Below are 556,475 nucleotides of genomic sequence, written 5' to 3' on the forward strand. Positions count from 1 at the left end.
GGCCCAAATAGCTGAGGCTTGGAGACTCTATTGGATGAAGCATGGAGAGTGTTTAGTAATCGGGAGGGAGGATATAAACCAGGGATGAAGAAATTAGTAGCAGTAGTAAGGGCGGGAGAAAAGGAGAAACGTGAGCAAGACCTGCCAAGACAAGGACCACCCCGAGTGGGAAAAGATCCATGTGCATTTTGCAAGAAATTTGGACACTGGAAAAACCAGTGCCCAGAATGAAGAAGGGGTGATGAACAGAGAAAAAGCGATTGGGGGTTGGGGGAAAGGCTGGTTGCTCATGTGAAGGAGGACTGAGGAGGACAGGAGGGCCCTACCCTAGGGGACCCTCTGGTTGTAGTTAAACTGGGGAACAAGGAAAAGGAAGTGGAATTTGTAGTGGACACAGGGACAACACTGTCAGTGTTGAATAAGGTCCTGTACCTCTAACAAATGATTATGTTATGGTAAAGGGGGCTACTGGTCAATCTGAAAGAGCATATTTTTGCAAACCATTAAAGTATAAATTGGGAAAGCAATGGGAGATTCATCCATTTTTATATATGCCTAATGCTCCAGCTGCACTTTTGGGCAGGGATCTGCTAGAGCAGCTGGATGCAAAAATAATATTGAAAAATGGAGAAATTAGTTTGGAGGTAAAGGACCAACAATATGTGGAGCTGTTAAGCCTAATGTTAATAATCAAAGAAATTGAAATCGTAAGTGAAGAAGAGAAAAACTTCAAGAAAATAATGGATCAAATATTCCCTGGTGTATGGGCTTCTAATATACCAGGGAGAGCAAAGAATGCATTGCCCATACAAATTAAGCTCAAGGAAGGGGAACAACAAGTAAGGGTTAAAAAATACCTCCTAAAGAAGGAAGACAGAGAAGGGACTAGCAAAATCATAGAAAACTTTTTGCTAATAGGACTGTTAAGAGAGTGTCAGTCTGATTTCAATACCCCCATTTTGCCAGTAAGAAAGCCTGATGGGTCATACAGGTTAGTACAAGACCTAAGGGCTGTTCTCAAAGTAACTGAAGACTTGTATCCAGTAGTTGCTAACCCTTATACTTTATTAACTCCTTTAACACCTGAACTAACCTGGTTTACCATTTTAGATTTGAAGGATGCCTTCTTTTGCCTCCTTCTCTACGAGGCCAGCCAGAAAATTTTTGCATTCAAATGGGAGAACCCCAAAACTGCACGGAGGAAGCAGCTCACATGGTGTGTATTACCACAGGGGTACAAGAACTTCCCACTGTATCTGGGGAGCAACTTGCCAAGCATTTAGAGTCTTGGAAACCTCTACCAGGAGAAGGGCAGTTGCTGCAGTATGTGGATGACCTCCTAACAGCCACCCAGACCCAGGAGACACGCGTGCACTGGACGGTAAGCCTCCTAAACTGTTTGGGCCTGCAGGGGTATGGAGTATCCCAGAAGAAAGCCCAGATGGTGAGGCAAACAGTCATTTGCCTGGGTTATGAGGTGAGTGCTGGTCAAAGGACCTTGGGGCAGGATGGCAAAGAAGCAATATGCCAGACCCCGAGCCCTCAGACACTGAAGGAACTGAGAACCTTTTTAGGCATGACAGGGTGGTGCAGCCTGTGGATTTCTAACTATGGGTTACTTGTTAAACCTCTATATGCCCTGATATATAGAGGAAGGGAGCCTGTGGATTTCTAACTATGGGTTACTTGTTAAACCTCTATATGCCCTGATATATAGAGGAAGGGAGCAGAGATCTTCAGTGGACAAAAGAAGCAACCCAAGCCTGTGACCAACTAAAGAAGGCCCTCATGTCAGCTCCGGCTCTAGGACTTCCAGACGTGAGTGAACCATTTTTCCTGTTTTCCCACGAAAAACAAGGGATTGCCCTGGGAATATTAGCAGAGAACTTAGGCCCGTACCAGAGAGCAGTGGCCTATCTCTCCAAACAGCTGGACACGGCAGCTAAAGGATGGCCAGGGTGTCTCAGAGCTGTTGCAGCAGTGGCAGTGAACATCCAGGAAGCACACAAATTCACCCTGGGCCAGAAAATGACTGTGCTGGTATCCCACACGGTGTCTGCAGTCCTTGAGGCAAAAGGGGGACATTGGCTCTCCCCACAGAGGTTTCTGAAGTACCAAGCTATACTAGTAGAACAAGATGATGTTGAAATTGTGGTAACTCACATTGTGAATTCAGCTTCCTTCCTCAGTGGGAGTATGGGAGAAGCAGTGATCCATGACTGTCTGGAGACCACTGGAGCCACTTTCTCCAGCTGCCCGGATCTGAAGGACACCCCACTTGAAGATGCTGAGACCTGGTTCACTGATGGAAGCAGCTATGTCATCAGTGGAAAAAGGCACCCTGGATATGCGGTTACCACAAGCAGAGAGGTAATAGAGTCTGGACCTTCACCAGCAAACACCTCTGCACAGAAGGCTGAAATAATCACCTTAACTCGAGCCTTAGAGCTGGCAAAAGGAAAAGAGGTTAACATCTACACGGACTCAAGGTACACGTTTGGGGTGGTTCATGCACGTGGAGCCATTTGGAGAGAGAGAGGACTGTTGAATTCACAAGGGAAGAATATTAAACATGCACAAGAGATACTGAGACTACTAGGTGCAGTACAACTACCTGAGAAGGCAGCCATCATGCACATCAAGGCACAGCAAAAAGTGAGCTCTGAATTGGAAGAAGGGAACATGCTGGTGGACAGAGAGGCAAAAGACGCAGCCAGAGGTGAGGTATTTGAGGAGACAGTGGAGGCAACATTGATCCCAGATGGAAACATTTCTATTGAAGGTAAGCCAGTGTACAATAAAAAGGATAAGAAACTTTTTAAGGCAAAAAAAGCAAATTATAATCAAGAAGGACAGGCTGTAACAGAGGAAGGGAAACTTGTAGCGCCTTCCTATTTGCTGTGGTCATCAGTGCAAAAAGAACATGAAAAAACACTCTGGGGAGTAGATGCCCTGTACAACCATTTGAAAGGAAAAATTATGGCCAGGAAACTCCAGGGCACAGTAATACAGGTAACTCGTCAGTGTAGTCTTTGCCTCTGAACTAATCCTAAAAACATCCCAAAGCCTAAAGTTGGACAAATTGGGAAAGGCTGCGGACCTGGGCAACAGTGGCAAATCGATTTCACAGAATTACCCAGGAAGGGGGGATATCATTACCTCTTGGTATTGCCTGATACCTTTTCAGGTTGGCCAGAAGCTTTCCCTACTAGGACAGCTGAAGCACGAGAGGTAAGCAAAGCACTGTTGCAAGAAATAATCCCGAGGTTTGGGGTTCCAGCCACCATATCCTCAGACAGAGGGCCGCATTTTGCATTGAAAATTGTGCAACAAATTAGCCACCAGCTGGGGATAGACTGGGAGCTGCATACCCCATATCATCCTCAATCGAGTGGCCAAGTGGAAAAGATGAATCATTTGATTAAGCAACAAATTGTGAGACTGGGACAAGAGGCAAACCTACCTTGGCCCCAGGCTCTTCCATTAGCATTATTGCCAATTTGGACAAAACCAAGGACAAGGGAAAATTGAGCCCCTTTGAAATATTATATGGGAGACCATATGCAGTTCAAGAAGGAGCCACACCTACACAAATAGGGGAGGAAACCCTACCCGAGTATATGATAGCCCTGAATAAACAACTGAGAGGAACTGCAAAATATGTGGCTGGAGCTCAAAACAGAGATTTGGATGGACCAGTACATGATGTACAACCTGGGGATTATGGGTATGTTAAGTCTTTGGCAGAAAAGACCCTGGAACTGCAGTGGGAAGGACCATTCCAGGTGCTCCTCACTACCTTTACTGCAATCAAGATCAAAGAACAGCAGGCCTGGATCCATCACTCCCGAGTGAAGAAAGCCCCTGAGGAAGTCTGGAAACTGATGCCAGGTGACAAAGAACTGAAGCTGAAGCTCACCTGGAACCGTGAATATATGGACTTAGAGAAATCATGGACATGATGGAGAAGGTGGTAACTATGATAGCCATTGCCATGGTTGTAACAGGAGCCAGTGCGATACCGCGCAGGTACAACGTAACTGGGATGTACCGGTGCCAAGGGAGGGCCTGTGATCCCCACTCTCATAGGGCCCTAAATGAGATCCTGAAAGTCACAAATGCACGTTTGTGGGAAGGGAGAAATGTTTGGGGATGTAGCTATGCATTTGTGCAAGGTGGGTTGCATGAGGCTTACCATCCACCCATGAAACTAATTCAGATTAGCTCTGAATGCTGTGACAAATGTTTGAGTAAGTGCCCTAAAAATAGAAGGGTGTGCAATAAGAGAGTATGATCTTGACTTTAGCATCACTCAAGTGTGCACTGAATATCAGAAGAACAAGATCAGAACTACCCCACTAACACAAAAGAAAGCTGTTCCTACCCAAAGGCCAATTATTCCAGAAGCAGAAGTGCAGCCTATAGTTCCTGTGATTACTAGAATTGGGCCGTATGCTATGAAGAAAACAAGAACTCAGAGACTGCTGGTTAATCCAGAATGGTCTCTGAAGCAAGTAGAAATGGGAATACAGGTAAATGCTTTGGACATTCAACTAGAGTGTGCCCCATTTCTCAGAAATCCTTTCATGGACTGGACCACTTGGCTTCAAGAATGAATGCCCCCTAACTTTAGGAGTGAAAGAGATCTCACTGGGCTGCTAGGGACTGGACTGGGAGTGCTAAACACCATAGATTCAGAAGTGTTGATGCATAAATTAACCACAGTGGGGAGTGACTTAGTTAAATTACAGCAACCTTTACAATCCTCCCTGCTAGCACTAGGTGACAACCACTGGAAGTTCTCCAAAGTATTGCCAGAAAGGAAGAACACTGAAGAACAGGACGATGAGGTAATAATTAATGCATTAGGCACAGCCAGTGAAAACGTCTCACTAGCTCTTGGGTGTACTGAAGCACAACTGTGGATGCAGTCAGTGGCTGCTGCATCATCAGGGAGGGCAGAGAGGAATATTCTCTGCTGAACTCCGCAAAATTGTTTGGGATAGTGCATCCGATATGGAAAGGGATCTTGGTGGACTTTGGCCAACTTCACTTATAACCCTGTGACTAGTAAAGTAACAGCCTTTGTTTCAATGATACGTAATGCATCAGTGAGCGTAAGTCACCCAATAGTTCCCCTGGGACTAAACCATGAAGGGACTGTGTTGTATCCTTCTGAACATAGAACATGGGCATGAGAAATTAGAGGAGAGTGGCAGACCATCAACCTAGAGCCCTGTTCTATGAGGAACCAACTGGGGTACATATGTGAGGGGACATTAGAAAGTGATCAAGACACACGTTTGGACACAGACCAAAGCATTTGCGACTTTGAAACGCATTCAGGCAATCAGACAATGTTGCTTGTATATATAGGACAAGGTTGTATCTGTCTCAGCACAGCATGCCTCACCATAATGATACGAAGAGATAAGGGGTCTGGAATCAAGACACGACTTGATACGAGGTATGCATCTTGTTCGATTTATTGGAAATTGATAGGCTCTTATATAGCATTGTTATCTGTCCATGCGGCTCAAGCGTACATATTATTGGTTACAAGGGACTGTCCAGGAGCCCTGACTCATGCTGTGATTGGTGTAAACCAGCTGCTCATGCTTTTCTTGGTTCTACACTCTTTCTGTCCTGCGGTCTGCTGCTATCTTGTGTAATTGCTGCCTTGCGGTTTTGCTGGTATCTCCTGGTGTCTAGCTAGCCTAGTCTGCAGCCACTGTGTAACTGTCCAACTTCCTCTCATCTCTGGTCCAAGGACATTTCTAGGACTGTCTGTTGGCTTCAGGCCTGGGTTATGCACTCCTTGTAAAAGTCCGTGCCCTCTCTTTACTAGCCAGGCAGTAGAAATACTTTCTGTACTAATACTCTCTGCAATGGACCTCCCTATACCTCTTGTCAGTTAAAAGAGTTCTTCAGTGAGTGGGGAATAGAACACAAGAAAGGCATACCTGCAAACCCCCCAGGACAATCCATCGTAAAAAGGACACATCAAACCCTCAAAAGAGTCCTCAGTCAGCAGCAAAGAGAAACAAAAATGAAATCTCCAGTGGAAAGACTTTGCAAGGCTCTCTATGTCATCAACTTCCTGAACTGTACAACATCAGAGCCTGACCCCCCAGTACTTCACCACTTTGCAAATACCACCCAAGCAAAGCTCACTGAGAAACCACCTGTACTGGGGAAGGACCCAAAAACACATCAAATTTCTGGGCCATTCCAATTGATTACCTGGGGAAGAGGGGATGCCTGTGTTCTACTCCCATCTGCTCCTGGATGGTACCCAGGAAAAAACATAAAACCATACCTAGGCACTGCAAAAGCCACTCCCACAAACACTGACAAGAATTCCCCTGAGTCAAACACAAGACCTCCTCAAAACCAGACCAGTTCTGCCTGGAGACGAAGATGTTGCCAAATGTCCACATACAGAAGAAAAGCCCATCCCATCACAGGACAGCAGACAAAACAGAAAGCTGAACAACATTCTGCTGCATCAAGCCATAAGCCAGACACAGCCTGAACACAAAATTGTTCTCTGAATTATATGTTATTATCCATTTAGATCCTAAAAAGCCCTATTATTCCCCTTTCTCAACTCTTACCAAAAACCCCTAACCTTATACCCACTCCCCCATCCTTAGTTTAAGGAAAAAGAAAAAAAAAAAAAGAAAAGAAAGAAAAAAAAAGAAAAGAAATAAAAAAAAAAGGAAAGAAATAAATAAAAAAGGGGGGAGGGGAAGGAACAGAGGAAAGGAACAAAGGAGAAAACCCTAACCCTCCCCTCCCACCATCAAGATAACAAATTTTGCTTATATTCCCTATCAGAAGCTCCATTCCTGTCCAGAGATGAAAAATGTCTCCGTTGGTGCTGTCCTCACTGCTGCTTGGATTTCTTCACTGTACCATGTGCCATCAGTTGGATCAGCCCACAGCCTGGCCACAATGTCTGGGTAACCTCAGCAAGGACGTTAAAACAGGATAACATGTGCTTATCCATGGGAAGCATGGATAACCCACTTTCCACATGTCTGGTAGGAATTCCCTTAGCAGCCGATGCCTGGCCCATCTATAACTCAGAGCTCCTCCTCACCACAGGTAAGAGACCCAACCTGGTGGGCACCTGGGACCAGTGGACAAAAATGCTGCCCAATGCTCTCGAGGAACCCCAAGAATTGGACCTGTTGGGATCCTCCAAGGCAACATACTGTGTCAAATTTTACTTTAGGTGTCCAAAAAATAATTGGCCAGAAATTGACCAGACCAAAATCAGATACCAGAAAGACACACCACCAATTAACAAAGCCTATAACCCTCCTGATTGGTGTAATTACACTGCTCGTGTGATCTCTGTAGCCTCTCTTCACCCCAAAGTACTACCCAAGGGAACGTTTCTCATCTGTGGTGACTGAGTATGGGCTGGGATCCCCTCATGGCTACAGGGAGGTCCCTGTACCCTTGGAAAACTTTCTACCCTCACATCAAATATAACCTTGCTACATAACTGAAAAAAAGAAAGTGAATGAAAATGGCACAAAAGATCCTACACAGAATTTGATGAAAATTGCAATCCCAAATTATACGATTGGAACAAACCAAAAAGGATTGCTGTCTCCCTATTCCTACCATGGGTAACTGCAGCTAAAGCCCTTGGTGAAATGAATCACCCTGGGTGCTGGCTCAGTAAGCAAGCCAGCGCTATATCGGCTGCCCTGAGCGATCTTTGAAAGGAAGAAGAAACCACAAGACATGCACCACTCCAAAATCGAGCAGCAATTGACTTCCTGCTGCTTGCCCACGGACACAGCTGTCAAGACTTGGAAGGGATGTGCTGCTTCAATCTCTCTTAATGCTAGGAATCCATCCACGCAAACATCCAGAAACTGAAGGAACTGGTGAAGGACTGAAAAGTAGAAAACAGCCCAGACTGGGTCAATGACCTTTTCAGTCAGTGGGGATATACAGGATGGGTTGCATCTTTGGTTAAGGGAATGTTGTGGATTTTCCTTGTAATTGTCATTGTATTAGCTATGTTCTCATGCCTTTTCCATTGGTTTAAAAGAACTATAGGGAACGCCTTTTTTCTAAATACAGAAAGTGGAGTTGTAGCAGGCCCAGGGCCTGCAATGCCTCCATGGCATTCAGCAGCCTAAGACAGGAAATGCCTGGTCATGATGACAGGACCTAAGAATCCCCTCTTCCACCCTCGGACCCTTGCTTATCTCTCTGTAAGCCCACAGTTCACTTTCGCCTCGACCCTCACTATTGGATTGTTTCTAAAACTCCTGTACCCTATATAAAGCCCTACTTCTGCCCTGTTCTGCAGAAGAGCTGTCCCTGAGACCTTGTCAGAAGACATCAATAAAGACATCTCTGTGGAACCTCACACAGCCTTCTCCTCTCTCTGCCAGCATCTGCCAAAGGCACTCAGCAAGCCAAGAGCTGAAATCACAAATGAGCTGAGAATCACTGAAGAGCTGAGCTTGCTAAGACTGCCTGCAGCTCTGGGGCCTGCCTGAGGGGCCCGGACAGGTCGTGCTGAATTGGACTTCTCTGTCTTGGGCTGCCACAGCAGCCGGGGCTGGGGAGACCCCGAAACGCCGGAGTCGCCTCAGGGACAAGGTGGGCATCGGGCACAGCTGGGACTCCATGGTCTCACACAGCTTTCCCAGCCTGAATGATTCCATGAGTCTGGGATTCTATGAAGGCATGATTCAAAACAGATTTGAACTCCAAATCTACCATATACAAATATTACAAAGGTCAAAATTCACGTGAAAGAAATTAAAGATGATTCTTTAAGATTGAAAGAATCGTATGTCAATGTTGCATATAGGTAAACCCTATAAAAGAAGAGCCTTGTTACCCTTGTAAAATGATGGCTCAGGCCTGCTGCTTGGGCTAAGTACAGCTAACAGCTAGCCTGACAAGTTCCTGTGAGAAAGGAATTTGCACCTGTGAGAGGAAAGACTTCTAGCCATCTTCTATGCAGGAGACAAGAATGGAAACAGCGTTAGAGAGAGGAAAGGTTTTGACTGACACCTACATGAGCAACTACTAACCAATGAACTGAGTTGCACTAAGTTACTAAGCAATTAAAATGAAACACAATGCCTTCAGAAAACCATAGAAATATGAGCTGTGAAGAATAAAGATGGGCTGTTGTGCATGAAGAAATAGGTGTCTTGCCTGTCTCTACAGCGACATGTAAAGACAGCATTGCATGAACTGCCCTTGGGTTTAACATCTTCAGTGAAAAGTTAAACTGGGCCTCTCTATTAAGAATGGGTTAGTGGTTCAAATGTCCTTGTCCTTGAAGAGAATTCAAAAGCCTTCATAGATATGTTCCTGCTTCTGTAAATACAAACACCTTCTTGTTAACATATGGAAATATATTCTGATTATCATTATTGACAGGCCAATGGAAGAGAAAAAATAATCAGATTTTGTAGGCTGACTTCTTCCCTCTAATACCTGGCCTTTCTGGCTGAGATGCCAGACTCATGAGCACACTGCTTAATTCTTTTTCAGTTCAAGATGATGCAGAGTTGCGAGAAAAGCTGTGCCTCCAGTGAGGCCTGGCCTTGTACACATCTAGTAAAAATGGTATTTCTGAGTTTGAGGTTTCTCAAAAGACAGATCTTGGCCTTGGAAATGCAACTCTCAGTCAGTGACTGTTGTCAGAATGTGCAATAAAATGCAGCTTGTGCCTCTTCTGTGTTTATCTTTTGTGTGCGGGTTGTAGGGTTTGTTGTGTGTTGCTGCTTTTCCCCTGCTCTTTTCCCCGCAGTGTTTTGGGGAGCAGAGGTGCAGCAGCCCCGGGAGGGCTGTGGCAGCCGAGCCGGGCCAGCCCCGGCGGGCTGGATTCACGGCCGCAGGGCCCTGCTGGGAGATGGAAAATGAGATGATTGGCTCTGGCAATTAAGGGATGAATACTGTGTGAATATTGAGAGAAGCTTTATTGGTGTACAGTTATGTCATTGCAGTTTAGATGGCCTCTGTTCTCCCCATAGCTTCCCTGTGGGCAGCGCCTTCCCTCTCCCCTGTGGGCGGCACAGGCCCTGCTCTGGCCCAGAGCTGTGTTTGTGTGCCTTGAAAACGTGGTGCTCTAGGGTTTTTAAAAGTTTATTTTAGTTTCTGACTAAATTCTGATTGTTTTATGTAGTTTTATAGTTACTGGAGAGATTGAAAAGCGGTAAATGCAGTGCCTTATTACCTATCAAATTTTAACATGGTCTGATCTCTTTAACAAGAATGCTAACACATTTGCCATATAAAATGATGCCAGATACTGTCACTAAAAGCTGTTGGGTTGTTCAGCAATATGCTAAATTGCACATTATTATATTTATTTCCCAGTAACCCTGCACTTTGAAAAGTCTTACTGAATTTCTGTTTCCATGGAATTTGCAGTTACCATGGGTTTTACTCATAACTGATTTACTTCTAATTCTAATATGCTTGTTACAACTTTAATCCCTCCAGCAGACCATCATGCTGTTATTTCACTTACAGCTTGTTCACCTTTAAGTTGTCTTTTTGTGTTAATAACCTTAGACTGAGTTACATCATGTCATATCTATAACTTTTAAGAATGTTCATTTGAATTCTGTTAAATTAAGGCCAAATATTGTAACGCTCAGTTACCTTCTTGAATAAGGCTAAGTTTTATTAAGTAAATTTTGGTAGATTTTATAAATGTTAAGATTCAGTTTTACGTCATTTCAGCAATGATCCATTCCAGCTTTTTATGGATCCAGTTATGTTCGGTATTAATAGTAATTAACATTGAGTTCTCTTGAGTGTGCTTTTTGTTCCACTAAGGTGATAATGAAATTATGTTTATTAATTTGAAATCCTTTTAGGACTGGGTTTTATTGAGTTCATCTTGTTAAGCTCTATTGATGTCGAAAGCAATTTATATCAGGTTTGAGTGTTATTTAATCTGAGATATCATAAATTTTATGAGTGAGCTGTTCAGTGTTTCCTTTGTTGCATTTTTTCTGTCATAAATACATTCATGTTTCTATTCCTGTTTTTATAGCCAGCTTTTCATATGTTTTACCATCTTTTGGTGTAATTATCTACAAGACACGTGTCATTTCAGGATCCTTCTTTTGTTCTCTAGCTGCTCATGTATCTCTTAGACCAGACTACCCCTCTAGCTGGGCTCTGAACTGGGGCTCCATGGTTTGACCTAGTGCTGCCTCATGATTTTCAAGTATTTTTCAGAGTTCCAGGAAATGATATCTCAGCTTTGTCAGAAGTCTTCTCTATACTGATGGTATTGTGACATCTACTCTAAGCAATCAGATGCAGTCCCAATTGTTATTACAGAACCACTCCAACAGTTTGCTGTGTTTAAAGCATCTCCATGCTGAGGAGATTTTGGAGGAGACAACTATTGGATGGTTCATCAGTCTTTCACCCCTAGACTTTTACTCCTAAGAGCTATTCTTAGGAGCCTTGTTTAAAATTACATTTAGGGAATTCTCTCCCACTTAGAACTTGGGTGGTGGCCAGGCCTTAGCTCTACCTGGACAGGAATTTGCCAACAGACCCAGATGTTTTCTGCATCAAAACTAGATTGGAGTTGCTTTGACTTTGCAATTTCACCGTCTGTACATGACAGTTGAACTATTTTTAAAGGGAGCTTGGGAATTATGATCTGGAAATAATTATCCAAGTCCCCACTGAATCGAGGTTTGTCAGCTGTTTGCAGACTCTGGGATGATGGTACATTATTTCAGAGATTTCTGTTTATTTCATTCCACCTATGTTGTTAGTTTTGTCTGCTATTTGAAATATTCCCGATCGTTGTATCTAAATTATTCCTAATTGCTCTAAGTTTCTTGTCTACTACGTGTATTATTTTACTACGCTGTTTCTTCATACTCATAACAAAAGACATGCATCTCATTCTTAAAAAACAAAAAAGAAGAGGAATGAACGCCTTAAGAACATTCAAATAATGCAATATGTACATGAGAAATTTGGATGACTAACATTTTGAATCATGCAATATTTACATTAGAAACTTGGAAAAAAGGTCATCCCATCTAAATCCCAGTGGAGTGTCCCACAGGGAAGCCTAATTGATTCATTAACTTCAGGAGAAGAGATGCCTGTGTTTTATCACCAACAGCTCAAAGCAGTCACCTGTTCATTCCATCAGATACTGATCAGCTCTGAAGAAATGAGGCCCAGTGGAAAGAGAAATAACCTCATCCCCTTGCAGCCTTTGTGGCCAGAACAGGAACAGGAGTAGGACTGCCAAGACACAGCTGTGCCTGGAAACTGACAGAGGCAATTGGCCAACAAAAGCCTCATGGCATCATCATGGGACAGTGCTCCTCCCAACCTTCTTCAGTTCTTCCCTGTTCCAGCTGCCAGGAGGACATTCAGTGATGTCCAAGATCAACATTTCCAGCTAATGGACCTTCTCCTACTTCTCAGATAATTGGAAACAATGGTCATTTCTTTCCATTTCCCTAAGAGACATTGGACATTATTCTTTTGTTTGCTCATGCTGCAAAACCCTGTGTCAATGACTTGACAGAATTGGATAAGTTTTGTTGATTGGAATTGGTCTTTTATGTATCTTATCCCACATCTAACAGATAACCAGTGATAACCTTCATGAGATCATACCCTCCCAAGAGTGAGCTCTTTCAACATCAGAACATAGGAGCCTTTTTTAAATGAACAAAAAGGGGGAGATGTCAGAGACAGGTAGAATAATGATAAAAGAAAGGCCTTATGAAATCAGGCCTTGTTCTGCTATATTAACAGCTGGCCTGTCATCTCTTCTAAGTGCAGCTAAGCAGTCACAAGTTCCCATGTGAAGTTATTTTGAGAATGAGACTTGGTGAACAATCTGATCTGAGGGTGAAAAACAAATGCACCTGCAAGAACAAGGGATTTGTCCCATGAGAATCAGTGAAGAGAATAGGTAACAATACAAAGAATACAACAGAGAGATTTGATGCACAAGTAAAATATATTTTATTATCCAACAGAATAACTGGCATAACTAGTAATAAGAAATCGATTAACTACCTAAAGTTGCACATTAGGTTTGTCAAACTGTATAAAATAAGTTGTGTGAATAAAATAAAGAGTTCTTCTCCAGCTCAGCTGGGTTCTCTGGGATTTTGGTTCCTCCCTTCTTTCAGGCTTTGGCTTCCCCCTTCTTTGGGGCTTTGGGTTCCTTCTTTTTTGGTGCTTTGATTTCCTTCTCTGGGATTTTGATTTCCTTCCTCTCTGGGAATTTGGTTTCCTTCTTTTCTGGAGGTTTGCTTCTCTTCTCTGGAGATTTGGTTTCCTTCTTTAGAATTCTGATTTCCCTCTTTACTAGGGCTTTGCTTTCCTTCTTCTCTGGGCTTTTCATTTCCTTCTTCTCTGTGGCTTTGCTTTCCTTCTTTGGGCTTTTGATTTCCTTCGTCTCCGGGACTTTGGTTTCCTTCCTCTCTGGGAATTTGGATTCCCTCTTTTCTGGAAGTTTGTATTTCTTTTCTGGGAGTTTGTTTTCCATCTTCTCTGGGGCTTTGTTTTCCTTCTTCTCTGGGAATTTGGTTTCCTTCCTCTCTAATGCTTTGGTGTCCTTCTTCACTGGGGCCTTGCTTTCCTTCCTCTCTGGGAATTTGGTTTCCTTCTTTTCTGGAGGTTTGTATTTCTTTTCTGGGAGTTTGCTTTCCGTCCTCTCTGGGGCTTTGGTTTCCTTCTTCTCAGGGAATTTAGTTTCCTTCCTCTCTAATGCTTTCGTGTTCTTTTTCTCTGGGGCCTTGCTTTCCTTCCTCTCTGGGAATCTGGTTTCTTTCTTTTCTGGATGTTTGTTTTTCTTTTCTGGAAGTTTGTTTTCCATCTTCTCTGGTTCTTTGATTTCCTTCCTTGGTGGGATTTTGGTGTCCTTGTTCTCTGGGGCCTTGCTTTCCTTCTTCTCTGGGGGTTTGGTTTTCCCCTTCTCTGCTTTTGGAGGTTCCTTCCCCACAGAGACACCCTTCTTTTCTTTCTTCTGCTTCTCTTTCTCCTTCTGCCTCTCTTCCTCCGCCAAGGCTTTTGCCTCCTCCTCAAGCTTTGGAGACGGCCGCTTCAGCTCCCTTCTGCAGACAAAACAGAAAACATGGCTGAGAGTCACCACCAGAACCTTGGGCTGGCTCGTCCTGGCTGGCCCTGCACTTCATTCCTTGACCCTGAGGCCAGGCAGCAGCGCCAGACCATTTCCATGAATTCTCCTCAACCCACAGAGGTTGGGAACATCCCAAGGGAGGGCAGTGGTGGAAGGGCACCTCCAGGACCAGCCAAACCTGAGCCTTGCCATCAGAAGGGCTTGACTGTGCAAGCTCCCTCTCCAGGCACAGCCAGACACCTCCAGCCCACTGCCAAAGGCTGATCCACCAGCTCTCTGCGCTGTGCCTGAAAACGCCCTTTGTCTCTTGACTTCCCAGTTTCAAGCAGAGCACAGAGTGCCAACGTCTGCTGATCTCTCCTGCAATTCTCACTCAGCTCATTCAGCTCCCTTCTCCCTGGGCAGAGCTGAAGCAAGAATTTAAAGAGTTCAGATTTCAGCTGAGGCTTAGAAGCAATTCACATTGATCAGGATGTCAGTTAGACAGGTAGACCATAGGTTAATGATGATTAGATGCTTAAGCCAGAGCTGATTGTTATATTGTTTACCATGATGAGCTTCTTGATAGAAGGAAGTGGAGTAAGTGAACTGTTAGAAGAACATCTTGAAACCAGTAGAACAATGGTTAGCACCTGGGCTTTATGTCAATCAGTCACTAAGCAGGGGACCTTGGATGGTGCCAGAGGGTCACAGAGACCTGATGAAGACATTCCTGACTTCATCCCTTAAGACCACTGGCCCAATAGGAGACCACCAACCCAATTCCAGAGAAGAATTGCACAGGTGTGAAGGACTAATGACCTCATTTTAATACAGAGCGGGGAGGGGAGGTGCTGGGGTTGTGCACATGTATTGTGTGTAAGATCCTGGGAAATAAAGAGAGGGCAAAGAACCTTGTACAGCACGGTCACGCCTTGTAGGGACGACTCTCGTGCCGCCCGCCGGGGTTAATAAACATACCACTTTCTAACTTTAACGAGTTAGAGAGTCTCTGTCCGTGAGCCTCGGTATTAATGACTCATAGCCTGATCCTAAATGAGAATAATCCCATCAGTCAGAAAGCAAAGGCTGCAGGAACTGCTCTCCTGCAAGACAGGCTCTTGTCAGCCAGATTTCCTGCTGGAAGCCAGCTGTGACCAAGCCAGCTGGTGCTGTCTGCCATGGAAACCATCTGAAGCAGCCTCGTCCCTCTCCTCCCCATGAAACCAACTTCAGCCTGGCCTGAAGGAAGTCCTGATGCACAGGCTTGCTTTAAGCAGCCCCCACTCCCAGCTGCACACTTTGCCTGTGTGTCCTGAGCTCGGCTGCCTTGCTGGAGCAGAGCTTCTCCTGTGCTTGCCTACTGCTGCAGCTGAAGGGGAGCCTCAAGGACAGGAGCTTTTATGGCTGCTGTCCCACCATCAGGAGAACCCTGGCAGATCAGCACTGCAAGGACTTCATCTGTGGCAGCACCAGCACCCAAACCAAGGTTTGGTGTGTGCCCCACGCCTGCCCACACCACAATCCCACTGTTTTGGTGAAGAAGGGAGATGATGAAGAAGATGCAACTCAACACCATGGAGCTAAAGACACCTCTAGAGGCAGTGCCAAGGCAGGGCCAGAGCCCAGCTCCCTGCAGGCAGCATCTGAGCCAGGAGGGCTCACCACTAAACTAGAGAAGAAGATGCTCTGTCCCAACAGAAGAAGGTGCTTCCTCTCTTGGGAGCCAGGGAGCTAAGAGTGGCCATCCCTGTGCTGCTTCTGGCCTTTGCTATGCAGCACCTCTGAGCTCAGAGTCCTTGGAGCAGGGAAGCCCTGCAGGGACAGTAACCCATGGAGAGCAGGAACCCATGGCAGGCTTACTCACCTCTCCCTGAGAGGTGCCCCAGAGCCACAGTTGATCTCCTGGGGGCTCGGGGAGCAGCTGACACGTGAGGCCTCCCCGGGCACCAGCACCTCGGAGCTGGGGCCTCCCTCCACGTGGCACAGCGCCGTGGCACTGGAGATGCTGTTGAGGTGGCCAGAGAAGGGCAAGGAGACCTGCTGGCTCTCTCCTGGCTGCAGCACACCTGACACTGGCAGGATACTGGAAGCCTGCATGGAAGACAGGAGAGATGGAGCTGTTGAGCATGGAAATGGATGCAGAAGAGCACCTTGGAGCAAAGTGCAGCTGCAGCCAGAGGGGCCTATTCCCCAAACACTGCCAGAATCACCCTGATCTCATCCTGCATCCATGCCACTGACCAGTGCAGGGACCATGGGGAAAATCTTCTCCCATCCTCATGGGTCAATGCATTCATGAGTACATTACATGGAAGTGAACTGGGATGTCTCCTGGCACTAGAAATTCTCTCTGATGCACAACTTGCCTTGAAAAAGTTTCAAAACTTACTGCTTTTAGAAAAGGAGGAGACTCAGAGTGAGAGCTCTTGGAGCTGAGCAAAGGACTCCCAGCCCAGCTTATCTGACTCCTGAGGCTCTTCCCCTCTCTCTCTGATTTAAATGCTGCTTCCTCAAGGTGCTACAGCAAAAGCTCCTGCAAAAATTTCCTCTGGACCACCTGAGGAGTTGCAGGGGGAGCAGTGCCCTCCATAGGTGCTGCACAGCGTCCTTGGGCAGCCCCACAACGTGTCCTGCACGGCCTCTCCAACACCCAGCTGCTCCAGCAGCACTTTGTGCTGGGCCTGCAGGGATGGGAGGCCCCTCTGTGGCCAATGCTCAGGGCCACCAGTGGCATTGGCAGCTCCAGCCCTGCTTGCCACACTGACAGTGTGCAAGGGAGACAGATTCCCTCTTCCCTTCTCCGCTTCCAGGGCAGTGTGCGGTGCGCCCACGGAGCACCTGAATCCCTCCAGGCCTGCTGGGAGGTGAGGGTTTGCAGGAGCTTGTGGTGGCACCTGAAAAACAAGCCATTCCCTACGCCTGCAGGAAGAGACAGCCACTTTGCCAAGTCTCAGTTTGTAAGACAGCTTCAGGGCCAGCAGTGCAAGAGCAGCTCTCGGGTGACAGCAGAGACCTGCAAACAGGGAGTCTGGCTGGGCTGGGAAGAGGGCACATGGAGATCAGGACTCATCCCAGCTTGCTGTGGCAAGGAAGCTGCAGCTCTTCCCATCATGATGCAGATAAAAGCCTCATCTTGCATTGGGAAGGCAACAAGGCAAAAAATGCCACACTCAACACAGGCCTGTAGGATCTGAGTGAGCTTCTCCAAGGAAAACTCTCCTATTTCTCCCTCCCACTCCCCCCATGTCCAGCCACTGGCCCTGCTGCCCAGCCACTGTCAGGGCACAGGACAGCAGGGCAGCAAAAAGGGAGCTCAGCAGGAGCATGACTTGCTGGTGGCAGGCTAAGGAGGCAGCACAAGCAGTAGGTGTACAAGAAAATCTACCTCTGCTCCTGAAGACTGGGTCAAATCCTGCTCTTCAGTCAGGGCTGCCTCCTGCTTTCCAGCCTTGAAGTGCCTCCATCGAGACGCTGGGCAATCCAAACATGTTCTCATCTCCTTTGGTGGTTGGGGATTGAATTTAGGTGGGTGAAGCTCATCTCTGGAAAAGAAGATAACTGTGAACAGAGACCTGCAGTGGGAGGGAGGGACACCTGCACCAGCAGCTCCTGGTCAGGATGCAGCCCCTGGCTGGCTGCTGGCACCTTGAACTGAGAAATGCTTTGATCCAGCCCTTCCCAATCCAGGCTGGAGCAGGTCTGCTCTAAAGGCAGCCCAGGAATGACCCTGAGCTGCTGCAGCAGCTGCAACTGCTTGCACTGAGGAACTGCAGAGGACAGGGATGAACACCTTGTGGGCATGCAAAAAGCACAGTGGGAGAGGAAAAGACAGAGAAGGCAAGCAAAAAGGGCAGATTTGAGACATCCAGGGGCAGAGACAGCCAACACAGCCAGCACAGCCCCCCCAGGGCCCAACGCCAGAAACTCTGCAGCTCCAGCAGGTATTTATCAGGAATGTTTCCCTGACACTGCTGGGGGCTTGGCTGACATTCTCCAACACTCCCAGGGGACTCAGGTGGCATTCCCCATGCATACAGACATACATACATCGGCTGTAGTGCTGGGATCCTGCCAGACTCCATCAGCCTTGGGCTTGGGGAGGTTTCTGCCAGCCGTCCAGAGCTCCATAACTTTTTTCTCTGTCCCAGGAAGCAGGCAAGAAAGATTAAAAAAAAAACCCCAAACAAACCACAACAGGGAAAACTAAAAAACCTTAAACAGCTCATCCCTGCTCAAGGTATTTCTTTAGGGACAGCTACCACTCTCCAGCTGAAATGCTGGGCTTTTGGGAAAAAAGAAAAAGATAATTACATGTTCACCTCCAAATTTAAAAGGATCAAGGTAAGAGAACCTTTCAAACTACAAAGGATTGGCCCAAAGGTAAAAGCTTTGCAAGAAGTCTCTAGTTATGGCCAGGCTGACAGTTAAACAACTGGTTCCTCTGGTGGGGAGAAACCCTCCTCTTTAAGGTAAGCAGCCTCAGAGTTGAAAGAAACTGTTCTGTCAAACTTCAGGCTCCCTGGCACAGCCTGCATTGCCTGTCCTTCCTGTTCACTGATTTACATGCAGTGCCACAATGGCCCAGGTTCAGATGTTTGGTGCCATTCAGGCAATTTGCCATTGTCATTTCCTTATGTTTTAATCTAAGTTTCAATCCTTGCAACCACTCTTGAAATGCCAGCCTTCCTTTTTTTTACAGAAAGCTCAAGGTTCCCAGAAGTCTTCTGACATCCTCTTTTGCGCTCAGAGAGATGCCATTTTCAAACAGATGTTTCCAAAGTTAACAGCATTTTCAAGAGTAATGCACTAAAGTGACCCTGGATTCCAGCTCAGACCAACGACGTTCTGTGCCAGACACTGAGATTACCACCCGTGAGGCACGAGCTGTTTGTGCCACCCATCCCTCCTGGCCTTCTCCACAGCAGCCTGTGCCTGTTTTCCCCGGCAGAATCCCTGTGCCCTTTGCAGCCTGCCAGGAGCAGCTGCACAGAGGCACACATCTCCCTTGCACTCACCAGTGGGTTTCTCTCATCCCCGAACACGCCGATGAGAACATTGGTGCGATGCGTGCCCAGCGCCTGCACTTCCACCAGCACTGGGATCTCTGCAGTGCTGTGAGGCTGGACAATCCCACAGGGCCTGGGGCTGGAGTAGAGCACAGCAGAGTCCTCCTTGCGTTTCTGCAAGAGACACAATGAAATGCAGCTTCAGAGGCACCTCTGAAGAAACTTTACACTCCCTAACATCCACCGCAACAGCAACTGACACACGTGTTTAAAAATGCCCAGGACAAAGGTAAAAGGCACAAACAAGATGCAAGAATTGTAGGCTTAGCATTCCCAGGGGATTCTGCAAGGAGACTGCCAGCACAGGCACTGGTGTCTGTGGATGCAGCAGCTTTCACAGCCCTCTAAGATCTCCCACAAGAAAACACCCTGAAGACTAGAATATCAACTGTTCCCTCAGCAGGTTAAACTGCATCCTCAAGTTAACATTCGAGTAGGATCCTGTTCTCAGCAGATCTTTAAGACTGAATAGAAACCAGCAAGGTCACGTCCAAATCCTTTTTCCCCCGAATAAGCTCCTCAATAATATTTGAGAGGGGGAGGTGGATGGGATGCCAAACCTGTTCAATAAGCCCGTAGCAGCCAGGCAGGTGGCTGGGATTCCTAATGATGAACTTCTTCTCGTAGGGCACCTTCAGGAGGCACTCATCATACTGCAGCACGTGGGGGGACACTTGCAGCTTAGGAACAAGACATCTGGACAAAGAGATGAGCCCAGGGGAATCAGAGATACTGAGAGAATGGAGAACATTTACCCGCAAAGATTGTAAAACAGAGCATAACACATTGGTCGCTGTCAAATGGGCATTGAACAGCCCTGCAGTGATAAATTGCCTTCTACGTCTTCCCACTCCAACAGGGCTTGTCAAGGAGGGGCAAACCCTGAGAGGCAGCAGCCAGAGGCTGCCAAGTGCCCCAGGCAGAGCACTTTGTCCCACAGCTGCCTCAGCCCCTCCTTTCCCCAGGAAGGCTTGCAAGAGCTCCTGTAACACTCCCAGTGACCCATGAGCTCTGGGGGAGCCTTCCCAACAAGGATCAGAGCTCACTAATGCTCAAGGAACACACAACTCCAGTGTCCCAGGAAAAATGACTCCCTTCTCTGCCATGGTGCTGTTGCCCTGCCTGGGAACTCAGCTGCTTGCCCCAGCCTTGGAGGGCACGAGACACCAGCTGCCCTCCAGAGTGGCTGATCAGCCCCTCCCAGGCCCTACAGCTCCCTGGCTCCTTCCCTCCACAGCTCCAGGCACTGACTGTCCCCAGCCCACCTGCTTGACAAAATGCCAGCCCAGGCACTGCCTGGATGGCTCTGCCTGGGAGAAGGAACAGCCCCAGGGAACTGCATCCCTCCTAGCATTCCACTGACACCCACTGCAGCACAGCAGGATGGAATTCTGCTGCAGCAACAACCACTTTTGATCTCAACCCTGAGAACATTCAAGCTCAGACTGGGAAGCAGAGGGAAGGAGAAAGTCTAGAACTGAGCTGCCACACCAAGGGCTGCTTTCCCCTCCTGAGACCTTGCCCTCAGCACTCTTGCTGGCAGCCACTTCCCCCCTGCCACGTGCCCTCATGAACAGAACCAGAGCCTGGCTCTCAGCAGGCTGATTGCTGTGTCCCAAACCAATGCACGGTGCTCGCACCCAGCACAACTCCACCTCTTGCAGCAAGAAGGAGAGGAGGCCCTGGGGAAATTTGTTCCACCTCAAGCACCAAAAGCCAGGCCAAGAAATGATCTCATTCCTGGTGCCTTCAGAAAAGGGCCCAGGACCCTGCTGGGCTGGGAGCAGGGCTGCTTTTCACCACAGGCTGCTGTCCAAGCTCTGCTCTTCTCATGCCCAGCTGGCACAACATGAGCTCATGAACCAGCACTTCTCCTTGGCAGCTGCAGCCAGCAAAGCCTGGGCAAGGCAGGGGCTGGGGGAGGCCAGGGAAGGGCTGGTACCTGGCTGTGATGACCAATGATGCCACTCCCTTGCCAAAACCCTCCAGATCCACCAGCATTTTCCTGTAGAACTCCATCACCGAGTTGGAACACAGGGTCACCTGGTGGAAGAGAAGAACAGGAAATTCTTCCTTACAAAAGCTCATTATCCACGTGTGATATCCTCCAGCCCTTGAGGGAAGATTTTGTCTTAATTCTGCTGCTGCTCCATGTGTAGAGCACAGTCTCAAAGCAACAAAAGCCTTCTGGCAATAGCAGATGTCTTAAACACACCTTTCTATCAGGGCATAGCTCAGCTACATTAAAACATTAGACTAAAGCTCTATGAACCACTGTATTCAAATTAAGGCCCAATTTCTCATCTGACTACAATGACATAAAAGCAGAAGAAATCTGACTTGAACACAACGAGTTCAGCTTTACAGCAGGAAGCTGAGGGCAAAGTGTGGCCCAGCAGGTGCTGGGCAGTTCATGGCTGCAGAGTTTTTTGTCCCCACTGGAGATTCCTGCCATGAACACAAATCCTTCTGCTCCCCAGGAGAGGGGAAATCAGACCAAGAAGGAAAGCTAACTGCTTTCTACAATGACATCTCTCTAACAGCCACCTTTTGCCCTCATCTTTGCTCTGCCCACTTGCAATCAAATAAATGGCTCTCAAGAACCCAAGAGTGACTTCTGGCCTTGACCATATGGTATGTGACCTCAGCATATGATTTTGGAAAGAAAACAGTGCTCCTTGAGGAACATCCCGAGTAAGGCAGCTAGCAGAGGCCTCAGAGCAGTGCAGATCTCTCACTCACACCATGCTCAAAGCTGGCAGCAGAGCTAAAGCCCTCCCACGCTCCAGTGCAGCTGCAGCCCTGGTGCTGAAGCGTCTCTGGCTGCACTCTGCCCGTACCTGGATGTCCTGGTGTCCCTGGGGCAGGATGGTCCCTTGGCTGGGAGTGATGGTAAACTCCCGGGGCTCCACATACAAGTGAACGCCCTTCCTCCAGGCTGGGTCACTGTGGCAGCGGATCTGATCCACGCTGTCCACAGCCGGCTGCGTGCCATCGAACGACATGCGGAGCTGGAACGTCACGGGCACCGGGGAGCTGTTAGTGAGCCGGCAGCGCTGGGTGTAGGGAAAGCCTAGGAAAGGACACCAACATCCATTGAGGCTCCCATTGTGGCCTGACTCCTGCTGGGAATGGCCTGGCACAATGAAAGTGGCACTGGAGTTTAGCTCTGGATTATCTGAACTACAGCACACCCAGAAGCTGCATGAGGAATGAATCGTCACTCAGTTCCCTTTGACACAGATTGCAGGCTGCAGCCTTGAAAATGCCCACTCCTAGCCCTGCTGAACACTGCAAGCTTCTCTCTTGGCGATGGGGAGGAGCTGCCTCACCTGCCCCAAACCAGCACCAGTGATCTCCCAGTGATGAGTGTGCACCCAGACCGAGCATTTCCTCTGAGAATTCAAGCTGTCAAATTCCCTGTTCAGCCTGCCAACACTCCCACCCTTTTCAAGATAGATAAACAGTGAGTCAGCATTGAGAAGAAGCTACAGCAAAAGAGATGATGGAATCAGGAACTAGAACGTGAGGCAAAGCACCCCAATGCAGCTTCTCTCTGCAGGATCCTAAAGGCGTCTCTTGGTTTGAGCCAAACAGACTGAGCACGAGACAGCTCAGAGCCCACTCAACTGGGGGCACACCCAAGCCTTGCTTGGAGATTGGCAATGAGGAACCAGGTCCCACCTCACCCAACAAATGGGGACATCACACCCATGCTGCTCACTGGGATTGCTGCCTGCAAGGCTTTACCCCACTGGAGCTCTGGGATTTGCTTTCCATGCTGGAAAGCCAGAGATGCAGCCACTCATGGTGGGGATGTCCTGCAGAGCCTGGAGAGCAGCCACAAGCTGCTCTGCAGTGGACATCTGGCTGGGCTGGCCAGCTCTTTGGGGAGGAGACTTCTCCCTGGGCCTGCTCACCAAGAGGCACTGGAACACAGATGGGGAGAAAAAACAACTGCAGCTGCAACCCAGAGTTTCTCTGTGCCCATCCCAGTGAGCACTGCCAGCTCCAGCAGTGACTCCAGCAGGGAGGCAAGAGAGGCACAACAAGGACAAACACAGATGGCAAAACCTCCAATGAGACTGAGCTCACTGCATGCAGACAACAGTCAACAGTTCCAAAGAAGCAAAGATACAACAGCTGCCTTCAGCTGAAGAGACCTTAGGAATGAAAGCAGATCCAGCAGGATCGATCTCCTGGTTCAGAACCATAGTTCCATCTCTTGCCTTTCTTGTTTCATTTCTTCAAAAAGGCAACTTGACAAGTGCCTCCATGGTGATGCAGGGTGGGACAGAAGCAGCTCAGGAAAGGCAAGTAGTTTCCTTAAAAAGTCCATGACCTTCCTTGTTCTGGGTTTTGGCTTGGTAGTGAATGCTCCCCTTGGTCTGGGAAGGGGGATAGGGGTTTTGGGGGTTTTGGCCCTGGGGGTGGGCTTTTCCCTTGGGGGGTATTTGGCAGCTGTGGCGTGATGCCGTGGGCGCTGTGCAGTGGGAGCTGAGGCTGGGCAGGGAGCGGAGCTTCCCTTCCTCCCGCTCGGGGATGGGAGCTCGGCCGCGTGCTGCTGCGGGAGGTTGTGTGCTTGGCCCCGGCGCTGCCCTGGCTGCAGCTCAGCCTGGCACCCACCCTGCCTGCCTTCCCCGCTGCTGCCTGCTGCTCTGAGGCACTGCCCACATCCCCCTGCCCTCTGTCCCTCTGCAAAAGGGGCATTTCCCTCCTTCCCTCCTTCCCTGCTGCTGCTGGCTGGCAGGGGATCACTGCCCTGCCAGAGCCCACAGCTCCTCCTGCTGGGATCCTCACCGCACCAAAGGACAAAAACGGGACTTGGCAGCTGGCAAACGTCTGCTCTTGTTCTCTGGGCTCTCCTGATATAGTCTAGGAAAGAACTGTTATTCCTTTTCCCACAGTTTTGCCCGGGAGCCCTGTCATTTCAAAGGTATCATCATTTGGAGGGAGGGGCTCATCTTTCCATTCCAGGAAGATTCCCACCTTCCTTGGCAGACATCTGTCTTTTCAAGCAGGACAGAGACACCAGAAAATCCTGACTTTCTATGCCTTGCTTCTGTTTGATCTGACAATGGCCAAATGCTCCCTGCGGCACCAGCAGCCCTGCAGTTCCCAGCCTGAAGAGGCTGCTGGGGCAGAGCAGGAGGGAGGGATGCTTTTCTCTCGGAAGGCACAGATCCGTCCCGCTGTGTCCCAGCCCAGGCAGCACTCACCAAAGGAGATGTCCCCGAAGTCGAGCTCAGGGAGGTCGAAGTGCAAACTCGGTCCAGTGACGCTGCCCCTGCATGGCGAGGACAGAGCAGGAAATGCCTTGGTTCAAGGAATTGCAAAGCTCCGGCTGTCGTGGCTCAGGGGCACCAACCTGGGGTCAGGGCACCGTGCCTTTCAAACCAGCACACACCATGTGCTCAGCACAGTGCCCCTGGGCACAGGAGGCAGCTAAAGCCAAGTGGCCAGCAGCCAACAGCCACTGATGGGCTCTGGGCACAGGGCAGGCAGGAAAAGCCCCCGGGATGCTGCTGGTCCCATGAAGGACCCTGAACACACAGCCAGACATGGCTCCGGGCCTCACTTTCCCCATCTGCAATGGGATGGACATCAAGGTGTCCCCACAAACTTCTGTAACCAGCCCTGCCAGACACAGGTTCCTGCTTTGCTACTTCTTAGCTGGAACTGCTGTTCCCACGGAGGAGCTTTCTCAGCAGAGTTTGACCCACACCATCATTACAGACACAGTTCTGAGCCATGAACCCAGGGCAGCCCCAAACATCCTCTGAAAAGAGCAGCAACACTTCTACACAGGGCACAGATGAATCCTAGAGGAAAGGACCAGCTTGTCAGCAGTGCAGCAGCTGGCACAGCCAAGAGCAACAGCTTCAACAACCAAACAAGGGGGTCCTGAATCTAGCACAGCACCTCAACTGTCCTTGAACTCAGCAGACACACTCCAAAAGTCACCAACACCCACTGAAAGCAGCACTTGAAGCTGCACAACACTCCCCAGTTGATTTCATGGCTGATGCCAATCCATGCCCACTCTGCCTTGTGGTTAAAAATCCAGGCCCAGTGACCTGTGCCTTCTCTTGGATTCACAGCACTGCCCCTGGCTCTGCTCCACACATCTCAACAAGAGACACCTGCCCTTGCTCAAGGAGAAAGCTGCTGATGCACAAACATCCCATCACCAGTTTAGGGGAGGGACAGAGGAGAATCAATTATTGGATGGTGGAAGGTTCCCTCTTGATCTCCAAAATAAAAAAGCAGCACTTTTCCTCCAAGAACAAAGCCAGCATCATTCTTTCTCCACTGGGGGCAGACCTACTCACCACTTTGTTCTTGCGAAGTAATAACTTCCTTGTTCTTTTTCATCCATCTCCCTTATCTTACTGCTATAATCCAGTGCAGATTGCTTTCATTTCTTCACTGCCTTGCCCCAGTGCCTCCCAGGAGCAGCAGCCTAGTTCCAAAGCTGCAGAGCAGCCAGCATCAGCTCTCCTGCTCCCACTGCATTATCCTAGCAGCACAACGCTCAGGCTGGCAGGGACAAGGCCTCGTGCTGCTGTGGTGCTGAGCACTGAGCTCTGCCTCCCCTATCATCACCCCTTGTCCCTTGTGCTGGGCCAGGATGATCTCTTGCCATGGCACCAGCCTAGGGGATGATGCCCAAGTCCTTGGCACAGTTCCTGCTGCACAGTTCCCTGACTCCCACATCAGCCCTTGCCTGGCTGTGCACAGGAGGCACCAGAGCACTCTGGGCACAGCAGCTGGGAGCACGGCTTGTGCCCCACAGCATGGCCATGAGAGGTGAGGTGAGGCTGCTGCTGCCCATCTGGCATGGATTATTGACAGAAGTTTTTAAAAGCACTGCTGCTGCTGCAGAATGCCCCAGGCTGGCCCATCTCCAAAGCCCTGGGGGCCTTGCTGGCTGTTCAGCTGGGACATCCCAGAGCAGCCACTGCCCAAAGCTGATCCATCCCACTGCCTGCCATGGCCCAGGGCAGAGGGAGATCCCTGCAGGGAGGAGTCATTCCAGCTCCAGGTACCACACAGGGCAGGAGGCATCCTCCCACTAAAGCAATGCCAGCATCAGAGCAGGGATGAAGACCTCAGCAAACACCTTTTCTCTCTGCTCCACCCCAACAGGAGGCAGCTGGGGCATGTCCCAGAGACAGCTGAAGATGTGCCCACCAAGCTCCCAGGGTCCTTACCTGATGGTCAGGATGGCAGGCGTAGGAGATCCAGCCACACTGAACCGGAATTCTTCCTCAAACCTCCCCAACACGGTGGCACTGAAGGAGATCTGGAGAGTCTGGCTCCCACCTGCTGCAATGATGCCCTCCTGGGGTGCCAACTTGAAGCCCAAGCCCACCTTTGTTGCTGAAGGGATGCAGCTGAAGGGAGCATCAAGAGCTCCTTGGTTGATCAGGTTCACCTGCAGCAGCAAGAAAGCAAAGTGGAAATCCATGTGGAATCTTCCCTTTTTGGGAGCTATTGTCTAAGGATGCAATGAACAGCCAGGAAAGGCAGAAGATGCTTTGTGCTGCTGAATGGCAGAAGTCAAAAGATACAAGAGGACAAGTTCTGCCTTTGGGTTTTCATGCAAAGCAGTGGCAACTGCACAGACCTGCAGTCACCCTGGGGTTATCCCATGGACACAGAGCAGTGCACCTCTGGGCAGCATCACCAAGCTCATGGAGACCTGGCCCTGAGAGCAACGTGGGGTGATTGCAGCTGCCTAGTGAATCAGCACTGAGCTGCTGCTGCCCCAGCCTGCACAGCTCCAACAGCACCATCACCTCATTCACCTTTTCCCACACCATGGAAAGAAGACATTGATAATGAGGCATCAGCATCAAAATGTACAGACAGCACCATCTTTTTGTGAGAAAACTCAAGGTGTCTTTCTCTTCCCCAGCCAAGCTTTTTAAAGTGTCTGCCCTGATGTAGTGCCTCATTTTCTACCTCTTTTCAGTTGCTCTCTTGTGGTTTTTTTTGCAAGCTTAGCATTATTGTGGGGGAGGCAAAGAGGAAGAAAAATCCTTTGCTTTATTCCCAGGAACACTTTTCTCTTTCCAGAGCTAGAGATGCACCAAGGCTGAAGTGAGTGACTGTCAGCAAGGGACAGAACTCCCAAGGCTTTCCTGGGACTTCCAGGAATGAGCAGGAGACCCTGACTGGAAGCTGTTGGCAGTGGACTGACGCTCAAAGGCAGCCAGTTGGTTCCAGCTGCTTCTGCAGAGCCCAGTCCAAAGGTGCCTTGTGTCTGGCACTGCCACAAAAGCCTCTGGACATGCAGCTTTTGCACCCAGTGCTGGTTTCACCTGCCAAGGGCTTGTTTTGCAGGAAGCCTCCCAGCTGATCCCTAAGGAAGGCTGCCCAAAAGCAGGGGCTGGGCCTTCATGAACAACAGACACACCTTTCTGACCCCCCAGACTGGACCAGCACATCAAATATTCCCTGCTCACAACTGCCCAGCTTGGCAGGAATTCCACAGCTCCACCAGGCTTGCTGCTGCCTCAGGAGCCATCAGCATCCATCCCCAGCCCTGCTGCTCACCTCACAGACATGGGGGGTGTTGACAAAAATGTCCCCAAGGTCCAGAGTGTCACAGCTGAGTTCAACCAAGGGTCCTTGGCCTTCCCCTCTGAGCTGCAGGGGCAGCCTGCTCTCACGGCCTGGGGAGAGATGTCCATTTCAGAACAAGAATTCCCTCTGTCACACTGTCTTTTCCAGGCTGCCTCAGCGCTAGTCCCTGACTCTGAGCTGGATGCTACCAGCTCCTGATGCTGCAGGAGAAGATATGGACCCTTCTCTTCCCTCAGCAGATATCCCTTGGGGCTGACTTCTAATTCCTAACCCATTCCTCAGGCTGGTTTCCAATGGGAGCCACCTGTTTGCTGAGTTTCAAACATCTCTGGGGTCCTGGAGTGGCAGGCCAAGGAGTCATGGGTAGAAATTGAAAGAAAGGAAATTTAGGTTAGATATTTGGGATGACATTTTTTCCTGTGAGGGTGTTGAGACACTGGAGCAGGTTCCCCAGGGAAGTTGTGCAGGTCCCAGCCCTGCAAGTGTTCAAAGCCAGGCTGGATGGGGCTTGCAGCTACCTGCTCTAGGGGGAGGTGTCCCTGCCCATGGCAGGGGACTTGGCACTAGATGATCTTTAAGGTCCACTCCATCCTTAACAACCTAGGATTCTGTGCTTTCCTTCCCATGCACCTAGAGGAGCTTGGAAATCCATTCAGTGAAGGCACAAAGCTCATCCAGAGCTTGGCAATTACCAAACTACCTGGCCCAGCAGCACAGGACTTTGTTGCCCAAGTCCTCACCTTCTGACCCTCAGCACTGGGCTCTGTTTCCACAGACTGAGAGCTGCAAGGTGACAGCTCCCACACAGGGAGAGAAGCAGCTGCTGGCCAAGGCTGCTCCTTCTACCAACAGCCTGGGCTCAGTGGGGCTCAGCCACCTCTGCTCTGGTGCTGTCTGGCCAGTGGGAGCTGATCCAGGCTCAGGGAGCACATTTCTAACCCAGCTCCTGCCACCTGATGATGGATCCATGTCCAGTGGAGCCATCCTGGAGGCCAGGGGCCTGCAGGGGCTTAGTGCTTGTTCACTAAAGCTGTTCTGCTCTGCAGCTCTCTGGCCTTTGAGGAAATGCTAGCAGAGGCATGGCATCAAAACCTCTCCCTGCACTGTCAGGGCTGTGCTGGGTTCAGGAACCCAGACACAGCACTCTGAGCCCTGGCCTTGCACGGGACATTCCCTGGGAGCTGCAGGGCCACTGGGGATGTGCCAGCACTGCCCTGCTGGCCAGGGACTCTTCCCAGCACTGCCAGGGCAGCCCAGTGGGCTCAGGCTTGCACCATGGCTGCACTGAGGGGGAGAGAAGCAGGGCAAAGGAGCTGTACCTGAGATGCTGCAGTAAGCCACACTTCCATACTCCAGAGCTGCCAGGGGTTTGAAGGTCACCTGGATTTCAGCCGAACAATTCGGCCCGATTTCTCCCTCCTGCAACACAAAGAGAGAGCAAAACATTTCTCTTCCAACTTCACATTTCCTGTTTTCAACCACAGTCCTGTCAGCCTTTGTTTAGAGCATCAAATAGTGAACAACACAAGGAGCCCAAGGAAACCCTCCAAAGGCAGCTCAACACAGTGCTGGAAGCTCTCAATGCTCAGCTGATCAGCTCCCACTCTCCACAAGATTCCTGCTGCTCTGACACAAGCTCTTGCTCACATCATGCTGCTGTCAGCTGCACTGGGATGCAACTGCCCCTGTGCACTGCTGCCTCTTGGCCTTAGATGGGCCATAGCAGTAACCAAGAAGAGAACATGAGCCCCTTCCTTGAAATACAAACATTAGTCAAGCTGTTTTGAAAGAAAGCAGAGGTTGGGATTATTCTGGGCTTTACTCCAAGGGGAGAAGGGATTTTGCACTGTGCACACACCAGGCATTCATCATCTCTCACAATGCCAGTGCTCAGAATCAGGGCTCTGGCTGATGGCAGCACGTGGCAGTTGGCTTGCAGAAACAGAAAAGGAAAAGGTTTTCTGTCCCTGTGTGCAGGAGAACTCAAAAGGCCCAGTGAAACCTTCCAGCCTTGTGTCCAGGCTCACAGATGACACTGGAAGGCAGACTCAGAAATAGTGCAAGGCGTGGTTACAGGAGGCCATTGGCATTTCTGGGATCAACCTTGGGCTGAGTTTGGCCTCCTTTTCCCAGCCAACCATTGCCAGCTTCAGGTCAGTGTGTGAGCTGGCAGTGCTGCAACAGCCTCTGCTGAGCCCCACGTGTGGGGGCAGCCCCTCCCTACAAGAACTGCTCCCTGTGACACTGCAAGGACACGCACGGAGTGCCCTGAGCTCCAGCCCTGGCAGCAGAGCTGGGCTTTGTCAGGCTCCCAGCCCTGCCTTGACCCTCCAGGGCAGAAATGCTTTCAGCAGGGAGCTCTGCAGCCACTCCAGAAACTCCATGTCCTCCCTCCCAGCACACGGGGCCAGCTGAGGATCTGCCCAGTGACCGCAGCCGGGACAAGGGGGGCTGGGGTTGGGTGCTTGGGAGGAGCAGGAGGAAGAGGAGGAGGAGGAAAATGAGGTTCTCAGCTATCACTTACCATTGGCTCGATGAAAAAAACCTCATTGGAGAACAGCATGGGCTCTTCTGGCACCTTTGCCATCTCCTCCTGGACCATGCTGCTCAGGAGGGCAGTGTCACCTCCACCAAAGCCCTTCACCTCCTCTGTGCTTTTCTCCTCTGTGATGTTTTCCTCTGACACCTCTTTGGGTGTCTGCAGCAAACACTGCCTGCAGCCCCAGGGAGAGACAAGGCCAGCAGATGGTTTCATAAGGCACAGATTTGCAGAGAGAAGTGGGAGTGCAGGAGAGCAAAGCACTTGGGTGGGAGCAGCAGCAGCTCCCCAGCAAAGGCTGACCCCAAGCCACGAGGGTCCCAGATGGATCAGGGATAACTTGCTGTTCACTGGCACTGCAGGGACTTTTACTCCACACTTGCAAGCTCAGGGGAGCTTTCCAAAGCCAGCAGCCCTCCAGAGAACCTCCTGGCTCAAAGCCTCTGCCACAGCTGAGGGAGAATCCACCAGCCACCTCAGCTGGCTTTTCCTCCCACTGAGCTGCTCGGGGGAGGCAGATAAAGATCACAGAGCACCCACTGCAGGGCTTCCCTGGCAAGGGGAGACCAAGCTGGCTTGCAGCTACGTGGGACCAGCAGCACTCTTTGCTTCTTCCATTTTGGACCTGCCCTGTTCCCTACTCTGCCTTTCACAAGAGCATCCCAGAGCACTTCCAAAGGAAATTGATGAATTCAGGCACCAAATCCCTTCAGTGACATTCAAGGTTTTCTATGCAATGTGCATGAAAACAGAGGCTCTGAGAGGGGAAGGGACTTTGTTGTGCAGGAGGGAGACAGCAAACTCCTGGAGAGATCTTTTCATCATCCAGAGCTTTTTGGCTCCCATCCCACTGCATGGTAGTAGAATGTCCTGACAGGGAAAGGATCCTGCACTATCTTCTCTCAGAAAAATGTCCTCTCTGCTCTGAGATCTCAAAAGCTTCTCTGACAGCAGGACAAGGGGAGACAACCAGCCCAGATGGGCAAGAAGCTTTTGAAGGAACTAAGGGGAAAAAAAGAGGGTGTATCACCTTTGGAAAGAGGGGCTGGCAACTCAGGAAAAGTTTAGGCATGTTGTCAGGTCATGTAGGAAGAAGATTAGAGAGACAAGAACCCAATTAGAACCTGAGGAAATCCAGTCATCACAATCAACCTTTCCTTCCCAAAATGCCATCTTTGGTTGGAGTATAAATGGCACTGGAATGCTGAGTGCTGAGCTCCCAAAGCCCAGGGACACACACCCTGGTGCCAGGGATGGTTTACTTGGCCTAAACCATTCAAAAGCACCAACACCCCCCTGAGGCCACACGTTCCTTTCAGTCTTGGGCCATGTATCTCACTGAAATGCATCTTTCAAACCAACCTCCTCTTCTCTTCATCCTCTCCTTCCTCACTAGGAAAAGCCTTCCACTGGAAGTGGGCTGTGATGTTACTCCTGTTTTCAATGAACACAGTTCTGTGGCTTGACTTGGTGATCAAAGTCTTGTCCATCTCCACAGAACTTGTGCTCAACCCAATGTTGACATCCACAGCTTCTCCTTTGAGGTGTGTGTGGATTCTTTCTTCACCTGGAACAAAGCAAAGGGGAGTCTTTGCTCAGCTCACTGGCTGATGGAAGCACAAGGAACACAGCAAACCACAGGTCACAGAGGAAAGTGTCCCAGTTTTTAGCTGAATGAGCAGTTCTGTGGATCAGTCCATGGATCACATCCTGACAGCTCTGGGTGTAGAGCGTGGGGATGTCCTGGGCAGCTCCTTCAACACCTTATTTCTGAGTGTGTTTGTAGAGCTGTGGCCCCAGGGTGACAGTGTGTACAGTGGGGTTGGTCCATGTGCTCTGGTGACCCACTCAGATCACCGGGATTTCTGCACCAAAGTCCTTCAGGTGACGCTGAGGAGCCCTGCTCAGTCCTGCCTTGCCCAGGGCCTCCCCGGGCATCCCACCAGACTCCTGTCTCTCCTGATCCCTTGCATCCCTTGCTGCTGACCAGCAAATATGCCTGGGGGCAGGTGGGCAGCAAAAGGAGGCCCAGAGGAACAAGTGAAGTGACAGCCCACAGCAGGAGGGGACATAGGCAAGGAAACACAACCAGCCTGGCTCTGCAATAGGACAAACCACTACAAAATGAACACCAGGAAAATCAGCATCAGTATCATCATCATCTCCCTGTCCAAACCCACAGCCACACCAGCCTTGCAATATTTTATATTGTTCTGATGTCAAAAACCAAGCTGGAGCACTGCAAATTAAATAAAAAAGGGAACAAAGGAAAGATTACTAAGTACAGAGCTATTTCTGCATTGAGACTGGAAGGGGTTCCTCAGCCTAGAAATCAAATGGGAGATAGATGTGAGAGGTTTGCTACAGCATGAACAGCCTGGGAAATGGGGACAGGGAAAAATTTGTTTTGATTTGCCACAAAAAAGGAACTTGAGGGCTTGAAAATGTTGTTAGACAGAAACTACATATATGGGTAAGGGCCACATAGGAAAAGGGTCTGTGACAAGCCAGTGCAGAAGCAGCATATGGGACAGAGGTGTGCTAGAAATCCATTGCATTGCAGAGAATCTGATGGAGAGCTCACCTACAGCACTACCCAGGAATAAAAGAAACCTTCACCCAGGCACAGCCACATGGCAGTGGAGAATCAGGGATCCTCCTTCCTCCACTCAGCAACTCCCAGCAAAACAGGAGTCCAAAATCTTAGCCTGTTAGAGGGGATGCACTTTCTCAAGCCCCCAAACAGCAAGGAGTTCTCCGTTTGCTTTGGGGTGAAGCTGAGCAGGGGAGGCACCTCTGGAGGGAATGGAGGGGATGGGACAGCAGGGAGCCATGGTGCAGAGCTGTCCTGTGGCCGGGCAGGCCCAGCACTCACCTGTGCTGCAGCACACTGCCAGGCACCCGCAATGGTCACCGGCCGTCAGCGCGTGGAATCCCACTGTCACCTGCACGGTGTCACCAGCGCCCAGAGCTCCTGCGGCCGGAGCCACGGAGAAAGGACTGCAACACAAAGAGAGCCATCAGGGCTGGCCACAGCTGGCCAGCAGATTCCTTCTGCACTGCAGCTCACTGCAGCTCCCTTGGGCAAGCAGGGAGCAAACCAAGCACAGCCAGCAGAAGACAGCCAGGACAGACAGCATCAGAAACAGCCACGGAGCCACTGCTGAGCAGATCCAGCCCTCACAACATCCTGTGGGCAAAATGGCCTCAGCTCCCCACACTCTGCATCCAGCTCTCTGCAGTGACACTCAGGGCTCCCACTGCCAGCAATCCCATCAGAGAATGCTTTCTGAAGAGCACAGAGAGGCTTCAGAGCTATCTGCAGGCACAACTGGACACTGACTGCCTCAGGAATTTCTCTTTTCCTGCTGCCTATAAACCTCATCTCAGGAGATGCAAATGTTAGGGCACTCCCTGTCCTGGGAGATTACAGCCTAGGAATCACACAGAGAGAAGGAACTTTTCCCTGAAGACCAAGGAATAGTTGAATTTGCAGTGTGGTTCTTTGGTTTACTATACCTTGAAAACATCCTGATTTAGCCTAGAAAGGGCACATTTGATCAGCATTTCAATGAAAGCTGCTCTAAGATAGAAGAGCTGTGAAGGAGACATCCCTGACACTCTAATAACCAAATGAAAACCACTGCCAAGAGATGGGGCTGACAGGCTACATTTTGGCCTTTTTTCTGTCCATTGTGAGCTGTTCCTTAAGACACTTCTCATCCTCTCAGATCTGCCCTTTCCATTAATCACTACTGCACGTGACAGGCAGAAAAGATAAGGTATGGAGAGGGTTTGAATAGGTTGTTTTCTTCTGCTTTTTAACTAGGTCCATTTGTATGATCTTTTGGCAAACATTTAACACAAACCAAAACAAAAAAACAGCAGAAACACAGCAACTTCAGAGTATTCAAAAAGAAATCTCAATGAAAGGGGGCATAATCTGATTCAGAGATTTAAATCATCTGTTACAAAATTTTAAACTAGCTTTCAGAGGTTCATCATGGAACACAAGAGGTGACTGATGCCCTCAGCTGACAAGGGAAAGCAGATCAGCTGCAGGAACAGGAGCTGCACTGGCTGCCTGCAGCACAGCTCATGTTGGGCATCTGATGCAGGGACCCCTGCAAAGCCACGTGCTTGTGGCCTCCCAGAGAATGGCTCTGTTTGGCTGACAGTGCTGAGAAAGCATTTCAGGAGCTGCTTGTGCTCAGCAGGGTGCAAGCCAGCTGCCAACATGTTCCAGCAGCCTCCAGGAAAGCTGGGACAGAGAAAGCTCAAAGGCTGCATCCTGCTAAGAACACTGAAGGCAAGAGCAGCTGCCATCCATCCTGCTCCCTTCCAGCCAGGGCTGCAGGGCAGCAGCTCTGATGTTCTGCTTCCTTTTGCTGCCATTTCCCAACGCTGCTATCACCCAGAGGTGATATCCTTTGCTCAAGAACAGATGGGCTGCCTCACCTCTGGGTGCTCAGCTGGAAACGAGCTTCCAGGTTCCCAGTGTTGCGGAGCAGCAGAGTCTTCTGGGTGCTGCTCTTGACTGGACACCTGGAGAAGTCCAGCTGCTCAGGGAAGTCCAGGACAGCTCGGGCAGCAATGGCCCGAATTGGCACCACGATCCTTTCACTGGTAGTCATGCAGATGAGCTGGTGGGAATAATCCTGCAGGAAAAGAAACTGCCTCAGCACAGGGCATTTAGTGCCATCCCCACGGCAGGATGAAAAAAAATGGACTCCCTTCAAGGGCATCAATTTAGCTATTCCACCCCAAAATAAGCACTAAGCTCTACTAATATGCCACATTTTAAAGGCACCAGGGCACTTTGCAAAACCTATCTCTGTGGCATTAAGATCTTGTGTCACTTGGGTCATACAAAGAACTGCCCTAGGCCACCATAAGTTTTACTCTACATTTTAATGATGTTAAAGAATTCCTACGTTCCTTCTAAGGAACATGGAGCTAGGGAACACAGGACATTCCTCTTTAGGTTTCTATATTCCCACTGTCTGAGAATAGGACAAAATGTTCAACTGACTGGAAGCAGCAAAAGGAAGATGAGAAAACAGCTGGACCCAAAGAGCTCCTGCACCTCTGGCCTGGTGCAGAAACATCAGCTGCCTCAGAACTCCCCTCCACCTTTGCCTCTCCAAGCAAGTCAGCAGAAGAACAGTGCTAAGAGGCAGCAGGATGCTGTTGGAAAGAGCCTCTCTTGGCTTCCCTGCAAGGCTTCCTCCCTTCCATGCCACGGCCTAAACCCTTCTGGATGAACAAGCCTGCAGATCCCAGCACGGAGATCAGACTTGCCAGGGCCTCAGCACTGCTGTTCAAACCTCCAGGCAAAAGCACCTTTGGCATGCAATGGGTGCCAGCTGACAGAGCAAGCACAGGCACAGGCATGAAGACAGAGGCACAGCAGTGTCACTGCCACGGGCTCTGGGCTCACAGCTCTGCCTGCAGCTTGCACCTGCCCTACACCAGCTCCTGCAGGCAGCTGTCCAAGTCCCTGCAGCTCAGCAACCTCCTGCTGGCCAAGGGCACCCAGAGCCCAGGGTGCCTGTGCCAGGCCGGGCTCACGGGCACAGCACATCCTCTGCCCTGGCCCTGCAGCTGCACCATGCTCACTTGTGCTCTGGCACAGCACAGCTGCAAGGCTGCAGAGCAGAGGCTGGGAAAAAGCACCGTCCTTGCTCCAGCCCAGGGGGAGGCAGGGAAGCTCTTGCCAGGCAGGAAGGAGGAAGCTCTCAGACCTCTTTTTCCTCTAGTGTTTGCCATCATCATGAAACCCCTTCCACTGTACCTAGAGATGGCCCAACATCTATCAACAGCCCTCTGTCATTTTCATCCTGTTCCCTGGGCATCTTCCCTTGGCAATGCTCAGGGATGTGCAGGGAGGGGAAGCAGAGCCTGTCAGGCCTGGCTGCAGTGCCTGGCAGCCCGTGCCAAGCTGGGACTGGCTGCAGGCTGCCTGCCCACGGCCTGGAGCCAAGCTCCCAGCATGGAATGGGCTGCACCCAGAGTGCAGGGAAAACAATGGCTTTGCAGAGAATTCTGTGCTTGGGCTCCTCCAGGCTCACCTTGTTCTCCTCGGGGCTGAAGCGGATGCGCACAGCGGCAGAGGCGCCTGCTGGCACCATGTGGTACACACCCCTGGGGCTTGCCAGCTGGAAATAAGGGCAGCTCTCCATGCACACCTTCACCAGCCGAGGAATCTGCAGCAAAGACATCAAATGATGATTTTGCCTCTTGTGCACACAGGACGACAGGAGACTTGTCCCTGCCCTGCTGACATCCCTCCTTGACCCCTTTTCCAAAGCATTTGCAGCTCTGCAGGTACAGGCACATCATTCACAAGGGTCAACTGGAATCCCTTCTCTCTGGCTCCAGCATTTTGGTCAGGGCCATTGGGGCAGTGCCTGGTGGCAAGGAAGGGCCAAGCAGGTCAGCACCAGCAGGATGGAGACAGAGCACCTGACCGACCACATCAAGTCATCTGCACCATCAGTGCGTGTCCAAAATCAGGGCACAATTCCCAGCACAGGAAGATTTCCACCATCTTGCAGAGCCAGGTGCTGAGACATTTTCTTCTGCATGTGTTGCAGCAGATAACTTGCTTTGCTGGACACTCGGGCAATGACAGCACTCTCCTCTTCCAGCATAGGGTTAAAGCTCCAGGTGCCAGCACTCACCTTGTCCTTATTCGTCACAGACAGCACCATTTCAGAGACCTCCCGAGCCACGAAGTTCTCAAACACCATCTCTGGTGGGGAAACCTGAAACAAGCTCTGTTTCGGGGCAGCTGATGGCAGCTGGAGAGGCGAGAGAGAGCAGGGACAGCTTCAGCTGCTGGGAGGAAGGCTCATGAAGGACAATCTTACACTGACCCCCAGTGAAGTGCAGACTCTGGGGGAGCACATCTGCCCAGGACACACTGGGCAAACAGTGGCTCACCCACCTCTGCTCGGAGCTGATCAAGAACTGCTTGATCAGCTTCCAGCAGGCTCAAGCCAAGCTGCTCTTTTGATTTCTCCACCTTTCTTTCTCCACAAGGCCCCTCTCCAGGGCAATCCTGAACCACTTTGTTCCATGTCCCTTGCTGCCAGTTTCCTGCTCAACAGCCCACCTGGCTCACCTGCCCCTTTGGACTGTGCTTTCTACTGAACCAGTCCTGCCACAAAAGCAGCTTGAAACACACCTCTAAGTAGGCACTGATCCACAGAAAGCAAATCCATTCCCCTCTGCCCAGGGCCAGTCCCCTGCACATCTGGCAGCCTGCAAAATCTAACACCCCGTCAGGGTCCAACATATTGTTCCAACCCAAAGAAGGAATGCAATTGGTTTTGCTAAATCTGAAGGAATTCCTGCAGGTCCTCGGCCTTCCAAGGCCAACGCTGCCACTGTGGAGGGAATCCTGTGACCCCGAGCATTTGATGGTGACCACACCAAAGCAAGAGGTGGCTCCTTCAGCAGGAGAATGGCACATGGCAATGTTGTGCCTTTGTGTCCCCAGCCTTCCCCCATTGTTTTAGCAATGGCAACCACACTCCAGCACAGCCCAGCAGCTGCAGCAGAGGTTATTTGTGTTGCCTCAGTGCACATCAGGACTCCCAGTCCACCACTGCCAGCAGCTTGCAATGACAACAGCACCTGGACACTGAGGTGTTTTGCTGGAGGCAAGCCTGTCACAAGCACACACCCTCTTCAAACTTGCCATCAAACAGAAAGGAAAAGAGCAGGAAAAGGCTACCTTTGGACCAGTCTTGCCCAGGTCTATCCATGGGCCAATTCTGGGCAGAATCCTCCCCCCAGTGCTGGCCTCCTTCTTCATGCTGAGAAACTTCTCCTGCTGGAACTTAGACAGAGGCAACTGAAAGGAAAAAAAGGAAAAAAAGGAAAAATTATAATAATTAAAAAAAAAAACCAAATTAGCAAGATGTGCTTGTTCAGAGGGGTTTATCTTGATCAAGTGTCACTGGTGAATAATTTGTGATCACAGCCACTAGGACACTGCTGGAAGCCCTGGAAGGTACTTGCTGAAATACTTAGCACCAATCAATCAATACAGAGTGCAATACACATACTCCAACCACATGGCTGTGGCCCATTAGTCTCTCTGTGATCTGATGTGACATGTTTGGGGATTTCTGCTCTTTGGCCATTTGTTTCCTCTTACATTTCATTGGAAATGAAAAATGTAAGTGTCAGTGACCTTTTCAGAGAGTGGGAAGGAGCTCTCAGAACTGCCCCAACTCCATCCCTGCACAACACTCACAACTCACAGCAGGAGACAGCACTGCTGGCTGAGTCCAAAAGAAGCAAGAAAGAAAAGCTGTACCAAGAGGGAGGTGCACAGGAATGTGTCCAAGTTTTAGCTCTCTCTGTTAATGAGCATTTGTTTTCTCTGTCTGGGCTGACAGAGCCCTCCAGAGAAGAAAACACAGGGATCTCCTTGGCAGAGCCTCAGCACTGGGGCATCTTCAGCCAAGTGAGCTCCAGACAGCAAGGCACCTTGGTGGCCCTGACTGCAGTGCTGCCTGCAGGGCTGGAGCTGTGCCCACCCAGGAGCTGAGAGAGAACAGCTGCTTTGGGAGCTCTTCTGGCTGGGACCAGCCGTGGCTCTCAAGGCTTTGGGCACAGTTTGAGCTCTCCTCCCCACATGCCCAGGTGCCCAAGGGCAGGTTGGTCACAGCAGCACAGGGCAGTGCCCAGCCTGACAGAAGGAATTCCTGTGGCAAAGGGCAGCACAGAAGCACATGCTGAGGGCTTCAGCTGCACATTGCTTTCACTTGGCTCCCGTGGCACAGCCAGGCAAGGCGCTGGGCTGTCCCTGAAACATCACACAGTGTTCCCTCCTGCACCAGGACAGCCCCCACCAACAGCAGCACGGCACAAAGAGCTGGGCAGGGGCTCTGCAGCTTCCCAGCGCTGCTGGACAACAGGGGCAGGGACACCAGGGACACCAGGGCACTTGCCAGCCTGAGCACAGCCCCAGTGGCTACTCACAGTGTTAGGCTGCAGTCTTTCCCTCCACAAAAGACGAGGTGTTGGTGTCTTTTTTGGGAATCCAGAAGCCATTCTGAAGGGAGGATGTCACAGAGGAACGACAAGGCCTCAGCAAAACTGGAAGGAGCAACAATGGAACTCTGAAAATCCAGAACCCAATTCATGGCAGACTCAAGGCATATACTGCTGCTAAACATTTTATATCATTTGAAAGTAGCTAAGTGCTTGCTTGGCATAAGTAGCTAGTATTGTTAGGCCTCTAGTTGGACTTTATTTGGACTAGATGGCCACCTTGTGCAATTCAAAAATGGATCTTGCTGAAACCTGGAGCTAAAAAACTGAACATTAATAATGCTTAGAACAGACAAAGCTGTAGCTTAAATATTACTTAAAATCAGCTTGAGTGGGCCTCCTCTTCTTTAGGCTAAACACCCCCTGCTCTCTCAGCTGCTCCTCACTGGACTTGGGAGAGACTGCAATGTTATGGCTCATGGCTTAAATATTGCTATAAAGGACGTTTTGCCCACTGTGGCAAAACTCTATAAAGAAGCTGAGAGCACCCAAGCCCACCCTTCCCTGAAAATGCCTCCTGACTGGAACTTGGGACTGGGAGTTCAGCCCCACAAGGGAACTTGACACAAGATAAAGGTGACACTATTGTCCCATTAGCTCAGGTCTGGGCAGAAGTGAACAAGGCCAAGGGAGAAAAATAGATCCACAACAAAGCCAAAGCCAGCAGCTGTCCTGAAAATCAGCTCTGTCTGCCTTCAGGCTGGGCAAGTCATAGCCACAGACTCCTCTGCTGAGGCCAGGTTTGCACACAAACCTCCCATCAACAGAGGCTCAGGAGGGAATTTTGGTGCAACCTCTGGTAAGGGCCAGTGGACACCCATCCTCCCTCACACAAACTGGCTCAGCTCTAAAACCCCCCACCCCCAGAAGGCCACATCCAGGGGACATTCCCATCAGGGGCAGCTCAGGGGGTGTCATAGCCCATCAAAGACCCCCAAAGTGCCCCCAGAGCCATTCCTGAGCCCTTGCACCAGATGATTGCAGGGCATGCAAAGTAACACAACAGATCTGAAAATCCACAACCCAATTCATGGCAGACTCAAAGGATATACTGGTGCTGAAGATTTTATATTACTTGAAAGTAGCAATAGACAGTCAAACTTGCCCCACCCCAGGGAGGTACCTGGGAGGTCCCACCTTGCCCAAATCTGCATTAATCCATTGGAATCTTACATTTTGCAATACCTCACCACAGAGAAGACCAGAAGAGGATTTTATGGTATGCCAATGGGATCCATGGAATGGTGATATTTTTACTTAATCTGTCTCTGTCATTCTTTCTTCCCCCTCTTCCCAACCCCATCTCCACCCCCTTCACCCCACCCCCCCCTTTTTCTATTCCTTTCTCTCTCTTCCTCACATTTACTGTTCCATAAAATCCAGACTACTGACTTTGGCAAATTGCCTCGTTTGCACCTCAATTCAGAGGCCTCTCCCTAATAATTTTAATAACCAGATGATAACAACCCACGGAAACTGGAACAGAACTCATTCACCTTGAAGCAGTTTAAGCAATCACTATAGGGAAAAAAAAGTATAGATGAGTACATTTAGAAAATGTTGCATTTCTTCAGTGCAAAAAAAAAGCACAATCAGTAGACGAACTATTGTTCATCCACTCAGCTGTGCATGCCACTGAACTGCTGCACCAGAAGACTGGCATTATCCCATCCTGTATTTCCCTTTGGCCTTCTCTCTCAGAGTGCACATGAGACAAAACCAAACAGTTCAACTTTAGTCAATCTTTACCTTCAAAGGAAATTCACACTCTTTTCCAGAGGCCAATGCTCTGCACGTTGAGGAATCCTCTGCAGAGACCAATGCTCCGCGAACTGAGGACTCCTAGCAGAGGCCAATGCTCTGCACGTTCAGGATGTTGTTTGCAGAGGCCAATGCTCTGCACGTTTCGGAATTCTCAGCGGGGCACAGTGCTCCGCGAATTCAAAGGACTTGCTCGCAGAGACCAATGCTCCGCGAACAATTCACTTGGCGAATCGCCCAGTGTAGCTGCCTGTACGAGCCCAGGCTGCGCACACCCAGCCAGGGCCGCGTTCTCGGGCAACTGAGGCCGCGCCGCTGTCACAGACGCTGCCGCCCGCGCGGTTACCAGGCAACCGCGGCGCCCGAACGTCGGGGCCGGGCCGGGCTCCGGCGGGGCCGGGCGGGTTCCGGCGGGGCCGGGCCGGGTTCCGGCGGGGCCGGGCGGGTTCGTGCGGGGCCGGGCCGGGTTCCGGCGGGGCCGGGCCGGGTTCCGGCGGGCTCGGGCCGGGGCCGGGCCGCAGTGATTTTCAAAGGAGATTGTCACTTGAACTACTGCCTTAACTTTGTGAAGAGTCTTTCTGTAAGTATTAGCGAAAGCCTAAAATGTGGTGCTAGAGGCACCTCTGTCAGGTCTGTCCCTTGCTCTCTGTGTAGCACTGGTGTTCTGTCCCGGCTGGAACAGCCGGAGGGGCTGAGCGAGCTGGGAAAGGGGCTCAGCCTGGAGAGGAGGAGGCTCGGGGGGACCTTGTGGCTCTGCACAGCTCCCTGGCAGGAGGGCGCTGCGGGTTCAGGAAGCGCCGGAGCAGCGTGGTTCCCTCTCTCCTCTCCCGCTCAACCTCTTCCTCCCTCCCTCCTCCTCCTCCCTAATTTCCGAAGCCCTCACAGCCCACGGGAGGAGTGGAGATAGAGGCGGGACAGGGCGGAATGCAGAGAGGGGATGCCAGGAGTAGGAGTGACTGGGCTGTACTGGGACCATACTGGGATCATGCTGGGAGGGAGTAGGAGCAGCACGATGGCTGCAGCGCTGGGACTGGGGGCACTCCTTGGCAAGAGAGGGGGGGTGTGCCCTCCGGCACGGGACCCCCTTGCTCTCTTTATCCTGCACAGGGACCCTCCTGAATCCCCCATTTCCAGATATCAGGACCCTCTGCTCCCCATTTTCCCGGCCATCCATGGCTCCCAGCCTGCAGACTTGCCGTGGGCTTGACGGCCTGGAACACCTTGGAACTCCATTCCTGCCTTTCCCAGCCCCTAGCCCCTCCTTTCTGCAAAACCAGAGACCTCCTGAACTCCCCCTTTCCCAACATCCCAGGTGTCCCCACCCTGGACTCCCCTTTCCTGGGCTCAAGGACCCCCTGGAATTCCCTTCTACCTCTCCATGTCCCTGCCTCCCCCCATTTCCGTCACCCCACTGACACCCTCCTGCACCCCTATTCCTGAGAAACGAGACACCCTTTTACCCCTTTGCCGGGCACTGAGAGCCCCCTGTCCCCCCCCAGTTCTCTTGCCCCTGTGTTCCCTGCCCGTGGTACTGTTGGAGCCCGGCCCGGGGTTCCCCCGGTTGGTGTCCATGGGGTCTCTGGATGGGATCCCCTTCCAGCACTGCCATAGCCGCCGGGGGTGGCAGCTGGAGCCGAGCCGGGATCTCGGCACAGCCAGAGCCGGCACAACGAGCAGCACCAGCACGGGGCCACCGGGGAGCTGCAGGTGCTGCGGGAGCGGCACAGCCAGAGCGGGGCTGAGCGGGGGCAGCCGCGCCTGGGGCATCTCTGGGGCTGCCATGGCAACTGTGGGACTGCCATGGGGATCCGGGAGATGGAGCCCGAGGAACGAACAAATTCCCCAGGGCACAGCTGCGTGGAGTGGCTCCAGAAATATGTCAGATATGGGCGGGAGGAGCTGCAGTGTAAAGGTGGGGAGGGCAGAGTTCCCATGGGAATGTGGGAATTGAGAATGCGGGATTTGGGAGGACAAAATCTGCCAACATGGGAATTACCAAGGGAATTCCATGGATAGATCTGTCATCCCATTCCCATGGGACTTCCATGGTTGAATCCCACTGTTGTCCCGTTCCCATGGGAATTCTGTAGATGGATCTCACTGCCATGCCATTGCCATGGAATTCCATGCATGCATCTCACCGTTACCCCATCCCAGAGCCCCCTGATGTCCGTGTGTCCCGAAAAGTGGAACACGGGATCCTGACACTGTCCTGCCGCGCATACAGATTCTACCCCAGCACCATTGGGACCAGCTGGATGAAGGGGATGAAATCCCGGATCGTTCCACACCTGGGCAGGATCGAAGCGCTGCTGGAGGAGCAGGAGCAGCCCCTGCGCCGGGCGGAGCATCCCGGAATGCCAGAGCCTGGGATCTGCTCCTGGGCTGAGGCTGGGAACATGGAATGTGGGAACTGGGAATTTGGGACTGTGGAGCAGTGGGATGGGGGTTCCCCTCCCCTCCTCACCATGCCGTGCTTCCCAGAGCTGGAATCCAGCAGGAATCTCACCCTGGTGGTCGCTGTGTCTGTCAGTGCTGCCATCAGCATTGTTATCCTCATTGGATTTGGTGTCTGGAAGCTCCAATCTGGTTCTCCCTAAACCCAACCTGGGGGTCACCCTGTTCTTCTCCCCTTCCCAGACACTTGGAGATCCCCCCATGACCCATCCAGCCCCCCCAAACTCCTCCTTGGGTCACCCCTAAGTCCCCAGTGGGGATTTCTGTGAGTTCCCCTGTGTTCCCCCATTCCCAGGACTTTGGGGGTCCCCCCCGACCTGTCTGTGCCCCCCCTGATTTCTTCCACAGCCCCTCTGTGATGGTGGGGGCTGGGGTCCAAGTGCTGGTGCCTCCCTGCCTGCAGCAGATCTAGCACTGAGGGGAGTCCCTTAGCATTTGGGGTCCCCTGGGGTTAGGGGTCACCCCCCCGGGTCACCCAGGATCTCCCTGAACACGCTGGCACTGCCCATGCTCAGTGAGAAGGTTCATTCCCAGCACGAGGCCTCAGCTGTGTCACTGGCATCGTCCAGGTACCCACAAAGCCTCCCAGGAACCCCAAACCTCCTGGAACAACCCAGCTTCCCTGGGACCCCAATATCATCCCTAGCCTCTCCAAAAGCTCCCCAAGACTGCAAAACCCCATACAGACCCCCCCAAACCTTCTCAGGACATCAAAATTCCCACAGGACGTCCCAACACCCTTCCAGACCCCCTTGAGAAGGTTCATACCTGGCATGGGATCCCCATCTCCGTCGCCAGCAGGTATCCCAAAACAGCCTTGCGTTCCCCTTGGGATCGCCTTATCCCCCCCTCTGGGACCCCTGAAAACTCCCTTTGGGAACCCCCAAAACTCCACCATGACCTCAAAAACCCCCAGTATACACAAACCCCCCTGGGAACCCCTCACAACAGTTTATGCCCAGCACAGAGTCCCCATCACCATCACCCAGGTACCCCCAAACCCTCCTGGGACCCCCAAACCCCCCTGGGACCCCCAACCTTCCCAGGATGTCCAACCCCTCCCTGGGCTCCGCTGTCGGAATCAACGGGAGTGGTGTTGCCCTTTTAAGGGGACTTATAGTAGGACCTGACCATAGCAGGAGCCCTTAAAGCAGCGATGGTAGAGAGAACCCCAAAAATCCACCCTGGGGGGCAAAACGTCCCCTACTGGAGCTTGGAATGGGGGGTGGGGTCCCTTAAAAATGTCACTTAAAGCTGTCATGATCCCCCCCTTAAAAGGGGCTTGTGGGGCTGCGTCCTCTCAAGCACCCTAAAATGGGGTGGAAAAAACACCCTAGTAGTGTTGAGATCCCCCCAGAAAAATCCTAAAAATGTCCCCTTCAAAGGGGTCTGAAGAGCCTTAAAGGGTCTCAAGGAGGGACAAGGTCCCCTCCTCTGGTGGGGCCTCTCCGAGCTGGGAACTCTCCCGTTTACTGCCCTCGGAGGAGCCCTGAAGGACGGCGGGTCCTGGGCAGAGGCCCCCCCTCATTTGGGACTGCGGAGGGAACTGGGGGGGCTGGGATGGGGCTTAGGGGTCCTGGGGTAACCTGGAGGACCCTCAGTGGGTCTCACCTCCCCCTGTGCCCCCTCTCCCACCCCTTTCCCATTGTTGCCCCCAAACCTCTACTCCCCCAGATCGGTTTGGGAGTGACCCAGCCCATTCCCGTTGGCCAGGGAGGAGAAAGAAGACGGTGGGATAGAGGAGGAGGAAGATAGAGGGAGAGAGGAGGCGGAGCAGGCAGAGGAGGAGCTGGAGCAGCTGGAGGAAGCACCGCGTGCTTTCAGCTCTCTCTGCACTCGCAGCAGCTTCGGCTCGGGACCATCGGCCCCCATCCCGCAGGTGCCTGGGGAGGGGGAGCTCGCCCCAAGTATCCCGGGGGTCCCTGGGTTTGGGATTTTTTTGGGGGGATGTTTGGAGCTTGCAGAGCTCCAAAGCCGAGCCGCAGATGGCCCTCAGGGGGACATCGGGGGTCCCTGGTGATATGAATAAGAAGCTTGACTAGGCCAATACTCAAGCAGCAATCAATTTATTAATTAATATGGTAAAGTATGAGCAATACAGCGCTGGGTACAGTGGGGGGAATTTTCCCTCCAACTGCACACCGATAGTTGGGGCTTACAGATATTTATAGGGGTTTTCATAAGCTTTTCCAGCAGTTTCTATTCCAAATGTTTGCGTCACAATTCTATACACTATTGTGATTTAGTTTTTCTCAGGATGTATCTCAGAAAGGAGTATCCCCAGATGGTGGGGTCCAGCTTCTGAAGGAAGAAAGAAGTCTCTCAGCTGGTGAGGTCCAGGGTCCATATGTGGGTTCATCTTTGAATTGCAAGGACTAAAAATCTCATACCAGTGATGTCCAGCTTCCCTTGGTCAAAACTATCAATCCTTGAGTGGATGTTCATCTTCCTTTCTCAAGCTGCTTTTGCATATTTTGTTAAGGTGTCGAGATAAGCATCTTTCCTTTTGATATATTCTAAAGCTATAGTTTCAAAGATCCTTACTATAAGCAATATTCTGAAATTATATTTCAAAAGGTTATTATTGCAAACTCTTTTTAGCTAGAAGCAGAACGTTCCTGTCAAACAGCAACATCCTTAAAGCTTTAATTCGAATGCTCCTAAATCAACTTAAGACTTATAAAGGTTAATTGCAAACAAAGGATAGGTTCAAAGGCCTTCTTCCATGCTTTACTTCCTCAGTTATTTATTAGAATTGTCTTCATAACTGTCCCACGGTCAGTTTCCACACATATCACAATCACTAATATACACATTGCCTGTATGTACCTGACACAAAACACAGCTTTATATTTCACATCGGGAGGTGTTTTTAGGGGGTTGCGGCCATCCCCTGGCAGGGCTCACCTGCAAACTGGGTGTAGGCTGTGTCTTGGAGGAAGGTGCCACGGCCAAAGTCAATCAGTTTCAGCTGCCCGCTGGCCAGGTTGAGCAGGATGTTCTCAGGCTTGATGTCCCTGTGCAGGACCCCGCAGCTGGTGCAGTGCCGCACGGCCTCCAGCACCTGGTGGAACAGCCCCTGCTCCTCCTCCTCCGGCAGGAACCTCCGCTCCGCCAGGAAATCCGAGAGCTCCTGGCACCGCTCTGGATGCTCCAGCACCAGCAAGAAGCTGTCGGGGAGCTCAAGCCACTCCAGGAGCTGAATGACACCAGCACAGCCACAGGAAACCTTGGCCAGCAGCACGATCTCCAGGGGCGCGCTGGTGCCGTCGGGCTGCGGGAGGAGCACGATGCTGTCAGTGGGGCTGAGGCCGTGCCAGGGCTCTGGGACCCCTCAGCCAGCCCGGGATGCTCTGCGTGCCCCGCTCAGCCCACGACTGCTCTCCCTGCAGGGCTCCCGGTAGCTCCACGGTGCCGGGCCCCGGCTCCTCCCCGCCCGGCATGGCCCAGCTTCTGCCGCTGGCCCCGCTCACTCACCAGCTCGCCCCAGTGCCGGATGCCATCCCACGGCATGCATTGATGGCTACCTGCAAGCAAGGGGCAGCAGCAGGCTGAGCTCGCTGCCCGCCCCACCGCACCCCGGCCTTTTCCTCCTCCTCCTCCTCTGCCCGTCGCCGGCCCCTCCGCTCACCGAGGCGCCGCCCAAGAACCGCGTTCCCGAGCAGACGCTGCCGAAGCCGCTGGGTCCCAGCAGCAAAACCAGCCATTACTGCTCCTGCAGTGCCTCCTGTGCCTTCCCTGCAGGCGGGATGCAGCTGTCAGCACTCGGCCCAGGGCCAGCAACGGCCCCTGACCACCCCAGGCCGGCCGTCCCCACCCACCCCCGGCCCCCGTAGCCACGCTGCCGAACGGCGGAGCTCGGCCCGGGGAAGCCGCAGCAGAGGCGGCGGGAGCGGCCGCGCTGCGTGTGTCCTCCACGGGCCCCAGGAGGAGCTGGGGCCGGGAACAGGACTGGAGCCCACATGGGCGCCAGGGCCGGGCTCGGGCCAGGCGCAGCCAAAGTGAGGCGATGCCGCCCCGGCCCCAGGCACTGATGCCTGCCCAGCAGCGCCACAGCCAGGACGGCGAGAGCCGGGGGGAGGCGAGACCGCGGCGGGATGCCTGGGCCGGGGATGGGCTGGGGACATGGCCCTGCCCGGCCCGGGGAGAGGGACGGGCCGGGGCAGGCACACCGGGAGTGGCTGCGGGGCACCGAGACAGAGTGCGGGACACCGGCAGAGGGAGAGGAGGAACAAGAGAGACATGGCAAGGGCCGTAGACTCGCTGCTGCAAGACCTGGGGCCATTTGTCCGTGTGTCCATTCCACGCTTGGCCCCGCACCCCGGGGCAGCCCCTGAGTCTGTCCAAACACGGGAACTTCGCTGTGTTGAGCCCAGATCCAGAGTCCTGACTCCTGCACAGGGGCACGGGAAAAACCCTCGGTCGCTGCTGTGCATTGTCCCTGCTGAGGCTCAACACTGGCAGGGCACATTCCCTGCCTGCAGGATTTGTTTCTGACCCGAGCACTGCACTTATGGCTCTGGCATAGCCTTCCAGCAAAACCAGGGCGAGGCAAACTGTGTGTAGCTTGTGGTATTTTAAAGTGTCTAAAACTCGCTAAGCCATCGATCGGAGAGCTGAGATGCATTTGGAACTCATGGCATGGAGAAGTAGTGCAACATAGAAAAGGGGAGCATAGAAATAAATAGAGGAAAAGATCTCACATTGTGCCTTTCCATTTTCATTTCATTTCCGGAAAGCCGTTTCACTTTTCCAGGAATCTTCTCCACAGTCCTGTCTGCTCTTTTCAAGAACCTTCTTTCCTGGAGAACAAGGTTGAGCTTCTGTCACAGGATGTGCCTCCAACTGCAGCTTCTCTTAGCTTTCCATACCCTGAGTGCAGCAAAGCAAGAGAAATGTTTGGATTACTTGACAACTCATCCTTTCTTTTCGTTGTGTGCTGGGGAGTTGTGCCATTGGGGAGTTTTTCATGGTGCCTGTTCTAACCCAAGAAAACAGGAGGTTTTGTTGGGGACTTGCTGGGGAATGCAAGCCTGACTGAATGCAGAGAAAGAATCTCCAGGACACTCTGGGAACTCCCTGGGCTGGGCTCAGTTCCTGCTGGGACTCTGCAGAGGGCTGGCCTCCAACTGGGATCAGCAGCAGCTGGAAATACCTCTGGGCATCTCCATTTTCTGCTGCTCCAAGGAAGCCAGTCAAGTTCTGTTTCTTCTTTCTCCTGGTCGATTTTTTCATTTGATTTGCCACTCCAGAGGCAATGTCTGTGATGGTCTCTGTAAGCTGATTCTATTTCAACAGCACCAGCAACAGGGCTGTGTTTGAGTGCTCGGTGAGGCTTTAATTCCCCTCGACTTAGTGCTTAAAGACTTGTGAGCATTTCAATCTCTGCTAATCATGATGCCTGTGACAAAAACACAGGGTTCACCATCACAAAAGCACAGTTGGTAGCAGTGATTGAAAGAGGCAAGTGCAGTTGTACTGATAAAATTCAGGTGGCAAACAGAAGAGGGTCAAGAGCAGCCATGATCTCCAATTCCCAAGGCAAAGGCAGCAGCAGCAGCCTCCTGCTGTCAGCTCAGGTTGAGTAAAACAGTGCTGAAAACAGCTCTGGAGCCCGATCTTTTCCTCCTCTGAGGGCTGGGTCAGGGCAGCACAGGCAGGCCCTGAGGAGTCAGGGCTGTGTGTGGGTGCTGGTTGCTCTACTCCAGGATCAGCTGGAAAAGCCCTTGGGAGCCGAGGCAGGAGCAGGCGGGAAGGGGCCGGCGCTGCTGCTGCTCCTGCCCGGGAGCCCCGGCTGGGCCGGGCTGGCGCCCGCTGTGCTGCGGCTGCTGCTGCTGCCAGAGCCGGGCGGGACTCGGGGACAGCGACGGACACGGGGGGACAGCAAAGGCCTGGCGGCTGCAGGGATGTTGGTGCTGGGGCCAGCGCCAGCACAGAGCTTCAGCCCACAATTAACCCTGAGGGAAACGCTGGGGAAAGGCTCCATTTCAGCCTTTCTTTACTGGTCGCTGGGAAGGGACTGAAATTAAAGAAGACAAGCAGGACGCGACCCCTTCTCCTTTGGGGGCACCCCCGTGCCTGGGGCTGTGAGGGGTTATGAGGGGCCATGAAGGGCTGTGAGGGACTGTGAGGGGTCATGAGAGGTTGTGAATCACAGAATCACAGAATCTCTAGGTTGGAAGAGACCTTTAAGATCATCGAGTCCAACCCATGTTCTAACACCTCAACTAGATCATGGCACCAAGTGCCACATCCAGTCTTTTTTAAAACACATCCAGGGATGGTGACTCCACCACCTCCCTGGGCAGATGATTCCAGTATTTGACCACTCTTTCTGTGAAAGACTTCCTCCTTAAGTCTAGCCTGTATCTCCCTTGGTGCAGCTTGAGACTGTGTCCTCTTGTTCTATCTGTTGTTGCCCGGAGAAAGAGACCGACCCCCAGCTCACCACAGCCACCCTTCAGGAAGTTGAAGAGAGTGGTAAGGTCACCTCTGAGTCTCCTTTTCTCCAGGCTAAACAATCCCAGCTCCCTCAGTCGTTCCTTATATGGCTTGTGTTCCAAGCCCCTCACCAGCCTCGTGCTCCTCTTCTCTGAGGGGCTGTGAGGGGTCATGAGTGGCTGTGAGGGGCTGTGAGGGGTCATGAAGGGCTATGAGGGGCCGTGAAGGGCCATGAGGGGCTGTGAGGGGCCATAAGGGACTTTGAGGGTCCATGAGGAGCCATGAGCTGTGAGAGGCTGTGAGGGTTGTGAGGGGTCATGGGGAACTGTGAGGGGCTGTGAGAGACGAAGAAGGGCCATGAGGGGCCATGGAGAACTGTGAGGGAGCCATGAGGGGCTGTGAGGGGCCATGAGGGGCCATAAGTGTCTGTTGGGGTCGGCCGTTCCTTGTCTGTGCCCCAGCACGGGAAAAGGTGGTTCTGGGCAGGCCGCGCTTTGAAGAAGGAGTCTGGACTCTTGCTTTTTCGGTCTTCGGTTGTGTTTATTGTTTCTTATCTACAAAGTTTTTCTGTCTGCCCAGCCGAGGTCTGATCAGCAAGACAGCCAAGGGCACTCTCTCCCGCCCACGGGGCGGTTGTCTCTTTTATAGTGACAACTACGTAGAAGATATTTACCTTCTATTTCCAGTACTTGTCATCCTTGTTAGCAAGTGCACCTTCACCATGAACCAATCCACACATGCCAACATCATCCTGAACATGGATGCCAAGGAGAAGAAAGAAGAAGGACAGGGCACGCCCAAATCCCTCCATCTTAGAACCCCTGACCCCCATGTACAAGATTCAAAACCCCCCTGTACAGTGCTCTAAAATTTTTCCCTTCACCCTGTGATTGCTACTACTGTGCTACTTAAACTTTTGTGCCTGTAATTCTTCATATAAGGTTGGCAATTTGCTCCATGAATTAAGATCGAATTTCCAGGTGTCTTTGGCTTCCTGCCAGGGTGTCCGAGCCCCTGCCAGGGCTGTGAGACATCCAGGGCATCCAGAGAGATGCCCTGGGTTCCGACATGGAAGGAAGGATAAAAGGAAAGCAATGCTCTCTAAGACTGAGGCTGACTGAGCTCCATCCTCCCAGCCAGCTCCCCTACCCAACACTGGGTTTAGCAGTCACCCGGGCAGAAAGGGCTTATCAAGCCTTCTGAGAGGCCAGCAGAGTCCAGATAAATCCATCAGGGAGGCTTCTCCCTGCTCATCCCTCTGGTGTGTCCACAGCACTCGTCGAGGATGTCACATTAATCTTCGAGGAGTACCTGATCTGCAGCAGCACCGACCTCGAGCACAAGCTGCAGTCGGTGGAATGCGCCAGCCTGTTTGTCACTGATGAGAACAGATTCATCTTCAGCAAGGCTCAGGTTGGGCAAGAGGCTGAAGCTCATTTCAATATTTACAACGCAAGCTGTCTGCCATGCGATGTGGTGCTCTCCATCGAACCCCTGCCTGGAGAGGTAAGAACAGGAGGCCAAGGTGGTGGCTGCCCTCTAAGGGCCGTGTGAGAGCCTGTTTTGTTCTCCAGATGCATTGCTGCCTGTGGCCCAGATTAGGCTAGCTCAGTGCAGGTCAAACTGCAGGGGAGAGCAGCAGAGCCAGGGAGCAGACATGCATTCTGCATGTCTGGGGCAAGGTTTTGGCTCAAACCGCTGGGTCTTTGATGGGAGAAGTGAGTCCTTCTGAACCTCTCTTGGAAGCACACACAGAGAGGGGCTGTTATGAACTGACATGCCAGGGCTCAAAGCAGAGCATTTCCTCAGGCTCCATGGCTTTTCCTTCTCTTTGAAGGCCAGCTCTAGGTTATTTGCAGGGTTTTCTGTGCAGTGCCCACCTCCCATATAGGGGGGTGCAGCTGCCAGCCCTCAAAACATACACTGCTTTAGCACAAGGTCAGCATTCCCCGGGAGGGAGGGAGCCTGCCCAGGGAAGCAGGAAGGAGACACACTGTCTGGGACTGCTCTCAGTAATGCATTTATGAATAAAACCACGTCATGTTGAAAGGTGTTTCCTCCTAACAGTGCTCTCTGGGTTCCCCCAAGGCAAAAAGCCCTATCAACAACATTTTCAAGTTACATCCAGTCAAGATGTCTGTTCCCAGCTCATCCTGTGCCATTGCTACGGTGACCTTCACCCCACCAGAGAAGCAGAACTACAACTGCACTTTCAAGGCTTCCCTTGTCATCCCAAAAGGGTAAGTGAGCCTGTGAAATACTCTCTGGTAGCTGCCTCCCCACTGGGAAGGCAGAGACCTCTTGTTAGCTCTAATGCTTTCAGTAGCCTTAGGCAGAGTACTTGGCATGAGATGATCTGGGAGGTTCTAAGAACTCTTAGAGCAGAAGCATGAGGCTGATGGTTTAGCCTGTGTGAGGAACTGTGAAGAGAGGGAAATACTAGGTAGCCAGCTGTAAGTTACTGAGATGTGCTTCAGCTGAGCTGGGGGTTTCCAACGGCAAAGGCTTAGATGAAGCAGTTTCTGTGCCAGCAGTCAGCAGTCATATTTTCCTCATTTGTTTCTGTAAAATTAAATGATCCTCTGTGACGTGACTCCCTGGCATACATTAAGCTCTTTCATGTGAGTGATTGGAGCTGGTATGAAAGAGGAGCCCAGTTCCTCTGCCCTGGGACCTGTGGACTGGGGCTTTGAGCTTCCCTTCCTCAACCATTTAGTGGCTGAACCAAGAGAAGACTAACTGCTAATAAGCGATTGTAATTTTACTGTTCTTGGAAAAGATCTTTCTTGAAAACAACAATGCTTTCTTTTTGCCTTCTTGCTTTTGGACTGATTTCATGCTGTGCTTTTTCTTGTTGTATAAGTCTCATCTCACTGCAGCATGGGGATTTGCCATATCTCGTCTGGTGCCGTGTTATTTCCCTGCTGTACTGCATGACTCAATTAAGTGAAGTTATTTGTAACTGTTATTGTGGAAGGCTTTGGCTCTTTGGAGCAGATTTGTCTTGTGAATGGCCCTGAGTGGATTGGGAAGAGGCTGGTGGGGGCTCTGTTGTGGGGTACAGGAACAGCAGGCAGGGAAAAGACTGTGGGTGGCCCTTGCAGCTTTGCTTGCCCACTGAGAAATGGGTTAGTGCCAGCTGAAATTGTTTCCGTGCCTCTCCTGCAGCTCTGTGGGAATTAAACCCCAAAGCCTGACCTTCACCATCAGCGGGAAGGGGCATGAGCCACGGGTGACAGTCGTGTGCCCAAGCGCTCGCAGCAAGAGGGGAAATGCCATGCTGTGCTGCAAGAGGCTCCGGCTGGGGGATTCAGAGATGCTGCCCCTGGTCATCCGTAATGATGGCATCATACCTGTCAAGGTGAGGAGGACCTGCTCAAGGGATGGTCTGGTTTGGGAGCAAGTGCTTGTGGCAGAAGGGAAGGGTCCCAAAAAACATGGCAGACCTGTGAGGAGGTGTCAGAAATTCTTTTGAAACAAGTGACTGATGTCTGTTCTGTAAGAAAGGAGTTCTTGGAAATTTTCTGTCCACTCTTTCTTCTTTAAGTTGAACACCAGAAAGGTGGTGGATTATTTTCCCCCCTGTCTCTCAGGTCACCTTTTGTTCTCATGGACATGTGTGATTTCCCAGTTCCATTAGATTGTATTTCAGCCCACTTTAGTACATTTTAAGTAAACTTAATTGTGGTTGCATTACGTCCTGCCAATTACGTTTTGTCCCATTTGGTTCTGTGTCAGTTCTATCCAGATGCCTCTGAACACCCTTTTTTTCCCGCTGGTTTGACTTAACTTTTGGGCTAAGTGCTGTTTCTAGTGGGAGAGGTGCTGGGCTCCCATGTGGGACCAGCAGCACTGCAGTGTCAGGCCTCGTGCCATCCTGTACTCACACCAGTACCATTGTGCTCTGTGTTCCCTTTTCTCAGTTTATGTTACACCTGGAGGATGAGCACAGAATGTTCTCCTTGAAAGGCAGGGCCTCTGCTGTCAAGGTGTTCCACAATGGAGATGTGGAAGAGGATTCAGCTGGAAACGGTAAATTCATTACCCATGAAGTGCAATCATGCACAGAGGGAAAACGTGTGCCCTGCTCTTGGCTTCTCTGAGCAGCAGCCACATGTTAGGCACAGTTTTGTCCCTTGGGCCCTCTGTCTCCCAGACTTTTCTCGGGGGCTTTTTGCAGGGTTTCCTCCTAGGAAGTTGCAGGAAGTTCTTCTGTTCTGCTAGACGTGGTGGGTTGAGTTGTGGGGGACTGTCACTACCTCAGTGGACCCTCTGAGGTATTTGCTGCACATGGCGTGGTACCAGCCTGAGCAGACACAGCCCTTGAGCACTCAGATAGCCAGCAGAAGCTGAAAGCACTCTTTGGCTCAGCTTTCCATATGGCTGGAGCTGGTGGGAAGCAGATGGAATGAGGGCTGGGCATCAGCCTGAGGTTAAGCTGCTTAAGTGGTGCTGTGTCTGGGAGTGGCAGGCTTGTGAACATAGGAAGAGAGTCTGCAACAACTGGGGGTAGAACCAGTGCTTAGAAGGCAGCTGGTTTCAACCTCTTATTCCTCATATATCCTATGGAAATATTTCCTCAGTACAGCTGCAGCACTTAACTCTGATTTCCATTGCTGTGCAGAGAGCAAGTCCACAAAGCCTTTCTTCCTTCTGAATCGCGGGCAATCGGCAGAGTTTGATGCCATTTTCAAACCCACCCTGGCTCAACGTGTGGAAAGGCAGATTGGTGTGTTAGTGGGGGACACCTACTCTAACAAGACCGTAATTGAACTGGTGGGTGAAGGCCACGGGGCGAATTCACCCTCGATGGATTAGAGGAAGGCACTGAGGAGAGGAATGCTGATGGCAGCCTGAAGGACAACATCATTGATGGTAAGAGGAGAGAGTGCCAAGGTGGAGCAAGGAAGAGGAAAATATCTGATCATATATGTCTTCCCTCTAGCCAGGCCTGGGCTGTCACCCATGGGACTTGGTGGCCATTTGGGGGTAGCAGCCATGCATGCAGAGCAGTGTGTGCTGTGCTGCACATCACTGGCTTAGGGATGTGTCAGGGTGTTTCCCTGGAAGTGGTGGAGCTGCCTGGGGAACTCCCTGGCAGAGGGGGAAAGGCTTGGAGCCAGGAAGCATTGAACATGCAGGTGTCTGTGCACGTGACGGGGGCAGGTGGAGCTCCCTGCATGCTGAGATCCCTTGCTCTCCTCCTTAACAGCTGTCAGAGTGAATCACATTCAGTTTGGGGACTGTCACGTTTGGGAGCCCTACTGCAGGACCTTCACCATCACCAGCCACGCCGAGATGGTCATGCGCTTTGAGTGGGAGGCAGAGGCCCCATTCCGGTTCTCCCCCAAGGTGAGCATGGACTGCCTCTGCCTTTCCCCATCACTCAAGCCCTGCCCTGGTGTGCCCAGGAGCTGGCACGGAGCCCTCACATGCCACTGATAGCCCATTCCAGTGCCACGTAGGAGATGCAGTCCCTGGCTTGGCTGGGCCAAGGCTGCTAGCCTTGCAGAAAAGGCTTCATGTCATGGGAGGTGGCACCTTCTGTTCATACTTTTGTCTATCCAACTTCATGTAAATCCACTCTGAGGTGCAGATTCCTGGCACAGGTGTTCACCCCATCGGTCCCTTTTGCTGTCAGTCCTGCCCTTGGCAGTGCTTCCAGTTTGGTCTTGACTCCCTGATTCTCCCTAGGTGGGACACCTCCATCATGGCTGTGCCAAGGACATCACAGTGACCTTGATGTCAGATGTCCCAGTCACCTTCAGGAGGCACCTTGTGAAATGTAAGGTGGCCAAGATCGACTTTGAGCTGCCAAAAAAGAAGATTCAGGACTGGGATGACCAAATGACCATTGTCATGTGGAAGAATACCACCAGGAAAGACCCGGCAGCCAGGTGGCCTAAAATAAAGAAGGTAAGAAGCAAAACAGCAAAAAAACCCCAACCCAGCTTTTACAAAAAGAGCCACCATAGCACCATCACTGCTGGCTGAGCAGCTCCTGCGTCCTCTGGACATTGGACAGACGTGAGGTTCACCAGCTGTGCATTCCAGAAAAGAGGTGGAAGCACAGTGACCAGATACACTCACACAAGATGGGGAAGCCTTCTGACAAGAGACCTTTAGCCACACATAGCTATCAGTCTGCACCACAAGCACAAGTGTTGCAGCCCATATTGAATGGAAGGCAATGCTTTATGATTTTATCCCATTTTATGCTGTTAGAAATCTCTTCATCTGATTTGGTACCCTTTCACCAACAAGGAATTAAGTCTGCTGCACTCTCTGTCTCTTCTTTTGAAGTGGAGAGAAATCCACTTCTCCTGCATATGCTGGTGAACTCCAAGTTTTGTCTGCATGGGAATTTGCTTGTGGTCTTTGTATTGTGTGGGATATCTCATCATGGAGTAACCCAGGCACTGTATGCCTCTATGGAGGAGTGCAGAGAAGGATCATCTCCAGAGACTCTTGCTTTTATTGTCATTATTGCCAAACACACTCCTCTTGGTTGAAAGTTCTTTCCCAGTTTTTATGCCTCTAAAGCATCCTCTTTTCTATCAGAACATCTGCAACTGGAGACTTTCCCAGTGAGATCTTTCACATTCCAAAATGCACATCCCCAGCTCCCAGCAGTGTGGCTGTTGCTCCAGACATGACATCTGGAGAGCACTTGCTCCTAAGACAAGAACAAAAAGATGCTTCCTGGAACTCTTCAGTCTTGGGGTCCTCCATCCACAGAGCTCTGGCAGGGGAGCCCTAATTTTGAGACCTGCTGGATTTATAGGGGACCAGAAAAAAAGCCAGTCACTCTGCAATGTTGAAGTAAAGGGACTGGAATGCAGCTACAGTCTCCATGGGGATATTAACAGCTGTGGTAGTGACTGCTTGGATCAGTGGCTAGAAACAACTACTGCAGCAGAACAGTCCCAATTTTGTCATCTTTCCAGGGAAGTAAAAGTGGATGGTCCTTTCTAGTCTCTCTATGAGGCTGATCTTGGAGGCCAGAAGACTGCCCTTCTCAGCCTGACTTTCTGGGCTCTGCTCAGTGATTCCTCCCTCCTGTGTTTGCCGGTGGTCAAGACAGCCCCAGAACCAGCTCACACTGTGGTGGAGAAGAGCAGGCAGGAGGTCGAGGTGTACCTCAGTGCCATTGTTGCCTACGCCCAGTTCCACCTGGACACGATCATGGTTCAGTTCAACAACACCTTGCCCTTTGAGACAAGGACAGCCACGTGAGTGCTGGAGGCCAGGCACAGCTCCTCCTGTGAGCAGGAGCTGCCTTTGCCCAGGGCTGCTGCAGTGCCTGCTTCCCAGAACTCCACCCCAGCCAAAACTATCAGTTGCCGGGGGCTATGTACAAATCAGGGAGGGACGGGACTGCTGGGGAATATGTCTTTAGCCGTTTTATTTTCCAGCATCAGCCTCATTACACGGTTATGACAAAAGGAAGATGCCAGCAACTCCCATCCCCAGCAGTAGATAAAGAACTTAATGTTACAACTTACTTTAAAAGTTTTTTGACCAATCACACAAAGCAAAAGCATATTGACAGTAGTTCCATCCAACTGCTGTAAGCACATGTACCTTCAGTTAAAACAATCCTTGCTTATTTTGAATACAATACTGTCAATACAAAACATTGTGGTGAATGTTTTAAGTGTGGGGACACGAGGCTTGACTCCATTTTTCTTAGAAGGTTGATTTATTATGTTATAGATTATATTAAAATACTACATTAAAACTATGCTAAAAGAATAGAGAGAAAAAATAATCAGAAGGCTACAAAGAGCAAGACTAGAATAGAATACATAACAAAAATCCTGTGACTGCTCACAGCCTTGACACAGACGGCTGTGATTGGTCATCAATTGAAAACAATCCACATAGACCAATAAAAGATGCACCTGTTGCATTCCACAGCAGCAGATAGTTATTGTTTACATTTCTTTCCTGAGGCTCTCAGCTCCTCAGGATGGGAAAAATCCTAGCAAAGGATTTTTCATAAAATATCATAACTACACGATACCTGCTTGTAAGCCTTAAAACACAATGCACAGAGCTCCATTATTAAGCTTAGAACTTCCAATAACTCACTAGATATACTTTTCAGCAGCTTAGGGAGCTATTCTAGACAAGCATTAAGACACAGACCATTGTTCTATTTGTCTTTACTTACTTTCTACTTCTTACATCATTTTTCTGCTGACAAATCTTATGGCTACTGCTTAGCTCTAATCACATTTCTGCTGTCTCTGAGGCTTGCCTTTTGTAGCTTTCCCAAAACCCTCTGATTTTAAGGAGTCCCACAAAAACCAGCACCGGCCCCTTTACGTGCATGCGAAGCCAAGCAGGAGATGGTGGTCAGGAGAGGCTCAATGTGCCATAGGTTTCTGCTGAGAACAGCCATGGCTTTGCTTTCCCTGCAGATCACCTGTCCTCCTCTGCTCAAGAATAAGTTTGCAGTCAAACCGAGACCTAAAGCCCAGAGTAAGCCCCTTAGCTTCAATGTGCTGAGCACCATGTTGGCCATTTCCTCTAAACTTCCAGACTTTGAAATACTTTCTTGGGTCACCCAGGACAGCAGTCTGAGCATGGCAGGGTTGCCTGGAGAAGATGCTTCTCAGGAGAAAGTGGTACCAGGAGTCCATCAGACAATATTACTGTACTGTTTGCTTTATACTTAATGGACTTTCTGTTTTTTCTAATTCCTCCTACTTGCTTTTCAGTTTCACGATGCACAACACAGGGGAGGTAGTCCTGAAATACTCCTGGGAGAAAGCTGCAGAGAGTGAACAAGTGAAGGAGCCATATTCAACCACTCTGATGCGTAAGGGCATTTCACTTGCTGAGGGCCTGGGGAGAAGACCCTCCACTTCACTCCAAAACATGAATTGCTTTTTCATCCTTGTCCATCCATCCACTTTCATCAACATTTTCCCAGCTGCAGCTGGAGAGTTTTCTCCTTGTCCCCCTCTGCCTTTCAGCCCCTTCTGTTCTTCTCTGCCACTCCTGCTCTGCAAAGGAGCTGAGCCAGGCTCTGGGGACAGCCACGTGCTGGGTCAGGACTGGGAAGGGGGATGTCAGGTCATCTCTTTGAGGAGTCTGAGACTGGGAAAAACAGTGGTGTAACGAGCGAGCTGCCCTGCAGCCACTGTCTGTGTGCTGTTCCCCACTGCAGGGCAAATGCAAAGTCACTGTCTAAAGCCAGCTCTCCTGCTTGGCACAGGAGTGTGTGCTGCAGGCAGAGACCCTGCTCCCAGAGGCTCTGTTTCCTGCTAGAAGAAAGTACTTAGCCAGAGATGCTCCAAGTGCATCCCAGCTCTCTTCCACCCACCTGCAGCAGGAGGCAGAGCTGCTGGGAAGACAGGATTTTGTCTTGGAAAGGTGTCCTCTTCCTCCCTGCAGGTCGGTTCCTCTCCTACGATACCGTGAAGCATCGCAGAAAGCTGCTGAGTCTTTTCTGGTGGGAGCAGGACCATCCTCCTGAGACGCCTCCTAAAGTGCGGCGGCTGCGGTGGCCTGCCAAGCAGCAGCAGCAGGATTCCAAGCAGGAGCAGGATCCCGAGCACCAGGAGGAGCAGCCAGAGCAGCAGCAGCAGGAGCAGCACGAGCAGCAGGAGCACTCCAAGAAGCTGCGCCACTCAAAAGAAAAGAACCTGTCTCCAAAGCGTGCCAGCTCCTCCCTGGATGTCTTCACCGATGCTAAGCATGACCTGTTCTCCATCAGCCCCTAAATGGCACCATCCCTCCTGGCCAGAAGCAGACCTTTCACCTGCAGTTCAAGCCAAAGTGCACTGGGAATTTTAAGACCACCCTGCTGTGCAGGTGGGAAACGTCTACACACTTGCCAACTCATGCTACTGCTGGGTGTCACTGAATCACAGGGTGGGACAGGGTGGAAGGGACCACAGTAGGTCATCTGGTCCCACTTCCCTGCTCAAGTGGGGTCATCCCAGAGCACATGGCACAGGGCTGTGTCTGGAGGGCTCTGGAATAATTCCAGTGAGGGACACTCCACACCATCTCTGGGCAACTCGTTACCTGCACAGGAAAAAAGTTCTTCCTCAGGTTCAGGTGCAATTTCCAGTTCAGGTTCTGCCCATTGCCTCTGCTCCTACTGCTGGGCATCACCAAGCACAGCCTGGTTCATCCCCTAACACCCTCCCTTCAGTCCCTCTGACTGGGATGGGGAGGTGGGAGACAGGCAGCCCCAGGGAGGCGGCAGAAGCACCCACACGAGCACAGAAAGATCATCATCTGGCCTTGGTAGGGAGGCACTGGGAAAATAGACACTGTATGAAACAGTAAGCTCCTGGAGGCTTGCAAATCTGGAACAAGAGATCCAGGGACCAGACAGTCCCAAGCTCTGCTTCCTTTTGGGACAAGCAAGGCCTGCTTCTCTACATGGGACCCTGTGTGCTGTAGTTGGTGCCCAGGCATTTAACTGGTCATGTTCCTGCCCTTGCAGCTCTGCAGCCTCCATGCAGCGAGTGCAGTTGTTTCATTTGCTGCTCGCTGCTTGCACAGAGAGAAGATGCAGCACTGTGTGCTCTGCAAGGCGACGGAAAAGCGGCTGGCTGGGAATGTTCATCTGGCTAATACCAGTCCCTTTCTTCCTAGGATTCCTAACCTGGAGCCGACTCACAAGATGGGGCAGGTGACTGTGAAAGGCAGAGTCCAGGAATGGAAGAATCTCGAGGAACCATTAGTGCAGATGGAGGAAGGCCAAGGACCCAAGGAGGAGGTGCTCTGGAGACCACCACCCGAGGGACAGCATTTGTGTGAGCTGGAGCATCCAGCAGGAGCCGGCGACATCGTGCCTTCTGAGGATGATGATGATCTCCCACTCTTCACCAGAGATGTCTGGAGCTGCCCTCCCAAGCTCCAAGAACATCTTTATCTTACCTTTTAGTTAGCTAAGTTACCTAACTAATTGTTTGTTAGATTGACAAGTAGTTGATAATTGTCAGTTCATTGTTAATAAACAATTGTTAATAAATTGTTAATTGTCATCTTGTCTTGGTTTTAAAGACAGGTGTCTGCGGGACCTCTCTGGAATGGAGAATGTGACCCCCTTCTCTCCGTATTATTATAATTTTGAAATTAAGGGGCTTTCAGGAAGAGATATGGGAAAAGGAGTAACAGTTCTTTGCCAGTATGTACAACAAGGCAAACAAACAACAACACCAGCAGCAACAACAAACAGAACCAGGTGGCCAACCACAGCCTTCCCTTGGCTGTAGGCACTTTCCCTTTGGTGTAGTTCCTGTCACAGCCAGGCAGGGAAGGGAGGCAAATAATGAATAAAGCAATTGCTAGAGAAACTTTAATTATTATTGAGGGGCCCAGAAAGGGACCCAGCACCCGAGGTGTGGCCTCACCAGTGCCCAGCACAGCCGGACAATCATTGCCCTTGTTGGGAAGGGTGAAAGTTTGACAAGGATGTCTCACAGAAATGTATGCTTGGCAGAAAGATTTTTGAGTGTAGAATCTGAAGAAGGAATAGAAATGAAAGCAAGTTTTGATGTAGAAGAAAAGAATTGCTGAGCCAGTCTTACTGGATAGCTAAGAAGGTAAAGGATATGTTAGTTTGTTGTACTGTGTTTTTATACTTTGTAATGGTTTTGGTTTTGTATCCCCTTATTTTTCCCAAATGGTTTCCTCCTGATCATCCCCCTTCCCTTTACCTGTGGAATCCCTCTCCTTTGTTGAGATTATCCCCAAATCCCCGTCAATCTGTCAATCAGGCTCTCTGTCAATCACTCTGTCAGCATCCCATCCTTTCCATCTAGAACTTTCAGTTCAGGTCATGGAGTGATTAGTCAGAGGCCAGGGGTCAGCCCCCCAAGTGCTACCCCCATACGCTATCCCAAATGTCCATTCCCTAAGTTTTCACCCCTGAAAGTTCTTTATTGATCAGCAAACTTATCTATTTTTTGGTTCACACCTCCCTTTAAAATGTAATCTTGGCACCTCTCCCAGGTACTCTGGGCAGGGGCCCCCTGAGGTGGGGAGCTCCCAGGAGCTCCCAACAAAACCTTGGATTAACCCCTGCTAAGAGTCGGTCCTTTCATGCTCCACCCATGTCTCCAGCGTCTCTTCTGCTGCAAAGGTGACTAGCCTAGCTGCCCTCAGTACCCTGGGGCACAGGAGAGTGTCCCCCTGCTCTCAGCCTTGTCGGGGCTGCCCGGCGCTGTCTGCCGACCCGGGGCTGGCCGGGGTTCCTGGGGGGCTCCCAGAGAGATGGAGACATTAGTTAGAGCGTGTTTTTATGGCTTAGAGCAAAGGATAAACCCACCTCAGACAAGAAGATGTTTTTACCAAGCAAAAAGATTCCACAGGCAAACACAACTGCTGATGTTGCAAGTAGAAAAAAGGTCTCAGAATTTTCTACTGCAAGGAAACTGAAAAACAATTTCGTGCTTCAATTGTAATGTACTAACTTTTAGTGATTGAAGTATTGTTACATGAATATGATAATTATAGTAGTTATGATAAGCTATAGGTAAAAATTAAGGTATAGATTGGTTCTTCTGTGTGAGGATACTCAGCAAAGAAAATTTTATTATGCATTGTAACCAAAATTCAAGGGACTCCAGGCTTGGAGCTGGAGCTGACAGCTGTAGGCGCAGGCTCTGTCACCCACAACCCTGGCCTGCTGAAACATCTTGGATACAATAAACTGCATTTTGAAGAGCCGCCTGGAGTCCTGCATCTCTCATTCAGGCTCTTGCTGCCCTGGTCCTCAGGGCTACACTATTGCTGATACAGGCCCGGAGCTATTGGCCTTCTTGCCCACCTGGGCACCCACCTGGGCACCCACCTGGGCTCAGGTTCTGTTGTCATTCAGCTTCCCAACCACTTTCCACAGCTGGGAGCTGCAGAGGGTTAGTGTGGCCAAAGTGTACGACCTGGCCCTTGGTCCTGTTTAACCTCATGCCAGTGGTCTCAGCCCATGGATCCAGCCTGTCCAGGACCCTCTGCAGCCTTCCTGTCCTCCAGCAGATCCGCTGAAAAATATTATTGTAAGCACTGATTGGCGAGGGGCAGCATGGCCATGGCCAGCAGTCCCAATGCCCAGGGGGTGGGGGGAGATGGGATCTTTGTTTTCCAGCCAGGCTCCCAGCCAAGAGCAGCCAAAGCCGAGGTAGAAGACAGATGTTGTGCGGCAGCCAGGAATTCAGGTCAAAGCTTCATTTTCTCCAGAAAACAAAACAAAACAAAACAAAACAAAACCCAAAAAAAACCAACAACAAAAAAAAAAAAAGCCAAAAAAAAAAAAAAAGCCAAAAAAACCCCCCACAAATGCCTTTAAAGTGTAAGGGGAAATTCTTGTTCCAGCCCCATCCTTGGCCAGAGAATATATGTGCAATATTGTCCAGGAATTGAATGTATTAAATGTAAGGAATCCAGATATGACATGTTATCCAAGAATCGCATGTAGTGACTTGTTATCTAGGAATCACATGCTGGGAAGCCAGACACAGCCTGTTAGACAGTGATTGTATGCAAGGAACCCAGATGTGGCACATCAGATGGGGTTGGATGCAAGGAATCCAGATGTGCTGCGTTATCCCAGAGCAGCAGGGGGGGTGAGAAACAGACAAACACACAGAGGCTGCACCTTCTTGGGGAGTGCTTGACCTCTGACCCAGCTTGGCATCATCCAAAGAAGGACACTGAGGTGCTGGAGCAAGTCCAGAGAAGAGAAAGCAAGTTGATTAAAGGTCTAGAGAATAAGTCTGATGAGAAATGGCTGAGAGAAGCAGGGCAGCTGGGGAGGGCTCAGTCTTGAGCAAAGGAGGCCCAGGGGGAACGTTGTCACCCTCTACACCACCCTGACAGGAGGCTGTAGTGAGATGGGGATTGGGCTCTCCGCACAGACAACCAGTGACAGGACAAGAGGACACAGGCTTAAGCTGCACCAGGGAGGTTAAGTTGGACATCAGGAGGAATTTCTTCACAGAAAGGATTCTTAAACATTGGAAGGCACTGCCCAGGGAGGTGGTGGAGCCGCCATCTGGGATGGTGTTCAAGGACCAGCTGGACATGACACTTGGTGCTCTGCTCTGGTTGACAAGGTGGTGTTTGGGCCAAAGCTTGATGGAATGATCTCAGAGATCTCTTACAACCCAGTTGGTTCTGTGATTCTCTGACATTAACACCTGATAAAGACAGGGAATCCTTTCAAATTAAGTATGATAAACGATAACATTTTGTAAAAGGGTTTCACAGGAGCTCACATATTGCCCTGACCAATCTACATGATAGACATAATTCCCTAGAATTGTTAACTGTTCTCTGGTCTTTTTATCCACATAGCACACCGTATTCAAGAGTCTTAGAGCTCTAATGAATCTCTAAATCATATTGGGGGTGGAATCAAATAACAATTTAATTGCTAATAACAAGAATCCTGTTAAGTTATTTGAGCAGGAAGAGCAACTCCACCTGCCTTTGAAAATTTGTAATAAAGTTAATGGTACAAATTCTTCAGCAGCAATTGTTTGGATCATCTCTGGATATAACATATAGGTGATTTCACCATGATTTTCTTGAATGGTTCCTAAATTGCACTGTGTTTTCTTAATCATCGTGCATGTTTTCTTTCATTTTCTAGCCTGTGTAAGCAAGGACAAAATACATAAGATACAAATTCATGAAGAAGTCTGGAGCTTCTGGATTGGTTCATGCATAATCTGTGACCAAAGCCTCATGTCAGTCATACAGTGCAGTGTCCAGCTCAGCAAAAAGATTTTCAGCTTAGAAAAGCACAGTTTTTTAAATCAAATATGTTACCTTTATGTATTTAGTGTCTATTTCTATGATGCCTGCCTTTGACTTGCTCTTGCATGGCTTACATGCAAGACACTCAAAAGACACTCCAGAAGAACTCGGTCAGCTGAATCCAGCCTGAAGCAGGTTCAAACCAGTGCTCCGGCCAGAATCTGCCTTTTGATTTGGTTTGCATGGTGACATTCTGACATGTTAAAGTTGAAAGTGAATTCTTGACTTGAATTAGTCTAATAAAACATTGTCTATCTGGAATAGAAAAGACCATAATGCCAATCTTTATCAAAGCCTTAGAAACTGACTTGGGAAGAAGAAATTAAAAATCCTTTTATGTATGTAATCGGAAGAGAATTTTGTGTTCTAGCAGCTTCTCATGATTGATCCTAATGGTGACAAATTTATTGAGATGAGAAGAGAGGAGCAAGGAATGTGCCTGCCTATATGTTTCCTCTTGCTGTCTAACAGAAGCTGCATCACTGGAAAATGTGATCTAATGAGAATGTTCATTTTTTCAAGAGGAGACTAAACTGCTTTATAGAGTTCTGGATTGAGACAAATGACTTTTAAAGCCCAGAAATTAAATTTTGAAATGTGTCAACTTAGATCCTAGCTTTGTTTTCAGCTGCTGCTGAAGCAGGTTTTCTCTTTTGGTGTCTAACTGACATACTGTATGAACACTTAATAAATAAGTTTTACATAAGACGGTGGAAAAAGATGATCTATTGCCACACTTTCTTTGCCTGCATCACAGCCTGTGCATTATTACCTCTAAGGATCTGGGGGGAATCAAGTTATCCTGATAGGTGTATTTTTAATAAGTTTTACTCTAGAGAGTTGCCAGAATGTGGTTTGTATCTGTTATTGATTAACAGCTGAATTAGGAAGATGGAACTAAGCTGTTCTTGAGAATCAGCTCCTGGGATTCTATCAAGCTGCTATGGAAAAATAGCATGTGAAGTTATATATTAGCCGCTTAGTATTTATAGAAAAATAAGAAGTGGTGAAAAAGAAAGCCAGTATCTGGCAATTGAAAGAATTCTTGAAGTGGCAGAATTGCTGCAGAAGATCTTTACTATTAGGATACACAAGACAGATGATGGACTTTGGCCCATTTTTAGCATAAGAGATTTGATAACAGGACACCTTGGCAAGAACAAACAGCTTTGAAGATTGCAAGAAGATTAAAACAGATGGGTGTCACAGACATATGTTCTGGAAAAATCCCTTTGCCCAGGATTCTTCTCCTGGGAAGCTGAGAAGCCTCAGAGGAAAATAGTATTATCTCATTTGCTTCTCCTCTGTTTTGCTGCTTTGGAATGTGGTTGGAGATTGTTTATCCAACAGGTGATTGTTTCATTGGTTTCATGTGAATTGTTTTGACTCAATAGCCAGTCAGGGTCAAGCTGTGTCCAGGCTCTGGAGAGAGTAATGACTTTTCATTATTCTCTTTTAGCCTTTTGTCTGCATCCTTTCTGTATTCTTTGGTATAGTTTAGTATAGCATTCTTTAATATAATGCAGTATCATAAAATAATAAATTAGCCTTCTAAGTACATGGAGTCAGAATCATCATTCCTTTCTTTGTCTGAGAACCCTGCAAATACAACAGATGGGTTTACCAGAAAAGAGAAAATTGCATCAGACTCCTGCAAGCAAGAGATATTTAAAATATATAAATTTGTTTATGTGATGATTAGCCAAATCATTGCAATAAAACATTACTAGTCTTCCTAGAATAAGCATATAAGTGTCCTAGGGTGATGTTATGATGCTTTTATCCCCAGTTGTGTGTTCTGTTGATGCTGGATATTATATTCTGTGCCTGCAAGCCTGACTCTGAGAGCAAAGGCAGGGAGAAGAAGCAGCATGGAGTTTGTTATCAGCCTGCTCTCACTCCTGCACTGTGGTGTCTGGGCACGGACGGGACAGAACACGGTGCTCTGTTGTTTTTTAGTTAGTTTTGCTAGCTGAGGCAGAGAAGTTTTCCCTGCACTGGTTTTCGTTCCCTTTTTTTGGAACTGTTCAAACCTGCTCCAGACTGGGACCCGGGGGAACAGCGAGAGCTCGCACTTTGTAGCCTGCCAGGGCCTACTCTGGGCAGCAGCCTTTCCCAGTGCCAGAGGGACTGATAACAGAGCGACCAGCCACCAGAGAGACTTTCTGAATTTGTCACCTCTTCAGAGCGACAAATGAGTTTTGTCCTGTGGTATTGTTTGTTTTTTGTGCTGGAGCCCTTTGCCTGTTAAATAAACAGGTTTTTCCACTTCTCTCCGAGGAAATTCTTCCCAAAAGAGTTGGGGAGAAGGGCCATGTGAGTTTGCTTTCTGGGGGGGCCCTTTTGGAGGATTTCTTCCAAATTTGCCCTAAACCAGGACAGAGTCTTACCAGTTCCTCATCCTTCAAAGGACAAAAACCTGATGAGTTGTGGTTCCCACTCCAGTGGCTGCTCTTGGACCTCCCTCCATAGCCAGAGCACAGCTTCCTTTTCCCAGAAAGTCCCTGGCACTGGAGGGATGAAGGAAACAGGACAGGCTGCGGGGATCAGGGGCAGGGAAGAGCCAGGGAGAAGAATGACTTTTGCATTGGATGGAGCTGTGATTTCCCTTGGCTTTGTTGGCTGACAAGAAATGAACATCCCTCTGCGTCTCGGGCAGCTCCTTCTCCAAGGAAAGCACGTGGGAGTTGGAGCCAAAGAGCTGAAACCTACAGGTGCAGCCTGGGCTGGAGGGAGCTCAGATTTGCACGAGGCTGCTCTGAGTGCCAGGGCTTGGATGGGGGAAATGGTGGGGTGGGGGCAGGGACAGAGTCTGATTGATTGTCAGCCATGACAGGTCTTGATTTTCAAATCTATTCAAACTGCATGAGGAGGTACTCGGATTCAGTGTCAATTGGAAATTGCACATATCCATGTGTTAACAGGAAGAAAAACCAATACAGGACCTAAAAATCTTTTCTCACGGTGTTTTTAAATACGATATATTCAGTTTGAATACACTTCAAGCCTCTGGAGCAGTAAAATTCAGCAGGAGCCTCTGCAAGTTGCTGAGGATGTCAGCAGCCCCCACTGAGGCCATCCCTGCCCAGAGAGCGTGGGGGAATGGGCAGACAAGGAGAGCGTCCCTGGGGCTGGGCCAGCAGAACTCAGAGGCACCAGCGGCTCCAGCTGGGAAATGGAGTGTGGAATGTGGCTGGGAAAGCCCTGCCTGGCCTGTGCCAAGCAGGACAGACAAGCCCAGACACTCATACCTCCAAAAATTAATTAAATGTCTCAATAAGACATTAAAAAGTAATTAGAATTGTTTCTGTACTTTGAGTTGGATGCACTGGAGAAATACCAACAAGAGATATTCAATTCACAAAAAACACTTCTCAGTGCATTAACTTGGCCCATTGATTCCATGAGGCCCTACAGTGTCAGAATGGCCCCTTGGTCTCACAGGGCCCCACAGTGTCACCATGGTCCCTTGGTCTCACAGGGCCCCACAGTGTCACAATGGTCCCTTGGTCTCACAGGGCCCCACAGTGTCACAATGGTCCCTTGGTCTCACAGGGCCCCACAGTGTCACCATGGTCCCTTGCTTCCATGGGCCCTGTGCTGCTGCATTCCCCCCTCCCCTTCTCAGGCCGCCCTGCCAGCTCAGAAATGCTCCTTGGGCCTCGGCCTTGGCCAACAGCCCCTGGGCTCAGCTCCTCTGCAGCTCAGCACAAACACTGCCTGCTCCAGGCACTGCTGTGCCCAAACAGCTCCTGGTTTCTGGAGGAGCAGCCCTGGGAACTGGTTTTGTTCCCTCAGTGGCACAACATCCCTGTTCTCACAGTGCCAAAGAAAGCTGTTGATGCCAAGTGTGGCCAGGATGAACCATTGCTGTGACTGCAGCCCCTCTCTTGGGGCCCTACAAACAGCGCTGCAAAAGGAGCCCCTTGGAGCTCTCCTGGGCCAGCGACTCCCTCTGAGTGGGGCCTCTCCCAGCCGGGAACTCTCCCGTTTGCTGCACTCGGGGATCCTGAACAACGAGGGAGCCTGGGCCGATCCCCCCACTCCTCCAGGCTCAACCCTTCACCCGCTGGGGAGATGCCAAAGCATCCACAGGGAGCATTTCCTGCCCTCAGGGGAATTTCTCACAGGTGCCTTGCACTGACTCTTTGTGTCTGTGTGCACACAGGAGTGCCTGTGCTGGGGAGATGTGGCAGAAATGCTGCTCTCGGAGGGGTTGGAGTGCCTTGGATAGCTGAGTCAGTCAGGCCTGTAAGTGAGGTTAAGTCATGAGGAATAACCCAAGTTAAATGCTGCTAGGAGTTGTTCTTATGCTAAGTTCTTATGCTTAATATAAGTAATAAGCTGAGTTAAATACTGTTGAGTGTTATTCTTCTGTTAAATTGCTAAGTCAAGGGTCACAAGTTAGGTTAAATACTATTAAGCTCTGTTCTTTTCCTATATTGTAAAGTTGAAGGGATCAGTAGGTTAAGATATAAGTTAAGTCTTTTTAAGTTTGAGCTCTGTAAGCTTTTGGGTCGTATTCCTTTTATCCTTGCCCTCACAAGGCAAGGATATCCTTGTCCTTGTATCACATACAGGAACAGTTCTCAGTTCACTTCTGGTTTGATTGCCTGGATTTTGTTTGGTTTTTTAGTTGCTTTGTTTCCTTGTTGTGCCTGAAGTGTCCAGTCAGGAGCAGAGTGACTCTTGCCAAGGAACTTTGTGGTGATGTTGCTTAATATTAAATCTGGCTTTTGCTGATCCCTTGCTGGGGATTTTCTCAGCACTCTCAAGCCCTCATTCGTAACAGGGTGAAGGAGCCCTGGCCCAGGCTCTGGCCCTGGGGGACACAGGGACACTGTTGGGGGTCCCTGTCCCCCTGTCCCACCCCCACAGCCCCAGCCCCCCGTCCCCGTGTCAGGCTCTGGGGTCGATCTCGTGGAACATCCTCTGGGGGAGGCTGCGGCGCCGGGGGCGGGGGGACCCGGGGGGACAGGGGACCCCACTGTGCACGAGCAGTGTTGGACTGCTCTGGGGGAACTGTGAGGGGGGGCTGGGGCAGAGTGACCTCCCCAGTGACCTCACACAGCCCCTGTGATGTCACACAGCCCATTTGTGATGACACAGCCCACATTATGATGTCACGTTTAATGTTATGATATTACACAACCTACCCTGGCATGTCACACAGCCATTCTGTGATGTCACATCCCGTCTGTGATGTCACACAGTTACCCTGTGATGGCCGATTCCATTTTATGATGTTCAGTCTATGATGTCACAGAGCCTACTCTATGATGTCACAGGCAACTCAGTGATGACACACACAACTGCTCTGTGATGTCACAAAGCCCTTTCATGATATCACAGGGCCAGTGCTGGGATATAAGTTTCTGATATCATAAAGCTGCTCTGTGATGTCACGGAAGATTTGGTGATGTCACAAAGTTACCATGTGATGTCACAGTCTGTTCTGTGATGTCACACCTGGCTCTATGATGTTGCGCCATCACCCGGTGCTGTCACAACCCACTCTCTGATGTCAGAGGGCCACCCTCCATGATGGCAGACTCTGCTCCATGGCCTCACATCCCACTCTGTGACATAACAGACAGTTCTGTGATGTCACAACACCGTCAGTGATGTCACAACATCCTCAGTGATGTCACAAAACCCTCTCTGTGATGTCATGCTGCCACTCTGTAATGTCACAGCACATACTTTGACCTCACAATCTGCTCTATGACGTCATACTGCCATGCCATGATGTCACAGCCTGCTCTGTGATGTCACACAATCCCCTCTATGATGCTGGAGCTGCCCAGTGACCTCACACAACAAACTCTGTGATGTCATAGCCCAACCTGTGACCTCACACAGCCCACTCTGTGCTGTCACACAGCCCCTTGCTGACATCACAGCTGCTCTGTGCCTCTAGGACACAGCCACAGAGGTGCCGCTGTGACACAGCCCCCTCTGGGACATCCCCCAGCCCCTGCCAGTGCTGAGCCCTGTCAGCTCTGGCTGTGCCCTGCTGGTGTCCCTGAGCTGCCCTGGCAGTGCCCCAGCCCTGCTGGGCTGTGCCCAGGAGCTGCTCCTGGCCAGAGCTGTCTCTCTGCAGCGCTGCCCTTGCCAGGAGCTGCCTCTGGGCCAGGAGCCCGGCCCAGCTCAGCAGCACAGACACAGCACCAGGACTTTAATGACCCTCTGGGGCTTTGGTACTCTTTGCATCAGACTCAGTGCCTCAGAATGTGCTCAAAAAACTTCTCAGAGACTCAAAAGGGAGTGAAACACTGAAGTTTCTCATACTTAAAATAAATCCTTTTGAGGAACAGGACCAAAAAAGTATCCCCATGTTCCAGGTAAAGCAGAACACTGGAGGCAGTGATGACAGCTGGGGACAAGCAAGGAAAAGGTGTTTCTGATGCTGAGAAAACCTGTGCCTCTGTCCCTGCAGGCTGTCGTCATCCCCCGGCTGCCCCACCTGGCTGGCCCCTTCCTTTGCTGACAGCTCTGCCTCCTGCCTGCCTCTGCCTGCCACACAAAGCCTTGGGCTGTTCCAGGCTTCTTCTGGGGCATGTGTTGCATCACAGCCCTGCCCTGGCAGGGAAATTCCTTTCTCCTCATGTCCAGTCTGGGCCTCCCCAGCTGCCCCTGTGTTGTGTTCCACCACAGTGAGGGGCGCAACAATTCCCTCAGGGCCCAGAGTCTCAGACCTCAGGCAGGCACCGATGACCAACAGGGAAAGGAAGGCAACAGGATGGATCTTGTTTAGCAAAACCCAGGATCCTTTATTGTGCCAGGGAACCAAGAGAAGAAATTAAGGGGGTGGGGTCATGGGTTTAGAGGTGAAGTTTAGGGTCAGGGTCTAATAGCAGAAGGAGCAGGGGACTGGAAATGGGTGGGTCAAGGAGGACAACCAAAAAAAAAATCTAAGCTGGAGACATTGCAGCAGAATTTAAACCAATGAGGGTACAGAAAAGGAAGAACATTCTGGGGCCATTCCTTATTTGACCAGATGGGGTGGAGTGTCTTTTCCCGGGATTGCAGAGGCACACCCCACAGGGTGGAGGGGTGGAATCTGCTTTCAATTACACCCCTCGCCCAATGGTGTCTGTCTGGGTAGAATCCCTACCTCATGGGGCAGGGGCACTCCACACCCTTGGTGCCATTATTTCTTTCTCTAGCTGCTTTTTACAAGAAAAACTCCTCTCTGATACCATCCTTCACTCCCTCCCGGACTACTCCTGTTCTGTCCTCAGTCTCAACACCACTGAGCCCAGAGCCATCAGCCTCTCCCTGCTGGTTATGTGATGAGGCCTCCAAACCCCATCTTGGGAGATTTTTCAGTCTTCTCCAAGGTCTGTGAAAATGGAAAAATAGTGGTCAAAGTTATTTTCTCCCAAATCTTGCAGTGACAGGATGAGGGCCAACATCTTTCAACTGAATGAGGGTGGATTTACATTTGTTAAAAGGAGGAAATATTTTACAGGAAAGGCAGTTGCTGCTGGAGCAGGAGGAACTGCCATGGGCTCCAACAACTCCAGCAAGACTCTGTTGACATCAAAATTGCTTCCTAGATCACTATATTCTAATAATTGTTATATCTCCTATACTGTGGAGTAAATAACTATCTTTTTTAAAATTTAATCTGTGGTGTAAACAAACCATTCTGTCAAATCATGATCAGAATCAATCAGAGCTGTATTTATATAAATTTATCTAGAATTCCATCGATAATCCTGTGGGACAAATTGCATTAAGGTTCAATTCTACCTGTCCAATCTTTTACACCTTTGACAAAGTCTGGGGCTGGGATTGGATCCAGCCACTCCCACTCTCCTGTACTAAAATAAATTTTGGAAGTCTAGGGGCCCTGCAGGGGTTTGAGGATCCATGGTGGCTGTTGGGTGTCATTTCTCCATCTCATGAATCTGCAGGAGTTTCTCCAATAAAGAAATAAAGCTTTTGCCTGAAGCTGCCACTGTGCCCATGACAGGAACCCCTGGGAGTGTCTGGGACATCCCGGCTCTTTGGCAGCCTGGGGACTCCTGGGATGTCACCGTGGAGCCCCCGTCAGTGCCTGTGACAGATCGGTGCCTTTGCAGCCCCAGGTGCCATGGGATGTCACCATGGAATGGCTGTGACTGGCTCTGATCACACGGCCCTTTACCATCCCCAGAAACCCCTGGGAGGTGTCCATGGAGCCCCTGTCTCTGCCTGTGACATTCCAGCTCTTGAACAGCGTGGAGACTCTTGGAAAGTCCCCATGGAATCCTTCTGAGTGCCTGTGACAAATGTGATCCTTGGCAGGCAACCATCCTCAGCCCCCTGTTGCTGTGCTCAGTTTCCATGGCAACCATCCCCAGCCCCCTGTTGCTGTGCTCAGTTTCCATGGCAACCATCCCCAGCCCCCTGTTGCTATGGTCAGTTTCCATGGCAACCATCCCCAGCCCCCTGTTGCCATGCTCAGTCCCTCGACAGCTCCATGCAGACCCCATGCCAGGGGTGGGTGCCATGGACACCAGCTCAGGCCTGCAGCCAGAGCCCGTTGCCATGGCAACCATTGGCAGCCCCATCCCCAGGGTCACGGGATCCCAGATCCACAGAATTGGCTGAGCTGGGAGGGACCCATCAGGATCCTGGAGTCCAACTGCTGGCCCTGCACAGGACACCCCAACAATGCCAGCCTGGGCCTGGCAGCGCTGTCCAAACGCTGCTGGAGCTCAGAGAGCCCTGGAGCTGGGAGCCTTCCCTGGGGAGCCTGGGCACTGCCCCAGCAGCCTCTGGGGAAAAACCTTTTCCTGAGATCCAACCTCAGCCTGCCCCAACTCAGCTGCAGCCGTTCCCTCCAGTCCTGTCCCTGGGCACCAGAGGGAAGAGGTTCCCACAGCCCCAGCCAGGGACCCGCTCCCAAGGCTGTTGCCATGGCCACCAGGGCTGGGACCATCTGGGATGCTCGGTTTCCATGGGCCAGGGTTCAGGAATGGGATTCCCCAATTTCCTGCTCCCGCTAAAACCGTGCTGCTGCTCGCTGCCCTCCCGCCTCCCATGGAAAGAAAAAAAGGCAAAGATCCCAGGCTGGGATAAGAACAATTTACTGGGAACAGCGATGAGATAAGGAACAAACAGGAAAAAAAGCAATATTGATAACAGAAGGGATAAGAAAAACTATTTACAGGGAAAACTACAACATCACCACTGAGTGGCTCTTCCTGGCCACGTATTTCCTCCTACCTGGAAAAAGGACACCTTTCTCCTCAGGGAGAGAGAAAGAGTCCCTTTCCTGCCCCTGGCAATGACCTGAGGTGGGACTGAGTGTAATGACACGGCTCTAGCCAGACCCTCTTGTTCTTCAATCCCACATCAGGTCATTAGCAGGGGCAGGAAAAGTGACAAGTGTCTTCCCACCATGGATCACAGGGAACATGGATCAGCAAGTCTCTTCCCAATGTGGGTTCTCCAATGGGGGATGAAGCTGGAGCAGCACACGAGGCTCTTCCCACACTCAGGGCACTTGCAGGACTTCCCTTACTGGTGACTCTGTTGGTGTTTGGTCAAGTTAGAGCTGTGGGTAAAGCTCTTCCCACACTGGGGACACTCGTAGGGCCTCTCCCCACTGTGGATGCACCGGTGCCTGGCGAAGTTTGAGTTGCAGTTGAAGCCCTTTCTGCAGTCCGGGCAGCGGAAGGGCCTCTCCTCTGTGTGAATCCATCGATGCTGGAGGAGACTGGAGCTGGTCTGAAACCTCTTCTGACACTCGGGACAGTCATAGGGCCTCTCCCCGGTATGGATGTGTTAGTGAGTGATGAGCTCAGAGCTGCACCTGAAGCCTTTCCCACACTCCCCACACTCGTAGGGCCGTACCCCAGTGTGGCTCCTCTGGTGCACGATCAGGCTGGTGATCCACCAGAAGCTCTTCCCACACTCCAAGCACCTGTGAGGCTTCTCCCCATCAGGAACCCACTCATGGACCACCAGCTCCAAGCTCTGGCTGAAGCTCTGTCCACCTTCCTAGCACAGGGTGGATCTTTACTCCTCAGAGCAACCTGGGCTGCGTTTGCAGCCCCTCCTCGTGCGGCATCTCCGGGGCTTTTCCTCCCCGTTGGGTTCCTGCGCCGTGGAGCCGCTCAAAACGGCCTCTGCCACGAGGTTCTGCCACGGGGATTTGTCCTCCCTGATCTCCATCCTCAGCTCCTGCTCTGGGGGAGGAAGGACAAGGACAGGATGGCATTTGCCTCCGGGCCACAGGCAAGGGCAAGGAGATGCCCCCAGGCTGTCCTGCAGCCGGGGCTGTGCTGGGCTGGGAGATGGAGCAGGAGAGAGGGGAAAGGGGCACTGACTTCCTCCTCACCTGCTTGCATGTTCTGGGGCATTTTCCTCACAGCCTCAATGGGGGTTGGCAATGGAAATCCTGGTTTGAGGAAAACAAAGGATGAGCACATTGAGTTTGAAGGTCCCTCTGCCCAAGTCACTCTCAACAAGTCACCAGCGACCTAGGCTCCAGAAAAACCTCCCAAACACCACGAGTCAGCCCGGAAAAAGCTTCCCCAGGAGTTCCCTGTCCCTGCTCCCTCCCCTCTGGTGTTCCGGGACTCCCCTGTCCCAGGTGCTGGGGTCACGCTTGCATTGGGGGTCCCCCTTCTCCTCAGTGCCCGCCCTCCCCAGCCTGCTGGCAGTCCGAGCAATCCCAAAAGCAGCCCCCTCTTCGCTCCCCATTCAGGGCTGCCGGGGCTTTTTGGGCTCCCTTCTCCCCTCATGCTCTGCTCTGGGCTGCAGGGGCTCCAAGGAGTCCCCCCTGCCCCTCTCCAGCCTCTGCAGGCTCCCGCCAATGGCGGCGCTCCCCCCTCTCTGGGCTCCCCACTTTGGGCTCCTGGGGGACACAGGGCTCTGCTCCTCCAGGCTGCCTCTGCCGCCAGCCGCCACCGCCACCCCCCGATGTCCCCACAAGGGGCCTTTTCCGCTCAGCCTTGCACTTCTTCATTCTCCAAACATCCCCCCAAAAAACCCAACTGGGAGGAACTGGGAGTGACTGGGAACATGCTGGTGGTCACTGGAACAAATTGGGCCTATACTGGGATCAACTGGGATCACGCTGGAGGTGACTGGGATCATCCTGGCAGTGAGTGCCACTGCACTGAGGCTGACTGGCAGTGCTTGGCAGCAAATGGGATCATACTGGAAGGAACTGGGAGTGACTGGAACAAAAGGGAGGATGAAAGAGAGCAACTGGAACCATGTGGAGCACAACTGGTTCATACTGGCAGGGACTGGGAGCACACTGGGCTCATCTTTGGATCATACTGGGAGGGACTGGACTAATACTGGGAGAATCTGAGAGCAACTGGGAACACACCCTGCACATCATCCCCCATACTGGGCCTGACTGGGAGCAACAGGGATTATACTGGGACCACACTGGGAGGGCTGGCATGTGACTGGGATCCAACTGGAGCTTACTGGGATCATATTGGGGTTGAAAGGGAGTGACTGGGATCACACTTTGGGCTACTGGGAGCACCTGAGAGAAACTGGGATCATGCTGCAAGCAAACTGGAGGAACTGGGCAGGACTGGATGCATGCTGGAGGCAACTGGGATATTCTGGGCATGACTGGGGGATCACACTGGGAGAACTGACACCTTCCTGGGGCCACTGGCAGTGCCTGGAAATGACTACAGACATGCTGGGACAAGTTTGGAAACGTTGGGGTGTTTTGTGGATTTTGGGGGTGTTTGGATTTTGGGGGTTTTATTGGTGCTTTTGGAGAGGTGTTTTTTTGAGGGGATTGGGGTTTTATTGAAAATTTTGGGGTTTTTTTGTATTTTGGAAGGTTTTACTGGTATTTTGTTGGCAGTTTTTGCGATTTTCATAAATTCTGGGGGTTTTATTGGGATTTTTAGGAGATTTTGAGGTGTTTATTGGAATTGTGGAGGCATTTAGTGGGATTTATTTGGGATTTGGGTTTTTTGGCAGTTTGGGGTTTTTTGGATGTTTTGGTGGGATTTAGGGGAGTTTTGTGAGGTTTTTTGGGTGTTGCTCTGATTTCTTTGGGTCTTTGGGGAAATTTTGCAAGATTTTTTAGGGGACATTTTTGGGGGGATTTGTGGGGTTTCATCAGGATTTTGGGGTTCTTGGGATTTCAAAAGATTTTGTGGGCTTTTATTGGGATTCTAGGGTGTTCTGATGGGATTTTGTGAGATTTATTTCGGATTTCATGAGTTTCATTGGGACTTTTGGAGCTTTAAAGGAGATTAAGGAGATTTTGATGCCTCTCAGCCCTTCTGCAAACCCTGGGACAACCCCAAAGACCCCAGACGCCCAAATGCCCCCACAAATTCCACTAAAAATCCCAAAATTTCCAAGAAATTACAGCAGGATCCTCCAAAACCCCAGAGAATCCCACAAAATCCCAGTGAAACCCACCAAAACTCAAAAACCTCCCCAAAATTTCACTAAACCCCCTCAAAAATCAACCCCCCCATCCCCAATAAAATCCCCCAAAATCCAAAACTCCCCAAATCTACAAAACCCCCAAAATCCCATAACCCCCCCGAAACACAATAATTCTCTCCAAAACCTCTATAATTCCCCCTGAACTTCCATCAAATACCCAATAAAGCCCTAAAAAGCCCCAAGATAATACCCAAAACCCTCCCAAAATTGCATTAAAATTGCCCCAAAATGCCCCAAATCCCAAAATTCCCCCCAAAATGCCCCCAGATCCCCCCAGACTCTCTGGGGACGTCCTGGATCAGGGGCACCGGCCGGTGGAACAGGAGCCACCTCAGGGGCCCTCGGAGCTCTGTGGGGAGGGGGCACCATGGGAGACCCCCAGAAACGGGAGGGGGGGCCTGGGAACCCCCAGGATCCCCAAATCTCCTCCGGGAACCCCAAATCCTCCTGAAAAGCCCCCAAGGTTGGCCCAGGACCACCCTGGAACCCCAAAGTCCCCCCAGCACCCCCAGGACCCCCCTCGAGTCCCCTCTCAGGACCCCTCCCCACCCCCAGATCCCCCCACAGTGCCCCAGGACCCCTCCCCAGACCCTCCCTGACCCCTCACGATCCCCCAGCCAAGACCCCTCCCCAGACCCCGCCCCACACCCCCGGAACCCTCCCCAAATCCCCCGGACCCTCCCACGCCCCCCCGATCCCCTCTCAGCCGCTCCCGGCCCTGTCCCGGCCGCCTCAGCAGCTCCCGGAGCGCTCCGGCCGCTCCCAGCGCCGCCCCCGCTCTCTGCAGCGCCCGGCACCGCCACCGCCGCTGCGGCTCGCCTCTGATTGGCTGCAGCGCCGCGGGGAGGCGGGCGCTGCTGAGGGGAGCCGCGCCCTCATTGGCTGGTTCGGGGCGGGGCGCGCCGCTATTGGCTGGGGAGCCCGTGCACGCGGCGGAGGCGGCAGATTCAGAGGCTCGCGCGGCTGAGGAGGGCGCTGAGGGGAAACTGGGGGGGTTTGGGGCGGTCTGAGGAGAAATCGGGGATTTTGGGGAGATTGACAGGAAATAGGGGGGTGTGCGGTGTGTTTGGGGATAATGAGGGGGTCTGAGGGGGCTTTGGTGGGTCTGAGGGGGCTTTAGGGATCTTTGGGGGCAGCTTGAGAGGGTCTGGAGCGTTCTCAGGTGGGTTTAGGGGGATCTGAGGGGAATTGGGAGGGTCTGAGGGTGTTTTGGGGGATTGTGAGAGGAGCTGTGGAGCTCTGGGGGCTTCTGAGGTGCATCTGAGGGGCTTTAGCGGAGTGTGAGGGGATTTCCCAGGGTTTGGGGGGGATTGAGGGGGATTTGGGGCAGTCTGATGGATTTGAGGGGGTCTCAGGTGGGTCTGGGGTCAATTTTGTGGGGAACTGGGGGGTCTGAGGGTCCTGGGAAGGTTTTGGGCGTCCAGGGTGATCCTGGGCCAACCTTGGGGGGGTTTGGGGCCCCCAGAGGGGTCCCGGGGGAGATTTGGGGGTCCCGGGGGGTCCCAGGCCCCCCTGAACCGGGGTCTGGGGGTTTCGGGGCGAGGGGGCACAACAGGGGTTCCACCCCCCCCCCTCCCGTTTCTGGGGGTCTCCCATGGTGCCCCCTCCCCACAGAGCTCCGAGGGCCCCTGAGGTGGCTCCTGTTCCACCGGCCGGTGCCCCTGACCCAGGACGGCCCCAGAGAGTCTGGGGGGTTCTGGGGGGCATTTTTGGGATTTTGGGGCAATTTTGATGAATTTTAGCAGGGCTTTGGGGGATTATCTTGGGGCTTTTTTAGGGCTTTATTGGGTATTTGATGGAAGTTCAGGGGGAATTATAGAGGTCTTGGAGAGAAACCAAACCAAAGCCAAAACCTTGTGGTTCAGGGGGGGTTATGGGATTTTGGGGGTTTTGTGGATTTGGGGAGTTTTGGATGTTGGGGGATTTTATTGGGCTTGAGGGGGTTGGTTTTTCAGGGGGTTTAGTGAAATTTTGGGGAGTTTTTTTTTAGTTTTGGTGGGTTTCACTGGGATTTTGTGGGATTCTCTGGGGTTTTGGAGGATCCTATTGTAATTTCTTGGAAATTTTAGGATTTTTAGTGGAATTTGCGGGGGATTTGGGGGTCTGGGGCCTTTGGGGTTATGCCAGGGTTTGCAGTAGGGCTGAGAGGCATCAAAATCTCCTTAAAAGCCCCAAAAGTCCCAATAAAACTCATGAAATCTGAAATAAATCTCACAAAATCCCATTAGAACACCCTAGAATCCCAATAAAAGCCCACAAAGTCTTTTGAAATCCCAATAACGCCCAAAATCCCGATGAAACCCTGCTAACCTCCACAAAAATGTCCCAAAAACCATAAAAATCCCACAAAATCTCACCCGAAGACCCAAAGAAATCATGACAACAACCAAAAAACCCCACAAAACCCCAAAAAGCCTACCAAAACTCTCAAAAAACCCTCAAATCCCCAATGAATCCCACTAAAATCCCCACAATTCCAGTGAAATGCCTCAAAATCTCCTAGAAATCCCAATAAAACTCCCAGAATTTATGAGAATCCAAAAAAAACCCCAACAAAATCTCAGTAAAACCTCCCAAATTACAAAAAAACTTAAAAAAAAATTCAATAAACCCCCAAACATCCCCAGAAAAACACCCCCCCAAAGTGCCAATAAAACCCCCAAAATCCAAAGCCCCCCCAAAATCCACAAAACCCCCCAACATTTCCCAGCATGTCTGTAGTCATTTCCATGCGCCGCCAGTGGCCCCAGGAAGGTGTCAGTTCTCCCAGTGTGATCCCCCAGTCATGCCCAGAATATCCCAGGTGCCTCCAGCATGCATCCAGTCCTGCCCAGTTCTTCCAGTTTGCTTGCAGCATGATCCCAGTTTCTCTCAGGTGCTCCCAGTAGCCCAAAGTGTGATCCCAGTCACTCCCTTTCAACCCCAATATGATCCCAGTAAGCTCCAGTTGGATCCCAGTCACATGCCAGCCCTCCCAGTGTGGTCCCAGTATAATCCCAGTTGCTCCCAGTCAGGCCCAGTATGGGGGATGATGTGCAGGGTGTGTTCCCAGTCGCTCTCAGATTCTCCCAGTATTAGTCCAGTCCCTCCCAGTATGATCCAAAGATGAGCCCAGTGTGCTCCCAGTCCCTGCCAGTATGAACCAGTTGTGCTCCACATGGTTCCAGTGGCTCTCTTTCATCCTCCCTTTTGTTCCAGTCACTCCCAGTTCCTTCCAGTATGATCCCATTTGCTGCCAAGCACTCCCAGTCAGCCTCAGTGCAGTGGCACTCACTGCCAGGATGATCCCAGTCACCTCCAGCGTGATCCCAGTTGATCCCAGTATAAGCCCAATTTGTTCCAGTGACCACCAGCATGTTCCCAGTCACTCCCAGTTCCTCCCAGTTGGGTTTTTTGGGGGGATGTTTGGAGAATGAAGAAGTGCAAGGCTGAGCGGAAAAGGCCCCTTGTGGGGACATCGGGGGGTGGCGGTGGCGGCTGGCGGCAGAGGCAGCCTGGAGGAGCAGAGCCCTGTGTCCCCCAGGAGCCCAAAGTGGGGAGCCCAGAGAGGGGGGAGCGCCGCCATTGGCGGGAGCCTGCAGAGGCTGGAGAGGGGCAGGGGGGACTCCTTGGAGCCCCTGCAGCCCAGAGCAGAGAATGAGGGGAGAAGGGAGCCCAAAAAGCCCCGGCAGCCCTGAATGGGGAGTGAAGAGGGGGCTGCTTTTGGGATTGCTCGGACTGCCAGCAGGCTGGGGAGGGCGGGCACCGAGGAGAAGGGGGACCCCCAATGCAAGCGTGACCCCAGCACCTGGGACAGGGGAGTCCCGGAACACCAGAGGGGAGGGAGCAGGGACAGGGAACTCCTGGGGAAGCTTTTTCCGGGCTGACTCGTGGTGTTTGGGAGGTTTTTCTGGAGCCTAGGTTGCTGGTGACTTGTTGAGAGTGACTTGGGCAGAGGGACCTTCAAACTCAATGTGCTCATCCTTTGTTTTCCTCAAACCAGGATTTCCATTGCCAACCCCCATTGAGGCTGTGAGGAAAATGCCCCAGAACATGCAAGCAGGTGAGGAGGAAGTCAGTGCCCCTTTCCCCTCTCTCCTGCTCCATCTCCCAGCCCAGCACAGCCCCGGCTGCAGGACAGCCTGGGGGCATCTCCTTGCCCTTGCCTGTGGCCCGGAGGCAAATGCCATCCTGTCCTTGTCCTTCCTCCCCCAGAGCAGGAGCTGAGGATGGAGAGCAGGGAGGACAAATCCCCGTGGCAGAACCTCGTGGCAGAGGCCGTTTTGAGCGGCTCCACGGCGCAGGAACCCAACGGGGAGGAAAAGCCCTGGAGATGCCGCACGAGGAGGGGCTGCAAACGCAGCCCAGGTTGCTCTGAGGAGTAAAGATCCACCCTGTGCTAGGAAGGTGGACAGAGCTTCAGCCAGAGCTTGGAGCTGGTGGTCCATGAGGAGGTTCCTGATGGGGAGAAGCCTCACAGGTGCTTGGAGTGTGGGAAGAGCTTCTGGTGGATCACCAGCCTGATCGTGCACCAGAGGAGCCACACTGGGGAACGGCCCTACGAGTGTGGGGAGTGTGGGAAAGGCTTCAGGTGCAGCTCTGAGCTCATCACTCACTAACACATCCATACCGGGGAGAGGCCCTATGACTGTCCTGAGTGTCAGAAGAGGTTTCAGACCAGCTCCAGTCTCCTCCAGCATCAATGGATTCACACAGAGGAGAGGCCCTTCCGCTGCCCGGACTGCAGAAAGGGCTTCAACTGCAACTCAAACTTCGCCAGGCACCGGTGCATCCACAGTGGGGAGAGGCCCTACGAGTGTCCCCAGTGTGGGAAGAGCTTTACCCACAGCTCTAACTTGACCAAACACCAACAGAGTCACCAGTAAGGGAAGTCCTGCAAGTGCCCTGAGTGTGGGAAGAGCCTCGTGTGCTGCTCCAGCTTCATCCCCCATTGGAGAACCCACATTGGGAAGAGACTTGCTGATCCATGTTCCCTGTGATCCATGGTGGGAAGACACTTGTCACTTTTCCTGCCCCTGCTAATGACCTGATGTGGGATTGAAGAACAAGAGGGTCTGGCTAGAGCCGTGTCATTACACTCAGTCCCACCTCAGGTCATTGCCAGGGGCAGGAAAGGGACTCTTTCTCTCTCCCTGAGGAGAAAGGTGTCCTTTTTCCAGGTAGGAGGAAATACGTGGCCAGGAAGAGCCACTCAGTGGTGATGTTGTAGTTTTCCCTGTAAATAGTTTTTCTTATCCCTTCTGTTATCAATATTGCTTTTTTTCCTGTTTGTTCCTTATCTCATCGCTGTTCCCAGTAAATTGTTCTTATCCCAGCCTGGGATCTTTGCCTTTTTTTCTTTCCATGGGAGGCGGGAGGGCAGCGAGCAGCAGCACGGTTTTAGCGGGAGCAGGAAATTGGGGAATCCCATTCCTGAACCCTGGCCCATGGAAACCGAGCATCCCAGATGGTCCCAGCCCTGGTGGCCATGGCAACAGCCTTGGGAGCGGGTCCCTGGCTGGGGCTGTGGGAACCTCTTCCCTCTGGTGCCCAGGGACAGGACTGGAGGGAACGGCTGCAGCTGAGTCGGGGCAGGCTGAGGTTGGATCTCAGGAAAAGGTTTTTCCCCAGAGGCTGCTGGGGCAGTGCCCAGGCTCCCCAGGGAAGGCTCCCAGCTCCAGGGCTCTCTGAGCTCCAGCAGCGTTTGGACAGCGCTGCCAGGCCCAGGCTGGCATTGTTGGGGTGTCCTGTGCAGGGCCAGCAGTTGGACTCCAGGATCCTGATGGGTCCCTCCCAGCTCAGCCAATTCTGTGGATCTGGGATCCCGTGACCCTGGGGATGGGGCTGCCAATGGTTGCCATGGCAACGGGCTCTGGCTGCAGGCCTGAGCTGGTGTCCATGGCACCCACCCCTGGCATGGGGTCTGCATGGAGCTGCCGAGGGACTGAGCATGGCAACAGGGGGCTGGGGATGGTTGCCATGGAAACTGACCATAGCAGCAGGGGGCTGGGGATGGTTGCCTGCCAAGGATCACATTTGTCACAGGCACTCAGAAGGATTCCATGGGGACTTTCCAAGAGTCTCCACGCTGTTCAAGAGCTGGAATGTCACAGGCAGAGACAGGGGCTCCATGGACACCTCCCAGGGGTTTCTGGGGATGGTAAAGGGCCGTGTGATCAGAGCCAGTCACAGCCATTCCATGGTGACATCCCATGGCACCTGGGGCTGCAAAGGCACCGATCTGTCACAGGCACTGACGGGGGCTCCACGGTGACATCCCAGGAGTCCCCAGGCTGCCAAAGAGCCGGGATGTCCCAGACACTCCCAGGGGTTCCTGTCATGGGCACAGTGGCAGCTTCAGGCAAAAGCTTTATTTCTTTATTGGAGAAACTCCTGCAGATTCATGAGATGGAGAAATGACACCCAACAGCCACCATGGATCCTCAAACCCCTGCAGGGCCCCTAGACTTCCAAAATTTATTTTAGTACAGGAGAGTGGTAGTGGCTGGATCCAATCCCAGCCCCAGACTTTGTCAAAGGTGTAAAAGATTGGACAGGTAGAATTGAACCTTAATGCAATTTGTCCCACAGGATTATCGATGGAATTCTAGATAAATTTATATAAATACAGCTCTGATTGATTCTGATCATGATTTGACAGAATGGTTTGTTTACACCACAGATTAAATTTTAAAAAAGATAGTTATTTACTCCACAGTACAGGAGATATAACAATTATTAGAATATAGTGATCTAGGAAGCAATTTTGATGTCAACAGAGTCTTGCTGGAGTTGTTGGAGCCCATGGCAGTTCCTCCTGCTCCAGCAGGAACTGCCTTTCCTGTGCCAGGAGCAGGGCAGGTCCCGCTGCAGGAAAAGCCCCAGGCCAGCCCCAGCACAGGGAAGGGCTCGGGCACAAGGGCAGAGTGCCGTGCTGGCAGCTGTGCCAGGCAGAGCCTGAGGCACCAAAGGCACCTTGGCAGCAGCAGCTGCTTGCAGGGCATGGCCAGAAGCCTCCCTTGGCAGCCCGGCCTGGTGGCCAGCACTGCAGAGCTGCTGCCTCAGGGCTCATTTCTGCCTGGGCTCTGAAAAGCCACTTCTGCTCCAGGAGCCTGCCTGGGAAGCCATTGGCCCCAGCACCTTGGGGACAAGATATTTATGACAAAACTCTTCATGCCAGCAGAGACAAGGCAGGGGCAGAGGAAAGGGCAGAGCCAGGCCCAGGGGACAGGGCTGCCATGGTGATGGCTGTGAGGTCACTGCCCCTGCAGCAGCCTGGCTGCCCTCAGCAGACATTCTGGCCAGAAGCGTTGTGAGGGCACCCAGCACATCAGAGAACCCACACAACAGGAATTCTGTTCTTGGGGAGGGGAAAGGGTTTCGCTATGTCAGGCTGCACAAAACTCCTGCTCTTGGACAATTCTCTGGAAAAACAGTTGCAGTTTTGGGCCACTCTCATCATTGTAAAATATTTCCTCCTTTTAACAAATGTAAATCCACCCTCATTCAGTTGAAAGATGTTGGCCCTCATCCTGTCACTGCAAGATTTGGGAGAAAATAACTTTGACCACTATTTTTCCATTTTCACAGACCGTGGAGAAGACTGAAAAATCTCCCAAGATGGGGTTTGGAGGCCTCATCACATAACCAGCAGGGAGAGGCTGATGGCTCTGGGCTCAGTGGTGTTGAGACTGAGGACAGAACAAGAGTAGTCCGGGAGGGAGTGAAGGATGGTATCAGAGAGGAGTTTTTCTTGTAAAAAGCTGCTAGAGAAAGAAATAATGGCACCAAGGGTGTGGAGTGCCCCTGCCCCATGAGGTAGGGATTCTACCCAGACAGACACCATTGGGCGAGGGGTGTAATTGAAAGCAGATTCCACCCCTCCACCCTGTGGGGTGTGCCTCTGCAATCCCGGGAAAAGACACTCCACCCCATCTGGTCAAATAAGGAATGGCCCCAGAATGTTCTTCCTTTTCTGTACCCTCATTGGTTTAAATTCTACTGCAATGTCTCCAGCTTAGATTTTTTTTTTGGTTGTCCTCCTTGACCCACCCATTTCCAGTCCCCTGCTCCTTCTGCTATTAGACCCTGACCCTAAACTTCACCTCTAAACCCATGACCCCACCCCCTTAATTTCTTCTCTTGGTTCCCTGGCACAATAAAGGATCCTGGGTTTTGCTAAACAAGATCCATCCTGTTGCCTTCCTTTCCCTGTTGGTCATCGGTGCCTGCCTGAGGTCTGAGACTCTGGGCCCTGAGGGAGTGGAACACAACACAGGGGTTGTGTTGTGTTGTGAACACAACACAGGGGTTGCGCCCCTCACTGTGGTGGAACACAACACAGGGGCAGCTGGGGAGGCCCAGACTGGACATGAGGAGAAAGGAATTTCCCTGCCAGGGCAGGGCTGTGATGCAACACATCCCCCAGAAGAAGCCTGGAGCAGCCCAAGGCTTTGTGTGGGCAGGCAGAGGCAGGCAGGAGGCAGAGCTGTCAGCAAAGGAAGGGGCCAGCCAGGTGGGGCAGCCGGGGGATGACGACAGCCTGCAGGGACAGAGGCACAGGTTTTCTCAGCATCAGAAACACCTTTTCCTTGCTTGTCCCCAGCTGTCATCACTGCCTCCAGTGTTCTGCTGTACCTGGAACATGGGGATACTGTTTTGGTCCTGTTCCTCAAAAGGATTTATTTTAAGTATGAGAAACTTCAGTGTTTCACTCCCTTTTGAGTCTCTGAGAAGTTTTTTGAGCACATTCTGAGGCACTGAATCTGATGCAAAGAGTACCAAAGCCCCAGAGGGTCATTAAAGTCCTGGTGCTGTGTCTGTGCTGCTGAGCTGGGCCGGGCTCCTGGCCCAGAGGCAGCTCCTGGCAAGGGCAGCGCTGCAGAGAGACAGCTCTGGCCAGGAGCAGCTCCTGGGCACAGCCCAGCAGGGCTGGGGCACTGCCAGGGCAGCTCAGGGACACCAGCAGGGCACAGCCAGAGCTGACAGGGCTCAGCACTGGCAGGGGCTGGGGGATGTCCCAGAGGGGGCTGTGTCACAGCGGCACCTCTGTGGCTGTGTCCTAGAGGCACAGAGCAGCTGTGATGTCAGCAAGGGGCTGTGTGACAGCACAGAGTGGGCTGTGTGAGGTCACAGGTTGGGCTATGACATCACAGAGTTTGTTGTGTGAGGTCACTGGGCAGCTCCAGCATCATAGAGGGGATTGTGTGACATCACAGAGCAGGCTGTGACATCATGGCATGGCAGTATGACGTCATAGAGCAGATTGTGAGGTCAAAGTATGTGCTGTGACATTACAGAGTGGCAGCATGACATCACAGAGAGGGTTTTGTGACATCACTGAGGATGTTGTGACATCACTGACGGTGTTGTGACATCACAGAACTGTCTGTTATGTCACAGAGTGGGATGTGAGGCCATGGAGCAGAGTCTGCCATCATGGAGGGTGGCCCTCTGACATCAGAGAGTGGGTTGTGACAGCACCGGGTGATGGCGCAACATCATAGAGCCAGGTGTGACATCACAGAACAGACTGTGACATCACATGGTAACTTTGTGACATCACCAAATCTTCCGTGACATCACAGAGCAGCTTTATGATATCAGAAACTTATATCCCAGCACTGGCCCTGTGATATCATGAAAGGGCTTTGTGACATCACAGAGCAGTTGTGTGTGTCATCACTGAGTTGCCTGTGACATCATAGAGTAGGCTCTGTGACATCATAGACTGAACATCATAAAATGGAATCGGCCATCACAGGGTGACTGTGTGACATCACAGATGGGATGTGACATCACAGAATGGCTGTGTGACATGCCAGGGTAGGTTGTGTAATATCATAACATTAAACGTGACATCATAATGTGGGCTGGGACATCACAAATGGGCTGTGTGACATCACAGGGGCTGTGTGAGGTCACTGGGGAGGTCACTCTGCCCCAGCCCCCCCTCACAGTTCCCCCAGAGCAGTCCAACACTGCTCGTGCACAGAGGGGTCCCCTGTCCCCCCGGGTCCCCCCGCCCCCGGCGCCGCAGCCTCCCCCAGAGGATGTTCCACGAGATCGACCCCAGAGCCTGACACGGGGCAGGGGGGCCGGGGCTGTGGGGGTGGGACAGGGGGACAGGGACCCCCAACAGTGTCCCTGTGTCCCCCAGGGCCAGAGCCTGGGCCAGGGCTCCTTCACCCTGTTACGAATGAGGGCTTGAGAGTGCTGAGAAAATCCCCAGCAAGGGATCAGCAAAAGCCAGATTTAATATTAAGCAACATCACCACAAAGTTCCTTGGCAAGAGTCACTCTGCTCCTGACTGGACACTTCAGGCACAACAAGGAAACAAAGCAACTAAAAAACCAAACAAAATCCAGGCAATCAAACCAGAAGTGAACTGAGAACTGTTCCTGTATGTGATACAAGGACAAGGATATCCTTGCCTTGTGAGGGCAAGGATAAAAGGAATACGACCCAAAAGCTTACAGAGCTCAAACTTAAAAAGACTTAACTTATATCTTAACCTACTGATCCCTTCAACTTTACAATATAGGAAAAGAACAGAGCTTAATAGTATTTAACCTAACTTGTAACCCTTGACTTAGCAATTTAACAGAAGAATAACACTCAACAGTATTTAACTCAGCTTATTACTTATATTAAGCATAAGAACTTAGCATAAGAACAACTCCTAGCAGCATTTAACTTGGGTTATTCCTCATGACTTAACCTCACTTACAGGCCTGACTGACTCAGCTATCCAAGGCACTCCAACCCCCCGAGAGCAGCATTTCTGCCACATCTCCCCAGCACAGGCACTCCTGTGTGCACACAGACACAAAGAGTCAGTGCAAGGCACCTGTGAGAAATTCCCCTGAGGGCAGGAAATGCTCCCTGTGGATGCTTTGGCATCTCCCCAGCGGGTGAAGGGTTGAGCCTGGAGGAGTGGGAAGATCAGCCCAGGCTCCCTCGTTGTTCAGGATCCCCGAGTGCAGCAAACGGGAGAGTTCCCGGCTGGGAGAGGCCCCACTCAGAGGGAGTCGCTGGCCCAGGAGAGCTCCAAGGGGCTCCTTTTGCAGCGCTGTTTGTAGGGCCCCAAGAGAGGGGCTGCAGTCACAGCAATGGTTCATCCTGGCCACACTTGGCATCAACAGCTTTCTTTGGCACTGTGAGAACAGGGATGTTGTGCCACTGAGGGAACAAAACCAGTTCCCATGGCTGCTCCTCCAGAAACCAGGATCTGGTTGGGCACAGCAGAGCCTGGAGCAGGCAGTGTTTGTGCTGAGCTGCAGAGGAGCTGAGCCCAGGGGCTGTTGGCCAAGGCCGAGGCCCAAGGAGCATTTCTGAGCTGGCAGGGCGGCCTGAGAAGGGGAGGGGGGAATGCAGCAGCACAGGGCCCATGGAAGCAAGGGACCATGGTGACACTGTGGGGCCCTGTGAGACCAAGGGACCATGGTGACACTGTGGGGCCCTGTGAGACCAAGGGACCATTGTGACACTGTGGGGCCCTGTGAGACCAAGGGACCATGGTGACACTGTGGGGCCCTGTGAGACCAAGGGACCATGGTGACACTGTGGGGCCCTGTGAGACCAAGGGGCCATTCTGACACTGTAGGGCCTCATGGAATCAATGGGCCAAGTTAATGCACTGAGAAGTGTTTTTTGTGAATTGAATATCTTTTGTTGGTATTTCTCCAGTGCATCCAACTCAAAGTACAGAAACAATTCTAATTACTTTTTAATGTCTTATTGAGACATTTAATTGATTTTTGGAGGGATGAGTGTCTGGGCTTGTCTGTCCTGCTTGGCACAGGCCAGGCAGGGCTTTCCCAGCCACATTCCACACTCCAGTTCCCAGCTGGAGCCGCTGGTGCCTCTGAGTTCTGCTGGCCCAGCCCCAGGGACGCTCTCCTTGTCTGCCCATTCCCCCACGCTCTCTGGGCAGGGATGGCCTCAGTGGGGGCTGCTGACATCCTCAGCAACTTGCAGAGGCTCCTGCTGAATTTTACTGCTCCAGAGGCTTGAAGTGTATTCAAACTGAATATATCATATTTAAAAACACCATGAGAAAAGATTTTTAGGTCCTGTATTGGTTTTTCTTCCTGTTAACACATGGATATGTGCAATTTCCAATTGACACTGAATCCAAGTACCTCCTCATGCAGTTTGAATAGATTTGAAAATCAAGACCCTTCATGGCTGACAATCAATCAGACTCTGTCCCTACCCCACCCCACCATTTCCCCCATCCAAGCCCTGGCACTCAGAGCAGCCTCGTGCAAATCTGAGCTCCCTCCAGCCCAGGCTGCACCTGCAGCTTTCAGCTCCTTGGCTCCAACTCCCACGTGCTTTCCTTGGAGAAGGAGCTGCCCGAGACACAGAAGGATGTTCATTTCTTGTCAGCCAACAAAGCCAAGGGAAATCACAGCTCCATCCAATGCAAAAGTCATTCTTCTCCCTGGCTCTGCCCTGCCCCTCAAATAATTCCACTTCGTCCGGTTTCCCCGTACGGGCCACCAAATTATTTGAACTGGTTTAGGACAAATTAGGGGAAAATATCTCCAAAGGAGCCCCTTATAGGAAACAAAACCCTCCGCACCTTCCCCCCTCCCCACCACTGGGTTCGGGAAGAATTTCTTCAGAGGGGAAGTGGAAAAAGCTTGTTTATTAAAGAACAACCAAAAAAACACTCCCAGCACAAGAGAAATAGCCCGAGATGGCAACAGATGTTTCACCAGTCCAAGGGGCCGAGCCTGTTTCCATTGCTGGTGTGACAGGGGGATCACAACAACTGACCCTGGTGGAAGCTGAGGTGAGCCTGACTGGGAAGGAGTGGAAGAAACATCCCATTGTGACTGGCCCAGGGGCTCCATGTATTCTGGGCATAGACTTCCTCCGGAACGGCTATTACAAAGACCCAAAGGGACTCAGATGGGCTTTTGGCATAGCTGCTGTAGAGGCAGAGAACGTTAAGCAATTGAACACCTTGCCTGGACTGACAGAAAACCCATCTGCAGTAGGACTCCTGAGGGTAGAAGAGCAGCTCGTGCCAATTGCGACCTCGACAGTGCATCGCCGGCAGTATAGAACGAATCGAGATGCCGTGATCCCCATCCACAAAATGATTCGTGAGCTGGAGAGCCAAGGGGTGGTTAGCAAAACCCACTCACCCTTCAACAGCCCCATCTGGCCTGTGCGTAAATCTGAAGGGGAATGGAGATTGACGGTGGACTATGGTGCCTTGAATGAAGTGACACCACCACTGAGCGCTGCTGTGCCGGACATGCTGGAACTCCAGTACGAGCTGGAGTCCAAGGCAGCGAAGTGGTATGCCACTATTGATATTGCTAATGCATTTTTCTCCATTCCTCTGGCAGCAGAATGCAGGCCTCAGTTTGCTTTCACCTGGAGGGGCGTGCAGTACACCTGGAACCGACTGCCCCAGGGGTGGAAACACAGTCCCACTATCTGCCATGGACTGATCCAAACTGCATTAGAGGAGGGTGAGGCTCCAGAACATCTGCAATACATCGATGATATCATTGTGTGGGGGAAAACGGCAACAGAAGTGTTTGAGAAAGGAGAGAAAATAATCCAGATTCTCCTGAAAGCCGGCTTTGCCATCAAGAAGAGCAAAGTCAAGGGACCTGCTCGAGAGATCCAGTTCCTTGGAGTGAAGTGGCAAGATGGACGGCGTCAGATTCCCACCAATGTCATCAATAAGATCACAGCTATGTCCCCACCAACCAGCAAAAAGGAAACACAAGCTTTCCTAGGCGCCATAGGGTTTTGGAGAATGCACATTCCGGAGTATAGCCAGATTGTGAGCCCTCTCTACCTGGTCACCCGCAAGAAGAACGATTTCCACTGGGGCCCTGAACAGCAGCAAGCCTTTGCCCAGATCAAGCAGGAGATTGCTCATGCTGTAGCCCTTGGCCCAGTCAGGACAGGACCAGATGTGAAGAACGTGCTCTACTCTGCAGCCGGGAACCATGGCCTGTCCTGGAGCCTTTGGCAGAAGGTGCCTGGTGAGACTCGAGGCCGACCATTAGGATTCTGGAGTCGAAGCTATAGAGGGTCTGAAGCCAGCTACACTCCTACAGAGAAGGAAATTTTGGCAGCCTATGAAGGAGTCCAAGCCGCCTCGGAGGTGATTGGCACGGAGGCACAACTCCTCCTGGCACCCCGACTACCAGTGCTGGGGTGGATGTTCAGAGGAAAGACTCCCTCTACCCACCATGCCACCAGTGCAACATGGAGCAAGTGGATTGCTCTCATCACACAGCGCGCCCGTATTGGAAACCTGAATCGACCTGGGATTCTGGAAGTAATTACAAACTGGCCTGAAGGTGAGAATTTTGGTCTCGCTGATGAAGAAGAACAAGAAGTGACACGAGCGGAAGAAGCACCACCATACAACCAACTGCTGGCAGAAGAAACACGGTATGCTCTTTTTACTGATGGTTCTTGCCGCATTGTGGGAATGAAACGGAAGTGGAAAGCAGCTGTATGGAGCCCCACACGACAGGTCGCAGAAGCCACTGAAGGAGAGGGTGGATCAAGCCAACTCGCTGAACTTAAGGCCGTTCAGCTGGCTCTGGACATTGCTGAAAGAGAGAAGTGGCCAAAGCTCTACCTCTACACTGATTCGTGGATGGTAGCCAATGCGCTGTGGGGCTGGCTGGAGAGATGGAAAGGGGCTAACTGGCAGCGTAGAGGAAAGCCAATTTGGGCTGCTGAAGAATGGAAAGATATTGCCACCAGGTTAGAGGAACTACCTGTGAAGGTTCGCCACGTAGATGCCCATGTCCCCAGAAGCAGAGCTAATGAAGAGCAGCAAAACAATCATCAGGTAGATCAGGCTGCAAGGATAGGGGTGTCAAACATAGACCTAGATTGGGAACACAAGGGAGAGTTATTCCTAGCTCGATGGGCCCATGATGCCTCAGGCCATCAGGGTAGAGATGCCACCTACAAGTGGGCACGAGACCGAGGGGTGGATTTAACCATGGACAGTGTTTCTCAGGTTATCCATGACTGTGAGACGTGTGCTGCCATCAAACAGGCCAAGCGAGTGAAGCCCCTATGGTATGGTGGGCGGTGGTCCAAATACAAGTATGGGGAGGCCTGGCAGATTGATTACATCACACTGCCTCAAACCCGCCAAGGCAAGCGCTACGTGCTCACAATGGTAGAAGCCACCACAGGATGGTTGGAAACCTACCCTGTGTCTCATGCTACCGCCCGTAACACCATCCTGGGCCTTGAAAAGCAGGTCTTTTGGAGGCATGGTACCCCTGAGAGGATTGAGTCAGACAATGGGACTCATTTTAAAAATAATCTTATTAACACCTGGGCTAGGGAACATGGCATTGAGTGGGTATACCACATCCCCTACCATGCACCAGCTGCAGGTAAAGTGGAGAGATGCAATGGATTGTTAAAGACCACCTTGAAGGCATTGGGTGGGGGGTCTCTCAAGAACTGGGAGCAGCATTTAGCCAGGGCCACCTGGTTAGTTAACACTCGAGGTTCCACCAACCGAGCAGGTCCTGCCCAGTCTGAGTCCCTCAATATAGTAGATGGAGATAAAGTCCCAGTGGCCCATGTCAGAGGTTTGTTGGGGAAGACAGTATGGATTAATCCTGCCTCGAGTACAGGCAAACCCATTTGTGGGGTTGTCTTTGCTCAAGGACCAGGTTATACCTGGTGGATAATGCAGAAAGATGGGACAACCCGTTGCGTACCTCAGGGAGATCTGATTATGGGATGATATCATTGTTTGTTAAGCGTGACCACCATTGTCTGTACATTAGATCATACAGACATGAAACAGAAGGAAATATGAAAGTGTCGAAGGTCTGAGCAAGTAAGAATGAAAGAAAACGTGTAAGTGTGGAAGGTTGGAGCAAGTGAGAAGAAAGTTTACGTTGTTCAATAACATGTTCACGATATGGGATAAGGGGTGGAATGTCGTGGGGACAGGACATTTTCATGCTTATTATCCCAAATCGTGCTTTCTGTTCCCTGCTCCGTTTGTTGTGTCTATCGTTTTGTCCTTTCCCCCCCCCCGCCCCTGCCTTGGGGCTCGGCTTTTGCATGCTGCTTGGCCGGCTGGCTGCTTGCTTGCTCTTCTAGCTTTGCTTCTCTTTCTTTTTTTCTTGCCTTTTTTTAGCTCGCTTGCTTTTTCGCCATTTTTTTTCCTTTCCCCGGTTTCTGTTGTTCCCTTTCTTCCCTTTTCCCCCCCCCCCCGCCCCTTTCCCCCCCCGAAGATATCGGACCGGCGCCGGGCAAGGGGCTCTGTCCGGGGTCTGCAAGAGAAGCTTCGTACCCTCCGCAGCGAAGAGAGAAACGGCTCGACCCCTTGGACTGGTGAAACATCTGTTGCCATCTCGGGCTACTTCTCTTGTGCTGGGAGTGTTTTTTTGTTGTTCTTTAATAAACAAGCTTTTTCCACTTCCCCTCTGAAGAAATTCTTCCCGAACCCAGTGGTGGGGAGGGGGGAAGGTGCGGAGGGTTTTGTTTCCTATAAGGGGCTCCTTTGGAGATATTTTCCCCTAATTTGTCCTAAACCAGTTCACCAGGTTTGCTTCAGTAGCATCACGTTCAAAGCACCACCAGGTTTCTCCTACAGGGTGCTCTCCCAGGAGTGGCTGCCTAAAGGTGGTGGTGTTCCGGGTTATCCAATATATTTTCTTATTCTCTTGATAAAAGATCAATTGGGAGAGGTTAACACAATTGTTGTGGACTCTCAGCAAGGAGCTTACTTCTTTCTCATAGAAAGGTTGGTAGTACTCATTGCACAGCTCTCCTGGGCTCTCCAGAGCACTACCAGCAATCAGAGCCAGCACTACTACCCTTCCCAAGAGTCCGGTATGGGTCATCCTGCACAGCCTGCCCACCCGGCCTTGCCTCTTGAGGATTTTACTGAGAAGAAGTCTCCAAGTTCTTTAGAGTCTCTTGCTCCTCTGGTTAAACCTCTCTTGATCTGTCCTTGCTAATTTGGTCCCCCCCTAGGGGAGCACTCTGGAGAAGATTAACCTGGGGTCTTTGGTACCAAGTTGGGCCGACTTAACCAGAATTACTTATTAACAATTTTTAACTTTTACAAATTTCTTAAAACACTTCAAGACATGTTATGATTCTAAACTTTTTTCTTACGCAGTTTATCAGTCTTTTTGAATGTCAATTTTAAGTCATTTGGTCCTTTTATAATAGTATACTCAGCTGAATTAACTCCTGATGCAGTTGAATCTTGTCCTGAGTTAGAGTGTGAGGGTGGTGTAGAATCTGGTCCAATACCAGAGGGAGACACTGAAGAATCTTGTCCAATACCCGGGGGTGAGAGTGGTGTGGAATCTGGTCCAATACCAGACACTGAAGAATCTTGTCCAATGCTCGGGGGTGGGACTGGTCTTTTAATTCTCGTAATGTGAGTCCAACCTTTTTCTCTGGTTCGCACAGCCGAATTAGCGATGAGGAGTACCTGAAAGGGGCCTTCAAATTTAGGCATTAATGGTCTATAATTCCAGGATTTTATTAAAATCCAATCTCCTGGGTTGATGTCGTGTGCTTTTGTATCAAGAGGGGAGGTTTGGGGGAGGTATCCTCTTTTTCTAAGTCCTTCTAGGGTTCCTCCAATGACTTCTAAATATTTCCTTGTAGCTTCTTCTTCCAGGTAGTCTCCTGTGCTATAGGGTGTTAACAAGAATGGCAATCCGAACATCATTTTATAAGGTGAAATCCTTATATCAGACCGGGGTCTTGTTTTGATGCGCAAGAGCGCTAGGGGTAAACACTTTAGCCAATTCATTTTTGAGAATTTTGTTCATTTGTTCCACCCTCCCAGAACTCTGGGGGTGCCACGGAGTATGCAATCTCCATTTTATTCCTGAAGCTTCAATTATAATTTGCAATGTTTGGGCTACAAATTTGGACTTCAGTCTGAGTCTAAGGTATTCACTATTTCATTCTGGTTCACCTTTTTGGCAAGTTAAACACTCTTTTATAATTGTTTCTGCTAGGTCATATCTGCTTATGCACAGGTTATTTCTTAGGAAATAATCACATAGTCCTTGGACTCCCCAGTGGGTTAGTTTCTGTAGTTCTGTTAGCACTATCCCAGCAAGTGCTTTGTTTAGCAACACCCGTCCGTCAGATATTAACCACTCCCCCATATCCCTTGATGTAACTTTAAATTTCACAAAATATGAGTTCTTTTTTTCTTTTTCCCTACTCGGGTGTGGTTTCTGCTTAAAAAAAACCACTTTTACCAGATCTTCTGGTCTTAAAGCTGCTTCCTTTGCTATCTTGATAAGCTAGCAAAGGTTTCACACTTTAGGCTAAACAGTCTTGGGGGGGGGGGTCCAGTTGCTCCACAGTAATAGCAGCAGCTTTCACTCAAAGGGACTCGAGGCCTCTCCATGCCTCCTGTCCCTGACAGTACTGGTGTATCCTTGCCTGCTCCTGGTGGTGTACTCCCCCACTCCTTTGTGGCTTTGTACTGTAGGAAAGGGTTGTTTACTCCCACACCTTCTCTGGCTATAGCAAGCATGATCTTGGCTTTGGCTATTGCTTTTTCTTCTTCCCTCCTTAAATACACTTTCAATGCTTCCCTCAATAACTCATTAATATCTTTTCCTTGCCAATCCTCTATCTTTTCCAGTTTTCTCCGTATACACATCCACTTGTCTTTCGTCCCACACCATGGCCATCCTCCTTGCACTTCTAATTCTGGCCACACTTCTGAACAGTAATGAATCATCTTAACTTTATCTAATCCTTCTGTGCCTTCCATAAAGTCCCATTTCTCTAATAGTTCACCTAGGGGACTGTGGGGAGGTATATTCTTCAATCTTTGGCCACTTTTCTTACTACCGCACCCTCCCATTATTTTCTGCCAAATCACAAGATGTCTTTTTCTCTAAAGGAAATATATCTTATTTAAGAAGTCTCGACCTCCTGCCAAAACTCCAATTTCACTGACCCTTTTCGTCAGGACTTTGTTAAGACCTTGGCTTTCTTGCCAAGACTCAACAAACAACCAAAATACAAAAAAACATCCTCGAGGTCTTGACCTCTGAGGTTCGCCTGACCTCCTTCGTCAGGACTTAGAGAGACCTTGGCCTTCCCTTGCCAAGGCTCAAACAGTCAAACCTCGAAACCCTGGCTTCTGAGGCGCCCGACCTCCTTTGTCTGGGCCAAACTGCCTGATACCCTAACTTCTTTCGTTAGGACCTGTATCAGGGCCTTTGGGGTGCGTGCCACTCACACAGCTATTTCCTCCGCACGCCCGGAGGGGGGTCCTGTGGGGTGCGTGCCACTCACACAGCTATTTCCTCCGCACGCCCGGAGGGGGGTCCTCTTTACCCCTCTGGAGGCGCCTCAATCACCAGTTCCACTCGCTTCCCCCTGTTCCCGGCCGGCCCCCTCGCGGGGGTGCGGAACCGCGGTACTGAGGGGTCCCCACTCGCTTCGAGGGGCCGAGCTGCCGGCCCTCGTCTCACGCACACACACTCGCTCGCCTCCCTCTCCCGCCACCGGATATTCTCACCTATCCGATGCTGCTCCATGTCACTGTCCCAAGCCGATCTTCTGTGGTCCTGATAGCCAGCTGTCCTGCAGGTCCAGGGTGGGCGGCCGTCCCAGTCCTGGTGTCCTCTTCAGGCGTGGCTATCCCAGACGAGTCCCCCAAGCTGAAATAAATAGGCAGGAGATCTTTCTCCTTTTTAATGCCTTTATTAAGAAGAATCAGCTCAGGTGGGGAGAAATCGACGGGTTGCGCCCTCGCCGCCGCTGCTCCCAGGCGTGGCACGAAGCAGGAGGATGATGCAGTTTTGTCCGCTGGTCTGCAGACAGAACTGGGGACTCTGTCCTCACGGGAGAGTCGTTGAGTCCTTGGTTTGTTGGTTTAGAAACCCGGGGGGTCTCTTTAATCAGTTTCTTTTCAGGTTAGGGTGAGAAATAAAAAGATACAAGCAGGTACGGGACAATGCTCCCATCCTTAGACGTCACTTTAAGTCACTTGTTGGCTCATGATTTTAGGGGTTTTTCTTATAAAAACTGTAAAACTGTAAAAACCCAGGTTGCACTGCATTTCTCATTTGCATGTTGTCTCTGGTGTCACTGCCCATCTCTTTACCCTGGAGGGTTTCCCTTGGTATCTCCTTGGCATACAGCTAGCATCAGGGAAACAATCAGTTAATCACCCGCCATTCACTGGTGATTAAGGGCTTTTCTTCTGCAGCGAAACTAAAGGAGTCTGACTCGGTCTGGCTTGGTTTTTTTAACTCTGAAACTTAAAAAAAATACAACTTTCTATTCATAACAATTCCTAGATAACAAGTCACTACATGCGATTCTTGGATAACATGTCATATCTGGATTCGTTACATTCAATACATTCAATTCCAGGACAATATTGCACATACATTCTCTGGCCAAGGATGGGGCTGGAACAAGAATTTCCCCTTACACTTTAAAGGCATTTGTGTTTGTTGTTTTTTTTCTTTTTTTTTTTTTTGGTTGTTGTTGGTTTTTTTTGGGTTTTGTTTTGTTTTGTTTTGTTTTGTTTTGTTTTGTTTTGTTTTGTTTTATTTTTCTGGAGAAAATGAAGCTTTGACCTGAATTCCTGGCTGCCGCACAACATCTGTCTTCTACCTCGGCTTTGGCTGCTCTTGGCTGGGAGCCTGGCTGGAAAACAAAGATCCCATCTCCCCCCACCCCCTGGGCATTGGGACTGCTGGCCATGGCCATGCTGCCCCTCGCCAATCAGTGCTTACAATAATATTTTTCAGCGGATCTGCTGGAGGACAGGAAGGCTGCAGAGGGTCCTGGACAGGCTGGATCCATGGGCTGAGACCACTGGCATGAGGTTAAACAGGACCAAGGGCCAGGTCGTACACTTTGGCCACACTAACCCTCTGCAGCTCCCAGCTGTGGAAAGTGGTTGGGAAGCTGAATGACAACAGAACCTGAGCCCAGGTGGGTGCCCAGGTGGGTGCCCAGGTGGGCAAGAAGGCCAATAGCTTTGGGCCTGTATCAGCAATAGTGTAGCCCTGAGGACCAGGGCAGCAAGAGCCTGAATGAGAGATGCAGGACTCCAGGCGGCTCTTCAAAATGCAGTTTATTGTATCCAAGATGTTTCAGCAGGCCAGGGTTGTGGGTGACAGAGCCTGCGCCTACAGCTGTCAGCTCCAGCTCCAAGCCTGGAGTCCCTTGAATTTTGGTTACAATGCATAATAAAATTTTCTTTGCTGAGTATCCTCATACAGAAGAACCAATCTATACCTTAATTTTTACCTATAGCTTATCATAACTACTATAATTACCATATTCATGTAACAATACTTCAATCACTAAAAGTTAGTACATTACAGTTGAAGCATGAAATTGTTTTTCAGTTTCCTTGCAGTAGAAAATTCTGAGACCTTTTTTCTACTTGCAACATCAGCAGTTGTGTTTGCCTGTGGAATCTTTTTGCTTGGTAAAAACATCTTCTTGTCTGAGGTGGGTTTATCCTTTGCTCTAAGCCATAAAAACACGCTCTAACTAATGTCTCCATCTCTCTGGGAGCCCCCCAGGAACCCCAGCCAGCCCCGGGTCGGCAGACAGCGCCGGGCAGCCCCGACAAGGCTGAGAGCAGGGGGACACTCTCCTGTGCCCCGAGGGTACCGAGGGCAGCTAGGCTAGTCACCTTTGCAGCAGAAGAGACGCTGGAGACATGGGTGGAGCATGAAAGGACCGACTCTTAGCAGGGGTTAATCCAAGGTTTTGTTCGGAGCTCCTGGGAGCTCCCCACCTCAGGGGGCCCCTGCCCAGAGTACCTGGGAGAGGTGCCAAGATTACATTTTAAAGGGAGGTATGAACCAAAAAATAGATAAGTTTGCTGATCAATAAAGAACTTTCAGGGGTGAAAACTTAGGGAATGGACATTTGGGATAGCGTATGGGGGTAGCACTTGGGGGGCTGACCCCTGGCCTCTGACTAATCACTCCATGACCTGAACTGAAAGTTCTAGATAGAAAGGATGGGATGCTGACAGAGTGATTGACAGAGAGCCTGATTGACAGATTGATGGGGATTTGGGGATAATCTCAACAAAGGAGAGGGATTCCACAGGTAAAGGGAAGGGGGATGATCAGGAGGAAACCATTTGGGAAAAATAAGGGGATACAAAACCAAAACCATTACAAAGTATAAAAACACAGTACAACAAACTAACATATCCTTTACCTTCTTAGCTATCCAGTAAGACTGGCTCAGCAATTCTTTTCTTCTACATCAAAACTTGCTTTCATTTCTATTCCTTCTTCAGATTCTACACTCAAAAATCTTTCTGCCAAGCATACATTTCTGTGAGACATCCTTGTCAAACTTTCACCCTTCCCAACAAGGGCAGTGATTGTCCGGCTGTGCTGGGCACTGGTGAGGCCACACCTCGGGTGCTGGGTCCCTTTCTGGGCCCCTCAATAATAATTAAAGTTTCTCTAGCAATTGCTTTATTCATTATTTGCCTCCCTTCCCTGCCTGGCTGTGACAGGAACTACACCAAAGGGAAAGTGCCTACAGCCAAGGGAAGGCTGTGGTTGGCCACCTGGTTCTGTTTGTTGTTGCTGCTGGTGTTGTTGTTTGTTTGCCTTGTTGTACATATTGGCAAAGAACTGTTACTCCTTTTCCCATATCTCTTCCTGAAAGCCCCTTAATTTCAAAATTATAATAATATGGAGAGAAGGGGGTCACATTCTCCATTCCAGAGAGGTCCCGCAGACACCTGTCTTTAAAACCAAGACAAGATGACAATTAACAATTTATTAACAATTGTTTATTAACAATGAACTGACAATTATCAACTACTTGTCAATCTAACAAACAATTAGTTAGGTAACTTAGCTAACTAAAAGGTAAGATAAAGATGTTCTTGGAGCTTGGGAGGGCAGCTCCAGACATCTCTGGTGAAGAGTGGGAGATCATCATCATCCTCAGAAGGCACGATGTCGCCGGCTCCTGCTGGATGCTCCAGCTCACACAAATGCTGTCCCTCGGGTGGTGGTCTCCAGAGCACCTCCTCCTTGGGTCCCTGGCCTTCCTCCATCTGCACTAATGGTTCCTCGAGATTCTTCCATTCCTGGACTCTGCCTTTCACAATCACCTGCCCCATCTTGTGAGTCGGCTCCAGGTTAGGAATCCTAGGAAGAAAGGGACTGGTATTAGCCAGATGAACATTCCCAGCCAGCCGCTTTTCCGTCTCCTTGCAGAGCACACAGTGCTGCATCTTCTCTCTGTGCAAGCAGCGAGCAGCAAATGAAACAACTGCACTCGCTGCATGGAGGCTGCAGAGCTGCAAGGGCAGGAACATAACCAGTTAAATGCCTGGGCACCAACTACAGCACACAGGGTCCCATGTAGAGAAGCAGGCCTTGCTTGTCCCAAAAGGAAGCAGAGCTAGGGACTGTCTGGTCCCTGGATCTCTTGTTCCAGATTTGCAAGCCTCCAGGAGCTTACTGTTTCATACAGTGTCTATTTTCCCAGTGCCTCCCTACCAAGGCCAGATGATGATCTTTCTGTGCTCGTGTGGGTGCTTCTGCCGCCTCTCTGGGGCTGCCTGTCTCCCACCTCCCCATCCCAGTCAGAGGGACTGAAGGGAGGGTGTTAGGGGATGAACCAGGCTGTGCTTGGTGATGCCCAGCAGTAGGAGCAGAGGCAATGGGCAGAACCTGAACTGGAAATTGCACCTGAACCTGAGGAAGAACTTTTTTCCTGTGCAGGTAACGAGTTGCCCAGAGATGGTGTGGAGTGTCCCTCACTGGAATTATTCCAGAGCCCTCCAGACACAGCCCTGTGCCATGTGCTCTGGGATGACCCCACTTGAGCAGGGAAGTGGGACCAGATGACCTACTGTGGTCCCTTCCACCCTGTCCCACCCTGTGATTCAGTGACCCCCAGCAGTAGCATGAGTTGGCAAGTGTGTAGACGTTTCCCCCCTGCACAGCAGGGTGGTCTTAAAATTCCCAGTGCACTTTGGCTTGAACTGCAGGTGAAAGGTCTGCTTCTGGCCAGGAGGGATGGTGCCATTGTAGGGGCTGATGGAGAACAGGTCATGCTTAGCATCGGTGAAGACATCCAGGGAGGAGCTGGCACGCTTTGGAGACAGGTTCTTTTCTTTTGAGTGGCACAGCTTCTTGGAGTGCTCCTGCTGCTCGTGCTGCTCCTGCTGCTGCTGTTCTGGCTGCTCCTCCTGGTGCTCGGGATCCTGCTCCTGCTTGGAATCCTGCTGCTGCTGCTTGGCAGGCCGCCGCAGCCGCCGCACTTTAGGAGGCGTCTCAGGAGGATGGTCCTGCTCCCACCAGAAAAGACTCAGCAGCTTTCTGCGATGCTTCATGGTATCGTAGGAGAGGAACCGACCTGCAGGGAGGAAGAGGACACCTTTCCAAGACAAAATCCTGTCTTCCCAGCAGCTCTGCCTCCTGCTGCAGGTGGGTGGAAGAGAGCTGGGATGCACTTGGAGCATCTCTGGCTAAGTACTTTCTTCTAGCAGGAAACAGAGCCTCTGGGAGCAGGGTCTCTGCCTGCAGCACACACTCCTGTGCCAAGCAGGAGAACTGGCTTTAGACAGTTTGCATTTGCCCTGCAGTGGGGAACTGCGCACAGACAGTGGCTGCAGGGCAGCTAACTCGTTACACCACCGTTTTTCCCAGTCTCAGACTCCTCAAAGAGATGACCTGACATCCCCCTTCCCAGTCCTGACCCAGCACGTGGCTGTCCCCAGAGCCTGGCTCAGCTCCTTTGCAGAGCAGGAGTGGCAGAGAAGAACAGAAGGGGCTGAAAGGCAGAGGGGGACAAGGAGAAAACTCTCCAGCTGCAGCTGGGAAGATGCTGATGAAAGTGGATGGGTGGACAAGGATGAAAAAGCAATTCATGTTTTGGAGTGAAGTGCAGGGTCTTCTCCCCAGGCCCTCAGCAAGTGAAATGCCCTTACGCATCAGAGTGGTTGAATATGGCTCCTTCACTGGTTCACTCTCTGCAGCTTTCTCCCAGGAGTATTTCAGGACTACCTCCCCTGTGTTGTGCATCGTGAAACTGAAAAGCAAGTAGGAGGAATTAGAAAAAACAGAAAGCCCATTAAGTATAAAGCAAACAGTACAGTAATATTGTCTGATGGACTCCTGGTACCACTTTCTCCTGAGAAGCATCTTCTCCAGGCAACCCTGCCATGCTCAGACTGCTGTCCTGGGTGACCCAAGAAAGTATTTCAAAGTCTGGAAGTTTAGAGGAAAGGGCCAACATGGTGCTCAGCACATTGAAGCTAAGGGGCTTACTCTGGGCTTTAGGTCTCGGTTTGACTGCAAACTTATTCTTGAGCAGAGGAGGACAGGTGATCTGCAGGGAAAGCAAAGCCATGGCTGTTCTCAGCAGAAACCTATGGCAGCATTGAGCCTCTCCTGACCACCATCTCCTGCTTGGCTTCGCATGTACGTAAAGGGGCTGGTGCTGGTTTTTGTGGGACTCCTTAAAATCAGAGGGTTTTCGGAAAGCTACAAAAGGCAAGCCTCAGAGACAGCAGAACCATGATTAGAGCTAAGCAGTAGCCATAAGATTTGTCAGCAGAAAAATGATGTAAGAAGTAGAAAGTAAGTAAAGACAAATAGAACAATGGTCTGTGTCTTAATGCTTCTCTAGAATAACTCCCTAAGCTGCTGAAAAGTATATCTAGCGAGTTATTGGAAATACTAAGCTTAATAATGGAGCTCTGTGCATTGTGTTTTAAGGCTTACAAGCAGGTATTGTGTAGTTATGATATTTTATGAAAAATCCTTGGCTAGGATTTTTCCCATCCTGAGGAGCTGAGAGCCTCAGGAAAGAAATGTAAACAATAACTATCTGCTGCTGTGGAATGCAACAGGTGCATCTTTTATTGGTCTATGTAGATTGTTTTCAATTGATGACCAATCACAGCCGTCTGTGTCAAGGCTGTGCGCAGTCACAGGATTTTTGTTATGTATTCTATTCTAGTCTTGCTCTTTGTAGCCTTCTGATTATTTTTTCTCTCTATTCTTTTAGCATAGTTTTAATGTAGTATTTTAATATAACCTATAACATAATAAATCAACCTTCTAAGAAAAATGGAGTCAAGCCTCGTGTCCCCACACTTAAAACATTCACCACAATGTTTCGTATTGACAGTATTGTATTCAAAATAAGCAAGCATTGTTTTAACTGAAGGTACATGTGCTTACAGCAGTTGGATGGAACTACTGTCAATATGCTTTTGCTTTATGTGATTGGTCAAAAAACTTTTAAAGTAAGTTGTAACATTAAGTTCTTTATCTACTGCTGGAGATGGGAGTTGCTGGCATCTTCCCTTTGTCATAACCGTGTAATGAGGCTGATGCTGGAAAATAAAACGGCTAAAGACATATTCCCCAGCAGTCCTGTCCCTCCCTGATTTGTACATAGCCCCCGGCAGCCGATAGTTTTGGCTGGGGTGGAGTTCTGGCAAGCAGGCACTGCACCAGCCCTGGGCAAAGGCAGGTCCTGCTCACAGGAGGAGCTGTGCCTGGCCTCCAGCACTCACGTGGCTGTCCTTGTCTCAAAGGGCAAGGTGTTGTTGAACTGAACCATGATCGTGTCCAGGTGGAACTGGGCGTAGGCAACAATGGCACTGAGGTACACCTCGACCTCCTGCCTGCTCTTCTCCACCACAGTGTGAGCTGGTTCTGGGGCTGTCTTGACCACCTGCAAACACAGGAGGGAGGAATCACTGAGCAGAGCCCAGAAAGTCAGGCTGAGAAGGGCAGTCTTCTGGCCTCCAAGATCAGCCTCATACAGAGACTAGAAAGGACCATCCACTTTTACTTCCCTGGAAAGATGACCAAATTGGGACTGTTCTGCTGCAGTAGTTGTTTCTGGCCACTGATCCAAGCAGTCACTACCACAGCTGTTAATATCCCCATGGAGACTATAGCTGCATTCCAGTCCCTTTACTTCAACCTTGCAGAGTGACTGGCTTTTTTTCTGGTCCCCTATAAATCCAGCAGGTCTCAAAATTAGGGCTCCCCTGCCAGAGCTCTGTGGATGGAGGACCCCAAGACTGAAGATTTCTAGAAAGCATCTTTTTGTTCTTGTCTTAGGAGCAAGTGCTCTCCAGATGTCATGTCTGGAGCAACAGCCACACTGCTGGGAGCTGGGGATGTGCATTTTGGAATGTGAAAGATCTCACTGGGAAAGTCTCCAGTTGCAGATGTTCTGATAGAAAAGAGGATGCTTTAGAGGCCTAAAAATGGCCCAGAAACTGGGAAAGAACTTTCAACCAAGAGGAGTGTGTTTGGCAATAATGACAATAAAAGCAAGAGTCTCTGGAGATGATCCTTCTCTGCACTCCTCCATAGAGTCATACAGTGCCTGGGTTACTCCATGATGAGATATCCCACACAATACAAAGACCACAACCAAATTCTCATGCAGACAAAACTTGGAGTTCACCAGCATATGCAGGAGAAGTGGATTTCTCTCCACTTTAAAAGAAGAGACAGAGTGCAGCAGACTTAATTCCTTGTTGGTGAAAGGGTACCAAATCAGATGAAGAGATTTCTAACAGCATAAAATGGGATAAAATCATAAAGCATTGCCTTCCATTCAATACGGGCTGCAACACTTGTGCTTGTGGTGCAGACTGATAGCTATGTGTGGCTAAAGGTCTCTTGTCAGAAGGCCTCCCCATCTTGTGTGAGTGTATCTGGTCACTGTGCTTCCACCTCTTTTCTGGAACGCACAGCTGGTGAACCTCACGGGTGTCCAATGTCCAGAGGACGCAGGAGCTGCTCAGCCAGCAGTGATGGTGCTATGGTGGTTCTTTTTGTAAAAGCTGGGTTGGGGTTTTTTTGCTGTTTTGCTTCTTACCTTCTTTATTTTAGGCCACCTGGCTGCTGGGTCTTTCCTGGTGGTATTCTTCCACATGACAATGGTCATTTGGTCATCCCAGTCCTGAACCTTCTTTTTTGGCAGCTCAAAGTCGATCTTGGTCACCTTACATTTCACAAGGTGCCTCCTGAAGGTGACTGGGACATCTGACATCAAGGTCACTGTGATGTCCTTGGCACAGCCATGATGGAGGTGTCCCACCTAGGGAGAATCAGGGAGTCAAGACCAAACTGAAAGCACTGCCAAGGGCAGGACTGACAGCAAAAGGGACCGATGGGGTGAACACCTGTGCCAGGAATCTGCACCTCGGAGTGGATTTACATGAAGTTGGATAGACAAAAGTATGAACAGAAGCTGCCACCTCCCATGACATGAAGCCTTTTCTGCAAGGCTAGCAGCCTTGGCCCAGCCAAGCCAGGGACTGCATCTCCTACGTGGCACTGGAATGGGCTATCAGTGGCATGTGAGGGCTCCGTGCCAGCTCCTGGGCACACCAGGGCAGGGCTTGAGTGATGGGGAAAGGCAGAGGCAGTCCATGCTCACCTTGGGGGAGAACCGGAATGGGGCCTCTGCCTCCCACTCAAAGCGCATGACCATCTCGGCGTGGCTGGTGATGGTGAAGGTCCTGCAGTAGGGCTCCCAAACGTGACAGTCCCCAAACTGAATGTGATTCACTCTGACAGCTGTTAAGGAGGAGAGCAAGGGATCTCAGCATGCAGGGAGCTCCACCTGCCCCCGTCACGTGCACAGACACCTGCATGTTCAATGCTTCCTGGCTCCAAGCCTTTCCCCCTCTGCCAGGGAGTTCCCCAGGCAGCTCCACCACTTCCAGGGAAACACCCTGACACATCCCTAAGCCAGTGATGTGCAGCACAGCACACACTGCTCTGCATGCATGGCTGCTACCCCCAAATGGCCACCAAGTCCCATGGGTGACAGCCCAGGCCTGGCTAGAGGGAAGACATATATGATCAGATATTTTCCTCTTCCTTGCTCCACCTTGGCACTCTCTCCTCTTACCATCAATGATGTTGTCCTTCAGGCTGCCACCAGCATTCCTCTCCTCAGTGCCTTCCTCTAATCCATCAAGGGTGAATTCGCCCCATGGCCTTCACCCACCAGTTCAATTATGGTCTTGTTAGAGTAGGTGTCCCCCACTAACACACCAATCTGCCTTTCCACACGTTGAGCCAGGGTGGGTTTGAAAATGGCATCAAACTCTGCCGATTGCCCGTGATTCAGAAGGAAGAAAGGCTTTGTGGACTTGCTCTCTGCACAGCAATGGAAATCAGAGTTAAGTGCTGCAGCTGTACTGAGGAAATATTTCCATAGGATATATGAAGAATAAGAGGTTGAAACCAGCTGCCTTCTAAGCACTGGTTCTACCCCCAGTTGTTGCAGACCCTCTTCCTATGTTCACAAGCCTGCCACTCCCAGACACAGCACCACTTAAGCAGCTTAACCTCAGGCTGATGCCCAGTCCTCATTCCATCTGCTTTCCACCAGCTCCAGCCATATGGAAAGCTGAGCCAAAGAGTGCTTTCAGCTTCTGCTGGCTATCTGAGTGCTCAAGGGTTGTGTCTGCTCAGGCTGGTACCATGCCATGTGCAGCAAATACCTCAGAGGGTCCACTGAGGTAGTGACAGTCCCCCACAACTCAACCCACCATGTCTAGCAGAACAGAAGAACTTCCTGCAACTTCCTAGGAGGAAACCCTGCAAAAAGCCCCCGAGAAAAGTCTGGGAGACAGAGGGCCCAAGGGATAAAACTGTGCCTAACATGTGGCTGCTGCTCAGAGAAGCCAAGAGCAGGGCACACGTTTTCCCTCTGTGCATGATTGCACTTCATGGGTAATGAATTTACCGTTTCCAGCTGAATCCTCTTCCACATCTCCATTGTGGAACACCTTGACAGCAGAGGCCCTGCCTTTCAAGGAGAACATTCTGTGCTCATCCTCCAGGTGTAACATAAACTGAGAGAAGGGAACACAGAGCACAATGGTACTGGTGTGAGTACAGGATGGCACGAGGCCTGACACTGCAGTGCTGCTGGTCCCACATGGGAGCCCAGCACCTCTCCCACTAGAAACAGCACTTAGCCCAAAAGTTAAGTCAAACCAGTGGGAAAAAAAGGGTGTTCAGAGGCATCTGGATAGAACTGACACAGAACCAAATGGGACAAAATGTAATTGGCAGGACGTAATGCAACCACAATTAAGTTTACTTAAAATGTACTAAAGTGGGCTGAAATACAATCTAATGGAACTGGGAAATCACACATGTCCATGAGAACAAAAGGTGACCTGAGAGACAGGGGGGAAAATAATCCACCACCTTTCTGGTGTTCAACTTATAGAAGAAAGACGGGACAGAAAATTTCCAAGAACTCCTTTCTTACAGAACAGACATCAGTCACTTGTTTCAAAAGAATTTCTGACACCTCCTCACAGGTTTGCCATGTTTTTTGGGACCCTTCCCTTCTGCCACAAGCACTTGTTCCCAAACCAGACCATCCCTTGAACAGGTCCTCCTCACCTTGATAGGTATGATGCCATCATTACGGATGACCAGGGGCAGCATCTCTGAATCCCCCAGCTGGAGCCTCTTGCAGCACAGCACAGTGTTTCCCCTCTTGCTGCGAGCGCTTGGGCACACGACTGTCACCCGTGGCTCATGCCCCTTCCCACTGATGGTGAAGGTCAGGCTTTGGGGTTTAATTCCCACAGAGCTGCAGGAGAGGCACGGAAACAATTTCAGCTGGCACTAACCCATTTCTCATTGGGCAAGCAAAGCTGCAAGGGCCACCCATAGTCTTTTCCCTGCCTGCTGTTCCTGTACCCCACAACACAGCCCCCCACCAGCCTCTTCCCAATCCACTCATGGCCATTCACAAGAGGAATCTGTTCCAAAGAGCCGAAGCCTTCCACAATAACAGTTACAAATAACTTCACTTAATTGAATCATGCAGTACAGCAGGGAAATAACACGGCACCAGACGAGATATGGCAAATCCCCATGCTGCAGTGAGATGAGACTTATACAACAAGAAAAAGCACAGCATGAAATCAGTCCAAAAGCAAGAAGGCAAAAAGGAAGCATTGTCGTTCTCAAGAAAGATCTTTTCCAAGAACAGTAAAAAATACAATCGTTTATTAACAGTTAGTCTTCTCTTGGTTCAGCCACTAAAGGGTTGAGGAAGGGCAGCTCAAAGCCCCAGTCCACAGGTCCCAGGGCAGAGGAACTGGGCTCCTCTTTCATACCAGCTCCAATCACTCACATAAAAGAGCTTAATGTATGCCAGGGAGTTATGTCACAGAGGATCACCTAATTTTACAGAAACAAAAGAGGAAAATGTGACTGCTGACTGCTGGCACAGAAACTGCTTCATCTAAGCCTTTGCCGTTGGAAACCCCCAGCTCAGCTGAAGCACATCTCAGTAACTTACAGCTGGCTACCTAGTATTTCCCTCTCTTCACAGTTCCTCACACAGGCTAAACCATCAGCCTCATGCTTCTGCTCTAAGAGTTCTTAGAGCCTCCCAGATCATCTCATGCCAAGTACTCTGCCTAAGGCTACTGAAAGCATTAGAGCTAACAAGAGGTCTGTGCCTTCCCAGTGGAGAGGCAGCTACCAGAGAGTATTTCACAGGCTCACTTACCTTTTGGGATGACAAGGGAAGCCTTGAAAGTGCAGTTGTAGTTCTGCTCCTCTGGTGGGGTGAAGGTCACCGTAGCAATGGCACAGGATGAGCCGGGAACAGACATCTTGACTGGATGTAACTTGAAAATGTTGTTGATAGGGCTTTTTGCCTTGGGGGAACCCAGAGAGCAGTGTTAGGAGGAAACACCTTTCAACATGACGTGGTTTTATTCATAAATGCATTACTGAGAGCAGTCCCAGACAGTGTGTCTCCTTCCTGCTTCCCTGGGCAGGCTCCCTCCCTCCCGGGGAATGCTGACCTTGTGCTAAAGCAGTGTATGTTTTGAGGGCTGGCAGCTGCACCCCCCTATATGGGAGGTGGGCACTGCACGGACAACCCTGCAAATAACCTAGAGCTGGCCTTCAAAGAGAAGGAAAAGCCAGGGAGCCTGAGAAAATGCTCTGCTTTGAGCCCTGGCATGTCAGTTCATAACAGCCCCTCTCTGCGTGTGCTTCCAAGAGAGGTTCAGAAGGATTCACTTCTCCCATCAAAGACCCAGCGGTTTGAGCCAAAACCTTGCCCCAGACATGCAGAATTCAACACAACTGCTCCCTGGCTCTGCTGCTCTCCCCTGCAGTTTGACCTGCACTAAGCTAGCCTAATCTGGGCCACAGGCAGCAATGCATCTGGAGAACAAAACAGGCTCTCACACGGCCCTTAGAGGGCAGCCACCACCTTGGCCTCCTGTTCTTACCTCTCCAGGCAGGGGTTCGATGGAGAGCACCACATCGCATGGCAGACAGCTTGCGTTGTAAATATTGAAATGAGCTTCAGCCTCTTGCCCAACCTGAGCCTTGCTGAAGATGAATCTGTTCTCATCAGTGACAAACAGGCTGGCGCATTCCACCGACTGCAGCTTGTGCTCGAGGTCGGTGCTGCTGCAGATCGGGTACTCCTCGAAGATTAATGTGACATCCTCGACAAGTGCTGTGGACACACCAGAGGGATGAGCAGGGAGAAGCCTCCCTGATGGATTTATCTGGACTTTGCTGGCCTCTCAGAAGGCTTGATAAGCCCTTTCTGCCCGGGTGACTGCTAAACCCAGTGTTGGGTAGGGGAGCTGGCTGGGAGGATGGAGCTCAGTCAGCCTCAGTCTTAGAGAGCATTGCTTTCCTTTTATCCTTCCTTCCATGTCGGAACCCAGGACATCTCTCTGGATGCCCTGGATGTCTCACAGCCCTGGCAGGGGCTCGGACACCCTGGCAGGAAGCCAAAGACACCTGGAAATTCCATCTTAATTCATGGAGCAAATTGCCAACCTTATATGAAGAATTACAGGTCACAAAAGTTTAAGTAGCATAGTAGTAGCAATCACAAGAAGAAGGGAAATTTTTGGAGCACTGTACAGGGGGGTTTTGAACCTTGTACAGGGGGGTTTGGAATCCTGTACATGGGGGTCAGGAGTTCTAAGATGGAGGGATTTGGGCGTGCCCTGTCCTTCTTCTTTCTTCTCCTTGGCATCCATGTTCAGGATGACGTTGGCACGTGTGGATTGGTTCATGGTGAAGGTGCACTTGCTAACAAGGATGAAAAGTACTGGAAATAGAAGGTAAATATCTTCTATGTAGTTTTCACTATAAAAGAGACAACCGCCCCGTGGGCGGGAGAGAGTGCCCTTGGCTGTCTTGCTGATCAGACCTCGGCTGGACAGACAGAAAAACTTTGTAGATAAGAAACAATAAACACAACCGAAGACTGAAAAAGCAAGAGTCCAGACTCCTTTTTCAAAGCGCGGCCTGCCCAGAACCACCTTTTCCCGTGCTGGGGCACAGACAAGTAACGGCCGACCCCAACAGACCCTTATGGCCCCTCATGGCCCCTCACAGCCCCTCATGGCTCCCTCACAGTTCTCCATGGCCCCTCATGGCCCTTCTTCGTCTCTCACAGCCCCTCACATTTCCCCATGACCCCTCACAGCCCTCACAGCTTCTCACAGCTCATGGCCCCTCATGGACCCTCAAAGTCCCTTATGGCCCCTCACGGCCCCTCATGGACCCTCAAAGTCCCTTATGGCCCCTCACAGCCCCTCATGGCCCTTCATGGCCCCTCAGAGAAGAGGAGCACGAGGCTGGTGAGGGGCTTGGAACACAAGCCATATGAGGAACGACTGAGGGAGCTGGGATTGTTTAGCCTGGAGAAAAGGAGACTCAGAGGTGACCTTATCACTCTCTTCAACTTCCTGAAGGGTGGCTGTGGTGAGCTGGGGGTCGGTCTCTTTCTCCGGGCAACAACAGATAGAACAAGAGGACACAGTCTCAAGCTGCACCAAGGGAGATACAGGCTAGACTTAAGGAGGAAGTTTTTCACAGAAAGAGTGGTCAAATACTGGAATCATCTGCCCAGGGAGGTGGTGGAGTCACCATCCCTGGATGTGTTTTAAAAAAGACTGGATGTGGCACTTGGTGCCATGATCTAGTTGAGGTGTTAGAACATGGGTTGGACTCGATGATCTTAAAGGTCTCTTCCAACCTAGAGATTCTGTGATTCTGTGATTCACAACCTCTCAGGACCCCTCACAGTCCCTCACAGCCCTTCATGGCCCCTCATAACCCCTCACAGCCCCAGGCACGGGGTTCCCCCCAAAGGAGAAGGGGTCGCGTCCTGCTTGTCTTCTTTAATTTCAGTCCCTTCCCAGCGACCAGTAAAGAAAGGCTGAAATGGAGCCTTTCCCCAGCGTTTCCCTCAGGGTTAATTGTGGGCTGAAGCTCTGTGCTGGCGCTGGCCCCAGCACCAACATCCCTGCAGCCGCCAGGCCTTTGCTGTCCCCCCGTGTCCGTCGCTGTCCCCGAGTCCCGCCCGGCTCTGGCAGCAGCAGCAGCCGCAGCGCAGCGGGCGCCGGCCCGGCCCAGCCGGGGCTCCCGGGCAGGAGCAGCAGCAGCGCCGGCCCCTTCCCGCCTGCTCCTGCCTCGGCTCCCAAGGGCTTTTCCAGCTGATCCTGGAGTAGAGCAACCAGCACCCACACACAGCCCTGACTCCTCAGGGCCTGCCTGTGCTGCCCTGAGCCAACCCTCAGAGGAGGAAAAGATTGGGCTCCAGAGCTGTTTTCAGCACTGTTTTACTCACCCTGAGCTGACAGCAGGAGGCTGCTGCTGCCTTTGCCCTGGGAATTGGAGATCATGGCTGCTCTTGACCCTCTTCTGTTTGCCACCTGAATTTTATCAGTACAACTGCACTTGCCTCTTTCAATCACTGCTACCAACTGTGCTTTTGTGATGGTGAACCCCGTGTTTTTGTCACAGGCATCATGATTAGCAGAGATTGAAATGCTCACAAGTCTTTAAGCACTAAGTCAAGGGGAATTAAAGCCTCACCGAGCACTCAAACACAGCCCTGTTGCTGGTTCTGTTGAAATAGAATCAACTTACAGAGACCATCACAGACATTGCCTCTGGAGTGGCAAATCAAATGAAAAAATCGACCAGGAGAAAGAAGAAACAGAACTTGACTGGCTTCCTTGGAGCAGCAGAAAATGGAGATGCCCAGAGGTATTTCCAGCTGCTGCTGATCTCAGTTGGAGGCCAGCCCTCTGCAGAGTCCCAGCAGGAACTGAGCCCAGCCCAGGGAGTTCCCAGAGTGTCCTGGAGATTCTTTCTCTGCATTCAGTCAGGCTTGCATTCCCCAGCAAGTCCCCAACAAAACCTCCTGTTTTCTTGGGTTAGAACAGGCACCATGGAAAACTCCCCAATGGCACAACTCCCCAGCCCACAAAGAAAAGAAAGGACAAGTTGTCAAGTAATCCAAACATTTCTCTTGCTTTGCTGCACTCACGGTATGGAAAGCCAAGAGAAGCTGCAGTTGGAGGCACATCCTGTGACAGAAGCTCAACCTTGTTCTCCAGGAAAGAAGGTTCTTGAAAAGAGCAGACAGGACTGTGGAGAAGATTCCTGGAAAAGTGAAACAGCTTTCCGGAAGTGAAATGAAAATGGAAAGGCACAATGTGAGATCTTTTCCTCTATTTATTTCTATGCTCCTTTTTTCTATGTTGCACTACTTCTCCATGCCATGAGTTCCAAATGCATCTCAGCTCTCCGATCGATGGCTTAGCGAGTTTTAGACACTCTAAAAAACCACAAGCTACACACAGTTTGCCTCGCCCTGGTTTTGCTGGAAAGCTATGCCAGAGCCATAAGTGCAGTGCTTGGGTCAGAAACAAATCCTGCAGGCAGGGAATGTGCCCTGCCAGTGTTGAGCCTCAGCAGGGACAATGCACAGCAGTGACCGAGGGTTTTTCCTGTGCCCCTGTGCAGGAGTCAGGACTCTGGATCTGGGCTCAACACAGCGAAGTTCCCGTGTTTGGACAGATTCAGGGGCTGCCCCGGGGTGCGGGGCCAAGTGTGGAATGGACACACGGACAAATGGCCCCAGGTCTTGCAGCAGCGAGTCTACGGCCCTTGCCATGTCTCTCTTGTTCCTCCTCTCCCTCTGCCGGTGTCCCGCACTCTGTCTCGGTGCCCCACAGCCATTCCCGGTGTGCCTGCCCCGGCCCGTCCCTCTCCCCGTGCCGGGCAGGGCCATGTCCCCAGCCCATCCCCAGCCCCAGGCATCCCGCCCCGGTCTCGCCTCCCCCCGGCTCTCGCCGTCCTGGCTGTGGTGCTGCTGGGCGGGCATCAGTGCCTGGGGCCGGGGCGGCATTGCCTCACTTTGGCTGCGCCTGACCCGAGCCCGGCCCCGGCCCCCATGTGGGCTCCAGTCCTGTTCCCGGCCCCAGCTCCTCCTGGGGCCCGCGGAGGACACACGCAGCGCGGCCGCTCCCGCCGCCTCTGCTGCGGCTTCCCCGGGCCAAGCTCCGCCGTTTGGCAGCGTGGCTACCGGGGCCCGGGGTGGGTGGGGACGGCCGGCCTGGGGTGGTCAGGGGCCGTTGCTGGCCCTGGGCCGAGTGCTGACAGCCGCATCCCGCCCACAGGGAAGGCGCAGGAGGCCTTGCAGGAGCAGTAATGGCTGGGTTTGCTGCTGGGACCCAGCGGCTTCGGCAGCGTCTGCTCGGGAACACGGTTCTTGGGCGGCGCCCCGGTGAGCGGAGGGGCTGGCAGCGGGCAGAGGAGGAGGAGGAGGAAAAGGCCGGGGTGCGGTGGGGCGGGCAGCGAGCTCAGCCTACTGCTGCCACTTGCTTGCAGGTGGCCATCAATGCATGCTGTGGGATGGCATCCGGCACTGGGGCGAGCTGGTGAGTGAGCGGGGCCAGCGGCAGAAGCCGGGCCGTGCCGGGCGGGGAGGAGCCGGGGCCCGGCACCGTGGAGCTACCGGGAGCCCTGCAGGGAGAGCAGGCGTGGGCTGAGTGGGGCGTGCAGAGCATCCCGGGCTGGCTGAGGGGTCCCAGAGCCCTGGCACGGCCTCAGCCCCACTGACGGCATCGCGCTCCTCCCGCAGCCCGACGGCACCAGCACGCCCCTGGAGATCGTGCTGCTGGCCAAGGTGTCCTGTGGCTGTGCTGGTGTCATTCAGCTCGTGGAGTGGCTTGAGCTCCCCGACAGCTTCTTGCTGGTGCTGGAGTGTCCGGAGCGGTGCCAGGAGCTCTCGGATTTCCTGGCGGAGCGGAGGTTCCTGCCGGAGGAGGAGGCGCAGGGGCTGTTCCACCAGGTGCTGGAGGCCGTGCGGCACTGCACCAGCTGCGGGGTCCTGCACAGGGACATCAAGCCTGAGAACATCCTGCTCAACCTGGCCAGCGGGCAGCTGAAACTGATTGACTTTGGCCGTGGCACCTTCCTCCAAGACACAGCCTACACCCATTTTGCAGGTGAGGCCTGCCAGGGGATGGCCACAACTCCCTAAAAACACCTCCCGATGTGAAATATAAAGCTGTGTTTTGTGTCAGGTACATACAGGCAATGTGTATATCTGTGATTGTGATATGTGTGGAAACTGACCGTGGGACAGTTATGAAGACAATTCTAATAAATAACTGAGGAAGTAAAGCATGGAAGAAGGCCTTTGAACCTATCCTTTGTTTGCAATTAACCTTTATAAGTCTTAAGTTGATTTAGGAGCATTCGAATTAAAGCTTTAAGGATGTTGCTGCTTGACAGGAACGTTCTGCTTCTAGCTAAAAAGAGTTTGCAATAACAACCTTTTGAAGTATAATTTCAGAATGATGCTTGTAGTAAGGATCTTTGAAACGATAGCTTTAGAATATATCAAAAGGAAAGATGCTTATCTCGACACCTTAACAAAATATGCAAAAGCAGCTTGAGAAAGGAAGATGAACATCCACTCAAGGATTGATAGTTTTGACCAAGGGAAGCTGGACATCACTGGTATGAGATTTATAGTCCTTGCAATTCAAAGGTGAACCCGCATATGGACCCTGGACCTCACCAGCTGAGAGACTTCTTTCTTCCTTCAGAAGCTGGACCCCACCATCTGGGGATACTCCTTTCTGAGATACATCCTGAGAAAAACTAAATCACAATAGTGTATAGAATTGTGACGCAAACATTTGGAATAGAAACTGCTGAAAAAGCTTATGAAAACCCCTATAAATATCTGTAAGCCCCAACTATCGGTGTGCAGTTGGAGGGAAAATTCCCCCCACTGTACCCAGCGCTGTATTGCTCATACTTTACCATATTCATTAATAAATTGATTGCTGCTTGAGTATTGGCCTAGTCAAGCTTCTTATTCATAACATCAGGGACCCCCCGATGTCCCCCTGAGGGCCATCTGCGGCTCGGCTTTGGAGCTCTGCAAGCTCCAAACATCCCCCCAAAAAAATCCCAAACCCAGGGACCCCCGGGATACTTGGGGCGAGCTCCCCCTCCCCAGGCACCTGCGGGATGGGGGGCGATGGTCCCGAGCCGAAGCTGCTGCGAGTGCAGAGAGAGCTGAAAGCACGCGGTGCTTCCTCCAGCTGCTCCAGCTCCTCCTCTGCCTGCTCCTCCTCCTCTCTCCCTCTATCTTTCTCCTCCTCTATCCCACCGTCTTCCTCCTCCTCCCTGGCCAACGGGAATGGGCTGGGTCACTCCCAAACCAATCTGGGGGAGTAGAGGTTTGGGGGCAACAATGGGAAAGGGGTGGGAGAGGGGGCACAGGGGGAGGTGAGACCCACTGAGGGTCCTCCAGGTTACCCCAGGACCCCTAAGCCCCATCCCAGCCCCCCCAGTTCCCTCCGCAGTCCCAAATGAGGGGGGGGCTCAGCCCAGGACCCGCCGTCCTTCAGGGCTCCTCCGAGGGCAGTAAACGGGAGAGTTCCCAGCTCGGAGAGGCCCCACCAGAGGAGGGGACCTTGTCCCTCCTTGAGACCCTTTAAGGCTCTTCAGACCCCTTTGAAGGGGACATTTTTAGGATTTTTCTGGGGGGATCTCAACACTACTAGGGTGTTTTTTCCACCCCATTTTAGGGTGTTTGAGGGGACGCAGCCCCACAAGCCCCTTTTAAGGGGGGGATCATGACAGCTTTAAGTGACATTTTTATGGGACCCCATCCCCCATTCCAAGCTCCAGCAGGGGACGTTTTTCCCCCCAGGGTGGATTTTTGGGGTTCTCTCTACCATCGCTGCTTTAAGGGCTCCTGCTATGGTCAGGTCCTACTATAAGTCCCCTTAAAAGGGCAACACCACTCCCGTTGATTCCGACAGCGGAGCCCGGGGAGGGGTTGGACATCCTGGGAAGGTTGGGGGTCCCAGGGGGGTTTGGGGGTCCCAGGAGGGTTTGGGGGGTACCTGGGTGATGGTGATGGGGACTCTGTGCTGGGCATAAACTGTTGTGAGGGGTTCCCAGGGGGGTTTGTGTATACTGGGGGTTTTTGAGGTCATGGTGGAGTTTTGGGGGTTCCCAAAGGGAGTTTTCAGGGGTCCCAGAGGGGGGGATTAGGCGATCCCAAGGGGAACGCAGGGCTGTTTTGGGATACCTGCTGGCGACGGAGATGGGGATCCCATGCCAGGTATGAACCTTCTCAAGGGGGTCTGGAGGGGTGTTGGGACGTCCTGTGGGAATTTTGATGTCCTGAGAAGGTTTGGGGGGGTCTGTATGGGGTTTTGCAGTCTTGGGGAGCTTTTGGAGAGGCTAGGGATGATATTGGGGTCCCAGGGAAGCTGCGTTGTTCCAGGGGGTTTGGGGTTCCCGGGAGGCTTTGTGGGTACCTGGGCGATGCCAGTGACATAGCTGAGGCCTCGTGCTGGGAATGAACCTTCTCACTGAGCATGGGCAGTGTCAGCGTGTTCAGGGAGATCCTGGGTGACCCGGGGGGGTGACCCCTAACCCCAGGGAACCCCAAATGCTAAGGGACTCCCCTCAGTGCTAGATCTGCTGCAGGCAGGGAGGCACCAGCACTTGGACCCCAGCCCCCACCATCACAGAGGGGCTGTGGAAGAAATCAGGGGGGGCACAGACAGGTCGGGGGGGACCCCCAAAGTCCTGGGAATGGGGGAACACAGGGGAACTCACAGAAATCCCCACTGGGGACTTAGGGGTGACCCAAGGAGGAGTTTGGGGGGGCTGGATGGGTCATGGGGGGATCTCCAAGTGTCTGGGAAGGGGAGAAGAACAGGGTGACCCCCAGGTTGGGTTTGGGGAGAACCAGATTGGAGCTTCCAGACACCAAATCCAATGAGGATAACAATGCTGATGGCAGCACTGACAGACACAGCGACCACCAGGGTGAGATTCCTGCTGGATTCCAGCTCTGGGAAGCATGGCATGGTTAGGAGGGGAGGGGAACCCCCATCCCACTGCTCCACAGTCCCAAATTCCCAGTTCCCACATTCCATGTTCCCAGCCTCAGCCCAGGAGCAGATCCCAGGCTCTGGCATTCCGGGATGCTCCGCCCGGCGCAGGGGCTGCTCCTGCTCCTCCAGCAGCACCTCGATCCTGCCCAGGTGTGGAACGATCCCTGATTTCATCCCCTTCATCCAGCTGGTCCCAATGGTGCTGGGGTAGAATCTGTATGCGCGGCAGGACAGTGTCAGGATCCCATGTTCCACTTTTCGGGACACACGGACATCAGGGGGCTCTGGGATGGGGTAACGGTGAGATGCATCCATGGAATTCCATGGCAGTGGGACAGGGATCTCCCCATGGAATTCCATGGCAATGGCATGGCAGTGAGATCCATCTACAGAATTCCCATGGGAACGGGACAACAATGGGATTCAACCATGGAAGTCCCATGGGAATGGGATGACAGATCTATCCATGGAATTCCCTTGGTAATTCCCATGTTGGCAGATTTTGTCCTCCCAAATCCCGCATTCTCAATTCCCACATTCCCATGGGAACTCTGCCCTCCCCACCTTTACACTGCAGCTCCTCCCGCCCATATCTGACATATTTCTGGAGCTACTCCACGCAGCTGTGCTCTGGGGAATTTGTTCATTCCTCGGGCTCCATCTCCCGGATCCCCATGGCAGTCCCACAGTTGCCATGGCAGCCCCAGAGATGCCCCAGGCGCGGCTGCCCCCGCTCAGCCCCGCTCTGGCTGTGCTGCTCCCGCAGCACCTGCAGCTCCCCGGTGGCCCCGTGCTGGTGCTGCTCGTTGTGCATGCTCTGGCTGTGCTGAGATCCCGGCTCGGCTCCAGCTGCCACCCCCGGCGGCTATGGCAGTGCTGGAAGGGGATCCCATCCAGAGACCCCATGGACACCAACCGGGGGAACCCCGGGCCGGGCTCCAACAGTACCACGGGCAGGGAACACAGGGGCAGGAGAACTGGGGGGGGACAGGGGGCTCTCAGTGCCCGGCAAAGGGGTAAAAGGGTGTCTCGTTTCTCAGGAATAGGGGTGCAGGAGGGTGTCAGTGGGGTGACGGAAATGGGGGGAGGCAGGGACATGGAGAGGTAGAAGGGAATTCCAGGGGGTCCTTGAGCCCAGGAAAGGGGAGTCCAGGGTGGGGACACCTGGGATGTTGGGAAAGGGGGAGTTCAGGAGGTCTCTGGTTTTGCAGAAAGGAGGGGCTAGGGGCTGGGAAAGGCAGGAATGGGGTTCCAAGGTGTTCCAGGCCGTCAAGCCCACGGCAAGTCTGCAGGCTGGGAGCCATGGATGGCCGGGAAAATGGGGAGCAGAAGGTCCTGATGTCTGGAAATGGGGGATTCAGGAGGGTCCCTGTGCAGGATAAAGAGAGCAAGGGGGTCCCGTGCCGGGGGTCCCACCCCCCCACTCTCGCCAAGGAGTGCCCCCAGTCCCAGCGCTGCAGCCATCGTGCTGCTCCTACTCCCTCTCAGCATGATCCCAGTATGGTCCCAGTACAGCCCAGCCACTCCTACTCCTGGCATCCCCTCTCTGCATTCCGCCCTGTCCCGGCTCCATCTCCGCTCCTCCCGAGGGCTACGAGGGCTTCGGAAACGGGGGAGGAGGAGGGAGGGAGGAAGAGGTTGAGCGGGAGAGAGGGAACCACGCTGCTCCGGTGCTTCCTGAACCCGCAGCGCCCTCCTGCCAGGGAGCTGTGCAGAGCCACAAGGTCCCCCCGAGCCTCCTCCTCTCCAGGCTGAGCCCCTTTCCCAGCTCGCTCAGCCCCTCCGGCTGTTCCAGCCGGGACAGAACACCAGTGCTACACAGAGAGCAAGGGACAGACCTGACAGAGGTGCCTCTATCACCACATTTTAGGCTTTCGCTAATACTTACAGAAAGACTTCACAAAGTTAAGGCAGTAGTTCAAGTGACAATCTCCTTTGAAAATCACTGCGGCCTGGCCCCGGCCCGAGCCCGCCGGAACCCGGCCCAGCCCCGCCTGAACCTGGCCCCTGCCCGAGCCCGCCGGATCCCGGCCCGGCCCCGACGTTCGGGTGCCGCGGTTGCCTGGTAACCGCGCGGGCGGCAGCGTCTGTGACAGCGGCGCGGCCTCAGTTGCCCGAGAACGCGGCCCTGGCTGGGTGTGCGCAGCCTGGGCTCGTACAGGCAGCTACACTGGGCGATTCGCCAGGTGAATTGTTCGCGGAGCATTGGTCTCTGCGAGCAAGTCCTTTGAATTCGCGGAGCACTGTGCCCCGCTGAGAATTCCGAAACGTGCAGAGCATTGGCCTCTGCAAACAACATCCTGCACGTGCAGAGCATTGGCCTCTGCTAGGAGTCCTCAGTTCGCGGAGCATTGGTCTCTGCAGAGGATTCCTCAACGTGCAGAGCATTGGCCTCTGGAAAAGATTGTGAATTTCCTTTGAAGGTAAAGATTGACTAAAGTTGAACTGTTTGGTTTTGTCTCATGTGCACTCTGAGAGAGAAGGCCAAAGGGAAATACAGGATGGGATAATGCCAGTCTTCTGGTGCAGCAGTTCAGTGGCATGCACAGCTGAGTGGATGAACAATAGTTCATCTACTGATGAGCTTTTTTTTTGCACTGAAGAAATGCAACATTTTCTAAATGTACTCATCTATACTTTTTTTTCCCTATAGTGATTGCTTAAACTGCTTCAAGGTGAATGAGTTCTGTTCCAGTTTCCGTGGGTTGTTATCATCTGGTTATTAAAATTATTAGGGAGAGGCCTCTGAATTGAGGTGCAAACGAGGCAATTTGCCAAAGTCATTAGTCTGGATTTTATGGAACAGTAAATGTGAGGAAGAGAGAGAAAGGAATAGAAAAAGGGGGGGGTGGGGTGAAGGGGGTGGAGATGGGGTTGGGAAGAGGGGGAAGAAAGAGAATGACAGAGACAGATTAAGTAAAAAAAATATCACCATTCCATGGATCCCATTGGCATACCATAAAATCCTCTTCTGGTCTTCTCTGTGGTGAGGTATTGCAAAATGTAAGATTCCAATGGATTAATGCAGATTTGGGCAAGGTGGGACCTCCCAGGTACCTCCCTGGGGTGGGGCAAGTTTGACTGTCTATTGCTACTTTCAAGTAATATAAAATCGTTAGCACCAGTATATCCTTTGAGTCTGCCATGAATTGAGTTCTGGATTTTCAGATCTGTTGTGTTACTTTGCATGCCCTGCAATCATCTGGTGCAAGGCCTCAGGAATGGGTCTCGGGACACAGTGGAGGTCTTTGATGGGAGGTTTGTGTGCAAACCTGGCCTCAGCAGAGGAGTCTGTGACTATGACTTGCCCAGCCTGAAGGCAGATAGAACTGATTTTCAGGACAGCTGCTGGCTTTGGCTTTGTTGTGGATCTATTTTTCTCCCTTGGCCTTGTTCACTTCTCTGGAGACCTGAGCTAATGGGACAATAGTGTCACCTTTATCTTGTCTCAAGTTCCCTTGTGGGGCTGAACTCGCAGTCCCAAGTTCCAGTCAGGAGGCATTTTCAGGGAAGGGTGTGTTTGGGTGGTCTCAGCTTCTTTATAGAGTTTTGTCACAGTGGGCAAAACGTCCTTTATAGCAATATTTAAGCCATGAGCCATAACATTGCAGTCTCTCCCAAGTCCAGTGAGAAGCAGCTGAGAGAGCAGGGGGTGTTTAGCCTAAAGAAGAGGAGGCCCACTCAAGCTGATTTTAAGTAATATTTAAGCTACAGCTTTGTCTGCTCTAAGCATTATTAATGTTCAGCTTTTTAGCTCCAGGTTTCAGCAAGATCCATTTTTGAATTGCACAAGGGAGCCATCTAGTCCAAATAAAGTCCAACTAGAGGCCTAACAATACTAGCTACTTATGCCAAACAAGCACTTAGCTACTTTCAAATGATATAAAATGTTTAGCAGCATATATGCCTTGAGTCTGCCATGAATTGGGTTCTGGATTTTCAGAGTTCCATTGTTGCTCCTTCCAGTTTTGCTGAGGCCTTGTCATTCCTCTGTGACATCCTCCCTTCAGAATGGCTTCTGGATTCCCAAAAAAGACACCAACACCTCGTCTTTTGCAGAGGGAAAGACTGCAGCCTAACACTGTGAGTAGCCACTGGGGCTGTGCTCAGGCTGGCAAGTGCCCTGGTGTCCCTGGTGTCCCTGCCCCTGTTGTCCAGCAGCGCTGGGAAGCTGCAGAGCCCCTGCCCAGCTCTTTGTGCCGTGCTGCTGTTGGTGGGGGCTGTCCTGGTGCAGTAGGGAACACTGTGTGATGTTTCAGGGACAGCCCAGTGCCTTGCCTGGCTGTGCCACGGGAGCCAAGTGAAAGCAATGTGCAGCTGAAGCCCTCAGCATGTGCTTCTGTGCCTGCCCTTTGCCACAGGAATTCCTTCTGTCAGGCTGGGCACTGCCCTGTGCTGCTGTGACCAACCTGCCCTTGGGCACCTGGGCATGTGGGGGGAGAGCTCAAACTCTGCCCAAAGCCTTGAGAGCCACGGCTGGTCCCAGCCAGAAGAGCTCCCAAAGCAGCAGTTCTCTCTGAGCTCCTGGGTGGGCACAGCTCCAGCCCTGCAGGCAGCACTGCAGTCAGGGCCACCAAGGTGCCTTGCTGTCTGGAGCTCACTTGGCTGAAGATGCCCCAGTGCTGAGGCTCTGCCAAGGAGATCCCTGTGTTTTCTTCTCTGGAGGGCTCTGTCAGCCCAGACAGAGAAAACAAATGCTCATTAACAGAGAGAGCTAAAACTTGGACACATTCCTGTGCACCTCCCTCTTGGTACAGCTTTTCTTTCTTGCTTCTCTTGGACTCAGCCAGCAGTGCTGTCTCCTGGCTGTGAGTTCTGAGTGTTGTGCAGGGATAGAGTTGGGGCAGTTCTGAGAGCTCCTTCCCACTCTCTGTAAAGGTCACTGCCTCAATCCTATGAAACATAAGAGGAAACAAATGGCCAAAGAGCAGAAATCCCCAAACATGTCAGATCAGATCACACAGAGACTAATGGGCCACAGCCATGTTGTTGGAGTATGTGTATTGCACCCTGTATTATTAATTTATTCTTGCTATGCATTTCAGCAAGTAACTTCCAGGGCTTCCAGAACTATCCTAGTGGCTGTGATCACAAATTATTTGCCAGTGCCACTTGCTCAAGAAATGCCTTTCTGAACAAGCACATCTCTGAGCTTCTTGATGATATGTTTTTTTCTGTTTTTTTTTTGGATTTGTTTTGCCTTCCAGCTGCTTCCTTCTAAGTTCCAGCAGGAGAAGGTTGTCAGCACGCAGAAGGAGGCCAGCACTGGGGGGAGTATTCTGCCCAGAATTGGCCCATGGATAGACCTGGGCAAGACTGGTCCAAAGGTAGCCTTTTCCTGCTCTTTTCCTTTCTGTTTGATGGCAAGTTTGAAGAGGGTGTGTGCTTGTGACAGGCTTGCCTCCAGCAAAACACCTCAGTGTCCAGGTGCTGTTGTCATTGCAAGCTGCTGGCAGTGGTGGACTGGGAGTCCTGATGTGCACTGAGGCAACACAAATAACCTCTGCTGCAGCTGCTGGGCTGTGCTGGAGTGTGGTTGCCATTGCTAAAACAATGGGGGAAGGCTGGGGACACAAAGGCACAGCATTGCCATGTGCCATTCCCCTGCTGAAGGAGCCACCTCTTGCTTTGGTGTGGTCACCATCAAATGCTCGGGGTCACAGGATTCCCTCCACAGTGGCAGCGTTGGCCTTGGAAGGCTGAGGACCTGCAGGAATTCCTTCAGATTTAGCAAAACCACTTGCATTCCTGCTTTGGGTTGGAACAATGTGTTGGACCCTGACGGGGTGTTAGATTTTGCAGGCTGCCAGATGTGCAGGGGACTGGCCCTGGGCAGAGGGGAATGGATGTGCTTTCTGTGGATCAGTGCCAGCTTAGAGGTGTGTTTCAAGCTGCTTTTGTGACAGGACTGGCTCAGTAGAAAGCACAGTCCAAAGGGGCAGGTGAGCCAGGTGGGCTGTTGAGCAGGAAACTGGCAGCAAGGGACATGGAACAAAGTGGTTCAGGATTGCCCTGGAGAGGGGCCTTGTGGAGAAAGAAAGGTGGAGAAATCAAAAGAGCAGCTTGGCTTGAGCCTGCTGGAAGCTGATCAAGCAGTTCTTGATCAGCTCCGAGCAGAGGTGGGTGAGGCACTGTTTGCCCAGTGTGTCCTGGGCAGATGTGCTCCCCCAGAGTCTGCACTTCACTGGGGGTCAGTGTAAGATTGTCCTTCATGAGCCTTCCTCCCAGCAGCTGAAGCTGTCCCTGCTCTCTCTCGCCTCTCCAGCTGCCGTCAGCTGCCCCGAAACAGAGCTTGTTTCAGGTTTCCCCACCAGAGATGGTGTTTGAGAACTTCGTGGCTCGGGAGGTCTCTGAAATGGTGCTGTCTGTGACGAATAAGGACAAGGTGAGTGCTGGCACCTGGAGCTTTAACCCTATGCTGGAAGAGGAGAGTGCTGTCATTGCCCGAGTGTCCAGCAAAGCAAGTTATCTGCTGCAACACATGCAGAAGAAAATGTCTCAGCAGCTGGCTCTGCAAGATGGTGGAAATCTTCCTGTGCTGGGAATTGTGCCCTGATTTTGGACACGCACTGATGGTGCAGATGACTTGATGTGGTCGGTCAGGTGCTCTGTCTCCATCCTGCTGGTGCTGACCTGCTTGGCCCTTCCTTGCCACCAGGCACTGCCCCAATGGCCCTGACCAAAATGCTGGAGCCAGAGAGAAGGGATTCCAGTTGACCCTTGTGAATGATGTGCCTGTACCTGCAGAGCTGCAAATGCTTTGGAAAAGGGGTCAAGGAGGGATGTCAGCAGGGCAGGGACAGGTCTCCTGTCGTCCTGTGTGCACAAGGGGCGAAATCATCATTTGATGTCTTTGCTGCAGATTCCTCGTCTGGTGAAGGTGTGCATGGAGAGCTGCCCTTATTTCCAGCTGGCGAGCCCCAGGGGTGTGTACCACATGGTGCCAGCAGGCGCCTCTGCCGCTGTGCGCATCCGCTTCAGCCCCGAGGAGAACAAGGTGAGCCTGGAGGAGCCCAAGCACAGAATTCTCTGCAAAGCCATTGTTTTCCCTGCACTCTGGGTGCAGCCCATTCCATGCTGGGAGCTTGGCTCCAGGCCGTGGGCAGGCAGCCTGCAGCCAGTCCCAGCTTGGCACGGGCTGCCAGGCACTGCAGCCAGGCCTGACAGGCTCTGCTTCCCCTCCCTGCACATCCCTGAGCATTGCCAAGGGAAGATGCCCAGGGAACAGGATGAAAATGACAGAGGGCTGTTGATAGATGTTGGGCCATCTCTAGATACAGTGGAAGGGGTTTCATGATGATGGCAAACACTAGAGGAACAAAGAGGTCTGAGAGCTTTCCTCCTTCCTGCCTGGCAAGAGCTTCCCTGCCTCCCCCTGGGCTGGAGCAAGGACGGTGCTTTTTCCCAGCCTCTGCTCTGCAGCCTTGCAGCTGTGCTGTGCCAGAGCACAAGTGGGCATGGTGCAGCTGCAGGGCCAGGGCAGAGGATGTGCTGTGCCCGTGAGCCCGGCCTGGCACAGGCACCCTGGGCTCTGGGTGCCCTTGGCCAGCAGGAGGTTGCTGAGCTGCAGGGACTTGGACAGCTGCCTGCAGGAGCTGGTGTAGGGCAGGTGCAAGCTGCAGGCAGAGCTGTGAGCCCAGAGCCCGTGGCAGTGACACTGCTGTGCCTCTGTCTTCATGCCTGTGCCTGTGCTTGCTCTGTCAGCTGGCACCCATTGTGTGCCAAAGGTGCTTTTGCCTGGAGGTTTGAACAGCAGTGCTGAGGCCCTGGCAAGTCTGATCTCCGTGCTGGCATCTGCAGGCTTGTTCATCCAGAAGGGTTTAGGCCGTGGCATGGAAGGGAGGAAGCCTTGCAGGGAAGCCAAGAGAGGCTCTTTCCAGCAGCATCCTGCTGCCTCTTAGCACTGTTCTTCTGCTGACTTGCTTGGAGAGGCAAAGTTGGAGGGGAGTTCTGAGGCAGCTGATGTTTCTGCACCAGGCCAGAGGTGCGGGAGCTCTTTGGGTCCAGCTGTTTTCTCATCTTCCTTTTGCTGCTTCCAGTCAGTTGAACATTTTGTCCTATTCTCAGACAGTGGGAATATAGAAACCTAAAGAGGAATGTCCTGTGTTCCCTAGCTCCATGTTCCTTAGAAGGAACGTAGGAATTCTTTAACATCATTAAAATGTAGAGTAAAACTTATGGTGGCCTAGGGCAGTTCTTTGTATGACCCAAGTGACACAAGATCTTAATGCCACAGAGATAGGTTTTGCAAAGTGCCCTGGTGCCTTTAAAATGTGGCATATTAGTAGAGCTTAGTGTTTATTTTGGGGTGGAATAGCTAAATTGATGCCCTTGAAGGGAGTCCATTTTTTTTCATCCTGCCGTGGGGATGGCACTAAATGCCCTGTGCTGAGGCAGTTTCTTTTCCTGCAGGATTATTCCCACCAGCTCATCTGCATGACTACCAGTGAAAGGATCGTGGTGCCAATTCGGGCCATTGCTGCCCGAGCTGTCCTGGACTTCCCTGAGCAGCTGGACTTCTCCAGGTGTCCAGTCAAGAGCAGCACCCAGAAGACTCTGCTGCTCCGCAACACTGGGAACCTGGAAGCTCGTTTCCAGCTGAGCACCCAGAGGTGAGGCAGCCCATCTGTTCTTGTGCAAAGGATATCACCTCTGGGTGATAGCAGACTTGGGAAAGGGCAGCAAAAGGAAGCAGAGCATCAGAGCTGCTGCCCTGCAGCCCTGGCTGGAAGGGAGCAGGATGGATGGCAGCTGCTCTTGCCTTCAGTGTTCTTAGCAGGATGCAGCCTTTGAGCTTTCTCTGTCCCAGCTTTCCTGGAGGCTGCTGGAACATGTTGGCAGCTGGCTTGCACCCTGCTGAGCACAAGCAGCTCCTGAAATGCTTTCTCAGCACTGTCAGCCAAACAGAGCCATTCTCTGGGAGGCCACAGGCACGTGGCTTTGCAGGGGTCCCTGCATCAGATGCCCAACATGAGCTGTGCTGCAGGCAGCCAGTGCAGCTCCTGTTCCTGCAGCTGATCTGCTTTCCCTTGTCAGCTGAGGGCATCAGTCACCTCTTGTGTTCCATGATGAACCTCTGAAAGCTAGTTTAAAATTTCGTAACAGATGATTTAAATCTCTGAATCAGATTGTGCCCCCTTTCATTGAGATTTCTTTTTGAATACTCTGAAGTTCCTGTGTTTCTGCTTTTTTTTGTTTTGGTTTGTGTTAAATGTTTGCCAAAAGATCATACAAATGGACCTAGTTAAAAAGCAGAAGAAAACAACCTATTCAAACCCTCTCCATACCTTATCTTTTCTGCCTGTCACGTGCAGTAGTGATTAATGGAAAGCACAGATCTGAGAGGATGAGAAGTGTCTTAAGGAACAGCTCACAATTGCCAGAGAAAAGGCCAAAATGTAGCCTGTCAGCCCCATCTCTTGGCAGTGGTTTTCATTTGGTTATTAGAGTGTCAGGGATGTCTCCTTCACAGCTCTTCTATCTTAGATCAGCTTTCATTGAAATGCTGATCAAATGTGCCCTTTCTAGGCTAAATCAGGATGTTTTCAAGGTAAAGTAAACCAAAGAACCACACTGCAAATTCAACAGTTACTATTCCTTGGTCTTCAGGGAAAAGTTCCTTCTCCCTGTGTGATTCCTAGGCTGTAATCTCCCAGGACAGGGAGTGCCCTAACATTTGCATCTCCTGAGATGAGGTTTATAGGCGGCAGGAAAAGAGAAATTCCTGAGGCAGTCAGTGTCCAGTTGTGCCTGCAGATAGCTCTGAAGCCTCTCTGTGCTCTTCAGAAAGCATTCTCTGATGGGATTGCTGGCAGTGGGAGCCTTGAGTGTCACTGCAGAGAGCTGGATGCAGAGTGTGGGGAGCTGAGGCCATTTTGCCCACAGGATGTTGTGAGGGCTGGATCTGCTCAGCAGTGGCTCCGTGGCTGTTTCTGATGCTGTCTGTCCTGGCTGTCTTCTGCTGGCTGTGCTTGGTTTGCTCCCTGCTTGCCCAAGGGAGCTGCAGTGAGCTGCAGTGCAGAAGGAATCTGCTGGCCAGCTGTGGCCAGCCCTGATGGCTCTCTTTGTGTTGCAGTCCTTTCTCCGTGGCTCCGGCCGCAGGAGCTCTGGGCGCTGGTGACACCGTGCAGGTGACAGTGGGATTCCACGCGCTGACGGCCGGTGACCATTGCGGGTGCCTGGCAGTGTGCTGCAGCACAGGTGAGTGCTGGGCCTGCCCGGCCACAGGACAGCTCTGCACCACGGCTCCCTGCTGTCCCATCCCCTCCATTCCCTCCAGAGGTGCCTCCCCTGCTCAGCTTCACCCCAAAGCAAACGGAGAACTCCTTGCTGTTTGGGGGCTTGAGAAAGTGCATCCCCTCTAACAGGCTAAGATTTTGGACTCCTGTTTTGCTGGGAGTTGCTGAGTGGAGGAAGGAGGATCCCTGATTCTCCACTGCCATGTGGCTGTGCCTGGGTGAAGGTTTCTTTTATTCCTGGGCAATGCTGTAGGTGAGCTCTCCATCAGATTCTCTGCAATGCAATGGATTTCTAGCACACCTCTGTCCCATATGCTGCTTCTGCACTGGCTTGTCACAGACCCTTTTCCTATGTGGCCCTTACACATATATGTAGTTTCTGTCTAACAACATTTTCAAGCCCTCAAGTTCCTTTTTTGTGGCAAATCAAAACAAATTTTTCCCTGTCCCCATTTCCCAGGCTGTTCATGCTGTTACAAAGCTCTCACATCTATCTCCCATTTGATTTCTAGGCTGAGGAACCCCATCCAGTCTCAATGCAGAAATAGCTCTGTACTTAGTAATCTTTCCTTTGTTCCCTTTTTTATTTAATTTGCAGTGCTCCAGCTTGGTTTTTGACATCAGAACAATATAAAATATTGCAAGGCTGGTGTGGCTGTGGGTTTGGACAGGGAGATGATGATGATACTGATGCTGATTTTCCTGGTGTTCATTTTGTAGTGGTTTGTCCTATTGCAGAGCCAGGCTGGTTGTGTTTACTCACCTGGGTCCCCTCCTGCTGTGGGCTGTCACTTCACTTGTTCCTCTGGGCCTCCTTTTGCTGCCCACCTGCCCCCAGGCATATTTGCTGGTCAGCAGCAAGGGATGCAAGGGATCAGGAGAGACAGAAGTCTGGTGGGATGCCCGGGGAGGCCCTGGGCAAGGCAGGAGTGAGCAGGGCTCCTCAGCGTCACCTGAAGGACTTTGGTGCAGAAATCCCAGTGATCTGAGTGGGTCACCAGAGCACATGGACCAACCCCACTGTACACACTGTCACCCTGGGGCCACAGCTCTACAAACACACTCAGAAATAAGGTGTTGAAGGAGCTGCCCAGGACATCCCCACGCTCTGCACCCAGACCTGTCAGGATGTGATCCATGGACTGATCCACAGAACTGCTCATTCAGCTAAAAACTGGGACACTTTCCTCTGTGACCTGTGGTTTGCTGTGTTCCTTGTGCTTCCATCAGCCAGTGAGCTGAGCAAAGACTCCCCTTTGCTTTGTTCCAGGTGAAGAAAGAATCCACACACACCTCAAAGGAGAAGCTGTAGATGTCAACATTGGGTTGAGCACAAGTTCTGTGGAGATGGACAAGACTTTGATCACCAAGTCAAGCCACAGAACTGTGTTCATTGAAAACAGGAGTAACATCACAGCCCACTTCCAGTGGAAGGCTTTTCCTAGTGAGGAAGAAGAGGATGAAGAGAAGAGGAGGTTGGTTTGAAAGATGCATTTCAGTGAGATACATGGCCCAAGACTGAAAGGAACGTGTGGCCTCAGGGGGGTGTTGGTGCTTTTGAATGGTTAAGCCAAGTAAACCATCCCTGGCACCAGGGTGTGTGTCCCTGGGCTTCGGGAGCTCAGGACTCAGCATTCCAGTTCCATTTATACTCCAAGCATGGATGGCATTTTGGGAAGGAAAGGTTGATTGTGATGACTGGATTTCCTCAGGTTCTGATTGGCCTTTTGCCTCTCTCATCTTCTTCCTACATGACCTGGCCACATCCTTAAACATTTAATGAGTTTCCAGCCCCTCTTTCCACCCTCTTTTTTTCCCTTAGTTCCTTGAAAAGCTCCTTGTCCATCCAGGCTGCTTATCTCCCCTGTCCTGCTGTCAGAGCAGCTTTTGAGATCTCAGAGCAGAGAGGACTTTTTGAGGAGAGGAGATCGTGCAGGATCCTTTCCCTGTCAGGACATTCTATCACCATGCAGTGGGATGGGAGCCGAAAAGCTCTGGATGATGAAAAGATCTCTCCAGGAGTTTGCTGTCTCCCTCCTGCACAACAAAGTCCCTTCCCCTCTCAGAGCCTCTGTTTTCATGCACATTGCATAGAAAACCTTGAATGTCACTGCAGGGATTTGGTGCCTGAATTCATCAATTTCCTTTGGAAGTGCTCTGGGATGCTCTTGTGAAAGGCAGAGTAGGGAACAGGGCAGGTCCAAAATGGAAGAAGCAAAGAGTGCTGCTGGTCACACGTAGCTGCAAGGCAGCTTGGTCTCCCCTTGCCAGGGAAGCCCTGCAGTGGGTGCTCTGTGATCTTTATCTGCCTCCCCCGAGCAGCTCAGTGGGAGGAAAAGCCAGCTGAGGTGGCTGGTGAATTCTCCCTGAACTGTGGCAGAGGCTTTGAGCCAGGAGGTTCTCTGGAGGGCTGCTGGCTTTGGAAAGCTCCCCTGAGCTTGCAAGTGTGGAGTAAAAGTCCCTGCAGTGCCAGTGAACAGCAAGTTATCCCTGATCCATCTGGAACCCTCGTGGCTTGGGGTCAGCCTTTGCTGGGGAGCTGCTGCTGCTCCCACCCAAGTGCTTTGCTCTCCTGCACTCCCACTTCTCTCTGCAAATCTGTGCCTTATGAAACCATCTGCTGGCCTTGTCTCTCCCTGGGGCTGCAGGCAGTGTTTGCTGCGGACACCCAAAGAGGTGTCAGAGGAAAACATCACAGAGGAGAAAAGCACAGAGGAGGTGAAGGGCTTTGGTGGAGGTGACACTGCCCTCCTGAGCAGCATGGTCCAGGAGGAGATGGCAAAGGTGCCAGAAGAGCCCATGCTGTTCTCCAATGAGGTTTTTTTCATCGAGCCAATGGTAAGTGATAGCTGAGAACCTCATTTTCCTCCTCCTCCTCTTCCTCCTGCTCCTCCCAAGCACCCAACCCCAGCCCCCCTTGCCCCGGCTGCGGTCACTGGGCAGATCCTCAGCTGGCCCCATGTGCTGGGAGGGAGGACATGGAGTTTCTGGAGTGGCTGCAGAGCTCCCTGCTGAAAGCATTTCTGCCCTGGAGGGTCAAGGCAGGGCTGGGAGCCTGACAAAGCCGAGCTCTGCTGCCAGGGCTGGAGCTCAGGGCACTCCGTGCGTGTCCCTGCAGTGTCACAGGGAGCAGTTCTTGTAGGGAGGGGCTGCCCCCACACGTGGGGCTCAGCAGAGGCTGTTGCAGCACTGCCAGCTCACACACTGACCTGAAGCTGGCAATGGTTGGCTGGGAAAAGGAGGCCAAACTCAGCCCAAGGTTAATCCCAGAAATGCCAATGGCCTCCTGTAACCACGCCTTGCACTATTTCTGAGTCTGCCTTCCAGTGTCATCTGTGAGCCTGGACACAAGGCTGGAAGGTTTCACTGGGCCTTTTGAGTTCTCCTGCACACAAGGACAGAAAACCTTTTCCTTTTCTGTTTCTGCAAGCCAACTGCCACGTGCTGCCATCAGCCAGAGCCCTGATTCTGAGCACTGGCATTGTGAGAGATGATGAATGCCTGGTGTGTGCACAGTGCAAAATCCCTTCTCCCCTTGGAGTAAAGCCCAGAATAATCCCAACCTCTGCTTTCTTTCAAAACAGCTTGACTAATGTTTGTATTTCAAGGAAGGGGCTCATGTTCTCTTCTTGGTTACTGCTATGGCCCATCTAAGGCCAAGAGGCAGCAGTGCACAGGGGCAGTTGCATCCCAGTGCAGCTGACAGCAGCATGATGTGAGCAAGAGCTTGTGTCAGAGCAGTAGGAATCTTGTGGAGAGTGGGAGCTGATCAGCTGAGCATTGAGAGCTTCCAGCACTGTGTTGAGCTGCCTTTGGAGGGTTTCCTTGGGCTCCTTGTGTTGTTCACTCATCATTGATGCTCTAAACAAAGGCTGACAGGACTGTGGTTGAAAACAGGAAATGTGAAGTTAAAGAGACATGTTTTTCTGTCTCTTTGTGTTGCAGGAGGGAGAAATCGGGCCGAATTGTTCGGCCAAAATCCAGGTGACCTTCAAACCCCTGGCAGCTCTGGAGTATGGAAGTGTGGCTTACTGCAGCATCTCAGGTGCAGCTCCTTTGCCCTGCTTCTCTCCCCCTCAGTGCAGCCATGGTGCAAGCCTGAGCCCACTGGGCTGCCCTGGCAGTGCTGGGAAGAGTCCCTGGCCAGCAGGGCAGTGCTGGCACATCCCCAGTGGCCCTGCAGCTCCCAGGGAATGTCCTGTGCAAGGCCAGGGCTCAGAGTGCTGTGTCTGGGTTCCTGAACCCAGCACAGCCCAGGCAGTGCAGGGAGAGGTTTTGATGCCATGCCTTTGCCAGCATTTCCTCAAAGGCCAGAGAGCTGCAGAGCAGAGCAACTTTAGTGAACAAGCACTAAGCCCCTGCAGGCCCCTGGCCTCCAGGATGGCTCCACTGGACATGGATCCATCATCAGGTGGCAGGAGCTGGGTTAGAAATGTGCTCCCTGAGCCTGGATCAGCTCCCACTGGCCAGACAGCACCAGAGCAGAGGTGGCTGAGCCCCACTGAGCCCAGGCTGTTGGTAGAAGGAGCAGCCTTGGCCAGCAGCTGCTTCTCTCCCTGTGTGGGAGCTGTCACCTTGCAGCTCTCAGTCTGTGGAAACAGAGCCCAGTGCTGAGGGTCAGAAGGTGAGGACTTGGGCAACAAAGTCCTGTGCTGCTGGGCCAGGTAGTTTGGTAAATGCCAAACTCTGGATGAGCTTTGTGCCTTCACTGAATGGATTTCCAAGCTCCTCTAGGTGCATGGGAAGGAAAGCACAGAATCCTAGGATGTTAAGGATGGAGTGGACCTTAAAGATCATCTAGTGCCAAGTCCCCTGCCATGGGCAGGGACACCTCCCCCTAGAGCAGGTAGCTGCAAGCCCCATCCAGCCTGGCTTTGAACACTTGCAGGGCTGGAACCTGCAAAACTTCCCTGGGGAACCTGCTCCAGTGTCTCACCACCCTCACAGGAAAAAATGTCATCCCAAATATCTAACCTAAATTTCCTTTCTTTCAATTTCTACCCATTACTCCTTGGCCTGCCACTCCAGGACCCCAGAGATGTTTGAAACTCAGCAAACAGGTGGCTCCCATTGGAAACCAGCCTGAGGAATGGGTTAGGAATTAGAAGTCAGCCCCAAGGGATATCTGCTGAGGGAAGAGAAGGGTCCATATCTTCTCCTGCAGCATCAGGAGCTGGTAGCATCCAGCTCAGAGTCAGGGACTAGCGCTGAGGCAGCCTGGAAAAGACAGTGTGACAGAGGGAATGCTTGTACTGAAATGGACATCTCTCCCCAGGCCGTGAGAGCAGGCTGCCCCTGCAGCTCAGAGGGGAAGGCCAAGGACCCTTGGTTGAACTCAGCTGTGACACTCTGGAGCTTGGGGACATTTTTGTCAACACCCCCCATGTCTGTGAGGTGAGCAGCAGGGCTGGGGATGGATGCTGATGGCTCCTGAGGCAGCAGCAAGCCTGGTGGAGCTGTGGAATTCCTGCCAAGCTGGGCAGTTGTGAGCAGGGAATATTTGATGTGCTGGTCCAGTCTGGGGGGTCAGAAAGGTGTGTCTGTTGTTCATGAAGCCCCAGCCCCTGCTTTTGGGCAACCTTCCTTAGGGATCAGCTGGGAGGCTTCCTGCAAAACAAGCCCTTGGCAGGTGAAACCAGCACTGGGTGCAAAAGCTGCATGTCCAGAGGCTTTTGTGACAGTGCCAGACACAAGGCACCTTTGGACTGGGCTCTGCAGAAGCAGCTGGAACCAACTGGCTGCCTTTGAGCTTCAGTCCACTGCCAACAGCTTCCAGTCAGGGTCTCCTGCTCTTTCCTGGAAGTCCCAGGAAAGCCTTGGGAGTTCTGTCCCTTGCTGACAGTCACTCACTTCAGCCTTGGTGCATCTCTGGCTCTGGAAAGAGAAAAGTGTTCCTGGGAATAAAGCAAAGGATTTTTCTTCCTCTTTGCCTCCCCCACAATAGTGCTTATCTTGCAAAAAAATCATGAGAGAGCAACTGAAAAGAGGTAGAAAATGAGGCACTACATCAGGGCAGACACTTTAAAAAGCTTGGCTGGGGAAGAGAAAGACACCTTGAGTTTTCTCTACCAAAAGATGGTGCTGTCTGTACATTTTGATGCTGATGCCTCATTACCAATGTCTTGTTTTCATGGTGTGGGAAAAGGTGAATGAGTGGATGGTGCTGTTGGAGCTGTGCTGGCTGGGGCAGCAGCAGCTCAGTGCTGATTCACTAGGCAGCTGCAATCACCCCACGTTGCTCTCAGGGCCAGGTCTCCATGAGCAGGGTGATGCTGCCCAGAGGTGCACTGCTCTGTGTCCATGGGATAAGCCCAGGGTGACTGCAGGTCTGTGCAGCTGCCACTGCTTTGCATGAAAACCCAAAGGCAGAACTTGTCCTCTTGTATCTTTTGACTTCTGCCATTCAGCAGCACAAAGCATCTTCTGCCTTTTCTGGCTGTTCATTGCATCCTTAGACAATAGCTCCCAAGAAGGGAAGATTCCACATGGATTTCCACTTTGCTTTCTTGCTGCTGCAGGTGAACCTGATCAACCAAGGAGCTCTTGATGCTCCCTTCAGCTGCATCCCTTCAGCCACAAAGGTGGGCTTGGGCTTCAAGTTGGCACCCCAGGAGGGCATCATTGCAGCAGGTGGGAGCCAGACTCTCCAGATCTCCTTCAGTGCCACCGTGTTGGGGAGGTTTGAGGAAGAATTCCGGTTCAGTGTGGCTGGATCTCCTACGCCTGCCATCCTGACCATCAAGTAAGGACCCTGGGAGCTTGGTGGGCACATCTGGAGCTGTCTCTGGGACATGCCCCAGCTGCCTCCTGTTGGGGTGGAGCAGAGAGAAAAGGTGTTTGCTGAGGTCTTCATCTCTGCTCTGATGCTGGCATTGCTTTAGTGGGAGGATGCCTCCTGCCCTGTGTGGTACCTGGAGCTGGAATGACTCCTCCCTGCAGGGATCTCCCTCTGCCCTGGGCCATGGCAGGCAGTGGGATGGATCAGCTTTGGGCAGCAGCTGCTCTGGGATGTCCCAGCTGAACAGCCAGCAAGGCCCCCAGGGCTTTGGAGATGGGCCAGCCTGGGGCATTCTGCAGCAGCAGCAGTGCTTTTAAAAACTTCTGTCAATAATCCATGCCAGATGGGCAGCAGCAGCCTCACCTCACCTCTCATGGCCATGCTGTGGGGCACAAGCCGTGCTCCCAGCTGCTGTGCCCAGAGTGCTCTGGTGCCTCCTGTGCACAGCCAGGCAAGGGCTGATGTGGGAGTCAGGGAACTGTGCAGCAGGAACTGTGCCAAGGACTTGGGCATCATCCCCTAGGCTGGTGCCATGGCAAGAGATCATCCTCGCCCAGCACAAGGGACAAGGGGTGATGATAGGGGAGGCAGAGCTCAGTGCTCAGCACCACAGCAGCACGAGGCCTTGTCCCTGCCAGCCTGAGCCTTGTGCTGCTAGGATAATGCAGTGGGAGCAGGAGAGCTGATGCTGGCTGCTCTGCAGCTTTGGAACTAGGCTGCTGCTCTGGGGAGGCACTGGGGCAAGGCAGTGAAGAAATGAAAGCAATCTGCACTGGATTATAGCAGTAAGATAAGGGAGATGGATGAAAAAGAACAAGGAAGTTATTACTTTGCAAGAACAAAGTGGTGAGTAGGTCTGCCCCCAGTGGAGAAAGAATGATGATGGCTTTGTTTTTGGAGGAAAAGTGCTGCTTTTTTATTTTGGAGATCAAGAGGGAACCTTCCACCATCCAATAATTGATTCTCCTCTGTCCCTCCCCTAAACTGGTGATGGGGTGTTTGTGCATCAGCAGCTTTCTCCTTGAGCGAGGGCAGGTGTCTCTTGTTGAGATGTGTGGAGCAGAGCCAGGGGCAGTCCTGTGAATCCAAGAGAAGGCACAGGTCACTGGGCCTGGATTTTTAACCACAAGGCAGAGTGGGCATGGATTGGCATCAGCCATGAAATCAACTGGGGAGTGTTGTGCAGCTTCAAGTGCTGCTTTCAGTGGGTGTTGGTGGCTTTTGCAGTGTGTCTGCTGAGTTCAAGGACAGGTGAGGTGCTGTGCTAGATTCAGGACCCCCTTGTTTGGTTGTTGAAGCTGTTGCTCTTGGCTGTGCCAGCTGCTGCACTGCTGACAAGCTGGTCCTTTCCTCTAGGATTCATCTGTGCCCTGTGTAGAAGTGTTGCTGCTCTTTTCAGAGGATGTTTGGGGCTGCCCTGGGTTCATGTGTCAGAACTGTGTCTGTAATGATGGTGTGGGTCAAACTCTGCTGAGAAAGCTCCTCCGTGGGAACAGCAGTTCCAGCTAAGAAGTAGCAAAGCAGGAACCTGTGTCTGGCAGGGCTGGTTACAGAAGTTTGTGGGGACACCTTGATGTCCATCCCATTGCAGATGGGGAAAGTGAGGCCCGGAGCCATGTCTGGCTGTGTGTTCAGGGTCCTTCATGGGACCAGCAGCATCCCGGGGGCTTTTCCTGCCTGCCCTGTGCCCAGAGCCCATCAGTGGCTGTTGGCTGCTGGCCACTTGGCTTTAGCTGCCTCCTGTGCCCAGGGGCACTGTGCTGAGCACATGGTGTGTGCTGGTTTGAAAGGCATGGTGCCCTGACACCAGGTTGGTGCCCCCGAGCCACAACAGCCGGAGCTTTGCAATTCCTTGAACCAAGGCATTTCCTGCTCTGTCCTCGCCATGCAGGGGCAGCGTCACTGGACCCAGTTTGCACTTCGACCTCCCTGAGCTCGACTTCGGGGACATCTCCTTTGGTGAGTGCTGCCTGGGCTGGGACACAGCGGGAGGGATCTGTGCCTTCTGAGAGAAAAGCATCCCTCCCTCCTGCTCTGCCCCAGCAGCCTCTTCAGGGTGGGAACTGCAGGGCTGCTGGTGCCGCAGGGAGCATTTGGCCATTGTCAGATCAAACAGAAGCAAGGCATAGAAAGTCAGGATTTTCTGGTGTCTCTGTCCTGCTTGAAAAGACAGATGTCTGCCAAGGAAGGTGGGAATCTTCCTGGAATGGAAAGATGAGCCCCTCCCTCCAAATGACAGGGCTCCCTGGCAAAACTGTGGGAAAAGGAATAACAGTTCTTTCCTAGACCATATCAGGAGAGCCCAGAGAACAAGAGCAGACGTTTGCCAGCTGCCAAGTCCCGTTTTTGTCCTTTGGTGTGGTGAGGATCCCAGCAGGAGGAGCTGTGGGCTCTGGCAGGGCAGTGATCCCCTGCCAGCCGGCAGCGGCAGGGAAGGAGGGAAGGAGGGAAATGCTCCTTTTGCAGAGGGACAGAGGGCAGGGGGATGTGGGCAGTGCCTCAGAGCAGCAGGCAGCAGCGGGGAAGGCAGGCAGGGTGGGTGCCAGGCTGAGCTGCAGCCAGGGCAGTGCCGGGGCCAAGCACACAACCTCCCGCAGCAGCACGCGGCCGAGCTCCATCCCCGAGCGGGAGGAAGGGAAGCTCCGCTCCCTGCCCAGCCTCAGCTCCCACTGCACAGCGCCCACGGCATCACGCCACAGCGGCCAAAAACCCCCAAGGGAAAAGCCCACCCCCAGGGCCAAAACCCCCAAAACCCCTATCCCCCTTCCCAGACCAAGGGGAGCATTCACTACCAAGCCAAAACCCAGAACAAGGAAGGTCATGGACTTTTTAAGGAAACTACTTGCCTTTCCTGAGCTGCTTCTGTCCCCCCCTGCATCACCATGGAGGCACTTGTCAAGTTGCCTTTTTGAAGAAATGAAACAAGAAAGGCAAGAGATGGAACTATGGTTCTGAACCAGGAGATCGATCCTGCTGGATCTGCTTTCATTCCTAAGGTCTCTTCAGCTGAAGGCAGCTGTTGTATCTTTGCTTCTTTGGAACTGTTGACTGTTGTCTGCATGTGGTGAGCTCAGTCTCATTGGAGGTTTTGCCATCTGTGTTTGTCCTTGTTGTGCCTCTCTTGCCTCCCTGCTGGAGTCACTGCTGGAGCTGGCAGTGCTCACTGGGATGGGCACAGAGAAACTCTGGGTTGCAGCTGCAGTTGTTTTTTCTCCCCATCTGTGTTCCAGTGCCTCTTGGTGAGCAGGCCCAGGGAGAAGTTTCCTCCCACAGAGCTGGCCAGCCCAGCCAGATGTCCACTGCAGAGCAGCTTGTGGCTGCTCTCCAGGATCTGCAGGACATCCCCACCATGAGTGGCTACATCTCTGGCTTTCCAGCATGGAAAGCAAATCCCAGAGCTCCAGTGGGGTAAAGCCTTGCAGGCTGCAACCCCAGTGAGCAGCATGGGTGTGATGTCCCCATTTGTTGGGTGAGGTGGGACCTGGTTCCTCATTGCCAATCTCCAAGCAAGGCTTGGGTGTGCCCCCAGTTGAGTGGGCTCTGAGCTGTCTCGTGCTCAGTCTGTTTGGCTCAAACCAAGAGATGCCTTTAGGATCCTGCAGAGAGAAGCTGCATTGGGGTGCTTTGCCTCACGTTCTAGTTCCTGATTCCATCCTCTCTTTTGCTGCAGCTTCTTCTCAATGCTGACTCACTGTTTATCTATCTTGAAAAGGGTGGGAGTGTTGGCAGGCTTAACAGGGAATTTGACAGCTTGAATTCTCAGAGGAAATGCTCGGTCTGGGTGCACACTCATCACTGGGAGATCACTGGTGCTGGTTTGGGGCAGGTGAGGCAGCTCCTCCCCATCGCCAAGAGAGAAACTTGCAGTGTTCAGCAGGGCTAGGAGTGGGCATTTTCAAGGCTGCAGTCTGCAATCTGTGTCAAAGGGAACTGAGTGACGATTCATTCCTCATGCAGCTTCTGGGTGAGCTGTAGTTCAGATAATCCAGAGCTCAACTCCAGTGCCACTTTCATTGTGCCAGGCCATTCCCAGCAGGAGTCAGGCCACAATGGGAGCCTCAATGGATGTTGGTGTCCTTTCCTAGGCTTTCCCTACACCCAGCGCTGCCGGCTCACTAACAGCTCCCCGGTGCCCGTGACGTTCCAGCTCCGCATGTCGTTCGATGGCACGCAGCCGGCTGTGGACAGCGTGGATCAGATCCGCTGCCACAGTGACCCAGCCTGGAGGAAGGGCGTTCACTTGTATGTGGAGCCCCGGGAGTTTACCATCACTCCCAGCCAAGGGACCATCCTGCCCCAGGGACACCAGGACATCCAGGTACGGGCAGAGTGCAGCCAGAGACGCTTCAGCACCAGGGCTGCAGCTGCACTGGAGCGTGGGAGGGCTTTAGCTCTGCTGCCAGCTTTGAGCATGGTGTGAGTGAGAGATCTGCACTGCTCTGAGGCCTCTGCTAGCTGCCTTACTCGGGGTGTTCCTCAAGGAGCACTGTTTTCTTTCCAAAATCATATGCTGAGGTCACATACCATATGGTCAAGGCCAGAAGTCACTCTTGGGTTCTTGAGAGCCATTTATTTGATTGCAAGTGGGCAGAGCAAAGATGAGGGCAAAAGGTGGCTGTTAGAGAGATGTCATTGTAGAAAGCAGTTAGCTTTCCTTCTTGGTCTGATTTCCCCTCTCCTGGGGAGCAGAAGGATTTGTGTTCACTGCAGGAATCTCCAGTGGGGACAAAAAACTCTGCAGCCATGAACTGCCCAGCACCTGCTGGGCCACACTTTGCCCTCAGCTTCCTGCTGTAAAGCTGAACTCGTTGTGTTCAAGTCGGATTTGTTCTGCTTTTATGTCATTGTAGTCAGATGAGAAATTGGGCCTTAATTTGAATACAGTGGTTCATAGAGCTTTAGTCTAATGTTTTAATGTAGCTGAGCTATGCCCTGATAGCAAGGTGTGTTTAACACATCTGCTATTGCCAGAAGGCTTTTGTTGCTTTGAGACTGTGCTCTACACATGGAGCAGCAGCAGAATTAAGACAAAATCTTCCCTCAAGGGCTGGAGGATATCACACGTGGATAATGAGCTTTTGTAAGGAAGAATTTCCTGTTCTTCTCTTCCACCAGGTGACCCTGTGTTCCAACTCAGTGATGGAGTTCTACAGGAAAATGCTGGTGGATCTGGAGGGTTTTGGCAAGGGAGTGGCATCATTGGTCATCACAGCCAGGTACCAGCCCTTGCCTGGCCTCCCCCAGCCCCTGCCTTGCCCAGGCTTTGCTGGCTGCAGCTGCCAAGGAGAAGTGCTGGTTCATGAGCTCATGTTGTGCCAGCTGGGCATGAGAAGAGCAGAGCTTGGACAGCAGCCTGTGGTGAAAAGCAGCCCTGCTCCCAGCCCAGCAGGGTCCTGGGCCCTTTTCTGAAGGCACCAGGAATGAGATCATTTCTTGGCCTGGCTTTTGGTGCTTGAGGTGGAACAAATTTCCCCAGGGCCTCCTCTCCTTCTTGCTGCAAGAGGTGGAGTTGTGCTGGGTGCGAGCACCGTGCACTGGTTTGGGACACAGCAAGCAGCCTGCTGAGAGCCAGGCTCTGGTTCTGTTCATGAGGGCACGTGGCAGGGGGGAAGTGGCTGCCAGCAAGAGTGCTGAGGGCAAGGTCTCAGGAGGGGAAAGCAGCCCTTGGTGTGGCAGCTCAGCTCTAGATTTTCTCCTTCCCTCTGCTTCCCACTCTGAGCTTGAATGTTCTCAGGGTTGAGAGCAAAAGTGGTTGTTGCTGCAGCAGAATTCCATCCTGCTGTGCTGCTGTGGGTGTCAGTGGAATGCCAGGAGGGATGCAGTTCCCTGGGGCTGTTCCTTCTCCCATGCAGAGCCATCCAGGCAGTGCCTGGGCTGGCATTTTGTCAAGCAGGTGGGGCTGGGGACAGTCAGTGCCTGGAGCTGTGGAGGGAAGGAGCCAGGGAGCTGTAGGGCCTGGGAGGGGCTGATCAGCCACTCTGGAGGGCAGCTGGTGTCTCGTGCCCTCCAAGGCTGGGGCAAGCAGCTGAGTTCCCAGGCAGGGCAACAGCACCATGGCAGAGAAGGGAGTCATTTTTCCTGGGACACTGGAGTTGTGTGTTCCTTGAGCATTAGTGAGCTCTGATCCTTGTTGGGAAGGCTCCCCCAGAGCTCATGGGTAACTGGGAGTGTTACAGGAGTCCTTGCAAGCCTTCCTGGGGAAAGGAGGGGCTGAGGCAGCTGTGGGACAAAGTGCTCTGCCTGGGGCACTTGGCAGCCTCTGGCTGCTGCCTCTCAGGGTTTGTCCCTCCTTGACAAGCCCTGTTGGAGTGGGAAGACGTAGAAGGCAATTTATCACTGCAGGGCTGTTCAATGCCCATTTGACAGTGACCAATGTGTTGTGCTGTGTTTTACAATCTTTGGGGGTAAATGTTCTCCATTCTCTCAGTATCTCTGATTCCCCTGGGCTCATCTCTTTGTCCAGATGTCTTGTTCCTAAGCTGCAAGTGTCCCCCCACGTGCTGCAGTATGATGAGTGCCTCCTGAAGGTGCCCTACGAGAAGAAGTTCATCATTAGGAATCCCAGCCACCTGCCTGGCTGCTACGGGCTTATTGAACAGGTTTGGCATCCCATCCACCTCCCCCTCTCAAATATTATTGAGGAGCTTATTAGGGGGAAAAAGGGTTTGGACGTGACCTTGCTGGTTTCTATTCAGTCTTAAAGATCTGCTGAGAACAGGATCCTACCCGAATGTAAACTTGAGGATGCAGTTTAACCTGCTGAGGGAACAGTTGATGTTCTAGTCTTCAGGGTGTTTTCTTGTGGGAGATCTTAGAGGGCTGTGAAAGCTGCTGCATCCACAGCCAGCAGTGCCTGTGCTGGCAGTCTCCTGGCAGGATCCCCTGGGAATGCTAAGCCTACAATTCTTGCATCTTGTTTGTGCCTTTTACCTTTGTCCTGGGCATTTTTAAACACGTGTGTCAGTTGCTGTTGCGGTGGATATTAGGGAGTGTAAAGTTTCTTCAGAGGTGCCTCTGAAGCTGCATTTCATTGTGTCTCTTGCAGAAACGCAAGGAGGACTCTGCTGTGTTCTACTCCAGCCCCAAGCCCTGTGGGATTGTCCAGCCTCACAGCACTGCAGAGATCCCAGTGCTGGTGGAAGTGCAGGCGCTGGGCACGCATCACACCAATGTTCTCATCGGCGTGTTCGGGGATGAGAGAAACCCACTGGTGAGTGCAGGGGAGATGTGTGCCTCTGTGCAGCTGCTCCTGGCAGGCTGCAAAGGGCACAGGGATTCTGCCGGGGAAAACAGGCACAGGCTGCTGTGGAGAAGGCCAGGAGGGATGGGTGGCACAAACAGCTCGTGCCTCACGGGTGGTAATCTCAGTGTCTGGCACAGAACGTCGTTGGTCTGAGCTGGAATCCAGGGTCACTTTAGTGCATTACTCTTGAAAATGCTGTTAACTTTGGAAACATCTGTTTGAAAATGGCATCTCTCTGAGCGCAAAAGAGGATGTCAGAAGACTTCTGGGAACCTTGAGCTTTCTGTAAAAAAAAGGAAGGCTGGCATTTCAAGAGTGGTTGCAAGGATTGAAACTTAGATTAAAACATAAGGAAATGACAATGGCAAGTTGCCTGGATGGCACCAAACATCTGAACCTGGGCCATTGTGGCACTGCATGTAAATCAGTGAACAGGAAGGACAGGCAATGCAGGCTGTGCCAGGGAGCCTGAAGTTTGACAGAACAGTTTCTTTCAACTCTGAGGCTGCTTACCTTAAAGAGGAGGGTTTCTCCCCACCAGAGGAACCAGTTGTTTAACTGTCAGCCTGGCCATAACTAGAGACTTCTTGCAAAGCTTTTACCTTTGGGCCAATCCTTTGTAGTTTGAAAGGTTCTCTTACCTTGATCCTTTTAAGTTTGGAGGTGAACATGTAATTATCTTTTTCTTTTTTCCCAAAAGCCCAGCATTTCAGCTGGAGAGTGGTAGCTGTCCCTAAAGAAATACCTTGAGCAGGGATGAGCTGTTTAAGGTTTTTTAGTTTTCCCTGTTGTGGTTTGTTTGGGGTTTTTTTTTAACTCTTTCTTGCCTGCTTCCTGGGACAGAGAAAAAAGTTATGGAGCTCTGGACGGCTGGCAGAAACCTCCCCAAGCCCAAGGCTGATGGAGTCTGGCAGGATCCCAGCACTACAGCCGATGTATGTATGTCTGTATGCATGGGGAATGCCACCTGAGTCCCCTGGGAGTGTTGGAAAATGTCAGCCAAGCCCCCAGCAGTGTCAGGGAAACATTCCTGATAAATACCTGCTGGAGCTGCAGAGTTTCTGGCGTTGGGCCCTGGGGGGGCTGTGCTGGCTGTGCTGGCTGTGTCTGCCCCTGGATGTCTCAAATCTGCCCTTTTTGCTTGCCTTCTCTGTCTTTTCCTCTCCCACTGTGCTTTTTGCATGCCCACAAGGTGTTCATCCCTGTCCTCTGCAGTTCCTCAGTGCAAGCAGTTGCAGCTGCTGCAGCAGCTCAGGGTCATTCCTGGGCTGCCTTTAGAGCAGACCTGCTCCAGCCTGGATTGGGAAGGGCTGGATCAAAGCATTTCTCAGTTCAAGGTGCCAGCAGCCAGCCAGGGGCTGCATCCTGAGCAGGAGCTGCTGGTGCAGGTGTCCCTCCCTCCCACTGCAGGTCTCTGTTCACAGTTATCTTCTTTTCCAGAGATGAGCTTCATCCACCTAAATTCAATCCCCAACCACCAAAGGAGATGAGAACATGTTTGGATTGCCCAGCGTCTCGATGGAGGCACTTCAAGGCTGGAAAGCAGGAGGCAGCCACAGCCCTGACTGAAGAGCAGGATTTGACCCAGTCTTCAGGAGTAGAGGTAGATTTTCTTGTACACCTACTGCTTGTGCTGCCTCCTCAGACTGCCACCAGCAAGTCATGCTCCTGCTGAGCTCCCTTTTTGCTGCCCTGCTGTCCTGTGCCCTGACAGTGGCTGGGCAGCAGGGCCAGTGGCTGGACATGGGGGAGTGGCAGGGAGAAATAGGAGAGTTTTCCTTGGAGAAGCTCACTCAGATCCTACAGGCCTGTGTTGAGTGTGGCATTTTTTGCCTTGTTGCCTTCCCAATGCAAGATGAGGCTTTTATCTGCATCATGATGGGAAGAGCTGCAGCTTCCTTGCCACAGCAAGCTGGGATGAGTCCTGATCTCCATGTGCCCTCTTCCCAGCCCAGCCAGACTCCCTGTTTGCAGGTCTCTGCTGTCACCCGAGAGCTGCTCTTGCACTGCTGGCCCTGAAGCTGTCTTACAAACTGAGACTTGGCAAAGTGGCTGTCTCTTCCTGCAGGCGTAGGGAATGGCTTGTTTTTCAGGTGCCACCACAAGCTCCTGCAAACCCTCACCTCCCAGCAGGCCTGGAGGGATTCAGGTGCTCCGTGGGCGCACCGCACACTGCCCTGGAAACGGAGAAGGGAAGAGGGAATCTGTCTCCCTTGCACACTGTCAGTGTGGCAAGCAGGGCTGGAGCTGCCAGTGCCACTGGTGGCCCTGAGCATTGGCCACAGAGGGGCCTCCCATCCCTGCAGGCCCAGCACAAAGTGCTGCTGGAGCAGCTGGGTGTTGGAGAGGCCGTGCAGGACACGTTGTGGGGCTGCCCAAGGACGCTGTGCAGCACCTATGGAGGGCACTGCTCCCCCTGCAACTCCTCAGGTGGTCCAGAGGAAATTTTTGCAGGAGCTTTTGCTGTAGCACCTTGAGGAAGCAGCATTTAAATCAGAGAGAGAGGGGAAGAGCCTCAGGAGTCAGATGAGCTGGGCTGGGAGTCCTTTGCTCAGCTCCAAGAGCTCTCACTCTGAGTCTCCTCCTTTTCTAAAAGCAGTAAGTTTTGAAACTTTTTCAAGGCAAGTTGTGCATCAGAGAGAATTTCTAGTGCCAGGAGACATCCCAGTTCACTTTCATGTCATGTACTCATGAATGCATTGACCCGTGAGGATGGGAGAAGATTTTCCCCATGGTCCCTGCACTGGTCAGTGGCATGGATGCAGGATGAGATCAGGGTGATTCTGTCAGTGTTTGGGGAATAGGCCCCTCTGGCTGCAGCTGCACTTTGCTCCAAGGTGCTCTTCTGCATCCATTTCCATGCTCAACAGCTCCATCTCTCCTGTCTTCCATGCAGGCTTCCAGTATCCTGCCAGTGTCAGGTGTGCTGCAGCCAGGAGAGAGCCAGCAGGTCTCCTTGCCCTTCTCTGGCCACCTCAACAGCATCTCCAGTGCCACGGCGCTGTGCCACGTGGAGGGAGGCCCCAGCTCCGAGGTGCTGGTGCCCGGGGAGGCCTCACGTGTCAGCTGCTCCCCGAGCCCCCAGGAGATCAACTGTGGCTCTGGGGCACCTCTCAGGGAGAGGTGAGTAAGCCTGCCATGGGTTCCTGCTCTCCATGGGTTACTGTCCCTGCAGGGCTTCCCTGCTCCAAGGACTCTGAGCTCAGAGGTGCTGCATAGCAAAGGCCAGAAGCAGCACAGGGATGGCCACTCTTAGCTCCCTGGCTCCCAAGAGAGGAAGCACCTTCTTCTGTTGGGACAGAGCATCTTCTTCTCTAGTTTAGTGGTGAGCCCTCCTGGCTCAGATGCTGCCTGCAGGGAGCTGGGCTCTGGCCCTGCCTTGGCACTGCCTCTAGAGGTGTCTTTAGCTCCATGGTGTTGAGTCACATCTTCTTCATCATCTCCCTTCTTCACCAAATCAGTGGGATTGTGGTGTGGGCAGGCGTGGGGCACAGACCAAACCTTGGTTTGGGTGCTGGTGCTGCCACAGATGAAGTCCTTGCAGTGCTGATCTGCCAGGGTTCTCCTGATGGTGGGACAGCAGCCATAAAAGCTCCTGTCCTTGAGGCTCCCCTTCAGCTGCAGCAGTGGGCAAGCACAGGAGAAGCTCTGCTCCAGCAAGGCAGCCCAGCTCAGGACACACAGGCAAAGTGTGGAGCTGGGAGTGGAGGCTGCTTAAAGCAAGCCTGTGCATCAGGACTTCCTTCAGGCCAGGCTGAAGTTGGTTTCGTGGGGAGGAGAGGGACGAGGCTGCTTCAGATGGTTTCCATGGCAGACAGCACCAGCTGGCTTGGTCACAGCTGGCTTCCAGCAGGAAATCTGGCTGACAAGAGCCTGTCTTGCAGGAGAGCAGTTCCTCCAGCCTTTGCTTTCTGACTGATAGGACTATTCTCATTTAGGATCAGGCTATGAGTCATTAATACCGAGGCTCTCGGACAGAGACTCTCTAACTCGTTAAAGTTAGAAAGTGGTATGTTTATTAACCCCGGTGGGCGGCACCAGAGTCGTCCCTACAAGGCGTGACCGTGCTGTACAAGGTTCTTTGCCCTCTCTTTATTTCCCAGGATCTTACATACAACATATGTGCACAACCCCAGCACTTCCCCTCCCTGCTCTGTATTAAAATGAGGTCATTAGTCCTTCACACCTGTGCAATTCTTCTCTGGAATTGGGTTGGTGGTCTCCTATTGGGCCAGTGGTCTTAAGGGATGAAGTCAGGAATGTCTTCATCAGGTCTCTGTGACCCTCTGGCACCATCCAAGGTCCCCTGCTTAGTGACTGATTGACATAAAGCCCAGGTGCTAACCATTGTTCTACGGGTTTCAGTATGTTCTTCTAACAGTTCACTTACTCCACTTCCTTCTATCAAGAAGCTCATCATGGTAAATAATATAACAATCAGCTCTGGCTTAAGCATCTAATCATCATTAACCTATGGTCTACCTGTCTAACTGACATCCTGATCAATGTGAATTGCTTCTAAGCCTCAGCTGAAATCTGAACTCTTTAAATTCTTGCTTCAGCTGTGCCCAGGGAGAAGGGAGCTGAATGAGCTGAGTAAGAATTGCAGGAGAGATCAGCAGACGTTGGCACTCTGTGCTCTGCTTGAAACTGGGAAGTCAAGAGACAAAGGGCGTTTTCAGGCACAGCGCAGAGAGCTGGTGGATCAGCCTTTGGCAGTGGGCTGGAGGTGTCTGGCTGTGCCTGGAGAGGGAGCTTGCACAGTCAAGCCCTTCTGATGGCAAGGCTCAGGTTTGGCTGGTCCTGGAGGTGCCCTTCCACCACTGCCCTCCCTTGGGATGTTCCCAACCTCTGTGGGTTGAGGAGAATTCACGGAAATGGTCTGGCGCTGCTGCCTGGCCTCAGGGTCAAGGAATGAAGTGCAGGGCCAGCCAGGACGAGTGAGCCCAAGGTTCTGGTGGTGACTCTCAGCCATGTTTTCTGTTTTGTCTGCAGAAGGGAGCTGAAGCGGCTGTCTCCAAAGCTTGAGGAGGAGGCAAAAGCCTTGGAGGAGGAAGAGAGGCAGAAGGAGAAAGAGAAGCAGAAGAAAGAAAAGAAGGGTGTCTCTGTGGGGAAGGAACCTCCAAAAGCAGAGAAGGGGAAAACCAAACCCCCAGAGAAGAAGGAAAGCAAGGCCCCAGAGAACAAGGACACCAAAATCCCACCAAGGAAGGAAATCAAAGAACCAGAGAAGATGGAAAACAAACTTCCAGAAAAGAAAAACAAACATCCAGAAAAGAAAGAAACCAAAATCTCAGAGAGGAAGGAAAGCAAAGCCCCAGAGAAGAAGGAAAGCAAGGCCCCAGAGAAAAAGAACACAAAAGCATTAGAGAGGAAGGAAACTAAATTCCCTGAGAAGAAGGAAACCAAAGCCCCAGAGAGGACGGAAAGCAAACTCCCAGAAAAGAAATACAAACCTCCAGAAAAGAAGGAAACCAAATTCCCAGAGAGGAAGGAAACCAAAGTCCCGGAGACGAAGGAAATCAAAAGCCCAAAGAAGGAAAGCAAAGCCACAGAGAAGAAGGAAATGAAAAGCCCAGAGAAAAAGGAAAGCAAAGCCCTAGTAAAGAGGGAAATCAGAATTCTAAAGAAGGAAACCAAATCTCCAGAGAAGAGAAGCAAACCTCCAGAAAAGAAGGAAACCAAATTCCCAGAGAGGAAGGAAATCAAAATCCCAGAGAAGGAAATCAAAGCACCAAAAAAGAAGGAACCCAAAGCCCCAAAGAAGGGGGAAGCCAAAGCCTGAAAGAAGGGAGGAACCAAAATCCCAGAGAACCCAGCTGAGCTGGAGAAGAACTCTTTATTTTATTCACACAACTTATTTTATACAGTTTGCCAAACCTAATGTGCAACTTTAGGTAGTTAATCGATTTCTTATTACTAGTTATGCCAGTTATTCTGTTGGATAATAAAATATATTTTACTTGTGCATCAAATCTCTCTGTTGTATTCTTTGTATTGTTACCTATTCTCTTCACTGATTCTCATGGGACAAATCCCTTGTTCTTGCAGGTGCATTTGTTTTTCACCCTCAGATCAGATTGTTCACCAAGTCTCATTCTCAAAATAACTTCACGTGGGAACTTGTGACTGCTTAGCTGCACTTAGAAGAGATGACAGGCCAGCTGTTAATATAGCAGAACAAGGCCTGATTTCATAAGGCCTTTCTTTTATCATTATTCTACCTGTCTCTGACATCTCCCCCTTTTTGTTCATTTAAAAAAGGCTCCTATGTTCTGATGTTGAAACAGCTCGCTCTTGGGAGGGTATGATCTCATGAAGGTTATCACTGGTTATCTGTTAGATGTGGGATAAGATACATAAAAAACCAGTTCCAATCAACAAAACTTACCCAATTCTGTCAAGTCATTGACACAGGGTTTTGCAGCATGAGCAAACAAAAGAATAATGTCCAATGTCTCTTAGGGAAATGGAAAGAAATGACCATTGTTTCCAATTAGCTGAGAAGTAGGAGAAGGTCCATTAGCTGGAAATGTTGATCTTGGACATCACTGAATGTCCTTCTGGCAGCTGGAACAGGGAAGAACTGAAGAAGGTTGGGAGGAGCACTGTCCCATGATGATGCCATGAGGCTTTTGTTGGCCAATTGCCTCTGTCAGTTTCCAGGCACAGCTGTGTCTTGGCAGTCCTACTCCTGTTCCTGTTCTGGCCACAAAGGCTGCAAGGGGATGAGGTTATTTCTCTTTCCACTGGGCCTCATTTCTTCAGAGCTGATCAGTATCTGATGGAATGAACAGGTGACTGCTTTGAGCTGTTGGTGATAAAACACAGGCATCTCTTCTCCTGAAGTTAATGAATCAATTAGGCTTCCCTGTGGGACACTCCACTGGGATTTAGATGGGATGACCTTTTTTCCAAGTTTCTAATGTAAATATTGCATGATTCAAAATGTTAGTCGTCCAAATTTCTCATGTACATATTGCATTATTTGAATGTTCTTAAGGCGTTCATTCCTCTTCTTTTTTGTTTTTTTAAGAATGAGATGCATGTCTTTTGTTATGAGTATGAAGAAACAGCGTAGTAAAATAATACACGTAGTAGACAAGAAACTTAGAGCAATTAGGAATAATTTGGATACAACGATCGGGAATATTTCAAATAGCAGACAAAACTAACAACATAGGTGGAATGAAATAAACAGAAATCTCTGAAATAATGTACCATCATCCCAGAGTCTGCAAACAGCTGACAAACCTCGATTCAGTGGGGACTTGGATAATTATTTCCAGATCATAATTCCCAAGCTCCCTTTAAAAATAGTTCAACTGTCATGTACAGACGGTGAAATTGCAAAGTCAAAGCAACTCCAATCTAGTTTTGATGCAGAAAACATCTGGGTCTGTTGGCAAATTCCTGTCCAGGTAGAGCTAAGGCCTGGCCACCACCCAAGCTCTAAGTGGGAGAGAATTCCCTAAATGTAATTTTAAACAAGGCTCCTAAGAATAGCACTTAGGAGTAAAGGTCTAGGGGTGAAAGACTGATGAACCATCCAATAGCCGTCTCCTCCAAAATCTCCTCAGCATGGAGATGCTTTAAACACAGCAAACTGTTGGAGTGGTTCTGTAATAACAATTGGGACTGCATCTGATTGCTTAGAGTAGATGTCACAATACCATCAGTTTAGAGAAGACTTCTGACAAAGCTGAGATATCATTTCCTGGAACTCTGAAAAATACTTGAAAATCATGAGGCAGCACTGGGTCAAACCATGGAGCCCCAGTGCAGAGCCCAGCCAGAGGGGTAGTCTGGTCTAAGAGATACATGAGCAGCTGGAGAACAAAAGAAGGATCCTGAAATGACACGTGTCTTGTAGATAATTACACCAAAAGATGGTAAAACATATGAAAAGCTGGCTATAAAAACAGGAATAGAAACATGAATGTATTTATGACAGAAAAAATGCAACAAAGGAAACACTGAACAGCTCACTCATAAAATTTATGATATCTCAGATTAAATAACACTCAAACCTGATATAAATTCCTTTCGACATCAATAGAGCTTAACAAGATGAACTCAATAAAACCCAGTCCTAAAAGGATTTCAAATTAATAAACATAATTTCATTATCACCTTAGTAGAACAAAAAGCACACTCAAGAGAACTCAATGTTAATTACTATTAATACCGAACATAACTGGATCCATAAAAAGCTGGAATAGATCATTGCTGAAATGACGTAAAACTGAATCTTAACATTTATAAAATCTACCAAAATTTACTTAATAAAACTTAGCCTTATTCAAGAAGGTAACTGAGCGTTACAATATTTGGCCTTAATTTAACAGAATTCAAACGAACATTCTTAAAAGTTATAGATATGACATGATGTAACTCAGTCTAAGGTTATTAACACAAAAAGACAACTTAAAGGTGAACAAGCTGTAAGTGAAATAACAGCATGATGGTCTGCTGGAGGGATTAAAGTTGTAACAAGCATATTAGAATTAGAAGTAAATCAGTTATGAGTAAAACCCATGGTAACTGCAAATTCCATGGAAACAGAAATTCAGTAAGACTTTTCAAAGTGCAGGGTTACTGGGAAATAAATATAATAATGTGCAATTTAGCATATTGCTGAACAACTCAACAGCTTTTAGTGACAGTATCTGGCATCATTTTATATGGCAAATGTGTTAGCATTCTTGTTAAAGAGATCAGACCATGTTAAAATTTGATAGGTAATAAGGCACTGCATTTACCGCTTTTCAATCTCTCCAGTAACTGTAAAACTACATAAAACAATCAGAATTTAGTCAGAAACTAAAATAAACTTTTAAAAACCCTAGAGCACCACGTTTTCAAGGCACACAAACACAGCTCTGGGCCAGAGCGGGGCCTGTGCCGCCCACAGGGGAGAGGGAAGGCGCTGCCCACAGGGAAACTATGGGGAGAACAGAGGCCATCTAAACTGCAATGACATAACTGTACACCAATAAAGCTTCTCTCAATATTCACACACTATTCATCCCTTAATTGCCAGAGCCAATCATCTCATTTTCCATCTCCCAGCAGGGCCCTGCGGCCGTGAATCCAGCCCGCTGGGGCTGGCCCGGCTCGGCTGCCACAGCCCTCCCGGGGCCGCTGCACCTCTGCTCCCCAAACACTGCGGGGAAAAGAGCAGGGGAAAAGCAGCAACACACAACAAACTCTACAACCCGCACACAAAAGATAAACACAGAAGAGGCACAAGCTGCATTTTATTGCACATTCTGACAACAGTCACTGACTGAGAGTTGCATTTCCAAGGCCAAGATCTGTCTTTTGAGAAACCTCAAACTCAGAAATACCATTTTTACTAGATGTGTACAAGGCCAGGCCTCACTGGAGGCACAGCTTTTCTCGCAACTCTGCATCATCTTGAACTGAAAAAGAATTAAGCAGTGTGCTCATGAGTCTGGCATCTCAGCCAGAAAGGCCAGGTATTAGAGCGAAGAAGTCAGCCTACAAAATCTGATTATTTTTTCTCTTCCATTGGCCTGTCAATAATGATAATCAGAATATATTTCCACATGTTAACATGAAGGTGTTTGTATTTACAGAAGCAGGAACATATCTATGAAGGCTTTTGAATTCTCTTCAAGGACAAGGACATTTGAACCAACAACCCTTTCTTAATAGAGAGGCCCAGTTTAACTTTTCACTGAAGATGTTAAACCCAAGGGCAGTTCATGCAGTGCTGTCTTTACATGTCGCTGTAGAGACAGGCAAGACACCTATTTCTTCATGCACAACAGCCCATCTTTATTCTTCACAGTTCATATTTCTATGGTTTTCTGAAGGCATTGTGTTTCATTTTAATTGCTTAGTAACTTAGTGCAACTCAGTTCATTGGTTAGTAGTTGCTCATGTAGGTGTCAGTCAAAACCTTTCCTCTCTCTAACGCTGTTTCCATTCTTGTCTCCTGCATAGAAGATGTGGCTAGAAGTCTTTCCTCTCACAGGTGCAAATTCCTTTCTCACAGGAACTTGTCAGGCTAGCTGTTAGCTGTACTTAGCCCAAGCAGCAGGCCTGAGCCATCATTTTACAAGGGTAACAAGGCTCTTCTTTTATAGGGTTTACCTATATGCAACATTGACATACGATTCTTTCAATCTTAAAGAATCATCTTTAATTTCTTTCACGTGAATTTTGACCTTTGTAATATTTGTATATGGTAGATTTGGAGTTCAAATCTGTTTTGAATCATGCCTTCATAGAATCCCAGACTCATGGAATCATTCAGGCTGGGAAAGCTGTGTGAGACCATGGAGTCCCAGCTGTGCCCGATGCCCACCTTGTCCCTGAGGCGACTCCGGCGTTTCGGGGTCTCCCCAGCCCCGGCTGCTGTGGCAGCCCAAGACAGAGAAGTCCAATTCAGCACGACCTGTCCGGGCCCCTCAGGCAGGCCCCAGAGCTGCAGGCAGTCTTAGCAAGCTCAGCTCTTCAGTGATTCTCAGCTCATTTGTGATTTCAGCTCTTGGCTTGCTGAGTGCCTTTGGCAGATGCTGGCAGAGAGAGGAGAAGGCTGTGTGAGGTTCCACAGAGATGTCTTTATTGATGTCTTCTGACAAGGTCTCAGGGACAGCTCTTCTGCAGAACAGGGCAGAAGTAGGGCTTTATATAGGGTACAGGAGTTTTAGAAACAATCCAATAGTGAGGGTCGAGGCGAAAGTGAACTGTGGGCTTACAGAGAGATAAGCAAGGGTCCGAGGGTGGAAGAGGGGATTCTTAGGTCCTGTCATCATGACCAGGCATTTCCTGTCTTAGGCTGCTGAATGCCATGGAGGCATTGCAGGCCCTGGGCCTGCTACAACTCCACTTTCTGTATTTAGAAAAAAGGCGTTCCCTATAGTTCTTTTAAACCAATGGAAAAGGCATGAGAACATAGCTAATACAATGACAATTACAAGGAAAATCCACAACATTCCCTTAACCAAAGATGCAACCCATCCTGTATATCCCCACTGACTGAAAAGGTCATTGACCCAGTCTGGGCTGTTTTCTACTTTTCAGTCCTTCACCAGTTCCTTCAGTTTCTGGATGTTTGCGTGGATGGATTCCTAGCATTAAGAGAGATTGAAGCAGCACATCCCTTCCAAGTCTTGGCAGCCGTGTCCGTGGGCAAGCAGCAGGAAGTCAATTGCTGCTCGATTTTGGAGTGGTGCATGTCTTGTGGTTTCTTCTTCCTTTCAAAGATCGCTCAGGGCAGCCGATGTAGCGCTGGCTTGCTTACTGAGCCAGCACCCAGGGTGATTCATTTCACCAAGGGCTTTAGCTGCAGTTACCCATGGTAGGAATAGGGAGACAGAAATCCTTTTTGGTTTGTTCCAATCGTATAATTTGGGATTGCAATTTTCATCAAATTCTGTGTAGGATCTTTTGTGCCATTTTCATTCACTTTCTTTTTTTCAGTTATGTAACAAGGTTATATTTGATGTGAGGGTAGAAAGTTTTCCAAGGGTACAGGGACCTCCCTGTAGCTATGAGGGGATCCCAGCCCATACTCAGTCACCAGAGATGAGAAACGTTCCCTTGGGTAGTACTTTGGGGTGAAGAGAGGATACAGAGATCACACGAGCAGTGTAATTACACCAATCAGGAGGGTTATAGGCTTTGTTAATTGGTGGTGTGTCTTTCTGGTATCTGGTTTTGGTCTGGTCAATTTCTGGCCAATTATTTTTTGGACACCTAAAGTAAAATTTGACACAGTATGTGGCCTTGGAGGATCCCAACAGGTCCAATTCTTGGGGTTCCTCGAGAGCATTGGGCAGCATTTTTGTCCACTGGTCCCAGGTGCCCACCAGGTTGGGTCTCTTACCTGTGGTGAGGAGGAGCTCTGAGTTATAGACGGGCCAGGCATCGGCTGCGAAGGGAATTCCTACCAGACATGTGGAAAGTGGGTTATCCATGCTTCCCATGGATAAGCACATGTTATCCTGTTTTAACGTCCTTGCTGAGGTTACCCAGACATTGTGGCCAGGCTGTGGGCTGATCCAACTGATGGCACATGGTACAGTGAAGAAATCCAAGCAGCAGTGAGGACAGCACCAACGGAGACATTTTTCATCTCTGGACAGGAATGGAGCTTCTGATAGGGAATATAAGCAAAATTTGTTATCTTGATGGTGGGAGGGGAGGGTTGGGGTTTTCTCCTTTGTTCCTTTCCTCTGTTCCTTCCCCTCCCCCCTTTTTTTTTTTCTTTATTTTCTTTTTTTTTTTCTTTCTTTTCTTTTTTTTTTTTTTTCTTTTTCCTTAAACTAAGGATGGGGGAGTGGGTATAAGGTTAGGGGTTTTTGGTAAGAGTTGAGAAAGGGGAATAATAGGGCTTTTTAGGATATAAAGGGATAATAACATATAATTCAGAGAACAATTTTGTGTTCAGGCTGTGTCTGGCTTATGGCTTGATGCAGCAGAATGTTGTTCAGCTTTCTGTTTTGTCTGCTGTCCTGTGATGGGATGGGCTTTTCTTCTGTATGTGGACATTTGGCAACGTCTTCGTCTCCAGGCAGAACTGGTCTGGTTTTGAGGAGGTCTTGTGTTTGACTCAGGGGAATTCTTGTCAGTGTTTGTGGGAGTGGCTTTTGCAGTGCCTAGGTATGGTTTTATGTTTTTTCCTGGGTACCATCCAGGAGCAGATGGGAGTAGAACACAGGCATCCCCTCTTCCCCAGGTAATCAATTGGAATGGCCCAGAAATTTGATGTGTTTTTGGGTCCTTCACCAGTACAGGTGGTTTCTCAGTGAGCTTTGCTTGGGTGGTATTTGCAAAGTGGCGAAGTGCTGGGGGGTCAGGCTCTGATGTTGTAGAGTTCAGGAAGTTGATGACATAGAGAGCCTTGCAAAGTCTTTCCACTGGAGATTTCATTTTTGTTTCTCTTTGCTGCTGACTGAGGACTCTTTTGAGGGTTTGATGTGTCCTTTTTACGATGGATTGTCCTGTGGGATTTGCAGGTATGCCTTTCTTGTGTTCTATTCCCCACTCACTGAAGAACTCTTTTAACTGACAAGAGGTATAGGGAGGTCCATTGCAGAGAGTATTAGTACAGAAAGTATTTCTACTGCCTGGCTAGTAAAGAGAGGGCACGGACTTTTACAAGGAGTGCATAACCCAGGCCTGAAGCCAACAGACAGTCCTAGAAATGTCCTTGGACCAGAGATGAGAGGAAGTTGGACAGTTACACAATGGCTGCAGACTAGGCTAGCTAGACACCAGGAGATACCAGCAAAACCGCAAGGCAGCAATTACACAAGATAGCAGCAGACCGCAGGACAGAAAGAGTGTAGAACCAAGAAAAGCATGAGCAGCTGGTTTACACCAATCACAGCATGAGTCAGGGCTCCTGGACAGTCCCTTGTAACCAATAATATGTACGCTTGAGCCGCATGGACAGATAACAATGCTATATAAGAGCCTATCAATTTCCAATAAATCGAACAAGATGCATACCTCGTGTCGAGTCGTATCTTGATTCCAGACCCCTTATCTCTTCATATCATTACAGTGGGGCATGCTGTGCTGAGACAGATACAACCTTGTCCTATATATACAAGCAACATTGTCTGATTGCCTGAATGCGTTTCAAAGTGGCAAATGCTTTGGTCTGTGTCCAAACGTGTGTCTTGATCACTTTCTAATGTCCCCTCACATATGTACCCCAGTTGGTTCCTCATAGAACAGGGCTCTAGGTTGATGGTCTGCCACTCTCCTCTAATTTCTCGTGCCCATGTTCTATGTTCAGAAGGATACAACACAGTCCCTTCATGGTTTAGTCCCAGGGGAACTATTGGGTGACTTAAGCTCACTGATGCATTACGTATTGTTAAAACAAAGGCTGTTACTTTACTAGTCACAGGGTTATAAGTGAAGTTGGCCAAAGTCCACCAAGATCCCTTTTGCATATCGGATGCACTATCCCAAACAATTTTGTGGAGTTCAGCAGAGAATATTCCTCTCTGCCCTCCCTGATGATGCAGCAGCCACTGACTGCATCCACAGTTGTGCTTCAGTACACCCAAGAGCTAGTGAGATGTTTTCACTGGCTCTGCCTAATGCATTAATTATTACCTCATCGTCCTGTTCTTCAGTGTTCTTCCTTTCTGGCAATACTTTGGAGAACTTCCAGTGGTTGTCACCTAGTGCTAGCAGGGAGGATTGTAAAGGTTGCTGTAATTTAACTAAGTCACTCCCCACTGTGGTTAATTTATGCATCAACACTTCTGAATCTATGGTGTTTAGCACTCCCAGTCCAGTCCCTAGCAGCCCAGTGAGATCTCTTTTACTCCTGAAGTTAGCGGGCATTCATTCTTGAAGCCAAGTGGTCCAGTCCATGAAAGGATTTCTGAGAAATGGGGCATACTCTAGTTGAATGTCCAAAGCATTTACCTGTATTCCCATTTCTACTCGCTTCAGAGACCATTCTGGATTAACCAGCAGTCTCTGAGTTCTTGTTTTCTTCATAGCATACGGCCCAATTCTAGTAATCACAGGAACTATAGGCTGCACTTCTGCTTCTGGAATAATTGGCCTTTGGGTAGGAACAGCTTTCTTTTGTGTTAGTGGGGTAGTTCTGATCTTGTTCTTCTGATATTCAGTGCACACTTGAGTGATGCTAAAGTCAAGATCATACTCTCTTATTGCACACCCTTCTATTTTTAGGGCACTTACTCAAACATTTGTCACAGCATTCAGAGCTAATCTGAATGAGTTTCATGGGTGGATGGTAAGCCTCATGCAACCCACCTTGCACAAATGCATAGCTACATCCCCAAACATTTCTCCCTTCCCACAAAGGTGCATTTGTGACCTTCAGGATCTCATTTAGGGCCCTATGAGAGTGGGGATCACAGGCCCTCCCTTGGCACCGGTACATCCCAGTTACGTTGTACCTGCGCGGTATCGCACTGGCTCCTGTTACAACCATGGCAATGGCTATCATAGTTACCACCTTCTCCATCATGTCCATGATTTCTCTAAGTCCATTTATTCACGGTTCCGGGTGAGCTTCAGCTTCAGTTCTTTGTCACCTGGCATCAGTTTCCAGACTTCCTCAGGGGCTTTCTTCACTCGGGAGTGATGGATCCAGGCCTGCTGTTCTTTGATCTTGATTGCAGTAAAGGTAGTGAGGAGCACCTGGAATGGTCCTTCCCACTGCAGTTCCAGGGTCTTTTCTGCCAAAGACTTAACATACCCATAATCCCCAGGTTGTACATCATGTACTGGTCCATCCAAATCTCTGTTTTGAGCTCCAGCCACATATTTTGCAGTTCCTCTCAGCTGTTTATTCAGGGCTATCATATACTCGGGTAGGGTTTCCTCCCCTATTTGTGTAGGTGTGGCTCCTTCTTGAATTGCATATGGTCTCCCATATAATATTTCAAAGGGGCTCAATTTTTCCCTTGTCCTTGGTTTTGTCCAAATTGGCAATAATGCTAATGGAAGAGCCTGGGGCCAAGGTAGGTTTGCCTCTTGTCCCAATCTCACAATTTGTTGCTTAATCAAATGATTCATCTTTTCCACTTGGCCACTCGATTGAGGATGATATGGGGTATGCAGCTCCCAGTCTATCCCCAGCTGGTGGCTAATTTGTTGCACAATTTTCAATGCAAAATGCGGCCCTCTGTCTGAGGATATGGTGGCTGGAACCCCAAACCTCGGGATTATTTCTTGCAACAGTGCTTTGCTTACCTCTCGTGCTTCAGCTGTCCTAGTAGGGAAAGCTTCTGGCCAACCTGAAAAGGTATCAGGCAATACCAAGAGGTAATGATATCCCCCCTTCCTGGGTAATTCTGTGAAATCGATTTGCCACTGTTGCCCAGGTCCGCAGCCTTTCCCAATTTGTCCAACTTTAGGCTTTGGGATGTTTTTAGGATTAGTTCAGAGGCAAAGACTACACTGACGAGTTACCTGTATTACTGTGCCCTGGAGTTTCCTGGCCATAATTTTTCCTTTCAAATGGTTGTACAGGGCATCTACTCCCCAGAGTGTTTTTTCATGTTCTTTTTGCACTGATGACCACAGCAAATAGGAAGGCGCTACAAGTTTCCCTTCCTCTGTTACAGCCTGTCCTTCTTGATTATAATTTGCTTTTTTTGCCTTAAAAAGTTTCTTATCCTTTTTATTGTACACTGGCTTACCTTCAATAGAAATGTTTCCATCTGGGATCAATGTTGCCTCCACTGTCTCCTCAAATACCTCACCTCTGGCTGCGTCTTTTGCCTCTCTGTCCACCAGCATGTTCCCTTCTTCCAATTCAGAGCTCACTTTTTGCTGTGCCTTAATGTGCATGAAGGCTGCCTTCTCAGGTAGTTGTACTGCACCTAGTAGTCTCAGTATCTCTTGTGCATGTTTAATATTCTTCCCTTGTGAATTCAACAGTCCTCTCTCTCTCCAAATGGCTCCACGTGCATGAACCACCCCAAACGTGTACCTTGAGTCCATGTAGATGTTAACCTCTTTTCCTTTTGCCAGCTCTAAGGCTCGAGTTAAGGTGATTATTTCAGCCTTCTGTGCAGAGGTGTTTGCTGGTGAAGGTCCAGACTCTATTACCTCTCTGCTTGTGGTAACCGCATATCCAGGGTGCCTTTTTCCACTGATGACATAGCTGCTTCCATCAGTGAACCAGGTCTCAGCATCTTCAAGTGGGGTGTCCTTCAGATCCGGGCAGCTGGAGAAAGTGGCTCCAGTGGTCTCCAGACAGTCATGGATCACTGCTTCTCCCATACTCCCACTGAGGAAGGAAGCTGAATTCACAATGTGAGTTACCACAATTTCAACACCATCTTGTTCCACTAGTATAGCTTGGTACTTCAGAAACCTCTGTGGGGAGAGCCAATGTCCCCCTTTTGCCTCAAGGACTGCAGACACCGTGTGGGATACCAGCACAGTCATTTTCTGGCCCAGGGTGAATTTGTGTGCTTCCTGGATGTTCACTGCCACTGCTGCAACAGCTCTGAGACACCCTGGCCATCCTTTAGCTGCCGTGTCCAGCTGTTTGGAGAGATAGGCCACTGCTCTCTGGTACGGGCCTAACTTCTCTGCTAATATTCCCAGGGCAATCCCTTGTTTTTCGTGGGAAAACAGGAAAAATGGTTCACTCACGTCTGGAAGTCCTAGAGCCGGAGCTGACATGAGGGCCTTCTTTAGTTGGTCACAGGCTTGGGTTGCTTCTTTTGTCCACTGAAGATCTCTGCTCCCTTCCCTGATCAGGGCATATAGAGGTTTAACAAGTAACCCATAGTTAGAAATCCACAGGCTGCACCACCCTGTCATGCCTAAAAAGGTTCTCAGTTCCTTCAGTGTCTGAGGGCTCGGGGTCTGGCATATTGCTTCTTTGCCATCCTGCCCCAAGGTCCTTTGACCTGCACTCACCTCATAACCCAGGCAAATGACTGTTTGCCTCACCATCTGGCCTTTCTTCTGGGATACTCCATACCCCTGCAGGCCCAAACAGTTTAGGAGGCTTACCGTCCAGTGCACGCGTGTCTCCTGGGTCTGGGTGGCTGTTAGGAGGTCATCCACGTACTGCAGCAACTGCCCTTCTCCTGGTGGAGGTTTCCAAGACTCTAAATGCTTGGCAAGTTGCTCCCCAGATACAGTGGGAAGTTCTTGTACCCCTGTGGTAATACACACCATGTGAGCTGCTTCCTCCGTGCAGTTTTGGGGTTCTCCCATTTGAATGCAAAAATTTTCTGGCTGGCCTCGGAGAGAAGGAGGCAAAAGAAGGCATCCTTCAAATCTAAAATGGTAAACCAGGTTAGTTCAGGTGTTAAAGGAGTTAATAAAGTATAAGGGTTAGCAACTACTGGATACAAGTCTTCAGTTACTTTGAGAACAGCCCTTAGGTCTTGTACTAACCTGTATGACCCATCAGGCTTTCTTACTGGCAAAATGGGGGTATTGAAATCAGACTGACACTCTCTTAACAGTCCTATTAGCAAAAAGTTTTCTATGATTTTGCTAGTCCCTTCTCTGTCTTCCTTCTTTAGGAGGTATTTTTTAACCCTTACTTGTTGTTCCCCTTCCTTGAGCTTAATTTGTATGGGCAATGCATTCTTTGCTCTCCCTGGTATATTAGAAGCCCATACACCAGGGAATATTTGATCCATTATTTTCTTGAAGTTTTTCTCTTCTTCACTTACAATTTCAATTTCTTTGATTATTAACATTAGGCTTAACAGCTCCACATATTGTTGGTCCTTTACCTCCAAACTAATTTCTCCATTTTTCAATATTATTTTTGCATCCAGCTGCTCTAGCAGATCCCTGCCCAAAAGTGCAGCTGGAGCATTAGGCATATATAAAAATGGATGAATCTCCCATTGCTTTCCCAATTTATACTTTAATGGTTTGCAAAAATATGCTCTTTCAGATTGACCAGTAGCCCCCTTTACCATAACATAATCATTTGTTAGAGGTACAGGACCTTATTCAACACTGACAATGTTGTCCCTGTGTCCACTACAAATTCCACTTCCTTTTCCTTGTTCCCCAGTTTAACTACAACCAGAGGGTCCCCTAGGGTAGGGCCCTCCTGTCCTCCTCAGTCCTCCTTCACATGAGCAACCAGCCTTTCCCCCAACCCCCAATCGCTTCTTCTCTGTTCATCACCCCTTCTTCATTCTGGGCACTGGTTTTTCCAGTGTCCAAATTTCTTGCAAAATGCACATGGATCTTTTCCCACTCGGGGTGGTCCTTGTCTTGGCAGGTCTTGCTCACGTTTCTCCTTTTCTCCCGCCCTTACTACTGCTACTAATTTCTTCATCCCTGGTTTATATCCTCCCTCCCGATTACTAAACACTCTCCATGCTTCATCCAATAGAGTCTCCAAGCCTCAGCTATTTGGGCCCCGGATCTTCTGAAGTTTCCACCTGATATCTCCTGTGGATTGTCCGAAAAATAACTTTATTAGTTGTTGTATTCCTTCATCCAATCCAGAGTCCAGGGTGGTATATCGCCGCATCGTGTCCCAGAGGTGATCCAAAAATTCAGAAGGTGTTTGAGTAGGACCTTGTTTAACAGCACATAAGGCTGACCAATTTATGGTTTTAGGAATTGCTCATTCTAGTCCTTTTACTACAAAGTCTTGGTATCTCTTAAGCTGTGCCCATTCATCGGGTTCATTGGGATCCCACATTGGATCCTGAAGGGGAAACACATCTTTGATATCCTCTTGTGCTGCTGCACAAGTGTCTTCAGCTAAATCCTTGGCTACCTTCAAAAGCAACTGCTTCTCTGTTTCTGTTAAGGCATCAAGCAGTAACTGCATGTCTGCCCAATCAGGTAAATGCTGCTTAGCCATAAACTTCACCCTTTTAGCAACCCCTATTGGGTCATTCCCATAACCCTTAGCAGTCTTTTCCCAAGCCTCCAAATCCACTGAGAAAAAGGGGACCTTAATCATCCTTGGTTCCCCATTAGAGGTTATAGCCTGCCTTAAGGGTGCTTGTATGAGTCCTTTAGTTTGCTTTCTAGTTGTTTGTGGGGGTGGGTTCAGTCTGGTTTGCCTTCTGGCCCTTGATGCTATCAGACCTTGCAGGGAAGGCTCAGGACTTGGTTCAGATTCATCCCATTCACTATCACTACTAGGCAACGGTGGGTAAAGCCTCCATGGTTCCCTTAATTCAGGAGTTGGTGGGGAAACCCCTCCCTCAATTACTGTTTTTCCCAGGGCAGATGAACCAGAAGACAAGTTAGGGGAGGCTAAAGTTGGTGAGGGTTCCAATTTTACTTGTTCCTCTACCCTGCCTCCTTCCTGCTTTCTAGGGGGTGGTAAAAGTGCCTCTACTGTCTCTTGTTCTAAGATCTCTGTTGCATGGAGCACGTGCTACAACCTTGTTTCAGCTTTTCCCTGTTAGCTTTATTATCCTTCTCAAGAGCCAATACCAGTGGATCAGATGGAGGCCTAATCCCACAATCCCTTTGCCACTCAGGGTGATTTCAAAGGCTGAAAAACATAGCAGCATAAGTCACCTCTTGCCACTTCTATTCCCACCTAAGGAAAAGCATGAACTGTAATAGAGTCTCATAGTCCAGTGTACCATTTGCTGGCCACTTCACTCCTCCATCAAGTCTATAGAGTGGCCACCACTACGTGGAAAGTTTGACAAGTTCCCTTTTAGTTTCACTGCCACCATAGCCCACCAGCTCTTTCCAGTGTGTTAACATACACCCTAAAGGGCTTCCTCTGGGAATCTCTTTGCTTTCATTTGCCCCCATGTTTAGGATCCTCTTTTTCACAATGTCATTTGATCTTATCCCAGTTCTTAAATTTCACTTGGTATTCCCTTGGTACAAAAATATACTGGCAACACTCAACTCTAAGAATTTCCACTGCTTTCTTTAATGTTCCTGAAACCCCATTTTCCAACAACTCAAATATTTTACTGCTATCCCGTAACTCTTGACCAATTGCCAACAAAATTCATATAGTTATCTGGGCAGCCTTTTGTTCCTTTTTATAACAGAGAGACAAGTTCCAGTCTTAGGTATTAACCACCTGTACCCTTGCCAGACCCACGAGTCCTGACAGACTGCACACCGAAACACGATCCACAGATCACAGCAGCAATCTTTCCTTGGGCAGGGGAATACCCCTGAACCAGGTTCTCCATTCCTGTGCCTCCTGTTCCTGCTCATATAGTTGTGCTAGCAAACAAAAGGGATAAAACAGCTTGTTAATTAATTTTCTCCTTTTCTCTAAAAAAAGAAAGGGTTAGCAGGCCTTCAAAGGCAGGGTTCAGAGCAGCAGCTGTTAGGGAAAGAACTTGTAGTTCTACAAAAAAGGGGTGGGAAAACTCCTTTTGATTCAATCTAATGAAACCACACCATGTAGTTAGGTACTCCACCCAAGTTGCAGGTTACTAATAATTTATTAAATCAGGTCCTCTGTTAAGCTTTGCTCCAGGTGTATTCCTATTAAAATATGTTTAAAAATTGGAAGCAACTTTTCATACACTGTAGACAGTGTGCAGCTGAAAGCAAAGCGTATCTCTTGTCATGCTGTAACCAAAGGACAGATGGAAACCTTGCAAAGTATCAGTCAAGTTCTGGCAGAAATTTGACGATTCCACGCTGCACCAAGAGCTGTGTGAGTCACTACTGTAACCCATTCCGAAGCTTTTTGGACTGCTAAGCAAATTTCTCTCACCCTTTGGTGGAAAATGTTACAGAACACAGAGTTCAGCTGCGTATCTGGGCACCAAAGAAGTCTCTCAGCTACCTCTGCCAGCACTGCTTCTGGGCTCTCTGTTTTCTGCATACAACCAAAGCCGCTAAACTGAATTTCCCTTTTCTTGCTGACAACCTGACTCCTAACACTAATAGTTTAGGCTCACAAAAAAGAAACAGACAGGGGTTTTTCACGACCCCAAACACAACAAAAGTTTTAACAAGGTCCTGCTGAAAATCACACAAACTTTGGCCAGGGCACAGCACAAATCCCTCCACAAGAATTGGGGGGGTGGGGGTAAACCATCAGCACTTTAAAATATTACCACACACTCTAGCAGCTGCAAACCTCACATACCAATAAAATTATCAAAACACGCGCTCACCAAACTCTCGGGGTTTTACAGGGAGATAAAAAGAGGTATCCCAAGGCTACAAAGTCTGGACTCCCCTCTGGTTACCCAGGAAACAAATGACTGCCTGATCACCAGGACTGTGTCAGGAATAGTTGTGGGCTTTCCATTCACTCTTTTAACTACTAAGGAAACAAATTTAACTCACACAAAGCCTTTTTCACCTGACCATACATCAAATAAAAGTTTACATCCAAAAACACATGCTGTCCAAGCTCACACACAGCCTAATTCCCCTCTAACACAGTCTAAGCACAATACAAACACTTGAAATCAGTCCGCTCTCCCAAACAAAAGTGTCAGTGTTCCTCCACAATCAGGCAGGGATTTCAAAGACCTTTTACAACTTTAAGCTTACAAAACTCCCAAAAACACTTACAAACGTTAATAACACATGCCAAATCACACAAATGATAATGCTTACAACACAAACTCTCACAAACCACAACAAATACGGTGCATCTACAACCTAAACACACAAAATCACAAAACCACCAAACAAACACAGATCCAATTACAATACACACACACACACACACACACATACAACGCTGGGGGCACAACCAGGATTGTCTGCCACCCACAATGGGACCCTTCGCAGCCCAAAAATTCGGACTAACCACCCAAATGACGAGTCACTGAGGTGCACCTTTAAACTACAAATTGAAACCAGAGCCACCCCTGCTCCAATCCCAATTCACAACACCACAGCCATTGTCTCCACTACGAGACACGGACTACCAGAGCCCTGGTCCCCACTGCGGCACACGGGTTACCAGACCACTGAGGCGGGACGTCTCCCGCGTCCTATTAACTGCTGATATAATAAGGTACCTTTCCCTAAAGTGAAACATACCTTTTGTCCGTGGTTCCAGCAGGACCTGGTCTTTCCCCACGTAGGCAGCAGGATCACAGGATCCTCCTTCCCAGAAATTCCTGGGTGGGTGCCCAGAGGGGTCCCGGACCCCCACTGGCCCCACGGCCAGAGAGTGCAGGATGTCCTGCTGCAGTCACCAAAGTGATTTATTAAAAAAATATGGATATTGATCTAGCACCGATATCCAACTGTGACGGACAAAAACTCTCTAACAGTTTAAAGCTACAAGGTGTATGTTTATTGCGATGCCGGGTGGCGTGTGGGATAGCTCCCAAATGCACACTGCAATTTACAGGTGATTACAGAGTCCTGTCATCCATACAACTACTGAATACCCAAAATACAAATACATATTCATAATTTTGGTACATCCCATTCCCCGTTTCATAGGCTAATTAGTTCAAAATCTATTAGGCATACGTAGTTTGTTCTTTGAAATGGGTCGGGGTCCCTTTCATGGGAAGGGTCCTAAAATGAGGAAGTAAATGAAGTCTTCCTCATTCTGACCTTTCTACCTTTTCAATGCAAATATGACAAATGAACCCTTGGTAGAATTCCCATTCCCTGGCTTCAATTGGTTTCAGAACACAGGAGGCCCACAATTGTCTTATGTTCCTAAAAGCTATCTGTCAGTTTCTATAGTCTTCATTAGAAACCCAGCTAACCAAACATTGTGTTGACAAGCAATCCATTATTAGTTAATTACTAACTCTTACCTTCATCAAGGCCTACCTATTTATTTTAATTAATTACAATAAAGCTTATCTCTAACTAAAATCTTAGCTCCTCTAAAATGTCTAACTTCCTTAAAGTTTTTGTTTCAAATCCAGCCTCTTGCCATGGTGCTCTTGGGTCTTCCTCTTCAAGATGGGGGTCCCACAAGGTGTGGCCATCAGGGGGTGACTTACGGGGTGCAGGTCATGCTGTCCTGTCTTGGTTTGGAAAGCCAGGTGTCTGCTAAGGAAGGCAGGAACCTCCCTTGAAATGGAAAATGGAAACTCCTTCCCTCTGAATTGTTATAATTCTGAATTAAGGGGCTCTCAGGCAAAGCTATGGGAATAGGAATTCTTTTTTAGCAAAAATTAAAAATACAAAGGCAATAGCAAAAACCAAAAAAAAAAAACCAAAACCACTGACAGAGTCAGAATACAACCTGACACCCTGTGGGTCAGGGTGCTGGCAGCAGTCCCATTGAATGGTGGCTGCAGCCCTCCTGCAGTGACAGGTGTGGCTCTGTTGGAGCAGGGATCCTGGAAAAGGGTGGAGTTTTCCTCTGAAGGTCCAGTGGTGGTGAAGATGGGCCTGGTCTTCCTCTGGCAATCCAGTGGGAAAAGGTTGATCCTCTGGCAATCCAGTGGGAAAAGGCGGCTGCAATGTTCCAAACTCAGATTCTATCCAGGAAGAAATGCTTGGCTCCTCCCACTGGGCAGAGCATCTCCCAGTGGCATGATGTCATTTTATCAGCCATGCAGTAGCACTCAATGGCCCATTAACAGAAGGTAATTAATAATTAATAATTATTGACAGAAGCTATCTCCTGGATGAAGGATTGGTTGTGGAAGAGATAAACTGCCCAATGAACAGAAGATAAGTGCCCCACCTCTGACAGATGGCAAACAGAACACACACTTAGCTTGCAATCCAGGACATGTTCTCACTGGCTGCCCCCATTCTCCAGAGTTCATGGTGACCAGGGAGGCTGCAGCTGCCGGTGCCGGGAACAAACGAGACGGGTCTTGGTTTCAGAAAGCTCCAGAATCCATTTCTTACCCCCAAAAGACAGGGCAAAGGCACGTGCCCCCTCAAACACCTATGAAATGGTGAGACTTTAGAGATCGTTGATCAATGTCATTCATTTAACACAGTTTGGGCTGTTTTTAAGGGATAAAGATGAATCAGAAGAAAATCAAGGCCAAACCAAAAGGACAAGCAGCCAGGTGTGTTCCCAGCATGGATCACAGGGAATGTGGGTCACCAGGGCTGTGCCCACCGTGGCTCCTGCAGTGGGGGATGGAGCTGGAGCAGCGCACAAAGCTCTTCCTGCACCCGGGGCACTCGCAGGGCTTCCCTCACCGGTGCCTCCGTTGGTGTTGGGTCAAGTTAGAGCTGCTGGAGAAGCTCTTCCCACACTGGGGACATTCGTAGGGCCTCTCCCCGCTGTGGATGCGCCGGTGCCTGACAAGGTGGCAGTTCTGCCTGAATCCCTTCCCGCAGTCGGGGCAGCAGAAGGGCCTCTCCTCTGTGTGACTCCAATAGTGCAGGAGGAGATGGGAGTGGGTCCGAAACCCCTTCCCACACTTGGAACACTCATAGGGCCTCTCCCCAGAGTGGGTCTTTTGGTGGACAATCAGGCTGGAATGCTGGCTGAAGCTTTTCCCACACTCCCCACACTTGTAGGGCCTCTCCCCGATGTGGATTCTCTGGTGGCAGATCAGACTGGAGCTCTGGCTGAATCTCTTCCCACACTCTCCACACTCGTAGGGCCGTTCCCCAGTGTGGGTCCTCTGGTGCTGGACCAGATTGGAGCTCTGCCTGAAGCTCTTCCCACATTCCTCACACTCGTGGGGCCTCTCCCCAGTGTGGATGCGCCGGTGCGTGACAAGATGGGAGTTCCGCCTGAAGCCCTGCCCGCAGTCGGGGCAGCGGAAGGGCTTCTCCTCTGTGTGCGTGCGCTGGTGCATGAGGAGATCAGAGCTGGTCTGAAACCTCTTCCTGCACTGATCACACTCGTAGGGCCACTCCCCAGTGTGGGTCCTCTGGTGCCTCATCAGGTTGGAGCTGTGCCTGAAGCTCTTCCCACACTCCTCGCACTTGTGGGGCTTCTCTCCATCAGGAACCTCCTCATGGACCACCAGCTCCGACCTCTGGCTCCAGCTCCGGCCGCCTTCCCGGCCCAGGCTGGCTCTTTCCCCCTCAGATCCCCGCCATCTGCGTTTGCAGCCCCTCCTCGTGTGGCATCTCCGGGGCTTTTCCTCCCCGTTGGGTTCCTGCACCGTGGAGCCGCTCAAAACGGCCTCTGCCATGAGGTTCTGCTGTGCTGGGCTGGGAGATGCAGCAGGAGAGAGAGGCAAAGGGGCACTGACTTCCTCCTCACCTGACTCCATGTCCAGGGACATCTTCCTCTTCCTCACTACCTCACAAGAAGTGACAATGGGAAATCCTGGTTTGGGGAAAACAAGGGATGAGCATGTTGAGTTTGAAGGTCTTTCTGCCCAAGTCAATCTCTACAAGTCACCAGCGACCTAGGCTGCAGAAAACCTCCCAAACACCAAGATTCAGTGCTGAAAAACCCTCCCCAGGAGTTCCCCACCCCTGCTCCCTCCCCTCTGCTCTTTGGGAGTTCCCCCTGTCCCAGCTGCTGGGGTCATGCTTGCATTGGGGGTCCCCCTTCTCCTCGGTGCCCGCCCTCCCAAGCCTGCTGGCAGTCCCAGCAATCCCAAAACCTGCCCCCTCTTCGCTCCCCATTCAGGGATGCCGGGGCTTTTTGGGCTCCCTTCTCCCCTCATTCTCTGCTCTGGGCTGCAGGGGCTCCAAGGAGTCCCCCCTGCCCCTCTCCAGCCTCTGCAGGCTCCCGCCCATGGCGGCGCTCCCCCCTCTCTGGGCTCCCCACTTTGGGCTCCTGGGGGACACAGGGCTCTGCTCCTCCAGGCTGCCTCTGCCGCCAGCCGCCACCGCCACCCCCCGATGTCCCCACGAGGGGCCTTTTCCGCTCAGCCTTGCACTTCTTCATTCTCCAAACATCCCCCCAAAAAAATCCCAGCCCAGGGACCCCCCGGGATATCTGGGCCGAGCTCCCCCTCCCCGCTCACCTGCGCCATGGGGGCGATGATCCCACAGGTGGGGGCTGCGAATGCACGGAGGGCTCGACCGCGTGCTTCCTGCTGCTCAGCCTCGATCCGCCTCTGTCCCTCCTCTTCCTCTTCCTGCCCCTTCTCCTATTCCATCCCCCGCCTCCTCCTAATCCTTCTCCTCCCTAACCACACCTCCTTCTCCTTCTGTGGCTGCTCTCTCTCCGCCTTCCCCCTCCTCTTCCATCTCCCCTCCCACCCTCCTCCTCCTCCTCCTTCATCCCTCCCCTTCCCTCCCTCCTCCTCCTCCCGCAGCAGCAGCGACCCCCTCGCTGCCCCGTTCCCGGAGCCCTCGCAGCCCGCGGCAGGAGCGGGGCTGGAGCCGGCACAGCTCGGCACGGGCAGCGCGGGGCTCTCGGCTGCTCCCGGCCGCTGCGGAGAAGGGGGGAAGCCGGCCCGGGCAAAAGGAGAGGCAAACTGCGACAACTGGGGGCCCCACATCCAAACTGGGCCCTGCTGGGGAGCCTGCCTGGGCACTGCCAGCCCTTGCGGCTCCTCTCGGCACAGCCGGGAGGGGGGAACGCACAGAGGGCTGCGGGATCCCAGCGCTGGCAGCACTGCCAGGGACTGGGCTCTGCTGGCATCATACTGGGAGTGACTGGGACTCTACTGGGTTTGTTCTGGGATCATACTGGAATCATACTCGGACTGTACTGGGTTTGCACTGATATCATTCTGGGATCATACTGGGAGTGAGCAGGAGCCTGCAGAGGCAATTGAGACCATGTTAGGGGCAAATGGGATCTACTGGGAGTGACTGGCATTATGCTGAGGGTGACTGGGAGCAGCTGGGAGCAACTGGGATCATGCCAGGAGCAACTGGGAGTGGCTGGCTGTGTGCTGGGAGGGATTGGAAACAACTGGGCTTCTACTGGGATCAACTGGGGTCATGCTGGAGGTGACTGGGATCATCCTGGCAGTGAGTGCCACTGCACTGAGGCTGACTGGGAGTGCTTGGCAGCAAATGGGATCATACTGGGGAATAATGGGAGGGACTGGCAACATGCTGGAGGGACCTGACATACACTGGGAGATACTGGGAGTGACTGGAACAAAAGGGAGGGTGAAAGAGAGCCACTGGAACCATGTGGAGCACAACTGGTTCATACTGGCAGGGACTGGGAGCACACTGGGCTCATCTCTGGATCATACTGGGAGGGACTGGACTAATACTGGGAGAATCTGAGAGTGACTGGGAACACACCCTGCACATCATCCCCCATAATGGCCTGACTGGGAGCAACTGGGATTATACTGGGACCACACTGGGAGGGCTGGCATGTGACTGGGATCCAACTGGAGCTTCCTGGGATCATATTGGGGTTGAAAGGGAGTGACTGGGATCACACTTTGGGCTACTGGGAGCACCTGAGAGAAACTGGGATCATGCTGCAAGCAAACTGGAGGAACTGGGCAGGACTGGATGCATGCTGGAGGCAACTGGGATATTCTGGGCATGACTGGGGGATCACACTGGGAGAACTGACACCTTCCTGGGGCCACTGGCAGCGCCTGGAAATGACTACAGACATGCTGGGAAATGTTGGGGGGTTTTGTGGATTTTGGGGGGGCTTTGGATTTTGGGGGTTTTATTGGCACTTTGGGGGGTGTTTTTCTGGGGATGTTTGGGGGTTTATTGAAATTTTTTTTTAGTTTTTTTGTAATTTGGGAGGTTTTACTGAGATTTTGTTGGGGTCTTTTTGGGATTCTCATAAATTCTGGGAGTTTTATTGGGATTTCTAGGAGATTTTGAGGCATTTCACTGGAATTGTGGGGATTTTAGTGGGATTCATTGGGGATTTGAGGTTTTTTTGAGAGTTTTGGTAGGCTTTTTGGGGTTTTGTGGGGTTTTTTCGTTGTTGTCATGATTTCTTTGGGTCTTCGGGTGAGGTTCTGTGGGATTTTTATGGTTTTTGGGACATTTTTGGGGAGGTTAGCAGGGTTTCATCGGGATTTTGGGCGTTAATGGGATTTCAAAAGACTTTGTAGGCTTTTATTGGGATTCTAGGGTGTTCTAATGGGATTTTGTGAGATTTATTTCAGATTTCATGAGTTTTATTGGGACTTTTGGGGCTTTTAAGGAGATTTTGATGCCTCTCAGCCCTAGTGCAAACCCTGGCACAACCCCAAAGGCCCCAGACTCCCAAATCCCCCACAAATTCCACTAAAAATCCTAAATTCCTCAAGAAATTACAATAGGATCCTCCAAAACCCCAGAGAATCCCACAAAATCCCAGTGAAACTCACCAAAACTAAAAAAAAACTCCCCAAAATTTCACTAAACCCCCTGAAAAACCAACCCCCTCAAGCCCAATAAAATCCCCCAACATCCAAAACTCCCCAAATCCACAAAACCCCCAAAATCCCATAACCCCCCAAAACACAAGGTTTTGGCTTTGGTTTGGTTTCTCTCCAAGACCTCTATAATTCCCCCTGAACTTCCATCAAATACCCAATAAAGCCCTAAAAAAGCCCCAAGATAATCCCCAAAACCCTCCCAAAATTGCATTAAAATTGCCCCAAATCCCAAAATTCCCCCCAAAAATGCCCCCCAGAACCCCCCAGACTCTCTGGGGCCGTCCTGGATCAGGGGCACCGGCCGGTGGAACAGGAGCCACCTCAGGGGCCCTCGGAGCTCTGTGGGGAGGGGGCACCATGGGAGACCCCCAGAAACGGGAGGGGGGGGTGGAACCCCTGTTGTGCCCCCTCGCCCCGAAACCCCCAGACCCCGGTTCAGGGGGGGCCTGGGACCCCCCGGGACCCCCAAATCTCCCCCGGGACCCCTCTGGGAGCCCCAAACCCCCCCAAGGTTGGCCCAGGATCACCCTGGACCCCCAAAACCTTCCCGGGACCCTCAGACCCCCCAGTTCCCCACAAAATTGACCCCAGACCCACCTGAGACCCCCTCAAATCCATCAGACTGCCCCAAATCCCCCCCAAACCCTGGGAAATCACCTCAGAAGCCCCCAGAGCTCCACAGCTCCTCTCACAATCCCCCAAAATCCCCTCAGACCCTCCCAATTCCCCTCAGATCCCCCTAAACCCACCTGAGAACGCTCCAGACCCTCTCAAGCTGCCCCCAAAGATCCCCAAAGCCCCTCAGACCCACCAAAGCCCCCTCAGACCCCCTCACTCCCCCCAAACCCACCGCACACCCCCCTATTTCCCGTCAATCTCCCCAAAATCCCCAATTTCTCCTCAGACCGCCCCAAACCCCCCCAGTTTCCCCTCAGCGCCTTCCTCAGCCGCGCTCGCCTCTGAATCTCCCGCCTCCGCCGCGTGCACGGGCTCCCCAGCCAATAGCGGCGCGCCCCGCCCCGAACCAGCCAATGAGGGCGCGGCTCCCCTCAGCAGCGCCCGCCTCCCCGCGCCGCTGCAGCCAATCAGAGGCGAGCCGCAGCGGCGGTGGCGGTGCCGGGCGCTGCAGAGAGCGGGGGCGGCGCTGGGAGCGGCCGGAGCGCTCCGGGAGCTGCTGAGGCGGCCGGGACAGGGCCGGGAGCGGCTGAGAGGGGATCGGGGGGGTCTGGGGAGGGTTCCGGGGGGGCTTTGGGGAGGGTTCCGGGGGTGTGGGGCGGGGTCTGGGGAGGGGTCTTGGCTGGGGGATCGTGAGGGGTCAGGGAGGGTCTGGGGAGGGGTCCTGGGGCACTGTGGGGGGATCTGGGGGTGGGGAGGGGTCCTGAGAGGGGTCTCGAGGGGGGTCCTGGGGGTGCTGGGGTGACTTTGGGGTTCCAGGGTGGTCCTGGGCCAACCTTGGGGGCTTTTCAGGAGGATTTGGGGTTCCCGGAGGAGATTTGGGGATCCTGGGGGTTCCCTGGCCCCCCCCTCCCGTTTCTGGGGGTCTCCCATGGTGCCCCCTCCCCACAGAGCTCCGAGGGCCCCTGAGGTGGCTCCTGTTCCACCGGCCGGTGCCCCTGATCCAGGACGGCCCCAGAGAGTCTGGGGGGATCTGGGGGCATTTTGGGGGGAATTTTGGGGTTTGGGGCATTTTGGGGCAATTTTAATGCAATTTTGGGAGTGTTTTGGGGATTATCTTGGGGCTTTTTAGGGCTTTATTGGGTATTTGATGGAAGTTCAGGGGGAATTATAGAGGTTTTGGAGAGAATTATTGTGTTTCAGGGGGGGTTATGGGATTTTGGGGGTTTTGTAGATTTGGGGAGTTTTGGATTTTGGGTGATTTTATTGGGGTTGAGGGGGTTGATTTTTGAGGGGGTTTAGTGAAATTTTGGGGAGGTTTTTGAGTTTTGGTGGGTTTCACTGGGATTTTGTGGGATTCTCTGGGGTTTTGGAGGATCCTGTTGTAATTTCTTGGAAATTTTGGGATTTTTAGTGGAATTTCTGGGGCATTTGGGCGTCTGGGGTCTTTGGGGTTGTCCCAGGGTTTGCGGAAGGGCTGAGAGGCATCAAAATCTCCTTAATCTCCTTTAAAGCTCCAAAAGTCCCAATAAAACTCATGGAATCCGAAATAAATCTCACAAAATCCCATTAGAACACCCTAGAATCCCAATAAAAGCCCACAAAGTCTTTTGAAATCCCAAGAACCCCCAAAATCCTGATGAAACCCCACAAATCCCCCCAAAAATGTCCCCTAAAAAATCTTGCAAAATCTCCCCAAAGACCCAAAGAAATCAGAGCAACACCCAAAAAACCTCACAAAACTCCCCTAAATCCCACCAAAACATCCAAAAAACCCCAAACTGCCAAAAAACCCAAATCCCAAATAAATCCCACTAAATGCCTCCACAATTCCAATAAACACCTCAAAATCTCCTAAAAATCCCAATAAAACCCCCAGAATTTATGAAAATCGCAAAAACTGCCAACAAAATACCAGTAAAACCTTCCAAAATACAAAAAAAACCCCAAAATTTTCAATAAATCCCCAATCCCCTCAAAAAAACACCTCTCCAAAAGCACCAATAAAACCCCCAAAATCCAAACACCCCCAAAATCCACAAAACCCCCCAACATTTCCAAACTTGTCCCAGCATGTCTGCAGTCATTTCCAGGCGCCGCCAGTGGCCCCAGGAAGGTGTCAGTTCTCCCAGTGTGATCCCCCAGTCATGCCCAGAATATCCCAGCTGCCTCCAGCATGCATCCAGTCCTGCCCAGTTCCTCCAGTTTGCTTGCAGCATGATCCCAGTTTCTCTCAGGTGCTCCCAGTAGGCCAAAGTGTGATCCCAGTCACTCCCTTTCAACCCCAATATGATCCCAGTAAGCTCCAGCTGGATCCCAGTCACATGCCAGCCCTCCCAGTGTGCTCCCAGTATAATCCCAGTTGCTCCCAGTCAGGCCCAGTATGGGGGATGATGTGCAGGGTGTGTTCCCAGTCGCTCTCAGATTCTCCCAGTATCAGTCCAGTCCCTCCCAGTATGATCCAGAGATGAGCCCAGTGTGCTCCCAGTCCCTGCCAGTATGAACCAGTTGTGCTCCACATGGTTCCAGTTGCTCTCTTTCATCCTCCCTTTTGTTCCAGTCACTCCCAGTTCCTTCCAGTATGATCCCATTTGCTGCCAAGCACTCCCAGTCAGCCTCAGTGCAGTGGCACTCACTGCCAGGATGATCCCAGTCACCTCCAGCGTGATCCCAGTTGATCCCAGTATAAGCCCAGTTTGTTCCAGTGACCACCAGCATGTTCCCAGTCACTCCCAGTTCCTCCCAGTTGGGTTTTTTGGGGGGATGTTTGGAGAATGAAGAAGTGCAAGGCTGAGCGGAAAAGGCCCCTTGTGGGGACATCGGGGGGTGGCGGTGGCGGATGGCGGCAGAGGCAGCCTGGAGGAGCAGAGCCCTGTGTCCCCCAGGAGCCCAAAGTGGGGAGCCCAGAGAGGGGGGAGCGCCGCCATTGGCGGGAGCCTGCAGAGGCTGGAGAGGGGCAGGGGGGACTCCTTGGAGCCCCTGCAGCCCAGAGCAGAGCATGAGGGGAGAAGGAGCCCAAAAAGCCCCGGCAGCCCTGAATGGGGAGCGAAGAGGGGGCAGGTTTTGGGATTGCTGGGACTGCCAGCAGGCTGGGGAGGGCGGGCACCGAGGAGAAGGGGGACCCCCAATGCAAGCGTGACCCCAGCACCTGGGACAGGGGAGTCCCGGAACACCAGAGGGGAGGGAGCAGGGACAGGGAACTCCTGGGGAGGGTTTTTCCGGGCTGACTCGTGGTGTTTGGGAGGTTTTTCTGGAGCCTAGGTCACTGGTGACTTGTTGAGAGTGACTTGGGAAGAGGGACCTTCAAACTCAATGTGCTCATCCTTTGTTTTCCTCAAACCAGGATTTCCATTGCCAACCCCCATTGAGGCTGTGAGGAAAATGCCCCAGAACATGCAAGCAGGTGAGGAGGAAGTCAGTGCCCCTTTCCCCTCTCTCCTGCTCCATCTCCCAGCCCAGCAGGGCCCCGGCTGCAGGACAGCCTGGGGGCATCTCCTTGCCCTTGCCTGTGGCCCGGAGGCAAATGCCATCCTGTCCTTGTCCTTCCTCCCCCAGAGCAGGAGCTGAGGATGGAGAGCAGGGAGGACAAAACCCCGTGGCAGAACCTCGTGGCAGAGGCCGTTTTGAGCGGCTCCACGGCGCAGGAACCCAACGGGGAGGAAAAGCCCCGGAGATGCCGCACGAGGAGGGGCTGCAAACGCAGCCCAGGTTGCTCTGAGGAGTAAAGATCCACCCTGTGCTAGGAAGGTGGACAGAGCTTCAGCCAGAGCTCGGAGCTGGTGGTCCATGAGGAGGTTCCTGATGGGGAGAAGCCTCACAGGTGCTTGGAGTGTGGGAAGAGCTTCTGGTGGATCACCAGCCTGATCGTGCACCAGAGGAGCCACACTGGGGAACGGCCCTACGAGTGTGGGGAGTGTGGGAAAGGCTTCAGGTGCAGCTCTGAGCTCATCACTCACTAACACATCCATACCGGGGAGAGGCCCTATGACTGTCCCGAGTGTCAGAAGAGGTTTCAGACCAGCTCCAGTCTCCTCCAGCATCGATGGATTCACACAGAGGAGAGGCCCTTCCGCTGCCCGGACTGCAGAAAGGGCTTCAACTGCAACTCAAACTTCGCCAGGCACCGGTGCATCCACAGTGGGGAGAGGCCCTACGAGTGTCCCCAGTGTGGGAAGAGCTTTACCCACAGCTCTAACTTGACCAAACACCAACAGAGTCACCAGTAAGGGAAGTCCTGCAAGTGCCCTGAGTGTGGGAAGAGCCTCGTGTGCTGCTCCAGCTTCATCCCCCATTGGAGAACCCGCATTGGGAAGAGACTTGCTGATCCATGTTCCCTGTGATCCATGGTGGGAAGACACTTGTCACTTTTCCTGCCCCTGCTAATGACCTGATGTGGGATTGAAGAACAAGAGGGTCTGGCCAGAGCCGTGTCATTACACTCACTCCCACCTCAGGTCATTGCCAGGGGCAGGAAAGGGACTCTCTCTCTCTCCCTGAGGAGAAAGGTGTCCTTTTTCCAGGCAGGAGGAAATACGTGGCCAGGAAGAGCCACTCAGTGGTGATGTTGTAGTTTTCCCTGTAAATAGTTTTTCTTATCCCTTCTGTTATCAATATTGCTTTTTTTCCTGTTTGTTCCTTATCTCATTGCTGTTCCCAGTAAATTGTTCTTATCCCAGCCTGGGATCTTTGCCTTTTTTTCTTTCCATGGGAGGCGGGAGGGCAGCGAGCAGCAGCACGGTTTTAGAGGGAGCAGGAAATTGGGGAATCCCATTCCTGAACCCCGGCCCGTGGAAACCGAGCATCCCAGCTGGTCCCAGCCCTGCTGGCCATGGCAACAGCCTTGGGAGCGGGTCCCTGGCTGGGGCTGTGGGAACCTCTTCCCTCTGGTGCCCAGGGACAGGACTGGAGGGAACGGCTGCAGCTGAGTCGGGGCAGGCTCAGGCTGGATCTCAGGAAAAGGTTTTTCCCCAGAGGCTGCTGGGGCACTGCCCAGGCTCCCCAGGGAAGGCTCCCAGCTCCAGGGCTCTCTGAGCTCCAGCAGCGTTTGGACAGCGCTGCCAGGCCCAGGCTGGCATTGTTGGGGTGTCCTGTGCAGGGCCAGCAGTTGGACTCCAGGATCCTGATGGGTCCCTCCCAGCTCAGCCAGTTCTGTGGATCTGGGATCCCGTGACCCTGGGGATGGGGCTGCCAATGGTTGCCATGGCAACGGGCTCTGGCTGCAGGCCTGAGCTGGTGTCCATGGCACCCACCCCTGGCATGGGGTCTGCATGGAGCTGCCGAGGGACTGAGCATGGCAACAGGGGGCTGGGGATGGTTGCCATGGAAACTGACCATAGCAACAGGGGGCTGGGGATGGTTGCTATGGAAACTGAGCACAGCAACAGGGGGCTGGGGATGGTTGCTATGGAAACTGAGCACAGCAACAGGGGGCTGAGGATGGTTGCCTGCCAAGGATCACATTTGTCACAGGCACTCAGAAGGATTCCATGGGGACTTTCCAAGAGTCTCCAGGCTGTTCAAGAGCTGGAATGTCACAGGCAGAGACAGGGGCTCCATGGACACCTCCCAGGGGTTTCTGGGGATGGTAAAGGGCCGTGTGATCAGAGCCAGTCACAGCCATTCCATGGTGACATCCCATGGCACCTGGGGCTGCAAAGGCACCGATCTGTCACAGGCACTGACGGGGGCTCCACGGTGACATCCCAGGAGTCCCCAGGCTGCCAAAGAGCCGGGATGTCCCAGACACTCCCAGGGGTTCCTGTCATGGGCACAGTGGCAGCTTCAGGCAAAAGCTTTATTTCTTTATTGGAGAAACTCCTGCAGATTCATGAGATGGAGAAATGACACCCAACAGCCACCATGGATCCTCAAACCCCTGCAGGGCCCCTAGACTTCCAAAATTTATTTTAGTACAGGAGAGTGGGAGTGGCTGGATCCAATCCCAGCCCCAGACTTTGTCAAAGGTGTAAAAGATTGGACAGGTAGAATTGAACCTTAATGCAATTTGTCCCACAGGATTATCGATGGAATTCTAGATAAATTTATATAAATACAGCTCTGATTGATTCTGATCATGATTTGACAGAATGGTTTGTTTACACCACAGATTAAATTTTTAAAAAGATAGTTATTTACTCCACAGTACAGGAGATATAACAATTATTAGAATATAGTGATCTAGGAAGCAATTTTGATGTCAACAGAGTCTTGCTGGAGTTGTTGGAGCCCCTGGCAGTTCCTCCTGCTCCAGCAGGAACTGCCTTTCCTGTGCCAGGAGCAGGGCAGGTCCCGCTGCAGGAAAAGCCCCAGGCCAGCCCCAGCACAGGGAAGGGCTCGGGCACAAGGGCAGAGTGCCGTGCTGGCAGCTGTGCCAGGCAGAGCCTGAGGCACCAAAGGCACCTTGGCAGCAGCAGCTGCTTGCAGGGCATGGCCAGAAGCCTCCCTTGGCAGCCCGGCCTGGTGGCCAGCATTGCAGAGCTGCTGCCTCAGGGCTCATTTCTGCCTGGGCTCTGAAAAGCCACTTCTGCTCCAGGAGCCTGCCTGGGAAGCCATTGGCCCCAGCACCCTGGGGACAAGATATTCACGACAAAACTCTTCATGCCAGCAGAGACAAGGCAGGGGCAGAGGAAAGGGCAGAGCCAGGCCCAGGGGACAGGGCTGCCATGGTGATGGCTGTGAGGTCACTGCCCTGCAGCAGCCTGGCTGCCCTCAGCAGACATTCTGGCCAGAAGCGTTGTGAGGGCACCCAGCACATCAGAGAACCCACACAACAGGAATTCTCTTCTTGGGGAGGGGAAAGGGTTTCGCTATGTCAGGCTGCACAAAACTCCTGCTCTTGGACAATTCTCTGGAAAAACAGTTGCAGTTTTGGGCCACTCTCATCATTGTAAAATATTTCCTCCTTTTAACAAATGTAAATCCACCCTCATTCAGTTGAAAGATGTTGGCCCTCATCCTGTCACTGCAAGATTTGGGAGAAAATAACTTTGACCACTATTTTTCCATTTTCACAGACCTTGGAGAAGACTGAAAAATCTCCCAAGATGGGGTTTGGAGGCCTCATCACATAACCAGCAGGGAGAGGCTGATGGCTCTGGGCTCAGTGGTGTTGAGACTGAGGACAGAACAGGAGTAGTCCGGGAGGGAGTGAAGGATGGTATCAGAGAGGAGTTTTTCTTGTAAAAAGCAGCTAGAGAAAGAAATAATGGCACCAAGGGTGTGGAGTGCCCCTGCCCCATGAAGTAGGGATTCTACCCAGACAGACACCATTGGGCGAGGGGTGTAATTGAAAGCAGATTCCACCCCTCCACCCTGTGGGGTGTGCCTCTGCAATCCCGGGAAAAGACACTCCACCCCATCTGGTCAAATAAGGAATGGCCCCAGAATGTTCTTCCTTTTCTGTACCCTCATTGGTTTAAATTCTACTGCAATGTCTCCAGCTTAGATTTTTTTTTTGGTTGTCCTCCTTGATTCACCCATTTCCAGTCCCCTGCTCCTTCTGCTATTAGACCCTGACCCTAAACTTCACCTCTAAACCCATGACCCCACCCCATTCATTTCTTCTCTTGGTTCCCTGGCACAATAAAGGATCCTGGGTTTTGCTAAACAAGATCCATCCTGTTGCCTTCCTTTCCCTGTTGGTCATCGGTGCCTGCCTGAGGTCTGAGACTCTGGGCCCTGAGGGAATTGTTGCGCCCCTCACTGTGGTGGAACACAACACAGGGGCAGCTGGGGAGGCCCAGACTGGACATGAGGAGAAAGGAATTTCCCTGCCAGGGCAGGGCTGTGATGCAACACATCCCCCAGAAGAAGCCTGGAGCAGCCCAAGGCTTTGTGTGGGCAGGCAGAGGCAGGCAGGAGGCAGAGCTGTCAGCAAAGGAAGGGGCCAGCCAGGTGGGGCAGCCGGGGGATGACGACAGCCTGCAGGGACAGAGGCACAGGTTTTCTCAGCATCAGAAACACCTTTTCCTTGCTTGTCCCCAGCTGTCATCACTGCCTCCAGTGTTCTGCTGTACCTGGAACATGGGGATACTTTTTTGGTCCTGTTCCTCAAAAGGATTTATTTTAAGTATGAGAAACTTCAGTGTTTCACTCCCTTTTGAGTCTCTGAGAAGTTTTTTGAGCACATTCTGAGGCACTGAGTCTGATACAAAGAGCAGCAAAGCCCCAGAGGGTGATTAAAGTCCTGGTGCTGTGTCTGTGCTGCTGAGCTGGGCCGGGCTCCTGGCCCAGAGGCAGCTCCTGGCAAGGGCAGCGCTGCAGAGAGACAGCTCTGGCCAGGAGCAGCTCCTGGGCACAGCCCAGCAGGGCTGGGGCACTGCCAGGGCAGCTCAGGGACACCAGCAGGGCACAGACAGAGCTGACAGGGCTCAGCACTGGCAGGGGCTGGGGGATGTCCCAGAGGGGGCTGTGTCACAGCGGCACCTCTGTGGCTGTGTCCTAGAGGCACAGAGCAGCTGTGATGTCAGCAAGGGGCTGTGTGACAGCACAGAGTGGGCTGTGTGAGGTCACAGGTTGGGCTATGACATCACAGTTTGTTGTGTGAGGTCACTGGGCAGCTCCAGCATCATAGAGGGGATTGTGTGACATCACAGAGCAGGATGTGACATCATGGCATGGCAGTATGACATCATAGAGCAGATTGTGAGGTCAAAGTATGTGCTGTGACATTACAGAGTGGCAGTATGACATCACAGAGAGGGTTTTGTGACATCACTGAGGGTGTTGTGACATCACTGACGGTGTTGTGACATCACAGAACTGTCTGTTATGTCACAGAGTGGGATGTGAGGCCATGGAGCAGAGTCGGCCATCATGGAGGGTGGCCCTCTGACATCAGAGAGTGGGTTGTGACAGCACCGGGTGATGGCGCAACATCATAGAGCCAGGTGTGACATCACATGGTAACTTTGTGACATCACCAAATCTTCCGTGACATCACAGAGCAGCTTTATGATATCAGAAACTTATATCCCAGCACTGGCCCTGTGATATCGTGAAAGGGCTTTGTGACATCACAGAGCAGTTGTGTGTGTCATCACTGAGTTGCCTGTGACATCATAGAGTAGGCTCTGTGACATCATAGACTGAACATCATAAAATGGAATCGGCCATCACAGGGTAACTGTGTGACATCACAGAGGGGATGTGACATCACAGAATGGCTGTGTGACATGCCAGGGTAGGTTGTGTAATATCATAACATTAAACGTGACATCATAATGTGGGCTGGGACATCACAAATGGGCTGTGTGACATCACAGGGGCTGTGTGAGGTCACTGGGGAGGTCACTCTGCCCCAGCCCCCCCTCACAGTTCCCCCAGAGCAGTCCAACACTGCTCGTGCACAGTGGGGTCCCCTGTCCCCCCGGGTCCCCCCGCTCCCGGCGCCGCAGCCTCCCCCAGAGGATGTTCCACGAGATCGACCCCAGAGCCTGACATGGGGACAGGGGGCCGGGGCCCTGGGGGGTGGGACAGGGGGACAGGGACCCCCAACAGTATCCCTGTGTCCCCCAGGGCCAGGGCCTGGGCCAGGGCTCCTTCACCCTGTTACGAATGAGGGCTTGAGAGCACTGAGAAAATCCCCAGCAAAAGATCAGCAAAAGCCAGATTTAATATTAAGCAACATCACCACAAAGTTCCTTGGCAAGAGTTACTCTGCTCCTGACTGGACACTTCAGGCACAACAAGGAAACAAAGCAACTAAAAAACCAAACAAAATCCAGGCAATCAAACCAGAAGTGAACTGAGAACTGTTCCTGTATGTGATACAAGGACAAGGATATCCTTGCCTTGTGAGGGCAAGGATAAAAGGAATACGACCCAAAAGCTTACAGAGCTCAAACTTAAAAAGACTTAACTTATATCTTAACCTACTGATCCCTTCAACTTTACAATATAGGAAAAGAACAGAGCTTAATAGTATTTAACCTAACTTGTAACCCTTGACTTAGCAATTTAACAGAAGAATAACACTCAACAGTATTTAACTCAGCTTATTACTTATATTAAGCATAAGAACTTAGCATAAGAACAACTCCTAGCAGCATTTAACTTGGGTTATTCCTCATGACTTAACCTCACTTACAGGCCTGACTGACTCAGCTATCCATGGCACTCCAACCCCCCGAGAGCAGCATTTCTGTCACATCTCCCCAGCACAGACACTCCTGTGTGCACACAGACACAAAGAGCCAGTGCAAGGCACCTGTGAGAAATTCCCCTGAGGGCAGGAAATGCTCCCTGTGGATGCTTTGGCATCTCCCCAGCAGGTGAAGGGTTGAGCCTGGAGGAGTGGGGGGATCGGCCCAGGCTCCCTCATTGTTCAGGATCCCCGAGTGCAGCAAACGGGAGAGTTCCCGGCTGGGAGAGGCCCCACTCAGAGGGAGTCGCTGGCCCAGGAGAGCTCCAAGGGGCTCCTTTTGCAGCGCTGTTTGTAGGGCCCAAGAGAGGGGCTGCAGTCACAGCAATGGTTCATCCTGGCCACACTTGGCATCAACAGCTTTCTTTGGCACTGTGAGAACAGGGATGTTGTGCCACTGAGGGAACAAAACCAGTTCCCAGGGCTGCTCCTCCAGAAACCAGGAGCTGGTTGGGCACAGCAGTGCCTGGAGCAGACAGTGTTTGTGCTGAGCTGCAGAGGAGCTGAGCCCAGGGGCTGTTGGCCAAGGCCGAGGCCCAAGGAGCATTTCTGAGCTGGCAGGGCGGCCTGAGAAGGGGAGGGGGGAATGCAGCAGCACAGGGCCCATGGAAGCAAGGGACCATGGTGACACTGTGGGGCCCTGTGAGACCAAGGGACCATGGTGACACTGTGGCGCCCTGTGAGACCAAGGGACCATGGTGACACTGTGGGGCCCTGTGAGACCAAGGGACCATTGTGACACTGTGGGGCCCTGTGAGACCAAGGGACCATGGTGACACTGTGGGGCCCTGTGAGACCAAGGGGCCATTCTGACACTGTAGGGCCTCATGGAATCAATGGGCCAAGTTAATGCACTGAGAAGTGTTTTTTGTGAATTGAATATCTCTTGTTGGTATTTCTCCAGTGCATCCAACTCAAAGTACAGAAACAATTCTAATTACTTTTTAATGTCATATTGAGACATTTAATTGATTTTTGGAGGGATGAGTGTCTGGGCTTGTCTGTCCTGCTTGGCACAGCCCAGGCAGGGCTTTCCCAGCCACATTCCACACTCCATTTCCCAGCTGGAGCCGCTGGTGCCTCTGAGTTCTGCTGGCCCAGCCCCAGGGACGCTCTCCTTGTCTGCCCATTCCCCCACGCTCTCTGGGCAGGGATGGCCTCAGTGGGGGCTGCTGACATCCTCAGCAACTTGCAGAGGCTCCTGCTGAATTTTACTGCTCCAGAGGCTTGAAGTGTATTCAAACTGAATATATCATATTTAAAAACACCATGAGAAAAGATTTTTAGGTCCTGTATTGGTTTTTCTTCCTGTTAACACATGGATATGTGCAATTTCCAATTGACACTGAATCCAAGTACCTCCTCATGCAGTTTGAATAGATTTGAAAATCAAGACCCTTCATGGCTGACAATCAATCAGACTCTGTCCCTACCCCACCCCACCATTTCCCCCATCCAAGCCCTGGCACTCAGAGCAGCCTCGTGCAAATCCGAGCTCCCTCCAGCCCAGGCTGCACCTGCAGGTTTCAGCTCCTTGGCTCCAACTCCCACCTGCTTTCCTTGGAGAAGGAGCTGCCCGAGACACAGAGGGATGTTCATTTCTTGTCAGCCAACAAAGCCAAGGGAAATCACAGCTCCATCCAATGCAAAAGTCATTCTTCTCCCTGGCTCTGCCCTGCCCCTCAAATAATTCCACTTCGTCCGGTTTCCCCGTACGGGCCACCAAATTATTTGAACAGGTTTAGGACAAATTAGGGGAAAATATCTCCAAAGGAGCCCCTTATAGGAAACAAAACCCTCCGCACCTTCCCCCCTCCCCACCACTGGGTTCGGGAAGAATTTCTTCAGAGGGGAAGTGGAAAAAGCTTGTTTATTAAAGAACAACCAAAAAAACACTCCCAGCACAAGAGAAATAGCCCGAGATGGCAACAGATGTTTCACCAGTCCAAGGGGCCGAGCCTGTTTCCATTGCTGGTGTGACAGGGGGATCACAACAACTGACCCTGGTGGAAGCTGAGGTGAGCCTGACTGGGAAGGAGTGGAAGAAACATCCCATTGTGACTGGCCCAGGGGCTCCATGTATTCTGGGCATAGACTTCCTCCGGAACGGCTATTACAAAGACCCAAAGGGACTCAGATGGGCTTTTGGCATAGCTGCTGTAGAGGCAGAGAACGTTAAGCAATTGAACACCTTGCCTGGACTGACAGAAAACCCATCTGCAGTAGGACTCCTGAGGGTAGAAGAGCAGCTCGTGCCAATTGCGACCTCGACAGTGCATCGCCGGCAGTATAGAACGAATCGAGATGCCGTGATCCCCATCCACAAAATGATTCGTGAGCTGGAGAGCCAAGGGGTGGTTAGCAAAACCCACTCACCCTTCAACAGCCCCATCTGGCCTGTGCGTAAATCTGAAGGGGAATGGAGATTGACGGTGGACTATGGTGCCTTGAATGAAGTGACACCACCACTGAGCGCTGCTGTGCCGGACATGCTGGAACTCCAGTACGAGCTGGAGTCCAAGGCAGCGAAGTGGTATGCCACTATTGATATTGCTAATGCATTTTTCTCCATTCCTCTGGCAGCAGAATGCAGGCCTCAGTTTGCTTTCACCTGGAGGGGCGTGCAGTACACCTGGAACCGACTGCCCCAGGGGTGGAAACACAGTCCCACTATCTGCCATGGACTGATCCAAACTGCATTAGAGGAGGGTGAGGCTCCAGAACATCTGCAATACATCGATGATATCATTGTGTGGGGGAAAACGGCAACAGAAGTGTTTGAGAAAGGAGAGAAAATAATCCAGATTCTCCTGAAAGCCGGCTTTGCCATCAAGAAGAGCAAAGTCAAGGGACCTGCTCGAGAGATCCAGTTCCTTGGAGTGAAGTGGCAAGATGGACGGCGTCAGATTCCCACCGATGTCATCAATAAGATCACAGCTATGTCCCCACCAACCAGCAAAAAGGAAACACAAGCTTTCCTAGGCGCCATAGGGTTTTGGAGAATGCACATTCCGGAGTATAGCCAGATTGTGAGCCCTCTCTACCTGGTCACCCGCAAGAAGAACGATTTCCACTGGGGCCCTGAACAGCAGCAAGCCTTTGCCCAGATCAAGCAGGAGATTGCTCATGCTGTAGCCCTTGGCCCAGTCAGGACAGGACCAGATGTGAAGAACGTGCTCTACTCTGCAGCCGGGAACCATGGCCTGTCCTGGAGCCTTTGGCAGAAGGTGCCTGGTGAGACTCGAGGCCGACCATTAGGATTCTGGAGTCGAAGCTATAGAGGGTCTGAAGCCAGCTACACTCCTACAGAGAAGGAAATTTTGGCAGCCTATGAAGGAGTCCAAGCCGCCTCGGAGGTGATTGGCACGGAGGCACAACTCCTCCTGGCACCCCGACTACCAGTGCTGGGGTGGATGTTCAGAGGAAAGACTCCCTCTACCCACCATGCCACCAGTGCAACATGGAGCAAGTGGATTGCTCTCATCACACAGCGCGCCTGTATTGGAAACCTGAATCGACCTGGGATTCTGGAAGTAATTACAAACTGGCCTGAAGGTGAGAATTTTGGTCTCGCTGATGAAGAAGAACAAGAAGTGACACGAGCGGAAGAAGCACCACCATACAACCAACTGCTGGCAGAAGAAACACGGTATGCTCTTTTTACTGATGGTTCTTGCCGCATTGTGGGAATGAAACGGAAGTGGAAAGCAGCTGTATGGAGCCCCACACGACAGGTCGCAGAAGCCACTGAAGGAGAGGGTGGATCAAGCCAACTCGCTGAACTTAAGGCCGTTCAGCTGGCTCTGGACATTGCTGAAAGAGAGAAGTGGCCAAAGCTCTACCTCTACACTGATTCGTGGATGGTAGCCAATGCGCTGTGGGGCTGGCTGGAGAGATGGAAAGGGGCTAACTGGCAGAGTAGAGGAAAGCCAATTTGGGCTGCTGAAGAATGGAAAGATATTGCCACCAGGTTAGAGAAACTACCTGTGAAGGTTCGCCACGTAGATGCCCATGTCCCCAGAAGCAGAGCTAATGAAGAGCAGCAAAACAATCATCAGGTAGATCAGGCTGCAAGGATAGGGGTGTCAAAGATAGACCTAGATTGGGAACACAAGGGAGAGTTATTCCTAGCTCGATGGGCCCATGATGCCTCAGGCCATCAGGGTAGAGATGCCACCTACAAGTGGGCACGAGACCGAGGGGTGGATTTAACCATGGACAGTGTTTCTCAGGTTATCCATGACTGTGAGACGTGTGCTGCCATCAAACAGGCCAAGCGAGTGAAGCCCCTATGGTATGGTGGGCGGTGGTCCAAATACAAATATGGGGAGGCCTGGCAGATTGATTACATCACACTGCCTCAAACCCGCCAAGGCAAGCGCTACGTGCTCACAATGGTAGAAGCCACCACAGGATGGTTGGAAACCTACCCTGTGTCTCATGCTACCGCCCGTAACACCATCCTGGGCCTTGAAAAGCAGGTCTTTTGGAGGCATGGTACCCCTGAGAGGATTGAGTCAGACAATGGGACTCATTTTAAAAATAATCTTATTAACACCTGGGCTAGGGAACATGGCATTGAGTGGGTATACCACATCCCCTACCATGCACCAGCTGCAGGTAAAGTGGAGAGATGCAATGGATTGTTAAAGACCACCTTGAAGGCATTGGGTGGGGGGTCTCTCAAGAACTGGGAGCAGCATTTAGCCAGGGCCACCTGGTTAGTTAACACTCGAGGTTCCACCAACCGAGCAGGTCCTGCCCAGTCTGAGTCCCTCAATATAGTAGATGGAGATAAAGTCCCAGTGGCCCATGTCAGAGGTTTGTTGGGGAAGACAGTATGGATTGATCCTGCCTCGAGTACAGGCAAACCCATTTGTGGGGTTGTCTTTGCTCAAGGACCAGGTTATACCTGGTGGATAATGCAGAAAGATGGGACAACCCGTTGCGTACCTCAGGGAGATCTGATTGTGGGATGATATCATTGTTTGTTAAGCGTGACCACCATTGTCTGTACATTAGATCATACAGACATGAAACAGAAGGAAATATGAAAGTGTCGAAGGTCTGAGCAAGTAAGAATGAAAGAAAACGTGTAAGTGTGGAAGGTTGGAGCAAGTGAGAAGAAAGTTTACGTTGTTCAATAACATGTTCACGATATGGGATAAGGGGTGGAATGTCGTGGGGACAGGACATTTTCATGCTTATTATCCCAAATCGTGGTTTCTGTTCCCTGCTCCGTTTGTTGTGTCTATCGTTTTGTCCTTTCCCCCCCCCCGCCCCTGCCTTGGGGCTCGGCTTTTGCATGCTGCTTGGCCGGCTGGCTGCTTGCTTGCTCTTCTAGCTTTGCTTCTCTTTCTTTTTTTCTTGCCTTTTTTTAGCTCGCTTGCTTTTTCGCCATTTTTTTTCCTTTCCCCAGTTTCTGTTGTTCCCTTTCTTCCCTTTTCCCCCCCCCCGCCCCTTTCCCCCCCCGAAGATATCGGACCGGCGCCGGGCAAGGGGCTCTGTCCGGGGTCTGCAAGAGAAGCTTCGTACCCTCCGCAGCGAAGAGAGAAACGGCTCGACCCCTTGGACTGGTGAAACATCTGTTGCCATCTCGGGCTACTTCTCTTGTGCTGGGAGTGTTTTTTTGTTGTTCTTTAATAAACAAGCTTTTTCCACTTCCCCTCTGAAGAAATTCTTCCCGAACCCAGTGGTGGGGAGGGGGGAAGGTGCGGAGGGTTTTGTTTCCTATAAGGGGCTCCTTTGGAGATATTTTCCCCTAATTTGTCCTAAACCAGTTCACCAGGTTTGCTTCAGTAGCATCACGTTCAAAGCACCACCAGGTTTCTCCTACAGGGTGCTCTCCCAGGAGTGGCTGCCTAAAGGTGGTGGTGTTCCGGGTTATCCAATATATTTTCTTATTCTCTTGATAAAAGATCAATTGGGAGAGGTTAACACAATTGTTGTGGACTCTCAGCAAGGAGCTTACTTCTTTCTCATAGAAAGGTTGGTAGTACTCATTGCACAGCTCTCCTGGGCTCTCCAGAGCACTACCAGCAATCAGAGCCAGCACTACTACCCTTCCCAAGAGTCCGGTATGGGTCATCCTGCACAGCCTGCCCACCCGGCCTTGCCTCTTGAGGATTTTACTGAGAAGAAGTCTCCAAGTTCTTTAGAGTCTCTTGTTCCTCTGGTTAAACCTCTCTTGATCTGTCCTTGCTAATTTGGTCCCCCCCTAGGGGAGCACTCTGGAGAAGATTAACCTGGGGTCTTTGGTACCAAGTTGGGCCGACTTAACCAGAATTACTTATTAACAATTTTTAACTTTTACAAATTTCTTAAAACACTTCAAGACATGTTATGATTCTAAACTTTTTTCTTACGCAGTTTATCAGTCTTTTTGAATGTCAATTTTAAGTCATTTGGTCCTTTTATAATAGTATACTCAGCTGAATTAACTCCTGATGCAGTTGAATCTTGTCCTGAGTTAGAGTGTGAGGGTGGTGTAGAATCTGGTCCAATACCAGAGGGAGACACTGAAGAATCTTGTCCAATACCCGGGGGTGAGAGTGGTGTGGAATCTGGTCCAATACCAGACACTGAAGAATCTTGTCCAATGCCCGGGGGTGGGACTGGTCCTTTAATTCTCGTAATGTGAGTCCAACCTTTTTCTCTGGTTCGCACAGCCGAATTAGCGATGAGGAGTACCTGAAAGGGGCCTTCAAATTTAGGCATTAATGGTCTATAATTCCAGGATTTTATTAAAATCCAATCTCCTGGGTTGATGTCGTGTGCTTTTGTATCAAGAGGGGAGGTTTGGGGGAGGTATCCTCTTTTTCTAAGTCCTTCTAGGGTTCCTCCAATGACTTCTAAATATTTCCTTGTAGCTTCTTCTTCCAGGTAGTCTCCTGTGCTATAGGGTGTTAACAAGAATGGCAATCCGAACATCATTTTATAAGGTGAAATCCTTATATCAGACCGGGGTCTTGTTTTGATGCGCAAGAGCGCTAGGGGTAAACACTTTAGCCAATTCATTTTTGAGAATTTTGTTCATTTGTTCCACCCTCCCAGAACTCTGGGGGTGCCACGGAGTATGCAATCTCCATTTTATTCCTGAAGCTTCAATTATAATTTGCAATGTTTGGGCTACAAATTTGGACTTCAGTCTGAGTCTAAGGTATTCACTATTTCATTCTGGTTCACCTTTTTGGCAAGTTAAACACTCTTTTATAATTGTTTCTGCTAGGTCATATCTGCTTATGCACAGGTTATTTCTTAGGAAATAATCACATAGTCCTTGGACTCCCCAGTGGGTTAGTTTCTGTAGTTCTGTTAGCACTATCCCAGCAAGTGCTTTGTTTAGCAACACCCGTCCGTCAGATATTAACCACTCCCCCATATCCCTTGATGTAACTTTAAATTTCACAAAATATGAGTTCTTTTTTTCTTTTTCCCTACTCGGGTGTGGTTTCTGCTTAAAAAAAAACACTTTTACCAGATCTTCTGGTCTTAAAGCTGCTTCCTTTGCTATCTTGATCAGCTAGCAAAGGTTTCACAACTTTAGGCTAAACAGTCTTGGGGGGGGGTCCAGTTGCTCCACAGTAATAGCAGCAGCTTTCACTCAAAGGGACTCGAGGCCTCTCCATGCCTCCTGTTCCTGACAGTACTGCCATATTCTTGCCTGCTCCTGGTGGTGGCCCCCCCCACTCCTTTGTGGCTTTGTACTGTAGGAAAGAGTTGTTTGCTCCCACACTTTCTCTGGCTATAGCAAGCATGATCTTGGCTTTGGCTATTGCTTTTTCTTCTTCCCTCCTTAAATACACTTTCAATGCTTCCCTCAATAACTCATTAATATCTTTTTCTTGCCAATCCTCAATCTTTTCCAATTTTCTTCGTATATCAGGCCAAGATTTAGTAACAAAATGGACTTTTAGTAGCATTTCACCTTCGCTGGTGTCCAGGTCTGTTTTGGAGTACAATTGAAAGTTCCGCCTCAGGCGATTAAGCCAAGTGGCAGGAGTTTCATCTTTCTCTTGTATACTCTCAAATGCCAGTTTTGTATTGGTTCCTTTGGGAATTGATTCTCTTATCCCTCGAATTATCAAGGACCTGTACTCCATCATGGCCTTCCTCCCTTCCTCCTGGTTAGGATTCCAATTCGGATCCACTAGTGGCAATTTTTCTTCTCCTGATGGCACTTGGGGCCCTGGACGGTTATCTTTTTCCCAAACTCTTATGCTTGCGGCCCTAATCATTCGGGACTCTTCTGGGGAAAAGAATATATTTAGAATGGAATTCATCTCTCCCCAAGTGTAGAAATTTGGACCTAAAAACTGATCCACTTGGTTAGCAATGCCCACGGGGTCTTCAACTAAATTCCCTAACTCCTTCTTGAATCCTCTCACCTCAGAAGCAGTTAGAGGAGCATTTACAAAACCAACACCTCCTGCTACTCCTCCCATAGGAACTTCTCTAAGGGGAAAAAGTCTCTCTGCCTTGGAGGTCCTGGATCGGGTACTACAGTATGGCCCATCTTCAGACACAAGATTGTTCACTTGAGGGGTATTAGCATTAACTTGGACCTGCTGTAAGTCAACGGCTATACCTGGTGATAAGGGGTTATTAGATAAGGAGGTATTTATGTCACAGTTAGGAGGAGGTGGAGGGACTGCCGTAGGAGGGGGAGAAGAGCTTGGGTGCATGTTAGGTGGAGCTGGAGAAGGGGTGGAGCATGCAGCAGGTGTAGTAGGTATTAGTGGTGGTGCAGAAGCAGCTGAAGGAGTCGAAGGGGGTGGTGAGGGAATGGCCCCCATGGCAGCCGGGAGAAGAACTGGATCTGCTATTTGAGGTGCTCGAAGGAGAGGGTTATAAGGTGGAGGGGCATCAGGAGGCAAGTAGTCTAGGGGGTCCCACCTTTTACCAATTTCCTTAATTCTAGCATCTCCTCTTTCATTCCCTTCTTTCTTGCTCTGCACTTTACAAATTTGCACTCCTTTTTTCTCTATAGCATTCAACCAACAAGCTATATACAATAGTTCCTCAGCATCAGTATTTTCTCTAGCCGTCAGGTAATTACACAGCTGTTGACACATCCACTTGTCTTTCGTCCCACACCATGGCCATCCTCCTTGCACTTCTAATTCTGGCCACACTTCTGAACAGTAATGAATCATCTTAACTTTTTCTAATCCTTCTGTACTTTCTATAAAGTCCCATCTCTCTAATAGTTCACCTAGGGGACTGTGGGGAGGTATATTCTTTAATCTTTGGCCACTTTTCTTACTACCGCACCCTCCCATTATTTTCTGCCAAATCACAAGATGTCTTTTTCTCTAAAGGAAATATATCTTATTTAAGAAGTCTCGACCTCCTGCCAAAACTCCAATTTCACTGACCCTTTTCGTCAGGACTTTGTTAAGACCTTGGCTTTCTTGCCAAGACTCAACAAACAACCAAAATACAAAAAAACATCCTCGAGGTCTTGACCTCTGAGGTTCGCCTGACCTCCTTCGTCAGGACTTAGAGAGACCTTGGCCTTCCCTTGCCAAGGCTCAAACAGTCAAACCTCGAAACCCTGGCTTCTAAGGCGCCCTTTGTCTGGGCCAAACTGCCTGATACCCTAACTTCTTTCGTTAGGACCTGTATCAGGGCCTTTGGGGTGCGTGCCACTCACACAGCTATTTCCTCCGCACGCCCGGAGGGGGGTCCTCTTTACCCCTCTGGAGGCGCCTCAATCACCAGTTCCACTCGCTTCCCCCTGTTCCCGGCCGGCCCCCTCGCGGGGGTGCGGAACCGCGGTACTGAGGGGTCCTCACTCGCTTCGAGGGGCTGAGCTGCCGGCCCTCGTCTCACGCACACACACTCGCTCGCCTCCCTCTCCCGCCGCCGGATATTCTCACCTATCCGACGCTGCTCCGTGTCACTGTCCCAAGCTGATCTTCTGTGGTCCTGATAGCCAGCTGTCCTGCAGGTCCAGGGTGGGCGGCCGTCCCAGTCCTGGTGTCCTCTTCAGGCGTGGCTATCCCGGACGAGTCCCCAAGCTGAAATAAATGGGCAGGAGATCTTTCTCCTTTTTAATGCCTTTATTAAGAAGAATCAGCTCAGGTGGGGAGAAATCGACGGGTTGCGCCCTCGCCGCCGCTGCTCCCAGGCGTGGCACGAAGCAGGAGGATGATGCAGTTTTGTCCGCTGGTCTGCAGACAGAACTGGGGACTCTGTCCTCACGGGAGAGTCGTTGAGTCCTTGGTTTGTTGGTTTAGAAACCCGGGGGGGTCTCTTTAATCAGTTTCTTTTCAGGTTAGGGTGAGAAATAAAAAGATTCAAGCAGGTACGGGACAATGCTCCCATCCTTAGACGTCACTTTAAGTCACTTATTGGCTCGTGATTTTAGGGGTTTTTCTTATAAAAACTGTAAAACTGTAACAATCCAGGGTGCACTGCGTTTCTTATTTGCATGTTGTTTCTGGTGTCACTGCCCATCTCTTTACCCTGGAGGGTTTCCCTTGGTATCTTCTTGGCATGCAGCCAGCATCAGGGAAACAATCAGTTAATCACCTGCCATTAACAGGTATTTGAAAAGCTTTCCTTCGGCAGCGAAACTAAAGGAGGCTGACTCGGTCTGGCTTGGTTTTTTTTAACTCTGAAACTTAAAAAAAAAATACAACTTTCTATTCATAACATATAGCATTGTTATCTGTCCATGCGGCTCAAGCGTACATATTATTGGTTACAAGGGACTGTCCAGGAGCCCTGACTCATGCTGTGATTGGTGTAAACCAGCTGCTCATGCTTTTCTTGGTTCTACACTCTTTCTGTCCTGCGGTCTGCTGCTATCTTGTGTAATTGCTGCCTTGCGGTTTTGCTGGTATCTCCTGGTGTCTAGCTAGCCTAGTCTGCAGCCATTGTGTAACTGTCCAACTTCCTCTCATCTCTGGTCCAAGGACATTTCTAGGACTGTCTGTTGGCTTCAGGCCTGGGTTATGCACTCCTTGTAAAAGTCCGTGCCCTCTCTTTACTAGCCAGGCAGTAGAAATACTTTCTGTACTAATACTCTCTGCAATGGACCTCCCTATACCTCTTGTCAGTTAAAAGAGTTCTTCAGTGAGTGGGGAATAGAACACAAGAAAGGCATACCTGCAAATCCCACAGGACAATCCATCGTAAAAAGGACACATCAAACCCTCAAAAGAGTCCTCAGTCAGCAGCAAAGAGAAACAAAAATGAAATCTCCAGTGGAAAGACTTTGCAAGGCTCTCTATGTCATCAACTTCCTGAACTCTACAACATCAGAGCCTGACCCCCCAGTACTTCACCACTTTGCAAATACCACCCAAGCAAAGCTCACTGAGAAACCACCTGTACTGGGGAAGGACCCAAAAACACATCAAATTTCTGGGCTATTCCAACTGATTACCTGGGGAAGAGGGGATGCCTGTGTTCTACTCCCATCTGCTCCTGGATGGTACCCAGGAAAAAACATAAAACCATACCTAGGCACTGCAAAAGCCACTCCCACAAACACTGACAAGAATTCCCCTGAGTCAAACACAAGACCTCCTCAAAACCAGACCAGTTCTGCCTGGAGACGAAGATGTTGCCAAATGTCCACATACAGAAGAAAAGCCCATCCCATCACAGGACAGCAGACAAAACAGAAAGCTGAACAACATTCTGCTGCATCAAGCCATAAGCCAGACACAGCCTGAACACAAAATTGTTCTCTGAATTATATGTTATTATCCCTTTAGGTCCTAAAAAGCCCTATTATTCCCCTTTCTCAACTCTTACCAAAAACCCCTAACCTTATACCCACTCCCCCATCCTTAGTTTAAGGAAAAAGAAAAAAAAAAAAAAAGAAAAGAAAGAAAAAAAAAAAAAAAAAAGAAAAGAAAGAAAAAAAAAGGGGGGAGGGGAAGGAACAGAGGAAAGGAACAAAGGAGAAAACCCTAACCCTCCCCTCCCACCATCAAGATAACAAATTTTGCTTATATTCCCTATCAGAAGCCCCATTCCTGTCCAGAGATGAAAAATGTCTCCGTTGGTGCTGTCCTCACTGCTGCTTGGATTTCCTCACTGTACCGTGTGCCATCAGTTGGATCAGCCCACAGCCTGGCCACAATGTCTGGGTAACCTCAGCAAGGACATTCAAACAGGATAACATGTGCTTATCCATGGGAAGCATGGATAACCCACTTCCCACATGTCTGGTAGGAATTCCCTTCGCAGCCGATGCCTGGCCCGTCTATAACTCAGAGCTCCTCCTCACCACAGGTAAGAGACCCAACCTGGTGGGCACCTGGGACCAGTGGACAAAAATGCTGCCCAGTGCTCTCGAGGAACCCCAAGAATTGGACCTGATGGGGTCCTCCAAGGCAACATACTGTGTCAAATTTACTTTAGACATCAAAAAAATAATTGGCCAGAAACTGACCAGACCAAAATCAGATACGGGAAAGACACATCACCAATTAACAAAGCTTATAACCCTCCTGATTGGTGTAATTACACTGCTCGTGTGATCTCTGTATCCTCTCTTCACCTCAAAATACTACCCAAGGGAACATTTCTCATCTGTGGTGACTGAGTATGGGCTGGGATCCCCTCATGGCTACAGGGAGGTCCCTGTACCCTTGGAAAACTTTCTACCCTCACATCAAATATAACCTTGCTACATAACTGAAAAAAAGAAAGTGAATGAAAATGGCACAAAAGATCCTACACAGGATTTGATGAAAATTGCAATTCCAAATCATACGATTGGAACAAACCAAAAAGGATTGCTGTCTCCCTATTCTGACCATGGGTAGCTGCAGCTAAAGCCCTTGGCAAAGTGAATCACCCTGGGTGCTGGCTCAGTAAGCAAGCCAGCGCTACATCGGCTGCCCTGAGCGATCTTTGAAAGGAAGAAGAAACCACAAGACATGCACCACTCCAAAATCAAGCAGCAATTGACTTCCTGCTGCTTGCCCATGGACACGGCTGCCCAGACTTCTCCTCTCTCTCCCTGCATCTGCCAAAGGCACTCGGCAAGCCAAGAGCTGAAATCACAAATGAGCTGAGAATCACTAAAGAGCTGATCTCAATAAAGAGCTGAGCTTGCTAAGACTGCCTGCAGCTCTGGGGCCTGCCTGAGGGGCCCGGACAGGTCGTGCTGAATTGGACTTCTCTGTCTTGGGCACCCACGGCAGCCGGGGCCGGGGAGACCCCGAAACGCCGGAGTCGCCTCAGGGACAAGGTGGGCATCGGGCACAGCTGGGACTCCATGGTCTCACACAGCTTTCCCAGCCTGAATGATTCCATGAGTCTGGGATTCTATGAAGGCATGAGTCAAAACAGATTTGAACTCCAAATCTACCATATACACAGATATTACACAGGTCAAAATTTACGTGAAAGAAATTAAAGATGATTCTTTAAGATTGAAAGAATCGTATGTCAATGTTGCATACAGGTAAAGCCCTATAAGAGAAGAGCCTTGTTACCCTTGTAAAATGATGGCTCAGGCCTGCTGCTTGGGCTAAGTACAGCTAACAGCTAGCCTGACAAGTTCCTGTGAGAAAGGAATTTGCACCTGTGAGAGGAAAGACTTCTACCCACATCTTCTATGCAGGAGACAAGAATGGAAACAGCGTTAGAGAGGAAAGGTTTTGACTGACACCTAGATGAGCAACTACTAACCAATGAACTGAGTTGCAGTAAGTTAGTAAGCAATTAAAATGAAACACAATGCCTTCAGAAAACCATAGAAATATGAGCTGTGAAGAATAAAGATGGGCTCTTGTGCATGAAGAAATAGGTGTCTTGTCTGTCTCTACAGCGACATGTGAAGATAGCATTGCATGAACTGCCCTTGGGTTTAACATCTTCAGTGAAAAGTTAAACTGGGCCTCTCTATTAAGAAAGGGTTATTGGTTCAAATGTCCTTGTCCTTGAAGAAAATTCAAAAGCCTTTACAGATTGATTATTGCTTATGTAAATACAAACACCTTCATGTAAACATGTGGAAATATATTCTGATTGAATATATTCAATTATCGTTATTGACAGACCAATGGAAGAGAAAAAATAATCAGATTTTGTAGGCTGACGTCTTCCCTCTAATACCTGGCCTTTCTGGCTGAGATGCCAAACTCATGACCACACTGCTTAATTCTTTTTCAGTTCAAGATGATGCAGAGTTGTGAGAAAAGCTGTGCCTCCAATGAGGCCTGGCCTTGTACACATCTAATAAAAATAATATTTCTGAGTTTGAAGTTTCTCAAAAGACAGATCTTGGCCTTGGAAATGCAACTCTCAGTCAGTGACTTTGTTGGCAGAAGGTGCAATAAAATGCAGCTTGTGCCTCTTCTGTGTTTATCTTTTGTGTGCGGGTTGTAGGGTTTGTTGTGTGTTGCTGCTTTTCCCCGGCTCTTTTCCCCGCAGTGTTTTGGGGAGCAGAGGTGCAGCGGCCCCGGGAGGGCTGTGGCAGCCGAGCCGGGCCAGCCCCGGCGGGCTGGATTCACGGCCGCAGGGCCCTGCTGGGAGATGGAAAATGGGATGATTGGCTCTGGCAATTAAGGGATGAGTATTGTGTGAATATTGAGAGAAGCTTTATTGGTGTACAGTTATGTTATTGCAGTTTAGATGGCCTCTGTTCTCCCCATAGTTTTCCTGTGGGCAGCGCCTTCCCTCTCCCCTGTGGGCGGCACAGGCCCCGCTCTGGCCCAGAGCTGTGTTTGTGTGCCTTGAAAACGTGGTGCTCTAGGGTTTTTAAAAGTTTATTTTAGTTTCTGACTAAATTCTGATTGCTTTATGTAGTTTTACAGTTACTGGAGAGATTGAAAAGCGGTAAATGCAGCGCCTTATTACCTATCAAATTTTAACATGGTCTGATCTCTTTAAGAAGAATGCTAACACATTTGCCATATAAAATGATGCCAGATACTGTCACTAAAAGCTGTTGGGTTGTTCAGCAATATGCTAAATTGCACATTATTATATTTATTTCCCAGTAACCCTGCACTTTGAAAAGTCTTACTGAATTTCTGTTTCCATGGAATTTGCAGTTACCATGGGTTTTACTCATAACTGATTTACTTCTAATTCTAATATGCTTGTTACAACTTTAATGCCTCCAGTACACCATCATGCTGTTATTTCACTTACAGCTTGTTCACCTTTAAGTTGTCTTTTTGTGTTAATAACCTTAGACTGAGTTACATCATGTCATATCTATAACTTTTAAGAATGTTCATTTGAATTCTGTTAAATTAAGGCCAAATATTGTAACGCTCAGTTACCTTCTTGAATAAGGTTAAGTTTTATTAAGTAAATTTTGGTAGATTTTATTTCTGTTAACTTTCAGTTTTACTTAGTTTGAACAATGATCTATTCCAGCTTTTTATGGATCCAGTTATGTTCGGTATTAATAGTGATTAACTTTGAGTTCTCTTGAGAGTGCTTTTTGGTCTACTAAGGTGATAATGAAATGATGTTTATTAATTTGAAATCCTTTTAGGGCTGGGTTTTATTGAGTTCATCTTGTTAAGCTCTATTGATGTCGAAAGGAATTTATATCAGGTTTGAGTGTTATTTAATCTGAGATATCATAAATTTTATGAGTGAGCTGTTCAGTGTTTCCTTTGTTGCATTTTTTTGTGTCATAAATACATTCATGTTTGTATTCCTGTTTTTATAGCCAGCTTTTCACATGTTTTACCATCTTTTGGTGTAACTATCTACAAGACACGTGTCATTTCAGGATCCTTCTTTTGTTCTCTAGCTGCTCATGTATCTCTTAGACCAGACTACCCCTCTAGCTGGGCTCTGCACTGGGGCTCCATGGTTTGACCCAGTGCTGCCTCATGATTTTCAAGTATTTTTCAGAGTTCCAGGAAATGATATCTCAGTTTTGTCAGAAGTCTTCTCTAAACTGATGGTATTGTGACATCTACTCTAAGCAATCAGATGCAGTCCCAATTGTTATTACAGAACTACTCCAACAGTTTGCTGTGTTTAAAGCATCTCCATGCTGAGGAAATTCTGGAGGAGACAGCTATTGGATGGTTCATCAGTCTTTCACCCCTAGACCTTTACTCCTAAGTGCTATTCTTAGGAGCCTTGTTTAAAATTACATTTATGGAATTTTCTCCCACTTAGAACTTGGGTGGTGGCCAGGCCTTACCTCTGCCTGGACAGGAAATTGCCAACAGACCCAGATGTTTTCTGCATCAAAACTAGATTTGAGTTGCTTTGACTTTGCAATTTGACCCTCCATACATGACAGTTGAACTATTTTTAAAGGGAGCTTGGGAATTATGATCTGGAAATAATTATCCAAGTCCCCACTGAATCGAGGTTTGTCAGCTGTTTGCAGACTCTGGGATGATGGTACATTATTTCAGAGATTTCTGTTTATTTCATTCCACCTATGTTGTTAGTTTTGTCTGCTATTAGAAATATTCCTGAGCATTGTATCCAAATTATTCCTAATTGCTGTAAGTTTCTTGTCCACTACATGTATTATTTTGCTACGATGTTTCTTCATACTCATAACAAAAGACATGCATCTCATTCTTATTTAAAAAAAAAAAAAAAGAGGAATGAATGCCTTAAGAACATTCAAATAATGCAATATGTACATGAGAAATTTGGACGACTAATCATTTTGAATCATGCAATATTTACATTAGAAACTTGGAAAAAGATCATCTCATCTAAATCCCAGTGGAGTGTCCCACAGGGAAGCCTAATTGATTCATTAACTTCAGGAGAAGAGATGCCTGTGTTTTACCACCAACAGCTCAAAGCAGTCACCTGTTCATTCCATCAGATACTGATCAGCTCTGAAGAAATGAGGCCCAGTGGAAAGAGAAATAACCTCATCCCCTTGCAGCCTTTGTGGCCAGAACAGGAACAGGAGTAGGACTGCCAAGACACAGCTGTGCCTAGAAACTGACAGAAGCGATTGGCCAACAAAAGCCTCATGGCATCATCATGGGACAGTGCTCCTCCCAACCTTCTTCAGTCCTTCCGTGTTCCAGCTCCAGGAGGACATTCAGTGATGTCCAAGATCAACATTTCCAGCTAATGGACCTTCTCCTACTTCTCAGCTAATTGGAAACAATGGCCATTTCTTTCCATTTCCCTAAGAGACATTGGACATTATTCTTTTGTTTGCTCATGCTGCAAAACCCTGTGTCAATGACTTGACAGAATTGGGTAAGTTTTGTTGATTGTAATTGGTCTTTTATGTATCTTACCCCACATCTAACAGATAACCAGTGATAACCTTCATGAGATCATACCCTCCCAAGAGTGAGCTGTTTCAACATCAGAACATAGGAGCCTTTTTTAAATGAACAAAAAGGGGGAGATGTCAGAGACAGGTAGAATAATGATAAAAGAAAGGCCTTATGAAACCAGGCCTTGTTCTGCTATATTAACAGCTGGCCCGTCATCTCTTCTAAGTGCAGCTAAGCAGTCACAAGTTCCCATGTGAAGTTATTTTGAGAATGAGACTTGGTGACCAATCTGATCTGAGGGTGAAAAACAAATGCACCTGCAAGAACAAGGGATTTGTCCCATGAGAATCAGTGAAGAGAATAGGTAACAATACAAGCAATACAACAGAGAGATTTGATGCACAAGTAAAATATATTTTATTATCCAACAGAATAACTGGCATAACTAATAATAAGAAATCTATTAACTAACTAAAGTGGCACATTAGGTTTGTCAAACTGTATAAAATAAGTTGTGTGAATAAAATAAAGAGTTCTTCTCCAGCTCAGCTGGGTTCTCTGGGATTTTGGTTCCTCCCTTCTTTCAGGCTTTGGCTTCCCCCTTCTTTGGGGCTTTGGGTTCCTTCTTCTTTGGGGTTTTGGTCTCTCTCTTCTCTGGCACTTTGGCTTCCCCCTTCTTTGGGGCTTTGGGTTCCTTCTTTTTTGGTGCCTTGCTTTCCTTCTCTGGGATTTTGATTTCCTTCCTCTCTGGGCATTTGGTTTCCTTCTTTTCTGGAGCTTTGCTTCTCTTCTCTGGAGATTTGGTTTCCTTCTTTAGGATTTTCAATTCCTTCCTCTCTGGTGCTTTGCTTTCCTTCCTCTCTGGGATTTTGATTTCCCTCTTTTCTGGAGGTTTGTATTTCTTTTCTGGGAGTTTGTTTTCAATCTTCTCTGGAGCTTTGGTTTCCTTGTTCTCTGGGAATTTGGATTCCCTCTTATCTGGATGTTTGTTTTTCTTTTCTGGGAGTTTGTTTTCAATCTTCTCTGGAGCTTTGGTTTCCTTCTCCTTCGGGAATTTGGATTCCCTCTTCTCTGGAGGCTTGTATTTCTTTTCTGGGAGTTTGTTTTCAATTTTCTCTGGAGCTTTGGTTTCCTTCTTTGCTGGGAATTTGGATTCCCTCTTTTCTGGAGGTTTGTATTTCTTTTCTGGGAGTTTGTTTTCAATCTTCTCTGGAGCTTTGGTTTCCTTCTTCTCTGGGAATTTAGTTTCCTTCTTCTCTAATAATGCTTTGGTGTCCTTCTTCTCTGGGGCCTTGCTTTCCTTCCTCTCTGGGAATTTGGTTTCCTTCTTTTCTGGAGGTTTGCTTTTCTTTTCTGGGAGTTTGGTTTCTATCTTGTCTGGGGCTTTGGTTTCCATCCGCTCTGGGATTTTGGTATCCTTCTTCTCTGGGGCCTTGCTTTCCTTCTTCTCTGGGGGTTTGGTTTTCCCCTTCTCTGCTTTTGGAGGTTCCTTCCCCACAGAGACACCCTTCTTTGCTTTCTTCTGCTTCTCTTTCTCCTTCTGCCTCTCTTCCTCCGCCAAGGCTTTTGTCTCCTCCTCAAGCTTTGGAGCCAGCCGCTTCAGCTCCCTTCTGCAGACAAAACAGAAAACATGGCTGAGAGTCAGCACCAGAACCTTGGGCTCACTCGTCCTGGCTGGCCCTGCACTTCATTCCTTGACCCTGAGGCCAGGCAGCAGCGCCAGACCATTTCCGTGAATTCTCTTCAACCCACAGAGGTTGGGAACATCCCAAGGGAGGGCAGTGGTGGAAGGGCACCTCCAGGACCAGCCAAGCCTGAGCCTTGCCATCAGAAGGGCTTGACTGTGCAAGCTCCCTCTCCAGGCACAGCCAGACACCTCCAGCCCACTGCCAAAGGCTGATCCACCAGCTCTCTGCGCTGTGCCTGAAAATGCCCTTTGTCTCTTGACTTCCCAGTTTCAAGCAGAGCACAGAGTGCCAACGCCTGCTGATCTCTCCTGCAATTCTTACTCAGCTCATTCAGCTCCCTTCTGCCTGGGCAGAGCTGAAGCAGGATTTCAATGAGTTCGGATTTCAGCTGAGGCTTAGAAGCAATTCACATTGATCAGGATGTCAGTTAGACAGGCAGACCATAGGTTAATGATGATTAGATGCTTCAGCCAGAGCTGATTGTTGTATTGTTTACCATGATGAGCTGGTGCCGCCCGCCGGGGTTAATAAACATACCACTTTCTAACTTTAATGAGTTAGACAGTCTCTGTCCGTGAGCCTCGGTTTAACAACTCATAGCCTGATCCTAAATGAGAATAATCCCATCAGTCAGAAAGCAAAGGCTGCAGGAACTGCTCTCCTGCAAGACAGGCTCTTGTCAGCCAGATTTCCTGCTGGAAGCCAGCTGTGACCAAGCCAGCTGGTGCTGTCTGCCATGGAAACCATCTGAAGCAGCCTCGTCCCTCTCCTCCCCATGAAACCAACTTCAGCCTGGCCTGAAGGAAGTCCTGATGCACAGGCTTGCTTTAAGCAGCCTCCACTCCCAGCTCACACTTTGCCTGTGTGTCCTGAGCTGGGCTGCCCTGCTGGAGCAGAGCTTCTCCTGTGCTTGCCCACTGCTGCAGCTGAAGGGGATCCCCAAGGACAGGAGCTTTTATGGCTGCTGTCCCACCATCAGGAGAACCCTGGCAGATCAGCACTGCAAGGACTTCATCTGTGGCAGCACCAGCACCCAAACCAAGGTTTGGTGTGTGCCCCACGCCTGCCCACACCACAATCCCACTGTTTTGGTGAAGAAGGGAGATGATGAAGAAGATGTGACTCAACACCATGGAGCTAAAGACACCTCTAGAGGCAGTGCCAAGGCAGGGCCAGAGCCCAGCTCCCTGCAGGCAGCATCTGAGCCAGGAGGGCTCACCACTAAACTAGAGAAGAAGATGCTCTGTCCCAACAGAAGAAGGTGCTTCCTCTCTTGGGAGCCAGGGAGCCAAGAGTGGCCATCCCTGTGCTGCTTCTGGCCTTTGCTATGCAGCACCTCTGAGCTCAGAGTCCTTGGAGCAGGGAAGCCCTGCAGGGACAGTAACCCATGGAGAGCAGGAACCCATGGCAGGCTTACTCACCTCTCCCTGAGAGGTGCCCCAGAGCCACAGTTGATCTCCTGGGGGCTCGGGGAGCAGCTGACACGTGAGGCCTCCCCGGGCACCAGCACCTCGGAGCTGGGGCCTCCCTCCACGTGGCACAGCGCCGTGGCACTGGAGATGCTGTTGAGGTGGCCAGAGAAGGGCAAGGAGACCTGCTGGCTCTCTCCTGGCTGCAACACACCTGACACTGGCAGGATACTGGAAGCCTGCATGGAAGACAGGAGAGATGGAGCTGTTGAGCATGGAAATGGATGCAGAAGAGCAGCTTGGAGCAAAGTGCAGCTGCAGCCAGAGGGGCCTATTCCCCAAACACTGCCAGAATCACCCTGATCTCATCCTGCATCCATGCCACTGACCAGTGCAGGGACCATGGGGAAAATCTCCTCCCATCCTCACGGGTCAATGCATTCATTAGTACATTACATGAAAGTGAACTGGGATGTCTCCTGGCACTAGAAATTCTCTCTGATGCACAACTTACCTTGAAAAAGTTTCAAAACTTACTGCTTTTAGAAAAGGAGGAGACTCAGAGTGAGAGCTCTTGGAGCTGAGCAAAGGACTCCAGCCCAGCTCATCTGACTCCTGAGGCTCTTCCCCTCTCTCTCTGATTTAAATGCTGCTCCCTCAAGGTGCTACAGCAAAAGCTCCTGCAAAACCTTCCTCTGGACAACCTGAGGAGTTGCAGGGGGAGCAGTGCCCTCCATAGGGGCTGCACAGCATCCTTGGGCAGCCCCACAACGTGTCCTGCACGGCCTCTCCAACACCCAGCTGCTCCAGCAGCACTTTGTGCTGGGCCTGCAGGGATGGGAGGCCCCTCTGTGGCCAATGCTCAGGGCCACCAGTGGCACTGGCAGCTCCAGCCCTGCTTGCCACACTGACAGTGTGCAAGGGAGACAGATTCCCTCTTCCCTTCTCCGCTTCCAGGGCAGTGTGCGGTGCGCCCACGGAGCACCTGAATCCCTCCAGGCCTGCTGGGAGGTGAGGGTTTGCAGGAGCTTGTGGTGGCACCTGAAAAACAAGCCATTCCCTACGCCTGCAGGAAGAAACAGCCACTTTGCCAAGTCCCAGTTTGTAAGACAGCTTCAGGGCCAGCAGTGCAAGAGCAGCTCTCGGGTGACAGCAGAGAGCTGCAAACAGGGAGTCTGGCTGGGCTGGGAAGAGGGCACATGGAGATCAGGACTCATCCCAGCTTGCTGTGGCAAGGAAGCTGCAGCTCTTCCCATCATGATGCAGATAAAAGCCTCATCTTGCATTGGGAAGGCAACAAGGCAAAAAATGCCACACTCAACACAGGCCTGTAGGATCTGAGTGAGCTTCTCCAAGGAAAACTCTCCTATTTCTCCCTGCCACTGCCCCATGTCCAGCCACTGGCCCTGCTGCCCAGCCACTGTCAGGGCACAGGACAGCAGGGCAGCAAAAAGGGAGCTCAGCAGGAGCATGACTTGCTGGTGGCAGGCTAAGGAGGCAGCACAAGCAGTAGGTGTACAAGAAAATCTACCTCTGCTCCTGAAGACTGGGTCAAATCCTGCTCTTCAGTCAGGGCTGTGGCTGCCTCCTGCTTTCCAGCCTTGAAGTGCCTCCATCGAGACGCTGGGCAATGCAAACATGTTCTCATCTCCTTTGGTGGTTGGGGAGTGAATTGAGGTGGGTGAAGCTCATCTCTGGAAAAGAAGATAACTGTGAACAGGGACCTGCAGTGGGAGGGAGGGACACCTGCACCAGCAGCTCCTGCTCAGGATGCAGCCCCTGGCTGGCTGCTGGCACCTTGAACTGAGAAATGCTTTGATCCAGCCCTTCCCAATCCAGGCTGGAGCAGGTCTGCTCTAAAGGCAGCCCAGGGACGACACTGAGCTGCTGCAGCAGCTGCAACTGCTTGCACTGAGGAACTGCAGAGGACAGGGATGAACACCCTGTGGGCATGCAAAAAGCACAGTGGGAGAGGAAAAGACAGAGAAGGCAAGCAAAAAGGGCAGATTTGAGACATCCAGGGGCAGACCCAGGCAGTGACAGCCAGCACAGCCCCCCCAGGGCCCAACAGCAGAAACTCTGCAGCTCCACCAGGTATTTATCAGGAATGTTTCCCTGACACTGCTGGGGGCTTGGCTGACATTTTCCAACACTCCCAGGGGACTCAGGTGGCATTCCCCATGCATCCAGACATACATACATCGGCTGTAGTGCTGGGATCCTGCCAGACTCCATCAGCCTTGGGCTTGGAGAGGATTCTGCCTGCCGTCCAGAGCTCCATAACTGTTTTCTCTGTCCCAGGAAGCAGGCAAGAAACATTTTTAAAAAAACCCAAAGCAAACCACAACAGGGAAACCTAAAAATCCTTAAACAGCTCAACCCTGCTCTAGTTATTTCTTTAGGGACAGCTACCACTCTCCAGCTGAAATGCTGGGCTTTTGGAGAAAAAAGAAAAAGCAAATTACATGTTCACCTCCAAATTTAAAAGGATCAAGGTAAGAGAACCTTTCAAACTACAAATTATTGGCCCAAAGGTAAAAGCTTTGCAAGAAATCTCTAGTTCAGATCAGGCTGACAGTTAAACAACTGGTTCCTCTGGTGGGGAGAAACCCTCCTCTTTAAGGTAAGCAGTCTGAGAGTTGAAAGCAACTGTTCTGTCAAACCTCAGGCTCCCTGGCACAGCCTGCCTTGCCTGTCCTTCCTCTTCACTGATTTACATGCAGTGCCACAATGGCCCAGGTTCAGATGTTTGGTGCCATCCAGGCAATTTGGCATTGTCATTTCCTTATGTTTTAATGTAAGTTTCAATCCTTGCAACCACTCTTCAAATGCCAGCTTTCCTTTCGTTGACAGAAAGCTCAAGGTTCCCAGAAGTCTTCTGACATCCCCTTTTGTGCTCAGAGAGATACCATTTCCAAACAGATGTTTCCAAAGTTAACAGCATTTTCAAGAGTAATGCACTAAAGTGGCCCTGGATTCCAGCTCAGACCAACGACATTCTGTGCCAGACACTGAGATTACCACCCGTGAGGCACGAGCTGTTTGTGCCACCCATCCCTCCTGGCCTTCTCCACAGCAGCCTGTGCCTGTTTTCCCCGGCAGAATCCCTGTGCCCTTTGCAGCCTGCCAGGAGCAGCTGCACAGAGGCACACATCTCCCTTGCACTCACCAGTGGGTTTCTCTCATCCCCGAACACGCCGATGAGAACATTGGTGCGATGCGTGCCCAGCGCCTGCACTTCCACCAGCACTGGTATCTCTGCAGTGCTGTGAGGCTGGACAATCCCACAGGGCCTGGGGCTGGAGTAGAGCACAGCAGAGTCCTCCTTGCGTTTCTGCAAGAGACACAATGAAATGCAGCTTCAGAGGCACCTCTGAAGAAACTTTACACTCCCTAACATCCACCGTAACAGCAACTGACACACGTCTTTAAAAATGCCCAGGACAAAGGTAAAAGGCACAAACAAGATGCAAGAATTGTAGGCTTAGCATTCCCAGGGGATCCTGCAAGGAGACTGCCAGCACAGGCACTGCTGTCTGTGGATGCAGCAGCTTTCACAGCCCTCTAAGATCTCCCACAAGAAAACACCCTGAAGACTAGAACATCAACTGTTCCCTCAGCAGGTTAAACTGCATCCTCAAGTTTACATTCGGGTAGGATCCTGTTCTCAGCAGATCTTTAAGACTGAATAGAAACCAGCAAGGTCATGTCCAAATCCTTTTTTTCCCCTAATCAGCTGCTCAATAATATTTGAGAGGGGGAGGTGGATGGGATGCCAAACCTGTTCAATGAGCCCGTAGCAGCCAGGCAGGTGGCTGGGATTCCTAATCAGGAACTTCTTCTCATATGGCACCTTCAGGAGGCACTCATCATATTGCAGCACGTGGGGGGACACTTGCAGCTTTGGAACGAGACATCTGGACAAAGAGATGAGCCCAGGGGAATTAGAGATACTGAGAGAATGGAGAACATTTACCCCCAAAGATTGTAAAACAGAGCATAACAGCCCTGCAGTGATAAATTGCCTTCTACATCTTCCTGCTCCAACAGGTCTTGTCAAGGAGGGGCAAACCCTGAGAGGCAGCACCCAGAGGCTGCCAAGTGCCCCAGGCAGAGCACTTTGTCCCACAGCTGCCTCAGCCCCTCCTTTCCCCAGGAAGGCTTGCAAGGACTCCTGTAACACTCCCAGTGATCCATGAGCTCTAGGGGAGCCTTCCCAACAAGGAACAGAGCTCACTAAGGCTCAAGGAACACATAACTCCAGTGCCCAGGAAAAATGACTCCCTTCTCTGCCATGGTGCTGTTGCCCTGCCTGGGAACTCAGCTGCTTGCCCCAGCCTTGGAGGGCACGGGACACCAGCTGCCCTCCAGAGTGGCTGATCAGCCCCTCCCAGGCCCTACAGCTCCCTGGCTCCTTCCCTCCACAGCTCCAGGCACTGACTGTCCCCAGCCCCACCTGCTTGACAAAATGCCAGCCCAGGCACTGCCTAGATGGCTCTGCCTGGGAGAGGGAACAGCCCCAGGGAACTGCATCCCTCCTGGCATTCCACTGACACCCACAGCAGCACAGCAGGATGGAATTCTGCTGCAGCAACAACCACTTTTGCTCTCAGCTCTGAGAACATTCAAGCTCAGAGTGGGAAGCAGAGGGAAGGAGAAAATCTAGAGCTGAGCTGCCACATCAAGGGCTGCTTTCCCCTCCTGAGACCTTGCCCTCAGCACTCTTGCTGGCAGCCACTTCCCCCCTGCCACGTGCCCTCATGAACAGAACCAGAGCCTGGCTCTCAGCAGGCTGCTTGCTGTGTCCCAAACCAGTGCACGGTGCTCGCACCCAGCACAACTCCACCTCTTGCAGCAAGAAGGAGAGGAGGCCCTGGGGAAATTTGTTCCACCTCAAGCACCAAAAGCCAGGCCAAGAAATGATCTCATTCCTGGTGCCTTCAGAAAAGGGCCCAGGACCCTGCTGGGCTGGGAGCAGGGCTGCTTTTCACCACAGGCTGCTGTCCAAGCTCTGCTCTTCTCATGCCCAGCTGGCACAACATGAGCTCATGAACCAGCACTTCTCCTTGGCAGCTGCAGCCAGCAAAGCCTGGGCAAGGCAGGGGCTGGGGGAGGCCAGGGAAGGGCTGGTACCTGGCTGTGATGAGCAGTGATGCCACTCCCTTGCCAAAACCCTCCAGATCCACCAGCATTTTCCTGTAGAACTCCATAACTGAGTTGGAACACAGGGTCACCTGGTGGAAGAGAAGAACAGGAAATTCTTCCTTACAAAAGCTCATTATCCACGTGTGATATCCTCCAGTCCTTGAGGGAAGATTTTGTCTTAATTCTGCTGCTGCTCCATGTGTAGAGCACAGTCTCAAAGCAACAAAAGCCTTCTGGCAATAGCAGATGTCTTAAACACACCTTTCTATCAGGGCATAGCTCAGCTACATTAAAACATTAGACTAAAGCTCTATGAACCACTGTATTCAAATTAAGGCCCAATTTCTCATCTGACTACAATGACATAAAAGCAGAAGAAATCTGACTTGAACACAACGAGTTCAGCTTTACAGCAGGAAGCTGAGGGCAAAGTGTGGCCCAGCAGGTGCTGGGCAGTTCATGGCTGCAGAGTTTTTTGTCCCCACTGGAGATTCCTGCCATGAACACAAATCCTTCTGCTCCCCAGGAGAGGGGAAATCAGACCAAGAAGGAAAGCTAACTGCTTTCTACAATGACATCTCTCTAACAGCCACCTTTTGCCCTCATCTTTGCTCTGCCCACTTGCAATCAAATAAATGGCTCTCAAGAACACAAGAGTGACTTCTGGCCTTGACCATATGGTATGTGACCTCAGCATATGATTTTGGAAAGAAAATAGTGCTCCTTGAGGAACACCCCGAGTAAGGCAGCTAGCAGAGGTCTCAGAGCAGTGCAGATCTCTCACTCACACCATGCTCAAAGCTGCAGCAGAGCTAAAGCCCTCCCACACTGCAGTGCAGCTGCAGCCCTGGTGCTGAAGCGTCTCTGGCTGCACTCTGCCCGTACCTGGATGTCCTGGTGTCCCTGGGGCAGGATGGTCCCTTGGCTGGGAGTGATGGTAAACTCCCGGGGCTCCACATACAAGTGAACGCCCTTCCTCCAGGCTGGGTCACTGTGGCAGCGGATCTGATCCACGCTGTCCACAGCCGGCTGCGTGCCATCGAACGACATGCGGAGCTGGAACGTCACGGGCACCGGGGAGCTGTTAGTGAGCCGGCAGCGCTGGGTGTAGGGAAAGCCTAGGAAAGGACACCAACATCCATTGAGGCTCCCATTGTGGCCTGACTCCTGCTATGAATGGCCTGGCACAATGAAAGTGGCACTGGAGTTTAGCTCTGGATTATCTGAACTACAGCTCACCCAGAAGCTGCATGAGGAATGAATCGTCACTCAGTTCCCTTTGACACAGATTGCAGACTGCAGCCTTGAAAATGCCCACTCCTAGCCCTGCTGAACACTGCAAGCTTCTCTCTTGGCGATGGGGAGGAGCTGCCTCACCTGCCCCAAACCAGCACCAGTGATCTCCCAGTGATGAGTGTGCACCCAGACCGAGCATTTCCTCTGAGAATTCAAGCTGTCAAATTCCCTGTTCAGCCTGCCAACACTCCCACCCTTTTCAAGACAGATAAACAGTGAGTCAGCATTGAGAAGAAGCTACAGCAAAAGAGATGATGGAATCAGGAACTAGAACGTGAGGCAAAGCACCTCAATGCAGCTTCTCTCTGCAGGATCCTAAAGGCGTCTCTTGGTTTGGGCCAAACAGACTGAGCACGAGACAGCTCAGAGCCCACTCAACTGGGGGCACACCCAAGCCTTGCTTGGAGATTGGCAATGAGGAACCAGGTCCCACCTCACCCAACAAATGGGGACAGCACACCCATGCTGCTCACTGGGGTTGCTGCCTGCAAGGCTTTACCCCACTGGAGCTCTGGGATTTGCTTTCCATGCTGGAAAGCCAGAGATGCAGCCACTCATGGTGGGGATGTCCTGCAGAGCCTGGAGAGCAGCCACAAGCTGCTCTGCAGTGGACATCTGGCTGGGCTGGCAGCTCTGTGGGGAGGAGACTTCTCCCCAGGCCTGCTCACCAAGAGGCACTGGAACACAGATGGGGAGAAAAAACAACTGCAGCTGCAGCCCAGAGCTTCTCTGTGCCCATCCCAGTGAGCACTGCCAGCTCCAGCAGTGACTCCAGCAGGGAGGCAAGAGAGGCACAACAAGGAAAAACACAGATGGCAAAACCTCCAATGAGACTGAGCTCACGGCATGCAGACAACAGTCAACAGTTCCAAAGAAGCAAAGATACAACAGCTGCCTTCAGCTGAAGAGACCTTAGGAGTGAAAGCAGATCCAGCAGGATCAGTCTCCTGTTTCAGAACCATAGTTCCATTGGTTGCCTTTCTTGTTTCATTTCTTCAAAAAGGCAACTTGACAAGTGCCTCCATGGTGATGCAGGGGGGGACAGAAGCAGCTCAGGAAAGGCAAGTAGTTTCCTTAAAAAGTCCATGACCTTCCTTGTTCTGGGTTCAGGCTTGGTAGTGAATGCTCCCCTTGGTCTGGGAAGGGGGATAGGGGTTTTGGGGGTTTTGGCCCTGGGGGTGGGCTTTTCCCTTGGGGGTTTTTGGCAGCTGTGGCGTGATGCCGTGGGCGCTGTGCAGTGGGAGCTGAGGCTGGGCAGGGAGCGGAGCTTCCCTTCCTCCCGCTCGGGGATGGGAGCTCGGCCGTGTGCTGCTGCGGGAGGTTGTGTGCTTGGCCCCGGCACTGCCCTGGCTGCAGCTCAGCCTGGCACCCACCCTGCCTGCCTTCCCCGCTGCTGCCTGCTGCTCTGAGCCACTGCCCACATCCCCCTGCCCTCTGTCCCTCTGCAAAAGGAGCATTTCCCTCCTTCCCTCCTTCCCTGCCGCTGCCGGCTGGCAGGGGATCACTGCCCTGCCAGAGCCCACAGCTCCTCCTGCTGGGATCCTCACTGCACCAAAGGACAAAAACGGGACTTGGCAGCTGGCAAACGTCTGCTCTTGTTCTCTGGGCTCTCCTGATATAGTCTAGGAAAGAACTGTTATTCCTTTCCCCATCGTTTGAGCCCTGTAATTTCAAAGGTATCATCATTTGGAGGCAGGGGCTCATCTTTCCATTCCAGGAAGATCCCCGCCTTCCTTGGCAGACATCTGTCTTTTCAAGCAGGACAGAGACACCAGAAAATCCTGACTTTCTATGCCTTGCTTCTGTTTGATCTGACAATGGCCAAATGCTCCCTGCGGCACCAGCAGCCCTGCAGTTCCCACCCTGAAGAGGCTGCTGGGGCAGAGCAGGAGGGAGGGATGCTTTTCCCTTGGAAGGCACAGATCCCTCCCGCTGTGTCCCAGCCCAGGCAGCACTCACCAAAGGAGATGTCCCCGAAGTCGAGCTCAGGGAGGTCGAAGTGCAAACTCGGTCCAGTGACGCTGCCCCTGCATGGCGAGGACAGAGCAGGAAATGCCTTGGTTCAAGGAATTGCAAAGCTCCGGCTGGCGTGGCTCGGGGGCACCAACCTGGTGTCAGGGCACCGTGCCTTTCAAACCAGCACACACCATGTGCTCAGCACAGTGCCCCGGGGCACAGGAGGCAGCTAAAGCCAAGTGGCCAGCAGCCAGCAGCCACTGATGGGCTCTGGGCACAGGGCAGGCAGGAAAAGCCCCTGGGATGCTGCTGGTCCCATGAAGGACCCTGAACACACAGCCAGACATGGCTCCGGGCCTCAGTTTCCCCATCTGCAATGGGATGGGCATCAAGGTGTCCCCACAAACTTCTGTGACCAGCCCTTCCAGCCACAGGTTCCTGCTTTGCTACTTCTTAGCTGGATCTGCTGCTCCCACGGAGGAGCTTTCTCAGCAGAGTTTGACCCACACCATCATTACAGACACAGTTCTGAGCCATGAACCCAGGGCAGCCCCAAACATCCTCTGAAAAGAGCAGCAACACTTCTACACAGGGCACAGATGAATCCCAGAGGAAAGGAGCAGCTTGTCAGCAGTGCAGCAGCTGGCACAGCCAAGAGCAACAGCTTCAACAACCAAACAAGGGGGTCCTGAATCTAGCACAGCACCTCACCTGTCCTTGAACTCAGCAGACACACTGCAAAAGTCACCAACACCCACTGAAAGCAGCACTTGAAGCTGCACAACACTCACCAGTTGATTTCATGGCTGATGCCAATCCATGCCCACTCTGCCTTGTGGTTAAAAATCAAGGCCCAGTGACCTGCGCCTTCTGTTGGATTCACAGGACTGCCCCTGGCTCTGCTCCACACATCTCAACAAGAGACACCTGCCCTTGCTCAAGGAGAAAGCTGCTGATGCACAAACATCCCATCACCAGTTTGGGGGAGGGACAGAGGAGAATCATTTATTGGATGGTGGAAGGTTCCCTCTTGATCTCCAAAAAAAAAAGCAACACTTTTCCTCCAAGAACAAAGCCAGCATCATTCTTTCTCCACTAGGGGCAGACCTACTCACCACTTTGCTCTTGCTAAGTAATAACTTCCTTGTTCTTTTTCATGCATCTCCCTCATCTTACTGCTATAACCCAGTGCAGATTGCTTTCATTTCTTCACTGCCTTGCCCCAGTGCCTCCCAAGAGCAGCAGCCTAGTTCCAAAGCTGCAGAGCAGCCAGCATCAGCTCTCCTGCTCCCACTGCATTATCCTAGCAGCCCATGGCTCAGGCTGGCAGGGACAGGACCTCGTGCTGCTGTGGTGCTGAGCACTGAGCTCTGCCTCCCCTATCATCACCCCTTGTCCCTTGTGCTGGGCCAGGATGATCTCTTGCCATGGCACCAGCCCAGGGGATGGTGCCCAAGTCCTTGGCACAGTTCCTGCTGCACAGTTCCCTGACTCCCACATCAGCCCTTGCCTGGCTGTGCACAGGAGGCACCAGAGCCCTCTGGGCACAGCAGCAGGGAGCACAGCTTGTCCCCCACAGCATGGCCAGGAGAGGTGAGGTGAGGCTGCTGCTGCCCATCTGGCATGGATTATTGACAGAAGTTTTTAAAAGCACTGCTGCTGCTGCAGAATGCCCCAGGCTGGCCCATCTCCAAAGCCCTGGGGGCCTTGCTGGCTGTTCAGCTGGGACATCCCAGAGCAGCTGCTGCCCAAAGCTGATCCATCCCACTGCCTGCCATGGCCCAGGGCAGAGGGAGATCCCTGCAGGGAGGAGTCATTCCAGCTCCAGGTACCACACAGGGCAGGAGGCATCCTCCCACTAAAGCAATGTCCGCATCAGAGCAGAGATGAAGACCTCAGCAAACACCTTTTCTCTCTGCTCCACCCCAACAGGAGGCAGCTGGGGCATGTCCCAGAGACAGCTGAAGATGTGCCCACCAAGCTCCCAGGGTCCTTACCTGATGGTCAGGATGGCAGGCGTAGGAGATCCAGCCACACTGAACCGGAATTCTTCCTCAAACCTCCCCAACACGGTGGCACTGAAGGAGATCTGGAGAGTCTGGCTCCCACCTGCTGCAATGATGCCCTCCTGGGGTGCCAACTTGAAGCCCAAGCCCACCTTTGTGGCTGCAGGGATGTATCTGAAGGGAGCATCAAGAGCTCCTTGGTTGATCAGTTTCACCTGCAGCAGCAAGAAAGCCAAGTGGAAATCCATGTGGAATCTTCCCTTCTTGGGAGTTATTGTCTAAGGATGCAATGAACAGCCAGAAAAGGCAGAAGATGCTTTGTGCTGCTGAATGACACAAGTCAAAAGATACAAGAGGACAAGTTCTGCCTTTGGGTTTTCATGCAAAGCAGTGGCAGCTGCACAGACCTGCAGTCACCCTGGGCTTATCCCATGGACACAGAGCAGTGCACCTCTGGGCAGCATCACCAAGCTCATGGAGACCTGGCCCTGAGAGCAACGTGGGGTGATTGCAGCTGCCTGGTGAATCAGCACTGAGCTGCTGCTGCCCCAGCCAGCACAGCTCCAACAGCACCATCCACTCATTCACCTTTTCCTGCACCATGGAAAGAAGACATTGGTAATGAGGCATCAGCATCAAAATGTACAGACAGCACCATCTTTTGGTGAGAAAACTCAGGGTGTCTTTCTCTTCTACAGTCAAGCTTTTGAAAGTGTCTGCCCTGATGCAGTGCCTCATTTTCTACCTCTTTTCAGTTGCTCTCTTGTGGTTTTTTTTGCAAGTTAGCTCTATTGTGAGGGAGTCAAATAGGAAGAAAAATCCTTTACTTTATTCCCAGGAACACTTTTCTCTTTCCAGAGCCAGAGATGCACCAAGGCTGAAGTGTGGGACTGGTCAACAAGGGACAGAACTCCCAAGGCTTTCCTGGGACTTCCAGGAATGAGCAGGAGAGCCTTGACTGGAAGCTGTTGGCAGTGGACTGAAGCTCAAAGGCAGCCAGTTGGTTCCAGCTGCTTCTGCAGAGCCCAGTCCAAAGGTGCCTTGTGTCTGGCACTGCCACAAAAGCCCCTGAACATGCAGCTTTTGCACCCAGTGCTGGTTTCACCTGCCAAGGGCTTGTTTTGCAGGAAGCCTCCCAGCTGATCCCTAAGGAAGGTTGCCCAAAAGCAGGGGCTGGGGCTTCATGAACAACAGACACACCTTTCTGACCCCCCAGACTGGACCAGCACATCAAATATTCCCTGCTCACAACTGCCCAGTTTGCAGGAATTCCACAGCTCCACCAGGCTTGCTGCTGCCTCAGGAGCCATCAGCATCCATCCCCAGCCCTGCTGCTCACCTCACAGACATGGGGGGTGTTGACAAAAATGTCCCCAAGCTCCAGAGTGTCACAGCTGAGCTCAACCAAGGGTCCTTGGCCTTCCCCTCTGAGCTGCAGGGGCAGCCTGCTCTCACGGCCTGGGGAGAGATGTCCATTTCAGTACAAGCATTCCCTCTGTCACACAGCCTTTTCCAGGCTGCCTCAGTGCTAGTCCCTGACTCTGAGCTGGATGCCACCAGCTCCTGATGCTGCAGGACAAGATATGAACCCTTCTCTTCCCTCAGCCTTGCGGCTGATTTCTAATTTCTAACCCATTTCTCGGGCTGGTTTCCAATTTCAGCCACCAGTCTGCTGAGTTTAAAACACCTCTGCTGTCCTGTAGTGACAGGCCAAAGACTAACAGGTATAAATTGAAAAGAAATTTAGGTTAGATATTAGGAAGACATTTTTTCCTGTGAGGGTGGTGAGACACTGGAGCAGGTTCCCCAGGGGCATTGTGGAGGTTCTAGTCCTGAAAGAGTTCAAAGCCAGGCTGGATGGGGCTTGCAGCTACCTGTTCTAGGGGGAGGTGTCCCTGCCCAGAGGCCTTTAAGGTCCATTCCATCCTTAACATACTGTGATTCTGTGCTTTCCTTCCCATGCACCTAGAGGAGCTTGGAAATCCATTCAGTGAAGGCACAAAGCTCATCCAGAGCTTGGCAATTACCACACTACCTGGCCCAGCAGCACAGGACTTTGTTGCCCAAGTCCTCACCTTCTGACCCTCAGCACTGGGCTCTGTTTCCACAGACTGAGAGCTGCAAGGTGACAGCTCCCACACAGGGAGAGAAGCAGCTGCTGGCCAAGGCTGCTCCTTCTACCAACAGCCTGGGCTCAGTGGGGCTCAGCCCCCTCTGCTCTGGTGCTGTCTGGCCAGTGGAGCTGATCCAGGCTCAGGGAGCACATTTCTAACCCAGCTCCTGCCACCTGATGATGGATCCATGTCCAGTGGAGCCATCCTGGAGGCCAGGGGCCTGCAGGGGCTTAGTGCTTGTTCACTAAAGCTGCTCTGCTCTGCAGCTCTCTGGCCTTTGAGGAAATGCTGGCAAAGGCATGGCATCAAAACCTCTCCCTGCACTGTCAGGGCTGTGCTGGGTTCAGGAACCCAGACACAGCACTCTGAGCCCTGGCCTTGCACAGGACACTCCCTGGGAGCTGCAGGGCCACTGGGGATGTGCCAGCACTGCCCTGCTGGCCAGGGACTCTTCCCAGCACTGCCAGGGCAGCCCAGTGGGCTCAGGCTTGCACCATGGCTGCACTGAGGGGGAGAGAAGCAGGGCAAAGGAGCTGCACCTGAGATGCTGCAATAAGCCACACTTTGATACTCCACTGCTTCCAGGGGTTTGAAGGTCATCTTGATTTTGGCCAAACCATCCGGCTCGATTTCTCCCTCCTAAAACAGAAACAGCAAAACATTTCTCTTCAAACTTCACATTTCTTGTTTTCAACCATAGTCCTGTCAGCCTTTGTTTAGAGCATCAGTGATGAGTGAACAACACAAGGAGCCCAAGGAAACCCTGCAAAGGCAGCTCAACACAGTGCTGGAAGCTCTCAATGCTGGTCAGCTGCCACTCTCCACAATTTCCTACTGCTCTGACACAAGCTCTTGCTCACATCATGCTGCTGTCAGCTGCAGTGGGATGTAACTGCCAATGTGCACTGGTGGCTCTTCACAAGGAGAGATCATGATCCCCTCCCCCAGAAATAAAAATATTAGTTTAACCTGTTTTGAAAGAAAGCAGAGGTTGGGATTATTCTGGGCTTTACTCCAAGGGGAGAAGGGATTTTGCACTGTGCACACACCAGGCATTCATCATCTCTCACAATGCCAGTGCTCAGAATCAAGGCTCTGGCTGATGGCAGCACGTGGCAGTTTGCTTGCACAAACAGAAAAGGAAAAGGTTTTCTGTCCCTGTGTGCAGGAGAACTCAAAAGGCCCAGTGAAACCTTCCAGCCTTGTGTCCAGGCTCTCAGATGGCACTGGAAGGCAGACTCAGAAATAGTGCAAGGCGTGGTTACAGGAGGCCATTGGCATTTCTGGGATCAACCTTGGGCTGAGTTTGGCCTCCTTTTCCCAGCCAGCCATTGCCAGCTTCAGGTCAGTGTGTGAGCTGGCAGTGCTGCAACAGCCTCTGCTGAGCCCCACGTGTGGGGGCAGCCCCTGCCTACAAGAACTGCTCCCTGTGACACTGCAGGGACACGCACGGAGTGCCCTGAGCTCCAGCCCTGGCAGCAGAGCTGGGCTTTGTCAGGCTCCCAGCCCTGCCTTGACCCTCCAGGCCAGAAATGCTTTGAGCATTTTAGCATTTTTAGGTGAGCTCTGCAGCTGCACCAGAAACTCAATTCCCTCCCTCCCAGCATGTGGGACCAGCTGAGGATCTGCCCAGTGACCTCAGCCAGGGTTGCAGTGGGTGGGAGGAGAAAGAAGGAGAGGAGGAAGAGGAGGAAAATGAGGTTCTCAGCTATCACTTACCATTGGCTCAATGACAGAAACGTCATCAGAGAACATGGGGTCTTGGTGCACCTTTGCCATCTCCCCCGAGGCTCTCAGGCTGGCAGCACGATCTTCACAAGAGCCCTTCTCCTTCCCTGTTTCTTTCTCCTCCATTAATTTTTCTTGCTGCAGCTCTCTCTGTGACTGCCCAAAAAGACTCTGCCTGCAGCCAGAGGAGAGACAAAGCCAGCAGGTCGTTTAATAAGCCACAGATTTGCAGAGAGAAGTGTGAGTGCAGGAGAGCAAAGCACCTGGGGAGGAGCAGCAGTGTGACAGATGAGCAATGCCACGACTGACTCTCACCATTAACAGACAAATACCATGTTTATAGGTTAAGAAAAGGTTTTTTACCCCCTGAGTTGTTATCAAGGGACAGCCGGGGTTGGGGTATTTGGGAGGGTCGGCTTGTCACCATGGTGACATCTGACCTCCAATCAAGATTGGAGGAAGTGAACTCCACCACAGGACAGTGAAGAAGGGGTCAATGGTCAGAATTTTGGGAGAGGCTAAAGGGTTAAAAGGCAAAACCTCCATTGTGTGGGTGAGCACACCTGGGGAAAATCCTTCCGTAACATCTTCTCTATCCAGTCTTCTGTTGTATTTTTGATAAGGTTTAATCAACCTTTCTAAACTTAGGAAAAGTGAGTGGCTATTTCTCACAAGCAGCCGCTCCCCAGCAAGGGCTGACCCCAAGCTCTTGGGGTCTCAGAGGGATCACAGGATAACTTGCTGTTCACTGGCACAGCAGGTAGTTTTACTCCACACCTGCAGGCTCAGGAGAGCTTTCCAAAGCCAGAATCCCTCAAGGGAACCTCCTGGCTCAAAGCCTCTGCCAAAACTGAGGGAGAATCCACCAGCCACTTCAAGTGGCTTTTCCTCCCACTGAGCTGCTGGGGGAGGCAGATAAAGATTATGGAGCAGGACTTCCCTGGGAAGGGGAGACAGAGCTGGGTTGCAGCTCCATGTTACCAGCACTGTGAAAAATGCCGATTATATTATTGGCTTTTTGCAAATAGTAAAATGAATACTATATGTGTGATGTTGGAAAGTGATGTTGTATTAATCCTTTTTTACAGACCAAGGAATAATAACTGTTGAATTTGCAGTGTGGTTCTTTGGTGTGTTTTACCTTGAAAACATCCTGATTCAGCCTAAAAAGGGCACATTTTAGCAGTACTTCAATGAAAGCTACGCTAAGAAAGGGAGCAGTCAAAACTCTGAAAGAGTGCAAATGCACATTAGAGCAATACAGTGACATGGAAACCCAAAAGGAGGATGCCATTTCCAGTCTGAAGGATCCAATCCCAGCTCAATGAAGCACCATGAACAGGAGCACATCAAGGAAGCAGAACAGGAGGTTTCTCTGTATTTACCAGCAATGCAGTCTGGGACTGTGGGTTGTCACCCACGCTGGTAACTGTTTACTTGGCCCAGCAGAGAAACTCTGTGCAATGTGTTGGAAATAATTATGCAGATGTGTTGGTGCACTTTGGATTTAACAGCAGCAATCAGGACTGGTCACCAGGTGAAGAGCTCTTGCCTGACAAATACAAGACTCTCTGCTTTGATGCTCAGGGAGAGCTCAGGGGAAATGTGCTTCTGCCCAGCAGCTGCTGGCCTTTGTGCTTTTGTACAGCCCCACTGAGGAAACAAAAGTTCCTGGCCTTGGTGCTTTGCTGCTGCTCAATCTGTCACTTCCAAGTGTCTTCTGGGGACTTCGGTGATGAATGCATCACACACAAAAATAAAGAGAACATCTGCCAAGCTGAACTTTGTTCATGTCAGCAGTGATGAACTTGCTTCAGGTTCAGCTCATGAAGGACCTATTGCTGCAATGATGGGCCTGACCAGTTCCCATTACCCCTGGTGAGAACATCCCTGCTGGCTGAGGGAGAAGCCTTAGGACAGCAGTGCTTATGTGCTGGATGTGAGGCTTTGGAGAGAGGGGTGGAAAGACAGGCCCCAGCAGCCCCAGAGCTCCTGCATGTGCTCCAGGGCTGATGCCAGGGCTGCTGCAGCTCTCTGCTGGGGCTCGGGGGGATCAGTGTCTGCTCTGGGCAAGGCACAGCATTTTGTTCTTATTCTTCTGCCAAAAATTTCACTGGAACAGAGAAGCTGCCAGTTAAGGGAATCCCTGGCCACACTTCAGCACTACATTCCATTCCATTCCATTCCATTCCATTCCATTCCATTCCATTCCATTCCATTCCATTCCATTCCATTCCATCCCATTCCATTCCATTCCATTCCATTCCATTCCATTCCATTCCATTCCATTCCATTCCCACTGCTGCCCCATGTTACATGCTCCTGCCCTCAGATGGCAGGATGGCAATAACACTCCTGGGGGAGACTTCAGGGCTTGCCTGAGAAAGAAGGGATCTTCTTCTTTTCAAATTATCAGGAGAAGAGGATCCAGCCAAGTTCAGCACTCAGTTTTCAGGACTGAAAAACCAGCAAATCAGTGCAAATCAGCCCCTGCATCTCCTACATCCCAGCCTGGGCTGTACCCACCAGACTCCTCTGTTCCTGCTGTAGCAGTCATCTCTCACACAGACCTGGCTCCCCAAGACCCAAGGACACAAGCTCTACAGCTGAACTTAACTCCTCTGAATTTCAGCCAACATCACTAAGCTGTTCCCTGAGCCCACAGATAGAAGAGCTGTGAAGGAGACATCCCTGACATTGGAATAACCAAATGAAAATACCAGTGCCAATAGATGGGGCTGGCAAGCTAAATTTTTGGCCTTTTATCTGTGAATTGTGAGCTGTTCCTTAAGATAGTTCTCATCCTGTTAGATCTACCCTTTCAATGAATCACTACTGCACCCTGACAGGCACTACCGCACTACTGACAGGCAGAAAAGATAAGGTATGGAGAGGGTTTCAATAGGTTATTTTCTTCTGCTTTTTAACTAGGGCCCTTTGGATGTTTGTTTCCTTGCATGGCATCTAAAGGCAGGTCCAGATCTCCCAATGACACCTGGCAATCCCCAGACACTGCTCTTGCTTTGAGCAGTGTGTCTGCTCAGATGATTGCCAGAGCTCCCCTCCAAAAGTTATTCTATACTTTTCTCTTCTAAATCAGCCCAATTGATTTTCAAATATTCACTAAATGTCTCATATTTCCTACACACCTCTGCAAGTACCCATGGGCATGTGGTATATTGATAGGCATTAGAGGAGCTCGACCTTCATGAAAGTTCCCAAGGAAGAATTCATGATCTTTTGGCAAACACTTAAACCAAAATGAAAAAAACCAGCAGAAACACAGGAACTTCAGAGTATTCAAAAAGAAATCTCAATGAAAAGGGGGCACAACCTTATTCAGAGATTTAAATCATCTGTTTGAAATTTTAAACTGGCTTTCAAAGGTTCATCATGGAACACAAGAGGTGACTGATGCCCTCAGCTGACAAGGGAAAGCAGATCAGCTTCAGGAACAGGACTGCACTGGCTGCCTGCAGCACAGCTCATGTTGGGCATCTGATGCAGGGACCCCTGCAAAGCCACGTGCCTGTGGCCTCCCAGAGAATGGCTCTGTTTGGCTGACAGTGCTGAGAAAGCATTTCAGGAGCTGCTTGTGCTCAGCAGGGTGCAAGCCAGCTGCCAACATGTTCCAGCAGCCTCCAGGAAAGCTGGGACAGAGAAAGCTCAAAGGCTGCATCCTGCTCAGAACACTGAAGGCAAGAGCAGCTGCCATCCATCCTGCTCCCTTCCAGCCAGGGCTGCAGGGATGCTCAGGCTCCTTTTGTTGCTCTTTCCCAGCCCTGTTATCACCCAAAGGTGTTTTGCACAAGGACAGATCCTCACCTCTGGGTGCTCAGCTGGAAACAAGCTTCCAGGTTCCCGGTGTTGCGGAGCAGCAGAGTCTTCTGCGTGCTGCACTTCACTGGACATGTGGAGAAGTCCAGCTGGTCAGGGAAGTCCAGGACAGCTCGGGCAGCAATGGCCCGAATTGGCACCACTATCCTTTCCCTTTCAGTGACACAGAGCAGCTTGTGGGAATAATCCTGCAGGAAAAGAAACTGCCTCAGCACAGGGCATTTAGTGCCGTTCCCATGGCAGAAGAAAAACCATTTCCTATAACCCTTCAAGGGCATCAATTTACCTATCCCACCCTAAATGAATACTAAGCTCTACTGATATGTCACATTTTAGAGGCACTAGCGCACTTTGCAAAACCTGTCTCAGTGGCATTAAGCTCTCGTGTCACTTGGTCATCCAGAGAACTGCCCTAGGCCACCATCATTTTTACTCTACATTTTAATGATGTTAAAGAATTCCTAAGTCCCTTCTAAGGAACATGGAGCTAGGGAACACAGGACATTCCTTTTTAGCTTTCTATATTCCCACTGTTTGAGAATAGGACAAAGTGTTCAACTGACTCGAAGCAGCAAAAAAAAGATGAGAAAAGAGCTGCACCCAAAGAGCTCCTGCACCTCTGGCCTGGTGTAGAAACATCAGCTGCCTCAGAACTCCCCTCCAACTTTGCCTCTCCAACCAAGTCAGGAGGAGAACAGTGCTAAGAGGCAGCAGGATGCTGCTGGAAAGAGCCTCTCTTTGTTTCCCTGCAAGGCTTCCTCCCTTCCATGCCATGTCCTCAACCCTTCTGGGTGAACAAGCCCCCAGATCACAACACTGACCCCCCAGATCCCAGCACTGAGATCAGACCTGCCAGGGTCTCAGCACTGCTGTTCAAACCTCCAGGCAAAAGCACCTTTGGCACGCAATGGGTGCCAGCTGACAGAGCAAGCACAGGGACAGGCATGAAGACAGAGGCACAGCAGCGTCACTGCCACGGGCTCTGGGCTCACAGCTCTGCCTGCAGCTTGCACCTGCCCTACACCAGCTCCTGCAGGCAGCTGTCCAAGTCCCTGCAGCTCAGCAACCTCCTGCTGACCAAGGGCACCCAGCAAAAAAAAAAACCCGGGAAAATATTCAAAGAACCTGGCAAAAACCTTCTAAAAACTTGGCAAAATATTCAGAAAACCCGCCAAAAACCTTCTAAAAACCCACCAAAAACCTTCTACAAACCCACCAAAACCTTCTAAAAACCTGGCAACAGTGTGCCTGTGCCTGTGCCAGGCCGGGCTCACGGGCACAGCACATCCTCTGCCCTGGCCCTGCAGCTGCACCATGCTCACTTGTGCTCTGGCACAGCACGGCTGCAAGGCTGCAGAACAGGGGCTGGGAAAAAGCACCGTCCTTGCTCCAACCCAGGGAGAGGCAGGGAAGCTCTTGCCAGGCAGGAAGGAGGAAAGTTCTCTGACCTCTTTGTTCCTCCAGTGTTTTCCATCATCATGAAACCCCTTCCACTGTACCTAGAGATGGCCCAACATCTATCAACAGCCCTCTGTCATTTTCATCCTGTTCCCTGGGCATCTTCCCTTGGCAATGCTCAGGGATGTGCAGGGAGGGGAAGCAGAGCCTGTCAGGCCTGGCTGCAGTGCCTGGCAGCCCGTGCCAAGCTGGGACTGGCTGCAGGCTGCCTGCCCACGGCCTGGAGCCAAGCTCCCAGCATGGAATGGGCTGCACCCAGAGTGCAGGGAAAACAGTGGCTTTGGAGAGCATTCTGTGTTTTGGCTCCTCCAGGCTCACCTTGTTCTCGCCGGGGCTGAAGCGGATGCGCACAGGGACAGACACGGCCGGCACCAGGAGACGGTAGGCATCGTTGGAGCCCATGACCTGGAAGTAAGGTGATCTCTCCATGGAGACCTTCACCACATGAGGAAACTGCAGCAAAGACATGAAACAATGATTTTGTCACTTGTGGAAACAGGATGAGAGGAGACCTGTCCATGCCCTGGTGTCATCCCTCCTTGACCCCTTTTCCAAAGCACTTTCAGCTGTGCATGTACAGGCACACAATTCATGAGGGTGAACTCAAATTCCTTCTGTCTGGCTCCAGCATTCTGACCAGGCCCAGTAGGGCGGTGCCTGGTGGGAAGGAAGGGCCAAGCAGGTCAGCAGCAGCAGGATGGAGACAGAGCACCTGAACCAAGTCATCTGCACATTCAACAAGGCCAAAAAACCTGCTGGGTCCTGCCAGCACACAGCCATGCAGTCGTGTTCCAGAGGGGGAATGTGCTCCCTGAAAGCAAACCAGCACATTGTCCTTGGGGAAGGAAGAAATTCCCTTCTAGTACATCAGGTTTGGGTAGGGATGTTCTGGGGATACAGTCATGCAGGCAGACCAGCAAGAAAGGAGACCAAACACTGTGGCCTTACTGGGAATAAAAGCAAACCTGAAAAGCCAAAGAAGGAACACAGCAGGACAACCCCTAAAACAAGGAGATGGCAAAGAGAATTTAAATGGGCAGTAAAGCAGCAAGGAAGAGTCATAAAACCATGAGAGCAAGCAGCTTGTCAAAAGTGACAGAAACACAGACAGGCTGTGCCTATCACTATGGGCTTCAAAGGCATTTTCTGCCTGGAGAAACAGGACCAGCAGTGTGGTTCCAATACTGAAAGGCAATTTTGGCTCTCCAGGGATTCTTGCTGCCTGTGCAGGCAAGCTGGGCTGCTGGGCATTCCTGCCTGCAGCCATCATGCCAGGTTCTGCCCTCTGGGATACACAGACACAGCAAACAAGCATTTTCTAGCACACAGATATCACCAACCAATGAGCACCAAAATGCTCTCAACAAGTCTAAACCAGATGACTTTGACTCCCTCCTGTCTCTTCTCACCAGCCCACTCTTGGCACAAGCCTCTTTTTAGAAAATGTTTTCCCTGACTGAAATTCCAATGGTCTCCGTTTTCCTCTTTACAGCGGAACACAACTGCTGACATTTTTCAACTTTTCCCCTCAAAGCTCTCTTGGCAAACTGCAAAACAACCACGATTTCTACAAGTGAAGGTGAAAACCTCCAGGAGCACATGGCTTTGGATGTGCTGTGGTTCTCCAAAGGGAAAGCAGAGCACAGTGTTGCTTTTGGAAAAGCTGAGCAGAGCTGGATGAAGCTTAGCAGGAGCCTCAAGTGGCACCTAAAGGGCTCCCTCTGCTTCTGCTACGTCACTCTGATTCCAGGGCTGCTTCAGAACACACCTCCTGCAGTGCCAATGCCATTAATGAAAAGTTATTCCAGCATAAAGTGCAGAAGACTCAGCCCCTGAGCTTTGACTGTGAGCTGCACAAAGGGAGCCCAACAGGCTGAGAGAGGCAGAGGAGCCAAGATTAACCAAGGAGACACAGGATGTGGTAAACACTCAAGGCAAAGCACGAGAGCAGATAAGAACTGTACAGGCCTCAACACTCCTACCAATCCAGAGCTTTCAAGAGAAGGCACCTCCTTTGGGACAGATACCGTCAACACATGGCCAAAGTCAGGGGAGAATTCCCAGCACAGGAAGCTTTCCACCATCTTGCAGAACAAAGGTGCTGAGACATTTTCTTCTGGACGTGCTGCAGCAGATACCCTGCTTTGCTGTACACTTCGGGAATTACAGCTCTCTCCTCTTCCAGCACAGTGTTAAAGCTCTGTAGAAACCTAGGCCAGGGCACTGGGAATATTTCTCTGTCTGCTCTGGGCTGTCCTGACCCCCAGGGGAGCACTGACTTTGACCCTCATTTATGGAGAAACTTTCCTAGACATCAATATAGGCTAGAATCCACAAAAGCGTGAAATAGATTAGAGAGAGTAGTGTAGGTGTATCACTTGCTGAGAAATTTAGGTTTTGGGATTTCTGTGGATAGAAGCAAGATGGAGGGCACAGAGCGTCATCCTGAATTTCTTCTTCATGCATCTTCTTCCTTCTTCTTCATGGGTTTGGGTGGCATTGTGTAATTGGGCAGAAAAGTCCGCATTGCATGCTTCCAGGGATCAGTTATTGGCTTAAAAGGGAAAATAATCCAGGTGTCCTTTCTGAATTGGATAGCTTAGTCTTAAAAGACTTTGTAACAAGAGATTGTTAGCCATTTTGTGCCTTGCTAATGACAAGCTGCCGAACTCATGGTTGTGAGACTGTTTTACTGATAAGAAATAATAAACACCTGAGTCTGAACGTGAACTACCATCTCGAGTGCCTTCAATCCCGACCCAGAGAAACCGATAAAGCTCCATATCCCAGCACTTACCTTGTCCACATTCATGAGAGACACTGTCATTTCAGAGACATCATGAGTGTTGAAGTTCTGAAATATCACCTCTGGTGGGGAAATCTGCACCAAGTTCTGCTTTGGGGGAGCTGACGGCAGCTGGAGAGGCGAGAGAGAGCAGGGACAGCTTCAGCTGCTGGGAGGAAGGCTCATGAAGGACAATCTTACACTGACCCCAGTGAAGTGCAGACTCTGGGGGGAGCACATCTGCCCAGCCCACACTGGGCAAAGAGTGGCTCACCCACCTCTGCTCGGAGCTGATGGAGAGCTGCTGGCCACACAGAGCAGGCTTGAGCCAAGCTGCTCTTTTGACATGTATTTCTCCAGCTTTCATTCTCCACAATGCCAGGCAGCACTTACCTTAAGCACAGCCCTGTGCCCATGCGGTCACAGAGCTCTGGGGCACTGCCTGAGCACTCATGGAGTAAGTAAAACCCATACATTTACATCAGACTCCATGGGAAACGATTTTGCGATGTCCTTCACTCTGACACAGGGAAACCAAGGCCCACACAACTGCAAATACCTTTTTTGATCTAGAACTTAGGCACCAGTAGCAGAGGAGGTGTGAGAGATGAGGTGATATTTGGCTGAAGCCAAAAGGTTATCAAGTTAAAGAATGAAAGTTGTTGATTCTCTGTGTTGTTTGGGGTTTGGATTTGTTCAGGTTGGTTTCTTGGGTGTTGCTGTGAGAGGAACAGGGTTGAAGACCTGACCAAAAGGAAGCAGGGTGAGAGGGGAGGGGACAGAAAAACTGGCGTTTGGAGGGAATGGAAGTTCCCAAGTACCCATCCAAAGGGAAAGGGGACAGAACAGCCCTCACCGGGTATAAAGGGGATAGAAAGATTGCCATTTTCTCAGAGGGTGTGTTTGTTCATCTCCAGGGGGAGGGAGACACGCCCAGCTCAGCTGAGTCCTTACTAGTAAACAGTTTCCTTTTGCTTCAATGATTTTGTCCCCTTTCATTGTATTTAAAAGTGAGTGCATTTCTAACAGAGGTAAAGGCAAAAATAAAGTAACACAGAAGTTAGGAAAAAGACAAATGAAGTGAATGCTGAATGAGGATAAGGTTCAGTTATTTTCTCAGCAACTTGGGTAAAAGTAGAGTTGGTATCTCCTTTTTCCATGAGCTTTAAATAGGTGCTTTCTTGTCATTATTGCTACCTTACTTGATACCATTGTAGAGGCATGTCTGGAATGACACAACAGCAGCAAATGCTTCTGGAGCAGAGACATTACTTGGAGAAAATTCTCCCCTTCTGCAGCCACACTGCTGTCACTGCAGAGACACCAGCAGCTCTCCTGTGTGACTCCAGGGCAGACACAGCCTGCTGAAGGGAGTGCCTGCAGCACACTGTCCCCCACTTGTGCCCTTCCCTGAGGTGTTCCCAACGCCCCTCTCCAAGGCAATCCTTAACCAGTGTGTTCAATGTCTCTTGCTGCCAATTCACTGCTCAACAGTGTGATAAATGAATGGGATTCGTGCTAACAATTGGAACTATATCGATATTTTAGAAAATATATGTTAAAAAGTCCTAGAGGAAAAGGATATGTAATTAGTGTCACAAAACAGATGTTTTCAGATGTTCATGAGAAAATAGGAGACAGGATGTAGTGTGAGATAAGTAAAATCCCAAAACGGAATAGGCTTCGAGATAATTAAAGAATTGGCCTTGAAATGGACAAAATTAGGATGATTCTAGGTGTTTATGAAATAATATAGCTTATTTTTGGAATATAATGCTGGCTTCTATAACACAAGACCTGGGACGCATGTGCAGCCTGTGGGGTTGTTCAAAGGACAGTGACGATGAGGAGAAGCCTTCGTCGGAAGCAACCAGTGAAAAGCCAAAAGACCCCTTGGAAACAAGCTGAGCATGCACTGTGCAGTACAATGATATAGATTTCAAGAATTGAAAATAGGAGGAGATTTACATAAAATTGTTGATGAACATGTATTAGCATACAGTATATAAGTTGTGTTTGGGTTCTTTTCTCTTTTGTACGGGAGGCAGGGTGAGAAACCCCCCCATACCCTGATTGTACCCCAATCAGTTTTGCTTGTGCTTTATCCTAACCACTGCCAAATTATTTTGTATCTATTTGATTACATTTGATTACATAATTTTATATAAAATTGCTGCTCAATTAAAATTGCTGCTAAATTCTAATTTTGTGGTTTATTAAATTAGACATATAGGACCTCATTCATAACAACAGCCCACCTTGGTCACCTACCCTTTTGGACTGTGCTTTCTACTGAGCCAGTCCTGCCATAAAAGCAGCTTGAAACACACCTCTAAGTAGGCACTGATCCACAGAAAGCACATCCATCCACACCCCTCTGCCCAGGCCGAGTCCCCTGCACATCTGGCAGCCTGCAAAATCTAACACCCCACCAGGGTCCAACACATTGTTCCAACCCAAAGCAGGAATGCAGTTGGTTTTGCTAAATCTGAAGGAATTCCTGCAGGTCCTCGGCCTTCCAAGGCCAACGCTGCCACTGTGGAGGGAATCCTGTGACCCCGAGCGTTTGATGGTGACCACACCAAAGCAAGAGGTGGCTCCTTCAGCAGGGGAATGGCACATGGCAATGTTGTGCCTTTGTGTCCCCAGCCTTCCCCCATTGTTTTAGCAATGGCAGCCACACTCCAGCACAGCCCAGCAGCTGCAGCAGAGGTTATTTGTGTTGCCTCAGGGCACATCAGGACTCCCAGTCCACCACTGCCAGCAGCTTGCAATGACAACAGCACCTGGACACGGAGGTGTTTTGCTGGAGGCAAGCCTGTCACAAGCACACACCCTCTTCAAACTTGCCATCAAGCAGAAAGGAAAAGAGCAGGAAAAGGCTACCTTTGGACCAGTCTTGCTCAGGTCTAGCCATGGGCCAATTCTGGGCAGAATACTCCCCCCAGTGCTGGCCTCCTTCTTCTTCATCTTGGCAAACTTCTCCTGCTGGAACTTAGAGGGAAGCAGCTGAAAGGCAAAACAAATAAAAAAAAAACAATATCAGCAAGAAGCTCAGAGATGTGCTTGTTCAGAAAGGCATTTCTTGAGCAAGTGGCACTGGCAAATAATTTGTGATCACAGCCACTAGGATAGTTCTGGAAGCCCTGGAAGTTACTTGCTGAAATGCAATAGCTAGAATAAATAATACAGGGTGCAATACACATACTCCAACAACATGGCTGTGGCCCATTAGTCTCTCTGTGATCTGATGTGACATGTTTGGGGATTTCTGCTCTTTGGCCATTTGTTTCCTCTTACATTTCATTGGATTGGAACAGTGACCTTTTCAGAGAGTGGGGAGGAGCTCTCAGAACTGCCCCAACTCCATCCCTGCACAACACTCACAACTCACAGCAGGAGACAGCACTGCTGGCTGAGTCCAAGAGAAGAAAGAAAGAAAAGATGTACCAAGAGGGAGGTGCACAGGAATGTGTCCAAGTTTTAGCTCTCTCTGTTAATGAGCATTTGTTTCCTCTGTCTGGGCTGACAGAGCCCTCCAGAGAAGAAAACAGAGGCATCTCCTTGGCAGAGCCTCAGCACTGGGGCACCTTCAGCCAAGTGAGCTCCAGACAGCAAGGGACCTTGGTGGCCCTGACTGCAGTGCTGCCTGCAGGGCTGGAGCTGTGCCCACCCAGGAGCTGAGAGAGAACAGCTGCTTTGGGAGCTCTTCTGGCTGGGACCAGCCGTGGCTCTCAAGGCTTTGGGCACAGTTTGAGCTCTCCCCCCACATGCCCAGGTGCCCAAGGGCAGGTTGGTCACAGCAGCACAGGGCAGTGCCCAGCCTGACAGAAGGATTTCCTGTGGCAAAGGGCAGGCACAGAAGCACATGCTGAGGGCTTCAGCTGCACATTGCTTTCACTTGGCTCCCGTGGCACAGCCAGGCAAGGCGCTGGGCTGTCCCTGAAACATCACACAGTGTTCCCTCCTGCACCAGGACAGCCCCCACCAACAGCAGCACAGCACAAAGAGCTGGGCAGGGGCTCTGCAGCTTCCCAGCACTGCTGGACAACAGGGGCAGGGACACCAGGGACACCAGGGCACTTGCCAGCCTGAGCACAGCCCCAGTGGCTACTCACAGTGTTAGGCTGCAGTCTTTCCCTCAGCAAAAGACGAGGTGTTGGTGTCTTTTTTGGGAATCCAGAAGCCATTCTGAAGGGAGGATGTCACAGAGGAACGACAAGGCCTCAGCAAAACTGGAAGGAGCAACAATGGAACTCTGAAAATCCAGAACCCAATTCATGGCAGACTCAACGCATATATGCTGCTAAACATTTTATATCATTTGAAAGTAGCTAAGTGCTTGTTTGGCATAAGTAGCTAGTATTGTTAGGCCTCTAGCTGGACTTTATTTGGACTAGATGGCTCCCTTGTGCAATTCAAAAATGGATCTTGCTGAAACCTGGAGCTAAAAAGCTGAACATTAATAATGCTTAGAGCAGACAAAGCTGTAGCTTAAATATTACTTAAAATCAGCTTGAGTGGGCCTCCTCTTCTTTAGGCTAAACACCCCCTGCTCTCTCAGCTGCTCCTCACTGGACTTGGGAGAGACTGCAATGTTATGGCTCATGGCTTAAATATTGCTATAAAGGACGTTTTGCCCACTGTGACAAAACTCTATAAAGAAGCTGAGAGCACCCAAGCCCACCCTTCCCTGAAAATGCCTCCTGACTGGAACTTGGGACTGCGAGTTCAGCCCCACAAGGGAACTTGAGACAAGATAAAGGTGACACTATTGTCCCATTAGCTCAGGTCTCCAGAGAAGTGAACAAGGCCAAGGGAGAAAAATAGATCCACAACAAAGCCAAAGCCAGCAGCTGTCCTGAAAATCAGTTCTATCTGCCTTCAGGCTGGGCAAGTCATAGTCACAGACTCCTCTGCTGAGGCCAGGTTTGCACACAAACCTCCCATCAACAGAGGCTCAGGAGGGAATTTTGGGACTGTGGTGCAACCTCTGGTAAGGGCCAGTGGACACCCATCCTCCCTCACACAAACTGGCTCAGCTCTAAAACCCCCCACCCCCAGAAGGCCACATCCAGGGGACATTCCCATCACAGACGCTGCAGGGGGTGTCATAGTCCATCAAAGACCCCCAAAGTGCCCCCAGAGCCATTCCTGAGCCCTTGCACCAGATGATTTTGCAGGGCATGCAAAGTAACACAACAGATCTGAAAATCCACAACCCAATTCATGGCAGACTCAAAGGATATACTGGTGCTGAAGATTTTATATTACTTGAAAGTAGCAATAGACAGTCAAACTTGCCCCACCCCAGGGAGGTACCTGGGAGGTCCCACCTTGCCCAAATCTGCATTAATCCATTGGAATCTTACATTTTGCAATACCTCACCACAGAGAAGACCAGAAGAGGATTTTATGGTATGCCAATGGGATCCATGGAATGGTGATATTTTTTACTTCATCTGTCTCTGTCATTCTCTTTCTTCCCCCTCTTCCCAACCCCATCTCCACCCCCTTCACCCCCCCCCCCCGCCTTTTTCTATTCCCTTCTCTCTCTTCCTCACATTTACTGTTCCATAAAATCCAGACTACTGACTTTGGCAAATTGCCTCATTTGCACCTCAATTCAGAGGCCTCTCCCTAATAATTTTAATAACCAGATGATAACAACCCACGGAAACTTGAACAGAACTCATTCACCTTGAAGCAGTTTAAGCAATCACTATAGGGAAAAAAAAGTATAGATGAGTACATTTAGAAAATGTTGCATTTCTTCAGTGCAAAAAAAAAGCACAATCAGTAGACGAACTATTGTTCATCCACTCAGCTGTGCATGCCACTGAACTGCTGCAGCAGAAGACTGGCATTATCCCATCCTGTATTTCCCTTTGGCCTTCTCTCTCAGAGTGCACATGAGACAAAACCAAACAGTTCAACTTTAGTCAATCTTTACCTTCAAAGGAAATTCACGATCTTTTCCAGAGGCCAATGCTCTGCACGTTGAGGAATCCTCTGCAGAGACCAATGCTCCGCGAACTGAGGACTCCTAGCAGAGGCCAATGCTCTGCACGTGCAGGATGTTGTTTGCAGAGGCCAATGCTCTGCACGTTCAGGAATTCTCAGCGGGGCACAATGCTCCGCAAATTCAAAGGACTCACTCGCAGAGACCAATGCTCCGTGAACAATTCACTCGGCGAATCGCCCAGTGTAGCTGCCTGTACGAGCCCAGGCTGCGCACACCCAGCCAGGGCCGCGTTCTCGGGCAACTGAGGCCGCGCCGCTGTCACAGACGCTGCCGCCCGCGCGGTTACCAGGCAACCGCGGCGCCCGAACCTCGGGGCCGGGCCGGGTTCCGGCGGGGCCGGGCCGGGTTCAGGCGGGGCCGGGCGGGTTTGGGCGGGGCCGGGCGGGTTCGGGCCGGGGCTGGGCCGGGTTCCGGCCCGGGGCCGGGCCAGGGCAGGGCCGCAGTGATTTTCAAAGGAGATTCTCAATTGAACTACTGCCATAACTTTCTGAAGAGTCTTTCTGTAAGTATTAGCGAAAGCCTAAAATGTGGTGCTAGAGGCACCTCTGTCAGGTCTGTCCCTTGCTCTCTGTGTAGCACTGGTGTTCTGTCCCGGCTGGAACAGCCGGAGGGGCTGAGCGAGCTGGGAAAGGGGCTCAGCCTGGAGAGGAGGAGGCTCGGGGGGACCTTGTGGCTCTGCACAGCTCCCTGGCAGGAGGGCGCTGCGGGTTCAGGAAGCGCCGGAGCGGCGTGGTTCCCTCTCTCCCGCTCAACCTCTTCCTCCCTCCCTCCTCCTCCCCCATTTCCGAAGCCCTCGCAGCCCGCGGGAGGAGCGGAGATGGAGCCGGGACAGGGCGGAATGCAGAGAGGGGATGCCAGGAGTAGGAGTGACTGGTCTGTACTGGGACCATACTGGGATCATGCTGGGAGGGAGTAGGAGCAGCGCGATGGCTGCAGCCAGGCCATGCAGGGCCTCCTGCCAAGGGGAATGATTTCAGACAAGTGCTGACTGCGTGGGAGAAGGTGTTTTGTGTTGGAGGGCTGAGTTATCACTGAAGTTTTTCACTTCTGATACTTGATAATATCAGTGTCATTTTGTCCATAAGGAGCACACTCAGTGCCTGAGACATCTCCATCTCCACCTGCTTCACAACTCCACTTGAAGGCAGATGAATATTATTTCCTTGTAAATGACCTGTTTTCACCAAATTCTGCAAACTCTTACTGAGGCTCTTTGCCATGAAGTTGATTTTCTATTTATTTTTTTCCTTTTTTTTTTTTTTTTTTAATAAGAATTGCTTTCTCCTTGCAAATGTTAAGTAAATTTTTCCCTGCCTGGGATGTCAGGAGGTGCACATCCTGTACAGAAACACTCCCCAACTGCATCAACAACCTTTTTGTACTGCTCAATGAGTCCTAGAAAACTGCAGAGCAGTTTTGTGTCTGCAGGTTACTTGGCAATCAATTCTCCATCTCTGATAAATCCTAATTTACAAGGAGAATGTGACGAACTCCCTCCTCTGCAATCAGGAGTTGGCAGTGCCCATTCTTCTGCAAATTTATGGGTTCAGCAGAATAATATCATAGGAACAGAGATGTTCTGCAGCATTGCTGCTTGGTTTGCTCCTCATTTTGTGGGGCAGACAGCAGCCTTCTACAGCCCTAAAAAGGACAGGGAATTTTCTGGACTGGAAAGAAAAGCATCCGTGAGAGAGGCAGAATGTGATGCTGTTACCCACGGCTGGTGTTGCCACCTCTGTTGTCAAATTTCCCTCACTTGCTGCCTTGGGGCATCTGAGTAATGGGTGGTTTGTAGTGATGTTCTCCTTATTGAAATCAGTCAAGAGTTTGTGGACTTATTTCCAGCATGAAAACAAACCCTGTTTTGCTGGTTGTATCAGGGAAAAATTTATTTGAGGCAGAGAGAGGACAGAAAGAGGTGAGAGACCACTGAATTTTTTCCATGTGGCTGCAGGGAGGGAGAACAGTTGTGGTGTGGAGATGCGTTGTTAATGTAAAAGCAACAAAAAGCAACCCAAATAGTGAGTGAGCATCACTTGAGCTGCACCTCTGCCAGTTAGGGATGGATCCCTCCTGCTCCTTCCCCTGCCTGAGGCACCTGTGTGGGGCTGGTTGTCCCTGTCATTTACCTTTCAATTACACAACAAACAACAAGTTTCTTGGAAAACAGTTGGCTTTTCAGACTCTCCCGGGCATTCAAGTGAGTCCAGGAGATGTGCTGATAAGTGGCTTTGGATGGTCTTGGCTGTTGGGTGTTGCTATGTTTCCTGATGCTCCAAAGCAATCCCTGGCACGCTGCTTTTGTGAAAGGCAGAACAGCTCAAGAGAAAAATGTGCTCGAAATTACCTGTTCTGGGGAAATGCAATCACTGCGAATTTTCTGCTGGGAACTGCTTGTGAACAAAGATGGAGCCTGAATGAGGGATCTGCCCTTGTGGGGGTGCCTTACACTGACACAAAGCTCTCTGTGCCTCTCCAGAGGGTTGTCACCCTACAGAAACTTGTCACTTGAGGAATCTCCTGGCAGGGCAGGGAGGGGGATTTGACATCACAGCTGCATGCCTGGGAAAAACAACGAGGCAAATTCTCCTTTTCTGGCCAGGAAAGCCAGGGTGTGTGCCTGCTGTGTTCCACGAGGAGGAAATCAATTGCTGAGGGATTTCTGCTGGGAGATTTGTGCTTTATGAAATTCATGCCAGGGGCAGAGGACTGGGGAGCTGCCAACAATAGCACTGTCTTCCTCCCCTCTGCTGCTTTAATTGTTTGTAATGATTTAATAAATAGCGCTGTTCTTCCCTGCAGCAAACATAGGCATGTGGCATTTTATTATCTTTATTAGGGCTCCTGTTTGGAATTTCTTTGCTGTATTTCCTTCTTTGCAGAATTGGTCCAAAACTTGGAGGAGTTGGTGTGAGAACTGGACTTTGTGCTGTCAACATTCTGAGTGTGGAGCCAGTGCTAAATCCGTGCAACTATATGGGAATGGAATAAATGACAGTATTTAAACAAGGAAATGCTCCTGGCTTAGGCATTTTATCTGCACAAATGCACACTAGGAGAGGAAGAGCAAATCAGGTACAAGCTCCCACTACTTACAGAAGAATGAATGGAAGTAACTTCCTGTTTAGGCTGGAAATTAGGAGAACATTTGTACCCATCAGAAGGGTGTTGAACTGGAGCAGCTGCCTAGTGACAATAGACAAGTGGAGAAGTGAAACCCCAAATTAAAGGCTTTTAGTGTGGAGTTTTTTGGATGTTGGGGTCTTCAGAAGTAGATCTTGAGTCCCACGGGCAATGCAGGCAGCTTCCCAGGGGAGCATCTCTGTCCTGTGCCAGGGCCCTGCTGCCCTGGTCCCACAGAGTGATTTGGGGGTACCTGATGGCCCAGCAGAGTTTCGGGAAATGCCTCAATGTTTGTTGGATTTGAATGGCATTTGGGTCAAAGTGAGTTTCTCCTCTGAGGGATGGAGTCTTGAGCTCTCACAGGTTTTGCTTGAACATGTCTTTCATCTGTCCCCCAGCCCAAAAACCCCCAGCAGATCCCTGCTCCTCCCTCTCTGTGTCTCCCACAGCTGTGATCCTCAGAGCTTTTCCCTTACACAAAAAAACCTGGAAATTGGCTGGTATTTGTTGCCTCTTGGCAACAAAATTGTCTCCTATTGTGCAGCTCAGGGGGAAAGGAACCTCTTCCTCCCTTCAGTTTGCTGCAACAAAGTGTTTTGTTCGTCTTTGTGAAGAACTAGGAAGAAACACTTCTTTGAAAGCTGAGGGAGCCCAATTCAATTCCCTTATCATTTTGAGCAAAATAACCAAGTTATTTATGTTGAAAGTCACTCCAAAATTTTGAAGAGACCTTTTTAGAAAATATTTCTCTTGGTGACTGATTACAAGTGGGTATGGAAAGAAACTCTTTGCCTTGAACCACTCAAAGCAGTAATTTCTTCCCAAAGAGTAGATGTAATTTCATTTTCTGGGTGAAAAAAATTAAGTAGAAGTGGACCAAAGGAGCTTCAAGCTGATCTCCATTTGCTGTCAATGACTGAATTAAATGCACAGGCTTCCTATCAGCTGTGCCCGACAAAACATTGCTTTTGGGTTATTGGAGGTTTTGTCAGAAATCTTTGTAGCATGACTAGTTCATGGACTTATCTCTGCTGGCTTCAGTCATTCCTGCTGTCCATCATATCTTCCTATTATGAGGAAGCTATTTTCATTATGTTGCCTTTTAATTCAGATATCTGAGCCTTTTTCTACTTCTGGTCCCAGTTTTCAGGAGGACAAACATTTTCTTATCTGTGAGTGTATTCAGTGGTGGCCACACAAGTGAAGGCAAGGAGCTGGCAGGTGATAATTTATGGAACTCTATAATGGGAAAACCTCAGCATTCAATTTCCATCTCCTTAGAAATCTTTATTCCTTTTCTTGTCTCTTGTGCTCTTTGTGGCTGGTCTGAGTTTAGTGCTTGGAAATACAATTCTATGGACCCAATTGCTTTGAAAAAGAATAACCTTGTACACAAAGATAAATAAATTTAACTTTTCAATATCAGAGCAGTTTGACATCCAGTCTTGGGGACCTGGCAGTGGTTAGTGCCTGACCAGCCTCAGAACACAGAGTTTGTCTGATTTAGGTGAAATTTCATTCATTGGAGACAAAGTAAAATTGCCTCTTATTTGCTCAGCACTAAAAATCCATCTGAAGCTGATTGCCAAGAATTGCTGCTGAGTGATGGGATTAACCCCTGTAATGGCACCATGAAACGAGAGACTGGGAGAGGAATATTAAACAATGGCATTTCCAGCCATGTGCAGGCCCTGGTGTTCTGCTCTTGGCTTGGTGCTGTCAAAGGGGCTGTTTTGATGGTTCTAGAGGCACTAACCTGGGCAGTGAAATGCACCTCAGGCACCAATTGCATCTCTGGTGTCTGCAAGTGCCTTTATCTCCCTTCATGCTCCTCAGAACCGAAATCCTGCAAGGACCAAGTGAATCTGAGACTTTGGGAAGGCCCAATAGTGACAGATTTTGGTGAGATTTGAGTCAGGAGATGGAAGCAGCAGCAGAAGGTGCTGTAATCTTCATCCCTGCACTCTCCTGCATGCTGATACAGTGTGAAGGAGGCAGGGATTCCATAAAGCACCTTCTGTAGCTCCTGAGGGAAAACAAGTGGCAAGTTCTTTAATTTCTTAGAGTTTCAGGCATGTTTGGCTGTGCTGCACCTCGGGGCCAGGCTCTGCCACTCTGTGCTCCAGCTGGTGCTTCCAAACTGCCCTCTGTGATTTTTATTTGCAAACCAGCTCTCTGACCAGCTTCCACTTTGCTTTAAAACTTCAGCACCACGTTTGTGGCTGAACAGGTCCCAGAGCTGGGGAGGAGGATTTGAGATGCAATTTGCATCACAGAGTTGTTACAGTGGGGAAAATGTCACATCCCTCCTGTGCCTGGAGCTGCTAATCTTGTTCTGAACATTGAAAACCTCTTCAGCTGCTCTCATTATACCTCAATTTGATTACTGCTTTGATTTCACACCTCTTTCATGCAGGCTTTTCCTCTCTCCTTGGCTGGAATTGTCAGGCCTGAGAGGAGAAATTTTGTCAAGCCTTGGGACAGTTCCCATCATCTATCCCTGCTCCTAAAGCTGCTTTGAATTATCTTGGGAATCTGAGTGTGAGGGAAACTGGCAGGACTTTAGTGAGAGGAAAAGTAAGGCACAGAGGCCAAAATGTAAATGCAGAGTCTGGCTTACCAGAGTCTGCAGAGTTGTGGGGATCTGGGCCCTGCAAACTCATGTTGTTCTCTATGAATAGCTGATTCCTTCTGTATCTTCTCCTGAAATTCTGAGCACCAGGGCTGGTGCTGGAACTGCAGCCACACAAACTCCCCACAGAGCTGTGTGGGACCCAGTGGGAATCATTGATTTGCTGCTTTTGATGAAAAGTAGTGACATGAACCTCAGTGTCAGGGAGGTGACACATTAATGCTGCTGTCAGACAGTGCCCACACACCGTGTCTGGAGGTAGCTCTGGAGAAGATGAAGAAAAACCAGGATTAAATCCCACGTGCTACTGAGCTCTATCAGAAACTGCTTGGACTGAAGTCTGTGAAGTGACTGGGGAGAGCTGGATGAAAGGGACAGCTCTGAGAAGTGTGTGGTACATCATTGATGTCCTAATACTGATCTTTGCACAGAGATGAAAACGTATCAGTTTGCATGGCCTGAATGTCTGGCTCTGGAAATTCTGCATTGCACAAGATGTGCTGAGCTCAACTGGCTCTGAAATATCATCTCTGCACCTTAGCCAGGAACAGCATCAGAGTTCTGAACAGATTCATCAAAATCAGTCATAAGTCAGAAGCAAACCTTGGCAATACACATCTGTGGCAGGTGAGGAGAGCAAAAGCTCCCATTCTTGTTCTTGGAGAATGAATTCAGCAATAAAAATTCCTCTCTCTTGGCATTAAAATACTTTAGTGTCAGCTCTGCCCCAGACTATCAGTGTCAAGTATTTCTCTGGGTGCTTGGGGGTAGGTTCTCCCCCTGTAGCTCTCTGCAGGTTGGTGCTAATTCAAGATGTTCCCTCAGCTTCAGATGTTTTGCTGCCTGAGCAGAGTGTGCAGAACAGGGATTACAAGCACTGACATTTGCTGTGCTAGAAAGTGCAAGGGACACATTTGTGCCAATGAACGTCACACCTTTAACTAGGAGGATCAATTCTTGTGCTCAGCAGAGTCTGTGGACAGAGGGGGTTTTCCAAAGGAAATCTTGGTCCATGTAGGGCTGAGGCTCCCTCCAGGCTGGCTCCAGCCCCTCAGGGTGCCCAGGAGCAGGGCTTGCCCACAGCCCAGTGCACCCTCCTTAGCCCTGGGGCTGCCCAGGGAAGAGCCATGGCTGAGGCTCTGCAGGAGCACACAGGCTCAGCCCTGCTCCAACATGGGATCCATGGGCCAGGGCACGCTGGGCTTTGCCCCTACAGCTCCCAAGTGTGTCCAGAGCAACTGCAAGGAGAGGCTCACCTCTGTCAGTGGGACCCCTCTGTGCACAGGGACCCCCACTCCTGGCGTGGCTGTGCCAGGGACCTCCAGCCCTGGGAACCTGGAGCAAGTGGAAACTACAATTTTGCAAAATGCTGCCTGTGCCTGAAGCAAATGCAAGGAGAACTGGGGTGTGAAAAATAAAATTTGTTTATTACAGAAAAACAGCAGCAAAAATACAGAACACATTTACATTGTAAGAATATTTGCAACAACAACAATCAATAGAACATATATACATAAGAACCTATCTAACAAAAATAGATGAAACATATTTACAGAAGACAAAAAGCCCTAAAACCTATAAGACAACAACAACATGTAAAAGGTATGTACAAAAGGGTGGCATCTCTGTCCATGATGTCCATCGGTCCTGGAAGAAAAGCAAATGCCACGGTCACTCCAGTCAGGCACAGAGGGGCTCTTCCATGTGCCCCCAGGCTGGCACATGCTGGCCCAGCAGCTGGACTCTGCTACCAGAACTGAGCCTGGCTGGGTCTGGCATGGAGCCTGTGTGGAGCAAAGCAGGCACAGGACAGGCTGTGGATGGCCACCAGAATCCAGTGCCCTGGCTACAATGTCCCTGAGCAGGGAGCACCCAGCCCAGCCCCAGCCTGGCAACAGGAGACCCACTCTGCCTGTCCTGCTGCTGGCATTGCTCTTCATGCCAAGATCATGGCCTCTTCCTCACCTTTTTAATCAATATCCATGTCCTCAATGGACTCTTCCACATCCACATCCATCTCTTCTTCCTCATCCACATCCATCTCTTCCTCTCCAGAGTCTTCTCCGTCTATTTCCATGTCCTCCTCCATATCAATCTTCGTATCTACCTCCATGTCCTCCTCTCTGTCTGGGACAGCCTGCAGAGGCAGCAAAACCTCAGAGTGGGGTCCCTGTCCCACTCCATGCCCACAGAGCTCCAGCCCACCCGGGCAGCTGGGGGGTGTCCACCTCCATGGAATGGCACCAGACCTTCCTCAGAACAAATGGGAGCATCCTGCAGGGCTGGATGATGAAATCCAGGCACTCAGGAGCTGTCAGGAATGATCGGGGTATCGGGGGGATAAGAAGAGTGAAAGGCGAGGGCAGGAGCAAGGTGCAGAGCGTGTCAGCACAGCGGCCAAGGGTTGTGTTGTGCCCTTTGCTGGGCGCTGGACGTTCCAGCTGGAGCGTGGGCTGTGACATCACAGTTCCCAGGCTCCATCTGAAGTGGACAGTGGAGACCATGGAATGATGGAGTCCCTGAACGGTTGGGCTTGCAAGGGAGCCTGAAGAACAACATCTTGTTCCCAGCTGAGCAGTCTTCCCCCAGAGCGTGCTGCTCAGAGCCCTGTTGCCAAGGATGGGGCATGCACAGCCTCTGTGCACAGCCTGGGCCAGTGCCCCACCACGCCCAGTGGAAAAGAGCAGCTTCCTTAGATGCAGCTTCAATCAACCTGCTGCAGTTGAAAGCCATCCCCCCTTGTCCTGTCACCACAGGCCCTGCTGAACACTCTGTCCCCTTCTTTCCTGCGGGACCCTTCCAGACCTGCAGAGCCACAGTGAGGCCTCCCAGTGTCTCCTCTCTCCAGGCTGAGCATCCCCAACCCCACTTGCCCAGCAGTCAGTCACATCAGGGCCAGTCAAGGCTGCAGGGTAGCAAATAGCATCAGGAACTGAGAGATGCAAGCTTTAGACCCCGGTTTGCCTCTAAATGTACAAAATTAATAACAGTGGAGAGGAAGATGGTGGGACACTGGTTCTGTTCTAACTAGTGATTATTATTTTTCTTCTTTTCTGTCATGCTGACCCAGGTTTTTCTGTTTGAAAGGAAGCTTGGCACAATGTCCATTGTCTTCTCCATTTGTGAAACACTAAGTGGAGTGTGGGCAGGCTGATACGCAGAGCAAAACCTGAAAATATACTAGTGATCCTGAGCCTGGGGGATGCAGCTAAACCCAGCCAAAAGTAATTTCTGGAAAGTTGATCCTGGTTTACATTGTCTTGAGTTTGGCTTTGCCAACTTCACCAGTCATTTATGAAAAAGCAAACAAAAAACTCAAACCAAATCAGACAAAAACCCAAACAAATAAAGAAACAAACAAACCCATGCAAACTGATCCAACAAATAGATAAAAAACCCCAAATAAAACCAACGGAAATGAAGAGTTTGTATTAGTTGTGAGGATAGCACAGCAGGCAAATGGCTGCTTCCCACAGGATCACCATCAAAAGCCACGTAGAACAGCTGCTCCAAAATATACCCAACAGGAGAAAAAGAAAAAGTGATGCATGGCAACTTTGGGGGCATCTCCACATTCAGGTGAAGGATGAGCACGCAGTGGTACAGATCCAGCATTGCCCACCCTCCAGGCTGCTCTTTGCTCCTGATGAAAGACCCTTGCAGGACTGTGGCCCCTCTCAGTGCAGTGTCAGTCACTGCCAGAGCTCTCAGCTGAGCCACTGGCATTTGCAGAGTGACATCCAGCCACAATCCTACTGCCTGCTGAGCATCTGTGGAAGATCCTGAGCATCTTCATGCCTAGGACTGCCGCTTCCCCAGCTGGCTGATGACAAGAGAGGGGGCGGCAGGTTCCCCCTGGAGCTCCGTTGAATCCCACTTGTCAATTGTTTTGGTGCAATATAAAACTCAGGCAGCGCACACGGGTCCCAGGGAAACTTTATTTGATGGTAAACTTCCCCTTTTCCTCTCCTGGGACCCCGATCAAGGGGCAAACAAAGACTTAAATGTGGGGGGAGGTCAGGGGTAGGCACAACTTTCAACAAATCAGGAGAGTTGGGAGTAAAAATCCTAGGCAGGGATAACAGCAGTGAACCAATAACATTCCAAAGGAGGAAAAGCAGTTTCAATAAGCGGTTAAAATTTGGAGAAATAGAAACTGGAAACTAGTTGACAAAATTACTGGGAAAAGGCGGAGACAAAAGGAAAACAGCACCAAGGAAAACCACCAAATCACAAATCAAACCATAAACCTACTAATAAACCAAAAAGCATGATACGACATCTGCCCGTTCTTAAATACAAAAAGGACATTAAAGTTTATCTAAAAGAACAAAAGTTATTAGTGTTATAAATCATAAAATTTTACAAACGTAAAATAAAACTAATTATAATTTAAAAATTTTTCAAAAACTCAAATAATTTTGGATATGTCTAATTTAGCTTATACTTGTCTTGTTTTTCACTGATTATGCATTTTAACTATAATTTTATTCATTTCTTCAATTCACTGCGAAATAATATCTTAATTTTTGAATAATTAGCTGGTAAAAATTGGGCTCAAAAGGTAATTAAAAAATTGTTTTAAATTGTCAAACAAAAACTCAAAAGTGGCAAACTTAAAAAGAATTTAACATTTCATAGAAAGCTTACCATTTCATAAAAGGATGTTCCATAGAAAGATGTTTCATAGTTTCCAGGAGTTAAATGTGTAAAACAAACGAATTTATTTCATGTTAAATAAATATAAATTTTCTATTCATTTTGACTCAAAACTTATGATTTAAAACTTGAAGTATGGTATTAAATTGATTAAAAACCAATTGGCTCCTGGTTACTATTTTTTTAACAATTTAACATTTCTTTTATTAATACAACTACAATTTATTTCATAATACAAAGCAAAGCAGTGAGATGTTCTTCACATCAATTTGGCTGATCTTCTCTGTTTCAAAACTTCAGTTATCTTGTTCTTCTGTTGGGAAACTCAAGTTTGAAGGTTTTCTCTCTTCAAGGAAATTCAGTTCAGAAAATGGTCATGATCAAATGTAGCATAGTAGACTTTGGTGTAGTTATAACATTCTTCTTTCTATAACATGCAACTGAACAACTGGGTTAGTTTTCCAATATGATTTCAAATATGACAAACAACTCATTTTTTTAAAAACCATACAAAAACATATGTTCAAAATAAAACCATTTAATTCTTCAAAACTGAAAACCTGTATAGTAATTGAACTTTTATAAATTTAATCAAATGAATAATCTTTTACTTCTGTAAAAAGCACTGTTTAAAAACCTTTAAAAAGGTATTTTGCATTTTCAAATCACATTAGTAACTTTTCAAATTAACAAACTAATTATTATTAAAACTCAATTGTTATAAAACCTCTAATTAATTTAAAGCAAAAACTTTAAGTTCACCCTTTAATATCATCACTGTGAGTATGGCCTTTGCAGGGCCCTTTGCAAAAAGGCAATACCCAGGGTTTAAAGGATAATTCTATAATTGAATTTTTAAACTTGTCAATTTTGTCAAAATATAAACTGAATTAAAATTTGTGCTTTTGCCAATTTATAGTAATATAAAATTAAAAGGAACATTGGGCAAGGTTTGACTAGGAAACTGGACAGGGAAACTTGAGCAGCACTTCTTAGAGTTAAAAATTAAAATACTTTAATAATTAAAAATATATAAAGTTGCATAAAAATAACAAAACCTTCTAAATTGTTCTTTTGGTTCTCTGCTTACTTATTGTTTCTTGCAATCACTAAAATTCACAAGTCTATAATTTGAAAATTTCTTACAAGGGTTTTTTAAAATCCTAAATTATTTAAAAGGTCTTTTATAAAAATTAAATGCTAATTCAATCTGAATTTCACAGAAGATGTTGTAAAACAATTGCTGGCTGCTGAAGTGATTAGGGTTATGTGAGGGGATGGATCCGGGCCCGCTGCCCTGTGGGGGAAAGCAAGACTGCGATTACCAGATCGGGTTTCCAATTCTCCCTCTTCCCCGCAGGGCTCCCCTCCCGAGGGGAGGGGGGCTCTCAAGGAGAGCGGTTTCTGGGGAGGGGCCGGGTTGGGGTCCTCGTCCCCAGAGGCGGAACTGGGAGAAGGAGTAGACATTGCTTCAGACCCACGCCTCCCCCTCAGCAGGAACGGGCTGACACCTTCCCCGTGGAATGTGGCCCCCTCAGGGGAGGATGGGCTGCCGGAGAGATTCAGGACCGGAAAAGAAGGCAGCGGGGAAAGCATGTCTAAGGTGGAATGGCCATCCTCCATCTTAGACAAAGAGCAGGGTGGGGGGCCTGACTCGCTGCAGTTCCCCACTGAGGCCTGGACAGCGAGCGGCCGGGCGCTCGGAGCAGTGCGGCCAGCCAGCTCCCAGGGAGGTGGGGAGGGGAAGGGGTTTTTTTGGAAAGTCTGAGGGACAAGGGAACAGGGGAATTCCAGTGTGCTGCTGACCTGTGAAAGTCTTTTGTCTTGCTCCTGTCCTTCTTAGAAGGACAAGAGGAGGACCTTCTGATGAGGTGGGAGAGGGAAACGTGCCAGAGATAAAGATCCTCACGGGCCTGGCCACGGGCCCTTGAGAAAATTCCACCCGCCAGGGATAGAAAAAAGAAAAAATATAAAAACCCCCGCTGTGGCACAGCTCACCCACTGGCGCTGGGCCTCTGGCCGATTTTTCCTGGGAGACGAGATATCCGTCCAGCCAGCCCTCTTCTGACAGATGAGTGATGCTGGTTGACCACCACAGCAGTTCCACTTCTCATCAGGGTGCGCTGAAACTGATGTTCTGATCGCTGACAGACTGGGGACTTTCTCTTTCTCGGCTTGCTGCCTCCAGGGACTTGGGTGTTCCCGGTGCTCCAAAGCCTGTTCCCAAGACTGAGGGCACGGCCACTGTGGGTCCCTGGTGTGCTTGTCCCAGTGCACACACCTTGCCTTGCTGCAGGAGCCCAGCAGCTTTTTTTCTGCTGTCTGCGCTAAGCCCTGACTCAGTCAAGTCTTCCACAAGCTTTCTTTCTCCACTTCTGAGTGAGAAGGAAGGGCAGAGAAAGTCTATAGAACCATAAAATTCACCGATGGGCTCCTCTTAGAGTCATAAAAGGAGCTCGTAAATGATCTTATCTTGCCCCACATTGGAAGCACCAAAGTGCCGTTTCCCGGCTAGCTGATGACAAGAGAGGGGTGGCGGCAGGCTCCCCCTGGAGCTCTGTTGAATCCCAGTTGTCAATTGTTTCGGCGCAATATAAAACACAGGCAGCGCACACGGGTCCCAGGGAAACTTTATTTGATGGTAAACTTCCCCTTTTCCTCTCCTGGGACCCCGATCAAGGGGCGAACAAAGACTTTTAAGTGTGGGCAGGTCTCAGGGGAAGGTGCAACTTTCAACAAATCAGGAGAGTTGGGAGTAAAAATGCTAGGCGGAGATAACAGCAGTGAACCAATAACATCCCAAGGGAGGAAAAGCGGTTTCAATAAATGGCTAAAATTTGGAGAAATAGAAACTGGAAACTAGTTGACGAAATAACTGGGAAAAGGCGGAGTCAAAAGGAAAACAGCACCAAGGAAAGCCACCAAATCACAAATCAAACCATAAATCTACTAATAAAACAAAAAGCACAATACAACATTCTGGGAACTCAGTGACTTCATTCTCTGATCAACCTCATTTCTTTCCTCTTGTCACCTATTTCTGCCCTCCTGCAGCCTATTAGTTCTCAGAATCACAGAACTGTAGAATATGGCCAGTTGGAAGGGGCCCTTCAGGATCATCAGGATCATTGCACAGAGCAGCCCAATGCTAACTTTGTGTTTATCTGAGGACAGAACTTCCTGCAGGTGTCGGCAGCTGCAGGGAGAAGCCAGGCCCCCTTCCCCCAGCAAGGACAGGGAGCAGGCTCTGGCCAAGGCCTGTGCTGCTGCTGCTCCTTCTCCCCGTGCCCCAGGGTTTGCTCTCTCCTTCCCAGGAGCCGCTACGCCCAGGTGCGGAAGTGTGCGGCCCAACTCCTCCTGTCCCTGATGCAGAAAATGGGAGTCACAAAGCTGGCAGGCACAGCCAGGGCTGAGAGGCTGGCACAGGTGGCAGGGATGCTTGCTCAGGACTGTCACCAGGACACAAGGTAATGATCTTCATTTCACTTCCTCAAACAGGAAAACCGTTTTGTGTTTGGCTTTAAAGGTAAAATCAGAAAAGAGTGGAAACTCAAGGAAATAATAAGTGACCTCACTGTGTGGATAAAGGTCATAGAATCACATAATATGCCTAGTTAGAAGGGACCTATCAGAGTCATCCAGTCCAGCTCCTGGTCATGTGCAGGGCACCCCAAGAGTCACTCCATGTGCCTGAGAGCATTGTCCAAATGCTTCTCGAGTTCAGTCAGACTTGGTGCTGTGACCACTGCTCTGGAATGCCTGGGGAAATGACTGTACTGGGTAACCTGAGGCTGGCCAGCAAGAAGGAGCATTGCCAACTTCCTGTGACTTGAAGGATTCTTTACTGAGATCAAAAGCGCTCAAATTAGCCAGTCCAACCGTTCTGATTGGCCTTAGGTGCAAAACACAAAGCCGAAGTGTTGGCTAATATTCATCACTGAAGGATCCCAAACATCTGCTTCTCATTAACTTAAGACATTCCTAGAAATATTTCAGGGGTCTTTAGACAATGTATTCACTCTTTCTAAAATCCCTTCTGCAGATTTCTAGAATGCTGTTATCTGTGGCTCAATGACCTCCAAATTTCTTCTTGAAGAAAACTGTGGTTTCCTAGTGGCAAAATCAACCCAAACCACCAAAATCCCCTTACTTTGATGATGAAATTCCCATTAATAGCTGTCAAGAACACCAGAGAAACTAGCTACCCCTGTGCATACATATAGTGTAGAATAATCAATAGGATGCAGGAGGTGTTTTGTCCTGGCTTCCCTGCCAGTTAAAGAAAGGCAAATTTTTGTGCAATGGCAGCAAGACACTGCTAATAGGCTCTGACAACAAAGCAGATGTGTTTTGCTTATTCCCTGGGAACAGCCACAGTGTCAGAGTGAAATGGTATTTTTCTATGGCCCCACATTCTCCTCTTGCCTCTTGTGTTCAGCTGACAGCACTGTGCAGTGTCCAGTGGAGGTAAATCTCCCTCTTTGCTGAGTAGGTAATGCCTTCTCATGCAGGGGTTGCACCTGATGAGTTTAAGGTGTCAGCCTCTTCTGTTAACACTCTTCCTTTCTTCACTTTTCTTTCCTTCCTGCCTGCCTTCCTTTCTGCCTCCCTCCCTCCCTTCCTGTCTTCCTTTCTCCTGCCCTTCCTTCTGTCCTTCCTTAGGCATTATGGACAGGAGATGGTGAAGATGTTGCTGAGCCATCAAAAATTTAAAATGCTTCTGGAACAATCTCTTTCCACGCATGACCTGGAAGATATTCTGACAAGAATTAAGAAGAAAGTAAGTGCTTGACAGGAGAAATGTCTCCTTTGTGCAAGTATTGCCACTGCTTACATGAGATCAAGCATACCCAATGTGTCTTTATCTCATTCCTCTTCTGCTGAATCATTTTACTCCCGGGAATGAGCTGTTAATCCTCAGCGTGATCATCTGCAGGCCACAAAGGAACTGCTATTATTAGGGAATAAGTGGGGTTTTGAATACTTTGAATATGGGTCACAAAGAGGAAAGGGAAAGAGGAGAAAATGGGTTTACATTTAAGATAAGCCCCCACCATGTTCTCCCTGCTCTACCCCCAGTAAAGCAATTAAGTGAGAATTGAACATAACAGAGTCTGAAGATAACAGAGTTTTGCAAAAGACACGGAAGCAGTAGTACAAGAAAACTTCCAAATATACAAAAGATGTCCAAGTCAATCCTAGTTACTACAATTACTGTCTGTCTTTTGGGAATACCGCCCTGCTGTCAAGCCCTGTGGAGCTGGAAGAAGCTTGGTGAATTCAGCAGCATCCAGTGAAAAATCCTTTGTTTGTTAGGAGGGGGATTTTATTTTTCTTATCAACATTATAGAAGGGAGTGGTCCTTTGTGCAGGCACAGGGAGAGTGAGTGTTGAACCAAATCAACTTCCAACACAATGGGCCAACCCCCAAAGAGCCCAACTTTTTCTGCTGCTTCCTTTAAGACCACTCATTGCCTACCAGTTTGCATTATTCCCATTTGTGCTCAAGACTAATGAATTTGGGATTTTAGACTGCTGCTCAGTTTGGTAGCACCCATAACCTGCCTTGGGCTATTGAAAACAAAGAGTTGGCAACACTGAATCTCTGGTCTGTTTATTTCTCTAAGTTAGGAAATGTTTCCCTAGGCCTTGGTCGCAGTGATTCTGGTTCTAACTTGTGTTTTATATCCTAAAGATTGATGGGGTTTCTTTATGTCTCTCTAGGGGATGGAAAACCAGAAGGGTGAACGCCCATCTGTCAAGGAGCCGGTGGAGAAGAGGAACGATGGCGCCAAGAAGCCCCAGGCCACATTGCCTTCTAGCAAACGGTACTGAGCACTTTTGTCAGATGTGACAAAGCCCATGACAAGCTTCACATGCCTCCTCCTCAGGCAAATCTTTCTGGCAGAGATGACCAGTGCCAGAGATTGTTTCCTTTCCCTACAAATGCTCTAGGATAAAAAATGTCTACTTCTGCATTATGCTGAACACAACTTCTCTGGAGGGCTTTCCACAAAAAATGGAGAGACAAAAAGACATCCATTGGTTGCAGCTCAGATGATCCAGTGCAGTGGCAAGGGCAGGGTTGTGGAGGCTAGGAGAGGTCCACTTTTCTGCTGCCTGACTTGGGACAAGTAAATTGAACTAGAGTGGTTTTTTATTTAATCTGAGTGGAGTCTTTTTCAGATGGGTGTTTTGATGAGGAGTCCCAGACTAGAAGCAAGGTGCCATTCCTCAAAGATGCAGGTCTCATCCATGTGAATGATGGCTTTCTTACCTTCAGACAGTACCAAGTTTGAGTAGGAAGTAGCAAGGCAATTCCTTTGCAGCTTTGGTCAACAGGTGTCTCAAGGTGGACTTTTTATCTTGATATTCCTGTCTTTCGTATATGTTACTCGATGGAAAGCGTGTTTGGTTTATTTCCCCCTGTGCTGCAATCAGCATTTAAGACAGGAATTTGGTCCTTGCTGTCTCTTCATGCTAGTGGCAGAGCTACCTATGCTCCTCTGATAACAGAGGGGATTTATTTAGCTCTGTCATGCTCAGCAGTGGCAGGAACATGACCACATGCCTCAGCAGCATGGCTCTAGCATCTTTCCATGCTTGTGGAAGAGACAGGTTGATCCAGGAGAATTGTTCCCTGTGGGGTTGTTGAGCTGTGCATCTAGTCTCTAGGGAAGCAAACAAAATGTGAGCATAGTTCTGGGATGTCTGGCTTCTGGTTTTATCTCTGTTACTGATTTTCTGGATCCTTCAGATATGCCTCTGTTCATCTGTTCAGATGCATCTGAGCTGCTTTTGCAGATTGTCATGCCTGGTTGTAGAGACACTTCTCCAGAGTGATGAGTTTCCTTATAATAAGGCACACACATCCCATATGAAGAGGCATTTAGACTTGGAAGTAGTGTCTCTCTTTCCCCACAAAGCAGTGTAACTCATGTGCATTGGAAGCCATCTGAAGATAGATCAGATGCATCTCATCCTTGGTTTTCCTGAGTGAGCACTGGGAGAATGTTCCTTGCAGATTGTCTCCCATGATGATAGTCACAAGGTCCATGTTGTTCTTCTGAGCCTCATGATTTTCTAGCTTGAAATAACATCATTAGGAAAGCTCCTCAAGATGTTTTGCTCAGAATTAACTGAAGGCATTGTCACCAACAGGTCCTAATTTGGATTTATTTTCCAGGGTGAAACCTACCTCTGATGGACGCCTCGTACACCGTGCCAAAGCCCAGGTCACGCTGCCTGCAGCTGTGGAAGAAACGGAGCCGCTCCAGAAGCTTTACCATCTCCTGGAAGCCAAGGGTTTCAGGCACGCATGGAAGGAGTGGCACTCCTCCTAGACCTGTGCAAAACCAGCCCCCAGCTCATCTCCGCTAACATTGTCCAAGTATGTAGGGTGTCTTCATTGTCCCTTTTCTTTAGCTCCTTTCCTAAGGCTGCAGAAGTAAAGTTAATTCAGAGAGTCTTGACACTCCATCCTGGCTGTTTGGGACAGGCTGGTCCCTCTTACCCAGACAGATTTATACCAGGTTCAGGCTTCAGGACACGTTTTTTCAGTCCAGCTGCATTTGTCTGGCAGGTGCCCATTGATGCTGTTCATCAGATGATGGCAGAATTTTCTGCTGCTGTAATTGCTGCTGTCTCCTACTGCTAGTTGGGTTAAGTGAAGGGAATCCAGCCACTGAAAGCGTGGCTGTTGTTCTCTAGAGAAATGATGGATTTGCACGGGGAAGAGAAGTATTAGGCTGGGTTGGTTTAAACCCAGTTTTTTTGAAAGAATTTTTCTGTAAACTCCATCTTGTCTTGCTCAGGCACAACTCTGGAACTCCTTTCCACTTGTCCCTATTCCTCTTGGTAAAGACAGTGCTCACCCTTCTTGGGGGGCCTTTTGTTCTCTTTGGAAAGGAAGAAAACAGCTAAGGACAGATCCATCCTTTCTCCTCCCAGTAGCTGCTCTTTCCCTTTGTCCAGAATATGGTGCCTGATGCTGTGGCTGTCAAGGGACTGAACCTGCTCTAAGGAGAGCTGTACAACACATTTCATTTCAGAAGTCTCCCTCTTAGTTAACTGAGAAATGGTCTGGATCCTGGAAGAGTTGATCAGAGCCCTGCCCTTCTCCAGACACAGGTTTTGAGACAGACTACATCCAACTTAGATCTTCTCCAGCCATAGTTTTGCCAAAATCATAGCTGTCCTCAGTACTTTAGGCAACTGTATAGAAAAATGGGCATTGTAAATATCTGCTTACATACTTGTAAAGCAAGGGTAGCCTTTTGCATTAACAAATGGAATTGATTTAATGATTTCTAGATGGAGAGAAATACAATAGGAACTACTCTGTCCCCAACCAAACTTCTTAAAAACAGAAGAAAATCTTTCAAGCAGCATGAGGTTGCGCTACCATTCCAGTGAGTGGCCCACAGGAAAAGAGTGAAATTGTGCAAGCAAGTGCTGACCTGAGAGAGAGGATCACTTTCATCTTTTACATTGCTGAGTGCTATATCCACTCTTCAAACAAAGACATTCTAATCCAGCTTTCATGTTGCTTGTTCTCTTCACAGATTTTTGATTATTTTGTCCTGAGAATATCTGACAGCCACAAGAAAGTGAAGCAGAAGGTGCTGGACGTGCTGGCTGAAATCATCGGTCTCCTGGAAGATGCCCTGAAGCCGGTGATGATCCCTTTGGTGCAGGGAATAACAAAGAACCTGAACTCAAAGGATCCCGGGGTTCATGCCGCAGCTGTGAGCGCACTGGAAGAATCCATTGCTCATCTGGGTAAGGCTGAGCCCTGGCACGGACTCTCCTCTCCTGTGCCTCTGTCTCTGCCACACAAGAGAACGCTGAGTGCCTTGGTAGCTGCTGTTGTCTGTGGAAGGCTCCAGCTGGCAGCCACCAGAAGCTGTGCAGGTGCAGTCCTTATGCACCAGTCCCCAGCAGGCTGGAATGTGCAGCAGCATTGCCCAACAGTCCCAGCAGCCCTTGGCTCTGTGCTGCAGGTCTGAAGAGCAAGTCCTGGACTACAACTTTGCTACAATTCAGAGGGAAAGGGGTTTTGCAGTTTTCTTGGTCCCCATTTGAATTCCCAAATGAACAGCTTTGCTGTTGGCATGCAGGGACACTGGCCCATCAGAGCTTCTGCAGAGCAGCCACCTGGCAGGCTCTACATTATAGGCATTAGCTGCCTATGTTCTACCTTTCTTCTTTCTCTTCTTTTTTCAAAGGGGAACTTATGATTCACCAAGTTAATTTCTTTGTAACAAGCAAGTCTAAATCCAGCTGCAACCATGCCTTGTTCTATGTGTTGTTTTGTGTGGGGCAAGATGGCAATAGCAAAGAACTACACGGGCAAGGGCTGCTCTAAATTCCTTTGCCACATAGACTTATGTCAGCTCTGAAAATGCCTGAAAAATGGAGTGTTGAGAAGGCAGATCTTCAAGGGCAGTTTCCACTTTCTCCACCTCAGCTGCTCTGTGAAGTCCCGAACTGCCTGACTCAGTGCCTTTCTGTGTGCCAAGGATGGGCTTCTTCCTTTTTGTTCTGGGATGCAAAACCTTTTCACTGCTTCTTACATGTGACTGAACTCCTCTTGAGGTCCCTGATGTGAAATGCTTTAACATAGCTCCTGGTACAGGAGATGAGTTTGGATTTGCAAATGTGAAAGGAGAGCTTTTCTTTTGGAATTTTAAACCCTGCCAAGTAGGCAGGAAGGAAAGTCAAAAACAATTCAGAAATCAGCAGAAATTTACTTTCTTTGATAAAATGGGGTTGCCATGCCCTTTCCCTCCCCACTCTCCTTTCTCCTATGACCTCAGACAAGTGAGCAGAAACATGTGTTTCACTTGTAGATAAAGTATCACTGCTGAAAGAGTTCAGCCACCAATGGAGTCATCTGAGTGGCCAAGCTCTGCTGGATGTCACCGGGAGTATCGCAGGTATGGCCTCCCCTTCTAAGCCAAGAGGTCTCCCAGGGAGTATTTACAGGGAATGCCTGTGAGCAGACAGCAGAGTAGCTCCTCCACACCAGGAGGTGCTGAGCTTGTCCCTCCTGCCCAGCAGCCAAGGCAGGTGTATTTGGCAGGTTTCCCTGGCTGCTGCAGAGCTGTGCAGCACCTGAGATGGGGCAGCGCTCGGCCTCAGGGCTGATCCCTCACTGGGGCATCTCAGAACCCACCTGCAGGAAAGGGAGGGGCTCAAATACCCCAGCTGGCTCCTCTCTTGGGAGCTCAGGGACATCTGTGATCCTTTAGGGAAAATGGTGGCAAACGCTGTTTCAGGGAAACAGTTTGTTTTGTTCTCACAGAATTCTTGTTTTTCTCTTGGGAAGTTTTGAGGCTGAACCGTGCAGAGCCTGGGGGTCACAGCTTAGATCAAACCTCAACACACGTCTTAGAGGCACTGACTTAGTGCAAGGCAGCCTTTGAGGGCACAGGGGCAGAAGCAGAGTGCTGGGCTCCCTGCCTGTGCTGAAATCCAAGTGGCATTGGAGTGAGCATTTCAGGGTGTGCAAACAGTGTCTGCCTGTGTCAGCACTGTCCCAAATGCTACAAATGCAGCTGTTAATGGATTCCTCAGAGGAGCTTGCTATGTCAGCAGTAGCCAAAGAATGGAAAAATTATAATCTCAATATATAGCAGAGAAGACAATTGTTAGCCTTGCTTTAGCTGGGGCTAAATCCACTGCTAATTATGCCAGCATCTTTAAATGCAAGGTGTAATAACTTTGTGTCTTCATTAGGAATCTCAAAAGGGCATGTTCAGTGATTAGGAATGTCAAAGGCCCGTTATAGAGCATTTGAATAAAGTAGATCACCAGCAACAGGGAATTTAGTTTTGCAGTTCTTTTGAACTCTTTTTCAAATAAAGGAATTAAGCATAAATTAGGACTACTTTAGAAAGAGCAGATGTTCTCTCTGAGATTTAGTAGGAACAGACAGCTGTTTCTCACCTTCAATAGTCACCAATGTCTTTAATTACATTTAAACTCAAATGAACTCCCATTTAGAAAGGGAGTACCATAACCCTTTCCCTGCTTAGCAGAATTGGATGGAGGTCTTTCAGGAGCTGTTTCAATGTTGAATTGCTGCATTAAGGTGCTGGTGGATTAACAGCATAGAGAAAATGAAGTCTCTTCCACCACAGGATAGTAAATAGCTGCTACATAACATTTTGCCTGCTCAGAAAATAAGAATGGTCTCCAGAGCACTTCAGGTTTTGATCTCCCAGCCCAATCTGCCATGCAAGAAGCCTGTTGGTAGTAAATTTTTGTCTGTGTTTGATATAGTTCAGTTCAGAAAATGAGCAGAGTGCAAATTTCAGAGACAATGTGAGAGAACACTTGTGTTTTGGTTAAATTTCCATCCACTGTGCAGCATTTTTCTCTCGCTATGCTCTTATTTCAGTGGACATTATAAGAAAAAATGCCATTAACACTGGGAGTGGAAATGCCATTGAAATGTGGAGATGTCCAAATGCCACAGCAATGGGGTCTGGGTAATTCTCTAAGATGCCATGAGGTTTGAAACAGCATTTTGTTGGAAGCCTCAAAAGCATTCTGCCAAAGACAGCAGCTAGTCACTGGTGTTTCTCATCCAGCTGTCAGGCAGCACCCATCTCTGGTGGGCTGGAGTTTTGAAGTGGGTTCTAATGCTGCCCTTTGCTGTGCACCACTGAGCAAAGGGGAGAGCCAGGTTAGACTTCTGGCCCTTGACATCAAAGTTACAAAAATTGAATCATCCCTCTTATTAGAAATCTCTCAATTGCCTCTCTAGGGTGCATTTCCAAATCTTCAGTGTGAGTTTAGACAACTTCTTAATGGAAATAAAAAGCAATTTGACATTTCAGTCATTGTTCTTGCAGAAACAGATTGTGAAATGCTTTAGGAAAGGTACAAAGTCTGCCACAGGGACAAGGCTCTGGTTGGAGAAATTAGTCCTGAGGGGTCGGTGGTTCTGTTTCAAGGATGATCAGCTGCATTGCCCGTTTCTGGGTCATGGGGCTCTGTGTGCTGTTTCACTGACCTCAGCCAGAGAGGCTCCCAAGAAGCACAAGCAGAGGCAGATCCCTGTTTGCATTGAGGCTGGTGGGTAAGGAGCTGTGTCTCTCTCCCGGCAGTGCTGGTGGAGTGGGTTCATGCCAGGAGCCCTGCAGTGGTCCAGCGCTGCGCCCTGCCCGTGCTCTGGTCCTGCCTGGAGAACAAGGCGCTGCCTGTGCCAAGCGCCAGCGTCCGCACTGTGCTCACCAAGCTGGCCTGTGCCCTCTGCGAGGTGATGGGCACCCAGCTGAGGAAGTGTGCTGCCAGCAAGCCTCCCCACGTGCGGGAAAACCTCAACAGCCTTTTGGGCTGGTGAAGCCATCATGTTCTCCAGAAAGCTGACCAAGAGCTGAGTTGGACACCTCCGGATGTGACTTCTTAGCTGTGCCAAAAATGACAAAAGACTAAGGAAGGGCGTGCACCTGCCCCTGCTCTCTCCATCTCCCTTCCTAGTCATGGCGTGTGGGGCCTGAAGCGACTCCAGACTGAGGACAAGGTTAAGGCCAAGCTTGGCTCAGGCTCACACAGAGGTGAGGGGGGAGCTGGGCCGCTCTCTGCTGGGAGGAAGGGTCTTGTGGCAGCCCAGCCAGGCTGTGCACATTGCCAGGGAACAGCTGTGCCCTGCATGTGGCCCTGCAATGAGCTGTGCTGCTGCCAGTGCCCCGTGCAGCTGGAGGGCTGCTCAGCTGTGGGGCAGGGAGAGGAGCAGGAGGGTGCATGTGCAGCTGAGCCATTGCTGGAGAGCACAGGGCTCTGGGCTCCCTGCTGTCCCAGGGCAGCCCAGAGGCCAGGCTGTTCCTGGGGTGCCTCTGTGGATGTGGGGCAGGCTTTGCCCCCAGCCTGCCTCAAGTGTCTGCCAGCAGAAGCATGTTTCTCTGTGCAGCTGTTTAGAAGTTTCCATAAAATGTGTCCCAGGAAATATGGAGCTTCATGTGCTTTAGGTTTGTATTGCTGTCTCTGTTACACTTTGTGTCCCCCTTTGCAGATCTGACTGCCTACAGCCTTACCAAGCAGTTTTCTCTGGACACTTCCAATTTTCTCTTACCCACAAAGTCCTTGTCTCCCATCCAGAAGAGCTCTAATTCCTCCAAGCTCAGGAAGAAGCTGCTGCCTGTCTGAAGAGTGTCACAAGAATAGGATTTATGTGTTAGGCTTCATAGTTAGAGATGGATTTATATTCTGATATTTAGATGTCGTTTTGAATAAAGGTTTTGATTGTATCTTTCAATATTGATGACATCTTTATAATTGTATATATTTTATTTTGATGATTAGAAAAAAATAATAATTTAAATAAGCCAAAAGGAGAATGTGAGACCAGGACCTGCTAGCCTAGAGATTATGGGAGTGCAGCTTGCTTGATGTGCCAGTGTCTCACCACATCCTTTCCTCACTGCGCATCTCCTCTTCCTCTTTTGCCACGTTTTCTTTGTGTCATTTGTGCTCCTCTTTGTTACTTGGCATTACAACTGGGCCACACATTGACATGTTTGGGGACAATGGAAACAAAAGATCCTGTAGAGTCAAAAGTTTTCTACCTAGATGTATTCTGTGCTCTCAGATGGCCTGAGCAAAGAAACCAAGAGAAGGTGCCCAAATGCCAAAGCTTTGCTCCTTTGCAATCTCACACAGATCTGGCTCACAGGTGACTTCAGGCACAATTTCATAGGTAAGAAGAGGATATGTATTTCACTGGGAAAAGATGCCCTGCTTTGGAAAAGTCATCTGTATGTAGATTTACCCAGGACAGCAGTCCAACTGTGTTTTTTGCAACTTGCTTGCCAAGGGATGAGTGGGCTGTGAGGCCAATAACAAGTGACAAGGGTTCCTCAAATCTATTTCCACTCCAGCCTGGGTGCCATTCTGCCCAGGGCTATTGGATCATTTGTTGCCGTGGACTGGTGCTTGCTAGGGTAATGAATTCCTGCATAGCTGGAATAAGCAATTCTGGATTCTGCTCCAGCTCTTGGTGGGCTGCATGATCATTGACAATGCTGCCTTTCCAGAAATTATTCGACAGATCCCTTTCATAGTCATTTGAAGATTTAAACTTCACATTTCAATTTGTTTTGCCTTAGGGAAAAATACTTCTGGGCCCAGTGCAAACTGTAACCTTTTGACAGCAAAGTCCTCATGGTTGACAGCTTCTGATGTTCTAGAAGAAACTGCATGTGAATGTGTTAATTGAGTTTCCTGAAGGAAAACTTTGTCTGACTCTGTGTCACGTGGCTGCATGTGTTGGCATAGCTATGGGTCTAGTCCTGGCCTAGTAAAGCCCAGGCAGGCTGGCATGTTGCAGGGAAAAGAAGTCCACGAGCTTATGAGGTTGCCATCACCAGCAGAGCCGATGTATCCTTTGGGGATTTCTCTGGAGACAAAATTAGGGACCTGCTCCATGCCACAGTATGGATCTCTTAGATCCTTAGATCTTTCTAAACTATCCTAAAAAAGGCAGTGAAACTTCACATCTCCTTGCACAGCCACTGTTTGAATAGGGGCATTTTCGTCCCTCCTCAAAGCCATTGCTCTTGCACACCAGCAACATGAGCATCCACCAACAGGAATGATGCATGGTCCTCCTGCTGCTGCTTCAGAGCTCTGGGAAGTGCAGACCTGGGTATTACCAATGGGAACACTTAATTAGCATTTCATGCTCCTTCAAGATGTCCAGATCTCAGGGCTTTTAGTTTCAAAGCAGCCACTGTACTTGCTCTAGGGAAGAACAGTAAATGGGAAACAGCGATTGCCAGCCTTGCAGGGGTGTGGGGAAAACCTGGAGTGTCTGTGTCAAAAGATGAATGGGAAGAGTGCAATTGCCAAAGCCAAAGCTTCGTTAGGATAGCAGAGCCAGTTCTTTACTGCCTGCTTGCATGGAAATAATTTCAGAACCTCCTTTTTGTATCTCATGTAGAAAAGAAGATCTTAATAATACCATGCTACTTAAAAACACATTGTGATGCAGATCTGTAGTGATTCCCAATGAAGCAGACTGCCTGCTTTGTCACTGCCAGCCCTGGTGACCCTGCAAGAGACCGTAGGGTATGCCGTGCCTGTTTTATATCTAAGCAAAGCTTGAGTTTGCTTATTAGTGTGGAATAAATACAAGGGTAATAAAATGGACAATTAAACTGGTCGCTTTGGAGGATATGCTCATGCTTTCACACATCAGTCCTGTACCTCATGCTCCCAAGGCTTGTTACTCATCATTAAATATTTCAATAAAAAATCACAGCTCCTATGTTACATCTGAATAAAATTGCATCAGTTCATCAAGAATTCTGCTGGCAAGAACAAGACAAAAGCCGTCTGACACTCACTTGCAGCTGTCCTGGATTTCTGCAGCCCTTTGTGAAATGCTGCTGTAGGCAGAGTGTTTGGAGTTGGTTTGGGCCTTTATGAGAGATCTGTGTAACAGCATGCTGGGCTCTCCTGGCAGAAAACTGTCCAAGCCCAGGGACATGGTGCCGGCAGGAGTGGAGCAGCCCCGCTCCCAGCCTGAGAGCGTGAGCTGAGCCACGCGGGGGAGAAAAGACACCGAGGGGCTCCAGCCCAGCTGCTTCACCTGCCGTGACCGCTCCACAGAGCTCTGCCTCTGGGAGAAAGTCGACGCTGGACAAGCATGGAGCTTTCATCTGCTGCTGGAGCTGCTCCGTGACAGCTCTTGTTCTTCCTGAGGGAGAACCCAGCACCACCTTGTAACGCGTGTCCTGGGGGTATTTTCCTCCGGCATTCTGGGTCTTTGTCCCAGCAGGGGGACGGTGAGGTCTGGCAGTTTGATATCTAGAACTCACTGGCCTTTTTGCTTGCTTTTCAGCTATTCCGCTTCTTAATAAACTGTTGCAATTTTTTTCCACTTTCATCTATTGGTATTAATTTCCTGTTACTGGAAAGGGATTGTTGGAACACTTTAGAGGAGACGACTCATTGCAGAGTGTCCTGTATTAAGTTCTCCCAAACTGTGTGAGACACATGGCTTCACACAGGAGCAGCCCCAAGGCTGCTGAGGGGAAGGCACAGAGGAAGACCAACCCAGTATTTCTGAGGAAATTCCTTGACACCAAACCAACCTGAGTCGTCCAACAGCTGACCTGACATTTTGAGACATGGGCCAAAGGGGAAACCTTGCAGTGTGTTTGGTCCAGGCCGGGTCATGCTCAAGGCAAAGGTGTGTCAGTGCACTTGGCTCCTTCTCTCCTCATTGTGTCCAGCACACACAGGAGCCCGGAGCTCCTGCAGAAACCATCACAGCACTCAGTGGGAGCAACTTGTGTCCAGTGCTCACACAGAGCTGTGTCCAACACTGCACCTCATTGGAATGAGGAACTGTTCCAGCTCTTTTAGGAGCTAAGGAGGTTTGGCCTTCAGATCAGCTCCTTCCCAGCTCTTGATTTGCTGCCCTGGCTGAGCTGCTGCTTGTGGCAACACTTGTTGCACAGCTGACAGCCCTGCTCTGCTGGCCAGCAGCCACTGCAGGAGATTGTGCTAGTGACATCGAACCTTTCAGATCTTCCTCAGGACAGCTCAGGGCAGAACTTGTCAAAAGAGCATTGCCTGGGCCATGCCTTTGACATTAAACCTCTCCTCTGTGCTTGGTGCAACACACAGTAAATATCTGAGGAAGCAAGTTTTCTGCTCCAGAAATTTCTTAAATCAATCAGTTAAACTGTAACAGAACACGATTTGGGATGTGCAATTTCACTTTAATTCATTTGCAGAAAGCTTCAGAGAGCTGTGTGTCTAACCTAAATGACCTTGCCACCAAGAACTCAGAAAAGTGGGGGAGATGGAATCAGTAGCACAAGGATCTGCATTGTGATTCTCCCACAGGCCTGAGGACACGGCCCACTTCCACTGGGCCATGCCTTTTTACCCTACATCAAAACCTCGTGCTTCAGATTGTGGTGGTGAATGGCCCCGGCCTTGTCCGGCCACACGGTGACCTGAGAAACGCTTGTCAGGCCTGGGCCTTGCTGAACAGCCCCTGGGCCCAGCTCCTCTTGAGCTTCCCAGAGACACCGAGCGCTGCCAGGCACTTGTGCTGTCTGACGAGCTCCTGGGGTGTCCTGTGAACTGCCTTGGAAACCGCTTTTCCTGCCTCAATGGCATGACATCCTCCTTCTCCCACTCTCAGAGCCAGGCTGCTGACCCACGCTGCGGCCACGATGAAGCGTTGATGGCTGAGGCCCCTCGCCTGTGGCCCATGAACAGCGCTCCCAAAGGAGGCCCTTGGGGCTCTCCCGGAGCCCAGAGGTGCCAGCAGCAACCTCCCTCTGAGTGGGGCCTCGCAGAGCCAGCGCGCTCTCAAGCTTGCTGCACTGGCAGCATGACTGAGCAGCCATGGATCCCACTCCTGGAGGCTCCAGTTTAACCACTGCTCAGCTCGAGTGCTGTTAAGCTTTTAGGCTGCATTCCTTTGGATCCTTGTCCTTTCTGTCCCTTTCTCAAATGCACCTAAACACACACACACACACACACACACACACATAATTCTCAGGATGTTTCTCATTCCATTGACTGAATTTTGTTTCTTGCTTTTTTTTCCCTATGTTGTTCTGTAACCAAGCAGTAAGTAATAATGTAAATGTTGCCAATGAATTTTCTTGAGCTGTTGCTTAATATTCAATCTGGTTTTTACTGAACCTTGCCTGGGAATTTTTAAGCAATCTCAGACACTTGTTCATACCAAGCCTTGGGAGCATGATGTGCAGGATTGACACTGGAAAGCAAGAGAGTCGTTCAAGAGGGATGAGTTTAACTGTCCATTTTATTACTCTTCTATTTATTTCACTCTAATAAGCCAAGCCAAGCTTTTCTTGGAGGCAGAATGTGTGTGGGAGGCACTACAATATTATCCCAGAGCTCTGGGCTGAATAGCACCCAGACTTGGGCTGCACAAGCTGGAGAAAAAAAATGTTCCTGCCCTTGAACTTCCTTCCTCTCCTCTCAACAACTGAAAACAAAATTATAAATCAATAAACTATAATTACAATGAATCAATTATAATAAAAATGAAATTTTTTTCCTTACGATACTCCAATGATTTAAGCCAAAACAACAATAACAATTATTACCAATAAATATAAACAAATTATATACTAAGAAATACCTTCTGAAAGTTTTAACGCAGTAACTAATATACTTTAGATTAAAAATATCTAAAAAAACTATCATACAATCTAACATGCCTTAGTAAAACAATTCATATTCCAAATATACTAAACACAAAACCAAGCACCACTATAATTTCTCATACATTTTAACCAAACAATTAAACTTTAATAACACCCTAAAGTACTCTAAAACAATTCAAATTATTTTTCAAAATTTAATTGTGGGTGAGTGCTTTTATTTGGATATTGGTTTTTGGATTGTTTGGGTTAGATGATTTAAAAAATGGGATTTTTATAGCAAATTAATCAGCTGAGAAGGCGGCGCTCTGCAAACAGAACTGACTGAAAATGAATGGGACCGAAATCAGTAACTCTGAAAGTTTTATTTGCTGTCAAATACATCCCACCCAGCCAGCCCCACACAATCCCCATCCCACCACTCCCAACTGGGATCCCAGTGCTCCCAATCCCCTCGCAACCCCATCTGGGACCTGTGGAATGGAGTGAGTTTGGCCTGGGATTGAGTTTTTCTGAGGAGGGAACAAGCAATTTGAGGAGGGATTGAGCCTCAAAATTCAGTTGTTTTCAGTGGGATTTGAGTGGTTTTGAGGTGACAGATCCATCCCTCTTAGCTTTTCGAGTACAAAGAGAGGAAGAACAGAAAAAAATTAAGGCCAAACCAAAAGGAGAAGCGGGCAGGTGTGTTCCCAACAGGGATCACAGGGAATGTGGGTCACCAGGGCTGTGCCCAGCATGGGTCCTGCAGTGGGGGATGGATCTGGAGCAGCGCACGAAGCTCTTCCCGCACTCGGGGCACTCGCAGGGCTTCCCTCACCGGTGCCTCCGTTGGTGTCGGGTCAAGTTAGAGCTGCTGGAGAAGCTCTTCCCACACTGGGGACACTCGTAGGGCCTCTCCCCAGTGTGGATGCGCTGGTGCCTGACGAGGTGGGAGTTGTGCTTGAATCCCTTCCCGCAGTCGGGGCAGCAGAAGGGCCTCTCCTCTGTGTGACTCTGATAGTGCAGGAGGAGATGGGAGCGGGTCCGAAACCCCTTCCCACACTTGGAACATTCGTAGGGCCTCTCCCTAGTGTGGATCTTTTGGTGGACAATCAGGTGGGGACGCTGCCTGAAGCTCTTCCCACACTCCCCACACTCGTAGGGCCGTTCCCCAGTGTGGGTTCTCTTGTGCTGGATCAGGGTGGAGCTCCGCCTGAAGCTCTTCCCACATTCCTCACACTTGTGGGGCCTCTCCCCAGAGTGGATCTTTTGGTGCTGGATCAGGGTGGAGCTGTGCCTGAAGCTCTTCCCACATTCCTCACACTCGTGGGGCCTCTCCCCAGTGTGGATGTGCCAGTGTCTGACAAGATGGGAGTTCCGCCTGAAGCCCTGCCCGCAGTCAGGGCAGCAGAAGGGCCTCTCCTCTGTGTGCGTGCGCTGGTGCACGAGGAGATGGGAGCTGCTCTGAAACCTCTTCCTGCACTGATCACACTCGTAGGGCCGTTCCCCAGTGTGGCTCCTCTGGTGGATGATCAGTTGGGAGCTCCTGCTGAAGATCTTCCCACACTCCTCACACTTGTGGGGCTTCTCTCCATCAGGAACCTCTTCGTGGACCACCAGCTCCGAGCTCTGGCTCCATCTCCGGCCGCCTTCCCGGCCCAGGCTGGCTCTTTCCCCCTCAGATCCCTGCCATCTGCGTTTGCAGCCCCTCCTCGTGCGGCATCTCCGGGGCTTTTCCTCCCCATTGGGTTCCTGCGCCGTGGAGCCGCTCAAAACGGCCTCTACCACGAGGTTCTGCCGCGGGGATTTGTCCTCCCTGATCTCCATGCTCAGCTCCTGCTCTGGGGGAGGAAGGACAAGGACAGGATGGCATTTGCCTCCGGGCCACAGGCAAGGGCAAGGAGATGCCCCCAGGCTGTCCTGCAGCCGGGGCCGTGCTGGGCTGGGAGATGCAGCAGGAGAGAGGGGGAAAGGGGCACTGACTTCCTCCTCACCTGCCTCAGTGTTCAGGGGCATTTTCCTCTTCCTCACAGCCTCACAAGAATGGGAAATCCTGGTTTGGGAAAAACAAGGGATGAGGATGATGAGTTTGAAGGTCTTTCTGCCCAAGTCCATCTCTACAAGTCACCGGCCATCTGGGCTCCAGAAATACCTCCCAAACACCAAGATTCAGCCTTGAAAAAGCCTCCCAGGAATTCCCCATACCTCGACCCTACCCTCTGCTGTTAAGGGTTCCCCCTGTCCCAGCTGCTGGGGTCATGCTTGCATTGGGGGTCCCCCTTGTCCTCAGTGCCCGCCCTCCCCAGCCTGCTGGCAGTCCCAGCAATCCCAAAACCTGCCCCCTCTTCACTCTGCCCATTCAGGATGCCGGGGCTTCTCGGGCTGCCTTTTGGGCTCCCTTCTCCCCTCATTCTCTGCTCTGGGCTGCAGGGGCTCCAAGGAGTCCCCCCTGCCCCTCTCCAGCCTCTGCAGGCTCCCGCCAATGGCGGCGCTCCCCCCTCTCTGGGCTCCCCACTTTGGGCTCCTGGGGGACACAGGGCTCTGCTCCTCCAGGCTGCCTCTGCCGCCAGCCGCCACCGTCACCCCCCGATGTCCCCACGAGGGGCCTTTACCGCTCAGCCTTGCACTTCTTCATTCTCCAAACATCCCCCAAAAAAATCCCAACCCAGGCATTCCCCCAGAGTATTTGGGCTGAGCTCCACCTCCCTGGGCACCTCCAGACTTCCCGTGTGCCTGACCCTGGGACGACCTGGAACACCTTGGACCCCCATTCCAGCCTTTCCCTGCCCCCAGCCCCATCCTTCTGCAAAAACCAGAGATGCCCTGAACTCCCCCTTCTGGAATATCCAGGGTGTCCCTATGTCATGTCCCACCTTTTTTGGGAAACCCTGGACCCCCCTTTCCTGGGCTCCAGGCCCCCTGGAACTCCGTTCTATCTCTCCCCATCCCTGCCCCACCATTTCCGTGACCCTGATCCCCCCCTGCACCCCCATTCCTGAGACCCGAGACCCCCTTTTACCCCTTTGCCCAGCACTGAGACCCCCCTGCACCCCCTTATCCAGCACCAACTCAACCTTTCCCCAGCCCCCGCTTCTCCCAGCACCCAGCCCCACACACTTTTCCCTGGCCTGGGATCCCTGGGCCCCCATTCCTGCATTTTCCAGCCCCCAGACCCTCCTTTTTTCACTCCCAGGACATCCTGGCACCCCCTTTCCTGGGCACAGGATTCCCTGCACACCCCATCCCAGCTCTCCCAGTCCCTGCACCCCCTTTCCTTGACTCTGAGCCCCTGAACCTCCTTCCCAGCTCGGCCAGCCCTTCAAGTCCCCCTTTCCTTGGCCTCTTGACCCCCCTGGATCCCCAGTCTCTCACGTTCAGCCCCCCAGCTCCCCGATCTCGCTGTCCCCCCAGTTCTGCACTCCCTGCAGTACCTGGCAGTGGCGCTGTCGCAGCCCGGCCCTGTCGCCGCGTCCTCTCAGTGCCCGTTCGGGCCCTGCCCGCCCAGCCCGACACGCTCGACTGTGGGGGACACTCCCCTGTGCCCAGGCTACAGGAGAGCGGCCGGGGCTGCCAGCCCTAAACCACAGGAGCAGCTGGCAGACGCTGCTGCAGGAAGAAAGGGCCCACTCTGGGCAGGGGAAAGCCAAGGTTTATTTCAGGGCAGCTCTGACCCTCAGGGCAACCTGCTGCACACAGCACACACTCAGCCCCTGCACCAGCTTGGAAAGGGGGGCGCAAACAAGGCAAAGATACATCCAACAACCAATGGGGGAAACGGGGGGTGTGCAAACCGGGCAGATGGACATGAAGGAGCACAAATGAGGAAGCACCTTAAGGGAGGGCCCTGACCTCTGCCCAATCACTCCACGCCCCTGGGGGAAGATTCTGGAAAGAGGGGAAGGGAGGCCGAGGGATTGACAGGGGCCCAGGGAGGAGACTGGGGAATGGCTCTGCAGCCACAGGGAGGATTGACATGGCCGAGGAGGGAAGGCACTTGGGGCAAAGCATTTTCAGGAAAGAAGCGGGGCTACATCAGGGAAACCATTGCAAACTGAGAACAAGGAGAATAAACCACAATAGAACACGGCCTGGGGTCCCCCAGTCCTTGATTGTGGGGGACGTGGACGGGACCCCTGCGAGCGCTGGGGCAGCGAGCGGGGCCGGATGGAGCCGCAGAGAGCGGGGATGGTGGGGGGAGCTGAGCTGGGATATTGGGATAGCCAGGGCTGAGACATTGGGATAGCCACAGCTGGGATATTAGGATAGCCAGGGCTGGGATACTGGGATAGCCAAAGCTGGGATATTGGGATAGCCACACCTGGGATGTTGGGATGGCCAGGACTGGAATATTGGGATAGCCAGCCCTGGATCAAGGACAGGAACGGGCCCGTGGCCGACAGTGCCCTGGAGACGGGGCAGGTACAACCAGAGTGGGGGGACTGGGGGGAGCCGGGGGCTGGGATCTGTGGGAATGGAGGACTCTGAGGGGCTGGGATGGGATCTCTACGGCTACGAGGGGTGGGATTTCATCTCCTTCCAGCTGGGCTCCGGGAGCTTTGCAGTGTCCGACGGTGCCACCTGGATCAGCCAGAGGTGCTGGGAATGCAAAGGGATCATGGTGGAGCAGATGAAGCATTCCCTAGGACACAGCTGTGTGGAAGAGCTCCCAAAATCCATCAGACATGGTTGGGAGGCTCTGGAGCACAAAGGTGGGTGTGGGAGGAGGAGGGGAGTTCCTGTGGGAGTGTGGGATTGAGGAATGGGGGCCTTGGGAATGCAGAAATTGCCATGCGATTTCCATGGCCAGATCTCACTCTCATCCCAGCCAGGTGAGAATTCCATGGATGGATCTCACCCTAACCCATTGCCATGGGATTTCCATGGGGAAATGATTTGAATGGATGACCAATGCCATGCCAGCAGTGTAATTGTGAAATACAAAGCTGTGTTTCGTGTCAGGTTCATACAGGCAACGTGTATATTTGTGATTGTGATATATGTGGAAACTGACCATGGGACAGTTATAAAGATGAATTCTAATAAATAACTGAGGAGGTAAAGCATGGAAGAAGGCCTTTGAACCTATCCTTTGTTCACAATTACCCTTTGTAAGTCCTGAGTTGATTTAGGATCATTTGAATTAAAGCTTTAAGGATGTTGCTGTTTGACAGGAACTTTCTGCTTTAGCTAAGCCTTAAAGAGTTTTGCAGTAATAACCTCTTGAAGTATAATTTTAGAATATTGCTTGTAGTAAGGATCTTTGAAACGATAGGTTTAGAATATGTAAAAAGGAAACATGCTTATCTTGATACATTAAAAAAACAGTGAAAAGCAGGTTAAGAACGGAAGATGAACATCTACTCAAGGATTGATAGTGTCGACCAAGGGAAGGTGGACATCACTGTTATGAGATTTGCAATTAAAAGGTGGACCCACATCTGGAATCGGGACCTCACCAGCTGGGAGACTTCTTTCTTCTTTTGGAAGCCGGACCCCACCATCTGGGGATACTCCTTTCTGGGATACATCCTGAAAAAAACTAAATCATAATAGTGTATAGAATTGTGATGTAAAAATTGGGAATGGAAACTGCTGAGAAAGCTTATGAGTACCCCTATCAATGCCTGTAAGCCTCAACTATCGGTGTGCAGTTGGAGGGAAAGCTTCCCCCACTATACCCAGCCTGTATTGCTCATACTTTACCATATTAATTAATAAATTGATTGCTGCTTGAATATTGGCCTAGTCAAGCTTCTCATTTGTAACACAATGACCCGTAATCCCTGCTGGGATTGCATGGGACATGGGTGCCAATGCTGTGCCCAGGCCAGCTCTGCTGTGCCTGTGGCAGCGCCAGGGGAGTGCCCTGTGCCTGCCCTGAGCCCAGCAGGAGCCTTTCCTTGGCTGCTGTGTGCCCTGCCTGGGGCAGGAGGGCACTGCCAGAGCAGCTTTGGTGGCCCTGGGCACCCGGCCGGGCTGCAGCCGCTGCAGGGGCTCCTGGGGAATGTTCCAGAGCAAAGCTGAAAGCAAACAACAGTTTCTGGAGGGGATTCTGCCCCTGGGCTGTGCTGGGAGCCCAAGGGCAACAGCCCCAAGGGCTGGAGCTCAGTGTCCCTCGGCCAGGCCGTGTTCCCTGGCTCTGCCCTGTCCCCTGTCCCTCGTCCCTCACCTGTCCCCTGTCCCTGTCCTTGTCCCTCAGCTCTCCCCTGTCTTGTCCCCTGTCCCTCATCTCTCCCCTGTCCCTGTCCCCTGTCCCTTGGCTCTGTGGGGTCCGAGATGGCAGCAGGACCTGGGGCAGCCCTGGGGGAGAATAACCCTGAGCCCCAGCTGGGCCAGTTGTCCCAGTTCCCCCAGGGGTGCCCAGGTCACTCCCAGCATGGGCCCTGTAGCTCCCAGTCACACCCAGTATGATCCCAGTCACTTTCAGTTGCATTCAGTACAATCCCAGTACGATTCCAGTCACTCCCAGTATGATCCCACTATGATCCCAGCATGGTCCCAGGTGTTACCATTTACCCCTAGGATGGTTCCAGCCTCTCTCAGTATGGTTCCAGTCACCCCTCTATCATCTCAGTCACTCCCAGTACTCTCAGTACAATGCCATTTGCCCCCACTATCGTCCCAGTATAGTATAGTCACCCAGTAGGGTTCCAGTTACTCCCAGTACCATCCCAGTCACTCCCAGATAGTCCCAGTATATTAATCCAGTAGCTTCCTTTATGGTTGCTCAGTGATTCCAGTCACTCCTGGCCTCTCCCAGTATATCCCAGTTGCCCGCAGTGTGCTTCCACGCACTCCCAGTTGCTCCCAGTAGCTTCCACCATGATTCCAGTTGCTCATAGCGACTCCCAATCACCTCCAGCATGATTCCAGTTACTCCCTGTTTATCCCAGTTGCCCCAACATAGTCCCAGCTCTTCTCAGCTTGCTCCTAGTGACTTCCAATATCATCCCAGTATGACCCCAGTCACCCTCACTGTAGTCCCAGTTGCTCCAGTACGATCCCAGTTGCTCCCAGTTGCCCCTAGCACTGGCCCAGTCATTCCAAGTGTGATCCCAGTCTCCCCCAGCATGGTCCCTGTCACACCAGTCTCCCCCAGTATGGTTACAGACACTCCCAGTATATCCCAGTTGCCCTCAGCATACTCATGGTCCTTCCCAGTCACACCCAGCTAACCCAATACGGTTCCACTTTCTACCAGTCACTCCCAGTATATCCCAGTTGCCGCCACTACAATCACTGTTGCCCCAGTTCTGGTCCTGCTGGGTCCCAGTGTGCTCTGATCCTGCTCCCAGTGGGTCCCAGTCCTGGGTGTGGTGTGTCCCAGTGTCCCAGTCCATCCCAGCCTGTCCCAGTCCATCCCAGCCTGTCCCAGTCCATGCCTGTCCCAGTCCATCCCAGCCTGTCCCAGTCCATCCCAGCCTGTCCCAGTCCATGCCTGTCCCAGTCCATGCCTGTCCCAGTCCATCCCAGCCTGTCCCAGTCCATCCCAGCCTGTCCCAGTCCGTGCCGGTCCTTTCCCAGCCGCCGTTTCCCGGATCCTGCCCCTCCCGCCCCCGGAGCTGCCCCCGGACGGCAGCTACAGCACCCCTGGAGCTCCAGAGGAAAATTCCACCCTTCCACAGGATCCCTGCTCCAGCAGAGCCACACCTGGCACTGCAGGAGGCTGCAGCCGCCGTTCAGTGGGACTGCTGCCAGCACCCTGACCCTCAGGGTGTCAGCTCCTGTTCTCACCCTGCCAGTGGTTTTTTTGTCTGTACTACTGCATTTGTAGATTTAGTTTTCCTAGTAAAGAACTGTTATTCCTATTCCCATATCTTTGCCTGAGAGCCTTTTAATTTCAAAATTATAATAATTTGGAGGGAGGGGCTTTACATTTTTCATTTCAGGGGAAGCTCCTGCCTTCCTTAGCAGACACCTGGCTTTCCAAACTGTTGCCCTGATTTTTTAAGATTTTCTAAGCCTTCTGATGTTTGCATTCTTCTAACAAACTTTCTCAACACTTTATGTAAATAACTTATTGTTTTTCATTTGTTTATGGAGGAGGAGAAATTTGATGGACTGTTGGTTTGTCCAGTGTCATTGGAGGGGTGGCACTTTCAGTCTCCAATCCACTGTCACTTTTGGAAATCTATAAAAGTTGGAGTCAGAAATAAAAAAGGCTTTTTCTTGCCTTGGTAGAGCAGCGTGTCCACGTCCTGTGGTTTCATGTCCTATAGTGACAGCAAACCAAGACAGATTTTGGCAACCAATGTGAGACTGCAAACTCTGATTTCATGTATTTATAGATGTGTCAATTGCTGGTTTCATAGAGCTGATTTTTGGCAAAAGTGTGGTTTTTGTTTTATCCCCTCTATTAGACTTCCAAAGGTGAAATGTTATTTTAAGGTCAAAAGCAAAGTTTTTAAATTGATATATATGGGAGGATTTTTTGCCAAAAATTAGCTCATGAAAAGGATGGAGCAAAATCGAATGTTACACCGGTGTTGGTTGGTTTTAATTGCTTCTTGTAGCACAGATTTTCCTGTGGAACAACCAAAATCAAATGTTTGGGTGATCTTAGCCAGGGAAGGAGGCTCGGACACCATATGTTTGCCTAACCAGAAAAGCCTTTCTCAACCTGTCTAGTCGGTGCCAGTAAAGGATTTGCCTGTGATCAAAAAGCAATTCAGTAGGATGCCTGGTGAAATTGACAATGGGAGCAGTCCTGTATTGAATTGGAACATTTGGGCCAAAGAACTTCCCAAAGCATTGTCTGAAGCCCAAGAATTACAAATCCTTGGTCCTTTAACAATGGATTTCTGCCTTACGTTTACAGCTAATGATTGGCAAGAAGGTCATCCTCCAAAGTACAAAGTTACTCCCCATTGTTTTGCATACAGAAATTCAAGTTGTTGGTGTAATTATTCAGACAGTTGGGATGTGCTTTCCGAGGCTGACCAATATCCACGACAATTGCCAAAAGGATGTTGGTTCATTGGTGGAGATAGGGCTGGGCAGGGCATTCCATCACGCCTTGAAGGTGGCCCATGTAGGACTGGAATGCTCACTGGGATAGCCCCTACTGCTAAAGCAGTCATTAAGAAGAAACATAGGGGAACAAGATCTGCTCATCATTATGATGAGAATTGTAAGAGTGATTTCATGCCTTGGAATGCTGCCAAAAGGGTTTCAGCAGGTTTGTTTTTACCCCAGCTGGCTTCAGCAATGGCATTGAAACAATTCGATGGGGTTGGATGTTGGCTGAGTAATCAAACTAATGCCACATCCACTGCAATCAGTGATATGCTGACAGATGTTAACAGTGTTTGACATGCTACCCTTCAAAGCAGAGCAGCAATGGATTTTCTTTACTGGCACACGGACACGGTTGTGAGGAATTTGAAGGATTGTGTTGTATGAACCTGTGTGATCATTCTGAATCCATCCACAAAAGCATACAAAAGCTGAAAGATTTGGCAGCTGAAACTAAAGAAGATGGTGGGTCCTGGTTAGGTGATTTGTTCCAAGAATGGAGCTTTGCAGCCTAGCTAAGGGAACTTTGTAAAATAGGTTTATATGTGTTGGGTGTTTTGGTGGTGATACTAGTAGTAATACCTTGCATACTTTGGTGTGTGCGACAAATGATGCACAAAATGATCAAAAAAGTTTCTATCATACAGGAGAGAGAGGTAGGAAATGGATTCACAGAGAGTTCTCGAAATCTCACAGAGATGATGGATGAAGGTGTAGACATGGAGGAAGGTTTTGAATTAAGACCTTGGAACTGACGAGACTTTTTTGAACAATGTCTTGTAATTGTTATCAGACATGACTTATGCCCTTTGAACTGACTGGACTTTCACAGCATTAAAATTGCTGTGTTGTAATATAGCAATGCTTGGTGCAAGCAAAAAGATGCTTTAAGCTAGTAATAAGCAGATATATTATAGTACAACTACAAAACACAAAGTAGTTAATAAATGACATGGTTATGAAGGTTTCTTTTAAGGTGAACTGAGAGGGGGGAATGTGGGAATCCTTGAAATCAGAGGGTTTTGGGAAAGCTGCAAAAGGCAGGCCTCAGAGACAGCAGAACTGTGATTATACAGTAGCCATAAGATTGATCATCAGAGAAATTATGTAAGAAGTAGAAAAGTAAGGACAAAAAAAAATGGATTGTCTATTAATGCTTGGCTAGAAGAGCTCCCTTAGCTACAGAAAAGTATATCTAGCAAGATATTAGCAAATTCTAAGCTTAATAATGGAGCTGTGTGCATTGTGTTTAATACTTAGATGCAGGTATTGTATTTGAAATAAGCAAGCATTGTTTTAACCAAAGGTATGTGTGCTTATAGTGATTGGATGGAACTACTGTCAATATGCTTTTGTTTTGTGTGATTGGTCAAAAAATTTACAAAGTAAGTTGTAATATTAAGTTCTTAGTCTGCTGCCTGGGATGTGAGCTGCTGGCATCTTCCCATTGTCATAACCATGTAACGAGACTGATGCTGGAAAATAAAACAGCTCAAGGCACGTTCCTCAGCAGTCCCGTCCCGTTCGGGATTTCTACACAGCCCCCGGCTGGCGACAGAAATCCTTTTAGGGCTGAGTTTTATCAAGTCCATCTTGTTAAGCTCTATGGCTGTCCAAATTAATTTATATCAGGTTTGAGTGTTATTTAATCAGATGTATCATAAATTTTATGAGTGAGCTGTTCAGTGTTTCCTTTGTTGCATTTTTTCTGTCATAAATAAATAAATGTTTGTATTCCTGTTTTTATAGCCAGCTTTTCATATGCTTTACCATCTTTTGGTGTAATTATCTACAAGACACATGTCGTTTCAGAATCCCTCCTTTGTTCTCCAGCTGCTCATGTATCTCTTAGACCAGACTACCCCTCTAGCTGGGCTCTGCACTGGGGCTCCATGGTTTGACCTAGTGCTGCCTCATGATTTTCAAGTATTTTTCAGAGTTCCAGGAAATGATATCTCAGCTTTGTCAGAAGTCTTCTCTAAACTGATGGTATTGTGACATCTACTCTAAGCAATCAGATGCAGTCCCAATTGTTATTACAGAACCACTCCAACAGTTTGCTGTGTTTAAAGCACCTCCATGCTGAGGAGATTCTGGAGGAGACAGCTATTGGATGGTTCATCAGTCTTTCACCCCTAGACCTTTACTCCTAAGTGCTATTCTTAGGAGCCTTGTTTAAAATTACATTTAGGGAATTCTCTCCCACTTAGAGCTTGGGTGGTGGCCAGGCCTTAGCTCTACCTGGACAGGAATTTGCCAACAGACCCAGATGTTTTCTGCATCAAAACTAGATTGGAGTTGCTTTGACTTTGCAATTTCACCGTCTGTACATGACAGTTGAACTATTTTTAAAGGGAGCTTGGGAATTATGATCTGGAAATAATTATCCAAGTCCCCACTGAATCAAGGTTTGTCAGCTGTTTGCAGACTCTGGGATGATGGCACATTATTTCAGAGATTTTTGTTTATTTCATTCCACCTATGTTGTTAGTTTTGTCTGCTATTAGAAATATTCCCGATCGTTGTATCTAAATTATTCCTAATTGCTCTAAGTTTCTTGTCCACTACATGTATTATTTCGCTACGATGTTTCTTCATACTCATAACAAAAGACATGCATCTCATTCTTATTAAAAAAAAAAAAAAAAAACAAAAAAAAGAGGAATGAATTCCTTAAGAACATTCAAATAATGCAATATGTACATGAGAAATTTGGACGACTAATCATTTTGAATCATGCAATATTTACATTAGAAACTTGGAAAAAAGGTCATCCCATCTAAATCCCAGTGGAGTGTCCCACAGGGAAGCCTAATTGATTCATTAACTTCAGGAGAAGAGATGCCTGTGTTTTATCACCAACAGCTCAAAGCAGTCACCTGTTCATTCCATCAGATACTGATCAGCTCTGAAGAAATGAGGCCCAGTGGAAAGAGAAATAACCTCATCCCCTTGCAGCCTTTGTGGCCAGAACAGGAACAGGAGTAGGACTGCCAAGACACAGCTGTGCCTGGAAACTGACAGAGGCAATTGGCCAACAAAAGCCTCATGGCATCATCATGGGACAGTGCTCCTCCCAACCTTCTTCAGTTCTTCCCTGTTCCAGCTGCCAGAAGGACATTCAGTGATGTCCAAGATCAACATTTCCAGCTAATGGACCTTCTCCTACTTCTCAGCTAATTGGAAACAATGGTCATTTCTTCCCATTTCCCTAAGAGACATTGGACATTATTCTTTTGTTTGCTCATGCTGCAAAACCCTGTGTCAATGACTTGACAGAATTGGGTAAGTTTTGTTGATTGGAACTGGTCTTTTATGTATCTTATCCCACATCTAACAGATAACCAGTGATAACCTTCATGAGATCATACCCTCCCAAGAGCGAGCTGTTTCAACATCAGAACATAGGAGCCTTTTTAAAATGAACAAAAAGGGGGAGATGTCAGAGACAGGTAGAATAATGATAAAAGAAAGGCCTTATGAAATCAGGCCTTGTTCTGCTATATTAACGGCTGGCCTGTCATCTCTTCTAAGTGCAGCTAAGCAGTCACAAGTTCCCATGTGAAGTTATTTTGAGAATGAGACTTGGTGAACAATCTGATCTGAGGGTGAAAAACAAATGCACCTGCAAGAACAAGGGATTTGTCCCATGAGAATCAGTGAATAGGTAACAATACAAAGAATACAACAGAGAGATTTGATGCACAAGTAAAATATATTTTATTATCCAACAGAATAACTGGCATAACTAGTAATAAGAAATCGATGAACTACCTAAAGTTGCACATTAGGTTTGGCAAACTGTATAAAATAAGTTGTGTGAATAAAATAAAGAGTTCTTCTCCAGCTCAGCTGGGTTCTCTGGGATTTTGGTTCCTCCCTTCTTTCAGGCTTTGGCTTCCCCCTTCTTTGGGGCTTTGGGTTCCTTCTTTTTTGGTGCTTTGATTTCCTTCTCTGGGATTTTGATTTCCTTCCTCTCTGGGAATTTGGTTTCCTTCTTTTCTGGAGGTTTGCTTCTCTTCTCTGGAGATTTGGTTTCCTTCTTTAGAATTCTGATTTCCCTCTTTACTAGGGCTTTGCTTTCCTTCTTCTCTGGGCTTTTCATTTCCTTCTTCTCTGTGGCTTTGCTTTCCTTCTTTGGGCTTTTGATTTCCTTCGTCTCCGGGACTTTGGTTTCCTTCCTCTCTGGGAATTTGGTTTCCCTCTTTTCTGGAAGTTTGTATTTCTTTTCTGGGAGTTTGTTTTCCTTCTTCTCTGGGAATTTGGTTTCCTTCCTCTCTAATGCTTTGGTGTCCTTCTTCACTGGGGCCTTGCTTTCCTTCCTCTCTGGGAATTTGGTTTCCTTCTTTTCTGGAGGTTTGTATTTCTTTTCTGGGAGTTTGCTTTCCATCCTCTCTGGGGCTTTGTTTTCCTTCTTCTCAGGGAATTTAGTTTCCTTCCTCTCTAATGCTTTCGTGTTCTTTTTCTCTGGGGCCTTTCTTTCCTTCCTCTCTGGGAATCTGGTTTCTTTCTTTTCTGGATGTTTGTTTTTCTTTTCTGGAAGTTTGTTTTCCATCTTCTCTGGTTCTTTGATTTCCTTCCTTGGTGGGATTTTGGTGTCCTTGTTCTCTGGGGCCTTGCTTTCCTTCTTCTCTGGGGGTTTGGTTTTCCCCTTCTCTGCTTTTGGAGGTTCCTTCCCCACAGAGACACCCTTCTTTTCTTTCTTCTGCTTCTCTTTCTCCTTCTGCCTCACTTCCTCCGCCAAGGCTTTTGCCTCCTCCTCAAGCTTTGGAGACAGCCGCTTCAGCTCCCTTCTGCAGACAAAACAGAAAACATGGCTGAGAGTCACCACCAGAACCTTGGGCTCACTCGTCCTGGCTGGCCCTGCACTTCATTCCTTGACCCTGAGGCCAGGCAGCAGCGCCAGACCATTTCCGTGAATTCTCCTCAACCCACAGAGGTTGGGAACATCCCAAGAGAGGGCAGTGGTGGAAGGGCACCTCCAGGACCAGCCAAGCCTGAGCCTTGCCATCAGAAGGGCTTGACTGTGCAAGCTCCCTCTCCAGGCACAGCCAGACACCTCCAGCCCACTGCCAAAGGCTGATCCACCAGCTCTCTGCGCTGTGCCTGAAAACGCCCTTTGTCTCTTGACTTCCCAGTTTCAAGCAGAGCACAGAGTGCCAACGTCTGCTGATCTCTCCTGCAATTCTCACTCAGCTCATTCAGCTCCCTTCTCCCTGGGCAGAGCTGAAGCAGGATTTCAGTGAGTTCAGATTTCACCTGAGGCTTAGAAGCAATTCACATTGATCAGGATGTCAGTTAGACAGGTAGACCATAGGTTAATGATGATTAGATGCTTAAGCCAGAGCTGATTGTTATATTGTTTACCATGATGAGCTTCTTGATAGAAGGAAGTGGAGTAAGTGAACTGTTAGAAGAACATCTTGAAACCAGCAGAACAATGGTTAGCACCTGGGCTTTATGTCAATCAGTCACTAAGCAGGGGACCTTGGATGGTGCCAGAGGGTCACAGAGACCTGATGAAGACATTCCTGACTTCATCCCTTAAGACCACTGGCCCAATAGGAGACCACCAACCCAATTCCAGAGAAGAATTGCACAGGTGTGAAGGACTAATGACCTCATTTTAATACAGAGCGGGGAGGGGAGGTGCTGGGGTTGTGCACATGTATTGTATGTAAGATCCTGGGAAATAAAGAGAGGGCAAAGAACATTGTACAGCACGGTCACGCCTTGTAGGGACGACTCTGGTGCTGCCCGCCGGGGTTAATAAACATACCACTTTCTAACTTTAACGAGTTAGAGAGTCTCTGTCCGTGAGCCTCGGTATTAATGACTCATAGCCTGATCCTAAATGAGAATAATCCCATCAGTCAGAAAGCAAAGGCTGGAGGAACTTCTCTCCAGCAAGACAGGCTCTTGTCAGCCAGATTTCCTGCTGGAAGCCAGCTGTGACCAAGCCAGCTGGTGCTGTTTGCCATGGAAACCATCTGAAGCAGCCTCGTCCTTCTCCTCCCCACGAAACCAACTTCAGCCTGGCCTGAAGGAAGTCCTGATGCACAGGCTTGCTTTAAGCAGCCCCCACTCCCAGCTGCACACTTTGCCTGTGTGTCCTGAGCTCGGCTGCCTTGCTGGAGCAGAGCTTCTCCTGTGCTTGCTCACTGCTGCAGCTGAAGGGGAGCCTCAAGGACAGGAGCTTTTATGGCTGCTGTCCCACCATCAGGAGAACCCTGGCAGATCAGCACTGCAAGGACTTCATCTGCAGCAGCACGAGCACCCAAACCAAGGTTTGGTCTGTGCCCCACGCCTGCCCATACCACAATCCCACTGTTTTGGTGAAGAAGGGAGATGATGAAGAAGATGCGACTCAACACCATGGAGCTAAAGACACCTCTAGAGGCAGTGCCAAGGCAGGGCCAGAGCCCAGCTCCCTGAAGGCAGCATCTGAGCCAGGAGGGCTCACCACTAAACTAGAGAAGAAGATGCTCTGTCCCAACAGAAGAAGGTGCTTCCTCTCTTGGGAGCCAGGGAGCTAAGAGTGGCCATCCCTGTGCTGCTTCTGGCCTTTGCTATGCAGCACCTCTGAGCTCAGAGTCCTTGGAGCAGGGAAGCCCTGCAGGGACAGTAACCCATGGAGAGCAGGAACCCATGGCAGGCTTACTCACCTCTCCCTGAGAGGTGCCCCAGAGCCACAGTTGATCTCCTGGGGGCTCGGGGAGCAGCTGACACGTGAGGCCTCCCCGGGCACCAGCACCTCGGAGCTGGGGCCTCCCTCCACGTGGCACAGCGCCGTGGCACTGGAGATGCTGTTGAGGTGGCCAGAGAAGGGCAAGGAGACCTGCTGGCTCTCTCCTGGCTGCAGCACACCTGACACTGGCAGGATACTGGAAGCCTGCATGGAAGACAGGAGAGATGGAGCTGTTGAGCATGGAAATGGATGCAGAAGAGCAGCTTGGAGCAAAGTGCAGCTGCAGCCAGAGGGGCCTATTCCCCAAACACTGCCAGAATCACCCTGATCTCATCCTGCATCCATGCCACTGACCAGTGCAGGGACCATGGGGAAAATCTCCTCCCATCCTCACGGGTCAATGCATTCATTAGTACATGACATGAAAGTGAACTGGGATGTCTCCTGGCACTAGAAATTCTCTCTGATGCACAACTTGCCTTGAAAAAGTTTCAAAACTTACTGCTTTTAGAAAAGGAGGAGACTCAGAGTGAGAGCTCTTGGAGCTGAGCAAAGGACTCCCAGCCCAGCTCATCTGACTCCTGAGGCTCTTCCCCTCTCTCTCTGATTTAAATGCTGCTTCCTCAAGGTGCTACAGCAAAAGCTCCTGCAAAACCTTCCTCTGGACCACCTGAGGAGTTGCAGGGGGAGCAGTGCCCTCCATAGGTGCTGCACAGCGTCCTTGGGCAGCCCCACAACGTGTCCTGCACGGCCTCTCCAACACCCAGCTGCTCCAGCAGCACTTTGTGCTGGGCCTGCAGGGATGGGAGGCCCCTCTGTGGCCAATGCTCAGGGCCACCAGTGGCACTGGCAGCTCCAGCCCTGCTTGCCACACTGCCAGTGTGCAAGGGAGACAGATTCCCTCTTCCTTCTCCGCTTCCAGGGCAGTGTGCGGTGCGCCCACGGAGCACCTGAATCCCTCCAGGCCTGCTGGGAGGTGAGGGTTTGCAGGAGCTTGTGGTGGCACCTGAAAAACAAGCCATTCCCTACGCCTGCAGGAAGAGACAGCCACTTTGCCAAGTCTCAGTTTGTAAGACAGCTTCAGGGCCAGCAGTGCAAGAGCAGCTCTCGGGTGACAGCAGAGACCTGCAAACAGGGAGTCTGGCTGGGCTGGGAAGAGGGCACATGGAGATCAGGACTCATCCCAGCTTGCTGTGGGCAAGGAAGCTGCAGCTCTTCCCATCATGATGCAGATAAAAGCCTCATCTTGCATTGGGAAGGCAACAAGGCAAAAAATGCCACACTCAACACAGGCCTGTAGGATCTGAGTGAGCTTCTCCAAGGAAAACTCTCCTATTTCTCCCTGCCACTCCCCCCATGTCCAGCCACTGGCCCTGCTGCCCAGCCACTGTCAGGGCACAGGACAGCAGGGCAGCAAAAAGGGAGCTCAGCAGGAGCATGACTTGCTGGTGGCAGGCTGAGGAGGCAGCACAAGCAGTAGGTGTACAAGAAAATCTACCTCTGCTCCTGAAGACTGGGTCAAATCCTGCTCTTCAGTCAGGGCTGTGGCTGCCTCCTGCTTTCCAGCCTTGAAGTGCCTCCATCGAGACGCTGGGCAATCCAAACATGTTCTCATCTCCTTTGGTGGTTGGGGATTAAATTTAGGTGGATGAAGCTCATCTCTGGAAAAGAAGATAACTGTGAACAGAGACCTGCAGTGGGAGGGAGGGACACCTGCACCAGCAGCTCCTGGTCAGGATGCAGCCCCTGGCTGGCTGCTGGCACCTTGAACTGAGAAATGCTTTGATCCAGCCCTTCCCAATCCAGGCTGGAGCAGGTCTGCTCTAAAGGCAGCCCAGGAATGACCCTGAGCTGCTGCAGCAGCTGCAACTGCTTGCACTGAGGAACTGCAGAGGACAGGGATGAACACCTTGTGGGCATGCAAAAAGCACAGTGGGAGAGGAAAAGACAGAGAAGGCAAGCCAAAAGGGCAGATTTGAGACATCCAGGGGCAGACACAGCCAGCACAGCCAGCACAGCCCCCCCAGGGCCCAACGCCAGAAACTCTGCAGCTCCAGCAGGTATTTATCAGGAATGTTTCCCTGACACTGCTGGGGGCTTGGCTGACATTTTCCAACACTCCCAGGGGACTCAGGTGGCATTCCCCATGCATACAGACATACATACACCGGCTGTAGTGCTGGGATCCTGCCAGACTCCATCAGCCTTGGGCTTGGGGAGGTTTCTGCCAGCCGTCCAGAGCTCCATAACTTTTTTCTCTGTCCCAGGAAGCAGGCAAGAAAGATTAAAAAAAAAAACTCAAACAAACCAGAACATGGAAAACTAAAAAACCTTAAACAGCTCATCCCTGCTCAAGGTATTTCTTTAGGGACAGCTACCACTCTCCAGCTGAAATGCTGGGCTTTTGGGAAAAAAGAAAAAGATAATTACATGTTCACCTTCAAATTTAAAAGGATCAAGGTAAGAGAACCTTTCAAACTACAAAGGATTGGCCCAAAGGTAAAAGCTTTGCAAGAAATCTCTAGTTATGGCCAGGCTGACAGTTAAACAACTGGTTCCTCTGGTGGGGAGAAACCCTCCTCTTTAAGGTAAGCAGCCTCAGAGTTGAAAGAAACTGTTCTGTCAAACTTCATGCTCCCTGGCACAGCCTGCATTGCCTGTCCTTCCTCTTCACTGATTTACATGCAGTGCCACAATGGCCCAGGTTCAGATGTTTGGTGCCATTCAGGGAATTTGGCATTGTCATTTCCTTATGTTTTAATCTAAGTTTCAATCCTTGCAACCACTCTTGAAATGCCAGCCTTCCTTTTTTTTACAGAAAGCTCAAGGTTCCCAGAAGTCTTCTGACATCCTCTTTGTGCTCAGAGAGATGCCATTTTCAAACAGATGTTTCCAAAGTTAACAGCATTTTCAAGAGTAATGCACTAAAGTGACCCTGGATTCCAGCTCAGACCAACGACGTTCTGTGCCAGACACTGAGATTACCACCCGTGAGGCACGAGCTGTTTGTGCCACCCATCCCTCCTGGCCTTCTCCACAGCAGCCTGTGCCTGTTTTCCCCGGAAGAATCCCTGTGCCCTTTGCAGCCTGCCAGGAGCAGCTGCACAGAGGCACACATCTCCCTTGCACTCACCAGTGGGTTTCTCTCATCCCCGAACACGCCGATGAGAACATTGGTGCGATGCGTGCCCAGCACCTGCACTTCCACCAGCACTGGGATCTCTGCAGTGCTGTGAGGCTGGACAATCCCACAGGGCCTGGGGCTGGAGTAGAGCACAGCAGAGTCCTCCTTGCGTTTCTGCAAGAGACACAATGAAATGCAGCTTCAGAGGCACCTCTGAAGAAACTTTACACTCCCTAACATCCACCGCAACAGCAACTGACACACGTGTTTAAAAATGCCCAGGACAAAGGTAAAAGGCACAAACAAGATGCAAGAATTGTAGGCTTAGCATTCCCAGGGGATCCTGCAAGGAGACTGCCAGCACAGGCACTGCTGTCTGTGGATGCAGCAGCTTTCACAGCCCTCTAAGATCTCCCACAAGAAAACACCCTGAAGACTAGAACATCAACTGTTCCCTCAGCAGGTTAAACTGCATCCTCAAGTTTACATTCGAGTAGGATCCTGTTCTCAGCAGATCTTTAAGACTGAATAGAAACCAGCAAGGTCACGTCCAAACCCTTTTTCCCCCTAATAAGCTCCTCAATAATATTTGAGAGGGGGAGGTGGATGGGATGCCAAACCTGTTCAATAAGCCCGTAGCAGCCAGGCAGGTGGCTGGGATTCCTAATGATGAACTTCTTCTCGTAGGGCACCTTCAGGAGGCACTCATCATACTGCAGCACGTGGGGGGACACTTGCAGCTTAGGAACAAGACATCTGGACAAAGAGATGAGCCCAGGGGAATCAGAGATACTGAGAGAATGGAGAACATTTACCCCCAAAGATTGTAAAACAGAGCATAACACATTGGTCACTGTCAAATGGGCATTGAACAGCCCTGCAGTGAGAAATTGCCTTCTACATCTTCCCACTCCAACAGGTCTTGTCAAGGAGGGGCAAACCCTGAGAGGCAGCAGCCAGAGGCTGCCAAGTGCCCCAGGCAGAGCACTTTGTCCCACAGCTGCCTCAGCCCCTCCTTTCCCCAGGAAGGCTTGCTAGGACTCCTGTAACACTCCCAGTGACCCATGAGCTCTGGGGGAGCCTTCCCAACAAGGATCAGAGCTCACTAATGCTCAAGGAACACACAACTCCAGTGTCCCAGGAAAAATGACTCCCTTCTCTGCCATGGTGCTGTTGCCCTGCCTGGGAACTCAGCTGCTTGCCCCAGCCTTGGAGGGCACGAGACACCAGCTGCCCTCCAGAGTGGCTGATCAGCCCCTCCCAGGCCCTACAGCTCCCTGGCTCCTTCCCTCCACAGCTCCAGGCACTGACTGTCCCCAGCCCCACCTGCTTGACAAAATGCCAGCCCAGGCACTGCCTGGATGGCTCTGCCTGGGAGAAGGAACAGCCCCAGGGAACTGCATCCCTCCTGGCATTCCACTGACACCCACAGCAGCACAGCAGGATGGAATTCTGCTGCAGCAACAACCACTTTTGCTCTCAACACTGAGAACATTCAAGCTCAGAGTGGGAAGCAGAGGGAAGGAGAAAATCTAGAGCTGAGCTGCCACATCAAGGGCTGCTTTCCCCTCCTGAGACCTTGCCCTCAGCACTCTTGCTGGCAGCCACTTCCCCCCTGCCACGTGCCCTCATGAACAGAACCAGAGCCTGGCTCTCAGCAGGCTGCTTGCTGTGTCCCAAACCAGTGCACGGTGCTCTCACCCAGCACAACTCCACCTCTTGCAGCAAGAAGGAGAGGAGGCCCTGGGGAAATTTGTTCCACCTCAAGCACCAAAAGCCAGGCCAAGAAATGATCTCATTCCTGGTGCCTTCAGAAAAGGGCCCAGGACCCTGCTGGGCTGGGAGCAGGGCTGCTTTTCACCACAGGCTGCTGTCCAAGCTCTGCTCTTCTCATGCCCAGCTGGCACAACATGAGCTCATGAACCAGCACTTCTCCTTGGCAGCTGCAGCCAGCAAAGCCTGGGCAAGGCAGGGGCTGGGGGAGGCCAGGGAAGGGCTGGTACCTGGCTGTGATGACCAATGATGCCACTCCCTTGCCAAAACCCTCCAGATCCACCAGCATTTTCCTGTAGAACTCCATCACCGAGTTGGAACACAGGGTCACCTGGTGGAAGAGAAGAACAGGAAATTCTTCCTTACAAAAGCTCATTATCCACGTGTGATATCCTCCAGCCCTTGAGGGAAGATTTTGTCTTAATTCTGCTGCTGCTCCATGTGTAGAGCACAGTCTCAAAGCAACAAAAGCCTTCTGGCAATAGCAGATGTGTTAAACACACCTTGCTATCAGGGCATAGCTCAGCTACATTAAAACATTAGACTAAAGCTCTATGAACCACTGTATTCAAATTAAGGCCCAATTTCTCATCTGACTACAATGACATAAAAGCAGAACAAATCCGACTTGAACACAACGAGTTCAGCTTTACAGCAGGAAGCTGAGGGCAAAGTGTGGCCCAGCAGGTGCTGGGCAGTTCATGGCTGCAGAGTTTTTTGTCCCCACTGGAGATTCCTGCCGTGAACACAAATCCTTCTGCTCCCCAGGAGAGGGGAAATCAGACCAAGAAGAAAAGCTAACTGCTTTCTACAATGACATCTATCTAACAGCCACCTTTTGTCCTCATCCTTGCTCTGCCCACTTGCGATCAAATAAATGGCTCTCAAGAACCCAAGAGTGACTTCTGGCCTTGACCATATGGTATGTGACCTCAGTATATGATTTTGGAAAGAAAACAGTGCTCCTTGAGGAACACCCCGAGTAAGGCAGCTAGCAGAGGCCTCAGAGCAGATCTCTCACTCACACCATGCTCAAAGCTGGCAGCAGAGCTAAAGCCCTCCCACGCTCCAGTGCAGCTGCAGCCCTGGTGCTGAAGCGTCTCTGGCTGCACTCTGCCCGTACCTGGATGTCCTGGTGTCCCTGGGGCAGGATGGTCCCTTGGCTGGGAGTGATGGTAAACTCCCGGGGCTCCACATACAAGTGAACGCCCTTCCTCCAGGCTGGGTCACTGTGGCAGCGGATCTGATCCACGCTGTCCACAGCCGGCTGCGTGCCATCAAACGACATGCGGAGCTGGAACGTCACGGGCACCGGGGAGCTGTTAGTGAGCCGGCAGCGCTGGGTGTAGGGAAAGCCTAGGAAAGGACACCAACATCCATTGAGGCTCCCATTGTGGCCTGACTCCTGCTGGGAATGGCCTGGCACAATGAAAGTGGCACTGGAGTTTAGCTCTGGATTATCTGAACTACAGCTCACCCAGAAGCTGCATGAGGAATGAATCGTCACTCAGTTCCCTTTGACACAGATTGCAGGCTGCAGCCTTGAAAATGCCCACTCCTGGCCCTGCTGAACACTGCAAGCTTCTCTCTTGGCGATGGGGAGGAGCTGCCTCACCTGCCCCAAACCAGCACCAGTGATCTCCCAGTGATGAGTGTGCACCCAGACCGAGCATTTCCTCTGAGAATTCAAGCTGTCAAATTCCCTGTTCAGCCTGCCAACACTCCCACCCTTTTCAAGATAGATAAACAGTGAGTCAGCATTGAGAAGAAGCTACAGCAAAAGAGATGATGGAATCAGGAACTAGAACGTGAGGCAAAGCACCCCAATGCAGCTTCTCTCTGCAGGATCCTAAAGGCATCTCTTGGTTTGGGCCAAACAGACTGAGCACGAGACAGCTCAGAGCCCACTCAACTGGGGGCACACCCAAGCCTTGCTTGGAGATTGGCAATGAGGAACCAGCTCCCACCTCACCCAACAAACGGGGACATCACACCCATGCTGCTCACTGGGATTGCTGCCTGCAAGGCTTTTACCCCACTGGAGCTCTGGGATTTGCTTTCCATGCTGGAAAGCCAGAGATGCAGCCACTCATGGTGGGGATGTCCTGCAGAGCCCGGAGAGCAGCCACAAGCTGCTCTGCAGTGGACATCTGGCTGGGCTGGCCAGCTCTGTGGGGAGGAGACTTCTCCCTGGGCCTGCTCACCAAGAGGCACTGGAACACAGATGGGGAGAAAAAACAACTGCAGCTGCAACCCAGAGCTTCTCTGTGCCCATCCCAGTGAGCACTGCCAGCTCCAGCAGTGACTCCAGCAGGGAGGCAAGAGAGGCACAACAAGGACAAACACAGATGGCAAAACCTCCAATGAGACTGAGCTCACTGCATGCAGACAACAGTCAACAGTTCCAAAGAAGCAAAGATACAACAGCTGCCTTCAGCTGAAGAGACCTTAGGAATGAAAGCAGATCCAGCAGGATCGATCTCCTGGTTCAGAACCATAGTTGCATCTCTTGCCTTTCTTGTTTCATTTCTTCAAAAAGGCAACTTGACAAGTGCCTCCATGGTGATGCAGGGGGGGACAGAAGCAGCTCAGGAAAGGCAAGTAGTTTCCTTAAAAAGTCCATGACCTTCCTTGTTCTGGGCTTAGGCTTGGTAGTGAATGCTCCCCTTGGTCTGGGAAGGGGGTTAGGGGTTTTGGGGGTTTTGGCCCTGGGGGTGGGCTTTTCCCTTGGGGGTTTTTGGCAGCTGTGGCGTGATGCCGTGGGCGCTGTGCAGTGGGAGCTGAGGCTGGGCAGGGAGCGGAGCTTCCCTTCCTCCCGCTCGGGGATGGGAGCTCGGCCGCGTGCTGCTGCGGGAGGTTGTGTGCTTGGCCCCGGCACTGCCCTGGCTGCAGCTCAGCCTGGCACCCACCCTGCCTGCCTTCCCCGCTGCTGCCTGCTGCTCTGAGCCACTGCCCACATCCCCCTGCCCTCTGTCCCTTTGCAAAAGGAGCATTTCCCTCCTTCCCTCCTTCCCTGCCGCTGCCGGCTGGCAGGGGATCACTGCCCTGCCAGACCCTACAGCTCCTCCTGCTGGGATCCTCACTGCACCAAAGGACAAAAACGGGACTTGGCAGCTGGCAAACGTCTGCTCTTGTTCTCTGGGCTCTCCTGATATAGTCTAGGAAAGAACTGTTATTCCTTTTCCCACAGTTTTGCCCGGGAGCCCTGTCATTTCAAAGTATCATCATTTGGAGGGAGGGGCTCATCTTTCCATTCCAGGAAGATTCCCACCTTCCTTGGCAGACATCTGTCTTTTCAAGCACGACAGAGACACCAGAAAATCCTGACTTTCTATGCCTTGCTTCTGTTTGATCTGACAATGGCCAAATGCTCCCTGCGGCACCAGCAGCCCTGCAGTTCCCACCCTGAAGAGGCTGCTGGGGCAGAGCAGGAGGGAGGGATGCTTTTCTCTCGGAAGGCACAGATCCCTCCCGCTGTGTCCCAGCCCAGGCAGCACTCACCAAAAGAGATGTCCCCGAAGTCGAGCTCAGGGAGGTCGAAGTGCAAACTCGGTCCAGTGACGCTGCCCCTGCATGGCGAGGACAGAGCAGGAAATGCCTTGGTTCAAGGAATTGCAAAGCTCCGGCTGTCGTGGCTCGGGGGCACCAACCTGGTGTCAGGGCACCGTGCCTTTCAAACCAGCACACACCATGTGCTCAGCACAGTGCCCCTGGGCACAGGAGGCAGCTAAAGCCAAGTGGCCAGCAGCCAACAGCCACTGATGGGCTCTGGGCACAGGGCAGGCAGGAAAAGCCCCCGGGATGCTGCTGGTCCCATGAAGGACCCTGAACACACAGCCAGACATGGCTCCGGGCCTCACTTTCCCCATCTGCAATGGGATGGGCATCAAGGTGTCCCCACAAACTTCTGTAACCAGCCCTGCCAGACACAGGTTCCCTGCTTTGCTACTTCTTAGCTGGAACTGCTGTTTCCACGGAGGAGCTTTCTCAGCAGAGTTTGACCCACACCATCATTACAGACACAGTTCTGAGCCATGAACCCAGGGCAGCCCCAAACATCCTCTGAAAAGAGCAGCAACACTTCTACACAGGGCACAGATGAATCCTAGAGGAAAGGACCAGCTTGTCAGCAGTGCAGCAGCTGGCACAGCCAAGAGCAACAGCTTCAACAACCAAACAAGGGGGTCCTGAATCTAGCACAGCACCTCACCTGTCCTTGAACTCAGCAGACACACTCCAAAAGTCACCAACACCCACTGAAAGCAGCACTTGAAGCTGCACAACACTCCCCAGTTGATTTCATGGCTGATGCCAATCCATGCCCACTCTGCCTTGTGGTTAAAAATCCAGGCCTAGTGACCTGTGCCTTCTGTTGGATTCACAGGACTGCCCCTGGCTCTGCTCCACACATCTCAACAAGAGACACCTGCCCTTGCTCAAGGAGAAAGCTGCTGATGCACAAACATCCCATCACCAGTTTAGGGGGAGGGACAGAGGAGAATCAATTATTGGATGGTGGAAGGTTCCCTCTTGATCTCCAAAATAAAAAAGCAGCACTTTTCCTCCAAGAACAAAGCCAGCATCATTCTTTCTCCACTGGGGGCAGACCTACTCACTACTTTGTTCTTGTGAAGTAATAACTTCCTTGTTCTTTTTCATCCATTTCCCTTATCTTACTGCTATAATCCAGTGCAGATTGCTTTCATTTCTTCACTGCCTTGCCCCAGTGCCTCCCAGGAGCAGCAGCCTAGTTCTAAAGCTGCAGAGCAGCCAGCATCAGCTCTCCTGCTCCCATAGCATTATCCTAGCAGCACAAGGCTCAGGCTGGCAGGGACAAGACCTTGTGCTGCTGTGGTGCTGAGCACTGAGCTCTGCCTCCCTTATCATCACCCCTTGTCCCTTGTGCTGGGCCAGGATGATCTCTTGCCATGGCACCAGCCCAGGGGATGATGCCCAAGTCCTTGGCACAGTTCCTGCTGCACAGTTCCCTGACTCCCACATCAGCCCTTGCCTGGCTGTGCACAGGAGGCACCAGAGCACTCTGGGCACAGCAGCTGGGAGCACGGCTTGTGCCCCACAGCATGGCCATGAGAGGTGAGGTGAGGCTGCTGCTGCCCATCTGGCATGGATTATTGACAGAAGTTTTTAAAGCACTGCTGCTGCTGCAGAATGCCCCTGGCTGGCCCATCTCCAAAGCCCTGGGGGCCTTGCTGGCTGTTCAGCTGGGACATCCCAGAGCAGCTGCTGCCCAAAGCTGATCCATCCCACTGCCTGCCATGGCCCAGGGCAGAGGGAGATCCCTGCAGGGAGGAGTCATTCCAGCTCCAGGTACCACACAGGGCAGGAGGCATCCTCCCACTAAAGCAATGCCAGCATCAGAGCAGAGATGAAGACCTCAGCAAACACCTTTTCTCTCTGCTCCACCCCAACAGGAGGCAGCTGGGGCATGTCCCAGAGACAGCTGCAGATGTGCCCACCAAGCTCCCAGGGTCCTTACCTGATGGTCAGGATGGCAGGCGTAGGAGATCCAGCCACACTGAACCGGAATTCTTCCTCAAACCTCCCCAACACGGTGGCACTGAAGGAGATCTGGAGAGTCTGGCTCCCACGTGCTGCAATGATGCCCTCCTGAGGTGCCAACTTGAAGCCCAAGCCCACCTTTGTGGCTGAAGGGATGCAGCTGAAGGGAGCATCAAGAGCTCCTTGGTTGATCAGGTTCACCTGCAGCAGCAAGAAAGCAAAGTGGAAATCCATGTGGAATCTTCCCTTTTTGGGAGCTATTGTCTAAGGATGCAATGAACAGCCAGGAAAGGCAGAAGATGCTTTGTGCTGCTGAATGGCAGAAGTCAAAAGATACAAGAGGACAAGTTCTGCCTTTGGGTTTTCATGCAAAGCAGTGGCAGCTGCACAGAACTGCAGTCACCCTGGGGTTATCCCATGGACACAGAGCAGTGCACCTCTGGGCAGCATCACCCAGCTCATGGAGACCTGGCCCTGAGAGCAACGTGGGGTGATTGCAGCTGCCTAGTGAATCAGCACTGAGCTGCTGCTGCCCCAGCCAGCACAGATCCAACAGCACCATCCACTCATTCACCTTTTCCCACACCATGAAAACAAGACATTGGTAATGAGGCATCAGCATCAAAATGTACAGAAAGCACCATCTTTTGGTGAGAAAACTCAGGGTGTCTTTCTCTTCCCCAGCCAAGCTTTTGAAAGTGTCTGCCCTGATGTAGTGCCTCATTTTCTACCTCTTTTCAGTTGCTCTCTTGTGGTTTTTTTGCAAGCTTAGCATTATTGTGGGGGAAGCAAAGAGGAAGAAAAATCCTTTTCTTTATTCCCAGGAACACTTTTCTCTTTCCAGAGCCAGAGATGCACCAAGGCTGAAGTGAGTGACTGTCAGCAAGGGACAGGATTCCCAAGGCTTTCCTGGGACTTCCAGGAATGAGCAGGAGACCCTGACTGGAAGCTGTTGGCAGTGGACTGAAGCTCAAAGGCAGCCAGTTGGTTCCAGCTGCTTCTGCAGAGCCCAGTCCAAAGGTGCCTTGTGTCTGGCACTGTCACAAAAGCCTCTGGACATGCAGCTTTTGCACCCAGTGCTGGTTTCACGTGCCAAGGGCTTGTTTTGCAGGAAGCCTCTGTCGTGGTTTGGCCCGGAAATGTGTTTTTGGAAAGGTCTAAGTCGGGCCAATCAGGGGCCAAATTCAAAATTGGCATTTAAGGTAGCCACTAAGGGTTTGGATACGCCTCTGAGAACACACAGGGGTTAAAAGCAGGAGATTCCCAGAGAATATCCTCTTTGGGAATCCGGCGTTGGTGAGTAAGGTCTGGCCTCTCCCCTGCCCAGCTGCGTCTGGGTGGGGGAGGGGGAGGCCATGATGGGGAGGAGGCCGGGAGCCCCAAAAGGTGCAGAGGTGGAGGAGAACATGCAGGGGTTGATGAGAATTGAGATGTCTGGGCAGCCCCCCCGGAGAGAGAGACAGAAATTGCGCTGGCAACTCAGCCGGCCAGAAGCGGGGGATGCGTCGAGAGAAGGTGCCCGGCAGATGTGGGAGTCCTCAGGCAGGCAGAGTTGAAGATTTTAACCCCTTTGTAGACTAATAGAAACCTTACAAATACTGAATCCTCCTGAATCAGGATGAGGTGAGAGAGAGATGAGAGATGGGCAAGCGTGAGGAAAGCTGGAAGAGAGAAGAATCCTGAGTGGAAGAGATGATGGAGTGGCCTTGGGCTGGACTCTTTCTTGTATAGCCATGGACAGACCCGTGTTTTTTCCCTGTGACCCAGAGACTGTATTTAGGGGGAGGCAACACCCGGGAGTCAAGAGTGAAGCAGCGGCGTGAACAGAGACGGCTGAAGGGGGTGTGGGATGCCCTCTGTCTCCACGGAGAGGAAGATCTCTGTTCATGAGGCCCCTCGGCCCCAGGGGGTGAAATTTGGGGGGGACTGGTGTCCCAAGAGTTGAGAGACTGCTGTTTCTGGAAGTGGGTGGAGCATCTTTAAACGGGGAGCCCTAAAGGCAGTCCTGGCCCGTGTCCAGTGGTGAGAGCACTGGACATGGGGGGGGAGAAGTCACGAGGGCCGATGTTCTTTGGGTGGGGCCATGGATGACACGGAAGCACAGGAGGTTTCAATTGTGCTTCCGGGGGAGGCCTATGAGGCAAGGGGGGACTCCTCTCTCCCTGATGGATTTGAGGGTTGATAATTTGAGGGGTGGTGGATCTCTGGAGAAAAGGGAGGGGGAGGAGGAAGGTATCTGGAAGGTTTTCATTCTTAGTTTAGTATGTGTTCCTTTCTAGATTTGTAATAAATAAAGTGTTATGTTTTTTTTCCCCTCCATCCCCGAATGAGAGCCTGCTTTGTTCTGTTCCCGGGTCACATCTCACAGCCACCATTTTGAAAATATACCCTTCATGGGGGCCCTGGCATTGTGCCAGGGTCAAACCATGACATTTTTGGTTCCCTGGACCGGGAAATCGAGAGTTTTAAGTAAGTAATGAGATGAAAGCTGCGAGATGGACCAAAGGGAATAAGAGCAAAGCACGTATTGGGTAATAAATAGGTTGATGATAAAATCTGGGGATGGAGGTTTGGTGTATGTCATTGTTGTATGTAGAAGTATGTTGAATGTAATTTTAGTAATATTTTAGAATGAAATGTGTGTTCTCAGAGGCGAGAGGTGGAATGTCGTGGTTTGGCCCGGAAATGTGTTTTTGGAAAGGTCTAAGTCGGGCCAATCAGGGGCCAAATTCAAAATTGGCATTTAAGGTAGCCACTAAGGGTTTGGATACGCCTCTGAGAACACACAGGGGTTAAAAGCAGGAGATTCCCAGAGAACTTCCTCTTTGGGAATCCGGCGTTGGTGAGTAAGGTCTGGCCTCTCCCCTGCCCAGCTGCGTCTGGGTGGGGGAGGGGGAGGCCATGATGGGGAGGAGGCCGGGAGCCCCAAAAGGTGCAGAGGTGGAGGAGAACATGCAGGGGTTGATGAGAATTGAGATGTCTGGGCAGCCCCCCCGGAGAGAGAGACAGAAATTGCGCTGGCAACTCAGCCGGCCAGAAGCGGGGGATGCGTCGAGAGAAGGTGCCCGGCAGATGTGGGAGTCCTCAGGCAGGCAGAGTTGAAGATTTTAACCCCTTTGTAGACTAATAGAAACCTTACAAATACTGAATCCTCCTGAATCAGGATGAGGTGAGAGAGAGATGAGAGATGGGCAAGCGTGAGGAAAGCTGGAAGAGAGAAGAATCCTGAGTGGAAGAGATGATGGAGTGGCCTTGGGCTGGACTCTTTCTTGTATAGCCATGGACAGACCCGTGTTTTTTCCCTGTGACCCAGAGACTGTATTTAGGGGGAGGCAACACCCGGGAGTCAAGAGTGAAGCAGCGGCGTGAACAGAGACGGCTGAAGGGGGTGTGGGATGCCCTCTGTCTCCACGGAGAGGAAGATCTCTGTTCATGAGGCCCCTCGGCCCCAGGGGGTGAAATTTGGGGGGGACTGGTGTCCCAAGAGTTGAGAGACTGCTGTTTCTGGAAGTGGGTGGAGCATCTTTAAACGGGGAGCCCTAAAGGCAGTCCTGGCCCGTGTCCAGTGGTGAGAGCACTGGACATGGGGGGGGAGAAGTCACGAGGGCCGATGTTCTTTGGGTGGGGCCATGGATGACACGGAAGCACAGGAGGTTTCAATTGTGCTTCCGGGGGAGGCCTATGAGGCAAGGGGGGACTCCTCTCTCCCTGATGGATTTGAGGGTTGATAATTTGAGGGGTGGTGGATCTCTGGAGAAAAGGGAGGGGGAGGAGGAAGGTATCTGGAAGGTTTTCATTCTTAGTTTAGTATGTGTTCCTTTCTAGATTTGTAATAAATAAAGTGTTATGTTTTTTTTTCCCTCCATCCCCGAATGAGAGCCTGCTTTGTTCTGTTCCCGGGTCACATCTCACAGCCACCATTTTGAAAATATACCCTTCATAGGGGCCCTGGCATTGTGCCAGGGTCAAACCATGACAGCCTCCCAGCGGATCCCTAAGGAAGGCTGCCCTAAAGCAGGGGCTGGGCCTTCATGAACAACAGACACACCTTTCTGACCCCCCAGACTGGACCAGCACATCAAATATTCCCTGCTCACAACTGCCCAGCTTGGCAGGAATTCCACAGCTCCACCAGGCTTGCTGCTGCCTCAGGAGCCATCAGCATCCATCCCCAGCCCTGCTGCTCACCTTACAGACATGGGGGGTGTTGACAAAAATGTCCCCAAGCTCCAGAGTGTCACAGCTGAGTTCAACCAAGGGTCCTTGGCCTTCCCCTCTGAGCTGCAGGGGCAGCCTGCTCTCACGGCCTGGGGAGAGATGTCCATTTCAGTACAAGCATTCCCTCTGTCACACTGTCTTTTCCAGGCTGCCTCAGCGCTAGTCCCTGACTCTGAGCTGGATGCTACCAGCTCCTGATGCTGCAGGAGAAGATATGGACCCTTCTCTTCCCTCAGCAGATATCCCTTGGGGATGACTTCTAATTCCTAACCCATTCCTCAGGCTGGTTTCCAATGGGAGCCACCAGTTGCTGAGTTTCAAACATCTCTGGGGTCCTGGAGTGGCAGACCAAGCAGTAATGGGTAGAAATTGAAAGAAAGGAAATTTAGGTTAGATATTAGGGATGACATTTTTTCCTGTGAGGGTGGTGAGACACTGGAGCTGTTTCCACAGACTGAGAGCTGCAAGGTGACAGCTCCCACACAGGGAGAGAAGCAGCTGCTGGCCAAGGCTGCTCCTTCTACCAACAGCCTGGGCTCAGTGGGGCTCAGCCACCTCTGCTCTGGTGCTGTCTGGCCAGTGGGAGCTGATCCAGGCTCAGGGAGCACATTTCTAACCCAGCTCCTGCCACCTGATGATGGATCCATGTCCAGTGGAGCCATCCTGGAGGCCAGGGGCCTGCAGGGGCTTAGTGCTTGTTCACTAAAGCTGCTCTGCTCTGCAGCTCTCTGGCCTTTGAGGAAATGCTGGCAAAGGCATGGCATGAAAACCTCTCCCTGCACTGCCTGGGCTGTGCTGGGTTCAGGAACCCAGACACAGCACTCTGAGCCCTGGCCTTGCACGGGACATTCCCTGGGAGCTGCAGGGCCACTGGGGATGTGCCAGCACTGCCCTGCTGGCCAGGGACTCTTCCCAGCACTGCCAGGGCAGCCCAGTGGGCTCAGGCTTGCACCATGGCTGCACTGAGGGGGAGAGAAGCAGGGCAAAGGAGCTGCACCTGAGATGCTGCAGTAAGCCACACTTCCATACTCCAGAGCTGCCAGGGGTTTGAAGGTCACCTGGATTTCGGCCGAACAATTCGGCCCAATTTCTCCCTCCTGCAACACAAAGAGACAGCAAAACATTTCTCTTTAACTTCACATTTCCTGTTTTCAACCACAGTCCTGTCAGCCTTTGTTTAGAGCATCAATGATGAGTGAACAACACAAGGATCCCAAGGAAACCCTCCAAAGGCAGCTCAACACAGTGCTGGAAGCTCTCAATGCTCAGCTGATCAGCTCCCACTCTCCACGAGATTCCTACTGCTCTGACACAAGCTCTTGCTCACATCATGCTGCTGTCAGCTGCACTGGGATGCAACTGCCCCTGTGCACTGCTGCCTCTTGGCCTTAGATGGGCCATAGCAGTAACCAAGAAGAGAACATGAGCCCCTTCCTTGAAATACAAACATTAGTCAAGCTGTTTTGAAAGAAAGCAGAGGTTGGGATTATTCTGGGCTTTACTCCAAGGGGAGAAGGGATTTTGCATTGTGCAGACACCAGGCATTCATCATCTCTCACAATGCCAGTGCTCAGAATCAGGGCTCTGGCTGATGGCAGCACGTGGCAGTTGGCTTGCAGAAACAGAAAAGGAAAAGGTTTTCTGTCCCTGTGTGCAGGAGAACTCAAAAGGCCCAGTGAAACCTTCCAGCCTTGTGTCCAGGCTCACAGATGACACTGGAAGGCAGACTCAGAAATAGTGCAAGGCGTGGTTACAGGAGGCCATTGGCATTTCTGGGATTAACCTTGGGCTGAGTTTGGCCTCCTTTTCCCAGCCAACCATTGCCAGCTTCAGGTCAGTGTGTGAGCTGGCAGTGCTGCAACAGCCTCTGCTGAGCCCCACGTGTGGGGGCAGCCCCTCCCTACAAGAACTGCTCCCTGTGACACTGCAAGGACGCGCACGGAGTGCCCTGAGCTCCAGCCCTGGCAGCAGAGCTCGGCTTTGTCAGGCTCCCAGCCCTGCCTTGACCCTCCAGGGCAGAAATGCTTTCAGCAGGGAGCTCTGCAGCCACTCCAGAAACTCCATGTCCTCCCTCCCAGCACATGGGGCCAGCTGAGGATCTGCCCAGTGACCGCAGCCGGGGCAAGGGGGGCTGGGATTGGGTGCTTGGGAGGAGCAGGAGGAAGAGGAGGAGGAGGAAAATGAGGTTCTCAGCTATCACTTACCATTGGCTCGATGAAAAAAACCTCATTGGAGAACAGCATGGGCTCTTCTGGCACCTTTGCCATCTCCTCCTGGACCATGCTGCTCAGGAGGGCAGTGTCACCTCCACCAAAGCCCTTCACCTCCTCTGTGCTTTTCTCCTCTGTGATGTTTTCCTCTGACACCTCTTTGGGTGTCGGCAGCAAACTCTGCCTGCAGCCCCAGGGAGAGACAAGGCCAGCAGATGGTTTCATAAGGCACAGATTTGCAGAGAGAAGTGGGAGTGCAGGAGAGCAAAGCACTTGGGTGGGAGCAGCAGCAGCTCCCCAGCAAAGGCTGACCCCAAGCCACGAGGGTCCCACATGGATCAGGGATAACTTGCTGTTCACTGGCACTGCAGGGACTTTTACTCCACACTTGCAAGCTCAGGGGAGCTTTCCAAAGCCAGCAGCCCTCCAGAGAACCTCCTGGCTCAAAGCCTCTGCCACAGCTGAGGGAGAATCCACCAGCCACCTCAGCTGGCTTTTCCTCCCACTGAGCTGCTCGGGGGAGGCAGATAAAGATCACAGAGCACCCACTGCAGGGCTTCCCTGGCAAGGGGAGACCAAGCTGGCTTGCAGCTACGTGGGACCAGCAGCACTCTTTGCTTCTTCCATTTTGGACCTGCCCTGTTCCCTACTCTGCCTTTCACAAGAGCATCCCAGAGCACTTCCAAAGGAAATTGATTAATTCAGGCACCAAATCCCTTCAGTGACATTCAAGGTTTTCTATGCAATGTGCATGAAAACAGAGGCTCTGAGAGGGGAAGGGACTTTGTTGTGCAGGAGGGAGACAGCAAACTCCTGGAGAGACCTTTTCATCATCCAGAGCTTTTTGGCTCCCATCCCACTGCATGGTGATAGAATGTCCTGACAGGGAAAGGATCCTGCACGATCTCCTCTCCTCAAAAAGTCCTCTCTGCTCTGAGACCTCAAAAGCTGCTCTGACAGCAGGACAGGGGAGACAAGCAGCCTGGATGGACAAGGAGCTTTTCAAGGAACTAAGGGGAAAAAAGAGGGTGGAAAGAGGGACTGGAAACTCATTAAATGTTTAGGGATGTTGCCAGGTCACGTGGGAAGAAGATGAGAGAGGCAAAAGGCCAATCAGAACCTGAGGAAATCCAGTCATCACAATCAACCTTTCCTTCCCAAAATGCCATCCATGCTTGGAGTATAAATGGAACTGGAATGCTGATTGCTGAGCTCCCGAAGCCCAGAGACACACACCCTGGTGCCAGGGATGGTTTACTTGGCTTAACCATTCAAAAGCACCAAGACCCCCCTGAGGCCACACGTTCGTTTCAGTCTTGGGCCATGTATCTCACTGAAATGCATCTTTCAAACCAACCTCCTCTTCTCTTCATCCTCTTCTTCCTCACTAGGAAAAGCCTTCCACTGGAAGTGGGCTGTGATGTTACTCCTGTTTTGGATGAACACAGTTCTGTGGCTTGACATGGTGATCAAAGTCTTGTCCATCTCCACAGAACTTGTGCTCAACCCAACGTTGACATCCACAGCTTCTCCTTTGAGGTGTGTTTGGATTCTCTCTTCACCTGGAACAAAGCAAAGGGGAGTCTTTGCTCAGCTCACTGGCTGATGGAAGCACAAGGAACACAGCAAACCACAGGTCACAGAGGAAAGTGTCCCAGTTTTTAGCTGAATGAGCAGTTCTGTGGATCAGTCCATGGATCACATCCTGACAGCTCTGGGTGTAGAGCGTGGGGATGTCCTGGGCAGCTCCTTCAACACCTTATTTCTGAGTGTGTTGGTAGAGCTGTGGCCCCAGGGTGACAGTGTGTACAGTGGGGTTGGTCCATGTGCTCTGGTGACCCACTCAGATCACTGGGATTTCTGCACCAAAGTCCTTCAGGTGACGCTGAGGAGCCCTGCTCACTCCTGCCTTGCCCAGGGCCTCCCCGGGCATCCCACCAGACTTCTGTCTCTCCTGATCCCTTGCAGCCCTTGCTGCTGACCAGCAAATATGCCTGGGGGCAGGTGGGCAGCAAAAGGAGGCCCAGAGGAACAAGTGAAGTGACAGCCCACAGCAGGAGGGGACATAGGCAAGGAAACACAACCTGCCTGGCTCTGCAATAGGACAAACCACTACAAAATGAACACCAGGAAAATCAGCATCAGTATCATCATCATCTCCCTGTCCAAACCCACAGCCACACCAGCCTTGCAATATTTTATATTGTTCTGATGTCAAAAACCAAGCTGGAGCACTGCAAATTAAATAAAAAAGGGAACAAAGGAAAGATTACTAAGTACAGAGCTATTTCTGCATTGAGACTGGATGGGGTTCCTCAGCCTAGAAATCAAATGGGAGATAGATGTGAGAGGTTTGCTACAGCATGAACAGCCTGGGAAATGGGGACAGGGAAAAATTTGTTTTGATTTGCCACAAAAAAGGAACTTGAGGGCTTGAAAATGTTGTTAGACAGTAACTACATTATATGTGTAAGGGCCACATAGAAAAGGGTCTGTGACAAGCCAGTGCAGAAGCAGCATATGGGACAGAGGTGTGCTAGAAATCCATTGCATTGCAGAGAATCTGATGGAGAGCTCACCTACAGCACTACCCAGGAATAAAAGAAACCTTCACCCAGGCACTGCCACATGGCAGTGGAGAATCAGGGATCCTCCTTCCTCCACTCAGCAACTCCAGCAAAACAAGAGTCCAAAATCTTGGCCTGTTAGAGGGGATGCACTTTCTCAAGCCCCCAAACAGCAAGGAGTTCTCCGTTTGCTTTGGGGTGAAGCTGAGCAGGGGAGGCACCTCTGGAGGGAATGGAGGGGATGGGACAGCAGGGAGCCATGGTGCAGAGCTGTCCTGTGGCCGGGCAGGCCCAGCACTCACCTGTGCTGCAGCACACTGCCAGGCACCCGCAATGGTCACCGGCCGTCAGCGCGTGGAATCCCACTGTCACCTGCACGGTGTCACCAGCGCCCAGAGCTCCTGCGGCCGGAGCCACGGAGAAAGGACTGCAACACAAAGAGAGCCATCAGGGCTGGCCACAGCTGGCCAGCAGATTCCTTCTGCACTGCAGCTCACTGCAGCTCCCTTGGGCAAGCAGGGAGCAAACCAAGCACAGCCAGCAGAAGACAGCCAGGACAGACAGCATCAGAAACAGCCACGGAGCCACTGCTGAGCAGATCCAGCCCTCACAACATCCTGTGGGCAAAATGGCCTCAGCTCCCCACTCTCTGCATCCAGCTCTCTGCAGTGACACTCAGGGCTCCCACTGCCAGCAATCCCATCAGAGAATGCTTTCTGAAGAGCACAGAGAGGCTTCAGAGCTATCTGCAGGCACAACTGGACACTGACTGCCTCAGGAATTTCTCTTTTCCTGCCGCCTATAAACCTCATCTCAGGAGATGCCAATGTTAGGGCACTCCCTGTCCTGGGAGATTACAGCCTAGGAATCACACAGGGAGAAGGAACTTTTCCCTGAAGACCAAGGAATAGTAACTGTTGAATTTGCAGTGTGGTTCTTTGGTTTACTTTACCTTGAAAACATCCTGATTTAGCCTAGAAAGGGCACATTTGATCAGCATTTCAATGAAAGCTGCTCTAAGATAGAAGAGCTGTGAAGGAGACATCCCTGACACTCTAATAACCAAATGAAAACCACTGCCAAGAGATGGGGCTGACAGGCTACATTTTGGCCTTTTTTCTGTCCATTGTGAGCTGTTCCTTAAGACACTTCTCATCCTCTCAGATCTGCCCTTTCCATTAATCACTACTGCACGTGACAGGCAGAAAAGATAAGGTATGGAGAGGGTTTGAATAGGTTGTTTTCTTCTGCTTTTTAACTAGGTCCATTTGTATGATCTTTTGGCAAACATTTAACACAAACCAAAACAAAAAAACAGCAGAAACACAGCAACTTCAGAGTATTCAAAAAGAAATCTCAATGAAAGGGGGCATAATCTGATTCAGAGATTTAAATCATCTGTTACGAAATTTTAAACTAGCTTTCAGAGGTTCATCATGGAACACAAGAGGTGACTGATGCCCTCAGCTGACAAGGGAAAGCAGATCAGCTTCAGGAACAGGAACTGCACTGACTGCCTGCAGCACAGCTCATGTTGGGCATCTGATGCAGGGACCCCTGCAAAGCCACGTGCCTGTGGCCTCCCAGAGAATGGCTCTGTTTGGCTGACAGTGCTGAGAAAGCATTTCAGGAGCTGCTTGTGCTCAGCAGGGTGCAAGCCAGCTGCCAACATGTTCCAGCAGCCTCCAGGAAAGCTGGGACAGAGAAAGCTCAAAGGCTGCATCCTGCTAAGAACACTGAAGGCAAGAGCAGCTGCCATCCATCCTGCTCCCTTCCAGCCAGGGCTGCAGGGCAGCAGCTCTGATGCTCTGCTTCCTTTTGCTGCCCTTTCCCAACACTGCTATCACCCAGAGGTGATATCCTTTGCTCAAGAACAGATGGGCTGCCTCACCTCTGGGTGCTCAGCTGGAAACGAGCTTCCAGGTTCCCAGTGTTGCGGAGCAGCAGAGTCTTCTGGGTGCTGCTCTTGACTGGACACCTGGAGAAGTCCAGCTGCTCAGGGAAGTCCAGGACAGCTCGGGCAGCAATGGCCCGAATTGGCACCACGATCCTTTCACTGGTAGTCATGCAGATGAGCTGGTGGGAATAATCCTGCAGGAAAAGAAACTGCCTCAGCACAGGGCATTTAGTGCCATCCCCATGGCAGGAAAAAAAAATGGACTCCCTTCAAGGGCATCAATTTAGCTATTCCACCCCAAAATAAGCACTAAGCTCTACTAATATGCCACATTTTAAAGGCACCAGGGCACTTTGCAAAACCTATCTCTGTGGCATTAAGCTCTTGTGTCACTTGGGTCATACAAAGAACTGCCCTAGGCCACCATAAGTTTTACTCTACATTTTAATGATGTTAAAGAATTCCTACGTTTCTTCTAAGGAACATGGAGCTAGGGAACACCGGACATTCCTCTTTAGGTTTCTATATTCCCACTGTCTGAGAATAGGACAAAATGTTCAACTGACTGGAAGCAGCAAAAGGAAGATGAGAAAACAGCTGGACCCAAAGAGCTCCTGCACCTCTGGCCTGGTGCAGAAACATCAGCTGCCTCAGAACTCCCCTCTAACTTTGCCTCTCCAAGCAAGTCAGCAGAAGAACAGTGCTAAGAGGCAGCAGGATGCTGTTGGAAAGAGCCTCTCTTGGCTTCCCTGCAAGGCTTCCTCCCTTCCATGCCACGGCCTAAACCCTTCTGGATGAACAAGCCTGCAGATGCCAGCACTGAGATCAGACTTGCCAGGGCCTCAGCACTGCTGTTCAAACCTCCAGGCAAAAGCACCTTTGGCACGCAATGGGTGCCAGCTGACAGAGCAAGCACAGGCACAGGCATGAAGACAGAGGCACAGCAGTGTCACTGCCACGGGCTCTGGGCTCACAGCTCTGCCTGCAGCTTGCACCTGCCCTACACCAGCTCCTGCAGGCAGCTGTCCAAGTCCCTGCAGCTCAGCAACCTCCTGCTGGCCAAGGGCACCCAGAGCCCAGGGTGCCTGTGCCAGGCCGGGCTCACGGGCACAGCACATCCTCTGCCCTGGCCCTGCAGCTGCACCATGCTCACTTGTGCTCTGGCACAGCACAGCTGCAAGGCTGCAGAGCAGAGGCTGGGAAAAAGCACCGTCCTTGCTCCAGCCCAGGGGGAGGCAGGGAAGCTCTTGCCAGGCAGGAAGGAGGAAAGCTCTCAGACCTCTTTGTTCCTCTAGTGTTTGCCATCATCATGAAACCTTCCACTGTACCTAGAGATGGCCCAACATCTATCAACAGCCCTCTGTCATTTTCATCCTGTTCCCTGGGCATCTTCCCTTGGCAATGCTCAGGGATGTGCAGGGAGGGGAAGCAGAGCCTGTCAGGCCTGGCTGCAGTGCCTGGCAGCCCGTGCCAAGCTGGGACTGGCTGCAGGCTGCCTGCCCACGGCCTGGAGCCAAGCTCCCAGCATGGAATGGGCTGCACCCAGAGTGCAGGGAAAACAATGGCTTTGCAGAGAATTCTGTGCTTGGGCTCCTCCAGGCTCACCTTGTTCTCCTCGGGGCTGAAGCGGATGCGCACAGCGGCAGAGGCGCCTGCTGGCACCATGTGGTACACACCCCTGGGGCTTGCCAGCTGGAAATAAGGGCAGCTCTCCATGCACACCTTCACCAGCCGAGGAATCTGCAGCAAAGACATCAAATGATGATTTCGCCCCTTGTGCACACAGGACGACAGGAGACCTGTCCCTGCCCTGCTGACATCCCTCCTTGACCCCTTTTCCAAAGCCCTTTCAGCTGTGCAGGTACAGGCACATCATTCACAAGGGTCAACTGGAATCCCTTCTCTCTGGCTCCAGCATTTTGGTCAGGGCCATTGGGGCAGTGCCTGGTGGCAAGGAAGGGCCAAGCAGGTCAGCACCAGCAGGATGGAGACAGAGCACCTGACCGACCACATCAAGTCATCTGCACCATCAGTGCGTGTCCAAAATCAGGGCACAATTCCCAGCACAGGAAGATTTCCACCATCTTGCAGAGCCAGCTGCTGAGACATTTTCTTCTGCATGTGTTGCAGCAGATAACTTGCTTTGCTGGACACTCGGGCAATGACAGCACTCTCCTCTTCCAGCACAGGGTTAAAGCTCCAGGTGCCAGCACTCACCTTGTCCTTATTTGTCACAGACAGCACCATTTCAGAGACCTCCCGAGCCACGAAGTTCTCAAACACCATCTCTGGTGGGGAAACCTGAAACAAGCTCTGTTTCGGGGCAGCTGACGGCAGCTGGAGAGGCGAGAGAGAGCAGGGACAGCTTCAGCTGCTGGGAGGAAGGCTCATGAAGGACAATCTTACACTGACCCCCAGTGAAGTGCAGACTCTGGGGGAGCACATCTGCCCAGGACACACTGGGCAAACAGTGGCTCACCCACCTGTGCTCGGAGCTGATCAAGAACTGCTGGATCAGCTTCCAGCAGGCTCAAGCCAAGCTGCTCTTTTGATTTCTCCACCTTTCTTTCTCCACAAGGCCCCTCTCCAGGGCAATCCTGAACCACTTTGTTCCATGTCTCTTGCGGCCAATTTCCTGCTCAACAGCCCACCTGGCTCACCTGCCCCTTTGGACTGTGCTTTCTACTGAGCCAGTCCTGTCACAAAAGCAACTTGAAACACACCTCTACACAGGCACTGATCCACAGAAAGCACATCCATTCCCCTCTGCCCAGGGCCAGTCCCCTGCACATCTGGCAGCCTGCAAAATCTAACAACCCGTCAGGGTCCAACATATTGTTCCAACCCAAAGCAGGAATGCAATTGGTTTTGCTAAATCTGAAGGAATTCCTGCAGGTCCTCGGCCTTCCAAGGCCAACACTGCCACTGTGGAGGGAATCCTGTGACCCCGAGCATTTGATGGTGACCACACCAAAGCAAGAGGTGGCTCCTTCAGCAGGGGAATGGCACATGGCAATGTTGTGCCTTTGTGTCCCCAGCCTTCCCCCATTGTTTTAGCAATGGCAGCCACACTCCAGCACAGCCCAGCAGCTGCAGCAGAGGTTATTTGTGTTGCCTCAGTGCACATCAGGACTCCCAGTCCACCACTGCCAGCAGCTTGCAATGACAACAGCACCTGGACACTGAGGTGTTTTGCTGGAGGCAAGCCTGTCACAAGCACACACCCTCTTCAAACTTGCCATCAAACAGAAAGGAAAAGAGCAGGAAAAGGCTACCTTTGGACCAGTCTTGCCCAGGTCTATCCATGGGCCAATTCTGGGCAGAATCCTCCCCCCAGTGCTGGCCTCCTTCTTCATGCTGAGAAACTTCTCCTGCTGGAACTTAGACGGAGGCAACTGAAAGGAAAAAAAGAAAAAAAAGGAAAAATTATAATAATTAAAAAAAAACAAATTAGCAAGAAGATCAGAGATGTGCTTGTTCAGAGGGGTTTATCTTGATCAAGTGTCACTGGTGAATAATTTGTGATCACAGCCACTAGGACACTTCTGGAAGCCCTGGAAGTTACTTGCTGAAATACTTAGCACCAATCAATCAATACAGAGTGCAATACACATACTCCAACCACATGGCTGTGGCCCATTAGTCTCTCTGTGATCTGATCTGACATGTTTGGGGATTTCTGCTCTTTGGCCATTTGTTTCCTCTTACATTTCATTGGAAATGAAAAATGTAAGTGTCAGTGACCTTTTCAGAGAGTGGGAAGGAGCTCTCAGAACTGCCCCAACTCCATCCCTGCACAACACTCACAACTCACAGCAGGAGACAGCACTGCTGGCTGAGTCCAAAAGAAGCAAGAAAGAAAAGCTGTACCAGCAGGGAGGTGCACAGGAATGTGTCCAAGTTTTAGCTCTCTCTGTTAATGAGCATTTGTTTTCTCTGTCTGGGCTGACAGAGCCCTCCAGAGAAGAAAACACAGGGATCTCCTTGCCAGAGCCTCAGCACTGGGGCATCTTCAGCCAAGTGAGCTCCAGACAGCAAGGCACCTTGGTGGCCCTGACTGCAGTGCTGCCTGCAGGGCTGGAGCTGTGCCCACCCAGGAGCTGAGAGAGAACAGCTGCTTTGGGAGCTCTTCTGGCTGGGACCAGCCGTGGCTCTCAAGGCTTTGGGCAGAGTTTGAGCTCTCCTCCCCACATGCCCAGGTGCCCAAGGGCAGGTTGGTCACAGCAGCACAGGGCAGTGCCCAGCCTGACAGAAGGAATTCCTGTGGCAAAGGGCAGCACAGAAGCACATGCTGAGGGCTTCAGCTGCACATTGCTTTCACTTGGCTCCCGTGGCACAGCCAGGCAAGGCGCTGGGCTGCCCCTGAAACATCACACAGTGTTCCCTCCTGCACCAGGACAGCCCCCACCAACAGCAGCACGGCACAAAGAGCTGGGCAGGGGCTCTGCAGCTTCCCAGCGCTGCTGGACAACAGGGGCAGGGACACCAGGGACACCAGGGCACTTGCCAGCCTGAGCACAGCCCCAGTGGCTACTCACAGTATTAGGCTGCAGTCTTTCCCTCCGCAAAAGACGAGGTGTTGGTGTCTTTTTTGGGAATCCAGAAGCCATTCTGAAGAGAGGATGTCACACAGGAACGACAAGGCCTCAGCAAAACTGGAAGGAGCAACAATGGAACTCTGAAAATCCAGAACCCAATTCATGGCAGACTCAAGGCATATACTGCTGCTAAACATTTTATATCATTTGAAAGTAGCTAAGTGCTTGCTTGGCATAAGTAGTGAGTATTGTTAGGCCTCTAGTTGGACTTTATTTGAAATAGATGACCACCTTGTGCAATTCAAAGATGGATCATACTGAAACCTGGAGTTAAAAAGCTGAGCATGAATAATGCTTAGAACAGACAAAGCTGTAGCTTAAATATTACTTAAAAACAGCTTGCGTGGACCTGCTCTTCTTTAGGCTAAACACCCCCTGCTCTCTCAGCTGCTCCTCACTGGACTTGGGAGAGGCTGCAATGTTATGGTTCATGGCTTAAATATTGCTACAAAGGACATTTTGCCGACTGTGACAAAAATCTATAAAGAAGCTGAGAGCACCCAAGCCCACCCTTCCCTGAAAATGCCTCCTGACTGGAACTTGGGACTGGGAATTCAGCCCCACAAGGGAACTTGAGACAAGATAAAGGTGACACTATTGTCCCATTAGCTCAGGTCTCCAGAGAAGTGAACAAGGCCAAGGGAGAAAAATAGATCCACAACAAAGCCAAAGCCAGCAGCTCTCCTGAAAATCAGCTCTGTCTGCCTTCAGGCTGGGCAAGTCATAGCCACAGACTCCTCTGCTGAGGCCAGGTTTGCACACAAACCTCCCATCAAAGACCTCCACTGTGTCCCCAGACCCATTCCTGAGGCCTTGCACCAGATGATTGCAGGGCATGCAAAGTAACACAACAGATCTGAAAATCCAGAACTCAATTCATGGCAGACTCAAAGGATATACTGGTGCTAACGATTTTCTATTACTTGAAAATAGCAATAGACAGTCAAACTTGCCCCACCCCAGGGAGGTACCTGGGAGGTCCCACCTTGCCCAAATCTGCATTAATCCATTGGAATCTTACATTTTGCAATACTTAACCACAGAGAAGACCAGAAGAGGATTTTATGGTATGCCAATGGGATCCATGGAATGGTGATATTTTTACTTAATCTGTCTCTGTCATTCTCTTTCTTCCCCCTCTTCCCAACCCCATCTCCACCCCCTTCACCCCACCCCCCACCCCACCCCCCTTTTTCTATTCCTTTCTCTCTCTTCCTCACATTTACTGTTCCATAAAATCCAGACTACTGACTTTGGCAAATTGCCTCGTTTGCACCTCAATTCAGAGGCCTCTCCCTAATCATTTTAATAACCAGATGATAACAACCCACGGAAACTGGAACAGAACTCATTCACCTTGAAGCAGTTTAAGCAATCACTATAGGGAAAAAAAAGTATAGATGAATACATTTAGAAAATGTTGCATTTCTTCAGTGCAAAAAAAAAGCTCATCAGTAGATGAACTATTGTTCATCCACTCAGCTGTGCATGCCACTGAACTGCTGCACCAGAAGACTGGCATTATCCCATCCTGTATTTCCCTTTGGCCTTCTCTCTCAGAGTGCACATGAGACAAAACCAAACAGTTCAACTTTAGTCAATCTTTACCTTCAAAGGAAATTCACGCTCTTTTCCAGAGGCCAATGCTCTGCACGTTGAGGAATCCTCTGCAGAGACCAATGCTCCGCGAACTGAGGACTCCTAGCAGAGGCCAATGCTCTGCACGTGCAGGATGTTGTTTGCAGAGGCCAATGCTCTGCACGTTTCGGAATTCTCAGCGGGGCACAATGCTCCGCGAATTCAAAGGACTCGCTCGCAGAGACCAATGCTCCACGAACAATTCACTTGGCGAATCGCCCAGTGTAGCTGCCTGTACGAGCCCAGGCTGCGCACACCCAGCCAGGGCCGCGTTCTCGGGCAACTGAGGCCGCGCCGCTGTCACAGACGCTGCCGCCCGCGCGGTTACCAGGCAACCGCGGAGCGCCCGAACCTCGGGGCCGGGCCGGGTTCCGGCGGGGCCGGGCCGGGATCCGGCGGGGCCGGGCGGGTTCCGGCGGGCTCGGGCCGGGGCCGGGCGGGGCCGGGCCGGGTTCCGGCGGGGCCGGGCCGGGTTCAGGCGGGGCCGGGCCGGGTTCCGGCGGGGCCGGGCCGGGTTCGGGCGGGGCCGGGCTGGGTTCAGGCGGGGGCGGGCCGGGTTCGGGCGGGGCCGGGCGGGTTCCGGCGGGCTCGGGCCGGGGCCGGGCCGCAGTGATTTTCAAAGGAGATTCTCAATTGAACTACTGCCGTAACTTTCTGAAGAGTCTTTCTGTAAGTATTAGCGAAAGCCTAAAATGTGGTGCTAGAGGCACCTCTGTCAGGTCTGTCCCTTGCTCTCTGTGTAGCACTGGTGTTCTGTCCCGGCTGGAACAGCCGGAGGGGCTGAGCGAGCTGGGAAAGGGGCTCAGCCTGGAGAGGAGGAGGCTCGGGGGGACCTTGTGGCTCTGCACAGCTCCCTGGCAGGAGGGCGCTGCGGGTTCAGGAAGCGCCGGAGCGGCGTGGTTCCCTCTCTCCTCTCCCGCTCAACCTCTTCCTCCCTCCCTCCTCCTCCTCCCCCGTTTCCGAAGCCCTCGCAGCCCACGGGAGGAGTGGAGATAGAGCCGGGACAGGGCGGAATGCAGAGAGGGGATGCCAGGAGTAGGAGTGGCTGGGCTGTACTGGGACCATACTGGGATCATGCTGGGAGGGAGTAGGAGCAGCACGATGGCTGCAGCGCTGGGACTGGGGGCACTCCTTGGCGAGAGAGGGGGGTGGGACCCCTGGCACGGGACCCCCTTGCTCTCTTTATCCTGCACAGGGACCCTCCTGAATCCCCCATTTCCAGACATCAGGACCCTCTGCTCCCCATTTTCCAGGCCATCCATGGCTCCCAGCCTGCAGACTTGCCGTGGGCTTGACGGCCTGGAAAACCTTGGAACCCCATTCCTGCCTTTCCCAGCCCCTAGCCCCTCCTTTCTGCAAAACCAGAGACCTCCTGAACTCCCCCTTTCCCAACATCCCAGGTGTCCCCACCCTGGACTCCCCTTTCCTGGGCTCAAGGACCCCCTGGAATTCCCTTCTACCTCTCCATGTCCCTGCCTCCCCCCATTACCGTCACCCCACTGACACCCTCCTGCACCCCTATTCCTGATAAACGAGACACCCTTTTACCCCTTTGCCGGGCACTGAGAGCCCCCTGTCCCCCCCCAGTTCTCCTGCCCCTGTGTTCCCTGCCCGTGGTACTGTTGGAGCCCAGCCCAGGGTTCCCCCGGTTGGTGTCCATGGGGTCTCTGGATGGGATCCCCTTCCAGCACTGCCGCAGCCGCCGGGGGTGGCAGCTGGAGCCGAGCCGGGATCTCAGCACAGACAGAGCCGGCACAACGAGCAGCACCAGCACGGGGCCACCGGGGAGCTGCAGGTGCTGCGGGAGCGGCACAGCCAGAGCGGGGCTGAGCGGGGGCAGCCGCGCCTGGGGCATCTCTGGGGCTGCCATGGCAACTGTGGGACTGCCATGGGGATCCGGGAGATGGAGCCCGAGGAATGAACAAATTCCTCAGGGCACAGCTGCGTGGAGTGGCTCCAGAAATATGTCAGATATGGGCGGGAGGAGCTGCAGTGTAAAGGTGGGGAGGGCAGAGTTCCCATGGGAATGTGGGAATTGAGAATGTGGGGTTTGGGAGGACAAAATCTGCCAACATGGGAATTACCAAGGGAATTCCATGGATAGATCTGTCATCCCATTCCCATGGGACTTCCATGGTTGAATCCCACTGTTGTCCCATTCCCATGGGAATTCTGTAGATGGATCTCACTGCCATGCCATTGCCATGGAATTCCATGGGGAGATCCCTGTCCCACTGCCATGGAATTCCATGGATGCATCTCACCGTTACCCCATCCCAGAGCCCCCTGATGTCCGTGTGTCCCGAAAAGTGGAACACGGGATCCTGACACTGTCCTGCCACGCATACAGATTCTACCCCAGCACCATTGGGACCAGCTGGATGAAGGGGATGAAATCAGGGATCGTTCCACACCTGGGCAGGATCGAGGCGCTGCTGGAGGAGCAGGAGCAGCCCCTGCGCTGGGCGGAGCATCCCGGAATGCCAGAGCCTGGGATCTGCTCCTGGGCTGAGGCTGGGAACATGGAATGTGGGAACTGGGAATTTGGGACTGTGGAGCAGTGGGATGGGGGTTCCCCTCCCCTCCTAACCATGCCATGCTTCCCAGAGCTGGAATCCAGCAGGAATCTCACCCTGGTGGTCGCTGTGTCTGTCAGTGCTGCCATCAGCATTGTTATCCTCATTGGATTTGGTGTCTGGAAGCTCCAATCTAGTTCTCTCCAAACCCAACCTGGGGGTCACCCGGTTCTTCTCCCCTTCCCAGATGCTTGGAGATCCCCCCATGACCCATCTAGCCCCCCCAAACTCTTCCTTGGGTCACCCCTAAGTCCCCAGTGGGGATTTCTGTGAGTTCCCCTGTGTTCCCCCATTCCCAGGACTTTGGGGGTCCCCCCCGACCTGTCTGTGCCCCCCCTGATTTCTTCCACAGCCCCTCTGTGATGGTGGGGGCTGGGGTCTAAGTGCTGGTGCCTCCCTGCCTGCAGCAGGTCTAGCACTGAGGGGAGTCCCTTAGCATTTGGGGTCCCCTGGGGTTAGGGGTCACCCCCCCGGGTCACCCAGGATCTCCCTGAACACGCTGACACTGCCCATGCTCAGTGAGAAGGTTCATTCCCAGCACGAGGCCTCAGCTATGTCACTGGCATCGCCCAGGTACCCAGAAAGCCTCCCGGGAACCCCAAACCCCCTGGAACAACGCAGCTTCCCTGGGACCCCAATATCATCCCTAGCCTCTCCAAAAGCTCCCCAAGACTGCAAAACCCCATACAGACCCCCCCAAACCTTCTCAGGACATCAAAATTCCCACAGGACGTCCCAACACCCCTCCAGACCCCCTTGAGAAGGTTCATACCTGGCATGGGATCCCCATCTCCGTCACCAGCAGGTATCCCAAAACAGCCTTGCGTTCCCCTTGGGATCGCCTAATCCCCCCCTCTGGGACCCCTGAAAACTCCCTTTGGGAACCCCCAAAACTCCACCATGACCCCAAAAACCCCCAGTATACACAAACCCCCCTGGGAACCCCTCACAACAGTTTATGCCCAGCACAGAGTCCCCATCACCATCACCCAGATACCCCCAAACCCTCCTGGGACCCCCAAACCCCCCTGGGACCCCCAACCTTCCCAGGATGTCCAACCCCTCCCTGGGCTCCGCTGTCGGAATCAACGGGAGTGGTGTTGCCCTTTTAAGGGGGCTTATAGTAGGACCTGACCATAGCAGGAGCCCTTAAAGCAGCGATGGTAGAGAGAACCCCAAAAATCCACCCTGGGGGGCAAAACGTCCCCTACTGGAGCTTGGAATGGGGGGTGGGGTCCCATAAAAATGTCACTTAAAGCTGTCATGATTCCCCCCTTAAAAGGGGCTTGTGGGGCTGCGTCCTCTCAAACACCCTAAAATGGGGTGGAAAAAACACCCTAGTAGTGTTGAGATCCCCCCAGAAAAATCCTAAAAATGTCCCCTTCAAAGGGGTCTGAAGAGCCTTAAAGGGTCTCAAGGAGGGACAAGGTCCCCTCCTCTGCTGGGGCCTCTCCGAGTTGGGAACTCTCCCATTTACTGCCCTCGGAGGAGCCCTGAAGGACGGCGGGTCCTGGGCAGAGCCCCCCCTTATTTGGGACTGCAGAGGGAACTGGGGGGGCTGGGATGGGGCTTAGGGGTCCTGGGGTAACCTGGAGGACCCTCAGTGGGTCTCACCTCCCCCTGTGCCCCCTCTCCCACCCCTTTCCCATTGTTGCCCCCAAACCTCTACTCCCCCAGATTGGTTTGGGAGTGACCCAGCCCATTCCTGTTGGCCAGGGAGGAGGAGGAAGACAGTGGGATAGAGGAGGAGAAAGATAGAGGGAGAGAGGAGGAGGAGCAGGCAGAGGAGGAGCTGGAGCCAGCTGGAGGAAGCACCGCGTGCTTTCAGCTCTCTCTGCACTCGCAGCAGCTTCGGCTCGGGACCATCGCCCCCCATCCCACAGGTGCCCGGGGAGGGGGAGCTCGCCCCAAGTATCCCGGGGGTCCCTGGGTTTGGGATTTTTTTGGGGGGATGTTTGGAGCTTGCAGAGCTCCAAAGCCGAGCCGCAGATGGCCCTCAGGGGGACATCGGGGGGTCCCTGGTGATATGAATAAGAAGCTTGACTAGGCCAATACTCAAGCAGCAATCAATTTATTAATTAATATGGTAAAGTATGAGCAATACAGCGCTGGGTACAGTGGGGGGAATTTTCCCTCCAACTGCACACCGATAGTTGGGGCTTACAGATATTTATAGGGGTTTTCATAAGCTTTTTCAGCCGTTTCTATTCCAAATGTTTGCGTCACAATTCTATACACTATTGTGATTTAGTTTTTCTCAGGATGTATCTCAGAAAGGAGTATCCCCAGATGGTGGGGTTCAGCTTCTGAAAGAAGAAAGAAGTCTCTCAGCTGGTGAGGTCCAGGGTCCATATGCGGGTTCACCTTTGAATTGCAAGGACTATAAATCTCATACCAGTGATGTCCAGCTTCCCTTGGTCAAAACTATCAATCCTTGAGTGGATGTTCATCTTCCTTTCTCAAGCTGCTTTTGCATATTTTGTTAAGGTGTCGAGATAAGCATCTTTCCTTTTGATATATTCTAAAGCTATAGTTTCAAAGATCCTTACTACAAGCAATATTCTGAAATTATATTTCAAAAGGTTATTATTGCAAACTCTTTTTAGCTAGAAGCAGAACGTTCCTGTCAAACAGCAACATCCTTAAACCTTTAATTCGAATGCTCCTAAATCAACTTAAGACTTATAAAGGTTAATTGCAAACAAAGGATAGGTTCAAAGGCCTTCTTCCATGCTTTACTTCCTCAGTGATTTATTAGAATTGTCTTCATAACTGTCCCACGGTCAGTTTCCACACATATCACAATCACAGATATACACATTGCCTGTATGTACCTGACACAAAACACAGCTTTATATTTCACATCGGGAGGTGTTTTTAGGGAGTTGCGGCCATCCCCTGGCAGGGCTCACCTGCAAATTGGGTGTAGGCTGTGTCTTGGAGGAAGGTGCCACGGCCAAAGTCAATCAGTTTCAGCTGCCCGCTGGCCAGGTTGAGCAGGATGTTCTCAGGCTTGATATCCCTGTGCAGGACCCTGCAGCTGTTGCAGTGCACCACGGCCTCCAGCACCTGGCGGAACAGCCCCTGCGCCTCCTCCTCCGGCAGGAACCTCCGCTCCGCCAGGAAATCCGAGAGCTCCTGGCACCGCTCCGGACACTCCAGCACCAGCAAGAAGCTGTCGGGGAGCTCAAGCCACTCCAGGAGCTGAATGACACCAGCACAGCCACAGGACACCTTGGCCAGCAGCACGATCTCCAGGGGCGTGCTGGTGCCGTCGGGCTGCGGGAGGAGCACGATGCCGTCAGTGGGGCCGAGGCCGTGCCAGGGCTCTGGGACCCCTCAGCCAGCCCGGGATGCTCTGCACGCCCCACTCAGCCCACGCCTGCTCTCCCTGCAGGGCTCCCGGTAGCTCCACGGTGCTGGGCCCCGGCTCCTCGCCGCCCGGCACGGCCCGGCTTCTGCCGCTGGCCCTGCTAACTCACCAGCTCGCCCCAGTGCCGGATGCCATCCCACGGCATGCATTGATGGCCACCTGCAAGCAAGGGGCAGCAGTAGGCTGAGCTCGCTGCCCGCCCCACCGCACCCCGGCCTTTTCCTCCTCCTCCTCCTCTGCCCGCCGCCGGCCCCTCCGCTCACTGGGGTGCCGCCCAAGAGCCGCGTTCCCGAGCAGACGCTGCCGAAGCCGCTGGGTCCCAGCAGCAAACCCAGCCATTACTGCTCCTGCAGGGCCTCCTGCGCCTTCCCTGTGGGCGGGATGCGGCTGTCAGCACTCGGCCCAGGGCCAGCAACGGCCCCTGACCACCCCAGGCCGGCCGTCCCCACCCACCCCGGGCCCCGGTAGCCACGCTGCCGAACGGCGGAGCTCGGCCCGGGGAAGCCGCAGCAGAGGCGGCGGGAGCGGCCGCGCCGCGTGTGTCCTCCGCGGGCCCCAGGAGGAGCTGGGGCCGGGAACAGGACTGGAGCCCACATGGGGGCCAGGGCCGGGCTCGGGCCAGGCGCAGCCAAAGTGAGGCGATGCCGCCCCGGCCCCAGGCACTGATGCCTGCCCAGCAGCACCACAGCCAGGACGACGAGAGCCGGCGGGAGGCAAGACCGCGGCGGGATGCCTGGGGCCGGGGATGGGCTGGGGACATGGCCCTGCCCGGCACGGGGAGAGGGACGGGCCGGGGCAGGCACACCGGGAATGGCTGCGGGGCACCGAGACAGAGTGCGGGACATCGGCAGAGGGAGAGGAGGAACAAGAGAGACATGGCAAGGGCCGTAGACTCGCTGCTGCAAGACCTGGGGCCATTTGTCCGTGTGTCCATTCCACGCTTGGCCCTGCACCCCGGGGCAGCCCCTGAGTCTGTCCAAACACGGGAACTTCGCTGTGTTGAGCCCAGATCCAGAGTCCTGACTCCTGCACGGGGCACAGGAAAAACCCTCGGTTGCTGCTGTGCATTGTCCCTGCTTAGGCTCAACACTGGCAGGGCACATTCCCTGCCTGCAGGATTTGTTTCTGACCCAAGCACTGCACTTATGGCTCTGGCATAGCTTTCCAGCAAAACCAGGGCGAGGCAAACTGTGTGTAGCTTGTGGTATTTTAGAGTGTCTAAAACTCGCTAAGCCATCGATCGGAGAGGTGAGATGCATTTGGAACTCATGGCATGGAGAAGTAGTGCAACATAGAAAAGGGGAGCATAGAAATAAATAGAGGAAAAGATCTCACATTGTGCCTTTCCATTTTCATTTCACTTCTGGAAAGCTGTTTCACTTTTCCAGGAATCTTCTCCACAGTCTTGTCTGCTCTTTTCAAGAACCTTTCCTGGAGAACAAGGTTGAGCTTCTGTCACAAGATGTGCCTCCAACTGCAGCTTCTCTTGGCTTTCCATACCGTGAGTGCAGCAAAGCAAGAGAAATGTTTGGATTACTTGACAACTTGTCCTTTCCTTTCCTTGTGGGCTGGGGAGTTATGCCATTGGGGAGTTTTTCATGGTGCCTGTTCTAACCCAAGAAAACAGGAGGTTTTGTTGGGGACTTGCTGGGGAATGCAAGCCTGACTGAATGCAGAGAAAGAATCTCCAGGACACTCAGGGAACTCCCTGGGCTGGGCTCAGTTCCTGCTGGGACTCTGCAGAGGGCTGGCCTCCAACTGGGATCAGCAGCAGCTGGAAATACCTCTGGGCATCTCCATTTTCTGCTGCTCCAAGGAAGCAATGAAGCCAGTCAAGTTCTGTTTCTTCTTTCTCCTAGTCGATTTTTTCATTTGATTTGCCACTCCAGAGGCAATGTCTGTGATGGTCTCTGTAAGTTGATTCTATTTCAACAGCACCAGCAACAGGGCTGTGTTTGAGTGCTCGGTGAGGCTTTAATTCCCCTCGATTTAGTGCTTAAAGACTTGTGAGCATTTCAATCTCTGCTAATCATGATGCCTGTGACAAAAACACGGGGTTCACCATCACAAAAGCACAGTTGGTAGCAGTGATTGAAAGAGGCAAGTGCAGTTGTACTGATAAAATTCAGGTGGCAAACAGAAGAGGGTCAAGAGCAGCCATGATCTCCAATTCCCAAGGCAAAGGCAGCACCAGCAGCCTCCTGCTGTCAGCTCAGGGTGAGTAAAACAGTGCTGAAAACAGCTCTGGAGCCCGATCTTTTCCTCCTCTGAGGGCTGGGTCAGGGCAGCACAGGCAGGCCCTGAGGAGTCAGGGCTGTGTGTGGGTGCTGGTTGCTCTACTCCAGGATTCAGCTGGAAAAGCCCTTGGGAGCCGAGGCAGGAGCAGGTGGGAAGGGGCCGGCGCTGCTGCTGCTCCTGCCCGGGAGCCCCGGCTGGGCCGGGCCGGCGCCCGCTGCGCTGCGGCTGCTGCTGCTGCCAGAGCCGGGCGGGACTCGGGGACAGCGACGGACACGGGGGGACAGCAAAGGCCTGGCGGCTGCAGGGATGTTGGTGCTGGGGCCAGCGCCAGCACACAGCTTCAGCCCACAATTAACCCTGAGGGAAACGCTGGGGAAAGGCTCCATTTCAGCCTTTCTTTACTGGTCGCTGGGAAGGGACTGAAATTAAAGAAGACAAGCAGGACGCGACCCCTTCTCCTTTGGGGGCACCCCCGTGCCTGGGGCTGTGAGGGGTTATGAGGGGCCATGAAGGGCTGTGAGGGACTGTGAGGGGTCATGAGAGGTTGTGAATCACAGAATCACAGAATCTCTAGGTTGGAAGAGACCTTTAAGATCATCGAGTCCAACCCATGTTCTAACACCTCAACTAGATCATGGCACCAAGTGCCACATCCAGTCTTTTTTAAAACACATCCAGGGATGGTGACTCCACCACCTCCCTGGGCAGATGATTCCAGTATTTGACCACTCTTTCTGTGAAAAACTTCCTCCTTAAGTCTAGCCTGTATCTCCCTTGGTGCAGCTTGAGACTGTGTCCTCTTGTTCTATCTGTTGTTGCCCGGAGAAAGAGACCGACCCCCAGCTCACCACAGCCACCCTTCAGGAAGTTGAAGAGAGTGATAAGGTCACCTCTGAGTCTCCTTTTCTCCAGGCTAAACAATCCCAGCTCCCTCAGTCGTTCCTCATATGGCTTGTGTTCCAAGCCCCTCACCAGCCTCGTGCTCCTCTTCTCTGAGGGGCTGTGAGGGGTCATGAGTGGCTGTGAGGGGCTGTGAGGGGTCATGAAGGGCTGTGAGGGGCTGTGAGGGGTCATGAAGGGCTGTGAGGGGCCGTGAAGGGCCATGAGGGGCTGTGAGGGGCCATAAGGGACTTTGAGGGTCCATGAGGGGCCATGAGCTGTGAGAAGCTGTGAGGGCTGTGAGGGGTCATGGGGAAATGTGAGGGGCTGTGAGAGACGAAGAAGGGCCATGAGGGGCCATGGAGAACTGTGAGGGAGCCATGAGGGGCTGTGAGGGGCCATGAGGGGCCATAAGGGTCTGTTGGGGTCGGCCGTTACTTGTCTGTGCCCCAGCACGGGAAAAGGTGGTTCTGGGCAGGCCGCGCTTTGAAAAAGGAGTCTGGACTCTTGCTTTTTCGGTCTTCGGTTGTGTTTATTGTTTCTTATCTACAAAGTTTTTCTGTCTGTCCAGCCGAGGTCTGATCAGCAAGACAGCCAAGGGCACTCTCTCCCGCCCACGGGGCGGTTGTCTCTTTTATAGTGAAAACTACGTAGAAGATATTTACCTTCTATTTCCAGTACTTGTCATCCTTGTTAGCAAGTGCACCTTCACCATGAACCAATCCACACATGCCAACGTCATCCTGAACATGGATGCCAAGGAGAAGAAAGAAGAAGGACAGGGCACGCCCAAATCCCTCCATCTTAGAACTCCTGACCCCCATGTACAGGATTCCAAACCCCCCTGTACAAGGTTCAAAAGCCCCCTGTACAGTGCTCCAAAAATTTCCCTTCTTCTTGTGATTGCTACTACTATGCTACTTAAACTTTTGTGGCCTGTAATTCTTCATATAAGGTTGGCAATTTGCTCCATGAATTAAGATGGAATTTCCAGGTGTCTTTGGCTTCCTGCCAGGGTGTCCGAGCCCCTGCCAGGGCTGTGAGACATCCAGGGCATCCAGAGAGATGTCCTGGGTTCCAACAAGGAAGGAAGGATAAAAGGAAAGCAATGCTCTCTAAGACTGAGGCTGACTGAGCTCCATCCTCCCAGCCAGCTCCCCTACCCAACACTGGGTTTAGCAGTCACCCGGGCAGAAAGGGCTTATCAAGCCTTCTGAGAGGCCAGCAAAGTCCAGATAAATCCATCAGGGAGGCTGCTCTCTGCTCATCCCTCTGGTGTGTCCACAGCACTCGTCGAGGATGTCACATTAATCTTCGAGGAGTACCTGATCTGCAGCAGCACCGACCTCGAGCACAAGCTGCAGTCGGTGGAATGCGCCAGCCTGTTTGTCACTGATGAGAACAGATTCATCTTCAGCAAGGCTCAGGTTGGGCAAGAGGCTGAAGCTCATTTCAATATTTACAACGCAAGCTGTCTGCCATGCGATGTGGTGCTCGCCATCGAACCCCTGCCTGGAGAGGTAAGAACAGGAGGCCAAGGTGGTGGCTGCCCTCTAAGGGCCGTGTGAGAGCCTGTTTTGTTCTCCAGATGCATTGCTGCCTGTGGCCCAGATTAGGCTAGCTCAGTGCAGGTCAAACTGCAGGGGAGAGCAGCAGAGCCAGGGAGCAGTTGTGTTGAATTCTGCATGTCTGGGGCAAGGTTTTGGCTCAAACCGCTGGGTCTTTGATGGGAGAAGTGAATCCTTCTGAACCTCTCTTGGAAGCACACGCAGAGAGGGGCTGTTATGAACTGACATGACAGGGCTCAAAGCAGAGCATTTCCTCAGGCTCCCTGGCTTTTCCTTCTCTTTGAAGGCCAGCTCTAGGTTATTTGCAGGGTTTTCTGTGCAGTGCCCACCTCCCATATAGGTGGGTGCAGCTGCCAGCCCTCAAAGCATACACTGCTTTAGCACAAGGTCAGCATTCCCCGGGAGGGAGCCTGCCCAGGGAAGCAGGAAGGAGACACACTGTCTGGGACTGCTCTCAGTAATGCATTTATGGATAAAACCACGTCATGTTGAAAGGTGTTTCCTCCTAACACTGCTCTCTGGGTTCCCCCAAGGCAAAAAGCCCTATCAACAACATTTTCAAGTTACATCCAGTCAAGATGTCTGTTCCTGGCTCATCCTCTGCCATTGCTACGGTGACCTTCACCCCACCAGAGGAGCAGAACTACAACTGCACTTTCAAGGCTTCCCTTGTCATCTCAAAAGGTAAGTGAGCCTGTGAAATACTCTCTGGTAGCTGCCTCTCCACTGGGAAGGCAGAGACCTCTTGTTAGCTCTAATGCTTTCAGTAGCCTTAGGCAGAGTACTTGGCATGAGATGATCTGGGACGCTCTAAGAACTCTAAGAACCAAGAGAAGACTAACTGCTAATAAGCGATTGTAATTTTACTGTTCTTGGAAAAGATCTTTCTTGAGAACAACAATGATTTCTTTTTGCCTTCTTGCTTTTGGACTATTTCATGCTGTGCTTTTTCTTGTTGTATAAGTCTCATCTCACTGCAGCATGGGGATTTGCCATATCTCATCAGGTGCCGTGTTATTTCCCTGCTGTACTGCATGATTCAATTAAGTGAAGTTATTTGTAACTGTTATTGTGGAAGGCTTTGGCTCTTTGGAGCAGATTTGTCTTGTGAATGGCCCTGAGTGGATTGGGAAGAGGCTGGTGGGGGGCTGTGTTGTGGGGTACAGGAACAGCAGGCAGGGAAAAGACTGTGGGTGGCCCTTGCAGCTTTGCTTGCCCACTGAGAAATGGGTTAGTGCCAGCTGAAATTGTTTCCGTGCCTCTCCTGCAGCTCTGTGGGAATTAAACCCCAAAGCTTGACCTTCACCATCAGTGGGAAGGGGCATGAGCCATGGGTGACAGTCGTGTGCCCAAGCGCTCGCAGCAAGAGGGGAAACGCCGTGCTGCACTTCAAGAGGCTCCGGCTGGGGGATTCAGAGATGCTGCCCCTGGTCATCCGTAACGATGGCATCATACCTGTCAAGGTGAGGAGGACCTGCTCAAGGGATGGTCTGGTTTGGGAACAAGTGCTTCTGGCACAGGGGAAGGGTCCCAAAAAACTTGGCAGACCTGTGAGGAGGTATCAAAAATTCTTTTGAAACAAGTGACTGATGTCTGTTCTGTAAGAAAGGAGTTCTTGGAAATTTTCTGTCCCGTCTTTCTTCTATAAGTTGAACACCAGAAAGGTGGTGGATTATTTTCCCCCCTGTCTCTCAGGTCACCTTTTGTTCTCATGGACATGTGTGATTTCCCAGTTCCATTAGATTGTATTTCAGCCCACTTTAGTACATTTTAAGTAAACTTAATTGTGGTTGCATTACGTCCTGCCAATTACGTTTTGTCCCATTTGGTTCTGTGTCAGTTCTATCCAGATGCCTCTGAACACCCTTTTTTCCCCACTGGTTTGACTTAACTTTTGGGCTAAGTGCTGTTTCTAGTGGGAGAGGTTCTGGGCTCCCATGCGGGACCAGCAGCACTGCAGTGTCAGGCCTCGTGTCATCCTGTATTCACACCAGTACCATTGTGCTCTGTGTGCCCTTTTCTCAGTTTATGTTACACCTGGAGGATGAGCACAGAATGTTCTCCTTGAAAGGCAGGGCCTCTGCTGTCAAGGTGTTCCACAATGGAGATGTGGAAGAGGATTCAGCTGGAAACGGTAAATTCATTACCCATGAAGTGCAATCATGCACAGAGGGAAAACGTGTGCCCTGCTCTTGGCTTCTCTGAGCAGCAGCCACATGTTAGGCACAGTTTTGTCCCTTGGGCCCTCTGTCTCCCAGCCTTTTCTCGGGGGCTTTTTGCAGGGTTTCCTCCTAGGAAGTTGCAGGAAGTTCTTCTGTTCTGCTAGACGTGGTGGGTTGAGTTGTGGGGGACTGTCACTACCTCAGTGGACCCTCTGAGGTATTTGCTGCACATGGCATGGTACCAGCCTGAGCAGACACAGCCCTTGAGCACTCAGATAGCCAGCAGAAGCTGAAAGCACTCTTTGGCTCAGCTTTCCATATGGCTGGAGCTGGTGGGAAGCAGATGGAATGAGGGCTGGGCATTAGCCTGAGGTTAAGCTGCTTAAGTGGTGCTGTGTCTGGGAGTGGCAGGCTTGTGAACATAGGAAGAGAGTCTGCAACAACTGGGGGTAGAACCAGTGCTTAGAAGGCAGCTGGTTTCAACCTCTTATTCCTCATATATCCTATGGAAATATTTCCTCAGTACAGCTGCACCACTTAACTCTGATTTCCATTGCTGTGCAGAGAGCAAGTCCACAAAGCCTTTCTTCCTTCTGAATCGTGGGCAATCGGCAGAGTTTGATGCCATTTTCAAACCCACCCTGGCTCAACGTGTGGAAAGGCAGATTGGTGTGTTAGTGGGGGACACCTACTCTAACAAGACCGTAATTGAACTGGTGGGTGAAGGCCACGAGGACAAATTCACCCTTGATGGATTAGAGGAAGGCACTGAGGAGAGGAATGCTGATGGCAGCCTGAAGGAAAACATCATTGATGGTAAGAGGAGAGACTGCCAAGGTGGAGCAAGGAAGAGGAAAATATCTGATCATATATGTCTCCCCTCTAGCCAGTCCTGGATGCCACCCACAGGACTTGGTGGCCTTTGGGGGTGGCAGCCATGCATGCAGAGCAGTGTGTGCTGTGCTGCACATCACTGGCTTAGGGATGTGTCAGGGTGTTTCCCTGGAAGTGGTGGAGCTGCCTGGGGAACTCCCTGGCAGAGGGGGAAAGGCTTGGAGCCAGGAAGCATTGAACATGCAGGTGTCTGTGCACGTGACGGGGGCAGGTGGAGCTCCCTGCATGCTGAGATCCCTTGCTCTCCTCCTTAACAGCTGTCAGAGTGAATCACATTCAGTTTGGGGACTGTCACGTTTGGGAGCCCTACTGCAGGACCTTCACCATCACCAGCCACGCCGAGATGGTCATGCGCTTTGAGTGGGAGGCAGAGGCCCCATTCCGGTTCTCCCCCAAGGTGAGCATGGACTGCCTCTGCCTTTCCCCATCACTCAAGCCCTGCCCTGGTGTGCCCAGGAGCTGGCACGGAGCCCTCACATGCCACTGATAGCCCATTCCAGTGCCACGTAGGAGATGCAGTCCCTGGCTTGGCTGGGCCAAGGCTGCTAGCCTTGCAGAAAAGGCTTCATGTCATGGGAGGTGGCACCTTCTGTTCATACTTTTGTCTATCCAACTTCATGTAAATCCACTCCGAGGTGCAGATTCCTGGCACAGGTGTTCACCCCATCGGTCCCTTTTGCTGTCAGTCCTGCCCTTGGCAGTGCTTCCAGTTTGGTCTTGACTCCCTGATTCTCCCTAGGTGGGACACCTCCATCATGGCTGTGCCAAGGACATCACAGTGACCTTGATGTCAGATGTCCCAGTCACCTTCAGGAGGCACCTTGTGAAATGTAAGGTGACCAAGATCGACTTTGAGCTGCCAAAAAAGAAGGTTCAGGACTGAGATGACCAAATGACCATTGTCATGTGGAAGAATACCACCAGGAAAGACCCAGCAGCCAGGTGGCCTAAAATAAAGAAGGTAAGAAGCAAAACAGCAAAAAAACCCCAACCCAGCTTTTACAAAAAGAACCACCGTAGCACCATCACTGCTGGCTGAGCAGCTCCTGCGTCCTCTGGACATTGGACAGCCGTGAGGTTCACCAGCTGTGCATTCCAGAAAAGAGGTGGAAGCACAGTGACCAGATACACTCACACAAGATGGGGAAGCCTTCTGACAAGAGACCTTTAGCCACACATAGCTATCAGTCTGCACCACAAGCACAAGTGTTGCAGCCCGTATTGAATGGAAGGCAATGCTTTATGATTTTATCCCATTTTATGCTGTTAGAAATCTCTTCATCTGATTTGGTACCCTTTCACCAACAAGGAATTAAGTCTGCTGCACTCTCTGTCTCTTCTTTTGAAGTGGAGAGAAATCCACTTCTCCTGCATATGCTGGTGAACTCCAAGTTTTGTCTGCATGAGAATTTGGTTGTGGTCTTTGTATTGTGTGGGATATCTCATCATGGAGTAACCCAGGCACTGTATGACTCTATGGAGGAGTGCAGAGAAGGATCATCTCCAGAGACTCTTGCTTTTATTGTCATTATTGCCAAACACACTCCTCTTGGTTGAAAGTTCTTTCCCAGTTTCTGGGCCATTTTTAGGCCTCTAAAGCATCCTCTTTTCTATCAGAACATCTGCAACTGGAGACTTTCCCAGTGAGATCTTTCACATTCCAAAATGCACATCCCCAGCTCCCAGCAGTGTGGCTGTTGCTCCAGACATGACATCTGGAGAGCACTTGCTCCTAAGACAAGAACAAAAAGATGCTTTCTAGAACTCTTCAGTCTTGGGGTCCTCCATCCACAGAGCTCTGGCAGGGGAGCCCTAATTTTGAGACCTGCTGGATTTATAGGGGACCAGAAGAAAAGCCAGTCACTCTGCAAGGTTGAAGTAAAGGGACTGGAATGCAGCTATAGTCTCCATGGGGATATTAACAGCTGTGGTAGTGACTGCTTGGATCAGTGGCTAGAAACAACTACTGCAGCAGAACAGTCCCAATTTGGTCATCTTTCCAGGGAAGTAAAAGTGGATGGTCCTTTCTAGTCTCTCTGTGAGGCTGATCTTGGAGGCCAGAAGACTGCCCTTCTCAGCCTGACTTTCTGGGCTCTGCTCAGTGATTCCTCCCTCCTGTGTTTGCAGGTGGTCAAGACAGCCCCAGAACCAGCTCACACTGTGGTGGAGAAGAGCAGGCAGGAGGTCGAGGTGTACCTCAGTGCCATTGTTGCCTACGCCCAGTTCCACCTGGACACGATCATGGTTCAGTTCAACAACACCTTGCCCTTTGAGACAAGGACAGCCACGTGAGTGCTGGAGGCCAGGCACAGCTCCTCCTGTGAGCAGGAGCTGCCTTTGCCCAGGGCTGGTGCAGTGCCTGCTTGCCAGAACTCCACCCCAGCCAAAACTATCAGCTGCCAGGGGCTATGTACAAATCAGGGAGGGACGGGACTGCTGGGGAATATGTCTTTAGCCGTTTTATTTTCCAGCATCAGCCTCATTACACGGTTATGACAAAGGGAAGATGCCAGCAACTCCCATCCCCAGCAGTAGATAAAGAACTTAATGTTACAACTTACTTTAAAAGTTTTTTGACCAATCACACAAAGCAAAAGCATATTGACAGTAGTTCCATCCAACTGCTATAAGCACATGTACCTTCAGTTAAAACAATGCTTGCTTATTTTGAATACAATACTGTCAATACAAAACATTGTGGTGAATGTTTTAAGTGTGGGGACAGGAGGCTTGACTCCATTTTTCTTAGAAGGTTGATTTATTATGTTATAGATTATATTAAAATACTACATTAAAACTATGCTAAAAGAATAGAGAGAAAAAATAATCAGAAGGCTACAAAGAGCAAGACTAGAATAGAATACATAACAAAAATCCTGTGACTGCTCACAGCCTTGACACAGACGGCTGTGATTGGTCATCAATTGAAAACAATCCACATAGACCAATAAAAGATGCACCTGTTGCATTCCACAGCAGCAGATAGTTATTGTTTACATTTCTTTCCTGAGGCTCTCAGCTCCTCAGGATGGGAAAAATCCTAGCAAAGGATTTTTCATAAAATATCATAACTACACAATACCTGCTTGTAAGCCTTAAAACACAATGCACAGAGCTCCATTATTAAGCTTAGAACTTCCAATAACTCGCTAGATATACTTTTCAGCAGCTCAAGGAATTATTCTAGAGAAGCATTAAGACACAGACGATTGTTCTATTTCTTTTTACTTACTTTCTACTTCTTATATCATTTTTCTGCTGACAAATCTTATGGCTACTGCTTAGCTCTAATCACATTTCTGCTGTCTCTGAGGCTTGCCTTTTGTAGCTTTCCCAAAACCCTCTGATTTTAAGGAGTCCCACAAAAACCAGCACCGGCCCCTTTACGTTTATGCGAAGCCAAGCAGGAGATGGTGGTCAGGAGAGGCTCAATGCTGCCATAGGTTTCTGCTGAGAACAGCCATGGCTTTGCTTTCCCTGCAGATCACCTGTCCTTCTCTGCTCAAGAATAAGTTTGCAGTCAAACCAAGACCTAAAGGCCAGAGTAAGCCCCTTAGCTTCAATGTGCTGAGCACCATGTTGGCCCTTTCCTCTAAACTTCCAGACTTTGAAATACTTTCTTGGGTCACCCAGGACAGCAGTCTGAGCATGGCAGGGTTGCCTGGAGAAGATGCTTCTCAGGAGAAAGTGGTACCAGGAGTCCATCAGACAATATTACTGTACTGTTTGCTTTATACTTAATGGACTTTCTGTTTTTTCTAATTCCTCCTACTTGCTTTTCAGTTTCACGATGCACAACACAGGGGAGGTAGTCCTGAAATACTCCTGGGAGAAAGCTGCAGAGACTGAACCAGTGAAGGAGCCATATTCAACCACTCTGATGCGTAAGGGCATTTCACTTGCTGAGGGCCTGGGGAGAAGACCCTGTACTTCACTCCAAAACATTAATTGCTTTTTCATCCTTGTCCATCCATCCACTTTCATCAGCATCTTCCCAGCTGCAGCTGGAGAGTTTTCTCCTTGTCCCCCTCTGCCTTTCAGCCCCTTCTGTTCTTCTCTGCCACTCCTGCTCTGCAAAGGAGCTGAGCCAGGCTCTGGGGACAGCCACGTGCTGGGTCAGGACTGGGAAGGGGGATGTCAGGTCATCTCTTTGAGGAGTCTGAGACTGGGAAAAACGGTGGTGTAACGAGTGAGCTGCCCTGCAGCCACTGTCTGTGTGCTGTTCCCCACTGCAGGGCAAATGCAAACTGTCTAAAGCCAGCTCTCCTGCTTGGCACAGGAGTGTGTGCTGCAGGCAGAGACCCTGCTCCCAGAGGCTCTGTTTTCTGCTAGAAGAAAGTACTTAGCCAGAGATGCTCCAAGTGCATCCCAGCTCTCTTCCACCCACCTGCAGCAGGAGGCAGTGCTGCTGGGAAGACAGGATTTTGTCTTGGAAAGGTGTCCTCTTCCTCCCTGCAGGTCGGTTCCTCTCCTACGATACCATGAAGCATCGCAGAAAGCTGCTGAGTCTTTTCTGGTGGGAGCAGGACCATCCTCCTGAGACGCCTCCTAAAGTGCGGCGGCTGCGGCGGCCTGCCAAGCAGCAGCAGCAGGATTCCAAGCAGGAGCAGGATCCCGAGCACCAGGAGGAGCAGCCAGAGCAGCAGCAGCAGGAGCAGCACGAGCAGCAGGAGCACTCCAAGAAGCTGTGCCACTCAAAAGAAAAGAACCTGTCTCCAAAGCGTGCCAGCTCCTCCCTGGATGTCTTCACCGATGCTAAGCATGACCTGTTCTCCATCAGCCCCTAAATGGCACCATCCCTCCTGGCCAGAAGCAGACCTTTCACCTGCAGTTCAAGCCAAAGTGCACTGGGAATTTTAAGACCACCCTGCTGTGCAGGGGGGAAACGTCTACACACTTGCCAACTCATGCTACTGCTGGGTGTCACTGAATCACAGGGTGGGACAGGGTGAAAGGGACCACAGTAGGTCATCTGGTCCCACTTCCCTGCTCAAGTGGGGTCATCCCAGAGCACATGGCACAGGGCTGTGTCTGGAGGGCTCTGGAATAATTCCAGTGAGGGACACTCCACACCATCTCTGGGCAACTCGCTACCTGCACAGGAAAAAAGTTCTTCCTCAGTTTCAGGTGCAATTTCCAGTTCAGGTTCTGCCCATTGCCTCTGCTCCTAGTGCTGGGCATCACCAAGCACAGCCTGGTTCATCCCCTAACACCCTCCCTTCAGTCCCTCTGACTGGGATGGGGAGGTGGGAGACAGGCAGCCCCAGAGAGGCGGCAGAAGCACCCACACGAGCACAGAAAGATCATCATCTGGCCTTGGTAGGGAGGCACTGGGAAAATAGACACTGTATGAAACAGTAAGCTCCTGGAGGCTTGCAAATCTGGAACAAGAGATCCAGGGACCAGACAGTCCCTAGCTCTGCTTCCTTTTGGGACAAGCAAGGCCTGCTTCTCTACATGGGACCCTGTGTGCTGTAGTTGGTGCCCAGGCATTTAACTGGTCATGTTCCTGCCCTTGCAGCTCTGCAGCCTCCATGCAGTGAGTGCAGTTGTTTCATTTGCTGCTCGCTGCTTGCACAGAGAGAAGATGCAGCACTGTGTGCTGTGCAAGGAGACGGAAAAGCGGCTGGCTGGGAATGTTCATCTGGCTAATACCAGTCCCTTTCTTCCTAGGATTCCTAGCCTGGAGCCGACTCAAAAGATGGGGCAGGTGATTGTGAAAGGCAGAGTCCAGGAATGGAAGAATCTCGAGGAACCGTTAGTGCAGATGGAGGAAGGCCAGGGACCCAAGGAGGAGGTGCTCTGGAGACCACCACCCGAGGGACAGCATTTGTGTGAGCTGGAGCATCCAGCAGGAGCCGGCAACATCGTGCCTTCTGAGGATGATGATGATCTCCCACTCTTCACCAGAGATGTCTGGAGCTGCCCTCCCAAGCTCCAAGAACATCTTTATCTTACCTTTTAGCTAGCTAAGTTACCTAACTAATTGTTTGTTAGATTGACAAGTAGTTGATAATTGTCAGTTCATTGTTAATAAACAATTGTTAATAAATTGTTAATTGTCATCTTGTCTTGGTTTTAAAGACAGGTGTCTGCGGGACCTCTCTGGAATGGAGAATGTGACCCCCTTCTCTCCATATTATTATAATTTTGAAATTAAGGGGCTTTCAGGAAGAGATATGGGAAAAGGAGTAACAGTTCTTTGCCAGTATGTACAACAAGGCAAACAAACAACAACACCAGCAGCAACAACAAACAGAACCAGGTGCCCAACCACAGCCTTCCCTTGGCTGTAGGCACTTTCCCTTTGGTGTAGTTCCTGTCACAGCCAGGCAGGGAAGGGAGGCAAATAATGAATAAAGCAATTGCTAGAGAAACTTTAATTATTATTGAGGGGCCCAGAAGGGGACCCAGCACCCGAGGTGTGGCCTCACCAGTGCCCAGCACAGCTGGACAATCACTGCCCTTGTTGGGAAGGGTGAAAGTTTGACAAGGATGTCTCACAGAAATGTATGCTTGGCAGAAAGATTTTTGAGTGTAGAATCTGAAGAAGGAATAGAAATGAAAGCAAGTTTTGATGTAGAAGAAAAGAATTGCTGAGCCAATCTTACTGGATAGCTAAGAAGGTAAAGGATATGTTAGTTTGTTGTAGTGTGTTTTTATACCTTGTAATGGTTTTGGTTTTGTATCCCCTTATTTTTCCCAAATGGTTTCCTCCTGATCGTACCCCTTCCCTTTACCTGTGGAATCCCTCTCCTTTGTTGAGATTATCCCCAAATCCCTGTCAATCTGTCAATCAGACTCTCTGTCAATCACTCTGTCAGCATCCCATCCTTTCTATCTAGAACTTTCAGTTCAGGTCATGGAGTGATTAGTCAGAGGCCAGGGGTCAGCCCCCCAAGTGCTACCCCCATACGCTATCCCAAATGTCCGTTCCCTAAGTTTTCACCCCTGAAAGTTCTTTATTGATCAGCAAACTTATCTATTTTTTGGTTCACACCTCCCTTTAAAATGTAATCTTGGCACCTCTCCCAGGTACTCTGGGCAGGGGCCCCCTGAGGTGGGGAGCTCCCAGGAGCTCCGAACAAAACCTTGGATTAACCCCTGCTAAGAGTCGGTCCTTTCATGCTCCACCCATGTCTCCAGCGTCTCTTCTGCTGCAAAGGTGACTAGCCTAGCTGCCCTCGGTACCCTCGGGGCACAGGAGAGTGTCCCCCTGCTCTCAGCCTTGTCGGGGCTGCCCGGCGCTGTCTGCCGACCCGGGGCTGGCCGGGGTTCCTGGGGGGCTCCCAGAGAGATGGAGACATTAGTTAGAGCGTGTTTTTATGGCTTAGAGCAAAGGATAAACCCACCTCAGACAAGAAGATGTTTTTACCAAGCAAAAAGATTCCACAGGCAAACACAACTGCTGATGTTGCAAGTAGAAAAAAGGTCTCAGAATTTTCTACTGCAAGGAAACTGAAAAACAATTTCGTGCTTCAATTGTAATGTACTAACTTTTAGTGATTGAAGTATTGTTACATGAATATGATAATTATAGTAGTTATGATAAGCTATAGGTAAAAATTAAGGTATAGATTGGTTCTTCTGTGTGAGGATACTCAGCAAAGAAAATTTTATTATGCATTGTAACCAAAATTCAAGGGACTCCAGGCTTGGAGCTGGAGCTGACAGCTGTAGGCGCAGGCTCTGTCACCCACAACCCTGGCCTGCTGAAACATCTTGGATACAATAAACTGCATTTTGAAGAGCCGCCTGGAGTCCCGCATCGCTCATTCAGGCTCTTGCTGCCCTGGTCCTCAGGGCTACACTATTGCTGATACAGGCCCAAAGCTATTGGCCTTCTTGCCCACCTGGGCACCCACCTGGGCACCCACCTGGGCTCAGGTTCTGTTGTCATTCAGCTTCCCAACCACTTTCCACAGCTGGGAGCTGCAGAGGGTTAGTGTGGCCAAAGTGTACGACCTGGCCCTTGGTCCTGTTTAACCTCATGCCAGTGGTCTCAGCCCATGGATCCAGCCTGTGCAGGACCCTCTGCAGCCTTCCTGTCCTCCAGCAGATCCGCTGAAAAATATTATTGTAAGCACTGATTGGCGAGGGGCAGCATGGCCATGGCCAGCAGTCCCAATGCCCAGGGGGTGGGGGGAGATGGGATCTTTGTTTTCCAGCCAGGCTCCCAGCCAAGAGCAGCCAAAGCCGAGGTAGAAGACAGATGTTGTGCGGCAGCCAGGAATTCAGGTCAAAGCTTCATTTTCTCCAGAAAACAAAACAAAACAAAACAAAACCAAACAAAACAAAAAAAAAAAAAAAAAAGCCTTTAAAGTGTAAGGGGAAATTCTTGTTCCAGCCCCATCCTTGGCCAGAGAATATATGTGCAATATTGTCCAGGAATTGAATGTATTGAATGTAAGGAATCCAGATATGACATGTTATCCAAGAATCGCATGTAGTGACTTGTTATCTAGGAATCACATGCTGGGAAGCCAGACACAGCCTGTTAGATAGTGATTGTATGCAAGGAACCCAGATGTGGCACATCAGATGGGGTTGGATGCAAGGAATCCAGATGTGCTGCGTTATCCCAGAGCAGCAGGGAGGGTGAGAAACAGACAAACACACAGAGGCTGCACCTTCTTGGGGAGTGCTTGACCTCTGACCCAGCTTGGCATCATCCAAAGAAGGACACTGAGGTGCTGGAGCAAGTCCAGAGAAGAGAAAGGAAGTTGATTAAAGGTCTAGAGAATAAGTCTGATGAGAAATGGCTGAGAGAAGCAGGGCAGCTGGGGAGGGCTCAGTCTTGAGCAAAGGAGGCCCAGGGGGAACGTTGTCACTCTCTGCACCACCCTGACAGGAGGCTGTAGTGAGATGGGGATTGGGCTCTCCGCACAGACAACCAGTGACAGGACAAGAGGACACAGGCTTAAGCTGCACCAGGGAGGTTAAGTTGGACATCAGGAGGAATTTCTTCACAGAAAGGATTCTTAAACATTGGAAGGCACTGCCCAGGGAGGTGGTGGAGCCGCCATCTGGGATGGTGTTCAAGGACCAGCTGGACATGACACTTGGTGCTCTGCTCTGGTTGACAAGGTGGTGTTTGGGCCAAAGCTTGATGGAATGATCTCAGAGATCTCTTACAACCCAGTTGGTTCTGTGATTCTCTGACATTAACACCTGATAAAGACAGGGAATCCTTTCAAATTAAGTATGATAAACGATAACATTTTGTAAAAGGGTTTCATAGGAGCTCACATATTGCCCTGACCAATCTACATGATAGACATAATTCCCTAGAATTGTTAACTGTTCTCTGGTCTTTTTATCCACAAAGCACACCGTATTCAAGAGTCTTAGAGCTCTAATGAATCTCTAAATCATATTGGGGGTGGAATCAAATAACAATTTAATTGCTAATAACAAGAATCCTGTTAAATTATTTGAGCAGGAAGAGCAACTCCACCTGCCTTTGAAAATTTGTAATAAAGTTAATGGTACAAATTCTTCAGCAGCAATTGTTTGGATCATCTCTGGATATAACATATAGGTGATTTCACCATGATTTTCTTGAATGTTTCCTAAATTGCACTGTGTTTTCTTAATCATCGTGCGTGTTTTCCTTCATTTTCTAGCCTGTGTAAGCAAGGACAAAATACATAAGATACAAATTCATGAAGAAGTCTGGAGTTTCTGGATTGTTCATGCATAATCTGAGACCAAAGCCTCATGTCAGTCATACAGTGCAGTGTCCAGCTCAGCAAAAAGATTTTCAGCTTAGAAAAGCACAGTTTTTTAAATCAAATATGTTACCCTTATGTATTTAGTGTCTATTTCTATGATGCCTGCCTTTGACTTGCTCTTGCATGGCTTACATGCAAGACACTCAAAAGACACTCCAGAAGAACTCGGTCAGCTGACTCCAGCCTGAAGCAGGTTCAAACCAGTGCTCCGGCCAGAATCTGCCTTTTGGTTTGGTTTGCATGGTGACATTCTGACATGTTAAAGTTGAAAGTGAAGTCTTGACTTGAATTAGTCTAATAAAACATTGTCTATCTGGAATAGAAAAGACCATAATGCCAATCTTTATCAAAGCCTTAGAAATTGACTTGGGAAGAAGAAATTAAAAATCCTTTTATGTATGTAATTGGAAGAGAATTTTGTGTTCTAGCAGCTTCTCATGATTGATCCTAATGGTGACAAATTTATTGAGATGAGAAGAGAGGAGCAAGGAATGTGCCTGCCTGTATGTTTCCTCTTGCTGTCTAACAGAAGCTGCATCACTGGAAAATGTGATCTAATGAGAATGTTCATTTTTTCAAGAGGAGACTAAACTGCTTTATAGAGTTCTGGATTGAGACAAATGACTTTTAAAGCCCAGAAATTAAATTTTGAAATGTGTCAACTTAGATCCTAGCTTTGTTTTCAGCTGCTGCTGAAGCAGATTTTCTCTTTTGGTGTCTAACTGACATACTGTATGAACACTTAATAAATAAGTTTTACATAAGATGGTGGAAAAAGATGATCTATTGCCACACTTTCTTTGCCTGCATCACAGCCTGTGTATTATTACCTCTAAGGATCTGTGGGGAATCAAGTTATCCTGATAGGTGTATTTTTAATAAGCTTTTACTCTAGAGAGTTGCCAGAATGTGGTTTGTATCTGTTATTGATTAACAGCTGAATTAGGAAGATGGAACTAAGCTGTTCTTGAGAATCAGCTCCTGGGATTCTATCAAGCTGCTATGGAAGAATAGCATGTGAAGTAATATATTAGCAGCTTAGTATTTATAGAAAAATAAGAAGTGGTGAAAAAGAAAGCCAGTATCTGGCAATTGAAAGAATTCTTGAAGTGGCAGAATTGCTGCAGAAGATCTTTACTATTAGGATACACAAGACAGATGATGGACTTTGGCCCATTTTTAGCATAAGAGATTTGATAACAGGACACCTTGGCAAGAACAAACAGCTTTGAAGATTGCAAGAAGATTAAAACAGATGGGTGTCACAGACATATGTTCTGGAAAAATCCCTTTGCCCGGGATTCTTCTCCTGGGAAGCTGAGAAGCCTCAGAGGAAAACAGTATTATCTCATTTGCTTCTCCTCCGTTTTGCTGCTTTGGAATGTGGTTGGAGATTGTTTATCCAACAGGTGATTGTTTCATTGGTTTCATGTGAATTGTTTTGACTCAATAGCCAGTCAGGGTCAAGCTGTGTCCAGGCTCTGGAGAGAGTAATGACTTTTCATTATTCTCTTTTAGCCTTCTGTCTGCATCCTTTCTGTATTCTTTGGTATAATTTAGTATAGCATTCTTTAACATAATGTAGTATCATAAAATAATAAATTAGCCTTCTGAGTACATGGAGTCAGAATCATCAGTCCTTTCTTTGTCTGAGAACCCTGCAAATACAACAGATGGGTTTACCAGAAAAGAGAAAATTGCATCAGACTCCTGCAAGCAAGAGATATTTAAAATATATAAATTTGTTTATGTGATGATTAGCCAAATCATTGCAGTAAAACATTACTAGTCTTCCTAGAATAAGCATATAAGTGTCCTAGGGTGATGTTATGATGCTTTTATCCCCAGTTGTGTGTTCTGTTGATGCTGGATATTATATTCTGTGCCTGCAAGCCTGACTCTGAGAGCAAAGGCAGGGAGAAGAAGCAGCATGGAGTTTGTTATCAGCCTGCTCTCACTCCTGCACTGTGGTGTCTGGGCACGGACGGGACAGAACACGGTGCTCTGTTGTTTTTTAGTTAGTTTTGCTAGCTGAGGCAGAGAAGTTTTCCCTGCACTGGTTTTCGTTCCCTTTTTTTGGAACTGTTCAAACCTGCTCCAGACTGGGACCCGGGGGAACAGCGAGAGCTCGCACTTTGTAGCCTGCCAGGGCCTACTCTGGGCAGCAGCCTTTCCCAGTGCCAGAGGGACTGATAACAGAGCGACCAGCCACCTGAGAGACTTTCTGAATTTGTCATCTCTTCAGAGCGACAAATGAGTTTTGTCCTGTGGTATTGTTTGTTTTTTGTGCTGGGGAGCCCTTTGCCTGTTAAATAAACAGGTTTTTCCACTTCTCTCCGAGGAAATTCTTCCCAAAAGAGTTGGGGAGAGGGGCCATGTGAGTTTTCTTTCTGGGGGGGCCCTTTTGGAGGATTTCTTCCAAATTTGCCCTAAACCAGGACAGAGTCTTACCAGTTCCTCATCCTTCAAAGGACACAAACCTGATGAGTTGTGGTTCCCACTCCAGTGGCTGCTCTTGGACCTCCCTCCATAGCCAGAGCACAGCTTCCTTTTCCCAGAAAGTCCCTGGCACTGGAGGGATGAAAGAAACAGGACAGGCTGCGGGGATCAGGGGCAGGGCAGAGCCAGGGAGAAGAATGACTTTTGCATTGGATGGAGCTGTGATTTCCCTTGGCTTTGTTGGCTGACAAGAAATGAACATCCTTCTGTGTCTCGGGCAGCTCCTTCTCCAAGGAAAGCAGGTGGGAGTTGGAGCCAAGGAGCTGAAAGCTGCAGGTGCAGCCTGGGCTGGAGGGAGCTCAGATTTGCACGAGGCTGCTCTGAGTGCCAGGGCTTGGATGGTGGAAATGGTGGGGTGGGGGCAGGGACAGAGTCTGATTGATTGTCAGCCATGAAGGGTCTTGATTTTCAAATCTATTCAAACTGCATGAGGAGGTACTTGGATTCAGTGTCAATTGGAAATTGCACATATCCATGTGTTAACAGGAAGAAAAACCAAAACAGGACCTAAAAATCTTTTCTCATGGTATTTTTAAATATGATACCTTCAGTTTGAATACCCTTCCAGCCTCTGGAGCAGTAAAATTCAGCAGGAGCCTCTGCAAGTTTCTGAGGATGTCAGAAGCCCCCACTGAGGCCATCCCTGCCTATGGACCATGGGGGAATGGGCAGACAAGGAGAGCGTCCCTGGGGCTGGGCCAGCAGAACTCAGAGGCACCAGTGGCTCCAGCTGGGAAATGGAGTGTGGAATGTGGCTGGGAAAGCCCTGCCTGGGCTATGCCAAGCAGGACAGACAAGCCCAGACACTCATCCCTCCAAAAATTAATTAAATGTCTCAATAAGACATTAAAAAGTAATTAGAATTGTTTCTGTACTTTGAGTTGGATGCACTGGAGAAATACCAACAAGAGATATTCAATTCACAAAAAACACTTCTCAGTGCATTAACTTGGCCCATTGATTCCATGAGGCCCTACAGTGTCAGAATGGCCCCTTGGTCTCACAGGGCCCCACAGTGTCACCATGGTCCCTTGGTCTCACAGGGCCCCACAGTGTCACCATGGTCCCTTGCTTCCATGGGCCCTGTGCTGCTGCATTCCCCCCTCCCCTTCTCAGGCCGCCCTGCCAGCTCAGAAATGCTCCTTGGGCCTCGGCCTTGGCCAACAGCCCCTGGGCTCAGCTCCTCTGCAGCTCAGCACAAACACTGTCTGCTCCAGGCACTGCTGTGCCCAACCAGCTCCTGGTTTCTGTAGGAGCAGCCCTGGGAACTGGTTTTGTTCCCTCAGTGGCACAACATCCCTGTTCTCACAGTGCCAAAGAAAGCTGTTGATGCCAAGTGCGGCCAGGATGAACCATTGCTGTGACTGCAGCCCCTCTCTTGGGCCCTACAAACAGCGCTGCAAAAGGAGCCCCTTGGAGCTCTCCTGGGCCAGCGACTCCCTCTGAGTGGGGCCTCTCCCAGCCGGGAACTCTCCCGTTTGCTGCACTCGGGGATCCTGAAAAACGAGGGAGCCTGGGCCGATCCCCCCACTCCTCCAGGCTCAACCCTTCACCCGCTGGGGAGATGCCAAAGCATCCACAGGGAGCATTTCCTGCCCTCAGGGGAATTTCTCAGAGGTGCCTTGCACTGCCTCTTTGTGTCTGTGTGCACACAGGAGTGCCTGTGCTGGGGAGATGTGGCAGAAATGCTGCTCTCTGAGGGGTTGGAGTGCCATGGATAGCTGAGTCAGTCAGGTCTGTAAGTGAGGTTAAGTCATGAGGAATAACCCAAGTTAAATGCTGCTAGGAGTTGTTCTTATGCTAAGTTCTTATGCTTAATATAAGTAATAAGCTGAGTTAAATACTGTTGAGTGTTATTCTTCTGTTAAATTGCTAAGTCAAGGGTTACAAGTTAGGTTAAATACTATTAAGCTCTGTTCTTTTCCTATATTGTAAAGTTGAAGGGATCAGTAGGTTAAGATATAAGTTAAGTCTTTTTAAGTTTGAGCTCTGTAAGCTTTTGGGTCGTATTCCTTTTATCCTTGCCCTCACAAGGCAAGGATATCCTTGTCCTTGTATCACATACAGGAACAGTTCTCAGTTCACTTCTGGTTTGATTGCCTGGATTTTGTTTGGTTTTTTAGTTGCTTTGTTTCCTTGTTGTGCCTGAAGTGTCCAGTCAGGAGCAGAGTGACTCTTGCCAAGGAACTTTGTGGTGATGTTGCTTAATATTAAATCTGGCTTTTGCTGATCCCTTGCTGGGGATTTTCTCAGCACTCTCAAGCCCTCATTCGTAACAGGGTGAAGGAGCCCTGGCCCAGGCTCTGGCCCTGGGGGACACAGGGATACTGTTGGGGGTCCCTGTCCCCCTGTCCTACCCCCCACAGCCCCAGCCCCCCGTCCCTGTGTCAGGCTCTGGGGTCGATCTCGTGGAACATCCTCTGGGGGAGGCTGCGGCGCCGGGGGCGGGGGAACCCGGGGGGACAGGGGACCCCACTGTGCACGAGCAGTGTTGGACTGCTCTGGGGGAACTGTGAGGGGGGGCTGGGGCAGAGTGACCTCCCCAGTGACCTCACACAGCCCCTGTGATGTCACACAGCCCATTTGTGATGTCCCAGCCCACATTATGATGTCATGTTTAATGTTATGATATTACACAACCTACCCTGGCATGTCACACAGCCATTCTGTGATGTCACATCCCGTCTGTGATGTCACACAGTCACCCTGTGATGGCCGATTCCATTTTATGATGTTCAGTCTATGATGTCACAGAGCCTAATCTATGATGTCACAGGCAACTCAGTGATGACACACACAACTGCTCTGTGATGTCACAAAGCCCTTTCACGATATCACAGGGCCAGTGCTGGGATATAAGTTTCTGATATCATAAAGCTGCTCTGTGATGTCACAGAAGATTTGGTGATGTCACAAAGTTACCATGTGATGTCACAGTCTGTTCTGTGATGTCACACCTGGCTCTATGATGTTGCGCCATCACCCGGTGCTGTCACAACCCACTCTCTGATGTCAGAGGGCCACCCTCCATGATGGCCGACTCTGCTCCATGGCCTCACATCCCACTCTGTGACATAACAGACAGTTCTGTGATGTCACAACACCCTCAGTGATGTCACAAAACCCTCTCTGTGATGTCATGCTGCCACTCTGTAATGTCACAGCACACACTTTGACCTCACAATCTTCTCTATGATGTCATACTGCCATGCCATGATGTCACAGCCTGCTCTGTGATGTCACACAATCCCCTCTATGATGCTGGAGCTGCCCAGTGACCTCACACAACAAACTGTGATGTCATAGCCCAACCTGTGACCTCACACAGCCCACTCTGTGCTGTCACACAGCCCCTTGCTGACATCACAGCTGCTCTGTGCCTCTAGGACACAGCCACAGAGGTGCCGCTGTGACACAGCCCCCTCTGGGACATCCCCCAGCCCCTGCCAGTGCTGAGCCCTGTCAGCTCTGGCTGTGCCCTGCTGGTGTCCCTGAGCTGCCCTGGCAGTGCCCCAGCCCTGCTGGGCTGTGCCCAGGAGCTGCTCCTGGCCAGAGCTGTCTCTCTGCAGCGCTGCCCTTGCCAGGAGCTGCCTCTGGGCCAGGAGCCCGGCACAGCTCAGCAGCACAGACACAGCACCAGGACTTTAATCACCCTCTGGGGCTTTGGTACTCTTTGCATCAGACTCAGTGCCTCAGAATGTGCTCAAAAAACTTCTCAGAGACTCAAAAGGGAGTGAAACACTGAAGTTTCTCATACTTAAAATAAATCCTTTTGAGGAGCAGGACCAAAAAAGTATCCCCATGTTCCAGGTACAGCAGAACACTGGAGGCAGTGATGACAGCTGGGGACAAGCAAGGAAAAGGTGTTTCTGATGCTGATAAAACCTGTGCCTCTGTCCCTGCAGGCTGTTGTCATCCCCTGGCTGCCCCACCTGGCTGGCCCCTTCCTTTGCTGACAGCTCTGCCTCCTGCCTGCCTCTGCCGGCAACACAAAGCCTTGGGCTGCTCCAGGCTTCTTCTGGGGGATGTGTTGCATCACAGCCCTGCCCTGGCAGGGAAATTCCTTTCTCCTCATGTCCAGTCTGGGCCTCCCCAGCTGCCCCTGTGTTGTGTTCCACCACAGTGAGGGGCGCAACAATTCCCTCAGGGCCCAGAGTCTCAGACCTCAGGCAGGCACCGATGACCAACAGGGAAAGGAAGGCAACAGGATGGATCTTGTTTAGCAAAACCCAGGATCCTTTATTGTGCCAGGGAACCAAGAGAAGAAATTAAGGGGGTGGGGTCATGGGTTTAGAGGTGAAGTTTAGGGCCAGGGTCTAATAGCAGAAGGAGCAGGGGACTGGAAATGGGTGAATCAAGGAGGACAACCAAAAAAAAATCTAAGCTGGAGACATTGCAGTAGAATTTAAACCAATGAGGGTACAGAAAAGGAAGAACATTCTGGGGCCATTCCTTATCTGACCAGATGGGGTGGAGTGTCTTTTCCCGGGATTGCAGAGGCACACCCCACAGGGTGGAGGGGTGGAATCTGCTTTCAATTACACCCCTCGTCCAATGGTGTCTGTCTGGGTAGAATCCCTACCTCATGGGGCAGGGGCACTCCACACCCTTGGTGCCATTATTTCTTTCTCTAGCTGCTTTTTACAAGAAAAACTCCTCTCTGATACCATCCTTCACTCCCTCCCGGACTACTCCTGTTCTGTCCTCAGTCTCAACACCACTGAGCCCAGAGCCATCAGCCTCTCCCTGCTGGTTATGTGATGAGGCCTCCAAACCCCATCTTGGGAGATTTTTCAGTCTTCTCCAAGGTCTGTGAAAATGGAAAAATAGTGGTCAAAGTTATTTTCTCCCAAATCTTGCAGTGACAGGATGAGGGCCAACATCTTTCAACTGAATGAGGGTGGATTTACATTTGTTAAAAGGAGGAAATATTTTACAATGATGAGAGTGGCCCAAAACTGCAACTGTTTTTCCAGAGAATTGTCCAAGAGCAGGAGTTTTGTGCAGCCTGACATAGCGAAACCCTTTCCCCTCCCCAAGAACAGAATTCCTGTTGTGTGGGTTCTCTGATGTGCTGGGTGCCCTCACTACGCTTCTGGCCAGAATGTCTGCTGAGGGCAGCCAGGCTGCTGCAGGGCAGTGACCTCACAGCCATCACCATGGCAGCCCTGTCCCCTGGGCCTGGCTCTGCCCTTTCCTCTGCCCCTGCCTTGTCTCTGCTGGCATGAAGAGTTTTGTCATAAATATCTTGTCCCCAAGGTGCTGGGGCCAATGGCTTCCCAGGCAGGCTCCTGGAGCAGAAGTGGCTTTTCAGAGCCCAGGCAGAAATGAGCCCTGAGGCAGCAGCTCTGCAGTGCTGGCCACCAGGCCGGGCTGCCAAGGGAGGCTTCTGGCCATGCCCTGCAAGCAGCTGCTGCTGCCAAGGTGCCTTTGGTGCCTCAGGCTCTGCCTGGCACAGCTGCCAGCATGGCACTCTGCCCTTGTGCCCGAGCCCTTCCCTGTGCTGGGGCTGGCCTGGGGCTTTTCCTGCAGCGGGACCTGCCCTGCTCCTGGCACAGGAAAGGCAGTTCCTGATGGAGCAGGAGGAACTGCCATGGGCTCCAACAACTCCAGCAAGACTCTGTTGACATCAAAATTGCTTCCTAGATCACTATATTCTAATAATTGTTATATCTCCTGTACTGTGGAGTAAATAACTATCTTTTAAAAAATTTAATCTGTGGTGTAAACAAACCATTCTGTCAAATCATGATCAGAATCAATCAGAGCTGTATTTATATAAATTTATCTAGAATTCCATCGATAATCCTGTGGGACAAATTGCATTAAGGTTCAATTCTACCTGTCCAATCTTTTACACCTTTGACAAAGTCTGGGGCTGGGATTGGATCCAGCCACTCCCACTCTCCTGTACTAAAATAAATTTTGGAAGTCGAGGGGCCCTGCAGGGGTTTGAGGATCCATGGTGGCTGTTGGGTGTCATTTCTCCATCTCATGAATCTGCAGGAGTTTCTCCAATAAAGAAATAAAGCTTTTGCCTGAAGCTGCCACTGTGCCCATGACAGGAACCCCTGGGAGTGTCTGGGACATCCCGGCTCTTTGGCAGCCTGGGGACTGCTGGGATGTCACCGTGGAGCCCCCGTCAGTGCCTGTGACAGATCGGTGCCTTTGCAGCCCCAGGTGCCATGGGATGTCACCATGGAATGGCTGTGACTGGCTCTGATCACACGGCCCTTTACCATCCCCAGAAACCCCTGGGAGGTGTCCATGGAGCCCCTGTCTCTGCCTGTGACATTCCAGCTCTTGAACAGCCTGGAGACTCTTGGAAAGTCCCCATGGAATCCTTCTGAGTGCCTGTGACAAATGTGATCCTTAGTGAGCAACCATCCTCAGCCCCCTGTTGCTGTGCTCAGTTTCCATAGCAACCATCCCCAGCCCCCTGCTGCTATGGTCAGTTTCCATGGCAACCATCCCCAGCCCCCTGTTGCTGTGCTCAGTTTCCATGGCAACCATCCCCAGCCCCTGTTGCCATGCTCAGTCCCTCGACAGCTCCATGCAGACCCCATGCCAGGGGTGGGTGCCATGGACACCAGCTCAGGCCTGCAGCCAGAGCCCGTTGCCATGGCAACCATTGGCAGTCCCATCCCCAGGGTCATGGGATCCCAGATCCACAGAATTGGCTGAGCTGGGAGGGACCCATCAGGATCCTGGAGTCCAACTGCTGGCCCTGCACGGGACACCCCAACAATGCCAGCCTGGGCCTGGCAGCGCTGTCCAAACGCTGCTGGAGCTCAGAGAGCCCTGGAGCTGGGAGCCTTCCCTGGGGAGCCTGGGCAGTGCCCCAGCAGCCTCTGGGGAAAAACCTTTTCCTGAGATCCAGCCTGAGCCTGCCCCGACTCAGCTGCAGCCGTTCCCTCCAGTCCTGTCCCTGGGCACCAGAGGGAAGAGGTTCCCACAGCCCCAGCCAGGGACCCGCTCCCAAGGCTGTTGCCATGGCCACCAGGGCTGGGACCATCTGGGATGCTCGGTTTCCACGGGCCGGGGTTCAGGAATGGGATTCCCCAATTTCCTGCTCCCGCTAAAACCGTGCTGCTGCTCGCTGCCCTCCCGCCTCCCATGGAAAGAAAAAAAGGCAAAGATCCCAGGCTGGGATAAGAACAATTTACTGGGAACAGCAATGAGATATGGAACAAAAAGGAAAAAAAGCAATATTGATAACAGAAGGGATAAGAAAAACTATTTACAGGGAAAACTACAACATCACCACTGAGTGGCTCTTCCTGGCCACGTATTTCCTCCTGCCTGGAAAAAGGACACCTTTCTCCTCAGGGAGAGAGAGAGAGTCCCTTTCCTGCCCCTGGCAATGACCTGAGGTGGGAGTGAGTGTAATGACACGGCTCTGGCCAGACCCTCTTGTTCTTCAATCCCACATCAGGTCATTAGCAGGGGCAGGAAAAGTGACAAGTGTCTTCCCACCATGGATCACAGGGAACATGGATCAGCAAGTCTCTTCCCAATGCGGGTTCTCCAATGGGGGATGAAGCTGGAGCAGCACACGAGGCTCTTCCCACACTCAGGGCACTTGCAGGACTTCCCTTACTGGTGACTCTGTTGGTGTTTGGTCAAGTTAGAGCTGTGGGTAAAGCTCTTCCCACACTGGGGACACTCGTAGGGCCTCTCCCCACTGTGGATGCACCGGTGCCTGGCGAAGTTTGAGTTGCAGTTGAAGTCCTTCCTGCAGTCCGGGCAGCGGAAGGGCCTCTCCTCTGTGTGAATCCATCGATGCTGGAGGAGACTGGAGCTGGTCTGAAACCTCTTCTGACACTCGGGACAGTCATAGGGCCTCTCCCCGGTATGGATGTGTTAGTGAGTGATGAGCTCAGAGCTGCACCTGAAGCCTTTCCCACACTCCCCACACTCGTAGGGCCGTTCCCCAGTGTGGCTCCTCTGGTGCACGATCAGGCTGGTGATCCACCAGAAGCTCTTCCCACACTCCAAGCACCTGTGAGGCTTCTCCCCATCAGGAACCTCCTCATGGACCACCAGCTCCAAGCTCTGGCTGAAGCTCTGTCCACCTTCCTAGCACAGGGTGGATCTTTACTCCTCAGAGCAACCTGGGCTGCGTTTGCAGCCCCTCCTCGTGCGGCATCTCCAGGGCTTTTCCTCCCCGTTGGGTTCCTGCGCCGTGGAGCCGCTCAAAACGGCCTCTGCCACGAGGTTCTGCCGCGGGGATTTGTCCTCCCTGCTCTCCATCCTCAGCTCCTGCTCTGGGGGAGGAAGGACAAGGAGAGGATGGCATTTGCCTCCGGGCCACAGGCAAGGGCAAGGAGATGCCCCCAGGCTGTCCTGCAGCCGGGGCTGTGCTGGGCTGGGAGATGGAGCAGGAGAGAGGGGAAAGGGGCACTGACTTCCTCCTCACCTGCTTGCATGTTCTGGGGCATTTTCCTCACAGCCTCAATGGGGGTTGGCAATGGAAATCCTGGTTTGAGGAAAACAAAGGATGAGCACATTGAGTTTGAAGGTCCCTCTGCCCAAGTCACTCTCAACAAGTCACCAGCGACCTAGGCTCCAGAAAAACCTCCCAAACACCACGAGTCAGCCCGGAAAAACCCTCCCCAGGAGTTCCCCACCCCTGCTCCCTCCCCTCTGGTGTTCCGGGACTCCCCTGTCCCAGGTGCTGGGGTCACGCTTGCATTGGGGGTCCCCCTTCTCCTCAGTGCCCGCCCTCCCCAGCCTGCTGGCAGTCCCAGCAATCCCAAAAGCTGCCCCCTCTTCGCTCCCCATTCAGGGCTGCCGGGGCTTTTTGGGCTCCCTTCTCCCCTCATTCTCTGCTCTGGGCTGCAGGGGCTCCAAGGAGTCCCCCCTGCCCCTCTCCAGCCTCTGCAGGCTCCCGCCAATGGCGGCGCTCCCCCCTCTCTGGGCTCCCCACTTTGGGCTCCTGGGGGACACAGGGCTCTGCTCCTCCAGGCTGCCTCTGCCGCCAGCCGCCACCACCACCCCCCGATGTCCCCCCAAGGGGCCTTTTCCGCTCAGCCTTGCACTTCTTCATTCTCCAAACATCCCCCCAAAAAACCCAACTGGGAGGAACTGGGAGTGACTGGGAACATGCTGGTGGTCACTGGAACAAACTGGGCTTATACTGGGATCAACTGGGATCACGCTGGAGGTGACTGGGATCATCCTGGCAGTGAGTGCCACTGCACTCAGGCTGACTGGGAGTGCTTGGCAGCAAATGGGATCATACTGGAAGGAACTGGGAGTGACTGGAACAAAAGGGAGGATGAAAGAGAGCAACTGGAACCATGTGGAGCACATCTGGTTCATACTGGCAGGGACTGGGAGCACACTGGGCTCATCTCTGGATCATACTGGGAGGGACTGGACTAATACTGGGAGAATCTGAGAGCGACTGGGAACACACCCTGCACATCATCCCCCATACTGGGCCTGACTGGGAGCAACTGGGATTATACTGGGACCACACTGGGAGGGCTGGCATGTGACTGGGATCCAACTGGAGCTTACTGGGATCATATTGGGGTTGAAAGGGAGTGACTGGGATCACACTTTGGGCTACTGGGAGCACCTGAGAGAAACTGGGATCATGCTGCAAGCAAACTGGAGGAACTGGGCAGGACTGGATGCATGCTGGAGGCAGCTGGGATATTCTGGGCATGACTGGGGGATCACACTGGGAGAACTGACACCTTCCTGGGGCCACTGGCGGCGCATGGAAATGACTGCAGACATGCTGGAACAAGTTTGGAAACCTTGGGGTGTTTTGTGGATTTTGGGGGTGTTTGGATTTTGGGGGTTTTATTGGCGCTTTTGGAGAGGTGTTTTTTTGAGGGGATTGGGGTTTTATTGAAAATTTTGGGTTTTTTTTTGTATTTTGGAAGGTTTTACTGGTATTTTGTTGGCAGTTTTTGCGATTTTCATAAATTCTGGGGGTTTTATTTTGATGCCTCTCAGCCCTTCCGCAAACCCTGGGACAACCCCAAAGACCCCAGACGCCCAAATCCCCCACAAATTCCACTAAAAATCCCAAAATTTCCAAGAAATTACAACAGGATCCTCCAAAACCCCAGAGAATCCCACAAAATCCCAGTGAAACCCACCAAAACTCAAAAACCTCCCCAAAATTTCACTAAACCCCCTCAAAAATCAACCCCCCCAACCCCAATAAAATCCCCCAAAATCCAAAACTCCCCAAATCTACAAAACCCCCAAAATCCCATGACCCCCCCTGAAACACAATAATTCTCTCCAAAACCTCTATAATTCCCCCTGAACTTCCATCAAATACCCAATAAAGCCCTAAAAAGCCCCAAGATAATCCCCAAAACACTCCCAAAATTGCATTAAAATTGCCCCAAAATGCCCCAAATCCCAAAATTCCCCCCAAAATCCCCCCAGATCCCCCCAGACTCTCTAGGGCCGTCCTGCATCAGGGGCACCGGCCGGTGGAACAGGAGCCACCTCAGGGGCCCTCGGAGCTCTGTGGGGAGGGGGCACCATGGGAGATCCCCAAAAACGGGAGGGGGGGGCCAGGGAACCCCCAGGATTCCCAAATCTCCTCTGGGAACCCCAAATCCCCCTGAAAAGCCCCCAAGGTTGGCCCAGGACCACCCTGGAACCCCAAAGTCCCCCCAGCACCCCCAGGACCCCCCTCGAGACCCCTCTCAGAACCCCTCCCCACCCCCAGATCCCCCCACAGTGCCCCAGGACCCCTCCCCAGACCCTCCCTGACCCCTCACGATCCCCCAGCCAAGACCCCTCCCCAGACCCCGCCCCACCCCCGGAACCCTCCCCAAAGCCCCCCCGGAACCCTCCCCAGACCCCCCCGATCCCCTCTCAGCCGCTCCCGGCCCTGTCCCGGCCGCCTCAGCAGCTCCCGGAGCGCTCCGGCCGCTCCCAGCGCCGCCCCCGCTCTCTGCAGCGCCTGGCACCGCCACCGCCGCTGCGGCTCGCCTCTGATTGGCTGCAGCGGCGCGGGGAGGCGGGCGCTGCTGAGGGGAGCCGCGCCCTCATTGGTTGGTTCGGGGCGGGGCGCGCCGCTATTGGCTGGGGAGCCCGTGCACGCGGCGGAGGCGGGAGATTCAGAGGCGCGCGCGGCTGAGGAGGGCGCTGAGGGGAAACTGGGGGGGTTTGGGGCGGTCTGAGGAGAAATTGGGGATTTTGGGGAGATTGACGGGAAATAGGGGGTGTGCGGTGGGTTTGGGGATAATGAGGGGGTCTGAGGGGGCTTTGGTGGGTCTGAGGGGGCTTTAGGGATCTTTGGGGGCAGCTTGAGAGGGTCTGGAGCGTTCTCAGGTGGGTTTAGGGGGATCTGAGGGGAATTGGGAGGGTCTGAGGGTGTTTTGGGGGATTGTGAGAGGAGCTGTGGAGCTCTGGGGGCTTCTGAGGTGCATCTGGGGGGCTTTAGCGGAGTGTGAGGGGATTTCCCAGGGTTTGGGGGGGATTGAGGGGGATTTGGGGCAGTCTGATGGATTTGAGGGGGTCTCAGGTGGATCTGGGATCAGTTTTGTGGGGAACTGGGGAGTCTGAGGGTCCCGTGAAGGTTTTGGGGGTCCAGGGTGATCCTGGGCCAACCTTGGGGGGGTTTGGGGCTCCCAGAGGGGTCCCGGAGGAGATTTGGGGGTCCTGGGGGGTCCCAGGCCCCCCCTGAACCGGGGTCTGGGGGTTTCGGGGCGAGGGGGCACAACAGGGGTTCCACCCCCCCCTCCTGTTTCTGGGGGTCTCCCATGGTGCCCCCTCCCCACAGAGCTCCGAGGGCCCCTGAGGTGGCTCCTGTTCCACCGGCCGGTGCCCCTGATCCAGGACGGCCCCAGAGAGTCTGGGGGGTTCTGGGGGGCATTTTTGGGGGGAATTTTGGGATTTGGGGCATTTTAATGCAATTTTGGGAGGGTTTTGGGGATTATCTTGGGGCTTTTTTAGGGCTTTATTGGGTATTTGATGGAAGTTCAGGGGGAATTATAGAGGTCTTGGAGAGAAACCAAACCAAAGCCAAAACCTTGTATTTCAGGGGGGGTTATGGGATTTTGGGGGTTTTGTGGATTTGGGGAGTTTTGGATTTTGGGGGATTTTATTGGGCTTGAGGGGGTTGGTTTTTCAGGGGGTTTAGTGAAATTTTGGGGAGTGTTTTTTTTAGTTTTGGTGAGTTTCACTGGGATTTTGTGGGATTCTCTGGGGTTTTGGAGGATCCTATTGTAATTTCTTGAGGAATTTAGGATTTTTAGTGGAATTTGTGGGGGATTTGGGGGTCTGGGGCCTTTGGGGTTGTCCAAGGGTTTGCAGAAGGGCTGAGAGGCATCAAAATCTCCTTAAAAGCCCCAAAAGTCCCAATAAAACTCATGAAATCTGAAATAAATCTCACAAAATCCCATTAGAACACCCTAGAATCAGAATAAAAGCCCACAAAGTCTTTTGAAATCCTAATAACGCTCAAAATCCCGATGAAACCCTGCTAACCTCCCCAAAAATGTCCCAAAACCATAAAAATCCCACAGAACCTCACCCGAAGACCCAAAGAAATCATGACAACAACCAAAAAAACCCACAAAACCCCAAAAAGCCTACCAAAACTCTCAAAAAAACCTCAAATCCCCAATGAATCCCACTAAAATCCCCACAATTCCAGTGAAATGCCGCAAAATCTCCTAGAAATCCCAATGAAACTCCCAGAATTTCTGAGAATCCCCAAAAAACCCAGGAAAATCCTAGCAAAACCTCCCAAAATACCAAAAAAAAAAAAAATCAATAAATCCCCAAACATCCCCAGAAGAAGAACCCCCCCCCCAAAGTGCCAATAAAACCCCCAAAATACAAACCCCCAAAATCCACAAAACCCCCCAACATTTCCCAGCATGTCTGCAGTCATTTCCATGCGCCGCCAGTGGCCCCAGGAAGGTGTCAGTTCTCCCAGTGTGATCCCCCAGTCATGCCCAGAATATCCCAGCTGCCTCCAGCATGCATCCAGTCCTGCCCAGTTCCTCCAGTTTGCTTGCAGCATGATCCCAGTTTCTCTCAGGTGCTCCCAGTAGCCCAAAGTGTGATCCCAGTCACTCCCTTTCAACCCCAATATGATCCCAGTAAGCTCCAGTTGGATCCCAGTCACATGCCAGCCCTCCCAGTGTGGTCCCAGTATAATCCCAGTTGCTCCCAGTCAGGCCATTATGGGGGATGATGTGCAGGGTGTGTTCCCAGTCACTCTCAGATTCTCCCAGTATTAGTCCAGTCCCTCCCAGTATGATCCAGAGATGAGCCCAGTGTGCTCCCAGTCCCTGCCAGTATGAACCAGTTGTGCTCCACATGGTTCCACTTGCTCTCTTTCATCCTCCCTTTTGTTCCAGTCACTCCCAGTATCTCCCAGTGTATGCCAGGTCCCTCCAGCATGTTGCCAGTCCCTCCCATTATTCCCCAGTATGATCCCATTTGCTGCCAAGCACTCCCAGTCAGCCTCAGTGCAGTGGCACTCACTGCCAGGATGATCCCAGTCACCTCCAGCATGATCCCAGTTGATCTCAGTATAAGCCCAGTTGTTTCCAATCCCTCCCAGCACACAGCCAGCCACTCCCAGTTGCTCCTGTCATGATCCCAGTTGCTCCCAGTCACCCCCAGCATAATGCCAGTCACTCCCAGTAGATCCCATTTGCCCCTACCATGGTCTCAATTGCCTCTGCAGGCTCCTGCTCACCCCCAGTATGATCCCAGAATGATATCAGTACAAACCCAGTACAGTCCAAGTGTGATTCCAGAATGATATCAGTACAAACCCAGTAGAGTCCCAGTCACTCCCAGTATGATGCCAGCAGAGCCCAGTCCCTGGCAGTGCTGCCAGCGCTGGGATCCCGCAGCCCTCTGTGCGTTCCCCCCTCCCGGCTGTGCCGAGAGGAGCCCCAAGGGCTGGCAGTGCCCAGGCAGGCTCCCCAGCAGGGCCCAGTTTGGATGTGGGGCCCCCAGTTGTCGCAGTTTGCCTCTCCTTTTGCCCGGGCCGGCTTCCCCCCTTCTCCGCAGCGGCCGGGAGCAGCCGAGAGCCCCGCGCTGCCCGTGCCGAGCTGTGCCGGCTCCAGCCCCGCTCCTGCCGCGGGCTGCGAGGGCTCCGGGAACGGGGCAGCGAGGGGGTCGCTGCTGCTGGGGGAGGAGGAGGAGGGAGGGAAGGGGAGGGATGAAGGAGGAGGAGGCGGGAGGGTGGGGGGGGAGATGGAGGAGGAGGGGGAAGGCGGAGAGAGAGCAGCCACAGAAGGAGAAGGAGGTGTGGTTAGGGAGGAGAAGGATTAGGAGGAGGCGGGGGATGGAATAGGAGAAGGGGCAGGAAGAGGAAGAGGAGGGACAGAGGCGGATCAAGGCTGAGCAGCAGGAAGCACGCGGTCGAGCCCTCCGTGCATTCGCAGCCCCCACCTGTGGGATCATCGCCCCCATGGCGCAGGTGAGCGGGGAGGGGGAGCTCGGCCCAGATATCCCGGGGGATCTCTGGGCTGAAATTTTTTGGGGGGATGTTTGGAGAATAAAGAAGTGCAAGGCTGAGCGGAAAAGGCCCCTCGTGGGGACATCGGGGGGTGACGGTGGCGGCTGGCGGCAGAGGCAGCCTGGAGGAGCAGAGCCCTGTGTCCCCCAGGAGCCCAAAGTGGGGAGCCCAGAGAGGGGGGAGCGCCGCCATGGGCGGGAGCCTGCAGAGGCTGGAGAGGGGCAGGGGGGACTCCTTGGAGCCCCTGCAGCCCAGAGCAGAGCATGAGGGGAGAAGGGAGCCCAAAAGGGAGCCCAAAAAGCCCTGGCAGCCCTGAATCGGGAGCGAAGAGGGGGCAGGTTTTGGGATTGCTGGGACTGCCAGCAGGCTGGGGAGGGCGGGCACCGAGGAGAAGGGGGACCCCCAATGCAAGCATGACCCCAGCAGCTGGGACAGGGGGAACTCCCAAAGAGCAGAGGGGAGGGAGCAGGGGTGGGGAACTCCTGGGGAGGGTTTTTCAGCACTGAATCTTGGTGTTTGGGAGGTTTTCTGCAGCCTAGGTCGCTGGTGACTTGTAGAGATTGACTTGGGCAGAAAGACCTTCAAACTCAACATGCTCATCCCTTGTTTTCCCCAAACCAGGATTTCCCATTGTCACTTCTTGTGAGGTAGTGAGGAAGAGGAAGATGTCCCTGGACATGGAGTCAGGTGAGGAGGAAGTCAGTGCCCCTTTGCCTCTCTCTCCTGCTCCATCTCCCAGCCCAGCACAGCAGAACCTCGTGGCAGAGGCCGTTTTGAGCGGCTCCACGGTGCAGGAACCCAACGGGGAGGAAAAGCCCCGGAGATGCCACACGAGGAGGGGCTGCAAACGCAGATGGCGGGGATCTGAGGGGGAAAGAGCCAGCCTGGGCCGGGAAGGCGGCCGGAGATGGAGCCAGAGGTTGGAGCTGGTGGTCCATGAGGAGGTTCCTGATGGAGAGAAGCCCCACAAGTGCAAGGAGTGTGGGAAGAGCTTCAGGCACAGCTCCAACCTGATCAGGCACCAGAGGACCCACACTGGGGAGTGGCCCTACGAGTGTGATCAGTGCAGGAAGAGGTTTCAGGGCAGCTCCCATCTCCTCAAGCACCAGCGCACGCACACAGAGGAGAGGCCCTTCCGCTGCCCCGACTGCGGGCAGGGCTTCAGGCGGAACTCCCATCTTGTCACGCACCGGCGCATCCACACTGGGGAGAGGCCCCACGAGTGTGCGGAATGTGGGAAGAGCTTCAGGCAGAGCTCCACCCTGATCCAGCACCAGAGGACCCACACTGGGGAACGGCCCTACGAGTGTGGGGAGTCTGGGAAGAGATTCAGCCAGAGCTCCAGTCTGTTCTGCCACCAGAGAATCCACATCGGGGAGAGGCCCTTCGAGTGTGGGGAGTGTGGGAAAAGCTTCAGGCAGCATTCCAGCCTGATTGTCCACCAAAAGATCCACTCTGGGGAGAGGCCCTACGAGTGTTCCAAGTGTGGGAAGGGGTTTCGGACCCACTCCCATCTCCTCCTGCACTATTGGAGTCACACAGAGGAGAGGCCCTTCTGCTGCCCCGACTGCGGGGAGGGATTCAGGCAGAACTGCCACCTTGTCAGGCACCGGCGCATCCACAGCGGGGAGAGGCCCTACGAATGTCCCCAGTGTGGGAAGAGCTTCTCCAGCAGCTCTAACTTGACCCAACACCAACGGAGGCACCGGTGAGGGAAGCCCTGCGAATGCCCCGAGTGCGGGAAGAGCTTTGTGCGCTGCTCCAGCTCCATCCCCCACTGCAGGAGCCACGCTGGGCGCAGCCCTGGTGACCCACATTCCCTGTGATCCATGCTGGGAACACACCTGGCTGCTTGTCCTTTTGGTTTGGCCTTGATTTTCTTCTGATTCATCTTTATCCCTTAAAAACAGCCCAAACTGTGTTAAATGAATGACATTGATCAACGATCTCTAAAGTCTCACCATTTCATAGGTGTTTGAGGGAGCACCTGCCTTTGCCCTGTCTTTTGGGGGTAAGAAATGGATTCTGGAGCTTTCTGAAACCAAGACCCGTCTCGTTTGTTCCCGGCACTGGCAGCTGCAGCCTCCCTGGGCACCATGGACTCTGGAGAATGGGGGCAGCCAGTGAGAACATGTCCTGGATTGCAAGCTAAGTGTGTGTTCTGTTTGCCATCTGTCAGAGGTGGAGCACTTATCTTCTGTTCATTGGGCAGTTTATCTCTTCCACAACCAATCCTTCATCCAGGAGATAGCTTCTGTCAATAATTATTAATTATTAATTACCTTCTGTTAATGGGCCATTGAGTGCTACTGCATGGCTGATAAAATGACATCATGCCACTGGGAGATGCTCTGCCCAGCGGGAGGAGCCAAGCATTTCTTCCTGGATAGAATCTGAGTTTGGAACATTGCAGCAGCCTTTTCCCACTGGATTGCCAGAGGATCAACCTTTTCCCACTGGATTGCCAGAGGAAGACCAGGCCCATCTACACCACCACTGGACCTTCAGAGGAAAACTCCACCCTTCTCCAGGATCCCTGCTCCAACAGAGCCACACCTGTCACTGCAGGAGGGCTGCAGCCACCATTCAATGGGACTGCTGCCAGCACCCTGACCCACAGGGTGTCAGGTTATATTCTGACTCTGTCAGTGGTTTTGGTTTTTTTTTTTGGTTTTTGCTATTGCTTTTGTATTTTTAATTTTTGCTAAAAAAGAATTCCTATTCCCATAGCTTTGCCTGAGAGCCCCTTAATTCAGAATTATAACAATTCAGAGGGAAGGAGTTTCCATTTTCCATTTCAGGGGAGGTTCCTGCCTTCCTTAGCAGACACCTGGCTTTCCAAACCAAGACAGGACAGCACGACCTGCATCCCGTAAGTCACCCCCTGATGGCCACACCTTGTGGGACCCCCATCTTGAAGAGGAAGACCCAAGAGCACCATGGCAAGAGGCTGGATTTGAAACAAAAACTTTAAGGAAGTTGGACATTTTAGAGGAGCTAAGATTTTAGTTAGAGATAAGCTTTATTGTAATTAATTAAAATAAATAGGTAGGCCTTGATGAAGGTAAGAGTTAGTAATTAACTAATAATGGATTGCTTGTCAACACAATGTTTGGTTAGCTGGGTTTCTAATGAAGACTATAAAAACTGACAGATAGCTTTTAGGAACATAAGACAATTGTGGGCCTCCTGTGTTCTGAAACCAGTTGAAGCCAGGGAATGGGAATTCTTCCAAGGGTTCATTTGTCATATTTGCATTGAAAAGGTAGAAAGGTCAGAATGAGGAAGACTTCATTTACTTCCTCATTTTGGGACCCTTCCCATGGAAGGGACCCCAACCCATTTCAAAGAACAAACTACGTATGCCTAATAGATTTTGAACTAATTAGCCTATGAAACGGGGAATGGGATGTACCAAAATTATGAATATGTATTTGTATTTTGGGTATTCAGTAGTTGTATGGATGACAGGACTCTGTAATCACCTGTAAATTGCAGTGTGCATTTGGGAGCTATCCCACACGCCGCCCGGCATCGCAATAAACATACACTTTCTAGCTTTAAACTGTTAGAGAGTTTTTGTCCGTCACAGTTGGATATCGGTGCTAGATCAATATCCATATTTTTTTAATAAATCACTTTGGTGACTGCAGCAGGACATCCTGCACTCTCTGGCCGTGGGGCCAGTGGGGGTCCGGGACCCCTCTGGGCACCCACCCAGGAATTTCTGGGAAGGAGGATCCTGTGATCCTGCTGCCTACGTGGGGAAAGACCAGGTTCTGCTGGAACCACGGACAAAAGGTATGTTTCTCTTTAGGGAAAGGTACCTTATTATATCAGCAGTTAATAGGACGCGGGAGACGTCCCGCCTCAGTGGTCTGGTAACCCGTGTCCCGCAGTGGGGACCAGGGCTCTGGTAGTCCGTGCCTCGTAGTGGAGACAATGGCTGTGGTGTTGTGAATTGGGATTGGAGCAGGGGTGGCTCTGGTTTCAATTTGTAGTTTAAAGGTGCACCTCAGTGACTTGTCATTTGGGTGGTTAGTCCGAATTTTTGGGCTGCGAAGGGTCCCATTGTGGGTGGCAGACAATCCTGGTTGTGCCCCCAGCGTTGTGTGTGTGTGTCTGTGTGTGTGTGTATTGTAATTGGATCTGTGTTTGTTTGGTGGTTTTGTGATTTTGTGTGTTTAGGTTGTAGATGCACCGTATTTGTTGTGGTTTGTGAGAGTTTGTGTTGTAAGCATTATCATTTGTGTGATTTGGCATGTGTTATTAACGTTTGTAAGTGTTTTTGGGAGTTTTGTAAGCTTAAAGTTGTAAAAGGTCTTTGAAATCCCTGCCTGATTGTGGAGGAACACTGACACTTTTGTTTGGGAGAGCGGACTGATTTCAAGTGTTTGTATTGTGCTTAGACTGTGTTAGAGGGGAATTAGGCTGTGTGTGAGCTTGGACAGCATGTGTTTTTGGATGTAAACTTTTATTTGATGTATGGTCAGGTGAAAAAGGCTTTGTGTGAGTTAAATTTGTTTCCTTAGTAGTTAAAAGAGTGAATGGAAAGCCCACAACTATTCCTGACACAGTCCTGGTGATCAGGCAGTCATTTGTTTCCTGGGTAACCAGAGGGGAGTCCAGACTTTGTAGCCTTGGGATACCTCTTTTTATCTCCCTGTAAAACCCCGAGAGTTTGGTGAGCGTGTGTTTTGATAATTTTATTGGTATGTGAGGTTTGCAGTTGCTAGAGTGTATGGTAATATTTTAAAGTGATGGTTTACCCCCACCCCCCCAATTCTTGTGGAGGGATTTGTGCTGTGCCCTGGCCAAAGTTTGTGTGATTTTCAGCAGGACCTTGTTAAAACTTTTGTTGTGTTTGGGGTTGTGAAAAACCCCTGTCTGTTTCTTTTTTGTGAGCCTAAACTATTAGTGTTAGGAGTCAGGTTGTCAGCAAGAAAAGGGAAATTCAGTTTAGCGGCTTTGGTTGTATGCAGAAAACAGAGAGCCCAGAAGTAGTGCTGGCAGAGGTAGCTGAGAGACTTCTTTGGTGCCCAGATACGCAGCTGAACTCTGTGTTCTGTAACATTTTCCACCAAAGGGTGAGAGAAATTTGGTTAGCAGTCCAGAAAGCTTCGGAATGGGTTACAGTAGTGACTCACACAGCTCTTGGTGCAGCGTGGAATCGTCAAATTTCTGCCAGAACTTGACTGATACTTTGCAAGGTTTCCATCTGTCCTTTGGTTACAGCATGACAAGAGATACGCTTTGCTTTCAGCTGCACACTGTCTACAGTGTATGAAAAGTTGCTTCCAATTTTTAAACATATTTTAATAGGAATACACCTGGAGCAAAGCTTAACAGAGGACCTGATTTAATAAATTATTAGTAACCTGCAACTTGGGTGGAGTACCTAACTACATGGTGTGGTTTCATTAGATTGAATCAAAAGGAGTTTTCCCACCCCTTTTTTGTAGAACTACAAGTTCTTTCCCTAACAGCTGCTGCTCTGAACCCTGCCTTTGAAGGCCTGCTAACCCTTTCTTTTTTTAGAGAAAAGGAGAAAATTAATTAACAAGCTGTTTTATCCCTTTTGTTTGCTAGCACAACTATATGAGCAGGAACAGGAGGCACAGGAATCGAGAACCTGGTTGAGGGGTATTCCCCTGCCCAAGGAAAGATTGCTGCTGTGATCTGTGGATCGTGTTTCGGTGTGCAGTCTGTCAGGACTCGTGGGTCTGGCAAGGGTACAGGTGGTTAATACCTAAGACTGGAACTTGTCTCTCTGTTATAAAAAGGAACAAAAGGCTGCCCAGATAACTATATGAATTTTGTTGGCAATTGGTCAAGAGTTACGGGATAGCAGTAAAATATTTGAGTTGTTGGAAAATGGGGTTTCAGGAACATTAAAGAAAGCAGTGGAAATTCTTAGAGTTGAGTGTTGCCAGTATATTTTTGTACCAAGGGAATACCAAGTGAAATTTAAGAACTGGGATAAGATCAAATGACATTGTGAAAAAGAGGATCCTAAACATGGGGGCAAATGAAAGCAAAGAGATTCCCAGAGGAAGCCCTTTAGGGTGTATGTTAACACACTGGAAAGAGCTGGTGGGCTATGGTGGCAGTGAAACTAAAAGGGAACTTGTCAAACTTTCCACGTAGTGGTGGCCACTCTATAGACTTGATGGAGGAGTGAAGTGGCCAGCAAATGGTACACTGGACTATGAGACTCTATTACAGTTCATGCTTTTCCTTAGGTGGGAATAGAAGTGGCAAGAGGTGACTTATGCTGCTATGTTTTTCAGCCTTTGAAATCACCCTGAGTGGCAAAGGGATTGTGGAATTAGGCCTCCATCTGATCCACTGGTATTGGCTCTTGAGAAGGATAATAAAGCTAACAGGGAAAAGCTGAAACAGGGTTGTAGCACGTGCTCCATGCAACAGAGATCTTAGAACAAGAGACAGTAGAGGCACTTTTACCACCCCCTAGAAAGCAGGAAGGAGGCAGGGTAGAGGAACAAGTAAAATTGGAACCCTCACCAACTTTAGCCTCCCCTAACTTGTCTTCTGGTTCATCTGCCCTGGGAAAAACAGTAATTGAGGGAGGGGTTTCCCCACCAACTCCTGAATTAAGGGAACCATGGAGGCCTTACCCACCGTTGCCTAGTAGTGATAGTGAATGGGATGAATCTGAACCAAGTCCTGAGCCTTCCCTGCAAGGTCTGATAGCATCAAGGGCCAGAAGGCCAACCAGACTGAACCCACCCCCACAAACAACTAGAAAGCAAACTAAAGGACTCATACAAGCACCCTTAAGGCAGGCTATAACCTCTAATGGGGAACCAAGGATGATTAAGGTCCCCTTTTTCTCAGTGGATTTGGAGGCTTGGGAAAAGACTGCTAAGGGTTATGGGAATGACCCAATAGGGGTTGCTAAAAGGGTAAAGTTTATGGCTAAGCAGCATTTACCTGATTGGGCAGACATGCAGTTACTGCTTGATGCCTTAACAGAAACAGAGAAGCAGTTGCTTTTGAAGGTAGCCAAGGATTTAGCTGAAGACACTTGTGCACCAGCACAAGAGGATATCAAAGATGTGTTTCCCCTTCAGGATCCGATGTGGGATCCCAATGAACCCGATGAATGGGCACAGCTTAAGAGATACCAAGACTTTGTAGTAAAAGGACTAGAATGAGCAATTCCTAAAACCATAAATTGGTCAGCCTTATGTGCTGTTAAACAAGGTCCTACTCAAACACCTTCTGAATTTTTGGATCACCTCTGGGACACGATGCGGCGATATACCACCCTGGACTCTGGATTGGATGAAAGAATACAACAACTAATAAATTTATTTTTCGGACAATCCACAGGAGATATCAGGTGGAAACTTCAGAAGATCCAGGGCCCAAATAGCTGAGGCTTGGAGACTCTATTGGATGAAGCATGGAGAGTGTTTAGTAATCGGGAGGGAGGATATAAACCAGGGATGAAGAAATTAGTAGCAGTAGTAAGGGCGGGAGAAAAGGAGAAACGTGAGCAAGACCTGCCAAGACAAGGACCACCCCGAGTGGGAAAAGATCCATGTGCATTTTGCAAGAAATTTGGACACTGGAAAAACCAGTGCCCAGAATGAAGAAGGGGTGATGAACAGAGAAAAAGCGATTGGGGGTTGGGGGAAAGGGTGGTTGCTCATGTGAAGGAGGACTGAGGAGGACAGGAGGGCCCTACCCTAGGGGACCCTCTGGTTGTAGTTAAACTGGGGAACAAGGAAAAGGAAGTGGAATTTGTAGTGGACACAGGGACAACATTGTCAGTGTTGAATAAGGTCCTGTACCTCTAACAAATGATTATGTTATGGTAAAGGGGGCTACTGGTCAATCTGAAAGAGCATATTTTTGCAAACTATTAAAGTATAAATTGGGAAAGCAATGGGAGATTCATCCATTTTTATATATGCCTAATGCTCCATCTGCACTTTTGGGCAGGGATCTGCTAGAGCAGCTGGATGCAAAAATAATATTGAAAAATGGAGAAATTAGTTTGGAGGTAAAGGACCAACAATATGTGGAGCTGTTAAGCCTAATGTTAATAATCAAAGAAATTGAAATTGTAAGTGAAGAAGAGAAAAACTTCAAGAAAATAATGGATCAAATATTCCCTGGTGTATGGGCTTCTAATATACCAGGGAGAGCAAAGAATGCATTGCCCATACAAATTAAGCTCAAGGAAGGGGAACAACAAGTAAGGGTTAAAAAATACCTCCTAAAGAAGGAAGACAGAGAAGGGACTAGCAAAATCATAGAAAACTTTTTGCTAATAGGACTGTTAAGAGAGTGTCAGTCTGATTTCAATACCCCCATTTTGCCAGTAAGAAAGCCTGATGGGTCATACAGGTTAGTACAAGACCTAAGGGCTGTTCTCAAAGTAACTGAAGACTTGTATCCAGTAGTTGCTAACCCTTATACTTTATTAACTCCTTTAACACCTGAACTAACCTGGTTTACCATTTTAGATTTGAAGGATGCCTTCTTTTGCCTCCTTCTCTACGAGGCCAGCCAGAAAATTTTTGCATTCAAATGGGAGAACCCCAAAACTGCACGGAGGAAGCAGCTCACATGGTGTGTATTACCACAGGGGTACAAGAACTTCCCACTGTATCTGGGGAGCAACTTGCCAAGCATTTAGAGTCTTGGAAACCTCTACCAGGAGAAGGGCAGTTGCTGCAGTACGTGGATGACCTCCTAGCAGCCACCCAGACCCAGGAGACACGCGTGCACTGGACGGTAAGCCTCCTAAACTGTTTGGTCCTGCACGGGTATGGAATATCCCAGAAGAAAGCCCAGATGGTGAGGCAAACAGTCATTTGCCTGGGTTATGAGGTGAGTGCTGGTCAAAGGACCTTGGGGCAGGATGGCAAAGAAGCAATATGCCAGACCCCGAGCCCTCAGACACTGAAGGAACTGAGAACCTTTTTAGGCATGACAGGGTGGTGCAGCCTGTGGTTTTCTAACTATGGGTTACTTGTTAAACCTCTATATGCCCTGATCAGGGAAGGGAGCAGAGATCTTCAGTGGACAAAAGAAGCAACCCAAGCCTGTGACCAACTAAAGAAGGCCCTCATGTCAGCTCCGGCTCTAGGACTTCCAGACGTGAGTGAACCATTTTTCCTGTTTTCCAACGAAAAACAAGAGATTGCCCTGGGAATATTAGCAGAGAAGTTAGGCCCATACCAGAGAGCAGTGGCCTATCTCTCCAAACAGCTGGACACGGCAGCTAAAGGATGGCCAGGGTGTCTCAGAGCTGTTGCAGCAGTGGCAGTGAACATCCAGGAAGCACACAAATTCACCCTGGGCCAGAAAATGACTGTGCTGGTATCCCACACGGTGTCTGCAGTCCTTGAGGCAAAAGGGGGACATTGGCTCTCCCCACAGAGGTTTCTGAAGTACCAGGCTATACTAGTAGAACAAGATGATGTTGAAATTGTGGTAACTCACATTGTGAATTCAGCTTCCTTCCTCAGTGGGAGTATGGGAGAAGCAGTGATCCATGACTGTCTGGAGACCACTGGAGCCACTTTCTCCAGCTGCCCGGATCTGAAGGACACCCCACTTGAAGATGCTGAGACCTGGTTCACTGATGGAAGCAGCTATGTCATCAGTGGAAAAAGGCACCCTGGATATGCGGTTACCACAAGCAGAGAGGTAATAGAGTCTGGACCTTCACCAGCAAACACCTCTGCACAGAAGGCTGAAATAATCACCTTAACTCGAGCCTTAGAGCTGGCAAAAGGAAAAGAGGTTAACATCTACACGGACTCAAGGTACACGTTTGGGGTGGTTCATGCACGTGGAGCCATTTGGAGAGAGAGAGGACTGTTGAATTCACAAGGGAAGAATATTAAACATGCACAAGAGATACTGAGACTACTAGGTGCAGTACAACTACCTGAGAAGGCAGCCATCATGCACATTAAGGCACAGCAAAAAGTGAGCTCTGAATTGGAAGAAGGGAACATGCTGGTGGACAGAGAGGCAAAAGACGCAGCCAGAGGTGAGGTATTTGAGGAGACAGTGGAGGCAACATTGATCCCAGATGGAAACATTTCTATTGAGGGTAAGCCAGTGTACAATAAAAAGGATAAGAAACTTTTTAAGGCAAAAAAAGCAAATTATAATCAAGAAGGACAGGCTGTAACAGAGGAAGGGAAACTTGTAGCGCCTTCCTATTTGCTGTGGTCATCAGTGCAAAAAGAACATGAAAAAACACTCTGGGGAGTAGATGCCCTGTACAACCATTTGAAAGGAAAAATTATGGCCAGGAAACTCCAGGGCACAGTAATACAGGGAATTCGTCAGTGTAGTCTTTGCCTCTGAACTAATCCTAAAAACATCCCAAAGCCTAAAGTTGGACAAATTGGGAAAGGCTGCGGACCTGGGCAACAGTGGCAAATCGATTTCACAGAATTACCCAGGAAGGGGGGATATCATTACCTCTTGGTATTGCCTGATACCTTTTCAGGTTGGCCAGAAGCTTTCCCTACTAGGACAGCTAAAGCACGAGAGGTAAGCAAAGCACTGTTGCAAGAAATAATCCCGAGGTTTGGGGTTCCAGCCACCATATCCTCGGACAGAGGGCCGCATTTTGTTTCCAAAATTGTGCAAGAAATTAGCCACCAGCTGGGGATAGACTGTGAGCTGCATACCCCATATCATCCTCAATCGAGTGGCCAAGTGGAAAAGATGAATCATTTGATTAAGCAACAAATTGTGAGATTGGGACAAGAGGCAAACCTACCTTGGCCCCAGGCTCTTCCATTAGCATTATTGCCAATTTGGACAAAACCAAGGACAAGGGAAAAATTGAGCCCCTTTGAAATATTATATGGGAGACCATATGCAGTTCAAGAAGGAGCCACACCTACACAAATAGGGGAGGAAACCCTACCCGAGTATATGATAGCCCTGAATAAACAACTGAGAGGAACTGCAAAATATGTGGCTGGAGCTCAAAACAGAGATTTGGATGGACCAGTACATGATGGACAACCTGGGGATTATGGGTATGTTAAGTCTTTGGCAGAAAAGACCCTGGAACTGCAGTGGGAAGGACCATTCCAGGTGCTCCTCACTACCTTTACTGCAATCAAGATCAAAGAACAGCAGGCCTGGATCCATTCATCTTCCATGAAGAAAGCCCCTGAGGAATTCTGGAAACTGATGCCAGGTGACAAAGAACTGAAGCTGAAGCTCACCCAGAACAGCAAATAAATGGACTTAGAGAAATCATGGACATGATGGAGAAGGTGGTAACTATTATAGCCATTGCCATGGTTGTAACAGGAGCCAGTGCCATACCGCGCAGGTACAACGTAACTGGGATGTACCGGTGCCAAGGGAGGGCCTGTGATCCCCACTCTCATAGGGCCCTAAATGAGATCCTGAAAGTCACAAATGCACGTTTGTGGGAAGGGAGAAATGTTTGGGGATGTAGCTATGCATTTGTGCAAGGTGGGTTGCATGAGGCTTACCATCCACCCATGAAACTCATTCAGATTAGCTCTGAATGCTGTGACAAATGTTTGAGTAAGTGCCCTAAAAATAGAAGGGTCTGCAATAAGAGAGTATGATCTTGACTTTAGCATCACTCAAGTGTGCACTGAATATCAGAAGAACAAGATCAGAACTACCCCACTAACACAAAAGAAAGCTGTTCCTACCCAAAGGCCAATTATTCCAGAAGCAGAAGTGCAGCCTATAGTTCCTGTGATTACTAGAATTGGGCCGTATGCTATGAAGAAAACAAGAACTCAGAGACTGCTGGTTAATCCAGAATGGTCTCTGAAGCAAGTAGAAATGGGAATACAGGTAAATGCTTTGGACATTCAACTAGAGTATGCCCCATTTCTAAATACAGAAATAGGCCTTTTTTCTAAATACAGAAAGTGGAGTTGTAGCAGGCCCAGGGCCTGCAATGCCTCCATGGCATTCAGCAGCCTAAGACAGGAAATGCCTGGTCATGATGACTGGACCTAAGAATCCCCTCTTCCACCCTCGGACCCTTGCTTATCTCTCTAAGCCCACAGCTCACTTTCGCCTCGACCCTCACTATTGGATTGTTTCTAAAACTCCTGTACCCTATATAAAGCCCTACTTCTGCCCTGTTCTGCAGAAGAGCTGTCCCTGAGACCTTGTCAGAAGACATCAATAAAGACATCTCTGTGGAACCTCACACAGCCTTCTCCTCTCTCTGCCAGCATCTGCCAAAGGCACTCAGCAAGCCAAGAGCTGAAATCACAAATGAGCTGAGAATCACTGAAGAGCTGAGCTTGCTAAGACTGCCTGCAGCACTGGGGCCTGCCTGAGGGGCCCGGACAGGTCGTGCTGAATTGGACTTCTCTGTCTTGGGCTCCCACAGCAGCCGGGGCCGGGGAGACCCCGAAACGCCGGAGTCGCCTCAGGGACAAGGTGGGCATCGGGCACAGCTGGGACTCCATGGTCTCACACAGCTTTCCCAGCCTGAATGATTCCATGAGTCTGGGATTCTATGAAGGCATGATTCAAAACAGATTTGAACTCCAAATCTACCATATACAAATATTACAAAGGTCAAAATTCACGTGAAAGAAATTAAAGATGATTCTTTAAGATTGAAAGAATCGTATGTCAATGTTGCATATAGGTAAACCCTATAAAAGAAGAGCCTTGTTACCCTTGTAAAATGATGGCTCAGGCCTGCTGCTTGGGCTAAGTACAGCTAACAGCTAGCCTGACAAGTTCCTGTGAGAAAGGAATTTGCACCTGTGAGAGGAAAGACTTCTACCCACATCTTCTATGCAGGAGACAAGAATGGAAACCGCGTTAGAGATAGGAAAGGTTTTGACTGACACCTAGATGAGCAACTACTAACCAATGAACTGAGTTGCACTAAGTTACTAAGCAATTAAAATGAAACACAATGCCTTCAGAAAACCATAGAAATATGAGCTGTGAAGAATAAAGATGGGCTGTTGTGCATGAAGAAATAGGTGTCTTGCCTGTCTCTACAGCGACATGTAAAGACAGCATTGCATGAACTGCCCTTGGGTTTAACATCTTCAGTGAAAAGTTAAACTGGGCCTCTCTATTAAGAAAGGGTTGTTGGTTCAAATGTCCTTGTCCTTGAAGAGAATTCAAAAGCCTTCATAGATATGTTCCTGCTTCTGTAAATACAAACACCTTCTTGTTAACATGTGGAAATATATTCTGATTATCATTATTGACAGGCCAATGGAAGAGAAAAAATAATCAGATTTTGTAGGCTGACTTCTTCCCTCTAATACCTGGCCTTTCTGGCTGAGATGCCAGACTCATGAGCACACTGCTTAATTCTTTTTCAGTTCAAGATGATGCAGAGTTGCGAGAAAAGCTGTGCCTCCAGTGAGGCCTGGCCTTGTACACATCTATTAAAAATGGTATTTCTGAGTTTGAGGTATCTCAAAAGACAGATCTTGGCCTTGGAAATGCAACTCTCAGTCAGTGATTGTTGTCAGAATGTGCAATAAAATGCAGCTTGTGCCTCTTCTGTGTTTATCTTTTGTGTGCGGGTTGTAGGGTTTGTTGTGTGTTGCTGCTTTTCCCCTGCTCTTTTCCCCGCAGTGTTTGGGGAGCAGAGGTGCAGCGGCCCCGGGAGGGCTGTGGCAGCCGAGCCGGGCCAGCCCCGGCGGGCTGGATTCACGGCCGCAGGGCCCTGCTGGGAGATGGAAAATGAGATGATTGGCTCTGGCAATTAAGGGATGAATACTGTGTGAATATTGAGAGAAGCTTTATTGGTGTACAGTTATGTCATTGCAGTTTAGATGGCCTCTGTTCTCCCCATAGCTTCCCTGTGGGCAGCGCCTTCCCTCTCCCCTGTGGGCGGCACAGGCCCCGCTCTGGCCCAGAGCTGTGTTTGTGTGCCTTGAAAACGTGGTGCTCTAGGGTTTTTAAAAGTTTATTTTAGTTTCTGACTAAATTCTGATTGTTTTATGTAGTTTTACAGTTACTGGAGAGATTGAAAAGCGGTAAATGCAGCGCCTTATTACCTATCAAATTTTAACATGGTCTGATCTCTTTAAGAAGAATGCTAACACATTTGCCATATAAAATGATGCCAGATACTGTCACTAAAAGCTGTTGAGTTGTTCAGCAATATGCTAAATTGCACATTATTATATTTATTTCCCAGTAACCCTGCACTTTGAAAAGTCTTACTGAATTTCTGTTTCCATGGAATTTGCAGTTACCATGGGTTTTACTCATAACTGATTTACTTCTAATTCTAATATGCTTGTTACAACTTTAATCCCTCCAGCAGACCATCATGCTGTTATTTCACTTACAGCTTGTTCACCTTTAAGTTGTCTTTTTGTGTTAATAACCTTAGACTGAGTTACATCATGTCATATCTATAACTTTTAAGAATGTTCGTTTGAATTCTGTTAAATTAAGGCCAAATATTGTAACGCTCAGTTACCTTCTTGAATAAGGCTAAGTTTTATTAAGTAAATTTTGGTAGATTTTATAAATGTTAAGATTCAGTTTTACGTCATTTCAGCAATGATCTATTCCAGCTTTTTATGGATCCAGTTATGTTCGGTATTAATAGTAATTAACATTGAGTTCTCTTGAGTGTGCTTTTTGTTCTACTAAGGTGATAATGAAATTATGTTTATTAATTTGAAATCCTTTTAGGACTGGGTTTTATTGAGTTCATCTTGTTAAGCTCTATTGATGTCGAAAGCAATTTATATCAGGTTTGAGTGTTATTTAATCTGAGATATCATGAATTTTATGTGTGAGCTGTTCAGTGTTTCCTTTGTTGCATTTTTTCTGTCATAAATACATTCATGTTTCTATTCCTGTTTTTATAGCCAGCTTTTCATATGTTTTACCATCTTTTGGTGTAATTATCTACAAGACACGTGTCATTTCAGGATCCTTCTTTTGTTCTCTAGCTGCTCATGTATCTCTTAGACCAGACTACCCCTCTAGCTGGGCTCTGCACTGGGGCTCCATGGTTTGACCCAGTGCTGCCTCATGATTTTCAAGTATTTTTCAGAGTTCCAGGAAATGATATCTCAGCTTTGTCAGAAGTCTTCTCTAAACTGATGGTATTGTGACATCTACTCTAAGCAATCAGATGCAGTCCCAATTGTTATTACAGAACCACTCCAACAGTTTGCTGTGTTTAAAGCATCTCCATGCTGAGGAGATTTTGGAGGAGACGGCTATTGGATGGTTCATCAGTCTTTCACCCCTAGACCTTTACTCCTAAGTGCTATTCTTAGGAGCCTTGTTTAAAATTACATTTAGGGAATTCTCTCCCACTTAGAGCTTGGGTGGTGGCCAGGCCTTAGCTCTACCTGGACAGGAATTTGCCAACAGACCCAGATGTTTTCTGCATCAAAACTAGATTGGAGTTGCTTTGACTTTGCAATTTCACCATCTGTACATGACAGTTGAACTATTTTTAAAGGGAGCTTGGGAATTATGATCTGGAAATAATTATCCAAGTCCCCACTGAATCGAGGTTTGTCAGCTGTTTGCAGACTCTGGGATGATGGTACATTATTTCAGAGATTTCTGTTTATTTCATTCCACCTATGTTGTTAGTTTTGTCCACTATTTGAAATATTCCCGATCGTTGTATCTAAATTATTCCTAATTGCTCTAAGTTTCTTGTCTACTAGTATTATTTTACTACGCTGTTTCTTCATACTCATAACAAAAGACATGCATCTCATTCTTAAAAAACAAAAAAGAAGAGGAATGAACGCCTTAAGAACATTCAAATAATGCAATATGTACATGAGAAATTTGGACGACTAACATTTTGAATCATGCAATATTTACATTAGAAACTTGGAAAAAAGGTCATCCCATCTAAATCCCAGTGGAGTGTCCCACAGGGAAGCCTAATTGATTCATTAACTTCAGGAGAAGAGATGCCTGTGTTTTATCACCAACAGCTCAAAGCAGTCACCTGTTCATTCCATCAGATACTGATCAGCTCTGAAGAAATGAGGCCCAGTGGAAAGAGAAATAACCTCATCCCCTTGCAGCCTTTGTGGCCAGAACAGGAACAGGAGTAGGACTGCCAAGACACAGCTGTGCCTGGAAACTGACAGAGGCAATTGGCCAACAAAAGCCTCATGGCATCATCATGGGACAGTGCTCCTCCCAACCTTCTTCAGTTCTTCCCTGTTCCAGCTGCCAGAAGGACATTCAGTGATGTCCAAGATCAACATTTCCAGCTAATGGACCTTCTCCTACTTCTCAGCTAATTGGAAACAATGGTCATTTCTTCCCATTTCCCTAAGAGACATTGGACATTATTCTTTTGTTTGCTCATGCTGCAAAACCCTGTGTCAATGACTTGACAGAATTGGGTACGTTTTGTTGATTGGAACTGGTCTTTTATGTATCTTATCCCACATCTAACAGATAACCAGTGATAACCTTCATGAAATCATACCCTCCCAAGAGCGAGCTGTTTCAACATCAGAACATAGGAGCCTTTTTAAAATGAACAAAAAGGGGGAGATGTCAGAGACAGGTAGAATAATGATAAAAGAAAGGCCTTATGAAATCAGGCCTTGTTCTGCTATATTAACGGCTGGCCTGTCATCTCTTCTAAGTGCAGCTAAGCAGTCACAAGTTCCCATGTGAAGTTATTTTGAGAATGAGACTTGGTGAACAATCTGATCTGAGGGTGAAAAACAAATGCACCTGCAAGAACAAGGGATTTGTCCCATGAGAATCAGTGAAGAGAATAGGTAACAATACAAAGAATACAACAGAGAGATTTGATGCACAAGTAAAATATATTTTATTATCCAACAGAATAACTGGCATAACTAGTAATAAGAAATCGATTAACTACCTAAAGTTGCACATTAGGTTTGGCAAACTGTATAAAATAAGTTGTGTGAATAAAATAAAGAGTTCTTCTCCAGCTCAGCTGGGTTCTCTGGGATTTTGGTTCCTCCCTTCTTTCAGGCTTTGGCTTCCCCCTTCTTTGGGGCTTTGGGTTCCTTCTTTTTTGGTGCTTTGATTTCCTTCTCTGGGATTTTGATTTCCTTCCTCTCTGGGAATTTGGTTTCCTTCTTTTCTGGAGGTTTGCTTCTCTTCTCTGGAGATTTGGTTTCCTTCTTTAGAATTCTGATTTCCCTCTTTACTAGGGCTTTGCTTTCCTTTTTCTCTGGGCTTTTCATTTCCTTCTTCTCTGTGGCTTTGCTTTCCTTCTTTGGGCTTTTGATTTCCTTCGTCTCCGGGACTTTGGTTTCCTTCCTCTCTGGGAATTTGGTTTCCTTCTTTTCTGGAGGTTTGTATTTCTTTTCTGGGAGTTTGCTTTCCGTCCTCTCTGGGGCTTTGGTTTCCTTCTTCTCTGGGAATTTAGTTTCCTTCCTCTCTAATGCTTTCGTGTTCTTTTTCTCTGGGGCCTTGCTTTCCTTCCTCTCTGGGAATCTGGTTTCTTTCTTTTCTGGATGTTTGTTTTTCTTTTCTGGAAGTTTGTTTTCCATCTTCTCTGGTTCTTTGATTTCCTTCCTTGGTGGGATTTTGGTGTCCTTGTTCTCTGGGGCCTTGCTTTCCTTCTTCTCTGGGGGTTTGGTTTTCCCCTTCTCTGCTTTTGGAGGTTCCTTCCCCACAGAGACACCCTTCTTTTCTTTCTTCTGCTTCTCTTTCTCCTTCTGCCTCTCTTCCTCCTCCAAGGCTTTTGCCTCCTCCTCAAGCTTTGGAGACAGCCGCTTCAGCTCCCTTCTGCAGACAAAACAGAAAACATGGCTGAGAGTCACCACCAGAACCTTGGGCTGACTCGTCCTGGCTGGCCCTGCACTTCATTCCTTGACCCTGAGGCCAGGCAGCAGCGCCAGACCATTTCCGTGAATTCTCCTCAACCCACAGAGATTGGGAAAATCCCAAGGGAGGGCAGTGGTGGAAGGGCACCTCCAGGACCAGCCAAACCTGAGCCTTGCCATCAGAAGGGCTTGACTGTGCAAGCTCCCTCTCCAGGCACAGCCAGACACCTCCAGCCCACTGCCAAAGGCTGATCCACCAGCTCTCTGCGCTGTGCCTGAAAACGCCCTTTGTCTCTTGACTTCCCAGTTTCAAGCAGAGCACAGAGTGCCAACGTCTGCTGATCTCTCCTGCAATTCTTACTCAGCTCATTCAGCTCCCTTCTCCCTGGGCACAGCTGAAGCAAGAATTTAAAGAGTTCAGATTTCAGCTGAGGCTTAGAAGCAATTCACATTGATCAGGATGTCAGTTAGACAGGTAGACCATAGGTTAATGATGATTAGATGCTTAAGCCAGAGCTGATTGTTATATTGTTTACCATGATGAGCTTCTTGATAGAAGGAAGTGGAGTAAGTGAACTGTTAGAAGAACATTTTGAAACCAGTAGAACAACGGTTAGCACCTGGGCTTTATGTCAATCAGTCACTAAGCAGGGGACCTTGGATGGTGCCAGAGGGTCACAGAGACCTGATGAAGACATTCCTGACTTCATCCCTTAAGACCACTGGCCCAATTCGAGACCACCAACCCAATTCCAGAGAAGAATTGTGCAGGTGTGAAGGACTAATGGCCTCATTTTAATACAGAGCGGGGAGGGGAGGTGCTGGGGTTGTGCACATGTATTGTATGTAAGATCCTGGGAAATAAAGAGAGGGCAAAGAACCTTGTACAGCACTGTCACGCCTTGTAGGGACGACTCTGGTGCTGCCCACCGGGGTTAATAAACATACCACTTTCTAACTTTAATGAGTTAGAGAGTCTCTGTCCATGAGCCTCGGTATTAATGACTCATAGCCTGATCCTAAATGAGAATAATCCCATCAGTCAGAAAGCAAAGGCTGCAGGAACTGCTCTCCAGCAAGACAGGCTCTTGTCAGCCAGATTTCCTGCTGGAAGCCAGCTGTGACCAAGCCAGCTGGTGCTGTCTGCCATGGAAACCATCTGAAGCAGCCTCGTCCCTCTCCTCCCCACGAAACCAACTTCAGCCTGGCCTGAAGGAAGTCCTGATGCACAGGCTTGCTTTAAGCAGCCCCCACTCCCAGCTGCACACTTTGCCTGTGTGTCCTGAGCTGGGCTGCCTTGCTGGAGCAGAGCTTCTCCTGTGCTTGCCCACTGCTGCAGCTGAAGGGGAGCCTCAAGGACAGGAGCTTTTATGGCTGCTGTCCCACCATCAGGAGAACCCTGGCAGATCAGCACTGCAAGGACTTCATCTGTGGCAGCACCAGCACCCAAACCAAGGTTTGGTGTGTGCCCCACGCCTGCCCACACCACAATCCCACTGTTTTGGTGAAGAAGGGAGATGATGAAGAAGATGTGACTCAACACCATGGAGCTAAAGACACCTCTAGAGGCAGTGCCAAGGCAGGGCCAGAGCCCAGCTCCCTGCAGGCAGCATCTGAGCCAGGAGGGCTCACCACTAAACTAGAGAAGAAGATGCTCTGTCCCAACAGAAGAAGGTGCTTCCTCTCTTGGGAGCCAGGGAGCTAAGAGTGGCCATCCCTGTGCTGCTTCTGGCCTTTGCTATGCAGCACCTCTGAGCTCAGAGTCCTTGGAGCAGGGAAGCCCTGCAGGGACAGTAACCCATGGAGAGCAGGAACCCATGGCAGGCTTACTCACCTCTCCCTGAGAGGTGCCCCAGAGCCACAGTTGATCTCCTGGGGGCTCGGGGAGCAGCTGACACGTGAGGCCTCCCCGGGCACCAGCACCTCGGAGCTGGGGTCTCCCTCCACGTGGCACAGCGCCGTGGCACTGGAGATGCTGTTGAGGTGGCCAGAGAAGGGCAAGGAGACCTGCTGGCTCTCTCCTGGCTGCAGCACACCTGACACTGGCAGGATACTGGAAGCCTGCATGGAAGACAGGAGAGATGGAGGTGTTGAGCGTGAAAATGGATGCAGAAGAGCACCTTGGAGCAAAGTGCAGCTGCAGCCAGAGGGGCCTATTCCCCAAACACTGCCAGAATCACCCTGATCTCATCCTGCATCCATGCCACTGACCAGTGCAGGGACCATGGGGAAAATCTCCTCCCATCCTCACGGGTCAATGCATTCATGAGTACATGACATGGAAGTGAACTGGGATGTCTCCTGGCACTAGAAATTCTCTCTGATGCACAACTTGCCTTGAAAAAGTTTCAAAACTTACTGCTTTTAGAAAAGGAGGAGACTCAGAGTGAGAGCTCTTGGAGCTGAGCAAAGGACTCCCAGCCCAGCTCATCTGACTCCTGAGGCTCTTCCCCTCTCTCTCTGATTTAAATGCTGCTTCCTCAAGGTGCTACAGCAAAAGCTCCTGCAAAAATTTCCTATGCACCACCTGAGGAGTTGCAGGGGGAGCAGTGCCCTCCATAGGTGCTGCACAGCGTCCTTGGGCAGCCCCACAACGTGTCCTGCACGGCCTCTCCAACACCCAGCTGCTCCAGCAGCACTTTGTGCTGGGCCTGCAGGGATGGGAGGCCCCTCTGTGGCCAATGCTCAGGGCCACCAGTGGCACTGGCAGCTCCAGCCCTGCTTGCCACACTGCCAGTGTGCAAGGGAGACAGATTCCCTCTTCCCTTCTCCGTTTCCAGGGCAGTGTGCGGTGCGCCCACGGAGCACCTGAATCCCTCCAGGCCTGCTGGGAGGTGAGGGCTTGCAGGAGCTTGTGGTGGCACCTGAAAAACAAGCCATTCCCTACGCCTGCAGGAAGAGACAGCCACTTTGCCAAGTCTCAGTTTGTAAGACAGCTTCAGGGCCAGCAGTGCAAGAGCAGCTCTCGGGTGACAGCAGAGACCTGCAAACAGGGAGTCTGGCTGGGCTGGGAAGAGGGCACATGGAGATCAGGACTCATCCCAGCTTGCTGTGGCAAGGAAGCTGCAGCTCTTCCCATCATGATGCAGATAAAAGCCTCATCTTGCATTGGGAAGGCAACAAGGCAAAAAATGCCACACTCAGCACAGGCCTGTAGGATCTGAGTGAGCTTCTCCAAGGAAAACTCTCCTATTTCTCCCTGCCACTCCCCCCATGTCCAGCCACTGGCCCTGCTGCCCAGCCACTGTCAGGGCACAGGACAGCAGGGCAGCAAAAAGGGAGCTCAGCAGGAGCATGACTTGCTGGTGGCAGGCTAAGGAGGCAGCACAAGCAGTAGGTGTACAAGAAAATCTACCTCTGCTCCTGAAGACTGGGTCAAATCCTGCTCTTCAGTCAGGGCTGTGGCTGCCTCCTCCTTTCCAGCCTTGAAGTGCCTCCATCGAGACGCTGGGCAATCCAAACATGTTCTCATCTCCTTTGGTGGTTGGGGATTGAATTTAGGTGGGTGAAGCTCATCTCTGGAAAAGAAGGTAACTGTGAACAGAGACCTGCAGTGGGAGGGAGGGAGGGACACCTGCACCAGCAGCTCCTGGTCAGGATGCAGCCCCTGGCTGGCTGCTGGCACCTTGAACTGAGAAATGCTTTGATCCAGCCCTTCCCAATCCAGGCTGGAGCAGGTCTGCTCTAAAGGCAGCCCAGGAATGACACTGAGCTGCTGCAGCAGCTGCAACTGCTTGCACTGAGGAACTGCAGAGGGCAGGGATGAACACCCTGTGGGCATGCAAAAAGCACAGTGGGAGAGCAAAAGACAGAGAAGGCAAGCAAAAAAGGCAGATTTGAGACATCCAGGGGCAGACACAGCCAGCACAGCCAACACAGCCCCCCCAGGGCCCAACGCCAGAAACTCTGCAGTTCCACCAGGTATTTATCAGGAATGTTTCCCTGACACTGTTGGGGGCTTGGCTGACATTTTCCAACACTCCCAGGGGACTCAGGTGGCATTCCCCATGCATACAGACATACATACATCGGCTGTAGTGCTGGGATCCTGCCAGACTCCATCAGCCTTGGGCTTGGGGAGGTTTCTGCCAGCCGTCCAGAGCTCCATAACTTTTTTCTCTGTCCCAGGAAGCAGGCAAGAAAGAGTTAAAAAAAAACCCCAAACAAACCACAACAGGGAAAACTAAAAAACTTTAAACAGCTCATCCCTGCTCAAGGTATTTCTTTAGGGACAGCTACCACTCTCCAGCTGAAATGCTGGGCTTTTGGGAAAAAAGAAAAAGATAATTACATGTTCACCTCCAAACTTAAAAGGACCAAGGTAAGAGAACCTTTCAAACTACAAAGGATTGGCCCAAAGGTAAAAGCTTTGCAAGAAATCTCTAGTTATGGCCAGGCTGACAGTTAAACAACTGGTTCCTCTGGTGGGGAGAAACCCTCCTCTTTAAGGTAAGCAGCCTCAGAGTTGAAAGAAACTGTTCTGTCAAACTTCAGGCTCCCTGGCACAGCCTGCATTGCCTGTCCTTCCTGTTCACTGATTTACATGCAGTGCCACAATGGCCCAGGTTCAGATGTTTGGTGCCATTCAGGGAATTTGGCATTATCATTTCCTTATGTTTTAATCTAAGTTTCAATCCTTGCAACCACTCTTGAAATGCCAGCCTTCCTTTTTTTTACAGAAAGCTCAAGGTTCCCAGAAGTCTTCTGACATCCTCTTTTGCGCTCAGAGAGATGCCATTTTCAAACAGATGTTTCCAAAGTTAACAGCATTTTCAAGAGTAATGCACTAAAGTGACCCTGGATTCCAGCTCAGACCAACGACATTCTGTGCCAGACACTGAGATTACCACCCGTGAGGCACGAGCTGTTTGTGCCACCCATCCCTCCTGGCCTTCTCCACAGCAGCCTGTGCCTGTTTTCCCCGGAAGAATCCCTGTGCCCTTTGCAGCCTGCCAGGAGCAGCTGCACAGAGGCACACATCTCCCCTGCACTCACCAGTGGGTTTCTCTCATCCCCGAACACGCCGATGAGAACATTGGTGCGATGCGTGCCCAGCGCCTGCACTTCCACCAGCACTGGGATCTCTGCAGTGCTGTGAGGCTGGACAATCCCACAGGGCCTGGGGCTGGAGTAGAGCACAGCAGAGTCCTCCTTGCGTTTCTGCAAGAGACACAATGAAATGCAGCTTCAGAGGCACCTCTGAAGAAACTTTACACTCCCTAACATCCACCGCAACAGCAACTGACACACGTGTTTAAAAATGCCCAGGACAAAGGTAAAAGGCACAAACAAGATGCAAGAATTGTAGGCTTAGCATTCCCAGGGGATCCTGCCAGGAGACTGCCAGCACAGGCACTGCTGTCTGTGGATGCAGCAGCTTTCACAGCCCTCTAAGATCTCCCACAAGAAAACACCCTGAAGACTAGAACATCAACTGTTCCCTCAGCAGGTTAAACTGCATCCTCAAGTTTACATTCGGGTAGGATCCTGTTCTCAGCAGATCTTTAAGACTGAATAGAAACCAGCAAGGTCACGTCCAAACCCTTTTTCCCCCGAATAAGCTCCTCAATAATATTTGAGAGGGGGAGGTGGATGGGATGCCAAACCTGTTCAATAAGCCCGTAGCAGCCAGGCAGGTGGCTGGGATTACTAATCAGGAACTTCTTCTCATATGGCACCTTCAGGAGGCACTCATCATACTGCAGCACGTGGGGGGACACTTGCAGCTTAGGAACAAGACATCTGGACAAAGAGATGAGCCCAGGGGAATCAGAGATACTGAGAGAATGGAGAACATTTACCCGCAAAGATTGTAAAACAGAGCATAACACATTGGTCACTGTCAAATGGGCATTGAACAGCCCTGCAGTGATAAATTGCCTTCTACGTCTTCCCACTCCAACAGGTCTTGTCAAGGAGGGGCAAACCCTGAGAGGCAGCAGCCAGAGGCTGCCAAGTGCCCCAGGCAGAGCACTTTGTCCCACAGCTGCCTCAGCCCCTCCTTTCCCCAGGAAGGCTTGCAAGGACTCCTGTAACACTCCCAGTGACCCATGAGCTCTGGGGGAGCCTTCCCAACAAGGAACAGAACTCACTAAGGCTCAAGGAACACACAACTCCAGTGTCCCAGGAAAAATGACTCCCTTCTCTGCCATGGTGCTGTTGCCCTGCCTGGGAACTCAGCTGCTTGCCCCAGCCTTGGAGGGCACGAGACACCAGCTGCCCTCCAGAGTGGCTGATCAGCCCCTCCCAGGCCCTACAGCTCCCTGGCTCCTTCCCTCCACAGCTCCAGGCACTGACTGTCCCCAGCCCACCTGCTTGACAAAATGCCAGCCCAGGCACTGCCTGGATGGCTCTGCCTGGGAGAGGGAACAGCCCCAGGGAACTGCATCCCTCCTGGCATTCCACTGACACCCACAGCAGCACAGCAGGATGGAATTCTGCTGCAGCAACAACCACTTTTGCTCTCAACCCTGAGAACATTCAAGCTCAGAGTGGGAAGCAGAGGGAAGGAGAAAATCTAGAGCTGAGCTGCCACACCAAGGGCTGCTTTCCCCTCCTGAGACCTTGCCCTCAGCACTCTTGCTGGCAGCCACTTCCCCCCTGCCACGTGCCCTCATGAACAGAACCAGAGCCTGGCTCTCAGCAGGCTGCTTGCTGTGTCCCAAACCAATGCACGGTGCTCGCACCCAGCACAACTCCACCTCTTGCAGCAAGAAGGAGAGGAGGCCCTGGGGAAATTTGTTCCACCTCAAGCACCAAAAGCCAGGCCAAGAAATGATCTCATTCCTGGTGCCTTCAGAAAAGGGCCCAGGACCCTGCTGGGCTGGGAGCAGGGCTGCTTTTCACCACAGGCTGCTGTCCAAGCTCTGCTCTTCTCATGCCCAGCTGGCACAACATGAGCTCATGAACCAGCACTTCTCCTTGGCAGCTGCAGCCAGCAAAGCCTGGGCAAGGCAGGGGCTGGGGGAGGCCAGGGAAGGGCTGGTACCTGGCTGTGATGACCAATGATGCCACTCCCTTGCCAAAACCTTCCAGATCAACCAGCATTTTCCTGTAGAACTCCATCACCGAGTTGGAACACAGGGTCACCTGGTGGAAGAGAAGAACAGGAAATTCTTCCTTACAAAAGCTCATTATCCACGTGTGATATCCTCTAGCCCTTGAGGGAAGATTTTGTCTTAATTCTGCTGCTGCTCCATGTGTAGAGCACAGTCTCAAAGCAACAAAAGCCTTCTGGCAATAGCAGATGTGTTAAACACACCTTGCTATCAGGGCATAGCTCAGCTACATTAAAACATTAGACTAAAGCTCTATGAACCACTGTATTCAAATTAAGGGGCCAATTTCTCATCTGACTACAATGACATAAATGCAGAAGAAATCTGACTTGAACACAACGAGTTCAGCTTTACAGCAGGAAGCTGAGGGCAAAGTGTGGCCCAGCAGGTGCTGGGCAGTTCATGGCTGCAGAGTATTTTGTCCCCACTGGAGATTCCTGCAGTGAACACAAATCCTTCTGCTCCCCGGGAGATTGGAAATCAGACCAAGAAGAAAAGCTAACTGCTTTCTACAATGACATCTCTCTAACAGCCACCTTCTGCCCTCATCCTTGCTCTGCCCACTTGCAATCAAATAAATGGCTCTCAAGAACCCAAGAGTGACTTCTGGCCTTGACCATATGGTATGTGACCTCAGCATATGATTTTGGAAAGAAAACAGTGCTCCTTGAGGAACATCCCGAGTAAGGCAGCTAGCAGAGGCCTCAGAGCAGTGCAGATCTCTCACTCACACCATGCTCAAAGCTGGCAGCAGAGCTAAAGCCCTCCCACGCTCCAGTGCAGCTGCAGCCCTGGTGCTGAAGCGTCTCTGGCTGCACTCTGCCCGTACCTGGATGTCCTGGTGTCCCTGGGGCAGGATGGTCCCTTGGCTGGGAGTGATGGTAAACTCCCGGGGCTCCACATACAAGTGAACGCCCTTCCTCCAGGCTGGGTCACTGTGGCAGCGGATCTGATCCACGCTGTCCACAGCCGGCTGCGTGCCATCGAACGACATGCGGAGCTGGAACGTCACGGGCACCGGGGAGCTGTTAGTGAGCCGGCAGCGCTGGGTGTAGGGAAAGCCTAGGAAAGGACACCAACATCCATTGAGGCTCCCATTGTGGCCTGACTCCTGCTGGGAATGGCCTGGCACAATGAAAGTGGCACTGGAGTTGAGCTCTGGATTATCTGAACTACAGCTCACCCAGAAGCTGCATGAGGAATGAATCGTCACTCAGTTCCCTTTGACACAGATTGCAGACTGCAGCCTTGAAAATGCCCACTCCTAGCCCTGCTGAACACTGCAAGCTTCTCTCTTGGCGATGGGGAGGAGCTGCCTCACCTGCCCCAAACCAGCACCAGTGATCTCCCAGTGATGAGTGTGCACCCAGACCGAGCATTTCCTCTGAGAATTCAAGCTGTCAAATTCCCTGTTCAGCCTGCCAACACTCCCACCCTTTTCAAGATAGATAAACAGTGAGTCAGCATTGAGAAGAAGCTACAGCAAAAGAGATGATGGAATCAGGAACTAGAACGTGAGGCAAAGCACCCCAATGCAGCTTCTCTCTGCAGGATCCTAAAGGCGTCTCTTGGTTTGGGCCAAACAGACTGAGCACGAGACAGCTCAGAGCCCACTCAACTGGGGGCACACCCAAGCCTTGCTTGGAGATTGGCAATGAGGAACCAGGTCCCACCTCACCCAACAAACGGGGACATCACACCCATGCTGCTCACTGGGATTGCTGCCTGCAAGGCTTTACCCCACTGGAGCTCTGGGATTTGCTTTCCATGCTGGAAAGCCAGAGATGTAGCCACTCATGGTGGGGATGTCCTGCAGAGCCTGGAGAGCAGCCACAAGCTGCTCTGCAGTGGACATCTGGCTGGGCTGGCCAGCTCTGTCGGGAGGAGACTTCTCCCTGGGTCTGCTCACCAAGAGGCACTGGAACACAGATGGGGAGAAAAAACAACTGCAGCTGCAACCCAGAGTTTCTCTGTGCCCATCCCAGTGAGCACTGCCAGCTCCAGCAGTGACTCCAGCAGGGAGGCAAGAGAGGCACAACAAGGACAAACACAGATGGCAAAACCTCCAATGAGACTGAGCTCACCGCATGCAGACAACAGTCAACAGTTTCAAAGAAGCAAAGATACAACAGCTGCCTTCAGCTGAAGAGACCTTAGGAATGAAAGCAGATCCAGCAGGATCGATCTCCTGGTTCAGAACCATAGTTCCATCTCTTGCCTTTCTTGTTTCATTTCTTCAAAAAGGCAACTTGACAAGTGCCTCCATGGTGATGCAGGGTGGGACAGAAGCAGCTCAGGAAAGGCAAGTAGTTTCCTTAAAAAGTTCCTTGTTCTGGGCTTAGGCTTGGTAGTGAATGCTCCCCTTGGTCTGGGAAGGGGGATAGGGGTTTTGGGGGTTTTGGCCCTGGGGGTGGGCTTTTCCCTTGGGGGTTTTTGGCAGCTGTGGCGTGATGCCGTGGGCGCTGTGCAGTGGGAGCTGAGGCTGGGCAGGGAGCGGAGCTTCCCTTCCTCCCGCTCGGGGATGGGAGCTCGGCCGCGTGCTGCTGCGGGAGGTTGTGTGCTTGGCCCCGGCACTGCCCTGGCTGCAGCTCAGCCTGGCACCCACCCTGCCTGCCTTCCCCGCTGCTGCCTGCTGCTCTGAGGCACTGCCCACATCCCCCTGCCCTCTGTCCCTTTGCAAAAGGAGCATTTCCCTCCTTCCCTCCTTCCCTGCTGCTGCCGGCTGGCAGGGGATCACTGCCCTGCCAGAGCCCACAGCTCCTCCTGCTGGGATCCTCACCGCACCAAAGGACAAAAACGGGACTTGGCAGCTGGCAAACGTCTGCTCTTGTTCTCTGGGCTCTCCTGATATAGTCTAGGAAAGAACTGTTATTCCTTTTCCCACAGTTTTGCCCGGGAGCCCTGTCATTTCAAAGGTATCATCATTTGGAGGGAGGGGCTCATCTTTCCATTCCTTGGCAGACATCTGTCTTTTCAAGCAGGACAGAGACACCAGAAAATCCTGACTTTCTATGCCTTGCTTCTGTTTGATCTGACAATGGCCAAATGCTCCCTGCGGCACCAGCAGCCCTGCAGTTCCCAGCCTGAAGAGGCTGCTGGGGCAGAGCAGGAGGGAGGGATGCTTTTCTCTCGGAAGGCACAGATCCCTCCCGCTGTGTCCCAGCCCAGGCAGCACTCACCAAAGGAGATGTCCCCGAAGTCGAGCTCAGGGAGGTCGAAGTGCAAACTCGGTCCAGTGACGCTGCCCCTGCATGGCGAGGACAGAGCAGGAAATGCCTTGGTTCAAGGAATTGCAAAGCTCCGGCTGGCGTGGCTCGGGGGCACAAACCTGGGGTCAGGGCACCATGCCTTTCAAACCAGCACACACCATGTGCTCAGCACAGTGCCCCTGGGCACAGGAGGCAGCTAAAGCCAAGTGGCCAGCAGCCAACAGCCACTGATGGGCTCTGGGCACAGGGCAGGCAGGAAAAGCCCCCGGGATGCTGCTGGTCCCATGAAGGACCCTGAACACACAGCCAGACATGGCTCCGGGCCTCACTTTCCCCATCTGCAATGGGATGGACATCAAGGTGTCCCCACAAACTTCTGTAACCAGCCCTGCCAGCCACAGGTTCCTGCTTTGCTACTTCTTAGCTGGAACTGCTGTTCCCACAGAGGAGCTTTCTCAGCAGAGTTTGACCCACACCATCATTACAGACACAGTTCTGACACATGAACCCAGGGCAGCCCCAAACATCCTCTGAAAAGAGCAGCAACACTTCTACACAGGGCACAGATGAATCCTAGAGGAAAGGACCAGCTTGTCAGCAGTGCAGCAGCTGGCACAGCCAAGAGCAACAGCTTCAACAACCAAACAAGGGGGTCCTGAATCTAGCACAGCACCTCACCTGTCCTTGAACTCAGCAGACACACTGCAAAAGCCACCAACACCCACTGAAAGCAGCACTTGAAGCTGCACAACACTCCCCAGTTGATTTCATGGCTGATGCCAATCCATGCCCACTCTGCCTTGTGGTTAAAAATCCAGGCCCAGTGACCTGTGCCTTCTGTTGGATTCACAGGACTGCCCCTGGCTCTGCTCCACACATCTCAACAAGAGACACCTGCCCTTGCTCAAGGAGAAAGCTGCTGATGCACAAACATCCCATCACCAGTTTAGGGGAGGGACAGAGGAGAATCAATTATTGGATGGTGGAAGGTTCCCTCTTGATCTCCAAAATAAAAAAGCAGCACTTTTCCTCTAAAAACAAAGCCATCATCATTCTTTCTCCACTGGGGGCAGACCTACTCACCACTTTGTTCTTGTGAAGTAATAACTTCCTTGTTCTTTTTCATCCATCTCCCTTATCTTACTGCTATAATCCAGTGCAGATTGCTTTCATTTCTTCACTGCCTTGCCCCACTGCCTCCCAAGAGCAGCAGCCTAGTTCCAAAGCTGCAGAGCAGCCAGCATTCAGCTCTCCTGCTCCCACTGCATTATCCTAGCAGCACAAGGCTCAGGCTGGCAGGGACAAGGCCTCGTGCTGCTGTGGTGCTGAGCACTGAGCTCTGCCTCCCCTGTGATCACCCCTTGTCCCTTGTGCTGGGCCAGGATGATCTCTTGCCATGGCACCAGCCCAGGGGATGATGCCCAAGTCCTTGGCACAGTTCCTGCTGCACAGTTCCCTGACTCCCACATCAGCCCTTGCCTGGCTGTGCACAGGAGGCACCAGAGCACTCTGGGCACAGCAGCTGGGAGCACGGCTTGTGCCCCACAGCATGGCCATGAGAGGTGAGGTGAGGCTGCTGCTGCCCATCTGGCATGGATTATTGACAGAAGTTTTTAAAAGCACTGCTGCTGCTGCAGAATGCCCCAGGCTGGCCCATCTCCAAAGCCCTGGGGGCCTTGCTGGCTGTTCAGCTGGGACATCCCAGAGCAGCTGCTGCCCAAAGCTGATCCATCCCACTGCCTGCCATGGCCCAGGGCAGAGGGAGATCCCTGCAGGGAGGAGTCATTCCAGCTCCAGGTACCACACAGGGCAGGAGGCATCCTCCCACTAAAGCAATGCCAGCATCAGAGCAGAGATGAAGACCTCAGCAAACACCTTTTCTCTCTGCTCCACCCCAACAGGAGGCAGCTGGGGCATGTCCCAGAGACAGCTCCAGATGTGCCCACCAAGCTCCCAGGGTCCTTACTTGATGGTCAGGATGGCAGGCGTAGGAGATCCAGCCACACTGAACCGGAATTCTTCCTCAAACCTCCCCAACACGGTGGCACTGAAGGAGATCTGGAGAGTCTGGCTCCCACGTGCTGCAATGATGCCCTCCTGAGGTGCCAACTTGAAGCCCAAGCCCACCTTTGTTGCTGAAGGGATGCAGCTGAAGGGAGCATCAAGAGCTCCTTGGTTGATCAGGTTCACCTGCAGCAGCAAGAAAGCAAAGTGGAAATCCATGTGGAATCTTCCCTTCTTGGGAGTTATTGTCTAAGGATGCAATGAACAGCCAGAAAAGGCAGAAGATGCTTTGTGCTGCTGAATGGCAGAAGTCAAAAGATACAAGAGGACAAGTTGTGCCTTTGGGTTTTCATGCAAAGCAGTGGCAGCTGCACAGACCTGCAGTCACCCTGGGCTTATCCCATGGGCACAGAGCAGTGCACCTCTGGGCAGCATCACCCAGCTCATGGAGACCTGGCCCTGAGAGCAACGTGAGGTGATTGCAGCTGCCTAGTGAATCAGCACTGAGCTGCTGCTGCCCCAGCCAGCACAGCTCCAACAGCACCATCCATTCATTCACCTTTTCCCACACCATGAAAACAAGACATTGGTAATGAGGCATCAGCATCAAAATGTACAGACAGCACCATCTTTTGGTAGAGAAAACTAAAGGAGTCTTTCTCTTCCCCAGCCAAGCTTTTGAAAGTGTCTGCCCTGATGTAGTGCCTCATTTTCTACCTCTTTTCAGTTGCTCTCTCATGATTTTTTTGCAAGCTTAGCACTATTGTGGGGGAGGCAAAGAGGAAGAAAAATCCTTTTCTTAATTCCCAGGACCACTTTTCTCTTTCCAGAGCCAGAGATGCACCAAGGCTGAAGTGAGTGACTGTCAGCAAGGGACAGAACTCCCAAGGCTTTCCTGGGACTTCCAGGAATGAGCAGGAGACCCTGACTGGAAGCTGTTGGCAGTGGACTGAAGCTCAAAGGCAGCCAGTTGGTTCCAGCTGCTTCTGCAGAGCCCAGTCCAAAGGTGCCTTGTGTCTGGCACTGCCACAAAAGCCTCTGGACATGCAGCTTTTGCACCCAGTGCTGGTTTCACCTGCCAAGGGCTTGTTTTGCAGGAAGCCTCCCAGCTGATCCCTAAGGAAGGCTGCCCAAAAGCAGGGCTGGGGCTTCATGAACAACAGACACACCTTTCTGACCCCCCAGACTGGACCAGCACATCAAATATTCCCTGCTCACAACTGCCCAGCTTGGCAGGAATTCCACAGCTCCACCAGGCTTGCTGCTGCCTCAGGAGCCATCAGCATCCATCCCCAGCCCTGCTGCTCACCTCACAGACATGGGGGGTGTTGACAAAAATGTCCCCAAGCTCCAGAGTGTCACAGCTGAGCTCAACCAAGGGTCCTTGGCCTTCCCCTCTGAGCTGCAGGGGCAGCCTGCTCTCACGGCCTGGGGAGAGATGTCCATTTCAGTACAAGCATTCCCTCTGTCACACTGTCTTTTCCAGGCTGCCTCAGTGCTAGTCCCTGACTCTGAGCTGGATGCTACCAGCTCCTGATGCTGCAGGAGAAGATATGGACCCTTTTCTTCCCTCAGCAGATATCCCTTGGGGATGACTTCTAATTCCTAACCCATTCCTCAGGCTGGTTTCCAATGGGAGCCACCAGTTGCTGAGTTTCAAACATCTCTGGGGTCCTGGAGTGGCAGACCAAGCAGTAATGGGTAGAAATTGAAAGAAAGGAAATTTAGGTTAGATATTTGGGATGACATTTTTTCCTGTGAGGGTGGTGAGACACTGGAGCAGGTTCCCCAGGGAAGTTTTGCAGGTTCCAGCCCTGCAAGTGTTCAAAGCCAGGCTGGATGGGGCTTGCAGCTACCTGCTCTAGGGGGAGGTGTCCCTGCCCAGAGGCCTTTAAGGTCCACTCCATCCTTAACATCCTAGGATTCTGTGCTTTCCTTCCCATGCACCTAGAGGAGCTCGGAAATCCATTCAGTGAAGGCACAAAGCTCATCCAGAGCTTGGCAATTACCAAACTACCTGGCCCAGCAGCACAGGACTTTGTTGCCCAAGTCCTCACCTTCTGACCCTCAGCACTGGGCTCTGTTTCCACAGACTGAGAGCTGCAAGGTGACAGCTCCCACACAGGGAGAGAAGCAGCTGCTGGCCAAGGCTGCTCCTTCTACCAACAGCCTGGGCTCAGTGGGGCTCAGCCCCCTCTGCTCTGGTGCTGTCTGGCCAGTGGGAGCTGATCCAGGCTCAGGGAGCACATTTCTAACCCAGCTCCTTCCACCAGATGATGGATCCATGTCCAGTGGAGCCATCCTGGAGGCCAGGGGCCTGCAGGGGCTTAGTGCTTGTTCACTAAAGCTGCTCTGCTCTGCAGCTCTCTGGCCTTTGAGGAAATGCTGGCAAAGGCATGGCATCAAAACCTCTCCCTGCACTGTCAGGGCTGTGCTGGGTTCAGGAACCCAGACACAGCACTCTGAGCCCTGGCCTTGCACGGGACACTCCCTGGGAGCTGCAGGGCCACTGGGGATGTGCCAGCACTGCCCTGCTGGCCAGGGACTCTTCCCAGCACTGCCAGGCCAGCCCAGTGGGCTCAGGCTTGCACCATGGCTGCACTGAGGGGGAGAGAAGCAGGGCAAAGGAGCTGCACCTGAGATGCTGCAGTAAGCCACACTTCCATACTCCAGAGCTGCCAGGGGTTTGAAGGTCACCTGGATTTCAGCCGAACAATTCGGCCCGATTTCTCCCTCCTGCAACACAAAGAGACAGCAAAACATTTCTCTTTAACTTCACATTTCCTGTTTTCAACCACAGTCCTGTCAGCCTTTGTTTAGAGCATCAAATAGTGAACAACACAAGGAGCCCAAGGAAACCCTCCAAAGGCAGCTCAACACAGCGCTGGAAGCTCTCAATGCTCAGCTGATCAGCTCCCACTCTCCACAAGATTCCTACTGCTCTGACACAAGCTCTTGCTCACATCATGCTGCTGTCAGCTGCACTGGGATGCAACTGCCCCTGTGCACTGCTGCCTCTTGGCCTTAGATGGGCCATAGCAGTAACCAAGAAGAGAACATGAGCCCCTTCCTTGAAATACAAACATTAGTCAAGCTGTTTTGAAAGAAAGCAGAGGTTGGGATTATTCTGGGCTTTACTCCAAGGGGAGAAGGGATTTTGCAGTGTGCAGACACCAGGCATTCATCATCTCTCACAATGCCAGTGCTCAGAATCAGGGCTCTGGCTGATGGCAGCACGTGGCAGTTGGCTTGCACAAACAGAAAAGGAAAAGGTTTTCTGTCCCTGTGTGCAGGAGAACTCAAAAGGCCCAGTGAAACCTTCCAGCCTTGTGTCCAGGCTCACAGATGACACTGGAAGGCAGACTCAGAAATAGTGCAAGGCGTGGTTACAGGAGGCCATTGGCATTTCTGGGATTAACCTTGGGCTGAGTTTGGCCTCCTTTTCCCAGCCAACCATTGCCAGCTTCAGGTCAGTGTGTGAGCTGGCAGTGCTGCAACAGCCTCTGCTGAGCCCCACGTGTGGGGGCAGCCCCTCCCTACAAGAACTGCTCCCTGTGACACTGCAAGGACACGCACGGAGTGCCCTGAGCTCCAGCCCTGGCAGCAGAGCTGGGCTTTGTCAGGCTCCCAGCCCTGCCTTGACCCTCCAGGGCAGAAATGCTTTCAGCAGGGAGCTCTGCAGCCACTCCAGAAACTCCATGTCCTCCCTCCCAGCACATGGGGCCAGCTGAGGATCTGCCCAGTGACCGCAGCCGGGGCAAGGGGGGCTGGGGTTGGGTGCTTGGGAGGAGCAGGAGGAAGAGGAGGAGGAGGAAAATGAGGTTCTCAGCTATCACTTACCATTGGCTCGATGAAAAAAACCTCATTGGAGAACAGCATGGGCTCTTCTGGCACCTTTGCCATCTCCTCCTGGACCATGCTGCTCAGGAGGGCAGTGTCACCTCCACCAAAGCCCTTCACCTCCTCTGTGCTTTTCTCCTCTGTGATATTTTCCTCTGACACCTCTTTGGGTGTCCGCAGCAAACACTGCCTGCAGCCCCAGGGAGAGACAAGGCCAGCAGATGGTTTCATAAGGCACAGATTTGCAGAGAGAAGTGGGAGTGCAGGAGAGCAAAGCACTTGGGTGGGAGCAGCAGCAGCTCCCCAGCAAAGGCTGACCCCAAGCCACGAGGGTCCCAGATGGATCAGGGATAACTTGCTGTTCACTGGCACTGCAGGGACTTTTACTCCACACTTGCAAGCTCAGGGGAGCTTTCCAAAGCCAGCAGCCCTCCAGAGAACCTCCTGGCTCAAAGCCTCTGCCACAGCTGAGGGAGAATCCACCAGCCACCTCAGCTGGCTTTTCCTCCCACTGAGCTGCTCGGGGGAGGCAGATAAAGATCACAGAGCACCCACTGCAGGCTTCCCTGGCAAGGGGAGACCAAGCTGGCTTGCAGCTACGTGGGACCAGCAGCACTCTTTGCTTCTTCCATTTTGGACCTGCCCTGTTCCCTACTCTGCCTTTCACAAGAGCATCCCAGAGCACTTCCAAAGGAAATTGATGAATTCAGGCACCAAATCCCTGCAGTGACATTCAAGGTTTTCTATGCAATGTGCATGAAAACAGAGGCTCTGAGAGGGGAAGGGACTTTGTTGTGCAGGAGGGAGACAGCAAACTCCTGGAGAGACCTTTTCATCATCCAGAGCTTTTTGGCTCCCATCCCACTGCATGGTGATAGAATGTCCTGACAGAGAAAGGATCCTGCACGATCTCCTCTCCTCAAAAAGTCCTCTCTGCTCGGAGATCTCAAAAGCTGCTCTGACAGCAGGACAGGGGAGACAAGCAGCCTGGATGGACAAGGAGCTTTTCAAGGAACTAAGGGGAAAAAAGAGGGTGGAAAGAGGGGCTGGAAACTCATTAAATGTTTAGGGATGTTGCCAGGTCACGTGGGAAGAAGATGAGAGAGACAAGAGCCCAATTAGAACCTGAGGAAATCCAGTCATCACAATCAACCTTTCCTTCCCAAAATGCCATCCATGCTTGGAGTATAAATGGAACTGGAATGCTGAGTGCTGAGCTCCCAAAGCCCAGAGACACACACCCTGGTGCCAGGGATGGTTTACTTGGCTTAACCATTCAAAAGCACCAAGACCCCCCTGAGGCCACACGTTCCTTTCAGTCTTGGGCCATGTATCTCACTGAAATGCATCTTTCAAACCAACCTCCTCTTCTCTTCATCCTCTTCTTCCTCACTAGGAAAAGCCTTCCACTGGAAGTGGGCTGTGATGTTACTCCTGTTTTCAATGAACACAGTTCTGTGGCTTGACATGGTGATCAAAGTCTTGTCCATCTCCACAGAACTTGTGCTCAACCCAATGTTGACATCCACAGCTTCTCCTTTGAGGTGTGTGTGGATTCTTTCTTCACCTGGAACAAAGCAAAGGGGAGTCTTTGCTCAGCTCACTGGTTGATGGAAGCACAAGGAACACAGTAAACCACAGGTCACAGAAGAAAGTGTCCCAGTTTTTAGCTGAATGAGCAGTTCTGTGGATCAGTCCATTGATCACATCCTGACAGCTCTGGGTGTAGAGCGTGGGGATGTCCTGGGCAGCTCCTTCAACACCTTATTTCTGAGTGTGTTTGTAGAGCTGTGGCCCCAGGGTGACAGTGTGTACAGTGGGGTTGGTCCATGTGGTCTGGTGACCCACTCAGATCACTGGGATTTCTGCACCAAAGTCCTTCAGGTGACGCTGAGGAGCCCTGCTCAGTCCTGCCTTGCCCAGGGCCTCCCCGGGCATCCCACCAGACTTCTGTCTCTCCTGATCCCTTGCATCCCTTGCTGCTGACCAGCAAATATGCCTGGCGGCAGGTGGGCAGCAAAAGGAGGCCCAGAGGAATAAGTGAAGTGACAGCCCACAGCAGGAGGGGACCCAGGTGAGGAAACACAAGCAGCCTGGCTCTGCAATAGGACAAACCACTACAAAATGAACACCAGGAAAATCAGCATCAGTATCATCATCATCTCCCTGTCCAAACCCACAGCCACATCAGCCTTGCAATATTTTATATTGTTCTGATGTCAAAAACCAAGCTGGAGCACTGCAAATTAAATAAAAAAGGGAACAAAGGAAAGATTACTAAGTACAGAGCAGTTTCTGCAGGAAGACTCAATGGGGTTCCTCAGCCTAGAAATCAAATGGGAGATAGATGTGAGAGGTTTGCTACAGCATGAACAGCCTGGGAAATGGGGACAGGAAAAATTTGTTTTGATTTGCCACAAAAAAGGAACTTGAGGGCTTGAAAATGTTGTTAGACAGAAACTACATATATGTGTAAGGGCCACATAGGAAAAGGCTCTGTGACAAGCCAGTGCAGAAGCAGCATATGGGACAGAGGTCTGCTAGAAATCCATTGCATTGCAGAGAATCTGATGGAGAGCTCACCTACAGCATTGCCCAGGAATAAAAGAAACCTTCACCCAGGCACAGCCACATGGCAGTGGAGAATCAGGGATCCTCCTTCCTCCACTCAGCAACTCCCAGCAAAACAAGAGTCCAAAATCTTAGCCTGTTAGAGGGGATGCACTTTCTCAAGCCCCCAAACAGCAAGGAGTTCTCCGTTTGCTTTGGGGTGAAGCTGAGCAGGGGAGGCACCTCTGGAGGGAATGGAGGGGATGGGACAGCAGGGAGCCATGGTGCAGAGCTGTCCTGTGGCCGGGCAGGCCCAGCACTCACCTGTGCTGCAGCACACTGCCAGGCACCCGCAATGGTCACCGGCCGTCAGCGCGTGGAATCCCACTGTCACCTGCACGGTGTCACCAGCGCCCAGAGCTCCTGCGGCCGGAGCCACGGAGAAAGGACTGCAACACAAAGAGAGCCATCAGGGCTGGCCACAGCTGGCCAGCAGATTCCTTCTGCACTGCAGCTCACTGCAGCTCCCTTGGGCAAGCAGGGAGCAAACCAAGCACAGCCAGCAGAAGACAGCCAGGACAGACAGCATCAGAAACAGCCACGGAGCCACTGCTGAGCAGATCCAGCCCTCACAACATCCTGTGGGCAAAATGGCCTCAGCTCCCCACTCTCTGCATCCAGCTCTCTGCAGTGACACTCAGGGCTCCCACTGCCAGCAATCCCATCAGAGAATGCTTTCTGAAGAGCACAGAGAGGCTTCAGAGCTATCTGCAGGCACAACTGGACACTGTCTGCCTCAGGAATTTCTCTTTTCCTGCTGCCTATAAACCTCATCTCAGGAGATGCAAATGTTAGGGCACTCCCTGTCCTGGGAGATTACAGCCTAGGAATCACACAGGGAGAAGGAACTTTCCCCTGAAGACCAAGCAATAGTTGAATTTGCAGTGTGGTTCTTTGGCTTACTTTACCTTGAAAACATCCTGATTTAGCCTAGAAAGGGCACATTTGATCAGCATTTCAATGAAAGCTGCTCTAAGATAGAAGAGCTGTGAAGGAGACATCCCTGACACTCTCATAACCAAATGAAAACCACTGCCAAGAGATGGGGCTGACAGGCTACATTTTGGCCTTTTTTCTGTCCATTGTGAGCTGTTCCTTAAGACACTTCTCATCCTCTCAGATCTGCCCTTTCCATTAATCACTACTGCACGTGACAGGCAGAAAAGATAAGGTATGGAGAGGGTTTGAATAGGTTGTTTTCTTCTGCTTTTTAACTAGGTCCATTTGTATGATCTTTTGGCAAACATTTAACACAAACCAAAACAAAAAAACAGCAGAAACACAGCAACTTCAGAGTATTCAAAAAGAAATCTCAATGAAAGGGGGCATAATCTGATTCAGAGATTTAAATCATCTGTTACGAAATTTTAAACTAGCTTTCAGAGGTTCATCATGGAACACAAGAGGTGACTGATGCCCTCAGCTGACAAGGGAAATCAGATCAGCTTCAGGATCAGGAGCTGCACTGGCTGCCTGCAGCACAGCTCATGTTGGGCATCTGATGCAGGGACCCCTGCAAAGCCACGTGCCTGTGGCCTCCCAGAGAATGGCTCTGTTTGGCTGACAGTGCTGAGAAAGCATTTCAGGAGCTGCTTGTGCTCAGCAGGGTGCAAGCCAGCTGCCAACATGTTCCAGCAGCCTCCAGGAAAGCTGGGACAGAGAAAGCTCAAAGGCTGCATCCTGCTAAGAACACTGAAGGCAAGAGCAGCTGCCATCCATCCTGCTCCCTTCCAGCCAGGGCTGCAGGGCAGCAGCTCTGATGCTCTGCTTCCTTTTGCTGCCATTTCCCAACTCTGCTATCACCCAGAGGTGATATCCTTTGCACAAGAACAGATGGGCTGCCTCACCTCTGGGTGCTCAGCTGGAAACGAGCTTCCAGGTTCCCAGTGTTGCGGAGCAGCAGAGTCTTCTGGGTGCTGCTCTTGACTGGACACCTGGAGAAGTCCAGCTGCTCAGGGAAATCCAGGACAGCTCGGGCAGCAATGGCCCGAATTGGCACCACGATCCTTTCACTGGTAGTCATGCAGATGAGCTGGTGGGAATAATCCTGCAGGAAAAGAAACTGCCTCAGCACAGGGCATTTAGTGCCATCCCCATGGCAGGAAAAAAAAATGGACTCCCTTCAAGGGCATCAATTTAGCTATTCCACCCCAAAATAAACACTAAGCTCTACTAATATGCCACATTTTAAAGGCACCAGGGCACTTTGCAAAACCTATCTCTGTGGCATTAAGCTCTTGTGTCACTTGGGTCATACAAAGAACTGCCCTAGGCCACCATAAGTTTTACTCTACATTTTAATGATGTTAAAGAATTTCTACATTCCTTCTAAGGAACATGGAGCTAGGGAACACAGGACATTCCTCTTTAGGTTTCTATATTCCCACTGTCTGAGAATAGGACAAAATGTTCAACTGACTGGAAGCAGCAAAAGGAAGATGAGAAAACAGCTGGACCCAAAGAGCTCCTGCACCTCTGGCCTGATGCAGAAACATCAGCTGCCTCAGAACTCCCCTCCAACTTTGCCTCTCCAAGCAAGTCAGCAGAAGAACAGTGCTAAGAGGCAGCAGGATGCTGTTGGAAAGAGCCTCTCTTGGCTTCCCTGCAAGGCTTCCTCCCTTCCATGCCACGGCCTAAACCCTTCTGGATGAACAAGCCTGCAGATGCCAGCACGGAGATCAGACTTGCCGGGGCCTCAGCACTGCTGTTCAAACCTCCAGGCAAAAGCACCTTTGGCACGCAATGGGTGCCAGCTGACAGAGCAAGCACAGGCACAGGCATGAAGACAGAGGCACAGCAGTGTCACTGCCACGGGCTCTGGGCTCACAGCTCTGCCTGCAGCTTGCACCTGCCCTACACCAGCTCCTGCAGGCAGCTGTCCAAGTCCCTGCAGCTCAGCAACCTCCTGCTGGCCAAGGGCACCCAGAGCCCAGGGTGCCTGTGCCAGGCCGGGCTCACGGGCACAGCACATCCTCTGCCCTGGCCCTGCAGCTGCACCATGCCCACTTGTGCTCTGGCACAGCACAACTGCAAGGCTGCAGAGCAGAGGCTGGGAAAAAGCACCGTCCTTGCTCCAGCCCAGGGGGAGGCAGGGAAGCTCTTGCCAGGCAGGAAGGAGGAAAGCTCTCAGACCTCTTTGTTCCTCTAGTGTTTGCCATCATCATGAAACCCCTTCCACTGTACCTAGAGATGGCCCAACATCTATCAACAGCCCTCTGTCATTTTCATCCTGTTCCCTGGGCATCTTCCCTTGGCAATGCTCAGGGATGTGCAGGGAGGGGAAGCAGAGCCTGTCAGGCCTGGCTGCAGTGCCTGGCAGCCCGTGCCAAGCTGGGACTGGCTGCAGGCTGCCTGCCCACGGCCTGGAGCCAAGCTCCCAGCATGGAATGGGCTGCACCCAGAGTGCAGGGAAAACAATGGCTTTGCAGAGAATTCTGTGCTTGGGCTCCTCCAGGCTCACCTTGTTCTCCTCGGGGCTGAAGCGGATGTGCACAGCGGCAGAGGCGCCTGCTGGCACCATGTGGTACACACCCCTGGGGCTTGCCAGCTGGAAATAAGGGCAGCTCTCCATGCACACCTTCACCAGCCGAGGAATCTGCAGCAAAGACATCAAATGATGATTTTGCCTCTTGTGCAAACAGGATGACAGGAGACCTGTCCCTGCCCTGCTGACATCCCTCCTTGACCCCTTTTCCAAAGCATTTGCAGCTCTGCAGGTACAGGCACATCATTCACAAGGGTCAACTGGAATCCCTTCTCTCTGGCTCCAGCATTTTGGTCAGGGCCATTGGGGCAGGGCCTGGTGGCAAGGAAGGGCCAAGCAGGTCAGCACCAGCAGGATGGAGACAGAGCACCTGACCGACCACATCAAGTCATCTGCACCATCAGTGCGTGTCCAAAATCAGGGCACAATTCCCAGCACAGGAAGATTTCCACCATCTTGCAGAGCCAGCTGCTGAGACATTTTCTTCTGCATGTGTTGCAGCAGATAACTTGCTTTGCTGGACACTCGGGCAATGACAGCACTCTCCTCTTCCAGCACAGGTTTAAAGCTCCAGCACTCACCTTGTCCTTATTCGTCACAGACAGCACCATTTCAGAGACCTCCCGAGCCACGAAGTTCTCAAACACCATCTCTGGTGGGGAAACCTGAAACAAGCTCTGTTTCGGGGCAGCTGACGGCAGCTGGAGAGGCGAGAGAGAGCAGGGACAGCTTCAGCTGCTGGGAGGAAGGCTCATGAAGGACAATCTTACACTGATCCCCAGTGAAGTGCAGACTCTGGGGGAGCACATCTGCCCAGGACACACTGGGCAAACAGTGCCTCACCCACCTCTGCTCGGAGCTGATCAAGAACTGCTTGATCAGCTTCCAGCAGGCTCAAGCCAAGCTGCTCTTTTGATTTCTCCACCTTTCTTTCTCCACAAGGCCCCTCTCCAGGGCAATCCTGAACCACTTTGTTCCATGTGTCTTACTGCCAGTTTCCTGCTCAACAGCCCACCTGGATCACCTGCTCCTTTGGACTGTGCTTTCTACTGAGCCAGTCCTGTCACAAAAGCAACTTGAAACACACCTCTAAGGAGGCACTGATCCACAGAAAGCACATCCATTCCCCTCTGCCCAGGGCCAGTCCCCTGCACATCTGGCAGCCTGCAAAATCTAACACCCCGTCAGGGTCCAACATATTGTTCCAACCCAAAGCAGGAATGCAATTGGTTTTGTTAAATCTGTAGGAATTCCTGCAGGTCCTCAGCCTTCCAAGGCCAACGCTGCCACTGTGGAGGGAATCCTGTGACCCCGAGCATTTGATGGTGACCACACCAAAGCAAGAGGTGGCTCCTTCAGCAGGGGAATGGCACATGGCAATGTTGTGCCTTTGTGTCCCCAGCCTTCCCCCATTGTTTTAGCAATGGCAGCCACACTCCAGCACAGCCCAGCAGCTGCAGCAGAGGTTATTTGTGTTGCCTCAGTGCACATCAGGACTCCCAGTCCACCACTGCCAGCAGCTTGCAATGACAACAGCACCTGGACACTGAGGTGTTTTGCTGGAGGCAAGCCTGTCACAAGCACACACCCTCTTCAAACTTGCCATCAAACAGAAAGGAAAAGAGCAGGAAAAGGCTACCTTTGGACCAGTCTTGCTCAGGTCTATCCATGGGCCAATTCTGGGCAGAATACTCCCCCCAGTGCTGGCCTCCTTCTGCGTGCTGACAAACTTCTCCTGCTGGAACTTAGAGGGAAGCAGCTGGAAGGCAAAACAAATAAAAAAAAAAACAACCAAAAACATATCAGCAAGCAGCTCAGAGATGTGCTTGTTCAGAAAGGCACTTCTTGAGCAAGTGGCACTGGCAAATAATTTGTGATCACAGCCACTAGGATAGTTCTGGAAGCCCTGGAAGTTACTTGCTGAAATGCATAGCAAGAATAAATTAATAATACAGGGTGCAATACACATACTCCAACCACATGGCTGTGGCCCATTAGTCTCTCTGTGATCTGATGTGACATGTTTGGGGATTTCTGCTCTTTGGCCATTTGTTTTCCTCTTATGTTTCATAGGATTGAGGCAGTGACCTTTACAGAGAGTGGGAAGGAGCTCCCAGAACTGCCCCAACTCCATCCCTGCACAACACTCACAACTCACAGCAGGAGACAGCACTGCTGGCTGAGTCCAAGAGAAGCAAGAAAGAAAAGCTGTACCAAGAGGGAGGTGCACAGGAATGTGTCCAAGTTTTAGCTCTCTCTGTTAATGAGCATTTGTTTTCTCTGTCTGGGCTGACAGAGCCCTCCAGAGAAGAAAACACAGGGATCTCCTTGCCAGAGCCTCAGCACTGGGGCATCTTCAGCCAAGTGAGCTCCAGACAGCAAGGCACCTTGGTGGCCCTGACTGCAGTGCTGCCTGCAGGGCTGGAGCTGTGCCCACCCAGGAGCTGAGAGAGAACTGCTGCTTTGGGAGCTCTTCTGGCTGGGACCAGCCGTGGCTCTCAAGGCTTTGGGCACAGTTTGAGCTCTCCCCCCCACATGCCCAGGTGCCCAAGGGCAGGTTGGTCACAGCAGCACAGGGCAGTGTCCAGCCTGACAGAAGGAATTCCTGTGGCAAAGGGCAGCACAGAAGCACATGCTGAGGGCTTCAGCTGCACATTGCTTTCACTTGGCTCCCGTGGCACAGCCAGGCAAGGCGCTGGGCTGTCCCTGAAACATCACACAGTGTTCCCTCCTGCACCAGGACAGCCCCCACCAACAGCAGCACAGCACAAAGAGCTGGGCAGGGGCTCTGCAGCTTCCCAGCGCTGCTGGACAACAGGGGCAGGGACACCAGGGACACCAGGGCACTTGCCAGCCTGAGCACAGCCCCAGTGGCTACTCACAGTGTTAGGCTGCAGTCTTTCCCTCTGCAAAAGACGAGGTGTTGGTGTCTTTTTTGGGAATCCAGAAGCCATTCTGAAGGGAGGATGTCACAGAGGAATGACAAGGCCTCAGCAAAACTGGAAGGAGCAACAATGGAACTCTGAAAATCCAGAACCCAATTCATGGCAGACTCAAGGCATATACTGCTGCTAAAGATTTTATATCATTTGAAAGTAGCTAAGTGCTTGTTTGGCATAAGTAGCTAGTATTGTTAGGCCTCTAGTTGGACTTTATTTGAAATAGATGACCACCTTGTGCAATTCAAAAATGGATCTTGCTGAAACCTGGAGCTAAAAAGCTGAACATTAATAATGCTTAGAGCAGACAAAGCTGTAGCTTAAATATTACTTAAAATCAGCTTGAGTGGGCCTCCTCTTCTTTAGGCTAAACACCCCCTGCTCTCTCAGCTGCTTCTCACTGGACTTGGGAGAGACTGCAATGTTATGGTTCATGGCTTAAATATTGCTATAAAGGACGTTTTGCCCACTGTGACAAAACTCTATAAAGAAGCTGAGAGCACCCAAGCCCACCCTTCCCTGAAAATGCCTCCTGACTGGAACTTGGGACAGGGAGTTCAGCCCCACAAGGGAACTTGAGACAAGATAAAGGTGACACTATTGTCCCATTAGCTCAGGTCTGGGCAGAAGTGAACAAGGCCAAGGGAGAAAAATAGATCCACAACAAAGCCAAAGCCAGCAGCTCTCCTGAAAATCAGCTCTGTCTGCCTTCAGGCTGGGCAAGTCATAGCCACAGACTCCTCTGCTGAGGCCAGGTTTGCACACAAACCTCCCATCAAAGACCTCCACTGTGTCCCCAGACCCATTCCTGAGGCCTTGCACCAGATGATTGCAGGGCATGCAAAGTAACACAACAGATCTGAAAATCCACAACCCAATTCATGGCAGACTCAAAGGATATACTGGTGCTGAAGATTTTATATTACTTTAAAGTAGCAATAGACAGTCAAACTTGCCCCACCCCAGGGAGGTACCTGGGAGGTCCCACCTTGCCCAAATCTGCATTAATCCATTGGAATCTTACATTTTGCAATACCTCACCACAGAGAAGACCAGAAGAGGATTTTACGGTATGCCAATGGGATCCATGGAATGGTGATATTTTTTTACTTAATCTATCTCTGTCATTCTCTTTCTTCCCCCTCTTCCCAACCCCATCTCCACCCCCTTCACCCCACCCCCCCTTTTTCTATTCCTTTCTCTCTCTTCCTCACATTTACTGTTCCATAAAATCCAGACTACTGACTTTGGCAAATTGCCTCGTTTGTACCTCAATTCAGAGGCCTCTCCCTAATAATTTTAATAACCAGATGATAACAACCCACGGAAACTTGAACAGAACTCATTCACCTTGAAGCAGTTTAAGCAATCACTATAGGGGAAAAAAAGTATAGATGAGTACATTTAGAAAATGTTGCATTTCTTCAGTGCAAAAAAAAACCTCATCAGTAGATGAACTATTGTTCATCCACTCAGCTGTGCATGCCACTGAACTGCTGCAGCAGAAGACTGGCATTATCCCATCCTGTATTTCCCTTTGGCCTTCTCTCTCAGAGCGCACATGAGACAAAACCAAACAGTTCAACTTTAGTCAATCTTTACCTTCAAAGGAAATTCACGATCTTTTCCAGAGGCCAATGCTCTGCACGTTGAGGAATCCTCTGCAGAGACCAATGCTCCGCGAACTGAGGACTCCTAGCAGAGGCCAATGCTCTGCACGTTCAGGAATTCTCAGCGGGGCACAATGCTCCGCGAATTCAAAGGACTCACTTGCAGAGACCAATGCTCCGCGAACAATTCACTCGGCGAATCGCGCAGTGTAGCTGCCTGTACGAGCCCAGGCTGCGCACACCCAGCCAGGGCCGTGTTCTCAGGCAACTGAGGCCGCGCCGCTGTCACAGACGCTGCCGCCCGCGCGGTTACCAGGCAACTGCGGCGCCCGAACGTCGGGGCCGGGCCGGGTTCCGGCGGGGCCGGGCCGGGTTCAGGCGGGGCCGGGCCGGGTTCGGGCGGGGCCGGGCCGGGTTCGGGCGGGGCCGGGCGGGTTCCGGCGGGCTCGGGCCGGGGCCGGGCCGCAGTGATTTTCAAAGGAGATTGTCACTTGAACTACTGCCATAACTTTGTGAAGAGTCTTTCTGTAAGTATTAGCGAAAGCCTAAAATGTGGTGCTAGAGGCACCTCTGTCAGGTCTGTCCCTTGCTCTCTGTGTAGCACTGGTGTTCTGTCCCGGCTGGAACAGCCGGAGGGGCTGAGCGAGCTGGGAAAGGGGCTCAGCCTGGAGAGGAGGAGGCTCGGGGGGACCTTGTGGCTCTGCACAGCTCCCTGGCAGGAGGGCGCTGCGGGTTCAGGAAGCGCCGGAGCGGCGTGGTTCCCTCTCTCCTCTCCCGCTCAACCTCTTCCTCCCTCCCTCCTCCTCCTCCCCCGTTTCCAAAGCCCTCGCAGCCCACGGGAGGAGTGGAGATAGAGCCGGGACAGGGCGGAATGCAGAGAGGGGATGCCAGGAGTAGGAGTGACTGGGCTGTACTGGGACCATACTGGGATCATGCTGGGAGGGAGTAGGAGCAGCACGATGGCTGCAGCGCTGGGACTGGGGGCACTCCTTGGCGAGAGAGGGGGGTGGGACCCCTGGCACGGGACCCCCTTGCTCTCTTTATCCTGCACAGGGACCCTCCTGAATCCCCCATTTCCAGACATCAGGACCCTCTGCTCCCCATTTTCCCGGCCATCCATGGCTCCCAGCCTGCAGACTTGCCGTGGGTTTGACGGCCTGGAACACCTTGGAACCCCATTCCCGCCTTTCCCAGCCCCTAGCCCCTCCTTTCTGCAAAACCAGAGACCTCCTGAACCCCCCTTTCCCAACATCCCAGGTGTCCCCACCCTGGACTCCCCTTTCCTGAGCTCAAGGACCCCCTGGAATTCCCTTCTACCTCTCCATGTCCCTGCCTTCCCCCATTTCCCTCACCCCACTGACACCCTCCTGCACCCCTATTCCTGAGAAACGAGACACCCTTTTACCTCTTTGCCGGGCACTGAGAGCCTCCTGTCCCCCCCCAGTTCTCCTGCCCCTGTGTTCCCTGCCCGTGGTACTGTTGGAGCCCGGCCCGGGGTTCCCCCGGTTGGTGTCCATGGGGTCTCTGGATGGGATCCCCTTCCAGCACTGCCATAGCCGCCGGGGGTGGCAGCTGGAGCCGAGCCGGGATCTCGGCACAGACAGAGCCGGCACAATGAGCGGCACCGGCACGGGGCCACCGGGGAGCTGCAGGTGCTGCGGGAGCGGCACAGCCAGAGCGGGGCTGAGCGGGGGCAGCCGCGCCTGGGGCATCTCTGGGGCTGCCATGGCAACTGTGGGACTGCCATGGGGATCCGGGAGATGGAGCCCGAGGAATGAACAAATTCCCCAGGGCACAGCTGCGTGGAGTGGCTCCAGAAATATGTCAGATATGGGCGGGAGGAGCTGCAGTGTAAAGGTGGGAGGGCAGAGTTCCCATGGGAATGTGGGAATTGAGAATGCGGGATTTGAGAGGACAAAATCTGCCAACATGGGAATTACCAAGGGAATTCCATGGATAGATCTGTCATCCCATTCCCATGGGACTTCCATGGTTGAATCCCACTGTTGTCCCGTTCCCATGGGAATTCTGTAGATGGATCTCACTGCCATGCCATTGCCATGGAATTCCATGGGGAGATCTCAGCCCTGTCCCACTGCCATGGAATTCCATGCATGCATCTCACCGTTACCCCATCCCAGAGCCCCCTGATGTCCGTGTGTCCCGAAAAGTGGAACACGGGATCCTGACACTGTCCTGCCGCGCATACAGATTCTACCCCAGCAACATTGGGACCAGCTGGATGAAGGGGATGAAATCAGGGATCGTTCCACACCTGGGCAAGATCGAAGCGCTGCTGGAGGAGCAGGAGCAGCCCCTGCGCCGGGCGGAGCATCCCGGAATGCCAGAGCCTGGGATCTGCTCCTGGGCTGAGGCTGGGAACATGGAATGTGGGAACTGGGAATTTGGGACTGTGGAGCAGTGGGATGGGGGTTCCCCTCCCCTCCTAACCATGCCATGCTTCCCAGAGCTGGAATCCAGCAGGAATCTCACCCTGGTGGTCGCTGTGTCTGTCAGTGCTGCCATCAGCATTGTTATCCTCATTGGATTTGGTGTCTGGAAGCTCCAATCTGGTTCTCCCCAAACCCAACCTGGGGGTCACCCTGTTCTTCTCCCCTTCCCAGACGCTTGGAGATCCCCCTATGACCCATCCAGCCCCCCCAAACTCCTCCTTGGGTCACCCCTAAGTCCCCAGTGGGGATTTCTGTGAGTTCCCCTGTGTTCCCCCATTCCCAGGACTTTGGGGGTCCCCCCCGACCTGTCTGTGCCCCCCCTGATTTCTTCCACAGCCCCTCTGTGATGGTGGGGGCTGGGGTCCAAGTGCTGGTGCCTCCCTGCCTGCAGCAGATCCAGCACTGAGGGGAGTCCCTTAGCATTTGGGGTCCCCTGGGGTTAGGGGTCACCCCCCCGGGTCACCCAGGATCTCCCTGAACACGCTGGCACTGCCCATGCTCAGTGAGAAGGTTCATTCCCAGCACGAGGCCTCAGCTGTGTCACTGGCATCGCCCAGGTACCCACAAAGCCTCCCAGGAACCCCAAACCTCCTGGAACAACCCAGCTTCCCTGGGACCCCAATATCATCCCTAGCCTCTCCAAAAGCTCCCCAAGACTGCAAAACCCCATACAGACCCCCCCAAACCTTCTCAGGACATCAAAATTCCCACAGGACGTCCCAACACCCCTCCAGACCCCCTTGAGAAGGTACATACTTGGCATGGGATCCCCATCTCCGTCGCCAGCAGGTATCCCAAAACAGCCCTGCATTCCCCTTGGGATCGCCTTATCCCCCCCTCTGGGACCCCTGAAAACTCCCTTTGGGAACCCCCAAAACTCCACCATGACCTCAAAAACCCCCAGTATACACAAACCCCCCTGGGAACCCCTCACAACAGTTTATGCCCAGCACAGAGTCCCCATCACCATCACCCAGGTACCCCCAAACCCTCCTGGGACCCCCAAACCCCCCTGGGACCCCCAACCTTCCCAGGATGTCCAACCCCTCCCCGGGCTCCGCTGTCGGAATCAATGGGAGTGGTGTTGCCCTTTTAAGGGGACTTATAGTAGGACCTGACCATAGCAGGAGCCCTTAAAGCAGCGATGGTAGAGAGAACCCCAAAAATCCACCCTGGGGGGCAAAATGTCCCCTACTGGAGCTTGGAATGGAGGGTGGGGTCCCATAAAAATGTCACTTAAAGCTGTCATTATTCCCCCCTTAAAAGGGGCTTGTGGGGCTGCGTCCTCTCAAACACCCTAAAATGGGGTGGAAAAAACACCCTAGTAGTGTTGAGATCCCCCCAGAAAAATCCTAAAAATGTCCCCTTCAAAGGGGTCTGAAGAGCCTTAAAGGGTCTCAAGGAGGGACAAGGTCCCCTCCTCTGCTGGGGCCTCTCCGAGCTGGGAACTCTCCCATTTACTGCCCTCGGAGGAGCCCTGAAGGACGGCGGGTCCTGGGCTGAGCCCCCCCCTCATTTGGGACTGCGGAGGGAACTGGGGGGGCTGGGATGGGGCTTAGGGGTCCTGGGGTAACCTGGAGGACCCTCAGTGGGTCTCACCTCCCCCTGTGCCCCCTCTCCCACCCCTTTCCCATTGTTGCCCCCAAACCTCTACTCCCCCAGATTGGTTTGGGAGTGACCCAGCCCATTCCCGTTGGCCAGGGAGGAGGAAAAAGACGGTGGGATAGAGGAGGAGGAAGATAGAGAGAGAGAGGAGGAGGAGCAGGCAGAGGAGGAGCTGGAGCCAGCTGGAGGAAGCACCGCGTGCTTTCAGCTCTCTCTGCACTCGCAGCAGCTTCAGCTCGGGACCATCGCCCCCCATCCCGCAGGTGCCTGGGGAGGGGGAGCTCGCCCCAAGTATCCCGGGGGTCCCTGGGTTTGGGATTTTTTTGGGGGGATGTTTGGAGCTTGCAGAGCTCCAAAGCCGAGCCGCAGATGGCCCTCAGGGGGACATCGGGGGGTCCCTGGTGATATGAATAAGAAGCTTGACTAGGCCAATACTCAAGCAGCAATCAATTTATTAATTAATATGGTAAAGTATGAGCAATACAGCGCTGGGTACAGTGGGGGGAATTTTCCCTCCAACTGCACACCGATAGTTGGGGCTTACAGATATTTATAGGGGTTTTCATAAGCTTTTTCAGCCGTTTCTATTCCAAATGTTTGCGTCACAATTCTATACACTATTGTGATTTAGTTTTTCTCAGGATGTATCTCAGAAAGGAGTATCCCCAGATGGTGGGGTCCAGCTTCTGAAAGAAGAAAGAAGTCTCTCAGCTGGTGAGGTCCAGGGTCCATATGCGGGTTCATCTTTGAATTGCAAGGACTATAAATCTCATACCAGTGATGTCCAGCTTCCCTTGGTCAAAACTATCAATCCTTGAGTGGATGTTCATCTTCCGTTCTCAAGCTGCTTTTGCATATTTTGTTAAGGTGTCGAGATAAGCATCTTTCCTTTTGATATATTCTAAAGCTATAGTTTCAAAGATCCTTACTACAAGCATTATTCTGAAATTATACTTCAAAAGGTTATTATTGCAAACTCTTTTTAGCTAGAAGCAGAAAGTTCCTGTCAAACAGCAACATCCTTAAAGCTTTAATTCGAATGCTCCTAAATCAACTTAAGACTTATAAAGGTTAATTGCAAACAAAGGATAGGTTCAAAGGCCTTCTTCCATGCTTTACTTCCTCAGTTATTTATTAGAATTGTCTTCATAACTGTCCCACGGTCAGTTTCCACACATATCACAATCACAGATATACACATTGCCTGTATGTACCTGACACAAAACACAGCTTTATATTTCACATCGGGAGGTGTTTTTAGGGAGTTGTGGCCATCCCCTGGCAGGCCTCACCAGCAAACTGGGTGTAGGCTGTGTCTTGGAGGAAGGTGCCACGGCCAAAGTCAATCAGTTTCAGCTGCCTGCTGGCCAGGTTGAGCAGGATGTTCTCAGGCTTGATGTCCCTGTGCAGGACCCTGCAGCTGTTGCAGTGCTGCACGGCCTCCAGCACCTGGTGGAACAGCCCCTGCGCCTCCTCCTCCGGCAGGAACCTCCGCTCCGCCAGGAAATCCGAGAGCTCCTGGCACCGCTCCGGACGCTCCAGCACCAGCAAGAAGCTGTCGGGGAGCTCAAGCCACTCCAGGAGCTGAATGACACCAGCACAGCCACAGGACACCTTGGCCAGCAGCACGATCTCCAGGGGCGTGCTGGTGCCGTCGGGCTGCGGGAGGAGCGCGATGCCGTCAGTGGGGCTGAGGCCGTGCCAGGGCTCTGGGACCCCTCAGCCAGCCCGGGATGCTCTGCACGCCCCACTCAGCCCACGCCTGCTCTCCCTGCAGGGCTCCCGGTAGCTCCACGGTGCCGGGCCCCGGCTCCTCCCCGCCCGGCACGGCCCGGCTTGTGCCGCTGGCCCCGCTCACTCACCAGCTCGCCCCAGTGCCGGATGCCATCCCATGGCATGCATTGATGGCCACCTGCAAGCAAGGGGCAGCAGTAGGCTGAGCTCGCTGCCCGCCCCACCGCACCCCGGCCTTTTCCTCCTCCTCCTCCTCTGCCTGCTGCCAGCCCCTCCGCTCACCGGGGTGCCGCCCAAGACCTGTGTTCCCGAGCAGACGCTGCCAAAGCCGCTGGGTCCCAGCAGCAAACCCAGCCATTACTGCTCCTGCAGTGCCTCCTGCGCCTTCCCTGCGGGCGGGATGCGGCTGTCAGCACTCGGCCCAGGGCCAGCAACGGCCCCTGACCACCCCAGGCCGGCCGTCCCCACCCACCCCGGGCCCCGGTAGCCACGCTGCCGAACGGCGGAGCTCGGCCCGGGGAAGCCGCAGCAGAGGCGGTGGGAGCGGCCGCGCTGCGTGTGTCCTCCGCGGGCCCCAGGAGGAGCTGGGGCCGGGAACAGGACTGGAGCCCACATGGGGGCCGGGGCCGGGCTCAGGTCAGGCGCAGCCAAAGTGAGGCGATGCCGCCCCGGCCCCAGGCACTGATGCCTGCCCAGTAGCACCACAGCCAGGACGGCGAGAGCCGGGGTGAGGCGAGACCGCGGCGGGATGCCTGGGGCCGGGGATGGGCTGGGGACATGGCCCTGCCCAGCACGGGGAGAGGGACGGGCCGGGGCAGGCACACTGGGAGTGGCTGCGGGGCACCGAGACAGAGTGCGGGACACCGGCAGAGGGAGAGGAGGAACAAGAGAGACATGGCAAGGGCCGTAGACTCGCTGCTGCAAGACCTGGGGCCATTTGTCCATGTGTCCATTCCACGCTTGGCCCCGCACCCCGGGGCAGCCCCTGAGTCTGTCCAAACACGGGAACTTCGCTGTGTTGAGCCCAGATCCAGAGTCCTGACTCCTGCACGGGGCACGGGGAAAACCCTCGGTTGCTGCTGTGCATTGTCCCTGCTGAGGCTCAACACTGGCAGGGCACATTCCCTGCCTGCAGGATTTGTTTCTGACCCAAGCACTGCACTTATGGCTCTGGCATAGCTTTCCAGCAAAACCAGCGCGAGGCAAACTGTGTGTAGCTTGTGGTATTTTAGAGTGTCTAAAACTCGCTAAGCCATCGATCGGAGAGGTGAGATGCATTTGGAACTCATGGCATGGAGAAGTAGTGCAACATAGAAAAAGGGAGCATAGAAATAAATAGAGGAAAAGATCTCACATTGTGCCTTTCCATTTTCATTTCACTTCTGGAAAGCTGTTTCACTTTTCCAGGAATCTTCTCCACAGTCCTGTCTGCTCTTTTCAAGAACCTTCTTTCCTGGAGAACAAGGTTGAGCTTCTGTCACAAGATGTGCCTCCAACTGCAGCTTCTCTTGGCTTTCCATACCGTGAGTGCAGCAAAGCAAGAGAAATGTTTGGATTACTTGACTTGTCCTTTCTTTTCCTTGTGGGCTGGGGAGTTGTGCCATTGGGGAGTTTTTCATGGTGCCTGTTCTAACCCAAGAAAACAGGAGGTTTTGTTGGGGACTTGCTGGGGAATGCAAGCCTGACTGAATGCAGAGAAAGAATCTCCAGGACACTCAGGGAACTCCCTGGGCTGGGCTCAGTTCCTGCTGGGACTCTGCAGAGGGCTGGCCTCCAACTGGGATCAGCAGCAGCTGGAAATACCTCTGGGCATCTCCATTTTCTGCTGCTCCAAGGAAGCCAGTCAAGTTCTGTTTCTTCTTTCTCCTGGTCGATTTTTTCATTTGATTTGCCACTCCAGAGGCAATGTCTGTGATGGTCTCTGTAAGTTGATTCTATTTCAACAGCACCAGCAACAGGGCCGTGTTTGAGTGCTCGGTGAGGCTTTAATTCCCCTCGACTTAGTGCTTAAAGACTTGTGAGCATTTCAATCTCTGCTAATCATGATGCCTGTGACAAAAACACGGGGTTCACCATCACAAAAGCACAGTTGGTAGCAGTGATTGAAAGAGGCAAGTGCAGTTGTACTGATAAAATTCAGGTGGCAAACAGAAGAGGGTCAAGAGCAGCCATGATCTCCAATTCCCAGGGCAAAGGCACCAGCAGCCTCCTGCTGTCAGCTCAGGGTGAGTAAAACAGTGCTGAAAACAGCTCTGGAACGCGATCTTTTCCTCCTCTGAGGGCTGGGTCAGGGCAGCACAGGCAGGCCCTGAGGAGTCAGGGCTGTGTGTGGGTGCTGGTTGCTCTACTCCAGGATTCAGCTGGAAAAGCCCTTGGGAGCCGAGGCAGGAGCAGGCGGGAAGGGGCCGGCGCTGCTGCTGCTCCTGCCCGGGAGCCCCGGCTGGGCCGGGCCGGCGCCCGCTGCGCTGCGGCTGCTGCTGCTGCCAGAGCCGGGCGGGACTCGGGGACAGCGACGGACACGGGGGGACAGCAAAGGCCTGGCGGCTGCAGGGATGTTGGTGCTCGGGCCAGCGCCAGCACACAGCTTCAGCCCACAATTAACCCTGAGGGAAACGCTGGGGAAAGGCTCCATTTCAGCCTTTCTTTACTGGTCGCTGGGAAGGGACTGAAATTAAAGAAGACAAGCAGGACGCGACCCCTTCTCCTTTGGGGGCACCCCCGTGCCTGGGGCTCTGAGGGGTTATGAGGGGCCATGAAGGGCTGTGAGGGACTGTGAGGGGTCATGAGAGGTTGTGAATCACAGAATCACAGAATCTCTAGGTTGGAAGAGACCTTTAAGATCATCGAGTCCAACCCATGTTCTAACACCTCAACTAGATCATGGCACCAAGTGCCACATCCAGTCTTTTTTAAAACACATCCAGGGATGGTGACTCCACCACCTCCCTGGGCAGATGATTCCAGTATTTGACCACTCTTTCTGTGAAAAACTTCCTCCTTAAGTCTAGCCTGTATCTCCCTTGGTGCAGCTTGAGACTGTGTCCTCTTGTTCTATCTGTTGTTGCCCGGAGGAAGAGACCGACCCCCAGCTCACCACAGCCACCCTTCAGGAAGTTGAAGAGAGTGATAAGGTCACCTCTGAGTCTCCTTTTCTCCAGGCTAAACAATCCCAGCTCCCTCAGTCGTTCCTCATATGGCTTGTGTTCCAAGCCCCTCACCAGCCTCGTGCTCCTCTTCTCTGAGGGGCTGTGAGGGGTCATGAGTGGCTGTGAGGGGCTGTGAGGGGTCATGAAGGGCTGTAAGGGGCTGTGAAGGGCCATGAGAGGCTGTGAGGGGCCATAAGGGACTTTGAGGGTCCATGAGGGGTCATGAGCTGTGAGAGGCTGTGAGGGCTGTGAGGGGTCATGGGGAAATGTGAGGGGCTGTGAGAGACGAAGAAGGGCCATGAGGGGCCATGGAGAACTGTGAGGGAGCCATGAGGGGCTGTGAGGGGCCATGAGGGGCCATAAGGGGCTGTTGGGGTCGGCCGTTACTTGTCTGTGCCCCAGCACGGGAAAAGGTGGTTCTGGGCAGGCCGCGCTTTGAAAAAGGAGTCTGGACTCTTGCTTTTTCGGTCTTCGGTTGTGTTTATTGTTTCTTATCTACAAAGCTTTTCTGTCTGTCCAGCCGAGGTCTGATCAGCAAGACAGCCAAGGGCACTCTCTCCCGCCCACGGGGCGGTTGTCTCTTTTATAGTGAAAACTACGTAGAAGATATTTACCTTCTATTTCCAGTACTTTTCATCCTTGTTAGCAAGTGCACCTTCACGATGAACCAATCCACACGTGCCAACGTCATCCTGAACATGGATGCCAAGGAGAAGAAAGAAGAAGGACAGGGCACGCCCAAATCCCTCCATCTTAGAACTCCTGACCCCCATGTACAGGATTCCAAACCCCCCTGTACAAGGTTCAAAACCCCCCTGTACAGTGCTCCAAAAATTTCCCTTCTTCTTGTGATTGCTACTACTATGCTACTTAAACTTTTGTGGCCTGTAATTCTTCATATAAGGTTGGCAATTTGCTCCATGAATTAAGATCGAATTTCCAGGTGTCTTTGGCTTCCTGCCAGGGTGTCCGAGCCCCTGCCAGGGCTGTGAGACATCCAGGGCATCCAGAGAGATGTCCTGGGTTCCAACATGGAAGGAAGGATAAAAGGAAAGCAATGCTCTCTAAGACTGAGGCTGACTGAGCTCCATCCTCCCAGCCAGCTCCCCTACCCAATACTAGGTTTAGCAGTCACCCGGGCAGAAAGGGCTTATCAAGCCTTCTGAGAGGCCAGCAAAGTCCAGATAAATCCATCAGGGAGGCTTCTCCCTGCTCATCCCTCTGGTGTGTTCACAGCACTCGTCGAGGATGTCACATTAATCTTCGAGGAGTACCTGATCTGCAGCAGCACCGACCTCGAGCACAAGCTGCAGTCGGTGGAATGCGCCAGCCTGTTTGTCACTGATGAGAACAGATTCATCTTCAGCAAGGCTCAGGTTGGGCAAGAGGCTGAAGCTCATTTCAATATTTACAACGCAAGCTGTCTGCCATGCGATGTGGTGCTCTCCATCGAACCCCTGCCTGGAGAGGTAAGAACAGGAGGCCAAGGTGGTGGCTGCCCTCTAAGGGCCGTGTGAGAGCCTGTTTTGTTCTCCAGATGCATTGCTGCCTGTGGCCCCGACTAGGCTAGCTCAGTGCAGGTCAAACTGCAGGGGAGAGCAGCAGAGCCAGGGAGCAGTTGTGTTGAATTCTGCATGTCTGGGGCAAGGTTTTGGCTCAAACCGCTGGGTCTTTGATGGGAGAAGTGAGTCCTTCTGAACCTCTCTTGGAAGCACACGCAGAGAGGGGCTGTTATGAACTGACATGCCAGGGCTCAAAGCAGAGCATTTCCTCAGGCTCCCTGGCTTTTCCTTCTCTTTGAAGGCCAGCTCTAGGTTATTTGCAGGGTTTTCTGTGCAGTGCCCACCTCCCATAGAGGTGGGTGCAGCTGCCAGCCCTCAAAACATACACTGCTTTAGCACAAGGTCAGCATTCCCCGGGAGGGAGGGAGCCTGCCCAGGGAGGCAGGAAGGAGACACACTGTCTGGGACTGCTCTCAGTAATGCATTTATGAATAAAACCACGTCATGTTGAAAGGTGTTTCCTCCTAACAGTGCTCTCTGGGTTCCCCCAAGGCAAAAAGCCCTATCAACAACATTTTCAAGTTACATCCAGTCAAGATGTCTGTTCCTGGCTCATCCTGTGCCATTGCTACGGTGACCTTCACCCCACCAGAGGAGAACTACAACTGCACTTTCAAGGCTTCCCTTGTCATCCCAAAAAGGTAAGTGAGCCTGTGAAATACTCTCTGGTAGCTGCCTCTCCACTGGGAAGGCACAGACCTCTTGTTAGCTCTAATGCTTTCAGTAGCCTTAGGCAGAGTACTTGGCATGAGATGATCTGGGAGGCTCTAAGAACTCTTAGAGCAGAAGCATGAGGCTGATGGTTTAGCCTGTGTGAGGAACTGTGAAGAGAGGGAAATACTAGGTAGCCAGCTGTAAGTTACTGAGATGTGCTTCAGCTGAGCTGGGGGTTTCCAACGGCAAAGGCTTAGATGAAGCAGTTTCTGTGCCAGCAGTCAGCAGTCACATTTTCCTCATTTGTTTCTGTAAAATTAAGTGATCCTCTGTGACGTGACTCCCTGGCATACATTAAGCTCTTTCATGAGAGTGATTGGAGCTGGTATGAAAGAGGAGCCCAGTTCCTCTGCCCTGGGACCTGTGGACTGGGGCTTTGAGCTTCCCTTCCTCAACCCTTTAGTGGCTGAACCAAGAGAAGACTAACTGCTAATAAACGATTGTATTTTTTACTGTTCTTGGAAAAGATCTTTCTTGAGAACGACAATGATTTCTTTTTGCCTTTTTGCTTTTGGACTGATTTCATGCTGTGCTTTTTCTTGTTGTATAAGTCTCATCTCACTGCAGCATGGGGATTTGCCATATCTCATCAGGTGCCTTGTTATTTCCCTGCTGTACTGCATGATTCAATTAAGTGAAGTTATTTGTAACTGTTATTGTGGAAGGCTTTGGCTCTTTGGAGCAGATTCCTCTTGTGAATGGCCCTGAGTGGATTGGGAAGAGGCTGGTGGGGGGCTGTGTTGTGGGGTACAGGAACAGCAGGCAGGGAAAAGACAGTGGGTCACCCTTGCAGCTTTGCTTGCCCACTGAGAAATGGGTTAGTGCCAGCTGAAATTGTTTCTGTGCCTCTCCTGCAGCTCTGTGGGAATTAAACCCCAAAGCCTGACCTTCACCATCAGTGGGAAGGGGCATGAGCCACGGGTGACAGTCGTGTGCCCAAGCGCTCGCAGCAAGAGGGGAAACACCGTGCTGTGCTGCAAGAGGCTCCGGCTGGGGGATTCAGAGATGCTGCCCCTGGTCATCCGTAATGATGGCATCATACCTGTCAAGGTGAGGAGGACCTGCTCAAGGGATGGTCTGGTTTGGGAACAAGTGCTTGTGGCACAGGGGAAGGGTCCCAAAAAACATGGCAGACCTGTGAGGAGGTGTCAGAAATTCTTTTGAAACAAGTGACTGATGTCTGTTCTCTAAGAAGGGTGTTCTTTGAAATTTTCTGTCCCATCTTTCTTCTATAAGTTGAACACCAGAAAGGTGGTGGATTATTTTCCCTCCTGTCTCTCAGGTCACCTTTTGTTCTCATGGACATGTGTGATTTCCCAGTTCCATTAGATTGTATTTCAGCCCACTTTAGTACATTTTAAGTAAACTTAATTGTGGTTGCATTACGTCCTGCCAATTACGTTTTGTCCCATTTGGTTCTGTGTCAGTTCTATCCCGATGCCTCTGAACACCCTTTTTTTCCTGGCTGGTTTGATTTAACTTTTGGGCTAAGTGCTGTTTCTAGTGGGAGAGGTTCTGGGCTCCCATGTGGGACCAGCAGCACTGCAGTGTCAGGCCTCGTGCCATCCTGTATTCACACCAGTACCATTGTGCTCTGTGTGCCCTTTTCTCAGTTTATGTTACACCTGGAGGATGAGCACAGAATGTTCTCCTTGAAAGGCAGGGCCACTGCTGTCAAGGTGTTCCACAATGGAGATGTGGAAGAGGATTCAGCTGGAAACGGTAAATTCATTTCCCATGAAGTGCAATCATGCACAGAGGGAAAACGTGTGCCCTGCTCTTGGCTTCTCTGAGCAGCAGCCACATGTTAGGCACAGTTTTGTCCCTTGGACCCTCTGTCTCCCAGCCTTTTCTCGGGGGCTTTTTGCAGGGTTTCCTCCTAGGAAGTTGCAGGAAGTTCTTCTGTTCTGCTAGACGTGGTGGGTTGAGTTGTGGGGGACTGTCACTACCTCAGTGGACCCTCTGAGGTATTTGCTGCACATGGCGTGGTACCAGCCTGAGCAGACACAGCCCTTGAGCACTCAGATAGCCAGCAGAAGCTGAAAGCACTCTTTGGCTCAGCTTTCCATATGGCTGGAGCTGGTGGGAAGCAGATGGAATGAGGGCTGGGCATCAGCCTGAGGTTAAGCTGCTTAAGTGGTGCTGTGTCTGGGAGTGGCAGGCTTGTGAACATAGGAAGAGGGTCTGCAGCCACTGGGGGTAGAACCACTGCTTAGAAGGCAGCTGGTTTCAACCTCTTATTCCTCATATATCCTATGGAAATATTTCCTCAGTACAGCTGCAGCACTTAACTCTGATTTCCATTGCTGTGCAGAGAGCAAGTCCACAAAGCCTTTCTTCCTTCTGAATCACGGGCAATCGGCAGAGTTTGATGCCATTTTCAAACCCACCCTGGCTCAACGTGTGGAAAGGCAGATTGGTGTGTTAGTGGGGGACACCTACTCTAACAAGACCATAATTGAACTGGTGGGTGAAGGCCACGGGGCGAATTCACCCTCGATGGATTAGAGGAAGGCACTGAGGAGAGGAATGCTGATGGCAGCCTGAAGGACAACATCATTGATGGTAAGAGGAGAGAGTGCCAAGGTGGAGCAAGGAAGAGGAAAATATCTGATCATATATGTCTTCCCTCTAGCCAGGCCTGGGCTGTCACCCATGGGACTTGGTGGCCATTTGGGGGTGGCAGCCATGCATGCAGAGCAGTGTGTGCTGTGCTGCACATCACTGGCTTAGGGATGTGTCAGGGTGTTTCCCTGGAAGTGGTGGAACTGCCTGGGGAACTCCCTGGCAGAGGGGGAAAGGCTTGGAGCCAGGAAGCATTGAACATGCAGGTGTCTGTGCACGTGACGGGGGCAGGTGGAGCTCCCTGCATGCTGAGGTCCCTTGCTCTCCTCCTTAACAGCTGTCAGAGTGAATCACATTCAGTTTGGGGACTGTCACGTTTGGGAGCCCTACTGCAGGACCTTCACCATCACCAGCCACGCCGAGATGGTCATGCGCTTTGAGTGGGAGGCAGAGGCCCCATTCCGGTTCTCCCCCAAGGTGAGCATGGACTGCCTCTGCCTTTCCCCATCACTCAAGCCCTGCCCTGGTGTGCCCAGGAGCTGGCACGGAGCCCTCACATGCCACTGATAGCCCATTCCAGTGCCACGTAGGAGATGCAGTCCCTGGCTTGGCTGGGCCAAGGCTGCTAGCCTTGCAGAAAAGGCTTCATGTCATGGGAGGTGGCACCTTCTGTTCATACTTTTGTCTATCCAACTTCATGTAAATCCACTCTGAGGTGCAGATTCCTGGCACAGGTGTTCACCCCATCGGTCCCTTTTGCTGTCAGTCCTGCCCTTGGCAGTGCTTCCAGTTTGGTCTTGACTCCCTGATTCTCCCTAGGTGGGACACCTCCATCATGGCTGTGCCAAGGACATCACAGTGACCTTGATGTCAGATGTCCCAGTCACCTTCAGGAGGCACCTTGTGAAATGTAAGGTGGCCAAGATCGACTTTGAGCTGCCAAAAAAGAAGGTTCAGGACTGGGATGACCAGGGGCAGGAAGAGGAAGGGAAGGAACAGAGGCAGATCAAGGCTGAGCAGCAGGAAGCACGCGGTCGAGCCCTCCGTGCATTCGCAGCCCCCACCTGTGGGATCATCGCCCCCATGGCGCTGGTGAGCGGGGAGGGGGAGCTCGGCCCAGATATCCCGGGGGGTCCCTGGGCTGGGATTTTTTTGGGGGGATGTTTGGAGAATGAAGAAGTGCAAGGCTGAGCGGAAAAGGCCCCTCGGGGGGACATCGGGGGGTGGCGGTGGCGGCTGGCGGCAGAGGCAGCCTGGAGGAGCAGAGCCCTGTGTCCCCCAGGAGCCCAAAGTGGGGAGCCCAGAGAGGGGGGAGCGCCGCCATTGGCGGGAGCCTGCAGAGGCTGGAGAGGGGCAGGGGGGACTCCTTGGAGCCCCTGCAGCCCAGAGCAGAGAATGAGGGGAGAAGGGAGCCCAAAAAGCCCCGGCAGCCCTGAATGGGGAGCGAAGAGGGGGCAGCTTTTGGGATTGCTGGGACTGCCAGCAGGCTGGGGAGGGCGGGCACCGAGGAGAAGGGGGACCCCCAATGCAAGCGTGACCCCAGCAGCTGGGACAGGGGAGTCCCGGAACACCAGAGGGGAGGGAGCAGGGACAGGGAACTCCTGGGGAGGGTTTTTCCGGGCTGACTCGTGGTGTTTGGGAGGTTTTTCTGGAGCCTAGGTCGCTGGTGACTTGTTGAGAGTGACTTGGGCAGAGGGACCTTCAAACTCAATGTGCTCATCCTTTGTTTTCCTCAAACCAGGATTTCCATTGCCAACCCCCATTGAGGCTGTGAGGAAAATGCCCCAGAACATGCAAGCAGGTGACGAGGAAGTCAGTGCCCCTTTCCCCTCTCTCCTGCTCCATCTCCCAGCCCAGCACAGCCCCGGCTGCAGGACAGCCTGGGGGCATCTCCTTGCCCTTGCCTGTGGCCCGGAGGCAAATGCCATCCTGTCCTTGTCCTTCCTCCCCCAGAGCAGGAGCTGAGGATGGAGAGCAGGGAGGACAAAACCCCGTGGCAGAACCTCGTGGCAGAGGCCGTTTTGAGCGGCTCCACGGCGCAGGAACCCAACGGGGAGGAAAAGCCCCGGAGATGCCGCACGAGGAGGGGCTGCAAACGCAGCCCAGGTTGCTCTGAGGAGTAAAGATCCACCCTGTGCCAGGAAGGTGGACAGAGCTTCAGCCAGAGCTTGGAGCTGGTGGTCCATGAGTGGGTTCCTGATGGGGAGAAGCCTCACAGGTGCTTGGAGTGTGGGAAGAGCTTCTGGTGGATCACCAGCCTGATCGTGCACCAGAGGAGCCACACTGGGGAACGGCCCTACGAGTGTGGGGAGTGTGGGAAAGGCTTCAGGTGCAGCTCTGAGCTCATCACTCACTAACACATCCATACCGGGGAGAGGCCCTATGACTGTCCCGAGTGTCAGAAGAGGTTTCAGACCAGCTCCAGTCTCCTCCAGCATCAATGGATTCACACAGAGGAGAGGCCCTTCCGCTGCCCGGACTGCAGAAAGGGCTTCAACTGCAACTCAAACTTCGCCAGGCACCGGTGCATCCACAGTGGGGAGAGGCCCTACGAGTGTCCCCAGTGTGGGAAGAGCTTTACCCACAGCTCTAACTTGACCAAACACCAACAGAGTCACCAGTAAGGGAAGTCCTGCAAGTGCCCTGAGTGTGGGAAGAGCCTCGTGTGCTGCTCCAGCTTCATCCCCCATTGGAGAACCCGCATTGGGAAGAGACTTGCTGATCCATGTTCCCTGTGATCCATGGTGGGAAGACACTTGTCACTTTTCCTGCCCCTGCTAGTGACCTGATGTGGGATTGAAGAACAAGAGGGTCTGGCTAGAGCCGTGTCATTACACTCACTCCCACCTCAGGTCATTGCCAGGGGGAGGAAAGGGACTCTCTCTCTCTCCCTGAGGAGAAAGGTGTCCTTTTTCCAGGCAGGAGGAAATACGTGGCCAGGAAGAGCCACTCAGTGGTGATGTTGTAGTTTTCCCTGTAAATAGTTTTTCTTATCCCTTCTGTTATCAATATTGCTTTTTTTCCTGTTTGTTCCTTATCTCATTGCTGTTCCCAGTAAATTGTTCTTATCCCAGCCTGGGATCTTTGCCTTTTTTTCTTTCCATGGGAGGCGGGAGGGCAGCGAGCAGCAGCACGGTTTTAGCGGGAGCAGGAAATTGGGGAATCCCATTCCTGAACCCTGGCCCATGGAAACTGAGCATCCCAGATGGTCCCAGCCCTGGTGGCCATGGCAACAGCCTTGGGAGCGGGTCCCTGGCTGGGGCTGTGGGAACCTCTTCCCTCTGGTGCCCAGGGACAGGACTGGAGGGAACGGCTGCAGCTGAGTCGGGGCAGGCTGAGGTTGGATCTCAGGAAAAGGTTTTTCCCCAGAGGCTGCTGGGGCACTGCCCAGGCTCCCCAGGGAAGGCTCCCAGCTCCAGGGCTCTCTGAGCTCCAGCAGCGTTTGGACAGCGCTGCCAGGCCCAGGCTGGCATTGTTGGGGTGTCCTGTGCAGGGCCAGCAGTTGGACTCCAGGATCCTGATGGGTCCCTCCCAGCTCAGCCAGTTCTGTGGATCTGGGATCCCGTGACCCTGGGGATGGGGCTGCCAATGGTTGCCATGGCAACGGGCTCTGGCTGCAGGCCTGAGCTGGTGTCCATGGCACCCACCCCTGGCATGGGGTCTGCATGGAGCTGCCGAGGGACTGAGCATGGCAACAGGGGGCTGGGGATGGTTGCCATGGAAACTGACCATAGCAGCAGGGGGCTGGGGATGGTTGCCATGGAAACTGAGCACAGCAACAGGGGGCTGAGGATGGTTGCCTGCCAAGGATCACATTTGTCACAGGCACTCAGAAGGATTCCATGGGGACTTTCCAAGAGTCTCCAGGCTGTTCAAGAGCTGGAATGTCACAGGCAGAGACAGGGGCTCCATGGACACCTCCCAGGGGTTTCTGGGGATGGTAAAGGGCCGTGTGATCAGAGCCAGTCACAGCCATTCCATGGTGACATCCCATGGCACCTGGGGCTGCAAAGGCACCGATCTGTCACAGGCACTGACGGGGGCTCCACGGTGACATCCCAGGAGTCCCCAGGCTGCCAAAGAGCCGGGATGTCCCAGACACTCCCAGGGGTTCCTGTCATGGGCACAGTGGCAGCTTCAGGCAAAAGCTTTATTTCTTTATTGGAGAAACTCCTGCAGATTCATGAGATGGAGAAATGACACCCAACAGCCACCATGGATCCTCAAACCCCTGCAGGGCCCCTAGACTTCCAAAATTTATTTTAGTACAGGAGAGTGGGAGTGGCTGGATCCAATCCCAGCCCCAGACTTTGTCAAAGGTGTAAAAGATTGGACAGGTAGAATTGAACCTTAATGCAATTTGTCCCACAGGATTATCGATGGAATTCTAGATAAATTTATATAAATACAGCTCTGATTGATTCTGATCATGATTTGACAGAATGGTTTGTTTACACCACAGATTAAATTTTTTAAAAGATAGTTATTTACTCCACAGTACAGGAGATATAACAATTATTAGAATATAGTGATCTAGGAAGCAATTTTGATGTCAACAGAGTCTTGCTGGAGTTGTTGGAGCCCATGGCAGTTCCTCCTGCTCCATCAGGAACTGCCTTTCCTGTGCCAGGAGCAGGGCAGGTCCCGCTGCAGGAAAAGCCCCAGGCCAGCCCCAGCACAGGGAAGGGCTCGGGCACAAGGGCAGAGTGCCGTGCTGGCAGCTGTGCCAGGCAGAGCCTGAGGCACCAAAGGCACCTTGGCAGCAGCAGCTGCTTGCAGGGCATGGCCAGAAGCCTCCCTTGGCAGCCCGGCCTGGTGGTCAGCACTGCAGAGCTGCTGCCTCAGGGCTCATTTCTGCCTGGGCTCTGAAAAGCCACTTCTGCTCCAGGAGCCTGCCTGGGAAGCCATTGGCCCCAGCACCTTGGGGACAAGATATTTATGACAAAACTCTTCATGCCAGCAGAGACAAGGCAGGGGCAGAGGAAAGGGCAGAGCCAGGCCCAGGGGACAGGGCTGCCATGGTGATGGCTGTGAGGTCACTGCCCCTGCAGCAGCCTGGCTGCCCTCAGCAGACATTCTGGCCAGAAGCGTTGTGAGGGCACCCAGCACATCAGAGAACCCACACAACAGGAATTCTGTTCTTGGGGAGGGGAAAGGGTTTCGCTATGTCAGGCTGCACAAAACTCCTGCTCTTGGACAATTCTCTGGAAAAACAGTTGCAGTTTTGGGCCACTCTCATCATTGTAAAATATTTCCTCCTTTTAACAAATGTAAATCCACCCTCATTCAGTTGAAAGATGTTGGCCCTCATCCTGTCACTGCAAGATTTGGGAGAAAATAACTTTGACCACTATTTTTCCATTTTCACAGACCTTGGAGAAGACTGAAAAATCTCCCAAGATGGGGTTTGGAGGCCTCATCACATAACCAGCAGGGAGAGGCTGATGGCTCTGGGCTCAGTGGTGTTGAGACTGAGGACAGAACAGGAGTAGTCCGGGAGGGAGTGAAGGATGGTATCAGAGAGGAGTTTTTCTTGTAAAAAGCAGCTAGAGAAAGAAATAATGGCACCAAGGGTGTGGAGTGCCCCTGCCCCATGAGGTAGGGATTCTACCCAGACAGACACCATTGGGCGAGGGGTGTAATTGAAAGCAGATTCCACCCCTCCACCCTGTGGGGTGTGCCTCTGCATTCCCGGGAAAAGACACTCCACCCCATCTGGTCAAATAAGGAATGGCCCCAGAATGTTCTTCCTTTTCTGTACCCTCATTGGTTTAAATTCTACTGCAATGTCTCCAGCTTAGATTTTTTTTTTGGTTGTCCTCCTTGAGCCACCCATTTCCAGTCCCCTGCTCCTTCTGCTATTAGACCCTGACCCTAAACTTCACCTCTAAACCCATGACCCCACCCCCTTCATTTCTTCTCTTGGTTCCCTGGCACAATAAAGGATCCTGGGTTTTGCTAAACAAGATCCATCCTGTTGCCTTCCTTTCCCTGTTGGTCATCGGTGCCTGCCTGAGGTCTGAGACTCTGGGCCCTGAGGGAATTGTTGCGCCCCTCACTGTGGTGGAACACAACACAGGGGCAGCTGGGGAGGCCCAGACTGGACATGAGGAGAAAGGAATTTCCCTGCCAGGGCAGGGCTGTGATGCAACACATCCCCCAGAAGAAGCCTGGAGCAGCCCAAGGCTTTGTGTGGGCAGGCAGAGGCAGGCAGGAGGCAGAGCTGTCAGCAAAGGAAGGGGCCAGCCAGGTGGGGCAGCCGGGGGATGACGACAGCCTGCAGGGACAGAGGCACAGGTTTTCTCAGCATCAGAAACACCTTTTCCTTGCTTGTCCCTAGCTGTCATCACTGCCTCCAGTGTTCTGCTGTACCTGGAACATGGGGATACTTTTTTGGTCCTGTTCCTCAAAAGGATTTAAGTATGAGAAACTTCAGTGTTTCACTCCCTTTTGAGTCTCTGAGAAGTTTTTTGAGCACATTCTGAGGCACTGAGTCTGATGCAAAGAGTACCAAAGCCCCAGAGGGTGATTAAAGTCCTGGTGCTGTGTCTGTGCTGCTGAGCTGTGCCGGGCTCCTGGCCCAGAGGCAGCTCCTGGCAAGGGCAGCGCTGCAGAGAGACAGCTCTGGCCAGGAGCAGCTCCTGGGCACAGCCCAGCAGGGCTGGGGCACTGCCAGGGCAGCTCAGGGACACCAGCAGGGCACAGCCAGAGCTGACAGGGCTCAGCACTGGCAGGGGCTGGGGGATGTCCCAGAGGGGGCTGTGTCACAGCGGCACCTCTGTGGCTGTGTCCTAGAGGCACAGAGCAGCTGTGATGTCAGCAAGGGGCTGTGTGACAGCACAGAGTGGGCTGTGTGAGGTCACAGGTTGGGCTATGACATCACAGTTTGTTGTGTGAGGTCACTGGGCAGCTCCAGCATCATAGAGGGGATTGTGTGACATCACAGAGCAGGCTGTGACATCATGGCATGGCAGTATGACGTCATAGAGCAGATTGTGAGGTCAAAGTATGTGCTGTGACATTACAGAGTGGCAGCATGACATCACAGAGAGGGTTTTGTGACATCACTGAGGGTGTTGTGACATCACTGACGGTGTTGTGACATCACAGAACTGTCTGTTATGTCACAGAGTGGGATGTGAGGCCATGGAGCAGAGTCTGCCATCATGGAGGGTGGCCCTCTGACATCAGAGAGTGGGTTGTGACACCACTGGGTGATGGCGCAACATCATAGAGCCAGGTGTGACATCACAGAACAGACTGTGACATCACATGGTAACTTTGTGACATCGCCAAATCTTCCGTGACATCACAGAGCAGCTTTATGATATCAGAAACTTATATCCCAGCACTGGCCCTGTGATATCGTGAAAGGGCTTTGTGACATCACAGAGCAGTTGTGTGTGTCATCACTGAGTTGCCTGTGACATCATAGAATAGGTTCTGTGACATCATAGACTGAACATCATAAAATGGAATCGGCCATCACAGGGTGACTGTGTGACATCACAGACGGGATGTGACATCACAGAATGGCTGTGTGACATGCCAGGGTAGGTTGTGTAATATCATAACATTAAACGTGACATCATAATGTGGGCTGGGACATCACAAATGGGCTGTGTGACATCACAGGGGCTGTGTGAGGTCACTGGGGAGGTCACTCTGCCCCAGCCCCCCCTCACAGTTCCCCCAGAGCAGTCCAACCCTGCTCGTGCACAGTGGGGTTCCCTGTCCCCCCGGGTCCCCCCGCCCCCAGCGCCGCAGCCTTCCCCAGAGGATGTTCCACGAGATCGACCCCAGAGCCTGACACGGGGACGGGGGGCTGGGGCTCTGGGGGGTGGGACAGGGGGACAGGGACCCCCAACAGTATCCCTGTGTCCCCCAGGGCCAGAGCCTGGGCCAGGGCTCCTTCACCCTGTTACGAATGAGGGCTTGAGAGTGCTGAGAAAATCCCCAGCAAGGGATCAGCAAAAGCCAGATTTAATATTAAGCAACATCACCACAAAGTTCCTTGGCAAGAGTCACTCTGCTCCTGACTGGACACTTCAGGCACAACAAGGAAACAAAGCAACTAAAAAACCAAACAAAATCCAGGCAATCAAACCAGAAGTGAACTGAGAACTGTTCCTGTATGTGATACAAGGACAAGGATATCCTTGCTTTGTGAGGGCAAGGATAAAAGGAATACGACCCAAAAGCTTACAGAGCTCAAACTTAAAAAGACTTAACTTATATCTTAACCTACTGATCCCTTCAACTTTACAATATAGGAAAAGAACAGAGCTTAATAGTATTTAACCTAACTTGTAACCCTTGACTTAGCAATTTAACAGAAGAATAACACTCAACAGTATTTAACTCAGCTTATTACTTATATTAAGCATAAGAACTTAGCATAAGAACAACTCCTAGCAGCATTTAACTTGGGTTATTCCTCATGACTTAACCTCACTTACAGGCCTGACTGACTCAGCTATCCAAGGCACTCCAACCCCTCCGAGAGCAGCATTTCTGCCACATCTCCCCAGCACAGGCACTCCTGTGTGCACACAGACACAAAGAGGCAGTGCAAGGCACCTGTGAGAAATTCCCCTGAGGGCAGGAAATGCTCCCTGTGGATGCTTTGGCATCTCCCCAGCGGGTGAAGGGTTGAGCCTGGAGGAGTGGGGGGATCAGCCCAGGCTCCCTCGTTGTTCAGGATCCCCGAGTGCAGCAAACGGGAGAGTTCCCGGCTGGGAGAGGCCCCACTCAGAGGGAGTCCCTGGCCCAGGAGAGCTCCAAGGGGCTCCTTTTGCAGCGCTGTTTGTAGGGCCCCAAGAGAGGGGCTGCAGTCACAGCAATGGTTCCTCCTGGCCACACTTGGCATCAACAGCTTTCTTTGGCACTGTGAGAACAGGGATGTTGTGCCACTGAGGGAACAAAACCAGTTGCCAGGGCTGCTCCTCCAGAAACCAGGAGCTGGTTGGGCACAGCAGTGCCTGGAGCAGACAGTGTTTGTGCTGAGCTGCAGAGGAGCTGAGCCCAGGGGCTGTTGGCCAAGGCCGAGGCCCAAGGAGCATTTCTGAGCTGGCAGGGCGGCCTGAGAAGGGGAGGGGGGAATGCAGCAGCACAGGGCCCATGGAAGCAAGGGACCATGGTGACACTGTGGGGCCCTGTGAGACCAAGGGACCATTGTGACACTGTGGGGCCCTGTGAGACCAAGGGACCATGGTGACACTGTGGGGCCCTGTGAGACCAAGGGACCATGGTGACACTGTGGGGCCCTGTGAGACCAAGGGGCCATGGTGACACTGTGGGGCCCTGTGAGACCAAGGGGCCATTCTGACACTGTAGGGCCTCATGGAATCAATGGGCCAAGTTAATGCACTGAGAAGTGTTTTTTGTGAATTGAATATCTTTTGTTGGTATTTCTCCAGTGCATCCAACTCAAAGTACAGAAACAATTCTAATTACTTTTTAATGTCTTATTGAGACATTTAATTAATTTTTGGAGGGATGAGTGTCTGGGCTTGTCTGTCCTGCTTGGCACAGCCCAGGCAGGGCTTTCCCAGCCACATTCCACACTCCATTTCCCAGCTGGAGCCACTGGTGCCTCTGAGTTCTGCTGGCCCAGCCCCAGGGACGCTCTCCTTGTCTGCCCATTCCCCCACGCTCTCTGGGCAGGGATGGCCTCAGTGGGGGCTGCTGACATCCTCAGCAACTTGCAGAGGCTCCTGCTGAATTTTACTGCTCCAGAGGCTTGAAGTGTATTCAAACTGAATATATCATATTTAAAAACACCATGAGAAAAGATTTTTAGGTCCTGTATTGGTTTTTCTTCCTGTTAACACATGGATATGTGCAATTTCCAATTGACACTGAATCCAAGTACCTCCTCATGCAGTTTGAATAGATTTGAAAATCAAGACCCTTCATGGCTGACAATCAATCAGACTCTGTCCCTGCCCCCACCCCACCATTTCCCCCATCCAAGCCCTGGCACTCAGAGCAGCCTCGTGCAAATCTGAGCTCCCTCCAGCCCAGGCTGCACCTGTAGGTTTCAGCTCTTTGGCTCCAACTCCCACCTGCTTTCCTTGGAGAAGGAGCTGCCCGAGACACAGGGGGATGTTCATTTATTGTCAGCCAACAAAGCCAAGGGAAATCACAGCTCCATCCAATGCAAAAGTCATTCTTCTCCCTGGCTCTGCCCTGCCCCTGATCCCCGCAGCCTGTCCTGTTTCCTTCATCCCTCCAGTGCCAGGGACTTTCTGGGAAAAGGAAGCTGTGCTCTGGCTATGGAGGGAGGTCCAAGAGCAGCCACTGGAGTGGGAACCACAACTCATCAGGTTTGTGTCCTTTGAAGGATGAGGAACTGGTAAGACTCTGTCCTGGTTTAGGGAAAATTTGGAAGAAATCCTCCAAAAGGGCCCCCCCAGAAAGAAAACTCACATGGCCCCTCTCCCCAACTCTTTTGGGAAGAATTTCCTCGGAGAGAAGTGGAAAAACCTGTTTATTTAACAGGCAAAGGGCTCCCCAGCACAAAAAACGAACAATACCACAGGACAAAACTCATTTGTCGCTCTGAAGAGATGACAAATTCAGAAAGTCTCTCTGGTGGCTGGTCGCTCTGTTATCAGTCCCTCTGGCACTGGGAAAGGCTGCTGCCCAGAGTAGGCCCTGGCAGGCTACAAAGTGCGAGCTCTCGCTGTTCCCCTGGGTCCCAGTCTGGAGCAGGTTTGAACAGTTCCAAAAAAAGGGAACGAAAACCAGTGCAGGGAAAACTTCTCTGCCTCAGCTAGCAAAACTAACTAAAAAACAACAGAGCACCGTGTTCTGTCCCGTCTGTGCCCAGACACCACAGTGCAGGAGTGAGAGCAGGCTGATAACAAACTCCATGCTGCTTCTTCTCCCTGCCTTTGCTCTCAGAGTCAGGCTTGCAGGCACAGAATATAATATCCAGCATCAACAGAACACACAACTGGGGATAAAAGCATCATAACATCACCCTAGGACACTTATATGCTTATTCTAGGAAGACTAGTAATGTTTTACTGCAATGATTTGGCTAATCATCACATAAACAAATTTATATATTTTAAATATCTCTTGCTTGCAGGAGTCTGATGCAATTTTCTCTTTTCTGGTAAACCCATCTGTTGTATTTGCAGGGTTCTCAGACAAAGAAAGGAATGATGATTCTGACTCCATGTACTCAGAAGGCTAATTTATTATTTTATGATACTGCATTATATTAAAGAATGCTATACTGAACTATACCAAAGAATACAGAAAGGATGCAGACAGAAGGCTAAAAGAGAATAATGAAAAGTCATTACTCTCTCCAGAGCCTGGACACAGCTTGACCCTGATTGGCTATTGAGTCAAAACAATTCACATGAAACCAATGAAACAATCACCTGTTGGATAAACAATCTCCAACCACATTCCAAAGCAGCAAAACAGAGGAGAAGCAAATGAGATAATACTGTTTTCCTCTGAGGCTTCTCAGCTTCCCAGGAGAAGAATCCCGGGCAAAGGGATTTTTCCAGAACATATGTCTGTGACACCCATCTGTTTTAATCTTCTTGCAATCTTCAAAGCTGTTTGTTCTTGCCAAGGTGTCCTGTTATCAAATCTCTTATGCTAAAAATGGGCCAAAGTCCATCATCTCTCTTGTGTATCCTAATAGTAAAGATCTTCTGCAGCAATTCTGCCACTTCAAGAATTCTTTCAATTGCCAGATACTGGCTTTCTTTTTCACCACTTCTTATTTTTCTATAAATACTAAGCTGCTAATATATTACTTCACATGCTATTCTTCCATAGCATCTTGATAGAATCCCAGGAGCTGATTCTCAAGAACAGCTTAGTTCCATCTTCCTAATTCAGCTATTCATCAATAACAGATACAAACCACATTCTGGCAACTCTCTAGAGTACAAGCTTATTAAAAATACACCTATCAGGATAACTTGATTCCCCACAGATCCTTAGAGGTAATAATACACAGGCTGTGATGCAGGCAAAGAAAGTGTGGCAATAGATCATCTTTTTCCACCATCTTATGTAAAACTTATTTATTAAGTGTTCATACAGTATGTCAGTTAGACACCAAAAGAGAAAACCTGCTTCAGCAGCAGCTGAAAACAAAGCTAGGATCTAAGTTGACACATTTCAAAATTTAATTTCTGGGCTTTAAAAGTCATTTGTCTCAATCCAGAACTCTATAAAGCAGTTTAGTCTCCTCTTGAAAAAATGAACATTCTCATTAGATCACATTTTCCAGTGATGCAGCTTCTGTTAGACAGCAAGAGGAAACATACAGGCAGGCACATTTCTTGCTCCTCTCTTCTCATCTCAATAAATTTTTCACCATTAGGATCAATCATGAGAAGCTGCTAGAACACAAAATTCTCTTCAAATTACATACATAAAAGGATTTTTAATTTCTTCTTCCCAAGTCAATTTCTAAGGCTTTGATAAAGATTGGCATTATGGTCTTTTCTATTCCAGATAGACAATGTTTTATTAGACTAATTCAAGTCAAGACTTCACTTTCAACTTTAACATGTCAGAATGTCACCATGCAAACCAAACCAAAAGGCAGATTCTGGCCAGAGCACTGGTTTGAACCTGCTTCAGGCTGGAGTCAGCTGACCGAGTTCTTCTGGAGTGTCTTTTGAGTGTCTTGCATGTAAGCCATGCAAGAGCAAGTCAAAGGCAGGCATCATAGAAATAGACACTAAATACATAAGGGTAGCATATTTGATTTAAAAAACTGTGCTTTTCTAAGCTGAAAATCTTTTTGCTGAGCTGGACACTGCACTGTATGACTGACATGAGGCTTTGGTCTCAGATTATGCATGAACCAATCCAGAAACTCCTGACTTCTTCATGAATTTGTATCTTATGTATTTTGTCCTTGCTTACACAGGCTAGAAAATGAAGGAAAACACGCACGATGATTAAGAAAACACAGTGCAATTTAGGAACCATTCAAGAAAATCATGGTGAAATCACCTGTATGTTATATCCAGAGATGATCCAAACAATTGCTGCTGAAGAATTTGTACCATTAACTTTATTACAAATTTTCAAAGGCAGGTGGAGTTGCTCTTCCTGCTCAAATAATTTAACAGGATTCTTGTTATTAGCAATTAAATTGTTATTTGATTCCACCCCCCAATATGATTTAGAGATTCATTAGAGCTCTAAGACTCTTGAATACGGTGTGCTATGTGGATAAAAAGACCAGAGAACAGTTAACAATTCTAGGGAATTATGTCTATCATGTAGATTGATCAGGGCAATATGTGAGCTCCTGTGAAACCCTTTTACAAAATGTTATCGTTTATCATACTTAATTTGAAAGGATTCCCTGTCTTTATCAGGTGTTAATGTCAGAGAATCACAGAACCAACTGGGTTGTAAGAGATCTCTGAGATCATTCCATCAAGCTTTGGCCCAAACACCACCTTGCCAACCAGAGCAGAGCACCAAGTGTCATGTCCAGCTGGTCCTTGAACACCATCCCAGATGGTGGCTCCACCACCTCCCTGGGCAGTGCCTTCCAATGTTTAAGAATCCTTTCTGTGAAGAAATTCCTCCTGATGTCCAACTTAACCTCCCTGGTGCAGCTTAAGCCTGTGTCCTCTTGTCCTGTCACTGGTTGTCTGTGCGGAGAGCCCAATCCCCATCTCACTACAGCCTCCTGTCAGGGTGGTGCAGAGAGTGACAACGTTCCCCCTGGGCCTCCTTTGCTCAAGACTGAGCCCTCCCCAGCTGCCCTGCTTCTCTCAGCCATTTCTCATCAGACTTATTCTCTAGACCTTTAATCAACTTCCCTTCTCTTCTCTGGACTTGCTCCAGCACCTCAGTGTCCTTCTTTGGATGATGCCAAGCTGGGTCAGAGGTCAAGCACTCCCCAAGAAGGTGCAGCCTCTGTGTGTTTGTCTGTTTCTCACCCCCCTGCTGCTCTGGGATAACGCAGCACATCTGGATTCCTTGCATCCAACCCCATCTGATGTGCCACATCTGGGTTCCTTGCATACAATCACTGTCTAACAGGCTGTGTCTGGCTTCCCAGCATGTGATTCCTAGATAACAAGTCACTACATGCGATTCTTGGATAACATGTCATATCTGGATTCCTTACTTTCAATACATTCAATTCCTGGACAATATTGCACATACATTCTCTGGCCAAGGATGGGGCTGGAACAAGAATTTCCCCTTACACTTTAAAGGCTTTTTTTTTTGTTTTTTGTTTGGTTTTGTTTTGTTTTGTTTTGTTTTGTTTTTCTGGAGAAAATGAAGCTTTGACCTGAATTCCTGGCTGCCGCACAACATCTGTCTTCTACCTCGGCTTTGGCTGCTCTTGGCTGGGAGCCTGGCTGGAAAACAAAGATCCCATCTCCCCCGACCCCCTGGGCATTGGGACTGCTGGCCATGGCCATGCTGCCCCTCGCCAATCAGTGCTTACAATAATATTTTTCAGCGGATCTGCTGGAGGACAGGAAGGCTGCAGAGGGTCCTGGACAGGCTGGATCCATGGGCTGAGACCACTGGCATGAGGTTAAACAGGACCAAGGGCCAGGTCGTACACTTTGGCCACACTAACCCTCTGCAGCTCCCAGCTGTGGAAAGTGGTTGGGAAGCTGAATGACAACAGAACCTGAGCCCAGGTGGGTGCCCAGGTGGGTGCCCAGGTGGGTGCCCAGGTGGGCAAGAAGGCCAATAGCTTTGGGCCTGTATCAGCAATAGTGTAGCCCTGAGGACCAGGGCAGCAAGAGCCTGAATGAGAGATGCGGGACTCCAGGCGGCTCTTCAAAATGCAGTTTATTGTATCCAAGATGTTTCAGCAGGCCAGGGTTGTGGGTGACAGAGCCTGCGCCTACAGCTGTCAGCTCCAGCTCCAAGCCTGGAGTCCCTTGAATTTTGGTTACAATGCATAATAAAATTTTCTTTGCTGAGTATCCTCACACAGAAGAACCAATCTATACCTTAATTTTTACCTATAGCTTATCATAACTACTATAATTATCATATTCATGTAACAATACTTCAATCACTAAAAGTTAGTACATTACAATTGAAGCACGAAATTGTTTTTCAGTTTCCTTGCAGTAGAAAATTCTGAGACCTTTTTTCTACTTGCAACATCAGCAGTTGTGTTTGCCTGTGGAATCTTTCTGCTTGGTAAAAACATCTTCTTGTCTGAGGTGGGTTTATCCTTTGCTCTAAGCCATAAAAACCCACTCTAACTAATGTCTCCATCTCTCTGGGAGCCCCCCAGGAACCCCAGCCAGTCCCGGGTCGGCAGACAGCGCCGGGCAGCCCCGACAAGGCCGACAGCAGGGGGACACTCTCCTGTGCCCCGAGGGTACCGAGGGCAGCTAGGCTAGTCACCTTTGCAGCAGAAGAGACGCTGGAGACATGGGTGGAGCATGAAAGGACCGACTCTTAGCAGGGGTTAATCCAAGGTTTTGTTCGGAGCTCCTGGGAGCTCCCCACCTCAGGGGGCCCCTGCCCAGAGTACCTGGGAGAGGTGCCAAGATTACATTTTAAAGGGAGGTATGAACCAAAAAATAGATAAGTTTGCTGACCAATAAAGAACTTTCAGGGGTGAAAACTTAGGGAATGGACATTTGGGATAGCGTATGGGGGTAGCACTTGGGGGGCTGACCCCTGGCCTCTGACTAATCACTCCATGACCTGAACTGAAAGTTCTAGATAGAAAGGATGGGATGCTGACAGAGTGATTGACAGAGAGCCTGATTGACAGATTGACGGGGATTTGGGGATAATCTCAACAAAGGAGAGGGATTCCACAGGTAAAGGGAAGGGGTACGATCAGGAGGAAACCATTTGGGAAAAATAAGGGGATACAAAACCAAAACCATTACAAAGTATAAAAACACACTACAACAAACTAACATATCCTTTACCTTCTTAGCTATCCAGTAAGACTGGCTCAGCAATTCTTTTCTTCTACATCAAAACTTGCTTTCATTTCTATTCCTTCTTCAGATTCTACACTCAAAAATCTTTCTGCCAAGCATACATTTCTGTGAGACATCCTTGTCAAACTTTCACCCTTCCCAACAAGGGCAGTGATTGTCCGGCTGTGCTGGGCACTGGTGAGGCCACACCTCGGGTGCTGGGTCCCTTTCTGGGCCCCTCAATAATAATTAAAGTTTCTCTAGCAATGGCTTTATTCATTATTTGCCTCCCTTCCCTGCCTGGCTGTGACAGGAACTACACCAAAGGGAAAGTGCCTACAGCCAAGGGAAGGCTGTGGTTGGGCACCTGGTTCTGTTTGTTGTTGCTGCTGGTGTTGTTGTTTGTTTGCCTTGTTGTACATATTGGCAAAGAACTGTTACTCCTTTTCCCATATCTCTTCCTGAAAGCCCCTTAATTTCAAAATTATAATAATATGGAGAGAAGGGGGTCACATTCTCCATTCCAGAGAGGTCCCGCAGACACCTGTCTTTAAAACCAAGACAAGATGACAATTAACAATTTATTAACAATTGTTTATTAACAATGAACTGACAATTATCAACTACTTGTCAATCTAACAAACAATTAGTTAGGTAACTTAGCTAACTAAAAGGTAAGATAAAGATGTTCTTGGAGCTTGGGAGGGCAGCTCCAGACATCTCTGGTGAAGAGTGGGAGATCATCATCATCCTCAGAAGGCACGATGTTGCCGGCTCCTGCTGGATGCTCCAGCTCACACAAATGCTGTCCCTCGGGTGGTGGTCTCCAGAGCACCTCCTCCTTGGGTCCCTGGCCTTCCTCCATCTGCACTAATGGTTCCTCGAGATTCTTCCATTCCTGGACTCTGCCTTTCACAATCACCTGCCCCATCTTGTGAGTTGGCTCCAGGCTAGGAATCCTAGGAAGAAAGGGACTGGTATTAGCCAGATGAACATTCCCAGCCAGCCGCTTTTCCGTCGCCTTGCAGAGCACACAGTGCTGCATCTTCTCTCTGTGCAAGCAGCGAGCAGCAAATGAAACAACTGCACTCGCTGCATGGAGGCTGCAGAGCTGCAAGGGCAGGAACATGACCAGTTAAATGCCTGGGCACCAACTACAGCACACAGGGTCCCATGTAGAGAAGCAGGCCTTGCTTGTCCCAAAAGGAAGCAGAGCTTGGGACTGTCTGGTCCCTGGATCTCTTGTTCCAGATTTGCAAGCCTCCAGGAGCTTACTGTTTCATACAGTGTCTATTTTCCCAGTGCCTCCCTACCAAGGCCAGATGATGATCTTTCTGTGCTTGTGTGGGTGCTTCTGCCACCTCTCTGGGGCTGCCTGTCTCCCACCTCCCCATCCCAGTCAGAGGGACTGAAGGGAGGGTGTTAGGGGATGAACCAGGCTGTGCTTGGTGATGCCCAGCACTAGGAGCAGAGGCAATGGGCAGAACCTGAACTGGAAATTGCACCTGAACCTGAGGAAGAACTTTTTTCCTGTGCAGGTAACGAGTTGCCCAGAGATGGTGTGGAGTGTCCTTCACTGGAATTATTCCAGAGCCCTCCAGACACAGCCCTGTGCCATGTGCTCTGGGATGACCCCACTTGAGCAGGGAAGTGGGACCAGATGACCTACTGTGGTCCCTTCCACCCTGTCCCACCCTGTGATTCAGTGACCCCCAGCAGTAGCATGAGTTGGCAAGCGTGTAGACGTTTCCCCCCTGCACAGCAGGGTGGTCTTAAAATTCCCAGTACACTTTGGCTTGAACTGCAGGTGAAAGGTCTGCTTCTAGCCAGGAGGGATGGTGCCATTTAGGGGCTGATGGAGAACAGGTCATGCTTAGCATCGGTGAAGACATCCAGGGAGGAGCTGGCACGCTTTGGAGACAGGTTCTTTTCTTTTGAGTGGCGCAGCTTCTTGGAGTGCTCCTGCTGCTCGTGCTGCTCCTGCTGCTACTGCTCTGGCTGCTCCTCCTGGTGCTCGGGATCCTGCTCCTGCTTGGAATCCTGCTGCTGCTGCTTGGCAGGCCGCCGCAGCCGCCGCACTTTAGGAGGCGTCTCAGGAGGATGGTCCTGCTCCCACCAGAAAAGACTCAGCAGCTTTCTGCGATGCTTCATGGTATCGTAGGAGAGGAACCGACCTGCAGGGAGGAAGAGGACACCTTTCCAAGACAAAATCCTGTCTTCCCAGCAGCTCTGCCTCCTGCTGCAGGTGGGTGGAAGAGAGCTGGGATGCACTTGGAGCATCTCTGGCTAAGTACTTTCTTCTAGCTGGAAACAGAGCCTCTGGGAGCAGGGTCTCTGCCTGCAGCACACACTCCTGTGCCAAGCAGGAGAGCTGGCTTTAGACAGTGACTTTGCATTTTCCCTGCAGTGGGGAACTGCACACAGACAGTGGCTGCAGGGCAGCTCACTCGTTACACCACCGTTTTTCCCAGTCTCAGACTCCTCAAAGAGATGACCTGACATCCCCCTTCCCAGTCCTGACCCAGCACGTGGCTGTCCCCAGAGCCTGGCTCAGCTCCTTTGCAGAGCAGGAGTGGCAGAGAAGAACAGAAGGGGCTGAAAGGCAGAGGGGGACAAGGAGAAAACTCTCCAGCTGCAGCTGGGAAAATGTTGATGAAAGTGGATGGATGGACAAGGATGAAAAAGCAATTCATGTTTTGGAGTGAAGTGCAGGGTCTTCTCCCCAGGCCCTCAGCAAGTGAAATGCCCTTACGCATCAGAGTGGTTGAATATGGCTCCTTCACTGGTTCAGTCTCTGCAGCTTTCTCCCAGGAGTATTTCAGGGCTACCTCCCCTGTGTTGTGCATCGTGAAACTGAAAAGCAAGTAGGAGGAATTAGAAAAAACAGAAAGCCCATTAAGTATAAAGCAAATAGTACAGTAATATTGTCTGATGGACTCCTGGTACCACTTTCTCCTGAGAAGCATCTTCTCCAGGCAACCCTGCCATGCTCAGACTGCTGTCCTGGGTGGCCCAAGAAAGTATTTCAAAGTCTGGAAGTTTAGAGGAAAGGGCCAACATGGTGCTCAGCACATTGAAGCTAAAGGGCTTACTCTGGGCTTTAGGTCTTGGTTTGACTGCAAACTTATTCTTGAGCAGAGGAGGACAGGTGATCTGCAGGGAAAGCAAAGCCATGGCCGTTCTCAGCAGAAACCTGTGGCAGCATTGAGCCTCTCCTGACCACCATCTCCTGCTTGGCTTCGCATGCACGTAAAGGGGCCGGTGCTGGTTTTTGTGGGACTCCTTAAAATCAGAGGGCTTTGGGAAAGCTACAAAAGGCAAGCCTCAGAGACAGCAGAACCATGATTAGAGCTAAGCAGTAAGATTTGTCAGCAGAAAAATGATGTAAGAAGTAGAAAGTAAGTAAAGACAAATAGAACAATGGTCTGTGTCTTAATGCTTGTCTAGAATAACTCCCTAAGCTGCTGAAAAGTATATCTAGCGAGTTATTGGAAGTTCTAAGCTTAATAATGGAGCTCTGTGCATTGTGTTTTAAGGCTTACAAGCAGATATTGTGTAGTTATGATATTTTATGAAAAATCCTTTGCTAGGATTTTTCCCATCCTGAGGAGCTGAGAGCCTCAGGAAAGAAATGTAAACAATAACTATCTGCTGCTGTGGAATGCAACAGGTGCATCTTTTATTGGTCTATGTGGATTGTTTTCAATTGATGACCAATCACAGCTGCCTGTGTCAAGGCTGTGAGCAGTCACAGGATTTTTGTTATGTATTCTATTCTAGTCTTGCTCTTTGTAGCCTTCTGATTATTTTTTCTCTCTATTCTTTTAGCATAGTTTTAATGTAGTATTTTAATATAATCTATAACATAATAAATCAACCTTCTAAGAAAAATGGAGTCAAGCCTCATGTCCCCACACTTAAAACATTCACCACAATGTTTTGTATTGACAGTATTGTATTCAAAATAAGCAAGCATTGTTTTAACTGAAGGTACATGTGCTTACAGCAGTTGGATGGAACTACTGTCAATATGCTTTTGCTTTGTGTGATTGGTCAAAAACCTTTTAAAGTAAGTTGTAACATTAAGTTCTTTATCTACTGCTGGGGATGGGAGTTGCTGGCATCTTCCCTTTGTCATAACCGTGTAATGAGGCTGATGCTGGAAAATAAAACGGCTAAAGACATATTCCCCAGCAGTCCCGTCCCTCCCTGATTTGTACACAGCCCCTGGCAGCTGATAGTTTTGGCTGGGGTGGAGTTCTGGGAAGCAGGCACTGCACCAGCCCTGGGCAAAGGCAGCTCCTGCTCACAGGAGGAGCTGTGCCTGGCCTCCAGCACTCACGTGGCTGTCCTTGTCTCGGAGGGCAAGGTGTTGTTGAACTGAACCATGATCGTGTCCAGGTGGAACTGGGCGTAGGCAACAATGGCACTGAGGTACACCTCGACCTCCTGCCTGCTCTTCTCCACCACAGTGTGAGCTGGTTCTGGGGCTGTCTTGACCACCTGCAAACACAGGAGGGAGGAATCACTGAGCAGAGCCCAGAAAGTCAGGCTGAGAAGGGCAGTCTTCTGGCCTCCAAGATCAGCCTCATAGAGAGACTAGAAAGGACCATTCATTTTTACTTCCCTGGAAAGATGACAAAATTGGGACTGTTCTGCTGCAGTAGTTGTTTCTAGCCACTGATCCAAGCAGTCACTACCACAGCTGTTAATATCCCCATGGAGACTGTAGCTGCATTCCAGTCCCTTTACTTCAACCTTGCAGAGTGACTGGCTTTTTTTCTGGTCCCCTATAAATCCAGCAAGTCTCAAAATTAGGGCTCCCCTGCCAGAGCTCTGTGGATGGAGGACCCCAAGACTGAAGAGTTCTGGAAAGCATCTTTTTGTTCTTGTCTTAGGAGCAAGTGCTCTCCAGATGTCATGTCTGGAGCAACAGCCACACTGCTGGGAACTGGGGATGTGCATTTTGGAATGTGAAAGATCTCACTGGGAAAGTCTCCAGTTGCAGATATTCTGATAGAAAAGAGGATGCTTTAGAGGCCTAAAAACGGTCCAGAAACTGGGAAAGAACTTTCAACCAAGAGGAGTGTGTTTGGCAATAATGACAATAAAAGCAAGAGTCTCTGGAGATGATCCTTCTCTGCACTCCTCCATAGAGTCATACAGTGCCTGGGTTACTCCATGATGAGATATCCCACACAATACAGAGACCACAACCAAATTCTCATGCAGACAAAACTTGGAGTTCACCAGCATATGCAGGAGAAGTGGATTTCTCTCCACTTCAAAAGAAGAGACAGAGAGTGCAGCAGACTTAATTCCTTGTTGGTGAAAGGGTACCAAATCAGATGAAGAGATTTCTAACAGCATAAAATGGGATAAAATCATAAAGCATTGCCTTCCATTCAATACGGGCTGCAACACTTGTGCTTGTGGTGCAGACTGATAGTTGTGTGTGGCTAAAGGTCTCTTGTCAGAAGGCTTCCTCATCTTGTGTGAGTGTATCTGGTCACTGTGCTTCCACCTCTTTTCTGGAATGCACAGCTGGTGAACCTCATGGCTGTCCAATGTCCAGAGGACGCAGGAGCTGCTCAGCCAGCAGTGATGGTGCTATGGTGGTTCTTTTTGTAAAAGCTGGGTTGGGGTTTTTTTGCTGTTTTGCTTCTTACCTTCTTTATTTTAGGCCACCTGGCTGCTGGGTCTTTCCTGGTGGTATTCTTCCACATGACAATGGTCATTTGGTCATCCCAGTCCTGAACCTTCTTTTTTGGCAGCTCAAAGTCGATCTTGGTCACCTTACATTTCACAAGGTGCCTCCTGAAGGTGACTGGGACATCTGACATCAAGGTCACTGTGATGTCCTTGGCACAGCCATGATGGAGGTGTCCCACCTAGGGAGAATCAGGGAGTCAAGACCAAACTGGAAGCACTGCCAAGGGCAGGACTGACAGCAAAAGGGACCGATGGGGTGAACACCTGTGCCAGGAATCTGCACCTCAGAGTGGATTTACATGAAGTTGGATAGACAAAAGTATGAACAGAAGGTGCCACCTCCCATGACATGAAGCCTTTTCTGCAAGGCTAGCAGCCTTGGCCCAGCCAAGCCAGGGACTGCATCTCCTACGTGGCACTGGAATGGGCTATCAGTGGCACGTGAGGGCTCCGTGCCAGCTCCTGGGCACACCAGGGCAGGGCTTGAGTGATGGGGAAAGGCAGAGGCAGTCCATGCTCACCTTGGGGGAGAACCGGAATGGGGCCTCTGCCTCCCACTCAAAGCGCATGACCATCTCGGCGTGGCTGGTGATGGTGAAGGTCCTGCAGTAGGGCTCCCAAACGTGACAGTCCCCAAACTGAATGTGATTCACTCTGACAGCTCTTAAGGAGGAGAGCAAGGGATCTCAGCATGCAGGGAGCTCCACCTGCCCCCGTCACGTGCACAGACACCTGCATGTTCAATGCTTCCTGGCTCCAAGCCTTTCCCCCTCTGCCAGGGAGTTCCCCAGGCAGTTCCACCACTTCCAGGCAAACACCCTGACACATCCCTAAGCCAGTGATGTGCAGCACAGCACACACTGCTCTGCATGCATGGCTGCTACCCCCAAAGGCCACCAAGTCCTGTGGGTGGCATCCAGGACTGGCTAGAGGGAAGACATATATGATCAGATATTTTCCTCTTCCTTGCTCCACCTTGGCACTCTCTCCTCTTACCATCAATGATGTTGTCCTTCAGGCTGCCATCAGCATTCCTCTCCTCAGTGCCTTCCTCTAATCCATCAAGGGTGAATTCGCCCCGTGGCCTTCACCCACCAGTTCAATTACGGTCTTGTTAGAGTAGGTGTCCCCCACTAACACACCAATCTGCCTTTCCACACGTTGAGCCAGGGTGGGTTTGAAAATGGCATCAAACTCTGCCGATTGCCCGCGATTCAGAAGGAAGAAAGGCTTTGTGGACTTGCTCTCTGCACAGCAATGGAAATCAGAGTTAAGTGCTGCAGCTGTACTGAGGAAATATTTCCATAGGATATATGAGGAATAAGAGGTTGAAACCAGCTGCCTTCTAAGCACTGGTTCTACCCCCAGTGGCTGCAGACCCTCTTCCTATGTTCACAAGCCTGCCACTCCCAGACACAGCACCACTTAAGCAGCTTAACCTCAGGTTGATGCCCAGCCCTCATTCCATCTGCTTCCCACCAGCTCCAGCCATATGGAAAGCTGAGCCAAAGAGTGCTTTCAGCTTCTGCTGGCTATCTGAGTGCTCAAGGGCTGTGTCTGCTCAGGCTGGTACCATGCCATGTGCAGCAAATACCTCAGAGGGTCCACTGAGGTAGTGACAGTCCCCCACAACTCAACCCACCACGTCTAGCAGAACAGAAGAACTTCCTGCAACTTCCTAGGAGGAAACCCTGCAAAAAGCCCCCAAGAAAAGTCTGGGAGACAGAGGGCCCAAGGGACAAAACTGTGCCTAACATGTGGCTGCTGCTCAGAGAAGCCAAGAGCAGGGCACACGTTTTCCCTCTGTGCATGATTGCACTTCATGGGTAATGAATTTACCATTTCCAGCTGAATCCTCTTCCACATCTCCATTGTGGAACACCTTGACAGCAGAGGCCCTGCCTTTCAAGGAGAACATTCTGTGCTCATCCTCCAGGTGTAACATAAACTGAGAAAAGGGAACACAGAGCACAATGGTACTGGTGTGAGTACAGGATGGCACGAGGCCTGACACTGCAGTGCTGCTGGTCCCACATGGGAGCCCAGAACCTCTCCCACTAGAAACAGCACTTAGCCCAAAAGTTAAGTCAAACCAGCGGGAAAAAAAGGGTGTTCAGAGGCATCTGGATAGAACTGACACAGAACCAAATGGGACAAAATGTAATTGGCAGGACGTAATGCAACCACAATTAAGTTTACTTAAAATGTACTAAAGTGGGCTGAAATACAATCTAATGGAACTGGGAAATCATACATGTCCATGAGAACAAAAGGTGACCCAAGAGACAGGGGGGAAAATAATCCACCACCTTTCTGGTGTTCAACTTAAAGAAGAAAGACTGGACAGAAAATTTCCAAGAACTCCTTTCTTACAGAACAGACATCAGTCACTTGTTTCAAAAGAATTTCTGACACCTCCTCACAGGTTTGCCATGTTTTTTGGGACCCTTCCCCTGTGCCAGAAGCACTTGCTCCCAAACCAGACCATCCCTTGAGCAGGTCCTCCTCACCTTGACAGGTATGATGCCATCATTACGGATGACCAGGGGCAGCATCTCTGAATCCCCCAGCTGGAGCCTCTTGCAGCACAGCACGGTGTTTCCCCTCTTGCTGCGAGCGCTTGGGCACACGACTGTCACCCGTGGCTCATGCCCCTTCCCGCTGATGGTGAAGGTCAGGCTTTGGGGTTTAATTCCCACAGAGCTGCAGGAGAGGCACGGAAACAATTTCAGCTGGCACTAACCCATTTCTCAGTGGGCAAGCAAAGCTGCAAGGGCCACCCACAGTCTTTTCCCTGCCTGCTGTTCCTGTACCCCACAACACAGCCCCCCACCAGCCTCTTCCCAATCCACTCAGGGCCATTCACAAGACAAATCTGCTCCAAAGAGCCAAAGCCTTCCACAATAACAGTTACAAATAACTTCACTTAATTGAATCATGCAGTACAGCAGGGAAATAACAAGGCGCCAGACGAGATATGGCAAATCCCCATGCTGCAGTGAGATGAGACTTATACAACAAGAAAAAGCACAGCATGAAATCAGTCCAAAAGCAAGAAGGCAAAAAGAAATTGTTGTTCTCAAGAAAGATCTTTTCCAAGAACAGTAAAATTACAATCGCTTATTAGCAGTTAGTCTTCTCTTGGTTCAGCCACTAAATGGTTGAGGAAGGGAAGCTCAAAGCCCCAGTCCACAGGTCCCAGGGCAGAGAAACTGGGCTCCTCTTTTATACCAGCTCCAATCACTCCCATGAAAGAGCTTAATGTATGCCAGGGAGTCACGTCACAGAGGATCATTTAATTTTACAGAAACAAATGAGGAAAATATGACTGCTGACTGCTGGCACAGAAACTGCTTCATCTAAGCCTTTGCCGTTGGAAACCCCCAGCTCAGCTGAAGCACATCTCAGTAACTTACAGCTGGCTACCTAGTATTTCCCTCTCTTCACAGTTCCTCACACAGGCTAAACCATCAGCCTCATGCTTCTGCTCTAAGAGTTCTTAGAGCCTCCCAGATCATCTCATGCCAAGTACTCTGCCTAAGGCTACTGAAAGCATTAGAGCTAACAAGAGGTCTGTGCCTTCCCAGTGGAGAGGCAGCTACCAGAGAGTATTTCACAGGCTCACTTACCTTTTGGGATGACAAGGGAAGCCTTGAAAGTGCAGTTGTAGTTCTGCTCCTCTGGTGGGGTGAAGGTCACCGTAGCAATGGCACAGGATGAGCTGGGAACAGACATCTTGACTGGATGTAACTTGAAAATGTTGTTGATAGGGCTTTTTGCCTTGGGGGAACCCAGAGAGCAGTGTTAGGAGGAAACACCTTTCAACATGACGTGGTTTTATTCATAAATGCATTACTGAGAGCAGTCCCAGACAGTGTGTCTCCTTCCTGCTTCCCTGGGCAGCCTCCCTCCCTCCCGGGGAATGCTGACCTTGTGCTAAAGCAGTGTATGTTTTGAGGGCTGGCAGCTGCACCCACCTATATGGGAGGTGGGCACTGCACAGAAAACCCTGCAAATAACCTAGAGCTGGCCTTCAAAGAGAAGGAAAAGCCAGGGAGCCTGAGGAAATGCTCTGCTTTGAGCCCTGTCATGTCAGTTCATAACAGCCCCTCTCTGCGTGTGCTTCCAAGAGAGGTTCAGAAGGACTCACTTCTCCCATCAAAGATCCAGCGGTTTGAGCCAAAACCTTGCCCCAGACATGCAGAATTCAACACAACTGCTCCCTGGCTCTGCTGCTCTCCCCTGCAGTTTGACCTGCACTGAGCTAGCCTAATCTGGGCCACAGGCAGCAATGCATCTGGAGAACAAAACAGGCTCTCACACGGCCCTTAGAGGGCAGCCACCACCTTGGCCTCCTGTTCTTACCTCTCCAGGCAGGGGTTCGATGGAGAGCACCACATCGCATGGCAGACAGCTTGCGTTGTAAATATTGAAATGAGCTTCAGCCTCTTGCCCAACCTGAGCCTTGCTGAAGATGAATCTGTTCTCATCTGTGACAAACAGGCTGGCGCATTCCACCGACTGCAGCTTGTGCTCGAGGTCGGTGCTGCTGCAGATCAGGTACTCCTCGAAGATTAATGTGACATCCTCGACGAGTGCTGTGGACACACCAGAGGGATGAGCAGGGAGAAGCCTCCCTGATGGATTTATCGGGACTCTGCTGGCCTCTCAGAAGGCTTGATAAGCCCTTTCTGCCCGGGTGACTATTAAACCCAGTGTTGGGTAGGGGAGCTGGCTGGGAGGATGGAGCTCAGTCAGCCTCAGTCTTAGAGAGCATTGCTTTCCTTTTATCCTTCCTTCCATGTTGGAACCCAGGACATCTCTCTGGATGCCCTGGATGTCTCACAGCCCTGGCAGGGGCTCGGACACCCTGGCAGGAAGCCAAAGACACCTGGAAATTCGATCTTAATTCATGGAGCAAATTGCCAACCTTATATGAAGAATTACAGGCCACAAAAGTTTAAGTAGCACAGTAGTAGCAATCACAAGAAGGGAAATTTTTGGAGCACTGTACAGGGGGGTTTTGAATCTTGTACATGGGGGTCAGGGGTTCTAAGATGGAGGGATTTGGGCGTGCCCTGTCCTTCTTCTTTCTTCTCCTTGGCATCCATGTTCAGGATGATGTTGGCATGTGTGGATTGGTTCATGGTGAAGGTGCACTTGCTAACAAGGATGACAAGTACTGGAAATAGAAGGTAAATATCTTCTATGTAGTTGTCACTATAAAAGAGACAACCGCCCCGTGGGCGGGAGAGAGTGCCCTTGGCTGTCTTGCTGATCAGACCTTGGCTGAGCAGACAGAAAAACTTTGTAGATAAGAAACAATAAACACAACCGAAGACCGAAAAAGCAAGAGTCCAGACTCCTTCTTCAAAGCACGGCCTGCCCAGAACCACCTTTTCCTGTGCTGGGGCACAGACAAGTAACGGCCGACCCCAACAGCCCCTTATGGCCCCTCATGGCCCCTCACAGCCCTTCATGACCCCTCACAGCCCCTCACAGCCACTCATGACCCCTCACAGCCCCTCAGAGATGAGGAGCACGAGGCTGGTGAGGGGCTTGGAACACAAGCCATATGAGGAACGACTGAGGGAGCTGGGATTGTTTAGCCTGGAGAAAAGGAGACTCAGAGGTGACCTTATCACTCTCTTCAACTTCCTGAAGGGTGGCTGTGGTGAGCTGGGGGTCGGTCTCTTTCTCCGGGCAACAACAGATAGAACAAGAGGACACAGTCTCAAGCTGCACCAAGGGAGATACAGGCTAGACTTAAGGAGGAAGTCTTTCACAGAAAGAGTGGTCAAATACTGGAATCATCTGCCCAGGGAGGTGGTGGAGTCACCATCCCTGGATGTGTTTTAAAAAAGACTGGATGTGGCACTTGGTGCCATGATCTAGTTGAGGTGTTAGAACATGGGTTGGACTCGATGATCTTAAAGGTCTCTTCCAACCTAGAGATTCTGTGATTCTGTGATTCACAACCTCTCATGACCCCTCACAGTCCCTCACAGCCCTTCATGGCCCCTCATAACCCCTCACAGCCCCAGGCACGGGGGTGCCCCCAAAGGAGAAGGGGTCACGTCCTGCTTGTCTTCTTTAATTTCAGTCCCTTCCCAGCGACCAGTAAAGAAAGGCTGAAATGGAGCCTTTCCCCAGCGTTTCCCTCAGGGTTAATTGTGGGCTGAAGCTGTGTGCTGGCGCTGGCCCCAGCACCAACATCCCTGCAGCCGCCAGGCCTTTGCTGTCCCCCCGTGTCCGTCGCTGTCCCCGAGTCCCGCCCGGCTCTGGCAGCAGCAGCAGCCGCAGTGCAGCGGGCGCCGGCCCGGCCCAGCCGGGGCTCCCGGGCAGGAGCAGCAGCAGCGCCGGTCCCTTCCTGCCTGCTCCTGCCTCGGCTCCCAAGGGCTTTTCCAGCTGAATCCTGGAGTAGAGCAACCAGCACCCACACACAGCCCTGACTCCTCAGGGCCTGCCTGTGCTGCCCTGACCCAGCCCTCAGAGGAGGAAAAGATCGGGCTCCAGAGCTGTTTTCAGCACTGTTTTACTCACCCTGAGCTGACAGCCGGAGGCTGCTGCTGCCTTTGCCTTGGGAATTGGAGATCATGGCTGCTCTTGACCCTCTTCTGTTTGCCACCTGAATTTTATCAGTACAACTGCACTTGCCTCTTTCAATCACTGCTACCAACTGTGCTTTTGTGATGGTGAACCCCGTGTTTTTGTCACAGGCATCATGATTAGCAGAGATTGAAATGCTCACAAGTCTTTAAGCACTAAGTCGAGGGGAATTAAAGCCTCACCGAGCACTCAAACACAGCCCTGTTGCTGGTGCTGTTGAAATAGAATCAACTTACAGAGACTATCACAGACATTGCCTCTGGAGTGGCAAATCAAATGAAAAAATCGACCAGGAGAAAGAAGAAACAGAACTTGACTGGCTTCATTGCTTCCTTGGAGCAACAGAAAAATGGAGATGCCCAGAGGTATTTCCAGCTGCTGCTGATCCCAGTTGGAGGCCAGCCCTCTGCAGAGTCCCAGCAGGAACTGAGCCCAGCCCAGGGAGTTCCCTGAGTGTCCTGGAGATTCTTTCTCTGCATTCAGTCAGGCTTGCATTCCCCAGCAAGTCCCCAACAAAACCTCCTGTTTTCTTGGGTTAGAACAGGCACCATGAAAAACTCCCCAATGGCATAACTCCCCAGCCCACAAGGAAAAGAAAGGACAAGTTGTCAAGTAATCCAAACATTTCTCTTGCTTTGCTGCACTCACGGTATGGAAAGCCAAGAGAAGCTGCAGTTGGAGGCACATCTTGTGACAGAAGCTCAACCTTGTTTTCCAGGAAAGAAGGTTCTTGAAAAGAGCAGACAGGACTGTGGAGAAGATTCCTGGAAAAGTGAAACAGCTTTCCGGAAGTGAAATGAAAATGGAAAGGCACAATGTGAGATCTTTTCCTCTATTTATTTCTATGCTCCCCTTTTCTATGTTGCACTACTTCTCCATGCCATGAGTTCCAAATGCATCTCACCTCTCCGATCGATGGCTTAGCGAGTTTTAGACACTCTAAAATACCACAAGCTACACACAGTTTGCCTCGCGCTGGTTTTGCTGGAAAGCTATGCCAGAGCCATAAGTGCAGTGCTTGGGTCAGAAACAAATCCTGCAGGCAGGGAATGTGCCCTGCTAGTGTTGAGCCTCAGCAGGGACAATGCACAGCAGTGACCGAGGGTTTTTCCCGTGCCCCTGTGCAGGAGTCAGGACTCTGGAGTTCTGAAGTTCCCGTGTTTGGACAGACTCAGGGGCTGCCCTGGGGTGCGGGGCCAAGCGTGGAATGGACACACGGACAAATGGCCCCAGGTCTTGCAGCAGCGAGTCTACGGCCCTTGCCATGTCTCTCTTGTTCCTCCTCTCCCTCTGCCAATGTCCCGCACTCTGTCTCGGTGCCCCGCAGCCACTCCCGGTGTGCCTGCCCCGGCCCGTCCCTCTCCCCGTGCCGGGCAGGGCCATGTCCCCAGCCCATCCCCGGCCCCAGGCATCCCACCGCGGTCTTGCCTCACCCCGGCTCTCGCCGTCCTGGCTGTGGTGCTGCTGGGCGGGCATCAGTGCCTGGGGCCGGGGCGGCATTGCCTCACTTTGGCTGCGCCTGGCCCGAGCCCGGCCCCGGCCCCCATGTGGGCTCCAGTCCTCTTCCCGGCCCCAGCTCCTCCTGGGGCCCGTGGAGGACACACGCGGCCCGGCCGCTCCCGCCGCCTCTGCTGCGGCTTCCCCGGGCCGAGCTCCGCCGTTCGGCAGCGTGGCTACCGGGCCCCGGGTGGGTGGGGACGGCCGGCCCGGGGTGGTCAGGGGCCGTTGCTGGCCCTGGGCCGAGTGCTGACAGCTGCATCCCGCCCGCAGGGAAGGCACAGGAGGCCCTGCAGGAGCAGTAATGGCTGGGTTTGCTGCTGGGACCCAGCGGCTTTGGCAGCGTCTGCTCGGGAACACGGGTCTTGGGCGGCGCCCCGGTGAGTGGAGGGGCCGGCGGCGGGCAGAGGAGGAGGAGGAGGAAAAGGCCGGGGTGCGGTGGGGCGGGCAGCGAGCTCAGCCTACTGCTGCCCCTTGCTTGCAGGTGGCCATCAATGCATGCCGTGGGATGGCATCCGGCACTGGGGCGAGCTGGTGAGTGAGCAGGGCCAGCGGCAGAAGCCGGGCCGTGCCGGGCGGCGAGGAGCCGGGGCCCAGCACCGTGGAGCTACCGGGAGCCCTGCAGGGAGAGCAGGCGTGGGCTGAGTGGGGCGTGCAGAGCATCCTGGGCTGGCTGAGGGGTCCCAGAGCCCTGGCACGGCCTCGGCCCCACTGACGGCATCGTGCTCCTCCCGCAGCCCGACGGCACCAGCACGCCCCTGGAGATCGTGCTGCTGGCCAAGGTGTCCTGTGGGTGTGCTGGTGTCATTCAGCTCCTGGAGTGGCTTGAGCTCCCCGACAGCTTCTTGCCCGTGCTGGAGCGTCCGGAGCGGTGCCAGGAGCTCTCGGATTTCCTGGCGGAGCGGAGGTTCCTGCCAGAGGAGGAGGCGCGTGGGCTGTTCCAGCAGGTGCTGGAGGCCGTGCGGCACTGCACCAGCTGCGGGGTCCTGCACAGGGACATCAAGCCTGAGAACATCCTGGTCAACCTGGCCAGCGGGCAGCTGAAACTGATTGACTTTGGCCGTGGCACCTTCCTCCAAGACACAGCCTACACCCAGTTTGCAGGTGAGCCCTGCCAGGGGATGGCCACAACTCCCTAAAAACACCTCCCGATGTGAAATATAAAGCTGTGTTTTGTGTCAGGTACATACAGGCAATGTGTATATCTGTGATTGTGATATGTGTGGAAACTGACCGTGGGACAGTTATGAAGACAATTCTAATAAATAACTGAGGAAGTAAAACATGGAAGAAGGCCTTTGAACCTATCCTTTGTTTGCAATTAACTTTTATAAGTCTTAAGTTGATTTAGGAGCATTCGAATTAAAGCTTTAAGGATGTTGCTGTTTGACAGGAACTTTCTTCTTCTAGCTAAAAAGAGTTTGCAATAATAACCTTTTGAAATATAATTTCAGAATATTGCTTGTAGTAAGGATCTTTGAAACTATAGCTTTAGAATATATCAAAAGGAAAGATGCTTATCTCGACACCTTAACAAAATATGCAAAAGCAGCTTGAGAAAGGAAGAAGAACTCAAGGATTGATAGTTTTGACCAAGGGAAGCTGGACATCACTGGTATGAGATTTATAGTCCTTGCAATTCAAAGGTGAACCCGCATATGGACCCTGGACCTCACCAGCTGAGAGACTTCTTTCTTCTTTCAGAAGCTGAACCCCACCATCTGGGGATACTCCTTTCTGAGATACATCCTGAGAAAAACTAAATCACAATAGTGTATAGAATTGTGATGCAAACATTTGGAATAGAAACTGCTGAAAAAGCTTATGAAAACCCCTATAAATATCTGTAAGCCCCAACTATCGGTGTGCAGTTGGAGGGAAAATTCCCCCCACTGTACCCAGCGCTGTATTGCTCATACTTTACCATATTCATTAATAAATTGATTGCTGCTTGAGTATTGGCCTAGTCAAGCTTCTTATTCATATCACCAGGGACCCCCCGATGTCCCCCTGAGGGCCATCTGCGGCTCAGCTTTGGAGCTCTGCAAGCTCCAAACATCCCCCCAAAAAAATCCCAAACCCAGGGACCCCCGGGATACTTGGGGCGAGCTCCCCCTCCCCGGGCACCTGCGGGATGGGGGGCGATGGTCCCGAGCCGAAGCTGCTGCGAGTGCAGAGAGAGCTGAAAGCACGCGGTGCTTCCTCCAGCTGCTCCAGCTCCTCCTCTGCCTGCTCCTCCTCCTCTCTCCCTCTATCTTTCTCCTCCTCTATCCCACCGTCTTCTTCCTCCTCCCTGGGTGGGCCACGACGGGAATGGGCTGGGTCACTCCCAAACCGATCTGGGGGAGTAGAGGTTTGGGGGCAACAATGGGAAAGGGGTGGGAGAGGGGGCACAGGGGGAGGTGAGACCCACTGAGGGTCCTCCAGGTTACCCCAGGACCCCTAAGCCCCATCCCAGCCCCCCCAGTTCCCTCCGCAGTCCCAAATGAGGGGGGGCTCTGCCCAGGACCCGCCGTCCTTCAGGGCTCCTCCGAGGGCAGTAAACGGGAGAGTTCCCAGCTCGGAGAGGCCCCAGCAGAGGAGGGGACTTGGCCGTCCTTGAGACCCTTTAAGGCTCTTCAGACCCCTTTGAAGGGGACATTTTTAGGATTTTTCTGGGGGGATCTCAACACTACTAGGGTGTTTTTTCCACCCCATTTTAGGGTGTTTGAGAGGACGCAGCCCCACAAGCCCCTTTTAAGGGGGGGATCATGACAGCTTTAAGTGACATTTTTATGGGACCCCACCCCCCATTCCAAGCTCCTGTAGGGGACGTTTTGCCCCCCAGGGTGGATTTTTGGGGTTCTCTCTACCATCGCTGCTTTAAGGGCTCCTGCTATGGTCAGGTCCTACTATAAGTCCCCTTAAAAGGGCAACACCACTCCCGTTGATTCCGACAGCGGAGCCCGGGGAGGGGTTGGACATCCTGGAAAGGTTGGGGGTCCCAGGGGGGTTTGGGGGTCCCAGGAGGGTTTGGGGGTACCTGGGTGATGGTGATGGGGACTCTGTGCTGGGCATAAACTGTTGTGAGGGGTTCCCAGGGGGGTTTGTGTATACTGGGGGTTTTTGAGGTCATGGTGGAGTTTTGGGGGTTCCCAAAGGGAGTTTTCAGGGGTCCCAGAGGGGGGGATTAGGCGATCCCAAGGGGAACGCAAGGCTGTTTTGGGATACCTGCTGGCGACGGAGATGGGGATCCCATGCCAGGTATGAACCTTCTCAAGGGGGTCTGGAGGGGTGTTGGGACGTCCTGTGGGAATTTTGATGTCCTGAGAAGGTTTGGGGGGGTCTGTATGGGGTTTTGCAGTCTTGGGGAGCTTTTGGAGAGGCTAGGGATGATATTGGGGTCCCACGGAAGCTGGGATGTTCCAGAGGGTTTGGGGTTCCCGGGAGGCTTTCTGGGTACCTGGGCGATGCCAGTGACACAGCTGAGGCCTCGTGCTGGGAATGAACCTTCTCACTGAGCATGGGCAGTGTCAGCGTGTTCAGGGAGATCCTGGGTGACCCCTAACCCCAGGGGACCCCAAATGCTAAGGGACTCCCCTCAGTGCTGGATCTGCTGCAGGCAGGGAGGCACCAGCACTTGGACCCCAGCCCCCACCATCACAGAGGGGCTGTGGAAGAAATCAGGGGGGGCACAGACAGGTCGGGGGGGACCCCCAAAGTCCTGGGAATGGGGGAACACAGGGGAACTCACAGAAATCCCCACTGGGGACTTAGGGGTGACCCAAGGAGGAGTTTGGGGGGGCTGGATGGGTCATGGGGGGATCTCCAAGCGTCTGGGAAGGGGAGAAGAACAGGGTGACCCCCAGGTTGGGTTTGGAGCGAACCAGATTGGAGCTTCCAGACACCAAATCCAATGAGGATAACAATGCTGATGGCAGCACTGACAGACACAGCGACCACCAGGGTGAGATTCCTGCTGGATTCCAGCTCTGGGAAGCACGGCATGGTGAGGAGGGGAGGGGAACCCCCATCCCACTGCTCCACAGTCCCAAATTCCCAGTTCCCACATTCCATGTTCCCAGCCTCAGCCCAGGAGCAGATCCCAGGCTCTGGCATTCCGGGATGCTCCGCCCGGCGCAGGGGCTGCTCCTGCTCCTCCAGCAGCGCTTCGATCCTGCCCAGGTGTGGAACGATCCGGGATTTCATCCCCTTCATCCAGCTGGTATCAATGGTGCTGGGGTAGAATCTGTATGCATGGCAGGACAGTGTCAGGATCCCGTGTTCCACTTTTTGGGACACACGGACATCAGGGGGCTCTGGGATGGGGTAACGGTGAGATGCATCCATGGAATTCCATGGCAGTGGGACAGGGCTGAGATCTCCCCATGGAATTCCATAGCAATGGCATGGCAGTGAGATCCATCTACAGAATTCCCATGGGAATGGGACAACAGTGGGATTCAACCATGGAAGTCCCATGGGAATGGGATGACAGATCTATCAATGGAATTCCCTTGGTAATTCCCATGTTGGCAGATTTTGTCCTCCCAAATCCTGCATTCTCAATTCCCACATTCCCATGGGAACTCTGCCCTCCCCACCTTTACACTGCAGCTCCTCCCGCCCATATCTGACATATTTCTGGAGCCACTCCACGCAGCTGTGCCCTGGGGAATTTGTTCATTCCTCGGGCTCCATCTCCCGGATCCCCATGGCAGTCCCACAGTTGCCATGGCAGCCCCAGAGATGCCCCAGGCGCGGCTGCCCCCGCTCAGCCCCGCTCTGGCTGTGCCGCTCCCGCAGCACCTGCAGCTCCCCGGTGGCCCCGTGCCGGTGCCGCTCGTTGTGCATGCTCTGTCTGTGCTGAGATCCCGGCTCGGCTCCAGCTGCCACCCCCGGCGGCTGCGGCAGTGCTGGAAGGGGATCCCATCCAGAGACCCCATGGACACCAACCGGGGGAACCCCGGGCTGGGCTCCAACAGTACCACGGGCAGGGAACACAGGGGCAGGAGAACTGGGGGGGGACAGGGGGCTCTCAGTGCCCGGCAAAGGGGTAAAAGGGTGTCTCGTTTCTCAGGAATAGGGGTGCGGGAGGGTGTCAGTGGGGTGACGGAAATGGGGGAAGGCAGGGACATGGAGAGGTAGAAGGGAATTCCAGGGGGTCCTTGAGCCCAGGAAAGGGGAGTCCAGGGTGGGGACACCTGGGATGTTGGGAAAGGGGGAGTTCAGGAGGTCTCTGGTTTTGCAGAAAGGAGGGGCTAGGGGCTGGGAAAGGCAGGAATGGGGTTCCAAGGTGTTCCAGGCCGTCAAGCCCACGGCAAGTCTGCAGGCTGGGAGCCATGGATGGCTGGGAAAATGGGGAGCAGAGGGTCCTGATGTCTGGAAATGGGGGATTCAGGAGGGTCCCTGTGCAGGATAAAGAGAGCAAGGGGGTCCCGTGCCGGGGGTCCCACCCCCCCTCTCTCGCCAAGGAGTGCCCCCAGTCCCAGCGCTGCAGCCATCGTGCTGCTCCTACTCCCTCCCAGCATGATCCCAGTATGGTCCCAGTACAGCCCAGTCACTCCTACTCCTGGCATCCCCGCTCTACATTCCGCCCTGTCCCGGCTCTATCTCCACTCCTCCCGAGGGCTACGAGGGCTTCGGAAATGGGGGAGGAGGAGGAGGAGGGAGGGAGGAAGAGGTTGAGCGGATAGGAGAGAGGGAACCACGCCGCTCCGGCGCTTCCTGAACCCGCAGCACCCTCCTGCCAGGGAGCTGTGCAGAGCCACAAGGTCCCCCCGAGCCTCCTCCTCTCCAGGCTGAGCCCCTTTCCCAGCTCGCTCAGCCCCTCCGGCTGTTCCAGCCGGGACAGAACACCAGTGCTACACAGAGAGCAAGAGACAGACCTGACAGAGGTGCCTCTAGCACCACATTTTAGGTTTTCCCTAATACTTACAGAAAGACTCTTCACAAAGTTAAGGCAGTAGTTCAAGTGACAATCTCCTTTGAAAATCACTGCGGCCCGGCCCCGGCCCGAGCCCGCCGGAACCCGCCCGGCCCCGCCGGAACCCGGCCCGGCCCCGAGGTTCGGGCGCCGCGGTTGCCTGGTAACCGCGCGGGCGGCAGCGTCTGTGACAGCGGCGCGGCCTCAGTTGCCCGAGAACGCGGCCCTGGCTGGGTGTGCGCAGCCTGGGCTCGTACAGGCAGCTACACTGGGCGATTCGCCGAGTGAATTGTTCGCGGAGCATTGGTCTCTGCGAGTGAGTCCTTTGAATTCGCGGAGCACTGTGCCCCACTGAGAATTCCGAAACGTGCAGAGCATTGGCCTCTGCAAACAACATCCTGCACGTGCAGAGCATTGGCCTCTGCTAGGAGTCCTCAGTTCGCGGAGCATTGGTCTCTGCAGAGGATTCCTCAACGTGCAGAGCATTGGCCTCTGGAAAAGAGCGTGAATTTCCTTTGAAGGTAAAGATTGACTAAAGTTGAACTGTTTGGTTTTGTCTCATGTGCACTCTGAGAGAGAAGGCCAAAGGGAAATACAGGATGGGATAATGCCAGTCTTCTGGTGCAGCAGTTGAGTGGCATGCACAGCTGAGTGGATGAACAATAGTTCGTCTACTGATTGTGCTTTTTTTTTGCACTGAAGAAATGCAACATTTTCTAAATGTACTCATCTATACTTTTTTTTCCCTATAGTGATTGCTTAAACTGCTTCAAGGTGAATGAGTTCTGTTCCAGTTTCTGTGGGTTGTTATCATCTGGTTATTAAAATTATTAGGGAGAGGCCTCTGAATTGAGGTGCAAACGAGGCAATTTGCCAAAGTCAGTAGTCTGGATTTTATGGAACAGTAAATGTGAGGAAGAGAGAGAAAGGAATAGAAAAAGGGGGGGGTGGGGTGAAGGGGGTGGAGATGGGGTTGGGAAGAGGGGGAAGAAAGAGAATGACAGAGACAGATGAAGTAAAAAATATCACCATTCCATGGATCCCATTGGCATACCATAAAATCCTCTTCTGGTCTTCTCTGTGGTGAGGTATTGCAAAATGTAAGATTCCAATGGATTAATGCAGATTTGGGCAAGGTGGGACCTCCCAGGTACCTCCCTGGGGTGGGGCAAGTTTGACTGTCTATTGCTATTTTCAAGTAATAGAAAATCATTAGCACCAGTATATCCTTTCAGTCTGCCATGAATTGGGTTGTGGATTTTCAGATCTGTTGTGTTACTTTGCATGCCCTGCAATCATCTGGTGCAAGGCCTCAGGAATGGGTCTGGGGACACAGTGGAGGTCTTTGATGGGAGGTTTGTGTGCAAACCTGGCCTCAGCAGAGGAGTCTGTGGCTATGACTTGCCCAGCCTGAAGGCAGACAGAGCTGATTTTCAGGAGAGCTGCTGGCTTTGGCTTTGTTGTGGATCTATTTTTCTCCCTTGGCCTTGTTCACTTCTCTGGAGACCTGAGCTAATGGGACAATAGTGTCACCTTTATCTTGTCTCAAGTTCCCTTGTGGGGCTGAATTCCCAGTCCCAAGTTCCACTCAGGAGGCATTTTCAGGGAAGGGTGGGCTTGGGTGCTCTCAGCATCTTTATAGAGTTTTGTCACAGTCGGCAAAATGTCCTTTATAGCAATATTTAAGCCATGAACCATAACATTGCAGTCTCTGCCAAGTCCAGTGAGGAGCAGCTGAGAGAGCAGGGGGTGTTTAGCCTAAAGAAGAGCAGGTCCACGCAAGCTGTTTTTAAGTAATATTTAAGCTACAGCTTTGTCTGCTCTAAGCATTATTCATGCTCAGCTTTTTAGCTCCAGGTTTCAGTATGATCCATTTTTGAATTGCACAAGGTGGTCATCTATTTCAAATAAAGTCCAACTAGAGGCCTAACAATACTCACTACTTATGCCAAACAAGCACTTAGCTACTTTCAAATGATATAAAATGTTTAGCAGCAGTATATGGGTTGAGTCTGCCATGAATTGGGTTCTGGGTTTTCAGAGTTCCATTGTTGCTCCTTCCAGTTTTGCTGAGGCCTTGTCGTTCCTGTGTGACATCCTCTCTTCAGAATGGCTTCTGGATTCCCAAAAAAGACACCAACACCTCGTCTTTTGCAGAGGGAAAGACTGCAGCCTAACACTGTGAGTAGCCACTGGGGCTGTGCTCAGGCTGGCAAGTGCCCTGGTGTCCCTGGTGTCCCTGCCCCTGTTGTCCAGCAGCGCTGGGAAGCTGCAGAGCCCCTGCCCAGCTCTTTGTGCTGTGCTGCTGTTGGTGGGGGCTGTCCTGGTGCAGGAGGGAACACTGTGTGATGTTTCAGGGACAGCCCAGCGCCTTGCCTGGCTGTGCCACGGGAGCCAAGTGAAAGCAATGTGCAGCTGAAGCCCTCAGCATGTGCTTCTGTGCTGCCCTTTGCCACAGGAATTCCTTCTGTCAGGCTGGGCACTGCCCTGTGCTGCTGTGACCAACCTGCCCTTGGGCACCTGGGCATGTGGGGGGGAGAGCTCAAACTGTGCCCAAAGCCTTGAGAGCCACGGCTGGTCCCAGCCAGAAGAGCTCCCAAAGCAGCAGTTCTCTCTCAGCTCCTGGGTGGGCACAGCTCCAGCCCTGCAGGCAGCACTGCAGTCAGGGCCACCAAGGTGCCTTGCTGTCTGGAGCTCACTTGGCTGAAGGTGCCCCAGTGCTGAGGCTCTGCCAAGGAGATCCCTGTGTTTTCTTCTCTGGAGGTCTCTGTCAGCCCAGACAGAGAAAACAAATGCTCATTAACAGAGAGAGCTAAAACTTGGACACATTCCTGTGCACCTCCCTCTTGGTACAGCTTTTCTTTCTTGCTTCTCTTGGACTCAGCCAGCAGTGCTGTCTCCTGCTGTGAGTTGTGAGTGTTGTGCAGGGATGGAGTTGGGGCAGTTCTGGGAGCTCCTTCCCACTCTCTGAAAAGGTCACTGACACTTACATTTTTCATTTCCAATGAAATGTAAGAGGAAACAAATGGCCAAAGAGCAGAAATCCCCAAACATGTCACATCAGATCACAGAGAGACTAATGGGCCACAGCCATGTGGTTGGAGTATGTGTATTGCACTCTGTATTGATTGGTTGGTGCTAAGTATTTCAGCAAGTACCTTCCAGGGCTTCCAGAATTGTCCTAGTGGCTGTGATCACAAATTATTCACCAGTGACACTTGATCAAGATAAACCCCTCTGAACAAGCACATCTCTGATCTTCCTGCTAATTTGTTTTTTTTTAATTATTATAATTTTTCATTTTTTTTTCTTTTTTTCCTTTCAGTTGCCTCCGTTTAAGTTCCAGCAGGAGAAGTTTGTCAGCATGAAGAAGGAGGCCAGCACTGGGGGGAGGATTCTGCCCAGAATTGGCCCATGGATAGACCTGGGCAAGACTGGTCCAAAGGTAGCCTTTTCCTGCTCTTTTCCTTTCTGTTTGATGGCAAGTTTGAAGAGGGTGTGTGCTTGTGACAGGCTTGCCTCCAGCAAAACACCTCAGTGTCCAGGTGCTGTTGTCATTGCAAGCTGCTGGCAGTGGTGGACTGGGAGTCCTGATGTGCACTGAGGCAACACAAATAACCTCTGCTGCAGCTGCTGGGCTGTGCTGGAGTGTGGTTGCCATTGCTAAAACAATGGGGGAAGGCTGGGGACACAAAGGCACAGCATTGCCATGTGCCATTCCCCTGCTGAAGGAGCCACCTCTTGCTTTGGTGTGGTCACCATCAAATGCTCGGGGTCACAGGATTCCCTCCACAGTGGCAGCATTGGCCTTGGAAGGCCGAGGACCTGCAGGAATTCCTTCAGATTTAGCAAAACCAATTGCATTCCTTCTTTGGGTTGGAACAATATGTTGGACCCTGACGGGGTGTTAGATTTTGCAGGCTGCCAGATGTGCAGGGGACTGGCCCTGGGCAGAGGGGAATAGATGTGCTTTCTGTGGATCAGTGCCTACTTAGAGGTGTGTTTGAAGCTGCTTTTGTGGCAGGACTGGCTCAGTAGAAAGCACAGTCCAAAGGGGCAGGTGAGCCAGGTGGGCTGTTGAGCAGGAAACTGGCAGTAAGACACATGGAACAAAGTGGTTCAGGATTGCCCTGGAGAGGGGCCTTGTGGAGAAAGAAAGGTGGAGAAATCAAAAGAGCAGCTTGGCTTGAGCCTGCTGGAAGCTGATCAAGCAGTTCTTGATCAGCTCCGAGCAGAGGTGGGTGAGGCACTGTTTGCCCAGTGTGTCCTGGGCAGATGTGCTCCCCCAGAGTCTGCACTTCACTGGGGATCAGTGTAAGATTGTCCTTCATGAGCCTTCCTCCCAGCAGCTGAAGCTGTCCCTGCTCTCTCTCGCCTCTCCAGCTGCCGTCAGCTGCCCCGAAACAGAGCATGTTTCAGGTTTCCCCACCAGAGATGGTGTTTGAGAACTTCGTGGCTCAGGAGGTCTCTGAAATGGTGCTGTCTGTGACGAATAAGGACAAGGTGAGTGCTGGCACCTGGAGCTTTAAACCTGTGCTGGAAGAGGAGAGTGCTGTCATTGCCCGAGTGTCCAGCAAAGCAAGTTATCTGCTGCAACACATGCAGAAGAAAATGTCTCAGCAGCTGGCTCTGCAAGATGGTGGAAATCTTCCTGTGCTGGGAATTGTGCCCTGATTTTGGACACGCACTGATGGTGCAGATGACTTGATGTGGTCGGTCAGGTGCTCTGTCTCCATCCTGCTGGTGCTGACCTGCTTGGCCCTTCCTTGCCACCAGGCACTGCCCCAATGGCCCTGGCCAAAATGCTGGAGCCAGAGAGAAGGGATTCCAGTTGACCCTTGTGAATGATGTGCCTGTACCTGCAGAGCTGCAAATGCTTTGGAAAAGGGGTCAAGGAGGGATGTCAGCAGGGCAGGGACAGGTCTCCTGTCGTCCTGTGTGCACAAGGGGCGAAATCATCATTTGATGTCTTTGCTGCAGATTCCTCGGCTGGTGAAGGTGTGCATGGAGAGCTGCCCTTATTTCCAGCTGGCAAGCCCCAGGGGTGTGTACCACATGGTGCCAGCAGGCGCCTCTGCCGCTGTGCGCATCCGCTTCAGCCCCGAGGAGAACAAGGTGAGCCTGGAGGAGCCCAAGCACAGAATTCTCTGCAAAGCCATTGTTTTCCCTGCACTCTGGGTGCAGCCCATTCCATGCTGGGAGCTTGGCTCCAGGCCGTGGGCAGGCAGCCTGCAGCCAGTCCCAGCTTGGCACGGGCTGCCAGGCACTGCAGCCAGGCCTGACAGGCTCTGCTTCCCCTCCCTGCACATCCCTGAGCATTGCCAAGGGAAGATGCCCAGGGAACAGGATGAAAATGACAGAGGGCTGTTGATAGATGTTGGGCCATCTCTAGGTACAGTGGAAGGTTTCATGATGATGGAAAACACTGGAGGAACAAAGAGGTCTGAGAGCTTCCTCCTTCCTGCCTGGCAAGAGCTTCCCTGCCTCCCCCTGGGCTGGAGCAAGGACGGTGCTTTTTCCCAGCCTCTGCTCTGCAGCCTTGCAGCTGTGCTGTGCCAGAGCACAAGTGAGCATGGTGCAGCTGCAGGGCCAGGGCAGAGGATGTGCTGTGCCCGTGAGCCCGGCCTGGCACAGGCACCCTGGGCTCTGGGTGCCCTTGGCCAGCAGGAGGTTGCTGAGCTGCAGGGACTTGGACAGCTGCCTGCAGGAGCTGGTGTAGGGCAGGTGCAAGCTGCAGGCAGAGCTGTGAGCCCAGAGCCCGTGGCAGTGACACTGCTGTGCCTCTGTCTTCATGCCTGTGCCTGTGCTTGCTCTGTCAGCTGGCACCCATTGCGTGCCAAAGGTGCTTTTGCCTGGAGGTTTGAACAGCAGTGCTGAGGCCCTGGCAAGTCTGATCTCAGTGCTGGCATCTGCAGGCTTGTTCATCCAGAAGGGTTTAGGCCGTGGCATGGAAGGGAGGAAGCCTTGCAGGGAAGCCAAGAGAGGCTCTTTCCAACAGCATCCTGCTGCCTCTTAGCACTGTTCTTCTGCTGACTTGCTTGGAGAGGCAAAGTTGGAGGGGAGTTCTGAGGCACCTGATGTTTCTGCACCAGGCCAGAGGTTCAGGAGCTCTTTGGGTCCAGCTGTTTTCTCATCTTCCTTTTGCTGCTTCGAGTCAGTTGAACATTTTGTCCTATTCTCAGACAGTGGGAATATAGAAACCTAAAGAGGAATGTCCTGTGTTCCCTAGCTCCATATTCCTTAGAAGGAACGTAGGAATTCTTTAACATCATTAAAATGTAGAGTAAAAATTATGGTGGCCTAGGGCAGTTCTTTGTATGACCCAAGTGACACAAGAGCTTAATGCCACAGAGATAGGTTTTGCAAAGTGCCCTGGTGCCTTTAAAATGTGGCATATTAGTAGAGCTTAGTGTTTATTTTGGGGTGGAATAGCTAAATTGATGCCCTTGAAGGGAGTCCATTTTTTTTCATCCTGCCATGGGGATGGCACTAAATGCCCTGTGCTGAGGCAGTTTTTTTCCCTGCAGGATTATTCCCACCAGCTCATCTGCATGACTACCAGTGAAAGGATCGTGGTGCCAATTCGGGCCATTGCTGCCCGAGCTGTCCTGGACTTCCCTGAGCAGCTGGACTTCTCCAGGTGTCCAGTCAAGAGCAGCACCCAGAAGACTGTGCTGCTCCGCAACACTGGGAACCTGGAAGCTCGTTTCCAGCTGAGCACCCAGAGGTGAGGCAGCCCATCTGTTCTTGTGCAAAGGATATCACCTCTGGGTGATAGCAGACTTGGGAAATGGCAGCAAAAGGAAGCAGAGCATCAGAGCTGCTGCCCTGCAGCCCTGGCTGGAAGGGAGCAGGATGGATGGCAGCTGCTCTTGCCTTCAGTGTTCTTAGCAGGATGCAGCCTTTGAGCTTTCTCTGTCCCAGCTTTCCTGGAGGCTGCTGGAACATGTTGGCAGCTGGCTTGCACAAGCAGCTCCTGAAATGCTTTCTCAGCACTGTCAGCCAAACAGAGCCATTCTCTGGGAGGCCACAGGCACGTGGCTTTGCAGGGGTCCCTGCATCAGATGCCCAACATGAGCTGTGCTGCAGGCAGCCCGTGCAGTTCCTGTTCCTGAAGCTGATCTGCTTTCCCTTGTCAGCTGAGGGCATCAGTCACCTCTTGTGTTCCATGATGACCCTTTGAAAGCCAGTTTAAAATTTCATACCAGATGATTTAAAACTCTTGAGTAAGGTTGTGCCCCCTTTCAGTGAGATTTCTTTTTGAATACTCTGAAGTTCCTGTGTTTCTGCTGGTTTTTTGTCTTGGTTTGCGTTAAATGCTTGCCAAAAGATCATACAAATGGACCTAGTTAAAAAGCAGAAGGAAACAACCTATTCAAACCCTCTCCATGCTTTAACTTTTCTGCCTGTTGGGTGCAGTAGTGATTAATGGAAAGCACAGATCTAAGAGGATGAGAAGTGTTTTAAGGAACAGCTCACAATTCACAGAGAAAAGGCCAAAATGTAGCCTGCCAGCCCCATCTCTTGGCAGTGGTTTTCATTTGGTTATTAGAGTGTCAGGGATGTCTCCTTCACAGCTCTTCTATCTTAGAGCAGCTTTCATTGAAATGCTGATCAAATGTGCCCTTTCTAGGCTAAATCAGGATGTTTTCAAGGTAAAGTAAGCCAAAGAACCACACTGCAAATTCAACTATTGCTTGGTCTTCAGGGGAAAGTTCCTTCTCCCTGTGTGATTCCTAGGCTGTAATCTCCCAGGACAGGGAGTGCCCTAACATTTGCATCTCCTGAGATGAGGTTTATAGGCAGCAGGAAAAGAGAAATTCCTGAGGCAGTCAGTGTCCAGTTGTGCCTGCAGATAGCTCGGAAGCCTCTCTGTGCTCTTCAGAAAGCATTCTCTGATGGGATTGCTGGCAGTGGGAGCCCTGAGTGTCACTGCAGAGAGCTGGATGCAGAGTGTGGGGAGCTGAGGCCATTTTGCCCACACGATGTTGTGAGGGCTGGATCTGCTCAGCAGTGGCTCCGTGGCTGTTTCTGATGCTGTCTGTCCTGGCTGTCTTCTGCTGGCTGTGCTTGGTTTGCTCCCTGCTTGCCCAAGGGAGCTGCAGTGAGCTGCAGTGCAGAAGGAATCTGCTGGCCAGCTGTGGCCAGCCCTGATGGCTCTCTTTGTGTTGCAGTCCTTTCTCCGTGGCTCCGGCCGCAGGAGCTCTGGGCGCTGGTGACACCGTGCAGGTGACAGTGGGATTCCACGCGCTGACGGCCGGTGACCATTGCGGGTGCCTGGCAGTGTGCTGCAGCACAGGTGAGTGCTGGGCCTGCCCGGCCACAGGACAGCTCTGCACCATGGCTCCCTGCTGTCCCATCCCCTCCATTCCCTCCAGAGGTGCCTCCCCTGCTCAGCTTCACCCCAAAGCAAACGGAGAACTCCTTGCTGTTTGGGGGCTTGAGAAAGTGCATCCCCTCTAACAGGCTAAGATTTTGGACTCCTGTTTTGCTGGGAGTTGCTGAGTGGAGGAAGGAGGATCCCTGATTCTCCACTGCCATGTGGCAGTGCCTGGGTGAAGGTTTCTTTTATTCCTGGGTAGTGCTGTAGGTGAGCTCTCCATCAGATTCTCTGCAATGCAATGGATTTCTAGCACACCTCTGTCTCATATGCTGCTTCTGCACTGGCTTGTCACAGACCCTTTTCTATGTGGCCCTTACACATATAATGTAGTTACTGCTTAACAACATTTTCAAGGCCTCAAGTTCCTTTTTTGTGACAAATCAAAACAAATTTTTCCTGTCCCCATTTCCCAGGCTGTTCATGCTGTTGCAAAGCTCTCACATCTCTCTCCCATTTGATTTCTAGGCTGAGGAACCCCATTGAGTCTTTCTGCAGAAACTGCTCTGTACTTAGTAATCTTTCCTTTGTCCCCTTTTTATTAAATTGGAAATGCTGCTCTTGGTTTTTGACATCAGAACAATATAAAATATTTCAAGGCTGATGTGGCTGTGGGTTTGGACAGGGAGATGATGATGATGATGATTTTCCTGGTGTTCATTTTGTAGTGGTTTGTCCTATTGCAGAGCCAGGCTGGTTGTGTTTCCTTGCCTATGTCCCCTCCTGCTGTGGGCTGTCACTTCACTTGTTCCTCTGGGCCTCCTTTTGCTGCCCACCTGCCCCCAGGCATATTTGCTGGTCAGCAGCAAGGGATGCAAGGGATCAGGAGAGACAGGAGTCTGGTGGGATGCCCGGGGAGGCCCTGGGCAAGGCAGGACTGAGCAGGGCTCCTCAGCGTCACCTGAAGGACTTTGGTGCAGAAATCCCGGTGATCTGAGTGGGTCACCAGAGCACATGGACCAACCCCACTGTACACACTGTCACCCTGGGGCCACAGCTCTACAAACACACTCAGAAATAAGGTGTTGAAGGAGCTGCCCAGGACATCCCCACGCTCTACACCCAGAGCTGTCAGGATGTGATCCATGGACTGATCCACAGAACTGCTCATTCAGCTAAAAACTGGGACACTTTCTTCTGTGACCTGTGGTTTGCTGCGTTCCTTGTGCTTCCATCAGCCAGTGAGCTGAGCAAAGACTCCCCTTTGCTTTGTTCCAGGTGAAGAGAGAATCCAAACACACCTCAAAGGAGAAGCTGTGGATGTCAACGTTGGGTTGAGCACAAGTTCTGTGGAGATGGACAAGACTTTGATCACCATGTCAAGCCACAGAACTGTGTTCATTGAAAACAGGAGTAACATCACAGCCCACTTCCAGTGGAAGGCTTTTCCTAGTGAGGAAGAAGAGGATGAAGAGAAGAGGAGGTTGGTTTGAAAGATGCATTTCAGTGAGATACATGGCCCAAGACTGAAAGGAACGTGTGGCCTCAGGGGGGTGTTGGTGCTTTTGAATGGTTTAGGCCAAGTAAACCATCCCTGGCACCAGGGTGTGTGTCCCTGGGCTTCGGGAGCTCAGGACTCAGCATTCCAGTTCCATTTATACTCCAAGCATGGATGGCATTTTGGGAAGGAAAGGTTGATTGTGATGACTGGATTTCCTCAGGTTCTGATTGGCCTTTTGCCTCTCTCATCTTCTTCCTTCATGACCTGGCCACTTCCTTAAACAGTTCACCCTCTTTCCAAAGGTGATACACCCTCTTGTTTTCCCTTAGTTCCTTCAAAGGCTCCTTGCCCATCCAGGCTGGTTGTCTTCCCTGTCAGCTTGTCTTTCAGCACACAGGGGCAGTCTGTTCCTGTGCCTTCCAGACTTCTTTCTTGAAGCATGTCCATCCTTCGTGGAGCCCTTTGTTTTTAAGTGCTGTTTCCCAGGGTACTCTCCAAATCAGCCTCTTCAACAGGCCGAATCTGCCCTCCAGAAGGCCAGAGTGGAAGTTTTGTTGATGCCCCTCCTCGCTTCACCAAATATTGAGACCTCTATTATTTCCCCGTGACTGTAGCCCAGAGAGATGAAGGTGAACAGATGAAGTTCATTTAGCCATTAGGGAATTTCCTGGTGATATCCAGTACCTGGAGGCAGGGAGGCAGCAGACTGCCCTGTGGAATGGATCCAGTCAATAGACAGGGCCCTCAGCTCCCCTTAGAAGGGAGTCACCTACTGCCACTACCCTTCTTTTCTTCTCAGTACTCGAGGCTGTGCTCTGTCTGACAGACCAAGTGCAACTGGGAGACTCTCCAGACTGAATTTTTTTCTTTAGTGTCATCTGCCTGAGCCTCTGGAGCCCGGGCCTCATACCTGTCCTGTCAGGGCACCTGGGTAGGTGATGGGGGTCAGGATGGGATTTATTACCTGCCCAGTAGAGGCCCACTTCCATTCCCCACTGTCTCCTAGGTCTCCTCCTTCTGCCTGATCCCAAGAAGGGCAGGGCTCCTGTGACTCCTGCTGAGCTTCTCTCAGGGTTGGACAGGTGTAACTCCACAACAGTTTCTTTCTGTTTCACTCTCCCTAAGGCTCCTCAGCCTTTCCACTTCTTCCTTTTGCCCTGTCCTCTGATATTAACACCAGGCTCAGACCCTCCCTGCAGCCAGAGGCCTGGACAGCTGCGTCCTTCCTGGGGGGTTCTCTTTGAGTTCCTACACTCCTGCTGGCAGCAGCAGCAGCAGCAATGGCTTTTCATCATTTGTAAACCATAGCTGGGGAGGTGGGGGGAAAGCAGAAGGAAGAAAGAAAGAAGAAAAAAAAAAAGGCAAGCACCTCACAACCAGCAAAAAGACCCAACCCACTACACAAGGAGGATGGGTGGCTGCACCCTTTCTGCTCAGCCTGTTTGTGCCAAGTGCCTCGCAAAAACTGAAAAATGCTGTGCCAAAAGTGCTGGGCCAAAAGTGCCATGGCAAGCCTCTGTTTGCTGTGGGCCAGATCACTTACACTCCCCAGAGCCATTTTAAATTGCCTGCAAAGGCCCAGGAGATCAACCCTTGCCCACCTGAATGGCTGGTGAGAGGGTCCTTTAGTGTCCTGGTCTTCTTGGTTTTGCACTGTTCTCGATCTCCTTGCTCAGTGTCTGACTTCCATACAAGCTCTGGGTGTTCAAAAGAAATGCCAGGACCTTCTCTGGCTACTTCCCTGGGCTGTTTATTTCCATTTTTTCCCACTTTCCTGCCTCAGCCTGGACCCCAGGGGATCCACTTTCCCCTGAGAAGCAGCTAGGTTTCCCCAAAGTAAACTTCAACCTGGTTTTGGTTTTGGGGGGGTTTCTTTTGTAATTGCATCTGGTTTTGTGCCAGTTTGTGTCCTAGACTGCCACCAGGACATTTTGCTCTTCCTTCCTTCCGGTCTTAGGCATGGTTGTAGCTCCAAGGCCACTGTCCTGCTGTCAGAGCAGCTTTTGAGGTCTCAGAGCAGAGAGGACTTTTTGAGGAGAGGAGATCGTGCAGGATCCTTTCCCTCTCAGGACATTCTAGAACCATGCACTGGGATGGGAGCCAAAAAGCTCTGGATGATGAAAAGGTCTCTCCAAGAGTTTGCTGTCTCCCTCCTCCACAACAAAGTCCCTTCCCCTCTCAGAGCCTCTGTTTTCATGCATATAGAACCTTGAATGTCACTGAAGGGATTTGGTGCCTGAATTCATCAATTTCCTTTGGAAGTGCTCTGGGATGCTCTTGTGAAAGACAGAGTAGGGAACAGGGCAGGTCCAAAACGAACGAAACAAAGTGATGTTTGTGAAAAACAGCAATCACTTGTCTTAATTTTTTTAAATGTTTAATAGTAATGAAATAGTTATAAAGATAGTAATAAAAATTAGAGTAGTAACAATTTGGACAGTCAGAGTTAGGACAATAAAGGGACAATAAAAAAGCAAAGAATTACAGACATCTGGGTGCTCTGCTCTGCCACAGAACAAGTTTTGCTAACAAAGGATTAACCCTTAAAAGCAATAGCTTGTTGCATATTCATCTATCTCATACATGATGCAAACATTCTTTTCAAACAAAGGGTGTTTTCTGTTTATTGTCAACTTCTTCCCTCATCTTGTACATCAGTCATCTTGGTCCCTTGATGTCTGGTTCTCCCCAGTGAGGAGGCAATAATTCTTCTCTTGGGATTTTGGGTGTCTTGTTGCTCTTATCTCTCCTTGAACTAGTTAGAAAAAGGATCTTACACCACATAGTTTCTGTAGCCTAAAACTATATGCACCACACTACTTAAAAAGATTAGTACAGCACTGTAAAAAAGGATTAATACAACATCACTTTCCAACATCACACATATAGTAATCAGTTTAATATTTGCAAAAAGACAATAATATAATAGGCATTTTTCACAGTGCTGGTAACATGGAGCTGCAACCCAGCTCTGTCTCCCCTCCCCAGGGAAGTCCTGCTCCATAATCTTTATCTGCCTCCCCCAGCAGCTCAGTGGGAGGAAAAGCCACTTGAAGTGGCTGGTGGATTGTCCCTCAGTTTTGGCAGAGGCTTTGAGCCAGGAGGTTCCCTTGAGGGATTCTGGCTTTGGAAAGCCCTCCTGAGCCTGCAGGTGTGGAGTAAAACTACCTGCTGCGCCAGTGAGCAGCAAGTTATCCTGTGATCCCTCTGGGACCCCCAGGGCTTGGGGTCAGCCCTTGCTGGGGAGCGGCTGCTTGTGAGAAACAGCCACTCACTTTTCCTAAGTTTAGAAAGGTTGATTAAACCTTATCAAAAATACAACCGGAGACTGGATAGAGAAGATGTTACAGCTCTGGGAGCAAAGGATTTGCCCCACCCTGTGCTCGCCCACACAATGGAGGTTTTGCCTTTTAACCCTTTAGCCTCTCCCAAAATTCTGACCATCGACCCCTTCTTCGCTGTCCTGTGGTGGAGTTTACTTCCTCCAATCTTGATTGGAGGTCAGATGCCACCATGGTGACAAGCCGACCCTCCCAAATACCCCAACCCCGGCTGTCCCTTGGTAACAACTCAGGGGGTAAAAAACCTTTTCTTAACCTATAAACATGGTATTGGTCTGTTAATGGTGAGAGTCAGTCGTGGCATTGCTCATCTGTCACACTGCTGCTCCTCCCCAGGTGCTTTGCTCTCCTGCACTCCCACTTCTCTCTGCAAATCTGTGGCTCATTAAACGAGCTGCTGGCTTTGTCTCTCCTCTGGCTGCAGGCAGTGTCTTATTCGGCAGTCACAGAGAGAGCTGTGGCTGGAAAAATTAATGGAGGAGAAAGAAACAGGGAAGGAGAAGGGCTCTTGTGAGGATTGTGCTGCCCTCCTGAGAGCTCCAGGGGAGATGGCAAAGGTGCACCCAGACCCCATGTTCTCTGATGACTTTTTTCTCATTGAGCCAATGGTAAGTGATAGCTGAGAACCTCATTTTCCTCCTCTTCCTCCTCCTCCTCCTCTCCCTCTTTCTCCTCCCACCCACTCCAACCCTGGCTGTGGTCACTTGGCAGATCCTCAGCTGGCCCCACATGCTGGGAGGGAGGACATGGAGTTTGTGGTGCAGCTGCAGAGCTCACCTAAAAACGCTGAAGTGCTAAAATCATTTCTGCCCTGGAGGGTCAAGGCAGGGCTGGGAGCCTGACAAAGCCCAGCTCTGCTGCCAGGGCTGGAGCTCAGGGCACTCCGTGCGTGTCCTTGCAGTGTCACAGGGAGCAGTTCTTGTAGGGAGGGGCTGCCCCCACACGTGGGGCTCAGCAGAGGCTGTTGCAGCACTGCCAGCTCACACACTGACCTGAAGCTGGCAATGGTTGGTTGGGAAAAGGAGGCCAAACTCAGCCCAAGGTTAATCCCAGAAATGCCAATGGCCTCCTGTAACCACGCCTTGCACTATTTCTGAGTCTGCCTTCCAGTGTCATCTGTGAGCCTGGACACAAGGCTGGAAGGTTTCACTGGGCCTTTTGAGTTCTCCTGCACACAGGGACAGAAAACCTTTTCCTTTTCTGTTTCTGCAAGCAAACTGCCACGTGCTGCCATCAGCCAGAGCCCTGATTCTGAGCACTGGCATTGTGAGAGATGATGAACGCCTGGTGTCTGCACAATGCAAAATCCCTACTCCTCTTGGAGTAAAGCCCAGAATAATCCCAACCTCTGCTTTCTTTCAAAACAGCTTGACTAATGTTTGTATTTCAAGGAAGGGGCTCATGTTCTCTTCTTGGTTACTGCTATGGCCCATCTAAGGCCAAGAGGCAGCAGTGCACAGGGGCAGTTGCATCCCAGTGCAGCTGACAGCAGCATGATGTGAGCAAGAGCTTGTGTCAGAGCAGTAGGAATCTTGTGGAGAGTGGGAGCTGATCAGCTGAGCATTGAGAGCTTCCAGCACTGTGTTGAGCTGCCTTTGGAGGGTTTCCTTGGGCTCCTTGTGTTGTTCACTCATCATTGATGCTCTAAACAAAGGCTGACAGGACTGTGGTTGAAAACAGGAAATGTGAAGTTAAAGAGAAATGTTTTTCTGTCTCTTTGTGTTGCAGGAGGGAGAAATTGGGCCGAATTGTTCAGCCGAAATCCAGGTGACCTTCAAACCCCTGGCAGCTCTGGAGTATGGAAGTGTGGCTTACTGCAGCATCTCAGGTGCAGCTCCTGTGCCCTGCTTCTCTCCCCCTCAGTGCAGCCATGGTGCAAGCCTGAGCCCACTGGGCTGCCCTGGCAGTGCTGGGAAGAGTCCCTGGCCAGCAGGGCAGTGCTGGCACATCCCCAGTGGCCCTGCAGCTCCCAGGGAATGTCCCGTGCAAGGCCAGGGCTCAGAGTGCTGTGTCTGGGTTCCTGATCCCAGAGCAGCCCTGACAGTGCAGGGAGAGGTTTTCATGCCATGCCTTTGCCAGCATTTCCTCAAAGGCCAGAGAGCTGCAGAGCAGAGCAGCTTTAGTGAACAAGCACTAAGCCCCTGCAGGCCCCTGGCCTCCAGGATGGCTCCACTGGACATGGATCCATCATCAGGTGGCAGGAGCTGGGTTAGAAATGTGCTCCCTGAGCCTGGATCAGCTCCCACTGCCCAGACAGCACCAGAGCAGAGGTGGCTGAGCCCCACTGAGCCCAGGCTGTTGGTAGAAGGAGCAGCCTTGGCCAGCAGCTGCTTCTCTCCCTGTGTGGGAGCTGTCACCTTGCAGCTCTCAGTCTGTGGAAACAGCTCCAGTGTCTCACCACCCTCACAGGAAAAAATGTCATCCCAAATATCTAACCTAAATTTCCTTTCTTTCAATTTCTACCCATGACTCCTTGGCCTGCCACTCCAGGACCCCAGAGATGTTTGAAACTCAGCAAACTGGTGGCTCCCATTGGAAACCAGCTCGAGGAATGGGTTAGGAATTAGAAGTCAGCCCCAAGGGATATCTGCTGAGGGAAGAGAAGGGTCCATATCTTCTCCTGCAGCATCAGGAGCTGGGTGCATCCAGCTCAGAGTCAGGGACTAGCGCTGAGGCAGCCTGGAAAAGACAGTGTGACAGAGGGAATGCTTGTACTGAAATGGACATCTCTCCCCAGGCCGTGAGAGCAGGCTGCCCCTGCAGCTCAGAGGGGAAGGCCAAGGACCCTTGGTTGAACTCAGCTGTGACACTCTGGAGCTTGGGGACATTTTTGTCAACACCCCCCATGTCTGTGAGGTGAGCAGCAGGGCTGGGGATGGATGCTGATGGCTCCTGAGGCAGCAGCAAGCCTGGTGGAGCTGTGGAATTCCTGCCAAGCTGGGCAGTTGTGAGCAGGGAATATTTGATGTGCTGGTCCAGTCTGGGGGGTCAGAAAGGTGTGTCTGTTGTTCATGAAGGCCCAGCCCCTGCTTTTGGGCAGCCTTCCTTAGGGATCAGCTGGGAGGCTTCCTGCAAAACAAGCCCTTGGCAGGTGAAACCAGCACTGGGTGCAAAAGCTGCATGTCCAGAGGCTTTTGTGGCAGTGCCAGACACAAGGCACCTTTGGACTGGGCTCTGCAGAAGCAGCTGGAACCAACTGGCTGCCTTTGAGCTTCAGTCCACTGCCAACAGCTTCCAGTCAAGGCTCTCCTGCTCATTCCTGGAAGTCCCAGGAAAGCCTTGGGAGTTCTGTCCCTTGCTGGCAGTCCCACACTTCAGCCTTGGTGCATCTCTGGCTCTGGAAAGAGAAAAGTGGTCCTGGGAATTAAGAAAAGGATTTTTCTTCCTCTTTGCTTCCCCCACAATAGTGCTAAGCTTGCAAAAAAACCACAAGAGAGCAACTGAAAAGAGGTAGAAAATGAGGCACTACATCAGGGCAGACACTTTCAAAAGCTTGGCTGGGGAAGAGAAAGACACCCTGAGTTTTCTCACCAAAAGATGGTGCTGTCTGTACATTTTGATGCTGATGCCTCATTACCAATGTCTTGTTTTCATGGTGTGGGAAAAGGTGAATGAATGGATGGTGCTGTTGGAGCTGTGCAGGCTGGGGCAGCAGCAGCTCAGTGCTGATTCACTAGGCAGCTGCAATCACCCCACGTTGCTCTCAGGGCCAGGTCTCCATGAGCGGGGTGATGCTGCCCAGAGGTGCACTGCTCTGTGTCCATGGGATAAGCCCAGGGTGACTGCAGGTCTGTGCAGTTGCCACTGCTTTGCATGAAAACCCAAAGGCAGAACTTGTCCTCTTGTATCTTTTGACTTCTGCCATTCAGCAGCACAAAGCATCTTCTGCCTTTCCTGGCTGTTCATTGCATCCTTAGACAATAGCTCCCAAGAAGGGAAGATTCCACATGGATTTCCACTTTGCTTTCTTGCTGCTGCAGGTGAACCTGATCAACCAAGGAGCTCTTGATGCTCCCTTCAGCTGCATCCCTTCAGCCACAAAGGTGGGCTTGGGCTTCAAGTTGGCACCTCAGGAGGGCATCATTGCAGCAGGTGGGAGCCAGACTCTCCAGATCTCCTTCAGTGCCACCGTGTTGGGGAGGTTTGAGGAAGAATTCCGGTTCAGTGTGGCTGGATCTCCTACGCCTGCCATCCTGACCATCAGGTAAGGACCCTGGGAGCTTGGTGGGCACATCTGGAGCTGTCTCTGGGACATGCCCCAGCTGCCTCCTGTTGGGGTGGAGCAGAGAGAAAAGGTGTTTGCTGAGGTCTTCATCTCTGCTCTGATGCGGGCATTGCTTTAGTGGGAGGATGCCTCCTGCCCTGTGTGGTACCTGGAGCTGGAATGACTCCTCCCTGCAGGGATCTCCCTCTGCCCTGGGCCATGGCAGGCAGTGGGATGGATCAGCTTTGGGCAGCAGCTGCTCTGGGATGTCCCAGCTGAACAGCCAGCAAGGCCCCCAGGGCTTTGGAGATGGGCCAGCCTGGGGCATTCTGCAGCAGCAGCAGTGCTTTTAAAAACTTCTGTCAATAATCCATGCCAGATGGGCAGCAGCAGCCTCACCTCACCTCTCATGGCCATGCTGTGGGGCACAAGCCGTGCTCGCAGCTGCTGTGCCCAGAGTGCTCTGGTGCCTCCTGTGCACAGCCAGGCAAGGGCTGATGTGGGAGTCAGGGAACTGTGCAGCAGGAACTGTGCCAAGGACTTGGGCATCATCCCCTGGGCTGGTGCCATGGCAAGAGATCATCCTGGCCCAGCACAAGGGACAAGGGGTGATGATAGGGGAGGCAGAGCTCAGTGCTCAGCACCACAGCAGCACGAGGCCCTGTCCCTGCCAGCCTGAGCCTTGTGCTGCTAGGATAATGCAGTGGGAGCAGGAGAGCTGATGCTGGCTGCTCTGCAGCTTTGGAACTAGGCTGCTGCTCCTGGGAGGCACTGGGGCAAGGCAGTGAAGAAATGAAAGCAATCTGCACTGAATTATAGCAGTAAGATAAGGGAGATGGATGAAAAAGAACAAGGAAGTTATTACTTTGCAAGAACAAAGTGGTGAGTAGGTCTGCCCCCAGTGGAGAAAGAATGATGATGGCTTTGTTTTTGGAGGAAAAGTGCTGCTTTTTTATTTTGGAGATCAAGAGGGAACCTTCCACCATCCAATAATTGATTCTCCTCTGTCCCTCCCCTAAACTGGTGATGGGATGTTTGTGCATCAGCAGCTTTCTCCTTGAGCGAGGGCAGGTGTCTCTTGTTGAGATGTGTGGAGCAGAGCCAGGGGCAGTGCTGTGAATCCAACAGAAGGCACAGGTCACTGGGCCTGGATTTTTAACCTCAAGGCAGAGTGGGCATGGATTGGCATCAGCCATGAAATCAACTGGGGAGTGTTGTGCAGCTTCAAGTGCTGCTTTCAGTGGGTGTTGGTGACTTTTGCAGTGTGTCTGCTGAGTTCAAGGACAGGTGAGGTGCTGTGCTAGATTCAGGACCCCCTTGTTTGGTTGTTGAAGCTGTTGCTCTTGGCTGTGCCAGCTGCTGCACTGCTGACAAGCTGGTCCTTTCCTCTAGGATTCATCTGTGCCCTGTGTAGAAGTGTTGCTGCTCTTTTCAGAGGATGTTTGGGGCTGCCCTGGGTTCATGTGTCAGAACTGTGTCTGTAATGATGGTGTGGGTCAAACTCTGCTGAGAAAGCTCCTCCATGGGAACAGCAGTTCCAGCTAAGAAGTAGCAAAGCAGGAACCTGTGTCTGGCAGGGCTGGTTACAGAAGTTTGTGGGGACACCTTGATGTCCATCCCATTGCAGATGGGGAAAGTGAGGCCCGGAGCCATGTCTGGCTGTGTGTTCAGGGTCCTTCATGGGACCAGCAGCATCCCGGGGGCTTTTCCTGCCTGCCCTGTGCCCAGAGCCCATCAGTGGCTGTTGGCTGCTGGCCACTTGGCTTTAGCTGCCTCCTGTGCCCAGGGGCACTGTGCTGAGCACATGGTGTGTGCTGGTTTGAAAGGCACGGTGCCCTGACACCAGGTTGGTGCCCCTGAGCCACGCCAGCCGGAGCTTTGCAATTCCTTGAACCAAGGCATTTCCTGCTCTGTCCTCGCCATGCAGGGGCAGCGTCACTGGACCGAGTTTGCACTTCGACCTCCCTGAGCTCGACTTCGGGGACATCTCCTTTGGTGAGTGCTGCCTGGGCTGGGACACAGCGGGAGGGATCTGTGCCTTCCGAGAGAAAAGCATCCCTCCCTCCTGCTCTGCCCCAGCAGCCTCTTCAGGCTGGGAACTGCAGGGCTGCTGGTGCCGCAGGGAGCATTTGGCCATTGTCAGATCAAACAGAAGCAAGGCATAGAAAGTCAGGATTTTCTGGTGTCTCTGTCCTGCTTGAAAAGACAGATGTCTGCCAAGGAAGGTGGGAATCTTCCTGGAATGGAAAGATGAGCCCCTCCCTCCAAATGATGATACCTTTGAAATGACAGGGCTCCCGGGCAAAACTGTGGGAAAAGGAATAACAGTTCTTTCCTAGACTATATCAGGAGAGCCCAGAGAACAAGAGCAGACGTTTGCCAGCTGCCAAGTCCCGTTTTTGTCCTTTGGTGCAGTGAGGATCCCAGCAGGAGGAGCTGTGGGCTCTGGCAGGGCAGTGATCCCCTGCCAGCCGGCAGCGGCAGGGAAGGAGGGAAGGAGGGAAATGCTCCTTTTGCAAAGGGACAGAGGGCAGGGGGATGTGGGCAGTGCCTCAGAGCAGCAGGCAGCAGCGGGGAAGGCAGGCAGGGTGGGTGCCAGGCTGAGCTGCAGCCAGGGCAGTGCCGGGGCCAAGCACACAACCTCCCGCAGCAGCACGCGGCCGAGCTCCCATCCCCGAGCGGGAGGAAGGGAAGCTCCGCTCCCTGCCCAGCCTCAGCTCCCACTGCACAGCGCCCACGGCATCACGCCACAGCTGCCAAAAACCCCCAAGGGAAAAGCCCACCCCCAGGGCCAAAACCCCCAAAACCCCTATCCCCCTTCCCAGACCAAGGGGAGCATTCACTACCAAGCCTGAACCCAGAACAAGGAAGGTCATGGACTTTTTAAGGAAACTACTTGCCTTTCCTGAGCTGCTTCTGTCCCACCCTGCATCACCATGGAGGCACTTGTCAAGTTGCCTTTTTGAAGAAATGAAACAAGAAAGGCAAGAGATGGAACTATGGTTCTGAACCAGGAGATCGATCCTGCTGGATCTGCTTTCATTCCTAAGGTCTCTTCAGCTGAAGGCAGCTGTTGTATCTTTGCTTCTTTGGAACTGTTGACTGTTGTCTGCATGCGGTGAGCTCAGTCTCATTGGAGGTTTTGCCATCTGTGTTTGTCCTTGTTGTGCCTCTCTTGCCTCCCTGCTGGAGTCACTGCTGGAGCTGGCAGTGCTCACTGGGATGGGCACAGAGAAACTCTGGGTTGCAGCTGCAGTTGTTTTTTCTCCCCATCTGTGTTCCAGTGCCTCTTGGTGAGCAGGCCCAGGGAGAAGTCTCCTCCCCAAAGAGCTGGCCAGCCCAGCCAGATGTCCACTGCAGAGCAGCTTGTGCCTGCTCTCCAGGCTCTGCAGGACATCCCCACCATGAGTAGCTACATCTCTGGCTTTCCAGCATGGAAAGCAAATCCCAGAGCTCCAGTGGGGTAAAGCCTTGCAGGCAGCAATCCCAGTGAGCAGCATGCGTGTGATGTCCCCGTTTGTTGGGTGAGGTGGGACCTGGTTCCTCATTGCCAATCTCCAAGCAAGGCTTGGGTGTGCCCCCAGTTGAGTGGGCTCTGAGCTGTCTCGTGCTCAGTCTGTTTGGCCCAAACCAAGAGATGCCTTTAGGATCCTGCAGAGAGAAGCTGCATTGGGGTGCTTTGCCTCACGTTCTAGTTCCTGATTCCATCATCTCTTTTGCTGTAGCTTCTTCTCAATGCTGACTCACTGTTTATCTATCTTGAAAAGGGTGGGAGTGTTGGCAGGCTGAACAGGGAATTTGACAGCTTGAATTCTCAGAGGAAATGCTCGGTCTGGGTGCACACTCATCACTGGGAGATCACTGGTGCTGGTTTGGGGCAGGTGAGGCAGCTCCTCCCCATCACCAAGAGAGAAGCTTGCAGTGTTCAGCAGAGCCAGGAGTGGGCATTTTCAAGGCTGCAGTCTGCAATCTGTGTCAAAGGGAACTGAGTGACGATTCATTCCTCATGCAGCTTCTGGGTGAGCTGTAGTTCAGATAATCCAGAGCTAAACTCCAGTGCCACTTTCATCGTGCCAGGCCATTCCCAGCAGGAGTCATGCCACAATGGGAGCCTCAATGGATGTTGGTGTCCTTTCCTAGGCTTTCCCTACACCCAGCGCTGCCGGCTCACTAACAGCTCCCCGGTGCCCGTGACGTTCCAGCTCCGCATGTCGTTCGATGGCACGCAGCCGGCTGTGGACAGCGTGGATCAGATCCGCTGCCACAGTGACCCAGCCTGGAGGAAGGGCGTTCACTTGTATGTGGAGCCCCGGGAGTTTACCATCACTCCCAGCCAAGGGACCATCCTGCCCCAGGGACACCAGGACATCCAGGTACGGGCAGAGTGCAGCCAGAGACGCTTCAGCACCAGGGCTGCAGCTGCACTGGAGCGTGGGAGGGCTTTAGCTCTGCTGCCAGCTTTGAGCATGGTGTGAGTGAGAGATCTGCACTGCTCTGAGGCCTCTGCTAGCTGCCTTACTCGGGATGTTCCTCAAGGAGCACTGTTTTCTTTCCAAAATCATATGCTGAGGTCACATACCATATGGTCAAGGCCAGAAGTCTCTCTTGGGTTCTTGAGAGCCATTTATTTGATTGCAAGTGGGCAGAGCAAAGATGAGGGCAAAAGGTGGCTGTTAGATAGATGTCATTGTAGAAAGCAGTTAGCTTTTCTTCTTGGTCTGATTTCCCCTCTCCTGGGGAGCAGAAGGATTTGTGTTCACTGCAGGAATCTCCAGTGGGGACAAAATACTCTGCAGCCATGAACTGCCCAGCACCTGCTGGGCCACACTTTGCCCTCATTTCCTGCTGTAAAGCTGAACTCATTGTGTTCAAGTCAGATTTCTTCTGCTTTTATGTCATTGTAGTCAGATGAGAAATTGGCCCCTTAATTTGAATACAGTGGTTCATAGAGCTTTAGTCTAATGTTTTAATGTAGCTGAGCTATGCCCTGATAGCAAGGTGTGTTTAAGACATCTGCTATTGCCAGAAGGCTTTTGTTGCTTTGAGACTGTGCTCTACACATGGAGCAGCAGCAGAATTAAGACAAAATCTTCCCTCAAGGGCTGGAGGATATCACACGTGGATAATGAGCTTTTGTAAGGAAGAATTTCCTGTTCTTCTCTTCCACCAGGTGACCCTGTGTTCCAACTCGGTGATGGAGTTCTACAGGAAAATGCTGGTGGATCTGGAGGGTTTTGGCAAGGGAGTGGCATCATTGGTCATCACAGCCAGGTACCAGCCCTTCCCTGGCCTCCCCCAGCCCCTGCCTTGCCCAGGCTTTGCTGGCTGCAGCTGCCAAGGAGAAGTGCTGGTTCATGAGCTCATGTTGTGCCAGCTGGGCATGAGAAGAGCAGAGCTTGGACAGCAGCCTGTGGTGAAAAGCAGCCCTGCTCCCAGCCCAGCAGGGTCCTGGGCCCTTTTCTGAAGGCACCAGGAATGAGATCATTTCTTGGCCTGGCTTTTGGTGCTTGAGGTGGAACAAATTTCCCCAGGGCCTCCTCTCTTTCTTGCTGCAAGAGGTGGAGTTGTGCTGGGTGCGAGCACCGTGCATTGGTTTGGGACACAGCAAGCAGCCTGCTGAGAGCCAGGCTCTGGTTCTGTTCATGAGGGCACGTGGCAGGGGGGAAGTGGCTGCCAGCAAGAGTGCTGAGGGCAAGGTCTCAGGAGGGGAAAGCAGCCCTTGGTGTGGCAGCTCAGCTCTAGACTTTCTCCTTCCCTCTGCTTCCCAGTCTGAGCTTGAATGTTCTCAGGGTTGAGATCAAAAGTGGTTGTTGCTGCAGCAGAATTCCATCCTGCTGTGCTGCAGTGGGTGTCAGTGGAATGCCAGGAGGGATGCAGTTCCCTGGGGCTGTTCCTTCTCCCAGGCAGAGCCATCCAGGCAGTGCCTGGGCTGGCATTTTGTCAAGCAGGTGGGCTGGGGACAGTCAGTGCCTGGAGTTGTGGAGGGAAGGAGCCAGGGAGCTGTAGGGCCTGGGAGGGGCTGATCAGCCACTCTGGAGGGCAGCTGGTGTCTCGTGCCCTCCAAGGCTGGGGCAAGCAGCTGAGTTCCCAGGCAGGGCAACAGCACCATGGCAGAGAAGGGAGTCATTTTTCCTGGGACACTGGAGTTGTGTGTTCCTTGAGCATTAGTGAGCTCTGATCCTTGTTGGGAAGGCTCCCCCAGAGCTCATGGATCACTGGGAGTGTTACAGGAGTCCTTGCAAGCCTTCCTGGGGAAAGGAGGGGCTGAGGCAGCTGTGGGACAAAGTGCTCTGCCTGGGGCACTTGGCAGCCTCTGGCTGCTGCCTCTCAGGGTTTGCCCCTCCTTGACAAGACCCGTTGGAGTGGGAAGACGTAGAAGGCAATTTATCACTGCAGGGCTGTTCAATGCCCATTTGACAGTGACCAATGTGTTATGCTCTGTTTTACAATCTTTGCGGGTAAATGTTCTCCATTCTCTCAGTATCTCTGATTCCCCTGGGCTCATCTCTTTGTCCAGATGTCTTGTTCCTAAGCTGCAAGTGTCCCCCCACGTGCTGCAGTATGATGAGTGCCTCCTGAAGGTGCCCTACGAGAAGAAGTTCATCATTAGGAATCCCAGCCACCTGCCTGGCTGCTACGGGCTTATTGAACAGGTTTGGCATCCCATCCACCTCCCCGTCTCAAATATTATTGAGGAGCTTATTAGGGGGAAAAAGGGTTTGGACGTGACCTTGTTGGTTTCTATTCATTCTTAAAGATCTGCTGAGAACAGGATCCTACCCGAATGTAAACTTGAGGATGCAGTTTAACCTGCTGAGGGAACAGTTGATGTTCTAGTCTTCAGGGTGTTTTCTTGTGGGAGATCTTAGAGGGCTGTGAAAGCTGCTGCATCCACAGACAGCAGTGCCTGTGCTGGCAGTCTCCTGGCAGGATCCCCTGGGAATGCTAAGCCTACAATTCTTGCATCTTGTTTGTGCCTTTTACCTTTGTCCTGGGCATTTTTAAACACGTGTGTCAGTTGCTGTTGCGGTGGATGTTAGGGAGTGTAAAGTTTCTTCAGAGGTGCCTCTGAAGCTGCATTTCATTGTGTCTCTTGCAGAAACGCAAGGAGGACTCTGCTGTGCTCTACTCCAGCCCCAGGCCCTGTGGGATTGTCCAGCCTCACAGCACTGCAGAGATCCCAGTGCTGGTGGAAGTGCAGGCGCTGGGCACGCATCGCACCAATGTTCTCATCGGCGTGTTCGGGGATGAGAGAAACCCACTGGTGAGTGCAGGGGAGATGTGTGCCTCTGTGCAGCTGCTCCTGGCAGGCTGCAAAGGGCACAGGGATTCTGCTGGGGAAAACAGGCACAGGCTGCTGTGGAGAAGGCCAGGAGGGATGGGTGGCACAAACAGCTCGTGCCTCACGGGTGGTAATCTCAGTGTCTGGCACAGAACGTCGTTGGTCTGAGCTGGAATCCAGGGTCACTTTAGTTCATTACTCTTGAAAATGCTGTTAACTTTGGAAACATCTGTTTGAAAATGGCATCTCTCTGAGCACAAAAGAGGATGTCAGAAGACTTCTGGGAACCTTGAGCTTTCTGTAAAAAAAAGGAAGGCTGGCATTTCAAGAGTGGTTGCAAGGATTGAAACTTAGATTAAAACATAAGGAAATGACAATGGCAAATTCCCTGAATGGCACCAAACATCTGAACCTGCGCCATTGTGGCACTGCATGTAAATCAGTGAACAGGAAGGACAGGCAATGCAGGCTGTGCCAGGGAGCCTGAAGTTTGACAGAACAGTTTCTTTCAACTCTGAGGCTGCTTACCTTAAAGAGGAGGGTTTCTCCCCACCAGAGGAACCAGTTGTTTAACTGTCAGCCTGGCCATAACTAGAGACTTCTTGCAAAGCTTTTACCTTTGGGCCAATCCTTTGTAGTTTGAAAGGTTCTCTTACCTTGATCCTTTTAAATTTGGAGGTGAACATGTAATTATCTTTTTCTTTTTTCCCAAAAGCCCAGCATTTCAGCTGGAGAGTGGTAGCTGTCCCTAAAGAAATACCTTGAGCAGGGATGAGCTGTTTAAGGTTTTTTAGTTTTCCCTGTTGTGGTTTGTTTGGGGTTTTTTTAAAAATCTTTCTTGCCTGCTTCCTGGGACAGAGAAAAAAGTTATGGAGCTCTGGACGGCTGGCAGAAACCTCCCCAAGCCCAAGGCTGATGGAGTCTGGCAGGACCCCTGCACTACAGCTGATGTATGTATATCTGTATGCATGGGGAATGCCACCTGAGTCCCCTGGGAGTGTTGGAAAATGTCAGCCAAGCCCCCAGCAGTGTCAGGGAAACATTCCTGATAAATACCTGCTGGAGCAGCAGAGTTTCTGGCGTTGGGCCCTGGGGGGGCTGTGCTGGCTGTGCTGGCTGTGTCTGCCCCTGGATGTCTCAAATCTGCCCTTTTGGCTTGCCTTCTCTGTCTTTTCCTCTCCCACTGTGCTTTTTGCATGCCCACAAGGTGTTCATCCCTGTCCTCTGCAGTTCCTCAGTGCAAGCAGTTGCAGCTGCTGCAGCAGCTCAGTGTCATTCCTGGGCTGCCTTTAGAGCAGACCTGCTCCAGCCTGGATTGGGAAGGGCTGGATCAAAGCATTTCTCAGTTCAAGGTGCCAGCAGCCAGCCAGGGGCTGCATCCTGACCAGGAGCTGCTGGTGCAGGTGTCCCTCCCTCCCACTGCAGGTCTCTTTTCACAGTTACCTTCTTTTCCAGAGATGAGCTTCACCCACCTAAATTCAATCCCCAACCACCAAAGGAGATGAGAACATGTTTGGATTGCCCAGCGTCTCGATGGAGGCACTTCAAGGCTGGAAAGCAGGAGGCAGCCACAGCCCTGACTGAAGAGCAGGATTTGACCCAGTCTTCAGGAGCAGAGGTAGATTTTCTTGTACACCTACTGCTTGTGCTGCCTCCTTAGCCTGCCACCAGCAAGTCATGCTCCTGCTGAGCTCCCTTTTTGCTGCCCTGCTGTCCTGTGCCCTGACAGTGGCTGGGCAGCAGGGCCAGTGGCTGGACATGGGGGAGTGGCAGGGAGAAATAGGAGAGTTTTCCTTGGAGAAGCTCACTCAGATCCTACAGGCCTGTGTTGAGTGTGGCATTTTTTGCCTTGTTGCCTTCCCAATGCAAGATGAGGCTTTTATCTGCATCATGATGGGAAGAGCTGCAGCTTCCTTGCCACAGCAAGCTGGGATGAGTCCTGATCTCCATGTGCCCTCTTCCCAGCCCAGCCAGACTCCCTGTTTGCAGGTCTCTGCTGTCACCTGAGAGCTGCTCTTGCACTGCTGGCCCTGAAGCTGTCTTACAAACTGAGACTTGGCAAAGTGGCTGTCTCTTCCTGCAGGCGTAGGGAATGGCTTGTTTTTCAGGTGCCACCACAAGCTCCTGCAAACCCTCACCTCCCAGCAGGCCTGGAGGGATTCAGGTGCTCCGTGGGCGCACCGCACGCTGCCCTGGAAGCGGAGAAGGGAAGAGGGAATCTGTCTCCCTTGCACACTGTCAGTGTGGCAAGCAGGGCTGGAGCTGCCAGTGCCACTGGTGGCCCTGAGCATTGGCCACAGAGGGGCCTCCCATCCCTGCAGGCCCAGCACAAAGTGCTGCTGGAGCAGCTGGGTGTTGGAGAGGCCGTGCAGGACACGTTTTGGGGCTGCCCAAGGACGCTGTGCAGCACCTATGGAGGGCACTGCTCCCCCTGCAACTCCTCAGGTGGTGCATAGGAAATTTTTGCAGGAGCTTTTGCTGTAGCACCTTGAGGAAGCAGCATTTAAATCAGAGAGAGAGGGGAAGAGCCTCAGGAGTCAGATGAGCTGGGCTGGGAGTCCTTTGCTCAGCTCCAAGAGCTCTCACTCTGAGTCTCCTCCTTTTCTAAAAGCAGTAAGTTTTGAAACTTTTTCAAGGCAAGTTGTGCATCAGAGAGAATTTCTAGTGCCAGGAGACATCCCAGTTCACTTTCATGTCATGTACTCATGAATGCATTGACCCGTGAGGATGGGAGAAGATTTTCCCCATGGTCCCTGCACTGGTCAGTGGCATGGATGCAGGATGAGATCAGGGTGATTCTGGCAGTGTTTGGGGAATAGGCCCCTCTGGCTGCAGCTGCACTTTGCTCCAAGGTGTTCTTCTGCATCCATTTTCACGCTCAACAGCTCCATCTCTCCTGTCTTCCATGCAGGCTTCCAGTATCCTGCCAGTGTCAGGTGTGCTGCAGCCAGGAGAGAGCCAGCAGGTCTCCTTGCCCTTCTCTGGCCACCTCAACAGCATCTCCAGTGCCACAGTGCTGTGCCACGTGGAGGGAGGCCCCAGCTCCGAGGTGCTGGTGCCCGGGGAGGCCTCACGTGTCAGCTGCTCCCCGAGCCCCCAGGAGATCAACTGTGGCTCTGGGGCACCTCTCAGGGAGAGGTGAGTAAGCCTGCCATGGGTTCCTGCTCTCCATGGGTTACTGTCCCTGCAGGGCTTCCCTGCTCCAAGGACTCTGAGCTCAGAGGTGCTGCATAGCAAAGGCCAGAAGCAGCACAGGGATGGCCACTCTTAGCTCCCTGGCTCCCAAGAGAGGAAGCACCTTCTTCTGTTGGGACAGAGCATCTTCTTCTCTAGTTTAGTGGTGAGCCCTCCTGGCTCAGATGCTGCCTGCAGGGAGCTGGGCTCTGGCCCTGCCTTGGCACTGCCTCTAGAGGTGTCTTTAGCTCCATGGTGTTGAGTCACATCTTCTTCATCATCTCCCCTCTTCACCAAAACAGTGGGATTGTGGTATGGGCAGGCGTGGGGCACACACCAAACCTTGGTTTGGGTGCTGGTGCTGCCACAGATGAAGTCCTTGCAGTGCTGATCTGCCAGGGTTCTCCTGATGGTGGGACAGCAGCCATAAAAGCTCCTGTCCTTGGGGCTCCCCTTCAGCTGCAGCAGTGGGCAAGCACAGGAGAAGCTCTGCTCCAGCAAGGCAGCCCAGCTCAGGACACACAGGCAAAGTGTGCAGCTGGGAGTGGGGGCTGCTTAAAGCAAGCCTGTGCATCAGGACTTCCTTCAGGCCAGGCTGAAGTTGGTTTCATGGGGAGGAGAGGGACGAGGCTGCTTCAGATGGTTTCCATGGCAGACAGCACCAGCTGGCTTGGTCACAGCTGGCTTCCAGCAGGAAATCTGGCTGACAAGAGCCTGTCTTGCAGGAGAGCAGTTCCTCCAGCCTTTGCTTTCTGACTGATGGGATTATTCTCATTTAGGATCAGGCTATGAGTCATTAATACCGAGGCTCACGGACAGAGACTCTCTAACTCGTTAAAGTTAGAAAGTGGTATGTTTATTAACCCCGGTGGGCAGCACCAGAGTCGTCCCTACAAGGCGTGACCGTGCTGTACAAGGTTCTTTGCCCTCTCTTTATTTCCCAGGATCTTACATACAATACATGTGCACAACCCCAGCACCTCCCCTCTCCGCTCTGTATTAAAATGAGGTCATTAGTCCTTCACACCTGCACAATTCTTCTCTGGAATTGGGTTGGTGGTCTCCTATTGGGCCAGTGGTCTTAAGGGATGAAGTCAGGAATGTCTTCATCAGGTCTCTGTGACCCTCTGGCACCATCCAAGGTCCCCTGCTTAGTGACTGATTGACATAAAGCCCAGGTGCTAACCATTGTTCTACTGGTTTCAAGATGTTCTTCTAACAGTTCACTTACTCCACTTCCTTCTATAGAGAAGCTCATCATGGTAAACAATATAACAATCAGCTCTGGCTTAAGCATCTAATCATCATTAACCTATGGTCTACCTGTCTAACTGACATCCTGATCAATGTGAATTGCTTCTAAGCCTCAGCTGAAATCCGAACTCATTGAAATCCTGCTTCAGCTCTGCCCAGGGAGAAGGGAGCTGAATGAGCTGAGTAAGAATTGCAGGAGAGATCAGCAGACGTTGGCACTCTGTGCTCTGCTTGAAACTGGGAAGTCAAGAGACAAAGGGCGTTTTCAGGCACAGCGCAGAGAGCTGGTGGATCAGCCTTTGGCAGTGGGCTGGAGGTGTCTGGCTGTGCCTGGAGAGGGAGCTTGCACAGTCAAGCCCTTCTGATGGCAAGGCTCAGGTTTGGCTGGTCCTGGAGGTGCCCTTCCACCACTGCCCTCTCTTGGGATGTTCCCAACCTCTGTGGGTTGAGGAGAATTCACGGAAATGGTCTGGCGCTGCTGCCTGGCCTCAGGGTCAAGGAATGAAGTGCAGGGCCAGCCAGGACGAGTGAGCCCAAGGTTCTGGTGGTGACTCTCAGCCATGTTTTCTGTTTTGTCTGCAGAAGGGAGCTGAAGCGGCCGTCTCCAAAGCTTGAGGAGGAGACAAAAGCCTTGGAGGAGGAAGAGAGGCAGAAGGAGAAAGAGAAGCAGAAGAAAGAAAAGAAGGGTGTCTCTGTGGGGAAGGAACCTCCAAAAGCAGAGAAGGGGAAAACCAAACCCCCAGAGAAGAAGGAAAGCAAGGCCCCAGAGAAGAAGGACACCAAAATCTCAGAGCGGATGGAAACCAAAGCCCCAGACAAGATAGAAACCAAACTCCCAGAAAAGAAAAACAAACTTCCAGAAAAGAAGGAAACCAAATTCCCAGAGAGGAAGGAAAGCAAGACCCCAGAGAAGAAGGACACCAAAGCATTATTAGAGAAGAAGGAAACTAAATTCCCAGAGAAGAAGGAAACCAAAGGTCCAGAGAAGATTGAAAACAAACTCCCAGAAAAGAAATACAAACCTCCAGAAAAGAGGGAATCCAAATTCCCAGAGAAGAAGGAAACCAAAGCTCCAGAGAAGATTGAAAACAAACTCCCAGAAAAGAAATACAAACCTCCAGAAAAGAAGGAAATCAAAATCCCAGAGAGGAAGGAAAGCAAAGCACCAGAGAGGAAGGAATTGAAAATCCTAAAGAAGGAAACCAAATCTCCAGAGAAGAGAAGCAGACCTCCAGAAAAGAAGGAAACCAAATGCCCAGAGAGAATGGAAATCAAAATCCCAGAGAAGGAAACCAAGACACCAAAAAAGAAGGAACCCAAAGCCCCAAAGAAGGGGGAAGCCAAAGTGCCAGAGAAGAGAGAGACCAAAGCCCCAAAGAAGAAGGAACCCAAAGCCCCAAGGAAGGGGGAAGCCAAAGCCTGAAAGAAGGGAGGAACCAAAATCCCAGAGAACCCAGCTGAGCTGGAGAAGAACTCTTTATTTTATTCACACAACTTATTTTATACAGTTTGCCAAACCTAATGTGCAACTTTAGGTAGTTAATCGATTTCTTATTACTAGTTATGCCAGTTATTCTGTTGGATAATAAAATATATTTTACTTGTGCATCAAATCTCTCTGTTGTATTCTTTGTATTGTTACCTATTCTCTTCACTGATTCTCATGGGACAAATCCCTTGTTCTTGCAGGTGCATTTGTTTTTCACCCTCAGATCAGATTGTTCACCAAGTCTCATTCTCAAAATAACTTCACGTGGGAACTTGTGACTGCTTAGCTGCACTTAGAAGAGATGACAGGCCAGTTGTTAATATAGCAGAACAAGGCCTGATTTCATAAGGCCTTTCTGTTATCATTATTCTACCTGTCTCTGACATCTCCCCCTTTTTGTTCATTTAAAAAAGGCTCCTATGTTCTGATGTTGAAACAGCTCACTCTTGGGAGGGTATGATCTCATGAAGGTTATCACTGGTTATCTGTTAGATGTGGGATAAGATACATAAAAGACCAATTCCAATCAACAAAACTTACCCAATTCTGTCAAGTCATTGACACAGGGTTTTGCAGCATGAGCAAACAAAAGAATAATGTCCAATGTCTCTTAGGGAAATGGAAAGAAATGACCATTGTTTCCAATTAGCTGAGAAGTAGGAGAAGGTCCATTAGCTGGAAATGTTGATCTTGGACATCACTGAATGTCCTCCTGGCAGCTGGAACAGGGAAGAACTGAAGAAGGTTGGGAGGAGCACTGTCCCATGATGATGCCATGAGGCTTTTGTTGGCCAATTGCCTCTGTCAGTTTCCAGGCACAGCTGTGTCTTGGCAGTCCTACTCCTGTTCCTGTTCTGGCCACAAAGGCTGCAAGGGGATGAGGTTATTTCTCTTTCCACTGGGCTTCATTTCTTCAGAGCTGATCAGTATCTGATGGAATGAACAGGTGACTGCTTTGAGCTGTTGGTGATAAAACACAGGCATCTCTTCTCCTGAAGTTAATGAATCAATTAGGCTTCCCTGTGGGACACTCCGCTGGGATTTAGATGGGATGACCTTTTTTCCAAGTTTCTAATGTAAATATTGCATGATTCAAAATGATTAGTCGTCCAAATTTCTCATGTACATATTGCATTATTTGAATGTTCTTAAGGCATTCATTCCTCTTCTTTTTTTTTTAATAAGAATGAGATGCATGTCTTTTGTTATGAGTATGAAGAAACATCGTAGCGAAATAATACATGTAGTGGACAAGAAACTTAGAGCAATTAGGAATAATTTGCATACAACAATCAGGAATATTTCTAATAGCAGACAAAACTAACAACATAGGTGGAATGAAATAAATAGAAATCTCTGAAATAATGTACCATCATTCCAGAGTCTGCAAACAGCTGACAAACCTCGATTCAGTGGGGACTTGGATAATTATTTCCAGATCATAATTCCCAAGCTCCCTTTAAAAATAGTTCAACTGTCATGTACAGACGGTGAAATTGCAAAGTCAAAGCAACTCCAATCTAGTTCTGATGCAGAAAACATCTGGGTCTGTTGGCAAATTCCTGTCCAGGTAGAGCTAAGGCCTGGCCACCACCCAAGCTCTAAGTGGGAGAGAATTCCCTAAATGTAATTTTAAACAAGGCTCCTAAGAATAGCACTTAGGAGTAAAGGTCTAGGGGTGAAAGACTGATGAACCATCCAATAGCTGTCTCCTCCAAAATTTCCTCAGCATGGAGATGCTTTAAACACAGCAAACTGTTGGAGTGGTTCTGTAATAACAATTGGGACTGCATCTGATTGCTTAGAGTAGATGTCACAATACCATCAGTTTAGAGAAGACTTCTGACAAAGCTGAGATATCATTTCCTGGAACTCTGAAAAATACTTGAAAATCATGAGGCAGCACTAGGTCAAACCATGGAGCCCCAGTGCAGAGCCCAGCTAGAGGGGTAGTCTGGTCTAAGAGATACATGAGCAGCTAGAGAACAAAAGAAGGATCCTGAAATGACACGTGTCTTGTAGATAATTACACCAAAAGATGGTAAAACATATGAAAAGCTGGCTATAAAAACAGGAATAGAAACATGAATGTATTTATGACAGAAAAAATGCAACAAAGGAAACACTGAACAGCTCACTCATAAAATTTATGATATCTCAGATTAAATAACACTCAAACCTGATATAAATTCCTTTCGACATCAATAGAGCTTAACAAGATGAACTCAATAAAACCCAGTCCTAAAAGGATTTCAAATTAATAAACATAATTTCATTATCACCTTAGTGGAACAAAAAGCACACTCAAGAGAACTCAATGTTAATTACTATTAATACCGAACATAACTGGATCCATAAAAAGCTGGAATAGATCATTGCTGAAATGACGTAAAACTGAATCTTAACATTTATAAAATCTACCAAAATTTACTTAATAAAACTTAGCCTTATTCAAGAAGGTAACTGAGCGTTACAATATTTGGCCTTAATTTAACAGAATTCAAACGAACATTCTTAAAAGTTATAGATATGACATGATGTAACTCAGTCTAAGGTTATTAACACAAAAAGACAACTTAAAGGTGAACAAGCTGTAAGTGAAATAACAGCATGATGGTCTGCTGGAGGGATTAAAGTTGTAACAAGCATATTAGAATTAGAAGTAAATCAGTTATGAGTAAAACCCATGGTAACTGCAAATTCCATGGAAACAGAAATTCAGTAAGACTTTTCAAAGTGCAGGGTTACTGGGAAATAAATATAATAATGTGCAATTTAGCATATTGCTGAACAACTCAACAGCTTTTAGTGACAGTATCTGGCATCATTTTATATGGCAAATGTGTTAGCATTCTTGTTAAAGAGATCAGACCATGTTAAAATTTGATAGGTAATAAGGCGCTGCATTTACCGCTTCTCAATCTCTCCAGTAACTGTAAAACTACATAAAACAATCAGAATTTAGTCAGAAACTAAAATAAACTTTTAAAAACCCTAGAGCACCTCGTTTTCAAGACACACAAACACAGCTCTGGGCCGGAGCGGGGCCTGTGCCGCCCACAGGGGAGAGGGAAGGCGCTGCCCACAGGGAAGCTATGGGGAGAACAGAGGCCATCTAAACTGCAATGACATAACTGTACACCAATAAAGCTTCTCTCAATATTCACACAGTATGCATCCCTTAATTGCCAGAGCCAATCATCTCATTTTCCATCTCCCAGCAGGGCCCTGCGGCCGTGAATCCAGCCCGCCGGGGCTGGCCCGGCTCGGCTGCCACAGCCCTCCCGGGGCCGCTGCACCTCTGCTCCCCAAACACTGCGGGGAAAAGAGCAGGGGAAAAGCAGCAACACACAACAAACCCTACAACCTGCACACAAAAGATAAACACAGAAGAGGCACAAGCTGCATTTTATTGCACATTCTGACAACAGTCACTGACTGAGAGTTGCATTTCCAAGGCCAAGATCTGTCTTTTGAGAAACTTCAAACTCAGAAATACCGTTTTTACTAGATGTGTACGAGGCCAGGCCTCACTGGAGGCACAGCTTTTCTCGCAACTCTGCATCATCTTGAACTGAAAAAGAATTAAGCAGTGTGCTCATGAGTCTGGCATCTCAGCCAGAAAGGCCAGGTATTAGAGGGAAGAAGTCAGCCTACAAAATCTGATTATTTTTTCTCTTCCATTGGCCTGTCAATAATGATAATCAGAATATATTTCCACATGTTAACATGAAGGTGTTTGTATTTACAGAAGCAGGAACATATCTATGAAGGCTTTTGAATTCTCTTCAAGGACAAGGACATTTGAACCACTAACCCTTTCTTAATAGAGAGGCCCAGTTTAACTTTTCACTGAAGATGTTAAACCCAAGGGCAGTTCATGCAATGCTGTCTTTACATGTCGCTGTAGAGACAGGCAAGACACCTATTTCTTCATGCACAACAGCCCATCTTTATTCTTCACAGCTCATATTTCTATGGTTTTCTGAAGGTATTGTGTTTCATTTTAATTGCTTAGTAACTTAGTGCAACTCAGTTCATTGGTTAGTAGTTGCTCATGTAGGTGTCAGTCAAAACCTTTCCTCTCTCTAACGCGGTTTCCATTCTTGTCTCCTGCATAGAAGATGTGGGTAGAAGTCTTTCCTCTCACAGGTGCAAATTCCTTTCTCACAGGAACTTGTCAGGCTAGCTGTTAGCTGTACTTAGCCCAAGCAGCAGGCCTGAGCCATCATTTTACAAGGGTAACAAGGCTCTTCTTTTATAGGGTTTACCTATATGCAACATTGACATACGATTCTTTCAATCTTAAAGAATCATCTTTAATTTCTTTCACGTGAATTTTGACCTTTGTAATATTTGTATATGGTAGATTTGGAGTTCAAATCTGTTTTGAATCATGCCTTCATAGAATCCCAGACTCATGGAATCATTCAGGCCGGGAAAGCTCTGTGAGACCATGGAGTCCCAGCTGTGCCCGATGCCCACCTTGTCCCTGAGGCGACTCCGGCGTTTCGGGGTCTCCCTGGCCCCGGCTGCCGTGGGAGCCCAAGACAGAGAAGTCCAATTCAGCACGACCTGTCCGGGCCCCTCAGGCAGGCCCCAGAGCTGCAGGCAGTCTCACCAAGCTCAGCTCTTTAGTGAGATCAGCTCTTTAGTGATTCTCAGCTCATTTGTGATTTCAGCTCTTGGCTTGCTGAGTGCCTTTGGCAGATGCTGGCAGAGAGAGGAGAAGGCTGTGTGAGGTTCCACAGAGATGTCTTTATTGATGTCTTCTGACAAGGTCTCAGGGACAGCTCTTCTGCAGAACAGGGCAGAAGTAGGGCTTTATATAGGGTACAGGAGTTTTAGAAACAATCCAATAGTGAGGGTCGAGGTGAAAGTGAGCTGTGGGCTTAGAGAGATAAGCAAGGGTCTGAGGGTGGAAGAGGGGCTTCTTAGGTCCAGTCATCATGACCAGGCATTTCCTGTCTTAGGCTGCTGAATGCCATGGAGGCATTGCAGGCCCTGGGCCTGCTACAACTCCACTTTCTGTATTTAGAAAAAAGGCGTTCCCTATAGTTCTTTTAAACCAATGGAAAAGGCATGAGAACATAGCTAATACAATGACAATTACAAGGAAAATCCACAACATTCCCTTAACCAAAGATGCAACCCATCCTGCATATCCCCACTGACTGAAAAGGTCATTGACCCAGTCTGGGCTGTTTTCTACTTTTCAGTCCTTCACCAGTTCCTTCAGTTTCTGGATGTTTGCATGGATGGATTCCTAGCATTAAAAGAGATTGAAGCAGCACATCCCTTCCAAGTCTTGGCAGCCGTGTCCGTGGGCAAGCAGCAGGAAGTCAATTGCTGCTCGATTTTGGAGTGGTGCATGTCTTGTGGTCTCTTCTTCCTTTCAAAGATCGCTCAGGGCAGCCGATGTAGCGCTGGCTTGCTTACTGAGCCAGCACCCAGGGTGATTCATTTCACCAAGGGCTTTAGCTGCAGTTACCCATGGTAGGAATAGGGAGACAGCAATCCTTTTTGGTTTGTTCCAATCGTATAATTTGGGATTGCAATTTTCATCAAATTCTGTGTAGGATCTTTTGTGCCATTTTCATTCACTTTCTTTTTTTCAGTTATGTAGCAAGGTGATATTTGATGTGAGGGTAGAAAGTTTTCCAAGGGTACAGGGACCTCCCTGTAGCCATGAGGGGATCCCAGCCCATACTCAGTCACCACAGATGAGAAACGTTCCCTTGGGTAGTACTTTGGGGTGGAGAGAGGATACAGAGATCACACGAGCAGTGTAATTACACCAATCAGGAGGGTTATAGGCTTTGTTAATTGGTGGTGTGTCTTTCTGGTATCTGGTTTTGGTCTGGTCAATTTCTGGCCAATTATTATTTGGACACCTAAAGTAAAATTTGACACAGTATGTTGCCTTGGAGGATCCCAACAGGTCCAATTCTTGGGGTTCCTCGAGAGCATTGGGCAGCATTTTTGTCCACTGGTCCCAGGTGCCCACCAGGTTGGGTCTCTTACCTGTGGTGAAGAGGAGCTCTGAGTTATAGATGGGCCAGGCATCGGCTGCGAAGGGAATTCCTACCAGACATGTGGAAAGTGGGTTATCCATGCTTCCCATGGATAAGCACATGTTATCCTGTTTTAACGTCCTTGCTGAGGTTACCCAGACATTGTGGCCAGGCTGTGGGCTGATCCAACTGATGGCACACGGTACAGTGAGGAAATCCAAGCAGCAGTGAGGACAGCACCAACGGAGACATTTTTCATCTCTGGACAGGAATGGGGCTTCTGATAGGGAATATAAGCAAAATTTGTTATCTTGATGGTGGGAGGGGAGGGTTAGGGTTTTCTCCTTTGTTCCTTTCCTCTGTTCCTTCCCCTCCCCCCTTTTTTTTTCTTTCTTTTCTTTTTTTTTTTTTTTCTTTCTTTTCTTTTTTTTTTTTTTTTTCTTTTTCCTTAAACTAAGGATGGGGGAGTGGGTATAAGGTTAGGGGTTTTTGGTAAGAGTTGAGAAAGGGGAATAATAGGGCTTTTTAGGACCTAAAGGGATAATAACATATAATTCAGAGAACAATTTTGTGTTCAGGCTGTGTCTGGCTTATGGCTTGATGCAGCAGAATGTTGTTCAGCTTTCTGTTTTGTCTGCTGTCCTGTGATGGGATGGGCTTTTCTTCTGTATGTGAACATTTGGCAACATCTTCGTCTCCAGGCAGAACTGGTCTGGTTTTGAGGAGGTCTTGTGTTTGACTCAGGGGAATTCTTGTCAGTGTTTGTGGGAGTGGCTTTTGCAGTGCCTAGGTATGGTTTTATGTTTTTTCCTGGGTACCATCCAGGAGCAGATGGGAGTAGAACACAGGCATCCCCTCTTCCCCAGGTAATCAGTTGGAATAGCCCAGAAATTTGATGTGTTTTTGGGTCCTTCCCCAGTACAGGTGGTTTCTCAGTGAGCTTTGCTTGGGTGGTATTTGCAAAGTGGTGAAGTACTGGGGGGTCAGGCTCTGATGTTGTAGAGTTCAGGAAGTTGATGACATAGAGAGCCTTGCAAAGTCTTTCCACTGGAGATTTCATTTTTGTTTCTCTTTGCTGCTGACTGAGGACTCTTTTGAGGGTTTGATGTGTCCTTTTTACGATGGATTGTCCTGTGGGATTTGCAGGTATGCCTTTCTTGTGTTCTATTCCCCACTCACTGAAGAACTCTTTTAACTGACAAGAGGTATAGGGAGGTCCATTGCAGAGAGTATTAGTACAGAAAGTATTTCTACTGCCTGGCTAGTAAAGAGAGGGCACGGACTTTTACAAGGAGTGCATAACCCAGGCCTGAAGCCAACAGACAGTCCTTGAAATGTCCTTGGACCAGAGATGAGAGGAAGTTGGACAGTTACACAATGGCTGCAGACTAGGCTAGCTAGACACCAGGAGATACCAGCAAAACCGCAAGGCAGCAATTACACAAGATAGCAGCAGACCGCAGGACAGAAAGAGTGTAGAACCAAGAAAAGCATGAGCAGCTGGTTTACACCAATCACAGCATGAGTCAGGGCTCCTGGACAGTCCCTTGTAACCAATAATATGTACGCTTGAGCCGCATGGACAGATAACAATGCTATATGTTATGAATAGAAAGTTGTATTTTTTTTTTAAGTTTCAGAGTTAAAAAAAACCAAGCCAGACCGAGTCAGCCTCCTTTAGTTTCGCTGCCGAAGGAAAGCTTTTCAAATACCTGTTAATGGCAGGTGATTAACTGATTGTTTCCCTGATGCTGGCTGCATGCCAAGAAGATACCAAGGGAAACCCTCCAGGGTAAAGAGATGGGCAGTGACACCAGAAACAACATGCAAATAAGAAACGCAGTGCACCCTAGATTGTTACAGTTTTACAGTTTTTATAAGAAAAACCCCTAAAATCACGAGCCAATAAGTGACTTAAAGTGACGTCTAAGGATGGGAGCATTGTCCCGTACCTGCTTGAATCTTTTTATTTCTCACCCTAACCTGAAAAGAAACTGATTAAAGAGACCCCCCCGGGTTTCTAAACCAACAAACCAAGGACTCAACGACTCTCCCGTGAGGACAGAGTCCCCAGTTCTGTCTGCAGACCAGCGGACAAAACTGCATCATCCTCCTGCTTCGTGCCACGCCTGGGAGCAGCGGCGGCGAGGGCGCAACCCGTCGATTTCTTCCCACCTGAGCTGATTCTTCTTAATAAAGGCATTAAAAAGGAGAAAGATCTCCTGCCCATTTATTTCAGCTTGGGGACTCGTCCGGGATAGCCACGCCTGAAGAGGACACCAGGACTGGGACGGCCGCCCACCCTGGACCTGCAGGACAGCTGGCTATCAGGACCACAGAAGATCAGCTTGGGACAGTGACACGGAGCAGCGTCGGATAGGTGAGAATATCCGGCGGCGGGAGAGGGAGGCGAGCGAGTGTGTGTGCGTGAGACGAGGGCCGGCAGCTCAGCCCCTCGAAGCGAGTGAGGACCCCTCAGTACCGTGGTTCCGCACCCCCGCGAGGGGGCCGGCCGGGAACAGGGGGAAGCGAGTGGAACTGGTGATTGAGGCGCCTCCAGAGGGGTAAAGAGGACCCCCCTCCGGGCGTGCGGAGGAAATAGCTGTGTGAGTGGCACGCACCCCAAAGGCCCTGATACAGGTCCTAACGAAAGAAGTTAGGGTATCAGGCAGTTTGGCCCAGACAAAGGGCGCCTTAGAAGCCAGGGTTTCGAGGTTTGACTGTTTGAGCCTTGGCAAGGGAAGGCCAAGGTCTCTCTAAGTCCTGACGAAGGAGGTCAGGCGAACCTCAGAGGTCAAGACCTCGAGGATGTTTTTTTGTATTTTGGTTGTTTGTTGAGTCTTGGCAAGAAAGCCAAGGTCTTAACAAAGTCCTGACGAAAAGGGTCAGTGAAATTGGAGTTTTGGCAGGAGGTCGAGACTTCTTAAATAAGATATATTTCCTTTAGAGAAAAAGACATCTTGTGATTTGGCAGAAAATAATGGGAGGGTGCGGTAGTAAGAAAAGTGGCCAAAGATTAAAGAATATACCTCCCCACAGTCCCCTAGGTGAACTATTAGAGAGATGGGACTTTATAGAAAGTACAGAAGGATTAGAAAAAGTTAAGATGATTCATTACTGTTCAGAAGTGTGGCCAGAATTAGAAGTGCAAGGAGGATGGCCATGGTGTGGGACGAAAGACAAGTGGATGTGTCAACAGCTGTGTAATTACCTGACGGCTAGAGAAAATACTGATGCTGAGGAACTATTGTATATAGCTTGTTGGTTGAATGCTATAGAGAAAAAAGGAGTGCAAATTTGTAAAGTGCAGAGCAAGAAAGAAGGGAATGAAAGAGGAGATGCTAGAATTAAGGAAATTGGTAAAAGGTGGGACCCCCTAGACTACTTGCCTCCTGATGCCCCTCCACCTTATAACCCTCTCCTTCGAGCACCTCAAATAGCAGATCCAGTTCTTCTCCCGGCTGCCATGGGGGCCATTCCCTCACCACCCCCTTCGACTCCTTCAGCTGCTTCTGCACCACCACTAATACCTACTACACCTGCTGCATGCTCCACCCCTTCTCCAGCTCCACCTAACATGCACCCAAGCTCTTCTCCCCCTCCTACGGCAGTCCCTCCACCTCCTCCTAACTGTGACATAAATACCTCCTTATCTAATAACCCCTTATCACCAGGTATAGCCGTTGACTTACAGCAGGTCCAAGTTAATGCTAATACCCCTCAAGTGAACAATCTTGTGTCTGAAGATGGGCCATACTGTAGTACCCGATCCAGGACCTCCAAGGCAGAGAGACTTTTTCCCCTTAGAGAAGTTCCTATGGGAGGAGTAGCAGGAGGTGTTGGTTTTGTAAATGCTCCTCTAACTGCTTCTGAGGTGAGAGGATTCAAGAAGGAGTTAGGGAATTTAGTTGAAGACCCCGTGGGCATTGCTAACCAAGTGGATCAGTTTTTAGATCCAAATTTCTACACTTGGGGAGAGATGAATTCCGTTCTAAATATATTATTTTCCCCAGAAGAGTCCCGAATGATTAGGGCCGCAAGCATAAGAGTTTGGGAAAAAGATAACCGTCCAGGGCCCCAAGTGCCATCAGGAGAAGAAAAATTGCCACTAGTGGATCCGAATTGGAATCCTAACCAGGAGGAAGGGAGGAAGGCCATGATGGAGTACAGGTCCTTGATAATTCGAGGGATAAGAGAATCAATTCCCAAAGGAACCAATACAAAACTGGCATTTGAGAGTATACAAGAGAAAGATGAAACTCCTGCCACTTGGCTTAATCGCCTGAGGCGGAACTTTCAATTGTACTCCAAAACAGACCTGGACACCAGCGAAGGTGAAATGCTACTAAAAGTCCATTTTGTTACTAAATCTTGGCCTGATATACGAAGAAAATTGGAAAAGATTGAGGATTGGCAAGAAAAAGATATTAATGAGTTATTGAGGGAAGCATTGAAAGTGTATTTAAGGAGGGAAGAAGAAAAAGCAATAGCCAAAGCCAAGATGATGCTTGCTATAGCCAGAGAAAGTGTGGGAGCAAACAACTCTTTCCTACAGTACAAAGCCACAAAGTAGTGGGGGGGGGCCACCACCAGGAGCAGGCAAGAATACGGCAGTACTGTCAGGGACAGGAGGCATGGAGAGGCCTCGAGTCCCTTTGAGTGAAAGCTGCTGCTATTACTGTGGAGCAACTGGACCCCCCCCCAAGACTGTTTAGCCTAAAGTTGTGAAACCTTTGCTAGCTGATCAAGATAGCAAAGGAAGCAGCTTTAAGACCAGAAGATCTGGTAAAAGTGGTTTTTTTTAAGCAGAAACCACACCCGAGTAGGGAAAAAGAAAAAAAGAACTCATATTTTGTGAAATTTAAAGTTACATCAAGGGATATGGGGGAGTGGTTAATATCTGACGGACGGGTGTTGCTAAACAAAGCACTTGCTGGGATAGTGCTAACAGAACTACAGAAACTAACCCACTGGGGAGTCCAAGGACTATGTGATTATTTCCTAAGAAATAACCTGTGCATAAGCAGATATGACCTAGCAGAAACAATTATAAAAGAGTGTTTAACTTGCCAAAAAGGTGAACCAGAATGAAATAGTGAATACCTTAGACTCAGACTGAAGTCCAAATTTGTAGCCCAAACATTGCAAATTATAATTGAAGCTTCAGGAATAAAATGGAGATTGCATACTCCGTGGCACCCCCAGAGTTCTGGGAGGGTGGAACAAATGAACAAAATTCTCAAAAATGAATTGGCTAAAGTGTTTACCCCTAGCGCTCTTGCACATCAAAACAAGACCCCGGTCTGATATAAGGATTTCACCTTATAAAATGATGTTCGGATTGCCATTCTTGTTAACACCCTATAGCACAGGAGACTACCTGGAAGAAGAAGCTACAAGGAAATATTTAGAAGTCATTGGAGGAACCCTAGAAGGACTTAGAAAAAGAGGATACCTCCCCCAAACCTCCCCTCTTGATACAAAAGCACACGACATCAACCCAGGAGATTGGATTTTAATAAAATCCTGGAATTATAGACCATTAATGCCTAAATTTGAAGGCCCCTTTCAGGTACTCCTCATCGCTAATTCGGCTGTGCGAACCAGAGAAAAAGGTTGGACTCACATTACGAGAATTAAAGGACCAGTCCCACCCCCGGGCATTGGACAAGATTCTTCAGTGTCTGGTATTGGACCAGATTCCACACCACTCTCACCCCCGGGTATTGGACAAGATTCTTCAGTGTCTCCCTCTGGTATTGGACCAGATTCTACACCACCCTCACACTCTAACTCAGGACAAGATTCAACTGCATCAGGAGTTAATTCAGCTGAGTATACTATTATAAAAGGACCAAATGACTTAAAATTGACATTCAAAAAGACTGATAAACTGCGTAAGAAAAAAGTTTAGAATCATAACATGTCTTGAAGTGTTTTAAGAAATTTGTAAAAGTTAAAAATTGTTAATAAGTAATTCTGGTTAAGTCGGCCCAACTTGGTACCAAAGACCCCAGGTTAATCTTCTCCAGAGTGCTCCCCTAGGGGGGGACCAAATTAGCAAGGACAGATCAAGAGAGGTTTAACCAGAGGAACAAGAGACTCTAAAGAACTTGGAGACTTCTTCTCAGTAAAATCCTCAAGAGGCAAGGCCGGGTGGGCAGGCTGTGCAGGATGACCCATACCGGACTCTTGGGAAGGGTAGTAGTGCTGGCTCTGATTGCTGGTAGTGCTCTGGAGAGCCCAGGAGAGCTGTGCAATGAGTACTACCAACCTTTCTATGAGAAAGAAGTAAGCTCCTTGCTGAGAGTCCACAACAATTGTGTTAACCTCTCCCAATTAATCTTTTATCAAGAGAATAAGAAAATATATTGGATAACCCGGAACACCACCACCTTTAGGCAGCCACTCCTGGGAGAGCACCCTGTAGGAGAAACCTGGTGGTGCTTTGAACGTGATGCTACTGAAGCAAACCTGGTGAACTGGTTTAGGACAAATTAGGGGAAAATATCTCCAAAGGAGCCCCTTATAGGAAACAAAACCCTCCGCACCTTCCCCCCTCCCCACCACTGGGTTCGGGAAGAATTTCTTCAGAGGGGAAGTGGAAAAAGCTTGTTTATTAAAGAACAACAAAAAAACACTCCCAGCACAAGAGAAGTAGCCCGAGATGGCAACAGATGTTTCACCAGTCCAAGGGGTCGAGCCGTTTCTCTCTTCGCTGCGGAGGGTACGAAGCTTCTCTTGCAGACCCCGGACAGAGCCCCTTGCCCGGCGCCGGTCCGATATCTTCGGGGGGGGAAAGGGGCGGGGGGGGGGAAAAGGGAAGAAAGGGAACAACAGAAACTGGGGAAAGGAAAAAAAATGGCGAAAAAGCAAGCGAGCTAAAAAAAGGCAAGAAAAAAAGAAAGAGAAGCAAAGCTAGAAGAGCAAGCAAGCAGCCAGCCGGCCAAGCAGTATGCAAAAGCCGAGCCCCAAGGCAGGGGCGGGGGGGGGGAAAGGACAAAACGATAGACACAACAAACGGAGCAGGGAACAGAAAGCACGATTTGGGATAATAAGCATGAAAATGTCCTGTCCCCACGACATTCCACCCCTTATCCCATATCGTGAACATGTTATTGAACAACGTAAACTTTCTTCTCACTTGCTCCAACCTTCCACACTTACACGTTTTCTTTCATTCTTACTTGCTCAGACCTTCGACACTTTCATATTTCCTTCTGTTTCATGTCTGTATGATCTAATGTACAGACAATGGTGGTCACGCTTAACAAACAATGATATCATCCCACAATCAGATCTCCCTGAGGTACGCAACGGGTTGTCCCATCTTTCTGCATTATCCACCAGGTATAACCTGGTCCTTGAGCAAAGACAACCCCACAAATGGGTTTGCCTGTACTCGAGGCAGGATTAATCCATACTGTCTTCCCCAACAAACCTCTGACATGGGCCACTGGGACTTTATCTCCATCTACTATATTGAGGGACTCAGACTGGGCAGGACCTGCTCGGTTGGTGGAACCTCGAGTGTTAACTAACCAGGTGGCCCTGGCTAAATGCTGCTCCCAGTTCTTGAGAGACCCCCCACCCAATGCCTTCAAGGTGGTCTTTAACAATCCATTGCATCTCTCCACTTTACCTGCAGCTGGTGCATGGTAGGGGATGTGGTATACCCACTCAATGCCATGTTCCCTAGCCCAGGTGTTAATAAGATTATTTTTAAAATGAGTCCCATTGTCTGACTCAATCCTCTCAGGGGTACCATGCCTCCAAAGGACCTGCTTTTCAAGGCCCAGGATGGTGTTACGGGCGGTAGCATGAGACACAGGGTAGGTTTCCAACCATCCTGTGGTGGCTTCTACCATTGTGAGCACGTAGCGCTTGCCTTGGCGGGTTTGAGGCAGTGTGATGTAATCAATCTGCCAGGCCTCCCCATATTTGTATTTGGACCACCGCCCACCATACCATAGGGGCTTCACTCGCTTGGCCTGTTTGATGGCAGCACACGTCTCACAGTCATGGATAACCTGAGAAACACTGTCCATGGTTAAATCCACCCCTCGGTCTCGTGCCCACTTGTAGGTGGCATCTCTACCCTGATGGCCTGAGGCATCATGGGCCCATCGAGCTAGGAATAACTCTCCCTTGTGTTCCCAATCTAGGTCTATCTTTGACACCCCTATCCTTGCAGCCTGATCTACCTGATGATTGTTTTGCTGCTCTTCATTAGCTCTGCTTCTGGGGACATGGGCATCTACGTGGCGAACCTTCACAGGTAGTTTCTCTAACCTGGTGGCAATATCTTTCCATTCTTCAGCAGCCCAAATTGGCTTTCCTCTACGCTGCCAGTTAGCCCCTTTCCATCTCTCCAGCCAGCCCCACAGCGCATTGGCTACCATCCACGAATCAGTGTAGAGGTAGAGCTTTGGCCACTTCTCTCTTTCAGCAATGTCCAGAGCCAGCTGAATGGCCTTAAGTTCAGCGAGTTGGCTTGATCCACCCTCTCCTTCAGTGGCTTCTGCGACCTGTCGTGTGGGGCTCCATACAGCTGCTTTCCACTTCCGTTTCATTCCCACAATGCGGCAAGAACCATCAGTAAAAAGAGCATACCGTGTTTCTTCTGCCAGCAGTTGGTTGTATGGTGGTGCTTCTTCCGCTCGTGTCACTTCTTGTTCTTCTTCATCAGCGAGACCAAAATTCTCACCTTCAGGCCAGTTTGTAATTACTTCCAGAATCCCAGGTCGATTCAGGTTTCCAATACAGGCGCGCTGTGTGATGAGAGCAATCCACTTGCTCCATGTTGCACTGGTGGCATGGTGGGTAGAGGGAGTCTTTCCTCTGAACATCCACCCCAGCACTGGTAGTCGGGGTGCCAGGAGGAGTTGTGCCTCCGTGCCAATCACCTCCGAGGCGGCTTGGACTCCTTCATAGGCTGCCAAAATTTCCTTCTCTGTAGGAGTGTAGCTGGCTTCAGACCCTCTATAGCTTCGACTCCAGAATCCTAATGGTCGGCCTCGAGTCTCACCAGGCACCTTCTGCCAAAGGCTCCAGGACAGGCCATGGTTCCCGGCTGCAGAGTAGAGCACGTTCTTCACATCTGGTCCTGTCCTGACTGGGCCAAGGGCTACAGCATGAGCAATCTCCTGCTTGATCTGGGCAAAGGCTTGCTGCTGTTCAGGGCCCCAGTGGAAATCGTTCTTCTTGCGGGTGACCAGGTAGAGAGGGCTCACAATCTGGCTATACTCCGGAATGTGCATTCTCCAAAACCCTATGGCGCCTAGGAAAGCTTGTGTTTCCTTTTTGCTGGTTGGTGGGGACATAGCTGTGATCTTATTGATGACATCGGTGGGAATCTGACGCCGTCCATCTTGCCACTTCACTCCAAGGAACTGGATCTCTCGAGCAGGTCCCTTGACTTTGCTCTTCTTGATGGCAAAGCTGGCTTTCAGGAGAATCTGGATTATTTTCTCTCCTTTCTCAAACACTTCTGTTGCCGTTTTCCCCCACACAATGATATCATCGATGTATTGCAGATGTTCTGGAGCCTCACCCTCCTCTAATGCAGTTTGGATCAGTCCATGGCAGATAGTGGGACTGTGTTTCCACCCCTGGGGCAGTCGGTTCCAGGTGTACTGCACGCCCCTCCAGGTGAAAGCAAACTGAGGCCTGCATTCTGCTGCCAGAGGAATGGAGAAAAATGCATTAGCAATATCAATAGTGGCATACCACTTCGCTGCCTTGGACTCCAGCTCGTACTGGAGTTCCAGCATGTCCGGCACAGCAGCGCTCAGTGGTGGTGTCACTTCATTCAAGGCACCATAGTCCACCGTCAATCTCCATTCCCCTTCAGATTTACGCACAGGCCAGATGGGGCTGTTGAAGGGTGAGTGGGTTTTGCTAACCACCCCTTGGCTCTCCAGCTCACGAATCATTTTGTGGATGGGGATCACGGCATCTCGATTCGTTCTATACTGCCGGCGATGCACTGTCGAGGTCGCAATTGGCACGAGCTGCTCTTCTACCCTCAGGAGTCCTACTGCAGATGGGTTTTCTGTCAGTCCAGGCAAGGTGTTCAATTGCTTAACGTTCTCTGCCTCTACAGCAGCTATGCCAAAAGCCCATCTGAGTCCCTTTGGGTCTTTGTAATAGCCGTTCCGGAGGAAGTCTATGCCCAGAATACACGGAGCCCCTGGGCCAGTCACAATGGGATGTTTCTTCCACTCCTTCCCAGTCAGGCTCACCTCAGCTTCCACCAGGGTCAGTTGTTGTGATCCCCCTGTCACACCAGCAATGGAAACAGGCTCGGCCCCTTGGACTGGTGAAACATCTGTTGCCATCTCGGGCTATTTCTCTTGTGCTGGGAGTGTTTTTTTGTTGTTCTTTAATAAACAAGCTTTTTCCACTTCCCCTCTGAAGAAATTCTTCCCGAACCCAGTGGTGGGGAGGGGGGAAGGTGCGGAGGGTTTTGTTTCCTATAAGGGGCTCCTTTGGAGATATTTTCCCCTAATTTGTCCTAAACCTGTTCAAATAATTTGGTGGCCCGTACGGGGAAACCGGACGAAGTGGAATTATTTGAGGGGCAGGGCAGAGCCAGGGAGAAGAATGACTTTTGCATTGGATGGAGCTGTGATTTCCCTTGGCTTTGTTGGCTGACAAGAAATGAACATCCCTCTGTGTCTCGGGCAGCTCCTTCTCCAAGGAAAGCACGTGGGAGTTGGAGCCAAGGAGCTGAAACCTGCAGGTGCAGCCTGGGCTGGAGGGAGCTCAGATTTGCACGAGGCTGCTCTGAGTGCCAGGGCTTGGATGGGGGAAATGGTGGGGTGGGGTAGGGACAGAGTCTGATTGATTATCAGCCATGAAGGGTCTTGATTTTCAAATCTATTCAAACTGCATGAGGAGGTACTTGGATTCAGTGTCAATTGGAAATTGCACATATCCATGTGTTAACAGGAAGAAAAACCAATACAGGACCTAAAAATCTTTTCTCATGGTGTTTTTAAATATGATATATTCAGTTTGAATACACTTCAAGCCTCTGGAGCAGTAAAATTCAGCAGGAGCCTCTGCAAGTTGCTGAGGATGTCAGCAGCCCCCACTGAGGCCATCCCTGCCCAGAGAGCGTGGGGGAATGGGCAGACAAGGAGAGCGTCCCTGGGGCTGGGCCAGCAGAACTCAGAGGCACCAGCGGCTCCAGCTGGGAAATGGAGTGTGGAATGTGGCTGGGAAAGCCCTGCCTGGGCTGTGCCAAGCAGGACAGACAAGCCCAGACACTCATCCCTCCAAAAATCAATTAAATGTCTCAATATGACATTAAAAAGTAATTAGAATTGTTTCTGTACTTTGAGTTGGATGCACTGGAGAAATACCAACAAAAGATATTCAATTCACAAAAAACACTTCTCAGTGCATTAACTTGGCCCATTGATTCCATGAGGCCCTACAGTGTCAGAATGGCCCCTTGGTCTCACAGGGCCCCACAGTGTCACCATGGTCCCTTGGTCTCACAGGGCCCCACAGTGTCACCATGGTCCCTTGGTCTCACAGGGCCCCACAGTGTCACCATGGTCCCTTGGTCTCACAGGGCCCCACAGTGTCACCATGGTCCCTTGGTTCCATGGGCCCTGTGCTGCTGCATTCCCCCCTCCCCTTCTCAGGCCGCCCTGCCAGCTCACAAATGCTCCTTGGGCCTCGGCCTTGGCCAACAGCCCCTGGGCTCAGCTCCTCTGCAGCTCAGCACAAACACTGTCTGCTCCAGGCACTGCTGTGCCCAACCAGCTCCTGGTTTCTGGAGGAGCAGCCCTGGGAACTGGTTTTGTTCCCTCAGTGGCACAACATCCCTGTTCTCACAGTGCCAAAGAAAGCTGTTGATGCCAAGTGTGGCCAGGATGAACCATTGCTGTGACTGCAGCCCCTCTCTTGGGCCCTACAAACAGCGCTGCAAAAGGAGCCCCTTGGAGCTCTCCTGGGCCAGCGACTCCCTCTGAGTGGGGCCTCTCCCAGCCGGGAACTCTCCCGTTTGCTGCACTCGGGGATCCTGAACAATGAGGGAGCCTGGGCCGATCCCCCCACTCCTCCAGGCTCAACCCTTCACCTGCTGGGGAGATGCCAAAGCATCCACAGGGAGCATTTCCTGCCCTCAGGGGAATTTCTCACAGGTGCCTTGCACTGGCTCTTTGTGTCTGTGTGCACACAGGAGTGTCTGTGCTGGGGAGATGTGACAGAAATGCTGCTCTCGGGGGGTTGGAGTGCCATGGATAGCTGAGTCAGTCAGGCCTGTAAGTGAGGTTAAGTCATGAGGAATAACCCAAGTTAAATGCTGCTAGGAGTTGTTCTTATGCTAAGTTCTTATGCTTAATATAAGTAATAAGCTGAGTTAAATACTGTTGAGTGTTATTCTTCTGTTAAATTGCTAAGTCAAGGGTTACAAGTTAGGTTAAATACTATTAAGCTCTGTTCTTTTCCTATATTGTAAAGTTGAAGGGATCAGTAGGTTAAGATATAAGTTAAGTCTTTTTAAGTTTGAGCTCTGTAAGCTTTTGGGTCGTATTCCTTTTATCCTTGCCCTCACAAGGCAAGGATATCCTTGTCCTTGTATCACATACAGGAACAGTTCTCAGTTCACTTCTGGTTTGATTGCCTGGATTTTGTTTGGTTTTTTAGTTGCTTTGTTTCCTTGTTGTGCCTGAAGTGTCCAGTCAGGAGCAGAGTAACTCTTGCCAAGGAACTTTGTGGTGATGTTGCTTAATATTAAATCTGGCTTTTGCTGATCTTTTGCTGGGGATTTTCTCAGTGCTCTCAAGCCCTCATTCGTAACAGGGTGAAGGAGCCCTGGCCCAGGCCCTGGCCCTGGGGGACACAGGGATACTGTTGGGGGTCCCTGTCCCCCTGTCCCACCCCCCAGGGCCCCGGCCCCCTGTCCCCATGTCAGGCTCTGGGGTCGATCTCGTGGAACATCCTCTGGGGGAGGCTGCGGCGCCGGGAGCGGGGGGACCCGGGGGGACAGGGGACCCCTCTGTGCACGAGCAGTGTTGGACTGCTCTGGGGGAACTGTGAGGGGGGGCTGGGGCAGAGTGACCTCCCCAGTGACCTCACACAGCCCCTGTGATGTCACACAGCCCATTTGTGATGTCCCAGCCCACATTATGATGTCACGTTTAATGTTATGATATTACACAACCTACCCTGGCATGTCACACAGCCATTCTGTGATGTCACATCCCGTCTGTGATGTCACACAGTTACCCTGTGATGGCCGATTCCATTTTATGATGTTCAGTCTATGATGTCACAGAGCCTACTCTATGATGTCACAGGCAACTCAGTGATGACACACACAACTGCTCTGTGATGTCACAAATCCCTTTCACGATATCACAGGGCCAGTGCTGGGATATAAGTTTCTGATATCATAAAGCTGCTCTGTGATGTCACGGAAGATTTGGTGATGTCACAAAGTTACCATGTGATGTCACAGTCTGTTCTGTGATGTCACACCTGGCTCTATGATGTTGCGCCATCACCCGGTGCTGTCACAACCCACTCTCTGATGTCAGAGGGCCACCCTCCATGATGGCCGACTCTGCTCCATGGCCTCACATCCCACTCTGTGACATAACAGACAGTTCTGTGATGTCACAACACCGTCAGTGATGTCACAACACCCTCAGTGATGTCACAAAACCCTCTCTGTGATGTCATACTGCCACTCTGTAATGTCACAGCACATACTTTGACCTCACAATCTGCTCTATGATGTCATACTGCCATGCCATGATGTCACATCCTGCTCTGTGATGTCACACAATCCCCTCTATGATGCTGGAGCTGCCCAGTGACCTCACACAACAAACTGTGATGTCATAGCCCAACCTGTGACCTCACACAGCCCACTCTGTGCTGTCACACAGCCCCTTGCTGACATCACAGCTGCTCTGTGCCTCTAGGACACAGCCACAGAGGTGCCGCTGTGACACAGCCCCCTCTGGGACATCCCCCAGCCCCTGCCAGTGCTGAGCCCCTGTCAGCTCTGTCTGTGCCCTGCTGGTGTCCCTGAGCTGCCCTGGCAGTGCCCCAGCCCTGCTGGGCTGTGCCCAGGAGCTGCTCCTGGCCAGAGCTGTCTCTCTGCAGCGCTGCCCTTGCCAGGAGCTGCCTCTGGGCCAGGAGCCCGGCACAGCTCAGCAGCACAGACACAGCACCAGGACTTTAATCACCCTCTGGGGCTTTGCTGCTCTTTGTATCAGACTCAGTCCCTCGGAGTGTGCTCAAAAAACTTCTCAGAGACTCAAAAGGGAGTGAAACACTGAAGTTTCTCATACTTAAAATAAATCCTTTTGAGGAACAGGACCAAAAAAGTATCCCCATGTTCCAGGTACAGCAGAACACTGGAGGCAGTGATGACAGCTGGGGACAAGCAAGGAAAAGGTGTTTCTGATGCTGAGCAAACCTGTGCCTCTGTCCCTGCAGGCTGTCGTCATCCCCCGGCTGCCCCACCTGGCTGGCCCCTTCCTTTGCTGACAGCTCTGCCTCCTGCCTGCCTCTGCCTGCCCACACAAAGCCTTGGGCTGCTCCAGGCTTCTTCTGGGGGATGTGTTGCATCACAGCCCTGCCCTGGCAGGGAAATTCCTTTCTCCTCATGTCCAGTCTGGGCCTCCCCAGCTGCCCCTGTGTTGTGTTCCACCACAGTGAGGGGCGCAACAATTCCCTCAGGGCCCAGAGTCTCAGACCTCAGGCAGGCACCGATGACCAACAGGGAAAGGAAGGCAACAGGATGGATCTTGTTTAGCAAAACCCAGGATCCTTTATTGTGCCAGGGAACCAAGAGAAGAAATGAAGGGGATGGGGTCATGGGTTTAGAGGTGAAGTTTAGGGTCAGGGTCTAATAGCAGAAGGAGCAGGGGACTGGAAATGGGTGGGTCAAGGAGGACAACCAAAAAAAAAATCTAAGCTGGAGACATTGCAGTAGAATTTAAACCAATGAGGGTACAGAAAAGGAAGAACATTCTGGGGCCATTCCTTATTTGACCAGATGGGGTGGAGTGTCTTTTCCCGGGATTGCAGAGGCACACCCCACAGGGTGGAGGGGTGGAATCTGCTTTCAATTACACCCCTCGCCCAATGGTGTCTGTCTGGGTAGAATCCCTACTTCATGGGGCAGGGGCACTCCACACCCTTGGTGCCATTATTTCTTTCTCTAGCTGCTTTTTACAAGAAAAACTCCTCTCTGATACCATCCTTCACTCCCTCCCGGACTACTCCTGTTCTGTCCTCAGTCTCAACACCACTGAGCCCAGAGCCATCAGCCTCTCCCTGCTGGTTATGTGATGAGGCCTCCAAACCCCATCTTGGGAGATTTTTCAGTCTTCTCCAAGGTCTGTGAAAATGGAAAAATAGTGGTCAAAGTTATTTTCTCCCAAATCTTGCAGTGACAGGATGAGGGCCAACATCTTTCAACTGAATGAGGGTGGATTTACATTTGTTAAAAGGAGGAAATATTTTACAATGATGAGAGTGGCCCAAAACTGCAACTGTTTTTCCAGAGAATTGTCCAAGAGCAGGAGTTTTGTGCAGCCTGACATAGCGAAACCCTTTCCCCTCCCCAAGAACAGAATTCCTGTTGTGTGGGTTCTCTGATGTGCTGGGTGCCCTCACAACGCTTCTGGCCAGAATGTCTGCTGAGGGCAGCCAGGCTGCTGCAGGGCAGTGACCTCACAGCCATCACCATGGCAGCCCTGTCCCCTGGGCCTGGCTCTGCCCTTTCCTCTGCCCCTGCCTTGTCTCTGCTGGCATGAAGAGTTTTGTCGTGAATATCTTGTCCCCAGGGTGCTGGGGCCAATGGCTTCCCAGGCAGGCTCCTGGAGCAGAAGTGGCTTTTCAGAGCCCAGGCAGAAATGAGCCCTGAGGCAGCAGCTCTGCAGTGCTGGCCACCAGGCCGGGCTGCCAAGGGAGGCTTCTGGCCATGCCCTGCAAGCAGCTGCTGCTGCCAAGGTGCCTTTGGTGCCTCAGGCTCTGCCTGGCACAGCTGCCAGCACGGCACTCTGCCCTTGTGCCCGAGCCCTTCCCTGTGCTGGGGCTGGCCTGGGGCTTTTCCTGCAGTGGTACCTGCCCTGCTCCTGGCACAGGAAAGGCAGTTCCTGCTGGAGCAGGAGGAACTGCCAGGGGCTCCAACAACTCCAGCAAGACTCTGTTGACATCAAAATTGCTTCCTAGATCACTATATTCTAATAATTGTTATATCTCCTGTACTGTGGAGTAAATAACTATCTTTTTAAAAATTTAATCTGTGGTGTAAACAAACCATTCTGTCAAATCATGATCAGAATCAATCAGAGCTGTATTTATATAAATTTATCTAGAATTCCATCGATAATCCTGTGGGACAAATTGCATTAAGGTTCAATTCTACCTGTCCAATCTTTTACACCTTTGACAAAGTCTGGGGCTGGGATTGGATCCAGCCACTCCCACTCTCCTGTACTAAAATAAATTTTGGAAGTCTAGGGGCCCTGCAGGGGTTTGAGGATCCATGGTGGCTGTTGGGTGTCATTTCTCCATCTCATGAATCTGCAGGAGTTTCTCCAATAAAGAAATAAAGCTTTTGCCTGAAGCTGCCACTGTGCCCATGACAGGAACCCCTGGGAGTGTCTGGGACATCCCGGCTCTTTGGCAGCCTGGGGACTCCTGGGATGTCACCGTGGAGCCCCCGTCAGTGCCTGTGACAGATCGGTGCCTTTGCAGCCCCAGGTGCCATGGGATGTCACCATGGAATGGCTGTGACTGCCTCTGAGCACACGGCCCTTTACCATCCCCAGAAACCCCTGGGAGGTGTCCATGGAGCCCCTGTCTCTGCCTGTGACATTCCAGCTCTTGAACAGCCTGGAGACTCTTGGAAAGTCCCCATGGAATCCTTCTGAGTGCCTGTGACAAATGTGATCCTTGGCAGGCAACCATCCTCAGCCCCCTGTTGCTGTGCTCAGTTTCCATAGCAACCATCCCCAGCCCCCTGTTGCTATGGTCAGTTTCCATGGCAACCATCCCCAGCCCCCTGCTGCTATGGTCAGTTTCCATGGCAACCATCCCCAGCCCCCTGTTGCCATGCTCAGTCCCTCGGCAGCTCCATGCAGACCCCATGCCAGGGGTGGGTGCCATGGACACCAGCTCAGGCCTGCAGCCAGAGCCCGTTGCCATGGCAACCATTGGCAGCCCCATCCCCAGGGTCACGGGATCCCAGATCCACAGAATTCGCTGAGCTGGGAGGGACCCATCAGGATCCTGGAGTCCAACTGCTGGCCCTGCACAGGACACCCCAACAATGCCAGCCTGGGCCTGGCAGCGCTGTCCAAACGCTGCAGGAGCTCAGAGAGCCCTGGAGCTGGGAGCCTTCCCTGGGGAGCCTGGGCACTGCCCCAGCAGCCTCTGGGGAAAAACCTTTTCCTGAGATCCAGCCTGAGCCTGCCCCGACTCAGCTGCAGCCGTTCCCTCCAGTCCTGTCCCTGGGCACCAGAGGGAAGAGGTTCCCACAGCCCCAGCCAGGGACCCGCTCCCAAGGCTGTTGCCATGGCCAGCAGGGCTGGGACCAGCTGGGATGCTCGGTTTCCATGGGCCAGGGTTCAGGAATGGGATTCCCCAATTTCCTGCTCCCTCTAAAACCGTGCTGCTGCTCGCTGCCCTCCCGCCTCCCATGGAAAGAAAAAAAGGCAAAGATCCCAGGCTGGGATAAGAACAATTTACTGGGAACAGCAATGAGATAAGGAACAAACAGGAAAAAAAGCAATATTGATAACAGAAGGGATAAGAAAAACTATTTACAGGGAAAACTACAACATCACCACTGAGTGGCTCTTCCTGGCCACGTATTTCCTCCTGCCTGGAAAAAGGACACCTTTCTCCTCAGGGAGAGAGAGAGAGTCCCTTTCCTGCCCCTGGCAATGACCTGAGGTGGGAGTGAGTGTAATGACACGGCTCTGGCCAGACCCTCTTGTTCTTCAATCCCACATCAGGTCATTAGCAGGGGCAGGAAAAGTGACAAGTGTCTTCCCACCATGGATCACAGGGAACATGGATCAGCAAGTCTCTTCCCAATGCGGGTTCTCCAATGGGGGATGAAGCTGGAGCAGCACACGAGGCTCTTCCCACACTCAGGGCACTTGCAGGACTTCCCTTACTGGTGACTCTGTTGGTGTTTGGTCAAGTTAGAGCTGTGGGTAAAGCTCTTCCCACACTGGGGACACTCGTAGGGCCTCTCCCCGCTGTGGATGCACCGGTGCCTGGCGAAGTTTGAGTTGCAGTTGAAGCCCTTCCTGCAGTCCGGGCAGCGGAAGGGCCACTCCTCTGTGTGAATCCATTGATGCTGGAGGAGACTGGAGCTGGTCTGAAACCTCTTCTGACACTCGGGACAGTCATAGGGCCTCTCCCCGGTATGGATGTGTTAGTGAGTGATGAGCTCAGAGCTGCACCTGAAGCCTTTCCCACACTCCCCACACTCGTAGGGCCGTTCCCCAGTGTGGCTCCTCTGGTGCACGATCAGGCTGGTGATCCACCAGAAGCTCTTCCCACACTCCAAGCACCTGTGAGGCTTCTCCCCATCAGGAACCTCCTCATGGACCACCAGCTCCAAGCTCTGGCTGAAGCTCTGTCCACCTTCCTAGCACAGGGTGGATCTTTACTCCTCAGAGCAACCTGGGCTGCGTTTGCAGCCCCTCCTCGTGCGGCATCTCCGGGGCTTTTCCTCCCCGTTGGGTTCCTGCGCCGTGGAGCCGTTCAAAACGGCCTCTGCCACGAGGTTCTGCCGCGGGGATTTGTCCTCCCTGCTCTCCATCCTCAGCTCCTGCTCTGGGGGAGGAAGGACAAGGACAGGATGGCATTTGCCTCCGGGCCACAGGCAAGGGCAAGGAGATGCCCCCAGGCTGTCCTGCAGCCGGGGCCCTGCTGGGCTGGGAGATGGAGCAGGAGAGAGGGGAAAGGGGCACTGACTTCCTCCTCACCTGCTTGCATGTTCTGGGGCATTTTCCTCACAGCCTCAATGGGGGTTGGCAATGGAAATCCTGGTTTGAGGAAAACAAAGGATGAGCACATTGAGTTTGAAGGTCCCTCTGCCCAAGTCACTCTCAACAAGTCACCAGCGACCTAGGCTCCAGAAAAACCTCCCAAACACCACGAGTCAGCCCGGAAAAACCCTCCCCAGGAGTTCCCTGTCCCTGCTCCCTCCCCTCTGGTGTTCCGGGACTCCCCTGTCCCAGCTGCTGGGGTCACGCTTGCATTGGGGGTCCCCCTTCTCCTCGGTGCCCGCCCTCCCCAGCCTGCTGGCAGTCCCAGCAATCCCAAAAGCTGCCCCCTCTTCGCTCCCCATTCAGGGCTGCCGGGGCTTTTTGGGCTCCCTTCTCCCCTCATTCTCTGCTCTGGGCTGCAGGGGCTCCAAGGAGTCCCCCCTGCCCCTCTCCAGCCTCTGCAGGCTCCCGCCCATGGCGGCGCTCCCCCCTCTCTGGGCTCCCCACTTTGGGCTCCTGGGGGACACAGGGCTCTGCTCCTCCAGGCTGCCTCTGCCGCCAGCCGCCACCGCCACCCCCCGATGTCCCCCCGAGGGGCCTTTTCCGCTCAGCCTTGCACTTCTTCATTCTCCAAACATCCCCCCAAAAAACCCAACTGGGAGGAACTGGGAGTGACTGGGAACATGCTGGTGGTCACTGGAACAAACTGGGCTTATACTGGGATCAACTGGGATCACGCTGGAGGTGACTGGGATCATCCTGGCAGTGAGTGCCACTGCACTGAGGCTGACTGGGAGTGCTTGGCAGCAAATGGGATCATACTGGAAGGAACTGGGAGTGACTGGAACAAAAGGGAGGATGAAAGAGAGCAACTGGAACCATGTGGAGCACAACTGGTTCATACTGGCAGGGACTGGGAGCACACTGGGCTCATCTCTGGATCATACTGGGAGGGACTGGACTGATACTGGGAGAATCTGAGAGCGACTGGGAACACACCCTGCACATCATCCCCCATACTGGGCCTGACTGGGAGCAACTGGGATTATACTGGGAGCACACTGGGAGGGCTGGCATGTGACTGGGATCCAGCTGGAGCTTGCTGGGATCATATTGGGGTTGAAAGGGAGTGACTGGGATCACACTTTGGCCTACTGGGAGCACCTGAGAGAAACTGGGATCATGCTGCAAGCAAACTGGAGGAACTGGGCAGGACTGGATGCATGCTGGAGGCAGCTGGGATATTCTGGGCATGACTGGGGGATCACACTGGGAGAACTGACACCTTCCTGGGGCCACTGGCGGCGCCTGGAAATGACTGCAGACATGCTGGGAAATGTTGGGGGGTTTTGTGGATTTTGGGGGTGTTTGGATTTTGGGGGTTTTATTGGTGCTTTTGGAGAGGTGTTTTTTTGAGGGGATTGGGGATTTATTGAAAATTTTGGGGGTTTTTTTGTATTTTGGAAGGTTTTACTGGTATTTTGTTTGCAGTTTTTGCGATTTTCATAAATTCTGGGGGTTTTATTGGGATTTTTAGGAGATTTTGAGGTGTTTATTGGAATTGTGGAGGCATTTAGTGGGATTTATTTGGGATTTGGGTTTTTTGGCAGTTTGGGGTTTTTTGGATGTTTTGGTGGGATTTAGGGGAGTTTTGTGAGGTTTTTTGGGTGTTGCTCTGATTTCTTTGGGTCTTTGGGGAGATTTTGCAAGATTTTTTAGGGGACATTTTTGGGGGGATTTGTGGGGTTTCATCAGGATTTTGGGGGTTCTTGGGATTTCAAAAGACTTTGTTGGCTTTTATTAGGGTTCTAGGGTGTTCTAATGGGATTTTGTGAGATTTATTTCGGATTCCATGAGTTTTATTGGGACTTTTGGAGCTTTAAAGGAGATTAAGGAGATTTTGATGCCTCTCAGCCCTTCCGCAAACCCTGGGACAACCCCAAAGACCCCAGACGCCCAAATGCCCCAGAAATTCCACTAAAAATCCCAAAATTTCCAAGAAATTACAACAGGATCCTCCAAAACCCCAGAGAATCCCACAAAATCCCCGTGAAACACACCAAAACTCAAAAACCTCCCCAAAATTTCACTAAACCCCCTCAAAAATCAACCCCCTCAACCCCAATAAAATCACCCAAAATCCAAAACTCCCCAAATCTACAAAACCCCCAAAATCCCATAACCCCCCCTGAAACACAATAATTCTCTCCAAAACCTCTATAATTCCCCCTGAACTTCCATCAAATACCCAATAAAGCCCTAAAAAGCCCCAAGATAATCCCCAAAACACTCCCAAAATTGCATTAAAATTGCCCCCAAATGCCCCAAACCCCAAAATTCCCCCCAAAATGCCCCCAGATCCCCCCAGACTCTCTGGGGCCGTCCTGGATCAGGGGCACCGGCCGGTGGAACAGGAGCCACCTCAGGGGCCCTCGGAGCTCTGTGGGGAGGGGGCACCATGGGAGACCCCCAGAAACGGGAGGGGGGCTGGGAACCCCCAGGATCCCCAAATCTCCTCCGGGAACCCCAAATCCTCCTGAAAAGCCCCCAAGGTTGGCCCAGGACCACCCTGGAACCCCAAAGTCCCCCCAGCACCCCCAGGACCCCCCTCGAGACCCCTCTCAGAACCCCTCCCCACCCCCAGATCCCCCCACAGTGCCCCAGGACCCCTCCCCAGACCCTCCCTGACACCTCACGATCCCCCAGCCAAGACCCCTCCCCAGACCCCGCCCCACACCCCGGAACCCTCCCCAAAGCCCCCCCGGAACCCTCCCCAGACCCCCCCGATCCCCTCTCAGCCGCTCCCGGCCCTGTCCCGGCCGCCTCAGCAGCTCCCGGAGCGCTCCGGCCGCTCCCAGCGCCGCCCCCGCTCTCTGCAGCGCCCGGCACCGCCACCGCCGCTGCGGCTCGCCTCTGATTGGCTGCAGCGGCGCGGGGAGGCGGGCGCTGCTGAGGGGAGCCGCGCCCTCATTGGCTGGTTCGGGGCGGGGCGCGCCGCTATTGGCTGGGGAGCCCGTGCACGCGGCGGAGGCGGGAGATTCAGAGGCGAGCGCGGCTGAGGAAGGCGCTGAGGGGAAACTGGGGGGGTTTGGGGCGGTCTGAGGAGAAATTGGGGATTTTGGGGAGATTGACGGGAAATAGGGGGGTGTGCGGTGGGTTTGGGGGGAGTGAGGGGGTCTGAGGGGGCTTTGGTGGGTCTGAGGGGCTTTGGGGATCTTTGGGGGCAGCTTGAGAGGGTCTGGAGCGTTCTCAGGTGGGTTTAGGGGGATCTGAGGGGAATTGGGAGGGTCTGAGGGGATTTTGGGGGATTGTGAGAGGAGCTGTGCAGCTCTGGGGGCTTCTGAGGTGCATCTGGGGGGCTTTAGCGGAGTGTGAGGGGATTTCCCAGGGTTTGGGGGGGATTTGGGGCAGTCTGATGGATTTGAGGGGGTCTCAGGTGGGTCTGGGGTCAATTTTGTGGGGAACTGGGGGGTCTGAGGGTCCCGGGAAGGTTTTGGGGGTCCAGGGTGATCCTGGGCCAACCTTGGGGGGGTTTGGGGCTCCCAGAGGGGTCCCGGGGGAGATTTGGGGGTCCCGGGGGGTCCCAGGCCCCCCCTGAACCGGGGTCTGGGGGTTTCGGGGCGAGGGGGCACAACAGGGGTTCCACCCCCCCCTCCCGTTTCTGGGGGTCTCCCATGGTGCCCCCTCCCCACAGAGCTCCGAGGGCCCCTGAGGTGGCTCCTGTTCCACCGGCCGGTGCCCCTGATCCAGGACGGCCCCAGAGAGTCTGGGGGGTTCTGGGGGGCATTTTTGGGGGGAATTTTGGGATTTGGGGCAATTTTAATGCAATTTTGGGAGTGTTTTGGGGATTATCTTGGGGCTTTTTTAGGGCTTTATTGGGTATTTGATGGAAGTTCAGGGGGAATTATAGAGGTCTTGGAGAGAAACCAAACCAAAGCCAAAACCTTGTGTTTTGGGGGGTTATGGGATTTGGGGGGTTTTGTGGATTTGGGGAGTTTTGGATGTTGGGGGATTTTATTGGGCTTGAGGGGGTTGGTTTTTCAGGGGGTTTAGTGAAATTTTGGGGAGTTTTTTTTTAGTTTTGGTGAGTTTCACTGGGATTTTGTGGGATTCTCTGGGGTTTTGGAGGATCCTATTGTAATTTCTTGAGGAATTTGGGATGTTTAGCGGAATTTGTGGGGGATTTGGGGGTCTGGGGCCTTTGGGGTTGTGCCAGGGTCTGCAGAAGGGCTGAGAGGCATCAAAATCTCCTTAAAAGTCCCAATAAAACTCATGAAATCCGAAATAAATCTCACAAAATCCCATTAGAACACCCTAGAATCCCAATGAAAGCCTACAAAGTCTTTTGAAATCCCAATAACGCCCAAAATCCCGATGAAACCCTGCTAATCCCCCAAAAAATGTCCCAAAAACCATAAAAATCCCACAAAATCTCACCTGAAGACCCAAAGAAATCATGACAACAACCAAAAAACCCCACAAAACCCCAAAAAGCCTACCAAAACTCTCAAAAAAACCTCAAATCCCCAATGAATCCCACTAAAATCCCCACAATTCCAGTGAAATGCCTCAAAATCTCCTAGAAATCCCAATAAAACTCCCAGAATTTATGAGAATCCCAAAAAAACCCCAACAAAATCTCAGTAAAACCTCCCAAATTACAAAAAAACTTAAAAAAAAATTCAATAAACCCCCAAACATCCCCAGAAAAACATCCCCCCCCAAAGTGCCAATAAAACCCCCAAAATCCAAAGCCCCCCCAAAATGGACAAAACCCCCCAACATTTCCCAGCATGTCTGTAGTCATTTCCATGCGCTGCCAGTGGCCCCAGGAAGGTGTCAGTTCTCCCAGTGTGATCCCCCAGTCATGCCCAGAATATCCCAGGTGCCTCCAGCATGCATCCAGTCCTGCCCAGTTCCTCCAGTTTGCTTGCAGCATGATCCCAGTTTCTCTCAGGTGCTCCCAGTAGGCCAAAGTGTGATCCCAGTCACTCCCTTTCAACCCCAATATGATCCCAGTAAGCTCCAGTTGGATCCCAGTCACATGCCAGCCCTCCCAGTGTGGTCCCAGTATAATCCCAGTTGCTCCCAGTCAGGCCCAGTATGGGGGATGATGTGCAGGGTGTGTTCCCAGTCGCTCTCAGATTCTCCCAGTATCAGTCCAGTCCCTCCCAGTATGATCCAGAGATGAGCCCAGTGTGCTCCCAGTCCCTGCCAGTATGAACCAGTTGTGCTCCACATGGTTCCATTGGCTCTCCTTCACACTCCCTTTTGTTCCAGTCACTCCCAGTATCTCCCAGTGTATCCCAGGTCCCTCCAGCAGGTTCCCAGTCCCTCCCATTATTCCCCAGTATGATCCCATTTGCTGCCAAGCACTCCCAGTCAGCCTCAGTGCAGTGGCACTCACTGCCAGGGTGATCCCAGTCACCTCCAGCATGATCCCAGTTGATCCCAGTATAAGCCCAGTTGTTTCCAATCCCTCCCAGAACACAGCCAGCCACTCCCAGTTGCTCCTGTCATGATCCCACTTGCTCCCAGTCACCCCCAGCATAATGGCAGTCACTCCCAGTAGATCCCATTTGCCCCTGCCATGGTCTCAATTGCCTCTGCGGGCTCCTGCTCACTCCCAGTATGATCCCAGAATGATATCAGTACAAAGCCAGTACAGTCCAAGTATGATTCCAGTATGATCCCAGAACAAACCCAGTAGAGTCCCAGTCACTCCCAGTATGATGCCAGCAGAGCCCAGTCCCTGGCAGTGCTGCCAGCGCTGGGATCCCGCAGCCCTCTGTGCGTTCCCCCCTCCCGGCTGTGCCGAGAGGAGCCCCAAGGGCTGGCAGTGCCCAGGCAGGCTCCCCAGCAGGGCCCAGTTTGGATGTGGGGCCCCCAGTTGTCGCAGTTTGCCTCTCCTTTTGCCCGGGCCGGCTTCCCCCCTTCTCCGCAGCGGCCGGGAGCAGCCGAGAGCCCCGCGCTGCCCGTGCCGAGCTGTGCCGGCTCCAGCCCCGCTCCTGCCGCGGGCTGCGAGGGCTCCGGGAACGGGGCAGCGAGGGGGTCGCTGCTGCTGGGGGAGGAGGAGGAGGGAGGGAAGGGGAGGGATGAAGGAGGAGGAGGCGGGAGGGTGGGGGGGGAGATGGAAGAGGAGGGGGAAGGTGGAGAGAGAGCAGCCACAGAAGGAGAAGGAGGTGTGGTTAGGGAGGTGAAGGATTAGGAGGAGGCGGGGGGATGGAATAGGAGAAGGGGCAGGAAGAGGAAGAGGAGGGACAGAGGCGGATCAAGGCTGAGCAGCAGGAAGCACGCGGTCGAGCCCTCCGTGCATTCGCAGCCCCCACCTGTGGGATCATCGCCCCATGGCGCTGGTGAGCGGGGAGGGGGAGCTCGGCCCAGATATCCCGGGGGATCTCTGGGCTGGGATTTTTTTGGGGGGATGTTTGGAGAATGAAGAAGTGCAAGGCTGAGCGGAAAAGGCCCCTCGGGGGGACATCGGGGGGTGGCGGTGGCGGCTGGCGGCAGAGGCAGCCTGGAGGAGCAGAGCCCTGTGTCCCCCAGGAGCCCAAAGTGGGGAGCCCAGAGAGGGGGGAGCGCCGCCATTGGCGGGAGCCTGCAGAGGCTGGAGAGGGGCAGGGGGGACTCCTTGGAGCCCCTGCAGCCCAGAGCAGAGAATGAGGGGAGAAGGGAGCCCAAAAGGCAGCCCGAGAAGGCCCGGCATCCCTGAATGGGCAGAGCAAAGAGGGGGCAGGTTTTGGGATTGCTGGGACTGCCAGCAGGCTGGGGAGGGCAGGCACCGAGGAGAAGGGGGGCCCCAATGCAAGCATGACCCCAGCAGCTGGAACAGAGGGAACTCCCAAAGAGCAGAGGGGAGGGAGCAGGGGTGGGGAACTCCTGGGGAGGGTTTTTCAGCCCTGAATCTTGGTGTTTGGGAGGTTTTCTGCAGCCTAGGTCGCTGGTGACTTGTAGAGATGGACTTGGGCAGAAAGACCTTTAAACTGAAGGTGCCCATCCCTTGTTTTCCCCACATCAGGATTTCCCATTCTCACTTCTTGTGAGGCAGTGAGAGAGAGGAAGATGTCCCTGGACATGGAGTCAGGTGAGGAGGAAGTCAGTGCCCCTTTGCCTCTCTCTCCTGCTCCACCTCCCAGCCCAGCACAGCAGAACCTCGTGGCAGAGGCCATTTTGAGCGGCTCCAAGGCGCAGGAACCCAACGGGGAGGAAAAGCCCTGGAGATGCCACACGAGGAGGGGCTGCAAACGCAGATGGCGGGGATCTGAGGGGGAAAGAGCCAGCCTGGGCCGGGAAGGCGGCCGGAGATGGAGCCAGAGGTCGGAGCTGGTGGTCCATGAGGAGGTTCCTGATGGGGAGAAGGCCCACAAGTGCGAGGAGTGTGGGAAGAGCTTCAGGTGGAACTCCGAACTGATTGTGCACCAGAGGACCCACACTGGGGAACGGCCCTACGAGTGTGATCAGTGCAGGAAGAGGTTTCAGGGCAGCTCCCATCTCCTCGTGCACCAGCGCACGCACACAGAGGAGAGGCCCTTCCGCTGCCCCGACTGCGGGCAGGGCTTCAGGCGAAACCCCCATCTTGTCAGACACCAGCTCATCCACACTGGGGAGAGGCCCCATGAGTGTGAGGAATGTGGGAAGAGCTTCAGGCAGAGCTCCACCCTGGTCCAGCACCAGAGGACCCACACTGGGGAACGGCCCTACGTGTGTGGGGAGTGTGGAAAAAGCTTCAGCCGGCAATCCCACCTGATTGTCCACCAAAAGATCCACTCTGTGGGGAGGCCCTACAAGTGTTCCAAGTGTGGGAAGGGGTTTCAGACCCGCTCCCATCTCCTCCAGCACTATCGGATTCACACAGAGGAGAGGCCCTTCTGCTGCCCCGACTGCAGGAAGGGATTCAGGCACAACTCCACCCTCGTCACCCACCGGCGCATCCACACTGGGGAGAGGCCCTACGAGTGTCCCCAGTGTGGGAAGAGCTTCTCCAGCAGCTCTAACTTGACCCAACACCAACGGAGGCACCGGTGAGGGAAGCCCTGCGAGTGCCCCGAGTGCGGGAAGAGCTTCGTGCGCTGCTCCAGCTCCATCCCCCACTGCAGGAGCCACGCTGGGCACAGCCCTGGTGACCCACATTCCCTGTGATCCATGATGGGAACACACCTCCCTGATTCTCCTTCTTCCTTTGGCTTTAATTTTTTTCTGTTCTTCCTCTCTTTGCCCTCCAGAAGGCATGAGGGATGGATCTGTCACCTCAAAACCACTCAAATCCCACTGAAAATAACTGAATTTTAACCCATAAAGGCTCAATCCCTCCTCAAATTGCTTGTTCCCTCCTCAAAAAACTCAGTCCTGGGCCGAACTCACTCAATTCCACAGGCAGCAGGGTGAGATGGGGTTGGAAGGGGATTGGGAACAGTGGGATCCCAATTGGGAGTGGTGGGATGGGGATTGTGTGGGGCTGGCTGGGTGGGATGTATTTGACAGCAAATAAAACTTTCAGAGTTACTGATTTCTGTCCCATTCATTTTCAGTCAGTTCTGTTTGCAGAGTGCCGCCTTCTCAGCTGATTAATTTGCTATAAAAATCCCATTTTTCAAATCATCTAACCCAAACAATCCAAAAACCAATATCCAAATAAAAGCAGTACAATTAAATTTTAAAAAATAATTTGAGAGTACTTAAGGGTGTTATTAAAGTTTAATTGTTTGGTTAAAATGTAGGAGAAATTCTAGTGGTGCTTGGTTTTGTATTTAGTATGTTTGTAATATGAATTTTTTTACTAAGGTGTGTTAGATTGTATGTTAGTTTTATCTAAAGTATATTAGTTATTGAGTTAAAACTTTCAGCAGGTATTTCCTGGTATACAATTTGTTTATTTTTATTTCTGGATAATGGTATACTAATAGTTGTTGTTTTAGATTGACTCATTATTGGATTATTGTAAGTAGAAGTCAAAGTTATTATATTTCATTTTTATTATAATTTATTTCATTTTAATGATATGTTGTTGATTTAGAATTTTAATGTAATTTATTGATAGGATTGGAAGGAAATTCAAGGACAGGAACAGTTTTTCTCAGCTGGGAATTGGAATTCCAGACCCTGGGATTGTGTGCAGGACCACACAGACTGCGATCAAATATGGACTGGGGCCATGTGGAATGGGACCATACAGATCAGGATGATACAGACTGGGATAAACTGGGTTGAAATTACACGGACTGGGGTGGCACAGACTGGGGTGGCACAGACTGGGGTTGCACAGGCTGGGGTTGCACACACCGGGGTTGCACACACCGGGGTTGCACACACCGGGGTTGCACACACTGGGATCAGACGGGCTGGAAAAGCATTGGCTGCCTTTGGCTGCCTTTGGCTCCATCCACGTCTAAAGGCGGCCACATCAAGTTGGCTTCATCCTGTTTGGGGCTCCCCTCCCCCTCTTTCCCCCGCGCTCCCGCCCCTTCCCCATCGTTTCCCCCATCCCCAATCCCCTCCCCCGTGTTTGGGTTTGGGGGTTCCAGGCCCCTCCTGCTCCGTTTGGGGGTCTCGACCCCCCTTTGGTTTAATTTGGGGCCCCGTCCCCCTTCTCCCCGCGCCCCCCGCTCCCCCCGCGGCCGGGGGCGCTGCCAGCACCACCAGTGCCACCAGTGCGGCCCCGGCTGCCCCCGCACGCCCCATCCCCATGCCCAGGGTCACCTCCCCCCTCCCCAAATTCCGCTGCCGGGGAGCGCTGGGCGCTGCGGCTCTGCCCGGCAACCGATGAGTCACAGCCGCGCCGGGCGCTGATTGGCTGCACATCGCCGGGCGGGGCCCAAGCGCCGAGCTCCCGCCCGGCAACTGGATCGGCACCAGCGCCGCGCGCTCTGATTGGCCAGCATCTCTTTTGGGCTGGGGGCGGCAGGAGCTGGGCACCCCCAGGAGCCCCTCGGCTTTGGGGCTCTCGATCCCCGCTCGGCCCTCGGGCCGGCCCTGGGGCCACCCCAACACCCCCGCCATGGGGAGGGTCCCGCAGCCCTTCGGAACCGCCAGCAATGGGCTGCGAGCGGCAGCAGCCGCCCCGAAAAGGGATTGAAGGGGCCGGGCCGGCGATGGGGGAGGCTCTGGCCATGGCTCCGCTCCGGCCTGCGCCGGGCTGCCATTGAGGGAGGCTCCGTTCAGCGCCTGCCGAGGGGCTGGCACTGCGGCAGGGGCTGGCACTGCGGAGGGGCCGCGGTTGTGGCCATGGGGCCGGGCCGGGACTGCGGCGGGGTCTCTCCCTGACACTGGGCTCCGCCACTGCCTCAGGGTCTCTCCCCTTCCCGGTCCCGATCCCATTCCTGTTCCCCATCCCGATCCCGCCGCTGTTTCCAGGGAATGGCTCCGATCTCAACCCTGACCCCAACGCCGGGGATTCAAACATTGGGGTCAAACACCCCAAATCCTGGGGGTTCAAACACCCCCAAACCCAAACTCAGGGATCTCAACCTCCCCCCATGCCCGAACCCCAAATTTCAGGATCAAACCCCCAAATCCCAGATCCTGGGGTGTCAAACACTCCCCAGTTCCCAAAGGTTGGGGTTAAATCCCCCTGACCCCAAATTCTGGGGTTTGAAATATCCGGGGTGTCCAACTGCCCTGATCCCGAATTCTGGGGTCAGTCCCCACAAATCCAAACCCTGGAGTGTCAAACCGCCCCAAACTCCAAATTCTAGGGTCAAACCTCCCCCAATCCCCAACGTTTGGAGTTATGACCCCCCCAACTCCTACCTCCCCCAAACCCACTCCAGTCCCGAGGCACAGTGGGGTTTGTTTGGGGTTATTTGGGGTTTATTTGGGGCAGCTCCAGATGCAATGTCTGCAGAGAGACCCTGGGTACAATGCTGGGAAGAAAAGGGGGGCTGGGGTGGGAATTGGGGGATTCAGGATGGGGAAGGATTCTGGGTGGGAAAAGGGGATTTGGGTGGGCAGGGAAGGAGTTGGGGTGGTGGGACAGAGTGTAGATGTTGCAGAGCAGGAATCCATTTCGGTGCAGGGGCAATGCACATCTCGGGGTGCAGGCTGCAGCCCGCACACACAGCTGTGTGCTCCGAGCGCCGCTCTCGCACCGAGCCTTTGCTCGGAGAAACTGCTGCAGCCAGGGACAGAGATACGGGGCTGAACTCTGCAGCAGCGGAGAGGCTGCTGCGGGAAAACAGAGCAGAACAACCCGGGAACCCCCGCTAATAACAAACACGAGCAGCAAACGTCAGGCGAAATCCGTGGAATGAATATGTACGAACCCGCGGTGCCATTGCACACACGCGCATTCGAGAGGGAGACAGAAAGGGCTCTGGGGCTGCCGGAGGCACGCGTGTCACTCCCAGGGAGCGGCTCCCGGCGGCGCTGTCACAAACCCAGCGGCGGTGCAGCTTTCCCGAAGCGCGGAGTTTGTTCGTGCCGCGGATCCCCCGCGCTCCCCGCGCCGCCCGCGGGACCCGCCCGGCCCCGGCCCGGCCCCGGCCCGGAGGGGCTCGCTGCTCATTGGCTGCCGCGGCGCGGGGAGGCGGGCGGTGCTGAGGGGAGCCGCGCCCTCATTGGCTGGGGCGGGGCGGGGCGCGCCGCTATTGGCTGGGGGAGCCGGCGCGCGCGGCGGAGGCGGGAGATGGTGAGGGGAGGGCGGGGCAGGAGGGAGCTGAGGGGGGGCCGGGGGAAACCGGGGGGGGTTTGGGGCGGGTCTGAGGCGGGCCTGGGGCGGCCTGAGGAGAAACGGGGGATTTGGGGGGATGGACGGGAAACAGGGGCTGTGCGGGGGGTTTGGGGGGCGTGAGGGGGTCTGAGGGGCCTTTAGGGAGCTTTGGGGGAGCTTGAGAGGCTCTGGAGCGTTCTCAGGTGCGTTTAGGGGGAACTGAGGGGAATTGCAGGGGTCTGAGGGGATTGTGGGTGGTTGTGAGAGGAACTGGGGGGTTCTGAGGGGATCTGGGGGGTTCTGAGGGGATCTGGAGAGAATTTGGGGGAGTCTGAGGGGATTTCACAGGGTCTGGGGGGGTTGAGGGGTCTGAGGGGGATTTGGGGCAGTCTGATGGGATTTGGGGGGTTTCAGGTGGGTCTGGGGTCAATTTTGGGGGGAACTGGGGGGTCTGAGGGCAATTGGGGTTTAGGCGGGTCTGGGGTGATTTGGGGTCTGGGGGCACCTGAAGGAGGGTGCCAGGGGGTGAAGGGGCCGCAGCCCCCCCGGCGCCCCCTGAAGCCCCCCTGTCCCCACAGAGGGGTCCCGGCCATGGCGGGGCAGGACCCCCGGCCCGACCACAGCATCTGCACCAACAGCCTGGAGGAGAAGAGCCAGAAGGACGCTGGGGGGCTGAGAGTGTCCCTGGGTGTCCCCAGGGGCTCAGGCTGTGCCCTGTGTATCCCCAGAGCTGCAGCGCTCTCTGTCCCCATTGTCACCTGTCCCTGTGCCAGCTGTCCCTGTGTCCCCAGAGCTGGAGCTGTTCCTGTTCCCGCTGGCACCTGTCCCTGTGTTCCCTGTGTCCCCAGAGCTGGAGCAGTGTCTGTCTGTGTTGTCACCTGTCCCTGTCCCCAGAGCTGAGCAGTGTCTGTCTGTGTTGTCACCTGTCCCTGTCCCCAGAGCTGGAGCAGTGTCTGTCCCCTCGCTCTGTCCCTGTGTGTCCCCAGAGCTGGAGCTGTCCCTGTGCCCGTTGTCACCTGTCCCCGTTGCTGCCAGAGCTGAAGCAGTTCCTGTCCCTGCTGTCCCTGTCGCTGTCCCCATTCTCACGGTGTCCCCAGAGCTGGAGCAGTCCCTCTGGGCCGTGTTCTCCCAGTCTGGGTGGAGTTTGGACATTTTGGTGTGGCTGTCCCCAGTGTCACTGTGTTTCCTCTGTCCCCAGAGCTGGAGCAGTCCCTGGGCGCCATTTTCTGGCCCTTTGGGCAGATTTTGGACATTTTGGTGCGGCGCAGTCTCTGCCTGCGGGGCCAGGCCTTCGTCCCCTCCGAGGAGATGAGCAGCGGCACCAACGCCCCGCGCTCCCTGCAGGGCTTCCCCTTCCACGGCAGCCCACGGGAGACAGAGACTGGGGCAGTTCTGGCATCTTGGGAAAGAACGGGAATTCTGGGGGAAAACCGCCCAAATCTGCCCTCAGATATCCCCAAAACCCAACTTGAAATCCCTCCAAACTCACCCTGAACACCCCAAAGCTTCCCCTGCTACAACAAGCCCATGGTGAGACAGAAATTCAGAGGGGAATCCTGGAATTCTGGGGAAAAAAACCAAAATCCTGAGGGGAAAAAAAACCAACCTAGAATTCCCCCAAAATCCCCTCAGGAATCCCTGAAATCTAGTTGGGAACACCCTGAAAATCCAGCCAGGAACCCCCCAAAGCTTCCCCTTTTATGAAAAGCCCCATATGAGACAGAAGTTCTGGGGCAAAAAACTGAAATTATGGGAAAAATCCCCAAATTTTCGGGGGGAAAAACTGAATTCCTGGGAAAAAAAAAACCCCTGCAAAATGCAGCTTCAAATGTCCCCATATCGAACCAGAAACCACCTGAATTCACCCCAAATCCACCAAAACTTCCCCTTCTACAACAAGCCCATAGTCAGACAGACCAAGAAGACGTCCTGAAATTCTGGGGGAAAAAAATCCCTACAATCCTTGGAAAACACCCAAATCCAGCCAGGAACCCCCCAGAATTCACCCTGAATCTCCCAAACCTTCCCCTTCTACTCTACAGTGAGACCCAAACCCAGGGAAAAATCCACAGATTCTGGGGAAACATGAAATTTTGGGCAAAAGCCTGAAATCTGGGGAAGAAGTGGAAATTTCTTCCAGAAATCCACCCCCAATCCCCTGGGAATGACCCCAAATCCCTGTTGGAACCATCTATGTTCCTCTGAATTCCCCCAAAATCCTTCTGAAATTCCTCAAATTCCTTCTAGGACTTGCCAAAATCCCTCCAAAACGTCCCTGATTGCTCTTGGGACTGCCTCAAATCCTGTCTGGAACCTCCCCAAATCCCTCAGAAAGCCCCAAATCCTGCCCAGATCCCCTCTGAATTCCCCCAAACCCCTCAGAAAGCCCCAAATCCCCTCTGGAACCTCTCCCAGATCCCCCCAAATCATGGGGAACACCCCCAAAACCCCCTGAACCATCCCCAAATCCCCTGGACCCACCCCCCAGTCCCCTGGAGCCTCCCCAGATCCCTCTGGAGCCTCCCCAGGTCCCCGGGCAGCCCCGCAGAGCCCTGGCAAAGCCCCAAATGCCTCTGGGCAGTGCCCGCAGTCCCTGCTGGAGATGCCCCAAGGGCCCGGCATGGCCCCGATGCCCCGGGCGGGAATGTGCCGTCCCAGCGGATCCAGCACGCCCGGCCGGGCTCGGCCAGCGCGGCCGAGGGGAAGGGAACGTTGGTGGAGCGGGAGCGGGAGCGGGACAAGCGCGGAGCCAAGGGGGGAGAGGCCCCGGCCCCAAAGGGAGCGGGGCCGGAGCGCAGGGGCAGCGCAGGGCAGGGAGGCTCTGCTGGGGCTGGGGCACTTTGAGGGGTCCCGGGGGGATTGCTGGGGGGGCTGGGGGAGATTCTGTTGGGCTCTGCTGGGATTCTGAGGGAAGTTCCTGCGGGGATTTTTGGGTGGATTTCCTCAGACTTTTGGTGGGATTTGAAGGGATTTGGGGGCATTTTTGGGGGGATTTGAGAGGGGTTTGGTGGGATCTTGGTGTGGATTTCTTGAGTGGATTTGGGGAAATTTTGTGGGTTTGGGGAAATTTTGGTGGGATATTTTTGGTGATTATGAAGGATTTTTTGTGTGGATTTGGGGATTTTGGGGGGCATTTTTGTGCAGATTTTTAAGTGTGGATTCTGTGAGATTTCATGGGGATTTAGTGGGACTTTTTGAGGGATTTTTCTGTGGGATTTTGGGGTGATCATTTCAGGGTGATTTTTGTTGGGATTTTCAGGGATTTCTGTGGGATTTGGGGTGAATTTTGTGAAGATTTTTGCATGAATTTTTTGGGGTATTGGGAGGGATTTTTGGTGGGATTTTGAGGGATTTTTGTGGGGACTTTGGGATGGATTTTTTGGGTGAATTCTGTGGGATTTTGCAAGGATTCTACGATGGATTTTGGGACAATTTTTGTGGAATTTTTGTGGGGATTTAGCTGGGCTTTGGGATGGATTTTGTGGGCTTTTTAGGATTCTTTGTGGAATTTTTGTGGGGATTTGGGGGGAATTTGTGGAATTTTAGGGGGATTTTTTAAAGGAGATTGTTGTGGGATTTTGGGCAGATTTTGCACAGATTTTTCTTTTTTTTTTTTTTTTTGCATTTTGGTGGGATTTTTGTTGTTTTTCTAAGGATTTTGCTGGGATTTTGGGGGGAATTTTGTGATTTTTAGGATTTTGGTGAGATTTTTGTGGGTTTTTTTGTTTGGTTTTTTTTTTGGTTTTTTTTGTTTGTTTGTCTTTTCTTTTCTTTTCTTTTCTTTTCTTTTCTTTTCTTTTCTTTTCTTTTCTTTTCTTTTCTTTTCGGGGTTTTTTTTGGTGGGATTTTTTGTGGTTTTTCTCGGGATTTTGGGCAGAATTTTTGGTGTGTATCCAGAGTGACTTTCGGCAGATTTTGGGCCTGACTGGGGCAGGTTTGGGGCAGATTTGTTGCCGATTTTGGGGTTTTATCCCGTTTCCCCAGCTGTGGGAAAAGCCCCGAAGCACATCCTGTTCCTGCCCCAGCTCCCTGACGAGCCCAAGGAGCTGATGCTCTCCGTGCTCTGCACCCAGTGAGACCCGGGGCAATCCCGGCATCCCGGGGATTCCGGGGATCCCGGGTGGGCTCTGGGCGTTGGGGGATTTTGGGGCTTGGGGGTGAGAGGGGTGAGGGGGGCTTGGGGCTGGATTGTTTTGGAAAAGGATCGGGATTCCGGGGGGGAATGTCTGGGGTTTTGGGGGGAATTTATGGGATTTTGGGGTTGAATTTCTGGGGTTTTGGGGGAAAATAGCAGGATTTGGCAGGGGAAGGAAATTCTGGATTTTTTGGGGAACATTTCTCCATTTGGGGGGGAACACTCACGGATTTTTTGGGGATCATTCCCGGGTTTCTCAGGGAACATTCCCGGGTTTCTGGGGAACATTCCCAGGTTTCTGGGGAACATTCCAGGGTTTCTCAGGGAACATTCCTGGGTTTCTCAGGGAACGTTCCCGGGTTTCTCAGGAACGTTCCCGGTGTCTGGGGCTCTCCTGGCCCCGTGCCCATCCCAGGGTCCCGGTTCCAGGAGCTGCGCTGGTGCCCGGGCGCCGCGACATCGCCTGGCTGCAGTTGGACACCGAGGTGCAGGCGGGCGCCGCCCGCGAGGCCCTGCAGGGCTGCAGCATCACCCAGAGCAGCGCCAGGAAGATCTCCTGCGCCAAAAGGTGACCCACAGCACCCCAAACCCCACCTAAACACCCCTGGATCCCATTGAAACACCCAAAAATCCTATAGAAACCACCCCAAAACACCCTAAACGCTATAAAACTGCTCCCAAATGCCATAGAAATACCCCAAAATAAAACTGCCCCAAAAACGGTCCTGAGCTTCCCCAAACCCCCCACCCTGCTCCCCCAGGGAAGTCAGCTCACCCCAAATCCTCCTCTTTTATCCTTAATCCTCCTTCTTTTATCCCAAGTCATCCCTTTTTTGGCCCAAGTCTTCCTTTTTTTCAACCACAAAAGCTCTTTTCATCCCAAATCTCTTTTTTTGACCCCAAATCCTCTTTTTTCAACCTCAAATACTTTCTGTGTTCTCAAGTCCCTTTTCCAATCCCAAAATTTCCCTTTCCCACCACAGTTCCCCACCCCAAATCCCATTTTCCATTCCAAATCCTTCTTTGTTTGTCCCAAATTCTTTTTTCCATCCTAAATCCTCTTTCTTCACCACAATCCTACCCCAAATGTCCTTTTCCTCACCCAATTCAAACCCCAGGATCTGGGGTCAGGGGCATTTAACCCCAGCTTTTGGGAACTGGGCGGATTTACCCCATGATTATGGGGGATTTAACTCCAAAGTTGAATCAGGGATCAGGGGGATTTGACACTGCAGTGTTTGGGATCGGGGGGGCTTTGACCCCAAAGTTTGGGGATTGGTGGTTTTAACCCCACACTTTGCGGGTTGGGGGTTTTTGACACACCTGGATCTGGGATTTGGGGAGTTTGATCCTAAAATTTGGGGTTCGGGCATGGGGGCAGGTTGAGATCCCCGAGTATGGGTTTGGGGGTTTTTGACCCCCCAGTGTTTGAACCCCCAGGATTTGGGATTGTGGGGAGTTGACCCCAGGATTTGGGGTGTTTGACCCCAATGTTTGAATCCCCGGCGTTGGGGTCAGGGTTGAGATCGGAGCCATTCCCTGGAAACAGCGGCGGGATCGGGATGGGGAACAGGAATGGGATCGGGACCGGGAAGGGGAGAGACCCTGAGGCAGTGGCGGAGCCCAGTGTCAGGGAGAGACCCCGCCGCAGTCCCGGCCCGGCCCCATGGCCACAACCGCGGCCCCTCCGCAGTGCCAGCCCCTGCCGCAGTGCCAGCCCCTCGGCAGGCGCTGAACGGAGCCTCCCTCAATGGCAGCCCGGCGCAGGCCGGAGCGGAGCCATGGCCAGAGCCTCCCCCATTGCCGGCCCGGCCCCTTCAATCCCTTTTCGGGGCGGCTGCTGCCGCTCGCAGCCCATTGCTGGCGGTTCCGAAGGGCTGCGGGACCCTGCCCATGGCGGGGGTGTTGGGGTGGCCCCAGGGCCGGCCCGAGGGCCGAGCGGGGATCGAGAGCCCCAAAGCCGAGGGGCTCCTGGGGGTGCCCAGCTCCTGCCGCCCCCAGCCCAAAAGAGATGCTGGCCAATCAGAGCGCGCGGCGCTGGTGCCGATCCAGTTGCCGGGCGGGAGCTCGGCGCTTGGGCCCCGCCCGGCGATGTGCAGCCAATCAGCGCCCGGCGCGGCTGTGACTCATCGGTTGCCGGGCAGAGCCGCAGCGCCCAGCGCTCCCAGGCAGCGGAATTTGGGGAGGGGGGAGGTGACCCTGGGCATGGGGATGGGGCGTGCGGGGGCAGCCGGGGCCGCACTGGTGGCACTGGTGGTGCTGGCAGCGCCCCCGGCCGCGGGGGGAGCGGGGGGCGCGGGGAGAAGGGGGACGGGGCCCCAAATTAAACCAAAGGGGGGTCGGGACCCCCAAACGGAGCAGGAAGGGCCTGGAACCCCCAAACCCAAACACGGGGGAGGGGATTGGGGATGGGGGAACGATGGGGAAGGGGCGGGAGCGCGGGGGAAAGAGGGGGAGGGGAGCCCCAAGAAGGATGAAGCCAACTTGATGTGGCCGCCTTTAGACGTGGATGGAGCCAAAGGCAGCCAAAGGCAGCCAATGCTTTTCCAGCCCGTCTGATCCCAGTGTGTGCAACCCCGGTGTGTGCAACCCCGGTGTGTGCAACCCCGGTGTGTGCAACCCCGGTGTGTGCAACCACAGTGTGTGCAAACCCAGCGTGTGCAACCCCGGTGTGTGCAACCCCGGCCTGTGCAACCCCGGTGTGTGCAACCCCAGCCTGTGCAACCCCAGCTGTGCAACGCCAGCCTGTGCAACCCCAGTCCATGTAATCTCAACCCAGTTTATCCCAGTCTGTATCATCCTGATCTGTATGGTCCCATTCCACATGGCCCCAGTCCATGTTTGATCGCAGTCTGTGTGGTCCTGCACACAATCCCAGGGTCTGGAATTCCAATTCCCAGCTGAGAAAAACTGTTCCTGTCCTTGAATTTCCTTCCAATCCTATCAATAAATTACATTAAAATTCTAAATCAACAACATATCATTAAAATGAAATAAATTACAATAAAAATGAAATATAATAACTTTGACTTCTACTTACAATAATCCAATAATGAGTCAACCTAAAACAACAACTATTAGTATACCATTATCCAGAAATAAAAATAAACAAATTGTATACCAGGAAATACCTGTTGAAAGTTTTAACTCAATAACTAATATACTTTAGATAAAACTAACATACAATCTAACACACCTTAGAAAAACAATTCATATTACAAACATACTAAATACAAAACCAAGCACCACTAGAATTTCTCCTACATTTTAACCAAACAATTAAACTTTAATAACACCCTTAAGTACTCTCAAATTATTTTTTAAAATTTAATTGTACTGCTTTTATTTGGATATTGGTTTTTGGATTGTTTGGGTTAGATGATTTGAAAAATGGGATTTTTATAGCAAATTAATCAGCTGAGAAGGCGGCACTCTGCAAACAGAACTGACTGAAAATGAATGGGACAGAAATCAGTAACTCTGAAAGTTTTATTTGCTGTCAAATACATCCCACCCAGCCAGCCCCACACAATCCCCATCCCACCACTCCCAATTGGGATCCCACTGTTCCCAATCCCCTTCCAACCCCATCTCACCCTGCTGCCTGTGGAATTGAGTGAGTTCGGCCCAGGACTGAGTTTTTTGAGGAGGGAACAAGCAATTTGAGGAGGGATTGAGCCTTTATGGGTTAAAATTCAGTTATTTTCAGTGGGATTTGAGTGGTTTTGAGGTGACAGATCCATCCCTCATGCCTTCTGGAGGGCAAAGAGAGGAAGAACAGAAAAAAATTAAAGCCAAAGGAAGAAGGAGAATCAGGGAGGTGTGTTCCCATCATGGATCACAGGGAATGTGGGTCACCAGGGCTGTGCCCAGCGTGGCTCCTGCAGTGGGGGATGGAGCTGGAGCAGCGCACAAAGCTCTTCCCGCACTCGGGGCACTCGCAGGGCTTCCCTCACCGGTGCCTCCGTTGGTGTCGGGTCAATGTAGAGCTGCTGGAGAAGCTCTTCCCACACTGGGGACACTCGTAGGGCCTCTCCCCAGTGTGGATGCGCCGGTGGGTGACGAGGGTGGAGTTGTGCCTGAATCCCTTCCTGCAGTCGGGGCAGCAGAAGGGCCTCTCCTCTGTGTGAATCCGATAGTGCAGGAGGAGATGGGAGCGGGTCTGAAACCCCTTCCCACACTTGGAACACTTGTAGGGCCTCCCCACAGAGTGGATCTTTTGGTGGACAATCAGGTGGGATTGCCGGCTGAAGCTTTTTCCACACTCCCCACACACGTAGGGCCGTTCCCCAGTGTGGGTCCTCTGGTGCTGGACCAGGGTGGAGCTCTGCCTGAAGCTCTTCCCACATTCCTCACACTCATGGGGCCTCTCCCCAGTGTGGATGTGCCAGTGTCTGACAAGATGGGGGTTTCGCCTGAAGCCCTGCCCGCAGTCGGGGCAGCGGAAGGGCCTCTCCTCTGTGTGCGTGCGCTGGTGCACGAGGAGATGGGAGCTGCCCTGAAACCTCTTCCTGCACTGATCACACTCGTAGGGCCGTTCCCCAGTGTGGGTCCTCTGGTGCACAATCAGTTCGGAGTTCCACCTGAAGCTCTTCCCACACTCCTCGCACTTGTGGGCCTTCTCCCCATCAGGAACCTCCTCATGGACCACCAGCTCCGACCTCTGGCTCCATCTCCGGCCGCCTTCCCGGCCCAGGCTGGCTCTTTCCCCCTCAGATCCCCGCCATATGCGTTTGCAGCCCCTCCTCGTGTGGCATCTCCAGGGCTTTTCCTCCCCGTTGGGTTCCTGCGCCTTGGAGCCGCTCAAAACGGCCTCTGCCACGAGGTTCTGCTGTGCTGGGCTGGGAGGTGGAGCAGGAGAGAGAGGCAAAGGGGCACTGACTTCCTCCTCACCTGACTCCATGTCCAGGGACATCTTCCTCTCTCTCACTGCCTCACAAGAAGTGAGAATGGGAAATCCTGATGTGGGGAAAACAAGGGATGGGCACCTTCAGTTTAAAGGTCTTTCTGCCCAAGTCCATCTCTACAAGTCACCAGCGACCTAGGCTGCAGAAAACCTCCCAAACACCAAGATTCAGGGCTGAAAAACCCTCCCCAGGAGTTCCCCACCCCTGCTCCCTCCCCTCTGCTCTTTGGGAGTTCCCTCTGTTCCAGCTGCTGGGGTCATGCTTGCATTGGGGCCCCCCTTCTCCTCGGTGCCTGCCCTCCCCAGCCTGCTGGCAGTCCCAGCAATCCCAAAACCTGCCCCCTCTTTGCTCTGCCCATTCAGGGATGCCGGGCCTTCTCGGGCTGCCTTTTGGGCTCCCTTCTCCCCTCATTCTCTGCTCTGGGCTGCAGGGGCTCCAAGGAGTCCCCCCTGCCCCTCTCCAGCCTCTGCAGGCTCCCGCCAATGGCGGCGCTCCCCCCTCTCTGGGCTCCCCACTTTGGGCTCCTGGGGGACACAGGGCTCTGCTCCTCCAGGCTGCCTCTGCCGCCAGCCGCCACCGCCACCCCCCGATGTCCCCCCAAGGGGCCTTTTCTGCTCAGCCTTGCACTTCTTCATTCTCCAAACATCCCCCCAAAAAAATCCCAGCCCAGGGACCCCCCGGGATATCTGGGCCGAGCTCCCCCTCCCCGCTCACCTGCGCCATGGGGGCGATGATCCCACAGGTGGGGGCTGCGAATGCACGGAGGGCTCGACCGCGTGCTTCCTGCTGCTCAGCCTTGATCTGCCTCTGTCCCTCCTCTTCCTCTTCCTGCCCCTCTCCTATTCCATCCCCCGCCTCCTCCTAATCCTTCACCTCCCTAACCACACCTCCTTCTCCTTCTGTGGCTGCTCTCTCTCCACCTTCCCCCTCCTCTTCCATCTCCCCCCCCACCCTCCCGCCTCCTCCTCCTTCATCCCTCCCCTTCCCTCCCTCCTCCTCCTCCCCCAGCAGCAGCGACCCCCTCGCTGCCCCGTTCCCGGAGCCCTCGCAGCCCGCGGCAGGAGCGGGGCTGGAGCCGGCACAGCTCGGCACGGGCAGCGCGGGGCTCTCGGCTGCTCCCGGCCGCTGCGGAGAAGGGGGGAAGCCGGCCCGGGCAAAAGGAGAGGCAAACTGCGACAACTGGGGGCCCCACATCCAAACTGGGCCCTGCTGGGGAGCCTGCCTGGGCACTGCCAGCCCTTGGGGCTCCTCTCGGCACAGCCGGGAGGGGGGAACGCACAGAGGGCTGCGGGATCCCAGCGCTGGCAGCACTGCCAGGGACTGGGCTCTGCTGGCATCATACTGGGAGTGACTGGGACTCTACTGGGTTTGTTCTGGGATCATACTGGAATCATACTCGGACTGTACTGGCTTTGTACTGATATCATTCTGGGATCATACTGGGAGTGAGCAGGAGCCTGCAGAGGCAATTGAGACCATGGTAGGGGCAAATGGGATCTACTGGGAGTGACTGGCATTATGCTGGGGGTGACTGGGAGCAACTGGGATCATGACAGGAGCAACTGGGAGTGGCTGGCTGTGTGCTGGGAGGGATTGGAAACAACTGGGCTTCTACTGAGATCAAATGGGGTCATGCTGGAGGTGACTGGGATCATCCTGGCAGTGAGTGCCACTGCACTCAGGCTGACTGGGAGTGCTTGGCAGCAAATGGGATCATACTGGGGAATAATGGGAGGGACTGGGAACCTGCTGGAGGGACCTGGGATACACTGGGAGATACTGGGAGTGACTGGAACAAAAGGGAGGGTGAAAGAGAGCAACTGGAACCATGTGGAGCACAACTGGTTCATACTGGCAGGGACTGGGAGCACACTGGGCTCATCTCTGGATCATACTGGGAGGGACTGGACTGATACTGGGAGAATCTGAGAGCGACTGGGAACACACCCTGCACATCATCCCCCATACTGGGCCTGACTGGGAGCAACTGGGATTATACTGGGAGCACACTGGGAGGGCTGGCATGTGACTGGGATCCAGCTGGAGCTTACTGGGATCATATTGGGGTTGAAAGGGAGTGACTGGGATCACACTTTGGCCTACTGGGAGCACCTGAGAGAAACTGGGATCATGCTGCAAGCAAACTGGAGGAACTGGGCAGGACTGGATGCATGCTGGAGGCAGCTGGGATATTCTGGGCATGACTGGGGGATCACACTGGGAGAACTGACACCTTCCTGGGGCCACTGGCGGCGCATGGAAATGACTGCAGACATGCTGGGACAAGTTTGGAAATGTTGGGGGGTTTTGTGGATTTTGGGGGTGTTTGGATTTTGGGGGTTTTATTGGTGCTTTGGGAGGGTGTGTTGTTCTGGGGGTGTTTGGGGGCTTATTGAATTTTTTTTTAGTTTTTTTGTAATTTGGGAGGTTTTACTGAGATTTTGTTGGGGATTTTTTTGGCTTCTCATAAATTCTGGGGGTTTTATTGGGATTTCTAGGAGATTTTGAGGCATTTCACTGGAATTGTGAGGGCTTTTCGTGGGATTCATTGGGGATTTGAGGTTTTTTTGAGAGTTTTGGTAGGCTTTTTGGGGTTTTGTGGGGTTTTTTGGTTGTTGTCATGATTTCTTTGGGTCTTCAGGTGAGATTTTGTGGGATTTTTATGGGTTTTGGGACATTTTTTGGGGGATTAGCAGGGTTTCATCAGGATTTTGGGCATTATTGGGATTTCAAAAGCCTTTGTAGGCTTTTATTGGGATTCTAGGGTGTTCTAATGGGATTTTGTGAGATTTATTTCAGATTTCATGAGTTTTATTGGGACCTTTGGGGCTTTTAAGGAGATTTTGATGCCTCTCAGCCCTTCTGCAAACCCTGGCACAACCCCAAAGGCCCCAGACTCCCAAATCCCCCACAAATTCCGCTAAACATCCCAAATTCCTCAAGAAATTACAATAGGATCCTCCAAAACCCCAGAGGATCCCACAAAATCCCAGTGAAACCCAGCAAAACTAAAAAAAAAACTCCCCAAAATTTCACTAAACCCCCTGAAAAACCAACCTCCCCAATCCCAATAAAATCCCCCAACATCCAAAACTACCCAAATCCACAAAATCCCCCAAATCCCATAACCCCCCAAAACACGAGGTTTTGGTTTTTGTTTGGTTTCTCTCCAAAACCTCTATAATTCCCCCTGAACTTCCATCAAATACCCAGTAAAGCCCTAAAGAAGCCCCAAGATAATCCCCAAAACCCTGCTAAAATTGCATCAAAATTGCCCCAAAATCCCAAAAATGCCCCCCAGACTCTCTGGGGCCGTCCTGGATCAGGGGCACCGGCCGGTGGAACAGGAGCCACCTCAGGGGCCCTCGGAGCTCTGTGGGGAGGGGGCACCATGGGAGACCCCCAGAAACGGGAGGGGGGGGGGGGTGGAACCCCTGTTGTGCCCCCTCGCCCCAAAACCCCCAGACCCCGGTTCAGGGGGGGCCTGGGACCCCCCGGGACCCCCAAATCTCCCCCGGGACCCCTCGGGGAGCCCCAAACCCCCCCAAGGTTGGCCCAGGATCACCCTGGACCCCCAAAAGCTTCCTGGGACCCTCAGACCCCCCAGTTCCCCACAAAATTGACCCCAGACCCACCTGAGGCCCCCTCAAATCCATCAGACTGCCCCAAATCCCCCTCAGACTCTAAATCCCCGCCAAACCCTGGGAAATCCCCTCACATTCCGCTAAAGCCCCCCAGATGCACCTCAGAAGCCCCCAGAGCTCCACAGCTCCTCCCACAATCCCCCAAAATCCCCTCAGACCCTCCCAATTCCCCTCAGATCCCCCTAAACCCACCTGAGAACACTCCAGACCCTCTCAAGCTGCCCCCAAAGATCCCTAAAGCCCCCTCAGACCCACCAAAGCCCCCTCAGAACCCCTCATTATCCCCAAACACACCGCACACCCCCTATTTCCCGTCAATCTCCCCAAAATCCCCAATTTCTCCTCAGACTGCCCCAAACCCCCCCAGTTTCCCCTCAGCGCCCTCCTCAGCCGCGCGCACCTCTGAATCTCCCGCCTCCGCCGCCTGCACGGGCTCCCCAGCCAATAGCGGCGCGCCCCGCCCCGAACCAGCCAATGAGGGCGCGGCTCCCCTCAGCAGCGCCCGCCTCCCCGCGCCGCTGCAGCCAATCAGAGGCGAGCCGCAGCGGCGGTGGCGGTGCCGGGCGCTGCAGAGAGCGGGGGCGGCGCTGGGAGCGGCCGGAGCGCTCCGGGAGCTGCTGAGGCGGCCGGGACAGGGCCGGGAGCGGCTGAGAGGGGATCGGGGGGGCGTGGGAAGGTCCGGGGGGGCTTTGGGGAGGGTTCCGGGGTGTGGGGCGGGATCTGGGGAGGGGTCTTGGCTGGGGGATCGTGAGGTGTCAGGGAGGGTCTGGGGAGGGGTCCTGGGGCACTGTGGGGGGATCTGGGGGTGGGGAGGGGTCCTGAGAGGGGACTCGAGGGGGGTCCTGGGGGTGCTGGGGGGACTTTGGGGTTCCAGGGTGGTCCTGGGCCAACCTTGGGGGCTTTTCAGGAGGATTTGGGGTTCCCGGAGGAGATTTGGGGATCCTGGGGGTTCCCAGGCCCCCCCTCCCGTTTCTGGGGGTCTCCCATGGTGCCCCCTCCCCACAGAGCTCCGAGGGCCCCTGAGGTGGCTCCTGTTCCACCGGCCGGTGCCCCTGATCCAGGACGGCCCCAGAGAGTCTGGGGAGTTCTGGGGGGATTTTGGGGGGAATTTTGGGATTTGGGGCATTTTGGGGCAATTTTAATGCAATTTTGGGAGTGTTTTGGGGATTATCTTGGGGCTTTTTAGGGCTTTATTGGGTATTTGATGGAAGTTCAGGGGGAATTATAGAGGTTTTGGAGAGAATTATTGTGTTTCAGGGGGGGTTATGGGATTTTGGGGGTTTTGTAGATTTGGGGAGTTTTGGATTTTGGGTGATTTTATTGGGGTTGAGGGGGTTGATTTTTGAGGGGGTTTAGTGAAATTTTGGGGAGGTTTTTGAGTTTTGGTGGATTTCACTGGGATTTTGTGGGATTCTCTGGGGTTTTGGAGGATCCTGTTGTAATTTCTTGGAAATTTTGGGATTTTTAGTGGAATTTCTGGGGCATTTGGGCGTCTGGGGTCTTTGGGGTTGTCCCAGGGTTTGCGGAAGGGCTGAGAGGCATCAAAATCTCCTTAATCTCCTTTAAAGCTCCAAAAGTCCCAATAAAACTCATGGAATCCGAAATAAATCTCACAAAATCCCATTAGAACACCCTAGAATCCCAATAAAAGCCCACAAAATCTTTTGAAATCCCAAGAACCCCCAAAATCCTGATGAAACCCCACAAATCCCCCCAAAAATGTCCCCTAAAAAATCTTGCAAAATCTCCCCAAAGACCCAAAGAAATCAGAGCAACACCCAAAAAACCTCACAAAACTCCCCTAAATCCCACCAAAACATCCAAAAAACCCCAAACTGCCAAAAAACCCAAATCCCAAATAAATCCCACTAAATGCCTCCACAATTCCAATAAACACCTCAAAATCTCCTAAAAATCCCAATAAAACCCCCAGAATTTATGAAAATCGCAAAAACTGCCAACAAAATACCAGTAAAACCTTCCAAAATACAAAAAAACCCCAAAATTTTCAATAAATCCCCAATCCCCTCAAAAAAACACCTCTCCAAAAGCACCAATAAAACCCCCAAAATCCAAACACCCCCAAAATCCACAAAACCCCCCAACATTTCCAAACTTGTCCCAGCATGTCTGCAGTCATTTCCATGCGCCGCCAGTGGCCCCAGGAAGGTGTCAGTTCTCCCAGTGTGATCCCCCAGTCATGCCCAGAATATCCCAGCTGCCTCCAGCATGCATCCAGTCCTGCCCAGTTCCTCCAGTTTGCTTGCAGCATGATCCCAGTTTCTCTCAGGTGCTCCCAGTAGGCCAAAGTGTGATCCCAGTCACTCCCTTTCAACCCCAATATGATCCCAGTAAGCTCCAGCTGGATCCCAGTCACATGCCAGCCCTCCCAGTGTGCTCCCAGTATAATCCCAGTTGCTCCCAGTCAGGCCCAGTATGGGGGATGATGTGCAGGGTGTGTTCCCAGTCGCTCTCAGATTCTCCCAGTATCAGTCCAGTCCCTCCCAGTATGATCCAGAGATGAGCCCAGTGTGCTCCCAGTCCCTGCCAGTATGAACCAGTTGTGCTCCACATGGTTCCAGTTGCTCTCTTTCATCCTCCCTTTTGTTCCAGTCACTCCCAGTTCCTTCCAGTATGATCCCATTTGCTGCCAAGCACTTCCAGTCAGCCTCAGTGCAGTGGCACTCACTGCCAGGATGATCCCAGTCACCTCCAGCGTGATCCCAGTTGATCCCAGTATAAGCCCAGTTTGTTCCAGTGACCACCAGCATGTTCCCAGTCACTCCCAGTTCCTCCCAGTTGGGTTTTTTGGGGGGATGTTTGGAGAATGAAGAAGTGCAAGGCTGAGCGGAAAAGGCCCCTTGGGGGGACATCGGGGGGTGGCGGTGGCGGCTGGCGGCAGAGGCAGCCTGGAGGAGCAGAGCCCTGTGTCCCCCAGGAGCCCAAAGTGGGGAGCCCAGAGAGGGGGGAGCGCCGCCATTGGCGGGAGCCTGCAGAGGCTGGAGAGGGGCAGGGGGGACTCCTTGGAGCCCCTGCAGCCCAGAGCAGAGCATGAGGGGAGAAGGGAGCCCAAAAGGGAGCCCAAAAAGGCCCGTCATCCCTGAATGGGCAGAGCGAAGAGGGGGCAGGTTTTGGGATTGCTGGGACTGCCAGCAGGCTGGGGAGGGCGGGCACCGAGGAGAAGGGGGACCCCCAATGCAAGCGTGACCCCAGCAGCTGGGACAGGGGAGTCCCGGAACACCAGAGGGGAGGGAGCAGGGACAGGGAACTCCTGGGGAGGGTTTTTCCGGGCTGACTCGTGGTGTTTGGGAGGTTTTTCTGGAGCCTAGGTCGCTGGTGACTTGTTGAGAGTGACTTGGGCAGAGGGACCTTCAAACTCAATGTGCTCATCCTTTGTTTTCCTCAAACCAGGATTTCCATTGCCAACCCCCATTGAGGCTGTGAGGAAAATGCCCCAGAACATGCAAGCAGGTGAGGAGGAAGTCAGTGCCCCTTTCCCCTCTCTCCTGCTCCATCTCCCAGCCCAGCACAGCCCCGGCTGCAGGACAGCCTGGGGGCATCTCCTTGCCCTTGCCTGTGGCCCGGAGGCAAATGCCATCCTGTCCTTGTCCTTCCTCCCCCAGAGCAGGAGCTGAGGATGGAGAGCAGGGAGGACAAATCCCCGCGGCAGAACCTCGTGGCAGAGGCCGTTTTGAACGGCTCCACGGCGCAGGAACCCAACGGGGAGGAAAAGCCCCGGAGATGCCGCACGAGGAGGGGCTGCAAACGCAGCCCAGGTTGCTCTGAGGAGTAAAGATCCACCCTGTGCTAGGAAGGTGGACAGAGCTTCAGCCCGAGCTTGGAGCTGGTGGTCCATGAGGAGGTTCCTGATCGGGAGAAGCCTCACAGGTGCTTGGAGTGTGGGAAGAGCTTCTGGTGGATCACCAGCCTGATCGTGCACCAGAGGAGCCACACTGGGGAACGGCCCTACGAGTGTGGGGAGTGTGGGAAAGGCTTCAGGTGCAGCTCTGAGCTCATCACTCACTAACACATCCATACCGGGGAGAGGCCCTATGACTGTCCCGAGTGTCAGAAGAGGTTTCAGACCAGCTCCAGTCTCCTCCAGCATCAATGGATTCACACAGAGGAGTGGCCCTTCCGCTGCCCGGACTGCAGGAAGGGCTTCAACTGCAACTCAAACTTCGCCAGGCACCGGTGCATCCACAGCGGGGAGAGGCCCTACGAGTGTCCCCAGTGTGGGAAGAGCTTTACCCACAGCTCTAACTTGACCAAACACCAACAGAGTCACCAGTAAGGGAAGTCCTGCAAGTGCCCTGAGTGTGGGAAGAGCCTCGTGTGCTGCTCCAGCTTCATCCCCCATTGGAGAACCCGCATTGGGAAGAGACTTGCTGATCCATGTTCCCTGTGATCCATGGTGGGAAGACACTTGTCACTTTTCCTGCCCCTGCTAATGACCTGATGTGGGATTGAAGAACAAGAGGGTCTGGCCAGAGCCGTGTCATTACACTCACTCCCACCTCAGGTCATTGCCAGGGGGAGGAAAGGGACTCTCTCTCTCTCCCTGAGGAGAAAGGTGTCCTTTTTCCAGGCAGGAGGAAATACGTGGCCAGGAAGAGCCACTCAGTGGTGATGTTGTAGTTTTCCCTGTAAATAGTTTTTCTTATCCCTTCTGTTATCAATATTGCTTTTTTTCCTGTTTGTTCCTTATCTCATTGCTGTTCCCAGTAAATTGTTCTTATCCCAGCCTGGGATCTTTGCCTTTTTTTCTTTCCATGGGAGGCGGGAGGGCAGCGAGCAGCAGCACGGTTTTAGAGGGAGCAGGAAATTGGGGAATCCCATTCCTGAACCCCGGCCCGTGGAAACCGAGCATCCCAGCTGGTCCCAGCCCTGGTGGCCATGGCAACAGCCTTGGGAGCGGGTCCCTGGCTGGGGCTGTGGGAACCTCTTCCCTCTGGTGCCCAGGGACAGGACTGGAGGGAACGGCTGCAGCTGAGTCGGGGCAGGCTCAGGTTGGATCTCAGGAAAAGGTTTTTCCCCAGAGGCTGCTGGGGCACTGCCCAGGCTCCCCAGGGAAGGCTCCCAGCTCCAGGGCTCTCTGAGCTCCAGCAGCGTTTGGACAGCGCTGCCAGGCCCAGGCTGGCATTGTTGGGGTGTCCTGTGCAGGGCCAGCAGTTGGACTCCAGGATCCTGATGGGTCCCTCCCAGCTCAGCCAGTTCTGTGGATCTGGGATCCCATGACCCTGGGGATGGGGCTGCCAATGGTTGCCATGGCAACGGGCTCTGGCTGCAGGCCTGAGCTGGTGTCCATGGCACCCACCCCTGGCATGGGGTCTGCATGGAGCTGCCGAGGGACTGAGCATGGCAACATGGGCTGGGGATGGTTGCCATGGAAACTGACCATAGCAGCAGGGGGCTGGGGATGGTTGCCTGCCAAGGATCACATTTGTCACAGGCACTCAGAAGGATTCCATGGGGACTTTCCAAGAGTCTCCAGGCTGTTCAAGAGCTGGAATGTCACAGGCAGAGACAGGGGCTCCATGGACACCTCCCAGGGGTTTCTGGGGATGGTAAAGGGCCGTGTGATCAGAGCCAGTCACAGCCATTCCATGGTGACATCCCATGGCACCTGGGGCTGCAAAGGCACCGATCTGTCACAGGCACTGACGGGGGCTCCACGGTGACATCCCAGGAGTCCCCAGGCTGCCAAAGAGCCGGGATGTCCCAGACACTCCCAGGGGTTCCTGTCATGGGCACAGTGGCAGCTTCAGGCAAAAGCTTTATTGGAGAAACTCCTGCAGATTCATGAGATGGAGAAATGACACCCAACAGCCACCATGGATCCTCAAACCCCTGCAGGGCCCCTAGACTTCCAAAATTTATTTTAGTACAGGAGAGTGGGAGTGGCTGGATCCAATCCCAGCCCCAGACTTTGTCAAAGGTGTAAAAGATTGGACAGGTAGAATTGAACCTTAATGCAATTTGTCCCACAGGATTATCGATGGAATTCTAGATAAATTTATATAAATACAGCTCTGATTGATTCTGATCATGATTTGACAGAATGGTTTGTTTACACCACAGATTAAATTTTTAAAAAGATAGTTATTTACTCCACAGTACAGGAGATATAACAATTATTAGAATATAGTGATCTAGGAAGCAATTTTGATGTCAACAGAGTCTTGCTGGAGTTGTTGGAGCCCCTGGCAGTTCCTCCTGCTCCAGCAGGAACTGCCTTTCCTGTGCCAGGAGCAGGGCAGGTCCCGCTGCAGGAAAAGCCCCAGGCCAGCCCCAGCACAGGGAAGGGCTCGGGCACAAGGGCAGAGTGCCGTGCTGGCAGCTGTGCCAGGCAGAGCCTGAGGCACCAAAGGCACCTTGGCAGCAGCAGCTGCTTGCAGGGCATGGCCAGAAGCCTCCCTTGGCAGCCCGGCCTGGTGGCCAGCACTGCAGAGCTGCTGCCTCAGGGCTCATTTCTGCCTGGGCTCTGAAAAGCCACTTCTGCTCCAGGAGCCTGCCTGGGAAGCCATTGGCCCCAGCACCCTGGGGACAAGATATTTATGACAAAACTCTTCATGCCAGCAGAGACAAGGCAGGGGCAGAGGAAAGGGCAGAGCCAGGCCCAGGGGACAGGGCTGCCATGGTGATGGCTGTGAGGTCACTGCCCTGCAGCAGCCTGGCTGCCCTCAGCAGACATTCTGGCCAGAAGCGTTGTGAGGGCACCCAGCACATCAGAGAACCCACACAACAGGAATTCTGTTCTTGGGGAGGGGAAAGGGTTTCGCTATGTCAGGCTGCACAAAACTCCTGCTCTTGGACAATTCTCTGGAAAAACAGTTGCAGTTTTGGGCCACTCTCATCATTGTAAAATATTTCCTCCTTTTAACAAATGTAAATCCACCCTCATTCAGTTGAAAGATGTTGGCCCTCATCCTGTCACTGCAAGATTTGGGAGAAAATAACTTTGACCACTATTTTTCCATTTTCACAGACCTTGGAGAAGACTGAAAAATCTCCCAAGATGGGGTTTGGAGGCCTCATCACATAACCAGCAGGGAGAGGCTGATGGCTCTGGGCTCAGTGGTGTTGAGACTGAGGACAGAACAGGAGTAGTCCGGGAGGGAGTGAAGGATGGTATCAGAGAGGAGTTTTTCTTGTAAAAAGCAGCTAGAGAAAGAAATAATGGCACCAAGGGTGTGGAGTGCCCCTGCCCCATGAGGTAGGGATTCTACCCAGACAGACACCATTGGGCGAGGGGTGTAATTGAAAGCAGATTCCACCCCTCCACCCTGTGGGGTGTGCCTCTGCAATCCCGGGAAAAGACACTCCACCCCATCTGGTCAGATAAGGAATGGCCCCAGAATGTTCTTCCTTTTCTGTACCCTCATTGGTTTAAATTCTACTGCAATGTCTCCAGCTTAGATTTTTTTTTTTGTTGTCCTCCTTGATTCACCCATTTCCAGTCCCCTGCTCCTTCTGCTATTAGACCCTGACCCTAAACTTCACCTCTAAACCCATGACCCCACCCCATTCATTTCTTCTCTTGGTTCCCTGGCACAATAAAGGATCCTGGGTTTTGCTAAACAAGATCCATCCTGTTGCCTTCCTTTCCCTGTTGGTCATCGGTGCCTGCCTGAGGTCTGAGACTCTGGGCCCTGAGGGAATTGTTGCGCCCCTCACTGTGGTGGAACACAACACAGGGGCAGCTGGGGAGGCCCAGACTGGACATGAGGAGAAAGGAATTTCCCTGCCAGGGCAGGGCTGTGGTGCAACACATCCCCCAGAAGAAGCCTGGAGCAGCCCAAGGCTTTGTGTGGCCAGGCAGAGGCAGGCAGGAGGCAGAGCTGTCAGCAAAGGAAGGGGCCAGCCAGGTGGGGCAGCCGGGGGATGACGACAGCCTGCAGGGACAGAGGCACAGGTTTTCTCAGCATCAGAAACACCTTTTCCTTGCTTGTCCCCAGCTGTCATCACTGCCTCCAGTGTTCTGCTGTACCTGGAAAATGGGGATACTTTTTTGGTCCTGTTCCTCAAAAGGATTTATTTTAAGTATGAGAAACTTCAGTGTTTCACTCCCTTTTGAGTCTCTGAGAAGTTTTTTGAGCACACTCCGAGGGACTGAGTCTGATACAAAGAGCAGCAAAGCCCCAGAGGGTCATTAAAGTCCTGGTGCTGTGTCTGTGCTGCTGAGCTGGGCCGGGCTCCTGGCCCAGAGGCAGCTCCTGGCAAGGGCAGCGCTGCAGAGAGACAGCTCTGGCCAGGAGCAGCTCCTGGGCACAGCCCAGCAGGGCTGGGGCACTGCCAGGGCAGCTCAGGGACACCAGCAGGGCACAGGCAGAGCTGACAGGGGCTCAGCACTGGCAGGGGCTGGGGGATGTCCCAGAGGGGGCTGTGTCACAGCGGCACCTCTGTGGCTGTGTCCTAGAGGCACAGAGCAGCTGTGATGTCAGCAAGGGGCTGTGTGACAGCACAGAGTGGGCTGTGTGAGGTCACAGGTTGGGCTATGACATCACAGAGTTTGTTGTGTGAGGTCACTGGGCAGCTCCAGCATCATAGAGGGGATTGTGTGGCATCACAGAGCAGGATGTGACATCATGGCATGGCAGTATGACATCATAGAGCAGATTGTGAGGTCAAAGTATGTGCTGTGACATTACAGAGTGGCAGCATGACATCACAGAGAGGGTTTTGTGACATCACTGAGGGTGTTGTGACATCACTGACGGTGTTGTGACATCACAGAACTGTCTGTTATGTCACAGAGTGGGATGTGAGGCCATGGAGCAGAGTCTGCCATCATGGAGGGTGGCCCTCTGACATCAGAGAGTGGGTTGTGACAGCACCGGGTGATGGCGCAACATCATAGAGCCAGGTGTGACATCACAGAACAGACTGTGACATCACAGGGTAACTTTGTGACATCACCAAATCTTCTGTGACATCACAGAGCAGCTTTATGATATCAGAAACTTATATCCCAGCACTGGCCCTGTGATATCATGAAAGGGCTTTGTGACATCACAGAGCAGTTGTGTGTGTCATCACTGAGTTGCCTGTGACATCATAGAGTAGGCTCTGTGACATCATAGACTGAACATCATAAAATGGAATCGGCCATCACAGGGTAACTGTGTGACATCACAGAGGGGATGTGACATCACAGAATGGCTGTGTGACATGCCAGGGTAGGTTGTGTAATATCATAACATTAAACGTGACATCATAACGTGGGCTGGGACATCACAAATGGGCTGTGTGACATCACAGGGGCTGTGTGAGGTCACTGGGGAGGTCACTCTGCCCCAGCCCCCCCTCACAGTTCCCCCAGAGCAGTCCAACACTGCTCGTGCACAGAGGGGTCCCCTGTCCCCCCGGGTCCCCCCGCCCCCAGCGCCGCAGCCTCCCCCAGAGGATGTTCCACGAGATCGACCCCAGAGCCTGACACGGGGACGGGGGGCTGGGGCTGTGGGGGTGGGACAGGGGGACAGGGACCCCCAACAGTATCCCTGTGTCCCCCAGGGCCAGAGCCTGGGCCAGGGGTCCTTCACTCTGTTCTGAATGAGGGCTTGAGAGCGCTGAGAAAATCCCCAGCAAGGGATCAGCAAAAGCCAGATTTAATATTAAGCAACATCACCACAAAGTTCCTTGGCAAGAGTCATTCTGCTCCTGACTGGACACTTCAGGCACAACAAGGAAACAAAGCAACTAAAAAACCAAACAAAATCCAGGCAATCAAACCAGAAGTGAACTGAGAACTGTTCCTGTATGTGATACAAGGACAAGGATATCCTTGCCTTGTGAGGGCAAGGATAAAAGGAATATGACCCAAAAGCTTACAGAGCTCAAACTTAAAAAGACTTAACTTATATCTTAACCTACTGATCCCTTCAACTTTACAATATAGGAAAAGAACAGAGCTTAATAGTATTTAACCTAACTTGTAACCCTTGACTTAGCAATTTAACAGAAGAATAACACTCAACAGTATTTAACTCAGCTTATTACTTATATTAAGCATAAGAACTTAGCATAAGAACAACTCCTAGCAGCATTTAACTTGGGTTATTCCTCATGACTTAACCTCACTTACAGACCTGACTGACTCAGCTATCCATGGCACTCCAACCCCTCAGAGAGCAGCATTTCTGCCACATCTCCCCAGCACAGGCACTCCTGTGTGCACACAGACACAAAGAGGCAGTGCAAGGCACCTGTGAGAAATTCCCCTGAGGGCAGGAAATGCTCCCTGTGGATGCTTTGGCATCTCCCCAGCGGGTGAAGGGTTGAGCCTGGAGGAGTGGGGGGATCGGCCCAGGCTCCCTCGTTGTTCAGGATCCCCGAGTGCAGCAAACGGGAGAGTTCCCGGCTGGGAGAGGCCCCACTGAGAGGGAGTCGCTGGCCCAGGAGAGCTCCAAGGGGCTCCTTTTGCAGCGCTGTTTGTAGGGCCCCAAGAGAGGGGCTGCAGTCACAGCAATGGTTCATCCTGGCCACACTTGGCATCAACAGCTTTCTTTGGCACTGTGAGAACAGGGATGTTGTGCCACTGAGGGAACAAAAGCAGTTCCCAGGGCTGCTCCTCCAGAAACCAGGAGCTGTTTGGGCACAGCAGTGCCTGGAGCAGACAGTGTTTGTGCTGAGCTGCAGAGGAGCTGAGCCCAGGGGCTGTTGGCCAAGGCCGAGGCCCAAGGAGCATTTCTGAGCTGGCAGGGCGGCCTGAGAAGGGGAGGGGGGAATGCAGCAGCACAGGGCCCATGGAAGCAAGGGACCATGGTGACACTGTGGGGCCCTGTGAGACCAAGGGACCATGGTGACACTGTGGGGCCCTGTGAGACCAAGGGACCATGGTGACACTGTGGGGCCCTGTGAGACCAAGGGACCATGGTGACACTGTGGGTCCTGTGAGACCAAGGGGCCATGGTGACACTGTGGGGCCCTGTGAGACCAAGGGACCATGGTGACACTGTGGGGCCCTGTGAGACCAAGGGGCCATTCTGACACTGTAGGGCCTCATGGAATCAATGGGCCAAGTTAATGCACTGAGAAGTGTTTTTTGTGAATTGAATATCTTTTGTTGGTATTTCTCCTGTGCATCCAACTCAAAGTACAGAAACAATTCTAATTACTTTTAAATGTCTTATTGAGACATTTAATTGATTTTTGGAGGGATGAGTGTCTGGGCTTGTCTGTCCTGCTTGGCACAGCCCAGGCAGGGCTTTCCCAGCCACATTCCACACTCCATTCCCCAGCTGGAGCCGCTGGTGCCTCTGAGTTCTGCTGACCCAGCCCCAGGGACGCTCTCCTTGTCTGCCCATTCCCCCACGCTCTCTGGGCAGGGATGGCCTCAGTGGGGGCTGCTGACATCCTCAGCAACTTGCAGAGGCTCCTGCTGAATTTTACTGCTCCAGAGACTTGAAGTGTATTCAAACTGAATATATCATATTTAAAAACACCATGAGAAAAGATTTTTAGGTCCTGTATTGGTTTTTCTTCCTGTTAACACATGGATATGTGCAATTTCCAATTGACACTGAATCCGAGTACCTCCTCATGCAGTTTGAATAGATTTGAAAATCAAGACCCTTCATGGCTGACAATCAATCAGACTCTGTCCCTACCCCCACCCCACCATTTCCCCCATCCAAGCCCTGGCACTCAGAGCAGCCTCGTGCAAATCTGAGCTCCCTCCAGCCCAGGCTGCACCTGCAGGTTTCAGCTCTTTGGCTCCAACTCCCACCTGCTTTCCTTGGAGAAGGAGCTGCCCGAGACACAGAGGGATGTTCATTTCTTGTCAGCCAACAAAGCCAAGGGAAATCACAGCTCCATCCAATGCAAAAGTCATTCTTCTCCCTGGCTCTGCCCTGCCCCTGATCCCCGCAGCCTGTCCTGTTTCCTTCATCCCTCCAGTGCCAGGGACTTTCTGGGAAAAGGAAGCTGTGCTCTGGCTATGGAGGGAGGTCCAAGAGCAGCCACTGGAGTGGGAACCACAACTCATCAGGTTTGTGTCCTTTGAAGGATGAGGAACTGGTAAGACTCTGTCCTGGTTTAGGGCAAATTTGGAAGAAATCCTCCAAAAGGGCCCCCCCAGAAAGCAAACTCACATGGCCCCTCTCCCCAACTCTTTTGGGAAGAATTTCCTCGGAGAGAAGTGGAAAAACCTGTTTATTTAACAGGCAAAGGGCTCCCCAGCACAAAAAACGAACAATACCACAGGACAAAACTCATTTGTCGCTCTGAAGAGATGACAAATTCAGAAAGTCTCTCTGGTGGCTGGTCGCTCTGTTATCAGTCCCTCTGGCACTGGGAAAGGCTGCTGCCCAGAGTAGGCCCTGGCAGGCTACAAAGTGCGAGCTCTCGCTGTTCCCCCGGGTCCCAGTCTGGAGCAGGTTTGAACAGTTCCAAAAAAAGGGAACGAAAACCAGTGCAGGGAAAACTTCTCTGCCTCAGCTAGCAAAACTAACTAAAAAACAACAGAGCACCATGTTCTGTCCCGTCCGTGCCCAGACACCACAGTGGAGGAGTGAGAGCAGGCTGATAACAAACTCCATGCTGCTTCTTCTCCCTGCCTTTGCTCTCAGAGTCAGGCTTGCAGGCACAGAATATAATATCCAGCATCAACAGAACACACAACTGGGGATAAAAGCATCATAACATCACCCTAGGACACTTATATGCTTATTCTAGGAAGACTAGTAATGTTTTACTGCAATGATTTGGCTAATCATCACATAAATTTATATATTTTAAATATCTCTTGCTTGCAGGAGTCTGATGCAATTTTCTCTTTTCTGGTAAACCCATCTGTTGTATTTGCAGGGTTCTCAGACAAAGAAAGGAATGATGATTCTGACTCCATGTACTCAGAAGGCTAATTTATTATTTTATGATACTGCATTATATTAAAGAATGCTATACTAAACTATACCAAAGAATACAGAAAGGATGCAGACAGAAGGCTAAAAGAGAATAATGAAAAGTCATTACTCTCTCCAGAGCCTGGACACAGCTTGACCCTGACTGGCTATTGAGTCAAAACAATTCACATGAAACCAATGAAACAATCACCTGTTGGATAAACAATCTCCAACCACATTCCAAAGCAGCAAAACAGAGGAGAAGCAAATGAGATAATACTGTTTTCCTCTGAGGCTTCTCAGCTTCCCAGGGGAAGAATCCTGGGCAAAGGGATTTTTCCAGAACATATGTCTGTGACACCCATCTGTTTTAATCTTCTTGCAATCTTCAAAGCTGTTTGTTCTTGCCAAGGTGTCCTGTTATCAAATCTCTTATGCTAAAAATGGGCCAAAGTCCATCATCTGTCTTGTGTATCCTAATAGTAAAGATCTTCTGCAGCAATTCTGCCACTTCAAGAATTCTTTCAATTGCCAGATACTGGCTTTCTTTTTCACCACTTCTTATTTTTCTATAAATACTAAGCTGCTAATATATAACTTCACATGCTATTTTTCCATAGCAGCTTGATAGAATCCCAGGAGCTGATTCTCAAGAACAGCTTAGTTCCATCTTCCTAATTCAGCTATTCATCAATAACAGATACAAACCACATTCTGGCAACTCTCTAGAGTAAAAGCTTATTAAAAATACACCTATCAGGATAACTTGATTCCCCACAGATTCTTAGAGGTAATAATACACAGGCTGTGATGCAGGCAAAGAAAGTGTGGCAATAGATCATCTTTTTCCACCGTCTTACGTAAAACTTATTTATTAAGTGTTCATACAGTATGTCAGTTAGACACCAAAAGAGAAAATCTGCTTCAGCAGCAGCTGAAAACAAAGCTAGGATCTAAGTTGACACATTTCAAAATTTAATTTCTGGGCTTTAAAAGTCATTTGTCTCAATCCAGAACTCTATAAAGCAGTTTAGTCTCCTCTTGAAAAAATGAACATTCTCATTAGATCACATTTTCCAGTGATGCAGCTTCTGTTAGACAGCAAGAGGAAACATACAGGCAGGCACATTCCTTGCTCCTCTCTTCTCATCTCAATAAATTTGTCACCATTAGGATCAATCATGAGAAGCTGCTAGAACACAAAATTCTCTTCCAATTACATACATAGAAGGATTTTTAATTTCTTCTTCCCAAGTCAATTTCTAAGGCTTTGATAAAGATTGGCATTATGGTCTTTTCTATTCCAGATAGACAATGTTTTATTAGACTAATTCAAGTCAAGACTTCACTTTCAACTTTAACATGTCAGAATGTCACCATGCAAACCAAACCAAAAAGCAGATTCTGGCCAGAGCACTGGTTTGAACCTGCTTCAGGCTGGAGTCAGCTGACCGAGTTCTTCTGGAGTGTCTTTTGAGTGTCTTGCATGTAAGCCATGCAAGAGCAAGTCAAAGGCAGGCATCATAGAAATAGACACTAAATACATAAAGGTAACATATTTGATTTAAAAAACTGTGCTTTTCTAAGCTGAAAATCTTTTTGCTGAGCTGGACACTGCACTGTATGACTGACATGAGGCTTTGGTCACAGATTATGCATGAACCAATCCAGAAACTCCAGACTTCTTCATGAATTTGTATCTTATGTATTTTGTCCTTGCTTACACAGGCTAGAAAATGAAAGAAAACATGCATGATGATTAAGAAAACACAGTGCAATTTAGGAACCATTCAAGAAAATCATGGTGAAATCACCTATATGTTATATCCAGAGATGATCCAAACAATTGCTGCTGAAGAATTTGTACCATTAACTTTATTACAAATTTTCAAAGGCAGGTGGAGTTGCTCTTCCTGCTCAAATAATTTAACAGGATTCTTGTTATCAGCAATTAAATTGTTATTTGATTCCACCCCCAATATGATTTAGAGATTCATTAGAGCTCTAAGACTCTTGAATACGGTGTGCTTTGTGGATAAAAAGACCAGAGAACAGTTAACAATTCTAGGGAATTATGTCTATCATGTAGATTGATCAGGGCAATATGTGAGCTCCTGTGAAACCCTTTTACAAAATGTTATCGTTTATCATACTTAATTTGAAAGGATTCCCTGTCTTTATCAGGTGTTAATGTCAGAGAATCACAGAACCAGCTGGGTTGTAAGAGATCTCTGAGATCATTCCATCAAGCTTTGGCCCAAACACCACCTTGTCAACCAGAGCAGAGCACCAAGTGTCATGTCCAGCTGGTCCTTGAACACCATCCCAGATGGCGGCTCCACCACCTCCCTGGGCAGTGCCTTCCAATGTTTAAGAATCCTTTCTGTGAAGAAATTCCTCCTGATGTCCAACTTAACCTCCCTGGTGCAGCTTAAGCCTGTGTCCTCTTGTCCTGTCACTGGTTGTCTGTGCGGAGAGCCCAATCCCCATCTCACTACAGCCTCCTGTCAGGGTGGTGCAGAGAGTGACAACGTTCTCCCTGGGCCTCCTTTGCTCAAGACTGAGCCCTCCCCAGCTGCCCTGCTTCTCTCAGCCATTTCTCATCAGACTTATTCTCTAGACCTTTAATCAACTTCCTTTCTCTTCTCTGGACTTGCTCCAGCACCTCAGTGTCCTTCTTTGGATGATGCCAAGCTGGGTCAGAGGTCAAGCACTCCCCAAGAAGGTGCAGCCTCTGTGTGTTTGTCTGTTTCTCACCCCTCCTGCTGCTCTGGGACAACGCAGCACATCTGGATTCCTTGCATCCAACCCCATCTGATGTGCCACATCTAGGTTCCTTGCATACAATCACTGTCTAACAGGCTGTGTCTGGCTTCCCAGCATGTGATTCCTAGATAACAAGTCACTACATGCGATTCTTGGATAACATGTCATATCTGGATTCCTTACATTCAATACATTCAATTCCTGGACAATATTGCACATACATTCTCTGGCCAAGGATGGGGCTGGAACAAGAATTTCCCCTTACACTTTAAAGGCTTTTTTTTTTGGTTTTGTTTTGTTTTGTTTTGTTTTGTTTTGTTTTGTTTTGTTTTTCTGGAGAAAATGAAGCTTTGACCTGAATTCCTGGCTGCCGCACAACATCTGTCTTCTACCTCGGCTTTGGCTGCTCTTGGCTGGGAGCCTGGCTGGAAAACAAAGATCCCATCTCCCCCCACCCCCTGGGCATTGGGACTGCTGGCCATGGCCATGCTGCCCCTCGCCAATCAGTGCTTACAATAATATTTTTCAGCGGATCTGCTGGAGGACAGGAAGGCTGCAGAGGGCCCTGGACAGGCTGGATCCATGGGCTGAGACCACTGGCATGAGGTTAAACAGGACCAAGGGCCAGGTCGTACACTTTGGCCACACTAACCCTCTGCAGCTCCCAGCTGTGGAAAGTGGTTGGGAAGCTGAATGACAACAGAACCTGAGCCCAGGTGGGTGCCCAGGTGGGTGCCCAGGTGGGTGCCCAGGTGGGCAAGAAGGCCAATAGCTTTGGGCCTGTATCAGCAATAGTGTAGCCCTGAGGACCAGGGCAGCAAGAGCCTGAATGAGAGATGCAGGACTCCAGGCGGCTCTTCAAAATGCAGTTTATTGTATCCAAGATGTTTCAGCAGTCCAGGGTTGTGGGTGACAGAGCCTGCGCCTACAGCTGTCAGCTCCAGCTCCAAACCTGGAGTCCCTTGAATTTTGGTTACAATGCATAATAAAATTTTCTTTGCTGAGTATCCTCACACAGAAGAACCAATCTATACCTTAATTTTTACCTATAGCTTATCATAACTACTATAATTATCATATTCATGTAACAATACTTCAATCACTAAAAGTTAGTACATTACAATTGAAGCACGAAATTGTTTTTCAGTTTCCTTGCAGTAGAAAATTCTGAGACCTTTTTTCTACTTGCAACATCAGCAGTTGTGTTTGCCTGTGGAATCTTTTTGCTTGGTAAAAACATCTTCTTGTCTGAGGTGGGTTTATCCTTTGCTCTAAGCCATAAAAACACGCTCTAACTAATGTCTCCATCTCTCTGGGAGCCCCCCAGGAACCCCGGCCAGCCCCGGGTCGGCAGACAGCGCCGGGCAGCCCCGACAAGGCTGAGAGCAGGGGGACACTCTCCTGTGCCCCGAGGGTACCGAGGGCAGCTAGGCTAGTCACCTTTGCAGCAGAAGAGACGCTGGAGACATGGGTGGAGCATGAAAGGACCGACTCTTAGCAGGGGTTAATCCAAGGTTTTGTTCGGAGCTCCTGGGAGCTCCCCACCTCAGGGGGCCCCTGCCCAGAGTACCTGGGAGAGGTGCCAAGATTACATTTTAAAGGGAGGTGTGAACCAAAAAATAGATAAGTTTTCTGACCAATAAAGAACTTTCAGGGGTGAAAACTTGGGGAATGGACATTTGGGATAGCGTATGGGGGTAGCACTTGGGGGGCTGACCCCTGGCCTCTGACTAATCACTCGATGACCTGAACTGAAAGTTCTAGATAGAAAGGATGGGATGCTGACAGAGTGATTGACAGAGAGCCTGATTGACAGATTGACGGGGATTTGGGGATAATCTCAACAAAGGAGAGGGATTCCACAGGTAAAGGGAAGGGGTACGATCAGGAGGAAACCATTTGGGAAAAATAAGGGGATACAAAACCAAAACCATTACAAGGTATAAAAACACACTACAACAAACTAACATATCCTTTACCTTCTTAGCTATCCAGTAAGACTGGCTCAGCAATTCTTTTCTTCTACATCAAAACTTGCTTTCATTTCTATTCCTTCTTCAGATTCTACACTCAAAAATCTTTCTGCCAAGCATACATTTCTGTGAGACATCCTTGTCAAACTTTCACCCTTCCCAACAAGGGCAGTGATTGTCCGGCTGTGCTGGGCACTGGTGAGGCCACACCTCGGGTGCTGGGTCCCTTTCTGGGCCCCTCAATAATAATTAAAGTTTCTCTAGCAATGGCTTTATTCATTATTTGCCTCCCTTCCCTGCCTGGCTGTGACAGGAACTACACCAAAGGGAAAGTGCCTACAGCCAAGGGAAGGCTGTGGTTGGGCACCTGGTTCTGTTTGTTGTTGCTGCTGGTGTTGTTGTTTGTTTGCCTTGTTGTACATACTGGCAAAGAACTGTTACTCCTTTTCCCATATCTCTTCCTGAAAGCCCCTTAATTTCAAAATTATAATAATATGGAGAGAAGGGGGTCACATTCTCCATTCCAGAGAGGTCCCGCAGACACCTGTCTTTAAAACCAAGACAAGATGACAATTAACAATTTATTAACAATTGTTTATTAACAATGAACTGACAATTATCAACTACTTGTCAATCTAACAAACAATTAGTTAGGTAACTTAGCTAACTAAAAGGTAAGATAAAGATGTTCTTGGAGCTTGGGAGGGCAGCTCCAGACATCTCTGGTGAAGAGTGGGAGATCATCATCATCCTCAGAAGGCACGATGTTGCCGGCTCCTGCTGGATGCTCCAGCTCACACAAATGCTGTCCCTTGGGTGGTGGTCTCCAGAGCACCTCCTCCTTGGGTCCCTGGCCTTCCTCCATCTGCACTAATGGTTCCTCGAGATTCTTCCATTCCTGGACTCTGCCTTTCACAGTCACCTGCCCCATCTTGTGAGTTGGCTCCAGGTTAGGAATCCTAGGAAGAAAGGGACTGGTATTAGCCAGATGAACATTCCCAGCCAGCCGCTTTTCCGTCGCCTTGCAGAGCACACAGTGCTGCATCTTCTCTCTGTGCAAGCAGCGAGCAGCAAATGAAACAACTGCACTCGCTGCATGGAGGCTGCAGAGCTGCAAGGGCAGGAACATGACCAGTTAAATGCCTGGGCACCAACTACAGCACACAGGGTCCCATGTAGAGAAGCAGGCCTTGCTTGTCCCAAAAGGAAGCAGAGCTTGGGACTGTCTGGTCCCTGGATCTCTTGTTCCAGATTTGCAAGCCTCCAGGAGCTTACTGTTTCATACAGTGTCTATTTTCCCAGTGCCTCCCTACCAAGGCCAGATGATGATCTTTCTGTGCTCGTGTGGGTGCTTCTGCCGCCTCTCTGGGGCTGCCTGTCTCCCACCTCCCCATCCCAGTCAGAGGGACTGAAGGGAGGGTGTTAGGGGATGAACCAGGCTGTGCTTGGTGATGCCCAGCACTAGGAGCAGAGGCAATGGGCAGAACCTGAACTGGAAATTGCACCTGAACCTGAGGAAGAACTTTTTTCCTGTGCAGGTAACGAGTTGCCCAGAGATGGTGTGGAGTGTCCCTCACTGGAATTATTCCAGAGCCCTCCAGACACAGCCCTGTGCCATGTGCTCTGGGATGACCCCACTTGAGCAGGGAAGTGGGACCAGATGACCTACTGTGGTCCCTTCCACCGTCCCACCCTGTGATTCAGTGACACCCAGCAGTAGCATGAGTTGGCAAGCGTGTAGACGTTTCCCACCTGCACAGCAGGGTGGTCTTAAAATTCCTGGTGCACTTTGGCTTGAACTGCAGGTGAAAGGTCTGCTTCTGGCCAGGAGGGATGGTGCCATTGTAGGGGCTGATGGAGAACAGGTCATGCTTAGCATCGGTGAAGACATCCAGGGAGGAGCTGGCACGCTTTGGAGACAGGTTCTTTTCTTTTGAGTGGCGCAGCTTCTTGGAGTGCTCCTGCTGCTCGTGCTGCTCCTGCTGCTGCTGCTCTGGCTGCTCCTCCTGGTGCTCGGGATCCTGCTCCTGCTTGGAATCCTGCTGCTGCTTGGCAGGCCGCCGCAGCCGCCGCACTTTAGGAGGCGTCTCAGGAGGATGGTCCTGCTCCCACCAGAAAAGACTCAGCAGCTTTCTGCGATGCTTCATGGTATCGTAGGAGAGGAACCGACCTGCAGGGAGGAAGAGGACACCTTTCCAAGACAAAATCCTGTCTTCCCAGCAGCTCTGCCTCCTGCTGCAGGTGGATGGAAGAGAGCTGGGATGCACTTGGAGCATCTCTGGCTAAGTACTTTCTTCTGGCAGGAAACAGAGCCTCTGGGAGCAGGGTCTCTGCCTGCAGCACACACTCCTGTGCCAAGCAGGAGAGCTGGCTTTAGACAGTGACTTTGCATTTGCCCTGCCGTGGGGAACTGCACACAGACAGTGGCTGCAGGGCAGCTCGCTCGTTACACCACTCTTTTTCCCAGTCTCAGACTCCTCAAAGAGATGACCTGACATCCCCCTTCCCAGTCCTGACCCAGCACGTGGCTGTCCCCAGAGCCTGGCTCAGCTCCTTTGCAGAGCAGGAGTGGCAGAGAAGAACAGAAGGGGCTGAAAGGCAGAGGGGGACAAGGAGAAAACTCTCCAGCTGCAGCTGGGAAGATGCTGATGAAAGTGGATGGATGGACAAGGATGCAAAAGCAATTCATGTTTTGGAGTGAAGTGGCAGGGTCTTCTCCTGTGAGTGTCTGTCTGAAACTTCCCTCATTTTTTGCCTCTCGATCGTCATGAAAGCCAAGACCACCGGGGAAAGGAAAAGATCCTGTTCTGAAAATCCGGGTCTGTCTGGTCCACCAAGCCAGATTATTGCCTACGGGTGTGTTTGCTCAACTCATGGAACACTGCACCTGAGAAGGGGCAGTGTGCTCTCCTTCCCCTGCATCACCTAACAACGCTAGTGTTGGAATTTCTCCACCTTTCTGACTTGGCTGGACTTTCTCTCTGGAAGGACCTTCTCGGTGGTCACCACTAAAAGACCCTCCACTCACCGTACATCAACCACTGTGACAGATGGACTGAGATGGGAAAGGGTTCTCCCTCAAGGACTGAGACATGTGACCCCTACATGGAAGAGCTCCCCTCTTCTTTCCAAAAGGACTGAGACTGAAATCCCTACCGTAGGATGAAGGAAGGCGTGCGTGGGGACCAAAGCAAGTTTTGCAAGTGACCACTGGACCGAGAACACAATGGTTCCTGCCTACGACATCTGCTGCTGACGACACCTGCTCCTGATGGACTACTGATGGACTCCTTGTACCCTTTATCAATAGACTATTTTGAAATGTGTCCCCTTCCCCCATTTCAAAAGGACTATAAAAAGGGTTAGAGCTGACTGATACCCTGGAGATCTCCCCTGACGTGAAGACGACAGGCCTCTTCATCGACCGGACTTCGAGGGACTTTGTCATCCGCACGTCTGGTAGCTATATACCTCCTTGCCCTCCCTCTCTTCTTTTTTCTTTTCCTTATTCTTTCCCCTTCCTTCATTCCCCTTCTCTCTAACGCATCTTTGCTATGGCTACACAATAAAAGTATCTCTGTTTTGATTTTACTACAAATCCCCTTGTCGTGTCAGTTTTTGCACCCTGAGATCAGTGAAAAAGAACCTTCACGAATCACGTCCTTAGGACGGATCGTGTCATCTCCCCAGGCCCTCAGCAAGTGAAATGCCCTTACGCATCAGAGTGGTTGAATATGGCTCCTTCACTGGTTCAGTCTCTGCAGCTTTCTCCCAGGAGTATTTCAGGGCTACCTCCCCTGTGTTGTGCATCGTGAAACTGAAAAGCAAGTAGGAGGAATTAGAAAAAGCAGAAAGCCCATTAAGTATAAAGCAAATAGTACAGTAATATTGTCTGATGGACTCCTGGTACCACTTTCTCCTGAGAAGCATCTTCTCCAGGCAACCCTGCCATGCTCAGACTGCTGTCCTGGGTGGCCCAAGAAAGTATTTCAAAGTCTGGAAGTTTAGAGGAAAGGGCCAACATGGTGCTCAGCACATTGAAGCTAAGGGGCTTACTCTGGGCTTTAGGTCTCGGATTGACTGCAAACTTATTCTTGAGCAGAGGAGGACAGGTGATCTGCAGGGAAAGCAAAGCCATGGCCGTTCTCAGCAGAAACCTATGGCAGCATTGAGCCTCTCCTGACAACCATCTCCTGCTTGGCTTCGCATGCACGTAAAGGGGCCGGTGCTGGTTTTTGTGGGACTCCTTAAAATCAGAGGGTTTTGGGAAAGCTACAAAAGGCAAGCCTCAGAGACAGCAGAACCATGATTAGAGCTAAGCAGTAGCCATAAGATTTGTCAGCAGAAAAATGATGTAAGAAGTAGAAAGTAAGTAAAGATAAATAGAACAATGGTCTGTGTCTTAATGCTTGTCTAGAATAACTCCCTAAGCTGCTGAAAAGTATATCTAGCGAGTTATTGGAAGTTCTAAGCTTAATAATGGAGCTCTGTGCATTGTGTTTTAAGGCTTACAAGCAGGTATCGTGTAGTTATGATATTTTATGAAAAATCCTTTGCTAGGATTTTTCCCATCCTGAGGAGCTGAGAGCCTCAGGAAAGAAATGTAAACAATAACTATCTGTTGCTGTGGAATGCAACAGGTGCATCTTTTATTGGTCTATGTGGATTGTTTTCAATTGATGACCAATCACAGCCATCTGTGCCAAGGCTGTGAGCAGTCACAGGATTTTTGTTATGTATTCAATTCTAGTCTTGCTCTTTGTAGCCTTCTGATTATTTTTTCTCTCTATTCTTTTAGCATAGTTTTAATGTAGTATTTTAATATAATCTATAACATAATAAATCAACCTTCTAAGAAAAATGGAGTCAAGCCTCCTGTCCCCACACTTAAAACATTCACCACAATGTTTTGTATTGACAGTATTGTATTCAAAATAAGCAAGCATTGTTTTAACTGAAGGTACATGTGCTTACAGCAGTTGGATGGAACTACTGTCAATATGCTTTTGCTTTGTGTGATTGGTCAAAAAACTTTTAAAGTAAGTTGTAACATTAAGTTCTTTATCTGCTGCTGGGGATGGGAGTTGCTGGCATCTTCCCTTTGTCATAACCGTGTAATGAGGCTGATGCTGGAAAATAAAACGGCTAAAGACATATTCCCCAGCAGTCCCGTCCCTCCCTGATTTGTACACAGCCCCCGGCAGCCGATAGTTTTGGCTGGGGTGGAGTTCTGGGAAGCAGGCACTGCAGCAGCCCTGGGCAAAGGCAGCTCCTGCTCACAGGAGGAGCTGTGCCTGGCCTCCAGCACTCACGTGGCTGTCCTTGTCTCAAAGGGCAAGGTGTTGTTGAACTGAACCATGATCGTGTCCAGGTGGAACTGGGCGTAGGCAACAATGGCACTGAGGTACACCTCGACCTCCTGCCTGCTCTTCTCCACCACAGTGTGAGCTGGTTCTGGGGCTGTCTTGACCACCTGCAAACACAGGAGGGAGGAATCACTGAGCAGAGCCCAGAAAGTCAGGCTGAGAAGGGCAGTCTTCTGGCCTCCAAGATCAGCCTCATAGAGAGATTAGAAAGGACCATTCGTTTTTACTTCCCTGGAAAGATGACAAAATTGGGACTGTTCTGCTGCAGTAGTTGTTTCTAGCCACTGATCCAAGCAGTCACTACCACAGCTGTTAATATCCCCATGGAGACTGTAGCTGCATTCCAGTCCCTTTACTTCAACCTTGCACAGTGACTGGCTTTTTTTCTGGTCCCCTATAAATCCAGCAGGTCTCAAAATTAGGGCTTCCCTGCCAGAGCTCTGTGGATGGAGGACCCCGAGACTGAAGAGTTCTAGAAAGCATCTTTTTGTTCTTGTCTTAGGAGCAAGTGCTCTCCAGATGTCATGTCTGGAGCAACAGCCACACTGCTGGGAGCTGGGGATGTGCATTTTTGAATGTGAAAGATCTCACTGGGAAAGTCTCCAGTTGCAGATGTTCTGATAGAAAAGAGGATGCTTTAGAGGCCTAAAAACGGTCCAGAAACTGGGAAAGAACTTTCAACCAAGAGGAGTGTGTTTGGCAATAATGACAATAAAAGCAAGAGTCTCTGGAGATGATCCTTCTCTGCACTCCTCCATAGAGTCATACAGTGCCTGGGTTACTCCATGATGAGATATCCCACACAATACAAAGACCACAACCAAATTCTCATGCAGACAAAACTTGGAGTTCACCAGCATATGCAGGAGAAGTGGATTTCTCTCCACTTCAAAAGAAGAGACAGAGTGCAGCAGACTTAATTCCTTGTTGGTGAAAGGGTACCAAATCAGATGAAGAGATTTCTAACAGCATAAAATGGGATAAAATCATAAAGCATTGCCTTCCATTCAATACGGGCTGCAACACTTGTGCTTGTGGTGCAGACTGATAGTTGTGTGTGGCTAAAGGTCTCTTGTCAGAAGGCTTCCCCATCTTGTGTGAGTGTATCTGGTCACTGTGCTTCCACCTCTTTTCTGGAATGCACAGCTGGTGAACCTCACGTCTGTCCAATGTCCAGAGGACGCAGGAGCTGCTCAGCCAGCAGTGATGGTGCTATGGTGGTTCTTTTTGTAAAAGCTGGGTTGGGGTTTTTTTGCTGTTTTGCTTCTTACCTTCTCTATTTTAGGCCACCTGGCTGCCGCGTCTTTCCTGGTGGTATTCTTCCACATGACAATGGTCATTTGGTCATCCCAGTCCTGAACCTTCTTTTTTGGCAGCTCAAAGTCGATCTTGGCCACCTTACATTTCACAAGGTGCCTCCTGAAGGTGACTGGGACATCTGACATCAAGGTCACTGTGATGTCCTTGGCATAGCCATGATGGAGGTGTCCCACCTAGGGAGAATCAGGGAGTCAAGACCAAACTGGAAGTACTGCCAAGGGCAGGACTGACAGCAAAAGGGACCGATGGGGTGAACACCTGTGCCAGGAATCTGCACCTCAGAGTGGATTTACATGAAGCTGGATAGACAAAAGTATGAACAGAAGGTGCCACCTCCCATGACATGAAGCCTTTTCTGCAAGGCTAGCAGCCTTGGCCCAGCCAAGCCAGGGACTGCATCTCCTACGTGGCACTGGAATGGGCTATCAGTGGCATGTGAGGGCTCCGTGCCAGCTCCTGGGCACACCAGGGCAGGGCTTGAGTGATGGGGAAAGGCAGAGGCAGTCCATGCTCACCTTGGGGGAGAACCGGAATGGGGCCTCTGCCTCCCACTCAAAGCGCATGACCATCTCGGCGTGGCTGGTGATGGTGAAGGTCCTGCAGTAGGGCTCCCAAACGTGACAGTCCCCAAACTGAATGTGATTCACTCTGACAGCTGTTAAGGAGGAGAGCAAGGGATCTCAGCATGCAGGGAGCTCCACCTGCCCCCGTCACGTGCATAGACACCTGCATGTTCAATGCTTCCTGGCTCCAAGCCTTTCCCCCTCTGCCAGGGAGTTCCCCAGGCAGCTCCACCACTTCCAGGGAAACACCCTGACACATCCCTAAGCCAGTGATGTGCAGCACAGCACACACTGCTCTGCATGCATGGCTGCTACCCCCAAATGGCCACCAAGTCCCATGGGTGACAGCCCAGGCCTGGCTAGAGGGAAGACATATATGATCAGATATTTTCCTCTTCCTTGCTCCACCTTGGCAGTCTCTCCTCTTACCATCAATGATGTTGTCCTTCAGGCTGCCATCAGCATTCCTCTCCTCAGTGCCTTCCTCTAATGCATCAAGGGTGAATTCGCCCCGTGGCCTTCACCCACCAGTTCAATTATGGTCTTGTTAGAGTAGGTGTCCCCCACTAACACACCAATCTGCCTTTCCACACGTTGAGCCAGGGTGGGTTTGAAAATGGCATCAAACTCTGCCGATTGCCCACGATTCAGAAGGAAGAAAGGCTTTGTGGACTTGCTCTCTGCACAGCAATGGAAATCAGAGTTAAGTGCTGCAGCTGTACTGAGGAAATATTTCCATAGGATATATGAGGAATAAGAGGTTGAAACCAGCTGCCTTCTAAGCACTGGTTCTACCCTCAGTTGTTGCAGACACTCTTCCTATGTTCACAAGCCTGCCACTCCCAGACACAGCACCACTTAAGCAGCTTAACCTCAGGCTGATGCCCAGCCCTCATTCCATCTGCTTCCCACCAGCTCCAGCCATATGGAAAGCTGAGCCAAAGAGTGCTTTCAGCTTCTGCTGGCTATCTGAGTGCTCAAGGGCTGTGTCTGCTCAGGCTGGTACCATGCCATGTGCAGCAAATACCTCAGAGGGTCCACTGAGGTAGTGACAGTCCCCCACAACTCAACCCACCACGTCTAGCAGAAAAGAAGAACTTCCTGCAACTTCCTAGGAGGAAACCCTGCAAAAAGCCCCCGAGAAAAGGCTGGGAGACAGAGGGCCCAAGGGATAAAACTGTGCCTAACATGTGGCTGCTGCTCAGAGAAGCCAAGAGCAGGGCACACGTTTTCCCTCTGTGCATGATTGCACTTCATGGGTAATGAATTTACCGTTTCCAGCTGAATCCTCTTCCACATCTCCATTGTGGAACACCTTGACAGCAGAGGCCCTGCCTTTCAAGGAGAACATTCTGTGCTCATCCTCCAGGTGTAACATAAACTGAGAAAAGGGAACACAGAGCACAATGGTACTGGTGTGAATACAGGATGGCACGAGGCCTGACACTGCAGTGCTGCTGGTCCCACATGGGAGCCCAGCACCTCTCCCACTAGAAACAGCACTTAGCCCAAAAGTTAAGTCAAACCAGCGGGGAAAAAAAGGGTGTTCAGAGGCATTGGGATAGAACTGACACAGAACCAAATGGGACAAAACGTATTTGGCAGGGCGTAATGCAACCACAATTAACTTTACTTAAAATGTACTAAAGTGGGCTGAAATACAATCTAATGGAACTGGGAAATCACACATGTCCATGAGAACAAAAGGTGACCTGAGAGACAGGAGGGAAAATAATCCACCACCTTTCTGGTGTTCAACTTAAAGAAGAAAGACTGGACAGAAAATTTCCAAGAACTCCTTTCTTACAGAACAGACATCAGTCACTTGTTTCAAAAGAATTTCTGACACCTCCTCACAGGTTTGCCATGTTTTTTGGGACCCTTCCCTTCTGCCACAAGCACTTGCTCCCAAACCAGACCATCCCTTGAGCAGGTCCTCCTCACCTTGACAGGTATGATGCCATCGTTACGGATGACCAGGGGCAGCATCTCTGAATCCCCCAGCTGGAGCCTCTTGCAGCACAGCACGGCGTTTCCCCTCTTGCTGCGAGCGCTTGGGCACACGACTGTCACCCGTGGCTCATGCCCCTTCCCACTGATGGTGAAGGTCAGGCTTTGGGGTTTAATTCCCACAGAGCTGCAGGAGAGGCACGGAAACAATTTCAGCTGGCACTAACCCATTTCTCAGTGGGCAAGCAAAGCTGCAAGGGCCACCCACAGTCTTTTCCCTGCCTGCTGTTCCTGTACCCCACAACACAGCCCCCCACCAGCCTCTTCCCAATCCACTCAGGGCCATTCACAAGACAAATCTGCTCCAAAAAGCCAAAGCCTTCCACAATAACAGTTACAAATAACTTCACTTAATTGAGTCATGCAGTACAGCAGGGAAATAACAAGGCACCTGATGAGATATGGCAAATCCCCATGCTGCAGTGAGATGAGACTTATACAACAAGAAAATGCACAGCATGAAATCAGTCCAAAAGCAAGAAGGCAAAAAGAAATTGTTGTTCTCAAGAAAGGTCTTTTCCAAAAACAGTAAAATTACAATCGCTTATTAGCAGTTAGTCTTCTCTTGGTTCAGCCACTAAATGGTTGAGGAAGGGAAGCTCAAAGCCCCAGTCCACAGGTCCCAGGGCAGAGGAACTGGGCTCCTCTTTTATACCAGCTCCAATCACTCCCATAAAAGAGCTTAATGAATGCCAGCGAGTCACAGAGGATCACCTAATTTTACAGAAACAAAAGAGGAAAATGTGACTGCTGACTGCTGGCACAGAAACTGCTTCATCTAAGCCTTTGCCGTTGGAAACCCCCAGCTCAGCTGAAGCACATCTCAGTAACTTACAGCTGGCTACCTAGTATTTCCCTCTCTTCACAGTTCCTCACACAGGCTAAACCATCAGCCTCATGCTTCTGCTCTAAGAGTTCTTAGAGCCTCCCAGATCATCTCATGCCAAGTACTCTGCCTAAGGCTACTGAAAGCATTAGAGCTAACAAGAGGTCTGTGCCTTCCCAGTGGAGAGGCAGCTACCAGAGAGTATTTCACAGGCTCACTTACCTTTTGGGATGACAAGGGAAGCCTTGAAAGTGCAGTTGTAGTTCTGCTCCTCTGGTGGGGTGAAGGTCACTGTAGCAATGGCACTGGATGAGCCGGGAACAGACATCTTGACTGGATGTAACTTGAAAATGTTGTTGATAGGGCTTTTTGCCTTGGGGGAACCCAGAGAGCAGTGTTAGGAGGAAACACCTTTCAACATGACGTGGTTTTATTCATAAATGCATTACTGAGAGCAGTCCCAGACAGTGTGTCTCCTTCCTGCTTCCCTGGGCAGGCTCCCTCCCTCCCGGGGAATGCTGACCTTGTGCTAAAGCAGTGTATGTTTTGAGGGCTGGCAGCTGCACCCACCTATATGGGAGGTGGGCACTGCACAGAAAACCCTGCAAATAACCTAGAGCTGGCCTTCAAAGAGAAGGAAAAGCCAGGGAGCCTGAGGAAATGCTCTGCTTTGAGCCCTGGCATGTCAGTTCATAACAGCCCCTCTCTGCGTGTGCTTCCAAGAGAGGTTCAGAAGGATTCACTTCTCCAATCAAAGACCCAGCGGTTTGAGCCAAAACCTTGCCCCAGACATGCAGAATTCAACACAACTGCTCCCTGGCTCTGCTGCTCTCCCCTGCAGTTTGACCTGCACTGAGCTAGCCTAGTCGGGGCCACAGGCAGCAATGCATCTGGAGAACAAAACAGGCTCTCACACGGCCCTTAGAGGGCAGCCACCACCTTGGCCTCCTGTTCTTACCTCTCCAGGCAGGGGTTCGATGGAGAGCACCACATCGCATGGCAGACAGCTTGCGTTGTAAATATTGAAATGAGCTTCAGCCTCTTGCCCAACCTGAGCCTTGCTGAAGATGAATCTGTTCTCATCTGTGACAAACAGGCTGGCGCATTCCACCGACTGCAGCTTGTGCTCGAGGTCGGTGCTGCTGCAGATCAGGTACTCCTCGAAGATTAATGTGACATCCTCGACGAGTGCTGTGGACACACCAGAGGGATGAGCAGGGAGAAGCCTCCCTGATGGATTTATCTGGACTCTGCTGGCCTCTCAGAAGGCTTGATAAGCCCTTTCTGCCCGGGTGACTGCTAAACCCAGTGTTGGGTAGGGGAGCTGGCTGGGAGGATGGAGCTCAGTCAGCCTCAGTCTTAGAGAGCATTGCTTTCCTTTTATCCTTCCTTCCATGTTGGAACCCAGGGCATCTCTCTGGATGCCCTGGATGTCTCACAGCCCTGGCAGGGGCTCGGACACCCTGGCAGGAAGCCAAAGACACCTGGAAATTCCATCTTAATTCATGGAGCAAATTGCCAACCTTATATGAAGAATTACAGGCACAAAAGTTTAAGTAGCATAGTAGTAGCAATCACAGGGTGAAGGGAAAAATTTTAGAGCACTGTACAGGGGGGTTTTGAATCTTGTACATGGGGGTCAGGGGTTCTAAGATGGAGGGATTTGGGCGTGCCCTGTCCTTCTTCTTTCTTCTCCTTGGCATCCATGTTCAGGATGACGTTGGCACGTGTGGATTGGTTCATGGTGAAGGTGCACTTGCTAACAAGGATGAAAAGTACTGGAAATAGAAGGTAAATATCTTCTATGTAGTTGTCACTATAAAAGAGACAACCGCTCCGTGGGCGGGAGAGAGTGCCCTTGGCTGTCTTGCTGATCAGACCTCGGCTGGACAGACAGAAAAACTTTGTAGATAAGAAACAATAAACACAACCGAAGACCGAAAAAGCAAGAGTCCAGACTCCTTCTTCAAAGCGCGGCCTGCCCAGAACCACCTTTTCCCGTGCTGGGGCACAGACAAGTAACGGCCGACCCCAACAGACCCTTATGGCCCCTCATGGCCCCTCACAGCCCCTCATGGCTCCCTCACAGTTCTCCATGGCCCCTCATGGCCCTTCTTCGTCTCTCACAGCCCCTCACATTTCCCCATGACCCCTCACAGCCCTCACAGCTTCTCACAGCTCACGGCCCCTCATGGACCCTCAAAGTCCCTTATGGCCCCTCACAGCCGCTCATGGCCCTTCATGGCCCCTCACAGCCCTTCATGACCCCTCACAGCCCCTCACAGCCCTTCATGACCCCTCACAGCCCCTCACAGCCACTCATGACCCCTCAGAGAAGAGGAGCACGAGGCTGGTGAGGGGCTTGGAACACAAGCCATATGAGGAACGACTGAGGGAGCTGGGATTGTTTAGCCTGGAGAAAAGGAGACTCAGAGGTGACCTTATCACTCTCTTCAACTTCCTGAAGGGTGGCTGTGGTGAGCTGGGGGTTGGTCTCTTTCTCCGGGCAACAACAGATAGAACAAGAGGACACAGTCTCAAGCTGCACCAAGGGAGATACAGGCTAGACTTAAGGAGGAAGTTTTTCACAGAAAGAGTGGTCAAATACTGGAATCATCTGCCCAGGGAGGTGGTGGAGTCACCATCCCTGGATGTGTTTTAAAAAAGACTGGATGTGGCACTTGGTGCCATGATCTAGTTGAGGTGTTAGAACATGGGTTGGACTCGATGATCTTAAAGGTCTCTTCCAACCTAGAGATTCTGTGATTCTGTGATTCACAACCTCTCATGACCCCTCACAGTCCCTCACAGCCCTTCATGGCCCCTCATAACCCCTCACAGCCCCAGGCACGGGGGTGCCCCCAAAGGAGAAGGGGTCGCGTCTTGCTTGTCTTCTTTAATTTCAGTCCCTTCCCAGCGACCAGTAAAGAAAGGCTGAAATGGAGCCTTTCCCCAGCGTTTCCCTCAGGGTTAATTGTGGGCTGAAGCTGTGTGCTGGCGCTGGCCCGAGCACCAACATCCCTGCAGCCGCCAGGCCTTTGCTGTCCCCCCGTGTCCGTCGCTGTCCCCGAGTCCCGCCCGGCTCTGGCAGCAGCAGCAGCCGCAGCGCAGCGGGCGCCGGCCCGGCCCAGCCGGGGCTCCCGGGCAGGAGCAGCAGCAGCTCCGGCCCCTTCCCGCCTGCTCCTGCCTCGGCTCCCAAGGGCTTTTCCAGCTGAATCCTGGAGTAGAGCAACCAGCACCCACACACAGCCCTGACTCCTCAGGGCCTGCCTGTGCTGCCCTGACCCAGCCCTCAGAGGAGGAAAAGATCGGGCTCCAGAGCTGTTTTCAGCACTGTTTTACTCACCCTGAGCTGACAGCAGGAGGCTGCTGGTGCCTTTGCCCTGGGAATTGGAGATCATGGCTGCTCTTGACCCTCTTCTGTTTGCCACCTGAATTTTATCAGTACAACTGCACTTGCCTCTTTCAATCACTGCTACCAACTGTGCTTTTGTGATGGTGAGCCCCATGGTTTTGTCACAGGCATCATGATTAGCAGAGATTGAAATGCTCACAAGTCTTTAAGCACTAAGTCGAGGGGAATTAAAGCCTCACCGAGCACTCAAACACAGCCCTGTTGCTGGTGCTGTTGAAATAGAATCAACTTACAGAGACCATCACAGACATTGCCTCTGGAGTGGCAAATCAAATGAAAAAATTGACCAGGAGAAAGAAGAAACAGAACTTGACTGGCTTCATTGCTTCCTTGGAGCAGCAGAAAATGGAGATGCCCAGAGGTATTTCCAGCTGCTGCTGATCCCAGTTGGAGGCCAGCCCTCTGCAGAGTCCCAGCAGGAACTGAGCCCAGCCCAGGGAGTTCCCTGAGTGTCCTGGAGATTCTTTCTCTGCATTCAGTCAGGCTTGCATTCCCCAGCAAGTCCCCAACAAAACCTCCTGTTTTCTTGGGTTAGAACAGGCACCATGAAAAACTCCCCAATGGCACAACTCCCCAGCCCACAAGGAAAAGAAAGGACGAGTTGTCAAGTAATCCAAACATTTCTCTTGCTTTGCTGCACTCACGGTATGGAAAGCCAAGAGAAGCTGCAGTTGGAGGCACATCTTGTGACAGAAGCTCAACCTTGTTTTCCAGGAAAGAAGGTTCTTGAAAAGAGCAGACAGGACTGTGGAGAAGATTCCTGGAAAATTGAAACGGCTTTCCGGAAGTGAAATGAAAATGGAAAGGCACAATGTGAGATCTTTTCCTCTATTTATTTCTATGCTCCCCTTTTCTATGTTGCACTAGTTCTCCATGCCATGAATTCCAAATGCATCTCACCTCTCCGATCGATGGCTTAGCGAGTTTTAGACACTCTAAAATACCACAAGCTACACACAGTTTGCCTCGCCCTGGTTTTGCTGGAAAGCTATGCCAGAGCCATAAGTGCAGTGCTTGGGTCAGAAACAAATCCTGCAGGCAGGGAATGTGCCCTACCAGTGTTGAGCCTCAGCAGGGACAATGCACAGCAGCGACCGAGGGTTTTCCCTGTGCCCCGTGCAGGAGTCAGGACTCTGGATCTGGGCTCAACACAGCGAAGTTCCCGTGTTTGGACAGACTCAGGGGCTGCACTGGGGTGTGGGGCCAAGCGTGGAATGGACACATGGACAAATGGCCACAGGTCTTGCAGCAGCGAGTCTACGGCCCTTGCCATGTCTCTCTTGTTCCTCCTCTCCCTCTGCCGGTGTCCCGCACTCTGTCTCGGTGCCCCGCAGCCACTCCCGGTGTGCCTGCCCCGGCCCGTCCCTCTCCCCGTGCCGGGCAGGGCCATGTCCCCAGCCCATCCCCGGCCCCAGGCATCCCGCCGCGGTCTTGCCTCCCCCCGGCTCTCGCCGTCCTGGCTGTGGTGCTGCTGGGCGGGCATCAGTGCCTGGGGCCGGGGCGGCATTGCCTCACTTTGGCTGCGCCTGGCCCGAGCCCAGCCCCGGCCCCCATGTGGTCTCCAGTCCTGTTCCCGGCCCCAGCTCCTCCTGGGGCCCGCGGAGGACACACGCGGCCCGGCCGCTCCCGCCGCCTCTGCTGCAGCTTCCCCGGGCCGAGCTCCGCCGTTCGGCAGCGCGGCTACGGGGGCCCCGGGGTGGGTGGGGACGGCCGGCCTGGGGTGGTCAGGGGCCGTTGCTGGCCCTGGGCCGAGTGCTGACAGCCGCATCCCGCCCGCAGGGAAGGCGCAGGAGGCCCTGCAGGAGCAGTAATGGCTGGGTTTGCTGCTGGGACCCAGCGGCTTCGGCAGCGTCTGCTCGGGAACACGGGTCTTGGGCGGCGCCCCGGTGAGCGGAGGGGCCGACGGTGGGCAGAGGAGGAGGAGGAGGAAAAGGCCGGGGTGCGGTGGGGCGGGCAGCGAGCTCAGCCTACTGCTGCCCCTTGCTTGCAGGTGGCCATCAATGCATGCCGTGGGATGGCATCCGGCACTGGGGCGAGCTGGTGAGTGAGCAGGGCCAGCGGCACAAGCCGGGCCGTGCCGGGCGGGGAGGAGCCGGGGCCCAGCACTGTGGAGCTACCGGGAGCCCTGCAGGGAGAGCAGGCGTGGGCTGAGTGGGGCGTGCAGAGCATCCCGGGCTGGCTGAGGGGTCCCAGAGCCCTGGCACGGCCTCGGCCCCACTGACGGCATCGTGCTCCTCCCGCAGCCCGACGGCACCAGCACGCCCCTGAAGATCGTGCTGCTGGCCAAGGTGTCCTGTGGGTGTGCTGGTGTCATTCAGCTCCTGGAGTGGCTTGAGCTCCCCGACAGCTTCTTGCTGGTGCTGGAGCGTCCGGAGCGGTGCCAGGAGCTCTCGGATTTCCTGGCGGAGCGGAGGTTCCTGCCGGAGGAGGAGGCGCAGGGGCTGTTCCACCAGGTGCTGGAGGCCGTGCGGCACTGCACCAGCTGCGGGGTCCTGCACAGGGACATCAAGCCTGAGAACATCCTGCTCATCCTGGCCAGCGGGCAGCTGAAACTGATTGACTTTGGCCGTGGCACCTTCCTCCAAGACACAGCCTACACCCAGTTTGCAGGTGAGCCCTGCCAGGGGATGGTCGCAACTCCCTAAAAACACCTCCCGATGTGAAATATAAAGCTGTGTTTTGTGTCAGGTACATACAGGCAATGTGTATATCTGTGATTGTGATATGTGTGGAAACTGACCGTGGGACAGTTATGAAGACAATTTTAATAAATAACTGAGGAAGTAAAGCATGGAAGAAGGCCTTTGAACCTATCCTTTGTTTGCAATTAACTTTTATAAGTCTTAAGTTGATTTAGGAGCATTCGAATTAAAGCTTTAAGGATGTTGCTGTTTGACAGGAACTTTCTGCTTCTAGCTAAAAAGAGTTTGCAATAATAACCTTTTGAAATATAATTTCAGAATATTGCTTGTAGTAAAGATCTTTGAAACTATAGCTTTAGAATATATCAAAAGGAAAGATGCTTATCTCGACACCTTAACAAAATATGCAAAAGCAGCTTGAGAAAGGAAGAAGAACTCAAGGATTGATAGTTTTGACCAAGGGAAGCTGGACATCACTGGTATGAGATTTATAGTCCTTGTAATTCAAAGGTGAACCCGCATATGGACCCTGGACCTCACCAGCTGAGAGACTTCTTTCTTCCTTCAGAAGCTGAACCCCACCATCTGGGGATACTCCTTTCTGAGATACATCCTGAGAAAAACTAAATCACAATAGTGTATAGAATTGTGATGCAAACATTTGGAATAGAAACTGCTGAAAAAGCTTATGAAAACCCCTATAAATATCTGTAAGCCCCAACTATCGGTGTGCAGTTGGAGGGAAAATTCCCCCCACTGTACCCAGCCCTGTATTGCTCATACTTTACCATATTCATTAATAAATTGATTGCTGCTTGAGTATTGGCCTAGTCAAGCTTCTTATTCATATCACCAGGGACCCCCTGATGTCCCCCTGAGGGCCATCTGCGGCTCGGCTTTGGAGCTCTGCAAGCTCCAAACATCCCCCCAAAAAAATCCCAAACCCAGGGACCCCCGGGATACTTGGGGCGAGCTCCCCCTCCCCGGGCACCTGCGGGATGGGGGGCGATGGTCCCGAGCCGAAGCTGCTGCGAGTGCAGAGAGAGCTGAAAGCACGTGGTGCTTCCTCCAGCTGGCTCCAGCTCCTCCTCTGCCTCCTCCTCCTCCTCTCTCCCTCTATCTTCCTCCTCCTCTATCCCACCGTCTTCTTCCTCCTCCCTGGCCAACAGGAATGGGCTGGGTCACTCCCAAACCAATCTGGGGGAGTAGAGGTTTGGGGGCAACAATGGGAAAGGGGTGGCAGAGGGGGCACAGGGGGAGGTGAGACCCACTGAGGGTCCTCCAGGTTACCCCAGGACCCCTAAGCCCCATCCCAGCCCCCCCAGTTCCCTCCGCAGTCCCAAATGAGGGGGGGGCTCAGCCCAGGACCCGCCGTCCTTCAGGGCTCCTCCGAGGGCAGTAAACGGGAGAGTTCCCAACTCGGAGAGGCCCCAGCAGAGGAGGGGACCTTGTCCCTCCTTGAGACCCTTTAAGGCTCTTCAGACCCCTTTGAAGGGGACATTTTTAGGATTTTTCTGGGGGGATCTCAACACTACTAGGGTGTTTTTTCCACCCCATTTTAGGGTGTTTGAGAGGACGCAGCCCCACAAGCCCCTTTTAAGGGGGGGATCATGACAGCTTTAAGTGACATTTTTATGGGACCCCACCCCCCATTCCAAGCTCCAGTAGGGGACGTTTTGCCCCCCAGGGTGGATTTTTGGGGTTCTCTCTACCATCGCTGCTTTAAGGGCTCCTGCTATGGTCAGGTCCTACTATCAGTCCCCTTAAAAGGGCAACACCACTCCCGTTGATTCCGACAGCGGAGCCCGGGGAGGGGTTGGACATCCTGGGAAGGTTGGGGGTCCCAGGGGGGTTTGGGGGTCCCAGGAGGGTTTGGGGGTACCTGGGTGATGGTGATGGGGACTCTGTGCTGGGCATAAACTGTTGTGAGGGGTTCCCAGGGGGGTTTGTGTATACTGGGGGTTTTTGAGGTCATGGTGGAGTTTTGGGGGTTCCCAAAGGGAGTTTTCAGGGGTCCCAGAGGGGGGGATTAGGCGATCCCAAGGGGAACGCAAGGCTGTTTTGGGATACCTGCTGGCGACGGAGATGGGGATCCCATGCCAGGTATGAACCTTCTCAAGGGGGTCTGGAGGGGTGTTGGGACGTCCTGTGGGAATTTTGATGTCCTGAGAAGGTTTGGGGGGGTCTGTATGGGGTTTTGCAGTCTTGGGGAGCTTTTGGAGAGGCTAGGGATGATATTGGGGTCCCAGGGAAGCTGGGTTGTTCCAGGAGGTTTGGGGTTCCTGGGAGGCTTTCTGGGTACCTGGGCGATGCCAGTGACACAGCTGAGGCCTCGTGCTGGGAATGAACCTTCTCACTGAGCATGGGCAGTGCCAGCGTGTTCAGGGAGATCCTGGGTGACCCGGGGGGGTGACCCCTAACCCCAGGGGACCCCAAATGCTAAGGGACTCCCCTCAGTGCTGGATCTGCTGCAGGCAGGGAGGCACCAGCACTTGGACCCCAGCCCCCACCATCACAGAGGGGCTGTGGAAGAAATCAGGGGGGGCACAGACAGGTCGGGGGGGACCCCCAAAGTCCTGGGAATGGGGGAACACAGGGGAACTCACAGAAATCCCCACTGGGGACTTAGGGGTGACCCAAGGAGGAGTTTGGGGGGGCTGGATGGGTCATGGGGGGATCTCCAAGTGTCTGGGAAGGGGAGAAGAACAGGGTGACCCCCAGGTTGGGTTTGGGGAGAACCAGATTGGAGCTTCCAGACACCAAATCCAATGAGGATAACAATGCTGATGGCAGCACTGACAGACACAGCGACCACCAGGGTGAGATTCCTGCTGGATTCCAGCTCTGGGAAGCATGGCATGGTTAGGAGGGGAGGGGAACCCCCATCCCACTGCTCCACAGTCCCAAATTCCCAGTTCCCACATTCCATGTTCCCAGCCTCAGCCCAGGAGCAGATCCCAGGCTCTGGCATTCCGGGATGCTCCGCCCGGTGCAGGGGCTGCTCCTGCTCCTCCAGCAGCGCTTTGATCCTGCCCAGGTGTGGAACGATCCCTGATTTCATCCCCTTCATCCAGCTGGTCCCAATGTTGCTGGGGTAGAATCTGTATGCATGGCAGGACAGTGTCAGGATCCCGTGTTCCACTTTTCGGGACACACGGACATCAGGGGGCTCTGGGATGGGGTAACGGTGAGATGCATGCATGGAATTCCATGGCAGTGGGACAGGGCTGAGATCTCCCCATGGAATTCCATGGCAATGGCATGGCAGTGAGATCCATCTACAGAATTCCCATGGGAATGGGACAACAGTGGGATTCAACCATGGAAGTCCCATGGGAATGGGATGACAGATCTATCCATGGAATTCCCTTGGTAATTCCCATGTTGGCAGATTTTGTCCTCCCAAATCCCACATTCTCAATTCCCACATTCCCATGGGAACTCTGCCCTCCCACCTTTACACTGCAGCTCCTCCCGCCCATATCTGACATATTTCTGGAGCCACTCCACGCAGCTGTGCCCTGGGGAATTTGTTCATTCCTCGGGCTCCATCTCCCGGATCCCCATGGCAGTCCCACAGTTGCCATGGCAGCCCCAGAGATGCCCCAGGCGCGGCTGCCCCCGCTCAGCCCCGCTCTGGCTGTGCCGCTCCCGCAGCACCTGCAGCTCCCCGGTGGCCCCGTGCCGGTGCCGCTCATTGTGCCGGCTCTGGCTGTGCCGAGATCCCGGCTCGGCTCCAGCCGCCACCCCCGGCGGCTGCGGCAGTGCTGGAAGGGGATCCCATCCAGAGACCCCATGGACACCAACCGGGGGAACCCTGGGCCGGGCTCCAACAGTACCACGGGCAGGGAACACAGGGGCAGGAGAACTGGGGGGGGACAGGGGGCTCTCAGTGCCCGGCAAAGAGGTAAAAGGGTGTCTCGTTTATCAGGAATAGGGGTGCAGGAGGGTGTCAGTGGGGTGACGGAAATGGGGGAAGGCAGGGACATGGAGAGGTAGAAGGGAATTCCAGGGGGTCCTTGAGCCCAGGAAAGGGGAGTCCAGGGTGGGGACACCTGGGATGTTGGGAAAGGGGGAGTTCAGGAGGTCTCTGCTTTTGCAGAAAGGAGGGGCTAGGGGCTGGGAAAGGCAGGAATGGGGTTCCAAGGTGTTCCAGGCCGTCAAGCCCACGGCAAGTCTGCAGGCTGGGAGCCATGGATGGCCGGGAAAATGGGGAGCAGAGGGTCCTGATGTCTGGAAATGGGGGATTCAGGAGGGTCCCTGTGCAGGATAAAGAGAGCAAGGGGGTCCCGTGCCAGGGGTCCCACCCCCCCACTCTCGCCAAGGAGTGCCCCCAGTCCCAGCGCTGCAGCCATCGTGCTGCTCCTACTCCCTCCCAGCATGATCCCAGTATGGTCCCTGTACAGCCCAGTCACTCCTACTCCTGGCATCCCCTCTCTGCATTCCGCCCTGTCCCGGCTCTATCTCCACTCCTCCCGCGGGCTGCGAGGGCTTCGGAAATGGGGGAGGAGGAGGAGGGAGGGAGGAAGAGGTTGAGCGGGAGAGAGGGAACCACGCCGCTCCGGCGCTTCCTGAACCCGCAGCGCCCTCCTGCCAGGGAGCTGTGCAGAGCCACAAGGTCCCCCCGAGCCTCCTCCTCTCCAGGCTAAGCCCCTTTCCCAGCTCGCTCAGCCCCTCCGGCTGTTCCAGTCGGGACAGAACACCAGTGCTACACAGAGAGCAAGGGACAGACCTGACAGAGGTGCCTCTATCACCACATTTTAGGCTTTCGCTAATACTTACAGAAAGACTTCACAAAGTTACGGCAGTAGTTCAAGTGACAATCTCCTTTGAAAATCACTGCGGCCCGGCCCCGGCCCGAGCCCGCCGGAACCCGCCCGGCCCCGGCCCGAACCCGGCCCGGCCCCGCCTGAACCCGGCCCGGCCCCGCCGGAACCCGCCCAGCCCCGCCGGAACCCGGCCCGGCCCCGACGTTCGGGCGCCGCGGTTGCCTGGTAACCGCGCGGGCGGCAGCGTCTGTGACAGCGGCGCGGCCTCAGTTGCCCGAGAACGCGGCCCTGGCTGGGTGTGCGCAGCCTGGGCTCCTACAGGCAGCTACACTGGGCGATTCGCCGAGTGAATTGTTCGCGGAGCATTGGTCTCTGCGAGTGAGTCCTTTGAATTCACGGAGCATTGTGCCCCGCTGAGAATTCCTGAACGTGCAGAGCATTGGCCTCTGCAAACAACATCCTGCACGTGCAGAGCATTGGCCTCTGCTAGGAGTCCTCAGTTCGCGGAGCATTGGTCTCTGCAGAGGATTCCTCAACGTGCAGAGCATTGGCCTCTGGAAAAGATTGTGAATTTCCTTTGAAGGTAAAGATTGACTAAAGTTGAACTGTTTGGTTTTGTCTCATGTGCACTCTGAGAGAGAAGGCCAAAGGGAAATACAGGATGGGATAATGCCAGTCTTCTGGTGCAGCAGTTCAGTGGCATGCACAGCTGAGTGGATGAACAATAGTTCATCTACTGATGAGCTTTTTTTTTTGCACTGAAGAAATGCAACATTTTCTAAATGTACTCATCTATACTTTTTTTTCCCTATAGTGATTGCTTAAACTGCTTCAAGGTGAATGAGTTCTGTTCCAGTTTCCGTGGGTTGTTATCATCTGGTTATTAAAATTATTAGGGAGAGGCCTCTGAATTGAGGTGCAAACGAGGCAATTTGCCAAAGTCAGTAGTCTGGATTTTATGGAACAGTAAATGTGAGGAAGAGAGAGAAAGGAATAGAAAAAGGGGGGGTGGGGTGAAGGGGGTGGAGATGGGGTTGGGAAGAGGGGGAAGAAAGAGAATGACAGAGACAGATGAAGTAAAAAATATCACCATTCCATGGATCCCATTGGCATACCATAAAATCCTCTTCTGGTCTTCTCTGTGGTGAGGTATTGCAAAATGTAAGATTCCAATGGATTAATGCAGATTTGGGCAAGGTGGGACCTCCCAGGTACCTCCCTAGGGTGGGGCAAGTTTGACTGTCTATTGCTGTTTTCAAGTAATAGAAAATCGTTAGCACCAGTATATCGTTTGAGTCTGCCATGATTTGAGTTGTGGATTTTCAAATCTGTTGTGTTACTTTGCATGCCCTGCAATCATCTGGTGCAAGGCCTCAGGAATGGGTCTGGGGACACAGTGGAGGTCTTTGATGGGAGGTTTGTGTGCAAACCTGGCCTCAGCAGAGGAGTCTGTGGCTATGACTTGCCCAGCCTGAAGGCAGACAGAGCTGATTTTCAGGACAGCTGCTGGCTTTGGCTTTGTTGTGGATCTATTTTTCTCCCTTGGCCTTGTTCACTTCTGCCCAGACCTGAGCTAATGGGACAATAGTGTCACCTTTATCTTGTCTCAAGTTCCCTTGTGGGGCTGAATTCCCAGTCCCAAGTTCCAGTCAGGAGGCATTTTCAGGGAAGGGTGGGCTTGGGTGCTCTCAGCTTCTTTATAGAGTTTTGTCACAGTCGGCAAAATGTCCTTTATAGCAATATTTAAGCCATGAACCATAACATTGCAGTCTCTCCCAAGTCCAGTGAGGAGCAGCTGAGAGAGCAGGGGGTGTTTAGCCTAAAGAAGAGGAGGCCCACTCAAGCTGTTTTTAAGTAATATTTAAGCTACAGCTTTGTCTGTTCTAAGCATTATTCATGCTCAGCTTTTTAGCTCCAGGTTTCAGTATGATCCATCTTTGAATTGCACAAGGTGGTCATCTATTTCAAATAAAGTCCAACTAGAGGCCTAACAATACTAGCTACTTATGACAAACAAGCACTTAGCTACTTTCAAATGATATAAAATGTTTAGCAGCAGTATATGGGTTGAGTCTGCCATGA

At 51.3% G+C, this 556,475-nt stretch overlaps 7 protein-coding genes, 7 long non-coding RNA genes and 3 pseudogenes across 14 annotated transcripts; 9 read left to right on the forward strand and 8 right to left on the reverse strand.

Annotated features, from left to right (window-relative positions):
* Positions 1 to 37,001: 37,001 nt before the first annotated feature.
* LOC135292554 (uncharacterized) lies at positions 37,002 to 39,501 on the reverse strand. Its single transcript, XR_010354792.1, has 3 exons — positions 39,317 to 39,501; positions 38,061 to 38,180; positions 37,002 to 37,122 (listed from the first exon to the last, which is right to left on the reverse strand). It is a non-coding gene; the product is annotated as an uncharacterized LOC135292554 (long non-coding RNA).
* Positions 39,502 to 42,949: 3,448 nt separating this feature from the next.
* LOC135292518 (class I histocompatibility antigen, F10 alpha chain-like) lies at positions 42,950 to 44,132 on the forward strand. Its single transcript, XM_064406712.1, has 2 exons — positions 42,950 to 43,061; positions 43,307 to 44,132. Exons 1-2 carry the CDS (start codon positions 42,950 to 42,952, stop codon positions 43,747 to 43,749), a joined length of 555 nt encoding a protein of 184 aa, XP_064262782.1. The 3' UTR covers positions 43,750 to 44,132.
* Positions 44,133 to 117,077: 72,945 nt separating this feature from the next.
* On the reverse strand, positions 117,078 to 118,333 carry LOC135292519 (class I histocompatibility antigen, F10 alpha chain-like; annotated as a pseudogene).
* A 24,029-nt stretch (positions 118,334 to 142,362) lies between these two features.
* LOC135292557 (uncharacterized) lies at positions 142,363 to 144,803 on the forward strand. The gene is made up of 3 exons (XR_010354795.1): positions 142,363 to 142,713; positions 143,219 to 143,381; positions 144,675 to 144,803. It is a non-coding gene; the product is annotated as an uncharacterized LOC135292557 (long non-coding RNA).
* Positions 144,804 to 144,812: 9 nt separating this feature from the next.
* LOC135292547 (neurofilament heavy polypeptide-like) lies at positions 144,813 to 147,724 on the forward strand. Its single transcript, XM_064406735.1, has 2 exons — positions 144,813 to 144,901; positions 146,774 to 147,724. The coding sequence occupies exon 2, from the start codon at positions 147,012 to 147,014 to the stop codon at positions 147,561 to 147,563; it is 552 nt and encodes a 183-aa protein (XP_064262805.1). The 5' UTR covers positions 144,813 to 144,901; positions 146,774 to 147,011; the 3' UTR covers positions 147,564 to 147,724.
* A 27,073-nt stretch (positions 147,725 to 174,797) lies between these two features.
* On the forward strand, positions 174,798 to 403,430 carry LOC135292520 (zinc finger protein 420-like; annotated as a pseudogene).
* On the reverse strand, positions 201,653 to 204,663 carry LOC135292569 (uncharacterized). Its single transcript, XR_010354806.1, has 3 exons — positions 203,679 to 204,663; positions 203,010 to 203,172; positions 201,653 to 201,717 (listed from the first exon to the last, which is right to left on the reverse strand). It is a non-coding gene; the product is annotated as an uncharacterized LOC135292569 (long non-coding RNA).
* On the reverse strand, positions 205,157 to 300,056 carry LOC135292470 (hydrocephalus-inducing protein-like). Its single transcript, XM_064406671.1, has 14 exons — positions 299,936 to 300,056; positions 298,673 to 298,792; positions 223,816 to 223,935; positions 221,337 to 221,471; positions 219,549 to 219,748; positions 215,715 to 215,898; positions 214,535 to 214,634; positions 213,221 to 213,339; positions 211,873 to 212,096; positions 209,879 to 209,946; positions 207,509 to 207,741; positions 206,612 to 206,712; positions 205,260 to 205,395; positions 205,157 to 205,162 (listed from the first exon to the last, which is right to left on the reverse strand). The coding sequence occupies exons 1-14, from the start codon at positions 300,005 to 300,007 to the stop codon at positions 205,157 to 205,159; spliced, it is 1,818 nt and encodes a 605-aa protein (XP_064262741.1). The 5' UTR covers positions 300,008 to 300,056.
* Positions 230,222 to 232,842, forward strand: LOC135292548 (uncharacterized). Its single transcript, XR_010354787.1, has 2 exons — positions 230,222 to 230,330; positions 232,711 to 232,842. It is a non-coding gene; the product is annotated as an uncharacterized LOC135292548 (long non-coding RNA).
* Positions 236,990 to 237,993, reverse strand: LOC135292571 (uncharacterized). The gene is made up of 3 exons (XR_010354808.1): positions 237,833 to 237,993; positions 237,549 to 237,720; positions 236,990 to 237,230 (listed from the first exon to the last, which is right to left on the reverse strand). It is a non-coding gene; the product is annotated as an uncharacterized LOC135292571 (long non-coding RNA).
* LOC135292553 (uncharacterized) lies at positions 238,110 to 239,004 on the forward strand. Its single transcript, XR_010354791.1, has 2 exons — positions 238,110 to 238,555; positions 238,654 to 239,004. It is a non-coding gene; the product is annotated as an uncharacterized LOC135292553 (long non-coding RNA).
* LOC135292471 (hydrocephalus-inducing protein-like) lies at positions 271,166 to 284,739 on the reverse strand. Its single transcript, XM_064406672.1, has 8 exons — positions 284,483 to 284,739; positions 282,487 to 282,554; positions 280,109 to 280,341; positions 279,216 to 279,316; positions 277,833 to 277,968; positions 277,222 to 277,386; positions 274,066 to 274,292; positions 271,166 to 272,193 (listed from the first exon to the last, which is right to left on the reverse strand). Exons 1-8 carry the CDS (start codon positions 284,737 to 284,739, stop codon positions 271,287 to 271,289), a joined length of 2,094 nt encoding a protein of 697 aa, XP_064262742.1. The 3' UTR covers positions 271,166 to 271,286.
* Positions 357,726 to 382,679, reverse strand: LOC135292472 (hydrocephalus-inducing protein-like). The gene is made up of 15 exons (XM_064406673.1): positions 382,611 to 382,679; positions 382,006 to 382,140; positions 380,393 to 380,592; positions 378,810 to 378,934; positions 377,298 to 377,502; positions 375,936 to 376,125; positions 372,058 to 372,281; positions 370,062 to 370,129; positions 367,712 to 367,944; positions 366,813 to 366,913; positions 365,431 to 365,566; positions 364,820 to 364,984; positions 361,659 to 361,885; positions 359,675 to 359,786; positions 357,726 to 357,770 (listed from the first exon to the last, which is right to left on the reverse strand). Exons 1-15 carry the CDS (start codon positions 382,677 to 382,679, stop codon positions 357,726 to 357,728), a joined length of 2,235 nt encoding a protein of 744 aa, XP_064262743.1.
* On the forward strand, positions 387,450 to 390,014 carry LOC135292473 (class I histocompatibility antigen, F10 alpha chain-like). The gene is made up of 3 exons (XM_064406674.1): positions 387,450 to 387,471; positions 388,370 to 388,435; positions 388,720 to 390,014. Exons 1-3 carry the CDS (start codon positions 387,450 to 387,452, stop codon positions 389,286 to 389,288), a joined length of 657 nt encoding a protein of 218 aa, XP_064262744.1. The 3' UTR covers positions 389,289 to 390,014.
* A 34,648-nt stretch (positions 403,431 to 438,078) lies between the features above and the next one.
* Positions 438,079 to 440,503, forward strand: LOC135292567 (uncharacterized). The gene is made up of 3 exons (XR_010354804.1): positions 438,079 to 438,184; positions 439,329 to 439,448; positions 440,387 to 440,503. It is a non-coding gene; the product is annotated as an uncharacterized LOC135292567 (long non-coding RNA).
* A 555-nt stretch (positions 440,504 to 441,058) lies between these two features.
* On the forward strand, positions 441,059 to 466,854 carry LOC135292521 (hydrocephalus-inducing protein-like). The gene is made up of 14 exons (XM_064406713.1): positions 441,059 to 441,118; positions 442,531 to 442,730; positions 444,178 to 444,302; positions 445,602 to 445,806; positions 449,590 to 449,773; positions 453,146 to 453,369; positions 455,297 to 455,364; positions 457,510 to 457,742; positions 458,540 to 458,640; positions 459,887 to 460,022; positions 460,469 to 460,633; positions 463,563 to 463,789; positions 465,662 to 465,773; positions 466,792 to 466,854. The coding sequence occupies exons 1-14, from the start codon at positions 441,059 to 441,061 to the stop codon at positions 466,852 to 466,854; spliced, it is 2,103 nt and encodes a 700-aa protein (XP_064262783.1).
* A 23,439-nt stretch (positions 466,855 to 490,293) lies between these two features.
* LOC135292522 (zinc finger protein 883-like) lies at positions 490,294 to 535,629 on the reverse strand (annotated as a pseudogene).
* Between the last annotated feature and the right edge of the window lie 20,846 nt (positions 535,630 to 556,475).

This window comes from Passer domesticus, unplaced genomic scaffold (assembly GCF_036417665.1).
Source record: "Passer domesticus isolate bPasDom1 unplaced genomic scaffold, bPasDom1.hap1 HAP1_SCAFFOLD_37, whole genome shotgun sequence".
NCBI lineage: Eukaryota > Metazoa > Chordata > Aves > Passeriformes > Passeridae > Passer > Passer domesticus.

Excerpts from the sequence above, each read along its gene's own strand:
- LOC135292518 (XM_064406712.1), top strand. The coding sequence starts at position 42,950 with ATGGGGATCCGGGAGATGGAGCCCGAGGAACGAACAAATTCCCCAGGG. Across the intron at positions 43,062-43,306 it reads GGAGGAGCTGCAGTGTAAAG|AGCCCCCTGATGTCCGTGTG; the intron begins GTGGGGAGGGCA and ends ACCCCATCCCAG.
- LOC135292473 (XM_064406674.1), top strand. The coding sequence starts at position 387,450 with ATGCAGAGAGGGGATGCCAGGA. Across the intron at positions 387,472-388,369 it reads GCAGAGAGGGGATGCCAGGA|GGCACAGCTGCGTGGAGTGG; the intron begins GTAGGAGTGACT and ends CAAATTCCCCAG. Across the intron at positions 388,436-388,719 it reads GGAGGAGCTGCAGTGTAAAG|AGCCCCCTGATGTCCGTGTG; the intron begins GTGGGAGGGCAG and ends ACCCCATCCCAG.
- LOC135292472 (XM_064406673.1), bottom strand. The coding sequence starts at position 382,679 with ATGGTGTTTGAGAACTTCGTGGCTCGGGAGGTCTCTGAAATGGTGCTG. Across the intron at positions 382,141-382,610 it reads CTGTGACGAATAAGGACAAG|ATTCCTCGGCTGGTGAAGGT; the intron begins GTGAGTGCTGGA and ends TCTTTGCTGCAG. Across the intron at positions 376,126-377,297 it reads GAGGATGAAGAGAAGAGGAG|GCAGTGTTTGCTGCGGACAC; the intron begins GTTGGTTTGAAA and ends CTGGGGCTGCAG.
- LOC135292521 (XM_064406713.1), top strand. The coding sequence starts at position 441,059 with ATGGTGCCAGCAGGCGCCTCTGCCGCTGTGCGCATCCGCTTCAGCCCC. Across the intron at positions 441,119-442,530 it reads TCAGCCCCGAGGAGAACAAG|GATTATTCCCACCAGCTCAT; the intron begins GTGAGCCTGGAG and ends TTTTCCCTGCAG. Across the intron at positions 463,790-465,661 it reads GGGGCACCTCTCAGGGAGAG|AAGGGAGCTGAAGCGGCCGT; the intron begins GTGAGTAAGCCT and ends TTTTGTCTGCAG.
- LOC135292471 (XM_064406672.1), bottom strand. The coding sequence starts at position 284,739 with ATGGATTTCCACTTTGCTTTCTTGCTGCTGCAGGTGAACCTGATCAAC. Across the intron at positions 279,317-280,108 it reads AGGGACACCAGGACATCCAG|GTGACCCTGTGTTCCAACTC; the intron begins GTACGGGCAGAG and ends CTCTTCCACCAG. Across the intron at positions 272,194-274,065 it reads GGGGCACCTCTCAGGGAGAG|AAGGGAGCTGAAGCGGCTGT; the intron begins GTGAGTAAGCCT and ends TTTTGTCTGCAG.
- LOC135292470 (XM_064406671.1), bottom strand. The coding sequence starts at position 300,007 with ATGGCTTCTGGATTCCCAAAAAAGACACCAACACCTCGTCTTTTGCGG. Across the intron at positions 221,472-223,815 it reads CTCTCATGAATGTGGACAAG|TTTCCTCATGTGGTGAAGGT; the intron begins GTAAGTGCTGGG and ends TCTTTGCTGCAG. Across the intron at positions 206,713-207,508 it reads AGGGACACCAGGACATCCAG|GTGACCCTGTGTTCCAACTC; the intron begins GTACGGGCAGAG and ends CTCTTCCACCAG.
- LOC135292547 (XM_064406735.1), top strand. The coding sequence starts at position 147,012 with ATGGAAAACAAACTTCCAGAAAAGAAAAACAAACATCCAGAAAAGAAA.